Genomic DNA, 499,306 nt, shown 5'->3' with positions numbered 1-499,306 from the left:
CATGCCCTTGTGCTTCAAAAGCAGGCTTGCGTCTGTGAACGCTTTATTTTTGTTTGGTTTTTACTAAATAGCTAGCATGTCTTTTTCAGACTCTACACTTTTTTTTTAATTAAGTTTTTGTCTACTAATTGCAGGCTGATCCTCCAGCCGAGTGAAGTGCATTTTGCTTAGCTGTAAGCGTGTGTCCAGGTGGACTGACTTCAGCATCCATTTTACAGATGTGCTGGTTTTAACTCTCCTTTAACTTTTACTAATACTGATAACTCAGCTGTTCTCACCATAGCTTCTTTAGGTGTCAGTCAGCCTTTGGGCTGGCATCAAATCTGTCTTCAGCTGACCGCAGTGGGATTTAATAGTGTTGAATCGTGTTTCTTGTCCCACCCCCTGGATTCAGAATCCAGGCAAATGGTCAGAGCACAAGTGCCAGACCCCCGGTTTGTCTTAAGCTGCCTAAACCAGTGAACTTTTGTTAATGCTGAGCCCAGAACCTTCTCGAAAGACCTGATAAAGACCCTCTGATTTAGTCCTGCTTTTAGGACCTGAAACTCCTGCTCGTACCATATTTGAAATGTAAGAGTAAGATGTGTTGTTAGGTGCTGGGAGCTACTGAGATAGGAGGTTATAAGGTAGCTCCGTCTGACCGATTACGTGGTTGTTGCTGTATGTTGCACAGCTCTGGACCGCTGTCAGCCCTATGACTCTTGGTATTATCCCAGGCCATTAATATTACAGCTTTGCAAATAATGTTTGGCCCATAAGAGCAATATGTTCAGTGAGTGATGAAATATACTCTCCTCTCTTGCTTTCCCTTTGATTAGTAAATTAACTAGATCCCCCCGGTACTACAGGCCCAAGATGAAAGGACTAAGACGTAGTGAGGGCTGGTCCCTAAAAAGGTGAGACTGGCCTCTGAAGTCTCCTTTATCTTTTCCAAGCCTTTTTCCTGTTTACCCAGAGGACGATTGGTCAGATTTTGTTTAAAAAGGTTTTCTAGTCATGAAGTTCTTGAATTGACATGGGAGAGATGGGCTTGAAATGCATCCGACCATCTGTGCCGAACTTCGTCCAAAGAGATGAGCTCGGCTCTGAAGAACAAAAAGGTGGAAAGCGATAGGAATCGCAGAAGTCCACAAGATCTGATACGGGGAGCTTCTCGCATTCACTTCTGCCGTCCTCTTTCTTTTAACTCTAACTCATATTTGTTTAAGGGATTTACGTCAGCAGAAAGAAATACAAGCAAATTGAGAGAATTCTGCTTGGTCTTTTAGTTTCGGTTCCTACCTTTGATTTGTGGTGCTGCTTTATCGCCTACCCATCAGGAGATGTTCTGCATGCCCGGAGCAATGGTCGGGAGCTGCAAGGGCACCCCGTGATGGGGGACTGGAGACGTGCTCGCCGCAGACACGAAACACAACGGCCTTGCTGCAAGCGCAGGCCAGCTAGCTTGGGATCTCAAATGCAGATGTGCAATGCACGGCTGTCTCCTAAATTCACCTGTATTGCAAGACCGAAACCCAGGGAGGACCCTCATTTTGGTCACTGGGAGAATGGGAGCGTGGCAGCTCTGGCTTTCTCGGGATATTCCTGCAGTACAACAGGGTGATTCACCCGAAACCAGAGGCGCTCTTCAATGCAGTAAGTCCATCCCTGGGTATGTTCTGAAAATAACAGGTAAAACATTGATTGAAACAGCAGTACCTAAAGAATAAGGGCTGTGTTGCATCCCCTGAGAAATATGAATTGTGGCAGATAACATTTCTTACCTTAGAAACTATATAGGTCTATTCAGTGGAATGGACCTCAGTATCTTTGGGTAATTATAATCAGAAGCGGTAATAAAATGCGTGGGACGTACAATACCAAATTAATTCACGAAATGCCTTGTGTGACTTATTAGCAGTGTACAGCTACCTCATGGGTTTGCACTACCCATTCAAGAGAAACGTGTAATGTTTTCCAGTGGGTGAAATCAGCCTCATATTGAGGAAGCAACAAGAGGTTAGAAATTTTAAAAACCATTTAAAGCATCTTTTCAACCAAATCTGGAGATTCAAGCAGCCCACCAGCCCTGCGCATGTGAGTGAAACTTGTTCAGAGTAAATTGTCTTGCGACTCATTTAAGTGACAAACCCTGATGTGATCACCCGCCGCGAGCCCCAAGCAATCCTGGGGGAGAGTGAAGCTTTCGATCTGCTCGGAGGTGACAAAGCCGGTTCCCTGGCTCAGGGGATGACTGGTGTTGGGGTCACCCAGGGGAAACTTGAGGCTGATTCGCGTCCGTATTTGGGGGCTGTCTGCTGTCCTTCACGTGGCAAGCACAACCCAGCACATCTGCGCTCCTATCCTGTTTCCCCAAATGCAACCCCTTCGTCAAACTCTTTTTCATCTGATGCTCGCTCATCGCCTGTGACGGCCCGTCTTCGGTCAAGCGTGCGCCAGCCCCGGGTTTGGGTGGATGTTACCTGTGGCCCGCCCCGTTCCCCTCCCTGCAGAGGTTGCGATGCTCCATGCAGCCTCCCCCGAGGTGACAGCTGTCCCCGACGTGTCTGGGGGCATTTGCTGAGCCAGCACCCGGCCATCATGGGGACGGGGCTCGTGGGTTTCCTCGGGCAGCCGAAGTCCTGATGGACCATCAGTTTTGGTCGGTTTGTCATCTGGGCTGCCCCCAACTGCCCCTTTTAGGGAAATCCCCTTTCCTGCCCCATCTCCATGCCAAGCCATCCCCAGAGGTGGCCAATGCCACGCTAAGCAGTTTTTATAGCAGAGAATGAACAGGGTTTCTGTAACCAGCTGCCATAAACCAAAGGGTTCACGTACCCCATAAAATACTCTGCGGTGTTTTTTGCTTGGGAGGGTTTACCCTTTCCCAGGCCTGGCACTGCGTGTCGTCCTTCAAGGCGCACGTTTTACAGCCTGGCAAGGCTTTACTCCCGATGGAGTTTGACCAGTTTCCTCATACAGAAAATTATTTGTCAAAATTTGATGATGGTGAGAGATTAGCACAGGACTATTTGGAGGCTTTTAAGCTCCTTGAATCCACCAACGGTTCATGGCTCGGTGCCACGGCTCGCTGCCTGCACGGAGCACTCCTTGCCAGTCGTGCAAGAGCTCCGTGAGGCTTACGGGTTGCATCTGCTTGGGTTAGCGGAGCTGCTGAACGGGCAGATGCGACTTCTTCAGCCAGCGCGTGGTCTGGAAAGCTGCTCGGGAAGGGTATCTCGGCCCCAGGGGCTGTTCCCACCAGGGCTTGAGGAACCTCCCAAAACCCCTGTGTTGCTGCTGTCAGTGGGGACCAGTGCTGGCAGCATGACACAATGGAGGCAAAGTGTAGGAACACATTGCAACGTGGCTAAAAAAAAGCCCAAAGCAACAAAACCCCACACCCCAGCTAATAAAAAACCCCCCTAGATCTTTTGAAACTTTTTTACTAATTCTTAAAGAAGTATCAGAGTTCACGTGTATTCATGCAGCTGTGCTGTAGACCCCCTTTTTGTTTGTTTTCTGATGTTTAACAGATAAATAGTCTTACTAATATCGCCATTATAATGAGTAACCCGTGCTGGTCTTCTGCACAGTGCTGGTCTTCTGAGCCTGCCTCATGTTCTATGAACGTGCGCACACACGAGCATCTCCTACAACGTTTTCTGCTGAGATCCCACCAGCTAAAAAGCCATGACAGAGCTCGGTAGGATCTCAAGAGGTCTCAATGCAGGACGATTTAATAATTAAGCCCAATCCGTACATCTCGGTCCTGTACCTTCCTTCACATGACAAGGAGCCGTAATGGCCTGGGTGAGTTTTATAGATCCCAAAGGACAAATGGAAGTTTCCTGCATTTTATTGTGTATTCTGATCACAGCCAGGTTAGAAATGTTGAGAAATGTTTATCTTTCTCTAGCAATGCAAACACAGCCAAATGGAAAATCCAGCCCATGCCCTGACCCCCGACAACCTGCGCAGTAATGAGTCATCTCAGAAGCTGAAGGATCATTTGAAGGCAAGCCAAAGTTTGTTGGATCTGAGTTAGTTTTTGATGGCTGCATAGCTGGAAATAGCTTACCTTGTTTTATAGAATGATACTGCTAATTATAGGGGTGGCATCCATTTATAGTCCAGGGTTATCCATTCCCCCAGCCGGGGACTTCCCAGCACCCTCAAAGGTACCTGCCAAGTCCTTTGTGGGTTTATGGGCTGTCGTTAGCCCGGGCAAACAGGACACGTTCAAGGTGAGCACAGACAGCGCATGGCAGCACCGCCGGCCGTCTCCCGCAGCTCCACGGAGGAGACGGCTTTCCATGGATGGGTCAATGCAGGTGGCTTTTAGGGTAGCGATGTCTGTGGGCTGCAGGGACCCTCTGTTTGAAGGGTACCAAAACGCACGCTGAAAGAAAAAGAAAACCCTTCCGTTAAATCGCCTGCCCCACAGGAGTCAGGGATGCTGCTTATTTCCCTCTTCAGTTAGGCGGGAATGTAACAAATCGAGCGGCAGCACGGATATGGGCAAATACGGGATCTTGTAATCAAATAGAGAAACTGGGCTTTTTTGCGAAGACGCTGAGTGTTTTTCAGTGTGTTCATTTCAGAAATAATACAGAAGGTAACAAATGATGAAGTGACTGTGCTTTATAGGCGCACAGGAGACGGGAACATCACCAGGACGGTACTGAGTGCAGACAGACACCTGTGGGATGCCAGGGAGCTCCTGCAGCCCCTTGCCACCGCGGTTTGTCCCCCTGTGTCCCTGCGCTGTCCCAAATGGTGTTTCTCAGGAGTGCCAGATGTTCATAAACTCATCCTCCTTTTCACTAAAGTTTATCAACCGGCAGATGTTGTTTATTCTGCCCAAAGTCATCAGCCAAACCTAAATTTCTTTCCAGCTTCCTCAGCTGTGCTGACCTGGGCTTGTCACAGTGGGCACCCTGCAGAAACCCTCTGAAATGAAGTGTTTTCCAGGATGCGCGTGCGTGTATACACACACATATAATAGAAATTATAAAAATATATATATAAAAAAATCCAGCGGTTTTTAGTAGTTCAGAAATGTGCTGTAGTTGAAAGTTTATGGATGGAAAGAGGGCGTTCAAGTCGTCTTCCACCAAACGAACCTTGCGGTGAAGCTCTGTTAAAGAAGACGGGATTTTGATGCAGCGCCTGCCCACAAGTTGATAACGATCTCCTTAGTGCGCAAACAGTAAGTTTATTTTCTCCTACAGGAACAGGCGGCAGTGCACAAGCAGAGCTGTTTGTCCAGGCCAGCGGCAGCAGCGGTGGGGTTAAGGGGAGAGACCTGATGGAGGTTTAAATGGAGACACGAGGCTTTACTCCTGCACATGCAGAGTTTGCTGCGGCGGCTGTCCTGCCACCGCCGCTCCTGTCCTCTGCCTGAAGCCTTGTACACGTGTGTGACACCCTGTGACGATGTGCGTGACCCCCTCTCTCCTAACCCAAGGGGGGTCTGGACCCTGCACACAACGGTTCATGCACCGCAAATTCACCTCCTCCCATGGCTTACAATAACCTCTTTGGGTGTCTTCTAATTGCACCAGTGCTTGCCAGTCCCCCTCCCTACAGCTTTGATTGCACTTTATTTCTTTACTGATTTTGCACTTTTCTGGCTCACTCTGCTCTGTTTGCTGGCAGCGGGCAGGTGACTGGTACGCCGCGAAAAAGAAAAGTTAACTTGCCACAGTATGGGAAAAACAAAGGGTGTCCCCCAAAGCAGCTCTGGCCGGAGGTCACCCCGAGTGGGAGATGGTGGGAGATCCCACAGTGACGGTGAGGTCCATCCCTCTGAGGAACTTGTTTTCCTCTCGTTGACTTTATTACAAAGAATAACATCTCTGTCGGGCGCAAGGCAGCATCGGTGCGTGCTGCCGGGCCGGGCGAGGGAGGAGGTCGTTTACTGCTCCTTTTCCTTTTCTCAAAGCTCGGACTCCAGGTTTCATACAATGCTACTCCTGCGTTTTGGGAACACAACGATGTGTCTATACCGGTGCCAGAGAACGTCATGAGAAAAATACCAAATACCCTATAATAATGTATTCTAAATATAATAAAAGCTCAAGGAAAGGAGTCGTTTCTGCTCCCTGCCCCTGTGAGATGACTAGGAGGTGCCACAGTGGGATCGGAGAGGCACGATGGAGTTGGAAAAAATGCAGCATGTCTTTATGGGAAAGAATTACACCAGGAGGGAAAGCCCTGCCTTGCTCCTGCTCCTCTCCCGGGCCAGCTGGGCTGTGAGCTGGAGGCAGAGCTGCGGATGCCATCTGCTGGGCTGCGGCCACAGGCGTGTGCTGGCAGTGCGATGGTCTGGGAGCGGTCCCTAAGAAGAAGGTAATTTAGGATAAAAAGCGAGAAATTTCGACTGAGAATGGAAATTTTCCCTTTGGAAGTGTCACATCTGTATCTCATGGATGCGCAGCTTCGCTGTCCCCATCTCGTTTTACCTCCTGCTGCAGGCAGGGGCTGCGCTGCTCTCCTGGGGACACCCAGAGCACCTCGTGGTTCAGAGGTTTGACTGAAGAGGATACGATACCAAGGAAGAGCAGATACTTTTATTTGCGAATACAGTTTGCAGCCAGACAGGGGTGTAAGCGCTTCCCTGGAGCCCTCTGCACAGGTCCTGCCTCCGGAGGGGGGAGCATCAGTCCGTGTCGGCTCTCCTCTGGTATCGGATACCTGTATGATGCATTTTAACTAGCGTACCAGCAGCGTTTGCATTTTGAAGCAGGGATCTGAATATCCCCAATCTGCCCTACCGGTGTTATTGGAGCCACATGTTGCTGCCACGGGCCGATCAGATTATTTTGCAAGTAACGGAGAGCACTGGGGTTGTGCCTTAAAAGTAAGTCTGGGCTGCAGCAGTCTGATGCCGAGATAGTCATGGTACCGGCAGGGTCAGGGAGAGTCTCCCCCTGGGGCCGGAGAGCCAATTCTCATTAAATTCAGTGGGAGTCTTCATCAATGGAGGCTGGATCAGGTCAGGAGAAAGCAGTAGCGCTGGGGAAGATAGTATTTTTCATTCCCACTAAGTGGGTGCTTGCAGCATCTGACCTCTCTTTGTGCTTTAAGTACCTCTAGCAGCCGCCGCCAGAGCAGGCAGCATCCTCTGTTAGGAGGCTGCATCCCGAACCGACCTCTGTACGCAGGACTGATGTGTTTTGGGTTTGATTCGTTGGATAATCTTGCATTTTAAAGGGAAGATCACCCCAAACCGAAGGCAGGCTGAGGGGTGAGGGCTCACCGGACCCCCACCGCCCGCCAGACGTGCTGTGCCCGTCTGTGCCCACCCACGTTTCCTGTGCAGGGAACGATGGCCCCTCGCCCGATTTTCAGCTCGTTAGTCACAAACCCCTCATTTCACCCTGGAACATCTCTGTCCCCTAAATCTGTCACCGTCCCTTGTAGCCGTAATTGAGCGGTTGCTGGGAGTGCGGCTTCACGAAAGACATAATTGGGCAAAAAAAACAGGCTGGCTTTTAGCAGGGAACACTGTGATGCTTTCATTTATTGGGGCTTGACTACTGAGGGCCTTGTTTAAGTTTACCATCTGATTTTCTTTTCTTCCCTTCTCTATTTATTCTTCACCACTTCTCCCTGCCCTCAGCTCTGTCCCCTACCTGAGCCCGCTCTTCTCCATCCCCTGTGTGTGATGTTGCATCTCCATCACTTGATTCAACTGATCCTTTGGGAAATGCCCCCCAACGCTGATTTTTTCCTCTTCTGTTCCTACATCCATCGCCTTTTGCTCTTCCCTGAGGGTGACTGAGCTGCCTGGCAGGGGCTGAGCCGGTGGCGGCATCGCTCGGCGAAATCTGAGCAGCTCGGGAAGCGAAGAGCCGTTCATTAGGATGTAGCGGTCTCGGTGGTAACCACCCACCGAGGAGCCTCAGTCTGTAAAGTGCCTGATACGCCTCAGGGCTGCGGGAGGGGTGATATTAATAGCGCCCGCTCGTCATTTTTAGCTGAGGCTTATATAGAAAGCGCGTCCGTAATTCACGTGCTCCAACTCCGGGACCCTTTGCAGGTCTCGGCGGCTGCGGCAGGAGCTGGCAAACGGGCGTTAGCCCACAGCACCTCAAAAAGGGGGCAGCCCTCTTCTGAAACCCTCCCCAGAGGTGCTTCTGAAACCACCCCCCAGGCCCCAGACAGCAGTACACGTACTGCCCCCAGTGACAACCGCACAGCCCCGCTGTCTCAAGTCTCTCCCCGAGCACCTGCCGTCCCCTCCCTGCGCGTCAGGGTGATGCCATTTCGCGATGGCGTTTTCACCTCTGCTTTACTCCCCGCTTAAACCACGGCGCTGCGGTTATAAAGCAAAGAGAAAAGCGAGATGGGCAATAGAAGGCGGAAAGGTTTGAAGCAGCGTGCCGTCGCGCAGCGGCTGCACAAACCCCGCTTCCCTGGGGACAGCGGTCCAGAGAAAAGCTGGGCAGCCGGCAAAGCGGGGGAGCGGAGGGAAAGCTCCTTCCCTAAGGGAAAGCGTGGGCGGGCGCTAATCGTTCCAGAGTCATTTACTGCCATTAAAACCCGGGGATCGGCAGAGTATCAGCTGAAGAGACTTTGCTGAAGACCTTGTTGGGTGGATTAATTCAGTCTGTGGCTGGTACCTTGGCGTCCGCTGAAGTAGTTGTGACCCCTCAGGAGCAAGATTTAGGTTTGCATCCAGAGTGCGCCCATTGCAGAGCAGAATTCAGAAAACCCAAATGAGAGGGGAGGGAGCGAGACCGCGCTCGGCCCCGCGGCCATCCCACGTTCCGAAACTAATGCAAGAAATGTCAGTTCACTCTGGAGCCAGCTCAACCTCTTGAGCTCGCACCAGCGCACGAGAAATGTGGATTTTTGTGGGGTTTGACCTTTGACTGCTTAACTGGCAGCATCGCTAGGAGGGCTTACCCGTGTGCGTGTACAGGAGGTTTGCAAGAGTTTTCTGCATTTTGGGGGGCTCCCAGGGTGGCGAAACAAACGCCCCAAACCCCGATTTTACTTTCTCTTCTCAATGGCCGTCCCAGCCTGCAGCAGGAAGGATGAGTCAGCGGCAGGAACGCCCTGGTTTGCAATAGCACGGAAATGCGATAAAAATCTTGATGCAGACGCTGGCCCCATGAGCAGATATCATTGACACGCCACAATTAAAATGGACATTAAAATCAGCTCGTCTCTTCAGTAGGCAAGTTAAAAGTTTGGGATTTTGATTCACCTTGGATCGAAGAGAAAATGTTGGAATAGTAAATTTCTTCCCAGAAATACTTTATTTTCCAGAATATTATTGTTATCGTTATTAGGTCTGTTGGTTTTCTGCACTGTTGTTACTCAGAAAGGAAATGAAGCCTCTGCGGCTGAGGGAGGTCATACAAGGAGATAGAGCCTGGCTCTCCACATACCCATTAACTGGACCACTTCAATTCGAAAGCCTTCAGCTCAAGCCCATTGTAAAAACCACCTAGAAAACTTGTAGACGTGACCTGTATTTTCTGAGAGTGAGTTTGCTGCAGATAAAAACCAATTTTCTGCCTGCCAAAAGTGACCTTACAATATTTTATTCTTTACTGACGCATCAGTTTCTCGGGCAGAATTTTTCTTTGTGGCTTTTCTCCCCCTGGATTATAAAGGCACTGAAATATTTTGGATTTAAACTTAGTTGCCACCTAATGTCCCTGTGTACCCAGGCAGTGCTGTCGAGAGGACATGGTTTAGTGATGAGGAGATGATTTAGCGATAAGGAGGTCCTGGTCCTGGCCCCTGCTCCGTCCTGAACTGGCTTAATGGAGATTTGGTGCCACCACACCGAGGTGATGGGATGCGTTCCCGGGTGCCAAACCTCAATAATCTGGTCTATATTCCTCCTTCTTTCAGGCTGATCTATCCATGCAAAGATAAAATTCAAGTGAAGTGGAAATGTAGCTACAAGCCTGGGAGTAGCGCTCGCAGTGTCATTCTGTCTGGGGGATGGATGAGCCATCGCAAACCAGGGACCACAGGAAAGTCGACTGGAAGAAATAATGATAACTTGGTGTTTCCCTGCCTTTTGCAGCTGCTTTTGAATTATTTTCAGGTATTTAAAGTGTTGTTTGGACAGAATGTTGTTCGGAGCTGGGGCTGTTTGTCAAGTCTGAGTCCTTTCACCATCCCACAGATTTGTTTCTGCTTCCTAAAGAGACTGCTGAAATGTTTTCAACAGGAGAACAATAAATGCCAACAGTAGCAGGGTTTCCGATGCAAATACCCAGCGAACACCGAGTTTCAAACACCGTGTACAAAATCATTGAGGTTTTGAGGTTTTTCCCCCAGAAGCAGTGTGGGAAACGAGCCGGAGCTGAGCACAGCGCCCACCACTTGCGAGGGACGGGAGGCCCCAACTCCGGGCACACGTTGTGCATCTCCAGGAGCGTGCGAGGCCGTGCACGACCACGCAGGATTTGTCCAAATGCGGTGACGTTGCCTCGGCCTGATGGGGGTCCTGCTGTCAAGGAGACAGAGGTATCTCTCCAGTGACAAACTGCTACAAGTTTTCATTGCTGATTGATTGATCCAATTAGTTTCCGCTGGACACCACCAGCTTTCTGCTTTTGTTCAGCTTAAAAGCATTTGAAAGAAAGCGAAGATGGGTGATTAACGCCGAGCTCGGTCAGCGAGCTCCCAGGAGCAGGGTCCTGGGGGACCCCGGGACAAACCTCTGCACTGTCTTTATTAAAAATACAGAAATACCTTTGGGAGAAAGGTCTGCCCAGCGGCGTGCAGGGGGAAGCTTCATGCTTGCTTAAAATAAAGTTTGTCGGTATTTTGCTTCATGCCTCCAGCCCAAAATGGAGAGGAATGTCTCAGAGGACGGGGCTGGGAAGCGGGAGATGTCCCAGGTGTGTTCACCGGCTCTGGCTCAGGTGCTGGCCCTTTGCTGTCGCAGCCTTTCTCCATACACAGCCCGTGGAGGGGCATGAATCCCCGACGCGGCAGCAGCTGGGGGTGCCTGGGTCTCTCCAGGGGCTGGGGGGGGCCAGGAGGTCTCTCGAACCCTTTGCACAGGCGCTGCGCTCCTGCAAGCGTGCCAGGACAGCATCCCGGGCTGGTGCGGCCGGCACTGCCTGCCCTGGGTGGAAGTGACGGGGCAGCGGCTGGGAGCAGCGCGCTCCGACGGCGTGAGAACGGGTCGCTGCTGCTTTTGTGGCGGCTCCTTCTTCAGTGACCTTGTTTTTTCATGCCCCGCTGGCGGGTGGCAATAAGAAAGACAGTCTGTTATCTGCTGTGCAGCCGGTGGGGAAAACATAGAGGAAAACCCACAGCAGGTGGGAGATGATGTCTCCCATCCTCCTTATGGGAACAGCCGATTTCTGAGGAGTGGAGCTGACTTTTTCGCTGTGACTTTTCCTTTCTCACCCGCATGCTGCGGGCTGTCCTGGCCTCCGCCGTGCTGGTGGGGCTGGAGGGCTCTCTGCCTTCCCTGGGTTAACCCGGCGGGCAGCACCTGCCCCGCACAGCTCCCCGTTTCCCCAGCCGAGCAACGCGTTTGGTGCCGGCTGCATGCGGGATGCTCCGCTCCCGCGGAGCTGTTAGAAGGTTCAGGTGCCGTGCTGAAGAAATCCAGTGCAGAAAGAGCTTGTGACCTTCCCTGATCACTGCAGCAAGTTATATCGCACCTAGGAGATCAGTTTGGCTGGCAATTAATTTTTTTTATAGATATGATTGCAATTTCTTCTTGACTCGACCGCTCTGCCGGCGGCCGAGGGGCAGAGCTCGGCGACGGGGAGGTTCGTGGTGGCGGTGCTGGCTGTGCTTTGGGTTTCCCCAGAGGTGAGTCCTGCGGCCGGGGGCACGGCGCTGGCTCCAGGCCAGGTCTCGGGGGCGGGGGGGGGGGGGGGGAAGCGTTTCTTCTCTGCTGTCAATAAGAATAACTTAATTTGCTCCCAGAAAAATGCAAAGAATATTACGGCTTGAACGCTGCAGTTGTGGACTTGAAGGAAATCCGATTTTATTATTTAGAAGTGATCGGTTTGAAATGCCAGCAATTTGATTTTTGAAGATTAAAGCTCATGGTGAAGCAGGGAATTCACAATGGGATCAATGCGGTAATCTTGCTCTTTAATTCGCAACACGTGTTATGATTTCACTGGGCTAATGTCTAAATAATAGCACCAATTCAGACATCCTCCTTAAAACCATCAGCGCTTACTCCTTTTTTCTTGGTGGAAGGTTTGCCTGTGAGCTAGACATCCCCAACAAGAGTGTGTGTGTTATAACATCACTACATAATTTCCTTTTTTGAGCAAAATGTCAGTGGAGGGCTGTATCGGGGTATACACACCTGCGGCTCTATGACTCTTCTAATATACTTTAGACCCCTGTTAAACACAGCGAATTGGTTTCCATATGACTTCATTTAATGGCTAGATAAAATTCAGATTACAGTGTGCTACTCGGTAATAAAAATTCATGAGACAGTATTTTGTGCAGACAGGATACAGTAAAATCAAAATTATTTCCCTGGTGCTGTGGGGATGTAATAACTCGAAATCCTCTTTAACCTGTACCCCTGCGAGTTTGGTCGTTCCTTGTCGGTGAATTGAATTTGGAAATTCATATTTCCCCTTTTTCTTTTAAAGAGAAACTCAGAATATTTAATTTACTTCTAGTTTTCATAATTTATTTACTGAAGTTATTGTTTTCTGTACTCGCTCCCAGCTCTGGGCAAACCCATGGGAGACCTGGCGCTGGAAGGCATTGCAAGAAAAGATTTATTTTCTTTATTTTGAGAAAAGTGACTTAGTTTTATGAGCGACAAGAGAATTGGGGTGCAGGGCAGGCTGCTGGGTGGGTGTCTGGGACAGCGGCCGGGGGTCTCTGTGCGAGGGGCGTATGGGGAGAGGCCCGAAAGAGAAGATGAGAGGTTTCTGCCAGAAAACGGCTTTGCTCTAGCAGGCCCGTCGGCGGACCCCCGTGCACGGAGGAGCGGTGATCGCCGCCGGAGCAGCACCCACGCACCGCGAGGAGGAGTTCGGGGTGTTGGCAGAGCACGCCCGCTGCGCTGGTGAGCTCCGGCTCATAAAGCTCATAAACTTGCTTCTTCATAAATACCTAATGAAGGTCTCGCTTCCATCATTTAGCGATGGAAGGTGCTTTTTTTTAAAAAAAAGCCCCCCCATGCAAGAGGCAGGGTTTTCCTGGCCACCAGTCGGCAGCCACATTAAGACGTGACTCGCCGTGCTAGCGAAGGCGAATGAACTCCGATTGCCGCCTGCAACCGTAAGTTCTGTTTTACTGAGCTATCATGGAGCAGCTGACATTTATCCGACCAAGCTGTACGGTACCTGAGGTGCCTCAGTGAACACCCACCCTACGCGGGGAGGCTGGGGTGTTCGGGTACGCCTCCCCGTGACCTGCGCTCTCCTGCTGCGGCAGGGACCCATGGAGAGATAGGCGTTCAGCGCGATGCAGCTTTGGCCCCGCAGGGAGAGCGGGACAAATCCTGCCGTGCCTGGGAAAGGTCTAAAGCATCAACACAGCATAACATAAAAGAGAATTAAAGGACATCCCTGAACGAGGGGAGAGAGAGGGCGCTCTGACTCATTGATACAGCAGTGTAAGGTGGTAAAAGACTACTTTAAAAGCTCCTTAAATAGTAGTAACTCTTACTGATTTTGATATTCTTCCCAGACTAAAAGATATGTTGGGGGAAAAAACTGCCGTGAAGCCACTCAAATTGTGCACAAGTGTTTGGGAGGTGATAATAGTTACCGGGGAAGCTGCAGGCAACACGTACAGGGATCCTCTGAAACCCCTGCAGCATTAATGGACGAACCCATGGCCGGGGGCTCATCACTACTCTTGTCCAGCTGCGGGTGCATCCTCTGGGAATTAAAATATTCCTACCTATCAACTCCCGGGGCCCCTTTGACAATAACCAGCCATCTGAGCCAGTTCCCTCCAGGGCAGGTTTTCACCATCAGCATGGGCCGTGCCCTGGGGGAGGTAGTTAATTAGTGGTATTTCTCCCTGGGTGTCAGCTGAAGGATGGGAGCGGTTTTGGGCAGTGCCCGTGGCGCGGTCCGGTGGGTGCAAGCCCGGCCATCGTCCTCCGCTGCACCCTGTTCGCTGCCAGCCAGCCCGACCAGCCACGGGCGCTGCAGGGTCCGGCTGCCGTCTGACCCAGCGCTTTGGAAGCACAGGGCGGTGTAATTCCTCTGCCCTTTAAAAGTCAGCTTGCTGGAAGAAAAATATTAAATCCAGAGGAAGTGATATAGTTAGGATCATCAGACTTCTGTAGCTGGGAAACCTTCTTTTTCAATAGATTACTAAATCACTTTTTGGTAGGAAAACAAAAGGAATTGAGCACTGAGGAATTTTCACATGAAATGAACGCACAGGGGTTTTAATTTTTTCCTGTTTGCACGTGAAGCCAGTAGACTGCTGTAGTTTTTCTTGGCACAGCCAGACTGTTACGAAAGAGAAGCCAGAGCTGGTGTGAGTAGCGTACCCTGTAGGTATGGGGTGATGATAAAGGGGTGCCTGTGCCTGGGGGCTCGGGGTGTCTGAAGGCTTTCTTCTATTGAATTTACCAGCGTGGTGCTGCCGGGGCTCCTCGATGCCACCATCCCCTCCAGCAGCGCCCCGGGCTGTTGCCTGCCTCCGTTCCTGAGGCAGAAATCCATCATTCCTTACTCCTGCCTCCTCAGCAATTGTTTTGGAGAATCACATTACCTGGTTTTGCCTTGTGCAATTTAGCACATCTAAACACGTCTGTGTTTAGGTTCACCCTCCTGCTTTGAGGAGGAGGCTCTCTGAAACACAGGTTGGTTTTTCCTTTGGCTCTATCCATTTATTTCCATCTTGTGCTCTGCAGCACGAATCTATCCCGCCGCTCCTGACGTGCTGCCGGTGAGCTTTAACCTCGTGGCAGGGCTCTCAAAGCTGGTGAGGTCCTGGCTGGTGCCCTCACACGGGGAAAACCTTCACAAAACGCCACCCCTGCTGGTGGGGGGGCTTAAAAAAGGAGGAGTGCAGAAACCCACGCCGCGGGGGTGCATTCATTTCAGACGTTGAAAAGGGGGGGGTCTGTGCGCTGTGTCGTCATCGGTGGCGTCTTGGTTTGGGTGCTCTTGTTGCACAACCAAAGGCGGTCCCCGCGTACGCTAGCAGATGTTAGGAAGAGTGACGCACGGTACTGTGACGTTATCCCCTTGATTTACTCTAGTCTAAACCAGATTCTTTCCTTCTTTCCTTTCTTCAGTTCTGCACATGCTTCTCTCCCGTCTTGCTCTTTCTCAGACTCTCTTATAGACGAGCACCTTGCTTTAAAGTGACTTTTTTTTCTTAGCTGTTCGTTAAAACAAGTGACCGCTTCTGTTCCGGGCATGGGGGCTGCCATGAAGTCCAGCTGCTGCCTCCAGCTCCAGCTTCGCCGGCAACATCTGTCACGTTCTTCCATTCGTTCATCTTGCATTAATTATTGTAATTAATATAGTATATTAATTATACAGTGACCAAGCGCTGTTCCACTCTATTGCCTGTTTTCCCCCTTACTGTGAACAGAAACAAGGTGCGGGTGGCTCAGCTCAGCGCCTGTCGGGAGCATGCACGTATCCCCAGACACAGGGATGAAACGTAGAGAAACCACGAAATAAACTGCAGGTAAGGCGCTGCCTATAGAGCTGCAGAGAGCTAGAGGTGACTGAGCAGCAGAAAACACGCTGTATTTAGCTGTGCGTGTGGGATGCTTTTTGCATTCGGCCTGTCCTGAACATGGTGTTAATTAGTTAATTACACCTGGAAATCTTTCTGATGAATTTCTCGCTAAAAAGGCCCAACGGAAGGGGCTGATGGTGGTCAGGAGAGGATGGATGCAAGAGCTGCTCCCGGCCGCAGTGTGGTGTCACGGTGACCAGGATGGGCTGAGAATAGGAGCATGGCACACGTTGTAGGAAGAAGCTGTTTTGCAAGAATTTTTTTTTTTAATCGGGCCAGCTGATACAGTTGAAAACCCTAGATCAGCGCTGGGACACGTGTGCTCGGCGAGCAGGGCTCGTCTGCCCCGCTGACAACGTGAGCGAGTCCCAAAGCAGCCGCCGCCTCCTGCCCACTCTGCCCGGTGCGGCCGTGGCAGGCGGCGGCACGAGCACGGCATCCTCGGGGCAGGACCACGCTGTCCTCCTCCAGGGCTGGGCAGAGACTGGCAGGAGTTACAACCAATAAATAAATAAGCAGATAAATAAATAAACTGTGAGGTTGAAATGCTTGTAAGAGCGAGATGCGAAGAGCTTAAATGAGCACGTTACAAATGAGGTATTGCTACTGTTTATTTGTGGCAATGAGGTTGGGTAAGTTTTTGGAAAACTCTCAAGATTATTAACACCTTTAAACGAAGCCGGGTGGAGGGGGCTGTCCTGAAGCTTTCCTTTAACCCGACTCAGGCTTGTACGCAGTGAAGGGCTGCCTGGATGAAAAATCTGCTAGACGTGCGATGCGGGCAATCAGAATAATAAATCTAGTAATTTTTTTTTTCTACCTTTTAGCTCTCTAAGTCTGTAACTTATTTGCTTTGAGCAACGCGGCTCAGACATAAACCTTGGTTCCTATTTTCTTTACGCTTAACGCTTTCCTTACACTTAACAGCAAAACAGGGTCAGGAAGGAGAGGAAAGGGACCCTGGGCTCATCGCTCATCAAGCGGTCGGTCTGCGCAGCACTCAGTGAGGATGAGTTTAAAGCTCTGGATCAGGTTCTGTGGGTTTTCCAAGGAAAAAAAAAAAAATCGCAGGGAGCTAACTGTTTGTCTGCACGTAGGGAAGTTTAATATTTCAATGGTGCAGAATGCCAGCATGCTTGTACTCAGACACTGCAGTTTCTTCTCTCGAGGAACGGCTGTTACTCGGGACGAGGTTTTTCACTTCTGTGTAAGGACGGACTTGCCACTTGCTTCAGTGGGGTCTGGACTGATCCTCTCTCGTTGAACAGGAGAAGTTGCAGCTTGCTGCTGTTCCTCCCTGTGACACTGTGTGGAGGTGCTGCTCCTGGGAGCCAGGATGGGGCCCCGAGCATCCTCACCTGGAGTCACCGAATCAGAACCGCTTTTGCCCTAATTTTGAAATATAAACAATATAAACATGTCATCCCCCCCAAAAAAAAAGGACAAAAAGCAAGAAATCCTAACATTTCTCAGAGTAACTTCTCTCTTCTTGAGATTATGAGCGCTGTGGCATCATGCCTAATTCTTTTTTTTTCCCTGTAAGTTCCTCTAATGCCTAGAAAACCACAACGGTAGGTTAGATCCTGTTGTGGGTATATTACATTAAGATATCTAATTAATCCTCACAATTCTGTGTATTAAGGGGAAATAATTAACTCCTTTCATTTCTTGTGCCGAAGAGAGGATCAAGAAATTGAAGAGGCATGCCACAAGTCTGAGGGGGGGGGGGAAAGCTGTAAAGCCAGGATTTAACAAGTTCTTGCAGATCTATGCACAGCTGCTTCCCCACACCATCTTTACAATGCATTTAAACACTAAAAACCCTCTTCTTCGCGACACAGCCCTCTCATCTAACATGAATTGCAACTACAGCCTGGCTAGCCCTCGTGCTGGGTCGTCATCGTTCGGCTGGGGAAATCGTGCTCCTCAATTAATGCCTGTATTTAATGAGCTTGTACGGGCCAGGCCTGCCCGTGAAGAAGCCAAGAGTCTCTCTGCCGCGTGTCCTGACCTGCCAGCCCAAGAAAATTGGGATTCTTGGGTTGCTTGCTGCTCATGCAATGCATCGCGCCTCCCTGCAAGCCTGGGCAGTAGGTTTTGAGTGGGCAGAGAAGAGGTAGTTTGGGGGTAATAAAGGCATAATAAGTGAAATAAAAACGCAAGACAGATTTGATTAGCTGGCCGTCCTCCGTCCTGGCCCAGGTGGAGCAGGAGAGATCAAGGAGAGTGGCTGCAGGCCCGGTGTGAATTGCCAGGGGAGGGAAGGCATGGAAGCATACCGGGAAGAGTGCAGGAGAAGAGGGAAAATCAATATTAAAATGAATGCTGAACAGCCTGTGAGGGAGGATGAAATCAATTATTAATGTGCATTTGAGGAAAAGGTTAAATGAGACCACAGAGCTCTTAAGTCTGCTGTGAAGTGGCTTTTGCGCTGCTCAATAAAACTTGTCCTCGGCGTTTGCCAATGGGACCGAGCAAAATAGTGTGGGGAATGGGAGAGAGAATTAAATGGATGTAATTTATTTACAGAGACCTGACTGCTCTGTCGCTGTGCGAGCGCGGGTGTCGGGGTGATGGGGAGCAGCGGGGGGTGCTTGGGGGCAGCTTCGCCCTGGGTGTGGGGAGACATCTCACAGCACAGTGAACTTCTGCTGTAAAGGTGGTTTTCAAACTTACAATCAAATTTTCCCTATGCTGGCCATTAAAATGTTGCACTTGCACATCACTGAGTGAAATTCGGGACTGATCAGGTTTTTCTCCGATATAGCTCCTTGTGTGACCCCTAATGTGAAGGCTGGGAAATGTAAGATGCCCACAGGTCGCATCACGGACCTCATTCCTCATTGTCAGATTGTTCTCCACCATATATTTTGCTAATTAAAATTTAATTTTAAAGGTTTTATGCTTCTGTAGCAGCAAAAAAGGATAGGTCCGGAGTAAATGTCCTCTGTGCACTAGCTCTGCACACGTTATAGACCAAATTTGCAGCGATAGGAAGCAAAATAAGGATTCTCCAGGGAAATAATTTCTGTATGGCTGTTTCCAGAGGACCAGAAGGTACTTCTGAAGACGCACGCTGTGCAGCGGGGCCGAACCGCTGAATTAGCCGTAGGCGGGTGGCAGCAGGTGTCCCCGGGTGATCTTCAGCGCTGTTCCAGAGCAGGCACCGCAAGGGCTCTGGGGACCGACATGCATGAGATCGCTTTACCACGTTTGCTCAAAATGTTGTTAGATATCCCTGAGCCCCCCAAGCCTTCCTAGGAACCTGTTCGAGAGTTTCCCAACGCTGGAATTATTTAAAAAAAAGAATAAAAATATATTTTTCTCTTCCTTAAATTAAGCTGACAGGCCTGCGTGTGTGATGGTTATTCTTGCGTTAGAGAGCAGAGGCTGTGTTAGCGTTTACAGGATTTCCCCAGATCTGTCCTTTCTCTCGCATAGAAATAGGTAAGACGCTGCCCTGTTCTTGAACACATGCATTATTCAAACCGCTCGGTGAGTAATAGCTGCACGCCGCCCTTGGGCAGCTGTTTACTCATAAAATGTTTTTGAAGTTTTTTTGCTGGTTTAAACACTGATCAAACAAGCAGGTAGCAAGCTGTAGCTCTGCTCCTCTACCGAAACCTGGTTGTTTTGTGGTCTGCTCTGCTGCTCTCCAGCTCCATCTGCCTGGTCCTTCCAGAGAAGATGGGTTTTTTTCTCTCTAACTGGGGATGCTGGCTGTCGGGAGGACTCCTGCAGCCCAGGCTGGAAGTCGGGGCTGGTTTATTTTAAGAACATCTGCCTGGTGGGATGTACCTACACCTATCCTAGATGGAGGCAGGAAAACTGAACGGATGTTCTCCCAGTGTCCTTTCCACCCTCCTTAATGCAATTCTTCTATACTGCCATATGTCCATATATATTCTAGTTTGGTTCAGAAAGCTTTTCTGTGATCGTCCTCGGTGACTCGATGTGCAGCAGCAGTTTGAAACGCCCTTGTCGACATTTCTGTGTGTTTTAATTGACTCGGGAGATGTAGGACACAGAGTAAATGGCAGGTTTTAAATAATTAAGGTGCTGCTAATCCTCAAGAAATGTCAGAAAGTCCCTAAGAGATGCTGCGTGAGATCCTCTTTCTTGTGAATTGGCTAATTAAAGGGATCCTTTTCATTGAAAATAAATAACCGTGTGAGGCTGTCAGCTACACCGCGCTTGCCCTGGGGAAAGGAGGGCTGTTGGGAGATTAACACCTCTCACTGAAACGCGGTCTTTTGATCTGATGGGTAAAAAGAAATATTTAGATATAAATCCTGAGGCTATTTTGCAGTAATGTGAATGATGAGCAGTGGAGTTTGCAGTTGAAAGCAAAGGCCGTGCGACTCGAGATGGACACGAGAAGGTCCCAGAAGCTGCTGGCGACCTGCAGGTGAGTGCAGAGCAAGGAAGGGGGATTGCAGCCAGCTCTGCCGGAGGCGGTTTGGGGACCCTCTGTAAAATAGGTAATGGCATGTAAAATAAGTTTGTTAGTGCTGGTTAGATGTCCGCAGGCTGTCAGGGTGGAGCCCCCAGGTTTGTATGGCATAGGTAAAACGTCTGGGCTTGGTGGGATGTAAATCTCCTTTACCTGTGCCTCATCCATCACCATGCCTGCTTCCTTCTACATTCTTCAGAAGCTGCCTCTGTTTATTGATAATGCCAAAAAACATTGTTGGGTTTTGAAAATTATGTTCTGGCAATCACAGCTGTAACGTGAGTTGAGATAGTGGGGTGGGAGCTAACAAGTGGAAAATTTTAAACATGCAGAATTATGGCTCTAAGGCATTTTACTAAATAAAAAGCAAGCGGTTGGAGAAAAATACATTCCCTTTGAGATTAATTTTTCATTGACAGAAACAAAAGGCATTGCTAACAGAAATTTGATGACTGTTCTGCCTTGGAGTTTACAGAAGCGAATAGATGCCAGGGAGAAGCAGATTGCATCTTTCCCTCAAGGTATCTTGGGGGAAATCTAGATTGTGCCAGACGAGCCGATCAGGTAAACACGCTTCTCTGAAGACTGGAATATGGTAAAGTAAAAAGCATCTGGAGCCTTGCACATCCGCAGCGAGTCCCTAACGCCCGGCTCTTCCCTCCCCTGGTGCATTCAGGACCGATGGCTTTGGGTTCTCAGGAGGCCGTTGCAGCTCTCGCCGGGAGCTCGCACAAGAAGCTGGTCTCCAGCTCCATCGGTCCAACTCCCCCGTCAGACCGTTCCTTGGGATATTGCTGAATCCACTCATCTGACAAATGGGTGGTTATTTTAGGGTGCGCTGGCATCAGCGACATCCCTTTTCTAAAGAAAAAAATGAAAAGGTTATTTTTGTACCAGTTCCCCCTATTTTGGTGGAAGATGCTCTCACGTCACGGTGCTATAACTGGAACCTGGATCCACTCCATCTGCTCAATTGACATTTTGTTTGCAGTTAAAATTGCCTTTAAACTCTCTCGGTCCCGCTGTGTGCCCGTGGGAAGAAATACACTGCAGGAGGGTGGACCCGCTGTAGCAGAGCCTGGTTAAAGAGAAGGGCAGAAAACACGAGGGACCCCATCGTGCCATGTGTGCTTCTGCGTCTCCTGTTGTAACGCAAAAGAAATGGCAAATTTGGGCAATATCTTTTGGGCAAATCTAACGTTTGCAATACACGAGACACACTGGGCACGGGGGGCAGCACGGCTGTTCCTCCTGGGGCGAAGGCAAACTTGGCTTTGGCCCCTGAACCAAAATCTGCCTTATTCAACCCACTCCTCAGCGCGATGCCCAGACACAGGCTTGGGGAGGGAGCGGCACCCAGCTCCCCCAGCCTCCCCATAAGGTCCCTGGGGCTCTGCATCCTTCCTTGCTGCCTGATGCCCGGCTCCTGCCAGAGAACAGCGAATAGATGAACCTGAGGAAGAAAGGAGATATATTTCTTTTTCTTCCTGCTTCTCTCACGCAGGGTTTAAAATCCTTCTGGCAGAAATTCACAGCGGGGTTTGCTATATCTTCATAACGGGAGATGTGAAGATGCTAGAGCCTGTTTAACTCTTCTCTCCCCTAAGCAAAATTTATCACTTAGCCACTTGAAACAAGAAATTAGCAGCAACATTTGATGCACTGACACAGCTCTAAAATGGACCTCCTGAGACGCCTCCGACAAGCTGTACCCTGCCCTTTCAGGGAAAGCATCATCTTCTGTCACAGGGTGTATTTCCCTGCAAGAAAGGGAAACTGCCGGCACAGGAGCTCCGGCGCGGAGGGAATACGAATGCAGCAATCTCCTGGCCGCCCCTGGGCTCTGCATGTGAATGCGCTGCCAACAGCTCCAGCTGTATGTGCACGGCGTAGGTGGGAGGCACGTCCCACTCCCTTCCCCGCTTCCTTGTATAAGCCGAGATGCCATAAATTGGGCGGTTTGTGCCTTCGCGGTGCTGAGGGTGAGTAGCACTAACGGGACACAGTTTAATGAGAGTCTGCAGAAACTAGTAACCGGGCAGGAATTAGGAAATGGTACATTCAAGACCTTAAAAAATAGGGCAATGCTGCAGGCACTGGCTTTAATATTTTATATAGCAGTAATAAATTATTGCTTAGAAGTTGGAAACCAGCAGAAGGCAGCAGAAGGATTAAACTTGAGCTAGATCTCCGGTAAGTTGATTCATTTTATTTCCTAATGGTACGCTTTAATACTTTGCTTATTAGTTTGTATTAATATGAAGTTTCTTATCTGAGAAAGATAAACAGGGGAACGTTCTATTAAAAGTGACTCGGTGATTTATGATGTTTAACCTTTGTTTCTATTCTGCCATGTAAGAAGTAGTTTTAAATGTATCTTTCTTATGTTAAAAATGTTATTCTAGGAGATAGAGTGAACGTTTGTGGGGCCAAGGGGTGTGCTGGGTGGGCTGTGCAGGGTGTTTGTTGGGCTCTAGGCGGTCTGCTGTTTGCGTGCCTGCCCGTGTGACTCACTCACCCAAGCCAGCATCTATTATTCCATAGTCACTTCCAAAAACCCCGTGCCAGGGATGTGAACCGCTTTGTGTGCACACGTGTTGCTGATTCGGGCGACGGAGTCAGCGGGGGACCCGGTGCAGGGATCCCCGGGGCTGCGACCCGGCTGGGGGGTAGCTCAATAGGGAGACATGACCCGAAACCTCGAGGATGAGCCGTGGGGGCTGCTGTCAGCCCTCCCTGTACGCCTGCTGCAGCTTCATGCGCCCTTCTGCCGCTCTCAGTATTGTTCTGTGCAGTTTGTGACTTACAGTCAGCAACTAGCAAACAAAAAGTATATACTCATGTTTTCAAACTTCAGGTGATGTTCACAAGTCCCTTCCAACCTAAATTATCCTGTAACTCTGTGCTGTGTAGGAGAGAAGCAGTAAGGTAAATCACATTATCAGACTCCTCCAGAAGCATCAGGATAAAAATGAGCATATCTCACGTACGCAATCTTTTTAGAATAGTGTCTTTCTCCTAAACTAGTGAATGTGATTCTGAATCACGATTTCGTCATGAATTTCAGAATTTATTTTCTCTGTCACTGCCCTCTGCAAAGCACAGTGGAGCAGCGCTGGTGCCAAGGGTGCCCACATCCCCCATGGCATCTTAACCTCATCACTCCTCTTCTTGGGGTGCTCTTACTAAACCTGCAGGAGCGGCATTTATTTAAGTCTGTCTTTTTCTGCCAAATATAATTGAATTGGAAGGGGAATTGGGGAACTAGCATCACTTTTTTTCATTTAATCTCAAAAAATAAAGAGAATTGGACTGTCCAGGTGGGCAATGGTTCCTCGGGCTTGTCGGGAAGGCAGCATGCAGACCTCACTGCTTTTAACCCAAGCCTGGAAAGTTTGTGTTTCCCCTCAAAAGAACTCAGTTTTTCTATAAAGAAGCAGAAAGCAAACCTCGGCTTCACACCTCCGAGCAGAGGTAGTGAGTCGGTCGCCTACAATTACACACACAACTGTATTTCCAGCCCCAGGGGAGCACAGTGAATTTTACTTGGGAAACCATTCATTTAGAGGTAAAACTGCTCTATTAATGATAAAAAGGGATAAGGCTTATTAATTTGGAGTTACTAAAGTAATTTGAGGAGCACAACTTCGTTTATTTGGAATTCAGGCCAACAAATTCCATGTAAATGTATCAGCTGATTGCAAAAATGCCAGCGCTGGGTCGGTGCTGGAGCACGCTTCCACTATGGGTTTTTTTTTGTCCAATAGCAAAAGTGTAAGAAGCAGATTTTACACCACAAGCCCTGTGTTCCCGGTGCTTCCCATTTCCCATATGGCTCTGTTGATGGAGTGCTGGGTGAGGCGGTGTCTCTGCTGGCCCGGGGCTGGATGCTGCACAAGTGGAGTTTGTCCTGTCTGCGATGTGAATACGTGCGCCCTCCCTCTCCCTTTTCATGTATTTATTTAATGGACAGGCACTGAGACACACGCTGCTCCTGGCTCCCCGTGCAGGCGTGACCCCGGTTATCGGTGCTGGCTTTGTGCCCCAGCAGCGGGGTCTGACCCTGCTCTGCCCCCTCACCTGCACGTGCATCGGGGTACCCGTGCGGTGCCCGGCGTGGGGAGGAGCCAGGAGGGACCCCTGCAGCCCAAAATTAAACTTGATCTTTACCAAGGGCTCTGTAGTACTCCTGAGTCCCAGCATGTCCCCCAAAATGAGGAGAAACACCTGGTTTCCTCAGGAGCTTTAAAAAAAACCCAAAATCTATCTATCTATCTCTATCTCCATTTTCATGAGTGGAACCGAATGACCCCATCGGGTGTCAAGCAGCCGCAGTGGGAAGGGGGACCCGCGGTAGGTCCCCAGTCTGTGCCACCCCTTCAGCATCTCCTACCAGGTGCCAGCCCGGAGCTGAAAGCACGGTGGGGCAGCGGGAAGCCACCGCCTGCCCAGCTCGGTCTCCGCTGGAATAACTGATGGTGTGTCGTTTCCTTTTTTCTGCCTCCCACGGGTGATGCCACCCAGGGCGAGCCGGGCTGCAGTCGGGAGGGCTCCGAGGGTGCCCAGCAGCTTTCCGAGAGCCTCGATAATATTTTGCAGCTGAGCACCGACTGAGCTGGCCAGGATGCACACATCTCTCCGGGGATAACACAGCAGCATCCCTCGAAGCGCGGGCTAAAACCCCCGTGTATTCCTGCTCTGCGGCAGTTTGGGGTCACCCTTGGCAGGGAGGGTGTAATTGTGTCCCTTCCCCTTGTCCCCATGCTGCAGCCCTCAGCGAGGATGAGGAGGCAGAGGGGTGGCAGAGGGGGCGAAGCTGGCCTGCCCCCACCTGTTTGCCGTGTTGCTGAGGTTAATTGTACAGCTTAGTTCTTTTTGCAACCGTTTGTCTACTCGCTGAAAGGAACAGTGATATCTTGGGTAGAAACAGCCAGTTTCAGCTTTTGGGATTTAAAATCCTCTCAAAGATTTTAAAAGAAACAAAGACCTATTGAGATACTAATTTTGCAAATTATTACAGGGGTTTTTTTTAATTAATAGTGTGTTAATTTAATTACAATTAAGAAATGGGGAGAGCCAGTCTGAAACTTTTCTCAGGCTATCTTTACTAAATTTACCATTACAGTGTCTTTTACTATACCACAGAACCACTGGGATTCATCATTTTTAATGCACCTGATTTATTGCCGTAAGAGAGCAAAGTCAACCATTGCAGCACCCTCTCCTCCACCCTGCTTTCATTAATCACCCTCCTACCAGGGCTAGCCTTAGAGAGCTGTGATTCCTCCACTGATTTAATCTCTTCTTTTTTTTTTTTGCATACAAAATATTTGAGTGATTTGATTCTTCAGAGAATCTGAGTGTCTACAAGCCACACAGATTTCAGTGAAACTCTAGCATTTGTATCAGTAATTCATGAACTGGGTTTTTTAAAGCCTGCTGGAACTATTAGCAAGTCTTTTCGCCACCAAATTTCAAGTCTTGCAGAAACACACCCACCTGCAGTTGGGATTTTATTTTTTTTTACATACTTCCTCTGTTTAGACAGACACTTGTTCCATCAAATATTGGGGCATGAATTTTACTCACGTATGCTGTCAGGTATAATTTTCTTTGTAAAAAGCTTTGACGATACAAATTACCTACGTTCTCAGTTTTATTGGTTGTTATTGCTCTGTTTGAATTCATCCTCCATGGCTCAGGTGAGGGCATAAACACCCCTTTCTCAACACTATTCCCCATTTGCAGTGGGAGTTTTTTGGATCGGATGGCGTTTCAAGGCGTGAATCATTTCAAGGAACATCTAAATAGGATGTTCCTAACAGGACATCAAAACGATGTGACCATATAACACAGCTGGGAGGGGCTAAGTGATCCTGTATGTGTGTTTAAGCATGTCAGGCCAAAGGGACTGCATGTCTGCTTGAACTTAGGTGTAAATTTAAGTATTTGCTGAGCGGCATCTAAATAGAACCATAGAATCTTTTAGGTTGGAAAAGACCTCTAAGATCATCGAGTCCAACCGTTAACCCAGCACTGCCAAGTCCACCACTAAACCATGTCCCTGAGCGCCACGTCTACGTGTCTTTTAAACACCTCCAGGGATGGGGACTCCACCACTTCCCTGGGCAGCCTCTTCCAATGCTCGACAACCCTTTCGGTGAAGAAATTTTTCCTCACGTCCAATCTAAACCTCCCCTGGCGCAACTTGAGGCCATTTCCTCTCGCCCTGTCACTTGTTCCTTGGGAGAAGAGACCGACCCCCACCTCGCTACAACCTCCTTTCAGGGAGTTGTAGAGAGCAATGGGGTCTCCCCTCAACCTCCTTTTCTCCAGGCTAAACAACCCCAGTTCCCTCAGCCGCTCCCCATCAGACTTGTTCTCCAGACCCCTCACCAGCCTCGTTGCCCTTCTCTGGACACGCTCCAGCACCTCGACGTCCTTCTTGGAGTGAGGGGCCCAAAACTGAACACAGTATTCGAGGTGCGGCCTCACCAGTGCCGAGTACAGGGGCACGATCACTTCCCTAGTCCTGCTGGCCACCCTATTTCTGATACAGGCCAGGATGCTGTTGGCCCTTTTGGCCGCCTGGGCACACTGCCGGCTCATGTTCAGCTGCTGAGAATACTGGAAGCCCATGCAGCCCCGTGGCCAGCCTCGGTCCTTGCTTCTGCCCGTACAATTAAAATGCAGCTTTAGAGCAACACTGAGCTCGGGTGTGGAGTGGACGGGCACAGCAAGTGGGGACAGCCCGGCGTGCAAGCTCTGCAAAGGCAAGCAACTGGCCCCGCTGCTCCAAAAGATGCCGTAGCCAGCATCTCTAAAAATGCCTGAGTTAATATTTATATAGCTCTGATTTACAAGGCTGACTTGCATTGGTGTCGATGTTAGCAGGAAACGACACTGCCAAGAGCATGGTCTGCTCTGGAAACACTGCTCTTTGGTTTGTGATTTGCGGGAAGCCTGCCCATGTTGAGTGTGAAACTCAGCCTTGCTGCTGCTGCTGCTGCTACAGGCGATCCAGCTCTGAGCTCTGACCCTGGGTTCCTGAGCAGTCTTTGCTTGAGGTGGTCAAAGGATGCATCTCGCTACCTTGGCTTACAAAGGTGTTTCCAACAGCATATTTCGTGCTATAGTTTAACTAAATCATGATGCAAATGCAAATCAGATTAGCAAGGATCCAATCTGTAAGGGTTCAGATTAAAAATAACACACCATCATGACAAAATATACAAAAAGGGATTTAAGCAAGTTCTGGGAAACGCAACACTGGTTCCCCAAATATTTAGTGAAAGCCAAGGTGTGGGTTGGGATTTTCTTTTTTGCTCCTGCATTTGAGAAGCAGTGGGTCTGACCGCTCGTAGCTGCTGCCCCACGCCTCTGCACCAGCAACACGTCCACCAGCCACCATCTCGGGAGCAGCCATCCCCTTGGGCTGCCGGGAGTAGTCATCTTCAGTCTGTGTGCGCGTCGTTAAGTTGGAAATATCTGGGTATCTATCATTTCAGTGTAAATCGTGTTCAGCCTTTGCGGCAGGAATGAAGTTAACCTGCACGTAAACACAGCCACAGCCGCCTCCTCTGCAAAAGCAGGCTGGCAATTAGTTGCTAAGGCAACATTTTTCCCAAAGCTGGGATCTTCTGTGCAGCTTTTTAGTGCAGTTCCATCATCACGGATATTTTACAAACCAGGCTTGACCTGTGAAGAGCTCAGCTTTGCTTACTGACCTCCTGCGGCCCCTCGCCCCAAGGTGCAAGGGAGGAGGGACCGTGTGTCACCGGGGCAGATGTCTGTAAGGGGGGCCAGAGGGACCCCCCACTCCCAGGGGGTGGTGGAGGTCGAGGGGAGACCCCAGACTCCCTCTCGGTGCTGTCTCCCTTGGGTCGGGTGCCTATGGAAGAAGTGAGCGGCCATTCACAAGCCCGTTAGCAACAGCCGCTGGAATCAAAGACCCTAAATAGAGTTGTCTCATCTGGGTAAATTTATGGGTAATGGTCACATCTGTAAAATTATTGTCTGAAATAATATAGGCAGACATATATTGTATGTCAGAAAGCTAAATGGTAGATAAATACTCATTTATCTAACGCGATCGCTCCTATTGGGCTTTGTTTCCAAATGTCTGTTTAATAAGTTGCTTCCCAGCACTTTCCAGACAGAAACTCGGGGAAAGTAATAAAGGGATCTGGTCGGGGCCATCTATTCTGCTCTGCAGGCACCGAGTTTGCACTGGAGTAGGAAGGAGAAATTACTTACACTGTAAACAGACATTTATCATTCTAGATAACGCATGCTCATTTAGTTTGTAGATCAATCCTAAAGTTTTCTGTTTGTCAGACTATTGCATACAGCTCTTCGTTTGCATGATGAACTGCTCTTCGTTCTCTCTGCTCCAGTAAAATGCTCTTCCATTTGAAACTGGGCTGCAAATCCATGATTTCTGTAACTATCTTATAACAGTCAAACGCTTTATGGCTATCTCTGCATCTGCTTTGTGCAAACACCTAATTTGTGCACACGAGTGTGCCAGCATTGCGTGAGCTCTTTGTTGCAGCAGTAAATGCAAAATACAGAGATGCAAGTCTTCTCTCTCGAAGGCAAAGAGCAGCGGGAGCTGCCTTTCTCCGCGTGCCTGGCCTCCACGGCCCGAGGTGGAGCAGCGAGGAGACATCCTTGTCTGAAACCTGCTGCAGACTTCATTAGTGCTGTCCTGGCTTGATAGCTTTTCTGCTCTTCTGTACGATGGGGGAGCAGGAACTCATACGGTTGCCATCAGGCTGACTCAGAGGGTGCAGATCACTTGCCAGCTCCTAGATAGTAGATGCTAAAATGATCAATACTTTAAAAAAAGATACTAATCCTTTCTTTGTGGCAATTACATCAAGACAGATGGTGTACCGTGAAAAGGAAAAGGGATGCTGTTTATACTTGAAATCACTGTTGAAATAAAGAGCACAGCTCGTTCTTCCCTCTGAGCCTGCCTCCCTTCACCGTGCGGATGGACTGGCCAAGGCGCCTTTCTTGCCATCCCCGCACCACGTTTCCTTCCATGGAGACTCGTCCTGATTAATGAATTTCATGATCCCCCGTGCTGCTGAGCGCCCAGGGCTCACTCCCCTACCTTGCCCATGGTGCTGAACACCCCCAGCCTGGCTTTGCCTTCAGCTAAAAATCCTACTTCAAAGTTACAGAGAAATAGTCGGTGCAGGATCTGGTTCCTGAATTACACATCTTTGGCCATACATTTGGTTTAGAGGGTTTCTCCCGGTGTCTCAACGCTGCCAGAAGTAAATGATTCTTCCAAATCAGCCTTCATTCAGGAAGAGAGGGAAAATTGATCAGTACGTGATCACTGGGGGCTTCCCATGCCAGCTCTTCTCATCTAAATTCAGGAATTACTTCACATCCTCCAGTTTTGAGGATGGAGATATTATCTAGGAATAACTATTGGAAGTGAAAAGTGTCAAGATCTGCCTGAAGGTGCCCATGTCTTGGGTACTGTTCTGTCACGGTTTTTAACAGGATTTTCAGTTATTTGTTATTTTTAGTTCTTTGTTTTGTTGCCGACACCCCAGGGTCTAAATCAATCCGGATAACTTTCCTAAGAACTGGATTGCTGGTGAAGACTTCACATTCAAGCTGTCCAGTGTGTATTCTTCAAAATATCCTATTTTGGCTAAAACTACTTTTGAATTTCACATATATTGAAGAAAAAATTCCAGCCAAAGAGATCCTCAAACACTCCAGCTCAGCGCCGCGAAGCCTGAGCTGCTGGCCTTGCTCTGCACCGTCCCCGCGGCCCTGCTCCACACACGGATTGGCTCCAGCAACCCGCGAGTGAAAAACGGGCATCATCAAGGGGGCTCATTTAGCAGAAAATAAAGATGCCAAGGTAAAAATTCATCAGACTCCAAAGAACTCGAACAAAAGCCATTAAGTGCCTGGCACACAAGCACTGGGAGCATGCGCAATAAATAACAGGCACTGGTATTGCTCTGAGCACATTCCTGAGCATAAATTGGGTCTGGTTATTACTTAAAATCAACGGGAGGGTTGCTGAGGCTGGAAAGTGGAAATTGGTGGGTTTGAGTTGTTTAGCGAGGTGCGAGCAGGGGGAAGCAAAGGCAGGAGGGAGCTTTCTCTGCAGGTGGCACTGCCGCTGCCATGCAAGCTCTCCCGTGCTCCCGCGGCTCGAGCAGCTCTCGTTCATCTCGGGAGGCAAACCCATCCATCCGACAAGAAGACGAGTGCTTTGCCCGATGCCCACCACCCAGTACGGCCCTCGCACGGGCGGCTGAGCAGGCGTGAGGCCGGAGCACGGCTCCCAGCCAGAGCAGCCACAGAGGAGTACAAACACTGCATGCCTGATGCCATCGTCAGTGCCTCGGTATCCCCAGAGATAGTGAATATTTACAGAACCTTGCACAGGCTGTTTGTGTCGTTGCATTCAGGTTGGTGCAAGAGCTTTTGCATTTGTGAGTCTGAGAAACGAGCAGTGAGAGCGAAGAGCATTGCATGGGGTTAACTTGGGAAACGTAGCTAAACGAGTGGTGTCAAACTTAATTGCGGAGCTTCTTTCAATTATTGAGGTTGCTTTGTAATCTCCTGGTGCTACCTCACATGCTTCCCCCAATGAACTGCCTGAGGAAACAGGTATAATTCATGAAATCAATATTTCTTGCCTGATGCTCCCCTGGGGACTCGTTATTTCACAGGGCAGGTATAAGCTCTGCCAGCAGCCAGGCACCCAGATGCATTGGCCAGGGCCGACCCGTGGGACCAGGGGAGCAGGCAACTGGGGGCCCAGATTTAGTGGGGAGGAGCAGGAGAGCCCAGTGCTGCCCGGGAGCCGAGGGGAGCCGGCGGGCATGCACGGAGCTGCACCCCCCGGGCACCCCGCTTTGCCAGGGTGCACTCAGGCCTCCTGCGCAGATGGATGCTCCCACTTTAAAGAAGACTTGGACTCTTTGCAACATCTTCATACACCGATTTCCCCTCAGCTTTAACCAGAATTTCTTCAGATATATTTTGAATCAAGTAACTATGTTATAGATGATGTTTGTTACAGTAAATCATAGAATCATTGAGGTTGGAAAAGACCTCTAAGATCATCGAGTCCAACTGTCGACCCAACACCACCATGCCCACTAAACCATGTCCCTAAGCGCCTCATCTACACGTCTTTTAAATACCTCCAGGGATGGGGACTCCACCACTTCCCTGGGCAGCCTGTTCCAATGTTTAACCACTAAAGATTGACTATTGCTGCTAGGGCAAGTCCCACGATATCTGAAAAAACAATTTATTGCAAATTGGTGGAGTGGCTGTTGAAAAGTGGTCCTGTAATGGAGCTCCCTGGAGAGCAGCCATGCTAACGCAGGTGCTGTAGCCGGTGACGTCTGGCATTTGCACTCACTCCTTTTGCACTGCAGCATCCTCGGGGCACAGCCTCACCACCATGTAGGCAGCATCCAAAATTGCCCTGTCCAGGCGCAGCCCTTCCCGGGGATGGCCCGCGCATATATGGCAGGCCCAATTCCTCCCACTCCCATTCCAACCCTCCCTGCCCCGAGGTATTGCACACATGCAGGCATTTGGCCAGCCCAGGGGCTCCTGTACCGTCACGGTGGTCCTGAGTCCCCAGCTGGAGCCCTCTACCTCCACCTTCCGATACCGCGATTGGAGAGGAGCCCTCGAGTCATGTAGGATGATAATAACACTTCATCGGATAGACATTGGTGACATACTTTTGACAAATTGCTGTTGTCTCTTCTCTTCAAGGGCAGCATCACCAGCCCTGCCATTGCCGGCTTGCCTTGAGAATGCTTGCTGCAGCTCAGCCTTTTAGTGCTGCTCAGCACTTCTCTGCAAGGCTTTGTTGCTTCTTTGTTAGGTCTCAAATGGATAGATTACACTGGAAATATCCAATAATTCTACAGAAACTGTGAAGTGTAGCTTACAGGGTTATACTGCTAATACAATAGCTGAAACACATATCTGGATTTTCATGGGAACAAGGAGGAGCAGATCGCAAGGAAAACGCCAGTAAGACAGAGGCAGCACGAAACCAGTTCTGTTTCATTACAGTTAAATCACTTATTCTCACATGTGTAAAATTTAAAAATAACCCAGACGGTTCATCAGAGGCTGCAGACTATGCTGCCTGCTTAACGCCGCAACAAACAGCCTTCATCTCTTGCCTCTGTAAGCAGATGACTAGTGATAGGTGTAGGTGGTGGAACTGGAAAACTTGGTTTGAAACAATCACTTTTCTTCTAGACAATGCTATTATGCATGTTCCCTATTATACAGCTTTTAATTTAATGAGCTTCCACATTCTTTTAGATACAAATGCTAATCCCTGTTTGCATCCCCAACGTGCTCTTTGCAGTGTGCTCCAGATAGCATGTCACCATGTAGCTAAAAGAACTTGGTGCCATTAGAGCAATTATTAATTTCTTAATTTAGTGTGTGCCCTAAAATGTGTCAAACATAATAACCCCTGCTTATACAAGAAGGTTTTGATATTAACAATGTATTTCTGTATTATTATAATGTGTAGATTATTATCTAGGCTAATCTGTGGGTAAGAAACCCAAGTCGCATCCCGGCATCCCACGGTGCCTGGCACTTGCAGGTGCAGATTAGCCCCCTGAGACAGTCATTGAATTTGCAGAACTATTCTCTCTCCAGAATTTATCTACTATTTTAATGTTATCAGTGAACCATTCCATGACTCTAAGTATCTTTCTCTTTTCAGCTATGACATCAGAATTTTTCCTACTTTATTTACTAAAAGGATTACATTATACAATAAGGTAGTATTGCACAACTGTGTGACCAACATGAGTAATTCTCGAGAATAACTTGGCGGTTTTTAATAACTCGTTTTAGCTTGCTAAAGGAACTGCACAGAGCGGTTTGGTTTCAGTCTGCTTTGAAGCTCAGGTGACAAAGACGAGATGAGATATATCGTTCCCTTGACTGGGTGAATCCAATCTGTTCAGCTCAATGTTTCCTTGGGGGAACAGATTGCTTCATTGCTTTCTGCTTCCTTCCACTAGACTGGTTTTTCTCAGTTATCCTTCATGGTCCCTTAGAAATAATCCATGGACTCCCAGGAGGTCAGCAATTACAAACCGGTGCTGAGCTGCACTGAAGATGTGGGATGCACAGGTATCTAATGACCTGGAGGCTTAGGATTTGCCTCAGCTCACAAGACATCAAAAGACAGACTTCAACAAGGATGCAAAGGTCTTAATCAGTGATGTGGACTTTTTCCCATTCCCATTTTGTGGGGAGTCGCCTGGACTGGGCTGAGACGCCTACAATAGTCCTTTCTGGCATCTCCACTTTGCAACAGACGTCAAAAAATTGAAACAGGTTCAGCTCAGCAGAGGAAAGGTCTGTGATAAGGAAACCCGCCCTCAGCTTCTCCAGGGGAGGGGTGAGATGACTTCCACCTAGTTCTACATTTTTCTCCTTTGACGGTCTGTGGCTCCCGACATCTCGGTCTGCCTTACGGCAGTGAACTGGTTCAGTGAAACCAAACAACCGAGCAAGCTTCACCAGGTCTCTTCCTCAGCTTTGCCTGAAGGTTTAGGAGAGCATTTAGTGCAACAAAATAATTCAGCTGACCACCAAAAATCGCTTACAGCGACCAAGGTGAGAAGCTGTCAGAGCCATCAATGCCCGTGCCATGGCTGCACGGGGAAGGCCCTGGGCTGCTGTGACAGCCACCCTGGTTGTACCTACGGGGCGATGCCAGCGGTGCTGTGTACAGCCAGGGACAAGTGCCTGTGTCCCCGTGCAGTGACACGGCCAGGCACCCCCAGGGATGCTTCCTGCCCTGGCCAACCCCGAACCCACCTAATTGCTGCCTGTTTTGATTCATAGATCATGTTTTCTAACTGGGGTGCTGACCACCCCTGCAGTGAGTTCACCTCTTCTCATAATATTCTGGCTTTTCTTAACTATTTGTCATGGACCTTTTCTGTAGTCTATGGGAAAACAAGGTTCTGACTTGCCAGCCAACTGCCGGCATGCTCCTGTGCCCTGTGTCTTGGAAGTGGGAAATACAGGTTTAAAAATACTTCTAGCAGCAGGCAGTATGGAAATTAGATTTCCCAAATCCCCTGTGAATGCCCAGAGAAATTCCACAGGAGTTCCTCACCAGTTGTCTTTAAAAAAAGGGAACAAACCCCGAACCCCAAGAGATCAGCTTGACTGAGCTGCCAGGAGCAGTAGGTTCAGGGCTGTTAATCACAACGGGAAAGTGCCTCTTGATAAGCCTCACTGAGGCACCTGATTACCTCCGTGGGACTTGCAATGTGTCCCAGTCCTCGGTGTTTCCCTGCTGCCTGTGTCTGGAGAGTTCGGTGCTGCTTCTTTGTGACGTTTTTTTGCAGCGTGCTGGGTTTAGAGGTCCGGGTGGAAGGAATAGGGAGCGTGACCCCCTGGTGCTGTGTGACCTACAACCCCGCTCCCAGCAAGGGCCGCTGTACAGGAGAAGACCTTTTAAAGTCCTCACCTCTCCCCCAAACACACAATGGGGAGCCACAGGCATCTTGCTGCTCTGCCCCACGGGGCTACTTCGGTAGGAAGAAGTGGCCGTGCTCGTGCCACAATTCAGTTGCTTAGTCCATCATATGTGAATAATTTCAACACTGGAATTATTTTTCTAAGACTTCTAGATAAATGCCTTATTAGGGGAAATGGGACAGAACGGGGGTTTTTTCAGCATGCTATCATGCTCTGCTGTTGCTCGTGCACCGTCACCACCGGTCCAGCGCGCCCTCAGGCTCTTCCATGGCCAGCCCCGGTGTACATGGGGGTTACGAGTGGCTGAGGGTGCAAAGCTAAACCTGAAAGCTGAATACTGACTTCGCTGCAGCCGAACCCAAAGGTGTCAGAGCTTCCTCTGCAGCGACAGCAGGGAAGGGGGCAGCGACTGCCACGTGCCTGTGTGACATAAACTGCCCTGTATCAGCGAGGTAGGTAAAGCAGTCCCGGTCCTGTCCTGGGAGGAGGGAGCATGCATGGGCGAGGAGCGGGATCAAGCCTGGGACACGTAACCCTGGCTCGATGCTGCTCTGCTCATCTGTCCATGGGGCTATGGCTTTCCCCAGCATCCGCGTGATCTGCAGGCTATGGCTGCAATGAGCAGATGTAACTCACGACACGACTGTGGCACTGGTTTAGAACAGAAATAGCTATCCTCCTTGTTCCAGTGTAAGGCTAACGAGCATGGTACACGATTACATGGCAAATGAGTTTAAATCCACTCCTTTGTAATCGCACACCATGGTAAGCGCTATCTTTTGGTTCCTAATGATGTCTCCTCCTGCCACTCACACAGTACAGTTCACAGGCAACGTGGGGAGGACATTCTACGAGAATAGCTGTCTCCATCCCACTGGGATGAAAACGTCTCGGTCAAAGTAAGGAAGAAATATCCTTCCTTCTAAAACGGCTTTTAAAAATCTTCACAGCCAGGTCCTGGAGTTATTCGGGGACATTAGCACTTGCTGGAAAGGAGGATGGCAAAAATGTGCATTAAACATCCATTCTAGCTAAAAGACCAACAGAGGACAGGTGGGTGTATGTGATGTTTTCAGACACACTTCATCCTCTACTGGTAATGTACAGCGGGGAGGCAGGACAAAACGGGATCTCAGGGGCCATCAGCTCCCACCCCTGCCGCTGCAGGGACGCCGCTCACCGAGTCCCACTGAATGCAACGGCACAGGTCCCCCATTCCGGTGGGCACTCTTGACCTCGCCTTCCCTTTTGTGTGTGAATTGGACAGAAAAAGGTTTTTTTTAAAGCTGATATTCTCTGTTCAATGTGGTCTCCAGCTTGTTTGATCAGTTACTTATTCAGTGAAATTTATTTTGTTCTGTGGCCTGCCAATTACAAATTCTGCTCTGAATATTCAGTATACAACAATTTAGCCCAGCGCACATGCTACAGCTTCTGTTCCTCAAAATTATTTGTCTTTGGGTAAGTTATACAAATTCATGTACTTTAAATTCCTCAAAGGCAATTAATTTTGAGTGGCAACTTGTCATAATTCAACACAGAATTCAAAATTCACAACTAGTCAGTATTTTGAGTGTTTGAGCTTTAAATTTCTTTTCCATGAACATTTATGTGGCTCCTTAATAACTGCAAATAGTGAAGCAAAATAAAGAAAAAAAAGCGCGTTGAAATTTCAATTTAAAAATCATTATTAAAGACTATTTTCTTGTTCATAGTCATCTCAAGACACTACCTTTCACTTTAAGAAAAACTATCTGCATAATTCTCTTCTTGTAAGGTATAGCACTGAGAACTAGATCCTCAAATCCAAAAAGAGAAACAAAAAGAAACTTTTACTAGTAAAAATTGATGTGTGCAAAACGGTGAAGACACCAGCGACAAGAAGAAAATTGTGCACCTATAGCTACGAGTTCTTGCAGAAAGGAGGCTTAAGCTGCGCCGAGCGAGCCTTTCACTGCTCATCGAGATCATGAAATCTTCACGGATTGTTTCCATGGAAGATGAAAGATATTAACTTTCTAAAGAGAACAGGATCGCCCTGTGTAAAGCCTTGCATGCTGTTTGTGCTCCAGGCACTGGCAGTGAAAACACCGATACATGAGACCTGCAAATAAAAAACAAAAAGAAGAGGAAGACAGAGAAATAGGAAATAACTAATAAAAGGCTTGGACAGATTCTAAAATATTTTAAAGCAGGTTTCAACTGACAGTTGCAGAGTATTGCAAGGTTTATATTCCCCAGTTGCTACCCAAGAGCAGACAGCGTCGGAGGCTCGGTGCCCCCCTGCTCTTGCTGCTCTGCTCCCAGGGAATGAACCCCTGCGAGCGCCCTCGGGACAGCGTCACACCAGCAGAAAACCAGCAATATTTTCAGAACGGGGGGGATGTTTGGTTTCCCTACAAAATCGAGGCCAACTGGTCTGTGCTGTGCTCCTGATATGAGCAAACCATTCCAGCTGCAACAGCGGAGGGACCTCGGGTAGCCAGGAAAATGCAGAATGAGAAACACAACCATCGCAGAGCCTGGAGAATGATGTGAAAAAGCCCGATTTCCTCCCATTCATGTCCTTTGCATAACAGTGCATGTGGTTAGAGGGGAATAACTAAATAACCTAGGGAGAATCTTGAGCAGGCTGTGATGATTACACCTAGAGCATGGTCAGGGTGGCGATCGACCATGTGCAGGGCCCACCGGCAGCCCCAGCACGGCATGCACGGCACATCTGCCACACTCGACAGAGCACTGAGCAGCTATTCAAGCTCATTTGGATGCCCAGACCAGCGGCCCCCCTGGACTGCAGCATCTCCACACACAAGTGGCTCTGCAGAAGCCACCTGGGACCCAACTGGGTCAATGCCGAGCAGGAGCTAACAAGGCTTGATGAGTCTGATTGGAATTTGCGCCGCTGATTGCCTCTGCGGTGAATCTTTATTTTGTGTCATACGCTTCCATTTAAATGTGAAGAACCACTTCTCGTCAAAGGTGTGGAGCACTTAGGCCACATTTGCTCCTTCTGGGCCAAATCACCTGTTCCTTCTCCAAACTAGGTATGAAGTGCTTGTGAAACACCTACAGCATGCGTGTACCCACGTATTTCTGTGGCCCCTCTTGCTCCGATGTGGGGGAGCGATTCAGTTCCCCAAGCTCAGGCTGCAGCTGTGGTTTAGACCCCATCAGGTTTTGCATCTCGCCCCCACGTGCTGCTTCAGCAGACAGGTCACCCCCGCCGTCCCCGCCAGCCCGAGGACATTCCCCAGGCAGTGCCGCCCTGCCCGCCGGGAGACATCGCGCAGCCCTTGGCTCCAGCTTCCCGCTTGGCTCAAGCTTTAATTTTATTCTTCCCAGGCAGAGTTTCTAAAGAGAAAGGTGCAGGGTGGGGAGCGAGAGGTGCCTGTGAGGAGCGACCGGGTGCCCAGCGGTGCTGGCTCTGCGCTGCCAGGGGCTCCCCGCACCCCCCAGCCAGCAGCCACGCACCTCCAACCACATGCTGCCTCTGCAGGGTTTAATTAGCCAGAGCCCATCCAGAAGCTTTTCTCAGTGGGTCGTAATTTTATGGAAATCTTGTTAGATTAATTTTTAGCAGGGATAAAAGACTCCTCATTCTCAGCACTCCACACTATTTTCCAGCGCCCGGCAAATCAGGCTCGCTCAGCGCATTAAGGAGCACTCTGTTTCCAGGTTTTACAGATTAATTTCATTCAGAGCTTTTTAGCACTCGCTATGCTGCATGTAATAAGAAAAGAGCCACTTTTGGTGCAAAGAAAGTTTTTTTATGTGATTCCTAGCTAAAATGTCTTCCATTTGATATTCTGGATGGGGGATGTATGAGCATATGGAAATACTTCAAGGGGCTGATGGCTTGCACAAAGCTACATCGGTGGGTTTGTTGGTGGTGACAGTTGGCTCAGATAGATTGTATAGGATCTGGTGCCACATCCCTAAATTACCCCCGTCCTCTGCCTCTGTGACTGACTCACGAAGTCGCCCTCATTGAATCACTCTTGTGGACTTGTAAGGTGGGCAGAAGAGATCTCTACAGCCACCTTGTCTGGTAGTTCAGAGCGTAGACCTGATCTACCTGATCATCGGTACCTCTTCATCCAGGCAAATACGTTTTGTTTGAACTAGAGCAAACAATTTTGAGCTATTGGTTCAGAAAATGGGGGCTTTCACCTATATATCTGCCATTCCACTGGCTCACTTTTTAATTATCCCATTCTTATTAGTGCCTATCTTTGCATAGGATTACCAGAGGCTTCCTTTTCTCCCTTATTCCAGCAGAGATTTTGCAATGATATTTGCACCTCTTCCTTCTGCTGCAGAAGTGCACAACATCATCATCCGAGTTACTGGGGTAAACCCTCCTCTTCCCCCTTGTCTCTCCTCTAGCCCCGCAGGTCGGTCTCTGCCTCACCCACCAGGATGGCAGAGCAGCAGGGACCCGAGCCCGTGTCTGCACAGCGAGGCTGTGCCTTCCCCGTCATCCCAGAAAACCCACCCTGCAAATGAGCAGCTTCCTTTCCCGTGTTGCTAATTAACTCATGAATCAATAGAAAATCCTGCAGTTAAGATGCCGACTGGTGCCTCGGGAGACCACAACTACCACTGCGGGAGAGGGGGAATTGCACGAAGCTGGGTGTTTTCCTTCAGCCTGTTTTTCTGAGTTTATAAAAGTGATTCCACATACTTTCAAAGCAAATTCGCAGCCAGCTCTGTTGAAACGCAGGAGTAGCTTGTTCAAAAGAGATGCAGTTTAGGCCTGCATGAAATATTTTTCTGTTGTGTTTTGTTCTGGTTTTGCAATGTTTCTGTAGATAACATGAAAATGTCCAGAGGAAACTTAGGGAAAAGGAACCCACGCAGACAGCGTGTGATAAGCTGTTATAAATCGGCTCAAATGAAGTTAAGATAATGAGACAGGTCTGTTCAAATTAGAGCATTTTTTCCTATCACAACAGCCCCAGGTACTGAAAAGGAACATTATTACATTTCCAACTGGCCAGCACTTACTAATTGCTGCTTCTGCAGCAAGTGAGAGTCACAGGAGACCAAGTCAAAATCAAGGAACTGGTGAAGTTCAACTCAGGCTTTATTCTACAGCTTTCTTCACCTTGAATAAATAAATGCAGACGCACACTGTTATTTAGGTGCTGATACTCAGTGTTTGCAACATCAAAGTGATCCTGGTTTGTTTATGAATGGTGGGGCACATCAACTATTTAAAACATTGTAACACATGGAATTAGGAAAAACGGGTGCATTTTGAAGTTAAATAGCAGATCTGATTTTAAAGAGTGATGCAAATTACTTGCAATTGCAGATTGAATTTTTGACTAGGCAGAAACGATCAAGGTCATTACCTGCTGGCCCTGGCAATGTTCTTTTTTCAGGAAAACAACATTTTCTGGGTCTGAAAAAAATCTGGGGCAACCTTCTAGATGAGAAACGTATTTTAATCCAGAAACTTAGTTGCAATAAATAACTAAATAATCAGGGCTTTTCTTTTTAACGTCATTTTGGGCAGAAGAGGATATTGGTTTCCAACCAACCTTGTTCATTCCTCTTATTCTTAACTAATTAGCTCCTGGCTATCGAATCATGGTGCAGAAAATACGAGCGTATCCTTCTGAATTATTATTGTTTAGGAAACATATAATGGATTAAATACCCAATTGGCATAAACTGATGGAGTTTTGCTGAGCTCAGTGGAGTTACGCTGACAAGCACCAAGCGGTGAGCTCTGTCTCTATGTACGAGTGCAGACATAACTAGACCAGACTAGACTGGAGCAGAATAGAATAGAATATTTCAGTTAGAAGGGACCTACAACAATCATCTAGTCCAACATCCAGACGAACCAGAGGAAGGGGTGTCGGGAGCTCCTGGGGACCTGAACCATTCGTGGACGCCCAGCACAACTGGGAGAGGATGTGGGTGGCAGAGGAGTGGAGGAGGAAGGGGAGAAAGCAGGACAGACGTATAGACTTACTCATTAAATAAATCTGCAGTATGTGCCTTATCTAATTACCTTGTTGGCCTTATGTAATTAAGGCAACTGTTTGTTCCAGATTCACCTTGGTCATATATCTAATTTCTACGTTCTAATCGAAATAAGCCTTTTACAAATGGCTTATACCACTGCTTGCGAGTTTAGTCTGGGTGGGGTTTTTTTCCATAGAGAACCAAGAAACAGGCTTGATACTATTTAAAACATACAGAAAGTAAGTTTCTCCTCAAAGAATCTTGGCAATTCAGGCAGTACCTTGGTCGAGGACAGGATGAGAAAGGATATGAAATATGCTAGCAACACTGTGTCATTACTCAGCTCAGACATACCCCTCTCTGATTACTTTCATTAAATATCACTAATTGCTTCTGACAACCCTTTGGAGGGCCACTGGGCAGTCCTACGTGTGTTAAGGCTCCCGGCAACAGGTCACAGATTGGGCATGTCGCACGCCCCAGCGACAGAAATCCTACCTGCTGCGTGTGACTTGTTAGGCCACCGTAAGAGAGCAGCGTGCCCCAGTCCTCACAGACCCACGCTGAGTGGGTTAAGCAAGACTAAAGCAGATTGAGTGCATTTGCATGAGAAGTTCGTAGCAGTTTAATGAGGTTGAATATACATTAATTTAGCTTGCATTAGTGAGATGAAAAATGACGCTATTAATACCTTGTGAAAAAACACAACTGAGCCACCAGAACTGGTTTACGACAGCTTGCTTAAAGGCATACACCAGTTTTGCTAAACATAGTTAAAATGATTTTTTTTTTTTTCCCCAAGTAGAGCAGGCCTTGAAAAATTTGAATAAGAAATAACTTTCTGGGATAATTAAAGGAAAAACAGGGGGGAGAGAGAGTTGGCCGCAACTTCTTCCTGATTGCTGGAGAAGAGTGAAGCTATGCCGAGCTGGGCAGCTGCTGCCAGCTGGTATTTGCTCCCGGCTGTGGGCACAGGGAGAACAGGTGAGATAACATACTCGCTTTCACTGTGGCGCAATATCGCAGCTAATGCAAATATGCCCGTCACAGGGAACATAAATACCACATCCTGCTACTACTTCCAAAGCAGATCCAGCCCTCTTTTAAACAAGAGTGTATCAGGAAATACCACCCTTTCATTATTAATTTTGTATGATTTGTCTCTAATAACTCTGTAAAGTACTTGTTTAGTCACTGCTGCTTCACATGAAATTTCTCTATCTGGAAAGAACAAGATCCATGCACGTTTCCTGTTCTTGTGAATAATGCTGAATTTTAATTGTTAGAGGAATAAGCAGGAAACTGAGGTTACCGAGTAAGACATTCGCCTTTAATTTAAGGGACCCAAAAGAAACACAACTACCATAGTTTTAGTCAACATTTAGCAGCCTAGAGGAGACGATAAAGAGAAAACTTATCTAGAAACTGCAAGGGCTTTGGAGAAATGCTTCTGTCTGAAACCGTCTGTCATAGCAAAACATTTCCAGTTATATAAAAAGAGCTGGCAACCAGCAGAGTTACTAATTGCCTGTGTGGCCAAACTGAATCACTGCTGATTGCTAGCCAATTTGTAGGATACTGCGTGGGTGTGAAGCTCTGAGCTGTGAGGCCTCAAAGAAATGTTTGCCAACAGCTTGATCTCCTCTGCCTACGAGCACTGGGCATTTACCAGCGGGGAAAGGGGCAAACAGACCAACGATAACCCAGTTAGGAACGGCGCAGCAGCAGCTAACGCTGGCAACCGGTCTGACTGATCTTAAACTGAATGACTGCTGTTCCCAGCTGAGCTGCATGGAAAGTATTTTTCAAAAAGGATGTGTGCGCCATCGGTAAGAAGGTTTATTAGTAAGCTGCGCAGCCCAAAGAACAAAACTGTTCAGAAAAACTCTTTTTCTCGTGGTAGTGACAGCACTGTTTTGAAACATTGCCAGTAACAAACCCCAGGGAAGGGCAGAAACCATTTAAACAGACCTCTAAGTGGCTGTAAGCGCTAGAAAGCGGGACTGGGCGCAGGATCTGCAGCTGGATCGTCCTCCCGGGATCATGAAACGCTGCCTGCAGCTATCCCAGTTTTGCAGGTATCTCTGGACACACGGAAATCAAAATAGAAAATAATCATGGCAGAGGGCTCCTATGTGTTCAGGTAGGGTACGAAGCTCAAACTCCCATTCTTTGTTCCTCACCCAACGATGTGTTCTATCAACCTGCTTTATCAGTGTGATACTTCAGCATTCCACACATCTCACCAATGACCTCACGCACACAAAAATGACATATAAAAGAGGAATTACAAGTTATAACTTCACAGTACACTCTGCTGAAACTATGACAAGTCCAAGGATGTGAGTGAAATTATCAGAACTCCCTCTGAACACGCAGCTGTCACCCAAGGGCTTTGCAATGTGCTATAACCTTGCCAAAATAAGTGCACAGGGTAACACCAGCCCTTATTTTTCTGTGCTGTTCTCACTCAGCTCTCTCCCCCTCCTGCCTATTGCGTTCTTATTTTTAAAGCAGGTATTTTGGGGCCAAACTATGCTAGTACTATGTGTCAGTTATCGGCAGTGTAGTGCAAATGTTGTTATCGTTTTCCACATGAATACCAATGCGCAGTACTAGAGAGAGAATGCATCTCTCCCAGCCCCGTGAGGCTTCTGAAGGGCTCTGCAAGGGAGACATCAAATTCCTTTCAAGTTAGGGTAAAGAGTTAACCTCATGTAGTGACAAGCCTGTAGCAGAAACGATTATAACCGCGCTGTTGGGCTGTATGAGCTCACTGAAGGTACTCCAGTCCTAGGACTGTTGCATGGAAGCGCTTCAGAAAGAGCCGCGCTTCAGCTACAAAATACTGAGGTTTTTTTCAGTAGCACAGAGCGAGTGGGTTAGCAGTGACTGGATTAGCACTGGATGAACTCTTGCAGCTGCACCGCTCGATCCTCACAGCGTTGGGATACTGGAATAGCAGCAGGGTTTGAAACACAACCCGACTGGCCAACTGCCTCGGACTGAGTTTTGGGAACTAGGAGATGTATTAAAGGGAAAATTTGAGTTAACTTGAGCTAGCAAGGCTGTGGAAAGAAGCCCTCTAAACTTCTTCCCCTAAGGATTCAGGGGGGTGATACGTAATGGGTCACAGCTGCTCTTTGCTCTGGATCAGGCCCGCAGCACGGCGTTGTGCTCAGCCAGGGCTGCTCCCCTGCAGAACTGCTGGTAAAACCTGAACGCGCATCAAACCGATGGCAGGGTGCAAGTTGGGACTGGCCGGGCTGCGGGACTCGGCTCGCAAGCTCCTGCCTTCCTCCTCCTCCTCCTTCCAGGAAGGCAGGGCTGGGCCCCGCTCGAAGGCCGAGGAAAGCCGATGGCTGGGTCCCGCTTGGGGCAGGGACTCTCCCTCAGAGCAAAGACGCTGCTCAGGCCCCTGGTTTCCTCAGGGAGAAAGCTGGAAACCCTCCACTGGCGACGAGCCGGTTCGCCTGAGGGAAAATCGGGGAAGCGGGGGGTCTGCCGCGAGACCCCTTCTTCCCCGCCTCTGAGGGCTTTGGCCTGACCCGCTCCCAGCTGGCTGGGCACCGTCCCCCGGGCTTTCCTGCCCGTCGCCTGCCTTCCCAGGGGGAAGGGTGATCTCCTTCTCACCAGCACAGGTTTTAGCGTCTCACGAAGAGACACCCGCGGCGGAGAGGGCCGGCGGAGGGTGCTTTCCCTCAGGAGAACCCCGCTCCCCCGCCCCTTCACGTCCCGTCCCCGCCCCGCCGCCGGCAGCCGCCAGCCTCGGCCCCGGGGCGAGCGCCCACATCCGTGCGTCGGCCCCGGCAGCGACGCCTCAGCCTCAGCCCAGCCTCGGCGCCGGGCTCCCGCAGAGGGAGGTGCTCCGCGCCTCGCTCGTCCCCCTATCGCCGCCGACAGCGAGGAAAGAGGCGCAGGCGGCGCGGCGCTCCTGGAGGACAGGTCTGTGCCGCCTATCGGGGACGGCGGGGAGGGGGGAACCGGGGCGACCCTTCCCGTCCCGCCGGCCGCTGTCGGCCTCGGCTCCACCGTTACCGGGGCCCGGCGAGGCGAGGCCGTGGGCCGGGGCGGCGCGGGGCGGCCCTGGAACTCCGTGACTGGAGGGAGGGTAAAATGGAGACCGGGGGTGGGGAGCCCGGTTGCGGGGTGCTTTGAAATCGCTTGGTGAAGGTGAGCGCCGAGCCCGGCCAGCCGCCCCGCTCCAGCCCGCGGCCAGGGGCGGCTGAAGCCGCCCCTGGCCGCGGGCTGGAGCGGGGCGGCAGGCGGGAATCCCGCCCCCGACATGCGGCCGCTATCGCGACTGTTGTCTCCTCATGACAGCGGGGGGGAGACGACGACACGTGCAGAGAGGGTCCGGGGGTGTGTGGATTTCTGGCGTATCCTGCATTTTGAGCTGGCAGATTTGTGAATGTGAAAGACCTGGCTCGTAGAAAGGGAAGGGCAGCATAAAGCATCTAGTGAATGATGCATGTAAATGAACGATGCACATAAAGCATAAAGTGAATTCGTAACAAGGCGCTCTTATTCTGGAATGTCCCAATATAGTTACCCTGAAATAGTTCTTCCGTGAACAGACACGTTTTTATGGCGCTGTGTCTGCTGTCACTCCTTAATTCGGGTGGAGGAGTGAGATGAGAATATGATATGAAGTATATAAAAAGATCAGCTGAATGCACTTTTTCATTTAAAAAAAAAAAAAATAGCCGGTTCAGAAATACCGTGAACAGTATCGTTATGGTTAATACTTTTTTATACCTATTAGATCAGATTATTGTGGAGAAGCTTCTTTCACGCAGTTTTATGCACTTTGCAGGGGTCATGGAAACAGATTTGGTCCTTAAGTTTGTAGCCAAGCACAGCTTCTGCAGAGTTTTAACTGAAGCGTCTTTGCGAGTGGCTGTGGCAGGAGGAGAAAGGCAGGTACACAGAGCAGCAGAGGAATAGTTTGCCTCTTCTGAACTCTATTGTAAAAGTTCTTTTAAAGTAGCTCTATGCCATGGGCTGTAGGCAGAAAAAAAAATTGCCAAAGGTAGAATGAATTGCATACTTGCAGGCATATGGGGGGAAAAAAGGCCCGAGTCCTGGAGTTATCCTAATTCACACCAGTGAGAGAGAGTGTGACTCCTCTTTCAGTTCTTTAATCAGACTTTGACTCAAAGGAGAAACAGTTTTCCCATGCTGAAAAACTCTTCTCAACAAATCTGGTGGGTTTTGGCTGTGTGTGAAGTTCTCAAGATGGGGTGTTACAAGTAAATGCGCAAGAAGGCACTGTTGGCAGTTTTGCGCACAGCGTTGTTGGAAGGCTCTGTTAAAACATGGTGCTAGGGAAGTTTGAACAGCTGCAGAGAAGAGCGACAGCTCTCGTGGTGCGGTGCTTAGTTTTGCCTTCAAGGAAACAGCAATATATTGCAGCCTGCTAAAATGTGCGAACTGGGGAGTAGCAACACACTCCCTTAGAGCATGCCTAGAAACTGCTAAGGCTGACATACCACAACCTGGTCATTACTGAAATACATGCTGTCAGTGTTTAAAGCTGGCATAATAACGTCTCGAAAAATATACTGCCCTTGAGAGCATGTCACAATACACAGTTGTATGCTGCTTACCTGTATATCTGCAAGCCCTGCCTGCTGAAAGTCCCAATTTGCATTTATGAGAACTGGATAGCTTTTTCCTGGGAGAAGCTGTTCTTTTCTCACTGTTCATGCATTGCAGCCTCAATTTTCCAAGCTGATTTTCCTGTTAGCATGTGGCAGGTATTTGGTCTCAGAACTGCTGCATAGGCGACTATAAGTATACGTTGTGCTGGTTCCCACGAAAGCTTTGGTTTTGCTCCTTCTTTCATTGAGAAACAAAATAGCTGAGAGTAATTCAGCAAAGTCTATGTTTTGCATTTTGTGTCTTGAAATGTGACATGGGGAAGCAACGTTGTTAGTAGCATAATGCAGCAGGTCTGGGTTTGCTTTGGGTGGCATTAGGAAAAAGTTTGAGCCTGGCAATTGGTCCTTCCCCCCTGCCACCCCCAGGTGAGGTTGTTGGCCTGGGTGGAGGTACCTGTGTCCGACAGCCACGATAAAGTGTGACCCTGTGCCTGCAGCCAAGTACTCCCTGCTGTGATATTCCCTGCACTCTGTTCTAGTTAATGCAGCATTATGAAATGGCCAGACAGCATGGAAATAGGCAGTTTCTGTGATCTAAACCACAGCAGGTTTATCAGGCAATGGATAATTCTCTGGAATGGCTGATAGAGAGTGGACCATGTAATCCTGAAATTCCGTATCGGGAAAGGAGCTTTAAGATTTATGTTTCCTTTTGAGTCTTGAAGAACTGGCTAATTCCCATAGGTTAGAATGATAAAACTCATTGCTAATCTTGCTTGTCGCAGCTCCTAATTCACTCCTGATTCTTGCCCTCAAAACCTTTCATTTGCTTGTCTGCCCCTAAACTCCTGTGTCTGCTCCCGACGCCATCGGTGTGGGACAGGCAGGGCTGGCATTAACCGGGGTGGGGCGGGTATGGCTGTTTCTTGAGAGATAGGAGAAGAACCAGCTAATGTGAGAACTTCAGAGGTGGTGTTTCTGGTGTCTGCCTGTCATGTCCTCATATGAGCAGAAGGCCACTGGCGCAGAGGGAAGAGAAGCACACCCTGGGAAGCTCGCTGGCAGCAGCACGGTCTCAGGCACGAGCGATATCCCAGGGGGAGCATCACAGGGAGTCGAGAAGACAGGTGTGAGAAGGAAGACCTTTCTCCTCTCCGGTAGCCTCAGCTGGAAGAGAGAAATGACTGTTCTCTCTGCAGCTTTAAGGGGTTAAGACTTCTGGGGTAACCAATTTGTGCCTGAGCAGTACAATAGATTTTAATTCCTAAAACCTTTCATGGAATAATCAGATTGCTTCAGTGTTCACATAAGATTGTCTGACGTAGAAAGAAGAAATGATTTACTGTTTCAAAAGCAGTGATTTAAATGTATAATAGCCATTAGCTTGTTAGAACTAATGACTTTCTATATTGAGGAACCTTCTTTACAATTTGCAGCCCTTAAAGAGCCACGATAAATGGGATCAGATTATTTGACAAGCCAAACCATTTTGATCACTGTTGTACATTTTTATTTAAACAGAATGGTACAGGGAGTGGAAATCTGACTTACTGTAGGGAGGGAGGTGTAGCTGCTATTGTGGCTAACGATTATTGCAGAGATTGTTTAAAGGGACACTCCAAGTGTTAGAGCTTTCCAAGCCTGTTCTAAGCAATATGGAAGAAAAGGCATTAATTTCAGTTATGCCAAAAAATCTTCTTTACCTGTCTGACAGCAAAAGGGAAACTGCTTTGAGGATTGCAGAAGGGCTTTTGATGAAGTACAATCAAATGTATTTACCTGTATAGCATTCCCTAGGATCAGGTGTGATGTGAGTGCAAACGGCAGGGCCAGTCTCTGGGCCTTTAGGATTTGGGAGAACCATGTAAAGCTGCACTTCAGCCACGGAAAAGCCTCCGTGTTTCTAGGTGAGCCCCTGCACAGGCCTGGGATACAGCCAAGTGAGTTTGCCACCCTAATGGAGGTTTAGTATTAAAGGAACTGAAAACCTAGCCCAAAGATTTTGGGAAAAGCAGTGAGGTATAGAAATACGGACCTGTCAAGGGTGCAGCCAGCCAATAGCTTAAACTACTTTAATAGCAGCTTTGCTTTTTATTCACTGAAACGATACACTCCTTTGTCAGGTGTGACTGAGATCTCCCCACCTGCAGTTTAAGCCCAGCAGAAGCATCAGAGAGCAGGTCCCTTCCCCGTGGTGGCTGTCCTCCGGCTCCGGAGGAGGCCGGTGGCGACTGGGAGCGTTGCATTTCTAAGTTGGGTCGGCAGTGTCTGTAGCAGGTATCCGCAACAGGGCAGTCTCAAACAGGCGATTCCTTTCGGACAGCATTGTGCACTCAGTTTAGTTCCTGCTGGCTTCGGGCAGGCAGGGAAGTACAGGCCACATGCACAGTGATGCAAATGAATGAAGTCGAAGGAAGCTGCTTTTTTTAGGAAGAGGATTGCTGTCAGAAGGACCATTAGCTTTACAGGAACGGTGGCTGCAATGTTTAAGAGCTGTAGCAGATGCAGTAGCCAGCAGTAGGCACAGAAAAGGGGCTTGTGGTAAAGCTGATGACAAGATCTGCTCTTCACTTGCAGTGCATGTGTCCCTGGGTAGTCCCTGGGTGTCTAGCCGTAGGAGCAGGGGAAGCCAAACCTGTGGAAGTGGGAGCACCATGTGCTGGCAGTGGAGCGGGAGCTCGGGTGCCTGCTCTCAGAGCTCTCCGTGTGGCTGTAACCTCCGGAGCTTCCAGGTCCTTTGTAGGCAAGAGCACAAAGGTATTGGCTGCCACAGTGTATGTCAGGTAGAAAATTTCTGTGTGATAAGTCTTGGAAGACTTTAAACTTTTGTTTGGGTTTTTTCCCCTAAATTTCATTTCAAAGTGGATCCTTTGGTTTTTCCTCCATTACTGTGGAGAGGAGGACCTCAGCTCTGCTCGCTGCTTTCTGTCCCATTCCCAAGCTGATTTGTCTGGGTTTCCATCTTTTTTTTTTTTTTTTCCCCCCTTTACTGTACATACAGGCCACTACCTGTAGGCAGCACAAAACAGAAATTCCCCTAGTCTTAATCTTGATTCAGACTTTCCATTAGATACTTCACTATGAAGATGCTCCGAAAGACAGGTTTGGGTTGATTCGGGGATCAGTTAGAGGGCTAACGATGGCCCCTGGCTGATCGTGGTCAGCCCCGTGTTCCCCAGTGCTTCCGAAAATATTTTTGGAAGGAGATTAGAAAGGATCCACGGTAACAAAATTGAGCTGTATTGGCCGGCCTTTGGGCTGACTAACTGTAAACCAGCATAACTGGTGAGCGGAGCGATGCTGTTTCATACCGTCGGGGAACAGCCCCAGCTATTGGGACAGGCTTTCTAAGCCGTGGAGTTGACTTTCCTCCCCCCACCCCCTTGCTCTTTACTTTGTTGATAACTCTTCATTGCACATATTGATTAATGTATGCAGGAAGGAGGGTAGTGTTATAAAAAACACAAGTAGCTGGCAAACGTTCAGGTCTTTTAGATGTAATCATCCAGTTTGGAGTCTTCATCAGCATATCAGGGTTCCTAAATTTAAATAGAGATCTGGAGAAAAACAGTGTAACAGTCACGTGCTTGGTGGCAAAAGCTGGGCTTTGTCAAAGGAGCTTTACAAAAGATTTATGATGAGTTTTGGATTCAAAACATGAATTTGATAAGGTCAGGGAGAGATGAAATATGGATAATGATACCACGCTTCTACAGTTAAAAGGGAAGTCTAACCCACTTCGTGTCTTTCAGATAACTGTATTAGCTCATAAATTTTCATAGAATTTATTTCTTTTCCCTGACAGACAGAGAGAGAAGTAACGTAATGAATGGTAGCTTTCACTTGCCTTCAAAAGAGCAGGAGAGACTTGGAGGGTTTGAACAGCAAGTCAGCAGGGAGCTACTCAACGTCTCTCCTGGAATCTGCGGCGTGTTGGGCTGTGTCGGTAGGGTGGGAACTGACCCTGCACTTGTGACAGCAGTCCCGATACCCCCCTTCTCTCCCATTTAACCAGGGGTACTTCCCTGTGCACGTCCAATCCTTGTACAACTTTTGGACTGCCTCAAAGGTAGTTACTTGATTTATGTGTGGTTTATGAGATTTTTTTCCAATGAGCCACTGAAACTTCCTCATACTGGCTTTCTTCCTTCTTAAATACATTCCTGTAAATGCTATTAATGACTGTGCTTGTTTTCCTTTTTGAAGTGTGAATGAAAGGTTAGGGTATTTGCTGTCTGGGTTATTTTACAGTGGCAGGATTCTGCTGCCTTTTGCAAAATCCATTTCTGGCTTGTGTATTTTGCAGGTATTTGTAAATTATCATGGTTTTCTGGCCAGTAGCACAGTTACATTTGTGTAATCAGTCAAGTGTGATAGACTGGATTATGTGCTAGATACAGACCTACTGTGGCACAGTCAACCCAGAACGAATTCCTATACCTACCAAGCAGGTTTTTGAAATGGTGAAATAGAGGAAAATGTGTATGGTCGCTTGTGTTATAACTCACCTCGTACTATGTGTTTGGCCTAGAGGAAAAAAGCACCGGGGAAGTGTCGTGATAACAGCTTCTGGTAACAGTTGGGCGCGGTCCTTGTCTTTGCCTTTTTTTCTTTTTGGTATTGCATGTATTTTTCATATTGATTAGTACTGAAAATGACTGAATTAGTTACTCTTCTCCCTTGCCCACACAAATGTAAATATGTATTTGCTCTGTGTGTGTGTAGCGAGAGAGTTTTTAGGCAGCAACACCACATCGGCTGGAAGGGAAGGGCTTCAGTGCTGCTCTTCCCTCTTTAAGTACGACTTGGGGTAGCGTGAGAAAAGGGTGCCAAAAGGTGTGGGTATGCGAATAGAAAACATGGATGGACATGGGTAGCTGAGAGCGTGCTGCTTGGTTTATTCTAAATTATACCTGTGGGTTGTGCGGCGATGTGAACGGGTTCTAGCTTAGGAAATGTCTGGTGTTTACCCATCTATTTAGAAAGCGGTATTTGGAGATTTTACTGGTTTTGCTTGGGTGAATGCTCACTGTGGGCTTGTCATGAGTTGAAGGGGAATTGAAAGTGGAAGTCCTGATGGCTCCTTCACAGGGCACATGTAGCAGTGAGGAGCCTGGAAACGAACTCACCTTCTTACCTGTGGAGTTATGTTCAGCCCGTACTCAAATGGGTGAAAGCTGGAAGTCCGTATAGTTAAAGAGGAACTTCTAAAATGCAGTATGTTCTGTATATATTTCTTTCTCTATTAAAAAGGGTATCCTGGCTTACTAAAAGAGAGTAGTATGTGGCTGTGGCTTGCCAAGAGTCTTTTACATACTGAAGCCTGAAGCTGTCTGCGCTCAAATGCTGCGAGGCATCCGTGCCAGAAAGCGTCCATCTGGTCCTCCGGGGGTTTCCACTGTAAGGAAGAAAATGAGGAAAGATCATTTCTTTCACACTAATGCTGCGTTTGTTACGTATTGTTGCTCACAGCTCCTATATGGAAATTATTGTGTATGCCTGATTTTGAGCAGAGAAGCCAGCTTTAATTTCATCTCAGCATAGCTCCAGTGAGTTGTTTGATTTTTGAGGGGAAAAAATGTTTGGCTCATTGTGGGCCATTTACTTGGCAGCTGTGAGGCTCTGCTTTTTTGGCAGATGATTGCAGACAAATTATAGCGTGGTGCTGGGATGACTGGATGGAGTTTTACCTTATCTTTCCTACATCTTGTCTCTTTCTCCCACTCGGGAAGGACTTGTGAGGCTACTTTCTGGTAATGCACTCTTAAATTTAATTCTCTGTCTGTTCCACTTTGTGTTGCAGACGTTCCTGTATGTTCTCTCTGGTAGGGAAGAGGTTTCTAACATGGCTGTGTTAATGAGCTTGATGGTAATAATCTGGTTGGCGTGGGGTTCTCTCTTGGATGCTCTGTCGGCGAGAGACGTTGTCCCACAGCAAGAGAGTAACATGTTGTGGGGTTTTGAGGGTGAGAGGGCACTAGAGTTTAGTTCTTCACTGTACTGGTTGTGGCTGGGATAGAGTTAATACCACTCAAAATCTTGAGGATGAAAGAAAAGGAAGTTTTTTGGTGTTCCTGCAGAAGACCGGGGGAAGCTTTCTGTTCGTGTTGCAGAGCTTTGCGTTTCTGTTCAAAGGATGTAGCTAAAGAACTTCAAAGACCAGACGCGTCCAGGTCAATCTTGGGATGTCTTTCTGCTACAGCCTGTATGATTTCTTTAGGAGGACAGATGAAGCTAGAAATAACAAAACTCTCTTTACATAGTGACTCTGATTTCCAACAGGGACCTGCTGCTGTCAGTGTTTTTCATCTCCTAGCAGTGACTCTAACAGGAAACCTAGCAGGCAGCCTGTCCTCCCACAGATCAGCTTTGCCTAGCTCTCCGCTCTTTTCTTCGTTGGAAGTCTCTGTGCAGCTCTTTATTTATCAGAAAGTTAATGGTATGTCTGTGGAGTGCTTGGGGATGAGAAGGGGTCTTCTTGGTGGTACTGTGCTAAACTTGGTCAATGCCCGCCTGTCTCTCAGGCCCTTTGCAAGGTATTTCTAAACCATGTGTTGGTGTTGGGGTTATCTCTCTGCATACCATGTGTCGGTGGTAAGTGCCCTTGTCACCTGCATCCAATTGCTGACCCTGAAGAGATCCAGGAGCAGGATCTCCGGGGTGAAAGGATGGTGCCACAGTCGTTCTGGGGGATCCTGCAGGTCATCTTCATGCGGTCCAGTACCTTTGCCTGTGCTTAGGCACGTCATCCTGTGACCCGGGGCATGATGGCTCGTGCCATGCACCAAAGAAAGTTGAATAGGGTTGGTTTGTGGTTTTTTGATGCTATTGGGTCTATTAGGCTGTTATTGGGCCTATTAGGCTGTTGCTGAGCTCTTGGAACGGCATTGCGTTTTATTTATCAAATTTGTATCAGCTGATGACACTTCTAGGTGCCAGAGGCTGTCAAAAGAAGGGGAAGTGGTGAAGGTTTAATGGTGCTGGAGAGGTCGGACTCCGGCCTCACTGCAGCAGAATCAAAGAGGAGCAGCAAGTCTCCCAACGCCAGCCGCGGTGGGGGGCGTAGAGCTTGCTCATGAAGCTTTCCCCTGGTCAGCTCAGGGTTTGCTGATTTGAGTAAGTGACGGTTACTATGTATGTGTGTTGTGCCTGTGATACAGTCATCCGTGAGTTGGCCCTCAGGACAGAGATGATTTTTGTGTTATTGTTCTTACTTTAAAAAAAAAAAAAGCTTGGATGAATAGTGGTGGTGCTGATTTATTTTGCTGCAGAGGGAACGAATCTCTTGCTGACCAGCTGCTGGTACAATATGTGCACTGTGATTTTATATCCTGCACTTTCTAGAGCTAATGCTATTTATACAACATTTTTGTTTGTTCGACTTTTAACTAGTAGTGTGTCAAGGGAAATAAAATCTTATTTTCTGGAACTGACTTTTCTCTCATTGCGCACGTAACTTTTCCTTGATGATATTCCCATTAACTACTTAAGTAATTGTTGAACTCCTTTCAACAACTCTCTCCGTTAATGAGAAAATGTGTTATCAGAAAATCTAGTAGATAGTCTATTTGATTAGGAAAGTCTTTTAAAATTTCAAAATCTGCAAAGTTTGAAATGTAGAAGTTTTAAAATTTTTCAATCTCTTCCAATTCTGAGAGGCTAAAAGTATAACTAACAGGCCATGTTTTTAGGTTAGGTTCATCAGAGTTTTAGGTTACTTAATTTTTTTCCTACTCTGCATGTAAACATCTTGAGATGAAAGAGAGTTTCTGAATTAAAACCATTCTTCTGCAGACTTTTTTCCCAGCCAAAAGTAATTTTTTTTCAAAAGCAATTTAGATTTCAGTTAATTGCCTTTCTCCCAGTTTTTAAGGAACGCACTACAAATGGAAGAAGAAAAGTGGACTTACAACTTTTCTCCTCCATATCCCTTTCCATGCACTGGGGTGGGTCTTCTGGAGCAGAGTTCAGCATTACTTCAGAGAGAGCTGCTGACTTGTGCCAAGGCTGCTCCTTCAGGTGGAGGGGTTATTGATGGATGTGCAAAGGGCTGGAGCCCTCCTGCTTCCACAGTCCCACCTTTGGAGGTGCTGTGTTTGGGCGGCTGCTCTGGGCATGCCAAGCCGGGTGCGGTGGGATGTGCTGCTGTGCGTTTCTTCTGTGCCTTGGGTACAGAGCCGCAGAGCAAAGGCACCGTGCCCGAGGAGTAGATTTTCTTCTCCCTGTAGGCTATAACTGAATGTCTTTAGGTTTGGCTGGTTTATGTGAAGCCGTATCTCTCTATCGAGAAAATGCTCTCTGGAGTATCTGCTGACAAGTGCCAGATTTTAAATGATCTCTCACACTGTAGTTAGAGAACATTAAATAGGGATGGAACAAAATAATCAATCAAGAAACAAGATGCTGCTTCTGGTCTAGATGGGAATCTTGTCTGCCAAGAAAGCAGAAGAGTGTTTTTTTTTAAATCGGGCTCAGTCTAGATGCACAGCCTGGAAGAACAGCATCAAAACGTCCCATTTATCATCCTCTGGCTGTTGGCCACGTTGGCAGAGAGGGTTGGGAGAGACGGTCAGGAGGCCTGTTTGGGTTTTTGTAAAGCTTAATTGGTAACATGGTATTAGAGAGACAGCACAGGCTTCAGAATTGGAGGGTGAGATTGCATTAGTTGAGTGGAAAGTTGGTTTTGGTCTGTGTGGGCGCTTGCAGGTTGACTGAGCCCTGCGGGACGGACGGCAGGGGGGACCTTGCTGGTTCTGACTGCAGGTGGTCTGTGGTGGAGACACAGTCACGGCAAAATGACTCACCGTCGCTGCTATTACAACTTCAAGTCCATTTAAATACTCTCAGAATGGTGAGGACTCGAAAGTTAAGGTTCCAGGCACAGGGGTGTTTTTTGAATGTCGTCATGGAAAACAGTGAATTGAGTTGCTTTGTTTTAGCAATGTAAGACTTTTGCGTTACAGCCCAGGGGTGTTTCTTTTCAGTAGCTCAATATATTGAGACATTTAAAATTAGAGTTGAGTAAAGTATACTGTACTTTCATTAAAATGCCTTGTTAATAACCTCTTAATAGAAAATTCTGAAGTGTTTTTCAGATTTTTACTAGGAGAAATTCTCTTGAAATAAAGTCTCTTTTCTGTAAGAACCCCAAACCTCCTCCACTGAAGAACCTTGCTTTGTTTCCGATATGGTATATGATTTTTATACTTCAGTTGTATGTACTGTTTAAGTTAACATTTGTCATGAAACAAAATGAAACATTTAGGGTTTTCAAATCCAGTTAATTATAGACATGTTTAAAAGCAAGCTTAGAAGTTTATCTAATAGTAATTATTGGTAATCAGTTGTAATTTTAATGCTTTCATTCTAGTGAAATTAAAATCTTAATGCTCAAATTTCCTGTGGAACAAGAACTTAGTTTGTTGCACTGCAGTATTTTGGAAGTGGTAAGACAGTAATGGCAGTGTGAGGGCAGTGGATCAGTCTGGCCTGTGAAACTCTGCCTGCACCCAGGTTTTTGTGAAGCATGATCCTCCCATCTCCATCACGTAGCTGGTCAAGGAGAGGAAAACTGTTTGGTAGCTTCAGGTTAAAATCTGAAGGAATAAAAACCCTTTGTCCAACCAATTGCTATTCTACTTTCCTACGCGGTACAGAAAATGAGGAGAGGGGAGTCAGAGTCGCCTTGCCAAAAGACACCCAGGCTGCCTCCCTGCCCTGGTTGCAGGGGTGACTGCCTTGGCTAGCGCCGGGCTGGGAGAGGCTGCGACGCCTGTGCAGCCCCCGGTGCAAACGGGCAGGAATTTCTGGAAAAGCAGCCAGTGCTGAGAATAGGAGCGCCAACTGCCTTCTCGTGACAGATTTACAAAAATAGGTTTTTAATCATCCTAGTCTGATGTATATTTTGCTCAGCGTTTAGAGGCCTGGTGAATTCTGAATATTCTGCTTTGCACACTTGCTTAGCAAGGAGATGCTGAACTTCAGCTCCCAGAGAACGTGGATATTTCAGAGTAGTGTCTAATACCAAGTTAATACTTTGTATTACCGGTCAAGCATTTGGGGGAGAATCGTCTCCCAAGATACCTTTCTTTTTTTCTGATTTGTTGAATGAAATGCCTGTAGAATAGTTATTGCATTGGTCAGAAATACTTTGATAATCCTCAAACTTCTGGGGAGAAATTACTCTTGCTCAGTGGAGCCTTGTGGTAAACTTGGGATATTCTGGAAAGGATTAAAGACCTTGAATTAATTTGTGTGAAGTTGCTGTGTTGGTGCTCTGGCCTTCCCCCGCCCAGCGCAGACCAAAGGCAGTGCAAGGCAGCGCTGTCAGATCAGGGGCCTTTTTCTCTTGATTCATTAAACTTTTATCATCAGAAGATGAATTCCTCAAAAGCTTGTCCTGCCTCTCTGGGTGGCTCTATCTGTCAAAGATATAAATCTCGTACAATGAAACTGCTCAGTACGCAGCCAGCTTTTTTATCCTTAAAGCTGTTGAAATGCAGGATGATCAAAACGGTCTTAGTTCACTATTTTAGTCAAAGCAGGTCAGTACTTGCTAATTTAAATGCTCAGAAAGGTAGGTTTTATTCTGATGGAAATTAAGGTCTTGTACTGAAACAAGCAGTAGTTTTTATGACTGGGATATGGCCCAGGGTCTCCTGCTCTGATACCACAGTAATTAGTCTCAGCATAGAGATCCAAATGGAACGGCTGTTCATCCGTGCTAAGGGTTAACAAGATGTTGGAAAAAAGAGAAGGCTTAAATGACGTTGAGAACAAGGTAAGAGAGGATGTAAACTAGGTGGTGTTTCATATGATTCCAGTTTTCTCATCATCAGGGCATTTCGTACATGTGAATAAATACTTTGTAGGTCTATTTCTTACATAGGTCCCCTTTCCTTCTCCTGTAGAGCTTCATAGTAAATGCTAACAAAGAAAACACAGTAATGGGAGCTTTAGGTTTAGGCTAATACAACGCTCCCCTTGAACTTGAAATAATAAAAAAACCTGCTGGGCAAGCAGTCCGGTTGGAGAAAGGGTGCTCCTCCTCTGGGTGAAGGCTTGGCCAGGCTGGGAAGTAATTTTTTGAAGGTGCTCTGCTCAAGCTGGGTGTCCGTGGCGTGGTTCTTGCAGGAGGTTGTGCTGGCAGATGGTGTGCCCTGCTTCAGATGGAGGATGAACATTCCTGTTGGTGGGAGCCCAAGTGACCCTGAACACAGGCGCTCGGTTGCACTGGCCAACCAGGAAAAGACCAAAGTAGAAGAAAATGCTGAAAAGCTGTCCCTCCTTTGTATCTGGCTTTCCCTCCCAAATATGTTGTGTCACTTGACTCAGCAGATTGGGAAAAGCCAGGAACTGTTGTGTGTGGGGCCATGAAAACCCCATTTCTACGGCATGCACTTTGCTCCGGGAGCTGCTGCCTGGGCTGTGAGGCAGCCTGGGTAAATAGGATAAATATTTTCCTCTTTCTGCAAATTTGTGTTGCTTTCTGACGTGTATATTTGTTTTACAAGTGCTTAATGAGGTAGGCTTTGCTGCTCTTGTTCACTGCTATGTACAGAAAAGAGCCTACAACTGCTGTCGAGGCGTGTAAGCTGTCTGTGGCTTTCTCCGGACGTCGGCCACTCTCAGGTGGCTCCCTGGGCTGTGGGAGATGCCCCCGCTTGCCGTTACAGCAGTAGCTTAACCGAGGCACGGAGCTGAACCCAGGCAGTGGGCTTGTCATCTGCTTTTATTTCTTCTTCACTGCAGTTAGTATCTGCAGCGTTTGATGAGGGGGTGGTTTTGGTTGTGTGCTTTACAGAACAAGGCAGCTGTGGGTTCATCTGGTCATACTAGAGAGTAAACTGCATTTGAGCTCTCTCCTTTTATTAACAGTGGCCCTGGGATAACTGCTTACTCTGCATTTTTAATTAGTTCTCTTAGGGGGGGGAAATATTTCTTTCCAGATAAAAATACATAGCCCTGATAATGTCATGTAATGCTGGTTAGAGCTTGAGCCCTGAGAATGGTCCTTGCCACGTCCGAGTTTCCTTTTCATGCCTGCTTCTGCCCTACCCTTTTTCTTCAAACTCATAATAAAATACTTTGAGCAGAAGGGTTTAGCCCTAGGTTTCATACCTATGTTCATTATAGGCCTTATTGTTATCCTCAGAACAAAAATAATTTCTTTGTCCCAAACTCTATCATTCTAAGCTTCAATTTTATTTATTTAGAAAATTGAAAGTGTAAGTTGTATTATCTCCTGGCACCTGAAGTGAAATTGCGAGTTTCACTGCTGCTTTGCATTGGCGTTTTTCAAAATACACAAACATAACTTTCAGCCCTGAGCACAGGCAGTAGCATTTCCGTGAACAAAAACAGAAATGAGGCAAAAACAAACAGAGAGGGGGTTTTGTTATCATTAAATCAGTTTTTTTCTCCTCTTTACGTAGGTTCCTAAAAATTAGCACTATGACTGATGGAGACTATGATTATCTGATCAAACTCCTGGCCCTTGGAGACTCTGGGGTTGGAAAAACAACGTTCCTGTACAGATACACCGATAACAAATTTAATCCAAAATTCATCACGACAGTAGGGATAGATTTTCGGGAAAAACGAGTGGTAAGTTGTCTCATACGAATGATACCACCTTCTTTTTTCTTTATTCATTTCTGCTGAGAACAAATTTTCTGTAATGTGTACTGCCTCTCTTCCTGTGGGGTACAGATGTGTTGATAATGCTTTTCCTGGTCTAGTTTTTGGCTTAAGCAAGTCACAGTTAGGAACTAGACAAAGGGGAAAGGTGCCATTATCCTTATCCCGGTGCTGGATTGTAAAGTTGTTTATTGCACATTGGTTTACAAGAGCAGGTTTCCATAGTGCTAGTGAATGGGGTGTGTTTTACGACTAGAAATAACTCTGGCCCCCAAACTCATAATTTAAATAGAAAAGATGGAAACTTACCGAAGCACAGAAGTTTCAGCTTGCTTCCAGATCACGCAGTAAACTAGTGAAGGCACAAGAAGCGGTTCCACCAGGTGGACCACGCTGCTCCTCTGAGTCGCTGCCAGCAGCAAGGCTGGAGGCTGAGCATACCGAGCCTGTGACCAGGAGTCCTCGTAGGTTAGGATCAATGTGCTTCTTAATGCCAGGTGCGTGAGCCTGCTCTGCCATGCTTTTTTGTTTCTTGATGTTAAATAGAAGATGAGAGTTTTCTGTACTGTCATTCAGATACTTTTTGTGGATGTGAGAGCACACTCACCTTGTTTTAATTTGATGTGACTAATGTATCTGCTCATAGATCCTGACAACTGATGCAGGCTAAATATAGGGGACAAATTCAGCTTTCTAATAGGAATCCCTCTAGCTTGCTTGAACAGTAAAACCATAATAAATACAAGATATTAGACCCTGGGCAATTATTTTAGTCATTTCCTTAATAGAAAGAAATGTAAATACTTGCCCAGTTGAAAGATGGAGACCTCTTTAAATTTGATTCTTTTTAACTTATTGTTTTAAGCTCCTATTATTTCACTAGAATATGAAAAGGTGGGCATCACTCCCCCATTCACCTTCATCTTCCCTGGCAACTTTTTCATGACTGCCGGTATTTGTGTCTGCTGTGCCGAGTTCAGTTTTGCCATGGTGACAGGGGCGCGCAGGCTCCGCCTGGAAGATGGGGGTTCAGGGGTCCCCTGAATAAAAGAACCGTGGATCTGGATTCTGTCTTGAATTTCTCATAATCAGCACTACAGCAAGTTCAGGCCGGTTAAACATGATGCTCGGGTCGGAGTGGAGCCTGGCTCCTTGTCTGCACTGTGGGATTGCACTGATGTAATAAGAGTAAAATATTAAGAACAGTTTTATTGCAAGGAAATGTCTGAACATGCAAATTGCCGGAATACTCTTTCCCTGGCTGGTCAGACACTCATTAACGTGTTTTGAACATGGGTGCTGGATTCTTTCCAGAAGGTTGAACTTTTCTGCTAAAGGTTGCAGACAGATTTCTTCCGTAATTTTCCATTACCGTACATTTTGGGGTAAGATAGTTTATAAGTGTGGGATAAACTACATCTTACATGAAATTACCAGCTTTGAAATGCCTTGAAGGTCTAATGAATAATAAATCTAATATTTAGATTTAATCTAATAAATTGTCTTCTAAGAAAGAGATCCAAAAGGTTAAATATGTTTTTCTGTTGTGTAAAAGTCATATTAAAAAATGACCCTGTGAGATTCCTTGTTTATCACGCTAAATATTACAGGAACATGCTCCAGCAAACCGGTTTAATTCCCAAATGTGGTGCGGTTGATCTGTTGATTCTTTTCTGGTTTTCAGATCAGGGACCTGCCACAAAGGAAAGAAAGGCATGCTGCAGTCAGAAGCTACCTGTTGAAATGACAACAGTTTACATAAGTCCACAGAATCACAGAATAGTCTAGGCTGGAATGGACCTCCAGAGGTCATCTAGTCCAGCCCCCAATTAATATTAACTTGGTTGTGCAGGAGAACTAACGGCTGTATTTTACAGTCCAGGGAGGGCAGGTGAGGAAGTGTTCCGCTTCCCCGGGTAAGGTCAGTGCAGCCCCTGGATACAGACGTGTCCATAAAGTCCATATTCTCTTGATCTAAATGCAAGGGCAATATTTGCCTGCTTTTAAAATTGCTGAGAGTCTGCTAAACTACCTCAGATAACAGAAACGGCTCATACTTATTTTATCCCTCTGTCTTTTACTGCAACAGCTAATTTACACGCTGTTTCTGCTTAATAAAGAATTGAGCCCCAGCGAAAGGTCACAGTGATTTCTTTAAGCACTATGAGTTTGCAGTTGCAGTTAGTAAGGAAGTCATTAATGTCCAACAGAAGTTAATGAAGAAAAAATAGCTTTTTATAATAGTGGTTAATCCTGTCAGTCAGCTGTAAATTTTGTGAGAACAGCAATGAAACAGAACACAGACAGCTTGCTCAGCACAGTGCTATGCCAAGTTTTAAAGAATTGGTATCTAATTTGAAGTGCTAAATATGACCAAATTATCTTTAAAGTGCAGCTTTCATAGACGTTTCATGTGGCTCCTGGGTTTTTAAATATTATCATAAGTGGCCCTCTGAAGTGGCTTTTAGAGGTAAGAGTCAGCTTTTACTGAAGGACTGAACTTTTACTCCTTACTTATCGCTTGCACAAAATACAAGTCTGTGACCCATGCGATGGATTTCAGTGTGAGCTGTATGGCTGTACTGATTGGACTCTCTCGTTAGGTATACAACAGCAGAGGACCAAATGGATCGCCAGGAAAAGCCTTCAAGGTGCATCTCCAGCTTTGGGACACAGCCGGACAGGAAAGGTAACAGAGTTCAGCTCATTGGAAAGCAGTTCTGAGTTTTTCACATTTCTGGTAAACCATTAGTCCATTCAGGTGAAAAATATCAGAAATCCTCATATTTTAGGACAAGAAAAATATCTTACAGAAATAAAGTTTTTCTGACACTGCTTTGATGTAGTGATCAGAGAGAGGATCTCGGGACTGGAAGAACTGAAGGTGGTCTGCTCCCTGCCTTAGCAGCACGCTGCCTCGTTTCTGGCACACGTGGGTTATTTGTTCGTTGGTTAGCTTTTTTTGGTTTGTTTTGTACTGTTATTTTGGCTTCATAATATGTTCCTAATCTCCTATGGAAGACATTGTATAACCTACCTAAGTGTCTTGTTCTTGTATTTCACATTTTTTCTGTTAGGCTGGATGGCAAGGCATGTTCTGATGAAGGCGCGCAGCATACAGGACTGCATTGGCACGCATGTAGCCATCAGACTGAGGGAAGTGGTTATTCCCCTTTATGCAACACTTCTGAGGTCACATCTGGAGTACTGTTTCCATTCTTGGGACCCCCGGTGTGGGATACTTTGTACTGATAAACTGAAGTCCCATGGAGTGCCATTAGAACAGGTCAGGAGGCAGAGGCATATGATGATCCGGTGAGGGCTGAGGGGGCTAAGCTTGTTCAGCCTGAAGATGGGAAGACTAAAGGGAGGCTAATTGCTGTCTTCGTCTACCCAGTGGGGAGAAGACAGAGCCAGACTCTCCTCAGGCTCACAGCTAAAGGGCAAGAGGTGGCGGTCACAAGCAGCAGCAAGGATATTCTAGCTAGGTAGAAGGACACAAGTGTTGACCATGGGAGTGGTTAAGCCCTGGAGCAGGTCGCTCTCAGAGGCTGTGCAGTCTGTGTTTTCTTGCAGGTGACAAGGTCCTGAGCAGCCTGATGCCTTCCTTAAGTCCTCTCCAGTTTGCGTGACTCGGGCTTGCTCAGGCTTTTCTATGATGAGCAAGCTTTCTGTTCTGTACTGCCCCAGGCTGGTTCCAGCCTCTCTCACCACCAGCATGCAAGTGGGATGGAGAGTTCTAGTTCAAGTCTTACCAATGCCAAGTACTATGGAAGAATTGCTTCTTAACTTACTTTTATGGTTTTGGTTGTATTTGCCTTCTTTGCAGCAGCATACAGTGGTTGACATGTATTAAGTTCATGACTGACCAGAATCCTCCTTTGCAGAAGGATTCTTTTATCTAACCAGTTGTTCCCCATCTTCTGTGTGCACACTTATTTGTTCATTCCAAAGACGTTCTTGACTTGTCACTATTAAACTTGATCCCATTATTTTCTTAAAGGGAGAATTGTGATACTGCTTTCTTAAGCTTCCCCTGGCTAGTTACATACACTGGTTTTTGCTATGATGAAGTGTGTAAGGTTGCCCTCAGTGTGACTACTGATGTCATCTGCCAACAAGGGAAGAAAATGCAACTCTCACCTATTTGCTGTGTAATAGCGACTGAAGAGCAGCAGACCGAAGCGTTTGCCCAGCGGGGAGGAAGGAAAGTCGTGATGAGGCAGGTTTCAGGTTTTCTGAGTGAGCAGTGCAAATACCATGTGGGAGGGGTTGCTGCTGGAAGAAAAGCAGAAGCAAGCTGAAATTTTGTGTCTGCATCTCTTTCCCTTACTCTCCAACACTGTGTATACACCTCTGCAAGAGATTAAATATTTTGAGGCTACTTCCCCCTCCCCCCCCAAAGAAACCCTAAAAGTAGCGTCAGGTATCATGACATGTTTCTGTGGAGAGCTTTTGTTTTAATTTTCATGGATGTCTGTCGTAAAATACCAGTTACTCTTTCTGGTACTGCTGGTTTGTGCGAGATTATATAGTGCTGTTTTGTGATGTGCTAGATCCCTGTGATATAGAAAACACCAGAGTGCCATTGCACAGTTTTCCAGCACTATTTCTTCACATTTCTGATTTGAACAGGCTTGTGGCCTTTTGGTGACAAACAGAGCTGCATTTCATGGTTTGTAGTTTCATCCAGCTCCGTAGCTTTGCAGGAAGCCCGTGAACCATGTCCCTTGTGAATGCACACTTAGGCAGGTCTGCTTACGGAGTGCATGTGTTGTCTAGAGCTCTGCAAGGAAAGGTTACCTTTTCCTTTTAGCTGAGCTTCACAGCAGATAGTCACATCGAACAATCAAAAGCATGTAAACAGCCACTTACTCTTCCTTTGTTTGCTTTAATATTGACTATATTGAGTAGTGCGCATCCATCGACTAAGTGTGTGTAATCTCGGCTGGTGAATCCATTTCTATCACTGATCTGTGATACACTAAATGCTTCGGTATCTTTTTTTTTTTTAGGCAACCTGTCTCGCTCTTGGTTAAATCAGGCAGAATTTGAACTAATAGATTAGTCACTGACAATGTTTATATTCTCACATATAAGCTTCCTCTGGTAAATTACTAACACACTGATTAATAAATGTTGACTGGTGTGATGCATCATAGCTAAAATGAAAGTCAAGGATTATTTTATTTTGTTTTTACTTCCAAGGGAACGTATGTCCACTAAATCTTGCAGACTCTTCAGATTTCAAGATATATTTAAATAGAATTTTTGCACAAGCAATTCAGAAAAGCTTTACTCTATCCCTTTTGCCTTTACTCAGTTCAGGCTTGCCAGAAAAGTGCTTACCTTAGAGATCACTTTGTATTAATAGAGCTATGTTTTCTTTTTTTCTTCCACCTTCAGATTTCGAAGTCTCACCACAGCGTTTTTCAGAGATGCTATGGGCTTTTTACTAATGTTTGATCTCACCAGTCAACAGAGCTTCTTAAATGTCAGAAATTGGATGAGTAAGTAGAACCGTAGAGCTTGCGTTTATCGGTTGACTTGAAGCTTTCTTGTGTATTTTAGGCTTCTAGGCTTCATGCACGTCATTGAGCATTTTCCAGCTCACAAACAAAGAAAGTAGTTATGTCTAGTGCAGCCATAAGTGGGGTACTTGCAGCCTGTAATTTGGGGTGAAAGCTTCATCAAATTGGAAAGATACATGCTCTTCTCTTTTGTGCACGACAGACTCTTTTGGGCATATTCTTCATAATCTTGTTTGGATTTGGTACAACTTGAATAAATCTGTTGCCTCTTGAAAATTCATGGCATTCGACACTTCCTTGGCCATACCCCATATTTTAGATGATATACAGGAGCTTGGAAACTGTACTTTGGATATTGCTGTTATCTTTATGGTGTGTTTTCTATTTGTGTGATTCCTTCCTATCTGCTTTGAGGTTTAAATTAAAATTAAGATTGGGCTTTGAGGATTTGGTTTGAAAGCCCATAGTGTTTGCTGTCGTTGGTTTTCCTTCAGACAACGGCTAGACCGAAAGTGAAACAAAGGTTAAATTCTTAAAGTTTGTTTTTAATTGAGGATATTTAGAGTGCTGGAAGGACAGAGGCCAGTACATTTCCAGCTGGCAGTTTTCCAGCAAACAAGCTGAAGGTGGGGATAACGTGAGAATCCAGATAGCTTTGTGAAAACAGCTCCATCTTCTTCAGAGATTCCTTCCTCCCACTAAACAATCCCCATCATCACAGTCTTCCGCTGCTTACCAAGCTGAGTCTCTAATATTCTTCTGTGTATACTGCGCCTTTTCAAGTCAGTCCCCTCAGGATTGAGGCAAGTGTAAGTAAATGGCTTTGTACAATTACTTACGAGGGGCGAGGCTGTGGACAGTACTTTCGCCTGGATCTTCAAATGGATAAAACTGCATTCAAACCACTGAGTATATCCAAGAGAAAAACGTGCTTGAGGATTTTGTCCTATACTTCTGAAGAGCTGCATTTGCAGATGACGTGGGATGTTGTTTGTACTTCCACAATGTCCTTATGAGTCTTGTAGAATAAAAGTTCTGGCTGGTGGAGGTTCTCCTCCACTAAAGCACTGTGTTTAGTGCACCTCATTGCAGCTAAGTCTTTTTGTATGTTGGTAAAATAAATACTGGAAATAATTTTCTAGTACCATTTCTACTTCCTATTTTGAAAAATTCCCCTTAGCAAGTAAATGTACGACAAGGAAATGTGTTTGGCATAAAGTGGTTGGCTGGTTAGTCTAGGATATTTTGAGGTGGGGAGCCAGAAAGGTATTTTGAATTATTTTGTCAACGATCTTGGTCTCTAAGGCGCTTCGAACATTCTCTTAACTCCTGTTTATTTTTGCTTCTAGGTCAGCTGCAAGCCAATGCATATTGTGAGAATCCAGATATAGTCTTAATTGGTAATAAAGCTGATTTATCAGACCAAAGGGAGGTAAACGAAAGGCAAGCAAAAGACCTGGCAGACAAATATGGGTAAGCAAATTATGACAGAAGCTAAATTTAGTCTATAACTGTTGTAGGTGCAGCTGATGACTGGCTAGAGATACTTGCAAGTATACTTACAAACCCTAAGATTTGTAGGCATTGCAGTATCACATACACCTATAGTGATATCCAACTTGCCATGCTTTCAGATCGACCTGTTTGAATAGGAAATAGATAGAATGAAACACACTGTTCTAGTAGTTTGGCCAAAATATTACAACATAAGAAATAAGGCTGGAATGAAACATTCTTACTAGAAAACTACATTCTTGGGATGTTGGCTTGTCCTGAGAGTTCAGGACAGACTATACCAAAGGCAGATGAACACTCAGTGTCATGAACTAAAGAACTAACAATTTCTGTAATTTGCTTTTCTAGTTAGTTTGGAAGTGGAGACACCTGTGGATTTTGGTCAGGTTCTAGGTGTGCAGTGGCACTGAATTTATTTGTTTTTCCCTGATGGATAATAAAACAGTTAATGGCCTTTTTCTTGTTCTAGTGAGCCTTCTACATTACTTTGCACTAAAAACACCTGCAGAGTGTCCTGTAACTGGATAAATTGGCTGATAGTTAATATAATTAGTAAATAGTGCTGTGGATAAAAAGAATGTGTATTTTTTTTCCTTAGTGGCCCTTACTGTACAATGAGGGATGTTCAGAGAGAATTGGGCCAGCAGCAGAAGATGGCCTGAGAGACTGTGAGGAGTAGTAAACAAATTAGACTTAAAAATAATAAAAGAATATTAAAGAGTTGTGTGGAGCCAGGTAAGGAGGACAGTGACACTGAGGAGACGGTAGCTCATGCCCGATTTCATACGATGGAAGTGCTGGAGTGATTGATAATCTTCTCTTCTGAAAAAGACAATTTGGAAGGCAATATTCTGGATTCAAAGGGGATTTCAGAATGGAAACAGCCAAGTTAAGTTGCGCTTATAAGTAGGCAGGAAGGGAGGGAGACAGTACTTACAGGGACTGCTAAATAGCAATAGTTGTAACTATCTGCCTAAAAAAAAGGTTTCTGGTATGTTCTGTGGTCTCTGAAATTTTCTGTAATGCAGACTTAGGTTTCTCTTTAAAGTAGACTTTCTGGTTACCCGAAAGACTTTTTCAGCCAAGGTTTGTGCTGATGTTATCGCAATTTGAAGTCAAAATGCCAGGATACATTTTGTAAATTAATGTGGCATTTTTGTGCTCATGTCATCATGCCACCATGTGCTTAGGAGCAGGAGTTTGGGTTCTGCCCAGCAAGGAAGTAGAGTCCCGACAAACCAGAAGTCTGTCCCATTCATTTCATTGCCACTAAACCCACCATTGATAGCTGCACTGAGGGTGTTACAGACAGTTGAGTCTCGGTTGTCTTTAAAAGTCTCTCCAGCAAACCTTTTCCTTTCCACCGTAGCATACCGTACTTCGAAACAAGTGCTGCTACCGGACAGAACGTGGAGAAGGCTGTGGACACGCTTCTGGACTTGATAATGAAGCGTATGGAGCAGTGCGTGGACAAGACACAGGTCTCCGACACAGCCAACGGAGGAAGCTCGGGAAAGCTAGATTCAGCAAAACCAGAGGAGAAAAAGTGTGCCTGCTAAACGTCACCTCTAAACTGTGAGAACCAATGAAAATAGTTCATCAGAATATGGCTGACCTACCACCAAATTCAAACCGGCTTTCTTGAGCCGTGCACAGAAGCAAAGTTACATTGTTTTATTGGGGTTGTGCATTTTTCTCCAAAGAACTGGTTTAAAACTAAAAGCTGTGTTTCAGTGAGGCTCTTGTTCCTGATACGGTGCCATCTTAATGGAAAACTCTCCCACCTCTTCTTCCCCACTCCTTTTCCCCCAGCCCTCATCTTTATTTTTCATGTGATCAGGATACTGAATAGAGGAAAGTAGCTTTATTTTTTTAAAAAAGGAGGGAAAGAACCTATTGTCTGCATACACTGGATATTGAAATTAAAATGGAGGTGGGTGGTTTTCTAGGTCTGTGCCATTTTTCCACAGAATCCTGTTTCATTATAATTCTTAATCTGCATCAGGGACCGTGTGTTTTCTAAGGCAGAGATACAAAAGATTTTATGTGGCCTATTAAGAAAAACTTTTATCACTTGCACAGAGTAAGCAATGCTGTGAATCCGTCCTGACTGAATCACTGAGACGGTGGCTGGGGGGTGGGTTGCGTGTGTGTGTTTTGGGTTTGGGGGTAGGAAGTAGGGCATTTAATTTAAAAAAAAAAAAAAAAAAATTATCAGGGAATTGCGCAGCATTGCTTGTGTTGCCAATAATCCAAGCAGGGATTGGAGCGTTATGGGAAAAAGTATGGAGAGGGATTCTGACGCTGCAGGGACAGTTTATAAAGAAGAGAGTATAACGTATGGGAACAGAGATAAACTATATTTTATGAAACAACTTCTTACCATTAGCAAAAAATATTCTTCCCTCCTCAACTGAAGGAAACTATCTATTTTCTTCTCTTTCTCTGGGTGACTGTATATCGCAGGTAGGACATAGGGAAGAACTTGTGGCTGTTTGCACTGCCTAGAAGGGAACTGTAAACTCTGCTGTGCTGAGAGAGCCTCTAAGTTACCGCTACAGCTTTGTCGGGTCCTCCGTACACTTAGGTTTTCAACAGAGGACAGCTTTCTCATACTCTTAAATTCTCTGCAAGAGGGCAAAGTGGAAAAAATGCGATGTGGGGACTTGGAATCATGTGAGTCCAGAATATGTGACTGACGGATAGAAGTGTGTTGCAGAAGTTTGCAGGTATCTCAGCGCAGAGGGTAGAAGTTGCTCTGTTGGTGTGCTGCAGCGGAAGGGTGCAATGCAAAAGATTTCTTCTACAGGTGAAAGCAAGTTCTAGTGAAATAGCAAGCTGCTTATCACAAACAAAGACAAATACAGGAAAAAAAATTAAAGAAAAATACTATATTTATAAGTATAGATCATTTTCTAAACCAAGTCACAGCATATTTATTAGTCTACCCTGTCCTGTTTTGTAGAATAACAGTTCTGTTTTTATACAGGTGGTAGTTAAAGGTCTATTTGTGTTTATTGCGCTTTAAGCTACTTTCAAATCACTTGGGAGGGTACAGATTGGGGGGTAAAAACAGATCTCTTTACAAGTCAAGCTTAATTGGTTGGGTTGGCAGGATTGCAGACTTTCATTTATTTAAATATTTTCAGCTTTGATTGATTCAAAATTGCAAACTTTATGAATAGCAAGCTCATAAAGTGTTTCAGTGCTTCCCAGAAATGGAGAATTTACCAGATTCACTGCTGAAAAAATAACAGGTTTTTCTACCCAGCTCCTAAAATGATGTTTACTTGATGATTTGGCATGTTAACAGGGCAGATGGTACACCCGTAGGAGCAGACCCACTGGGTGAGTAACCAAATAGCTGCGATTACCATGCCAGAAATCTAACTTACAGGCTGTAAAGATTATATAGGTGATAGACTATACCTTAAGGCTATATATAGTGTATACTATACAAACAGGTATAATGCAGGTCCTTTTATAGGCTATAAACAGTCCTAACACCTCAAGAGGTGGAAAAGCTGTTGTGGTAGTCAACAGGTGATTTCTCAGGCAGAAGATGTAAGTAGACTGACAGCAAGCAGGCTGATACTCAGATAGGTTCCTCAGTTACCTGAGATACGTAGACTGGAAGTTCAGGGTTTTCTTTGAAGTGAAGTTGTATTGCTTTTTAATATGTAGCATAAAACATAAACCTGATTACAAAAAAAATAGTAATATGTCTTGAATTCCTGAAAACGATGATCTGAGGAGCTCCCTGTCTCACTTTCAAAGAAATCTCTCATTTTGTGGCATCAGATTTTTGTCTGTTGAACAGGAGTGAAAGAAGTTGCAAAGAACAGTAAATTACCAACAGTCAACCACAGCGTGTTTCCCAGAGCAGCTGAAGTATAGCTTGTCTAAAAGCTTTTACAAAACTGAAAGTGACTTCAGTAGCAGACAGATGATTTGTACAAAGGTGTGTAAAATCCCAAACCTGGCGCTGTTTCAAAGCACCTTGATGGAGCTCAGTTGCTTCTATTTATCTCTCCACCTGCTGAAACTAGCACTCTTAAAATAATAATAATTAAAAAAAAAGAAAAAAAAATACAGCAGTGATACCCAGAACAGTTTGGTCTGGAGGAAGGTTTCTCCTAACCTTGCCAGTGAGCTTCAGTGACTGTGAATTGTCAGAGCTGGCGGTCCGTTACCAGGGAGCTCTGTTCTGTAAGGATACAGTCTCGGAAACTCTCTAGCGCAGATGGAGTGAGCGCATGGCCAGCCCTTGCAGCCCAGTGTTGCTCGAGGGGTCTGCTTAGGAACGAAAGGGAAATGACTGTAGTAAAAATTCCATTGCTTGGTTTGTATTTATATACTTGCTAATAGAAGAAACTGATGATTATTCTGTGTTGTTGTTTTTTTTTTTTAAAAAAAAAAAAAAGAAATCTGTGAATGCATGTGAAACTATTATCCCAAAAGGATTTTGCCATCAAAACTTTGTTTGGAGGAAAGGAAGAGAAGTTTAGACATGTTTTCTTTCCTGGTAGGTGGTATAGGAGCTCTCAGTTACCAAATTAAGAGGAACATGATAAGTGATTCTAAATGGCTACTAACAGCTTTGCTGTTTATCAGGTTAACTCTCTTTGCAAAAAACTAGATAATGAACTCTTACTAAAAATCGCCTTCTGTCCCCTCTCCATCATCATTTGACTCTTGCTCCATTTTTTTTTCTTCATAACTATTCCTCTTAGGTTTCACATGCCCACCAGCAGATTCACATTCGTATACGTCCAGTTGGCGACGTCCGTCCGTCTTCCTGCAGCGTCACGGCTCTTGCGAACCCCCGCTGAGCAACTGCAGCCCTGCATGGATGAGTCAGGGCCACTCCTTGCTGCTGTGGTAGGAACTGAAAGCGATAGCAGTGTTAAGGTTCACAAGTTTTGTGTAATATCCAGGAAATAATGGTAACTGCAGCAAAGAAAGAACACTGCAAGGGGGCTACTCACAGTCTTACAGAGCCATGCCTGTATGGAAAGGAACTTTTCCATCCCACGTGCTGGAAGACCCTTTCCCACGTCTATCTGGTACTCGCTTTCTGGTTGAAGTGCGTTCCTTCACCTCTGCTATAGCTCTGTAATGGATCCTCTTAGGTAATTTTTCCAACTGCAGCATGGTGAGCTGGATGCACAGTGAGCCCCTGCTAGCTGCTTGTGACCTGCTGGAAAAGAGCTGGCGGGGCGGTGCGGCACAGCCGAGTCACCCGTACAGTGGGTAGTGCCATCCTGCCTACAGGCTGCAGGCTGCTGTGACGCCAGTGAGGCGCAGCATCTTGGCACAGCACTTTACTAGTTCGAGCTCTTCTGACTGCACTGTGAACTCCTGAATGTATCCCTCGCTGGAGCCACGTATCCTACCGTTTTCATCCTTTTCTCACTCCTGTTGCTCAAAGTGTTTCACTTTGACATGTTCAGTCCTATAAATTCTTCCAGGACACCGGCCTGGGAAATGAGTTTGCTTTCACTTAACGCCTCTGGTAGGATATGGCCTCATCCCATCCCACTAGAACTCGAATCGAGATTCTGCTGTTGCAAAATTTGATTATACATATTTGAATTGGAAGTTAAGCATTTGCTTTTTTTGAGCACAAATACAGCTTGTTTGCAAGCCTGCTAGATATCCCGCATCAGGGCTGGAGAGGGAGAGAAGATCCTATGATACTTTATCCAGGGTGATACTAAAAATTAAATGTTAGTTGCAAGTATTCCAACCCTCTTGAATTTCAGTCCAGGCACTGGTTTCTCAAGGTCTCTTTTTGTGTCCTTTTAAAATTATCTTAGTTTTCCAGTATCTCTCCAGTAAAGTGCTCTTCCTGCCGACTTTATTGTGCAGCGTGTGCGGTAATTTCTGAACTGCATAGTGCTGTGCACTGAAAAAGGTGACGGTAATGCCAGTCCTTCAGAGATGCGACTTGCGGGATCTTACACTGAGAATAATTTTGGTCTCCTTTTCTCTCTGTGTAGTTCTGCTTTCCTTGTCTCCGGCAGCTGTCTCAGGCTGTGATATTTACCAAGACAGTTCAAGTTACCCGACTTCTTGAATCTGTTCCCTTAATTCTCTCGGCGTGTCCCAGTTAACTCACATATACAGCGTAAGGGCGTTATACTTCTCGCCTCATCCTTAGAGCTCACCATAGTCCATTCTTCTTCCTGATCTACAGTTATTTTTGTCCTCCCAGTTTTAAGCATGAATGTAAAAATGTGGCATCAAAAAATGTTAATACGGTATGCTAGAGTAGTGCTGGAGTGCTGACCTATGGCTATGGGCACCACAGTGACCCCCTGGTCGCAGCTCCTTCCGTTCGCCTGCAGCCTTTGGCTCGGTCTGTCTTGGTGAAGGAAATGTGTCCCTTACCCGTTGCTAAATATTTGCGTTGCCAAAGTCTGGTGTTGCTGCTCCGTTTATGAACTGCCACACTTAGTGAATTCAGACCCTGGGGGTAATACTCGGAGGAGTGAGGAAACTTACAGTCAGCAGGGAATGTCTTTAAGCCGGTGTTGCTGCTCTTACTCTGACATTCATGCAGCCTCTGCTGACCTTGCCCTCACCTTCCCCAGCCCATCGCCTTGGAGTAGTAGTGCCAAGACTTTTTTTAGGAACACAAGAAAGGAAATGTGCTGTTGTCAAATGGGACTTTTTTTTGATGCATACATTGAAAGTAACTTTTTGGCTGTAGAGATCACTCCAGTGGTGAATTTACACTGCCTGTGTTTATGTTATGCCACTGCAGTGCCTTGGCCAGCCCTGCTACCAGGTGGGCAAGGGGAGATGCTGGCCAGTGCCAGGGCAGGGTCCTGTGCTGCTTTGCATCCTCAGGAATAAAACAAGTTACCTCCGGAGACAGGTGGAGGGGGGTGGGAGTACCTAGGGCTGGCTGGAAATTGCAGGATAGAAGCGGTACAAGAGGCAACACGCTTTAGAGAAGAGAAATGCCCTTAAATGTTTACAGTGTTTACCAGAGAGCCCAGCTTGAGAATTGGGTCTGGAGTGTCTCTGTGAAGTAAGGAGCTATTGTCGGGGCAAAACAACTAGAGCTAAAAGGGTGTAAAATGAAAAAAAACTGCACAGAAGTACCTACTCCATGAACATACAGATTTACTTATTATTTTATTTTAAATATTGTCCAGCCATGAAAAAATTATTCCATCAACTGAAAAAGGCCAGGAGAGTATTAATGGCTATTCTTCAATGCAGAGTTTTTAGATGCTTAAGCAGACGCTCTCCAGAATTCCTTACAGGGTCTGTTGCTGACATGTAGCAATGCCCGTTCAGAGCCGTGAGAGGATTAGAAGCGTCTGAGGGCCAGGAGATAGCGTGTGGCGCGTGGTATATTTTAGGCTTCGCAATCATTTAAGCTTCTGCTTTCATTTTATGAAATATTTTTGTCTGTGATCAGCTTGTAATATGTGTGGTTTTTTTTTTTTCCTTGTTCTAGTGACTCACTTCCAAATAAAAGCATTTGGCAGGGGAGTGACTCTGCTCAGCCAGGGGCCCTGCTCCACCCTGGCAGGTACCGAACTGAAGTTACAGCAGAGGGCTGCCGCTCCGGGCTGCCCTTGCACAGCAGCACATCCTCTTTTCTCAGCCCCCGGCTGATGCGGTTTCCCCACTTCATCATCTCCTTTTCTAGCCAGGATGCTGTGGCAGAGCCGGCTTGGAGCCCTGGCTGAGTCCTGAGCCTGGCATCCAGCTCAGCACCCGCCTGCCCCTGGGGAGAGGTAGTGGCACTAAAGAAAACCAGTAGCAGGGGCTTGAGTAACTCTTGTCTTTTCTATAGCCTTTGCCTTCTGTGGCTTTTTACAGACATTTGCAAGAGGAAAGGTATTTGCTTCTCTAAAAAAAAAAAGAAGAAAGAAAAAAAGAGGGGGTTTGGGTGCCTGAAGCATGCTTTTTTTTAAAAAGAGGAGACATAAGGTAAGAACAGGCAATTTGCTGACTGCTCACATGGCTGAGACTGGCAGTAAGTATGATGTAGCAAAAGACATTTTGAGAGCAGCTGCCGTTTCTTTGCTGTCTTGGTAACTTTATAAAAACCGATTGCCTTAACTGTTTTCTGAAGGCTACATCTTATTTAACATTCTGAATGTGTAAAGGGTTGTCATACATACATTTACATTTTAGAGGATTGGATCATGTAAGAAACTCTTAAAAGTTGTGCAAGATGTGATTTTCATACCTGCTCCATAGTGACTCATTGGGACTGTTGCAAGGTAAGAGGTTTTATCTCCTACAACTATTTCAATCCAGGGATATGACTAAAGATTTCAGCCTAAACTTTAAAAAAAAAAAAATCTGGAGCTGTTATTTTAAAACATGTGTTCTTGGCACTATAACTGAAGAAAAGTAGCAAGCGTAAAAATAACCTCAAGTGACTGCTATTTTTATACAGGTGTGAACACTGTAGGAGTTTCAGACCACGCTCTGATCTTACTTACAAAGAAAAGGAGAAAAAAAGTGTTGTAACTGATGTGAAGCTGTAAAAATGAATAGTTTTTTACCTGACTGCTAGGAGGCCTGGCTTGAGGCATCTTTAAAGAGAAAGCCAAATTTTCACAGCTTCTTTCCTGTCTTAATTCTTCTACTTTAAACATAAATTCCCTTCCCCCCCAACTCCCCCCCCCCCCCCAACACCCATATAGGATAAGTTTTGGGGTTTTTTTTCCCAGAGGATGCTGTTGACTTGGGACTGTTCTCTTTGATGCTGGGCAGATCTGTTTCTAATTTATTATTATTTCTGTCTAAACTAGTTAAAGGCAACAGAGGAAATGATTCTTTGCTATGTGCTTTTGTTCCATACGGTTACCTAGTTAAAACATAACTTTAGAAAGTAGGCCCTAAAGTTGTCCATCCTCATCGTGCAATAGGGCTTCATGGACAAACTGTATATTAGAAGAAGCCTGTTGTATCTTACTCAACTTACTTATGGAAGTTAAATGGTTCTTCTTTGGTTTTGTTAAGGTATCTTTCACCTTCCAGATAAACACTAAGCATCCTGTATCAATTACCTTTTAAGTGTTTCCTTCTGTTAATGCTACTGTAAGCATGTTTTACATTTGTCTTCAACAGATCTGTGCTATGCCTAGTGCTATGAGTGTGACTGAAACTATCTTGAACACAAATAGTATTTTTTATTATAGATGCCCCTCGATTGGACCGTGGTGCTTGCTTACCGATGTTAATGTCACTCTGTTGTACCAAAGTACCCGTGGCTTCAAAACATACTGTCAGCTGATTCACTGGTGTCTGGGTTTGTGTAATACAGCTGAGGAATGTATCCTGTGACTCAGTTTCTGCACTGTTATTTTCAGAATAAAAGTACATTTTTAAATCTGGTGTCTCAGCTGGTTTTGGGGGAAGCGGAGGCTTCTCCCTAAGAGATGCAGCATTAGCAACCTGGCAGCTTAGGAAAACAAGTGGAGGACCAGGGAAAGAGAGGCAGGGCTTTTCAGGCTGGCCGAGGGTTGCTCGGGGTGCGTTTGCAAACCTCGCCGTGGGTCAGCACCCAGCCTGCCCCACGGCAGCGCAGCATTGGCACCCTGACTTCAAGTTGAGCTCCGTTTCTCCCGAGAGAGAGGGCTGGGTAAGGACTGACCACTCGCTCCTTGCCCTCACTTGGCAGGGAAACAGTACAATTTACAAAGCTCACTCTCTTAAATGGTGACTAAGTAAGCATAACCCGGCAGGCTGTGTACTGCGCTGCCCGCTCCCGCGGTGCCTGCCGAAACACACAACCTGCCTCACCCCGGTGTTAAGCAGGTGCCAAGCTTTAATTTGCACCTTAACTGAGTTAATCCCCGAGTGACGCCATGTATGAATAATGTATTTAAAGTTAGAGAAGAAAAGGAACAAACTGAAACTTAATACCTTTAAGCTTTATCTAAGGATCAACACTTCCCCCCCCCAAATGCTGCTCTGCCTGCACATCGGGGATTAGAAGACAGACCAGGGACACGGCCGTTCTCGGGTTCCCTCTGTCCCACAGTGCAGAGGTAAACGTGAGTGTGCAAAGCCGCTGTCACTCCCCTGGGGACACTGTTTAGCTCCCGAGGCATGCCCCATCTCTCAAACGGGATTGCTGAGCACCGTAGCACCTCTCCCACTTTAGGGAGGAGAAAACACAGCCCTCACCCCTGCAGCAGCAGGGATTTTGGCCAGAGCAAAGGCTCAGGGAGGAACTTCACGCTCCCGCTGACACGGGCAGAAAACCTACCATTTGCCATGGAAAGTTTTCAGGAAAGCAAGAGCCGGGTTAACCCAGAAAGAGATCCGCTCACTCCTTGCCCGAGGACACTGCAACATTACGGTGCTGCTACGCCTAAAATATGCTGTGCCCGCGGGGTCAAACGCTGGAGGAGACCTGAGCCCCCCTGAAAGGGTAGGGCCACCGCTCCACCTCCACCCTGTGCTCCAACAGCAGGCGGGAAAGCGGCGACTGTAACAACATACCAGGTAGCCAAAGGTTTATTTTATAATCTTACCTAAACGAGAATTGCGATTAAACTGAGTCTCTGCTGCAGTCTGTGTAGGTGGGAGCCCCTTCATGCAGGCAGGTGCCTGCTGCTGCCTGCACCAGGGCGGGTGCAGAGCTGGTCCGGCGATGCAGCGTCCCCCAGGTATGGCCAGGGCCGCCTTTGCCGTCTGGGCTGTGCGGGCATTCATGAGCTCACCGCCTCTCTTGTCAGCTCTCACCGTGCTTCCAGGTTTATTCTTTCAAGTGCAGCTCTGCAGCACTGCTTCTGCACCACGTGTCGTAGAGAGGCAGCACGTGCTGAAGGTGCTTTGCAGTAACAAGGAGGCCGTAGGAGTTACAGGTTGCAACACACAGGAAAAAGTCCTTCTGGCAAAGGTAGGAGACAAACATCCAGTCGTTCCTTTAGCTCTCTTGCTTCCTTAGCCTGGTGAGCATCAGGTAAGGGGATGCTCTAAAATCTCGTGGGGCGCTGCAGAGTGAAGCACAAGAAGGTAGAGACCACTCAGACACCCTCACCTGCCCAAGCCAGGCTTAAACCCACCACAACCATCTATTAAATAAGTCAGAGGTTTGTAACTATGGCCCTGGATATGGAGAAGCTGACTTCAAAGGCCCGTTCAGCTAACTGAGAGCAGAAACTTGCATCCAGATCTGCTACAGCAAAGGGCTGTATCCCCCAGAAAAGGCTCCCATTTAGTCTTGAACGGATGTACAAGGTTCTGCAGATGCCCTTGGTTGATGTGCTGAGCGTGCCCCAGCTAAGCTGGACGGCTGCGTGGGAGTCAGTACTCGGGGTACCACCATCACACCATCAGCTACTATGTTTGAAGCGGAGCTTGTGTTTTTCCTCCCCTTTACAAGGAAGATAATCTCTGCAGGATGAAATTTGGTTGCTCCCAGCAAGGCCTGACTCAGCTCACTCAAAGCCCTGCAGGGACACCAGAGGTAGCCTGTGAGAAGGGTGGGCTCAGCCATTCCTGTGCCCCGTGGTACCTCCTGAGGTGCTTACTCTGTCCAGACAGCTTTTGAAACTTTAGTCTTGGACTGGCCAGACCAGAACTCCACTCTGTCTTTCAGTTCTTTATTCTGCAAGGAAAAAGTAAAACAAACCCCTCTCAGCGTAACGTAGCAGACGAGAGACAAGCCTGGATGCCAGCTAGGCCCTGCTGCTCCTCCCGAAAGGTTTTTAGGGGGCTTGAGGGGATTCTTTGTGTTTGGGTTGGTTTTTTTTTTTTTTAAATGAAGTGAAAGATGCAGTGCAAAGAAACACCCCCCCAAACAGTGTCATACTGACAGAAGCCCAGCAGTGTCAAGGACCTCCTGATCGTAGAGAACTACTTTTGCTCTCTCCCTTCAATATACCTTTTTACTTTCCGACCTTACCTGCGCTTCCAGTGCAGTCAGCTTCTCTGTCAGGTTTTCTATTTTTTTATCTTGGCTTCTGAGTTCGTTGTTCAGTTCCTCTGCCTGAGAGTTAGGAAATAAAGTTTGTAAGAGATTTGAAACCTCAATACATCAAGAACATCTCTGTGTCAAACAAAACCATGGAGTTAAACGTCTCACCGTACCAAGGGAATTGCAGACCATTCAACTCCCTAGTCTTTTACCATAGAAGAACTCAAACTAATTGATTAAACGATTTATAAAACAATTTCTCAACACACGGTGTCGCGTTTTCCTTAGGATAACAAGTCTACCTCTTGTTGGCACATGTACAGAAACCTGATTACGAAAGCTAATTAGTGCAGGGCCTTGCCTTAGCTGGATGGGAAAAGGCAAGCACATGTTCTGCGAGGGGAGTACAGCGGGTGTTCATACATACAAAAGCAGTCGGTAAGTGAAACAGCTCAGGTTTTATCGTGACTTTAGGAAGCAGGCTGATTGGTTTGGATTTTGTTGTAGTCTTTTTAGGATGTCGGCCTGTTGGCTTTGCTCATGGGAGCAGCTTCACTGACTTCATGTGACACCAGCTGCAGGGTGGGCGCCTCAGGCAGAGCATCCCTGGGTCAGCCAGGTCCCCCCCCCCGAGAGCACGGCATGGAGCGGGGAGCCAGGTCACCCCCAGGAACGCTCTAGGAAAACTCGGGGGTCTGCCTGAAATCGCTGACTCCACCACAATAATCCCATTTTTACAGTGATGCCATTTCCATCTTAACATTGAAATGCGTATGGATGTCTGAATGGGGGGTGCACAAAACCAGGCACAGCGTGGCCAGCAAGCTGCTTGTCCCCAGAACACGTGCTTAAGACAAGAGCCCCGAGCCCAGCATCTCCCCTTTCTCTTCCCAGCGGCTGAAGACCTGCCCGGTGGGACAGCCGCACCAGCCTGACCTCCTGTATCACGCCGCGCAGGCCGTGGTGCTGTGCCCGGATCACGCACTGCAGGTGGCAGATCTGCTCCTGCAGGGTGGAAATCTGCCTCTGGAGATCCAGGCACCTGCGGGCGAGAGCAGAAGCACCCCGGGTTCAATCCCCAGGGATCACTGACCCACCCAGCCGCTTTCCCACCCCGGGGTCAGCTCAAGAGCTTGTTGCTAGCAAGGATGTTCCTGAGGATACATGGCTGTAATTCATACAGAACTACATATATAAAGGGTTCTTTATTGAGCAGGACAAATAAAACCATAGTTGGAGACATATTTTGCCTGGTAGGACCACCCTTACTAGCTGTTGATAAGTAAATTCATAAATAATGAAGGCTTTTGCCTTACCTACTGCATGCACAACGTCACCAAAGCAGCATCGACTCCACGCAAGAATTGGGAAAGGGAAGTAATTAGTGCATGCAAGGCGGAAGGACAAGTACGAGGAATTCGAGTAGAATCAACATCTGTCTTGGCTTCTTCAAGCAATCACGGTAAATCAGGTTTTGAACCAGTTGCTTTTGTCTTGAATAATTTTACTACCAGAAGGAACTTGAGCAACTGATTGTCTGGTACTCTACATGAAATAATCCCCCAGAAAGACAGACAGACACTTTATCGCATGCATTTAATCACCGTTTGCTGTCTTCATTCCTTGACATCATCTGTTGAAGCATCTTTTCAAACGACATTTTCTTCTCTATCAGAGTTTTCTTTTCCTAAGGAAACAATTCAAGTTATATAAAAACTATATGACATTTCCTGTCATTCAGTTAGCAAGAGAAGTTTGGCTGTACCTTCAACGGTTCCACTCAGTGTCTGAAAACGGACAGAATTCAGCAATAACCACCCACATCAACCTGCGCCAACATCAGCTGGAGATACAAACCAGTCCAACCTCTCTGAATCGAATCCGGAAGGGATGACAGTACCGATTTACCACAAGAAAAGTCCAAACTCTCTTAAAATAGCAGTTCTCTCCTTTACTTAATTAGCAAAATCCTTCGGTCTTGTGAGAGTCCGTGCTCAGCGGCCACGGGATTCTGCGTTACTGCTACATCCACCTCTCAAAACCTTGTCCACAGAGGGAAAAATCTGAACAAAACTGATACCAAAACTCTTAGTATCAGAAGGATTACCTGCATGTGATGGGGGTGGGAATACACTCATTGACCCCATGTTTACAGTAATCCCAGGACAGGAAAAACTTAGTTTTAGAATGGCACTTCTCCGGGAGTAATTCCCACTGCTACTGAGTGCGTACATCAGAAAAACGATGCAAGGTGCCGTTGCTTCTTCCAACACAACTACCACCACCAAAGAAAATTCACAATAAAGGAGAAGAAATTTTCGGCAAGTTTCTGCGCACGCCGTCGCCGGATTGCTACAGCAGTCACTTGCCTGCCCAGGATTTCGGATACTTACAGTGGCACTTTCCTGAGTTAAGAAGGAGCAGTTTTTAGTGCTAGCATGGCTACGTTTTAATTTCAAATGCTAGAAGTACGCCGATGGGGGAAGGTGAAAGAGCAACTATTCAGGAGTAGAAATCATTAATAGCTACAAATTAAGACTTCTCCGTGATGCTCTACAGTTTTTAAGCATGTTCTGAAATAACTGAAAGAGGGACCTCAAATTGCACCTTTTATTTATAGTTACAGCTAAAGGTTCTCTATTTGGTGTAACATGGCAGAAGCCTTTTTAGTCCCAACTCTAACAGCTAGCATGCCCCAAACCCTGAAAGCAATTAACTACCCTTTCCAAGCGCCAGCACTCCCAGGGCAGGTTCCTCACCTGCGCTGACGCCCAGTGCTAGGACGGACGGACGCGAGGAGTGGGTGGACATACCTCCTCCATCCTTTGCACGCGCTTCTCCATCTCTGCGATGCGGGTACATTTTCCCCTGACGTCTTCAGCAAGGTGGCTGCCGTTTTCTGAGCTTTGCTGGAGCTTCTCTTCTTGTTGTAGATTGAAGGCCTGGGACCAAGAAGGGCATTAATGCGGGCGTGCAGGGAGCTGGTGAACGCAGCAGACAGACAGAGATGGGGCTCAAGGAATTTTGAGCCAACTCTACCAACCCGATTCCAAGAATCAGGAATAAAACCAAAATAATTTTTCTTTTTAATTTTCCTATTTAACTACCCTCTGCACTAGCAGAAGGGACTCAGTAGCTCTTAGGACAAAGTTTGCAGCACAGAGAGCCGGAGCCCACGTAAACATTTTGATAGCTAACAGGATGGTCATGCCCACACGTGGGAGAGATTTGTACCTGTATTTGCTTCTTCTCATTCTCATGACTTTTTTTCAGTTCTTCTGACCGAGTCTGGTAATTCTCATACAGTTTCTGGGAGGCAGATCTGAGAGCCTGTACACCCGCTTCTCTCGTGGCTTCCAGCTAGGAAGAGTAATTGTACAACACGTATATACAGCGCTTTAAAAACGTGATGTTATAATCGCATGCCAAAAAATAAGCCCTCTATACAAGATCAAATTTCAGCATTTACCCTTGTCAAAAAAAAAAGAAAGGAATCCTAAACACCTGCGGGCAATATCTGACAGGCCTTTTGGTTTCCAAATAAAGGCGGATGTAATTCAGTATTGAGCCATCCCCCCGTGACAAACAGAGGCTGATGGTTTAAAAGGAGAGATGCACTTCCAACTGCTTGTGAGTACATCTGCTGCCAACTACCAACAGAGCTGACTGGGCTGTCTCACTAGCCACAAGTGGGATGTGTCCCCAGAAGTGGATTTCGACATGACTTTTGTTGCCTGCTGGAATGCAAGAGTTTGCAGCAGGTGGGAAGCGAAACAGAGTCTGCCCCTTCCCCGAAGGAAAGGCCGCGGCGCAGGATCGCTGAGCAGGCACCGTGCTGCAGCAGCCGGGACCCAACTCTGACTAACTGGGCTGCAAGGCACACATATTTGTCTGAAACCTTAAAAAAAAACAACCCCGAACGCACCTTGATCTTCAGCACTTGGTTTTCCCTGCTCACCAGCAGCAGCTGCTCTTCTGTTTCCTTCATCGTCCTTGCAACGGGACTGCAGCTCCAGCTCCAGCCGCTGTTCTGTGACCCCACTTTAGTGCCCAAGACTTCAGGAAGCTGCTAAAGGAAAGGCACATGGAAATTATTTTTAAAATAACAGAGAAACAGCTTGAGCAATCAATCTGACTCCAAAAGACCTGGCTCCTTATAAACACCCCTCTCTGGCTCGCGCAGGGAGCGCGGGGCAGACGACAGGCAGCTCTCCGGAGAGCCGGGTCCGAGCTGCTCACGGGGCAGCAGCCAGCGCAGCTCCTTCACCTCCACGAATTAACTGAAATTAAAATGTTCTGCTTGTTCAGCTCTCCAGGGCTTTACACTGGAAAGCATTTGCACGTCGATTCTGATAAATAGCTCTCTTCCACTCTCTACAGTGTTATTCCACAGGTAAAAGATTAATTAGCTTTTAGAGCATTGCAGCAGATGTTGCATTGTAGGTGAGGCTGCATAAATGCATGTGAGTAAACGTTGTCCAACGCTTCCCATTACAAGAGCTACTTCTTACTCCCGCATATTTTAACTGTTTGGACACAACACTTCCAAACCTGTTTGCTTCCTAGGGGCTGCCTCTTTGCTCAAAACCACTTGCCTAAAGTGGTTTTAAGTTGCTTAAACCACTTTTTTCCCCTACAGGTGTTCACAAATGCGTGCTCAGTGCTTGTCTCCTGTCTCTCTTGAGAGCTGGTACGTGCAAGGAACACGACCTGCAATCGGTCAGATTTATGCCAGAACGCACCGGCATTTATACGGCCTTTCTTATGTTACGCCAAGTTCATTTGTTAAAAATAAACTACTACAAACAAAGGGCAGTCTGTACTTTTTAAAGGGTTTAAACCATAAATCACTTTCTTATCACCACAGAGGCTTTTCTTCAACCTCATTCCTCAACTGAACAGAGAAAGGAGTAAGCATTTTTTAAAAAGAACTTTTTGTGATCAATTATTTCTTAATTAGCCATGTTTCAGCCCACTGATCCTTCCTCTCCCTCATTCCACAGTGCTCTCCTGGGCTCAGCTGGGATGCAGAAAAACTGCCTTTGCATATTATCATCACCATGCTCTGCTGCTTAGAGCAAAGAAATAAGATATCAGATCTACTAGGCTGAGTCTCACTGCTCACAAGATCTCTTGGGGGGGGGCGGCAGGGGGAGAAGCACGTCCTATCTATTCATGGTGGTGTCAGCATCAGGCAGCGCACCGCTTCCCAGGCCCTTCGTGACTTGGTGTCACCACCACAGAATATAATTTTTTTCTCGGTATTTGCTTCATGTAAACGATTTTGGATTATGAGATGCTTAAGAATTCATCACAAAATTTTTGAAGTTACAGCACTGTTCTGCAACTTCATAAATTTGATTGTAAAGGGAATGAAGGAATCTTATTTAACTTAAATCAAAAGTTTGAGGTCTCCTCTTCTGTCATTGCACACATTAAAGGCATTCATTAAACTCCGTTCTTCCTGCATTTCCTCTGGCATTCAGGAAAGGAACAACTCAAGACTCTTTCACACGTCTCAGAACTACTGTACGCTGTGCTCTCCAAGGCGCTCTCGGTTTTGCTGACTGACACCTCCAGGATCCGTCTGTCCCACGGGTCATCCTCCGCCTCCCGAGGTGCTGGTCCTCCAGGTACCCCAGACCAATACTTCTGCTTCAGATAAGGCTGCTCGCTGCTCCAGAGCTTCCTCGTCTCTTCCAGGGACCATGCCCAGCCGTACAACTCAGCTCAGCACTGATGCTATAGAGCAAACAGCTTCGAATAAACACTTGCAGGTATATTAGTACGTACCACCAGCACGATGTTCAAACTGTCCAGCAGCTTGAACAGCAGCTTTAGATACATGTATTTTTTTTATGCATCATATCTCACATTATTGTTTTGAAAGTATAATTCATCCGTCCTGCAGTTTCTAACTGCTTAGTCACCGTCTTTGTATGCATAGCAAGCAAAGAAGCTCCAACCGCGTGTTCATTCATGCTCTCTTCCATCTTCCCGTCTTTTTCCACAGGACAGCAAATTTTTGATAAACCTCTGACGGACCCAGGACAATCATTAGCCCAATATCAATCTGCTTATCAGCCACACTATCAGACACCCTTTCACTTCAGCTGCAAAGCTGGGACTTCACGCTGTGGACATGCTTATCTCCGCCGCAGCTCACAGACGTTCCCTAGTGCTGTACTGCTGACCACGGTCAGGCTCCCGCGTCCTTCTCCTCGCATCTCCCAGCAAACAGCCCCAGCTCTGCCGCTGGAGAGCGGTGACTTCGGGTGGGGACACGCACTTAAGTGTCTCTTGCAACAGTCCCAAATGCGGGGTGGAAAAACCTCACCAGTTTTAAAGTGGTTTAACTCAACCTAAGACAGAGCATGCTATAATTAAGTCACTACTGGGGAGTAAATAGCATTTCTAGAATCGATGTGTAAATCAAAAGGTTTTCCAAGTGCGTATTGCCAGGCAGGTCAGAATTTTCTCTTTCAGTGGTTATTAGTTTCACTCACCGTGTTTCCTGCTGAAGCAAAGAAAGGAACAGAACAGCGACAACTGCAGAAATACCTTTTTCACATATTCAGCTTCCTCAGTGATTTGGGCACAAGAGGACCCATAAAGGACGTAGTTTCCCTCCGAGCCGTGGTCTTCTTGTGTTATTTGCTCAGTGAGTAGCAGGGTAGTCATCACTATACGTGCGTTTCTCTGTTCTGTGCAAGCGAGAGAAGAGAGGGGCTTGTTTCATTACGCAAGGATGGAGAATAATTCCATTATTCCATCCCATTTGATTCCATTTCAGCTTTAGGGACATGCTGGAGCCAGGCAGGCATTGCAAGCTTAAAGCATCAAACATTAAGGACCACTTCAAAAAAAAAAAAAAATGCAGACACCTGATTTTTTTTTTTTTTTTTAGCGGATAGGGAGAGAGATATATTCACACATTATTTTCCCTGAAGATTTCAATGACTTTTTACTAGCAACCTACACCCCAATCCTGTATTATTTCAGAAACACGTGGCCAGAGATCCCAGGCAGAAAATAAGTGAGTAACTCACACATGCATGCAGTTTAACTAAGAACAAAACAAAACTCTTGCCATCCATCTGCGAAGTTTATAAGCCAAACCCAATTACACTGCGCACGGCAATCCCACTGCCTTCAGGGGATTCAGTCCACACTGGGCTCCACGTTCCCAACGACTACGCCAGAGCAGAACTGGTTTTAATCAGGTTCAGGAGGATTACCCCCGTCCTGCTTAGCTGCAAGGAGCAGCACAAAGCTTGAATGATATCATAACTCTCAGGAAAGAAGAAACTACCTGGGGGGAACAGATGGGAGACAAGAGAGAGGGCTCTTTCTCCCCATATCACACGGAGAATAAAGTCTCGAGCACCTTCATTACGTTTGTGCTGTACAATGGTGACATCCAGTGTCAGCTGCATTGCTCTGAAGTGAGCGTCTGTATCTCAAGACACCCGTTTCCAGCCCTATCCCAGGTAGTCAGCGAGCTCCCAGCTGCACGTCAGACAAGCTCATTTCTAATGAGCACATTTGAAGGATCTGGAACCAATTAAGGTTAGCACAGAGCAACAATAAAGCCACTTACAGAGCACGGAGGGTGTGGACGGGCTCACAGTGGAAAAGGCAAAAAGTGGTTGTGCTTTACAAAGCTTACAGATAACTTACAACAATATCTCATTTAAAAATGCGTTTATTTTAAAACACTTAAGTTCAAGGTCTTGGGGTTCCTGCAGTTTAGCTCAGTAACAGCAGTCCTGCCTGCACAGTACCAATGCTGCAGGCCAAACCCTTCTGTTCGTTGAGTCATCCCAACATGAAGTATTGCAGCACTACCAGGAAGATCACTCAGGCTAGCGCATTTCTTAACTAGCTCATTTTCTAATAAAATATAATTAGGCAACTTGACACATTTATTGCTGTGATGGCGGAGGAATGCCATTCCCACAGAGAGCCGCACGGAGCTGGTTTGCATAACTGCCCAGGTGGATCCGCAGCAGCTCGCCCACACCAGAGACATCTCCATATACCATTACCTTGTGTCCCAGGCAGCCAGCAACAGAAGGCTAAATTAGAAATTAACTATAAATAAGCGTAAAGAAATTTAACACATGAGCTTTAAGTGCCCCAGGGCTGCTACTTAGGACTCCAATTCTTGGGTGATTTACAAATTCAAAGTGCAATAAAATAAAAACTTTTATTGCTTTCCTTTTTACTCTTTTCCACCTTCTAAAAGTCAGGAGCATCAGCAGATGCCGCATCCCTGGCCATCACCGAGCTGGTCTGTTCTGGACACGGGAGAGGGGAGGAAAATCAGGTTGCGCAGGAGCGAGCTACCTTTCCTACCATAGCTTCTACCTGAATAGCAAAGAGGAGCTGGATATCCAGACACAACCCTCGAGGGCTTTGACCTCAAGCAAAAAAAATCAATCACTCCAAATGTCATCCCCTGATTTCACAGTCCCACAGTTTACCCAGGCTGGACGATAAAGCAGAAATCCCAGGCGCCTACAGCCGCGGCACAGAAGAGGTTTTTCACGGGTAGAGGATGGTTCCCACCAACACTACAAGGGGTTAAACAAAGTTTGTTCTGTCTTGCTGGCTGCTGTTTTCCCTCCTGCCTGCAATCCAGCAGCTACTGAGTCACCGGACACAAAGGCAACCCAGGATCAACTCTCCCTTCAGCCTTTGCTAATTCAGGCTGAAACCTCCGTTCGCCCCCAGGGGCTAAGTCCTGGAATGGAAATGTTTTTCAGCTCTGAAGCAGTTGAGCCAGGAGAAGTGAGTGATAACAGGCACAAGCTCTCTAACTTGACCTGAGGGCCCTGGGCTGGGAGGCAGAAGTCCTCGGGAGGGTCCTCCTTCCCCAGCTGGGCAACCACCAGCAGCAGAGCAGCAGCCTGCAGGGCTGCACGGCCTGACCTCGACACCCCTCCCGGCACCTCTGTCCTCGTGGCAAGGGGAGGTGGCAGCAGAACCAGCACACCAAAGCTGCCCGCGCCACCCCAGAGCTCAGCACCCCCCACCGCCCTGCCTCCCCGGCTAGCCCGTAAGGGGATGCTCAGCGGGTGTCCCTAAAACACCCTACCGAAAGAGCAGCGATGGGGGAAGTACCACGACCGCCTGCAGCACGCAAACACTCCCGCCGTTTCGGAAGCAAGTGTGAAAAGAAGTGACTATTCATAGACTTTCCTTGCTAGAAGGCACAATTTCAGAGGCTTCGCGTTTGCAGAAAAATCCCGCTGCCACCCTTTATAAACAGTCACCTTTCGGTGACCCATCAAGCACGCGAGATTTTCTTTGCCAGGCCTGAGACTGTCAACACAGGTGTGACAAACAAGTTATATTTTTATGACTATAAAAGCATGTCTTTGTGCTTTGGCTTATGATGGGTTGCTTGCTCTAAAGCTCATGCAAGAGAGAATCCAGGACACACCAAGCAGGAAAGCACCACCCTCGCCTATATAAGGAACACGCCAAATTCTTCAGAATAATGTTATTTTGAGTAACCTTCAATACAAAATAGCATTTATATTATTACACTCTTGGCCAGAAAGAGGTGCAGCTCCTTGGCCACCTTGGTGATAGGTTTTGCCCAGGCCAAAAAGAGCGACAGGCCAAAGGTGACGCAGAGAACGCGGATCCCCGGGTGCGTGGGCTGCACGTGCCGCAGGCGTCTGAGCCTGCTGAACGGCAAGGCAGGGGACCGCGAGGCTTGTCACAGCCAGGGCGGGCTGGCAGCTAAGGGGGACACTTGAGAATTTCAAGGGACCAAAGGCAGCTCACCTGCAATCACGACAGCCGGGTATTTACCATAAACCTCTTCTCAGGCTGGGTAGTGGGACTAGCTATGGAACGAAGGCAGGGCTGGACTGGAGTCGCTCAAATTGAAATTAATCCATTTAATTGCAATTACGGGGAATAGTCAGATAAAGTAATTCCACGTCAGTCTCCAGCTGAGCATTGTAACTCAAACGCAAGGTTTCTGCATATTTTTTTTCCTATGCACGCTCCAGGAACAGCCAGGTAAATAAATACCACGCTTCTTCCACAGCTGAACAGGAGTTTATACAACATTCATTCACCTTTTAATGTTTGGTGCCTGGGCACATCCACAGAAAGGAGTTATTGTTACTGTTGTTCTCACAAGTGTTTGAGAAACGGTTTTTATGAATACATGAATGTACATGTAAACACGACCGTCTCTCCTCAGGCAAATGTACCTTTTTTATATTCTCCCACCGCACAGAAGCGCTTCTGCAGACAACAGAGGGAGAGGGAGAAGATCAGATAACCGGTGACTAACAGCACAACACACAATTAAGCGCGAGAAGTCAGCGGGGACACTTTGCAAACAACCCACAGACTTTTGGCCACGAGACATTCGTTCATCCAAACGGCATTAGCTATGAAGAATAATTCGGTTTGGGCTCTACGCAGACTCACTAACAAAGGCAGGGATACAGGAAAGAAAAAAATGGGTTATGCTTTATTAAAAGCAAGTGGTGGTAGGCGCGAAAGGGACCGCCGGGGGAGTGGGACTCGCCCGGGCTTGGTTTCTTGGGGCGTGCTAATTTGGGGGAAATGCTGAGAAAGCCCCTACGGTCACGCTGAGCTGAGACCCAGCAGCTCACTCCCGAAGCTGGGGACGGGACCCGGCCCCTAACAGCCCCTAGCGCGGCAGCGGGGTCGGGGGAAGGGGCTCTTCGGATGCCACCGGCGGAGGGGGAAGAAGGGATGCCGGGGCCCCCCGGGGAAGGACGACCTGCCCCCGGGGCCCCGCGGGGAACGACGACCTGCCCCCCGGGGAAGGACGACCTGCCCCCGGGGCCCCACGCAGCCGCAGCCGAGACTCACCTTCGGAGGGAGCGGACATGCTACCTGCCGGCGCCGCTCCGGGCAGCCCCCGCACGGAGACCCGCGCCGGGGCCGGGGCCGGTGCTCGGCGGCCCCGGGCCCCGCCCTGAGCCCCGCCCCGCCCCGCCCTCACCTGCGGGCCGGCCCCGCCCGAGGGCAAAGGCCGGCGGTAACGGCTGCGGGGCGGCAGCCGCCTCCCCGCCGCCCCTGGGGGTGCCCCCGGCGCGCCCCGCCGTGCCTCGGGTGGGTTGGCCCGGGCCCCGGCCGCGGGGAGCCAGCCGCCAGCCTCGGCCCGAAGCACCGCTGCCGGGGCACCTCCGAGCCGCGGGGTACGGGGGGGCCATTTCGGCGGGAAAGGACCTTTTATGGTCTTTGAGCCCAACCGCAGACCTCAGGCTGCCGAGTCCACCGCTAAACCGTGTCCCCAGGCGCGAGCGCGCGCACGTCGCTGCGAGTGGATGCAGCGAGCGGTGCCTGGACGGGGCTCTTCCCTCTTGGATGTGCCATCAAACTTCTCTTTTCCTACACGGGCAACAACGGACGGGGAAAAAGGAGGTGTCCCATCCAGCCGGGGTGATTAATAATACCTCTTAGTACTAACGAGGCAGAAGAAAACTGGAAGGAAGCGAGAAAATATGATAAATACAGATAAAAGCGAGGCACAGGAAAGCAGGTATCTTGAAGGAAAGAGGAACATCTGGAAGAAGAGGGCTTTAAAGAAAGGTTTTGGTGGAAATACGGCTGAGAAAGCCACAAACATACCGGGAAACAGGCTAAAGGGGGAGAAGATAAAATGGAGAATGGGAAGATAAAAGTGTGTAATAAACCCTTTTACAAACAGGAAAGTCTTGATCAGCAAGTTCAGTCTTCCAAGATCTGTATCACTCCCTATCACATAACACCCATAAATATATCAAGTTGCACTCAGTTTTCTTTTTCCAGCAACGTTTTGAATCTGAGGGTGCTTTTGCCCAGGGCAGGCAGGGGAGGCCCAGGTGCTGCACACCCGTACGTGCCCTGCCGTACGTGCCCTGCCGTACGTGCCCGCGGGGCCAGGGGACCCGAACCCTCCTGCTGTGCACACACCGCACCTCCACGGGGCAAAGGCCCGTTTCTGAGCGAGGTCGCCGCGATGCTTCCAGGTGCCCTGTGGGAGCCCTCTGTCTTAACAACAGGTTTCTGTTGGAGTCTAAGAGGATTTTCTGATTAAGTAGAAGCGGGGAAAAAAAAATTGCTGCTTTTTTCCTTCTGCCTGGGACTTGCCACCCCTTTCTCGCCTCCCCTCAGAAGCGAAGAGCCTCGAGGGCAAAGTTGGGCCCTGTTCCCAGCCCTGGCTGCGGAACAAACACAAGAACGGCAGGGCCCGGCTCCAAGGTCGGCTCCGACGGAGCGAAGGGCGAGTGCTGCCAGCCACCGGACAGGTCCCCGCCTTGCCTACCCACTCCTGCCCTGTGTTACTACTGACTCCTGGGCTGTTTCTTCCCTAGCAATGGAAGCTCTTAAATCTCTAAAATGGGGGGCCCAAGAGGTGGCTTTTCTTGTTTTCAGACCAATTTAAATAGCTAACCGTTGATGGTTAATCTCTAGCACATTCCTGGGACTAACAACCTTCTCAGCAGGCTCCAGCCGTTCTCTGCAGCCCAGGAAGGCTGAAGCCAGGGTGGTGATTTCATTTGCATTTGTTGCTTAAGGAAGGTGAGGCAAAACGCAGCTTGATATATCTTCACAGCCACGTATAGAATTGCTTGCAAACTCCGCTGCATTTTGCCACGGGAAATCTCTGAGGGCTTAAGGTCTCGTGCCTTGCAGCGTGATTGTGACAGCGGAGCATTGACATAGGGTGATGTGGGGCTACCTCTTTTGATGGGGAAGACCGTGGGAGGTGATTTATGAGATACTGAATGAGCCGACCCCCCGGGTGTCTGCGTAGGGCCACGTCAGCGCTACCAGCACAGCAGAGGCATACTGCAGCGCTGCCGAGATCCACCACACAACAATGGGCTCCGTGCGACTTGTCCTAAACCTCCGCATCAGCCCCTTGCTTCAGCACAGCAGTATTTGGCCAGGCGGTGTGTATTCCTGCCCCACACAAGAGACAGGCCGAGTCTCTCAAATTAGTGGTCGCTAGACAGTTTGGGCCCAGGGACTAACCGGAGTCCTTGACGCGTGTTACACCCACGTGGCACTGGAGGCTAATGAACCCTGGTAATTTAGGTTAGTGATTCAGTCTTGCCCTGGGATCATCGTTCCTCCTGGCCGCAGCATCCTGTTTTGATCCAGCTGTTGCAGTGCGTGCAGGTTTTCATGGGATACGCAGCGAGCTCAGCATATGAATGGAAGGTCTTTCAGCTCCAAGAGCTTGTTCAATTAGGCAACGATTTCGTGTTATTATTCAACATCTAATTTTTACCTACATAAAACCACAGTTATATCCACAAAGTCATGAGAAAGAGAATGGAAGAGTTAATATGTTGCTATAGGTTTTCCCTCAAAACTTCAGTTACGTGTTTTGATGAATAAAGCATTAAGCTTATTTGCAAATTTGGGGGTCTGGCCCAAAGCCTGTTGAATACAATGGAAGGAAACTTTGTATGTGTCTGTGAAAGAGGCTCTACTGAAAATATAACCAGTAATTCAGCCGCATCACTTTTTCCTCCGGATGCATGATGGCTCTCAGGGGTGTGACTGCAGAGACCTGCGAACTTCAGCAATCGCATCCCAGGTCTCAATTAGCGTGACGCCGCCCCTCAGCTCCGGTGTAGCTAGGGGTTTCCTTAGTGTGAAGGCTGCTGATCAATAAGGCACGACACATCCCTCTTTGGGAACCAGCTTGCCCTGACTCACGTTTCTTCTGGCCACGGCACGCAGCCGGCTCTTCCGCGTGGCGCTCTGCCACGCGTCCTCCCAACGCGGCGCTGCCCGGCTCTGCCCGCTGCTGTTACCCGCACGTCTCACTCTCTGCTCCTCAAGGAGCTTATCTGAAGCTAGCTTCCATGGAAAAAATTAAGGAAGATTTAAAATGAAGATTTATAAATTGTAATAGAGATTCAAAGTTCCTTCAAGCAAAGCTCCCCATGCATAAACAGCCTTTTATTGATGGCTTTTAAAATGCTTTCCATACATAACCCCAGTAAGAAAGTATTTAAACAAAGATTTAACGCTAGAGTTTTTAGATAAGAACCTCAGCTTGCATTTTGGCTCTGACAAGCCCATCAGCTCAGTAAAAACCATAAGTCATTCACCTGCTGCCTGGCGTTGAGTCACCCTGTGCTCGAACAGAACCCGGGAGACGAGAGAGATGCCAACTACCCCGTGTCTCCCAGGGTGCCACACGCGTGGGTTTTCACCAGTGACATTTTCCCTGGACCGATCCCAAGCAATGGCTTACAGGCATTTTCCTACAATTAAAATCCTTCTGCAGCTGACGTCTGTGTCCATCTCTTAAGAGTCCTTGTTGCAACCACCGAAATCACCCAGAAACTGGAGGAATGTGTTAGAGGAGGTCCCAACTCTCAAGTCACACACATGTTAGCAAAGCTGCCTCAACAGCCTTTACATGTCTGCAAACACGAAGGGGTTTGTGGCTACGCGTTTGCACCAGAGAAAGTAACCTCGATTGTTCAAGCTAATGTTCAAACTAAATAGTAATAATCCTTCAACAAGGAGCAAAAGACAGCTCTTTTGCCTCAAGTGTTTAATAGTCACCAGGGAAGCCTGGTAATTAATTTATTGCTTTAATTAGACAGTGTGTTAACTGTTCCTGTCAATGTCTTTTTAAGATAAGAGTTTTGTTGCATGAGTAGTTTGGGCAAGAATAAAGAGTATTTCTTATCTTACCTAGGCTGAAAACACAACATTAGTGGGAAAATGAAGCCCTCACTCTTCCTGCAGTTTATCAAGGTGTTTTAAAAGCATCTAACCAAGACTGGGAAATGCCTTGCTTACTCCTGACTAAATAGGTCCTCTCACAATATTTGTTATTTGAAAATGAAATAAATATTGTGTCTGGTCTAACCAACCACTAATTTGAATTCATTAAACAGAAACTAAAGCTTGAAATTCGTTCCTTCCATTTCATATGTACAGAAGAGCTTGTGAACCGAAGAGCTTGTCATTTTTTCCCCCCAAATAAATCATTTGTTCTAACAAAATGCTCTCCCTATAAAACTCGCTTCACTGTAATTAAAATTAGGGGTGGTTCTTGGCAGGATTTGTATGCTCTGTCGGTACTAAATAATCCTACCAAACTTTACTTGCCTTTCTCAGTAGTCCCATATAATTATCCCGTTGCATATTGAAATTGTCTCTATCACTCCGCTGGGCAAGTGTGTACCCGGGAGCTGATGTTTAAGACACGACTGATATTATTTATGGAAGGACCTTCCCTTTGCAGTTGCCTTTCCCGGGATACCCAGCAGTGTAAGGGACAGGGCTCCCGGGGGCGCGGGGGGAGCGAGGCACTGGCGGGGGGTGGCCGTGCCCGGTGTGTCTCGCCCACGTGCGGTCCCAGAGCAGAAAGAGGGGTGTCTGGAAGGCAGCCTGTGTTCTCCCGGTCTGTCTGGATAGCGGGTAGCAGATGGGACATTTTGCTTGGGATAAACACCCTGTCCTCCTTTTGTCTCTTCATTCCTCTGTCTCCTACAAATCGTTTTAAGGTCCAGTCTTCAATTTCCACTAAGGACTTTGCTAAATTGGAAGAAAACCCTCAAATTTCCCCAAGACCACCAGCGGATCATTTGGTGGCAATGTGTTGTACCGTGGCACGTTGCCTTACTCCTTAACGGGCTCCTTGGGCCGGCACAGGGCTGGCTAACGAGGTCGTACAAACCAATAATGGAGTTACACAGCGCACGGAGACCACCCTAGAACGGGGTCTCTGGTTAGGAAGATAGACTGTATTTACACAAAGAAATTCAAAGGAGTCAGGAAAAACCTGACCTGGACCACTATGGTTATGTTTACGCCTGGGTACTAGAAAGCATTAGTGCTAATTTTCTGCACTTAGTGACGAGGAAAGTAAGGTCTGGAAATTGTGAATCACCGATTTCCACCCTGATCTGCTGTGCAGCTGTGTGGCACAGGAAAGCACAGATTTTTTTTTAATCTTCGTACGTGATTGCTTTCAGAAAATAACTGTTTTCATGGTCTGATGCTGAAGAAGAAGATCCAAGACACACATTTTGTTGCCGATGTGAACGCTCCGAATGATAAATGATTCAGTGATATTCTCTTACCTACTAACAAATCAAACTGTCTTCTTCCATTCTGGGTTTTAAAGTTACGGTTTTCTCTTCCTCCAGAGCTTTTTCCCCTCATGAATATGGTGGAATACAGAAATTTATAAATATTCTAGGATTTGCATTGCATGGTGTTATCCTCAGCTGCAGGGAATACAGGAAATACTTGAACCTGCCTTTCACGGCCCTGGGTCGCATAATCTGTGTGTGACCCGTAGGCAGAAAGTTCAGCCCAGAAGAGCAGCAGAGGAGCAACCACTGCGGCACCAGACCCGATCGCTTTGCTGCCTGGAAGAGCCCACAGCCTTGACCTTGGCGCACCGAGTTATCCTGGAGAAAATGAGTTGCAACGCGCGTGGCTTTGACCCCGATACAAGACAAGACTTAGGGGACGCTGCCTGTAGATGGGCGATGTGCGTTTATATCCCTTCAAGCGGAAAGGGGGATTTACCCCGGGCGGGCACACCATGCACGGGCACAGCAAGTCAAGGGCTGGCACCGTCCTGCTGGAGGTGCTTCCAGCTGGCCCTCGCCCAGCAGATACGCCCAAGGAGCTCTTGTGGGTGAGAGAAACAGGGCAGGGCCTACTCCCGAATTGCTAACGTAGCTGGCACACGAGAGAGAGGTCTGGCGGGTCAGCAGCAGCCACGTGCTCAGCAGCAAATACTGATGATTGGCCTGGAGATCTATCAGGAGAAATGTCTGGGCTTACCCAAAATCTCCCTGGTGTTGAGGATATGCGTTCATACTTGGTTTCTTAACGCAGGACTTAGATGAGACACCTAATTCTTTTCGTAGCTTTAGCCTTGAGGCATTTTCCTGCCTCTCAGCACAGGAAAAATCCCATTTATTTGAGCATTAGTCAGGTGCTTGAAAAGTGTGCCCCGGAGAGCGTCAGTGAGGGGGGCAGCAGGCGCTGTGCTCAGGAGCCAGCGTGTGTAAGGGTGGAGGAATGCTGCGGCGTAGACCTGGCAGATTCAGGTTTGGAAAGATGAAGTCATCGTTACAACCACAGAGCAACTCGCTTCAGCGAGGAGGAGTTATCAACATCGTTTTACAGAGTTATCTCAGAGATCTGCAGTCTTACAGCACCGTCCTGTATCGTGTTATTTCCCTGGGACCAGGGAGATAGGAGAGCTACGTGAATCCCTGTTGCACTTTTTGATCCTATCACCCATCATGTTCTCTCACCGGTTTTCAAGCAATTGTGTCATTAAGTATTAAACTGAAAACACAGTAAAAACAACACGACTGCGACACAGATTTGGACCCTTACTAACCTTCCTTGTGGGTTACAGGTACTCCGTAGTCCATACTCTGGGAATGACTGTAGTTAAACTCCATTACCGATGTTATTTTCTGAGTGGTAGTTTGTATATCAGCATCTCTTCGCTACTTGGAACTCATTTGCCTTCATACCTTGGCATTATGTTCAGAGTCCTCGTGCCAGGAAACACGGTGCCAGTAAATGTCAGATGGAAAATGAGAAAACTGCTCAACAAACTCGCAAAAACGCAGTTAAAAAGCTGTTTAAAAATATAATTTCAGTGTGTTTTTATAGTACTTGCATTTATTTTGATAGCATTGCCGTATAGGGTGGAAATGAGATGTATATGAACCACACGTCATTTTTACCATCTAGACACAAGGGTGAGAATAAACTTAAAAAACTGAAAATCTCTCCATGCAAAGCCTTTCGTTCCCAGCAAAGGGTTAAAAGTCACTGGTGGGGGGCACTTTGCCGCTGGCATCAGTGGGGCTGGGTCTCGGCCGGGGATTTACTGCCGTGAGCATCGGCCCAGGGCCTGGGGCGTCATTCGGCTGGGCTGACCCTGCCGTGTGATGAGAGCACCGTTGTTTTCGGGAGGCTCAGTGTACGTGCACATGCGCAGCGAGACGGGATTCTAATGAACCCATGATGATTTTAGTGATCAGGCTGGCGTGTGATACACGAGTCTGCACTTGTCTCGGTGTCTTACCAGAGAGCAGAAATTCTTGAATTTTAAAATAAAATAGCCCTCACAAATTTAATTCTGCAAAGTCCATTTGGTCTGAATTTCTATCCAAAGGTGTCTCTTCTCGCTGCACAATAAATACGTATGAATAATGAATTCTCCAAACCCAATCACTCAGTGCCGCCTTGCTTGAGTGGGTTCAGTGAATCGATCACTTGTGTTTGGAGGTAGTCATTAAATTCCCTTCTGTTCAGCTGCTTCCCACAGGACTGGTCTGCGATCCATGTCAATCTCCTTCTCCCCATCCTACAGCTGCTGCTCTGGGTCTTCATTTTGATAAACAATCTGTTAACTGAAAATGGAGGCCCAAGTTACTGTAGCTAAATTATAATTATTCTACTCATCAGAAAGTGAGGCTTAGAAAGAAACATATTGAAAAATGACAGACAGTGATAAATTTGGGGTTTCTGTTCTAACAGTTTTGAAAATGTGCCACTTCCATTTAATTCCGCATTCGAGAAATGATAGCACTGCTTACGGCTCTTTACACGGTACCAGATTTTATCTCCTAGGCATGGCGCAGAAGCGACATGATAAAATCATCTTGGCCTCTCACTGGAAAAAAGCGCCAATGTCTCAGCAGCGAAGCCCCAGCAGTATTTAATGACTCAACCCGTGCTCGGTCCAAGGACCACATCCTGACTTCCCGCCCGAGAGGACATGTCATCACGCAGGGCGGCTGCTCAGCTCACCCCGAGCCGGGCACGGACGTTTTGCCGGCTGAATCACCCCTCTTCTGCAAACTGAATTTCACCTCGAAAAGCCTAAGGACCCAAGATGTGCTGTCATTCACTTTAAAACTGCTTCCCGCTAGCCTTTCTTCTGATTTTGGAGAGCAGACTCTCTGCTCTTGTAGCCCTCGGGCTTTCTCTTCCAGGTACAATCACTGAGGGAGATGGCATCAGGTACTTGCAAGCTCTGGCTTTTCATGGTTTATGTTTTTCTTTAATACAGTAGATGAGGAGATGACAAGGTGAAAGACTTGGAACCAAAGATGTTGCTCACCTGGGGTTTTTGTTGGTTTTCCTTGAATTGCTCCTTAATCGGGAATATAAGGATCGGATGGCTGTGAATTGGAGGAGATAAGGTTATCGATCCATGCACACATGACATGAGAATTTGACAAGCAGCGGTAGTCAATCACCGTTCTCCTCTCGCAAAGGCAGAGCTGCAGTCTTTCGTCTGAAAGAAGCTGTAAATAGGTTATAAATGGCCGTGCTTGCACAGGCATTTTTAGAGCTCTCAGCTGGATTACTCTTGAGGTGGTTTAACCCCAGTCGGCAACCAAGCCCCACACCGGTGGGGTGGGGGAGAGAATCGGAAGAGCAAAAGTAAGAAAACTCGTGGCTTGAGATAAGAACAGTTTAATGCTTGAAATAATGTGTTAATAATAATAGTTATAATGATAATAATAATAATGATAATAAATTGTAATGGAAAGTAGAAAAACAAGAGAGAGAAAAAAAAAACGCCCCAAAAAAACAGGGAAAGAAAAAAATATGATGCAACCGCTCACCACCCGCTGACCGATGCCCAGCCAGTCCCCGAGCAGCGGTCACTGCCCCCCAGCCAACTCCCCCCAGCTTATATACGGAGCATGACGTCCCATGGTATGGAATGTCCCTTTGGCCAGTTTGGGTCAGCTGCCCTGGCTGTGCCCCCTCCCAGCTTCTTGCCGGGAGGGCATGAGAAGCTGAAAAGTCCTTGACTAGTGTAAGCACTGCTCAGCAACAGCTAAAACATCGGTGTGTTATCACGTTATTCTCGTCCTAAATCCAAAACACAGCACTGTACCAGCTACTAGGAGGAAAATTAACTCTATCCCAGCCGAAATTGGGACAGGTGTCTGAGGCAAATGCACGTTCTCAGGACATACGTTGTCAGGGAGCCGCACCGATTGCTCACTTCCCAGCCTCGCTGCAGAGACACGTGGGAGAAGGATGGATGGGCTCCGCAATTAGTGAGGAGTTTCCCTGCGGGAGGTGACACAATTCTCACTCGAGCACAGGTCTGGAGGAGATGACAGGGTGATGCCTGCCATTCCCCATGCACACGTGGAGATCTTCATCTCCTGCTTGTAGTCCCCTTGTTAAAGGCTGAAGGTGCGAAGGGAGAGATGTGACCTGAGGTCCCGGCTGTGCCCAGCAGGCAGGTGAGCCGTGCTGGGTGCTCGCTGGGCTGCCCGACTCATCCCACAGCCCACACTGCGCTGTTTGTGAAACCAGGTCAGGAAACAAAAAAGAACCCTAAATAATGACTGGCAGAACTAAAGGATACTGACTTCAAGGGACTTTTGACCAAACCCTTAGGGGTTTTGTTGCTGTGATGTTTGTTTATAGAATTATTTAAGCCTTGACTATTTAACCTGGGAGGCTACATGGCAGTATTGCATTTGTCATCCTATTTAACACATTTAATTAACTTTAAATTCATCATTCTGGACTTCTATATGTGATAGTGTTTCGTATCGTTTAACTGAATTTGATCCTGGTTTTTGCTTTGCTGGGACATTTTTGCTTTGCCAGGAAGTTTTTGCTTGGTAAAAGTTCTTTTAAGCCTCTTCGACTTCATGGGGAGGAAGCTCTGAGGCTTTGAAGCTGCCCCATCCATCACCCATCTGCCCAGGGAACTGCAAAGGGCAAACGCTGCTCCTGACATACCGGTACGGCTAAGATTAGAGCGGGGGGCGGATGGCTGGTAACCACGCTGCGAAGGCCCGAGCACACTGCGTGAGCGACCCATGTGCGTGCCAGTCCTGTCCCAGCTTCCCAGCAGCCTGACTCCGGCGATGCCAGGAGAGGTGCGGTGTCCTCAGCAGGCACCACCCTGGTTCCCAGGCTTGCACCAGCACCGGCGCGTGTGCAACCTGGCGGCGAGCGCCACGAGGAGCTGCAAGCACGCCTGGCATAGCCAGCAAATGACTATGCACAGCCACTTCAACTCCTGGGTCCAAACTGGGTGTGCACAAGCCCTGTCGCAGGTCGAAGGAGGGAGGCCGAGTAGTGCGGCTCGGCGTGGTGAGCAGGGAAGGACAGGGGCAGCCCAGCTTACCGGGCTTAGGCTGCCGAGGAATCACATCCCACGTGTAAACTGCTTGGGCACAGCTGCCACGCACAGGGCAAGGGTAAACAGGGAGCTGCTGGGAACAGTCCTTCCTCCCATGGCCCGTGGAGTACATCCTACCGCTCGGCCCATGCACCACCCGCTGCCCCTTCTCCTAAAGGCTGCTCTCTCTGCATGTCCCGTGCCCCTTATGATAAAAAAAAACAGGCGAGGGGCCAGTTCACTGTGTTATTTCAGGGAGAGGATAACCTCCTTGAAAGCCTCCTTACCCTACAAAAAGACATTGATCCAGTTATTTGCCCTAAACTCTCTTCCGCACCCCTGCGTGGAGGAAATTCAGTGTTTAAAAACCAGGCTCCTCCGGCTTCTGTATCTGATACATCCACTTCAACACAGGCTGTTTCACCTGACCTGAACGGCACATGAAGCAACAGCAGATAAAAGCGCTAATGCAGAAGTTTAGTGGTAAATAATTGTCAATCTACAGAGATTCAACCAAGAAATGCAGCGCTTGCCCCCTCCCCAGCACCTTCACCTTCGCTCTACATTATTGGCTGGGCTCCAAAAGTCTCTCTGTTCCCTGAGATAATTTACATGGAAAGGGAAACTTCTTTCTCGAGCTGCAAACTTCTTCAGTAAATATGTAAAAAAATTGGCCAGAAATCAGAAAAACCTGCAAAAAGGACAGAGAGAGGAAAATATTGTTGTCCCCTAAGCCTGCTGTAACTGCCTGGAGAGAATCCTGTAGCAGTTCTGGGGAAGCTGCTCCGAGCTGAGCATTGCTGGTGACCCGCACGCTGCACCCCGAGCTCTCTGCCCCGGCCCCTAACCCAGAGCTGGCTCGTCCCCGGCAGCCCCCTGCGCAGACGTGTGATCGTCCCTGCCCATCCGTGCAGGCGTGCTGTCACACATCTGTTTTGAAAGGGACCGTTTAACTTGCTACTCTCTTGCCTTTAATTCCAGATGCTTCCAGTGGAGGATTCGGGAGGTCCCTGCTAGCGCTATGTGCACGGTTCCTGCAAATGGGATTGTTCCAAATGCGGATACGTGGCTTCTCCTGGCAGAGGAGATGCACGCAGAGGGCACTGCGGGCTCTGCCAGTGATGCCGTCACCATCACCATCACCCTCATGTACGCTTGGAGCATGGGCCCGTAACCCAAAACACTGCCCGGCTCTCTCGTAGAGCAAGACAGCTATAACCGCGCACACGGGCTCGGCAGGCAGCACAGCCACATCCCAAGCACTCCCCATGGCAGTACTGCCCCATCACCCTGCAGCCTGCTCTTGTACAGCCGCTGCAACGCAGCTCCCAGGCCGGAGCAAGGATCTAAAAGTTGTAATAACGATGGCAAATCGGGAAAAAAAGATTCCCGGAGGCACTTAAACGTTGCAGGAGCAATGCAGAAAGTGCCCGCGCCTTGGACCCTCGCCCTAGGCGGTGGTCGCGGGGCGGCTGCGGTCCCTCCTGCGCTTCACCTGCCCCCCGTGCAAGACCCGGCTCCGGAGCTGGAACCCACCCAGGGAGCAGCAGCCGGGGATGCGGGGGGCCGGGCGGGGGATGCGCGGGGGATGCGCGGGGCCGGGCGGGGGATGCGTGGGGGATGCGGGGGGCCGGGCGGGGGATGCGCGGGGGATGCGCGGGGCCGAGCGGGGAATGCGCGGGGGATGCGGGGGGCCGGGCGGGGGATGCGCGGGGGATGCGCGGGGCCGGGCGGGGGATGCGTGGAGGATGCGGGGGGCCGGGCGGGGGATGCGCGGGGGATGCACGGGGCCGAGCGGGGAATGCGCGGGGGATGCGCGGGGCCGAGCGGGGAATGCGCGGGGGATGCGCGGGGCCGGGCGGGGGATGCGCGGGGGATGCGCGGGGCCGAGCGGGGGATGCGCGGGGGATGCGCGGGGCCGGGCGGGGGATGCGCGGGGGATGCGGGGGTCCGGGCGGGGGATGCGCGGGGGATGCGCGGGGCCGAGCGGGGAATGCGCGGGGCCGGGCGGGGGATGCGCGGGGGATGCGGGGGTCCGGGCGGGGGATGCGCGGGCGATGCGCGGGGCGGCGGGCGGGCAGTGCCACCTAGCGCTGCCTGCGGGGCCGAGCCGCTCCGGGCCGGGGGGGCTGCGCTCCCCGCGCCTCCCACCCCCGCACACTTGAGCATCTGCTTGCGTGGGTCAGCGTGAGCGCTCGCCCGGATTTCGCAGCCATGAAGGTAGCACACGTGTCAGGTTTGGCCGGGTCAGGGCCCGTGCCGGTTACTTCATTGCTAATTTTTACCTCATTTTTAGGTAAAAGTAGAATAAGTCTTTTCACGGTCTTCATATTTTAGCTGAAATAATTACCTTGAACTGCCAGATTAAACATCTCATTCATCTTCCCCTCCCAATGGCCTTTTTCTGTGAATACTCATTTTAAAGGTTCTTTTGTTTCTTAAATTTAACCAGAGATTAATTAATTATTCCTTTAAATTTTTCCATTTGTCAAAAGGGGCACAAAACCCCAAAAGATTGAGGGAGCTTTTCAAAATTGAAAAAAAACATCCATACCTGAAAAAGACAAAGCCGACCTGTATGTTCCGGTATCAGATGTTCTGAAAATCAAAGCGTTTTGGTTTACAGATTTTCAACAAAGAAACAAATTAATAAAAAATCCACTTCATTTCTCATTCCTTCTCCGTGTTGGTGGGTTGTTGTGTTTTTTTTTCAAAGAAAAGAGGAACTGAAGAACTGATGCCCTTTCTGAAAGACAAGTGTGGTGGTATAATACATGATAGGCAAAAATTCCGTTACACCTGTTGCTCAGTTCAAGGAGGAGACTCCCAAATGTGCCTGGATCGCGGAAGGGACGGTGGGTGCCTCTCGCCCCCAGCTCATCACTTTCCCCTCACCGGTGATTTAACTGCACCCACCACTCGTGGTCTCTTCTCTCCCCACTTCCCTGCAGTGCGAGGCAGGTTAGGATGGATCTAGCCCGCTTCAAAAAGCTAATCAGCCTCCTTCAAGTAGCAGCAAAAAAGGGACTTTTCAGTGGGTGCGGGAAGCCCCGCTGTGCCTGCTGCCTGGTGTCAGCGAGGACACAGCACAGACGTACAAGAAAAATGCCCTTGTCCTTGCAGCTGCACTCCAAACGCCACTGGCCACCGGCAGACTAAAGGCACAGACAAAGACAGGTTTCACCCATCAATACAAAAATTTTCTTCCCAACTAAAGGGCTGTCCAATACAGTAAATGCCGCTGGCGTCCCCCTGGTGTCACCTTAATACCTCCTAAACTAGGAAGCCCAAACAAATCATGACTCTGTAAGAAGACTTTGAAAGACCTTTCCCAACTGGACTGCCTGCTCGTACCGCATCCGTCGAGGGCATCCTTTAGGAAGGATGGGGAGGATGACCTGGGCTGCAGACGTGGGTGCAGACCCCGTGGGGAGCCACCCGTCCCTGGCCGCCCAGCAGCTGAGCTCTGCTTGCCGGCGCCCGCAGCCGCAGCCACAGGGAGCTGTGCTGGAGCCGTGCTGCCGTGTGCTGGCACCACGTGCAGGAGCACCCACACCGGCTCCCCTGGCCCGGCACCCCGTCCTGCGGCTGAGCTCTTCCAGAGAGACAGCCCGTGCGTGGCCACCACCAGCCCCCGGACGAAAGCTGAAGGACGGCTCCATGCTCTGCATCGCAGAGCCCCCGCTGCGCTTCTGCCCTCCCAGCTCCTCCTGGAGAAGGACTTTCTTGACTCATCTTGTGTCAATGAATGCTACAGAAAGAAGGACAATCTAGATGTTGGCTTTTATTGTTGCTTTTAAGTTGCCGTTAGAAAGAAGAGGAAAAGAAGAAAGGCAATATAAACTACGCTGTAGGAAATTTAAGTGCAGTTGTTCTAACCTTGGTTCTAACCTTAGCCTGCTTTTATTTTCTCACCTTATGATTCCTTAATCCACCCTCTTATTCTCTCCTATCCCACTTACACCCCCACAGCATTTTCTGTCTTTGCTCTTTCCACCCCTCACTTTCTCCTCCCCACTCCCCGGCGTGACCGTGAGTGCCCGCTTGCCTCCAGAAAAAAGACTAGATGGAAAAGCAGGGCTTGGGTGATCTGCAGCCGTTCACGGGTCAGTCCAGGTTATTCGACTCAAAGCAAACGCCCTCGGATCCAAAAGACACAAGAGAAGCCTAAAGCGTGACCCAGGGCTGGAACACGTGGCTCCGCGCGAGTCATGAAACATGTCGCCATGTGGGAATTCCTCTCTCGAACACACTGGTCTGATCTTGACTGGAGTAATTGGATTCAGTGACTCGCTCCAGGTGCGGAGGAACGGACGCTTCGGAGCAATGGCAGTAATTTATGTGATGGTCACTGCTTGTGGGACCAATAAAAAAGTCTGCTATCACTCGGGCCACAGAGATGGCTTCTGCCGGTGTCGCAAGGGGTGCGGTTGTGATCGGATCGTCTCTCTCCTGAGTGCAACGCCCTATTTATTTATACGGATATATGTGGGCTGAAAATCTGGCACAAAAATCTACAAGTCTTTCTTCTATATATTCTGCACTTACTCAGTGCATATGGAAACTCAGTGTAATGAATACAGATTATGCGATTTCAGGCTAATTTTTATTGGTGCATTTCTGGAGTAAACATATTGATTTCACAAACTTTGTAGGTATTTCAATCATTGTAATCAAGAAATTAGGTCAAGTTTCGCAATGTGGATCAGAAACTACTGCTATGCTGTAGAAAGGAAGGTGCCCGCACTCAGGGACCTCCAGCGCTAGACACTTTCCCTGCATTAATTTGTCCCTAATTTGAAAACATCCCACTCTGATTACTGCTTTTTCCCCTCTCTCTCTTTTCAACTTAATGATAATGCAAGTTTCTCCATTAGCAAAATCTCGGAGGGTAGATGGTCTTCTCTTTGTTCTACATCGCATCCCCTCAAAGGCAGCTCTCTCCTTTCTAATGTATCGCGAACTGTATTTGTAACAGATGAGAGATCGGTAAAGTAGCCTTGAAACAGACCTAAATAAAGCAGGGGAGAGTAATAACGCTGCTCCTTTCCACTCTGGATTTCAGCAAATGGTCCTTCTCTCCTCTGTACCAATCTTGCATGTATATCTGCCAGAATTTGTAAGGAAGACAACGCTACCTTAATATAAGAAGAGAAGCTGGAGCCTCAGCAGGGGTAAATGAGTTTCCTGCAGGTTTGGAAAGATTTCTCGGATCCGAAGTGGGGTGCTTGAGCAGTTCAGATAATGAAATGAAATGAATTTTCAACTGCTATAGAAATGCTGTTCAGTGGACCCAAACACGGATCACAATTGCCGCTTGCTGGGTAACATTAGTCTGCTCACAGATGCTCGTTTCTTCACAACTTCCCGTTCCTTTTATTTTAAGGAACACGTGCCCTGTTAGCCCCTTATGTGGGTTAAGCCGAAGCAGCTTTGAGCACTCAGATATTTCCTTTCCGAGGAGACAGGTGAAACTTTGCTGGGAATCAGGCCCTCCAAATCACAACGCCATTCCCCCTGAAGAGACACAGCACACCATTAGCAATTATTATTCTTAAGCTTCCTTTTTCTAATCAAAAAGGAGTTAATAGGTTCTATGTGCAGGAGGCATCTTTGATGGAAAAGAAAAACCCAGACACAAACAATAAGCGCTTCCCTTCAAGGACCGGCCCAGATTGTCCATTAATTGTTTTAATTTGTCTCATGTGGCTTCACATCAAATCTGTACTGAAATCACTTCAAGGTAATTGAGGATAATGGACTTCATCGCTCACTTTCCGCCGGGTCCGTTGGCCGAGGTGCCACGGCGCTGCGACCCTGCGGGCTCTCCTTGGAGGACGGGGTCCGCGGCGGGGGGGGTCTGTGCTGGGGGAGCCCCCCCGGGACCCCAGCCCGGGGCCCTGCCCGACGCTGGTGCAGCACCTGCCCGCGCGCCTGCAGCATCGCGGCCCGAGGGGAGCCTTGTCGGGGCTGTTGGACTTCCCCACGTACCCTGACTTAGAAAAAGAGCCAAAGTGCTGTTTTGTTCAGAAGTTGGGTTCAATTAAGATTATGTGCAGATTTTGTTTTTTTAACGAAATGACTATACTCGTATGTATAAAGTTTCTATATAATTTCATGAAATAATTATTGCAATTAGCATCTCCATTTGAATTTAGAAGCCATTTCCTTCCCCCAACCTTCCTTTTTTTTTCCTTTTTGAAAAACTAAATTAATTCCCTGGGAAACTGATGAGAAATTTTCAAACTAGAAATAAATGTCTGTAATAAATCGAGAGATAAGGGAACAGGCAGAGATTATTCTGCAATTAAAGTTTACAGAATTAATTCCACTTAAAATCCATAGAGTTTAATGTGATAAAGTCCATATCTTCCGTCTTCTTTTGGAAAGGAGCATCTCCTAAATCTGGGAGGAAGAAGAGCTCGGTGGCAGCAGAGCCAGTTATCACTATTCCCCCAGCCATTAACAGTCAAAGAGGTTTCAGAACTTTTCCCACATTTTGACATTCAAAAATATAAATAAGCATAAGGCACAGCAAACATCGGCAAATTGATTGGAAATTTGGACAGGTGATTGGAAGTTGAGTGTGAATATTTGTTTTTTACCCAAATGAATGTAAATTTCATTAGTTGATAATTAAAAGGAAATTATACAGACATTACAATTACTGCCAATGGCATAAATTATGAAGCTATATGGCAAAACAATTTAGGAATTCACATTGCAGTTCTTATTGTCAATTTGGTTACCAAAGAAACCAAGAATAAATAATATACTCAGTGACTATGCAAATGAAGCCTTGATGTGTTGCTAGGCTGTTAAAGCTAATGTCATTGTATAAAACAATAATGTTAAACATTATTAGTTTTTTAATTATGTCAGTTAATTAGAATTGTTCCTGTTAATTGCCTATGATTCATCTCCAGAAGAAAAATGTACAGCTCGCAGCTTTGGGGGGGCGGGGGGGTTTCCTCACCTCAAAAAAGAACCACAGTTTTGCACTATCACGTTAAAAATAGTATTATCGGGCATTCAGCCCCGGCAGGTCCTGTTGCACCCATCGGCAACAAGAGGCGGTTAGTGGGAAGGGAGGGATGAACGGCAGAGGAGGGACGGTGACAGCGCCGTGCGGCACCGAGCGGTGAGTGCCCACCCGCGTGCCCCCGGTGGCGATGCTGGTCGTGGAAAGATGCACGAACCCTGGTTCACGCTGAGGAAAAAGGAGCAATGGTTCGAAGACACCTGCCCAGGAGGAGGTTGGCTTCATCGCCTAGGACCTAACCACCCGCTGCTTCGACGGAGCCCTCTCGGTGCTGGTGAGAGATCGCCCAGCGGCGAGGGGGGCTTATGGGTGCCGCTGGGTTTGTCTGCCGTGCAGCTGCGGGCTCTTCGCTTCGGCCTAAGAGAAACGTTTTCAGATTTAACTTTCAGATTTAAGGGCAGGTGATGTCCCGGAGACATCAGCCTGCGCTGGGAGCGGTTTCACCGCTGAAGCTCAGTGCTCGACTGGAGGCTCGGAGTCTTTGGTTCAGTATTTTGATGTCAGGTGTAAACCTGCATGCCTTTATATCAGTAAATCTATAGAATTCATGATAAAAGTCTCTATATCAATGAATTGGTTAATGTTCAGCCTGCTTGAAGGGCTGCCCTTGGGCAGCGCAGAGCCCCAGGCAGCTCTGTAGAGCAGAAATACTGATTTACCCGTGTCCTGGGTGGAAGGCAGTGGTGTGCACCCAGTCCCCCGCCTGCATCCTGTGCCCTGACCCCATCCCAGTGGGCGAGGGGCTGGTCCAAGCTGGGGGCCTCACGGCAGCTTTTGCACAGCAGCTGGCAGAAAGCTTTCAACGTTAAGAAGTAATAAAATCGGAATTATTTTCCTCCCTGATGGGTGTGTGCAGAGCTTGCGCTCGCCCGCCTGCGCTGGGAAGTGGGACCTGGCCTGCGCCAAAGCCGGGACGAGGATGTGCTCCAGTGCCATGGCCGAGCACGGCTCCCTGCTTGCTCTCTTTGGTTTCCCATGATAGGTGCAATCACTGAGACTACCTGGAGGATCACGTAACAAAACATCAGTTCGGGGATGGGAATTCCGGGTTTAATTGTAGGTTTCTCTTTCTCTCTGTACATACCGGTCGTACTTTTGAAAAGTTTCATACAAATCTTGGTTAGAAGGTGCAAAAGAGTCAGGCATCATTTTGACAGCAAATCACAAAATTGTCATTTAATGGCTTGTGAATGGTATTTTGACTCCAGCAAACCCGAGCAAGAACCTCATCCCTGAGACAAGCGAAATCTCTGATCTGGGCGCTCTGCTCTCAAGGGAGATCTGAGAGATTTGAATCGGGTTTTGGATATATTTACTAGCATTTGCAGAGACATCCAGAAACAGAAAAGCGGTCTCAGGTCCCACCAATATGTTGGAGCAGCCCCGCAGACCCCAGCCACAGGCGGTGCCGGCACCTCGGCGCGCTGCTGCCCGGCTGCTGCCGCCCACCTCGGGGTGCAGGAGATGCCACTGGGTGATGGTTCCTGCCCTGAAAATGGAAAGGATCGCTGGTGTTCCTTCTCACGCATTAGGATAGTTTCCTTGTCCTGGGAAGAGATGTGTTGTTCTGCTTTCTGTCCCAACCCATGCTTTTGCCTCCCCATTTTAGTGCGGATGAAGATGTGCCCATGATGCATGTTTTCCAAAAAATGAGCGAGGTGATACTTTTGTCGTTTCTACCAGGGTGCTTCAGGTAACTGGGGCTCCTGATGGCACCTTGGAAGCAGGCAGTAAAAACATTTGCAAAATCTGATCGGTGCTGTGATCGCTGTTTGGTATCGCCCCATTCCCTAGGCAACGAAGGGAAACGACTCAAAGGCTCCTACACATGAAGGGCAGGGGCTATTTAAAAATAAAATGTTGTTACCCACATTCTTCAACCAGAAAGACATCTTCGGCAGATGACGGAAGCGTTTAAATCATGGGGTAAGAAAAGTAAAGGGTATATACTCAGTTGGGATCATCCCCGTCCTTGCCCAGCCTGGTACCGGGGCGTCAGCGTCAGCGTCAGCCTCCCCCTGCCTTGCTTCAGCTTTTCTCATCTCACGCTCGGTACCTGCAGCATTTCCCAGCATCTCTAAATGTGTTTCCTGTAAACAAAACCATTTTTTTAACGGAGATAATATTATCAATAAAAATTAAGCCTTAACAAACAAGAAAACTGTAGGTAATTGATATCACTTGCATGTAATTTTTAGTTTTAAGATTACTGTCTAAGTCTGCAGCCTTCAGAGAGCAGTTCTCATGATTTCAGTGCGCGCAGTTGCGAGTGAAATGGATATTCGCATTAGGGTTTGCAGGCTCAGGCCCTTCTCCTTTTCTAGCTCTTTTTTAAGGACAATTTTATTTTTTTATTTTACTCGTTGTTATTTTACCTTGTGGAACTGTTTCTGTAAGAATTCCTCATTCTGCCTCTGCCAGCACCGCTATCCGCTGACATCCACCTCCCATTTCCAGATCTGCTCCGGGGCAACTTCCATCCCTTGTCATCATCGTGGGAAAAAATACGGTGATTTATTTTTCTCTACATATATGTTCGAACTGGCATATGATGGAAAATATTTACATCATTTTTTCCCAGCTCTGGGATCTAAACCCATCACACTTAAGACAAACTCCGACTGTCAAACTCAGGTTGCAAATGCATCCTCATTGCTTAAAATAAGTTAATGCACATAAATGCATTGTATGGAAACAGAATCCAATTAATATCTCACATTTTTGGAAGACTAGAACACAGCTTTCTTAACACCAGAAACGAAGGGCTTAATAAGTCTATCAAATTATAGCACCATCTTTCTGCTTTGTAATGCTGGATCTGGCTTGTTAATATTCTGTTCCCCTCCTGACAGCTCCTTTCCCAAATGTTGGATCTGCAATTTCTCTCTTTTTTCCCTAGTCTTTATACCTTTCAGTCTAAATACAAACAGAAACAAAGATCCTAATTATGATCCAAAGTCATTATTCTCTGAAGAAGTTCCCAGTAATTAAATTTTAAAGAAAAATATATTTAATGAGCTTTTTACAGTTTCATCCAAGCGATACGTATTCAAGTAGATAGTGATTAGAATGAAACAGCTCTAATTTGAATGACTTGATAAAAGCTCCTACTTCACTACTATGTTTTTAATAATTGTGTAATTACATAGAGAAGTATTCCTGTAAATACCACTTGTTTTGTGCAGAATGGATGACATCAAAATGTGAGGGGTTTATCTAAATTTGCAGTGCTTTGAAATGGTGTTTTCTTATGTCAGCTAAAAAGTTAATATGCGTATTTTAATATTAAGAATATAGAAAAACATAGAAGCCTGCACATGTATTTTAGGTCTCAGAATTTAAAAAAAAAAAAAAAAAAATCCACTTTTGGTTTGATTTAAAAAATCCAGCCACATCCATGATCCAGCAGCAAACCGTTTCCCGCAGCGATGGAGATGCTGTTGCACAGGAGAGACGGGACAGTCGTAGTTGTCCCCAGCCCGCTGCCAGCCCCGACCCCTCTCATGGGCTCACCAGGCGGCTGCTGCCCGGCAGCTGCCCACAGGTCTTTGAGCCAGTTTTACATCAGGGTGTTCACCCTGGGGTCACAAGAAACGCCGTCAGGAAGAGGCGTCTTGTGTGGCGGGGGTGCCTGCCCTCGATGGAGATGCCCTCCTGCCCCTGGCCGGGGTCCCACGTGGGCTTTGCCGAGGGAAGAAGAGGACACGGGTCTCCAAAGGGAATCCTTTCCCTTTGGAAGTTGGACTCGATGATCCTTATGGGTCCCTTCCAACTTGAGATATTCTAGGATTCTATGGTTCTTTCACCATGGTCACTTCAGCTCTAAAGCATCATCTCTGGTCCAGCTCCCCATCCCAGGTTGCCTGACCTCTCTTTGCTCCTCTAAGGGGCTTACCCAAATGTTGGTGGGACCTTAATCCTGCAGGCAAGACTCAGGCAAGACTTCTCGTGTGCTTTGCATCCTGACTGCCAGCCCCATCCGTAAGTGCCTGTGCTGGAGAAGAAAGAGCAGTGCCTGCTTGTGAGGGGCAAGTTTAAACAGGCATTCAGCACAGAAGCTGCGCTGCCAACTGGGTAACGTCATTATCCCAATCCATTGGTTTCCAGGGCTAAACCGCTAAGAAGTCCCTGTAAAACCCCAAAGGGGACCTGCCTTCACCCCGGCCAGCAGCAGGCACCCAGTGGTCCCTCTTCATTTCCCACATCACAGGCCCTTCCCCACACTGGGGTGCAGGAACAGCATCAGGTTGAGCTGCCGGCCGCAACCTTGAAATCCTTCAGCAGAAGTGATCGAGTAAAAAGGGTTGGAGCTGTATTAATCTGGGGTACTTTAGCTGTGAAGATGGCTGAGAAGTGGATCTGAAGGTGTGAGATACATAAAGCTGTGAAACATCAGAGTATTTTGCAATTAAGAGAAAGTTCGGGAAGCCTACGGTACATCGTGTTATCAAGCTGGGTGTTACGATTCACCTTGTGAATGAGACATTTACAGATGAAAACGAAAGCAGGAAGCCTTAAGGTGAAATATTTGTCAAGGGCTCATGATAGACGGTGCAGCTGTAATTGTAATTGCATCTGTTCCTTGCACAGGACCGAGATGGCTGCAACACTTTGCTCCTTACATGTGGAGGGAGAGACGAAGATTTGCATACCGGAAAAAAATGTAGAGAAGGGGGGATGTTTCCCAGGCAGCCAGAAAATGGTGCAGGGTGAAATCAGGCACCCACCCCTGCACCGCTCCCTGCCCCTGCTCGGAGCCAGGCCGGGCACGGATGGCCACAGCTCAGCATCACTTTGCCTCTCCCTTGAGGCTGCTGCCACCTCTGCTGTGGCAGCTTCCCTCAGTGGCTGCAAACTATCACGGCTTCGTACCACCAAGTGTTTTTATTTGTTTGGCTTTTTTTTTGTAGCCTGTGTTGGCTGGACTCGTGCCTGTGCAGCTGCCGTGGGCACCCTGTCCCCGTGCTCCCCCAGAGCTCCCCATGTTTACAGCCCATAACAGGACCAAGGGTGTGAGGGAACTATGGTATTTCATCTCAATGCTCGCAGTGGTTTGGAAATCATCACCCCAGTGAGGTTTAGGGCTCTGTTCTCCCAGTAGGTTGCGAGGGAATTGGGGGGTTCACCCCCACTCGTGGAGGGCAACGCTGAGCCCAGAGTCCTTCCAGCCCTTCCCCACGTCCTGCAGAGCCGGAGCTGTCTGGAGTGGACGAGGCTGGCAGCCAGACCACTTTCAGGATATTTGCTGAATTGGAAAATCAGCAAAAGCCCACAGTGATGACTTCTGCAAATGAAGAAGGGCAGGAAACAGCACTCGTTTGGGAAAAAAAAGGAAAAAAAAGAAAATCTGGTGGGAGCATAAAACAAGCAATTCAAAAATACAGAACAAAATGAATCTGTAGTGCAGCCTGCAGCTGTGCCAAAATTAAGACCTTGGTGAAGCCTTTCCTGCACCAAGCTGAAGATGCAGCGATGGCTGGATGCAGATCCGGCAGTGAGAGGAAGAGCGGGAGGGACGGGCTGGGAAGCGGAGCACAAGCCTTGTGGATGTGACGGCAAGGGCTGCAATGCATTAGGCTGGGATGCAGCTTTTCTCCTCTGGACAGGACCGTGGGAGGGTGGAAAATGAAGATAAGATCGCTCCAGCCCGTCGCTCGGTTTCAGGATGCCTGCCTTTATATAACAACGTATTAAACTTTGGAGAAAAAAATTTTCATTTTCCATAACACTCTGCATCACTCGGGCAAGAGCTCTTCAAGAAGAGAGCCCTCCAGCCCTCTGCAGATAATACACGCCATTTCCATTTACTGCAGGGCTCCACTGCACTGCCGCATCTGGGGAGGTAGCAGAGGAGACTCGGCTCCAGCAGCCTGAAGCCTGACCATGACCTTGTTAAATTTTTCAAGCCCAACTTTGTGGAGCAAAGCTAAACGGAAAAGCAATTTCTAAAGCAGTGTTAATTTGGAGTCACTCATATTACATTTATCTATATCATAAAGTTATTTTAGCTCATTTTAAAAAAAAAAGCAAACCTCTCCAGTTCTGTTCCTAACATGTGTTAAGCCTCAAAGTGGTAGTTTTCACTGATTGAGTTTCCTAAGTAGGTTTTAATAATAGTGGCACAACTAATTTGCTCAGATATGAAACTCAATCTAAGTAATATTATCTGTGAGATAATTAAATAGGAAAAAGATTAATGTAACTCTGATTTTTCAATCAAGGCTGCAGGTGACTCCCTAAACGTCTATTTTTCCCTCTGTATGGTTATTGTATTTAGCAACTCCCTCGCCACCCTTTCACAGTGTATTGCTCTTCTTTGAGATTATACAGCGGCATTGACATCGTTATCCTGTGCGGTGATTTGAATTCATTTCAGTTTGAAATAAATTTATATCCCAGTGGAAAAGACTCATCTCCTGGTGAAATCCATAAGTGCCCGGTCAGACGCCTTGTCGGCTGGAGCAAGGTCTGGCGGACCGTGGTCGAGGTCCACCGGGTATTGCTGTGCCCGCCAGGAGGTTGGGGGCACTGGGCTTTGGGGCACCCCAAGAGCAGGCAGTGTTTGGGCTTATTGCGGTTTTTTCTGCCTCAGGCTTGTTTTCTGTGCTTCTATCCTTTTTTTTTCCTTAAATCCTTCAAGGATTCAAGCTGTACGCAGGATGGAGGCAACTCCCCAGGGTGCTCCAGGTGCTGTCCCTGCAGGCACCCTCCTGCACGGACCCTCCTGGGAAGAGGCTGCAACTTGTGTAACTTCTGTGCCTCCCCCTGGATGCTTTTACAGACAGAAGTAGCTTCAATGCATATACTTCATCCATAGGTGTCCCCTGCACACAGTTATTTAGCTAACTCTCCTACATCTGCACATCTGTAGAGGTTTCTATGTCTGCCCGTGAGTGCACTGTTCCCGTTGGTTTTCCTACCCAGCCTTGTCATCCTTATCCTATAAAAGATGCCTCAAATTTCCTTGAATTGGGACACCTTCCACTTGCAAGTTCTGGTCAGAACAACAGTTTATATATAATTGTTTTGGGGTTTTTCCCCAGTAATTGGCACTACTCCGAGGGCAGCTCCCACGCAGAGAGAAACAAGTTCTGAAAGATCATCGACATCCCAGCAGGAAGGTTATGTCTTTCCTGCGAAGATGCCCACGTGCATCAGTTTTTTCATCACATGCATCTGGAAATGGGACATTCATTTTGTTTGCCCCTGCCAGCAGGTCAGAGCCCCCTGCCCACCACCCCACGTGCATGCCTCCGCGGCCGGGGAGCATCCCGGTCCTCCAGCCTGGCAGCGCCCGGGGCAGGAGGGGTGGCAAGAAGCCACCCAGTGCCTGTTCCTCTCCTCCCAAGCGAGGGCTTTTCATCTCACACCAAAGCAAGCTTTCTTCCAAGTTTAACGGCTTAGCTGCAGAGACAAACATTTCCCAAGCTGGAGAGAGAGACTGTGATAACTCTACATGAAATATTTTTTTCTGTATAGCAAATGTGCTACTCTGCTAAGGACTATGCAGACAACACTGAAATCCAAAGCAGATGTGAGGCATTAGGGTGACTACGATAAAAGATTTAAATGCCCACGTGTCAACCTGATATCCATGTGGTTTTTGCACCTTTGCATTTATATGACAGTGCATCAGGAGGTGGATGCTAGGTGCCAACCAAAGGCAGATTCCCCTTGTTCCAGCCTTTAACATTACAGTTGTTTGCAGTGAGAAGGCTGGGTTGCAAGCGGATCCATCCAGATGTGGCTGGACATCTGCCTGCCCTTGCGCAGCACGCCGCGGCAGCCTGTCTATTTGCTAAGCGGATGCCGTAAATAAAGACAGCCAAAGCAGCCGAGTACGCTGCGTTGGGAGACCAGGTGAGGTTTCTTGCCCAGCTCAGAAAACATTTAGCAGCTCAAGGCTGGCTGTTTTCCAGAGCCTTGGCACGTTGTATAGGTGCAAACCTGTCTATGTGCCCTGGGGCCCCTCTCTGCTCCGCAGGACCTCGGTTTCCAGCAGGGCTGGCCTTTAGCTCGGTGGGAGGAGAGACACGAGAGCGAAGGCTGCTCCTTCACTGCTTAAAGATGGGGAACATTTTCTGTAACTCAGGTGTAATCTCCATGTGAGCAGGCGTGCCCTGCAACGCTGCACCCGCGCATGCCCGGCTCATTGCGGGCAGTTGCAGGTGGGTGACTCTCCCGGTGATGCTCAGCTGCGGCATCTTGGCTCACACAGAGCACCAGAGGGGTAAAGTGTGATACCCAAAAGCAATTTAATTTTGATCTGGTGCAAAGTGGCATGTTGTGTTCCAACTCACCTAAAATAAAAGATTTCCTATAAAAAATGCCATTGCTTCATTTGATGAAAAACCACAGTGTGAGCACTGGTTTCTGTGCGGCTGGGCTGGGCAGCAGGGACTCGGAAGAGCCTTTTCACCCCGACATCCCTGCAGGGACCGGTGAGCCCAGCTGTGGCATGGGGCAGGGGTCAGCCGAGCCTCCTCCCCACGCCGCGGAGCAGCGCATCACCGAGTATGAAATCAATTGTTATGAAAAGAGAATTGCGCCATGTGCTTGCAGCGCTTTAGTTTTTCATTAAATCACAATAAAATGCCATTGGCCTATGGTCTCCTGCGAGACCATTTTTAATGATTTATATATTCATTTTCACTTGACAGCCAGCTGTGAGAGCAGGCACTGCTGATCTAATAGATATAGATATAGGCCGTTCGCCCGCTTACTGTAAAAGCAAAGGAAAACCAAACAAAAAAGTCGGTACACGTATCCTGCCCGGCAACGAGCAGGATAAACCCCGCTCCACAGGCCAGAGAATTTCCCCTCCAGCCTCCGTGGGGCAGACGCTGGAGCACGTCAGCTGATGGGTAACTTGGGTTTTATTGCAGTTTGGGAAATGGGTTTCGGGGATGCTGCTCTTCAGGGTCCCACCCAGCACCCAAGTTAGCAAAGTTCATTAAGCTGGCAGCAGCGGTGGGGGATGCTTGAGGCTGTTCCACTGGAGACGTGGCCACCGCTGGGCTGGGGTGCGGAGCTGGCACGTTGCTCAAGAGCTCCTCACTGAACTTAAAGCATTAGCCAAACCCAAACCAGATTTTTAAGCTAATTCAAAACAAAACCAAACCAGATTTCTAAATGGACTAAAAATACATTTCCTTTCTTTTCTCAGTCACTTGTGATGTTTTTTCCCTACTTTCCAGGGGCTTAGTGCTCAGATTTCTCTTTCCCCTGGGCAGACAAGGCTGGTGTGCTGATACCCAAGGAACTGGCTCCAGCTTTTCCCCAAATCCCTTCCTTTCTCACCTGTTGTTTTTTAACCTTCCTGGTCCCTTCTAACAAGGTGAGAGTTTTTTATCAGTTTGCTTTGCTTAACACCGAGCTTTACCATTTCCCCAGGGTAGCGCTTGCCGGTGCGATGCTGGGGTGCAGGGGGTTGCGTCAGCCAAGTGCCCCGTGGGGACAGAGCCGGGTGAGCGGGCCCTGTGCCAGCCAGGCGTCCACCCCAAAATAGAGGTGTCCCAGGAGCTGTCGCTTGAGGGGATTTCGAACCGTGCAGCTCCCCGGAGCTGCGGGGGATAAGCAAACACACTGCTGACATGGGCTGAGTTAATGGGGGGATAATGGATAGAATAAAACCTTTGCAACCTGCTGAGCGAACCCAAACTTGCTGAACTACTAGAACATTAATGAGTGAGAGATCTTAATTAAATTGTTTGTAATTAGCTCTCCCAAGAGTAAAGAAAAAAATGCAAAACTAGTGAATATAAAATACCTGTAGCACTCACGCTGGAGCATGCTGCTCCTGCAAACGCCCTTTCTGTGAGCGAGCAGGTGCTGGCCCTGCTCCTCCTTGCAGGGAGCGTGCGGGATGGGCTGGAAATGATCAGGATAGACTTTATGGCTATTTCTTTGCTCTGTTGCAGTGTGTAGGTGCCACCGTCGCAGGCCAGAGGACTCCCAGCTCTCTGACCTGGATTTTGGCTGGAGGTAACTGGAGGAGCGCAAGAGCCCTCCACCTGCAGTATGAGAAGATGCCGGGTGTTGGGCTGAGCGTGAGGACAGGCAGGGTCTGGCTGGTGTCCCCCAGGGGCATGTCCAGAGCAGCTACTGAGCTGTGTGCTCTCCTCCAGGTATCAGCCAGCAGCAGGGCTGGGGCATCCGCATTGCAGAGCTGAGCACGAGTTGGATTTTCACGAAGCAGCAGGTCTCATTCAGTGCTGCACATTTCGGGTGCTGGCCTGAGACACCTTGCAAAACCTGACAGCCAAAACCTGAGCAGGAGTCAGCCCTGAAAGCGAGCCCCTCCGCACACGCACACCGCCCTTGCTGTGCATCCCGTGTTCTGCTGCAGCGAGGCGAGGGGGAGCCGGACCCGCCGTCACGGGCCGGGCATGTCCCGCTGCCAGCGGCCGCAGGCGCGACGGGAGCATCCTCCCACACAGCATGGGAGGAAGGAAGTTTTCCCCTTGCCTGAAGGATGCCCTTTGATATTTTTTTTTTTTCAGTCATTTCTAACATTTTTATGTCGTTCTTGTTGTTCTTCCCCATTTCCTTCCTCGTGGGTGTCACAAGCCTTTTCTTCAATAATTTTTGTGGTTTTGCTTTCAACAGTTTGTCGTCTGGTTCCCTTTCGTTTTTCTCTCCGGCGTGAAAGCTGCTCCTTGCTGCCTCTTCGGCTGCTGCTGGATGTCGTGCCCTGGGAGAGCCCTGGGAATCCTCTGCCGAACTGCAGGCAGGGGTCCCGCGCCCTGCCTGCTTTACCTGGCGCCAGCTCTCCTTCTGCCTCATTCATTTGTGTTACACAAGTTGCATCCTCCCACAGCCCAGAGTCATTAATTAGTATTAGGGTCCCTTTTTATTACGTTGTGCTATTTATGCGTATAAAACAACACGTTCCTTGTTGCAGGGAGTGTTGGAAACGATAAAGACAAATGCAGAGGGAGGTAAACAGTGATCAATGGGAGGATTAGCACGTCTTAGGAGTGCTTTGGTGAACGTTTCATTTCTGCGGGTATTGTTTTTAACAAAATAATGTCTTCCTACTGCCTTGTTAGCTGTCTCGGGTAGTTCCTTTTTAAAAGAAATCCCATTTTTCATTCCAGATGTTCAAAGCTGGATGTCACAATACCTTTCAAGTTAATCAAAACCAACTTTTGTAATTAGCTTGCAGCATCAGATGGGGACGGGACACCCTTTAGAAACAGGTTCTGATAATAAACCCATTAGGCAGGTTCTGTTTCCAGTAAAGGAGATGGTCTGTAATTAATTCCTCTCCAAACAGAAACAAGGTGAGCAGATGGCTTAACCCCCAAAATAGATGCACTATTTTTGCAAAAATAGATCATAGCAGGCGCCCTGGGTCAGGTTTCAGAAGTACTTGGGGCGCTCACACGTTTTCGCCCGCCTGACCTACCCGAGGAGATGCTGCAGGGAGCTGGGATGCCCACGCCGGAGCACAGCCAGCAGACCCCACCATCTCTGCTTGTGCATGGCCTCCGTGGGAGTAACCTCACACGTGCTGGCAGCAGCCGTGCCCACGCTGAGTGTCTGAAAGTCTTTCTCTCCGGTTTTAGTGCACGAGATGGTTTTGACTCAGTTTTGCCAAGTTTCCCTGGCGCACCCACTTGCCATTCCGGAGCATCGCTCGGCACCTTTCCCCACGCCGGGCCAGTCCCCATCTGGCTTTGAAGTGCCGTATCGTGTCGTTTCTCCCCACGCACATATGGACAGCAGTAAGTGGAAATTCCTCCCCAAAGCCTTTAGTTTACTCGCAGCTCTGCCTGACACCCCCAAAATAGCACAGCAGACCTTCCTGGGCAGATCCGTCATTTGCATTGATAATTAGCTGCTGGGAGCATTGCATTGATAATTAGTTCGCTGGGGGCATACCCTGACCCCTTGCATTTCTCTCGATGGACATTTGCTCACACAGATGTTTACAGGGAGCACTGCTCTGGGTTTGCCTCATCGGGAGGTGGGTATGTGGGTGCGCTGGGCGTACGTGGGGGCGGCGGGGGCTGCCCCAGGGGCTGGCAGCTCTCCCTGCCCGCGCTCACGGCCCTGGCAGCTCTCTCCAAAATGTGAGCAGTTCCCGGGCAGCAGCCCATGGAGCTGGGCTGAGGGATCAGGAGAGAAGAGCTCAGCTCCTGGCAGGGGGAGCTGGGGACCTGAAAGCAAATAAAAATGCATTTCAGTAGTACATGGAGCGCTGGTGGGACCTGCTGCAATTGGAGTCCCGGCCATGCTCATCACCTTCCCCCCACCAAAACAGACATTCATGGGCATCCCCACAACACCCAGTTACCAGCATGCACGTATCAGTGGTCGTTTCACACCAGTGAAAGGACAAGAAGCAACTGGCACAAGTCAAAATACAAAGAATTCCACTGCAATCCTTATGATTTTATTTTTTTTAATTGTGAGAATGGATGAACAGTAGGAACAGGTTGTCCAGACAGGCTGTGGACTCTCCATCCTTGGAGATATTCCAAAGCTGTCTGGACATGGTCCTGGGCAACTAGCTCTGCTTTATCTTGCTGGAGACTGAGGGCAGGACTAGATGATATTCCAGAGATGCCATGTGCACAGATGAGCTTTGCTGGGGCCGGCTGGCTGGCTCTGCGGCTTTCCTAAGTCTGCGGGAGCCAGTCCCTGCACAGAGCTGCTGCCCGTGCCTCCCACCCTGCCAGAGCCGGACAAGGAGACAGTGCAAAGCACAGCTGGGCAGGGATGCTCAGCCACAGGAGCAACCCGTCCTGTTCCCAAAGGCAGGGGTAAACTGAGTCACAGGGTGACACAGTCTGGGACTGGTGCTGTTTGGAGTGGGGTGCTCTTGGGGGGAAGGCAGAGGAGAAATAATAAGATGGGAGATCTGAGCCTTGTGGCTGCTGTGGGCTGGGTGGTGCTCAGCAAAGCCAAGCCAGAGCTAGGCTGGGAGAAAACAGGGAAATGATCTGAAAATAGCCGGAGTCTACCAGGGAAGACCTGCTGGGAGCTCTTTGTGCAGCCCGAGCCTGGTTGTGTCCCCCGACAATCACGTAAGCAGCTCCAGGAAAGTCGGGTGGGACCCGGCTCTGTGCCAGGAGCACCCCTCTGGGAGGGGAAAATACAACCGGCCAAGGCGGGCGCGGGGGCTCGCTGGCCAGATCTGGCCTCGTGCAACCTTGCTGCGTGGCTTGGGTGCTGCGGGGGATTTGTTCTGCTCTTGCACTGCACTCACCCGCTTTGCAAACCTCTTTGAGCTTGCCCGTCAGTGCCCTGGGTGCAAGGACATGACAAACGGTGGCTGAGGACCGCCAGGGCTGCACTGCACGGAGCCGGATCCAGGGCCTGTGCATCCCGAGGGAAAAGCAGCTGTTGCCTTCCCCGCCGTTTGGCTGGGGCAAATAGCCTGTGCCTGGTCCTGCGATGCTCCACGCCAGGGGCTGAGCTGGCTCTGCCGCGGCCAGGCTCCGTGGAAATGAAGGCGGAGGATGCAGCTTGCTGCCCGCCTGGTTTGTGGATTTAACATTGTTTTTCTGGCTGGGGACACGACTCAGCGGTTGGAGTTTGGCATCTGAAAGTGGGTTTGCAGCGCCGGCGATGGGGGCCAAAGGCAGAGGTTTGCTGGGAGCCCCTCTGCCCTGCGCGGGGACGGAGCCGGGTGGGCGGCAGACAGACAGCCCTGGCTGCCGCACGGACGCTTGATTCAATTTATGTGGGACAGACATGAAAGATTTGCAATGCCTTCTCTTCCTCAGAAATCCTTTTATTAATATCTTTTAAAAAGTGCCTTTGAGTTTGTTCTCAGGTCAAGACTAATGAAGGTAATTATGGATGGACTCTGAGCTCTGACATAAAACAAAAGCCAACCAGAAAGCCATTTGGTGATTACACATTTCTATTTCAATCTTTTTTCCACATATCCCTCTTTCTAACGTGGTTATCAGAAGCTGAGTTCACAGGATTCGAGTGCAGCCAAAGTAAACAGGCCAAGAATTTGGAAAGTCATTCATCTTAATCCAACAAAAGGGCGATAATCCAATTTATTGGATGTGAATGCTTTGAATTTTGTCGGCTAAATGGGGCGGTGTGGCGGTGCTTGGCCTGCCAGCCGAAGGAGAAGGGGCAGCAAGGACCGCCAGCAGCCCCGGGGTGGCCTCCCGTGGGCTGCCGGTAGCTTTTCTATTCCTGCAAGGCATGGCCCCCACCATCTCCCACTCGTGGGCTTTGCCACCCGGGGCCAGCGGGCTTCCCGAGGAGCCGTGGCAGAGCAGGCTCCGCACCTTTCCACCCCTGTGCTGCCGGGGGTCCGCCATCCATCCTCTTTCCCCCTGTGGACAGTTCTCCCGCTCTCCCTTTCCTCATCACATTGCACAATATTGCCCGTCCCACCTCTCAGGGACCTGCATGGTGTGTTGTCCTCTGTGTACAAAACATCCCCCAGCACTGCAGGTCAGTGCCACATCTCCGCAGCGCCCACGGCTGTGCGTGGGTCTGCATGACCATGCAGGTTTGCATCACCCATGCAGGTTTGCGCTGCCCACGCAGGTTTGCAACACCCATGTGCATCTGCATCACCCACGTGAGTTTGCATTGCCCACGCGGGTTTGCATTGCTTGCACGGATTCGCATCGCCCACGTGGGTCTGCATCACTCACGTGGGTTTGCATCACCCACACAGTTTTGCATCACTCATGCAGGTTTGCATCACTCATGCAGGTTTGCATCGCCCACGTGCTGCACTCTCAGCTGAGCGCCATCAGGAGCCTCCCACACCACCTCTCCTGCCTGGGCCACCTTCCCAAAAACATCTATAAACCCGCTGCATTGCTGTTCCCCTGCACCTCTGCCGGTGTGCTGGGCCCGCCATCTGTCAGGACGAAATCTCTTTGCTCCCCAGCACTCCCCACCTCGTGCCATCTTCCTCTGGGATTTAATTCATCAGCTGTTTGGGGCAGGGGCTGCTGGGTGCTTTGCAGCCACTTCTGTTCATTTTTAAGGAGTTCAGCTATTGCTAATGGATGTCTTCTGGATAAGCGGGCAGCGGCAGCACTCCTAGGTGGAAACTGAGCTCAGAAGTGACTTCGGTGGCTTTGACGCTCTGCTCTGTACTGCCTCCATCTGACCTCCTTGTCTGTGCATGCCCCGCAGCCGGGCGGTGAGCTAGCCCGCCGGCATCTCGCGGCCGGCCAAGGTGAAGCGGGGACAGCGGTGCTGGTTTCCTCAGCCTGAGCCATGCGTGTGACACGGCTCACCCATGGGAACAGGAGGCACAGCCAAAAACCGCAGCTCGTCAGGAGGGAAAGCATGGCAATGTCAGTGCAGTCACAGGGAAGCTGCAAAACAGATACAGCAGCTGATAAAGTGGTAGGTAAACAAATCCGTGAGTATTAAAGTTTAGGCTCTAGTAATTAGTGGAGAAGTACAGGATAATAAGCACAGCAGGATGTCCCTCAAGGTACTTTAGGCTCCTACTGTGTTTATTATCCAGTATCAGTATGGAAATATATGCCTGACTACATTTATGGTGGCATTTAGAAGTTTAAAACAGACTCTTACGCTCAGGAAGAGGTTACAAAGTAAGTGACTCGCCCTCCGAGGTCTTTCTGCCAGTTAGCATCCCGTGGCTCCGCACGCGCCGTGTGCCGGCGGGGTGGGCTGGCACCGCGGTGGGGTGAGCCAGACAGAGGACCCTGGCAGCGTGCTGCCCCCGCGGAAGGTGGGGAGCAAGGTGTTTTGCCAGCGTGCCACGGCAGGGCAGAGCAGAGCAGAGCATCCTTCCCTCCCTCCCAGCCGCCCCCCAGCACAGCCCCACGCTTCTGCCCGATGGAGGGGGAGGCGAGTGCATCTCCCACCTGCAAACCAAACCAGGCGCTCCCCAGCAGAGCGAGGAGGGACAGGCGATTTTGCAAAATGTCAGCACCAAGCATTTTTGCCATTTCTAGCAAGGAAAACACTGCTTTCCTATGAGCTAACCCTGGTGGGGGTCCGGACCCGAGCACGTGTGTGTGTGGTCCCCACCCACGGGTGCCTGGCACACGCATGGACGAGTTGCACCTCCATCCCGCCAGCCCGCTTGCCCAAACCGCTGGGTCCCGCCGGGCTGGACCGCGCTAGATGGCACTGTGGGATGCGGCAGGCTGAGGTTCACTTTTTGACACACATCTGTTATTACCCACTGCCGCATGATCGCCGGCTACACCGTGCGGCGCTGATGGAGAGCTGTCCCAGGCTTTCTTGTGGTCTCCCTGCTGTGCCCTGGGTGGTTTAGATCTAGCAAGGGGATTTTTTTTTTTTTTTTAAGACACTATTCTTAATCTATCTTGGGATGTCTGTGGCTTTGCAAAGCAGTGAAATGCATGGAAGTTTTGCTGTAGTGACGGATCTGGCTGCACGTATCCTCAGCATTGTTTCAAGCCTACTTTGTGCTGCCAGATTTTCCCCTCACCCCTTTCAGAAATGCTCAGGTAACACACACAGACCCTGTTATTTCAGGGAAGGGCCTGCCAGTATCCTGAGATTATTCCCTGCCAGGAAAATGCAATGAGGAAAAATAAAAATGCAGCAAAAGGAAAGAAAAAGGCTGTTAAAATAGCCATAGTGAGGGTGGGCCATGCGAATAAAGAGGATTCCTGCAAAAGCACAATATGAAAACTTGACTTAGAGAGAAAAAGTGCCAAACCCAGCCCCAGCCAGACCCCGGGGGCAGCTGTGGCCGGGGCAGCCCCGCACCGAGGTCCAGGGCACGGAGGGAGATGGGGCAGCTGCATCCCCTGAGCCAGACCTGCCGTTACCAGGCGAAGCCCGGTCGGTGCAGTTTGGGGTCTGGCCCACGCTCTTGTGCATTGCCCTGGCACAGGATTTGGGGTGAGGTGGCCATTCCCGCACTGCCCCCCCCCGCCCCCCCCGCCGCTGCATCCCCTCCCTCCAGGGATGTGTCCCAGCAGCATCAGTCCCCGGGTCGGGCACCGTCCTGCAAGGGTCCAGCCAAGCGCACCCATGCAATGCCCTGCCCACCCTGCCCACGGGGCTAGGGGGTCCTGCACCCTGGGGGGGGGTCTGCGCCCACCGCCCCAGCCCTCGCCTCTCCACATGGCTCTCCTGATCTCAGCCCCAGGCTCTGCAACAGGCTCCTAATTTGTCACAGGTCGTAAATCACGATAATAATACTGTGTGCTGGGAGGCAAAGGAGCATCATTTTGTGACTGCAGGCAGGAGAACAGGGCGTGCTTAGTGTTTCCAAGGGCAACAACAACAACAAATAAAATCAAAAGATTGCAAGTATGTTGGAGTAAACGACCCGTCTGTAATTGTTTTCTTATTGTGTTTGATCATGGTGGAGATGGTAGGAAGGATTGATCGCTCCATATACTTAATACCTTTTATTTGTTTGGGGGACAAGGTAAAAAGTAGATCTGTGGAAAGAGGGAATATAGAAATTTTAACTGCAATGAATAAGCAGAACAAATGTATTTCCCCTGGTCCTCTCTTAATTTTATTTGTGTCAGTCTATTTGCCATGGGAACTCTGCCTGAATCCCAAATTATTTTAGTTAGTTAATCTGCTCAGTGCCAGTTTATTCTGCAAACAGTCTCTCTGTAAATCCCAAATAATTGTAGTTAATCTGGTCAGTGCCAGCCTATTCTGTGGGCAGCCCATGTAAATCCAGAGATCCATCAGTTAAATTAGGTCAGTGCATTTTAATAAGAGTAGAGGTCACGCTCTGCTCTGCTCCGCCGCGCCTCGGCTGCTGCCCCGGCACTCGGCACGCACATGCCAGCTCCAACGCAGACGCCAGCGGACCTGGGGAGTGGGCAGAGACAGCTGACTGTGTTTTGAGAGGCAGAGGAGGTGAAACGGCAGGTCTTCAGCCCAGGGGTGCTGGAGGGGGGTTGCCCCGGTTTCTGGTGGGGGTCAGGGATGGGGAGGGTGAGGGCGGCTCCCCTGCGCATCACCGTCCACCGCCTCGGCTCCCCGCAGCAGGGATGTGCAAGGGCATCGCCTCTGCCGCAGGAAGAGCTGGGAAAGTTTTCTAGGGAAGCATCACTTGCTTATCCTATTTTGATATTCTTTCCTGAGCGTCCGGATGCGGCTGCTGCCGCGGGCAGGATGTGAGACAGACCCCCGGTGTGACCCTGCGTGGCTGGTCTGGGGGATGAATCCTCGTGGCTTCATCCCTGCGAGCCCCTGCTCGGGGGCATGCGTCAGGTACCCGGTGCTGCCGGCTGGGCCAGCCCGGGGAGCTGGATGCCCTGCGCTTTCTGGCTGAATTTTAACCAGCCCCTGCAGCACAGAGAGAAGAGGGTATAGCAAAGGCCAGGATAAAGCCAGAAAAACAAATGCCAGACTTTAGATTTTTTAGAAATCTCACCTGGATTTAATGAGGGTTTATGCTCCAGGAATCTGGAAGTTCCTGTAAACCACTGAAGTTTCTTGTTCGGATGCAAAAGTCTCTCACTGCGCATTGTACCAGACCTTCTACAAGTGACAGTGTTGCTTTTCCGTGCTGCAGATATGCAGACTGCTATTAGAAATGGGATTAGACAAATCACACGCTGTCACCAGCTTGAGTATGGCAAGCTAGCGGGGGGGCTCAGATGAGAGAGCAGTCAAGTATCGATGCTCACGGGACTTACGGAGCCATCCTCTGTTGCGCATCAGATTACGGTGTGGAAATACCCCGAAATACTCAGGATGTTCCCGACCGTATGATGCACTTTCGGCCAGCAAATTTAAAACCCTGCCTTTTTCTGAGCTGGGGCTATGGATGTGCTTACTGCCTGCAGAATCCCAGCTTGAAACTCTCATCAGGGCCAGGGCTGCTTCTGCAAACTCAGGCAGAGCCTTCGAATGGCTTGGAAGCAAAGAGAATCTGAAGAGCTAAACTAAGCAATATCATTTGCAAAATGACTTGGCAATTGGCATTAATCCCAGCATCTCCAAGAGAACATGGCCACGACAAGCCCTTACGACTTGGCTGGATGCTCTGTTTACTTGCAGTGAAGCCAGTCGGACTAAGGAAATAGTGCAGAGCTGGAGCGTCTTCTTGGGCAGAGGTTACAGGCCAAATCCATCCCCACGATTGGTGCCGGTCTCTCCATATAACGCTGCATAGGTCTGCCTTGAAAAGTCATAGGAAAATACGTTTACTTGCCCAAGCCCATCTGCAGGGTAATTAAGGTACAAGAAGAGATGCCATGGGGACTCCCACATGCAGGAAAACCATAAAGGCTGTTTGCTAAAGCGGGTTTCTCCGGGGAGTCGGAGGGGATGGGGGACAGGAGACGGGGACGTGGAGGCACGTGCGAGAAGGAGGGCAGCGGCTCGCTCCAAGGACAGGCAGATGAAAGAGGGCAGCGAGCCAAGGCCTGGAGCAGGAAGGAAATGGGAGGATTAAACCAGAATATTAGGAAGCATAACCGGAGCAGGAGGGGAAATGAAGGGTGAACGAGTTCAGCAGAGTCACATAAGGTTGAACCCGGCCCAACATAAATTAGGATGGTACTCCACTCCAGCTGCTACAAGCTTCAAATTTAGCATTTGCAGAGCTGCTAAATGAAAATATACGAAAACACTACCGGAGTCATACTGTCCATAAATTATGATTGTAATTCAAAAGCTATCTAAGGTGGCTAAGATTTCCATTACAAACCCAAACCACAAAGCTCTTCTGGGATCCCTGTCACAACAAATTCAACCGGGCCTTCTTGGGAAATACTTTATTAAGTCCAAAATCTTTTGTTGTAACTGGAAGAAGAAGTGTCTTTTTTTTTTTTTTTTACTTGAAACAAATTTTTCAAACCTAAACTTTAGCAACTTTATCTGTAGCTTGTTGCAAAACTATTTTTTATTTTATTGTTGTTAAAAATCTAATGGTAACTTTGCAGAATGCATCGTCCCTGTAGTATCCAAGAGCATCCTCTATGTTCCCGGTTGCCTGTGATCCCTCCAGGCAACTTGGCCACCAGCTCCTGCTCCTCTGGCAACCCCACAGGCGCCCAGCTCTGCTGTCAGTTGGGTGGGCTGTGCCTCCAGTCCCATGGAGGCCAGAGCTGGACAAGGTCCTACATCTTCCCAAATGTTTTGACAAGCCTCATCATGGTCAAGTGAAGGAGCACAGCAAACCATCAAAGGAATTTGGTTTTCTACAAAGCCCTCCCAGTTCGTTCCTTGGCTAAAATCAATGTGATCCCATTGGAGTCAATGAAGCTGAAGTCCTCTGCACCAGCACAAATTGTAGGAAGGGATGCAGGTAGGACTGAGCTCAGCTCCAGCAGAATGAAAAACCACTGTTCTGATTAATTTTCACCGTTGGCAAAAATCCCAGTGCGCACTTATTACTGTTTATGAACCACCTTGTGGTCCTTGGGTGAAAGGGGCTCGTCAGGGGTGAGGTATTTGTTTCTCATTTGCCACAACTGTGTTTGCTGTCCCCATCAGCACTGGTTTTCCTCCTGTTGATGACCATTCGGGGACTATTAAAATAGTATTGTTTAATTTGACTTTTAACCCATGAGGAGTAAGTGATTCCATACCTCTCGCTTCACAAAATGAAAAAATTGTATAAAATCAGTGCTGATGGGCTACGTGACAGCTTTACTGAACTGACACAATGACCTCCTGGTTCCCAAGTCCTGGATCAGTGCAAAAATTACCCTGAAAATGTCCTGTGCTTGCTCCGTCCACTCACTGACCTTTTTCTGCACCCTTTCCTCCATCCCCTTGAAGATTAATTACCCCGACGGGAGATTTTGCAACTGTACGAGGCAAAAAAAGTCCATTTGCTCAATCACGCTGCTGCACTTAAGTGGAGAGGCAGCAGGATTACGCCCTGTGCCTTTGTCCCCTTCCACTTAACCTGGGGTCTGCTGGGAGCAGCTGCTCAGCGAGAGGCCGGGCGCTCAGCGGGGGAAATGGCTGATGCACAAGAGGCAGGAGGACCCTCCCTTCACTGAAAAAAGTAGTTCAAGGGGGGAAAAAAGAGAGATCATCTCAAGAGGAGAGCTTTTAGAAAAGGATGCTACTTCGGAATTCCGATCACCAAGTGGTTGTTTACTAATACAAAATTACCTTGAGCAGATGTTTTCACCTTTCTGCAGGAAAATGCCCAGAGGATGCTGGGGCAGCACTGGGTGTACTGGAGAGCCATGGCCGCTCTAGAAAGCCCTTACAGCTACCATAAGGAGGTGAAGCTGGCGTCAGCCATAGCAAACAGTAAGAGGTTAAGGCACAAAAATGACAATTCAATAATAAAGGCAGAAGGCTGGAGCTCCTCCTGCCTTGTTCTGCTAAGGAAAACATTTTTCTTTTTTTTATTATTTTAATTGTGTTTAGATGCCAGGCTGGGCACTCATCTGCTCTAGCTCAGAGTGCTGCCTGGCGCGGGGTCTGAAGCTGGGCACGTGTCGGAGTGTGACACTGGGGGGGACGAGAGCCTTGCTGGGACAAGAGCTGCGGAGGTGACTTCAGCTGCTCTCACGTCACCCCCCGGCCATGGGCTTTGCCTGCCCAGGCAGGTCCAAAGGCAGATTTCCAGCATGGAGATGCAGCCAGGGAGGAACTCCCCTGTTTTTCACTTTTGCTGCTCAGCCAGGGGTGCCGGGGGGTGGCGAGAGGGTGAGGTGGCACCTGGCTTTGCTCACCTACGGACCACCGAAGAGTGCGTGCCATGCACTCAGGGGACTTCACAGGGAGAAAACATGTTTCAGGAGCTGCCTCCTCCACTCCGGAGACTTCGACTTTCCACAAGCAGGGCAGGGAGCTTCCCAAGCTCCTCTTCCCCAGGCGACAGCTTGCTTGGAGGCTTTGGCTCCCAGCTTTGGCGGGGGGCACAAGGCACAGCACTCATGGGGGGCAGCTCTGGGGATGCTGCAGCTGAGTACGTGACGTGCAAAGCTGCGGTCAGCCTGAAAGGGAGCATCCCCTCGTCCTCGTGGCATGGTTTTCCTGGGCGCTAACTTAAGGGGAGGCAGCGCTCAGCTAAGGCTGCCCGACATCTGCCCTGCTGCCCGACATCTGTGCCCGCGCACCCTTCTGCTGCCAGCCCTGCTGCCGGGTCCCCCCGCGGTCCCCGCACGGACCCACCTCCCGAGGGACCGCCAGGGCGTCTCACGTGGGTATTTCATAGCGACCGAGACATTCCTTTATCTATTTATTTGTTTATTCCTCTCCGGCTTTGGCAAGACCTCCCCTCCATATCTATAAGGAATTATCAAATAAAACACACTTCACATTAAATCAAAGGAACATTTCAACGGCCAGATTTAATAACACAAAATAAAGTCTTGTGGAAACCCACACACAGCTGTGGAAACTCCAAAATAAATCAATTTTCAAGTGGCTGTACAGGAGCCAGGGAGCAATTTTTTCAAATTGCTTTTTTCTAATATAACAAACTCCTGCCCAAGGTTGTGCTGCAAATGGGAAAAGAACATGCTCATTTTCTTATCAATACACTATTGTAAAGAATAATAATCAGCCACTCCAACATCACTATCATGGTTTTTACACCTATTCTTCTGTTTCCCCTAAGTAGAAGGCAAGTGGAAGAATTAATTAACACAAGATTGGATTAGGGTGCATTGATTTACAATGCATTTCAGACAAGTATGTGTGATCAGAGCAGAAGAACATATTATAAATAAAAGTAGGGATGTGTCATTAAGGCATCTGATTTGCTTCCAAAGCTTTATAATTTAACCCTGCGTAGGCAGAGGCACTGCAGAGGGGGGAGGAAGACAGAGCGAGCCACATCCAGAGCATTGCAGAACCTGGTCCCAGGCTGTGCTGGGTCCCTGGAAGGGCTGGCAAATGCCAGCACACACATCTTGGTCGTTGTCTTCAAGAACTTGAGTCCTAAGAACTGGAGAGATACCAGAAACCTAGAAGATGGAAAACAGGATCTCTATCCTTAAAATAGAAAAAAACCCCAAGGCAGAGCAGAGATATTATGGAGCCGTCAGCTCAGCATCAAGTCACAGAAAAGTACTGGAGCAATTAATCAAAGAATTTTTAAGTATATGGAACAAGGAGATGAGTAACAACTAATATGGATTTGTCACTAATAAATCACGTCAAACCAATCTAATTTCATCCTACAGCAGGGCAGCAGGCCTCATGCGTGGAGGAGAAGCTGTGGATGTCATATGTCTGTGCTCTGGCAAGGTTTCCGATTCGAGCGTACCAAGGGAGCACAGCCTAGAGGAAAACGCTACGGAGCAGGTGGAGACTGGAGGACCATACCCAAGGATGAATTTGAAGACTGTCAACATGGGAGTACGTATCCATCAAGGCTCCCGACCGTGGTGCGGTGCAGGGGGACCGGAGCAGGCGTATGAAATGTGCAGGAACCGCGAGCCGGGAAGGCAGGGTCAGAATTCGAAACGACTTTCACAGGTTGGAGATACGGTCTGGACAACAGGGGCTGGTGTCGAGCGCAGGCAGCTCTGGGTGCCGAGGCCGGGGGGGCTGAGGGAGATGAGCGGGGACGGGACCGGGAGCATCTGGTGAAGCTGCGGTTGTGCAGTGGAGGGAGCGGGGCTCCTCAGACCATGTGCTGAACACACGGCCCAGCGCTGCTCTGCACGGGGAGAAGGGACACCACACCAGGTTGTACACAGAGGCGTGCTGCTCATAAGGCACAGGAAGAAATCCTTCCTCTCCCCTGGGTCCTGATAGGACCTCGGCTGGAGAACGGTGTCTGCTTTTGGGCGCTGCACCTCAGGAAAGATGGGGACCAGCTGGAGGGAGTCCAGAAGAAAATGCCAATATTGGGCAATGCACCTAAAGCATGACCTGCAGGGACAGGCTGCGCGAATGTCTAACTGAGCCTAGAGAAGACAGGATGCTGGCTTTCCAATACATAAAAAGACTGAAGGAAAAAAAAAGAAAACTTTGTCTCCCCCCCTGATTTATGTATTTATTTTGCACTGTTTTCTCAGCCATATTTTCTTCTTTTGTTTCTTTCAACACTCATTGTCTCTCTTGAGCAGACAAGTTTGTATTAGGCAATCAGACTTTTATACAGCAGTGTTCGAGGAGATCTGGAATGAAAACATGGCAATGCAGAGAGCCTGACCTGGGTCTCTGGGAGCAGGCTGTATTGGCTGGTGGAGAAGAGACCTACGGAGATGAATTCATGGCTGTGCCTGTACTTTAAGGTCTGCTTGACTTCAGCAGGCCCATCCCAATGCTGTTACGGGGTCATGGTCCACACACCCATCAGCTTTACTGCGTTTCGGCTCAGACCCCAAAGCCCGAGCGCCCAGCTCTGTCGGCATCCAGGGCCAGCCCCGCTGCTCTGAAGGCACCTTCCAACCTTCGTCCGAATTTCCAGTCTCTTTGCAGGATGGTACTTCGCCATTTGGGGGTTTTGGCGGTTGTCTGCCATTTTCTCGTGATCTCACCTTCCAGGGGGCTGTGCCGGTGCGGGGCCGGGGATGCTGCCCCGGAGCCGGCGATGCTCCGTCCCACGGGTCCGGCAGCCACCGCCGGGTCTCTGGTGGGCAAGGCGCTACCTAATGCTTTTCATGTGTTCATGCTCTCGCACACGGAAAAGAAAAATAGATTGCAAAGCGCTTCATTACCCCCCTCCTCACACTCCCACCCCTGGAATTTGTGGTTTCTTTAACTGGGTCTTTTTTCTCCACATATCCCACATGGTCGCCAGTGCTGTGATACATCTGTATGGGAATGTGTTAGTCATATTCAGCTTTTAATTACATGATACGGTATAATGCTATTCATATCCCGAGAGAGTTGTTCTTTCTACTATAAATACAGTCTCTTACATGTTTCATTTATGAAGCAATTTCTGGAGTAAAACGGTTGGAAATATCCTTACTCATGCTATGTTTTTATCCCTACAAAGTCTTTGTGCGATGGCAGGAGCATCAACATTTGATGTTGGATACTTCTGATAAATCGCCTGAAGAAGGATACTCGGCTTTTTCAGAAAAAATATGTGCAGGCTGCGGGGGCCTCATCCTTCTCCAGACCCACCGACCATCAGCTGAGAGACTTGCATTTCAGTCGACGCAGCGGTACAATTACCAAAGACTGTTTGTTAAACAGCAGCACCGCCGTGCCGGGGGAGCGAGCTCCGCCAACCCCAGCCGGGGACGGGCTGCGGGGCACGGGCACGTAGGGATGGAAATCCCGCAGGCACAGATTCCTGCTGCTGCTCCTGCAACAACCAGCCTAGTCGTTTGGTCCCAAAAATTCAGTGTTGAACTAGTCACTGTTAAATAAGTGATTTCCCCTTCACAGCAGCAGACCTCTGGTTAAATTCAGTGGGTAAAATGTTAAGCAGAGACAGAGAAGTCGGGTCAAGCTCACTATTAGCTTATATATCATCTCCCCGCTGAAATCAAGAGATTTGGCCCAGAAGTAGTTGATCTACAGACTGAGGATTGCATATTATAATCCCACCCTCACATGTCTGCAGAGAAGTGCTTATAGTCTTCTGTAGGTGGCTTGGAGTTAGCCACCATTCAAAACCTAGTGAAAATTGATTTCTACGCGCATATATAAATAAAAATTCTATATTTCTATATATCCTCTTTCTAATCTATTCCTGCACTTAAAAGATGAAGTGTGCAATTAGTCTAACAAGCAATTTGCTGCTGTTGTTGCAAGTTTCTGGCCACAAAGGAGGGCCATGATTTAACACCCTCGGCAGCTCCCTGCTCAGCGTGCGCCTGCCTTCAGCCATGGCCATGCGGGCCCTGCAGCCCGCTGGTGCTCAGCCTCCCACTCGCTCCTTATCCAGCACTGTACATGCTCTAAATTACTCATTAGGAAGGAAGAAAAGACATAGCTATGCAGAGGGACATCCTTTTGTCTGATGTAGTGCTAGCTTTCTGCAGGCCGTGCGCTTTGCCAGAGCTGCCCGGTACTGCAGGTGCCTGCGGTCCCGCTGGTCCCGGGGAGCACAGCCCTGGGCAGAGGCAGCCGGCGCTGCTCCGAGGGCCCGCGACGCGCCCGGATCCGGCAAAGCCGGACATTAAAGACCTTCGGCAGACACTTGTGCGAACCCAAACGCAGCGGACGCAGGCTGGCGGGTGCTGAGCAAGTTTGGATTCCTCCCTGCGGACAGCCCCCGTGCTGGTGCTGCTCTTTGTGTGCCTTTCTCGCTGTATCACGCGTAGAGCTGCCGGAAGCCTGCGCTAATTGGTACCAGACCCTGACGGCTGCGGATGGCTGGGACTGATGCATCGGCAGCGTGGATGCATTCAGGTCCTGGCCTTTATTCCTCGTGTTCACAGGGGACAGCAGGCAAAAGGGACGCCGAGGGGCCCCGCGGCAGGTCAGGGCACGGTGGCTGTGCCCAGCAGGGACCCCTTGCCCGGCACCCTCCTGCCAGCACCCATCCTCCCCCCGGCAGCCTCGGGGCGAGTGTGAGTGTGAGACGGGAACCGAGCACTAAGCTGGACAAATCTCACAGCTCTATGAACTAAGACCAGATTTAGATAAAATAGGAACAAGCTGGGACGCAGAGCCAGGAGTTAAGACAAATGTAAGACAAACCCTTTGAATCCAATTCCGACTTTCTCGTAAAGCTCCCACTGAAATCAATGGCTGTTTTGGACAGAGCATTTGTTTCCCATTAGCTTTAATTGTTGTTGATGTTTCTGTACTCCTCGAGTCCAGGCAGGATGAGACACAGGCGCTCGTGGGGCTGCACATCAAGCAGCCAGGTTTGGGGTGCATCGCCGGCCCCTCGTCAGGAATGAGCTCGTTGAGGATACAGATACTTAAAGCCACGCTGGGCCGATGTACGCATCACACCTCTCTCTCTCTGCTTTAGATCAACCCACATCATGGGCTTTTTTTGGCCATTTTTAAAATCAAGATTGACAAAAATTAAGTATTTGGGATTGTGGATGAAAGAAGAAATCCGCTAGACAGTTTAGGCCAGGCTCACCTCTGGGGTTGGGAGATTTACTCTTTGAACTGCAGATGAACTATTCGATATTAGCGGTGTGTCTTAGCAGATATTTTTATTCTGAGCCTAGCCCAGGCCTCCGATTTTATCCTGGGGTAACTCTCGGCTTTGAGAGCGCTCGCCTGACCTCGCAGCGCTGGCAAATGGCAGAATCTGGCTCTGTTGTCAATGGCTGCATTTGGCCCTGAGCCACAAGGACTTTTGAAAATTTACTTTGAACCTCCCTCCAGATTAGCAGGATGTAACTAAAGGGCATTTTGGTTTTTATTGATTGCTACAAAAACCGATCTTTTTCACTTGGGATTCATGACAGTCAGCTGAAGGGTTGCTGAACAACACCTCCAGATATTCTGATTCCCTTGAAAGCGAGAAGTAAGGGGTCTGATTTGGACAAAAAAAGACTTAAAAATGGTTCTTAACCTGACATACAGGCACCAGACGAAACCACTACCCAAGTTTGCCAAACAGCTCCCCAAGGTGGACTCTTGCCCTGTGGAACCGGTTGGGGGGGGAGCAGTGCTGCCCACACTCACTGCCTGTGAGCGATGCTTCCCGTAATACCGCCTTGCAAGGCTTTTGGGGATGTTTTCTTACTTTCTGCTCACTCACCCACTCCTGCAGCATCACCAGCTCCATCTCCTCCTTTCTGCTCTCCATTTGCCCATCTCTCTTTCCTTTTCTTTCCATCTTTCTAGGAGCACTTCTCCTTACCCAGCGCACTGTTTCCACCTGCCTGCACACCTCCTGCCCACCAGCTGCCTGCCTGCCATCGGCCCCGTTGCCCTCCGCGGGGCCTCCTTGCGGCCTCTCGGGACTGCCCTGGCACTGCTCCTGCCCCGGCATCCCCCTGCCCTGGCCTCCTCCCCCTCTCTTTAATGTCACACACCAGGTTGCTACCAGTCCTTTCGCTCGGCCTTTGCTGACACATTCAGCGCTCGGAGGAAGGGGCTGAAAGGAGATGAAAATTTTACAAACCCTTAAGAGATCCTTCCCCCCCCGCCCCGGCCACCCCAAGCTCCACTTCATCCCGGTACCCCCATCCCCACCTCTCCCCACTGCTGTGGGGTATCTCCGAAGGAAACGCAGGTCTGAGCCTGACTCCTGCCCTTGCAACGCCGTGCGCTCCTCTCCCGACCTGCAGTCCCAGTCTCCTTCCCCAAATCCTCCTGCCTGTCCCATGCCCCCCAAACCCAGCTAATGACCCCCCCCCTGCCCCATACGGGGTTCAGCTGGCCGAGCACCACCCTTTCTCCCCATGCAAATTTCTGAATAAGTGGCAATCTTCTAGCCTGATGTCTTCCCTATTTTTCATTTCCTGAGTTGTTTTAAGAACTTGCACCTGTGTAATAACTGAATACCAGGTTAAAATTGATACCAGCCTTCCAGGGGGTTGCTTGACCCACCCTGGCTTTAAATGTTATCTTTGAATGGACAAATTTTAGACCTTAATACATATTTTCTCCCTTGGAAATATGCCATGTGTTTCTGACGTAGGAAAATACTTGACAAAAATTAATAAGAAATAAACCTGCGCCACTGTCAGACTTCCTTAAACGAGTATTTGCTAGTAACTAACTGAAAAAGGAGGCAAAGGGAGGGCAAAGGGGTGCAGGAGGAGGGAGAAGAGGATGATAACGCACTGAATATCCACAAACCTCAAACCCATTTCCACCCCCAAGTCACACTAGAAACCGCGCTGCAGGAATGCAAGACCCCAAATGCATTCACGTGAAAGTGAGTGGGCTGGAACATCCCCGGCCAAGGTGGTCCTGCAGCCTCTAAAGGCGGTGTGAGACTCCGCCGGCTGCAGAGCTGGGACGACGATGAATGCCAGGATTCAGCCTTTCATGGGTGTGCTCCGAGGGTGCTGCTGGGTCCAGCCGGAGAAACCCTGGGGTGCGTGGACCCCATCGGCTTCTCACAGTGCAAAAATGACCGCATGAAATGGAAAGGTCATCCCGTTAAAGGAGAGGGGTTCATGGATGGGGTGAATCTATTAGCTGTCCTGATGGCTTTGAGGTCGCCGCCGCGTGGAACCGTGACCAGCAGCAAACACCCGGGATTGCACCTAAAATCTGCTGCTCCCCTGGGCATGGTCTGCGCCCGCCACCAAGCCGGCATCCCCGGAGCAGGCGGTGCATGCCGGGGAGCCGGGGAGAGGCAGCCCGAGCAGGGCAGAAGGGAAGCGGTTAGGTCATGGACGCAACCCCACAACGGGACCCTGATATCCCCACAGGGAGGCAGATGAAGAAACTTCCTTATTTTGCACTTTATTGTTTTTCTTTCTTTTTTTTTTTTCCCCCCCAAGTTTTTCTAAAGAATGAGAACCAAAAGCCGTGGGCACTCTGCCGGGGCTGGCCAGCCCCAGCCGGCCCGAGCAGCCGCCGAGACAATACCCGGGGCTGTGCGGGGCTGTGGGAAAGGCGGCGCAGGAAGGAGCCGGGGACCAGCCCCAGCTGCAGCGTCTGCCTCCGCTCTGCCAGCACCACGGCCCTGCAACCCATCACCCCGGCACGGAGGGGCTGAGCGGGGCTGCCCCTCCGAGGGGGGATCGGGGAGCAACCCCCTGCCACCGCTGCTCTCTTAAAATAGCTGCTTTGCAGCGTGCAGTAACAGAACCTGCCAGATACACCAAAATGAACTCAAGAGACATTGCCTGCAAAAGCCGCAGCCTCCCGAATAGAGCAGATGATATCTGGCCCTCTCCAAAACAGGACTGACGGAAGCTGGCATAACTGGATGTCTCTAGGAGACGTCTCTCTCCACCAAGTATCTGATCAATTTATACCAAGTCCCCACTGCTCGGAATATGATAGCACGAAGCCCTAGCAGTAGGTCTCCAGATTTTTGGCTCACCTCCATCACGAAGCCCCAGTTTGATTGGATAAGTCTATTTAAAAAGATCTAGAATGACTAAACACAAATTAGAAATAGTATGATATAATTTCTCCTGCTAACAGTGCATCAGAGGGATGCGGGAAGCTGCTTGCTCAATACGTAGGAAGGAATGTCTATGAGAAATTAGTCAGCAGCAGCAAAATGAATACACAGTTTTCTCAATAAAAGCTGACTGCTTATTTACCCATCTGGGATGAATTTATATGCTTTGTGCAGAGGAATGAGCAGCAAGGGTCTGATTGGAGCCTGCATTCCTATGCAATATGTCTAATTTAGCTTTCTGTATTAGTTTGCCCTCATGGTCTGAGAAGGAGCTTGAAGGTAGAGATACTGCAGCAAAGCGACGATGAGCTTTTCATAAAAATTAGAGGAATCGAGTGAGAAAGAAAGGCTTTGGTGGGGTGAACCAATTGCAACATGTTTCACGAGGGGACTCTGCGTTGGCTGGCAGCCGTAGCGAGCTGCAAGGACAAGGCACTCGGTGAGGGATACATGTGTGCCGGGAGCAATTCAAACTGGGAGTAAAGATGATAAACATCTAAGCCCACATTTCTGAGCAGACATAAGCTAAATTCTGATGCTGCACTGTAAAAATACCGGCTCCCTTCCTCGGTGGATCCTCATCCCCTTGCCCAAAAGCACCACTGCAAAGCCTGGCAGGAATAAACTAATCCACAGTGCAGGGGAGAGAAGAAAGGCTGAAGAAGTCAGTGAAATCTTGGGCTTTTGGGTTGTTATACGAGTTCCTCTTACAGAGAGATTTCACAGGCAATAAAAAAGGAAGACTGGATGAGTTATCTGAAAACAGAGACAGCACTATTGGAAACACTCCTTCAGTCTCCAGGCTAGTTTTTTAAATGCCCTAAAAATCCCAGTAAGGCTCTTATTTAAAAACAAATAAAACTGGTCTATAACCAGGTGAATGCATCGCTTTTCATCTTTACAAATATGTTGATTTGCTTCTTAACCATCCTGGGATCACATAGCTATTTATTCAGTACTCCTTGTCACCCCCGTCTCCCAGCCCTGTCTGCTGGGTAAGCCCTCCGGGAGATGTTGCATTTCAGTTTGCTCCATCACCAGTGCTGTAGCAAGTAATCATTTTTCTCCCCCCATCCGATTTTAACACTCTCAGCCCCAGGCAACCATTTAGGGTCCATTTGCTGGATGTTCCCAGGACACGGGAACAGTCTTTCTAGTGCAGGGATGTGCCTGGCCAGGCGAGGCCGGCGGTTAGTACTCGGGCTGTAAGGATGAATAACTGACTGTAAAAACCCAACAGTTGTTGGCAGATCCTCAGCTGGTGTAAGTTATCATACCTCCATCGACTTCAAAGATTATTGACTTCAATGAAGCTAAGACAATTTACAGCAATCGCAGATCTGCCTCTAATTACGCCGGCTCTGATGCTGTAATATCCTGAGCTTCCTCGAATCCGACTGACTTCCGACCGACAGCATCAAACAGCCCCGGGGACGGGCCGGATCCCTGCAGCTGGGCAGCCCGGGTGCAGGGCTGCCGGTACCTGGGAGGTGTGGGAGGAAGGGCAGGAGGAAGGGCAGGGTGAGGGGCAGGCTGGGGCTGGGGAAGGGCGTTTGGCAAAACCCAGCCTCGCTGCAAAAGCTCTCCTCGGCAGCCTGGTGCGGGTTGCCTCCCGCCGCATACCCAGCCTGCACCATCGCCGAATTCAGCTCGTTCCCAAGTGTGTTCCCCTGTGATGTTTCAAGAGCAATATTAAATTTTTTTTTATTTTTTTTTTAAAGCATAACTCTTTTAATCCGAACCACATTTTCGCAAACAAGCCACTACATATTTGCTGTGTTTTTTTTTCTTGAAATAAATCCTGTGTGCCAGATCCTCTTCGGATGTAACTCATTGTAGCTCTCGCGCAGTTAAAATGAACTGGCCCCCTTCACACCAGCCTTTTGTGTTTCACCCTCCGCAAAAATCCTGCCCCCCTCCCCTAGGAAGAAGCACACGTTTTGCTGATGGGCAAAGTTTTTCCAAATATTATCATTACTGTGACAGCAGATGAATAGTTCAAAGAGGCAGGCCGTTCGCATTTCTGGAGCTTAGCTGCTCGGCCTCGTGCCATGGGACAGGGCGGGGAGGGGGCAGGGGGAGCCGGGGGCGAGGGGGTCCCACCCTGGGTACCAACGTGCCTGCGGGGACGGGGAGGACAGAGGGACACCGAGCTGCTCCCCCGCCGGGGAGGTCACAGAAGGGCTGGGAGCACTTGACAGGGTCTCTCTAGAGGTTTAAGAGATCTTACTTGTCATTATGCTCCAAATCTGATAGTCTTATTTCTCAGCTAAAATAAGTTCAATTGACAGCAGATAAGACTGGCTCAGCAGTCTTGCATTTTTGTTAAAATTAATCAGAGATTAATGGAAATGATCTTTCAGTCCCTGTTGTTCCACATTATTCAGGAATTTCGCATAATCTTTGCATCTAAGTGTGGCTCTGTTGTCTTTAATCCATGCCGATATTTTTGTCTTCCCTTGGCGCTCCTCCACATTCCACCAAAGCTTTTGTTTTCACCTGTTTGTTTCATGGGATTCTCGCCTTTTATTTTATTATCAGCATTGCAATGATGTTAACAGGCAGTAGGCATTTATGATGGTCTTAGGAACCAAAAGCTAAACCCAGCTCACCTTTCCCTCCCCGAAGCACTGGCTGGCTGGCGGCACGGTTTCGGAGGGCACGATCTGACCCAGCACGCCCACGCTCGGGAGAGGGATCTTCCACAGCCTTGTACTAATCCTTTTTCAGCTGCAGCAAGGCCTGGCGGTATTTGCTAATGAGATGCATTTAGCGTGCAGCTGAGATGAAGGGCACCGCCATATGGGTTTGCCACGGCTGCAAGTCCCCGTGCCCTGCGGCACCGACCCGTCCTTACCCATGGTTTTCCTGGAGGTGCTGTTGTTTTTCCCTATGTAGGCTCAGCAATCCACGTCAAAAAAGCTGTGTTCTTTACTGCTGCCCCATATTGTTTAATTCACCCCAAATGTATTGAACATCTCTTGACTTCAGCCTCCCCGCGGCCGAACCCCAGGGCAAACCCAAGGGCGAGCGCAGACTGGCCCCGTGGAACCTGCCTCCTTGGCACTTCTCCCTCCGACAGCTCTAATTTCTAGGGAAAAAGGTCAAACTGAACTTCTTAGGCTTTGAAAGACTCCTCCAACTCCTGGTCAACCTCCACATCAGAGGGGTGCTGGAGCTCGTGGCCAGCTGAGCTGCGGTGCCTTCCAGCCCAGCAGCCCCGGGGCTGGCTGGGTACCACCGGTAACACAGGTCGATCAGCTCCCGGGAGGAACGAACGGTGCCAACGCCGTTCCCCGGGGAGAAGAGCAGAGCACCTCCACAATTAACGCCAGGCACAAACATTGCTTTCACACCCAATCGGGGGGTGAAATATGACAGCTCAGGTCACATCTAAGGCAAAACCATCATCCAGGAGCTACACCAAGCATAGAGACAGGGATATCTGTGAGCCCCGTACCGCAAATTGGGGCACTGCTGCTGCGTGCCAGCACTGAGACACCCCAGTGATGGTCTTCAAGTACTGAGGAAGGAGCTCTGCTAAAGGACACAGCATCACCCCCAAAATTACCCCTGGGGGGTCTCACACGTGGCTTCACAGTTACTGTAGCCTACAAGGAGCAGGCTTTGATTTCTGCATCACACCCTGCTCAAGCAATGCTAACCCAACCCCTAAGTCCCTTGGAAAGCCCTATTAAAAGCAAGGGAGCAGCGCCAGCCCTTGGACACGCCAGCGGCCAAGTGGGAAAATCCCACAACACACAGCCAAAGCCTCCATCTATTGAAATGCCGTTATTTCAGAGGGGTTTTTTAATTATCCTCTCTCATCTCCACAATTACGTGCTGCCATGATCTCCAGTGAAGCCTCGTGATCCCCCGCACCGCTGCAGCTCTGGAGGCTGGGCCAGAGGGTCAGCCCAGACACCCACGGATGGGGCAAGGGATGCCCGAAGAATTACACTTCATTTTCATATTGCATAAAATGGTTCCAACACTCTGCAAATGCTAAATAACTTTTTCCACATCTGTATGGGCAAGACTAAGGATTTATCTTGACTAACTACCAATATTTTCTATCACCTTTTATTCTGTCTATGCTGGGTGTCCACATGTACATATACACACACACAGATGCACACCAGAATCCCCAGGATTTTAATTCTGCCTTCCAGGGCTTACATATTTGCCCTCACAAATCACTAAATCCCAGCGGCTTGCTGGGGATGCAGGGTCACAGGCGATGCCAGCCCATGCACTGGGCTCAAATACGACCAAAAAGACAATGACACCTCAGAGGACGATGACATGCAGCGCTATGGGGATGCTTCAGCCTCAAACTGGAGTCTGGATGCTTCTGGTGTAAAGACTTTATCACCAAAGTTGCCGAGTCTGAGCCTCTGCCACTGCTGACGGCATGGGACCCAGCACAGGACAAAAAGCCGCACGAAATTGCCCCTTCTCAGCTGCAGCAGGCGAAGCGGTGTCGGGGTGTTCTGCAGCCCCAGACCAACAGCTTGCAGGCTGCAATGCAATAGATGGGGGTTCCCCCCCCCCGCTCTTTTTACAAACGCGATTTTTCTCTCTGGATTAAAGCATCCCTAAGCCCCCCGGCCCAGCGTGCCCTACATTGCTGGCGCTGATCCTCGCCCGCCAGCTCCCGGATCCGGCACCCAGGTCCGGGATAGCGGCTGGGGCTCCTGCACCGTCTTCCCCGGCCGTGCAGGGAGCGCGGGGAGCTTTCTGGCATCTTGCTAGTGACTCTTCTGACAAAGTTAAAAAAACGGCAGCAACAAAGTAGTTCTGGCCTATTTCAGATGATTTAATCCTCTTTAGACTTCTTTGAATCGCAGGATTACAGTTATTTAGCGCATTTCAGTAAGCATCTGAGCGCTCACCAGCACATCTGCACCAAATTTTGCTCTGTGCTGGAACCCCCACCGCGCGGCTTTGAGCACAGGGACGCTTTGCTGGGCTTCTCCGAGAGGTAGATTGGAATTTAATTTGCAGTCCTACTTCCCCAATGCTCTTTTTTTCCGATAGAGGCACTGAATATTTGACAACAGAAAGTTGTTTCCATCAATATTATGCTCTTATTAAAAAAAAAAATACATCTTACTAAAATAAGATTTCGGTTATTTTTGGAATAGACAGCTGCGTCTGTGAGCGTTTCTGTCCTGCACCTTCCCAGCTCGAGCCCCAGGGCTGCCTGCGGGGCCACGGCAGGACCTGGGTAAGGTCTTCATCGCTCCACCATGAACCTGTTCTCTGCCGGTGCCGGGAGCTCATCTACCCAGCTGTGCCGGGGCATGGATTTAGAAGGCGGCTGCAGGATTTCTTTTATAAATAACAATATTGGCTTAGTGGAGTAAAGAAGATAAACGAGTCCTAGCTAAGGATCTACCCAAGGTATTTATCACTTCTGGAGGGATGAGTTAAACCCTGGGGCTCTGCCTCCTCCCCAGCGGACACCAAACCCTGCAGCCACCACACTCCTCCTCGCTGCTCGGGGCCGGGCAAATCCCCCCGGCTTCACCTTCAGCATCGCAGGTCCTCACAGAGATACGACCACCAAAACACTCTCTTTGCTAACGAAGCGGCACTATATAAATACGCCGAGGTTTTAAGCCGCCCCGCAGCATCGCAGGAAGGCTTCCCGGTCTTACAGCCCCACTGCTCTATACCAGGGACAGCTGACTACAATCTGATTAACACTAGATTACAACAGAGTGGGTTTTTAAGAGCTTAAAAGCAGCTCATGCTACAGAAATCTATCTGATCATATAAGCAGCAGTATTTGAGAAAAATCAATGCCTAGAAGTAAACAGAAAATTTTCAGCATTTCTTGCCAAAAGGGCTACTTACTGAAAGAGAAACTTTTCAGCCCGTTTCGCTTGGTGTCGGTTTGTTTTTGCAGCCACTCCTGTGGGCCGGGAAGGCTCAGCACCCCACACCACCCTCCAGGAGAGATTCCTGGGTAACCCTGGGTTATTTGGGGGCATTCTGGAGTAACATTTTCATTTTTGACCAGAAAAGCTTCCAGGTTTCCCCCCATGGGGAATAGGAAAATGTTGGCAGCTTCACCAACACTGCTGATAATGGCATTGGATGGGAAATCAGTTTTCCTGGGAAGGATGCGGTCCCAGCCGGTGGGTGGGCAGGAGTACCCCAGAAACCCCGTTTACCCAGGGAAGCGCCTGCTTGCTCCTCTCAGAAGTGCCTCAAATGGGCTTTGAACCTGACAACTTCCAGTAACGTTGGTATTAGCAGAAAGGCGGGGAAGAAACTCCTTAAGTTACTCTAAGAGTGGGTGACTACCCACTCTAGTAGCTGGGTAAAATTAAGCAATTGAAAGAAAAGCCAGAGAATGGAGGTCAAGAAAACATTACTGACCTTCCTGCCCGAGGCTGGGCAGTCGCTGCCACGGCCTCATCACCTTGTCACCGAGCTCCCACGTGGCCCCAGCCTGTGCTGGGGCCACTGCGCTGCCGGGCAAACACAGCAAGTCATGCAGCCTGCACCTGCCTTCGGTGGCTGACCTTCTGCTACTCCAGCACGCTTCCAAACTGGTTTTGTTCTTAACAAAACAAATCACATAGCCTGCCCATATTCCCACAATGCAAACAACCTTGCCTCTAATTGATTGATTGATTGATTAATTTTATAAACACACCCAGGAGCCACTCCCATCACCCAGGGAGCCAGGCAGCTTTAATCCTCCACCTCTGCCCATGCTGCTGCTTCTGGCCTGGTTGTTTCCCCCAGCTGCTTCACACAGCCATCCCATCCCATCCCATCCCATCCCATCCCATCCCATCCCATCCCATCCCATCCCATCCCATCCCATCCCATCCCATCCCATCCCATCCCATCCCATCCCATCCCATCCCATCCACCTTCCTCTCCCTCTCCCTGTGCTGGTGCCAAGCCCAGGCTGGACATCTGCCCTGGGCTGAGGCTTTCTCCTACAGCACTGCACTACCTTCCTGCGGCTTTGGGCACTGCTACTTCTTAGCAGAAATGCCGTGTATGTGTGTGTACGTACGTACATGTCCTTTGCAGTATTACAAGCACCTCCCCTGTTTCCAGATGCAGTTTTCCAGAACAAGCGTCCTGGGGACGCCAGGTGACAGCCAGCGACGGGCACCGCCACCACTGCGAGAGCTGGTGGCCGCAACAGCGGCGTGCACCCTGCGGCATTTCAGTGCCTGCTGAGCAAAGCCTGCCCGAGCTAAACATCACCACACGGCGGTTTGGGGCACGGGACCCACCCCTGGATGGCTGGTGGGTGGCATGGGCTGCCGCGAGCCCGGGTTGGCAGCGGGCTGCCTTGTCCTGCACCGGCCCCTGGGGTAACCGTGTGTGCCTTGGCTGGTTAAAGCGTGCAGCGGGGCACAGTTTGCAGAGCATGGCTTATAACCAGCTTCCTGCTCTGAGGGGACAGATTTCCCAGCCTGTCCTACCAGCAAAGCCCTGCGGCTCCGCAAAGCCCTCTGAGGTTGCCGCCGCTGCCCTGACAGCCGCCGGCACGGGACCTGCAGCCGCTCATCCACCAGCCAGTATGGACTGAGTCCTCCCGGGATGTGAGGGAGCTCGGGCAGGCACAACGCATGCAAACTGTTGCAGGTCTTTTGCTCTTGCCCCGTTTTTATCTATTGTTGCTCTTTTTTGGCATCGGAAAACGCAGCTGTTTTGAAAGGCATTGCTGCACAGGTGGCCCGGCTGTCCGGGGACGCGCCCTCCAACGGAGCAGTTGCTCTCTGCAAATGGGGGTACCCAAACCAGTAGGTCTTTCCTCTAATCACAGGAAATAAGCAATGGCAATCTCTTTTCCTAGTGATGTTCAGAACACTGGCATCAAGCTACGGGCCAGACCGCTTGTTCTGGCAGCGTGGTCTGCTCCCCCAGACACTGGGTGACAGACGCTGCTGCCCCCAGACAAGCCTTGCTCCTCACCCCCGGCACCACAGGGACTTACTCACCTCCCTGTTGAGTACATAGAAACCGTTACCAAATCCAAAAGGCTGTTTTCACACTCCCCTTGCACACACGTCAATCAGCATCTGACAGTGATGGGCTAAAGCCATAGTTTTTGGGGGACACCCTGAATATGAGATGAGTCTTAACCACCACGTACCTCACTTCAGGCTAGGAGGGCTTGTCTTCAAAGATGGTCCATGCCACCAAATTGATGAGTGCTCGGGTTTAAGTAAGTGTGGGGAACTGCTAACAGCAGGGCCGGCAGCAGTTTGCATCCCAATGTAAAAGGACAATACTGCATGAAAGGCTTTGTCTGGGGGGGGCCTCTCTGTGCGCCCATGTAAGCAGGTTTTAGATCTTAAAACCACAAGTACTGAAGCAGAAGGTACACAAGACCAGGGGAACTGCATTTCAGCCTCAGGACTCAGGTTTAAAAAACCACCAGCAACCACAAAAAAACTCCAAACCTACGTGTCCGGGGAAGATCACTGCAGGGGACTTTACAGAAAAGGGGTGCAGGGAGGGAGCCCGAGGGGTCTTCTCTGGCTCAGAAAGGGGCTGAAGTTCCCTATCCCCCCCCGGCTGCGACCCCCATGCCGTGTAATGCAGCCGGGCTCCGTGTCTGAGCTCCAGCCAAGAGGACAGGGCGGTTTTATTCCCAGTGCTCACACTTTGAAGATTTACAAGCCCAAGACACTTGAGATGTATTTACTGGCTACCAACGTAATTGCATATGATATCAAGCCAACTTTCCTAGAGCTGTCAGCCACGGGACAGCGTGGGATGACTCCTCATCCAAACTCTATCTATAGAGACACCAGAAGAATGAAACCCATTCTTCCACCCTTCAGCTCTTCTATTCTTTTTCAGAAGAAATTTGGAGCCCCATAGCTTTATTAGTAAACAAAAAAAAAGCCCAAGCTCCTCATAAATGAATTACCAACTGAATGTCCTGTTGAAAGCCCTCTAACGCGGCGCGGTTGAGTTGCTGTCAGTGCCTGTGTTTCCATCCCGGGCACCTCTCTGCCCGGCCCCAGGATGGCAGAGCTGTGTCCAGCGCCCCATCCCACCCGTGCACCTTTCCCAGACCTCGCAGCCCCCCGGGGCACCTCCTTGGCAAAGCACCTCTGGTTTCTGCAAGTGGAGAAATAACGTGTGTGAGCTGGAGAGCGGCTCTGATGCCCGAGGGAAGGCGTGGGCACCGCGTGGTGGCCGGGCAGCTGGTGCTGGGCTCCCTGTGCTGCCTCCTCCTCCGTCCCTGCCCACCTGGCTCCTCGCTCCAGCTGTGCTGCGTCTGGGACAAGACCGACAGCACCGGGGACGGCACGGGAGAGCAGCGGCTTCCCGGGCAGAGGAGGACTGGCAGCACCCAGACACACTGGGCAGGCAGCTCCAGTGGCACCTTCAGAGCAGGCAACACAGGCAGAAACTGGCAGGGGCTCCTGCTCGGTCCAGGCTGGCGGTGCAGGGAAGGAGGGGTCTGGTGGTTGCGGATGAAAAGTTGGGGGTTGGGCTCAGGGGTTGCAGGAGTTCCTCCAAAATGAACTGAGAGTCGGCAGGAGAACGTGGAGACCTCCCCTGGCTGGGCCATGCCCGGCAGGCACGCACAGCCTCGAGGGGCTGGCCCTGAAACCCACGTTCTCCACAAGGGATTAATTTGAGATTATTTTCTGTCTGAGAAGTCTGAGCACCCTCCCCCAGGAAATACCACGGAGCCAGCATCTGCAGTTATTTAAAATGACCTACTATCCTGGTTGGGAAGAAAAACTCAGTTAAACACATAATTTCATTTGTAACACTCAGAGAGACCAAATTGCATCGTTCAGTAGCAATAATGAATTGTGGTAGAAGGGCAAACCACAGCAATAAAACTCTATTCACTGGCAAAACTAAAGGTGTTATCATCCGAAAGCTTTGCAGGTATCAGATGCGTGTCATGTACGGCTGATTAAATCGAGTCTTCACATTGTGCCACCAACAGCCGCAGTGACAGGCCTTGCAGGGTCCTCCTGCGGGCGAGCAGCTGGCGGCTGGTACGGCACCGCCGCAAGGACGCAGGCGTCAGTAATAACTGAAAAGATCCCAAAGACACCACACAGGATAAATAATTCCTCAGTGCAAATCTGCAGTGGTTTTTATGTCCATCTCGGGTGTTGCAGAAATGTTGCGTGAACCAGCCCCTCTCATTTCTCCAAAACCAACCCGAGGCCGTTCCACCAAGATCCCCTCTCAGCTTGTACGTCCCCACCACCGCCATTTGCACAACTTTCTGATGGTAAGATGTGATGCATCCGAGGTCTGAACTCGGTGGTTTCCGTCTGGCTTGCGAAGGTCCAACGGTGCCAACCAGAAGTGAATTATTAAAAAAAAAAAGAAGTGTAAATACCGTGAAACCATGAGTGTGGTTGGCAATGCCCGGTTTACAGTGATTACGCATCTTGGGTCTTCACTCCAGCTCCAACCATGAAATTGTAGCAGAGAAAAACCTGCAGAAGAGCTGACCCACCGACGCGGTGAGCGCCGACCGAGCACGGCAAGCGAGGGCACAGCGAAACGCTTTGCAGTTTAATTTCTGCAGATGCACAGCCTTGGATTTTACAGATTCCGCCTATTTTTCCGGGGTTCATGGATTGGCTTTGCCTGCGCTCCAGCACACCCCCTGTACAGCATCCCCTGCTTGCTCTGCATTCTTCCAGGGGCTCAAAGCGTTTTAGGGTGAAATACAGAGGAACTTATGGAGCAGAGTAAAATCTATATGAGAATGAGAATGAAAATGATCTTGCCTATTTACAGCACCTTCCTCCGAGAGGATTGGAAAGCGCTTTGCCAACGCTACCGACAGGTGAAGAAGCCACCGCGGGGGGAAGCCCGAAGTGCCCGGCCCCACCGCCGGCACCGGCTCCTCCGGCCGCCCCAGCACCGGGGTCCCAGCGCAGCGCAGCACCGAGCCCTGCCGGGGCACGGCACACACACCAGGACACACGGAAACAACAGGTTTTTACCAGAAACACACACACACACACACAAAAAGCGCACCCGTTCTCCTGAGAAACCCCCCCAAAAACAGAGCCCCAGGGCGGCAGGCTGGGGCAGGGCGGCAGCCGGACGGCCCCGGCGGCGATGAGCAATGCAGAATGAAATGAAACCCAAGTGTCGGAAACGGTTTATAAAAATGGCACATTTATTGCTACAGAACGGTCATGTACATGACGGCATCGAATAACTACAGATGAGAAACAGGTAATGGCCTACACCAAGCTGTCTTTGTTTGCTTGTCATCTTCTTGAAGGAACTCCAGCACACAACCTGTTTGGACACTTCTACAAATCAGAAATACACCAAAAACATGAAAAAATCGAGGCACTCAGCCACACATTGAAAACAAGGTGTAACTGTTCATCTTTTTTTTTTTTTGATATTTTTCCCTTTTTTTCATTTTTTCCCGTTCTTTTTTTCGTATTTACTGCTGCAGCTATGTGTATAGTCGCAAAAATTTCCCCGTTGCGACCTACAACTAAAAAAAAAAAGCTACCATACAGTTTCATCTCAATAACACATGGTAAAATAACATCTTTTAAATAGTAAAATAAAGTAACAAACTTTTACTCAGAATGATTCCAAAAATCTACAAAGAAGAAATATTCAGAATCTGACAATTTTTTTTTTCCGTAATATTCATGGTATAAAAGGATTGCTCCTGTGAAAAATAAGCCAAATATATTTTTTTATTTTTAAATTTAGTTTTTTTTTTCCTACTAGGGTGTACTACAGTCTATTTTATAGCAAAAAGAGCACTAGACAAACGAAGCTTTATAACAAAAAGCCAGGCACTGATACATGGTAAATCTCTGCTTTTTTTTTTTTTTCTTATCTTCACTTAATTGCATCACAAGTAACAAGAATGAAAAAGGCCACAGTTCATATATTTTCACCATTACATAAGTCTATAATACTTGAAATGAGTATGGTCAAACCAGCACTGCACAAATATGAATCAACTTCAAGTCCCATGAGAAAGAACATGTTTTTTAAAAAACAAACAAACGAAACAAAACTGAAACGAAAAGGTAGGGCCCCCCCGGGCCCTGGTGCCCCGCTGTGTTGGAATTCATCGTATTCCACCTCTAGGTTTTTTTTTCCAGTCAACCAGTGGACTAATTTTTTCTTTTTCTTTCCTTTTTTTTGTTTTTTTTCCTCTTTTTTTTTTTTATTTTTTATTTGTGCTTGTTTCCGCTGAAATCTCTTCATTCCTGGCAATATTCTGTATTGTTCGCTTTTGGACACGGATCATATTCTGCCTATTGGATACAAAGGTGAACCCCTCCTCTCCCTGACCACCCGTCTTCATCGCCTTCCCCCCCCGACCCCTGAAAAAAAACCTAAAAAAACCCCAAAAAACCTCGGAAGACTGAATCAGTACAAGTTGCATCACTGGTAGGACTGACAGTTGTATAAACATTAGTGTTCCTTGCAGCTACACAGAAGACAAATGGTAAAAAAGTTCTAGATGAACAGATTCCCTATTCAGCATATTCATAAATTACTTGAATGTGGAGGTGGATCAGTTCAGAAAAAGCTGCTAATTCAGTATTTGTTTCTTTCTTTGAGAGTTTCTTAGCCCGGTTTTATTACCACAGGGTACAGCCTTCTAAAACCTTCATCGCTTTAACTAAGTGTCATCAGCTCAATCCCCTCGGAGGAAGGCAGCTCGAGATGCGCACACCTTACCTGGGCTGGGAAATAACGGAAAAAATTAAGGATTACACACTCGTGGGGCTTTTTGTTTTTAACTCTTGCCTTATCTGGAGTGGAAGCCGGCCAGGATCCTCAGTTCTTAAATCCAGGACAGATGAGGGCGCATCCTGCGTAAACTAGGGACCGTGAGCCCAGGAGCGCCCGCAGCGTGCCGCCGGCTTCCATCCCCGCGGCGGCCGGGCGCACCGCAGCCGCCGGGCACCGCCCGAGCTGCTCCTCGAGTTCAGCGAGAGCCAAGTGCGAGCGGAACAAGAAAAGCTTTTCCTTTCTTTTTAAGTTCCAGAAACTAAACTCGTCATTTATTTTCTGTCCACAGATTGTTTTAAATAAACATGAAGTTGGTCTTATAATTTTTTTTTTTTTTACATCGTTTATCAGAAGCACAGTCCTCAGCGTCTCGGCGATGATCTCCTTGCCGGTCCCTACCCCGATCGAGCGGTGCACTTGGACAGACCGAAACCGAGCGTGGTCCACCGTGTCTGAGGTCTCCTGGAAAAAAATATATGGCTTGTTCATCGGCATCGTGCTCTTCCCACCATCCAGAGGGACAACCCGCGCGGCACGGAGCAGCGGAGCCCTCCAGCCTGCCGAGGGGACCACTGGCCGTCACTAGCGCCGGGTGGGCTCAAGCTTTATTACACTCCCTCTCAGATAAACCAGGCCTGCTCCAAGTCCGGCGCTTCTCCCGCAATAAGCCTCTGCAACTCAGAATTAAGCCTTAGTGTGGTCTCCTCTAGCGTCTGCTCTAGCAGTTGAATCCACCTCCACATTTGAGAAACTTATCGACAACTCAAAACATTGAAAGTTTTATCGCTACTGAACATATTTACAGTTTTCAGCACGCACACAGCTAATGCAAATGGGTATGGGGATGTCGAAGGTGAGCACGTGGTAACTATCATATTTGTTCTTTACGTTTTCAGAAACAAACATAAAATTCAGATTCTTGTATCTCACTATTTCATTTAAATGAGACTTTTTTTCAACCACACAGATTTTTATAAACAAAAAAACTGATACAATGTATTAAAACACATAATAACAAGAGTCTACATGTAAAAATATAACTTTTACATACACAATTTCAAAATAATGATACGTTTGCCATTTGTTGCATAAAATTTACAAATGTATTTTTCATTACTATATAACTGGCAAAACAGGAGAACAGATGGAACATTTAGACCGTTTGATGGATTTATGGCATTTATTCAGTGTTGATAGGTGGAAAATCTACTCGAACAGGGAGATTTTATTTAAAATACATGCCAGGTTGGTGTGGCTGTAAAAATAGAAACTGGAATTAGAGACAAAAGGATGCTGACAAATACTTAACTAGGAGCACTATCTGTTAATCGTACTGTACACCAAAGTCAATCGTTATTAAGATTCACTATGGAAGTTGGTTCAATTGTGCCCAGACTTCAAAGCTAGTTATCTGATGAGCTGCTGTGCCATAGTTTGAGCTATGTTACTATTAAATATGTTAAGTAAAAACTTCATTCGTACTGGCCAGAGAAATACTGTACTACCACCCCTCCTCGAGAAAGTGCAACTTAATGCTTTAGGACTCATAAGGCTTGTTATAATGCTGCATGATGACCGAAATTGGCATTTCACAAAGAAAGGAGGAGGCAGCAAGTGGTCTACACTTAAATAATCCACTTAAAAACGAGAGAAGAACAACAGAAAAAGAAGTCGATCAAATCTGTCACACTACTTGCAATTTTCCCCCGCGATGGTCCCCCCCCCCCCCCCAAATCTGACCATGTATTCAGCAACGCCTCACTGCACACTATTTAGGCTACACACATAGGTAACACTTTAATCGGTTCGTTAATCACAGCCACTTTGATTATGTTATGTTTCCGATGATATAAACATTGGAAGGCACAGTGGTAACATTGTAGCATTCTAACCTTGTACCTCTGAAAATCCCAGAAAAGGGTCGAGCGGAGCGGCGGGGCGGCCGGGGCTCGCTCCCGCGCCCGGGGTGCCGGCACACCGCCGGACCCGAAGTCCTGTCTTCCCCAAAGACTGAAGAAACAACTCTCTACTTTAGTTATGAATGAGAAGCAACGTCAGGGTCAGCATTTCATCCTGCACTACCCCTCCAGAGACAGAGTTGGCACTACAGGTTACAATAACAAAAACAGGGGAGAGGGACAGAAATAAGACAAAAAAATCCTTATTTACAGTAAAATCTTCTTTTTAAAAAAGTTAATCAGTACTATTTTTTTACAGGAGCAAAAAAGTCTGAAACAAATGAACAAAAGCTTACCATATTCACTAAATTTTTAATATATATTTATATATATATTTATATATATATATTTGTCATAGGTCTATAAGATCCATCTGTTCCTCCTACCCTAAGGAATGGCTAATGTCATCGCTTCAGTTTTCATTAGGACGTTTGCTGGTTTTGTAAATATCTGGGCAGCAAAGCTTCCCTTTTAATATCCAGTAAGTATAAACACTAGCTGTCTAGCACACCAACAAAAACGCTCATTTTTTTTTTCTTCAGAAGTACACTTTTTCATTATTGCAAGTTTACAATTTTAAATTAAATATTTTTTTCAGACTTACAAATTAATTATATTTTTTTTTTCCAAAAGAAGTTTAGGCACAAATGCATTGTCCCACAGTGTGGAGAAGATTGCCATTCAGTCTCTAGGCTGTGCACTTACAGCTCGTAACATACTGCGTTAGACATTCTGCATGATATGTTAAAGAGAGTCGTCCCTCAAGTTGCACTTTTTGTTTGTTTTTTCTCGGTTTTAATAATCGGGAATGCTGAAATCTCTTGCGTCTGTGATTCTTAACTACTCAGACTTGTCTTATATTACAAAAAAGGGGTTAAGGAGAAGTGTTTATGTGGGTTTAAGATAATACAGCTGTTAAGGAAGTGGTCTCTTGCTTAAATGAAGAAATGTGGCAACTTGGACCTGTGGAAGAAGTAAAAAACCTCATCAGTCAAGGAGAGTTGAGCGTGTGTCCCTACACCCTCCTCCAGCAACCCACCTGAACACTGCCTTGGAAACCAAGCGTGCTCGCAGGGCGACCCGCAAATCAATTTAGAAGGGGCGGGCCGGCACATCCACCCCCGCGCGCAGCACCCCGGGGGACGGCCTGCCCTGGGATGGGGGGCTGGACTGGGGGCAACCCCTCTGGGTGCGGGGCAGAAGGCTCCCAGGGCACGGCTGAAAACAAACTTGCCTTTTTTTTTACATCTGTCCCATGTGATTGGAGGCATCTCCCATCCCGGGGTGGGGTCCTGCCAGGGAAAGGGGAGGAGGATCTGAAGATACTTTCTCTTCTTCCCTTCTTTTCAGACACGCTGCTTTAGGATTCAGATTTCTTTCTGTTGAATTGAAGCAAAAGGCGATTTCACATATTCACATTTTTATACCAGATCGGTCCGTTCATCGCTCGGGCATTTAAAATAATTAATCGTCAGTTACTCGTTCCAGTCCTGCTACAGGAATTTAGCGGGCTGAAGCAGAGGATGCAGCTTGGTCAGGTCAAGCGCTGAAATGCGGTACAACTCCACAGACAAGCTCTGCAAATACCTCCGTGTTTGTGCTTTGCTAAGGAGCAGCCAAGCTTAATATTGAATTTGGATCTTGCTAAAGAACGCAAAATGTGCCGAGGACCTATGCCAGCATCCCCAGCGCCGGAGCCGCAGGGGAACGCAAGCACCCCGGGCGCTCAGAGGTGCCCGGCTGGCTCTGGGTGCCAGGGGTTAGGTCTTGCCTCTCTCCCTGGCACCGGGTGCCCCTGGCCAGGCTTTCCCCAATCCAGAAAGGTGTGTTTGGCGTGGCCGAAGCCCAGGAGGGACGTAAGGAGACACAAGAGGTGGCACACTGACCTCTGACTTGCTGCTCTAAGCTGAGGATGACAGCCACAGCCTGGTGTAAAATCAGGAGCTTGGTCTGGGGCTTGTCGCTCTTCAGATGGAGCTGCACCATCCGGCCCAACTCCTTGAAAGCCTCGTTGATGTCGCGGACGCGCAGGCGCTCCCGCGCGTTGTTGGCCATTCTCCTTTCCTTTTCCCTCTCGGCCTTCTGCTCCGGTGTCAGGTCTTCGTCATCGTTATTGCTGGGAGACAAAAGGAATACATAATTTTCTAATGATGCGGAAAATAAGTAGTACAAAGATTTTCAACAGACTTTGTCCAAAACTAGGGCTACAATCCATGAGCAGACACCTTCTGAGCGATCCTTATTTGCTGTCCCTCTTCCACCAAACCTGCGCAAAATTCAGTCCCCTTAAATTCTACACCGAGTAAAGCCCTGGTTCGTAATGAAGCTTTACATTCTGCAAGGCAGGACTTCTGATATTTTAATAAAGAAGCAAAAATACAGCCTTTTTTCAATAGCGTGTTTTATCCCAGCTGATACTGCAACATTATAAATTGTGGCAAATCTCCACTTATCGTCACCCTTTAACCCCGAAGGACACAGTGGTGGCTATCTGCACTGCTCCCATCTTTGCTGCCTGTGGGTTCGCCCCGGGAGCGAGGAGCTTGTCCCCCACCAGCGAGGGGACCTGCCCCGTCTCACGCCGATGCTAGCACCCAAGTCCCACGGGCTCCGGCCCCTCAGCAGCAGCTTCCAAGCCAGGATGACAGCCGTGCGTTTACACGCTTCCCTTCCAGCAGACCATCATTCGGGTTTTGGAAGAAACTTTCTCCACTGCTGAGGGTGAGGGTGAGGATGTGCCATCCTCCCGAGCAGTGGCAAGCCACGGGCGGTGGGTGTGGGCAGCACCCCAGTCCCTGCATGGAGCACGGGGCACCGAAACGCCCGTGGGCAAAGAGCCGCAGAGGTAATTTATGGCTGTGAAGAGCCCTGTGGTGAACTTCTGCATCCTTTCTGCAACAAAACTGCTTTCTATCCAGACAAAATGATGATTTTAAATTGAAAACACATCCACTGGTGAGTCACTGGCACTATATAATTTGAATTGGTTATGCAAATGGAGTAATAAATTTTCAGCAGCCCTAACAACATGGATTTAGACATAGAACTAAATATCAGGAGTAACCGTTTAAAGCTGCAAGCATGTTAAAAGCAAAAATGTTAGCCTACAAAAGCTTCAAAGCACATATAAATATGCATAAGCGACAGCATATTTGTTGAATTAACAAGAACTACCATCACCTCACATCAGCATAAAGGTGCTTTCTCCTTACCATATCGTAAACGCACATGAAAGCCTCACTTATACATATGGTTACTTCAACACATTTATTCAGAGGAAATCTCGAGTGTCATATATTTTCTCCCGTCATAAGAGACGTGAATGTAATTAACGTTTCAAACATCAGCGAGTGCTGGCCTGAGAGGTCCGAGTCTCGGCGCTCTCTTGGGGGCAGCACGTCTGCTCAGATGCTTCTTATCTCGGCTCGTTTTTTATACAGAGGACCAGGCATGGAAGGAGAAAAGGCAGAAGGACACTGCCATTCATCTTCAAAAAAATCCCCTGAGCAAAGCAGGGTTGTGCCTGGGTTTCAGCTTTATTGGGATTTTTTGCTACGATGACGAGTATCTGCAGTCCTGAGCCGTGCCTCGGGCCCTGTGCTGACATGCAGGCGAGGCAGGTGAAATTCAAGGGACAGGAGTAAAGCCTGTCCCTTGCTCAGGTTCACGGCTGCAGCACCCGTAGACATTGTTCACATTTACCACGGGCATGAGTTCCCAGATGATACAACCCAGCTACGCCTTCACTAATACTTTCCAAATATTGATAAAGAATATGGCGAACCAGTAAAGACCTCTAAACCCTCCGCTTAAACTTAGGGAGCCCTAGAGATCTACAGAAATTGAGGACTGGGAACGACAAATTAATTTCAGAGGTAAAAGAAAAGCATACGGTTTGTTAGTTCAGATGCAGGTGTGATCAGCTCTTAGGCACGTTTTTAGAGAGATGAAAATTCATACTGTATTCCAATTTGCAAGCACAGGCAGAAAGGAATAACAGCCTAATTCATACATTTTAGCGTAACGCAATTTCTTTATAGATTGTGGAGAACTTGCTCAGTGTCCAAATTTGTGAATTGTTCGAATTTGAGGACGTCCTGGAGTACAGGTACCAGAAAGGTACTCGGTACTGCCAGAAGAGCCATCCCGTTCCACTTAGGCTGTGGTTTTACCTGCCAGGAAAAAACCTCATAGTTTCCTCCTGTTCTGTTCACTTCATCGAAATCCAGTAAAGGAATTAAATGAAGCGACACTATTATATACTGTTACCTAGATCTTGACCTAGTAATTGATTTGATATCCTTCTTGTCATCCTCTAGTTTCTTGTCCTCAGAAGACTTTGTGTCCTGGAGGTTTTCATCTCCCTCGTCATCAGATTTGATTTCGGAGCTACCCGAAGAGACGCTCTGCCCTTGCAGTCCGGTTGGCATGCCTGCGAGAAAACACACGGATGAGCTGTCAAGCAGTGCTTAAGCCAACGCCTGAACGGTCTGGGTGCGTGTCCCCTGTCCCCGGCGAAGGGTGACCCGCAGCGCAGCCCCAGCTGCCTGCTGCAGAGCCAGGCGTGGGGGCGGCAGCTCCTGGAAAGGGGTTTCAGCCAGGGCTTTGAGGTCTAGTTCTGCTCTGTGGAAGGCGGCACAGGACGCCTAGCTGCTACTCCTGTTCTTCAATCGCTACGTAACTTTTCCTTCATCTTAAAAAAAAAAAAAATCTTCAATATGTCATTCTCATAAAATAATCAAAATACCTTGGCTGCAATGAATGAGCAAGACCTTGTAAGCCATCATAATAGTTTGGGCTCACTCTTCCTCGCTTTAACGGGAAGATCAGCTGCCTCTAGGAATAACAACAAACCCCCGATGTCCTCTGGGTTCGGTTAGCTCCAGGCCTGCTTTGCAACAACCCTGCAGAGGAGTCTGCAAGGCTTGGGACAGCGCAGCACATCCTGCGAGCTAACGAGAGGCACCCTGGTGCCGTCCTGCCCCCAGGCAGAATTGTAAAGGTGGTGGAAAATCTGTGGGTCTGAGTCTCACCTTAAACTCACACCTTTTTGATGTGCCTCCTGCAGTGTCTTCTACACTCTTAATTTTGCTGCTTAAAGCAGTCCTGGTATCAAGACTCCCTGTCCAGAGGTAAGTTGCTTGCACGCTTCTAGTTGTAATAACTGGAGTATTTCAGAGAGCAAAGCTGAATTAGCAAACAGGCTCTGCCCTGCAGTCTCGGCTGCGCCCTGCGCTGTGTCACAGTCTCCACCATCCCTGTGACCAGAAGCGCAGACACCTCATCCCTCCAGCCCGGGTCACCGCCATCCCAGACGCGTCTTTGGGGATGCTGCGTCCCGGGACGGGCTTCCCAGGCAGGTGGTACTCACCCCTGTACGGGTCCTGGGGCGGGTTCAAATCCGGGGACGTGGCGGACTGGACGGGCAGCTGGGGGACCGGGACCTGGTTTGGCACGAGCGAGTGGCTCCCGCGGAGGCTGACCCCATCCTCGCGGTGCGCTCCGACCTGCCGGGGAGGAGAGAGGCAGCGGTGAGGCCGTGCGGTGCCGGGCAGCCGGCCGAGCCCCAAGTCCTGGGGACCCCAGGAGAGGGATGGGGACGGTGAGCCATGGCACTGGGCTGTGTTTCACTAGAGGGCGCAGATGGCCCGTACAGCCGCACCGCATGCAGCCGCGCACACCGCGCACGCCACGCACACCGCGCAGGCCGCCCGGGAGGATGCGGCGCCGCATGCCTCGTGACAAACACAGCAGAGCAGCTCAGGCAGGTAAAACGTCAAATTGTCTCCCAGGGTGCTGCAGCCGAGCGCACTGATTCCTACCCATCTGTCTTCTATCATGTCCGCCAACAGATCTGACAATTATCTTAATGCCCATATGCTTAATTGTGGGCTTCTCAATTCCCCCATTGCTATCGGAAATCCTGCAGGAATTTCAATTTGGCATTCGACTTTCATTTCGGGGGATCAGATTCGCAGGCCTGCCATTTTTTTCCCCGTAATGCCAGCTAAGCCTCTGACAGCGGGAGCTGCGGCAGCGAGCGGCGCGGCCCCTGCTCCCCCCAAACACAATAACGTGTCACCTGCCTTTCCAAAACGAGAAGCCCCGTCCAAATTAGCGCTCGCTGTATTTCATTAACCACCGAGTCCCAAACCCGAAGGGGCAGCATCCCTGCCAACGCCGTGACTCCGGGTAATATACCAATAAAGGTTTTATTAAACACTCCAGTAATGCCATCATCGGAGCTGACAGTGCGGGTGCAATGGAAACGCATCCGTTCCTCCCCTCTACGTGGCTCACAGACACACTCTGCGGAGCAGGGTTGCTCCTTCATTAAATAAAGGAGACCGCTGAGAAGAGTTAAGCATCTGAAGAGCAAAACTGTCAGGAGTTGCAGGAGACTTTGATACAAAAGCACCCGGAGCGGTAACACCAGCGCTGCCTCCCCGGTCCTGCATGGCAGCTCCGGCTGGCTGCGCTCCGAGCCGGAGAGGTACCGACGCGTGTCTGCAGGGACAGACAGACAGCCTGTCTGCACAGAAAACTCCGCACTCCACCTCCTCAGGTGTGTGCATCCCCTAACGCTCGAGTGAAAGGGGCGATAAACCCATCAGAGAACTGTAAATCGCTCCTAATTCTCAAAAAGTAAGTACTCGGCCAGATAAAAAGATGGAGGGATGTTTCTAATCAGACTTACAAGATAATATAGGATAATTGTTAACAGCAAGTCGAGACCGCAGTAAGGGAGATAAAAGGGAATCCTGCCAAGGGGAACTTGAGAAAATCTTCTACTACTAGACGAAACGCAAATAACCGAAAGCAAGTGTAAAATAGCGGAGACAAAAACTCTCTCCTTGTTGAGACGTTTTAATTTTTAAAACATGAGATACTAAGAAAAGACTGGAACCAGCACTACTTGGTTTTAAGAGAGGATGAGTTGTTACAGGGCGCTTGGAGCTCGGCAGTCCTGCTTCCCAAAACCTCAACGGAGAAAACGCAGTAAAATCCCGATGACATCCTTCTGAGGAGAAAATTTTTCCCCAACACGTATGAAAGAAAATACCTAGTGAAACACGGGCTGTCCTTCTCCATCCCCAGCGATACCCAGCTCAGCTGGATATGACCCTGGGCAACCGACCCAGCTTGGGAGCTGGACCTGAGTCTGAAGCTGGCCCCGCCGTGAGCAGGGGTTTCACCCCGGCCACCTCCACAAGTCCCCTCCGATCTACATTTTTCTGCGATTCTACAAAAGACAAAAACCATTTAGTTTTGAGGGCGATGAAGACAGAGAAACATATGATACCACTTCTGGTTGGCAAACAATCACCACCCTTCGAGCAGAGCTCCTGAGAGCGGCTGGAAGCTGTAAAGGCGCTTTGACAGACACCACGTCTCGCTCTGGGTCCCTCCCTTTTCCTGTGAGCCTCCCTGGGCTCCGTCCATGACCTGTGCAGACAGACAGACAGACAGACCCGGAGATGGCAAGCATCCCATCCTGCTCCTCCCCCGGACCACCTCCGTCACAGGGCTACACGAGATGCCTCCAGTTGGGTGGTCCAGCTTGAAGAGGGACAACCCGGCTATCTTGATTATTTGGCCTGACTTCTTGAAGACTACCTCTTGTTTTACCATGTCAAGAAGCAGACATGGTAATAATTGAAAGCTAATAATTTGGAGGATTTTTAAACTGAAGTGTTGAATTCAGATGCAAAAAAAAGATGCCATAAAGTCACCACCACTTTATCGCTGACATACTGATATAAAGATTTATTTATATTTTTAAAATTGGTTCCAATAAAAAAAAATTTCCTCACATTTCTTCTCCTTTAGGTTCTCAAGAGATCTGGCAGGTAACCGCCCATGTTATGTCTGACAACTGAACGATAAAAGCTCTCAATTCTTTTCTTCTCTTTTGCAGCCCACTATGTGATCAATCCTGCTTCTTGAGATTTGCAGCTTTTTTCCCTGCCAACTGGCAATTTCTGGGCTTGCTTAGTGAGCAAGCCCAGCCTATGGCCATCCCTACACGAAGGACAGACCATTTCTTATCCACCGTGACTGACTTGAAGCCCATTTTCCCCTCTCTCCTCGTGGGAGGCAGGCATCCCAAGATGGGATGGAGCTCGGGCTGCAGCACCCCTCCCACCCGCCATCCTCCCTGTGCCACAGCGAGGGGGCTGCTCCGAAACACCGACGCTTTCTAACTCTATGGCTACTCAAACCACCACCTTGCAATGGCCTTGCCATAGCATGTTTTCCTGGATAATTTATTTCTCCAGTTTCAATCGCTTGCAAGAAGATTCAGGCTGCCCCATCACTTCGTTATCCACAGACAGTGGATTTTCTGAGACACAGAAAGACTTCAACTCCAACTCTACCAGGCAAACACCTTTGTGTGTGCGTGTACGTGCACACACACGTATCTGTAAGCAAAACTAACCCACACCAAGCAGTCCCACAAGCAGAGGACTACAGGGGCTGGTTTCTGGCAGTGCTGTGATTTTCACCAGGCCACCGCATCTCCCCCACCCCCGGGATGCTCTGTCCTGTGTGGGTACCCAAATGACCGCCTTTACAGCAAACTTCAGGCCTCAGATGTCCCCTAAAATAGGCTGGCCATTTACTTTTCTTCTTCAAACATCATCAGCTGCTTTCACCAGGAGCCCAGTACCTTCAAGAGCACCACCACACTGCCAAACGCGGCTGAAACCCACCATCTGCCAGGGGACGCAGGGATGCGCCTCACTGAAATAAAGCCCATCCTACACAAGGTGTTAGGGACGGAAAGCAGCAACGCCTGCGAGCTCGGGGCGTGGGCAGCTCCCGGCACTGCTGGGGACACAGAGGGTGCTGCATTTTCTGCTTCCCCCTCCCTCCGCAGCCAGCAGTGCCGCCGGTTTGTCTGTTATACAAACAACAGCTCTGCCCTGAGGAGGAGCGAAGATATGAATCATTCCCCCCAGCCTGGGAGTGTAGATTATAAATAATACTTATCTTTAGAGAATCAAACTCGCTTTGAAGTTCTATTAATATTTTATTTATTTCCATCTCTTTAAACAGTCCCCTACTGCAGCACTCAGCAGACCGGAGTGGAAAAAAAACCCCAACAAAGAACAAATCCTAAAATGTGCATGGGAGGTATAAGCGGGCTCTGCTGCTGATGTGTAAATCTCTGCCTTAACTTCCCCTTTGCAGTCACCATCTCAGGCACACGCAGGTACCCGAGCACGTGTGCATACTCATGTGTGAAGTACAGTCCGCTTGAGATAATTCAGCCAAAGGGAAAAACCATGAGAAGCCCCAGTCCTGTGGTTTTTTTGGCTATTAAGGTTAAAAAGGCTTCTGGAAGATAAATAAATACCAGTACAGAGAAGGCTGCTCCCAGAGGCAGGGATCAAAATCAGAGTAAGGATCAAAATCGTTCTGCAGACCTTCCAGCACAGGTCTCTCTGGAGGCACGCGCGTACTAGGCTGATGGACACGGCACGAAAACCTGGACAGATGATGCCTGAATCATCTCAACATTAGTCTTTTATGGCATTTTGAAAACTTCAATAGCTGGAAGAAGGCTAGACCTTGTCTTCTCTTACCTTTGCATTTTCATTTTTACATATGGTAACAGATTTTCAGTACAAACGTCAGGTTTTTCTGGTTATGCTAGTTTGTATGTATTCCAGGATTATCTGCACTATCTATGTATTCATCAGGGATGGGAAGCTGTTTTAAAAAAAATACATGGAAATTAATTCTTGAATACTCAGCATTTCATGATGGAGGTGTATACCTGTAGTTAGCACAGATAAAGAACACGATGCTGGAAAAAAATTCACAGTTGCACCCTCATTCTACAAAGTGCGTTTTTCTTTCTTCTTTTAAAAAATAACTCTTCTGCTGCATCCAAGATGCTTGTTTCATCAATGTCAAGATGTACTGCATTGAATTTGGCAGTTATTCAATCCTTATTAATATTATCCCCGCAGGGAAGGGCCCCCCGAGCAGGCTGTTGGCCTAAGCCACCCCTCCACTGCTCCAGACGCGGATGCACAGTGCGGCTGGGACCTGTGAAAGTGGAGGGGCCGGCAGCCCTGGGAAGGGCAGGGGCAGGCTCACTTCTCCCTTACACAGAGAGCAGCCGAGGATTGTTCTGCAGAAGGAGAGTTTCCCCAGCTCCCTGCTGAAGACGTGTAAATCACCCCCCCAGAAGCGAAACCCTGCTCTCCAAATGCCCCCTCCCAGCCGCTGCCACCGCACAAGGAGGCAGGTCCAGCGGGGACAAGGCAAGAGGGGTCCAGGGCACCAGCTGCCCACCCCGCATCACCCACCTCTGCGCCCACAGCACAGGGGTCCTCTGCCACTACGGGCAGACCAGGAAGATGCTCAGTTTGCATAAAGAGAAACGTGTCTGCGTGGTGATCGGACCCCCACCGACACGGAAACCTCTTTTGGTGCCTCTGACCCGTACCTTCCCCATGAAATCCCTATTGCACCTGACAGCCCCGAAGCGCTGCATTTCATCCTGAATTACCTCGGATTCTCTCTCTCTCTGTGTCACGTATATGACAATGACTTTATCCTCCAGAGCAAGGAAACCCCCTACCTGACCCAGAAGTGAGTCCTGAGCAGCGGTAAGAAATGGTCATACAAATGTTTCTTTTATTGCTTACAGATGGGCACTTGAAGTTCGGGCACGGTAAGGAGCAGACAAGCTGTAAAAAATGGGGAAAGCTTTCCTACGAAGTTATGAGCATTGTACCCCTTTCCTTACGGTTAACCCTTCTCATGCTGAGAGGTGGTCTTCACACACACGATTAACTTGCTAAATACGAAGGAAAAACTATCACCTATAGCCTGGATCACAGCTTCGGGCTACGGTTAGGAAGAGATTATTCCTAACTTGCCAGTATCATGAAGAAATGCAACAAGTAACGTGCTTTGTCCTTTTAAAAATGATGACCTTGTGTTATCCAATTAGATAAATAAAAACATGCGGCAAGAAAGTTGTAAGGTGATGCATGTTAACATGTGTTCAATATTGTCAAAATTTATAAGTCTGACAGAAAGCAGATTTGCGCAAAGCCCTTATAAACCTCTACTGCTATATTAAAAAGGGAACAGCACAGGGCACTCTGACACAAATGGTCTCTCACTGTATGTGTGTATTATTGGTCCAAATTATTCACTCTTATTTAACTGCACCGAAGTCTTTCATCTCCATGCTATACAATAATAGTTTCCATATGACCGGTGGCTCAGCTATAAATAAGATCAAAAGCAAAAGAAAGGATTTAATAAAAAAAAAAAAAGACATTAAGAGTGGCATTAAATCAGGAAAAAAGCAAAGTTCACATTTTTTTCAACAGAAAAAAGTAGCGCTGAGTACTAAGCAGCTCGCCAAGTATCTTATGAAAGGGCTGTTTGCGAGCCAGTTGTATGCAAAAGCCATTTAAACGGAGCTGAAAGTGGCAAAGCCGGACTTCGGTGTTAAAAGGAAGGGGAAGAAGATGATGAAGGAAAAAAAGCACAAGTGCCACGTCTCAAGGCGAGGCCAGGCTACCGGCGCAGCGGCAGCGTGCGTGCCTCGAGGCCACGGGACCGCGCAGCGTGGCAGCGCCCGCGTGCCTCCCGGGGGGCTCCCCGGGGAGCCCACCCACCCCCCTCAGCTCAGCAGGAGGAGGTTTGGTTCGGCACCGCGCATCTGCTCGGTGGGAAGAGCCGACTTCCAGCCGACTTCCCTCCAGCGCTGCCGAGGCTGCCGGCTGAGCTCCGCTCCCCACCGCCCGCCCGGCTGCTCCCCGCCGGCTCCCTCCTTCAGCTTTCTGCCCTTCGCAGGCCGATCCAGGCGCCGGTCCCACGCGCAGAGAGAGCAGCCCACCACCACGTCCCCCCTAACTGCGCAAGGTCTCCCACGCTTCACCGGCTTTGTTTTCCCACCATGGGAGATAACTGAAGTATTTTAAGGAAAACCAACCGGTTGCGACCTATTATGGAGAGAAGTGGGTTGCCACGGCCATCGGAGGGAAGTCACTGAAATAATCCCTGCAATTTCTTTCCAACAGAGATGATTATTCATTTAAGTATTGGCTAAATCCGGAGATATAAAGGGTCCTAAAGTACAGGATTAAGAATATTAACTCTTCTTCACTGAACGGCCAGGGAGGGAGGGGAGGAAACCACGCTGCAAGCAAGTCCGCACGCCTGGACGCTTTATTTCGGTACCCAGTTCCAGATGATGGGGGTCCCGTCCAGAGCATCAGGTGGCTGACCCACCCTTGCTGCTGCCTTCCTCCCCAGCACCTGCCTCGCCGGCGGCCTCGGCTCCGCACCTCCAATGCAGACGTTGCACCAAGCGGCTCTTTAAACACAAGCCAGCTGTTCCCCAGCGCCGCTCGGGAGCGCGCGCGCACGCCGGGCCGGCCACGTGGAGCTCGCAGGCAGCGAGCGACGCAGAAATGAAACCCGGGAAACCAATACGACAGGGTTTTAACCATGTGCCTAATTAGCTGGTTAGAAATGAATGGAGCCATTGTGCGAGGACAACGCTTTCCTGAAAAGGTGTCGTTTAAATATTGGTCAGTGGTTTCTCTCCTGGTCAAAATGAAGTTTATAGCTCAAAAATAATTTAAAAATATGATAAAGGCTGTAATTGCGCAGCATTAGGAATGTCAACCAATTAGGCCGAAAATGGTGCTATATAAAAACCCTACACCGGTGCCTGTTATGTCAGACTTCATTCCAGTAAGGTCATTCTGTCCAGTTTTTTTTAATTTATATTATACCTGCTAACTAAAAAAGTCAAGCAAAACAAACCACAGACGCAGCAGCTACAACTGTGCTAAAAATTAAGAGAAAAAGGTAGTAAGACAAAACAGCAAAAGCCAAATTTTGTCTTTTAAATAATGCCAAGTCGCTTGTCTCTTTTTGTTTATGTACGAATGACATAACTGAATTACTTCATGAGCTGCTACTCTAATTCCTAGGGGTGGAAAATTCCATAAGTTAATTTAATGTGGATGTAAAAAAAAATACACATGAACACGCTTTCTTCCTGTGGGCCCTCGTGTGAAGCGTGCAGGCTGGCTGATGGGCTTCTAAGCGCTATCTTAAAAATAATGTATACCAATTTCTGGTTTATAATGATTTTAACCAATACCTTCGTGCACCGCTACAAAAGAAACACGCGTCTTCTAAGATTCCTGTGCAAAAGTTAGCATTTAAACACTGTTTTCTACAATTCAATTTGAAATGTTACGATAAAATCCCCACAATCCGCGTAACCTCTGAAATAACAGGAACTGCGGAAAGCCAGGAAATTCACAGCTAAAGCTGAAAATATATGCTTAGCTCATGCCCTCGAGAGATGGAGATGGGCAGATTAAATCAACCCAAACTCCCAGTTTTTATCTTGACATGCGACTGCTAAAACTCTGGCCTTAAAGACCCTTACAGAGACAGAAATGTTATGAGCAGCCTGACAACAAACCCCACATCACCCTCATCTCTAAGCCACTTCTGCCTCTTCCCAGAAGTCTCTTTGTGGGTGTCCAGGGCGGTTCTGTACCGGCTTTACGAGCCCAGAGAAGGGAGCCTACCTCCATTTTAATTACGATGCTTTCAATCCCGCAAATGCTCGTGCATGTGCTTAACTTCAACGTCACCAATAGTCCCAACGGGACGACTCGTGGTAATAAAGTTGAGCACACGTGTGTTTGTAGAACCTGGGTCTTGATGGGACGGGAAACCCGAACCTCCATCTCCCCTGCTCAATGAGCGGGTCACCCCCCTTCCCCGCCGCGCTCCCCCTCCAGCCCCACAACCCCCAAATACGCCCCGCAAAGGGACCAGCTTTGGGCGAGCAGCTGCTGCACCCCACCTCTGCGGTTGGGGCACAAGCCGGGAGATGCTGGGTACGCCGGGGGGGATCCTGGGGGTTCAAATTCCTCCCCTCCACCCTGCCCAGCCGAGGAAGCCATGCCCGATGCCCTGCGAGGGCTTCCCCCCCGAGCTCCTGCGCCCCAGGGTTGCGATTTAAGACGTATCCCTGTTTTGAGACTTTCCTGCTGCCCTTCTCCTGGCTGCACGTGCTGCTGCTGCAACACAGCGGGCACAGAGGAGCAGGCAGCTTTCACCGCTAAACCAGTTTGCTGCTAAACTGGTATCAAAATACACCGTATTTGTAAATGGTGTGAATTAATGCGCGCCGGTTTGCTCACGGCACAGGGGAAATTAGAAACAGGGACCTCAGCAAATTCCAGGGGCCTGCTAAAAATTAGTAAACGCTTAAATTCTCTCCTTACTGGGCCACTAATAAAAAAAGCGAGGGAATGTAAAATAAGAAATCCCTTTTAAGACAGCCTGCTATAGCAAACCGTCCGCGCGGGGAGCAGAACTCTGCTCCCAGCCACACAGCTGTAAACCTGGCCTCATTCCATTAAAACCGGAGCACTTGATTCCCATTTCCAGCAGCATCTGACCGATCTCTGCCTTATTTTTGTCTGGGGAGAAAAGTCGCACATCTGCTGCGCGAGGGAGAGCGCGGGCAGGGAGCGCGGGCTCTGCACCGCTCCGGCGCGCTCGGGCAGCGCGCGGAGGTGCGCGGTGGGCACAGCCGCTTCCACCAGCGCGCTCTACAAGTTTCCGGTCCATACCTCCCACTGCTACTTTATTTACTGCAGCTGGCCAGCCTTTTATAGCCTGTTTCATGTATTAAAATTCAAATGTGGAAAACATTACCAGTATCCTCCTTGATTTTTTTTTTCTTTTTTTTTTTTTTTTTTTTGGAATTTTTTCCCCCCTTCAACTTCCTTTTCAGCGTGGAATGTATCAAATGGTCAAAGGCTAACTTCAGACTGACTCTACTCAAAAACTATTTCCTTTGTTCTTATGTTTTTCCTTCAAAATTCATACCAGTTTTCCAAAAGAAATTATCGGGCCCGACTCCTTCACCCAAGTTACGGTTTCAGACAGTGAGTAATGCTGCTTGGGAACGCGGCAGACTCTGGGTTTGCAGAGAAATGTCCCCGTCTTGTTTGCAGCAGCAGCGCTGTTCCCAAAGCATCCGAATTCTCCTGCTCAGTTACCTTGCTCTGACCATCTACTTCTTTAGCAAAGTCCAAACAAAACCGGTCAGACCCCATCACTCGGCGTTTCTCCTGAAAAAGCAAGTGCCTTCATATTCCTAAAACTATTAAGGCATTTTTTAGATGCGTGATACCGGCACTTCCATTTCTCATTGTTGCTGCTTTTTTTGTTTAAATCTAACTTCACCTACATCTGGTATTTAAGCGAGGAGCACATATTTATGGAACAAACTGTCTCTGAAGTGATGCCCTGGGTGCATGTTGCATCAGTTTAACATATGCAAAGCGAACAAAGCTACAAAAATTAAACTCTTTTCTCTTGATTGAGAGCAGATATGCAGAAACAGTTGTAAGTCACAGATCTGGCTTTTAATAAAGCCAGATTTCTTCATTAAAAGCAGTATTGTTTAAACACTGGAGGAAAAAATAGCTTTGTACAAACTAAAATCTTAGATTATATGTATCCCAAGTGTATTTAACATATTACCTGAGGCCAAGCTAAATTACAATCTAGAATTTCCTTTTGTGAATTCTCAGCAACTGCCACAGAGAGCAAAACAATGTCTGGTTCATGCTAATTTTATTAGGGAAGGGGAGAGGAGATGGATTTAACTGAGCTGCTGAAAAAGCATCTTTTTACCTCTCGGAGCCTTTCGCCAGACCATTTTCAGTTAACACTTCACATTTTTTTGAATCTGCAAATGGCGCAGTCTCAGTTGTGGCTTTTAATGATATTTTACCCACGACAGAGTCACTTCTAGTAACATTTAATTTAACGAGGAGCAGAGCCTGTCACAAAGCTGCCCCAATAAAAAAAATAAACACCCCCCCTTTATTTTCCTTTCTCAGGTGCTTCATTTCAACAACCGATGTTACATTTCAATAACCTGAAGCAACAGAAACTATGGGCAAATATTTAGCTTAGGGCATTGTAGGTGGACAAGTCTGAAGGGGAGAACTGTTTGGTCAAGGATAGCTGGGTAAGGATACCTGAAAAGCAAACTTTTTCTTGCAGGGGGGAAGCAGGAGACAGCTGGGATATTTTAATTTCCGTATGAGATGGCAGACCTCAGTTGTGAAGGCTCTGGATGGTGGTCAGCACTCAAGCTTAGACACAAAACCTTGCCCTTGGCCGGAGATGGAGCGTGCCGAGGGCTGTGGAGCCGTCCCCAGCGTGGGACGGAGAGCGGCCGAAAGCCCTCTGCTCTGCTCGGCTCGGCCCCGCCGGCTGGAGCAACGCCAGCCAGGCTGGAGGAGCCGCCTGAGAACTTCCCCCAGCATCGCACGAGGCTCAGGAACGGCCCTGTTGAATAAAGCCGTGCTCTCAATACCGCTGGAGGCTAATTATTTTATAATCACCTAACCGACTATCACGACAGAGCCTAGTGCGGGGGCATCCCCGGCGCGCAGCAGACCGGGGGACACGGTAATTATCAAATAATTGGCCACCAGAAGAAGCTCCTTCCTTTCCCTAGCAGTTGCCTCACACTCGGGCATCAAAGTTTTTCTTTCTTTTTTTTTTTTTCCTTCCCTTGTGAAAAAAAGGAGGAATCCTGTCTGAATCCTGTCAAATAAAACTCTAAATGTTTGCATTTTCCATATGATGTCTAATCCTATTTGGAATGCTTCTGAACATTTGGCCTTGATTACATCTTAGAGCAATGAATTTCACAGGTCACTGTGTGTTGAATAAAAAGTATTTCTTTTTGTCAGGTTCACTGAATGTTCCCTTGTTCTTTAATTATAAGGCAGGATGAATAGGAGAGCTAGATTTACCTTCTCTATGCTGTCCATTATTCTATGTACCTCTATTATGTCTCCTCCTATTCAGCTCCTTTCTAAACAAAATCACCACAATCTGTTCAACCTCCCTTCACATGAAAATCCTTCCATGCTTGCAATCATTCCTGCTGTTTGTCCCCGAACTCCTCCTAATTCCACTACACTTTTTGGAGATAGGAAAACCAAAACAGAAGACAGCTCCAGGGAAGGTATACACACATGTATGTATATGTAAATATACACCCAAAGCATATACCCCCAGTCCATCAGTTTTGGTGTCCCTTCTCATGTGCCTTTTCAATTCAATGGGTTTTTGGTCTTGTTGTTAGGGATTCTTGCACGCTGAGGAGAAATTTCCATGCGACTCTAGCAGAGGCATATGAAATTATGAATTAATTAATTGAAATTCTTTCTTCTAATCTGCCCTGCCTTGCCCTTAGCATGAGGGATGAGCAGGGGATCAAGCCTAGTCCTCCACAGTGCCACGCAGCAGTGAACTGGCCATGGATCTGTCAGGTCCCTTTCTCCTCCCACATATTTTCCCCTAGTCTTAATTAACCTAAATAGCTTGAACCATCTGAAAATACTGCCAGATAACTCCTTGTTCCTCTCCTCCATTCCACGTGTGAGTAAGCAACTCTATTTCTGGAATGAAATTTGGAAGTATAAAACCGAGTGCCTTTTAATCCTGTTGAAGATTGCGCTGATCTAGTTCAGCTCTGCACGTGCACAACTTTGCTGCTTCCTAATCGAGAATTGCTGTTTCTCAGCTCCTACAGGACCGTTATTTTTTTCATTAACTTCTGCTGAGGGACTTTAAGATTTCTGTAGACTCAAATGCATCGTGTTAAATGGTTTTCCTTATTATTTTTCTGACATATTAAAAAAGAAAAAGATTGAAGAGACATGCTTTTCCTTTGCAAGAGGAAAATATTGCAACTGCAAAATATTTCCTTTGCAAAGTGCAAGACGTCTGTCCTGGAGACCCAAGTGGTGCATATAAGGGAAATTACAGACCTGATCCCACAGACTTTTGTGACACACCACTTAGCCAGGCAGCAGCGACAGACCGGGGACTCAGTACACAAGCACAAGCTCATGAGCCCAAGGAGGGTCTGCAGAGCCAGGCTTCTCTGCACCGGCTATTTCACGTTGCAGAAGGGTCACGTAATCCAGAGTGAAACACACGCCACAGTGAGCACATGCAGCTCCAACTCTGAACTACCTTCTCCCCCCAAATTTAAGCACGTGTTTAAAGCAAGGACAGGATTAGCTCTCATTCCTTAAACCTTCTCCAGCCCTGCACGCCAAAACCACACCTTACACTAAAAACTGCACCCAGTTTCCCAAGCAAGTGAAACGCAAGGGTCCTGAGTGAAACGCAACACTAAAAATCTTTTTGAAAGCAAAACAGGAAAAGCATTTCAGGACCTGGGTAGGGGCAGTGACTTTATGTTCACCTGGCCTTGAAATGAAAGCATAAATGAATCCCCGAAGATTTCACACCCCCTCATGCCCCCCGGCATGCATGCATGCACACAATCTGCACCTCTGTGCACGTGGCTATGAGAAGAAGGGTAAACTGGGGCTGTGCAGGTGGCCCCTGAAGCGCGACCACGCAAACCACCCCTGGAAAGGCACAGGAGAGCCCGACCTCGCTGCTGCTCTCGCTGGTATGTGCCTGCCTCACTGCCATGGGGCTGCTGTTCCCCATACACCCATCACGGTGCCTGTCAGTGACTTCTTGGTGCACCCGTGCCCCCAGCCAACCCAAGCTACGTCAGCAGGGACGGTTAACGAGGCTGGACGCAGAGCCGAGCAGCTCGGTACCAGTGCCAAGAGTCGTGCCAGCTGGGCTGAGGGCACAGGCAGGGACAAACAGAAATGGGTGCACTCGCCGCCATCAGGGTGAAACGCGCATGCACATGTTTGTAGCTGTACAATAGCTCACACACACACACTGCGTAAAGGAAAGGCAGTATCACTCCCTCCACGAATACGCACGCACACATTAGTATATAACACCTCTGAGAAGCAGCAAACCCTTGCAGACCCTTACACCCATCCACCCCTCCCTTCCCTGTCCTCAAGCCCTTGAAGTCAGTTAGTTTTTCACCCCAGCGCTGCCGGTGAGTCCCGTGGCTTACCATGAGCGAGTGCCGGTTGGCGGAGAGCAGGCCGGTGCCGTAGCCGGACCCCAGACCGGCCATGGCTCCGTTGTGCGACGGCCCTATCAAGCCGTGCATGTCGGCGTGGCCCCCTGGCATGGCGGTGGCGGGCCCCACCGCGTGGTTGCGCAGCACGTGGATGGCGTCATCCAGTCTCTCCAGGCGGTCCTCGATCCGGCTTTGCTGTTTGTGTGCGAGAAACAAAGCGGGAAGAGCATCAGCAGGCGCGCAGGGCCGCCCAGCGCCGGGCACGAGGCGCTGCCGCCGGTGTGCGTGGGGCGCGCGGGGGCACGGCCACTGACAGCCAGTCCTTCCTTCTCAACCCCTTGGTGTTTTTTGTTGGTTTTGGCTTTTTTTTTTTCCTTTTTCTTTTTTTTTTTTTTAAAGGAGTGGTTTTGTTTCCCTAGGGCAATGTTTAGAGTAGCGTTGTGGGGAAGGAGAGAGCATGGTTAACACGAGTACAGCTTTGATTTTCATGGGCAAAACAGGTTCAATGATTCCTCATGAACATAATCATTACAGTACATATGTTGCCCTCTATGTCTTTGAAAAGTTTTAGTGATACTTAAAAAAAAAAAAAAAAAAAAATAAAAAAGAAGTAGAAGTAAAGAAACAAATATACCTCTAATTGTAATCAATCTCTGACTGGGATTTTCCTCCCCCCATCTAATCCCAGGATCACACACAAAGAGAGAAAGAGAAACTACCAGGTCCTACAGTCCCTTGCTGCCAGTTGGATTTTTTCCCTACAGGTATGCATCCTGAAATCACTTTTTATCACTGGTAAAAGCAGCAATAAATACTCTTCCCTAACTGAGCAGCTTACAGCCGGTGAGCAATGTGGCAACGACTAGCAGCTAGGGCCGTCCCGGGGGGTGAGGGGTGCAGGGCTGCTCCCAACCCCCCCCCCAGCTGCAATGCCATTGGGGTCCCTACAACCGAGTGCCCGGGAAGGACGGGCCCTCGCCTCCCACTTCTCCAACCACCCTAAAAGCACAGCCCACCCACAGCCCTGGGGAGGGCCTTCCAGAACCCCGACCGCTGCTTTCCCCAGTTACTGCCTCCCAACACCGTGCTCTTGCTAAGCCAAAAAATAGCCCCTGAGGTGTGCTGCTGGCAGGGCGAGGACGAGGAGAAGCAATGGGCTGCAGGGAATAACAACCTTGAGGCTTCAGTTTGCCTGCTGCACAGGCTGCTCCACGGAAGGAGGGACCCGTGTCTGCGTGTCATGCTCTGGGAACAACCCACTGTGGGAGCCACTGCCCACAGAACCCCCCGCTGCACCCCCTGCTCTGCTTCCCCCAAGCCCCACCGCTGTCCTCGGCTATCCCCAGCACAAGCCATGTGTGGACCTGGGCACCTGAAGTCTTTGCTGTTTAATAAAATATGAAAGGGGGAAACTCAACAGGGCAGCCCCCAAGCACTGGGGAACGTGAGCTGCAAAAATAATTAGGCATAGCTTATGGACCTCTTCAGCAAATCTCTTAACCAACCCATTGCTCTCCATAAACCAAAACAACTAAAAAAAACCTCCAGAAGACAGATAGCCTAGAAAATATCATGATCAATCACGAGAAGGATTTCTGTATCGGTCCATGCTAATTCCTGACTCTGGCAAACTTCTAACGAAGCCAACAGGACTGCTGCATCACCCCGTACTAGGGGGGTTAAACACTGTGCCCTCAGGATTATCTGATTGCTTTTATTTTTTAAGGACATTTTTAAGTTCTAGCACTATTTATTTTACACCCAACAGTATGTCAGGCGTTTCACACCAATTAGTGAAACCCCCTAGACTTCCAACTGAGACCAACAACCAACCGAGAAGAGCGAGACAGAGGACATCGGACTCTCTACAGTTCTTCTCTGTCCTAACATGCTTTTGGCCAGCTCCAACTCTTACTTAATCTTTCCATTAGGAAAGGTAACAAATCTTACTGACATTCCTTTAACCCTCTGTGCCACGCGAGCATTTAGGACCAGCTCGGCCTGGCAAGCTGAGCCCACCGGCTTTTCCTGCGGAGAGGACTCCTGACCATCACTGCTGCATCGGCCGCGCTCCCTCCCTCACTCCACAGGACTGACAGACGCTCCGTCCTGCGTGACAGCCACCACGGCTTCCCACTCCCATTTTCTCTACAATCTATTCCATCTGCCTGCTCATCCTCCCCTCTTTTTGTGGTCCTCGTTCCCCTTCTCAGTAGATTTCAACACCGCATCCCCTGTCAAACAGGAGACCCTGGCCAGCAGCATCTCAAACCACATCACGTGTCTAGAGCACGGGGCACCCATGATACGAATTTAGAGGTGGTAAAATCAAGTCCGAGGGCATAGCAGTCACTAACGAAATGAAAACCTGCGTGAGAAGAATGGATGAGAAATGGAAAGAACAGCAAGTAAAATACTGAGGCAGAGGAGGTCACTAATCAAAACATACCAAAGAGTGTAAGGGACCTTCATAATTGGGAGATGATGACGCTTGACCTCCATTTCTAGACCAAACAGCTGTGCCTGCTAATAGTAAAATTGGAATTACCATTAGAACTATGCAAACAAAAATGTCTTTCAAACTTTTTGGACAGTTTTGTAGACATGTAAATGCCGTATTCCAGATAGACTATAGAGCAGACATATGGAGAACTTCCAAAATACACACGGATGAAAAAAAAAGGTATTTTGTAGCAAAGCACGTAGATGCAGGCCACAAAGTTCCCCCAGGCTGCTCCTCCGCATAGAGGGCTGCATTCATTCAGCAGCTGGAGCTGCGAGAGGCTCCGGGAGAAGGAAACGTCTCGGTGGTGGAAGGAGAAGCAGCGCTGCCGCAGGGTGCTGCGGGGCGGCTGGACCCCTACGCGAGCCCAGCACAGACTAGCCCATTCTCCTAGCCCTGCTTCCAGACACACTCAGTGCCACTGATTACGTCATCCCACCATCAAATTTACAAAATCTTAAAAAAAGAAGTCAGTAAAAGCACTGCACACAACATTCACGTATACGCTGATAAGGTTTGCGCTCTCTTTGGGCAGATTATTTGGTTTGGCCCAGTGAGACCGCCAAAGGTCTGACCGAAAACCTTCTGGTTTGTATCTGCTGCTCTAAATCTGTTCCTGCTGCTGCGGGAAGAAAAGGGTTCCTGGTCTCCAGCAGCATTTTCTAAGGAAAAATCTGCCCTTGTGAAAGAGGCAAACATGGGGAAAAGAAGTTTTTTTCAGCTATTTTTCCCAACAGCTTTTATATATATAGCACAACGCTTAGACAATTTATAATACTCTTTTGAACGAGTGATCTTCTGAATGATCTCATAAAACGGGGTTAAGAATTTGAGATGGAAATATTAGGATTTTAGTCTTAATGTCTACGTTGAGTGGCATTTGCTTGGACTGAGACAGGCCAGGGTGGAACTCAGGCAATTTTTTTTAGGCTCTCACAGTTAAGATTCTGTTTCTCATAAAAGTCAAAATTATGTCAGTTCTAATTAAAACTTAAATCTTCCCTTTTCTGGTCCCCATGGAGCTTTTAGTTGAGGTTTTGCTACAGCACTGAATGAAGCAATGAGCAGCAATCTTTACTTTCAAAATAATTTTTAACTAGCCCTTGATATCCTTGAGGGAAAGCGTCTTGCATGCTAAACACTTTCAGCTCTTTTAAATGCACTTACACTCCTTATTTTTATTTATTTTGACACTCGGTTCTCCCTATTTACCCAGTAGAGCCTGCAGAAAGCAACGCAGCCCAAATTCACATGGGATTTTTCTCTTTGGCTCGGCCCCTTCCATCGGGAAGGAGGGCAGCGCCTCGCTAGGTGAAACGCAGCCCCAGTGCCAGGGGTGCTACACCTCGGGGGTGATTCCAGGCAAAATAAGGGCAGAAAGCCCTTTTCTGAGGTGTGGGAACCCCCCAGGCTATGACAGGCCAGGTGGTCCCTCTGTCCCCCATCCCCTGCTGGGGGTGGCTTTGCGGGGACATTTGTTGACTGGATGTCACCCCAATGTTACGTACTCCTTCACAGCAGGTGAGCGTGATGGAGGTGGACGTGGCGCCCTCCTGGACCTCGTCCTGCAGAGGCTGCCAGCTAGCACAAGCCTCTCTCCATCCCTCCTTCCAAAAGGGTCTCGTCACTGTAGAGCTGCTATTAGGTCTAGGTCTCTGAGGCTGGGACACCATTTTAAAGGATCAAGAGCCCAGGAGCTCCCTCCACCTCTGTCGTGCGACTCGTGCCCCATGGAGAACGCGGGATGGATCACACCTCTCGCCAGCGCTGCCCTACGGGAACATGGTGGCCTTTTAGGATTCCCAGTGAGGTTAACAGGATCCAGGGCTCATGCACAAAGAGGAGGAGACCGGGGTCTTTGGTTATGTGTGATACAGACCTCGTCTCAAAGGGGGGGATGGGACGCCAAGAGGCCTTCTCCAAGGCGTTAGCATGTGCTGCGTGGGAGGAGAAGCCTAATACTCTAGCTGAAAAGTCTCAAGGTTTAAGAAATCTGAATTACGTTCAGGTAAACATTTAAAACACCTGATGCTCATGGGAACTACCCTGGGCCTCCGGATCTTTTCAGTTTAGGCTTTTATTAGTAAAGTGGGTCTAGTTAAAGTATGCAATTATTATAAACAAAGTATAAAATTAATCAACTGGATTCACAGGGGCTCAGTTTGTCCAGAGACACATTTTACGGATCAAACAGGCTTTTGCTGCAGCCCCAGGAGGGGATGGGGGAACATACAAGGAGATGTACCTGGCACGGCCACCCCGGAGCGAGGCTGCCGTGAGGGCTTGGGTGTCCCTGCACAGGGGCACGGCCACGGCACGGGGACACGCTCTGCACAGGGCAGAACTCATCTGCCACGAGACCCCGAGGGCACTGCAGGAAGCCGCAATAAGGATGCACAAAACCACTGCTTTTCTGTAAATGCATCCGCCCGAGAGCTGCAACGACCTTCTCTCTGCATTGGAAATACAGCGTGTAGGACACCTCTCTGCTCATCTCTGTGGGACCACCAGCCACCTGCACGTGCTGCACAGCAATACGGGAACCGCCTGGTGCTGCCGGCTGGATGCACATCTCACACCCAGTACCGTAGGAGCTCATTTAGGCATCTCCTACCAAAAATATGTTGAAACGTTCAGTAAAATAGAATTGTAACAACAATACCTGAGAGAGAAGGGGGAGAACCAACAGGAGTTGAAGGATTTGATGAAAAGCTGTTGTTGGTGTGATCTGGAGAATAGATCTTTAAAAGATGATACAGAATTAATCTAAAGCCATCACAAACTGATGCAGAAAGAAATATGGAATTCTTATGCATTCAGTTCATTTAAATGAAAGCAGGACAGGTTAAAAAGCCTCTTATTCAAATATTAATATTTTTATAAAGACAAAACTGTATTAGATGCAGGAAGCTAGACAACAGACCCCTTTTGATGGGAACAGACACTAGCCAATTAAGCGATGGTTTCTGATTGTCACACGGATCTGCCACGGTAGATATACACATTTTCATTGCATAGACTACTTTACGAATGAGCGTCATTGAACGAAGCCTTAAAGCACGCCTGAAAATTGCTTTTTTGTTATGCTGAAATCCCTTAACGGCCAAAATAAAGCAAAGGGAGCAGAGCACGTTAAACCCTGGCACAGCGGGTAATCCGCAGCAGCAAACTCCAACTACTTGTCCGCTGCTCCGGTGAGAAAGCCCCCGCGTGCCCCGTGCCTGGGCGAGGGTGCTGCCGCCCCGCGGCGTCCCCGCTCACCACCCGTGCCATTTGTCAGGGCACCACTTCAAAGTGGATTCTGTACTGTATCAGTTATTTCAGGCAAACTAGAGTCTGACTTTTCGTCTTTTTCAATGAAGCATCGAAGAATATGCAAAAAAAATTAACTCTCATGAGAACTCAATGGAACCCACTCTGCCCAGAAAATAACTATAGTGGTCCTTATTAAAAGTCAGCCCATGCCAACTGGTACCGCAGCGATAGCTGGGGCACGGCAGGGTTTCCTCCCGCCTTGAGCTGGAAAACTGCCGTACCCCAGCTACCCAGGTAAGAGGTGGTAACTGCTGACTTTAACAGCAACCACAGTAACTGAATAGGTGGAAACTGCCATGAAAAATAGAAAATCTAAAGGCAAATTCAAAAGGAACCCTGTTTGCGGATGGCTCGGTAGTGCAGAAGTCATCCTGCCGCTGGGTTCTGTTCAGACCTCCCTTGCCCTAGGAAATGCAGTGTGTGAAAGACTGACAGACACAGCTCCTTGGCACCCAGTCAATGTGACCAGGTCAAGGCTTCCCCTCTTTCCATTTCTATTCTACCATAAAATTAGGTCTAAAACTTTTTAAACGCCATTTTGCACTGATTGTTCAGTTGGCAGTAACTCCACGCGGGTGACCTCTGAGACCAGATCTCTCCCGTTTGCTGTTCATCTTCGTAAACTCCAGGCGTCCAATTCTGATTAAAGTTCACACTTTCAAAACGGTAAACGTGTATTCCAAAGTAAATATTTCCTTACAGAGGCAAGTGCTTTCCCCAGCGCATCACCAGTCTGCGAGCTGCCTGCTGCCCCACTTCCTCTGTTTGCTGAAAAACAAAAGACTCGATGTAAAAACAGACAGTAAGACATCATAGACTTCTATTCCTGGTCCACTTACTCATAATTTAATTGCATTTTAATGTTAATTACATAAAATTAATCTTTAATTACCATTAATTTGTTTGCGAAGGTAGATATCAAACGCATTCATGCTCCACTTTTGCAGATAAAATATAAACTTGACATGCTGGGTTTTTTTAAAATATATTGCGTATTTGATAGTACTTGGCCATATGGCTTTACTTTTTCTGAATGAAAGGCTTCTAATAGTAGAAGATGCGCAAAGATATGGAAAATATGCAAGCGCACAGCTAGGAAAGCCCGTGGCGAGACGAAGCCTGGGCTTGGGGAAGGGCTCCTGCCTCCCCTGCCTCGTGCACAGACCCAGTGCCCGTCCAAGGGTGCTGAGTTTGTGCTCTAGGATGTGCAAATCCGCTCTAACGAGGGTTTTCTTCTTCAAAAACTCTAAGGCACTTACATATAAGGGCAATATCTCACATATAAAATGTCAAAAACTACTGCAGAGAAACATTATAAAGGCGGCAAAGACAAACTCCCCGGAGCTGGGAACGCCAGAGCTCAGCCTGCCTGCACAGCCCAATTTCTCTCTCTGCGCCCGCACTGGGAGCAGTCATTAATTCCAGGCTCTTGCCACGCTCCCAGGCAGTCCTAGCCTCCCTCGCTGCAAGGGAAGGACAAAGTGCCATTAATAAGCAGCTACCCGGTATTTTGTTTTCTCCTCGTTCGCTCTGTGACCCTGGTCCTTTGTATACTTTTCAATGCACGTTTTAAAGACGTTATTAAACTCATATGGACTTTTCCAAAGTGTTCCTTCTGACTTCACTCGAACATTTCATGAGCATTTAATGAAATGATTTTTCACCATCTCTCAGGTGATGGGATTGCATCTTTTATTTAAGAAATTTAGGGCAAGAAAAATCATGGTGTAGCAGGCCACCAGTTTCTCACGCTCAGGTGATAGGATTGAAACTTCTCCGTTACAGGAGAAAAAGAAGGAAAGAAAAATTAGGGTGAAACATCCCACCAGTTTCAGCATCTGTATGTCCATTTATAAACTAAAAGCGCAGCTTTGGCTGACTGCTGCCCGTGATCAATACTTCTGCTTTCATCTCCGAGGACCCTAAGTCAGGTGGCCAGAAAACAAGAAACAAGAAGTCGGTAACGACCCCGGAAAACCTGGATTAATGTCTGGAACATGAGGGCTGAGGCAGGAGAGGATCCTGTAACGCAGAGGGGCTTGAAGGGCTTCAGTCCCCCTGTCTCCCCCCAGCAAGCCCCTCGGCAGGCTCTGCACCACGAGGCCCTGGGATCCCGTGCCCAGAGGACTTCAGGAGCAAACCCACCCCCTGCTCTGAGCCAGGTGCATCCCACGGGAAAAGGAGTCAGGGACCAAATTGCCCACGTTTGTACCACAAAGTGCAAGCACAGGCACATTTTTGGTCATTAAAAAGTAATATTAAAAAGCCTCCTCCAAGTTTCACCCCAGCATTATGCAGTTAAATACTCAGGGCATGGGAAGGAGCAGGGTTGGATCCATTCTACAGCTCTCTGATTTTGTCATTGGTGTAACTACAGTCACTAATAGCTGCATGTGTATGGACCAGCACTCAAAGCTGATGAGCTGATCTGCCTGTGGATGTTGCAGCTCCACAGCAGCAGCAGGGATATCTGGGCTTCGGGGACCTCCCTGGTCCGAGGGATGTCCTGCCATGCCCCTTCAGAGCAACCTTTCTGCTCCACCTCCTCCCGTCTTCCCACCCTGAAAGCATTTATCTCATCCACTGTCTCCATTAGCTTTTCCTAGTCTCCATCCCTTGCCCCTTTCATCCCAGCCTTCCTTGCTTAGCAGTTACCGTATCTCTGCTGTCAGAGGGATCAGTTATTGATCCTCCATCCTGCCTAAGCCCAAAATTTCTAGCAGCAGCTTCAGCAGGGTCTAGTTAGGAAAACTTAAGGAATGACACAGAACGGTGTTTTCCTTCTATTTCTCACGTACAACGTGTATGTTATTAAATTTAAGAAATGCAGCCCTTTACATTTAACCTGACTGTGCAACTTGGACGTTTCAGCATTTCTCCTACAGCAGACTCCTCTGGAAAGGCCTCAAGGACTACGGGTGTCCCAGATGCCGCTAGACAAACTTGTACAGTGCAGTTTGCAAGTACGTCTTTGCTTACTCCTTTTTTTCCCCTTTTGTTAGTTAAACTTTTACTTTTATTATTGCTATTTGAAAATGTGCTCATCTGCCGATGACAGCTTATTTGCGATCTCAGCTCAGTTTGAAATTAGGCATCAAGATGTATAAAGAAAGATACACAAAGAAAAGTGAAGACAGATAGAACAGGCGGTGTCAGCTAGAGATACAACTTATCAGGGTAATATAATGTTGTAAATGACAACCTAAAGGTTTGCGACTTGAATAATACCAGGCAAATGTCCAGAAATTCAGTTACTTCGCTCTAAAGTGAACTGTGAATCTAAATCTAGATCATGCATTGTTTTTTCCTTTTTCTAAGTGACTCTAACTACATTATTCTAAAATTAAGTCCTACATTTGTCTGTCTGAAGGCTGATTTCTCCTAATGAGACAAGTTATACCAGTCCTGCGGGAGAAGCAAACGCAGGGACCACAGTCTTGCTCCATGTACTCGTGGAAACCTGACAGTGCTGAGCTGGGCCACGTATTATATTAGTCACCGCTAAGAACAAAGGAATTCTTCAGATATACTGAATATTAAACTTTTCCTGAAAGACTTTGAAGAAAAATTAATGCAGTAGGCCTGGAAAACATAAAGGGAGAGCCTCAAGGATGGGCAGCAGTGTGCAAAGTTCCCTTTTGCAGAGAAGAGGAAGCTTCACTGGGAAAGGGATGCTTGAAAAGCAATACAGCAGAGGTTTGTAACATGGGGAAGGCAAGCTCGCATCACTATTCATTGCTCTCCCCGTATAAAAACTGAAAGCCACCCATTAAAACAAACAAAAAAGACCTTTTTTTTTTTCACTAGCATCCAGTCAGATGGCGAAACTTGTTGCTTTAAGGTACGCAAAGACCAAACATATAAATAAATTTAAAAAGAACTGGATAAATTCATGGAGAAGAACATCCATCGGTGGCTACTGAACACCAGCCCCAGATGCAACCCCAACTCGGGACGGCTCCGAGATGCAGGCTGCAAAACCCCAAGGAAAAGCCAGAGGAGGGAGGAGCGCACACATGGACGCTTTGGCTGAGGCTCCCTCCCAGCTGCCGGCCGCCCCCAGCCTCCAGTGCTCTTGGGTTTGGGTTCTCGGGGACGGAGGAGAAAATGGGCAAATGAAACTAAGGCACCTTCTGCATGGAAGAGTAAGTTAACCATAAGCAGACAGAGATCTTCTAAAAGTGTTCATGTCCTGAAAATAACTGGGATTACTTAAATACAGCTAACTTTTTAATGTATGGGTTTTATTTCTTACATCACTAATGGTTTTAAATGTAAATTATTATTTGCTTTAGCTATCATTTTGGTAATGTAAGGGACATGACTGAAATCTGTAGGTGACTAAAGAAAACCCCATATTTGAAGGGAGAACAGAAAAATGAAGTCTTAAGAAGAAACACAGCAAGGAGTGTCTGCTCCAAGAGCCCAAAGATTTCGGGAGCAACGGGACAAAACTAACATCATCCCAGGACCGGGCACTACAGAAATAAGAACGAGACCTCAAACGTAGGAAAAGATAACCCAGGGTATCACTACAGAGAAAGGTAATGTACAGTGCTGCTTTACACAGGGAATGGCTATGGAATATAATCAACTGTTTCTATTAATATCGCACAGTTGTTGGTCCATCACTTTACCACCAGCTTCAATGAAACACTCTTTAAATACAGCCACTGACGCCCCAACAGCTCAGCAGGGACAGGCTTAGCTGACAGCTTCGGTGTGCACTACAACTGCCAGGTTTAAACCATCGGGGTATTTATCCGAGCTCTGAAAAGCACCGCTGGTGTCCAGAACAGCACCCAGAACGGAAGAAAATTTATATGAAAAGCAAAAACTATTTGGACTAGGCTGGGACATGCATCGTGAAGACAGATGCAGATACTCAGAGCACGTCCGTGCAGACACCGCTCCTCGTGTGTGAGCGGGCGGCGGGGAAGAAGGATTGCAGCCCAGCCCAGCTGGCATCAGATTTGTCATCCTGCACCAAAGAGCAATCTGATGAAATCCGCAGACGGTGCTTCCACAGCAGCCCTATAAATCTTCCCGGCAGGGGCATTCGCAAGGTAACCTGCAGAGAGTGTGCCAAACCCCGGCTGAACGAACTCTGAAATAACTTGAGGGTCATCACGGTAGGGTCTCAGACTGCCTAAAGCCTCGCTCTTCACCTCTGGGTAAAACCAATCCTCAGCCGGTTTTCCAAAAGAATGTAGAATGCAGAACAGATATCGATCCTACCTAAACAAAAGGCTTTCATCACATCCAACAAGTGCTCCTCCACTTCCCTTCAGCTCCCTTTGGAAGAAAACCATAAGATGTACAGGTTGAGCAAGATGGGAGGAATTAGGCAAATATTTAATGCAAGTTACATGTAAGACCAAAAAATTTTTAATGGCTTATGAGTTAATATTAGAAGCTTTTTCAAGCCCATCAGAAATAAGGACAACGATGGAGAGTTGGTAGGACCTGCAAACAACCAAGATGCAACAGGAGAATTCAAGGAAAAAAAGGGTAATAGAAGAAATGCTAAACAGATCATTTTCATCTGCCTTGCCATAGGACAGATGGTATTTTACAAGGGATTAGTCAGAAAAATTGGCTCCAACTGAAGTGTCAATGTAAAGGCTTTAAAATAAATCAATAAAAAGAAAAATAAAGAAAAGCCAAAGGATGTTTCTAAGAGCTCTCAAGAAACTCAAACACAAAATTGTCTAACTTCTAACCGCAGTGTAAAACCGACTGCTTAGACCAACCTAGTGCTGAAGTAAAGAAGGTAGAAAATATTAAAAACCAATATTGAAAACTAAGTTCAGTGAATTCAAAGAACCACCAGATTTTAAATCTGACTTCTCTACTAGGAAAGATAACAAAGAGCAATACACATATGGATAAATACTCCACATTGCACAACCAACACTGCTTTTTTGGAGGAAAGCATGTCTTGTAAATCTAAATTCTTTCAAAAACATGATGAGCACATCAATGCAGGAGATCCAGTAACGTAACTGATTTGTACTCCCAGCTTTCAACAAAGCCACCTCCCAAAGGCTCTTAAAGAACCTAAACTGTCTTCAGATAACAGGGAAGTGAGGATATTCTTGCAGATTAAGAACTGATTAAGAGAGAGACTACAAGAACAGGAATTAATAGTTAGCTTTGTAAGTGAGGAGTATTACCAGCAAATTCCCAGTCGTGCGGATCTGTACTGTTCAACATACTCATACGTGGCCTGGAAAAAGATGTGGCATACACCGAGGCTGTGACGTGGGGCAAGATCCTGATTCAGGATAATAAAATATAATGTTATGTGTAAAGAGGAGCTCTTGTAACACTAACTTGCTGGGCAATAAATGCCATACATACATAAAAAACACCAGGCAACAAACACGGGGGGAAAAAAGCCTTATGCCATAAATACACACAAGCAGGCTCTCAGTTACCTAACAAGCAGTCCAGAAAGAGGAGAAAACCTAGAGCTGCAGTCAGTAATTAGCTGACAACCTGAGCTGATGGTTAAGCAGCAGAACCAGCCCCTCGCTGCCCCCAAGAAAACCCCAACAACGAGCAACGACTGGGCAAAGAGGAGAGACAACCCAGAAGCCCGTTACGTCCCTCTACGAATTCACAACACACCTGTATTTTGGATACAGAGCAAAGATCTGGTAAGTCCATCAAGAAAGAGCATCAAGGTCTACAGAACAGAAGTGAAGTCAGATAAAGCAGAGGGTGGTTCCTTTAGAGGACGAACTCGATAAATATGGATTCTCCAGCTTGGAAAAGGGACCACTACAGCGGGGTATGACGCAGGCTACATAAGCCCAAACAGCAGGGCAGAAAGGCTATCATCTGGTCCTTACGGCAGCATGAGAAGGAGGGGGGACCACAACAGGTCTTGAGGGAGCAGAGTCAAAATGAAAGAGGAGGAGCACCATTTCACAAACGCGTAACGTCACTGTGCCAGACCAAGCCTCCAGGAAAGGCTGGGTCACTTCATGGAGAAGAATGAACTCAAGCTTCCTAAATACTCAGCGCTGCACCCAGCCCTGGAACGACTGGGAAAATATCATACATGTTTGCTTTGTTTTTCTATTCCTCCCAAAGAAATCCTTAGAGTCTTTGCCGGAGATAGGACCATTGCATAGATGAGCTGTGGGTCTGAACAAGGACAGATATTTTCAAGTTCTTATGCAAAACCCTGAACAACTTAGCGCAAGGAACGCCATGAAACTCCCCCAAACCTGGAAGGGCACAGTTTATCCAAGACATCTCTGCACTGGGCTTTAATAGAACCAAGTAGCCAAATCCAGACTTAAAGAAAGGTTTAATTAATTAATTAATTGATGATGGACAAAGGTTTGAGGCAAGAGCAAGGGAATACTCAATGAAACTTCCAGGAAAAGAAATTAAAACAGGTAAGGGAAGTCCACCTCCACACAGCAGGTAGCGAGCGTGCAGCCAGGGGAAGCCGTGCAAGCAGACAGCCTCAGCAGGTTCAAAGGGGATTAGACAACCGCATGGGCAACAGGTCCATAAATAGGTGCTTGAAGAACCAGGCAGGGATGTCCCCTCCAACCTCACTATCGTGACAGTCCTGGGTGCTGGGGCAGTGCAAAGGGCAGGAGCTGCAGAAATGGCCAGGATTACATTTTGCCACTGAATGCTAACTAGACGGACCACCCGTCTGAAGCAGTAAGGCATTTCTCATCTACCTCTGCTAGTCTTATTTCCTCAAACCGGTCTAAATGCACTTATTATTAGAGAATACAACTACACAGACGTGAGCCTGAACGCTGGCTTCCCCACTTGAGAAGGGCAGGTCTCCACTGACACGAAGCATCAGCAAATTTTGGCGTGATGCAGAAGACAAAGATAACTTGGGAACAGGATTGTAAAACAGGACTTGAAAATGCACCGCAAAAGCTGTCGCTTTTACTTGTGAGCTATTCCCCCACTCACAAGACTATTAATGTACTGAAGACATCGTGAAAGATTGCAACCTTTTGATGGATTGATTCTAACTCTGTTGAAGAGCGTGTTTATTGTTACAGTTAATCTCCTAAAACTTTCTCAGCATGCTTCTGCGAAGAACGATTCTGCACTGGAAGGCAAAGGGACAGAATGATGAAGTACAGCCTTTTCACATCCTTCTGGTGGGATTCTGATTGTAAATCTTAGATTATTGAATAAAATTCCAGGAATCTGTATCTCAGCGAGTACAATTATATCTAGCAAAGCATCTCGTGTAACCGATAGGCTGGAGCCTTCTATTAGAGAATTCCAGCCAGACTTTTTATAGTTTAAATTCTAGTACAAACTCACGCTGTTCTGATGGAATAGCGCTTTCTGAAACAGCAGACTGGAAATTATGTTTCTATGTTAAGAAGAGTGGAAAAACTTGCACCATCTCGGTATTCACAGCTGATGATCTTCCCAAATTATGAGGAAGTGACATTGCTGGATAAAAGTCATATTCTTCTCATACTGCGTGACAGTTCACCACCCTCCTGTAACTGGAAGCTTAACATACTTGTAAAATATACAGTGCAGTATTATGTGACTGCTCTGGTAATAAAATTACTGTGAAACCAGTGCCTCAAGGGGAAATGCACATAATGTTTCTCCTGGAAAAGCTGCATGTCACAGTGCATAATGTCACACAAACAACATGTCATTAGAAGTGAAAGCAGCAAGCGGGATTAATACATGCATCAGACGGATACGAAAGACTCGTACGGCGTATGCTAAAGGCGCTCTATCTCAATAACTGGTTGCCTAAACATTGCACCGCTTCAGACCTTTGAAAATAAAAAGCTAATGCTTAGCATAAAATTAACCACTGCCAATGCCGCCCTGTAGTCCCTTGAAAGGATTCTCTCCCTCCTGTCTTTCAAAGCTGCACGACCATCAGGGAACGCAGCTCATCTGCCCGAGCCCTGCTCACTGTGGTCTGTGTCCCCAGGCGGGGATGGCACGGCGGGGCTACGCCAACGCCCTCGGGGACCAGGATGGAGGCACATCGCCTCCCGGCTGGGCCAGCTCCAACGGCTTTCTCAGGAAAATCAGGGACAAGACGGCGTGTGCCCAGACTTCAGGGGAGGTTCACTGGTTTAGGAGGAGAATAGGACTTGCACTGAGATCCAAGAAATACTTTTGCAGCCCTCAGTTCAGACACAGCTCAACAGTACTACTTGTTGAATATTTACAGCTGCTAAAAAAAATCTGCGTATTTGTATTGTTGCTCTTCTGATTCACACACTGGGTTTTTCAGGAGATGAATCCAGGTGAAAATCCGGATGCATTTTTTACATGGGAAATTTAGGCACTTTTCTGGGTGGCTCCCTGAGGCACAGGGCAGGAGGCTGCATTCGCACTCCTACCTGTTTACGTCCCTCTGCGAGATTTTTGCGTCCCTAAATGTTATCTGTAAGGCTGCTGCATAACTGGTGTAAAGACGGCTGAATTAAATTTGACTCTATTAGACTTCTTTTGAGGGAGAAAGAGCGAGTGATTTTCCTATGTCACGGACACAGAAGCAGTGACACATTGTAAAGGAAGAACTCTCAATGGAATGGCAAGATTGAGCACAGAAATGCTATCCTGAAATGGGATACGTTTTTCTCAGACAGTGACAAATTAAGAAGGGACTGTATTTAGTTTCTTCTTTGTTCAGAGACCCTGAACAATATGATGCCCATGTGTTAATGTTTGAACCCACCCTCCATTCTTACTGCATTAGTCCTGCTCGCAGTCATTCAATAAAGAATCACGTGTGTAATCCAAAACATGTGTCCAGCGATGTGTTCCCTATTTACCCATTATTTAATTAGCTTTATTTGCTCTTTGAGATATAGGCGAAGCAATATTTTTTTATTTCCTGTACTTAAGTATGAACCGGTATTTGCCAAATATTTAAGTATACAGAGGCATGCTCTTAATTTACAGAGTCACCCTCAGCGACGTCAGAGGCAGCTCTCTTCCTTACATGGACAAGCCGCCACCGCCGCTTCCCCCACACCCTGTGGAAGCCTAGCAAAGAACTGAAGGGGATGAATGTCGTGATACAGAAGTATCACCTCACACGGCACTGCAGGCAATTAAATCACTAAAGACAATAAAACCAGACTTCAAAACCAGCGGGACCAGGCACTTAGCTGGTACAATGTCTTCCATACAAACTTTGAAGCAAAGCGCTTTGCTGTGATTATATTTAATTCACAAAAAGAAGTAGTAGTAGTAAAATGCATAAGCAAAGGAGGCAAAGGTCAACTATGATGTACTTATTTCCATGAAATTCTTGCTATCTTTCTGCACCTGCTGAACTAAGAAGCTAGTCCTTCCGCACACCGGGATATACCATCAAATAACCCTCCACCCTGATTTCAGGTCTTTGGCGCTAGCACAGTGCACTGAAGCAGAGGAGAGTGGAGACAGGAGGGAAAGGGAGAGCCTCGGGCGGCAGCCGCAGTGCCCGACCTCAACTCACCCATGATACTGTCCGTCCCGTTGGCAGGGGGTGTGCAAGAAGATGCGCTGTAATGATTTGTGCCACTGCGGTGGAAGGTGGACATCGGAGGAAGACTGGAATTGATGTCTGCTGAGGAGTGTGATGGGTAGCTCTGTGGCAAAAAGGATAAAAAAGAGGAAATATTTTAACTGTCGAGAACATGGAAGGCAGCAGGCTGCTTATATTGCCCCAGTCCCAAGCGCTGCCGTACTTCACCCAACTGAGAAAAGCAGAATGCTGCCCTAAGACTAAGCAGGGAGCATATTTTTCTACCCTAACTTAGAATCATAGAATCATTAAGGTTGGAAAAGACCTCTAAGATCATCGAGTCCAACCGTCAACCCAACACCCCCATGCCCACTAAACCACGTCCCTAAGCACCGCATCTACACGTCTTTTAAATACCTCCAGGGATGGGGACTCCACCACTTCCCTGGGCAGCCTGTTCCAATGTTTAACCACTCTTTCAGTAAAGACATTTTTCCTCATGTCCAATCTAACCCTCCCCTGGCGCAACTTGAGGCCATTTCCTCCCGTCCTAAACTTGTCCTAACTTGTCATCTTCTGGAGGAGACACCACATACACCTATCTGATACGGATAAATATCCACAGTGGAAGGCTCGTAACTCATGACAGTACCATAGAGACGTAATGAGAAAAAATTAAAAAGACAAGTTAGGTGATGTATCAAGCAAACCTTTCTGACAGGGACAGCTATTGGCTGGAGGAGAAGCCTTCCAACAGAAGTGGTAGAAACCCCACGCTGCTTTTGACATTAAGAACAAGATCTGACTACAAGACGTGGGTGGCTGGTATTACAGAACGTGCCATAAGGAAACACATCGGCACCCCAGGTAATCAACTGGATCAATTTGCCCTCCCATTGCAGCGCCTGTGCGACAGACGGTCGAAAATGCGACGGATCAAGTTCTCCAAAGAAGTGTGGGACAAGCGTCTGGGCAGCACACAGAAGACTTTGGTAGCTATATGGCTGGATCAACACAAACCTTCCTTACTGTGACACAACATTGCTGCGGTCTAGTGTTTTGCTGAATTTGCATGACTATAAACCTGGCTTACATTAGTGCCGTTTGTCACTGCTGAAGTCTTTTCTTGATCAGTGTAAGACACTGTGTGCAGACAGGTCCTAGAACATGCCCAGCTTTTATCTCTATCCCAGCGTTGCCCCCCTGCAGAGAAGAGGTCCTGCAGAAGACCTCTAGGTTTTGGAGACTCTGATACAAAGCCTCCTTAGAAACATGTGTAGCTGGAGACACATGGCAGTACCTGGCCCAGGATCAAGGCACTGAGGTTATTGCAAGATCATCTCTGTGTCTTCTGCCTCCCTAGGTGGTTCAGCGTAAGCTGGCTGAAAACATCCTTCCCTTCATTTGTACTATTTAATTACTGTTGCAGGCTTTCTTGCAATTAAGTGCCAAGTAACTGAATACTTGAAAGTTATCTCAAAGAATGTAAACAACATAGCCCAAACCTATTTTTCTTATCCATGGAAAAACGACCATCAACTCTGACTGAGGTCTGAATAACATTTTCAGGCTTTGACTCATTGTAAACCGCTCCAGGGCTTCAGCCCCAAACCCAACTGGCTGAAATGGCACAGCTGAGCAGATTTCTCCTGCGATGGAGAAACGAGCAAACGAGGAGCGCTTAGGCAATGGTCCGAACAGGAGTGATTCCATCTCCCCGCTAAACGGCTGTTCCATGACACGTATCGAAGTGCTGGTTTGGGATTTTCTCATTTCTCAGGGGGAGACGTCAAACCACTATTGCCAAACATTTTAGGAAAAACATGGGAGCTGAATATAGTTTAGTGGAGAACCATTCTCTGTATTCAATGCATCTATTTAGAAAATCACTGCTATGCCTGAGAAAGTAAAAATAATAAACAACAGCTTTTCTTTCTTTCTTTTGCTATATGCATTTTCTCTACAGGGCACTGAGAAGTTAAGGACATTTGCAGGGAACTGAACTGAAATCACTCAAACTTTCCTCGACAAGCTGACCACTCATGGATGCTGCAGCTGACCTCTCACTGATGCTCCAGCAGAAATTATGCAGAGTTTATTTAAAGTATCACTGCCTACCTTCTGTCCCAGTGATACCTAAAATACAGAAGGCTCTGCCAGTCCAGGCATACATAATAAATGATTAATATGAGCATCGTCGGCACTGAACACCTGCAACTCAAACTGGTATCAGCGGTCCTCACTATCTTGGAAATTTAGGATAAAAATAGTAATACCTACATAGAAAAACACTCTGGGGAGTTCAGGTGGAATATCCCTACCCAATTTACATTGCAGAAATATTTTAACTCTTCATAAAAACCCCTCCATGTTACAAAACCAAGAAATTCAGAATCGACATAAACTTAAATGCAAAAATGTTTGCAGACTTGCCCCATGAAGGCACTCAGCTGTCTCACCTCTACCCTGAGCCGGTACCATGAAAAGCCACCTAATTCTGATGAATGAGTACCAGTGCAGGTAACAAATTAGATTAAATTGGGTTTTAAAAGTTATGCTCAATTTTTATTATATATGCTTGTCACTTCAGAGCAACGTTAAGTTTGCTTAGTGCCTTAATTATGCCTTTTATAAGGACATGATTAAGCAGTTTTTGAGGCAATTTCTTTTGCTTTTGACTTCCTATTAATTTTCCATAGCAGTGTGCTAACCTCATTAAATGTGAGACTTCAAAGATTTGTTTTGCAAATTAATTTTCAGTTTGCAAGAGTGAGTTTAATTCTTCTTACTCCCCAATAGATGGTTCTGCAAGACTTTACAGCAACGGACTCCTTCCTCCCTTAAAACCAGTACTCCTCATTACTCCTCCTTTTTAACGGTCTTCCAAGAATGAAAAGCAGAGGTACAGAATAGAAGAACATTACTTGTAATGCTGCACACATTTTGAGAAAAACTACTTCACTTTAGCTGTCTGTTCGTTTCTTTGCCTCTTACTTAAAAGCAAAACAAAACCAAAAAAACCTGAATTGATGCAATCCAGTGTTACTTCTACATAATCAATTCAGCCGTGATATTAGGAGAATATCTCCTAAGCTGCACTCAGATCAGATTTAATTCCACTTTTGTTCTATTCCAATACAATAGATGGAATCGGTCCCAGCAACTTCCTCCTGCGAGAGATCAGGATGTACCGGAGAAAATTAAAAACCTCCCTTTTTTAAAGCAGAAAATTGATGCTAGGTAGTTATCTATAGAATCAGACCAGTAAAGGACACTGACCGCCATAAATTATAAACACCGAAAAGCAGAGGCGTGGGCAGCTCATCGCCAGGCTGGCGGCCACCAGACCAGCAGAGGGTACAAACGTGGGCTCAACCCTCTTCTTGCAACTTCGGCTGAAGGAACAGAACAGTCTGCGAGATAATTTTTTTCTCCTCTTTTCGCTTCTCAGTTGCAGCAGGAGAGGTTCTGTACAGAGGTGGTGACCTTCAGTGGAAACACGTACTGCACACAGGGTGAAGCTGTGGCAGGACCTCATCACCACCCTTCCAAAGGCAGAGGCAGCCACCTCCACTCCCGAGACTTTCCCAGCCCGTGCTACCCTTCAGCTTGAAACCTTCCTTCCCCCAGCAGAGCCTGACTAAAACCCCTGAGGCAAAGGCTGCCGAGATTTCTCAAACTCGTTTTTGCAGAGTTGGGAACACGCAACGGTGCACGGAGAACGTTTTAGCGGCGCAAACGTGAAGACGTGTCCGTGCCGTGAGCGGGTAGGTGCGATGTGCCGACCGCTGCCCAGCGCAAGCCGTGCCCCTCCCGCCGTGCACACCCCCCCCCCCCCGTGCCCGTGCCTTACCAAGCGGTCGTGCGGGTGCAGGCTGCAGTAGCTGCTGGACTGGGGGATGTGAGAAGAGTTGCCCAGCATGCCCCCGTACCCGGGCTGGTTCATCCCGCTGGAGGAGCTCCACGGGTCGCTGCTGTGATGGCCATCTGTAACACAGGAGGGGAACACCGCTGGCCGCCGGCACCAGACCCTGCAGAACCGCCGGCTTTGTGCCTCTGCGGACTCCATCCTGATGACCCCAACGGGGCTACAGCGCTATGCCGCTTTAGCATAAAGCAACGTACTTTAATAAAAATGAAGCTGAACTGAGCAACGGTGAATGCTCGTGTCATCCTGCAATGCTTCATTACAGTCACATCACTTAGGCTTGAAAGTTTCCTGCTGCTTTATGCCTGCTCTGGTACCATAAACTCAAGCACATAAACTCCGTTATAACAAATTTCATCAGAGACAAAAGTCTGAACACTGAAACAAAAATACACTGAAGCCTACAGAACGAGGACAGGCTAACGAGCTTTGGGGAAGCCTCAACTTGGTAAATGATCAGAGAATTCCTGAACTTTGAATGTTTCCACATCCAGAAAGTTTTCCGTGTTGTTTTGTTGTTGCTTTTTGTTTGTTTCTTTAAAAAGACAGTAGCACCACTTGTATGGTTTCTCCTTTTAGGGGTTTCACAGCTTGCGTCTCTGCATCTCCTAAGCACAGCGTTCATCCTTCAGGCCAGTTCACCGCCGAGGTACAATGCGCACTGAAGAGTATAAAAAGGGCTCCCCAAGTTTTAACAAGTAAAATAGTTGGTTGCGTATTTTGCATTTAACTAGACATGCTGAAATGGAATTATAATAATGCAGTGAAATGTATTTTCTACTGGGAGAATGCCAATGCGTTAACAAAAAAAAGAAAAAGAAGGTAACTTTTCCATAATGATCAGCAGGCCTGAAAGACGGGCACGTGGGCTGGAAAAGTTGTTGGCTTTTCCAAACTACAGGAGTTGGTCTAATAGAAAATTATTATGTCTCACCTACAGCCCTGCCTTATTTATACACTTCAAACACCCTGGCAGCAGCAGCACTTCCAGCATCACCTTCCCATGGCTGTTTGAACAGTCATTTAACTCAGATTTATGTCTTCAATATGAATCTGCGAGAAGATAACATTTAAAAACGCAGAATGGCTAAGCACTACAAAGGGTAAATGTTTGATTTCATTAGAAGCCTATTAATCCCCGGCTTTATAGCTCTATAGGAGTTTCATAGCAGGTTGCTCTTTGGGCGGTATTTATTCACGTTTTAAGCCAAGAGCACCGTTTTCTTTTCAGTCATGGTCTATACTTCCCACTGCTCAGGAAATGGCCCAGATGCAGATCCCCCACCGCAGGAGGCGACCAACGGGGTCAGTGCTTTAAACGATGTCCTCTTCCCTCCCACGAGGACCCACCAGAGCTGGCGGAGGACCAGCAGAACCCCTCCTTGCAGCGCTCGAGCCCCGGACCCGGGGCGGGAGGGTGCAGTGGTCCTTCCTGCCCGCATCCCTGCCGGTCCTGCCTGCTGCCGCTCCTTCGCAGGCAGCCAGCTCGTCCTCCCGCGGCAGCTGCCTAACGGAAACCCAGACACGCGCATCCTCGAACGAAGAGCCGGAGACGTGGCGGAGCTCCACAGGAGACGGCCCGGTCACCCCACGACAGGGAGCTGAGCCATCCCCGGGGACGCTGAGCAGTGCCCATGACCTTCAGGTGGTGGGGACACAAAAGTGGGTTGTTTTCTTTTTTCCCTAAGGGTGGGAATTGGAAAGCGTATATATATGTGCATAGAATAAAAGCCAATCCCTTGCCCTGCAAATACTTTAGCCTAGCAGTCCCGCTGAATTAAACAGGTTTACTTACCCTTTACTTAGCCTAAAGCAGAGTATATGTAGAAGTGTTTAAAACCCAATTATTTTATCCTAAATGTGGCAAAAGATGAGCACCCTAATTGTGTGTGGATCTTTCCAAACTCTAGGAATCTTATTTACTAAGTTATACCGAATTTCATTATACTTGCACGTAATCATTGTGAGAAATACGACATGGTAGCAATGAATACATGAAAACTATTAACCCATCCTCAAACGAGAGAAATGGCTTCATTTTAAAAAGGTTGTTCTAACTCCACATGCATGCAAATAGACATACTTGTAGCACCGTATACTTCACGTAAGACAAAAACTTTCTCATTAATGTAAAACAACAATGCACAAAGTACATGCACAAATTTGTGTGCATTTAGTATATGCATAATATACGTGCACAGGCACATGCTGGAAAAAAAATGCTTCAAGAGCCTCAAGTGATAAGAGGCTGGCAAGTTATTCGTTATGCTGCTTCACTGCAGGATCAAAACAAGATGTTCAGAGGCATAATGGTCAAATGAAGACGTACAGGTCTTCATTTTAATGGTAATGTTACAGACCACAAGATGATATTCCAGCGCGTCTTGACTACATATAAACCAAAATACAAACACAGAAAATGTATGCAAAACAGATTTCCTTTTGAAAGCAGCGTCTTACCTTGCATGAAGAAGGAGCTAGGAAAAGTGCTGGCTGCTGGTTTTGAGGATGGATAACCTGGTGAATCCCTATTGTAGTCGGCAGTGCTTGCTGACGGGGCATAAACCTAAGGAAAAAAGACTAATTTAGTATGCCTTTAGCAGGAAGCAGGAAAGAAATATTGAGTTTTTACCTTGCTCAGTATAAATCAGTTCACAACACCACATAATTCTTCTCTCAGAACACAAAAACCTCAGTATACGTGTGACTGGAAAATAAATTTTAAGCTTCAAAAGAAACTCCAGCCTGACATTTTCCAGCTTTAAACAAGGATATTTGCAAGGTATTTGTCAAACTATGTATTTCTGTAAATAAAATGAACAAACAGATGTACATATGTTCCTCCTAGAGCATTACGGAGCTTAAAATAAACAGGAACTTGAAACAATGCTGATTTTTTCGTATGAAAGCATACACACTTTACCCACTTAAGAACAAAACTGACAGCACTGCAAGGAAGTAAAAAACCCTTTATTTCCCAAACTAAAAAAAAATGAAATCTAGAAAAATAGCATTATCAAGAACGCTGAAAATTACAAACATATCTTGGGATATTAAATTCCCATGGATCGAGCTTTTTCCAGAGAAGCTTGAAAGGACGATTAAAAACCTGGATCTAAACAAGACCACCAACACAGCATATGTACACATCAGGGGAAAAACCTCCTCCTTTCTTAGGACTTATTATATTTGTCTGTGCAATAAGCTTAGTACGTGTGCCAAAACACTCATTTACTTATATTTGTTTACTAATACACCAGAGCTTTCTGCAACTTGCCTTTTAGAAAATATCTGTTGTATTTCTTGCTTTAGTTTAGCTCAACCAGGACAGCATTTAAAAACAAAACAAAACCAAAAAAATCCCCCAAAACCAGTCCGGGCTGATAAGCGTAATTTGTTGTTTACAGTGCAATTTATTCCCCCTGCCTATATGCTCTCTATATTCCTCCGCGCTTTGTTTCTGCGCTGGAGGTGCCTCTCTCCAGATGGTCAGGAAGACTGAAGCACTGTCATCTCCTTGATGAAAATGGATACCTTCCTGCCTCCATTTTGAAGCAGGCAGCAGATCACAAAATTGGCAGAGCGCCTGCTCCGACGTTCGCAGGTCACAGCGAAAGGCAAGAGAAATCCACCAGCGAAGCACGGCCGCCGGCGGGGCTGGGAAGAGCGCCCGGCCCTCCTCCGCTGGCATCCCCCAGCCAGGGCAAGGGGAGCAAAGGTCTCATTAAAAAAAAAAAAAATAAAAACCAAACCACCCAAAACCAAAAACCAGGGGGCAAAAGGCCGAGGGCTGCGGGATGCTGAGTAACTTTCCCGCACGCCTCGGGGCTCCCAGCGCCCGAGTGAGGAGCAGGGCGGTGGGATGGAGCCAGGCATCCCGGCATTGCCTCCCCGGGTGGCACGGCAGCTCCCCTGGCTTCATGAACCTAAATGTCACCCGCACAGACAGGGCCAACGTTACAAATCAAAGCAAAGTCTTTTTTCTTAATACAGTGCCTTATGCCTCAGTCGAGGCCGACGTGGGTTTGGGGTGCTCAGCATTGGGCACCCAGGAGAAGGAGAAATGCCCCACCGCCTGTGGTGCGGCAGCAGCCAGGAGCGAGCCCCAGGAAAGCCTGAGGACTATTTGGATGGGTAAAACAAGAGGTAACGTAGCTCTTCACCCAACTGGCCAAACCAACCCACAGTGAAGCCAACAGCCTGCGCCGCTGAGCGGGAGACACCGGGTGGGATGCAATCACTGCCAACTGCCATGACACTGGAATCATAGGAGTGAACGTTCTACTCGTGTGTCAGCATTTAACTGCATCAAAGGTGCAAATACATAACAAGTAATAGCCAAACCCTGCTGCCTGCCTGCACGAGGGCGGGCAGGGCTGACCCTGGCCAGACAGGGGCACCCGGCTCTTGGGCATGCTATGCCCTGCCGGGCTCCGATTTTGGAGCAGGGCTGCCATGTGCTCTCGGTGGGCACCGCCATCCCAGCCTCCGCCACGACAGCGAGGGACTGGAGGGTCCCGCCACCCCAGGATCGGTCCCTGCACCCATCGGTAAGGGCAGGCACCAGCTGCGAGCTGTGACAGCCCAAAGTGTCACCTCTAATATTAGCACCTTCAGCATCGCTGTTTTCAGATCAGCTCTCCCTTTAGGATGCTGAGTGATGCAGAAAGCAAGCTGGCATGGGACGTTGGTGATGGTTTCAACCTGGGGCCGGGGGGAAAGTCCCTCTTGACCTCAGCCCCTCTGCATCTTGCAAAGACGAGTGCTGTAATTCAGCTAAGGGAGGGGAGGTTGCGGACGCAGGCAAGAGGCTTTTTGAAAATCCTGAGAGATGGGATGAAGGAGAGCTGTGGGAGGCATCAGTCAGCCCAAACCTCCCCTCTCTGGTCAGCGGGAGGGTAAGGGGATGCCTCCCCCAGACACCCCTTCCCAGCCCTGCTCTCTCCCACTGCTGCTCCCGCACCGGCTTCAAAAATGCTTCATACAAGTTCTGCAGTTATCAGAGAACAACGCTACAGAAATTGCAGAGCTTTTCAGAAAAAGGTATCTGAATGCCAGCTTTAAGGATGAAAGATTAAAGATGGACAGGTAGGGGAAAAAAAAGGGTGCTCGAACATACCCAGTGCCCAGAGAGGAAGCGAGCACACAGGTTGGAAAGCAGCAAGGACATCAAAGGCAGCATGCTGGCTATGCCGGCGCTTTAATAAAACATGCATCGGGCACTTCTTGCACTTTCAAACAAAGCGGCGTGCACGCTGATCGCAGAGCAGCTGCGCTGCTCTGACACGTCTTACAGAGGTGTAACGGGTGCCTTTAAAGAACAGCTTCACTGCGCCACGGTATTTCATGTGCAGTAATTTCTCTACTCTGCTATATCATGATATATTTAACAGCTCGGGGCTTGGTGCGCGCCGCCGCCTGGCACAGGGTTTTCTCTCTGGGCTGCACCCGTGGAGCGGGGAGGGTCTCCTGGGAAGGGTGGCACCTGCCCCGCCCTGCCCCACCCCTCCAGCACCACCCTGGCTGGACATGGGATGCCCGTGCCACCGACTTTTGAGAGCAATCGCCCCCCTACCCAGAGGTGACCACATCTTGCTCTTGTCTCAGTAGATCCTAGTTGTCCCCTACTTGTTGCGCTCGAGGTTACCAGGCTTGCATAAAAGTCTGATGCGCGCTTCAGAGGAAAAACAGTCACAACTATGTGTTTTTAACTTGCACAGTGAGAAGGTCAGACGCAGTTACAGCTCTCTTCCCTTGCGCTTGTTTGACAGGTATCCCACAAAGCGTCCTGACTACCGGGGAGGTTTCCCAAGGGAGAGGTGAACACCTAGCGGGTGACCTCATCAGTGAGGCAATGATTCCAGCGCATCCCAACTACGGCGCGGTAAGAGCGGCTACCTGGGAAAAACGAGACTGGCCCTGGCCTGGAAAGAGACGAAGAAAAACCCTCCCACGTCCCCTGTGATCACTCCCGCTATTTTAGGAACGATTGTCACCTCTCCCTCCCCTGCCCCAGGGCAGGGACAGTCCCTTCTCGGCCCCCTCTCCCGCACACAGGCTCCCTGCGCAGCCCAGCCCTCCTGCTCACGACGATATACGTCCATCTTGACCCAACGCCTGGTTTTTTCTATATTCCTGCAGCCGTCCAGCCTAACTGCTTTCAGACATGACTCCAGCTCAACCAAAATTACACCCGGAAAGGGCCCCCTCCCGCTGACGGAAATTTGGCTTTGCACCTCAGCATTCTGCAGTACCTGCAGAGCGCGAGTTATAAAGGTCTAACAGCTCCCCATACGCACTGTAAAGAAAACGAGCATGGATTTTACGCCTCTTGCTCACTTATTCCCTAATTTATGAGTTTGCTTCGCTTCGTTGCTTGTTGTCGAACTGAACCGTAAAGCTGCGGGGCCAGAGTCTCCAAGGCGGGTGCCTGAGCTGCAACTGCCCCCGCGCCGGCGCTGCTCGCCACGCCGACAGGGCTCAGTAGGAACGCGCTTCAGAAAGAGCCAAAACTGGTACAGCCAGCACTTCAATGAATTCACAGAAAACCATGGCGGCGGCTGGCGGTTGAAGCCGTGGCGCTGGCAGGGGATGCCGGTGCGGAGGCAGGGCGCCGCCTTCGGGTCTCACCTGCCTGCAGCTGCAATCCATCGCCCCTGTTAGCGACAGGAGACGCGCCAGGACAAGGTGGCAATTCAGTCTGGGTCAAACACTTTTGGTGACGCTTTCTACTGTTCTCGGCAGTTGTATAAAATGCTGAATGAAGGCTTTGGCACACGCCAGCCGGGGCTCTCCTGGGCACGCAGGTCAGCTTGGAGGTCGGGAAGGGAAGGAAAGCAAAGCACCAGGAGGAGCAGGGGAGGGCGGATGGAGGCTGGCGGTCATGAAATGACGGGGAAAATAGCCAAAATAAATGCCAGCTTACAAAGCGTCGTGTAACTGGGTGTAACTCTTCCTCACTAAAGACAGATACTTGATTTATTCTTCTGCTGGTTTTACAGCTGAGTTTTCACGCAGTGAAAGCCACTGGGCTGAAGCAAGTTAACTAATTTTGCTGTGACAGGCTCAGTCATAGGAAGAATTTGAGGACATATAGGGTAGCTTTTTTAAAAAATCGTGTATTTCCTGAAGACGTGTCACTCTTTCAACATAAATATTCATTATTTTCAGATTTTTATCACAGTGGGATTCTCGTGTTATCACGACATTAGCTAAGAGCACACATGGAAACTCCTCTCATGTTAAAATGTGCAGAAGTCTCCAGATTTGTTTCCCTCTGTATCACTGGGACTGCAGTATTTCCAACAGGCAATAAAGAGAGTGTAGGAGATGATTAGCTGGATGAACAATATTCTGACTGGCCCCTGTCTTTTTGTCATTCTTCCACAAAGCAATGTTTAAAAAAAAGCAAGAAGTGTATTATTTAATCACATTAATGATCTGTCCAAAAATGTTTGCCAGACAGTTTTACAAAGAAGGAATTGCACCGATACCCCCATTTAAACAGAGACATAAATTATCATGAGTAAGTGTTGATAAAGAAAACAACCCAATAACTTGATCCAGAATAGCAAAAGTAAAACGGGTTAAATTTACGGCACTGGTAAAAATGGTAATATGCTGTCTACAGAAAGGCAAAAGAGTAAACCACAGATGTGTACAAGTGACTTTCTGATTTGACAGAAAATATATTATAGATTTAAAGATGTTAATATTCTTAAAAGAGAGCCTGAATTTAGAAAATCACTCTGACTCATGCTGGGAGGTTTGAAGAGATGATGAATAATGATCTGGGAAAAACACGCCATTCTGTAATATGACATGATGAAAAAATTATCACATTGTTGCCATTTTTGGGAGCCTGCCTGCAAGTTCCAAACACCTTTTCTTCTTCAATTCTTCGGAAAGCTCGCTGTCCTGGAAACACGTTTCCAACATCTTTCGTTTTTCAGTGTTCGGGAGACTTGGTCAGCAGAGCTGCCGATGCAGCCGGCGCTGCCCCAGCGCCTCCGGCCAAGCCAAGCTGAGCATCCCTGGATGCTCGCGGGCTGGATGGACCACGCACTTGCTCTCTGCCCACAGCGCCATGCTCAAGCCTTGGGGATCCGGCATCTGTCAAATAAAGGATAAATGGCCTTGGAAACGCCTATTAATGTCATAATATTAGCTATTGAAAGAACCAGAGGTGTACTGGTTGGTGCTGGCAGGGGCTGGGGGGGAGAAACCCCAGCTCCATGGGTCAGGGATGCGGCTGCCCCTCGCAGACATTGCCAGCGGGGATGTGTGTACTTGCCAAGTGCCAGGAGATGTCCCCAGCATTGAGGCACTGCGGGGCGGGCTGTCCCCCCGACCCACCGCAGCCGCTCTCCATCAGGCTGGCTGGGGGCAGCTGGCTGCAGGTGTTTGGAAACCCAGCCCGAGCAAGGAGATGCGAGAGATTGCCTTTTCCCCTTCCGTCTTGGCTCTTCTCCTCAACTCCCTCCGCCTCTCCTCCACTCTCGGGCACTGGCTATACCATTGCCAGAAGATTTAAATTTCCCCTCAAAATCGAAATGCGTCTCCATTTCCTGCTCTTGAGATGCTCTGCGCGAGGCAGGCTGGACAAGAGGGCATCCCTCCGGTGCGATGGCCGCGTCGGCGCAACGGGGCTCGGGCAGCCCCATCCCGGCCTTCACACCCAAGGTGCAATTAGGAAAAATCTGTTGCCTGACACGCACGGCACAAACGTAAAACACAGGCTGTAAAACACAATCGTGATTGAGAGCAGCGTATTTCCGTACACGGAGCAATCCACTTAAAGAGGTACCCACTATAAGGAAACATTTGTGAAGAGAATAAACCCATCAATCAGCAGTCCAGAGACTTTAAAATACATGGTGAAACTCCTTTAAAATTAAGATCTCAAAGAGAACATCTATTAAATTATAAGTGCATTACCAAATGGCAAAGCGTACTGGCTATCAGAGCTGTCAGAAGGAATAAACCTGCTCGCTGGAACAAGCTGCTCTGCATTAGCAGATGTCAGCTTTGCACGGAGGGAAAAACTCTTTTAAGCGAGTACCTGGCCAAGCAGACAGCGCTCGTTGCAGGAGTCTCTCTGAGCCTGCTGCACCGTCCACGCGACGCTGCCTCTTCCCACCAACCTCCTCCTTGGTGGTACCGGTTGGCTTCCGCTAACCGGACTGAACACACGCGAGCCAAGGACCGACCGCTGCCATTTGCGCTCTCAGGTATTACAACTTTCTTGGTCACAACCCGTTTCACACTCCTACGACCAGGGCTGCCCACAGCCGCCTCCCCAGGCGAGGCTGCTCGGTGCCTCTGCAGCCCGGGAACTCCCCACCTGCACCGGGCTGAACGTGAAACCCTGGCAGACAGGTGCGTGCCGAGGACGGCGCTGCCCTGGGCAGCAGCAGGGTCCCCAGCCAGAGCACGCAGAGGGGAACGCTCGCACCAGCAACACTAAAAACATTAAATATTTAAAAAAAAAAAAAAAAAAAAAATCACTATTCCCTCCTTTACAACCACTTGAGGGACACACTCAGCTGCTGTCCTCACTCCTCGCAGCTCTGCCATCAGACCAGCGACTGCTCTGCCAGGCTAGGGATGAATTTCCCCAGCTTTTAGTTTAAAAAAAAAAAAAAAAAAAATTCTGCACTTTAATACGCGTGAGCAGCAGACCCCCCTTTCTGTGGGCTGACCTGTTCCAGGTTTCCAGCAGAAGGGCACTTTTCAAACCGCAGGTCCCTAATTTCGGCCACATGTTGCTGCGGGTGAGTGGGGGGAAAGGAAGAGGAGCGGGGCGCGGGGGCGGCGGGCGCTGATGAAAAGAGCAGCCCCGCCAGTGAAGCACATTACCAGCCCGGCCTGGAAGGGGCCGGAAGGAAAACCCACCCACCTCACCCTGCATTTATTCTATCAACCTGCAATTGCAGCAATCAAAACCAGATGTCGGCTCTTCCAGATCTTTCTCACAGGACAAACACGCGAAAGGCCTCGGGCCTGGCGTTGCCATCAAATGGTAATTGAGACCATATGAGCCCCAACGCAGAAAAGCACATGCAAACCACCCCCCGGCCCCGTGAGAGGTATGAAATTGCAGGTCCCGCTGAGCCGTTAAGTGCACGGTGCACCGTGAAAAACAAGTGTACATAGCCAGGGTAACCACCTGTACGGCACGCCGCCCCCAGCGCCGCAGCCACGGCGGCGGGGCCCGCGGAGGGGCAGGGGGCTGTCCGGGGTTAATGACAAAGGTTGGTTGGTGCTGCCGAAAGTGAGCGCAGGTGTGAGACTGGTCACACACACACACATTCCTCCATCGCCTCTGCATCGCATCTTGTGCCGCGTCCTTTAATTGACGCCGGTTCTCCAGCACGCACCGTGTGCCGTGCACCGAAAACCCCGACTCCGGGCTGCAGGTTTTGCAGCAGGTTTAGTCCCGTGATTATCTCTCCTGCTGCTCACGTTTATTAAAAAAAAATTTATCAGGCCCTCGCTGAGGGCGGCTCATTGACTGCAACCCCATGCCTCTCAGTGAAGGCTTTGCACCAGGGGCGTTGGCATGGATGTGCTCCCTGCACCGGGCTCCCACAAGCGTGGGTTTCGTGTGGAACTGGCCCAGCGTATGCGAGACGTCTCGGTTCCCTCCCGCTGCAGCACAGCCACCGACCGAGCACGCCGCTGCCCCGCCGGGCCCTGGGTTTCCTCTCACTCGCACAAATGCCATTGAGTAGGAACTTGCAAAGACTGACGTCGACTCAAAAGCCACTACAAAGTGCCAGCTTTACAAACCACAGCTCGTTTTGAGGTGAAACGCTGAAATCTGGACCAAACCACCTATTTGCTGCGCACTGGTTGTTCCGCTCCCACCAGGAATCACTGCTCACACAAAGAGCTGCCCTACGCTCAGCATACCCTAAACATTAGCTGCCTGACTTTTTTTCCTTATCCCACCCTATATGATCCTCTAAGTCTGCAGATCCTGTTCAGTTAAAATGTCTTCCAGATGGGACTGCTGAATACTGCATCTCGTGAACGCCCAAAGTTAAAAAGGGGTCAACTAAATTAGAGAAAAAAAAAATTACAACATGATGTCATCCCTGTGCAGTAATACACACTCTAAAAAAGCAACAATAACATAAATAGACCCGGAGATTTTCTATTCAGACTCTGATTCCTTTCTGCCATTTGTCTTTATCACGCAGCTCTCCCAGAGCACTTGCAAAGCAGTGCAAGAGCAAACGCCAGCACCCGCAGCTGGGCCAGGAACCGCAGGTGAATTCTGCTCTAACATGACATGGTTCTTCTGGGATCCCAGACAACCAGGAGGCAGAGCTCACCAAACTGTCCCACCAAAGCACAACCGTTTCCAATAGGCATTAGGGAAAGAAAAGGAAGAGCGAGAGGAGCAAGAAAAGGAGAACACCACAGAGTGGCTAAGGAGAGACTGGGAGATGGCCACCTACAGCAAGATGAAGCCCCAGGGACGAGGAACAAAGAGAGGAAAGCAAAGCAGAAAGAAAAGTAAGAGAAAAATCCATAGAGAGGGAGATTTAATAACTAAGTAGCAATGGGCCATAGCGATGGGCACAGCAGAAAGACCTCGATGTTTTTAAGAGTGTATTACAGAAGGGACAAAGCAAAGGGGGATGCCTGGCACCACCAGCAGTGAGACCAGCCAAGACGGGCAGAATCAAAGAGCAGTGTCAGACACAAAACCTTCGGCACAGCTGAGTGACATGCAGCTGGGCATGGCTTTGCCATCTGGGGCTTTTTTTTTTCTTTTTTTAGCCACCAGGTCACACGGATGTGAGCACGGGAGGATCAGCCTCCGCCAGGTCACAGGGACTGGAGCAGGGGAGGCTTTAAGAACCAGAGACCTGCCCTGACAGCACTCCAGGCTTGAGCATGACTCTGGTCGTGCTCCTCCGAGACACGAGCCTGCCGTCACCAGCCCTGCCGGCATTCGGAGAATGCATGGGTGAAGGGACGGAAAGACATGCCAGCACAGAAGATGCAACAGAGGCTGTGGAGAAACGAGAAAACTATAGGTTTTGGAGACGCTGACTCCATGAAAGCCGATGAGGAGCTGGCGACTCAAGAGTGGAGGGAAAGGGTTGGCTAACTTACCTGATTTAGGTGAACACGCAACCCTCACGGCGAGCACTGGCTAGATCGGCCTCGCTGCGGCAGGGCTCAGGGAAGGACCCCGAGGATGCAGAGGGCAACGGAGATGAGCAGGAGACATGTCCAGGAGAAGCAAAAGAGCAAAATCGAGAGGGAATGGGTAGGCAGAAAGGACAAAGAGCCAGGGGTGTGACCGGAGAGATGGGACAAAATTAAATCCTGCAGTTACCAGGATTTCAACAGTTGCAGATGCTCAGCAAGGCAGAACCAGACCTCCAAAAAGCAATAAAGAGGGAGCAGAGGAAAAATAGTGGGAAAATGGAAATAAGTGACAATGAAAAGAACAAAGGTGCCACTTGGCTGAGTTCCAGGGACAGTTTCCATACGTGAATTCTAATTCACATTTCACATAAGATAGCATGTTTTTAAGCTTTTATTTTTTTAGTAAAGGAGTTCCCAGAAGAGACAGAGAAAAGGAGAAGGACTATTTCATGCATTTTCCTTCTTTTGGGATCTGCTTTCTAACTTCGTTTTTTATTGAGAACCATTTTGTATTGGGGGTTTTTCATTTTCTATGCTCTGTTTACAAATACATGCAGAGACAGTGAATGCATCAGACATCTGCCCATATTTTCCTCTCAAATCTCTCCGCAAGAAAAGAGCCTTAATTTTGCAATCTTCCAGCGTTTCTGGTCATTATCTACCTAGCACAGTGTGATCAAATAATTTAAAGCATATACAGTCATTAATTAGACCTTATCTGTTTGCCTGAAGTCCTGACACAAGCTCCTGACAGCGGTGGGTTGTACACCCGGTGGTGCACCCTCACGGTGGGTGTCAATCAGCTCTGCTGATCGCGGGGCTGTGATGTTCATCAGCGGGGAAAGAGGGGACCAAAGCGGGTGCAGGCTGAGCTGGGCGCACTGGGAGGGACTGGGACAACCCAAAGGAAACCGTGCTTCACCGGAGAGCGCCAGGGATGGAAATACCCCCGTTTAGGACTAAGGCTGATGGAGCATCCCCAGGAAATCGGCTATAAACTCCTCTACTACCGGCTAGGACGCCAAGCCTACCATCAGGTGCCCTGTGCTCCAGCCCATCCCTGCACCAGTGGCAGCAGAGAGGTGGATGCACCCCCTGCACGCCCTCCCAAGAAGCCGGGATTTCGCCCAGTACTCTGCGTGAACCGGCAAACTCCAGGATAACTGGATGCTCAACCAACTCAAGTGGAAATGAAGGTTTTAGTGACGAGCAGAAAGGAGCCCAGACTGGATTCCGCCTTCCTGCGGTTTGATTTTTAGGAAGAGGTGGGTCCTGATCCAAACCCAGTGCCTCAGACCCATCTCGGGTAACGAACGAGGAGCTGTGCCCTCTGCGGAAGTGTCTTCATCTCCGGGAACGGCGGGAAGTGGGGTGACAGCGGCTTCAGGTGCCGAGACACAATAAAAACAATGAGGAAAGAAAATGTTTGCTTTTTATGTCAGCAGAGATGTCAGTACCCATTAATAAATCTATCTGCTAAATCTACTCTTATCCATGTGGGACATCACCAAGTTAAAGTAAAATAAATTATCTTTAATTAAATGGAATTGTCGTCTTCCTCCTGCTATCATCCCCAATTATTACATCCTAATCAGCCCTTTTGGGAGAAGGCGTGAGGGAAGGCTGAAAGGCACATTTACTATAAACAATTTCTCTTCTCTGTCAAGAGATGGAAATTTTATTTTCATTATTGTTTAGGACTATGATTTTCACCCAGTTTCTGATGAAAGGGATTAAAAGTTGAAAATGCCATCATTCAAAGAAAGAAAAAAATCTGTTCATGTCATCGCCGCAGAGCAATTTCCTCCTAGTCCCTCCTACAATTAAAGCCCAGAGCAAGGCAGAAGCAGTTAGGAAATATGCAAGTCATTTGTTTAAACTTCTTTATTATGATTTCCAGCGGGAGATTTACGTTATGAAATATTTTGATGGAAAAGAGGAGGTAAATGCATTAGGCTGGAGGAGAGGGTGGGAAGGGGATGTTTGGAGGCCAGCTCCCGCTCAGCTGCAAGTGAGCACCAGACCGGGCTACAGAGATTTGCGCTCTGCCCAAGTCCATGCAGCCGTACTATGCTTAAATAAACGCGTCAGAAGTTCGAACCCCTGGAACCTCATTTCTTGGGGATGAATCGCACTTGAAAAGCGGCCTGCAAGCTCTCTGCTGCCTGGGCAGCGCTTGCCTACGCAGCGTACCTCGTGCTGGGGAGGGGGAGCGGTTTTGAGCAAACTTGATTAATATCGAGAGTATCAGGACTGTGTGAATCTGCACAGTTTAAATGAGAACATGGGAAATTCAGAAGGCTGACATGCAGATTTGGGCTCGGCCGAGTCTGACTCAAACTCAAACTTTGTCATGCGAAGATGGGCGGATTCAAATCGGGGAAAGAAAAAAAAAAATACTGCTGTAAAGCTCCACCGGTTCACAGCCCGAGCTGCACACAGCTGTATTTGAGAAGTTTAGTTTGCTAGTGTTTAAAAAGCACTTTGAATGAAGGGTACTCTCGGGGTCTGATTTTCAAACACGCTCCGAGTTGTGTTTTCCCCATTACCATGACTGCATGTAAATGAAGCACTTGTGCCCGCGACTCCGCCGCGCCGCTGCTCCGTAATCCTTTGTACACAGCCGGGCTATGCAATCACCGTAATTGTGCACACAAATTAGGCACACAAAACAGCCCAGGCACAGGCTTGAGAATCGAGCCTTACAAGCGTGAATAGTGTCACATACTCAAACACACCAAAATCTGGGGCTGCGATTCAAACCGATGGGCTCCAGTTGACTTGGACAGCCCGGGGCAGCCCGAGAGAACGCGGATGGAACCAGCAAGGACACGGATAGGAAACCTACCCAACAACTGAAAAACTTAAAAAAAGAAAAAAACCCAACAAAACAACCCCCCAAAAAAACCCCAAAACAGTTTTCTTTCAGAGTTTAGCTGCTAAATAATATTAATAAGGTATTATAAAAATATGAACACTGTAGCTTAAATAACTGCATTTAAAGGAAAGCTAATGATAAATACATGTATTTTGAAAATCTCAGCCTGCTTCATCCGCATTATAAAGAGAACTCTGCCGATCAAAAACTCAACGTTGTTTTAAAATCTACTTTATTCACTATCAGCACCGATAGCCGTGTTCTAGCTTGATTTAGCTTTTAACAAAGCTGGACGTTTAACAATGACTTTTCACAGAGCTTTTAGTAATGACTGAGCATCTTCATCTTTATCTTTGGTTCAAGCCTACTGCTGAAATGACTGAACTATTTGGCAAACAATAGAAATCTAACCCAAAATATTTTTAGAGGACACGTTATGACCATTGTCTGAACTGTGCCCTTGAGCGTAACGTTCATTTACCAGAAACCTTCTAAGATGCAATCCTTAAAATAACCCCTCAAGCAAAATTCACCAATGATGCATCAAGTCTTTTCTCAAGTTATTGCTATTCAGCATCACCAGAAGTTAAAGCTGCACTTCTCTAATTAAATCTAAGGCCCCGCACTGGTTTTAAAACATGTTCCTCTCTCTGCCAATTTTGTTTTCACTCGCTTGTCAACTGTGGAGTCCCTGAACACACTCTGAACAACTGCTGCCCAATTATGAAACAAGATATATTTCAGATAATAATGAAATTATTCACCAGAGAGAAAATACAGATTATGACAAGAAATGGAACCAGGAGGAACCACTGAATCCTGATTAATTAATGCAACTTTTTTTTTTTTGAAAAATGCACTTTTCAGGGTGTAGCACTGTTTTCATTTAACACTGCTTTGAATTGCCGCCTACAGAAGTTAAAAAAAAAAAAAAAAAAAAAGGAAAAGAAAGAAACCACAGCTATACAAGCCTGCTGACTTCTTATAAAAGAACCAGTTTTAAACTTGTTTACACTACTGATTCCAAATGAATTCAAGATGGTGGCTAGTTAAAGAAAGGGAGACCATGCCAAGGATTTTGATCAAAGAACTTCAATTCAACAATGTTCAGTTTTAATTGACCACTAATTAAGCTACATTAGTCAAAGAAAAGTCTATATCACTTCTGAGTAATGAAGAAAAGAACTCATTTAACCCTGTCCTAGCCCTCCTTTAGCCAGCTTACAGAAAAGCAGCTTCTCAAGTATCAGCCTTGGAAGCATTTCCAATATTAATAAGCCCAAAAATTTTTTAAAGAGAAAAAAAAGTGTCGGAGGAGGGCGAGCTTTCCCAGCTCGCGTTCCTCCGCGGGGTGAAGCCGTCTCCCCGGCAGAGGCATTTTCGTACAGAGAGGAATAAGCGACCAGGGGGCAGAAAATCCAGAGAGCTCCCAGCTGCTTGGCACCACGTGCTGGGGAGAGGGAGAGCCGCACCAGCGCAGGGCGGCAGCAACAGACACATACGTGTGTATGCACGCAGACAGACTTGATTTTGACCAACTACAGAAAACTCCTTAAAAAGGTCCCCCACGACCAGAAGAGTCTCCCGAGCGGCTCCGCTGACCTGCGGGGATGCTGCGGTCCTTCCTCAACGTGACAAAGCCCTCGATTCGCGCGTGACTCTGGTGCAAGGATGCCAAAGGAAACCTAGGCCTAATGAAAAGCCGGCTGCAGAATTAGGCTCTGAAATGCATTAAGGAATGAAATATTGTTTTTCAATTTAGTGTTTATGTCTTTTAAAAGTCTGCAGGATTAGATAAATTAAAGGAACCAAACAGATGCCAACATGAGCTTGCTTAGAGCAGGAGGGTTAGACACGGAAACGCTGAGAGATGGCACAGGGACAGGCAAGTCGGTTTCGAGAAACACCGAACGTTCACAGTATTCCCGTTTCGCAGTTAGGGAGAGAAGTTTGCATGATGCAGTACACAATGCCACAGCTTTGCAGCTCCATGGTGTCGCAGCACTCTTTGATGAGGGCTATACTTGTAGCCTTAACTTGCATTGTATTTTATCCTAATGATTTTTGGCAACAAACTACTGCATTTCATAGAATAGAATTTAATGAGTACCATATCTTTTTTTAACATTCTGCCAAATGCTCATTAAAATGCACTTGTTTTTGCAATGCAATAGCTAGCTATATGAAACCAAAATATTAATGCAAATTGGCATTTCTAAGTTTAAAGCGGTATTTGCATAACAGGAACCAAACATGGTGCAAGCTGAAAGAGAGCGCACAACACAAATGCCTCTTAACACCATAATTATTGCAAGGAAAAAATGATGGTTTGCGCACACCATCACGAGCTCCAGGATAAAGCATCCGCCAGTTTGAGACACCGTTATCTCCCGATGCCCAGTCTCACCAAGAAAAAAAGAGTGTCTGAAAAGACTCTGCGCTCACTGGAGCTGATAAACAAGATAGGTATAAAATGCAGTCTTAAAAAATACGAACGCATTTATGCAAATATGACTATCCTAACTAAAAATTACAAGAGGCATTTCAGTACGTGGTTGCCAGTAGCAGTGAAAGATCAGCTTGTTAGTTGAGAGCCACAAGCCAAGCCAAAGGTATTCCTATTCTAATAAAGCAGTCATTAGCTGTAGTAATCAGTATCTCAAAGTAAATATGGTTATGAACCAGACTTCGGACTCTGACACAACAATATTTAAAAAAAAAAAAATGTGTCTCTACCACAAGTGGAAAGGAGCTACTCAGAAAACCAATTACTCCCTACTTATTAGCAAATGGGCGTCATCAGACCGAAGGACATCTCCGTTGTGGCATCAGCACCGGAATAAATCTTTAAAGCTTCCCTTGGGGTGTACGCTGCTTCGCTTAAACACAAAGAGGAGTGGGCAAAGCCTGGGATCTGCAGTTGTTGCAGGGGTACCACTGTTAGCTCTGTTTTAAAAATAAAGCTGAACAATGCCATGGCTGCTTTCTCAGAGCTATCAGAAAGAATAAAAGTAACTCAGGAATTTATCTCACGGATCATCTGTAGAAACTGATCTTTACATTACTACTAGAATGCCTCGTTTGTCTAGGAAAAGGAAAAAAGATGCCTACCATTACCGAGCAGGGCTCAGCAGTCCTCCAGCTCTCGTTAATGGGATCTGCTGGCATCAGCACACAGAGGCAGGGCTTTTTCAGGATCGTGCCCCAGGGGAGCACAGACGGCAGGACTGAGCCTGGGGAGCCCGTGCCGGCTGACATGGAGCTAAAGGGTCAAATTCCCACTGACCCGATCGTACAGAAGCAAAACTCCCTCCACAACAGGTAGCCCCTGTAATGCCTGCTGCCATTTGCCTCTGCCATTGAGGGCTTTTATTAACCGCACAAGGCATCACTGCAGACCATCGCCAGCATTTCTCAAATGGTTAATGGTTACTTCTGCGGCCGACGTGGAAGGGAACCAAATCATCAAACCTTCCAACTGTCTGAAGTAAGCACTAAAGGCAGAAATTTTCAAGACTTCCGACCTGAAAGCGCTCCCACCTGTGCGCTGATAACTGCAAACACACCAAAACACACGCGGAAGTCCGTATTTACAGTTCCCCTTTCTTTTTTGCAGGTAAGAGTCCTGGGATCTCCTCCAGCTGGGAGTTTTAGTATGCACAGATTTAAGCACATGAATATTTCCAATGAAGCCGCTGCATGCGTGTACATGCTTACGAGAATCTGGTCTACATCATACTGGAGATTAAAAAACAACAACAAAAAATTTTTAAAAAATCCCTTTTTCTGCAAATGACAGCTCGACATAAGCACCCGGTACCTTATAAAATTGCACTGGGTGACCGGGGCATCAGGCTGGACATCACAGATGGACATCAAGATGTTACAAACAGGGCAAGTCCACAGTCACACACATATTTAAACACCCATTAAAGGCGATTCAGAAACACAGATGACTGAGCCAGCAGCCCAGTTGTCACCGTCCACTCTTCCTGCATTTAACTTTCTGAACTTCCCCAAAATGTTTTCCATTAGAGAACAGTTGTGCTTTGAAAGCATTTATAATCTGCTCTTAAACAAAAAATGTAAATGCTGTGGCTGTTGTGGTGCTGCACCCAGGCTAGGGCTCGCACAGACCACGTCCCCGCATCCCGGCCAGCCCTCAGCGTGGTACCTGGGGCAGGCACAGGCTATTCCCCCGGATTAAGGAGTTTGTCCCACAAAACTAAAAACACTGTGATTTTCTCTCAGATAAAATGCAGAGCTACAGGACACAAAAAGGATAGTTTCATGTGGTGTGATTTTATTTACTGGATCTTTCTTCCCTCCCCCCCGCACAGTAAAAGTTGCTATGAAAAATAGTTAAGGCTATAAATAAGACACTAGGACACTGAAAGCAAATTACCATCCTATGAGTTAATAGCATACCAAATTAAAGACCTCAGTCTAGATCTTTTGAAGATCTACAACTGCAACCTCAAAACTGTGGCAGATCTCTGCATGCAATCGGAGCAGAACTTATTTCGTATTCCAACTTCCACAGATCTGTGTGTGTGGTTCAGGCAGCGAGGGGGATTATCAGAAACAGGCTTCTGCCAGAAGTGATCAGTACAGAGCTGTCTATACATGTGTAATTTTATTTTCCCCTACAAGGTGCCCTCTCTTGGCTTTGGCAGAATCAACAGCCCTTCTTCACGAGACAGATGTGTGCTGGCACGGCGCTCGCAGATTCGTTAACCAGGGGAGACGGTGCTCCCCAGGAATGGGGGGGGAATATTTATTTCTTCTCGATGCTGAAGCAGCCTATTATCTTATGGTTCCTAAGGCCGTACTGAATATGAATTCTCCATAGTCACAGAGATGCTGAACAGTGGCCACCTCCACCGCTTTTCTGATCAGAAGTGACACCCACCCCCCCCCCAGTGTGCTGGTGTGAGAAGGGGTGGGCCAGGGAAAAAAGAGAAAAAAAAAAAGAAAAAAAAAAGATCATCCCAGCGGATGGCGGCTATCGGCCACCAGGACCCGGGGCTGAACTGGGAGCAGCCACCTTGCGTCCAAACTCTGCCTGAAGTAGATTAGCACAAAAACATTGTATTCTAATGAACCACTGAAAACAACATGTGTTTAACTTCTGAAATGGTGAACAGTTTGTAAAATACTAATTTAGGAAGTCAAACAAAAAAAACCCCAAAACAACAAAACCATTCACACCATTTGTTGTTGTTGTTTTCCTGATAAAAATAGCGACCGGCAAGTTTTATACTGGAGATGTTTTTTATTTACAAGTTAGAAGTCTCAAACAGTGGGAAAGAAAAAGTAATATTATATTTGGCGACTAAACTTGCCCGGGAGCACCCACCCAGGCAGCGGGCTCCCGGCTCCCACACCCCGGCAGCCCTGGAAACTTCCCTGCACCCTCTGTGAGGGGTCCTGGGACCAGCACGGGTTCCTGACCACCGCCGTCAAGCAACGGTTGTGTTTCATTATGTGACTGCTGGGAAGTGGGATTACTATCCCAAAGCTCTGCGTATCAGCTTACGTTACCTTATTTAAGTTTTCAGTGCTACCCTGTCTCTTTTTCAGGTGTTAATAGGAAAATCAGTTTTGCATCCCGGCAGCTGCCACCACTCCGAGTCTCGCAGCTGTCCCCATTCCCGAACCACACACAAGGACGTGCTGCAAACGTAACCGCGGGGAAGATGGCTGATCCATACTTATCCCTCCCTTTGCCAGCCAAACTTCCCGTAGGACCGGCACCGGGAGCACACGGACATCTCCTAACGGGCTCCGGCGCTGAACCGTGCCGTGACGATTGCGGATGCGAGGGATTTACCTCCTGCAATAGGCACGGGCAAGGTTTAAAATGGCAAGAAATACATTTGGTTTTCTGGTTACACTCCCCCTCCCCTCCCCTCCCCTCCGCCACAGCTGAAGAGTATTTTTTAATTCTGGAAATAGTGTTAATTCTGAAAAATCTCTAGTCCAATAGCCACCGCAAGATTGAGGATGTATTTATGCAAACATTTTGCTGCGAAGCTAGAGGGGATGTAAGAGAGATGCAGTACATATCAGGTGTTCAGAAATCGTAGGAATTCAAATCGTTCTGTAACTCAACATCTGTAATTGTCTAAGCACCTCAAACAACCACCACTTAAAAGACATTGATAGCTTAATCATTTCTTCTTCAACTCTTACAGTCTACCTATTTTACATGGGGGCAGAGCAACATTTAAGAGCAGCTGAACTGGAGTATTTCTTTATTCCCATTCCCAACGACCAAATTAAAGACTGTAAGAAGCAGAGCGTGCAATAACAAATATTTAGCTAAAACGCAGAAAAGAATAGGAAAAATACGTCAGCCCCGGGAGGTGGGCGGCGCAGCCTCGCCGCGGGAAGCCCCACGGCTGACGACGGGCTCCCCCAGCGCTGCGGGCGCTCCCGGGCCAGCACCCGAGCATCTCCTCGGTACGGCGGGGTGTTACAGCGCGGTGGGATCCGAGCAGGCTGCGGGATCGGCTGGGGCGGTGGGGAGGAAAACACACCAGCGTGCTTCCGATTGCATGAAAGTAGCACTTGACAGCAATTGTATTAAAGCAGTTTTAGCCTTACCCAGCTGGGATTCTCACCTAGATTAATGCTCTCTGCTGATCATAATACAAATCCTTTGAAAAATACAGGCTCTCATTGCGTCTAATGGGCATTCATTCCACACACAAACACCTTTATCTGCGGTTGTATTTGCTTGCAGGGACCTCATGCAGCAGGTATCGGAGAGCACTACCTCTCCCTGCATTTGCATATTTTTTTCTAAGCTGCGTAAGATTTCTGAAAGCCTGTTAATCACTTGACTGCAAGAATGAGCTACTGCAAAAAGCAAACCTACGCTTCAAATACGCTCGTGGTCCCTTCCACCCCTTCCAGCGCTCACAAAGGGAGCCCGAGGAAGCAGCCCTCGTGCCCCGCGCTGCTCCGCAGCTAACTCGACTGTAACGACAGGTGCAGCAGTAATAATATGCTGGGCAATCAACTTTTTCCCTCCGATTTGTCAGTTTAGCTTCATAATGCCATTAGGAATGTAAACATTTCTGCAATTTATATTTAAAAGTCAATAAAATAATGGGGTGCAGAACTTAGCCTTTTTAATTTTTTAAGTAATACATTTGATTATTTTAATCACGTCAGTACTTAACTGAATGGGTTTAAATATGCATGTTACATCAATTTGGTTTGTTTTATTCATTAGAAAGCCATTGAGTAATTCAGCATTATTCTTTTTTTTTTTTTTTTTTTTTTTTTTTAAAAAGGGGGGGGGAGGGTAGCTAGATACGCTGCACAAGACCTTTTCCATGAGGTTGTCCTTGAGGGGCGAGTTATTTGTGCACTGTGTCTTCCAGGAGATATGACTGCTGCTATCATGGATTTCAGGGGAAAAAAGAAATCCAACGTATAGGGCTAATAACAGAATTTAATAACGATGATTCACCAGATGCTGGATAAATTCTTTTAACGGCAATTATGAAAGGCCACTTCATGAGCAAAGAGCTATTTTTAAAGCCGCAAGATTTGTTTTTCACTGTGGACATCCCCTTTGTCAGGGCTGTGGCTGGTGCACGCCGACTGCTGCTCTGCAATTCTCACCCTCGCGTCTGCAGAGGTGAAAAAGCCAAGTCAAATGTTGGCCGGGATTGTTCCCATCCCCTTTTCATTCGCGGGTCGGCTACAATGGCAGCAGCTGCAGCGCACCCTTCCCTGCGCGGCCCCTCCAATTACCGGCACCGTGCCCCCGCGCCGGGGACGGGATCGCTCTGCACCACAGCCCGGCCCCGGGTCTCCGGAGAACAACGGGCAAGGGCTGCCGGGTTTTGTCGCCCTTGAACCCCGGCAGCACCCAGCTCAACTCCTCCCTATCTGGGGGCTACAGGCCCCTCTTCTTCTATTCAGCTGCTTTTCATCACAAAAAGACTAGTACATGGCTTAAAGAACAATTTGATCTTGTGCACATGAGTTCTCACTCCTGTGCAGGCACCTAATAAAGCTCTGCAGGTGTATGAAATTTCCTCTACACAAACTTTGGGGAGGTTGATTTTTTGTTTTGTTTTTTGGTTGTTTTTTTTTTTTTTTTTTTAAGTATTATTGATTTTATAGGCAAAACTAAGGTCCTTATAGGGGAAAGAATTCAAAGCTCAAGTACAAAATTGTACACAACAAATTGCAGAGTATATTTGTATTCATACACATGCAAGTTTAAAACGTAGATGGAAGATTTGTGCTCTGCACGCTGCATTTCACATGGACACCTCTGCTTGGGAAAAAGCTGAGAGCATCTAGAGCTGAAGCTATGCCTTAGGAAACCGGACAACCCACAGCACAAAAGGACAAATCCCTCAACACCAAAGGTCTGATTCTGCTTCTCCTGTAGCCAACTTCCAACTTTAAGTGTCTCTCTGACTTAGAGGAGATAACACTGTAATACTACTTTCCCAGGAAAAACAGAAAACTAAAAAACCAACAGCAAGGAAAAACAAACAAATGCTACCCACCAAAAAAAACCAACCCAGAAAACCTTACAAATGAAGATACATAAATTCAGTAAGTTGAGAAAAGCAAGACCTGCCCTGGATTTTGGGGGAGAAACATATTCCAGTGAAATCTGTTCTTTCAGCTTTTTGGATGATTCTGTCTGGCTATGCCAGGACAAAGCTAGATGCTAAATATTTTGAGATACCTGCTGAGGTCCGAGAACACTGTCTTCCCACTGAACCTTGAGAGACTTACAGAAACTTTTTAATGAGCCTGAGAATTTCTCCACCGTAAAAAGGAAGGCAAGAGAGTGAGAGATCACGTCTGACGTAATGACCTCAGCTCTCCGTGATAGCCTATCTTTTGGTTAACCGAACAGTAATAAATACAAACACTTTTGATACGGAAACACTGGGTATGCACTAGCCAGTGTTAGTTAAATACAGCTTCTTGCTGTACAGGGGATTATTTTCAGCAGAAGTGCATTATGACTTTTATTACTGAGTGTTGGCAATGATGTATTAAAATACAGTTATGTGGCACTGGAATTTTGAAAGGATGATATTAAACTCACTTCTAGCAGTCTGCCTGAAAAAAATACCCGAACAGTTAAAAGATGCACTCTCAGTGCCGCACGCCGCGTGTCTGAGGGGGAAGGCTGGAGAGCTAGGCAGCAAACTCATCGCGGCGGCACTGCAAAGTGCAGCCCGAGAAACGAGCACACAAGTTTTCACCAGATCATCTTTACAAAACGCTAACTCTCCCCACCCACCCCCCTTCTTTTAAACAATAAACGAAAAGCAATAGGAAGGAAGGGCAATTCTGCGCAGGTATCTTGTGCCTGTATCAGAGTTTCCCACAGTACTTCACTACGCCTGCAGACAGGCTGACCAACTGTGCGACGCCTTCCCCTCCAAGCTGCAGGCACTGTGCTGCCGTCACCTTTCCCACCACCCGTCAGGCTGCAAAACTTCAGAGGCCGGTTAAAAAAAAAAAAAAACAACAACAAAAAAAACCCCAGTTCCACCAGCAACACAGTATCATAAAATCAGAAAGAAACTAGCCAACATAGGCTAAAATATTCACTTTTCAAAATAAATTCCCTGTGCAAAATAACCAAATCCCACGTCTCCGAAGTGCCACGGCAATTTTACAGTAAGCCAAGTATAATGCAAACCAGATTTATAGTGAAACAGGAAACAAACAATTCTTCTGCACAATTTCCTGTAGATCAATTGGAAAGGTATTTAAAGACTGCACCAGCCATTAGATCTTTTGTTACCCCCCCCAGTCCTGCCCACAAAAAAGCAGCTCATAATATACACTATTATAAGACGTCAACACCCTAACATCATTTTCCATGTCTACCATCGATCTATAACCAAATAAAATAAAGTTCTATTTATAATTTCTTTTTCAGAGAAAAGCCACCATAATAATTTCCAAACTGGCACAGATGAAGAGGTGAAGTTCACTTCTGATCAGCATATGCAAAGCATATTTAAAACTAAGATTCAACGTAACATCCTGCAAGAATACTAAGCTTTAATAATCCCTAAAATATTTCAGCAAAATCCAGCTTTGCAAACACGAGGCCGCTTATATTTCCATCGCGTACAACAGGAAGAAAGTGATCAGACCTGCCAAGCGTACGTTTTAACCGAACGGCCAGGTATCATGACCCTTAAAAACAGCGCTACAGTTATTTCTGCAAACTCGAAGAGTCAGAATAAATTCGTTCTATCTCCCTTCCCTTCCTCCAGCATGTAAAACAGAAAGCCACTGATTGTGTCAAAATGTGTGTGTGTATGTAACACTGTATATAGTTTTATGTAAACAGTTATAATTTACAAAATTTTGTTTGGTTGTTATCAGTAGGGAGCTTACAAGATTATATTAATTTACGATACAAACATACAGCCCTTCCATAAACCCCACAAATATTGGAAAAGTCTTCTAGGTATTTTGGCTTCTACTCACAGCCCTGAAAAGAGGAAGCATTTCTGCATACGCACGTATATTCCTGCACATATGGATTTCAAATCATGAAGCCTGAGCTCCCCGTACGTGGATGCAATTTGATGAAGGAGTTGTAAATTTAGTGTTACTTTGTTACAAAATCTATCCCTACGCTTCGGAAATAGTTTAAAGCATATTGTAACTTTTGCTAGTAAATATTTTTTTTATGATCCGCGTGTCAGTACTCCAATATTCCCAGCAAATGAGACGCTGACATTTCTTTAAACAAAGATGAACCACAAACATCACGCTGAATTACTGCCGGTTCAGCCCAAAGGGTGCAAGCACAAGGGTCTCTCATTTCGATTTCGAGATTTCTTCCTCCTCGCGCTCAAAAAGAAAACTTTCTCCGCGCCGCTCCCAGAGCGACGCCAGCCTCGTGCCATTCACAACTCCTCACTTGTCATTATTAAGCGTGGTACATGGAATTATTACACTCTTTGGCCTAGCCTATTAGCAGGAGTGATACCATGGAGCATTCATCTTCATCTAGGGACTTGATGGAGTTGAAAAGCTTTATAATAAGAATAGCAGACAGAATGTAAACAGGAAAAACTCATTAGCATTTACTTTTTGTGATTTGATGACTTGACAAATAACTATTTCAAAACAACTAGTTTGAGAGATGGGTTGAAGCTTGTTAGGATAAAGCAAAAAGAGCAATTACAATAATTATAGGTTTCCCTATATGATTTAACACATGCGCATGGTGGGAGCTGATGATGTGATCTTCAGATACCATTAAAAGAAAATTTTGCCACTTTTGTTTTTCATTTTCATTTGCAATAATTTCTTCTTTATAGTTCCATGCATTTCAATATATTGTCTATGACCAAATAATACTTTATTAAAGTCTCAGTGAGGTGCAATTCACAATAAGCAATTCTGAAAATCAAATTTAGACAGTAATCCTGCACCCACCCCCTTTCAGGTAACGCGCACATCCTAAAATATCACACACATCTCGGGCAACAAGGAGCAAGGCTTACGAAAAAAATGGCTCTTGTTGTTTCATGGCTTCCAACGTAACCGAAGTGTTTATCTAGTTAATCACAGCTAATAGTGCACACTTCTAACTCCTTTGCTAAAACGTCTTTTTTTTTTTTTTAATGATATTTTAGGGGAAAAAAGTGAATCAAGACCCCAACATTCACATATCATACCATTACTGTAATCACCGAGCACTAGCTTATCTTTACACTTTATTATTTGACACTGGCAGTTTTGCTATTGTTTTAAGATTTTCCAAAACAAATACCCTCTATCGCAAGAGATGGGAAGGAAAAGATTTCTTACCAATGAACATCAGTAAATAGTTAAAGGCAAAAAGTGCTCTCCCATGGAGTAAGCTCTCCTAAAACGCCCTGCGAGTGAGGGGGGGGGGGGGGGGGAAGCAAGTTGCAGAAAATGTGTTCTGCAAATCTTGCATTTACGGCAGCTTAATTTTTTTCCAGCCATTTTTTGACTCCTGTACCCAACTGCCCTCCTCTTCCCACAGCAACTTCGATTCAGAGGGCTTTGGAATGATTTTGCATTTTTTCTTCTTTTGTTTATTCCCAGGGAAGACCTGCTTCCGCTGCCTGCTCGCAGTTCAGAGAGTTCAAACTGAATTTAACCAAGTAATTGACTTGTCACTGGGAAAAAAAAAAGGGTGGGGGGGTGGGAGGGGAGGAATTCAGAACTCTATCTTTCCTGCACAAGGAAACTTGTGCGAGACAGAGCAGCCCCTGCTCTGCTCCAACAACTGGGCGAAAGCTGTGCAGCCCCAAGAGCCGCGGGTCCTTTCGACGAGGCGTTGTGAACAATTAATGCATGGCATCCCCAATCTCCGCACGATGCCTGGCACCACATCAAGAGCTGCACAATGCGGAACCGGAGCCAGAACAATGCCGGCTCTATAAAACACAAAAATCTGTTTGTCAAGTGGACGCAGGAATACTTTCTCCCCCTTCCCAAACGCCGTGGTGCCGGCCTCATCCCCCCGACTCCCGCAACTCCCTCGCTGCGGCCGATGCCTTTTCCCCGAGCTAACGGGAAGGGAGCGGGCAGCGCTGCCAGGGCTGCCCGTCCCCCCCGGCGGCGCAGGGACCCTCGCCTCTCTCTTTGTGCTCTCCCGGCGCGGGGAAGCGCCGAGGCCAGGCTGGCTTTTCACAGACACCTTCCACCGGTGCCTATAAATACATCTCCTGCGACAGAGCGATCCTGGTTTTTATGAGTCCCACCTTCTGAAAAACACAAAGAATAGGGGAAAAGGCCTGGCAGCCCAGCGGGGTTTATTAGCCCTATGATGTCATATTCTGCAGTTTTATGTAAGAACGACAGGCGGCTGGCACGACAGGACGACATTACGGTCTCGGCGTTCCCAGCCTTGGTGACACGGACCGTGGGGCCGCTCACCAGGCAGGCTGGGCATTGTGCTTTCTATGTTCAGTTACTTAAAAAAAAAAAAAAAACAAACCAAAAAAAAAAGAAACCAACAAAAAATATACAAATGGAATGAGGAAAAAAAAACCCCAAAACAAAAGGAAAACCCCGGCTCCCACAGCCACCTCCATGTCGCTTATCAAACACGCCATCTCGCCCCCCGCAAGAAAAATCCAAAGAATAATGAAGTTGGTCTAAGTGTTGAAAATTGTTTACCGTAGCCCTGACACTGTGCAAGCGCTGTGCATTGCTGCTTCCTGTTTACAGGCTGCTGTCGCCAGGATTTTATTACTTACTGAGGATGAATAGCAGCGTGTAGGAACTTTTTCTTTTATAGCTACTGAGGCTGGCTGGCCCTGCCGTGCATGGGAATGTCAGGTAGACTTTAGGTGTAGCCTTAACAGCTCTGGAATAGGAATAACTAATTTAAAAAAGAAAAAAGAAAAAAAAAAAAAAAGAAAAAAAAAGAAGCCTCGCAGTAAATTTACATATCTTTATTTTTTGCATTTTTATAATTGTAAATCTCAATTGTTTTCCCTGTACAAATTCACTTACTTTCTACCCACAAACCGAGTGTCCTGCATTACTGCAACGTGTTATTTGCAAAATATTCAAAACAAAAGGCGAGGCCCACAACTCTCGCCAATAGGCATATTTTAAAAAAAAAAAAAAAAAAAAATCTCAGTTATTCAAACAGATGTTCATTCATGAGAGTGGCTTTCCGTACGGAACAATTCGAGCTGGATGTATTATAAACACGCGCTGGTCTATGGCACACATGCCTACACATTCACAGACACACCCGGGCAGGATAATTAGTTTGCTCCATCCGCTCCATCCGAAGCGGGCCTGGGTTAAAACTCTCACAGTTCCCCTTCGGCCTCGCTACGCCGCCCTGATTGGTATCAGATGAAACGAAAGAAAGTTGAAAGAACGCAGGCTGGAGCAGTTTGCGAAGCCTGCTCCCCCCCACGCGCTGCCCTCCCTTCCCAGCACTTCCAAATTTCATTTTCCTCTCCCTTCAGCAGCAGTTCCCCTCCTTACCTCGCCCTTCCCCCTCCCCCCCAAATATTTTAAAATATACCGAAATACTTTTCCTTCTCGAGACCCAGCCAGAGAAAAAAAAAAAATAAACCTCCAGATGGCAAGTATAAACCTTCTGCTGGGGTTATGCGCAAAATACCAGACACTTCCCCCCCCCCCTTCTTCTTAAATAAAGCGTTTCTGTTGGAAGCGGGGGGGGGAGAGGGACCGAAGTCAGCCGGCACGGGCGAGTCCCCGCAACGCGGGCGGGAGCGGGGCTTTTGGGCCCTTTTCCGTTATCTCACGACGACTTTTGGAGCGGGGCTGCTCGGTGCCCGCGCCCGCGGGTCGCGGCGCGGGGGGGGGGGGGGAGGGAGGGGGCCGAGGCGCGGGGGGGGGGGGGGGAGGGGGGGGGGCGCGGGCCGCCGCCCCGCTCGCTCCGCGGCCGCGCAGCCCCGCTCCGCTCCCGCCCGCCTCACCCCCCTCTTTTTCTTTTTCTTTTTTTTTTTTTTTTTTTGCTTTGCGCTATTTTGACTCAACCCCAAACTTTTAAGCCCGGGGCGGACTTTCTACCGCGCGGAAAAAAAACCGACACCCCCCCCCCCCCAAAAAAAAAGCCAAACAAAAAAAATAAATAAAAGCCCCCAAACGCGACTCGACTCCCAAAAGCGGCGGCCGGGCCCCCGGCCCGCCCCGGGCTCCGGGAGCGCGGCGCAGCGCGGAGGGTGAAAAACTTGCCCAAATTACACCTTTAATTGCAGCGCCAGCTTACCGCTTTCCCATTATAGTAGTACATCAAAGAGTTGCCGCCCATGCCGGGGATCGTGTATGCGCAGTACATGGTCCCGCCGCCGCCGCCGTCCCCCTCCGCTCCCGCTCTCACAACTTTTATTTCAAACTCGCTCTCCCTTTTTTCACAACAATTCCTCCACTCGCATGTTCCCATATGGCCGGGCCAGGCGCGCTCAATATGCAAAGCAGGGCGAGACCATTCGCCGCGCGGGGGCGGAGGCTGCGCGCCCCCCCCCCCCCCCCCCTTCCTCCAGCCTTTCCTTCCCCCCCCCCTCCCCTCCCCTCCCCGCGCCCGCGCACCGCCCCGCGCCCGCGCACCGCCCGGCGCGCTCCCCGCCGGCCGCCCGCGGGGCCGCGGAGCCGGGCCCGTTACCGAGCGGAATACAAATGCGCTTAATTGCCTCCCCCTCTCCCTCGCCCGCTCCCTCGCTCCCCTCTCCTTTCTCTCTCTCTCTCTTTTTTTGTTTTAATTTGATTAAAAAGCGAGTGGCAGGAAGGGAATCGTATGATGCACATCTAATAACTCCGCCATCTGTCCGTGCTGCTGGCACGCTCCCAGCATTGTGCGCAGCTGCCGCGGCCCGCCCGCGCCCCGCGCAGCCCCGCGCAGCCCTCCTCCGCTTTTTCGTGGGTTTTAAGTCACAAATGTCCCGGCGTCCCGGCCCCGTCCCGCCGGGCGCTGCTGACAAACGGGGGTGTGTGTCCCCGTGTCTGTGTGTCGTGTCCCCCCCCCGTGTCCCCCGCCCCGCGCAGCGCCCCGCGCCCCGGCTGCGCCCCGCGCGGTGCCGGCCCGGCCAACGGCGGGGGGGGGTGTGTTTAAGGGAAGGAGGAGGGGGGGGGGGGATACACCCCCCCCCCCCCACCACCACGTCGGGACTCACTTGAGGTTGCCAAATTCGGAGCATCACAGGAAAGGAGGGCCCCTGGGAATTGATCCCGAATGAAACTAAATCATTTGCATATGCCGAAGCAAATGCCATGCGAGCGCACAGCCAGTCTCCGGGCCCAACTTTAATAATTCAAAGCACCTATTTCCTTACTCCTCGACGTCGTAACACACCACATACAGTATTAATCAACGACAAAGAGATGGTGATGTCAATTCCGAGCTGTCGTCTTGGGCGACGGCAAAGTTTCCTTTCATGCTTTCCACCCCGATCTATAGGGTCTGTGTGCCTGGCTGCGTATGTGAGGGGGGGGGAAAGCCAGGAGGAAAGAACAGGCAGAGGTTTATCTAACTCACTTGTTCTGCATTTATTCGGGAGGTCCCCAGAGGTTTGGGTAAACAGTACTTGAATTATAATCACACATTTCATTCAAATTTCATGCTTTGAGGATTTTTTCCTCATTAGAACAGTTAGTTGTCAATCTGACAAGATCACATTTGTACCCTTTAAACCACCCTCAGCGTATAATACATAAGGCCAAAAATCCCAACTACCACAGGTCAACGTGCGACAAAACGCTCCACCAGAAAGGGGGAGAAGACGCCCCTCAAACCCCGGGCTTGGCGCAGACGGGCAGAACGCTTACTGTACCAGTAAATCTACTTTATAAAACTAACCTCCTACAAACGTAGATATTAATGCTCCAGAGGTGAAAAACAATGAAGTGCTTTGATCGTTTATTACGACGTTTTTAATAAGCACCTAGAAATAAAGCCAGTCCTTCCCTTCCGCATTTTCAAACTGCAAAATATGGTATTTCCTCTCTTAATAAAAGCTGTAGTTTCACAGCTCCACACAAAGTTATACAACTAGCATTACATTTTAGTACAAATTTTACCACAAAATTAGATTGGATGGACCTTTAAATCATCTAACTTAATCGCTTTCCTGCCACGGAAACAATCCCCTAAACTCCAGCAGAATAAGCTTTTTCTGACTGGCACGAGGTAACGCTAAAAATTTCACGTGTCGATGTCTGTAGGTCATGGAAATGGAGAGAGACCTGCGACTCCGAAAAGCAATCCTTGAATCGTGACCCGTGTGTCATGAAAATGACTGCAGATGATTTCAGTTTGTTTTCTGCAACCTCGGAGTGGGGAACAGTCCAACTTAATTTGGACCCTGCCGTACTAGTGCTTTCATTCTCCTGAATGGGAAAATTTCAGTGTACATATATTGTACGTAACATGATAAGAAGTCAATGCGGTTTGCAGGGAGTAAGCCCATAACTGTAACATAATTCTCAACACATGACAGTAACAATTAATTACTTTACCATATTATATTTGCATTCGACGCATACATTGAGATAACTTTAATGTATTTTCCTGCCTCGCTCGGGAACTTGTGATTGTCCCAGATATTTTTCCTTTTTTCTTTTTTAGAAATAGAAATGTGTATCTCACACAAAATTCACATTATTAGTAACAGCCAGGAATACTACTGGAGAGACGCCGACCGCGTGTAGGGCTTTGAAATGATGTGAGGCAAGGCTGCGTTAGTCCTCCGCCACCCCCCCACCCCTTCCTGCACCCCTCTGCCCCAGCAGCCCAACGCAGCCCTGCTCGGGAGACCCCTGTGGCTTTCGGGGGTGCGGGTCGGCCGCTGGCACGGCCGGGGACACGTCTCCAGCCGCGTGGCCCGAGCGGGGCTCCTGGCTAACAAGAGCCCATTGATCAAAAGAGCAAACCACTAAAAATATAAGGGGAGTTATCTGACGAGAAGCAGCCTTTTTAAAAAATTAAATCTTTGTTGGTGTTTTAATCTCCAAATGCAGCGCTCTACCAATTTGCATCTGGCCGCAACATAGCTACATTGGGGATTTTCGCTGAACCAGGCAAAAGCAGTTGTTCTGCGCTGGGTTTTGTCGTTAATGCGGGCTGCGGGAGAGCCAAGCTCCCTGGCAGGACTCGGCACCGACAAAGGCGAGGATTTGCCGCCAGGATTCAGCTCCGGACATGCCGGTGCGAGGGTGCAGGGGGACGCTGCAGGTGCAGCTGTGCGGGACCCCCTGCAGACCCCCGCGGCTGCATCTGCGCTGCTGAGCAGCTCCCCCCGCACACCCACCCGCCGGTGGGCGTCAGGCAGCGCCGACATCTTCCAGCCCTTGCCACAGAGTGGTGCCGGCAACGCTGCAATTACGTCCTTCGTCTTAACGAGAGGTTGGCAGCGTGGAGATGCCGAGGCGCAGGCGGGGAAGAGTGACGTGGGGACAGCGCGTCCCACCGCCCTGCACCGCTACTGGGCATCGCACCGGCCTCCTCCAGCGAGGGGGAGCAGCTTCCCTGCGGTCCTGTCTAACCAGCGTGTTGTCTCCATTGCCCAAAAGGTGCTTGTTTTCCATGTAAAGGGTCAAGGATGAGTATTTAAACCTTTGGTTCGGTAAAAACGATGTTGTATTGTACCCAGAGGGAATGCCACCAAAGGGCAGGGTACTTTAAAATACACACAACCTAACAGACGCATAAAATGCTCTGATAATGCATTATTTCAGCACTTTCTATGTTAGGCGTCATTCTTTCAGCATCTTCTAGGTCACAACAGAACAAGGCTGACCGGGTGTAACTTATCCATGCACTTACGGTATAAATACATTCCCTGTGCACAACACAAGTAGGGACCAATTCAGGTCGACATGTCACCTACGTAGCATGACACAGTAAATGTAGGACGCCATGGTCCATGGCCATGTTGTCAGAATCCAGTTACTTTAGCGTTACCTAAGTTAATACTTTCTTTTTACGGTCCTCCTGTTCCATTTTCCCCTTGCACCACTGGTCACCCCAGACCAGCAACCCAGGCAAACTGGTGAACAGGCAGAGAAACCAGGCGGGGCTGCCTAGAAATAATCAGTGCTGTGACTTCTGCAGTATAATTTCAACGCTTTGGTATATATATACTCGCTTCCGTTCTCTCCTTGCTTCCCTTGTGTCGGATCCCAGCGGCAAATTCCAGAAGAGGGTGAGGAGACATGTGAGAAATCCAAGAAGAAGAAGAAGAAGGACAGAAAGGCGGGTTCTGCAGCTCCCGCAGGAGGCCATCTCGCCTGGTCCAGGAGGGGAGGAGGGAATGGGTCCCCGCTTTTCCAGCAGGATTTTCAGGATAGAGAAATTGGAAAGGGCCTCATCCAGTGAGCTGCTGAGCACTCTCCTCGCTCAACCAGGGGTGCTGCAATGGATGGCTCCGCCACCGGCACGCTTCTTATCTGGAAAGAGACCTTCCAGAAAGTCATAGCAAACGGATGCTGGAAGGAAGAGACAGCAGTCACGTTCCTGACGCGACTGTAACTGAGGTCCTCAGCAGAGGAGCAAAGGAAGGGAAGCTATCTGCTGGATGACAAGCCTGCAGCCACAAATTGGAACGGATAACGGTAAAATATCAAGTAAGATGACTAAAATAACCAGTATTCCTCTAAGTCTGGGTCACTTGGATAATCTCATCCTTCTTACACAAATCCTTGAGTGCAGTTATTAAAACGTGCCCGCTGTGGGTGGAGAAGTGGCTCTGAATGCCCAGATGTGAAGAATTTTACCCAGCTGTGGCTTTTTGCCCCAGCGGAGGGACCAGGACCTGCACTCAGAGGTCCCATGATGACGTGCCCCACCTCATGCCCCATCAGCCTTTTCCGACCTGCCTCTCTCCTACCTAAGCAAAACAAAACAGAGAGAAGCAAACCCCAGCTCTGTTCCCCAAAGCCAGGTCTAGTTTAGGAGATGCTAGAGCTGAGCTAAACATTTCTTAAAATCCCCCCCTAAGTACCTGCGCGGGGACGGCGCCGGCAGCAGCAGAGCTCAGCCAGGGACAGCCCCCGGTGCCTCTGCCCGGAGGGGACACAAACCGAACCACAGAAAGCTCGTTCATCAGACGCTGGATAAACACAAGAACAAGTTGCACCGTATTTACCTTATACAGACATAAAGATGGGACACGTTTTCGGTAGCACGTGCCGTGGCCATTTTCTGATCTTGGTTTTGGAGGATCCCAAACTGAGTTAGAGATTAACCCGCTGAACTCCAGATGACGTAATTTATAATCGTCTCTTTTGTAACTATTGCAACTAAAGGCAACACTTATCTTCCTATGGTTTTGTACATTAATATTCTCTCCTCTCTCCCCAGGAAGAGGTTCATATTCAGATACTTGTGCACCACAGACTGAATACAGTATAAATATCTAATTATACAGATGCTATATGAATAAATCAGATCCTAAAAGCCGCAGTCTCTAAAAAGCTACTTTAAAACCAGCCAAATGTGGATACATCTGCTTTAATATTATAGACTACCTATTGATGGCAATTCTAATCAACCTAATAATCCTACGCCTTGTTTCCAGGCTTGTCTGCCAGGAGGAAGCAAGCCTTTTTCCCAGCACTGAATCTAGCTCCTCTCTTTCTCGTTAAGGGGACAAACTCTCCACCAGATGTTTTAACCGGGTGCAGCTCGTGGAGTGGCCCCGACAGTTCCTTATTCCAGCAGAGAGCCTGGACCGAAGAGCCGGGACGACCGGCAGCGCCGCCTCAGCCTGCTTCAGAAGGACTCGGGACTGGCCCGGCCAGCATCCACGGCCATGCCGGTGTGACAGTCCTTGTCCACAGTAACGCTCTGTGCGTGAGTCAGGTCACCATGCTAGTGCCTGAGCCTTGCTAAATTTTCAAATAATTTCAATAAAAATGCATTCGCAAGTTTTTTTCTAAATTGAAATGGTCAGTCAGACATGACTCGCGGGTGTCAGGGCGAGTGCCGATTCCACCAAATTCTTGTACGTTTTCTATGTATTGAACACGTTAGACGGGCACATCTGCCATATCCAGAGCAGGTCTGCAGCAAATTGCCCTTTCAGCAGTGACTGATTCGGTGACATAATTGCACGTGCTCCTGTTCTTGCATTGCCAAACACACAACTAATTGGCTGAGGTGGGTGCTGTGACTGAGGTTGGAAGCCAGGAATATGGCAAAAGAGTTAGTCTGAGACTGCCAGAGTAAACCATAGAACATCTCTGCAAGCATCCGCCGAGTTTAATCTGTAAAATATCAAACTTCTCCTTTTACCTCAAATGCTATACAGACCGTATTTGCTAGATAGCACATGAAGTTAATAACATAATAAAACCCTAGATCAAAACTAGCTATTGAAAACCAAACCAGCATCCAATGTTTGCTTTCCAGATAAGCCAATTTTAACAGATAATCAGGTTGAGCACATCCCCTTCAGCTGCAGCATGAGCTGGCCTGGACCCCCGGAGCTGGGCAGGGCACTGGGGGCAGGTGGGGAAGCACCGGGCACTGCGGCTTATCTGTCACCTTCCAAAAAACTTACCTTACCAAAAAAAATAGAGAGAGAGGCATAGAAACATACTTTACAGTTAAACTATTTTAAACAAAACTGTCTATCTAAAATATCCATTTGCCACTAGGTTTATTTTTGACTACACTGCTTGCGAAAAGCCAAGAGAGAAACTTAAACCACATGGGCCAGGATTTCTTCCTGCACAAAGGCACCATTGCCAATTTTTACCATTTTATCTAGAGTATCAGAGTGTTCGGTGGGCTTTCTTTTCTGGAAAGTCAGAGCTGCTGTAGTCATTGATTACAGGATGATCTCAGATTTCGTATTTTGAAGACTGAGCTTCTAACTCCGGTAAGTGTGGAGGAGAGCTGGGAAATGGGAACTCTGAGGCAGAAAACCCCAAAGGCTAATAAAACCAACCCAATCTTTACTATTTTTAAAATCTCATGATTTCTTTTTTTGTGGATGGGAGGGCGGCTGACTCGTGGTATTTGAATGTTTGAGGTTAGCAATACTATGATAGCTTCTCCACATTGCTCTGGCACCGTAAACAGACCCTGCAACTACTGCAAGGTGGCATTGGGGTTACCAGCCCAAAGTCAGGAATTCTGCTGGCCTGGACTATGGGCCTGAACATCCCATGGGCTTCGATTTGGGATTCACTGCAGAAACGGACAGGAAAGTGGGTTTAAGGTTCATTTCTGACATTTTCTCTATGTTCCCAAGGCACACAGGGTTATGCGATGGGAGGTTCCTGCACGTGGGAATTTCAGTGTCACTGGGCTCAATATGAGACTACGGACGTTGTACCATAGTTTAGAGCCCACTGGAGAAGTATTTGGTAAAATAAATGAACAGAGCAAGATTTTTAATATTTCATACAGTGCTGAGCAGTTCACCGATTGTGGACACCACACAATAAACAAGTTGTTTCAGATTATAAGGGATCATCTTTGCTTTTGCAGTTGAAGTACGATCTAGAGTGATCAGCGCTGTAGTTATTGCTCGTATTGCTTTACTGAGAGGTTTCTACAAGTTCTTGGTCAATTGTTCTCCATTAGCATCAGCTGCCATTACAAAATAAATAAACGTTTTTGAAGCATAAGGCAATCAAGGACCTGATCTTATGCTCAGTCTTTAGGAAAAAAAATCACACTGTAATAGAACGATTTTCATTAGTAACAATATGTATTCTCCCAAGTGGGTTCAGTGTTTTATAAAATGATAAAAGACCTACTTGCACTAGAATTTCAGAAAGAATTTCTATATATTCTGTTGTTGCACAACTACTCTTTAAAACAATACATGGAAAAAAGGAAAAAAAAACGTGGAAAAGGTAAGAAAAAGTTGTGGACACCATGCAAATGGACACATGGCTAACGTTAAGAACCAAAACGTGGCCTTTTTTTCAGTCACATGCAGCAATTTGTCTACATAGTAAACCGTTAGCAGAGCTGATCAAAGCACTCAAAAGCATTTCTCGCTACCCTCCTCTCTGCTAAATGATCTGCAGGACTGAACATAGATGTGGGATCCTGCAAACTCGGATTCGTTCCCACTCTGCCACAAGAATCTGGGGAGGGAGCGGGAGAGGAACGCTGCTCCTCATTTATTGCACATTGCCATATGGAAGACTTTTCAGCTGTTACATAGTTAGGCCTCGCAGCCCCTCTATCTAGCAGTTAAATATTATTCTGTCACTGTTTCCCTTTGTATAGACGGAGAAACCGAAGCTCGGAGAGGCCATGGGCACTGCGCCGGTGCTGCAGTCACATCGAGTCAATGGTGCCAAGGGGATTAGAGGCTGGGGCTCCCCGAATACACTCCTCCGGCACGGAGCCTCCCAGGGCAACAGCTCGGGCTCTCTGCTCCGACTACAAGGGAAAATACGAAGTACGGTCACCCTGGTCCCGGTAACCGGTGACCTGGCCACATTGCGATGCAGAAGGCATTTGGGAGGCGTACGTGCCTGCGGCAGAGGAGGCTGGGCTGCCACCACGGCTCTGAGCTCCCGGGGATGCTCGGGGAAGAGGAGGTCATGTTTACACGTGTGTAACTTGCTCTGAAGATTAACTATGCACTTGGGAATTACCTGTACTTGAAAATAACCCCCAACCTCAAACAGCCAGACAAAAGTAGAGGTAGAGATGGCGCATTTTTGGAAAAAATCAGAAAACGAGGTAAAATCCTTTTGCATTGCCCACCCACGCGCATCATGCTCCGTACCGAGCAATACGGTTTGGTTTTGCTGCTGGGTGCAAGGATGGGTGACACACAGAAAGACCAAGTGGCTGGTCCCAAAGACCTCAAAGAATTAGGGAGGGCGCAGGCAAATTTGAACCCCGTTCTGCCGTCACCCTGGGAGAGCAGCCCGCGTGGAAGGGGAGATGGGCAGGGGAGATGGCAATGGCACGGTGAGAGGTCTGGTCAAGGGGGAGGCCACGAAACCGGGACGCTGCTCAGAAGAAAGAAGGGAGGGCCCTGTGCAAGGCTCTCTTTGAGGATACTGTTCAAAGAAAGAAAAGAATCCAGAATAATAGGTATTTAATGAACACAAAATGCTGCTTGGTGATCCCAGACCCTACCCAGAGAGTCTCCCCACGTCACAGGGAAAATCAGGGCTTGGGCTTCCCAACCACGCAAACGAAGCGCTGCTCCCTCCGCATCCCCGACTGCTGGGGTTGTGTTTCTGACTGGGGTAGCGCTCGTGTTACCCGAGAAGCAAAGATGGAATTAAAAGGGTTTTGTAACACCCGAATGGTTTCTGCTGTCCCAGCTCTGGATGTGCAAGAGCAGCTCAGCTGAGCTGCAGCACGGGAGGGCCTCTAGCACACAGTATGTGTCTTGGTATTTTATCAGTTTTATCTCTACGTTAAGAAATATGGGAGATTATTCCCGAGTCAAAAATCTGTGTCCTGCCACAGAAAGCTTCACCTGATACTCTGCCAGAGCTTTTTTGTTTTATTTGTGTCTCATGACTCATGGTTACCTCTCCTCCTCTACTAAACCACATCATTTCTCTTCCCTTTTGCTGCTTATACTGCGTTGGCCTTTAAACCCTGAGCGCGTTGCAAAATTTCGGACGTCCTTCTCACTTTCCAAGAAATCAGGATCTGAACTTGTTCCTTAAACCCCCTTCCGGCACAGGGGGAGAGGAGCTAAATCCAGCCTGGGACTGGGGCGCAGGTGGGCAGGCTGCAAGGTTTGCCGGAGGTTACTGAAGCACCAGCATGAAAAGCATCAGATCTTTCCTAAGTCTCAGCTCTCTGCCTGCCGTGCCGGACTGGGCTGTAACCAACGTTAGCATTTTTGCTTCTTACAGTCTTCCCTCTCTTTGCATAAAATCGTTTTGTCTCTAGTTCTCCAGGAATATCGCCCGGAGGAGGGAAACTGTCGGGTATCTATCTTTCCTCGGAGATCTTCAAACAAAAGATGTTCTCTGCAACATTTGTCAATTTTCCCATTAAAGACGAAGAATTTAGCTTTCAGAGCGAATTTTAACCCTTTGGCTAGTAAGACTGGATTAGATGCGATAGTAACGTAAAAAGCAGTAGACGGTTGTCTGGATTGGGCATCCAGGTGCAGTGCGAGCACCGTACTCCTCTCCTGCACGCTGCGAACGCAGAGGCGTGCTCCTGCATCCACGGGTGCTGTGCACGGTGCCTCCACGACGGCCACGGTGTGGGTTTACAGTTAGATGGAGCAAAGACTGTGATGACTCTCTGAATAAGGGCACGAGTCGCACTAATGAAGCAACTCCTGAAATGGCGTGTTTGTGTTTGAAGTACCGGGCGCGCGGTGCATAGCCTGCATCGGGACTGAACCGGGGCCAGAGATGTTATTGTACGCGGCATCTGCTAACCGCAGGGTTGAGTTTACTGAATTTGGCCTGGCCTTACAATTTTCTTGCTTTTGTAGATTTGTCCCTTAATGGTATTTGAACATTCTTCTGTGGTTTAATACCAAATTGCACAGTGCGGGAGGCTAAGTAGTGGTAAGTATTAAGCAGTTTATGTTCTTCTGTGATTAGAGAGCAAGTCTGTGAGGTCTTTGGGCACTAGATCCACAACGTTTTATTTTTACTATGTAAAATCCTTCAGGAGAAAAGGGTGTTTGTACCTTTGATTTCATTGGGCTTTCCACAGTGAACAATATATCTTGCAACCTGACCGGTTGGACTAAAGATGTCAGGCTGCTGGGTTTTCTGAAACAAAGGACATGATTTTGTGAGTAGTTAGGGCCATGCAGTGGTTTCACTGTGTATTTTATACTACATCAAATATGCATATTGTTTATTAATATACAAAACGCACGCACTTAAAATACACAGCAAACCAACTGTAAACACATACATATTACAGAAGAAACCTCTCACTGAAATGACATGCTTACACTTTCCCATGAACTTTTCCTTTCAGCAATCCTAATTAATACCCCAAAAGCACACTTTCAATTAAATGAATCCAGATGCTATATTAAAATACGTATTTTTATACCACAGCCGTTCCTAGAAGCCTCTGTCATCCTGCGCTGCACAGGCACCGTGCTGAGCCGGAGCCTGACCTGAAGGGGCTACAGCCTGGATGAACAAAGACAGCCCAAAAAAAAGGCACCCAGAGGTGAAGTCACTTGCCAGAAAACTCTCCATCAGGTAGGCAGCAAGCCTGGGGAGCAAGGTCCAACTTCCCTGGTGCTGTTTCCTAACACTGCACCATATTCCCATCGACTGCTCAAATTCACACTTAAACGCCTAACACATGTTAGTGCCAACTTCTGTAACAAAATGTGGTTATTTGGAAGTCCTCTAAAACTGCTTTTGCTTGAGAAGTAGTTAAAGTATAGCCAGATTAAGAAGGAAATCGACTGCTTGCTGATAAATTCAGTGTAGCTGACTCTTGGGATTTTATCAGGAGTCTTGCAGTATTTCCTCTTCTTTTGGGGTTTTATTTTTTTCTAAAGCCTCAGCTCCAAAAATTCAGTAATTACATAAAAATCTAGATTTCATTAAAAATAGCGGTTTAAGGCCCTCACAGCTGTGGACAAAACCTGAAAGCGTGATCAGAGCGTAGATAGAAGTTCAGAAAAAACCAAGAGGCAAACACAAACCCACTACGTTTATATGTTTCCAAAAGTCTGCTGAATTTTGTGAACTTCTGTCTCAGGAACCCGAGTCCAGATTTTTAACGCGTATCTAGAGGCTGGCATTGGCGTCCAGGTGCTATCCAAGCACGGTGGAAACGCGAACCGACAATCCCCATGAAACCCCTCTGCAACATGGAGCCTGGCGCGAGGGGTGGCTGCGGGCAGGGGCGATGCCGTCCCTCCGAGCGGCTCCCGGCGAGCTCAGCCTGCCGCCGCAGCACCAGGGTGCGGCAGCCACAAACCCGACCTTCCCTGCCCGCCCCCCGCACGATTTTAGGTGAGGCTCAGCACTACGCTAGTGGTGATTTTGGTAGGTATTATTTTTGCACTTGGAACGTCCTTGATTATTTACTGCAGTGGCCACAGCAGAGAAGCCTTCAGCCATGAATTAAGTGCAGCTCATTTCTTCAACCTCAGTAATAAACCACAAAATGTACCTTGCATTTTAAACTCTTCCTCCAAATATCACACGCGAGGAAAATCTGAAGCGATGGCTCATGTCAGAGGCGAAACAATTCAGGAATAGTCTCTCAAATAATACAAGTTGTACTAGAAATTCAGGCGCTGCAGCCCCAAGACTGGCAATGAAGTGGTTAACAGACATATGCTGTATAATTAGGAGATGCATTAATGATTATGAATAGTAAATGACTTGGTGCAAGGAAAAAATCTAGTCAAAAGGGACATGCACCTATCTTACATGTTTATTAGAAACTGTATATAACTAGAGAATTCTGCTATTAAGAATCCTGCATTATTGGTGTAAATACTTCCAAGGGTACATCAAATTGTAATCTTTCATACGACATCCATCAAACCAGGCTGGAGATTTTGACAAACATTAAACACAGTAAGGAGGCAATTATGTATGCATGATTTAATCTGCAACTAATTAATATGCAAATTTATTCATATGTTAGTTACTAAATTAAAAATGCAAAGAAGCCCTTATGGTGATTCTCAAAATTTTGCACAAACAGAACATTTAAAATATAAGAAAAAATGAAGTTTTTTGGAAACCTGCGGCATACTTTAAATCTTTGGAAACCTGTTGCACGGAGATGGTTCAAAAATATTTACTTAAATACTGGAGAATGATAAAAGGTGCGTTAATTTTATGTCAGAACGTGGTGGCAGAAAGGTTGAACACGAATCTCTGAAAGTCTTAGGAGATGTGCACTAATTGTCAAACAAACTGTATTCTAGACCGAACTCCCACAGCCTGCAAAAAAATCCAGGCTCGGCACAAACTGGTCATCTTTCTGGCATTTTGCTCCATTTGTGGATGCGTGTGCGCCGAATCCAAGTCTAATTTAACACCAGCCGATACCCCCACATCCTCACTCTGCACTCGGAAGCATTTTGACGGTCAGTGACACAAAACCCCCCTCTGTTTTCACCTGAGTAGGTTTTATGTTTAAGAAATCTTCTGGAAAGATTGAAAATAAGAGGTGTGAGGGAACTAATTGGGTGAAGGCGGACAGGAACTGCCTTTAATTCTTTTCCAGATGCATCTTCAAAGAAAAACAAGGATGCAAACAAGAAGCAGACATTTAGAATATTTCCTGGAGAATTGCTACAGCTATGATTCGGAATAGTTTCTACCCCCTAGTAGGTAAGTAAAGAACAATAGTTAAGTATATATTATACCATTGTTTGCATTTTGAAGATATCTGTTAAGGCATATGTTTAATGTGCCAGCATTTCCTTTCAGTTGTATTCCCAGGCAGAGTTCAGTTATATTCTGAGCTCTGTATGTGGCTCTGAGACTAAGCTGGAGCAGCCAGCCCAGCCAAAAAATGAGGCACAGGTCGAATACCCAGGAAAGCACCGTAAGTACTTCCAGGCTGCTCCCTGGGCCAGTGAACTCTCACCGTTTCCTTTTTTCTTCCTCCTAAAAAATAAAAGCAATCAGCTCTGCTGCAGGCCAGTGCCAGAAGAGGATGTTGGCATCAGCTGCTCCTGCTCCCACCGCCTGGTTTGGCCCCCGGTGCCGAGGCCACGCCGGCGGCAGCGCACCCGCGGCCCCTCGCCCGGAAAACCCCCGTCCCTGGTGCAGCCCCCAGGAGCTTTGGTCTGAGCCCCCGGGGTGCCGGGTCAGAGCCGGGCGTCCCAGGGAGGCCCTGCCCGGGCACGGGGCTGCGCGGCGCAGCCTTCCCGCAGGGATGGGACCCGGAGGGGACCCTCGAGGCTGGGGCGGGTCCTCGCGAGGGCAGCTTCATCTGCTGGGTGGGACTGCACCCAGTGCTATCACTGAGTGACGTTTCTTGTTATAAAAATGATGAACTACTCGATTTTGATCAATACGGTTGTATGAGCACTTCCTTCTTTTGTGATTCACTGATGCGGAGCACTTTTCGGATGAGGAAAGAGCATCCAAAGATCAAATTTACCCAATTTAAGGGGAAAAAGTCTAGACTGGAATGGAAAATTGCAGCAAAATTGCTTTGAAAATACGAACAGGCTCGGTTGTACATATTTAAATCTACTTTGTTGCACCTTGATAGGTGACTCTTGATTTTTGTTTAGGCCAGAACCAAATGTAAGGCTTTTAAAAGCTTAAACGTACACATTTATGCATTCATTACACAGTGTTAAATCTAATTTGTTCTTTTTACTGTCACAGGAAGCACATGTTTAAAGCAATCTGTTTCCTCATATGAATGCTTTCCTGTCTGTTTGAAAAAAATTGCAACACACTTTACCCCAAGTAACCAAGAGGTGATCATAAATATCCCTAAATAGCATTAAACAGATATGAAAGACATTAACACTTCCAGAATGCCAAAGTAGTATTAAAAAAAATTCTAACAGATGCTCCTAGGTCAAAAAGTGAAATGTGTGTTTCCTGAAAAAACACTCTCATCAGAATCATAAATGAACTGTGAGCGGAGAAATGAGGTGTTGCAGAGCAAACGAGAGGATCTTTTTGGTTAAGGACTCTCGCACACTATTGCCAAAGTGTGGTTGCAATAAAAGAGCCAAAATTAAAGGCGACTTTGCTGAAAACCAATATCCTTTGTACTCCACCAGGTGGCAATGACAACAAGGGAGGGCTGCCGGCTCCGGACCTGCCCCTGCCCGGCCCAGCGCCCGCCGGCCAGCAAGGGCTGGCTCCGCCACACTGGACCGGGACCAAGCGATTTAACTTCGCCTTGTCACTTTGTGGCTTGCATTTGGCAGGGAAAAGATGTTCTCATCTGGAAACGCAGTCAAATCACCTGTAATATGCAAATCTAGCTTAAAATACCAAAGTTACCAAAGCCCCTCTCGCTCCGGAGCGGGGACAGGCGCTTCCCTGCTTGGGGGTCTTGCTGCAGTGCTCGGCGATTCTGCAACACTCGAAGGCTACCAACGGAACGGGTCTTTGAGGCACCTAAAATATTCAAGCCTTTATTATCTGCTGGAAAAGCAGCAAATAAGGGAGCCTTTAAGCCTTTCCTTATTTGCGTCGTAGCGAGGATGGCATTGGTAAAACGCCCACCGCTGAGCCCTCCACGCCCTTAAATATTGTGGGTGGGCTCTGGGTCCGGGAGGGCTCCCGTCCCCGTGGCCAGCTGCGGACCCCCGGGAACCTCCCAGGGCACCTGCGCGCGCCTTTGCAGAGCCAGAGATTAAACCCGTATGCATTACATCCGTACGCATTAAATATGCAGCGCCGACGAACGTGAGCTTGTAACATCTCAGAGCATCGGCACGGCTGAAAGGAGCCCTCCAGGGACTTGAGAAAAGGGTATTCTTGAGGTCTTTCCAGGGATTTCCAGCAGGAGAGTGGGTGACCACAGCCCAGCAGAAGCTCGGTGGGGAGAGCAAGCAGGGCAGGACAGCCCGTCCCGTTCTCCTGGAGGTGCCCGTGGGGCTGAAGCTTTGGGAAGCAAAATGCAACACACGTTTATGGGTCTAAAACTGTGCTGGGGCCACTGCGGTGTCCCCTCTGCTCAGGCGCTGACTTTAACCGCTTGTTTGGCCTGTCGAAAGGCGCTGTATGCCATTGAAAATAAAATAACAATAAAAAAACAACCAGCCATTGTAGGCCTCCTAGGTTTTGTGCCAAGAAACTGTCAGGGGAGCTTTGCTATGCATTTAACAACGTTAATAGTTATTGGAGCTCTTGATGCAATTTTTTTCCTGTATTTTCGCTATGCTGATTTTTTTGCTCATTTACCGCTTCAGTGTAAAGGCAGAGCAAAAATTAATGTTCCTCTGATAAAACACAGAGACTCCGTTAACAAATGTACTCCAGTCAGAGTGCAAGCATATCAATCTTGACGGAGTATCTTAAACTTCCATAGATAACTTCTTCATTAACGTCCTGCTCTCCCCTCCGCACACTGCATCACTCTCCCCACCCTGACCCCATGTCCAATCCGTCCTGAAACGGAAGAAAAACTTAAAGCACATGAGATCAAATAAATAAATCCTCAGCCCCAGAAGCCATCCTTTCCTAAAACCACGTTGGAAAGGCCTGATGCAAGATAGGATTTAAATGCTTATATCTTAAATGCTGAACCGTGCCAACCAGAGATCTGAAGGCGCTGCACTGCTTGTAATGAAGACAATCTACAGATAATATTTAAAGAAAAGCTACAAAATCAAATTACTGTGTAGAGAATTTTTTTTTATCTTTAAATGCCTTTTCCTAACAATTATCCTCAAGTTCAAACAAAAAAATTAAGTGCTGAGTTTTACACTTGAGAAACTCAGCTTAATTCCAAAATTAAAAAGGAATTACAAATTACATAAAGAAAATGATTGAAGGCTGGACATGAACTCGCCATTTATTTTTACATTTATTTACTGAATAAAATGCATTTTATGACTGATCCTTGTAGAAGGGAGTAAAAGGGAAGCCGAGGTGCGGGGCTCAGCGGGGTGCAGGCAGGACCGGCTCCCCGGCGCAGCGGCCAGGGCTGCAGCAGCTCCTCCAGCTGCAGGGTCACCGCTGGCAAAAACGCCCATCACTGGTTTTTCTTTTGTTCTACCGGGAACCTTCCAATACCGATGCTCAGTACATACAAGTAGATAGATTGATGAAAAGTTTAAATGAAAAATGTGTGTCAAGTTTAGCGGGGCAAAAAGACATCAGGCTTAAGCATGCAGGGCACGTTTCATCCCAAAGAACAACCCAAACTCCCCGGGAGCGGGGTCTGCTCCTCAGGTGCCAGCACCACCCGAGCTGCGTTAGAGGAATAAACGCTGCTCTGCCTAAAAAGCAATTTTAAAAGAACTGCCTTAAAAATACTGCTGAGTATCTACTGTGTCTCACTTTGCCTTTTTTGCAGGCACTTAGGAATCATCTGGATTTGTTGGCCAAAACCTTCAGACCATGAAGAATAAGGGCCTTCTGCACTACCTGCAGTACTCTGAAGAGGGAGTCTCTGCTCAAGCTAAACAAAAAACCCCCACTAATCCCACACCTCTGTTACCAGCTGCTAAGAATGGGCCAGAACTATCCAGTACCGGATTTTTTTTTTTTTTTTGAGTCCAAAATAGTTAAACATGCAGAATTGTGTGAATTTTGCAGTAAAGGTTCTACCTTTAAATATAACGTATGGCCAGGGCCTAAGAAAAAGACACATATCGGACCATCCGTTTCAAATTGCTTTTTCATGTTGAAGATACCCTGTGCAATTCATTAAAAACTGAGCCATTTTAATCTGCGTTTTCTCTACCTTTTAATCTATTTTAAAACAACAACAACAACACAGCATTTTGCCTGCAAAATTACCTCTTAGTCCTTCAGATTCGGTGAGCAATTTCAGGTGTGGTTTGTAACAGGCAGTCTTTTAACCGATCACCTCACCAGTAGATTTTATCATTTCCTTGGCTTGACTTCATTTGCCATGTGCTAAAGCTGCATTTCCAAATTTATTTATTTACTTTAAAGCAAAAAGCAGAGCTTTGTTATAACTGAAAAAAAGCAGTGTGGAGTTTAATAAGGTTCTAATTTTAATATGGAAAAACCCCAAATCATAATGCAGTATGATTTACACGGCGGGCCAGAAGGGTGAGGAGGGATGCTAGCCAGGCTGCTTCCCCTGGGGCCACTGGATGAAGGGGATCTTGTCAACCCGATAACGCGGCGAGCGCGACAGCCCCATGGCCGGCGGGAGCCCTGGGCAGCGCCCGGGGAAGGGCGGCCACCGCGTGAATTGGACAAATTACTTGGGGAAAATGTACAGGCTGCTGCGAGGCAGGGGAAAGCCAAGTACCCTACTGCAAGCGTGCTGCAGTGCGTTACACAGGTCTAGTCTCACCTCTGCGGGCTCTCAGACCTCAGAAGTCACTGAATTGTACTAAAATATTATGATAAAATTATAATATTAGTTCCTGTCATCACTTCCTTAACCCAGCTCCTACCTCGCTCCCTCTCACTTGACGCAAGTTGTTAGCGGGGTCCCAGTGAGCTGCCTCCAAGTTTTCATCCCCATTTTACCCTGCTGTCCTTGGATGCCTATCTCCAGGAAGGCCAGTTCTGTCCCAAGGAGGCTTCACCCCCTGCCGCTGGTCCTCAAAGCCCCCCAGCCTGGGATCCCCCCTGCCCCAGACAGGCGCCGCACTGCTGCCCCAGTGCCGTTTGGCAGCTGCAGTGCTGCGGCACGTCTCCGGTGGGTGACAATCCACAACCCACCGCTGAAAGCCAGGAAGCTCCAAAGCACCCAACAGGTCCAGTGTGGAGAAATGTCCCCAAAGATGCTGGCAGTAGCAACAACGTCGGCATCCCAGGACTTGCCAATTTTCTGATATGGCAGGTGGCATAGGGAAAGTCGGGGACGTTGTATTTGTTTTGGAAAACTCCCATTTAAGTTGGATGTTTGAAGGGAAATTCATACGGTTGTGTTTTTTCACTTGAGGTAGGAAGTCTGCAAAGTCTGCACAAAAAGCACAAGCAGTGCTTCCTCACCTCCCAGCGAAATTATCAAGGCTTCTCCCATGGAAATCAGAATAAAGCTGTGGAAAAAATCCAGGTGGCATCCCAGTAGTATTCCTCTTTTCTTGATTTTTGGAACCAAGCAGGTGTTTCCTTAGGATGTACAACCGAGTCATACATTTCCTTATCTGTCTGGCCAGCAAGGTCAGAGCTGCTGCGCTTGTAAATACACACAACAGCGAGTGCAAATAGACGTCTCCAGTCTACGAGGGGACACCTTAAATTAAGATGAAAGAAAGAGGCTCTTGCCATTAAAACTGAGGCTCGGGAGATTTTACCTGCTGATTCGTCAACAAAATCAATTAATTTTTCAGTTCCTCTCGTCTCTTTTAACACAAGTGAGACGATATTTGACTTCTCCCACTCTTTATTCTGGCTGTAAAATCTTCCCCACAAGACCTCTCTCATCATCTACATTCAAAATAATGTGCAGCACCAGTCCAGGCCGCGGTTGCAATCCCGCTCCTTGGTACAGCCCAGCTCCTACTGCCAGACCCCGTTCCTTCACCCCAAGCCCACTTGCATCTGTTTGACGAATGAAGAGTGAAGTAAGTGCCATGGCCAGAGATGAAGCCCCTGGCAGAGGAGGGAGCTGAGCCCCGAGCCCCCTTCCCAAGCAGGAGGTCACCCGTCTTCCCCAAGGGCTCCTACAGAGGCAGCTTCCAAGGAGATGGTTCAACCTGAGGAGCCATCACCTCCTCCTCTTTCCTCCATTTTTAAGCTTTTTATTTATCTTAAAGCTGTTGGTTCTATTTAAATTAACCTTGGAAACCAGAAAGACGTGACCGTGATCGCTGGCTGAAGCCATGGTCTCTGTCACACTGAACGGCTACGCCAGGGCTGGGCCACGACTCCTTTTACAGCCACGGCTTTTGCTCTCTTTCCATTTCGCTGCAGCCGGTTTCAGGGACGAGGGATGCTTGGGGACACTCCATCTCTGCTCAAGGACACATGAGGAAACAAACACAGGGTGAACCACCTCAGTCAAGAGAGAGGTGTGAATGTAGGGCAGGGTCGTGGTGGGAGAGCCCGGACCCACCGAGCATCGCCCTGCTGCTGCCCCCGTGGTGGCCGGCACGCGGGATTCAGAGAAACCGGCACTTCTCGGTACAGCTGGATGTACAGCTCTGAAACGAGAACTGCGTCATCGCCTGCTCAGGGTTTACCATCGGCAGGGTGCAAGCTGGAGTAATTCCGCCACCGTCCTCCCATTTCGCTAGAAACCGACAGGACCTCTTACTATAACGCGAACCCCGCGCCCCTTAAAGTGTCCTAAAACCAGCTCTGCATTTAGCTCTGCTGTGCATCGCTGGTGATGGAGCTATGGCAGCAAAACCTGTGGTTTACAGCTGCAACTTCACCCCAGACCATGCAGTTACATCGCTGAGCTCCTTTAGCTGCTCCTGCAGCAGAGGAGGCAGACTGGAGAGGCTGTTTCCACAAGGCTGCTAAACTGTGGGTGCTGCTGACACCCCCCAGCACTAGGACATGGGGACAACCCCGCAGCTGACACCAGCGCCTCTGACCCCGCACCCAGCTGCACCAGCCCCGCAGAGCGTGGCATTTTTGGTCCTCCCTGGGAGGGGGCTGCGAGGAGAGGCGCGTGGTCGGGGATTCGGGACAGGCTGAAAGCTGCATTTATCAGCACGGGTTGAGAGCCTGAACGTCTCTCTCCAGGGGCAGAGCAGGACGTGGGATTTCAGTTTGGATTATAGCTCCCGGGTCTGCCATAAACGGGGATCTAACAACGGCAATCATCCACTCTTTCCCATGGAGCTAAGGGAGCAGGAGGCCTCGGTGCGGTCATAAAGGAAAGAGTGTCCAAGGAGAAGGAAAATGGAAAATGAATATATATTGTACCATAACGACCGTACTTGATAGCACGTTTACTAGATGATAATCATACCAAAAGAAAAAGCACTGGCGATGGAGGAAATGCATGAGCTGAGCAATTTATTACATCCAGTCGTGCCACTGGAAAGCTTGGCCACAAAGAAACTTGAGATGCAGAAAGCCTGCAGACAGCCTTTGCTGGGCTCACGCACCCAACTTCATTCTCAGAGGCAAAAAGCCTGCCTTGGCCACGCAGGGGGCTCAAAGGCAAGGTCATCACTTGTGTTCCTCTGAGCTGCTCCCGCTTCTGTCCCACTAACCCCTCCTTCTGCTGAAACATGCAGTCCTGCTCCAAGAAAGCCAAAGCAGCACTCGGATCATGCCCGCAGATGACCAGCATCATAAGCTCTCCGTGAAGGCTTCATTTCTGAGCTTTCTTTTCGTCCTCAATATATTGCTTTGTATTACAGGTGCTACCTGTCGGAAATCAACGCCTGGGCAGACACCACTTCCCTGCCGCAGTGCCACTGTGGTGGACTTACTTAAGTCAGGATGATATAAGTTCCTGTAAAAACACCACTCAAACATGACCTCTACAACCTAAGCCCTTCCCTCTTTGCTCACTTTTTCCCCCAAAGACTTCCCATTCCATACCCTGTTCCTTCACAGACACTTCCAGCCATACGTACCAGCGCAGCTTGCTCATTCCTGACTCTTACTGGTCAAGATAAGAAAGGCAGAAAATGTCACATCACTTGGCAAACGCTTAACGTAAAAGGTCAGATGTGATTAAACCATTAGCAGCTAAAATGGATGAAGGCTTCACGTTAAAGATTAAAAGAACAGCAAAGCCTTAGGATGAAGTTAAGGGTGAGGAGGTGATTGTACAGAGGAGCCACCCGCATTGCACGACGCTGGGTGACGGCAGCATCTGACACTTGTAAAGAACATTGCACCAAGTGACTGCAAAGCCTCTCATAAAGTAGCTGTTACCATTAGTCGGTAAAGGCAGCCCTGGCCTGCAGGTCCAAACAACGTTCACGTGCCCTCGAGGTCGGTGCTATATAAATGCCCAGGTCAAACCTCGTCTGTGGGTAGGTGCCTACCGACCGCACCAGCCTGGGGGCAAAACGTGACCGTGTCATAGCTCGGTAAAGTTGCATTGGCACTCAACAAGGAAAAACAAGTTTTAACAGAAAAAACTCATTTTTGCCGATATAGTCATGCCCGTATCTCACCTTCAGTTGGCTCAGTCCAAAATACCCTGACCCTCACCACACCGCTGGAGTCAGAGCAGAGCTTAAGGCAGAAAGCTCCAGTATGAAATGGTCCCAGTAAAACCCCTCGCCCCAAAGAGACTACATAGAGTCTGTTAAGTCCAAGGAAGTACGTTAGCTTGCGTTACTTCACGGGCTGGAGCCCAGGACACGGAGAGACCGTGCGTGCCCAGGGAGCAGGCAGAGCTGGGGGGACCCGTCCCCCCGTCCCACTGCCTGCAAGGGCAGATCACACTATGGGTGTGCAGACACGTTCAGGTTACGAAACCTGAAATTAGGGTGATCTCCTGAAACCTCAGAGATGGGAAAAGCTCCAGAAAGGACACTGTGAGCGTGTTGGGCAAAGCCAACCTTAACACGCACCACGAAAGAGCACCCCGAGTCCCCGCGGTGGTCAGACAGGCACCAGGGCACGCGGGGAACGGGCTGCTTTGGCAGGGGACACAGCCACCCCCAACTCAAGTCTTCGTTCAGACCAAGCTTTTGGAGTTCAACCTTCCGGTTCCAGCTCAGCTCCAGGCCTGCCTCCAGTTTATAACTGCTGTGATGAGCTGTGGCTGAGACCGGCCGCGGGGGTCCGGCACGGGCAGGACAGTCACAGCCTGGCCTGGGATGCACCCCACCCCACCCCACCCCCCCGAGCACCCCTGGAAGAGTCTCACCTTCTCGACTCCGAATTTAGTTCAAATCTTCATTATTTTTTAAACCCTGATTGTTTCCACGGTTTAATTTACTTTGTTTTCCAAACTCGTAGCCATTTCTTATAATAAAGGGGAGCTGATACAACATATTTATTACCATTTATCATTGAAATTTTTATAAGACTACTTATGAATTAATCAACAATAACTGCTTTTACAAACGCTGCTGCATTAATCTCCATATCCGCTGCATAAATCACATTGAGAACAAGTTAATATACATATTTGAAGAGAAATACAGCAATATTTCCACCCTATCAACTAAGTATATTATAATCTAGTTAGTCAACTTATAAATGCATATACTTCATTCAGCATCATAAATCCTGGCAGTTCAGTGCGACACGATCCATAACCTAAATATAATCTGACCTTTTATAAGGTATTTGTTCTATTTGAGACACACAGGTGCCTTTTCTAAAGCAGCACAATTTAAATGAAATGTATGATTCATGATATACGAAGACAACAAGACCCAAATACCTATCTGTATGTTCACTTAAAAAAGGCCGTCTTTCCTTCAGAAGCATACTACTCTTGTATTCACATTACTGGACTTGTATTTTAATTTACTTATTCTTGGAGGACGGAGCTATGGGCAATTAAAATATTCAGGAATACCTTTTTATATTTTATTTTCTAATAGATTGTACAGGTCATTAAAATCTGAAGTATTTAAAGTGCATATTCTACTTTGAGATAATTTGGCTTAAAAATAAAAATACTGTTAAAATAGTTGAGAGTATTGAGCTGTAGAAGTATTTCTGTTCTGTACAACAACTGTATTCACAAAAAATTAAAGGAAGCACACATTTGAGACTAATCTGCGACAAACATAAATTGCCTTTCATTCTTTCGAAGCAAGAAGCAATCCATAAAAAACTTTTGCAGCAGTTACAAATCCCTGCACGCTGACATTTCCAACAGAAACGTTGCCACCCTTCCCCACGCAGCGAGGGCAGATAGCGGGTACCATTTTACTGAAAGTATCTTTTATAACACGGACACAAAAATATGCATGTAGATGTCCCGAGATGGTCACCTGTCCACAGAGCAGTATTTTAAATGATACAAAATGCAGGTTTGGGGTGGGGTTCCCCCCCACACACACCCCGCAAATGACTGAACAAAAACCCGGCACAACTCCTGAGCTACCACAAATAACTGCTGAACTCGCTGCCGGCTGGTGCCAGGCGCATGCAGAACAGGGCGCTGCATCCTCCAGCGTGGTGCCTCGCAGCGTGCCGGCGGCTCTGCGGCACAGAGGTGCTCTGCGGTGCCACAGCACGCTCGGCTCCGCTCAGTATTACCCCTGCTACGCACTGCCTTGCCTCCACCTCTAAAGGGCTGGGAGGGATTTATCATGTGAAGTTGTCAGAAAAACTATTAAAAGCTAAAGTTTCACCTAAATTAAATCCACCTCTAACTTCAAGCATAATAGTACTCATAAAAACCTTTGGGGAGGATATTAGCTATTGCTGTAAAGGCGTCCAATAAAAACCAAAACCAAAAAACACATAGTGAAATAAATTTAAAATACATGTGTGGAAACTTATTTTTAATTAAAAAAAAATATTATTATTACTTTACTGGAAACTTGCATTTGAGAATTTCCATATTTCAACATCGTACAAAAAAGATGTATGTTTGTGCTTGTTTAACATTATAAAGATTACAATAATCCGTGCGATTAAGTTAGGATGCTCATATGTGTTTTTCTCTTTCAGGTTAAAATTTTATTATTTATAAAGTGACCAGTAATGAAACTACTGTTTAGCACAGTCACTACAATAACTGCAGCTTTAAAAGTATGCTAGTTTGCAAACTGCAAATTTACGTGGATTTATGGTAAAAACACAAAACCCATCTGAGAGTAACACGCCAATTCGTTATATATTCCGCAAGATTGATTGCCACTCAGCTCCTCCTAATAACCAGATCTAGAGATAAAACAAATAGAGTTATCAGGTATGAAAGGAAGCTCTCCCCTCTTGAGTGGTTTGTTTTCTCTTTGCAGATATTTATACGAAAATATGTATTATGTATTTTTAAAGTAATGGTGGAGAAAAAATTAGAATAAAAATACTAGAATAAAACGCATTCTTGAGCCATACTACTCTTTATGCTGTATTTACTGAAATGTCGTATGATTTCTTTTAAAACTGCTATTTTATATATATTTTAATGGATTTAAAAGTAAGCGCTCTCAAAAGATGTAATGCACCTTGGTACAGCTTTTTCAGGAAAAAACCCACAAAGATTTTACGCAATGATGGAAAAATGAAAACTAATAGAATAATTATTTGGATCACGAAACAAAGGACTTCACCAAACCAAAGAGAAACACCAACTTCTGACTGCACGATGCAAAGATTTCACCATAAACACTGAAAAACGTGATGCCGGATGGCATCTGTAACCCTCCTTACGACGAGGTAGCAGGAATAGCCTTTAAAATATCGGGGGAAACCCTGGGTAATTACCAGCTCTGTCGTTATTGCTCGAGCAACCCACAATGCCTCTGGCAGCAGCTGGATCCCAGCGGTTGACACCTGGGCTCACCCCCAGCCAGCTCCTGCTGCAGGTACCATAGCTCAGAGACCTCACGGGAAAATGAAGATGTTTGCCCCGCAACCCGGGCTGAGACCCATGGAAATGTCTCATAAATCCTCTCCGCACATCTCTTTGAACATGCGAACCCATAAATCATCATCAGCCCGACAAAGAAGCTAACCGGCACGTGGAAGGGATGCTCGCCCCGCGCAGGTACACGCCGCCCGCGCCCGCGGCAGCTCTTTAGCATCCGCCGCTGAAAATCCACATGAGCAGCACACGCTCGTCCCACCGTGCAATTAATCACTTCCACATCGGGACAAGCGACGAGATTTTTTTTAACTCTCCTTACCTTGTCCTCAGCCTGTAGCGCCAAGCGCTCTGCGAGCCCGGGAGCGGGCTCGCTTCTGTCTGCCTGCAACCGAACAAAGCCACCGCGATCACAAGCAAGCGAGCAGACGAGCGGTACTTACTGAAGATGGCAAACCTGGAGGAACTTTTCGAACTTTCTTTGTTTGTACTTCTGAAAAAAGACAAAACGGTGTCTTCATAAGACAGGCTTATTTTTTTTTTCGCACCGAGATTTTCTACAGACCCAGCTGCTAATCGCCCTGCCCGCCGTCTCATGCCAGGCTTGCAGCAGTTTTGGTAACACCGAGTGGATGCCACCGCTCTTAAGTCTGACAGCCAAATGCTGGAAAATTGTTGATATTTTGGTCTTGAGTGTTAGGGCCTTTGTTTTCGCCTTACACGGATTTGCTTTGAAGAAGCGATTTTTTAAGGCTCCTTGCACGCTCAACAAAGAGGACAGAGAGGAGCAATCAGCTAACGTTAACTAAACCCCTCCGAGAGTCCTGGCGGCGTACGCGTAGGCTCTGCCACTTATTGTATTTATTTCGAAGTAGTGCTAAACAGGACGAAACTCCGATTATTTGTTGAAATGGAAAAAAAAGGTTGAACACAAAGTCACTCACCCATAGAGGTGCTGTGGAGAGGCCTCCGCCGGGGGTTATTGCTAGAATACTGATAGTACTGGGAGCCAGGCTTAGTGGGGGAGAGCGCTCCTGGGTTGCCAATATCCATGTCACCTCCAAGGAGACTTTGCTAAAAGATTAAAAATATATACGTGTGTGCGTGTGCATGTTAAATCCGACTTTCCTCATCATTAGCTATTTCTCATTCCTAAAAATAACACAGCAAAGAAACCTTCACAAGCGACTGAAACATGGAAACAAGAACCTGCCAAAATTTTAAAGGCGACATTACAAAAATTTCCAGTTGAGCATCTTTTCCTTTACTAGGAAAACACAAAGTAATTAATTTAAAATACGATTATTTACATTTAAAGGAGACTTACTGCCTGCTTATTCAAATGCAATCGGTGTTTTAAAAACTTTTGGAGCTCTGTTAATATATTTGAAGGTAATTTAGTTTCTTCACTGCAAACAAGATAGTTAAGTGCACGGATTTAACAATAATAAAACTATAAAAAAAATCCTGCTGTTGACAGAGCGGTTGCTTCAGTGTGCATGAAACAGCTTCATTGTCTATCCCCGTGCAAGGAAAAAACTAATATCTGTGAATTAAATGTATCAGATTTTGCAATATAAAAATCTGCACAGCAGGCTGTACGTAATATGTGATTAAAACGTTAAAATAAAATTATACATTATTAATATTTTTTGCAATGCTATCAGGAAAAAAAGGCACCTCAGAGACCCAAAAACAATTAACGCTATTGTATAGCAGCAGCAGCAGCAAAGGACCTTCAATATATCCACTTTATGCCCGTACCATTAACTAACAAGATGCATCCTAGCAAACGCAACATTTTCTCAGCTACGAAAGGACTATGGTTTCCATACAACAGCAGAAAACAGTATCGGACCTGTGCTATAAGAAAAATTATAAATCTTTAAGAGACTATGACAGAAGAACAATTTCCTGAGTAATGTTCTATTTGCTATAAACTACGTTGAAACTTACCCATAATATATAAATCCCCTGATTATACTCTGCATTGAACACATTGTTCTTTTAATTATTCTGATACGCAATAAAACAGGTGTAGATACTACCATTTATATTAAGAACAAATTTACCATTTAATAAAGAAATTTTAAAATTAAGTACCAAAAATCTAACTTTATCGTTACTTGTAATCAACTTTTACTGACTGAACTAATTACTGTACTTGATAAAGTACAGAATGTGTTTTCCCTAATCTAAATTCTAATCACCATGTCACTCACAACAGACTTAGTAATGCTTCACTAACACACTATTCACATGCAAAATACTCTAAATAGGCCAATTATGACTCTGCCCCTGTTCCCTGGTTAACCCGCTGAGAACTGAAAAATTTCACAAGGCAGTCACCAACTAAAACAAAGGCTCCTTGTTTTAAATTAAGACAGTCTTTTTGATTCCTAAATAGCTCAACAAAGTGGCATGTCTTCTGCTGAAAGCAGTTGGTCAAATATGACCCATGAGCTGGAAAATCAGAAATTAAAACATCCTTACTCCTTAACTATACTTCTAAAAACATTTAAAGATAACTTTTGATTCTAGAAAACTATATTCCTCTTTTTCCCAGAGAGGCTAAATGAGAATCGCTGATGAGGGATGGACAAATGGGCTCTGACCGATTGGGGCTGAAACCCTTTCTCGGTGTGCAGCCTCGCATCTGCCTTTACAGACCTCTCAGAGACGTAAAGATACAAAAATGCCAGTCAGAAGGCACTTTTTGCTAATATCTTTACGTTCAGCTAATGTCTAATATACACCTGCAATGACTATGCTCCTTTTAATAAACAACACCTGCACCGGCAAAAAATGGTTGCAAGTCTATTGCATAGCGGCAGAGAAATGTATGCAAAAACCCTCTGACAAAAAGGGTTATCGATTCATTGTGAATATCCTCTGAAAATAAACGTAATTTTATTGAATGTCTTGGAGCATTTCAGAATGAAGCACCGCTAACCACAGAAATTCTCTTCAGTCATATATTTTTATCACGTATACGTTTTAACATAAAGACAGACCTGCTAAATCTGTGCATGGTTTATCCATATGTCGGGTAGTCTGAAAGACTTAGAGCCATCGGCTGTATAAATTCCTATACCCAGCCCACTAGATTTCATTTGACTTAAAAAAACCCCGTATATAAGACAGCGTTTGCAAACTATTTTAGATTAAACAAGATTCGCTTTAGGAGCGTAAAATATACACATACCCTATGTTGTTTTTGTTTTTTCATCCAAACATTTTTCTCTATAAAAAGATGCAGAGGTTTCTACGGGAAAAAAATCCCAAACTTGTATTATTACATTAGAAGGAAACATATGCACCCGTCTTAAAGGCTGCACACCTTTTGTTGAGCTAGCGATTGAACGCTGCTCTTTGCCACTAGTTGCACTTTCTAGTGACTGTTCATTCCTCTTGACCTAACAGGTAGCTGCTGGCGTCGGGATGACATTCGGCATCACGCACCCGCGGCTTTCCGCCCAGGACAGGTACACGGGTTTGCGACCCTCGGGCCCGTGCCGCCCCTGGGGCTCGCGGTCCCTGCGGAGGCTCCCACCCCAGGAGTAGGTGCACGGAAGCCTGGTGTGCAAAGCGCTCCTAATTAATGCCACATACCCTCACTATCAACAAATTCGATCCAAGGGCTCTGTTATAAACAGTGTTTTCTGCAGCAAAGGTGAATTTATTTGGAAAAACACATCTCAAAAATTTTCACCGCAACTGTCACAGACTCATTTCTTCACTCTCTTGAAGAAAAAAAAACACAAACAAATAACCCAAAGCCTAGCAAAGCCCCCTCCTTTGTCTGTTATGGGACAGAGACATTCTTATAAGGTAAAAAAGAGGTGGGTTTGTGCATTAAGGGGACCTCGCCGAGCACCCCGGGGAGGAAAACCAAGATAAAAATATATACGTAGTTATTCTGAGATGCTTGTAAAAGGAACAATGGGCATTTATTACTGTTCAGCCTACATGTCACACTGCTAATGGCCTGCAACAAAGAGAGAGATAAAACGTTTACAAACCACAATGCCATCGATTACACAGCCTTCCGAGCTCGCATTTGCTCCAAATTGGATCTTAGAAACGCAATGAATTATTAGGCATCAAAGTTAATATTTACCACTAAGAAATGATGAGCTTAAAAGCCAAGTGTTACATTTGTCAAACTCCTCTCCAGCCTTTAGCTAGGGGTTTGATGGGCATGTATGTCCTGTACGCTGGAAGCGGGTTATCTTTGGGTGCAAGCAGGACAGCAGGCAGGACGCGAGACCTTGCAAATCTTCAGGCTCATCTGTATAAAACCTGCAGGCATATCCTTACATTATAGCACACACTGTACGAACCACTCGAGCCTCACAGACCCATGCTGTTTGCAGTCTATTCGTTTTATAATAAACAAAACTAATAATATATTGAATTTGCCAGTTGAATGTTAGAGTTTGAGCTAAAAACAATCGCAGAAGGAAAAAAAGCCACAGAGCAAAATCCATTTTCACGTTGAGCCACGCAGCTGTATTTTTTACCAGTTACAATGTTTTTGCTTTTCTCATTGTTACACACAATCCTTCTTTCTAGCAATTTGTAAAATAAGTCACCGACTAGTGAATCCTGCCTCCAAAATTTGAATAACTAGGCAAAGAATTAAAGCTGGGTAGGGAGAAAATATGCACGTACTATGACAAAGTAATATCCATACGGATATATTACCCCTACTGGAAAAAACAAACATTGTTCCCACTGCAAACCTGAAGTTTTGCCTTTCAAATGAAAATCATGTGAATTTCACTTAAATATTTGTTTCAGACCTAATAAGTAGGAAATACATTTACAAAAAGCTATTTTCTTTTTCCTTTGTTACAGAAACAGGTGAGATTAGAGTATGACAGAGTGCTGCTTTACTAACAAAACGTTAATTCAGATTAAAGGAAAATGGCCTTGAAGCCTGTAATCCGAAAGCCCCTGAAAACACTGATCAGGGAAAAATACCTCAGAAAAGGCCTTTTTTTTTTTGCTGACAACCCGGATATATTTTTTTTTGACATCTTCACGCTACGCCGTGATCCAGTATCAAACACAACATCGTGGGGATGTTGCAGGCAAGAGAAAAACGGGCTTAGATGAAAACAGATTAAGCTCCTTTTCTGAACGATTGCCAAATGTTTGTGGGTTGTGCTCACGTTTGAGTATTCCTGCGCGCACAGCTGCAGTCCCGCGCGCCGCTCCCAACCTGCGTGATGTATAGCGACTGCGGGACATATGTTCCCCTCGCCGAAAGCCTCGGAGAGGCATCGCGCGGGCACGATTGGAGGCAAACCGCCGCATTGCACGCGGCCGCACCCCTGGTTTCTCCCAGCCCTCTCCCACCCGGTGCAGTACGGAGGTTCCTCCCCCTCGGTGGGAGAGGGTGAGGAGCGGGGATGAAGGCCGAGACCGCCAGGGTCCTCGGCATCTGCAGGCATAGTCAGCAAACCAGCTGAATGGAGCTGGAGCGGCATCGCACCCTCGGTCCTCACGCCAGGCGGAGCGGGGACACTCGCCCCCGGGTGGCAAAATGGCCCTGCGCAGCTGGAGGTGCCTGAGGGGGCCGGGGTGCCCCTCCGGACAGCGCTGCCGGGCTCTCGGCAAGCCCACCTCTGCCTCTGCCCGCGTGTGCGTTTGCACGCCCAGAGGCACTGCGGGGCAGACCTGTGAGCCGATGTGAAGGCAGGCACGGGTACATATTTTATACAACTTTACCAACCGGCTTGTCCAAAATACATCATTTTAAAAGCACGTCCTTTTTTGCAATAAATTTCACATGTATGATGAGAATTCATGCACTTTATCTAAAAAAACCAGCGTCCTGCTATTTTTCACGACGTTGCACTATTTCTTAAATTAAAATTCCTTACACTTTTAAAGATCAAAGCTTGTTTGCTTGCTTTATTCGCGCTTAGGCCTTCCTGGCTCTCCCTGTGAGCACAGCGTCTCTGCATTGTTCCCTCTGCTCTGGCACCGATGTCTCCGTGGGCCAGGAAAGTAGGTCAGGGAGGCTGTGGTCCCGTGGCCCCCACGCCTCCCCGGGGAGCCCCCGACCGGTACCGAGCTCCCGCAGACGCACGCAGCTCTGCAGCTCCCGCTCTGCTGGGGTACGCAACCATCGGGGGGCTTCCGTGCAATTTAATTACGTTTTTTTCCAGAAAAAAGAGCAGAAAGGAAGGCGTACCATGACCTTCCTCAACACTAAGAACTTAACGCGTGCTGTGCATGTACCCAACGCAGCAATTTGTGATGCTGGACCTAAACCGCTGGGTCACAGCAAGCAGGCTCCTCCGTGCTCAGCAGCGACTGACATTCTCCTGCCAAATACCTGCTCTTCCCCTATTGCTCTTAAACCATCTCCATTTGACGTTTCAACATCTATTCCGTTGCAAATTTGCAAACAAAGCTACCTGAATTTGTTGAAATTACATCCAATTTATGCTGAAACAGATGAATAGGAGGTAATTTTTTTCAGGTTTTTTTTTTAATACAAGAAAATTTCTAACTGCAACTGTCCTGTTTTCCTCTCCTTTAGTAAAATCACAGGAAAGAGGATTATATTTCATCATCCAGATTTCAGCTGCTCTTACATGCTCTATCCTCAGTTTATGAATTTTCACTTAAGTCAAGTTAACTAAGTCATGCCACATACACATCTGAATCATTTCTTGGTTATTTCCTTCTGTGATTTCAATCCTCTGGTTTTAATCAAATTACGAAACTAAATTTCCACTTATCATGTGACTATCAGGGCATCTGTTCATAATCTGTCCAATTCCTACAAATACGCCTTTCTTTGGCTTTTGGAAATTTGGCAGCTCTCTGTAAAATCTTCTGTGTGTCATTTACGTCCAGTATTTCTCTCTAATGCCAAGTGTAAATTGCAACCCGTTGATGGCAAACACAGAGAAACAATTTCCCTGGGTTTTGCTGAGTGTGTTTTCAAGCTAAGGTACTGTTTTCCTTTTTTACTTAACCAACCATAATTCTTAAAAGTATTTGCAGAAAAATTTTGACTTTCAGAGAACAAAGGAACTTCTCTCAGAGAGATTTAATTTTTCACAGGATTTATTTTTTCAAGAACACTCACGTGTATGAAGTGAGAGAAATTTTAATATGTTTATTTTATTTTCTCTATCTGATGCCAAATAACCTTTTGTTTCATTTCTTCTGCCTTCTAGGGCAGCACCTTCAGATAGCTGTGCACAGCGTTCAGCAGTTTTCTCTTGACTTTGACCTTTTCCATTAAAAAATGCTTGCAGGTATTATCAAATAATTTTTCATGTTCAACCAACCCTTGTGCATTAATGTCATCAGTATTAGTTCTCCAGGTTTTTTTTAATTTTTTCACTATCTCTTCCTCTGCATAATTTAAAATTGCTCTTTAAGTGTAAACCTTTCTGGAGTAATTTTTCCCAGTTGTGCTTTTTGAGCATTGAATATCGTATCAGCACAACAGCAGCAACTTTCAAAGTTCATTTACTGGTTTCAGCAGCATTTCATGGACACGGAGTGCTCTTAAACGTGGCTGAGGTTCAACCACCTCTGGCCAGTGAGGATTTCAAATTTGTTCCTGTGCCCATTTTCCTCATCTATTTCAGGTGAGCGCGGGGGGGGGGGGGGGATCATTTGTAACTTCTTACCTAATTTTTCCCACATTTACTCTTGGTGTTTGCTTGCTTCTTCCCATCCCTTCATTCACCATTAGGCATGATGACTCAGATTATTATACTGCTGCTTGATTATCACTAAAGGTTAGTTACTTGTTTGCATTAACGATCCCCATCTTTCACATTTACAGTGAATGATTTCACCATCAATTGCACAGTCTTCGCTGTTTTTCTAAAGCTTTAGTATAATGAAAATATTTCATTTCCTAGTATACGGGAAAAACGGATAAAAAGTGCCTCAACTGAACAAGTACAAGGCACAAAAATTTCAAAGGGAGGAAGGGACTTTCTCCCTCACTAAGCAGTTTTGCAGAATACAGTCTTTGCTCAATTTATGATTTTCTGCTGTACGCTTTATGCTTGAATACTTGGAGCTGGAAATACCTCCTCTACTACAGTTCAAATGGAAATCCTAGTGCCTTCACTGCTGCGAAGATCAGCAAAACATGCTGTAATATATGCTGATGTTTGATGCGCAATGTATACGTAGGGATGCATAGACACACACCCCTACCTGTATGAAATCGGGTGTCCCATACGACCTCCTGGCTTCTCCGGAGGTTAATAACCTGACAGCTCCGCCAGCCCCGGCCGCACCCTCCGCACCCAGCCCAGCGCTGCCGCCTCCTCTCCAGCCTCGCCCCGCTCCCTCCCCAGCAAAGCACCATCCGGCTCCTTTGTGCTCGCTCGCAGGCAGCGATAAGGACATTCTCTCTGCTTTGTTATTAGTCTTTCAGAATACAGTTTTCATTTACACGCTGAAATTGAGCCAGATGATTATAGTGCTTAAAAACACATGCTTAAATACAGGTAATACTCATATAAATGTGTCCCGGTGAGTAACAAACACAAAAAGGGGAAAGTCCTCGTGGTGACTGGGGAAGGGGGATGGGGTGGGGAACATGCCATCGCCTTCACCCTCAAAGGGCCTCAAAAAAACCGTAAAAACTAACAAAGCTGCTGGGTTTCTTACTGCCCAGAAGGGCTGGCATTTGGTGAGGGTGGCTGGGGAAGATGAGACCGAGCGATCGAAGGGACTTTGGTCAAAGCCCAGTGTTTTACGGTTAGAAAGTTCTCCCATGCTGCTAACGGTGCCCACAAAAAGAGTTGGGTTTGGGTTCTAGCCGTTTTTGCAACGTCCTGACATTGCAGATGGCCGAGGCGCGATGCAGTACCAGCTCCAATATTTGCAGCGGCTGAAGCTGCTCTGCATGGCTCCCAGCGAGGATTATCCCCGCGCCGGGGCTGCCGGCTGCGGCCGTGCTCCAGCTGCTGCACCCTGCCCCGGGGATGGCTCCGGGCACCGGGGCGGCCAGGATTAAAGACCAACTTCAGCACCTACAGCCCTCCTCTGCGAGGAGAAATGGAAATCCGAGGGTGTTGTGGGCCCCCCCCATTTGTAACAGCACTATGTCAGAAAGGAACCGCACGGAGCTGAGGTGGTGAACCACAGGGCCCTGTATAAAAGCCCATTATTGGGAAAATTCATCCCAGAATGATCTGCAGTCAGTCGAACATCGTGAAAATCCAGTGCCTTGGACCTTGACAGTGCTCCCATGTCTTTGCATACCATGATACTGCGCAATAACATTTAAAAGACTTTAAAAGACTTTGCAATTAAGAAAATGAAGCGAGCTCAGAGCAACAGTAGTTATTCAGTTTGTACAAAAACATGGAGCCAGTTTGGCTTAACGTGAATATTATCTGAAGCACATTGGTAGAGTCATTTTCCAGGACAGAAGATTTGGTATGGAATTAAGCAGCCCTCAGTTTAGCCCAGTCACAGGGGGCCTCCTGGGTGTTAATGAGGGAAGAATTTGGCCCATGGACAGCAGCTGAATTTTCGGGAATTGCTGAATATAGCGAAGCATTGTCTGCAGTATTTTTACAGAGCGCCATAGTGCTGCTAGAAAACAGGCTTGCTGCATCATCAGAGAGTTCAGCTGATCTGCATCACCTTCCGAATTTATCAAAAAATCCCTCCCCACCTATTCCACTCAAAAATGCAATATGGTAAGATGCTTCAGGTATGAAAAAGTGCACAATATCAGAATATTAATGTATGGTAAAAAAAGGGCACCATAAAAACTTACGTAGGGTTGAATAATAATCAGATAAACCCGGTATTTGTCAGTATGTATCTACTGGAACTGCTCACTACATTACGAAACACATGTCCTGGTATCCCTGTTTTTCACAGCACCTCCCAGTACACAAATATCTGCACTTCCATGCAACACTGAAGTTCAGAACATCTATAAGTGCCCACTTTTTCAAACATCTCCAACCCTATACCATCTGGTAGGTATCAGCATTGCGGTCACTTATGGGGGGGAGATGGGTAGGAGACAGTGAGGATTAATGACATGCAGAAATGAATGCTGCGCGGAGAAGGACATTTTTGCACTATTTTTCCCTGAGAAAAATGCCGAAGACTTGCTGGCAAGAGCTGCTTCGTTGGGCTCTGCTTTTTTTCAGTTCAAGTAAGCACTTCAACATGATTCAGTGAGGATGTCCTACCACGACTTGCTTCAAAATCTTCCTTCTCTGGCAAATTATTACAAACCCTAAAAAAAGACCTGTTAACCTAACAAGTCAATTATCATCACTCTTCCCTGTGTAAGCATTCAACTACAAACAGCTTACAACAAAAATCCTGGCTCAAGTTGTCTCAGACAGGGTAAAATATCCTGACATGCCTCAGTCTTAAAAAGGTGTTTTGTGGCTGAATTCCCATTTTTAATGATATAATTATTGTTTTCCCTTTGAATATGAGAACACAGGAAAGGCTTACAGAAGTTCAAATGCATGGGAAACAGCATTTTTCTGAAATTATGTTAGTAATATTTTTAACCAAAGAAAAGTTACCGTAAAAACATCTGAAAGACCAAAGAAACTTCCTGTCCAAAAAAATAACAAAACCCATGCTAAATACTTTAAGTGCCTCAGAGGATGTTTTTTTTTTTTAAACTTCTTACTATTCATCAGCCTGAAAGATAAACAACGGCCTCCCCCTTTCTGATGGGGAAGCAAGATCTTGCAGGGAAAAAAATCATTATCCTCAGCGTAAAAGCCATTTGCATGTCCTCAAATGATCTAGCATCATACAAGGCCGATGGTTAATGTGGATCTGCGTCACACAGGTTTGGAAAGGATGCTTAATTAGTTAAAGCTCACACATTTATGTGAAAGAGCACACGCCTGCTCTGGGGTAAGGAGCAGAGAAGTGAAACCTCAGTCACTCGTTGCAAAGGAAGCGGAGGGAAGAAGTGGGACTTGAAGCTAACGGTACACAAGAACTGGAAATAAATCACGCTTGTGCGCCCGAGGCAGCGGCACGCTGCGACCTGGCAAAGCCAAGGCGGGCGCCCAGCGGAGCAGGCCAGGGGAGGAGGAACCCCCGCGCCCGGCCAGCCCTGACCCACCGTCCGCAGCCCTTCCAACTCCCCAAGACAGGGAAGAGCCCTCCCCATAGGAACAAAAAAGCTGAAGAAAGGACGGACGTACTCCCATTCGAATGAGACAGCAACTGAAAAAATCAGGTTCTTTCCAGAAGATCAGCAAAGAGCTTCCTAGGACCTAAGTAAATGAATAGAGAGGAATGATGCAAAGACACGACACTGGTGTACGTTGCCATCATTTTCTTGGGAAAGGACCAATAAAAATTTAAACTTGAGCAGTCTGAGTATCAAAATTGTGTTTCACGTTACAGGAGCCTTATGTTTTCAGTGTTACAAAGTCACATTTATTTTTTACAAAACCGTGTTATGCAAATATGCCTAAAACCAACTAATGACACTCATGGTATTTAAAATAGGAACTGTCTTTTTTCCTCTATTTTAAATTTCCCTCTGCTACTCGCAACCTTTTTCCACACAGCTAAAGTACATGCTCTTCAATGGAAACTGATATATTCTAACACAGCATGTAGCTGAGGCTGAATAAAGTGCAAAGGCATATTCATTTCAAGTAAAGTCTGCAAAGTTTAGGTCACCTTGCGCTTGAGACAGGACAAAAAATTAGAGTCACCCTACAACAACAACAAAATTGGCAAATTCAGCTGCTATGAGAAATTGGAAGGGGGAAAAAACCACCTTTTTATGCTGACACAGGTAAAAATGTAAGAAACTGGTATTTCAGTGAGTCAGAGCGGAGCGTGCCACCCCAGCCTGCTGTGCTGCAAACTGCCTCCCAGTTAGGTCAGCACCGCAGGGGGAAAAACCCAATGATCTTAAATAATAACAAGACTGCATGCGTTCAGTGAAAAGCTGAAGCACAAAATGCTGCGGTCGCATCCACGTTGCCGCGGCGCGCACCAGGAGCCGGCTGCCTCCCCGGCTGGCTGCGGTGCATCCCCAGCCGCACCGGTGGGGAGGCAGGGAGGCGAGGTTTCATTGCCTGGCGCATTAAGATCACCAGGTGGCTGCTTCACCCGTGCCAGGCACTGCCCATGATCAACATCTTCACATTTCTGGTCTATGTCTCTCTTCAGGATTGCCTCCTCGGTATGCAGCGCTCATCCAAAGCCTGCCCGTGCCCGCACACCCCGAGGTGCGGGAGTGCCGGCATTACCGCAGCACATTCCTGCGCTCACCAGGAGTACACCTGGGATTTCTTACCACAGGTAGAGAGGTATTGCAAATACAGTAACCCAAGTACTCTCACGTATGAAGAAAAACAGTCAGCAACACTTCGCCCTTACAGTACCATTTTTATCTGCTCGTATATTACACAAATTAAAGCAGATGTATCTAGTAACCTGCCCAAATTCAGGGAGGAGCAACGTGCCTGTAAATAGAGGCACGCTCATTTAATTCAAAAGATATGGTGCTTGATTCAGTCCAAAAGGGCTGTGCAGGCACTTATTCCCGTTAGTCTCGCCTACTGGGCTCCCACAGAGGTGATGGGGAAGCGCAGACCCTCTACGCGCCCCACTTGCTATTCAAGTGGTGCGTTTACTCCCTTCCTTTTTGCATGGCAAAGGTGAGGAGGGTCTTTACTATCGTAGAGGCAACACTTTATCTTGCCTACACTGCAGAGAGAAGCTTTGCTCCCCCTCTGCGATACTGCTGGTTTCAAGGAAACCAGCACGAGCCATCCAGTCAAGCAAGTGCCCGTGTGGGTTGGTGCTGATGTAAATAAGCCAATATGGGGCTGCATGGGGACATGCCTCCCTCTGGGTCTCCTCTTACGTCTTCTTTACGTAGTCCTTTACTCCAGCTTGCACTCACGGCACTAACACAAGATACAGCAACGCTTTCACAGGCAAAAGATGCAGAAAAGAGCTGACGTGGAGTAGAGCTCCGCAGGGATGGTACCACCACTTCGGACTAATACTGGGGACAAAAGTTGTCACAAAACGTGTAGTTAGTTTATTTGAAAGAAATATTTTTTTTTTAAAGTAAATCAAAGCCACTATGCTGAATTACTCTACAGAAAAGGAATACCAGGCTGAACAGAGGCACAGAGGAGAGCAAAGTTCCAGAGAGACTGCTTTCTTCTTGATTTTACTTAACGTCCTATGGAAATACATACAACATATCTTAGAGCAATTGAATTGATAAAGGAACGAAGCAGGGGAAAAAAGCAAAGAGCCAGAAGTTACATGGCAAAATTTGTAAAACCAGGTAACTTCAGAATAAGATTCTAGTAACTGGAAAATTAAATGATACTGGCACAGCATCGTTGTTCTCCTATCCAGACACAGCAGCAAGAGTACATGAGGAAGAAGCCTCATTCATCCCTGCTGAGCTACTTAGAAACACGCAGCGAAAGGTGCCTTCTTATTCCACATTTGCAATTCCAAAACTGTCTGTGCTGCTCTACACGTGTACGATCACGTCAAATCTATCGTTACGGTATCAGGACGTGCCATGTGCCCATAAAATATGACAAGCAGTAGAAATTTCCATATGTGACTCCAGTATCTCATGCCCGGGGATGAAGGAGGATATAGCTGCTACAGAACTCTGCTGATGCTGCCAGAAGAGCAGAGTGGTGACTTGCACTAACTGCAAATGTAGTTTCTCACGAGTCTTCCAAAGCTGGGCTAGGAATCAATCATTTTGTAAAGCCTGTCCAAGACTGGTCATCATGGAATAAAACTTCTAAAAATGATTGATTTAAACTGGAAATACATATTAAAAAGAAAATAGCAAGGACTCATGGAAAATTATCACTCTTCCATGCCCAAGCTTTAAAAAAAGGGGAGCAGTGAACCAGGATGCAGCTACTGAGTAGTGTTTTGGACAACAGTCACTGAAAGGGCATTAGAAAAAGGCAGAGGAGCTCTGTTCCCAACAAGACGTAAGCAGAGGGTAAGACATGGGCAACTCTTCTTGATGACGCAAGATGGCCTCACGAAACCTTTGTCTGAGGTTCTTGAAATTTTACTTTTCAGGACCAAGGCAGCAAGCAGGATTTTCAAACCGTGGAAACACCCTATTTCATATCTTCTTGTTCACAACAGATACATTAAAGACTATGTCGGTAAGCTGCAGTAGCCCATCACTCCTTCCATGGCATGGGGAAGACATGACAGTAAAGCGCCATCAAGCAATGGGCAGCTTCTTGCTAATTTTCTCTGTAGATGGCTAGAATATGCTGGGCAGTTAACTGCCATTTTTTGCATTACACAAAATAATAAAAATATAACTCTCTCCAAAAATTGGATTTGTCACAGCACCTTGTTATCCAATGTAAAAGTAACACTGTATGTTATCATGTATGTAAAAAAAAAAGAGACAGAGAAATACACACGTGAGTTATATTTCAGTGATACAGTTGGTTTTTATTAGGCTTCATATGCATTTTTCCCCAGACACTTCTGAAAGACAAGGATGTGGGAAATATCCGTAATTCTAACTGTAGTATAGCCTATATCTTTACTATTTTAAAAAAATGTTTTCTCCTGACACTCAACCAGGATCCATTTTCAAAGAAAGAAAATAGTTTAAAAAAAAAAAAGACAGACCTATAAACATGCAGACAGATGGCTATATTCTATCATTAACTTCAAAACGAAATAAAAATATTAACTTTTCCATTGTTGCTAAACATACTGCAGCAAGACTTGAATGCCTGGCAGACATGCACCTCATCTGCTGCAAAGGCATAAAGAAATACCTGGCTCCTGTGTTATTATTATTTAGTATTTGTTAAGCACCAACAATGTGTTCGGCACTTTTCAAAGCCAGAGGGGGAGCAAAAAATGCTTTAAAATGCTGCTCCCAAGCTGAATAAGGCTGAGAACACAAGACAGAGCAGGATGGCTGCAAGGGGGAAGCACAGGCTGCAACTGAATGAAATACGCGTTTTAGGGGCATGAAAGGGCTCCAGCTCTGTTCCTCCACCTGCGAGGGACACATCCAACCCCTAACACAGAGCCCTCACCCTCTAACCAGAGCAATCGTAACACCAGCCACAGACTGCAGCAAAACACAAGTCAGTTATGGGGAAAACAAGCTGTGAAAGGGGAACAATGAAAATCAAGCAAAACAGGAAAGGGGAAGCGAGAAAGACACACCACAAGGCATTGCTAAGTCGTTGGTTGATGGCCCCCAGTCTACAGATGTGGAGTCCTAACTTAGGCATTGCTGCACTGACAATGTGGGTTTCTGCTCCCGAGCGGAGGATTAAGGGGGGATGATTCAGCTAACCCAGCTCCGGGAGCCGCTCACCGCACAAGAGCAGCGGTGCGGGTCCGTGCCACCCCCGGCCAGAGCCGCTGGGCACCACCGGCCGCCTCCACCCCGGCCTCCCTGGGGGACCTCTCGCAGGGAACCAGGGCTGCTGGGCTCTGACCGTTCCTCTGCCCCGTGTCTCTGGGAACAGCTACACAACACTCAGGGGAGCCCTTCAGATAGCTGGGGAGGTACCTAACGGCCATATGCAACGTAGGTGGGACTTAGGGACCCAAATTCTGATGCACCTGGAACGCGCTGCACTTTGTTGCCCTACAGAAGTATTTTAATGCTGAATTAAAACAGGCTGGAAAAGCATCTTCAGATGGGCGAAGACGAAGAGTTAGAAAAGAAGTAGGGAATGCTCCATGACAACTCTACAGCCATTTGATGTTGCTTGTGTGTTTGAGGTATGAGAGGGTTTTCTTTTTTTAGGCAGGCTGATAGCAGAACTTAGTCATTGTTTTTAATTATTCCAGACATAAATAGCCAGTAGGATTCATATCCTCATGCATGCCCTGAAATCTCTACTTGTCAAAAGTAATTGCTCCTTTTTTAAGCCAAGAAGCGAAGGAATAAATCACACAACAATAGAAGCACAGCTAGAGTGCCTTCTTCCAAAGAAAAAGTATCACTAAGGTCAGTGCTGATGCCAGGCTGGACTGATGGCTGAGGCTGGCACCAGACACTGAGGGAGTAACGCTGCGATACTCAAACACAGTCTTTCAAGTTGGATGTAAACGTATCTCTTTTTCTCTCCAGCTATTAACAAGAAGGAAGTTAAAAAGCTTTCTGTGAAAATCAGGTGGCGAGAGTTTACTGGAATGTGAAAGCTCTTAAAAATATACAGATTGTGGGCTTGTGTTTATCTGGACCTTCCCAAAGAGTATGCAGTAAAACAGGTGAAGAAATTCCACAGGCAATGCACCAAGAATGATCTGCTGTCTAAATGTACGGCACTTGTTTGTTAAAACACTGATTTCTCAGTGTATCCGTGTACTGAACTATTTACTTCTGTATTTGAGTGACCTAAAATATAATTATTAGCTCATGCAAAGTGTAAACAAAAGAGATGCACTAGATTTTGAAACTCAGAGAGGTTTGGACAACTTACAGATTGCTTAAATTGCAACTAGAAATACTGTAAAGAAGTTTGCAAAATGAGGGAAATTTTATGAGTTGTAGAAATGAATTAATAGCTGTCTTAGAAAGTATAGAACCTGACTAGATTTTATGTGTAGTGTGTGTTTTGAAAATAGTATTTTAATAATTAGCATTCTGTGTCTATCTGTGCTTGTAAAGGATCCTGTTCCTCCATCTTGAGCTGTTCTGTATGTGAAGTTCCTGTCTGCAGTCGCATGGTAATTAAGTGTGATTAAAGATGCTATTCACTCCCCTGCAAAGCAGCAGGTAACCACATGTCAGAAGGGGGTGGTGGGAGAATGGAGTAACTTCTGGGCAGTAAAAAGGCTATTGGAAATGGTCTGTTGGAAATGAGCAATGCGACAGCGTACAGCAAACGCTACGAAAGTGGCCGTGCGGGTTTGTGGCGACCGTGGGTGATCATCGCATCCAGAAACATGATCGTCACCTGAAGAAAATAGTATTTAAAATAACCTCTTTATTTCTGTGTGCACCGGGCGATGCTGAGACCCCAGTCATGGCCTGGACAGGACTGAGGCAGGCTCTGTTCAGAAACACACAGAAAAGCACCCCACCACCCACAGCCAAACCCAGCGGTAACAAACCAACCAGGTGTGTCCGAGAGGAGGCAGAGCGGGCGAGAAGCGATGGAAGGCAGATGCCTCCTGTGAAAGGGTAACTACCGCTAAATGGTGGGAGAAACAGAGGGGAGGAACAGAAGACGACTCTCAAAAGATGACTGCTCCCAGAAGACAAGAAGGCTATTTTGTCTGAGAGGTGTCAGAAATTAGGTCAATACTAGCATGCCGAAGCTTCCCCCAGCAATCCATTTCTTATAGCTATCTTATGTCTATCACAATCCTTTGTAATATCTAAACATGCGTATGTGCTGCGTATGCGTGTTGTGTACGTGTGCGTACACACTGCATGCACATGAGCTCCTCCTTCTCTCTCTGTGTTTGCATAAAATTGCCAGTGAAAGCTGGAGATTTACTGAACCCTCTGGAAGCCAGTGACCCAAACCACTTGATAACTGAGGCAACGGGCACAGCCTGGAATATGGAAATTCCACTTAAACACAAGAAAACACTTTTTTACTGTGAGGGTAGTCAAACAGTGGAAGAGCTTGCCTGGAGAGGTTGTGGAGTTTCCATCCTTGGAGATATTCAAAACCCATCTGGACTTGGTCCTGGGCAGCCTGCTTGAGCTGCTCCTGCTTGAGCAGGGGGTTGGACGAGGTGACCTCCAGAGGTGCCAACCTCAATGATTCTGTGAGTAAAGCTCTAAAGCTTTAGTGTTTTTAGTGAGACTACACCCTCGTCCTCACAATCATCACACTGATAAGAATTTCTGATAGTCCAAAAAGTGATAATTTTTCTTCAGAACTTGCTTGAACTGTCACTACCTTGCAGCTGAGCTGAACTGGATTATCTAATGGGCCTAGAAGGCTCGTTATGTGAGTGATTCAGAAAGAACACGGCTTATTAATGGAGCCAGGGAAAGGAACAGGTAGTTCACCACCGAGACGTGAACACACGGCTACATAGAAGACTGTCATCTTTGGAGAAAGCAATGAATGGTTGATAAATGCCACCGTTCTCACCAAGTATGCAATGAAAATGGTTTCAGCTATTATTTCACTGGACCAATTTTTTGCTTTTTAGGGTTTATGCATTTATATTAGCAAAACCTGCCAAACCATACCTTATATGCCAAGGAGAGCATCCCCAGCTATCACCCTTGTACGTCGCGGCACTCAATGGTCAATTCTGAGTCCTGAAAATTGCCAGAATTAGTCAAAGCACAGCCTGCTTTTTTGCTGGAGGTCTTCATCAAACACTGACCAGACCTGAACCAGAAACATGCAGCACAGCGAGCCCACAACCTGCCACGGTACAACTGCAGGCAAGCATCATTCCCCTTTTTATCGCATTCACGATAGCACAGAAAGTCAGAGTGCAGCGACCGCGAAGGCAAACCAAGCTCCTATTAGCACTCAACCACAACATAAACCTATTATTGCACATTACAAATCGCAGTGTTATTCTGTTGCCAGGTTATAAGCTCCAGAAAGGTGCCCTTGGAATGCTCACTTCCAATAAAATAGCCCTCAGCTTAACATTTGATCCAAAGGGCTAAGAGAAAAGCACTCCTTTTACCACTAAATTGCAGTGTTGGGTTTTAGCATTTCTTCAATTATGATATGGACAATGAAACCGTGTCTTTCTAGATGCATGAGGAATTCTACTAAATGAGCCATTCAGACATCTGAACTTAAGTCTGTTCCTTTAATACATTTGATTAACATGGAAATTTTATCTCTTATGTCATTATTTTAGTGCTGTAACATCAAAAACATTAGTCCACAATGTGCCCACGATCACAGGAGGATAGTTTATGGGCGCTAGAACTAATTTCTGGAGCAGGAGCAATGATTCCACCTCCCAACGCAAGATGCTCGAGCAGAAATGACGACAGAGGTGAATCTTCTCCAACTATAAATTACCACAGAAGTTACCAGGCAAAATTCTGCTTTCCAGCCCCACGGAGCTCAGTGGGACCTCTGCCACCGACCTCACGGTAGCCAGAATTTTATCCATTCACATTGATCCTTTGTCCTCGGGGCAGGAAGGAACGTGTACGGATGAAGTCAGGGAAAGCCAGATTCAGAGTCCACCTACTCCATCTCCTTACCCCACCTGCAAGATTATACCTACACAAGAGGTTAGTACGGCTGTAACCACCGAGGAGGAATTTTGGACTCTAGGGGCAAGGAGCTCTTTCTCTTTGCATTTACTTTAGCCAAAGGCTATACATACAATACAGCATAATTCTATTTTGTACCGTGTTTCCTATGGAGCACATCACATCCACACACAGCTGTGGCTGGTAAGTACATATCGCCCAGTCAAGAAGTCAGTGTTCAAATACTTAAAAGCAAATAAACAAAGCGCTGGAGCTTTTGTTAAGGGCATTGACACTGCACATCTATCACAAAAAATGGATTAGCAACAGACTTCGTAGGAACCTAAATTCCTTGGTACATTAGGTATCTTTTATCACTGTAGTACAGCATTTGTGTGTTTTTTATAGGGAGGGTGAACAAAGGAGAAATTACTACAGGCAAAGGAATCTTGTCATCAAAATGTGAGAAAACCTAGTTATTTGACTAAGCAAAAAAATACTAAGTAATTTGTAACAGAAGAATAAAATGAACTCGCTGTGTCTCCAGAGGTCTGCAATATGAACTTCAGAAAAGGTAGCTTGCCAATTTAATTGAGGTAGGAGTTATTTAATTTTTTTATATACAGGTATAGTTTTCAATAAAACTACATATGCCTATAATACTGCAATGGCAGATGTGTCTCGATTATTAGAGGTGGGCTCTAGGGAATATATACAATGGATCTTGAAATCCGTAAGCAGCTGTTTGGAAGGGAGGGGTGGAACACTGCAACACACACACATGTTCCTTAAGTGCAGTAATGTTTTGTTATTTTACTGCAGGTGTATTACAGAGATGAAATTTAATAACTTATTGTATACAATACCAATAAAACGGAAAGATTCTTTGCCCTGACATTCATGAACAAAGTACAAATTAGAAGCAGTTCAGCGCGCAGCAGCTCCGTGCGCAGACACACACACACACACCACCTCGGTTCACACCTTCCCCGTCTGCAGTCACGATACCGTCTTTTTTATTGTTTACTATGAAAAGGTGGGCAGCGCACAAAAAAGGTAAAAAGAAAGCAAACCCCCACAGTGCTCTGCAAGATATTGAAGAACATGTTGCTGATCAAATTCAAGAAAACCAAGAGCATTTGAATGCACGGGGCAGCACTCGTGCGTTCACTGGTGAGGTCTCTGAGATGCAGGAGGCCCCTGTGCGATGCTACCAGGGTTATTTTTGTAATAGTTATTCTTTAGCAGCTTAAATCGGAAGCCTGATTTCAGAATATGCATTAGTCTCAATCTCATGCTGAATGAAGCGCTGAAGAAGGACCTTTTAAAAGTACATATCAGATAAAAAGATAATCCCTCCTGCTTTTTTTTTCCCCTTCTGTCTTTGCTGAACTCCTCTTCATATAATTAGAGATGTTGCAACAATTCAATAATTCACAGCAGAAAAAGGAAGTCCCAGCACTTCTGGAAGAAAAAAGAAAATGGGCAATAGCTATTTCTGTCCATTCCCTTCTCAGCATGAGAACAGCAGCGTTATGCAAGGATTTACAGCCTTACTGGACACACAGACAGGCGGGCACGGGCAGCTGGGCTGAGTTAATCCATATGCACTTGCTGCAGAAGCCGCCTGTGTCTTTCATTTCCATTACACTCTTTCAAGTTTTCCAGCAATATTTCTGTTACTTCTATACAAAATCTCTGTCAAAGGTATGTCGTATCCTCCCTCCACTACGCTCACTGAGCCACAAACATTCAAAAATTAAAATCCAAGGCTTTCCTTGCCTTCCTCCGTGGGAAACATTCAGCCTGCTATTGTAGGTGGGGGACAGAAAGGGATGGGACAGGAGGGAAGCAGGGAGCGTGCTGGCCACGCGACCACCTGCTCAAGGAGAAAAAGCCAATGACTTCTCCCCCTGGAGCGAGCTATGACACACAGAGCATAAAATGCCACGTGCATCTAATAAGAAAACCTGAAAAAGCACCTTGGCTGTCCCAGCTGAATGCAGAGGGGGCCACAGGCCCCATCACATGCCAAAGGCTCCTCTCACCCATCACAGAGGGACAGGGGAGTAAGAGTCGGAGGTAAAGGAGAGAGGATCCACGACCACACAGGAGGAGGGACATCAGGAAAGAGCGTGTAGCGTCTGTAAGGAGACTGCAATGTCCAACAAATATTTGGAGTCAGATCCAATGGGAGAGGATACAGGAAAACATTAGCAGCTACAAGAAGGCTGAACTCCGGTTGGGTCTGCACGAACTTTTAAATGAGTTTCTAGAAACCTCAGTCCAGAACTGGCACGTTCATTTGCCACGGCAGCCTGCTGTGCCCTTGATCATAAGCCTCCTGGAAACCCACACCACTGCTTCCAGAGGGACGGGGTGGGGTGGAGGTTTTGGAGTCAGAGAAGGGAGCACAGGAAAGCAAGGAGGAAGAGAGGAGTCAGAAAAAGTACTGAAAGGAAGACAGAGAAGAGGCAAGTTAAATGATACACGTGTTACGGTGCAGAGGTGGTCTCTGCAGAAACACTGTCCTGCCAGTCTGGACTCTGACTTCTCAGGATCTCAGAGCCTACTCCTTTCTGATCTGGATTCCTTGAATAAATTGCTACCGATACGGTCCCTCAGGAAATCCTGGAAAGCCACAGGGCTGCTGCAGGTTTGGGCGGACTGCCCTCGGATGCTTACGGCATTGTAAATGCACGAAGGAGCCATTTTGTTGCAGCCTCTAATGCTGCTTGTTTGAACTGAAGCTGCAATAAAAACAAAGTTAAACATCATGCCTATGTCATTCTGGTGGTTGGCCTTTCTCTTTACCATGGTATCTTGAATCAAGCTGAAGGCTAGTAGATATGATCTCAATCTGGATAAAGTTTATTATATTTTGGTAGCAGTTGTGTTTTATTAAAAAAAAAAAAAAAAAAAAAAAAAGGCTGGCTGAGCTTGTACAACTCCACTAGCTTTTACCTTAACACTTCATTCCAGAGTCAGCTTTTAACAGTGGGATGGTTCCAACTGGCCTCCGAGAGTATTTCTTGAACATGAAGTAAATCAGTACATCCAAAACCAACATTTAGACTCACTTTCTAAAAGACTTAGTAGTAAAAACAAGTCACCTTAGGATTTGGGAATTTTGCTTCAAGTTAAAACACCTTAAAAGCTAAGTATCTGTTACTATGCATTTGCCAAAAAGGCATAATCCAAATTTTCAAAGGACTGTCTAATTTATTCCCACATACAATCTCATGCGTTGCCTTGGAAATCTACGGTGTATGTTTTCTGGCCATCAAGCTCATTTTACAGTTCTCTTTATTCATTGCTTTTTTGAATTAACTATTGCTCAGAAAAGCTCACTAGCTCTGGATTACTCAAAGTCGGTCTCACCGACTATTAACCGATTAGTGGAACCACACTACTGTAAGCAGCACACGTTACCATTAGTCTAATAACAGTATTTTGTGTATCCAGATCCTCTGGCACTAAGGAATACCAGTGTTTTATATACACTGTAGAATTAACACAGCCCCTCATTTTTAGCTGTCGGTGGGAAACCGAGGCACGGTGACTTACACAAGCTGAGCCTCCGGCTCACATTTCCTCTGGAGCGTCTCCCTGCTCCCACCGCGACGCTCGGGCACACCCTTGCAGCAGCCCCTGCCCTGCAACCGCTGAGGCAGCCAAGCGGCTGATGCTCAGTTCTACCTGCCAAATAATTTCTTCCAGCTCTTTCTGCCTTTACCTCTTCACAGTGCTGATTTACATGAAGCTCTTTGAATGAAGAAGCAGATGCATTGCTCTTCATTACCACGTGCAGACCCTTACTTACGACCAGAGTACCCAACCAATAATACAGACTAATACAGGAAACCAGAACAAAGTTAGAGAAATCAAGTAGGTACGCTTTTTTTTACTACTACTATTGCCTTGCTAATCCCCCCCAAAACCAGCACAATATAAAAAAAATCGATCTTTGGGGAAATGGTAAGTAGCACAGAATTAAGACAACATGCAAAATCCTGACTTCACTGAATGAAATGAGATTTCTGTCATTAACTTCAATGAAGCCAGTGTTTCAAAAGTGTCTTGACAACAACTTCGGTACATGTTTCTTAGATGACTTCTCTCTAATGGAATTAAATAGTTCCCAAGATGAGCTTTCTTCCATTCCCACTGTAATCAGTGTTGTATTTGCTGTGGTTTTCAGTGAAAGCCCAATTGGGCCCTAGGCTCGGAAATAAAAATCATCTCAAAGTAAATGGGTTGCTGTGTATCTGACCTCTTCTCTCATTGGTGTGAAAACAGCGCGGGGATGAAACCTCAGATCATTGCTGCTATTTGTGTGAAGAGAGGTTGTTGGTTTTTTTCCTACCAGAAGATTAATAGGTAGCAAGTTCAATATCGTTAGGTATTTAGTTTTCCTTAATTGTTCCAGGAACTCATCTACAGAGAGCAATGCATCACATCTGGAGGTAGCAATTTACCTTTCAGAAATCAACAAAATCTGCACGCTCCTCCTGGGTTTAGGAAAAAGGAGCTCACACAGCTACTGCCGCTACTCCAGTCCCTTGGATAACCCAAGGCTTCAGGGGATTCTCAACGATCCGCAATATCACCACCAATATTTCCTTTGGAATTCACCGAGTTTTCTTCAATATCTTCTGTCTAGATAAGCTAAACTTTCTCAATACGTGTGAAAGCAGATCCTAGAAATCTTGCAATAGGCTTGTAGCTTTTAATTTTCTTTTAAGCCTGAAGGTTCATAATGGTTAATAATTTGGTGGGTCCTGATAGTTCTGCAGCCTGGAGAACAGACAACAGATGGTCCAGCCTCGGCATTAAGCATTATTCCTTCTGTACCTTTCAGGAATTTGAGAGATTCTTGTTTTAGAAATATTTTTTCTCCTTCCTGTCTGGGCACTGGTCATCTGCTTCACCCACTTTTCCATTACGCTTCAAGAAAGTGGATGCGTATGGTAGAAAGAAAGACCCTATTCCATGGATTAGAATTTTTATTATTTGCACTCTTTTTGTAATATCTTCCTAATATTCCTCAAATTTTCATGAATTCTTTCTCCACAGAAAAGGAGAGTGGGTAGGTAGGGTTTTCTCCATCAGTTCATTGACCCTACACAGCCACAGGGCGCTGCCACGTAGATACTATCAAGGATCCATGCAGAGAGCTGACCATGTCTGTACCAACTGAATTCTGAGGAAACTCCAGAATTGGTCCACCAAAGTATAAAAAATAATTACTCAATGCTATCATTCAGGGAAAAAAATGCATTAACTCTCATACTACAACCACAGTCATTGGCTTGTTTACTGGAATAAATGTTGGCTTTTTGTCCGGTATCTTGACAGACCGTATTCCCCAGCACAGAGGACAGGCAGCGGCACTGCGGTGCTCAGCATCTCCCCGGTTTGCACTGCCCGTTGGGGCTTATCCTCTTTTTCACGCGATACGAAGGAGCTCGCCGAAAGGCTAGAGCTCATTGGCACTTTCAGGTTTGTCCTCTCCTGCGTTCTGGACCAGAAGAGAAGTCTGGCGAGCAGGAGCAGCGTGTGGACTTCTACTGCAGGTGGTTGGTACTGCATGAAAAGACGAGGCGAAAACCGTGCTGCCTGTTTCTGCAGGCAACCATCCTCGTTATGGCAATTACCCGGCAGTTCCCCACGAGGGGTTTCAGCTGTTTGCTGATCTGTCACTTGGCCGAGGGAGGCCAAGCCAGGCGGTGGCATGGCACGAGCAGGGCTGGGTGGGGGCCCACAGCTCCCGCCAGCCGTCCCCACGGGACTGATCCGAGCTGCCCCAACCCCTCCCGGCTCCCAGCACCGCAGGTGCGGTGATGCTGCAGTAACATCACACCGAGTCATTTCCGTATCATTTGACACTGGGGATATCTGGAACCAGGTCCCTCTCCACTACCCCCGAGAGCCTGTGCAAAACGCTGCCTCGCTTTGGCTGGGACATAAAGCTGAGGATGCTTAAGAAAAAATTACCTGTTTACGGCAAACTGTCTTCTCAAACCTACAGCTGCACCTCTGCCCTTAGTTTCCAAGATTAACTTTTTACTCCCAAGTTAAGGAAAATACACATCTGTACCCTGCAGATATTCACAGATATGGGTGTGCGCAAAGAGGCCGCAGTATGAGTCGCATTAAGGCTCCACGCACAAGGCATATATAGACCATATAATTTATTTAGGTGTAATGCCATTTCGAACTCGGAAACAATTTCTAACTTACTTGCAGTATCACGAGATCATTCAAATACAGTAAGACTGAAAGAAAAACTAAAAGCAAAACGCAGCAAAGGTACTTTTTCAGGTGAAATGGGAAACCAGAGCAGACCCAAGAGAGCAGCAGAGTGGGATCTCCAGGAGGCTGGAGCTGCAGAGGAGACGGGTCTCACCCTTGGATGGGTGCTACTACACACTGAGGACAACATCCTCAACGCTGTGCAAGCACTGGGGACACAAACACATCCTGCTACCTCCTAACAATAGAAAGCAAAAGCATACAAAGATTTTAAAGCAAAGAGGACTAGCTAGAAATAGCTCCTAAAATTAATTAAGAGCGACTGCAGATTGTTTTGGATCAGGTGAGGGTAGGGTTACACATGTGATCTTCTGCACTTATCTGTGCTGGTTATTGCAAGTGAAATCAGTAAGTCGCTTATCGACTCGCTAAAGAGTTACGTATGTGAACATTCAGTGCCTCACTAAGTTTACTTTCAAGGCTTGGCTTCTAAACCTTCACCAGTGAGCAGCTCTGTATCCTTTCAGTTTGTTCCACATGGAATTAAACATGTGCTTTAAGGAAGGCAAAGCAGCCTCCCCTTGTTGCCTCTCCCAGTCCACGCTCAGCATGCAAAACTTCGCACAGGAAACGTCCCCAAAACTCAAACAATGCGGACGACGACTGGCAAGCGCAGGGGCCCCTCCGGCAGCGGAGCAAACCTCACCTCCCTCCGGGCTCACGCCGGCCCTGTTAGCAGAGGGGGCAAAGCAGAGCAGCTCCGCGCCGGCCAGCGGAAGGGGCCCCATCGCCACCTGCGCGGGGAAGCTGCCGCCAGCCGCCGGCTCCCCCAGCCTGCCCCAACCCTGCCTCCACCTCCGAAACCAGACCCGCAGGCAGGGCCCCGCGCGGGAGCCCACAGCTTTGCAGCAGGGGCGCGGGGCTCACGGCCCAGCTCCCTGCCACCGCCGCCGCTCGCGTTCCCGGGATGCTTCCCCTGCGCCCGACGGCTGCGCCCGTCCGTCCATCTGTCCGCCCGCGGGAGTCCGTCCAGGCACAGGGGCCGGGATGCACCCCGGCACACGCAGGGCTGCGGAGGGAAGGGGCACGCCGCGACAGCCGGCCGAGAGCACAGCCCCAGCCTCCAGACACTCCTGATGGCATACACGTGCGCACTGCGAACAGACATTTCTGTTTAATTGCTCAAATGGTTTCATTTTTCTACACTAAATGTTTCAAAAAAAACCCCAACAAAAACAAAAAAAAACCCGTAAGAATAGGCTGTTTCCTCTCATTATTAAAGAACACGGACATACGAAAGGAAAGAAGGGATCAAGTATTTCCCTTTCCTATAGGGAAATAATATGCATTTTGTTGGTTGCTTTTTTTTTCCCCTGGCAGATTTGAATGGTATAAAGCTTTGAATATTAAGAAGGCTATTAAATTCTTTCAATAGTTTTCCAAAGTGCAAAGCTACTGCACTTAGAAAAGGAAAGGAAGCCTAGCACTCTTCAAGAACAAAATGAATTTAAACACACAATTAATATTGCTACTGAAATTAAAAAGAAAGGGTCTTTTAAAAAAAATCAATTGTCTTGAAACAAAGCACAGACTTTTGACTATTGATAGTATTTTTAGACTCAGACTTTCTCTGGAGAATTAAAAGTATGCAAATGCAAAGCGCAGAGAGGCACACACACACACATGCTATACCTTTGTATTACATTGGCATTTTATTATTTAATTAAACTACTCTTATTTTTCTAGCTCACGCATGCTTCCCTTGAGACGGCTTTGCTGTTAGCCTGCTGGCCTTGACTTCCAGCCAAAAACAATTCAGAAACAAAAAGGGACAACAAATCATATTTTCACAGACATTTTTATCCCTCAATACAACCTTGTTTTCACACAACATCATACAGATTCTATGAAAACTATAATTTATTGCAGTAGCCATCCAAAGCTAGGGGCTGACACAAGCTCTGCGGTGTGTTTCCACTTCTGTAATTTCTGAAGTTGTGCTGTTGGGAAGACCTGACATGCTGAACAGTGCGGCATTGTTGCAAGGGACAATAATCAATAGTTCACAGCAGCTCTGACTAGGGCGGTATTAGGTCAACCCAAGTACTCATAGTCTCCAGTAACTGTATCCTGGCTAGAAAAGCTCAGGCAGGAGCTTTAAAACCTGCATTTGCAAATAGAGCCCATTTCTGAGAAATGCACATCTGCAGCCATCGCCGTTTATGACGCAGCCTATCCCCAAGATGTACAACTTTAAGAAGCAAACCTCATTCATCAGAGTATTTATCACAACCCCTCTGCTGAGCAGACTTTCACTTACCTGGTGGCAACCCTGTAAATTCGAATCTCTTCCATATGATGAGTATGAACCCCTTTCTGTTTTACCTGTTAACAAAAAAAAAAAAAAAATAGATGTATAACAGATATAAACAGATATATATAGCTTCTCCAAGCGTTTTAGATGATGTTCACCACATTTTCCTAGTGCTGTTTACATATGTAAAATAGGCACTGCTGACTGCGTAACGCATGTAGGCAACAGAAAGGGATTAACACTTTTTCACACTGAGGATGGTGATGTGAAATAAACTTCCTAATCTCAGCTGCGCCGCTCCACACGCTGCCTGGAACCAGGATTTAACGGGCTTCCACCGGCTGGCTGAAGGTGTGAGCAGACCTCCTGCGTGCCTCCTCTCTGGCTCGGGGGCTGAGCACCCAGGCACCCTACCTGTCCCACCACCGCGCGGGGGGCATGGCGAGTCCCTCACCGGCTCTCCGGACGGCCAGCTTCGCCCAGGAGCTGCTGGGGATGCCGCTCCCCGCTCTCTTCCCCAGGAGCAAATTCCCCCATGATCAAGGTGATGATGGAATTTACACCTGGGAAAGAGACACTGATTGGGAATTTGCCATTCGCTACCAACATTGGGGCTGCCCCAGCGGCGCTGGGACTTGAACGGGGGCCCAATGACTGCCGAGACTCTCTGCCAGCCCTAAGTACTTTTTTTTTTTCCCCCTCCTTTTTTCCCAGGAAGCCTTTAACACTCAGATCCAACAGCCTGACTTGCAGTACCGGTTACAGTTATGCCATATTTACAAAGGAAAATAAAGGTTCTTTCAGGTTTGAATGGCCAGACTCGAGCGAAATCAAGAAGGGAAGAGGTGGTTTCTGCAAAGCATTAAGTCATGGCTGAGCAGCACTGCACCACGTGCTCCGGAGACAAAGAGCAGTCAAGAGGGCTGATACAAAACATATTGACACTAAAAGACCACCCTTATGGTGAGGATAATCACGGGAGGGGGGGAGGTATTATCTAACAAAACATCCAGGAACACAGTAAAAATCACTCATAAAATTAAAGTTTTTATTATAGGCTGGGACATAAAACCCACAACACACAGTACCAGTTACTAGGGACCAGATGCTCAGTTTATCTCTGTGTGCAACGCCCAGCAATGCCGGGGACACCTCTGCACCTAGAAGCCAGGTTCACGCGGCTGCATACCCCCGCGTACGAGAGATGTGGTGACAGCCCTACACCAAACCCTGCGCCGCCGAGATAAAGCCGCTGTGCTGATACACCTACCGAAGCCATTAAAAAACGTCCTTTAACTGCATTTGGAAGTATCAGATCACGATAATGACAATATCCACCGACCTCACAAATTCCAGGGGCCCAAGCAAGGCAGGCAGCGGATGAGGGGTCCCTAGCTGGCACGTCCCCTCAGGTTTCCCCACGCGATCCAGATTTCATAAAGAACCCATGGTGAGGCAGATCGTTAGACAAAGGATGATGGAGTTAATTTTAATCATTCCCAATATGGTGTGGCCACATTCTGACTGAGCCCACAAGCCTTTCCTTTAAAATGCAGCTAGTAGGTTTGAGTGCCATTTAGAGGTATTATTGATAAAGTTTGACTGTTGTGATTTTTTTATTCCAAACCACTCATCTTTCTCCCCATAATAATTTAAGACTCTGTAGCTTGCTTTTGTTTCTCGATTGTTTTTGGTTTTGTTGTTTTCCACATAAAGGAGTTACTTATACACGGGAACCCCCAAAATTTATTTGCAATTCATAGGACACTGGCACACGTAATAACTTTTGAAAGCACTTGTATCTGGTTATACAAAAATGATGGATCACCCACTCCATAGCCCCCCTCAGGTTTGGAGTACTGGAAGCCTTTGCAGAAATAATTCAAGATTGAAAAGACAATGAAATTTTAATCGTGAATCCCCGAGTCGTCCAATGCCGAGATCTGAAAACAAAATGTCTTGCTGGCACGCCTGGAGTTACATGTGCTACTTCCCATCACCCCAAGAGGGCCAGAACGTCGATGCAAATAGCAAGCGGTGAGGACGGGGGGGGAAAAAAAATCCCAAACAGAAAAATAGGGTTGAGGGGAACCAAGTTCAAGCAGCAACACAAAGTACTTTGAACGCGCTTCTCACTGCTGCCTGGGTATCGGTAATCTTCTTTTCTATCGTATCAGACACAGGCAGCCTCATCTTAATTTCAGTTGTTAAAAAATATTTATCCAGATACAAAAATAAACCCACTGCAAATTACAAGTTGTCAGGGTTAAAATCTACTTCTATTTGTGTGGGGGAGGATAAGAGAACAGCATAGACATGAATCATTCTCAGTAATTTGAGTGTTTCCATGACATCAATGGGCACTCGTCCAGGACTCTGTCGAAGTCTGTGAGGTACCAAAGCGGCACAGCAGCCAGCAGGAGATTGACTTTTTTTTTTTTTTTAGGATTATGCTCCTTGTAAAGATTTCATCTATAGCATCCACTTTTACCACCAAACAGATAGCTTTGGAGATCATGAGTGAACACATTTCATTCTGATAGTGTAAGCCTTTAACTTTATTACATTTTTTTGTTGTTGTTGTTGTTCCCACATACAGCTAGAAATCTGCCTTCTCGATTAAGAATAACCGAAATTTGTGAAAAAGTCAAGAAACCGTTAAAAATATATACATACGTACATTTTCACTATCAACTGCAATTATGAAATTATCATACTTTTTGTAATGACACTTCATTTGGGGGGGGGGGGAATATCTTTTGTATAAACTGTCCATTTAAAATTAGCTACAGTCTTGATGTTGATTTTCTGCTTAAAATTCACTGGCACATTTGTTTCAGATAATAAAATTTGCAAGAGTGCTGATAATATGCAAGAGTAGGCTCTTTAAGCAACTATTTGTGCTCACAAATACAAAAGCTTCTCCTGAATTTCTACGTTTACTGTACATTATGCATCATTTTCAGTCACTTGAACACCCCAGCCTGTACTGTGCGTTTTCTGAGGTTTGCAAGAGCTAAAGATTCTCTCTCCTTTTTTTTTTTTAAATGTTTTAAAAAAGAAAGAGCGTCTACAGCGATGTAGACACCCGACGCATTCACTGCGGAATTTTCGAGACAACCCTCTAGTACTAGAATGCGGCAGCCGCTGCGGATATTTTTTGGCACAAAGACAATGGTGGCAGTGCCAAGCCCCATGGCTAAAACTACTCAAAAGAGGCATAAGGGTAGCATTAATCGTTCAAGTCTTTTACTGCATGGAGTACTGTTGTCCATATTTTAAAACCTAAAAGTACCCGTTAGTAATATTTGTTGTAAGCCAGGAAAAAAAAAAAAGAAAAAAAAAAAGGAGCCTGAAATACAGACGAATAACAAATCTTGTCAGACATCTGATTAATTTTTCCTACCTAGAGGACCAAATGCTAAAATGTGCCATTTGTTACCAGCACTCCGAACATGCAACACGATCTATACCCTTCCGTGGCTTTATGATCTGACAATTGAAACAAAGCTCCATGGAAGAAGTTGACCTACAAAGGCTGGTGAATAACTTTCAAGTATGCACTTGTTCTTTAGGTAAGGCAGAAAAAGCATCTCCATTATTATCAGAGGCAATAACTTAGCGTGTGTGTAAATATATATATATATTTTCAATTAATTGACACAATGCATGCCAATCAAAGGACAGACAAAGAAAGAACTACACGCAGCTCCTGTTTTCTGACAAACACTGAATCTTAAGTCTCTGCTTTCTACATACCTCTAGAAAAAAATACTGCTTACCTTCACTAAACTAAAACGATTGCTTCGTAAATATTTTGTTTGCATTTTTGTTTAACTGCAGAAAATAAAAGCAGCACAGGATTGCCAACTGATCAATAAAGAAGCCACTTGCCTTTCCATGGTGTACTTTGAAAAATTAATCAAATTAAGTAGAAAATTTAAGCAACTTCCAAAGCACAAATGCAAGTCATCTGATTCCCCGCTCTCTTTTCCCCTGCCCTGGGAGATAGGGCACCTTGGTTTTTTTCTGGTAGGCAGAATGAGAGGCATGAGGCAACTCTTTCCATCTGCAGAGAAAAGGAAGTGAAGCTATTTCTATAAATGACTTCAATTCAATGTTTACATTGATTTCATGTTTGACATATTTTTTGAGAGATGAGTGCTAATTCAGGTTTCCGCTGCCCTACATTTGGGGTTTAGTTCTTGGTTAGACTGAAGAAGGGAAACCTGTCTGGGGGGAAAAAAAAAAATATAATTGTATGAGGGATTGGAATTTTAATGGCTGCAAATTTCAGTCTGTTCAGGTCTGCAATTTTGCTTAAACCTATTTCTTATTTTATTACTGCATTTCTAGCATTTTTGAAAATTAATGATCGTTCCCTCTGATGTCCAACATCTCAAATGCATCCTGAAGGGAGCCCGATTGATTCCCCTACAGAGAATGACAAGTTACAGGAGAATTCAGTGTCGAAGTCAGACCAGACACGAGGAACAGAGCGCTGCAAACATATTTGGGAAAAAGTTCTGAGCAACTGAAGAATGTGCTGAACTTCATCGTTCCACGTTTGTCTGTATATAATGAACACATACATGTTATCAGCCGTAGCAGGGTTTATTTGCATTGTTATGAGGACCATGAAACAGTTTACTTCTGCCTTAATCTATAGTTCTTGCATTCAAAATTTTCTTGTGCTTGTTTAAGTTTGGTTGCACGAGAAAGAGAGGGTTCGAGCACTCCAGGGAGCGAGTGCAGGACTCCTCTCAGTGCTCACTAGTGTGAGTGAAGGTCTCCGAACACCGGCCCTGCCTGACACGAGGACCAGCTCTGCACAGTAACTTTTGACAGGGACAGACAGATTATTCAGTACTATTTTTTTTTTTTGCCTCAGAGATTTGAAAACCCAACTCATTTCAGCAGAGGAATCAAGCTAAAATTTGTATAGAATTATAAATTATCTGAGGAAAAACCTCACTGAAATAAACAAGTTATTGTACACTTATATATCCCATACCTATAAGCACCTCACTCTCGGAGGAATGTATATACCCTGTGCCCCCCATGGACAGCCTCCCAGGCCTTGCTATCTTTTGCCCTTGTCAGAAAAAATAGCCTGCCCATGTTTTCATCAGAGGAGCCAGCAGGTAGCTTCTTTATTTTTTCAGAACTTTTCAATACTCTGTTCTTCAAAAGAAAAAAAAAAGGAAAAATAAAAAGGAAAATGCTTGTAGTATTAAATGAAATTTTTTGGGCTCCTAATTGAAGGATGCAAACCCGAACGCCTTCCCTGGCACCAGGGCTAACAGTTGGCTTGAGGCTTGTCCCCTTTGTGTGACAGCTAGCTTTTCCTAGCAGCTCGGCGTCTCCTCGGCTGTTAACCCGGGCAGGGAGCGGTGCTCGCCGGCGCAGCTCCCGGGCAGCCGCAGGCAGGGAGCTGGCAGGGGAACAAGCGGCCCTTGTGCTCGGGCTGCGGGGAAAGGTGAGGCGTGGGGCCCGCGCTGAAAAGGTTCGGTAGGCATCGTCCCCATGGACTGGGGGGGACAAGCGGGTCCGAGCAGTGGCTGCTGACACTGGGCATCCGGCTGCTACTTCTCCTCTTCCAACGTTTAAACAGCAGAGAGAGTTGCTCAGCTCGGCTAAGTCACTAACTCGGGCTTGACCTGGGTTATCTATACATACTTCTCCAACAGTAGTGCACTCACCGGTGTAGGATATACAGTCAAAATACCCTATTTATTTCAGTGAGGTTTTGAACAGCGTATTTTACATCACAAAGAATCTCATCCGATGGTAATGGAAGTATCATGTTAATGAGCTATTTCTGCTTTGTGCTATATGTGAAGTACAGACAATAAGAAAGAAATCTGATAGATTTTAAGCAAAGTTTGTGCAATAACATTCACAAAATAGCACAAGTGACACGGCATCTGATCCAGGGAAGGTCCAGAAACTAGATACAAAGCTAAGGGAAGGTATTAATCCCAATAATTTGAATGGCATCACACCCCAAAATGTAGTGCAATGCTAGGGGAAAGAGATCTTTTTGACATGAAAGAGGATTTTTGCACTTACATTGATGTGCAGTAAACAGTAATGGTTCTTAAAGAGACGTTATGATGCCAGAGCAAGTACCATTACAAAGGGAGATTTTTTTTTTTTAAACAGTTCCATCAAAATGCAAAGGAAATTAAATCCTAAAACCTATACTAAAATAAAGCTACAGAGCTGACTTGAACAACCTAAAGCAAGGAAATTCAGAGCAAAAGTGGTACTTCACCACTGTCCCACCTTGCTGGTCTAGAGCTTTAAGCTTAAACAGGCAAGGTTAACTCCCAAACTCCCCAAAGGCCAAACTACTTCCTTACACACACATGCTATGTACATGTGCCTATGTCTATACATACATACATATATATATATGTTGATGGGAATGGCTGTGCTGCCTGCTGAAGGGTATCCCACGTGGTGCTGCCCGCAAGCTTTGCCCCAATGCCCCCCGCAGAGCTGATGGCTTCAAGCGCAGGGAAGGGACCGACCCCAGTGCTGCCCGCCCCAAGCTTCACGTTCCCTTCTATGCATATTCAGTTACTCCATGAAAATACCAGACCAATTTTTTTGTCACTGATCTCGGTTCATGAAATATTGGACCCAAACCAAAAGACTGAGGCAAATTGCTCAATCTATTTCTGTAATCTACCAAATAATAGCATCTATTACAGGGCAGTATGTGATTTCTCTGTTTGCGTGCTTTTAAAACAAAATAGCTGTGGTAAAACTATACTTGAAACTGTAAGAATATGAATGTGAAGACAGAATATCATAGAATATAATCATAGAATCGTTGGAAAAGACCTTTAAGATCATCACGTCCAACCGTTAACCTAGCACTGCCAAGTCCACCACCACTAAACCATGTCCCTAAGCACCATGTCTACGCGTCTTTTAAATACTTCCAGGGATGGTGACTCAACCACTTCCCTGGGAAGCCTCTTCCAATGCTTGACAGCCCTTTCAGTGAAGAAATTTTTCCTCACGTCCAATCTAAACCTCCCCTGGCACAACTTGAGGCCATTTCCTCTCGTCCTATCGCTTGTTACTTGGGAGAAGAGACCGACCCCACCTCGCTACAACCTCCTTTCAGGGGGTTGTAGAGAGCGATGAGGTCTCCCCTCAGCCTCCTTTTCTCCAGGCTAAACAACCCCAGTTCCCTCAGCCGCTCCTCAGAAGACTTGTGCTCCACATCCTTCACCAGCTTTGTTGCCCTTCTCTGGACACGCTCCAGCACCTCGACGTCCTTCTTGTAGTGAGGGGCCCAAAACTGAACACAGTATTCGAGGTGCGGTCTCACCAGTGCCGAGTACAGGGGCACGATCACTTCCCTCCTCCTGCTGGCCACACTATTTCTGATACAGGCCAGGATGCCATTGGCCTTCTTGGCCACCTGGGCACACTGCCGGCTCATGTTCAGCCGGCTGTCGACCAGCACCCCCAGGTACTTTTCTGCCAGGCAGCTTTCCAGCCACTCTTCCCCAAGCCTGTAGCGCTGCATGGGGTTGTTGTGGCCGAAGTGCAGGACCCGGCACTTGGCCTTGTTGAACCTCATACAGTTGGCCTCGGCCCATCGATCCAGCCTGTCCAGGTCCCTCTGCAGAGCCTTCCTACCCTCGAGCAGATCAACACTCCCGGCCCACTTGGTGTCGTCTGCAAACTTACTGAGGGTGTACTCGATCCCCTCATCCAGATCATTGATAATGATATTAAACAGGACTGGCTCCAATACTGAGCCCTGGGGAACACCACTTGTGATCGGCCGACAACTGGATTTATCTCCGTTCACCACAACTCTTCAGGCCCGGCCATCCAGCCAGATTTTTACCCAGTGAAGCGTACGCATGTCCAAGCCATGGGCAGCCAGTTTCTCCAGGAGAATGCTGTGGGAAACGGTGTCAAAGGCTTTACTAAAGTCTAGGTAGACCACATCCACAGCCTTTCCCTCATCCACTAAGTGGGTCACCTTGTCATAGAAGGAGATCAGGTTGGTCAAGCAGGACCTGCTTTTCATAAACTCACGCTGACTGGGCCTGATCACCTGCTTGTCCTGTATGTGCCACGTGATAGCACTCAAGATGATCTGCTCCATAACCTTCCTCGGCACCAAGGTCAGGCTGACAGGCCTGTAGTTCCCTGGATCCTCCTTCCGGTCCTTCCTGTAGACGGGGCGTCACATTTGCTAACCTCCAGTCAACTGGGACCTCCCCGGTTAGCCAGGGCTGCTGATAAAGGATGGCAAGTGGCTTGGTGAGCACTTCTGCCAGCTCCCTCAGTACCCTTGGGTGGATCCCATCCGGCCCCATAGACTTGTGTGTGTCTAAGTGGTGTAGCAGGTCGCTAACCGTTTCCCCTTGGATTATGGAGGCTTCATTCCGCTCCCCGTCCCTGTCTTCCAGCTCAGGGGGTTGGGTACCCCGAGAACAATTGGTCTTACTATTAAAGACTGAGGCAAAGAAGGCATTAAGTACCCCAGCCTTTTCCTCAGCCTTTGTCTCTATGTTTCCCCCCACATCCAATAAAAGATGAAGATTCTCCTTAGCCCTCCTTTTGTTGCTAATGTATTTATAGAAACATTTTTATTGTCTTTTACGGCAGTAGCCAGATTAAGTTCTAGTTGGGCTTTGGCCCTTCTAATTTTCTCCCTGCGTAACCTCACGACATCCCTGTAGTCCTCCTGAGTTGCCTGCCCCTTCTTCCAAAGGTCATAAACTGTCCTTTTTTTCCTGAGTTCCAGCCAAATCTCTGTTCAGCCAGGCCGGTCTTCTTCCCCACCAGCTCATCTTTCAGCACATGGGGACAGCCTGCTCCTGCACCTTGAAGATTTCCTTCTTGAAGAATGTCCAGCCTTCCTGGACTCTTCTGCCCTTCAGAACTGTCTCCCAAGGGACTCTGTCAACCCGGCTCCTAAACAGGCCAAAGTCTGCCCTCCGGGAGTCCAAGGGAGCAGTTCTGCTGACCCTCCTCCTTACTTCTCCAAGAATCAAAAACTCTATCATTTTGTGATTGCTATGCCCAAGATGGCCTCCAACTGTCACATCACCCACAAGTCCTCCTCTGTTCGCAAACAACAGGTCCACGGGGCGCCTTCCCCAGTTGGGTCCCTCACCAGCTGTCAGGAAGTTGTCTTCCACACACTCCAGGAACCTCCTGGACTGTTTCCTCTCTGCTGTATTGTATTATTTCCAGCAGATATCTGGTAAGTTGAAGTCCCCACGAGAACAAGGGCTAGCGATTGTGAGACTTCTCCCAGCTGCTTATAGAATATTTCATCTGTCTCTTCATCCTGGTTGGGTGGTCTATAACAGACCCCCACCACGATATCTGCCTTGTTGGCCTTCCCCCTGATTCTTACCCATAAACACTCAACCCTATCGTCACCATCATTAGCAGCTCTAGACAATCAAAACACTCCTTAACATACAGGGCTACCCCACCGCCTCTCCCTCCTTGCCTAACACTTCTGAAGAGTTTATAGCCATCCATTGCAGCACTCCAGTTGTGCAAGTCATCCCACCATGTTTCCCTGATAGCAACTATATCATAGTTTTCCTGCTGCACAATGGCTTCCAGCTCCTCCTGTTTGTTGCCCATGCTGCGGGCACTGGTGTAGATGCACTTCAGCTGGGCTATTGATCCCGCCACCTTTTTGGGGGGAGAAACCATAATTCCTACGTGACCGTTCTCAGGTTCTTCCGTGGTTTCTAACACATCCATAACCTTTGCATCTTTGCTGCCACATGGATCTCCATCCCCTACCTTCCACTGAGACGACAGACTGAAAGACCTCGCTAGCACACCATCCCTCAAACATCGGCATGCCACCCCCAGGCTTATCTCTAGCGAGCCTGGTTTTATCCCTTCCGCCCTTCAAATCTAGTTTAAAGCTCTTTCAATGAGCCCTGTTAACTCCTGTTAGAGTCGAAGACCATATTCTACCAGATTTATATTAAATGGTGCCTTAGTCCTTGACTAGTCCCACCAAAATCAATTAGATTGTAAAGATTATCACACTATCCCATAAAAGAAAGGTTTGACGCTAATAGTTGGTTATTTGCCTGGATGATACAGCTGCATTACAGGATCAATTGTGTCTAATCCAGTCAGAACAAGCTCGTTGCACCCTTTGCAACAGGTTTTCAGCACCTTGAAGTTAATCAGAGGGTACGCAGGTATTGCCATTTCGTAGCCATCACTGCAATTGTGCAACCAATAAATAATACTGCGTTCTGCAGACAAGGAACATTAATGAGCTTAATATCAAGTACATGCACTAATTGAGACCAGAATAATAAACTTCCATAATTAAATTAGGTATTTAAACAAAACAACTGTTTGTTTCAATGCCGTCTGAAGAAATTATATTTAACGAGTTGAAGAAACCTTAAAGACTCATCACTGTCGTAGGCCACCACGTTTGTCTCAGAGCCTGATGGTGCACGAATGGCCACGTTCAGTAAGCCCAGAGCAACCGGGCATCTACACTCAAAAGCTGTGAACGGAAGAACATTTAAGAGACAATCCTTCATTTAGAGTGAAGATGCATCTGACTTCATAAACATCTTTAGTCTCCTTTCCTTTTCATATGTGCATGGAATTTCAGTCTAGAAGAAATAATTATGATCATCTAAGCCTGAACACCTGTATCACTCTGGAAATAGGCAAATTTATTCTGGAGAGAAACAAAAACTCTAAGAAAACCCATTCAGCATGTTTTACCCTTCTCATTCTTGGAACATACAATAGTCAAAAGATGGGCAGGGGATGAAGACAGGCATCAGAGAACAACAAGAACAACAAAAAATCAAAAGCATAAAGATATGAGACGAAAACATGTTGTAGTAATACTCTGGACCCGAAAGCAATATATAAGAATTCAATGTAAAGCACTGGATATTGTTTTATCCTAAGTAAGCCTCACAGGGCTATTTTAAATTGAAATACACCGCAGGGTGATCCCTCATCATTTGTTCAGGGACCAGTTCAGGAGATCTTTATCGTGTATCTGGAAACCTGGGTTTTCACTCAAGCATGAAAACAGAATCACTTTAAAACAAGTTAGATAAGGATCTAAGGCCATGAAAGACACAGAATTGAAAGAGGACGATAAACCTTCCTACAGCCCAAGTCTGGGCTCTAAATCTTTGGTCTGTAAACTACCCCTATCTAGTAGCATTTATTAAAAGGCTACTAAAACAAACCATGTTGGACATGAGCAAGGATAAAGAGATCAAAAGCCTTATCGTTCAGATTGGGGAATCAAATCTACACCTCAGCATGATAAACAGAAACTGTTCTCATTAGACAGCTGCGTTCTGTCCCAAACTGACAGAAAAGGCGTAATCTCGGGACTTGGGGTGACTTTGTGCTCAGGCAGCAGGACCACCAAACCCAGCGGGCCAGCCCTCCGCATCCCAGCGCTCGGCTGCTGAGCCCACCCCTCCTGCCTGAAGCCTGAATTAAGTCTACAGCATCATCTACGCACCAGAGAAAAGGAAACAAAATGCTGACCACAAGCACACGCGGACCCATTTTAAAAGCCTGATGGCAAAGACACATTTTCAGGTTTTAGTACCGAAAGCATCGATGCCTTTGTAGCAGTTTACCTCCTGTTTTTCCCCTCTTCACATGCTCTCTGCATATATAGACAGAACTACCTGAATCTCTAATACTGCGTTATATTGAGATTAAATACTCAATTATACGTTTCTACAGAAATGTTATTTGTACTATTGTTCAGTACAGAAAATTAAAAGAAAAAAGTTAGCATTTATTTTTGCTATAATTTTGACATTTTAAAAACAACGGATCAGATAATTTGGACTAGCTAAGCAGACAAAACAAACTACAAGCTTCTCAGTGTATGGCAAAACATCAGGAATGATGTGGTAGATATACTGTAACATTATGAAATACCCAATAGTCTCAAATCGGTAATATCCAGCAGAGGGCATGCATACCCTAATAAGATTTTTACACTTGAGAACTAACATTTCCTAAACATTTCGGGAACAAACAATTCGGGCTGAGAATACAGGCAAACTCATAGCATCAGTACACACACTCTCCAACACTTTCAGATCAAGAATGATAAAGCTCTCTCGTGAACAGACACCTAAGAATGTTGATTCCTACACCGAAAAAAAAAAAAGTCCTTGAGAGGGGGATTTCCCACCTCCACCAGCTGACAATTTTCCTTTTGCTGCCAAATGCAGACAATAACCTTCATACAAAAAAAATTACCATTCCTCATACAAACTTCACACCTGAAAAGAATGCTACCTTGAAGAGCAAAATTCAGATTGATTTACAAATATTTTATTCTCTATAGGCGAAATATCGGCTGCACTAATATTAAGTAAAACTGAGTATCTTTAGCAGAGCCAGATTTTTATCCTAGATTCTTTAATTACTTCACAGAATGGGACAGCAATATTACCTATGGTTTCTAGTCAATATTTTATTGTTTTTTATTATACTTAAGTGAGAGGAAATTCTAAAAAAACTGATCCAGGGAAGAATTTGTCATTTGTCATGTTTGTTTCAGAAATCACTTGCTTAAGTTTATATTACAGAAAACTTTCTAATGCCTACCCATGCTTCAGAGTCCTCCAGCGGAAGCATTTTATTCACAGCTGGCGAACCAAGTCCCCTCTCCCAACCACAGCAGGTTCCCTGTGTTCAGAGAGGTACAAACGCACCAAGGAGAAACCTCCATTTCCTCTTGCAACCACAAAACGTACGATGGTAATTAACTGCTACTGGCCCATCCATGGAAATGATCACCCCCAACCTTAACCTCTACTTTACAGCACAGAGTAATGGCTACTTGGGTTCCTTATCAGATAATATATTTTTTTTAAGTTTCAGTAGCCTTGGGAGATGAACTTAATTTACAAGGTCTACAAGGCAGGCAGCTTAGGTTACATGTAGGTCACAATAAATAATACTCATCCCTTGGCCGGCGCGAGCTGCGCCGCCACTGCCTAAGTTGAAATGACAAGCCTTTATTATTCCTAAGCACTTGATTCTGAGACATTTGCACAATCTGTTAAGTCCAGACAAATTTAAATGGTTCTGACATGCAGCCTGCTAGGGTCAGTGACAGGGATAATGCCTCTTTACGTGGGTAAAATTTTGTGGCATATAGGTCACTCTCTTAAGGGGAATCAACTGTGTGTCTCTTCTTTGCATTTCCACCACAATCCTTCATCCTGCAGCCTGGAGCTGAGAGTGAAATGCAAGAAAGGAGCCGAACGCTCAAAGCAAAAATCTGCTTCCAGGACAATCCATTATATCTGACAAGTTAAATGTTCCATGGTAGACCATATGGCATCAGAGCAGGGCCGACGATGGAAGAGGGAAACTCAGCAAATGCATCACAATTAAGGAGTTTGACTATAGACTTTACTTTGATTTACTTATTTTTTATTAAATTTTGGATATTGTAGTCTTTCAATTTTCATACAGCCCTTCCAAAGCCTCTACCCGATCCACCACGCTAGCTATACATGAACAGGTGGTTTGCCAAAATTATTTTCTCCAAAATCTTAGTTACTTTAAATAGTGCTCCCGATTAAGCCGTTTTTATACCTGGTAAATTTACTAAGCGCAGGGCATTTCTATTATTTACAAGAATAAATGTTATTAGTTTAGTAAAGACCAAAGAAAAAGTAAACAAGACAAAAAGAAGAAAACAGCATAAAATCCCTGTCCCCACCCCAAAGCCTCGGCAATGAGTTCTCAGTAGAAACGTCACCCCAACGAAGAGCACGGACCCCTGAGACAGAGGGCTAGCAGAAGGAGTCATGCTGGAGTCATCCTGCTGAAACCCACCACGATCTGGGGGTACGTATTTTTTTACCAGATTGGCCCCTTATTGTCAGGAGGAGAACTACACAGGCAAGATAACAGCACCAATGGTCTGAAAGATCTTTCCATCTTCAAGGTCCGTGACGTTACGGTCTATGGTGCAAGCGGTAGAGCTATACGCATCCCGCCGAGCCGTCTCAGCGTTCAAGGTTACGTATACGTTCGTTACACACACAACTAGATCCAACTGAGCCATTACCATGTATGAGCCCACAGCTGCCACGGTCCTTCTTTATTCTGTTTTGATTACCAAATCATACTATTGAATTAACCAAAGACGCAAATAGTAAATTAACCCTTTCTGTAAGGCACCCACCACCCATAATCACTTTCTTTTGAAGAGCCAAAATCTTGGGTTCTTACAAAGGAATCCTTGTAACCAGCTGCTGCAGCAGTGGATCGGGAAACCACATGAACTGGCAATACCGGCTTTGCCACACCTATGGAGACTGATCTTGACTGACATAAATAACAAATAGACCAATTAGAAGAGAAACCATGCAAATTAGCTGTGTGTAACGAAGTTCCTAAATAATTTGGAAATGCAGCGCTGAAAACAGTAACTAGTATTTCCAGAACTCCTTGCAAAGACTTCTATAACCTTGTTGTTACTCTGGTCCAATATCATGCAGGCCTGCTATCGTTCAGAAATAAAATCTGCAGAAATAACTGCGTAACCATTTTTGGGCAATGCCCTGGGGTCACGATGCAAAAATATAGTAGGTAACCAAAGCTACATCCTTATTTAGGCATTTAAATAAAGTCTCATAGGCAGGAGTAAATCCAAGCCAGTGTCACTGGTGGCAGTGGAAGCTGCTGGTGCACCACTCACCAAAACAAACCACTTACCGGGCTCTGGAATTGGGAATCTAATTTTAAGCACTTATTTTTGTAATCCCTTTTTTTTTTCCAATTTCGACCTTGTAAAGGCTGAGCCAATGTTGCTACCAGTAAGGGCCCATCCTGCCCAGTGCTGGGATCAACAGACACTTCCCAGAGACTTCCAGAGGGGTCACGCGGGAACACGGAAAGGCTCTCACTGAAACCAAGGGGCGTTGAACTCGATACGCTCGTGGCCAAGCCGTGCCCGAAATAGTATGTCATCACTGCTTAATTATTCAGTAGGCTTGCAATATAATATTATTTTTTCTAGTATGAAATGTGTTCTTATTCAGAATGACTATTTCTCCCCATTTTTTAGGCATAAACCCATTACTTTCCAAATGACTTTCATTCTACCTCTTATCACGGCTTGTGCCAGGGTCCCCTTCCAGGGACAGCATTGCCCTGATGCCCGCCGGCTGTCCCACCGGCAGGAGCCGTCGGACAACCAGGGAGGCTCTGGGGTCTGCTGGGGAACAGCGGGAATCGTTTTATGGAGGACCTTGGTAGTTTTATAAAGGGGGTTACACAGTGCTGTGCCTGTCTCACAAGACCCTCTGAAAATCCCATGGTCTACACTGACAGAGAGCACTGGTGTTACGGGATACAAACTTAAGTTTAAATGCAATCCCTATTTTAAGATTTTGGGAAACTGGGATTTGAAAAAAAAAATCATTAATAGGAATAATGGGGGTCACCTTATTGGAGCAGTCCTTAATGAACTTTTAAAAGACCAGTTTGAGTAGGAAAGAGAATGTAATTTTAAAAAAAATATATTTATTCGTATTTTGTTATTCCTTGTAAGAAAATGTTTTTAGATTACTTTAAACATCTCACTGTTATTTCTATATTTTTGTGAAACCACTATTGGTTTTGCCACCATGAACGAAGATTAAAGCAGAAAAATTGAAAAAAACGCTTTAAAAATTTTGGAAATCTTTACGTAAATCAAGAAGTTACTATTTTGAACTCGATAGCTCAGGACTACCCCAGGCAGAAAGGCCAGGTGAATGGCAGGCAGTACTCCTGACACGCTGGCAGAACAAAGACCGTTATGAAACCAATGCTGAAAAAGAGTCGGATCCATGGCTCCAGCGCTGCAGTTCTTCACACAGATCTTAAATTTATTATTGATTTAGCATTTAGTACTACAGGCACTAGAACAAAGACCCCTATGATTATGAATGCATGCTTTTGTGGCACGTGCTTTAATTTTAAAAAAGGGTACTTTTTCCCCCCCAAAGATCCTGCATATTAAAAGGACATCAACTTCTTAAAAAGTCACACATCTTTCAGAATGTGTTTTTACAATTTAAGGTTACTGTCAGAGATGACAGAGAAGGATTTCTGGGTTTGTTTGTTGGGGGCTGTCACAGAGTATACTAGAGCTGCAGCCAGCCGCGGGTCTCATCCTGGCACAGGGACAGGCGGGCACCCTGATGGGGAATTTACCTCCAACAGTCCTGGGGAGAAGCAGGAATCGTGGCCTCCCTCGGCTCTGCCACGAGGGACACGCGTGGGAAAACCTGCTCGACGCGCCCACGGGAGCTGGATGCGGAGGCAGGAAGGGAACCATCCCGCTCCGAGGTGCGTGTCTGGAGACAGCCCTCCTCAGCTCCTGTGTACTTTGCACATTTAAGGGCAGTTTATTTTGTATGTGATTTCACTGTTTTCACAGAAAAATTCCCAGGCACCCTCACAGAAAGCGCATGTGCCATTCTAAACTATTTATTGTTTAATTGGGCACATACCAAATAGATAATGGCTCTTTAAAACACTCCTGGCATCGGTGAGCCACTGGGCTAGCACCATCGAGAAGACAAATGGTTTAAAATTGATGTTTTCTGTAATACAGCTCTACAGGCTCATGGAATAAACTCGTTGCTTCACGGTATTATAACCGATGTGACTACCTGCTTGGCTATCGATAGCAATAGATGCGTACACATAAAGGAAGCAGAGAAGGGAGGTGGAGAGAGAAATACAGCTAAATTCACACCAGCAAAACAAAGCAAAGCAAACGAGGCAGATATTTGTGCTTTGTAGATTCCACTACTAAATCCCGATCAACATTTTTATTACTAATTAAAATGTCCATATGGTAAAACACCACCTGATCCAAGGAGCTTTTAAGTACAGCAATTGTCAGTGCTGAACTTCTGCATTTCGTTAGCAAATCTGAAATTTTGGCCTCAATTTATTTTCAAATGCACTGTTTTCTGAGCCATTAATGAAAGAGAATAAAAACTTTGGCAAAGTATTTACCTTCCCTATATCATGGTTTTAAAACAAAACCTGTTTAAAAAGAAGGGAAAAGCGAAGTGGAAAAAACCCAACTACGAGAACTATTCTTTGTCTTCTCATCAAAAAGTTAAATATAACAGATACAAAGTTTAATGCAGCTAAAAATTAGTCCAAGCCTAGTGTGTTGTTAATGTCCAAAATTCACCCACTTTCACTGGAGACCCAACACAGAGAACCTGCCACAGGAAAGCGTTTCAGAAGTCCTAGTGCCACCGCCAAGCCCTGGGCTGTACCGCAGCCACCTCGCTTGGACACAAGTCTACACTCGGGCGCAAGTTTTAAAGGCCTGGGATATAGGAAAGAAAACCATGCTACATCCGATACTCCTGGCACGCACCATTGGCCATTCTCGCCTCATCAGTCCTTCTGGCAATGTCAAACGGGTGATAGGGGACAAGGAGGTCGGTTGCGGCATCTCTCCAAGGATGGTCTCAGCAGTGCTTGCAGCAGGAGCAGCTGAAAACTTTGCTCGCCTTAAATTCCATCATCAAGCAAGTGCTCAGCTATGAGCATCTCTGCATCCAGCATGCTGGCCGCACACAGCTGCATCGGGAAACGCGGCAGTCATCAGTCTGCTCCCCGGCCTGCTCACAGCCAGCAAACCCTTCGTGTCTGCCTCTCAGAAAAAATGGGTCTATTTGCCGTGTTACTTCATCTGCACAAAATACATCTACTCAGGCTTGTGCGGGGGGAGGTGTAACAATCCTGATTTCTGCTGGAAAACAGAAAGCTCCCAACTGACCTAAGTGGACTTTAGAGCCATAAGAACCCGTTAAACTCCAGCAAGAGTAATTTTTTTTTTCCCCCCTGAGAAATAACAATCATCACTCTCAACAAACATCAATCGCACTTTGTTAAGCACCCTGATGTATGTATTTATGACAAATATGCTTTGATTTTCAGAAACTTTGAACTCTCATAACTCCTTCTGTGGGTGATCAGTAATTCTAAATTATTACACTAATGAATTCTCATGAAAAAAATATTCTTACAGAAAATTTTCTCAGAAAGGTGCTGGTAGACTTAACGCAGAGAAGCTGGGTATCACTGTCACCTGCTAAACAGCCAGACAGAAGAAAGTTCCAAAAATTTTAACTTTCAGCCATCTTCAAAACCCTTTAAAGATAGTGCTGTAATTTCTTGTTATTAGGAACAACTTATGGCAAGAACAGGGTTGGTTCACCCTAGACTTTCCACTTTCTGCCTTAGCAACCGCAGCAAATATTTCTACTTCTGACACTAAATTGTTAGCTAGTTTGCTTTTTATCCCCAGGCGAATTGTTAGTGGAACGATAACATTCTGAAAAGGTAAAATTTCAAACCAGGGCAGAACTTGGAACAAGCTTTGCAAGTGTTAAAGAGTACTCGCGCAGAAATTGCAAGGGCATTTTTTTAAAGGTAAACCAGAAGTGCCAATCAAATCAGGACTTATCTGTGGATTGGAAAAAGAAGGCCATCTTTCACAGGAAATGGTATTATTTCCCAGAAAACAGAAGAAATACTGTATAGGTTTCTGGAATTAAAGTATAAAATGTCCTGGTTAATTATGAAATTTACTTTCTATAAAAATAAAGAAGATACTGAAATGGACCTGAAACACAGTATTTTTGAAAAAAAATCCCAAATTAGAAGGATAAGAAGACAATCTGATCACCTTGGTTTTTATCCTTTAGCAGGGTTTGAAAAAGCTTGGGATAATTTCTTCTTCTCCCCTGCAAAAGCACTGAGAACCCCTGAATGCTTTGTTGTAGCCGGTGCTCCCACAGCCTGCCAGGACGGCTACGGGAATGGGCTTCTCACTACGAAATATTGCAATGATGAAAAAATTATCCAATTTTTTTTCCCCCTTAACACTGCTGAGCTGTTTATTTCTTCTAATATGGTAAATTCTTTTTTTCGCCTTGGAAACAGCCACTAATTTCAGATGCACCACTTTAAGGCCTGATTTTCAGAAGAATGAAGTATTCATAACTTAAAATAAAGTTTATGAGAGCACTCCGGTTTCCTCAAAGACCCAGGGTGTCACACGGCGCACGCTGAAATCAGCAGTCAGCTCTGAATACTTTACCCCAAGTGCCCTGTGACTTTAAATGATCAAATAAACACATATAAAATATATGGCGTGCTTATATACAAAGGCTTCTCTTCCTTCATGCTAAGAACAAAACCATCTCTCTCAGTCCACTCAAGATCCCACTGCTTTCCATTCACCATAAATTAAAAAAAAAAATAAAAATAATCTTTTATTCAGCTCCTCCCCAAGGAAAAACATACAAATAAGGCCTCTATGATTTTTTTTTTTTTTTTTTTTTTTAAAGGAGCTTGTATGGCAGAGACATATTTAAGCTTGATAATGTATTCACAGTTTCTTTGTACCTTTCTAAGTACAAATACATCTCACCTTACTCCTGCCAGCAGCTCCGCTGAAGTCAAGGGGACTGGTTGCATAATGAGACGAGCGGTATCTGGCCCTCACCAAGGCAATCTCCAACTCCCTACTAGTAGAAAATGAACTAACGTGAAGCTCGCCTGTAACACCACCAGCTCAGATTGCTAAGACCGGTATTACCGCAGTACACTGAGGTCCCACCAAGGACCAGGGACACACTGTATGAAGTGCTGTACAAAGTAAAAATGGCCCCTCGTTTTAAGAACTAATTGTGGAAAAACTATGCAGGTGAAAGCTTTTATGCTTCCCTGCTGTTTCTTTTAAGTTATTGGGTATCCGTGCAATATAAACCTGTCTCCCAGTAGTTCTCTAAAATGAGGATAAACTGCAATGTATAGGAAATACATTGGCGGTCTCACTCCGGTTCTTAGCAGAAGCGTACCCGCTTCATCACAAAACCACATCTGCAGTAACGACCGCCTCTGCTGCAGCCCCCCGAGCCGGCATGGGTCTCCACCGCCCATCGGCCACCGCCGTGGTCCCCACGCCCCACAGCAAAGGCACGATGCCCACGTAGCGTGGGCAAGCCTGGCCGGGCAGGGGAGTGCGGTGCTGCCAGACCTCTCCCTGCCGTGGGTAGGTGGAGTGGCAGTGTCAGGGGATGCCAATCTGGCACCTCCAGAAAGAACAGCGTTTAAAAAAATCAGCAGTCGTTAAAAGATGTTCTCTTTAAAACCAGGGTTTTTTGGTTGTGTGGTTTTTATTTTGGTTTGGTTTTTGTTTTTCTTAAAGCAAATATTAAACTTCTCAAATGAAAACATTATGTGACTAAACAATCAAATGTGTTTTTAACTTATTCTATCACTTCCTCATTTACACTTTTTAAAAATGGCCAAGGATTTCATAGGATGTTGTTTCAACAATACCGGGAAAGTTTCTTAAGTCACAGATTTTTCACTGAGCCCAAAAACAGACTTTGGGGGGAAAAAAGAACCAATCACAGCAGGAATCTCTTTAAAAGGAAACACAAAAAGAAACACCATCTTGAACAGTCTCTCAGCAATAGTTGTACCGTATATAAAAGAAATAAAAAGCTCTCTAAAATGTAAGAACGAACCTATCTATTCAGATTGCTTACAGGTGACATTACACCATCTGCTTGGGCAGTTTGCCCATACAAAAGGAAACTATACCAAAAAGTAAAACCTGACACATTTTAAAGAAAGTTATGCAAAAAATACAAATTATTTTATATAGAAGTACAAATTAAGTTACACAGTACTGAGCTACAAAAAGTTCTTAAAAATCCAATGATCTGTGCAAAATCGATGCTCAAATAGCTTGTGGGCAAAGAGAGAGCGCCCTTTTCCCTGACCTGGGAGGTGCAGTATTGCCCCGGACCAGAACGGCTCAACATCCCCTCTGCCGAGATGTCCCTGCGAGCAGGGACACCTTCTCGGAGAGGGACACGTGCTGCTCTGCCCAGTCCCACCCGGGGTAGTGGGTTTGGGGCTTAAATACATAAATAAATGCAAAACCCAAACCAGGGAATTGCATTTCCTGACAGCTGAAGTGGTCTGCATTAGCCACCAGGCACTCAGCGGGCAGGGAACATTTGCAGTTTGCTGCTGGATTCTGAAAGAAGCAGCTTGAAGTTTGCCTTTTTCTGCAAGAAGTCCTGGCCATAGTGGTTAGATTACCCCTACCCTAACCGTGGGCAGCGCTACGTGTTGAGACTGCCTCCATCTCCCCATCGCCCCGCCTGGGATGCTTTACACATCTCTTCCTTTGTAATTTTGTTGTCACAACAGAGCTTCCTACAACAGCCAGCACGGCGTGGCACGGCACGGCACGAGGTGCTGCAGCCAGGTCCCAGACGGGGCTTGGGGAAGCCCAGCTCCGCTCCCCACGGCGTGCCAGGGGACCCCCCCCGACTCCATACTTCACAGCACGGTCCTGCCCCAAGGGAAACACCCAGCCAGGCACTGGAGCCCCATCAGGTGTCACCAATGGGGACACGACTCCAGCCATTTCCCAACGCCGAGCTAACCTAGACCGCCAAGCCAGCTGCAATAGGGAGCAAAGCCGGATTTCTTGGAGGCCTTATAAGAAACTCAGCAGCAGAATAACCGATACGAATGCCCATCCTCTAAGGAGCACGAAACAGCCGGGGCCGTATCCTGCACTCCGTGCTAAGCCACCATCCAGCTGATGCCAATGGATCTGTTTAGGCATGAGGAAGTCTTGGATGTACAAACAATTGTAGAATTAATTAGATAAGGCCGGGAAAGAACAGACCACGTAAGATGCCTAATTTTCTCAGAGTTTATTAGGACACAGGTATAATAAAAGGAAAAACAGAGAGGGGAGAAAAAAAAGTTTTACAGAAATTTCCATATTCTGAGAAGAAACTGAGAATTATTTCTGAAAGACCCTGATGCTTGTGCACCAAACTATTTCTGCATCGGGGTTGTTGTTTTTCTTTCATTCTTTGGGGGGGGGGGCTCGGGGGATAGGACTTTAAAGAGTTAAAGGCTCCCTACCATTAATTTGCATCTGGTGCTTTTAGTGTGTGTGTGTGTTTTTTTCTTCCCTGAAAAGTTGGCAGAGCTGCCGATTTTCCATAATGCAAGCATTTGGGAATTGTGAGCGGAATGAAACCGATCCAATCTCCTGACTGCGACATGAATTTTCATTAATTACAACCTTGTCAGCAAAAGCATTATCAAAGCTGAATATGAAAATGCTAATGAGTTCTCATTTGCATATTTTTCTTTGTTGGAATGTCATTAATTATTACATTTTATGATGATGAATGCAGCTGTCGAAGCTCTCCGATGCATAATTAGCCATCAGAATGCCAGGAGCCGATCAGCATTTTTGGGTAAAAAAAAAAAAAAAGAAAGAAAAAACCCCAAATTTCCCTTCAACCTCTCGCGCTCCCCGCTCGCGCCGAAGCCCCCCAAAGTTTGTGCTGCTGACTCTACTTCTGCCACCAGCTCACTCCCGGCAAGCCCGAGCACGGGGACGGATTTCTCCTCCTTTAATAAAAAATTATTTTGTTTTTGCCGATCATGCGCTTATACAATTGGAGCAGCTCTTAATAAAAAAAAATCGTTATTCCAGCTTAATTAATGCCACGCTTAATTATAACACCATGATGTCAGCGGTTTTAATTAAGTATTGGCTCGGTTACAAAAAAACTCCTCGCTGCAGTAAGAGTCACTATCCACAGATTTGTGCAAATCACTTCACTCTCGGGTTCGGGGTCCCTCCCGGTTCGTGAACCAGCCGGATCTCCGCCGGGATTGAATCCCGCACGGGAGGAAAAAGCGGCTGAGGCACAAAATAAGAAGTATCGTGGCCCCACGCTCCTTGGGCAGCCTTTGGAGCTCACCTCCTTGACCACTTTTTTGAGCTAAAGTGTAAGTGAAGATGACAAAACAGAGCTCATCCTCTCCCAGCCGCTGGGAACGGTGTTTATAAGTAAAAAAAGAAAAACAACATGGAGCAGATGGGACCATTACACATGACCAAACCAATCAATCACAGATGAAGGGCCCAGGTGCAGCGCAGCCGCGCAACAACGCACCATTTCACAGTCTGTCAGACACATACACATGGTCGTACATGAATGACCCTCCTCCGCTCCCCCAGGACCTCATCTGGAGCGCGTCTCCCCTCTCGCCTGCCTCCGCTCCGACTGACGTCTTCATAATCGCCCTGTCTCGGCTCCGCTGCTGCGTGGGGAGGGGAGGCGAGGAGGCACCTCGCCGGCAAGAGCCGGGGCTCCCCGGCCCAAAGCCACCCCCGCAGCAGCATCCCAAGGGCAGGGCGCAGGGCTGGAGGCGATGCTCGCGCCCCGCTGCCCTCCCTGCCCTGGCCCTGGCCACGCAGGGTTTTCCAAAAGAGTTTGAAGTTTTTATGAGAGGCACGGCAGGTTGGGGCGTCGTGGGGGAAGGAACAGATCCCAGCTCCGGATGGGTGACGAGCATGACAGCAGCCACGAGAAGAGCAAGGAAGCGCTGCGGGACACACAGGCTGCGGCACCTGCTGGTGCCCACAGGTACCATGACCCACGGTGCCTCGCGCTCCAAGATGCTCCCAGAGGGCTCCACCGCCCCAGAGCCGCCCGACACCCCAGGCGGACGGAATGGACACCAAGGAAGGACCACGGCCCCATGCCAAACCAGGGGTCCACTGTGGTGGGGTCAGCTGCAGGTGCTGCATCCCCACTCCTCCCTGCCTGAGCACCAGGAGGGGGGGATGCCGGGGCACTGCTGCGGGAGGTGCGCAACCAAAGGGGGTATTTAAACCTATTCTGCCCGAGGAGCAACGGTGGGTAACATTTACCAAACACTGCCTCATCCTCTTCAAACTGTTTAGCTGGATGGAAGGAGAATGAATTCAAGTCATGGCACCCACCACAACCTGAACATCGTCTGTCATCACACAGCAAAGCCACCCTGGTGGGCTTACACCTTGCACCAACGACAGCCACCTCCCATGTACCAACAATGCCCAAGAAGAGCAACAGAAATCCTAGCCAACCACAGCCACATCATCTGGGCAGTCAGAGAGGGGAAGAAAGATGATTTGTGTTTGTAAAACAAACCAGGAGAATGCCGTTTGTAAGCACGGGGGGGAAAACATGAAGTATCAAAACCCTTGTGCTGGCCGATGACTTGGGTAACTCACCCACCTCCCAGTGTCGACCAGTGAACACTCGCCGCGGCGATACCAGCTCCCCACCCAGAAACTCCCATAAGCAAACCTAAAGCTACGCCACTTGAAACACAAGCCTTTTTTTTCCATTGCTGGACAGAATTTGCCAGTCCTTTGTAACTGGCCTGAACTGCAGCCTGAACCCTGCTGCATTAATAATATAAAGAAAAGTGTAATTTCTGAAAGGACACAAGGAAGAAATAAAGGTGGCTGAGATAAAAATGTCCAGTTCTCAAAAGCAAGCTAAAGCTGGTCGTCTTACTTGACTGTGAAGATCTGAAAGATGTTCTTGTCACAGAGACACTCACCTGATGAAAGGTCTTGTGTTGTCCAGGCAAACGCCTAATGAATTTCATTTAAAATCTGAAAATACACTCCAGTCACAAGGCATGAAAACAGGTTAAATTAAAAATAAACAAACAAAACCTTTCAGGTTTATTTTAGCACTCTGCTGTCATACAGAACGATCAGGGCTTCTTTATATATGCTTGAAGATGTACAATTTCATTTATACGGTGTTATTTCAGAGACTGACCAAGCCCCAGTTTGGCAGATTTTGACAGTGAATAGGAAAAAAGGGTGCATAGGGGAAATTCTGATGGATTATCTACTAGAGCCAAAGTATATCTCCTGCACACTTTTCTGTCCAATGTGTCTTTTCTCGGTTTTTATGCAAAGCCCTGAAAAACACAAGTCACATTTCTTAAGTAATGTTTTGAAGGTATCTACCTGGATTTTTGGGTCACGTTCGATTTACAAGGCACAACTAATTTTACAGCGCGTCGGGCATCAGCAGAGCAACTGAAATAAACCCTCTGCTTCCTTGCGAGCACCACGGGCATCTTCCATCTCCCACTCCAGGCAAGCTCACAGAGCGGTTTTACGACACGCTTGTTTTGTTGTTGTTTTTAAACTGCTTATTGAGAGAATTTTCCACCCATTCTTTCCATTAGTACCTTGGAAATACTCACATATTGTATTTCCCAAAAATTTTTATGCTCCCAGAAGTGTCCTACCATTTTATGCCGCCTGCTTGTTCACACAAAACTTTGCCTATAAACTCCGTAACACTAGCACCCATCATACCTATTAAGATTTTTCTGGTGCTATAAAGAAAAAGTCAACTTATGTTTTGAATGGGCTTCCTTCTCTTCCAACGAACAGAATCCACACATTTGCATTAATAAATTTCTATTTTCTGGCTCAAAAGAAATTGCAGTACAAAAAGCAGATGTGCATGTTGGATTCTTTCAAATTGAATTTCCAAAAGCTGAGCCTATTCTAGCTCCAGATCAAAGGCACTAAAACGCCATCTCCTCCCCCTTCCAGTATAATTACAGAGATTTCATTTCTTTTGTTACACTGAGCACAACAGGTAAATCTCAAAACCTGAAAAATAATGATCAGTTGCTGCTGCAGATCCAGTCCGTGCTGCGGTGCACCTCCGTGCCGCACCCCTGCTGCTTCGGCTACCCACACCGGGGAGGGGAAATATCTGCTTTATTCCTGGAGGTAGCTTTTCCTTCTGAGCTTCATGCCAAAGCTGCTGAGAGGAGCGTACTAGGTTACACGTTGTATTCTGGCAGGACTGGAGGAGGCTGGGGGCAGGGGAGAAGCAAAGCTTTTAACACCGATAAAATGCAAACTGGCAAGGGAGGGCAAGGGAGTCTTGCAAGGTCAGATGTTGTCAAAAAGTTATGAAAACGTAGCAGTTTTCCACATGCCTCTAAAGAAAGAAGTGCACAATCACAAAAGCACACAAGAGATATCCAAAGATAATATTTTTAAAGAAAAATACACCACCCCTCTTCTGCTGTTGTCCACAGTACTCGCTCAGAGACGGTATGGAGTGGTACAGCGGGCGCGAGGCCAGGGCACGTAAAACAGAAGAAATTTCAGGATATACACAAACCTACCCGGGTTGCTTTGTGTTTGTGACCAACCCACTAACCAGGACATTTATTCCAAATACCAACACATTTCTATTTTTAACTTCCGATAGTATCCGGTTCTAGTGCTGGCCATTAACACGTCCCTATATTATTTTCTCTGTATGAGAACTTCTGCATGTAATTCCTTTCACATCTGGCCTTTGCTCAGCTCAAGGCTTGCGACCAGCTTCATATTTGCCACTAGATCAAGTAGCCTTGCAACGTCCCCCCAACCTTCAGAAGGGACCCTCTGCAATCCCGTCCTCCCTGCAGGAGGCAAACCTGCCTTTCCCCCTCTCTAAGCGAGGGAGTTCTCAAAGCCGATGCTCATGTTAGCTCGTCGCTGTGGCACCTTCTATACTCCTGTGTTATTCCTATGCCACATACAAATCTGTATGTGTTAATAATCGGTGAATCATCACTGAAGAAGGCAACCAAATAATGCAATAAACCAGCTCCACCCTTCCAATGCAACCGTATGAGATAGATCATTATCTCTAATGAAAACCAATACAGACCTGGGTGCTTTGTGCACCCACACCTGCAGTCAGTGTCTCCAGCCCCGTTCCTCCACACCGTGCCAGCGGGCTGGCTGGGCAGCAGCCGAGCAACAGAGGATGAGGCACACGGCACGGACACCTCCCATCGAGCTGCTGAAGGAAGGTGGATAACCAATACAGAGCACTTGACTGTGCTGGGGTCTCTCGGATGGTTAATGACAGCCAGCAAGACAGAGGAGGAGCAGCAGGCTCACACTGTACTTAAAACCTGCAATTTAAGTGCCTTCAGTTAAATCTCTGAGCTCCCAATAACATAAAATCGCAAACTTAACACGGGAGACCAGTATTACCTACAGCCAGAATCTGGGCTTCTTGCACCTCATTACTGGGTTTTATTCAGTTCTGCCTTTGATTCTCCTGTTGACCTTGAGGAAGTCACAGCTTCTCTACCCTTAATTTAGCAAAATCCGCTCAGACCATTCCATCTGGACCAGCCTACATGGCCAACCCATGGGGAAAGCAACGCCTACACTCTCACCCTGACAGTACAGCAAGGAGACCTTCAGAGAGTCAAGCGGGGCTTTCCACTGTCATGGAGTGTATCTCTGCCTATTTCACCTAACCTACGTACGGGATGAGATAACATCAGCAAATAATATCTGTCTCACCAGCATGTTTGCGAGGCTTATTTCATGAATGCAAGCGCAATACTTTTCAGTCCTTAGATTTTTAATCTTGCTGGTATGCATGTACATCAAAGCGCCTGTGCACCAGGATAGGATATGTGGGCCAGGAAAATTTTCACAGCCAGCACATCCACCAAGGGACTCTGGGGCACAGGAAAAGAAATGAAGATGGGGGGAATTTACGAGAGAGGGGTGAAGGGAGAAGTTTGCAAATTAAAACACAAACGTGAGAGCACAAACAGAGCAGAAGATAGTGGCTGAATTTATTTAATTCTTCTAAATTCAGAGAGAGAGGAACAAGGAAGCATGAAAGGGAAAAGAGAGGATATGTTAAGGAAGGGCTGTGGAGAAAGTAGAAAAGAAGGAATGGGCTCCGTATTCCTTTGTCCTTTTTTTTTTTTTCCTTCTCTTTTTCTAGTTCCTTCCTTTCTTAGTTTTCTGCTTTCCTGACTCCTCTGTCCTTCATTATCCTCTTTCCTGTTATTTTGCTTAAAACTGGCAAAAATTACAAACTGCACAGGCGTTAAAACTGGCCTGAATTCCAAATATAAGCCCAAATCTAGGCCAGAGGTATATTTGGCAAATACAAATCCTTGCCAGATTTACACAGCTCTAATAATAAGGTGACAAGAACCGTGCACAGGATTACGGATGTGGCCTCACTCATCCCTTATAAAGTGCCAAAATAGTTTCCTTTGACTTTTATTCAACCTTTGCTCATGAATCTCAGACCATTAGCTTCGGGGGGTGGAGGGGAGAAACCCCCAAAAGAAAAAACAAACCTGTTTTGTATTTGGGTGAAGGTTTAAATGCGCTGTTTTCCATCAGCCCTCAGATCTGTCTCTCTCCATTAAACAGCTACACGAGCCTACACAGAACACAGAAGGGCCTCACCTTGCAGCCCCGTTCAGCCTGAACAGGACACTACAACGAGAGCCTGCTCTTAGCTCTACCGACGAATTCCCGGATCGACTCCACGCCCCAGCCATGAAAGCAGAATCCGGGTTCCTATTCATTTTGGTGCTTGGCATTATTCCTCTTCTGTTGAACGCATCAGAGAAGCAGCAGGTTCACATTATCCTCTTTCCCTCCTTATTTGTCTCAGTAGCTGAATTAGAAAAGTCCTTTTTACATTTTTAAAACCTCCTAAGATCCCACATCATCCTTGTTCCTATCACGGGCCCACGGCTGGCTGCTCTCCATCTCTGGTCAGGAGAAGAGGGACATCCACTTTCCACTCCTTGACATCTGGAATAATCTCATGGATTCTCTCTGAACCACCAGCTTTTTTCAAACCACCAGCACATCTTTCCTTCCCTCCCCTTTTACTTTTACTCTCCCTCTACATTTAAGTAATTATTTTACTCTGCATTTTAAAATCTTGAAAGCATTAAAAAAAATAAACTATAGCAATAGAAACTCACAAGCAGATTTTTATTACTACACAGAGCCGTGTTCAAGTCAACGGGGCTCTGCACTGTGGCAAGACTCCTCCTGCACGGATCCAACTGCAGGACTGCGGCCAAAGCTGTATTTTATATTGCCTCTCTTTTAAGTGCAGCTTGCTCCCCTCAGTTTTGTATCATCAGCAAATCTCATTACATGATGGAAGAAATATGTGGACTCTTATGAGAGAACAAGTCTAGCTTCAAAGCCAAGTCCGTTCCCAACATGTTACAGGTGTGCACCACATGAGCAGGCACAGAAATTGCAACTGTTCAGGGTGTGATGACAGCTCCATATAATGTGATCAAAAACATTTCACATGTTAAAAAAAAATATCAAAGTTAGACAAAGAATAGTTCTGCCATACAAAGAGGTGAAACCTAGTCAAACAAAACACACTGAAAAGGACTGGCTATTTAAATGATCAAGTTAAACAAGACACAGCTCAGTCTGCCATGCTTCACTAGCATTTATAAGCCTACCAAACGGATCTTTACTATTGCCTCGCTAACCTGCCACTCCACCTGGCTTACCACCAGAAAGGGGGGGCAGGAAGGGAACTCCCCAGGTTGACCTAAAAACAAGCATATTCTGCGCGTGTAAGCCAAGTACTCTGGAGGTGATAAAAGTCTCTTGCTCTGTTCTGCAGGAAAGCAGAAACAATTCAATAGTGAATTTCAGGTGAATTTTCAAAATGTAGTCAAGAGAACCTCAAAGATGCAAAGGCTGGAACTCAATTGCCTTGAATCCAACCACAACAAAAAGGCACAGAATATACTTTAAGATGGCTGTAACTTTGGGTGTGTTATACATATGGAAAATTTTGCTTATGGGTACAGAGACATGATTTTTGTATTAACAACAGAAGGCCAAAGTGCCTCTGTAACAAAACTCATCCTCAAGTGAACACCCATAAGTCTATCACACCAACGTAACCTGGGCATGCTCTGTAGAAAAAAGGACAAATTTTACGTGTGACTTCTTCCTGTAGCCATTCATGCTTTGAAAGCTCCTGGTTTTCTGCAATTTCCATCGATAGAAAACTAGGATTATATTGAGTGGATTGAGGACGCTGACTAAACTGAGCAATAAGGACACTATTTGGTCACGACCAGGAGAGTAGCAGGAAGCTCTAGGAATTTAAACACAGACAAGTGGAGGGGTACAGGCAATAAGCTCAGTCTCTGGCTGCATTTGGGGGTTTCCATCCACAAAACAGGGATTATGAGAGAATTTATCACCTATTCAGAGATTCCTCTGCAATCCCTTGCATCTCAAGAGACGTTATTTCAGAGGTCGGTGGTGTAATAGAAGGCTACTGAAGCCAAAGCATATTCCCATCATCATAAGCAGGCATTACAAAGTATAATCCAAGTTACAGTGTATCTACGAGATATTTTACTATTCCAGCAGAAGTTGGGAGAAGATCTTTAAAAGGAAGATCTAGTTAAATTTAGTCAGAAGTTTCATGAGATCCGTCAGCCTATCTACCAAACTTACTTCCATTCCTGAGATATTAGCCTTCATCATCTCAGATGCTACCAGAGAGGATGGGTGGAGGTACCAGAAGGTGTGTCTCCTCAGGATGACCAGCAAAAACAAAGCATGTTTCCAGTCTGTAGGTCAAGGGAGGAAGATGAGATGAAGGCAGAACTGTCTCTCTGCTGGAACCTTTGCCCTGCAGCTGCAAAGACGAGAAACCAGCAGAGAAAATCTGCCAGCAGCTGCATTTGGGAAGAGGGTAAGACTCCACTCAGGGAACAGAAGAAAGGGTTTGGGTTTGGTCTTCTGCAAAAGCTATCCAAAGTATTGGAGAGAAACTTCTGCCTGGGGGATGTGAAATTTTGTTTGATCTGGATTCTATTTCTAAAGTATTGCAAGGTTTTAAAAATAAAGTGTTTTGCTGAATCAGCTTGGTATCCAAATGTTAAAGATCTTTGCCAGATGGACAACCTAAGTTCAGTTTGCATTGTTTTTTTCACAATCCACCAAATATCGGTAAATTTTAATTGATGATCTTCTAATGTATACGCTGAGGAAGACCACAAGTCTTAAGTCCACAGGCCTGCAACAGCTTAGGTCTGTATTAAATATTCTCCTGGTTACCTCCCTCAGTTTTCACGTTTGCCTGTTCAATGGAAATCAAGCATCTCATTTTGCCTCCAGCTTCAGTGCTACTGCCTGCCAGTCACTCAGACATCGTTCCTGTGAAGACAGCTAAACCTCATGAGTACAAGAAACTAATGAATCTGGACCGGGAAGAAGCACGAGAACCTTTGATATCAAATTTGTGAAAACAAAAATGCCTCTGAAGAAACATGAGACTCGAGGATGAGGCTGTCAAGACAACTAAGATGAAACTCCATTGTTGCATTGAACATTTAAGTTCAGTCATTCATAAAACCATGAAGTTCACTCAAGTTCATACACTGAAGACTGTGCCAGCAAGAGTATGATTCTTCTAAATCATTAAGAGGCTCAGAAAGAAGTGCATCACAACTTTGGATCTTAGTTCTTCATAGACCCAGGCCCAGACTGGCCAAGCGTCAACTCTGAACCTGAGGGTAAATGCAACAACAAAACAGAGGCCTATCTGCCCTGGTCTTCTATACTCCTACAGACCACTAAGACGAAAACATTCCAGATGTATGGCTTGAAGTATCTCACCTTCAAATGTGAACATCAAACCATGCAATATCAACCTTCCTGTCAGATGAAGAATGTGTTTATTCTGGCAGAACTAGAAGATAACAAAAGATTTGCTTTGAGGAGGCAGAACACACCACATAGCAGAAACCATTTGGAAATGCTTCACCTTATGTTTGTTGATCTGATCCTTCCCCTCAAAGAAAATTTTCTCCTGTCCCAACTGAGCTATTGCTTATGGATGGCCCCAAGTTCAGTCTCCCTTCCATACAGGACTGTACATTTTGTGGAGACTGGACTCCTCATTGTAAAATATATTTTAAGTATTTAAAATTATTTTAAAATAACTAAAAAACAGTCACGCACAAAACTTGTTGATAAAGTCCTTATGGGACAAAGGCATTGTGCTGCTATGGTGAAACACAGAGCTCCCCTCATGGTCATCTCTGTGGACAGCTGAGGACACTAAGGAATGGAGGAGAGTTGGTTCGTTCTTTGTTTTTTCCCCATGAACATGAAACAGTCCTTTCTCTTTTCTTGTTTAAGAATTCTGTGATGGCTCCTCTATAGAGTTTAATCCATCTACTGATGTTCTCACCCACCGTGTGATCACCCATTCTGGAATAATCCCTATTTCCTTCAATATTTCTTCCCTCTCTCCTGGGAAATTTATGTCTGATTCTGGCATCTGTTCCCCATCCTCTTTTGTGAACACTGAGGCGAAAAATCCATTTATTTTTTAGCAGTGTCTACATCATCTGCCAATAAATTACCCTTTCCATCTCCAAGAGGTCCTAAAACCTACTTTACTGACCTCCTCTTCTTTATGCATTGCGATAATCTTTCATGATTATTTATCTTAACCTCATGTACAGTTGTTCCTTTCTTTCTCTCTTTGCTTTCAGATTATTATTTTTTAACATTGAACCTCATTCCACACGTTCTCTGAACTTGATGTTTTACATCTTATATGCTTGCCTTCCTTTCTTTTGCCATGCTTGTTCTTCTGTATTAGGATGTTAGTATGCTTTTCATCATATTATTTATTCTTAGCATAGCTGCGTAGAATATACTTGCTACGCTTCTTTTTCAGTAGGTACCAATTCCCCTTGATGTATATTTACATGGCATCATCTTTCCATTCCCTGTGAAAACAGGTTCTAATACGCAAAGCTAAATGTGAGCTACACTCAGAACATGACAGCTGCTCTGACTGCACACCTCACCTTACTATCAGCAGGTAATTTAGTGCTTTAAAAACTATTACAAGTATTGTCCTGGCTTTAAGCCCACTTTAACGCTCAGTCAATAACAATTACTCTGAAGTTCCACTAATTTTCTTATGTTTCTTCTTTTTTTCTTTTTTGTTTTGCTAGTTGAAATAAAGAATGATTAAACAGATTACAGCCATTGGGCCAACTTCTATTGACGCCTGCAAACTTCTCCATGTAATAGTTCATAAAACAAGCTCCCTCTTCAGATTTTCAGCTACCTTCTGGGTGCTGCTCTGCATACCATGGGAGATTTGTAATCTCAGCCAATTGCAAATCCAGGTCAAAACTGGCTTTGGAATCAATACGCTGGCTATGAGATTTACATGGAAGTTAAAATTTAGGAAGGAAAAAAAAAATATTCTCTTAGAAGGTGTATTTGGAAAAACAAAATTTGCTGGCAGTGTGAACCAGAATCCGGCATCTTCAGTTCTAGTGACATATAAAAATGAAAATACAAATAGTAGAAAGGATATGAACATGTTGATATAGATATCATAATTAAAAGGTATTTAAACAGCAAATTAAAAATGCTTGCAACTAAATTCTTGCTGATCTGTTTACATAGCTTCCTCATCCAAGAATTAATCAAAACTGCTTTTTCTGGATAATTCACACACACAGATCTATATATACACACACACACAATGCCACTCTTCTTAATATTTGATTGTTGGCCTAATTTCTTCTTTATCACATTTAGTCAGCATGTTTGCTTCCCAGAATATCCCTCTCCATCACTTCTCATTCTGTATTCTTTTTAGAACTATTGAATATGCTTAAGACCACAATCACACAGTAAAAGTTTGCAGAATAAAGAAATGTATCGGAGTACTCTGATTTTAGTTAAAAAGAAATATAATCTAATTAAAATACTGATGGTTCCTGTTAAATGCATGCTCCGTATCTTTTTATTTCACATGGTACGAGGATCAAAGCATGGACCTAGTATACCATCAGCCTCGTATAGTGTGAGAACTGGTGCTGTCCTTAATTCAGACCATATGGTAAGATGTATCTATTGGCATGATGCTGTAGAGAATTACTGTACCCTCCTGTCATACCCTTTTTATCATTTTCATTGGAACTGTTTTATATTTGATTTTGTATATTCTGTGCATCTGACCAAATGTGCTAAATCCAGAGCAGTACTAGAGGCTGAAGGCTGGGGACAAGAATAGAGAAGTCCTTACAGAAACCGTCAGAAGCAGTCTCGAGAAAAAGAATTAAAAATTTAGCTACAAAAATAAAAATGATTGCTTGCTTCAAGACTATCACGTCTTCCTACAGAAAGCAATGATAAATTTCTCTCCTGGACACAAGAGAAGAGCCTTGGAAGAAATCTGTTACAGAAGTGCAGACGGCAGTTAGTTTTGACCAACAATGCGCAGCCAAAGCTCTGCCTGTGGCCGAGCTTGAATGTAGTCTGGCATCAGGGCCCAGCCACCTCTGAGCCCCGACAGTTGCAGCTTTATCTATTTTTTGTAGGAGAATACACCACGACCTAACAAAATAAGTTGATCTTATTTAGCTAACGCCTTACTCGACTCAACATCTCTATACACAGTGAAGTTCAGACTTAAGGTACAAACAGGCTCAAAACAATTATTAATTATCCAGCTAACTCGGCATTGTTTTTACACATTCTGTGCCTTAACTAGAGAGCATAACAAAACCATTGTTTTTGCCTGTTTAACGGACCATGACTGGAGCAGCTATGTAAATGACCTAGTAATTCAACAAATTTGTTTTGTTTCGCAGATTTTCCCACATGTATACTTTCCAGCTGTAATGCAAATCTATTCCACATCCAGGCCAGTCGCGTCCCCCAGAAGCACGCCGCTACCTTTAGGTGTGTGCTCACCGATTATGTGACTGCAAACAACTCGGGAAAACGGGAAGATTGTAACTAATTCACAAACCCAGTTTTTTTGGTGGTGGTTGGTTTTTTGGGTGGGTTTTTTTTGTTGTTGTTTTGTTTTTAAAATGCCTATCAATGGTTTTCCCGGGAGGGTAAGGTTTTCTAGAAATTGAAATTTTTCCTCTCTATGAATATTTTAAGGAAGTCACTTATAGGTTCCTTTTAATGCTCAAACAGGTGTGAGCTCAAATTCCCTCTGCCACTAATACCAGCTCAGCTGGAGAACAGCAGCAAATGCTTATTTGAAAGCCAAACTATGTTCATCTATGTAAAGGGTAGAAGCTCATTAACCATTAAAGTGCGTTCTGGATGTTACTTTAAAAGCCGTTTCTCTATTAATGTGCTTGCAATGCAGAAAAATGCAGTGTCTCAAGCAGATAAAACCAGAGCCTTGGAGCCCAGCCGAACCTGTGTAGCTCTGTACCGTTTGTGCTTCGGTTCGGTGAAGCCGGATGGAGTGTTCCGAGCCAGCCCTGCAGCCTGCTGCACCAGGAGCAGCAATTACCCAACGCCTGCACACGCTCCATGGTTTTAACTCAGCGACTCCATGCTGCACGACCCGATTCCCACTCCAGGGCCACCCCAACGGCAGGCTTGAAAGCCTCCAGGTCTGCAGAAGGTCACTGCAGAAGAGAGGGATGGATTATTAGCAGGAGGATGTTCTTTTCTGCCTACAGGGAGGATAACTTCAGGCAATATTTTGCAAACTTACAGTTTGTACTCCAAATACAGATCAAATACGTTTGCAGTTCAATGCAAATTTTTCACACAGCTTAGTCTACGCCATGCTACGCAGAACACAACTGTCGCACAAAATAACTTATTAAAAATGCTTGGACTTGTTTAAGAACAAAATACAATGGAATGTAAACTTCACTGAAAACTATGTAGTACAAAATAATATTTCAATTCTTTGCTCAGTATGCAGACATTAATTGCCACAGTCTACAGTTTCTATTTATACATCTGCTGCTCGTTCCCCAAATAAATGGAAATGTCCTTATAATTTCTTTTCTTCAGGACTGTATGAGAGGCTGGGGTTGAATGCTGAAGCTCAGAACCCTGACTGGCAGCGCTTGCAAAATATATAAACTCTTGATTGAGAACTGTAACATATTTATATCTACATCTACAAAATGCTTTTCAGCACAGATTTTTTTCTGTTAATTTTGTTCACAGGCAAGCGAGACGAGAAGCAGCAGGCATATTCCACGACAAGAAGGGATACGTGAGCCAGTGTCTTCTACAAAGCATTTTTAAGGCATCTTTCAAGGCCCCAGTTGACAGAAAATCGTGTGATTTTCATTGTGGTTATCTTAGAAAGCTAAAGCGCTACATCTAAGCTCCTCGGGTCTCAGCCTTGACACCCTGCATAGTTAAACTCAAACTGTTGCTCAGGGTTATCCAGAAGCGCTTCTACTTTGTTGTGCAGAAACCACTAAAACTAATCCAGAAAAAAAGGCTAGAAGAAATCCTGTCCAGCTGTTCCTGGGTAAGGGGAGGACGGAACACGGAGCTTTAACTTACACGTAAAACTTTAGATACACATCCATTAAAGAGCAGAATAGACCATGTCTGAAATCAGTTGCTGTTTTGTAATTCAGTTCTTGGAGATGCATTTACAGTGCCCTGCTCTCAGAATATGCAAGTGGGCACATTTTTTTCCCAAATTAGCACTGTTTTTAAAGTTTGGAGACATCAAAAAAGAGACATTTTGGTTGGTGAAACAATTCTAGATTTGGCAAAAAAACTCAACAGGTTACTTTTCCTGCATTTAGGTTGAATACCGTGTCTCAGATCTTCCCTTCTGTACTCACATGGGGATGGGAAGAACAAAATGGTTGGTGGGCATGTATATCCATACAGCTTTCACCAGAGTGGTTGTAAGAGGAGTTAAGTGAGTTTAGAAGTGAATAAAAACATAGAACCAAAAAACCCGAGATGCCAGATGCAGATTTGGAGGCATGACATGCCAAACAAGCCAAATAGCTCAAACTTGGCAGCTGAATTCAGGTTTTCAGACCTTTCTCTAAACAGCCCCGAAGCTTCCCCTCCCACCCCCCCAAGCCAGAGAGCACTGCAGCCGTGGGAAGCAGTTCTGCACGGCGGGACCTGTCTTCTCCAGGTCATAGCTGGTATCTATAGAATAGCAACGCTGCTTGCAGCCCCAGCACGTTTTCCATCCACGACCACAGGACCTTCTTGTAGTCCAGCCACACCACACTCCAGTTTCGTCTGGGGATGTGGCAGTCATCATGCTTTAAGGAACCGGGATACCAGTACCTATCCCCTCCCCAGCAGTACTGCAGCTGGATCCCTGCTGCATCCACCCCAAACTGCCTCATTTCTGAGAATGGAAATGAGTATGGTTTTTTCCCCATTTCCCCATTTTCCACCTGGCTGGGGAGTACCTGGGTGCTCAGCAGTTGGGAGGGCACTCGATGAGATAACGCTCTCCCCCTTTGGAAGTGCTCGCCTGTCATGCATCATCCAGTCAGTGACTTCTCCTAAAACTGCAGGCGCCGGGTCGTGTCAGCTGCACGAATGTAAAATACTTTAAATGAAAACTGGAGTCTGGGATTTCCAGTTCTTTGGCCTTCCAGTTCTGAAGGCCTTTCCTGACTTTTAGTTGCTACAGTCAGATTTTCTGTTGTTAAAGCTCATCTTAGTTAAAGCTACAGCTAGTCAGACAGTCAGATTTTTCTGGAAAACATAGTTCTGCTTGCGATTCCTGAAAATTCACCTTTGACTGCTTTTTAAAAAAGTTGTCACGTTTCTTTCTGTATGTCACACAGAATTTACTTTTTTCCAAATATAATAGTCATTTCTGTGTTTTCTATTCACCATAAGTTGCCAGGCTCCTTCAATACTTCATTGCCCTGAAAAGACTTTAGGAAACAATAAGAAAAAAGCAGACACCACTAAGATAAGCGAGTGGCTACTGAGTGTGTGTTCCCATAATGTGGATGACCCACACGAAGCATTACAACCGCGATTTCCCCAAGTGGTGGCATCTTTGGGCACCACTGAACGCAAGAACTGAGAGACCATCAAACCCTTTTGCATTTCAAATTTACAACTGAAAGTTACTGGACAGTTTTTGACATTTCCCTCATGGTTCCACACGTACCTTCACTCCTCCAGCTGCAAAACGGGAACCAAAGCCACCTGACATAACAGAGGTGGTGTGAAAAAGAATTAATGTTCGTGATGTGCCAGACGCTAACTGAGAAAACCAAAAATCTGCCAGGATGAAATGTAATCTCATTTTAGGAAATGTTGAAATCATTCCTGCAGAAGGTTAAAAAAATAATAATCAGGCTGAGTCAGATACACAGCATGGAAAATTTCATCCCAAATGTTTATAGTTTAGCAATTGAAAGCAAGGCCTTATAATGCCGTGTTGGGTACACTTAACTAATCTGCAAAAATTCCAGTTCTACTTATAACAACAGTAACAGAATCAAAGCTGTACGGATTAAAAGCAAATGCCACAGCAATATTCGTACAGAGACAAGTACTATCATAGCATTAAAAATAATATTAAAAATTGGCATGTATACAGAGTACCCAAGGAACTCGGGATGTTTTCCGGACAGTAATTCATCACATCTCACAATATCCCTGCAAAATATATAGCGTGCGTTCTTCAGACAGATAAATAGGAAGGCACATTTGAGCACAAAGACGTTAACAACTTGCCAAGAGTGTGCCGCAGATTGGCAGCCGAGCCGGGCTCCCCAGGAACCCCGGGCACGAGCCCTGCCTCCCGGCACGGCGGGCAGCCCGTGCCGCCCCAGCCCCCCCGGTACCGTGCTGGCACCAGCACCGGCACCGCTCAGTCACTCCAACTGTGAGAAAACGCCACCTTCTCCGAAATAACAATGCTGAGAGGAAAATTATGACTTGGGAGATTTTTAAAAGGAAAAGGGAAGAAACCAGAGGGGAAAGTATTTATTCTGCGATACAAGTACCAGTCTCTGGCAAACACACGCGCCAACCCTCCCAAAAGCACGTCAGGCAAGCAATCGTGTAAGAGCACAACCCAAAGCAGTGCAGCACTGATCGAAAGCAGACAACCGGGAGGGAAGTAAGAGTAAGTCATTGTATCTGCTCTTCATTTTGTGTTTAGCAATAGAAAGAGAAAGTAAACACAAGCAAATATTTTGTCTTCACATACTAGATCACTGACCAACTCCTACAACTATTAAGAGATCTACATTCAGTGACCTTACGTCCTTTTAGAGAGTCTCAAAGTAACATCAGAAATTAAATACTGTCTTCTAGTTGGTAGTGTAGGAACTTTTTCAAAAGGATATATAAAAACACTACTGTGAACACCAGAAATATTACATGCGGAGAGGAGGAGTACACAAACTAGCCGTGCAACAAAGTAAGAGAAGTGCTTTTAATCTTTTCTATTCCCATTTTTCCTACATTCAACAAACTGGGTTAAATCAGCTTTGTAAACCCCAGGGAAAGTTTTCTCCAGCAGCTAGTTTCTCCCTAACCAACACACACCCTCCACTGTGACTGCCTGTCCGGTGGAGGGCGGCCGGTGACCGAAAGCATTCACAACGCTTCACCTTGTGCGGCGTGCCAGGTTACATTCAGGGTGGTTAGAGCACTTTGAAGCAACACAAACCTAAATATTCCTGGTAGGCAAACCGAGGAGAGGAACTGAATTATAATGAACCAGCAGCTGTCACAATATGACCACAGTAACCAAATCAAAATATCAACCACTAACCCAGATGAGATTCAAAGGTCACCACATAAGCCAGCAGCTTTCTTCAGCAGTGCCTGAAACCTCAATCTAATCCTTGCAGTGAAATGCTCCATTAAGCTACAGGGGGCTTAGGAGCAAGTTACTGTGCATTGGTAAATGATTTAATGTGCTAGCAAGATATCCCAAGTAGTAGGATAAGAAACGTTCCCAAAGAGCACAACTGGAAGCAGGAGAGGCGATGAGAAGCGACAGCCAATGTGTCATACCCATCCCAGCTATCTACCCATGCACATTTCATTGCCGGGCCAAATAACTACTCTTCAGATACTCTTAAGAAAACACAAAATACCTAGCAGGGTGGTGGGACTCCAGACATGCACAAAGCAAGCTGTGTTTGAATACATGCGAGCAGCAGTTTGAAGAGCTGAGTAACACATACAGCTCTGCGACTTCTCTCTGCTCCTCCCCACAGGGCTGGCTCCAAAGCCTAACGCACAGGCTCCCTGCTAGACGCTGGACACGTAAAAATGTGTTTTAAAAACAAATATCTGAAAAATAAAATACAATATAAGCCCTCATTTAAGCACAGCCTGTCTGCAAACATTTGTGGTTCACAGGTATGGGGTCAGTAATACCTATTCCCAGTAACAACAAAGCCTTTCTTGCCTGGAAAACCACCTCAAATCAGGAGCAACTCCATTCGAGTCAACAGTATACACCGGTATAAAACCAGTTCAAGTTGTATGATCATCAGGCTCTTTATCAGTTGTCAAGAGAAAGAGGAGCATGGAAAGAAAGCTACAGTGTGGCTCTGCAGGTGCCAGCTGCGTAACACCAGAGTTTACGGGGACCTTTCCCTGGGGGAGTTCGAAGACCTGCCAGGAAAAGGGAAATGATAAAATACATCTGGAGTAACAGGAGTCGGGAGCTGGCAGTCCGGGCGGCCTCCGTCTGAGTAAACAGCACTGCGCATTGTTCATCACCACAATACTTAGATTTCTCCTAAAAATCACAAATACAGACGTGACCAGCGCAGACTGACAGCGGTCTTTGTTAGGGCGATGCTTCACACACGCAGTCCTCCACAGCGGCAGTGTTAGCAACCGCAGCGCCTGTCCCGCTGCCAGTTAAGGGCTTCCATTCCCACACGGCACAGAAACAGACCTCCCGGCCAAGGCCCTCAGACGTGTTTGAGCGGGAAGGAAATGTGCACGCATCCCAGCAGCTATCCCTCCTCCTCCAGAACTAACGCCCCGCGCCCAGGAGCGGAGCAAAACTGGGGAGCGAAGGGCTGCCCCAACAGGACAAGTTAAGAAGAGTCCACTCTAATTATCAGAGAATTATGCTAAAGCACGGTTGCAAAATGCCGTGGGTTGTGGGAGGCAGCTGACGGCCCCGGCAGCACGCACGCGTTAGTGCGCAATAGCACACTTGTCAAAAGCCGTTAGTCACTTGCCATACGCTTGCACACGCATTAATCTGCGTGTGCAGGAACGTCACTGGTCTTATTTCCAGTTGAAGTTACCAAATCTCATAAAAACCAAAAAGTGTCAGGGCACTTCAGGACCACGCGCTGTGAGGACGCTGCCATGCTGCCTGGCTCACGCCCACGGCTGGAGCAGACACCTCCAGTTCAGGTCTGCAGAGCCACGACTGGGTTAGCAGTGGCTGTGCAAACCCCTCTGACGGTGACAAGTGGGACCTTCTAGAAACATCAGGGTTTCCAAAGTTCCTAATCAGTTTTACATGGCTTAATTCTTTAACCAGGTGCCTCTGAACATGCTTTTATAAAACAACTATTTCTTAAGCCAAGTGAAACCAGTATTTTCACTAAGATTGGCAAAAACAATCAGAAGCAGGAATGAGATTCTTCTGTAACCCAAGGGCAGGCAGGAGAGAGAGAGACTTTTAAGTTCTAAAGACTCAAATTAAAGGTTAAACTTGAAAGCACCATGCAGCCCAGTGGGTTTCACAGAAGTGTGTGGCTACTTGCGAAGTGTCTCTGCGCACTACCTAAGCCCCATGGCTTGAGTTAAGAAGGGAGTGTTGAAATTTCCATGCTTTTTTTGGCTTATACTAGACCCTTTAAAACTGTTGTAACCATGTTTTGTACGTGAATACATCGAAATGACTACAAGCTCCAACATTGTCCCATATGTTAAACAACTCACATATTTCCCAATATTAAAAGACAAGGCATATTTTAGGGACTTATATTAGAGCTGAAGAATGATATATCGCAGTTACAGGTCCATGTTTTTTTTGGCTCGCATTCAATCCTTTAAAGCAAAGCATTTGGTTAGTTCATTGACAACTGCAGAAGAAGGGTGTGATCTTGGCCAAGCATAAGCATTACTAATATTTTTACATCATTTATTTACTTTAACCAAACTCATTTATCAACCATAATTAAAGAAAGTAGCTATCATTCACTTACAAATAATTATAGCCTCTCTGCATACTGCTACGGTGTTTGCTGCTAAGCTAAATGATTATTCAGGGGTGTCAAAACTTTCTATCATGGGGTGTGGGGTGGGAGGAGGGTCCTTGCCAAACGCCCCGGGCAAAATCTCACTCCTCTGAAGCAGAATAGGCTGCAACTACCCTCGCCTGAAATCCAGGAGTTTGCAGCTCACAGGTCCCAGCAGGCAGCGATCCATCATGCTCCAAAACAAACAATGGCTTCAGTGTCCCTCACCAGTTATTTATCTGTTCCCTTTTGTGAACATATATTTATCATATTTTCAGAAATGCTTTTCTACTTTAAAAGTCCTGTTCAGAGCACATCCTTATTTTCTCTGCCAACTGGTCACTTCTTTGAAAAGGAAAGGCTGAGCCTGAGGAAACAACCATTTCCCTCTTTCAGCAAATATTGCAGTTACTGCATCAAAAGTCATATCCCTCTCACAGCAAGAAAACACAGTCTGTTCAATAAACATCATCGGTGTACATTTTTGAAATTGCATGATAGCTTAAAAAATAAAAAAAAACCCCCCCATGTTCCCACCCGTATGCCAAGTACAATCAACCCCAAAAATGAGGATGAGGGATTTAAGCCCTCAGAATTTTATTTCTGGTTCGCTTATTCCACTTTCAACAACACGGTCAAGTTAGGAAATTTGATTTCTTACTTTGTATTCTGGAATTGACAAAGGGAGGAGAGAGATTGTCATGCGACCCAAGGTCTCTGCTCGCCATATGATCATAGTGAGTCCCATCTCCATAGTTCTGTTAACAAATCGGGAAAAAACACAATTTTACAAGTTTAAACGGCATTTTTCAAAACCTACACATCCATATTTCCCTTCTAAGTTTTAAGCCACCAATAAGAAATATTGTTCCCTTTATTGTTTTCCCCTATTGATTCTGCTGGAAGTGATGTGTTCCAGACCATTTTTAAAGCTGTTTCAAATTTTTATTTCATTAGTAATTGACTTTGGTTTGCTGTGTGGATAATCCTGAATGGGTGACTGAGATGAGGTTCCTGGAATTTCGTGCTGTGCAATTCAGCATAAAGCCCCCTCTTTAGCATAGAAGTCATCTTGCCCATAACATATGCAAGAACAGCAAAGAAATAATTCTTTTAACATTTTGGTTTTTAAATCTATTTTTACATAGAAATTTGCCACCTTAATCACCTCACTGCTATATACATGCACTGGACTATAAAAATAAATTAGAGTTTTTTTCACAGTGGGTATGGAAAGTTACTTCTCACTGAAAAAATAACCCTGCATAGCGCTCATCCTTTGTGCGTGCAGTTCTGTGCATGGCTAGCAAGCGGCAGAGACCCCCTCCTGCCCAGCACGCCGTGCTGCCCTGTTACCCCTCAGTACTCCTCTGGGGATCAACAGCATCAGACGCTACCCACAGAGTCAAGGACGTATAAAAACCTTGCCAGGATCGGGCCCCTAATTTTTGAAACAGTCTTGGTGCAACCTTCTGCTGTCGGTCACTCGATTAGCAAAATCCTAAATTTAACTACAGATATTGGCCAAGCGCAGCAGTTATGTAATGTTTTGTTTCCTCGGCTCAGAAGAACGCACGAGAAACTAATTCTCCCAATGTGGAAATACCATCATCATTTTACAAAGAAGGAAAGAGAGAGAGAGGTCAGGCTGTCTGCAGAACAACACTGCAAGTTAATGCACAGTCTTGATTGAAACCCCAGAATTCTTCCCAGGCTCGTGCTCTTTTCTTTATATCTCAAAACTTAATTGTACACTCACATTCAAGTTTTTGCATGCATAAATAATTGTGTGTGCAAATTTAGAATTTACTTTTCAAAACATTTTTCCCTCGGAAGCAATACAAGTGTCAAGTAAAAAAAAGGGATAAAAATAAAACTGACAGATGTGAGCAGTAATGACGTAATGGATGCTAAGCAGGATGGAATAAGAAAAGGTATCGGGCTTCCCTCCCTCAGTGGCAGGGCCAGGGTCCCCCCCGCCACGCCATAAATGGGGGACCCCCCTCGGCTGCCCACGGTGTGGTGCAGCGCTGCAGACGTCCACTTAAAACCTCAGCTGGCGTAAGGTCCACCGAGGGCAGGACCTGCCCCAAGGGGAAAGGACAGACCGAGGATGAACAGGGCAACCGCATTTCTCCTTGCCAGACAGACACTCGAGGGCACGGAGCTCCCGGCAGCGCTGCTCGCAAGCCCTGATCCTTCACGTTAATTAGAAAACAATTAAAAAGCAATTTAAACAAACTGTTTAAATAAGGGCATAAGTAAGAGCGAAGCCACTTTTTGCCCAAGATAAGTGTACTTCATGCATTTGCAGGAAGTAAACAGAAATAATCATCTTGGTACTGAAGCACAAGCCGTGCCCAGCCCCGAGGACAGGCAAAGCCGCGATGCTCCGGCTGGGGCGCGGGGCGGCTCGCGAGGACCATCAGCAGGGCTGCCAGCACCGTGCTGCTCGGAAGCGGCAGCGGCTCGGGGCGAACCGCACAGCTGCTCTGCTGGAAATAGCACTTCTTCCCTACCAAAGTAACCAGCGTCCCGATCCTGAGGTGTCTAAAGAATTTGGATAATCGTCCACAGCCACGATCGAAATGACTGAGTCCAGCTGTCTTGCAAATCTCAGCAAATGCTGAGTATTGCCGTGCCAGATAGCGGCTCAGTGTCTGCGTTCCCCGCAGGGGGATCCCACTCTTACGTGGGGAGCACAGGACATGTCCGTGCCCCATCCTCAGCAGTGCCCGGAGCAGAGGTGGGCAGGTGACTGGCAGCCGGGCTACCTGCCCCGGAGCTCGGATGGTGCCAGCAGTCAGGGGGACGTGCTGAAACACCCGGCTGCCAGCCCCTGCCCGAGGAGAAGGCTTTGGAACCCCCTCACCACGTGAGGCACGGAGCAGCTGAGGCGCACTGTGGGAAGGGCAGGGGCACAGCTGCAGGTGGGCAGCCCTGGCGTGGTGGGACAGACCTGGCGGCCCCTCTCCAGCTTCGCTGCCCTGAGCTCAGGCCCTGGGGTGGCCAGCAAGCCCCAGCACGGGGACGAGCGCTGCCCACGGCAGGGGCGCTGGCCCTCTCCTCAGGTTTGGCGACACCCGCAATCCCTAAAAATCCAACTGCAGAAAATGAAACATTCAGCAACAACATTTCTGCTCCACCTGCACTCTGGGTGGTGGTTGATAGGGCCTAGCAAGAAAAAAAAATGGTTAATTAATATTCTCGCTACCTGTTAGAAGTAGCAGAGCAGGTGCCAAATTCAATCATAGGATCAGGTTTGAATGTTAAAAAAAAGGGCAATTTTAAAGAGAAGACAGGCTACAGCCAACTTTGCATGCCCATTTTTCTATGCAATCAGGTGTAAAACTCATATTTAAGATTGTAAATTTACATATGCAGGAAGTCTGGTTTGGGGAAAAAGATTAGATATACTTACCCTGGATGGACTAGGATGTCCTGTATTCCCCCAGGACCCTGAGCTAGTTCTGTCTTCTACATCTAGGGACAAAAAAGTTCTTTAGGCTTTATTGCAATAATTCTTTCCTTTTGTATAGGCACTTTTAAATTAATGTTTCAAATTAATCTCCTGTTGCCTTTAATTAAGAATCAGGCACAGGGCTACTACGATGGTAGTGGCTTCTGACCCACTGCTTAAATTAACTCATTTAAATTCACAGCAGAAATGAACCGGACCCTCAGGAACCTGAGGTTTGAACATAAAAATTACTTCAGTGGCTCAGTGTTTCTCAACACTTTAAAAAGTGACTGCACTGTACCAGTTAAAATCCTATCAAAATCTCCAGCACAAAAACAGGTATTGTCAAACAGTAAAAAGAAAACATAAAACAGACAAAACCTAGAAGTTAAAGTAAGGCACGTTTGGGGTAAACGTACCTCTCGCCACCTCACCTAGGCTTCTACTGCAGAAAAGCATTTACGCAAGTATTTGTATCTCAAGAAGAGAAAAGCACATTCCTAAAGCCAAGCACAGAGGGGGTATTTCTGTCTTTTCCTCTATCGTTTGGCAGAAAATTCACTGCAACCATTGGGTGGGAGACACTCCAGTAGTTTCAGACAGCCCATTTCAGGGTGTTTTAAATCATTTTCCCCCTCCATTTGAGAGGGTATCTCTAGGAATAACACATCCCATCGCACGTGTGCTAGGACGTGGTGAACCCCGTGCCATTTAGGGTACAGACCAAAGAACCAGGACTCCTACAAGTTCCTCTTAACTTTGCGACAAAACACAGGAATGTCTCAGCCTGCCATTTTCTTGTGTGCATTTTATCTGTGCACCGAAGGGACAGCTTGGTAGTCGCCCCAGGAAGGAGAGGTGAGCTTTGCTAGTCAGCCACTGCAGCGTGCTTCCAGATCACTGGATACAAGAGGCTAGCTAGACCGCAACACTACATCTTCCTTGACAAAAATCAGGTTGTAGACACGTTTTGCATATGAACGCTCTCCATGTTTCACAATTCCCAGTATTTCTTCTCTGATGCAACTATTTTTATTCCACTTTCCCCAAGTCTTTCCCAGTATTGTCCATTAACCCAGTTTATTGTTGTTAAAACTTCCTTGTAACACTGAATGTTCTTTCAAATGCGGAGCCTAAAAAAAAAACCAACCCAAAAAAGACTCACACAGTAACTTCTTCCAAAGACACCCCAATGGCAGGGGGCTGTCCCTCTCGGGTACCCTAAGCAGTGACGTGCACCTCCGGGCTGGCCACGCTACTTCCGAGGTTGCGCCAAGCCCAGGAACTCAACTCCGCTGACACTGAAAGCAGAAGACCCTCTGCAGTGCACTCAAGTATGCTGGGATACGCTTGCACAACCGCTGCCATCACGAAACCTTTACTAAAACGAGTTGGGAGTCTCCTGAGACTTTCCACTTGGCTAAAAACTTAATGGCTAAACATAACACCGGTTCAGCGAGGCACTTGCGCACAGGTTTAATGGAAGCCTGTGAATAATTCCACCGAAATCATAGTTCACTCCCCTGTTAATTCAAGTAAATGAGATCACTCGTGCTTAACATTAAGCACATCCTTTAGTACATCAATGGACTGGACCATACTGCTTAAATCCATTACTTTTTTACTTACAGTATGTTAAATATCAGGAAATGTGATTGACATTGATCTATAACAGTATTATTGCACATTTCAGTGCTATTTTCCAACTTACTCCTGTGTGCCCACTAGCATCCTAATGAAATAATAATATTGCTTGCCTTTTGCCATGCACAAACAGTAGCTTTAATCTAATTGGAAAAAAAATACGTATTTGGTCTTGCTGGCTAGAGAAACTTTCTCAGAGTGCTGCCAAAGACTAGGCACATGAGCAGCTCCATTTCCACCTGTGCATTGGTTCATCCAGACTTCTAGGATCGGTGGGGACTTCAGTTGTCTGAGAAACAGATATGGTCATTACCACTTTAAAATACAGGTGCTGTGACCAAAGCTGGTTGATTTCCAAGATTATAAAAAAAAAACCAAAAAAAACCCAAAAAACCCCATACCACACATTTGTATAGTTTAATACTTTCCCCCCAATTACAATTCCTATTATCTCAATAACAGATGAATGTGTTAATAGCACAAGACACTCTTAGGTAAATATTTAATTAAGCTCCAGAAAAAGAAAGAAAATGCGTATCATTTACCTGACGGATCAGATCAACCATTCTATTAGGTTAATTAGGCATATTTTTAAAAATCATTTGTGTTATGTAACAGGCAATTAACTCTGTAGAGCCCCGATCCATTGCCTGCTAAAAATCAGTGGATATTATCCCATTGACTTTGATGGGCATCATCCCACCCTCGAGCATAGCTTCCAAAATCCATCAGCAAGCAGAACAGCTCAGTCCTCGGGAACAGCACCTGGGGGACTGGGCAACAGCTCTGAGCCCACCTCCAGACAGGTGGTAAACCCAGCACCCGCAGGCTCGGCTTCAGCCCCGTCCTGCTCTCAGCCCTCTTGTGCAGACCCACGAGCCCACTCGTGCGCGTGTAAAACAGAGGGTAAAGGACAGAGCAACACCAGCAAAGGGCTCTGCATGGTGCTGCACAGGGCGTCGCCTGGGGAGCTCTGCTTTCATTAACAAGGAGGCGTTATTCACATAGCTCCGTTAGAAACTTCATTTATTAACATACTTACTTTCTGTAAAAGTCAGCTAATCTAAAATAATACATGTTGTCAAGGCCCCTTACACTGGCTCACGGCCAGTGCTAGGAGCAAGATTTACATGCCAATAAAGGTTCTCAGACTGCTATACTGTACATTTTTATTTATGTTTTAAGAATATAGATGCTGTGGTCTTGGGCACGCTAATGCGTCACCTAAAATAACACATTTCAGGGCTGTGTTTTGAGCAGTAATCCTTCTCTTGCACTCAGTACCCGGGAGGGACAGCAGAGAGGGAAGGGGGCATCCCCACATCAGCCCAGGCAAGGGGTGCACTCAGTTGCTGAGCTCTTGCCTTTGGGAGTCCACCACCCAGCTCCAGCTGAGAGTCCACCATCGCGCCTTCAACACATGCTGGGCTGCTACACGCAATTTAACCCACTCGTGGTGCTTCTTTCTGAGTCATCATCTTCAAAAACCTTTTTTTCAGGCACAGGATAGGGGTGCCACGCTCCCGAAAATGCCCAGTACTTTCCAGCAGCACATGGAAATACTGGCTTCATGACCAACTGCTGGACAGTCCCAATGATGTGAAAGGAACCATCTACATGCTTACAGTTAAACGTATGTTTTTGTGGTGAGCTGAATTCCCTCCCAGCTGTCCTTTCTGGCACTCTTTGCTGCGTTATCCCTACCTCTCCCTCGAGCCAAGGGTGCCAATGACCAGAGGGCACTATCAGATGCTTAATATAACACGGGAACAACACATACCCCGGGGCTGGGGTATTCCTCATCTCTGCAAACATCCCAGACCGAGTCCCTGGGCACACCCAATACTAACCCAGCGAGAAAGTCCTGCCTAGGCAGGGGGAAGCACCACCAAGTGGGAAGGACACTCCTGGGCAGGCAGAAGGACAGCTTTTAGGGATGTATCAGGGGAAGACAGACATTAAAGGTATGCAGACATCATTCCACGTACCCAAGCATACTATATCGGGTAGAGATTAGGAGACTAACCTCACAGAATAATTCTGTAAGATTTGCCTAGACTCCAAAATTTTTAGCCATCTCAAATTTGGCTGAACATTCCTCACTCTTTACCTTGCTTTAAATCTGAGCCCATATAATGCTCAAGTTCTTCCACCAAAGTTAAAAGTTCTGGACTCTGATGAGAAAATGACAAGCAAGGGCTCTTGTGCCTTATCTTCAGGGGTCGCGTCTTAGCTTTCGACCAATTTTCTTTGTATTTAGACTTAAATGTGCAAACTACACTATATTACTCTGCAAAACATCAATGAGAAGGCTTAATTAAGTAACACTGACAGATAAATCCATTTCTTTCGCAGTAATCAAATCAAAGCAGGTTGACATAACACAGGAACTTAATACAGTTATTCCCTTGTAATTGGAAAAAGGCCCTTTACTTCTCATTAAAGCAATCTTCTGGGTATTGGCATAATAAGAAGGCTCAGGGCTTTAATACTGCCCTATAAAAGCCCCAAGATACAGACCCCTTAAGCAAACATGCCAGATTATCTAATTCCTTGATCATAGTGGAACATGTAGTTATTGTTTTAAACTACTAATTCTTTATCTCAGCTACAGACAAAAAGAAGGAAGTCAGTCTAAAACACGTATCATGAAGCTCTATAAAAATGCAAGCTCTAGCTGGGGAAAAAGATGCATTTTCAAAAATACCCTAGATCTTCAGCTGGGAAATTGAGAGCTTAGCAAGATGAAAATTGTTCTTGGACATAAACAGTTATAAAGACCAATAAAATACAGTTTTATTGCATTTGTGAATTTGCTGGAAAATATTTTTTCAATGGAAGCAGAGCTGGCCAAAGCCTTCCGCTGTTGCTGTGTTGGTACCATGGCGGTCTCCCACTGCCCCCACTATCACCATGCAGAAGGCAGCAACTGCCTGCAAACCCTCAAAGAGGCTCAACAACTTCTTCAGCCTGTGAGCAGATTCGGAGTGTCACCGGAGCGGGTTCAGCACCCGCATGATGGCTTATGCCGTGCATGGAGCTCTCAGCCGTTCCGTGTGCCTGTGGCCATGAAGGGGTCATGTGGTGGGGTACAACACCAGAGTGCTCGATGAACAGATGGGCGTCTGCACCTTGCATGCATGCTCCTTGTCTCTTTTCATCTAGCTTACAAGTATTCTCTTAGTGTGATCCAGTGAGCTATCAACAGCCAAAAGCCAGCTAACTTCTGTCCGCCTCGAACCAGCCCTCAAATCAACAGCACTTCTCCCTCGGCAGAAAAGAAAAAAAAACTCACTAATTACTACCTAGTTAATCTACCCTAGTTTACTAACAATTTAGTATGACAGATATTGTAAGAAGGTTTGTAAGCTCCTAAACCTAATTCCAGAAATTTATTATGTACCCTGTAAGTACTGCCACTTAGGTAATTAGGACAGTGAAACCCTAATGACACCAAAGTCAATGCAAAATTCTCCAGTGACTTATTCTCAGAGCTTGGATTTATCCCAGAGTGCATAAACTTGAACACATATGTAATTTTCTCCAGAATCTGGCTCCTGTAAATTAACCTCACTTAATCACAGGCATTAGGCAATGTGACATTACAAAGAGCAAATCATCACAGACAGATTTGGTCAGTTTTTCAGAACGCGATTCATACACGATTAATACAGTGTGATTTAAAAACTAAAGCTTCACTCAGCATCTCAGAAGTTCTATCTAAAAGAAGTAAAACCGGCATTTAAACGGAGTCAAACCACTCTGAGCATTTTAAGCAAAGAACCTGGAAAAAGCATATTCAACCGAATCTAGAAGAGATGTTCAGTGCTGTAGACTGATTGGCTGGATTCAAATCATGTTACCTCTATTAATGCTCTGGGGAAAAAAGAATTGCAATCCACATTGATTACACCTCTGTGTTGGAAGGTACTGCAACTTCAGAGAGGCCACTAATGCTTAAGGATGCAGGGAGAAATCCAGACCACTGATTTTGGGGCCAAAAGCTGCACTTATGCAGAGGAACAAGTTCCAGAAAGCCTCCAGTTGAGCAGCCACCTAACCCTGAAAGTACTTTTCAGCAGCCTTCAGAGTTCTGCTTCTTGCACCAAGGTTCCCTTGACATCTAAAAGAAGGAGGGATGCCTTGGGAGCCACCGAGCCAGGCACGAGGCTCCAAGACCCTCCATCAGCAAGGCTGAGATATGCTCGCACTCTGCCCATCCTTCCTGGTGCTCCCTATCTGCTAAGTAGGCTCCAAATGTGCCCGGCAAATACAGACAGGACTGAATTCAGCAAAAGCACAGCAGATAACATCATGGTCCACCACAAGTGTTGAGGTCTGAGCACTCCAGCATGCAGGCGATGGCTATTACACCTCCACCACCACCCGCGCTTTACAGAAGCATCAGCCTGATCATTAGGTGTCTTTAAACAGCCTCCATGCTCAGGATCTCAACTGAATAAAGTTGCTTAATACGCACCTCCCAGCTCCAGAAAAGGAAAAAGTTCAGAATTAGGTGACCTAAAGGGCAACTTATTGCCTAATGTATGTAATTTCAAATTGTTTTCACGGTAGGCCACCGGCTCTGATACGCTGTGTGACACTCTCAGGCCAACACCTACTTTATTTCAAGGGGCTGTGATGCATAAAATGGAGGCACCATGCAAGGCTACTTGACCTTGGTCATAATGCCCAGTCCCTTGAACTTTCTTTGGTAAAAGTCTCATTGAATCCCTTGAGGTGCTCCCAAACAGAGACTTTAGAATTAGAAAATTAGTATTTTTTTCTGGAAAAACACCCAAACCCAGAAAAAAAACAAAACAAACTCCTCTTTGCAGGAATAATCCAAACAAATACTTGGGAAATCATCCAAGACTGTAGCAATAACACAGGACAATAAAGTAGATGACTCTGGAATATAATTTTGTTTGAAACTCCCACCACCTCCAATAACAAATTTGGGCACACACATAAAATCTTAAAATCACAGGCTAGGAAATTATATTCTCATGCTTTACTCTGGTAACCAGCAACACAGATATCACAGGCGTTTTGCTCGGGGGGGGGGGGGGGGGGGGGGGGGGGGGGGCTGAGAAAAAGAAGAAAGACGACTCAGAGTAGCAAAAGTAACTAAGAACTTAAGAACTGTTTAAAAAAAAAAAGAGGTACCATCTGAAAAATGATACATATGAAAAACCCATGTAAAAAGAAGTATGCACCTGGTGTTAGACACAGTAACAGCAGTCTAGCAACTAGGTGAGATAATAGAAGAAAGAAGAGCACAGTGGTGGATCTTATTAATTTTGTAGCAAATTTGATTAGGAATGTTGATTTATCCGCCATTCATACATACATGGTGCTTAACCACGCGTCATACGGGAGCAAGCTTCCCGCTGGAGCGATGGGAGCGGAGGTTGGGATTTGCACCAGGAGAGCGTTTCTGGTTCCCACCATCGGTCTGAGCAGTATTTTGAGCAATTTTGTGGGAAAATAGGCATTCAGCTAACATCGTACTCAATCTGGTATTATTCGAGCAGGGGACTGAGGATGTTTATTAAAGCACACAGATCACTACCCCAACCTTTCCACATAAAACCCGAGCACACTCACTAGCTCTCGCCATACGATATGATGCTTTCTAGAGTGTGAAGGTGTTTCATGGTGCACTCCAAGAACGTAAGCTTCACTCCACCCTTCCAGCACCATCATCCCAGCACATGTACAAACACACAAATGAAGTAACCTGACCACTATGCTCATGAGAGTAAGTAGGAGAAGCATACAACTGTAAATACATATGATTTTTTTTTTAGATGTTCAAATAGTAAAGTGAGTAGAAAGGGCAAATTCAGTTTTCATTGGCTAAACCTCCTTGCTATGAAAAGACAGGGGTAAAATTCTACTTCTGTGAGAGTTTTCCATTTGATTTCAATTAAAGACTAAAACGTCGTCTCTAGTATTTGCGTTCCCTTAACTCAGAATAAACAATACTTCACATTTAAAACAGCAACATTCAGAAAAGCAGCACAATCAAAATCATGACATTTAACGAATGCAGTAACACAAGTGCTGAGCGAGCAGCCCGTACTCAGAAGCGTGCCTGTGAAAAATCTGGCCTTTATCTACCAGCTTCAGAGCAAGAAATACAGAATTATGTTTCTTTAACTTTACTTTAACTCAGTTCTAGGCCATATTCTTTTAAAGGATCTGAATAAACTACATATCAAGCCAAAGATAATTCTTGAAGAATGGTCATTTCATGTGCATAAGTGCAAAATAATATTTATTGATATAATTATTTGGTCTTTGTGGCTCTGAAATAGAACTGCACTACTATAATTCCGAAATACTATTGGAAAATATTTTAACATACAAGAGCATTAAAACGCTTAAATTGATGACTTTGTTTCGTGAGTAACTAGAACATATATTTCAGAGAAGCCAAGTGTTGTGTTCCTGAATTTACCTATACAGCAAATGGGATCAGTTGTGGAAGACCAGAGTGAAAGGCAAATCTTCCAAATGCTCATTGGTGAACTCCGAGTCAAATTATTTAAGATGACCTTCCAAAGAAGAAAGGTAATATACTGTAGTCAAAACAAATACATTTGCTTAACCTCCCCGAAAATGCCGTCATGTGTTTGCACTGGGAAAAGATGCCAAGGAAAATGGTGGTTCCTTCCCAGCACTTGACTCCTGCACACGAAGAGTGGGCGTCTTCTGGACACCGTGCTCCTGTCAGGCAAGCCTTTCTGCTTCAGTGCAAGGGTAGCTGGTGACACTCACCGGCCTGCCATCCATCACAGGCCAGTGCAGGTGCCCTGGCAGTCCTTCCCAGCCTTGACCCCTGTAAGTCTCCCAAGCCTTCACACCCTGCACACACATCTCACCCATCCACGCCTGGTTGCACAGAGGGCTGCGATTCAGAGATGGATACAGAAAGTCTAGCTTCTCCAGAAGTAAACAGCTGAAGGGCAGATAAAGAGGTAACTGGAGGAAACCTAACAAGGTCCAAGCCTTCGTCCACCAGAGGACTGGCCAAGCAAGGGCTCCTGGTTCAGACCGTCATTTCATTTGTACCATCATAAAATCAGGGTACCGTGTTGTTACACACTGTGCTCTCCCCAGCAGACAATCAGAGGGCACAGAAGACACCAGAAGGACTGCAAAGGAAAATCCAGCTGTGAAGCTGCTACAGAAACATGGCACAGGAACATGGAGAAGAGTAACCAAGCCAGCTAAGAGGAGCAGGAGTGACAACTGAGGAGGACAGGAGGAGGTAGCCCATGCTTACTGAGGAAAGGGTGCTCAGAGCTATGAAAACCCCTCCCTGGACTGGCTTTTATGGTACCAGTTTGGGTGACGGAGGAGAACAAAAGGACGCACCCCACCCTTGTCAGCAGCAGATGACAAGAGTGGTTTGTGTTAGAGGAAAAGCTAGACCCTGTTTTCTACTTCATTAGCTCAAAAAAGCTGATGGCAGTTCTGCTCCTGGCACACTGGGTGCTCCTTCACAGACTGGGACAGACTGGGTTAGTGGGGTGGGTCTGGGATATGGGCTGATCCCTGAGGGGTCCTCAACACCGAGGTCTTTGAAGAAAGTTGTGTGGAGAAAGAGATAACAGAAAGGGTGTGGATTACAAAACATCAGCTGCTTTTTTTAATAATTTTAACACAGAGAATCAAAGATAGTCTTATACGCTAAAAATATAATATATACAAAAATACAAAAAATACGCCAAAACACTAAATGTGTGTGGCAAGCAGTGGTCTGTTTGCAAAACAGGCATTTCACTTCCACAGTAATTCAGCCAGTATATCTTTACCTGCATCAGTAAATTCTTTTATGCCAACCCCAAGTACTTCCCCAGAAGAGACTGCCAACTGTGTTGATTTGCTGACATGATCTAAAATACACAGAACAGTAAATGGAGAAAGACAAACATCTTCAGATTTGAATTTTATCTTCAAGGAAAAAAAAATAGTATATTAAATAGTATATTAACCAATGAAAGTAATTTTATATAGGATTTAATAGTCAAAATATCCTCAAATGAGAAGGAAAAGGACCAAGATCTCTACATGAAAGAGACTTTTTGTACACACGCCATACTAACACACAATTAGCATTTCTCACTGTATGAATTACAGTTGTGTCAAAAATGAAAAGGGTGGGAAAAATCCTAGACTCTCATTATAATTATCATACTTAGACAGGTACAATAAACATACTTCGGCATTGCTATTTCCTCTTTGAGCTCTGAAGCACCTTACAAACAGTACGTCAGATACTGCTAATACAAATTAAGTGAAACACACCCATTTTGTGGATTGAGACCTTTTCTGCTGTTTTGTTTTTCAAAAGAATTTTTTTCCCCCCCTCAAAGTATTATTTTATTTAGTTCTTAAAAAACAAGTGAGCTCAACAAAAAATGACAAAATACAGAAGGAGGCCTAAAGAGCAGTAGATCAAGGGAAGAATAAGTTAGTAACCCGGACATTTGGTAAGCTAAAGGATTGGCAAATTTAAAATGCACATCCATTGATGCAATCTTTTTTGAAGATTTTGATCTAAATATAATCAGGACATGATAAAAAAATAGACAGGGAGGTGATCTGGAAGAAGGGCAGTACGAAGCTTGAAGGTGACAGAAGTAGTCAAGGACTGACTTCATCGAGAGAAAGGAGCCAGGAGATGGAGTCACAAACAAAAGCACAGACTGCGACGGGCCACGGAAACCGGTGAGGAAAACTTAAATATGACATGGGAAACAGGAGGAAGACAACAAAGGGATTTATGAGGAATCAAACGTGGTTTTAGTATCAGACAATAGAGGGGATGTTGACAGACTGCAGGCACAGGATGGGGAGAAGTTGCACCAAGTTCAGGCAACAGTTCGGGCTTGAACAAGGAAAGAGGAATAGACAAACTGTGAATCCATGCACCTCCAGCATGAGGGGAGCTGCATATAATTATCCTTTCCGTGACAGCAATGTAAAGAAAGCACAGATTCAAAACGGGAAATTTCTACTACTTATTTGATAAACAATTTACTATTGGTTTGCTCAAGGGATTAGATACAAAGCTTTAGGTTTTGGGTTTTTTTTTTTTTTCCCAAAGAAGCAGGACCAGCTGCCAGATATATACAATACACTTCAATCACTTCTGTTAAAGCCACAAATAATTGGAAAATTCATTTGAATCAGATGGTCATTTTATTTTCTGCCTGAATTTCCAAAGTCTATACAAATATCCACAGAGAGTCTGAGGCACCACTTGACAGCATTTGCTATAAAACGTCAACAGCGTAAACAAATCTAAACTCTTCTCAATCTTAATACTCATAACAAAGAATTGCATTGTCCTGCTGTCGGATGAGGTCATAAAACCTCACATTGTATTTAGTAGAGTTACATAAGCTATTTTCTATCACGCTTATGACAGACTTTGTGCTTGTAAGGACAGATGACTCACATATCCATTCCATTTGCGTAACTCTAGCATTTAACCAGTTTTTAGCAGATCTGCTAGAACTGTAAGAAAAAGTTTAAGGTTCTAGTTATATTGCCCTTTCCGGCTTATCAGGTTACTGAAGGTTTGATTTTGTTCCGGTTTTGGATAGTTTGGGGATAGGAAGTGCTGTGGGAGAAGAGTTTCCTGAGCAAAATGAGTCTTTTTTTATTTTTTTTTAACCTGAGAGGAGATAAGAGTTTAGTAGGAAAGCATCTGTTTCTCAGAACTCTTTCAGTTATAAAATGAATGTGGGTTATAAACTGTGGTTATCTAATTAATTTACTGTATATTCATATACAGTCTCTATTAATGTTGAAGTACTTGATTTTTACTTGAACCCAATAACGTAGAGCACTCCAAAGTTATGATAATTAATCACACTGCTCTAAGAAAAGTGCATACTTTCTACACCATAACCTAAAAATAAGTAAGGACAGATTTACTTAAACTCTCCTTGCATAACAGATTATGAAGGTCTCGGTACGAAGCAAATGGACATTTCAGTTCCAAACTAGTAATTCCAAAAAGCGATGGTAGAAGCTTTGATTAAAGCCTACCTAAAGCCAGGCCACTTACGATAAGATGGCTAATTAGGAGACAATTGGGGACTTCCAGGAGGGCTCATTATAGACCCTCATTCTTCTCCACCGCTAACTTCTACACCACTTGTTTCCTCCTTTCTATCTGCCCACTTCTCCTGTGGCAGCACCCCGATACCCCTTTGCGCCACGCAATCCCTCCAGCACTCTCCCGGTTACAGCCCCGCGCAGCCACAGCTCCTCCGGACCCCACGGCACACCACGCGCATCTCAAAGGACCGCAAGCAAAAAGGACAGAGGGGTTGTATCCATACCCTTAAGTATCATTGTCACATAGACTGTCCGTTGTCTTCTCTTGCAAACAAGAATTAAACTATGCCTCACCCACCCGCCCTGCCCAATCTGCCCACCAAGCATCTCTGAAGACCTCTGCTTCCCAAGGCTGCTGTGGAACACTCGGATGCTCATCTCAGCTACGTAGCACTGAGAAGGGCTAGTGACACCGAGAGTCAAAGGTTACCTTCTTATTTTAACATTCGCTTTGTTCCCTTTCTGGGAGAAATCTGCATTGAGCTTCTAAATAAATAAATTCTCAAATTTTTTTTTTTGCACGTGTTTGTGTAGTCTAAGAAAATATGAGCTTTATAAGGAAAATCTGAATGCAGCTAGAACATTCTGATTTTATGAGATATACAACCACGTGATAAGACATACTACAAACATAACACGTTTACATGTGGAAGAGAAAATCACTGCAGAAATCCAACTTAGGCACCCAACACCAAATGAATAATGTCATATTTAATCACCTTCAATGATTTTTTTTTTTGACACCAAGTCTCTACAAGTGCCACTAGTCAGATATACAGATGAAATTTTTTAGAAAGTTATGTATACTTATACAACAACACTCCAGAAGCGTGTTGTATGAATGAGAAACGTTACGCTTCAGATGCGGCATCATTTAGAGAAAATACTGTCATACAGGTAAAGGTACTCAAATACTCCAGGTAACAGAGCAGAACACGTCCCAGCTTCAAAGCCACCCCTCTCCTGCTCCCGGAAAGTCATGCCTAACGCTATCGTTAGGTGAAGCATTGGTCACTGAAGTGTTTTCCAGAAGGAAAGGCACCCGCAGCAGCCCCGGCCCCAGCCAGGCGAGGCAGAGCAGCGCCCGCAGCAGGTGGGTCTGGGCTTTACTTCAGTTGAGCGGCCACTTTTTCTGCCAGCGCATCAGTAATACCACGATATGTAGTTTACTGGGCCATGAAGTATTAGGAAACCCTGTGCTTTAGTAATTAAAGCTAGATAATTCATTCCTAAGGTTTGTATCCTTAGCATTAACTCCCTGCACAAGGACCCCAAATCCTTTTGGCAACGCAGAGACATGCACAGAGAACACGCGAGCAGAGAGCGCAACGACTGCACAGCACACTCTGCACCGTGTCTGGACACGGCATGTGGGCGAAACCAGAGCAGTTACTCAGTCTTTCCTCTACACTCCAGCAGAGGATTTTTTTCCTGCAGCTTACTGCGAAGTACGTGGTCCAGTATTGTTGTCAGTGACGCAGTGTTTAAAATGCTGGATTTAATGTAACTCTTAATTAACAAAAACAATATACGAGGAGTTTGATTTAAAAGGAGCGCCTCTCTCACAAATTGCTAAAATAAGCTGAATAATGGTATGGAATAGCATTTAATAATTTGCTACCCAGTTACACTGCATTAGTAATCTCATTAACAGTTGGCAGCAATGCTACAATATATCACGACAATCTGGGGAGGGCACCAGGGCTCCCACAAGGCAAGGGAAAAGAACAACCAGGTTAATGCTCTGCTCATATACATCAAGGAGATTTCTGGAATAAGTCAGTCCAAGAATTTATAGCATCATGTAGACAACGGCACATTTAGCACACGGTAGGTACTCTCACAAAAAACTACCTGTCCCGATTTGAAAAGAAAAAAATGCCTGAAAAATACGTTCTTAAACTTGATGTAGGCAATTTAACCACACAATTTTATGTTTAAATATAAGTATAGAAGAGACCCACTGCCTCCAGCAGAAACCGGGGGAAGAAGCGGGAAGATGGCCATTTTCAAAATTAGGTAATATGTTTAGGTGCTGAAATACCTCATTAAAAACTTAATCCAGGCACCCTCAGTTTAATCCAGGAACTTCTATAAAAACCAGGGTCCTGGCATCTAAATAGGACTGGATGAAATCTGACACAGAAGAGCTCGGTCTGGGACAACTTTATGGAAAGTGTAACTGAACTGGAGACCTAATTCTGCAAACCAACTGCGCAGAAAGATTGATGGTGAAGGCACTACAAGAACAGGGCTTTTTCCTATATGTTTTTGAGTGATGAATAACAATAAGAAAAAGGTTAGTATTTGTTTTCACTCGTGTGCAGTTTTGCTGTGACTTAAACTGTCCCTAACTACTAACTGTTAAAGTTGACTAGTGGCTTTGAGGTTGTAAAAGCAAATAAATGAAACTCGCAATTATTGGAAGCAAATCCAGTGGGCTTAATTTCTCTCTTCTCTGCCTGCAAAATCTCAAAGCAGAATTTAGCTCTAAATACTGTCAAAACCTGGGGGAAAGGGGTTAATTTTTCGCCCCTCTGTGCTGGCTGCGAAGCCGCAGGAGCATTGCCATTTTGAAGTGCCACGCTCAGCGTTGCAAGGCTGGAGGGTCTCGGGCCATGCCTGGCCGCTGCCAGCTGCAGGGCCGTGGGGCTGGGGGGCAGGAGCTGTCACCACACCATCCCCACGTCGTCTTCCCCGCGGGTCCGTTAGCAGCTGGCACAAGGCAGAGCTGCAGCAGGGCTGGGCAAGTCCTCAGCGCACGGTGGTGGCACCGAACCCACCAGCCAGAGCCCATGAACTTCCCCTCTGCTTTGCTTCGCTCATCTTCTAACCCATTTCTGCAGCTTCCCCCTCCGTTATGAATCACCACTCCTTCAGCAGGAGCATTGCCGTGTGACTCATGGGGTGAAGGCTGGCTTCTTGCTTCATTAAAAAGAAGGAAAAAAATAAATAAATTCAAGCATTAAAAAAATGCAAACTTCTTTTTCGCTTACGGGTGGGGAATAAATTCAGCGATCAGCTCGTTCCCTTTGAATGGACAGCTCAGAATCAGGAGTGCATCTGTTAGAGCTGTTTCTGTATACACTTCAACATGATGCTGTTATCTAAACCACATTTTTTACAGACCACACCAGCAGCTGGGTTTTGTACCTCTCTGGCCAGTACATGACTGGTTAATTCCCAATATTTATGTTTCTTGGAAACAGAAAGATTAGCGAGGAATGTGTAACTGGAAAAAGTTGAGGTAAAAAAAAAAGAAAGAAAAAACAACCAAAAAACAACCCCCACTAGTCCAGCTCATCCTCCAACTGGCTGTTGCAAAAGTCACAAATTACACCAACTGCAGTGAATAAAAGATACCGTCCTGATTGCAAACCATACAAATCTGATGAAAGGGAAATCAAACGTAAACAGAAGAAAAATATCTAATGAAACTAAAGGACGTTTTCTGCTAAACTTGTAGTCTTTGGAGAACAGCGCTTTAATTTAAGCCTATTTCAGAATGACTTCATCTATATGAAAATTACATTAAAACTACCCTAGATGTATTTGCATTTAAAGTGTACTATGACAGCCCTTAGCAAACACTTTCTATTTACTGGACACTTGCTATCGTAAGACAATCCATATGTTTCTGGGCAAAGAATACCAACCGACGAGGGAAAAAAAATCAGAAATCAATTCTACAGAAATTTTAAGTGATCTATTACACTGTAGTGCAGAAGGATTTTCAAAGCAAAGTGAGTTTATTGTATTTTCAAGGACATGCTGTGACTTCACCCGGCTTAATCCACCCAGTTTAAGGCAGCCTTCGGTGATAAAGATAAACCACTGGTAAAAGGTTTGTGATGGCAAGCTACTGGCACTTGTGCCACGTTTGGCCCTGGTACAGATTTGGGCTTGTAGCAACCACCGCCATCCCCAAAGCCTTTTAAAATTCATTTGACATCCGTTCGTTAAAGCTTAAATTTGAATAGGATTAATTCGATGGCCAAGAAGGGGCTCTAGACAGGTAGTTATCTCAACAAACTGCCTAAGCATGGGTATATTTTCTTTCCACTCTTTCACTCTCGGACTTGAATTTACAAGGAGAGAGAGAAAGGGATTGAGAGACCTCAGCCCCAGGTGTGTCCTCTCTCCAACGGCCATCAGCATGCAAGATTTCACATTTAATTTTCAATGTTGCAATTCTCCACAACTCTCACAGCTGGGAAACACGAACCCCAAAAGCCTAGAATCTGCATGCCCCAATTATTTCACTGTCCTGGCTAAAAGAGATCCTCACTGCAGCAGGTGCAGATACACCTTGTACAAAAAAAAAAGAACGGCTCGTTCTTATACTTAAAGAGGCATTTCCAAGTTTTCCCGCGGAGCAGCCCCAGATGCTGCCCTGCCCTGCTCTCCTGGGGACCCGGCCAGCTGCTGGAGTCCCCAGAGGGACACGGTCACTCCCCCTCCGGGGATACATCCCAACCCCTCGAGGTCCCGGTGCTCCAGCCCGCTTTCTGTTCTTCCCTGAGCTGCCTGTTCGCACACGCGGCGCACTGTGCTGTGTCTTTCAACACGAGTAAAACAGGGAAGAAGCAATGAACGCACACGGGAGCCCCGCGATGAGCTTTCCCATGCACGTAAGGAAGCTCGGGTTCCTGAAGAGCCAGCCCTGTTAAAAGCCACCAAATAAAGCATTTACATTTAACTATCGCATAAGTGTTCTGAGCATGCCAAAATACAATGCGTTCATGCTCAACGCTTTTCTGAGATTTGGCATTATTTGTAATGTTACAATACTACTAAAAACATAAATCTCTGTTTTTCTCCCCAGAATGCATATTTCCAAAGTTTCCAGGAAAGCTTTTTAGGCTTCCCTTGATCTTTGAGGAAATGACTCCTACCCTTCCTCATGCACCTGTTCTGAAGCTGCTCACACACCCCTTATGAAAAGCCATAGAGATCCAGTAATAGATATTAATAAAATGGTTTCAAGCACCTGACTTGAAAGAGATTGAACAAAAGCATTCCATCATTGGTCAAGAATCATCTTTTCTGTCTTTTATCATTACACGCTGATGCAGTGGGCTAGATTTTGCTTGGGCTGAAAACCCCTCCTTTCTCAAATACATGCGAGTTCAACCAAAAGTTGATGCAGGAATTACGTCACATCACACATTACTGAACCCAAATAGCTTAACTCATGATTGGTTAAAAATGAAGCTTACTTTCTTTGCTTTCTCTGTTTTCTTTAGTTTTTATGGTGCACTAAGCTCAGCTCTTTTTTTTTTTTTTTTTTTGCTTTTCACTGCAAGCAAATGTTAGAGATTTCCTTTTGGTTAAGAAGAAAAAAAAAAACAAATGCCAAGATGATTGCATTGTTTTTCCCCTGGCCAAATTGAACGCCAAATATTGAGTCTCATGGTGCAATGTCAAATTGGCAACACTGCACAGGAGGATCATAATGCTCTCTGTTGACTTAAAAAACCCTGTTGTTCCCTTTCCACTGTTTATACCTTCTCAGGTCCAGATCACGCTAATAATTAGGCACTTCATGAAGAAGAAATTCCAGGTAACTGCCCTGTGGCTATAAGGCATCACAGAACATGTCCAGTGAGAATTACGTATTTTGTCCCAAATCTTAATATACACTATATGCAGAAAGAACTAAATATGAGAACATCCACAAATAAAAAAATATCTGTTTAAAGGCTTTAAAAAAAAAAAAAAACCACTCCCTTGATGCGAGAGCTGCATTTTAAACATTTCCTGCAACATCACATCAGTTAAGTTTTAAACCAACATTTACTGGTTCAACTCACCAGCATGTCTCCCAGTTAAACCAAAACACTTTACCAATGGAAAAGAAAATGCATGTGCGATCATATGCCTCTTCAAAAGAAGGGATAAATAATATAGGTATATGTATTTATCAGGTGAGTACATTTCGAGAGAAAAAAAAAAGAAGAGAAGGAGCAAAGGACTACATTTCATGGCTTTTTCACTATTTAATATTTACACAAGGAAAAGTCTATTTGTCTTCAACGATGCCACAAATTACTGACAATGCATTTAGATTTGGGCATTATGTAGCAAAAATAAATGCCTTTTTCTTATTCCAAGCTGTGTAAAAATCAATCAAACATTACACCCTTGGAGTTTGTTCAGGGACTTTAAAATAGGCAAGCAGAAGAGGAACAGCAACTTTTAAACATCGTATCGCTGCTGTACCATCACTGTAACTGAAACTTCCCTGCCGCCACGCAGTAAGCCTTTCTCCACAAAATGAATACAATGCACTTGCAACATCCAGACAAGGGAACAGCACAGTCAGGTTACGATGACAACTGAATCGGATGTGTAACGCTTTAAGTGTCTACTAACTAATTCTGCATTGTAATAGAAAAGCTTAAAAAAAAAAGCATAACATCCACATGAATGCCAAAATTAATTCATTATGATCAGTACTACCACAGCGAACACCAAATTAATTCATCACTGCAGAATACACAAAGCACTACCCACTCATTATACTTACTGACGAAAAATAAAAGGATGCCTATCCTCAGCAGATACAACGTAGGTGGTCACAGGTACGGCTGACCACAGGTACAGCGACTTGCTCACTCGCAAGGAATCCATCCCTTATGCACAGCGTCCATCCATCTGCACCTGGCACACGGTGCCGTTTTTAAACACGGGCTCTGAGCACCGGTCAGCCTCCGCCAGCTGAGGAACAGGGCTACCTTCAACACACAGCACGCACTCGCTTCCCCGGTATACAAGAAACCACTAATGAAACCTCCTTTCTTCAAACCGGATGATTTCATTAATTTTCTCAAGGCTTTTTGTTCTTCTTGCAGGATAATAATGAATACCAAATATACGTGCAAAACCTCTTCAACTCTTCAATATCTGCCCTGCATAGCTTCTTGTATCAAACACGTTCAGACTGCTAGGCCCTTTCAACTGGACTCTTTCGAGGCACCGTAAAACTCAACTGTATTTGATAAAATGGAAGTTTGAGAAATTCTTTGTCACTTTTGGAAGACTTCCACTCTTCCACAAACAGCTGAGGCACGACTGCAAACCTTGAAGCTTTTGCTAGGGATAACTTACATAATGGCAGCATTTGATTTTGAACTGAAAGATCACCGAGCGAGGGTCTCTTGAAGCCGCATTCATCTCCTACCTTCTGAGGCTCTGCCCTTTGCTCATGCAGCATCTGCTATTTTTCAGCCTGACCATATGCTCATAAGAAACTTACAGGGCTCCCTGTCTCTTGCTGTTCCTGAGAAGGCCACAGTTCCTTTGCAAGGAACTCATTAAAAAGAAAAAAATTTTAAAAACTACCTGTAAGGGAAGGATGGAAACCGTTTCAGCGTCCCATCCTCCTTGCTGGACTTGAGGCCCAGTTGCCCACACTAAGGGAAACCGCTCCTGTGAACACCAGGGGAAGCGGAGGCTGCTGCAGGGAACGACTCCAAAAGGAGACGTTTCAGTGCATCGTTGGAAATCCTGTCTATAGATCATCATTCTAAGTCATCTTTCTAAGGACTTTGGAGAACGCTGCTGAGAATTAAACCTGGGAAAGAGTCCATGGCTTTCCGAAAGGTGTTTTTAGTAAATTCTGTAGTTTTTCATCTGATGGGTCATTAAGAAAGAAATCGTCCTTAAAGGTATCCTTTGAAATGAAGTTACAGCATTTAGAACTGCAGAGATGTGAAACCAAGTAAGTTATGTCCCTCCACCAAGCAAGCATATATTCAGCAGTGTCTTACTGGAGTGTGCTATACCACTCTGATGAAATATTTCTTCCTGTTACATACCTTAACACTACTGAGTGAAAAACAACCACAAGCTCAAGAGATGGAAATTTTACACCCACCATGTCTAGATACAAGTTCCTCTCAGGACATCCTGCCTCCCTCTTAGCTATTGAATTTGTTAATAGAAGGGTTTTTCCAGCAGAATTTGGGGGAGAATTTTCATCCTTCCTCCCCCTCTCTCCCTTCTTCCCTTTATAGCATTTCACTAAGCAAGAGAGCAAGAACCCAGACATCACTCCCAAACCAAACCTGGATATCTTCAATGGTAGCAATGCCAGCTAAGCTTCCATTTTAGAAGAACTGATTTAAAAACCAGAGCATTATGTCCTTTAGAGGATCCAAAGATTATTTTCAGAAGTGCTGATAACAAGCAGACGCTCGTTGAAAAGACCATTGCAGTGGAACTGTGTGCTAGTTCATTTCAGCACATCCTGTTTACAGCCTGTGCTACTTTCTAAGTCATTCAACCATGACAATTGTTGTCCTTCTGAATATGTTAATTGTGATATTTTTATACAGCTCCAGAACATATTTACAGACCACAGCAGACTTTCAACAACAATGGAACTTGTAAGCAGTAAATATAGGACAATCATCCAAAAACAACCAGCTATCCTTCAACACATCTTGGCATTTGGGACACCATCTCCATTCAAAACATATGTCAGAGAAAGCTTTACAGCTCAAACGAAACGAGGTGGTTCTCTCCCTTATGCTTTCAGTTTCGTTGCAGTTTGAGGACTTGCCATGTACCTCCAGCAATGCCGTACAACCACTTGTGCCCGGGGTGGTTGATCTCCGCTCACTCCCCATCCACCCTGCAAAGGGAGCAGGTAGGAACCCACCAGAGGGTTTCCGTCAGCAAAAACATCGGGGTGGCCAAGCGCATGAAGACGCAGCGCTGGTGGTAGACACCTCCGCAACACCAGCGAGGCACCACGGCTGCCGGACCCAACCTGGGCAAGAGCTTAAATCCACCGTCCAGTTCCCCCATAAACATTTTACCTCAATAAAATGCAGGGCCGCTCTTCCACTGAGGCGTTGGCAGCATTTTAGGGTATTTCCGATTGTGACAAACCCACATACAGAATTAGAGATGTAGAGAGAGGCACCGCGTATTTTAATTATACATGTTTACTTTAGAAGAAAGCAAACAAGGAAAGATCAGTCTAATGAAAAGAGACTAACATAATGGAAGCAGCTGGAAGATTTTTTTTTTTGTATCCCAATCACTATTTCTGCCATTATTTAAAGTTACTCTTGTCCCCAAATAAAGCATTTTTTACATATGACATAAATCTAAACCTATTTTTTTTTGTACACTAAGCACTGGTACAAATGCAAGAATCTCAGTATTAAAAACTTGGAAGTGTTACGAAGTCAGTATATTTTCCCCAGTTAATTTATTCAAGGTTTCTCTTTAAAAAAAATCACTATAAATTTTCAGCTTTAGTGGCAAAAGGTTTATTGGTCTTTGTACTTCATTAAAGGGGTTTTTTTAAAAAGTCATGTTTGTTCTTTTGAGTAGCAAATAAAACTACTGAAAAGGGCAGGTTGGTTTTTAAAAGAGACAGATATGACCTAAAGGGAACACATTTTACTGTAGTGAAATAAACTGAGGAAACAGTTTGCAGATTAAAAACCCCTTAAAAGGAAGCATCATCTTTGGAAAAAAAAAATCTTTGCTGAGGAAAACAGCTGGAAACAGGAAGCTTTTGTGCTTTCATCCTGCCTGCTTTGATACCACCGCATCCCCATATCATAAAAAGGCAAAGAGACTGATGTCAGCTGCATCTTATTTCAACTGTGCAGGACAGGGCAGGGGGGAGATGCTTTGTGGATGGTAAGCAAGGCCATCCACAGCCCAGTGTACGAGTTCACGCACATGCACATATATATGTACACATATACACACACATGCATGACAAATGTATATTTATAGTCTTTGAAAAATTGATTAAATAACAGGGAAGATGAACACAGGTTCATGATCTCTTCCAAGCCACAGGGAATGGCACCTTGTACACTTGTGCTCTGCAATCTCAGCATTGCTATGATTTTTTTTTTTTTTTTTTTTTTTTTTTTTGAGAGAGACACAAGTCACTTGGTGTCACTTCTCCCATGTTAGTCTGATAGTGCATACGTGCCTCTTGGCACCTCAGAATTCAGACTAAATGCCACTGGGTGTTTTTCCAACAGTATTATTATAACTTAAAATTGCAAGCTGTCCTTTTGCTGAGTGATGCTACCGGCTTCTTGATTTTAGAATTTCTTGCTTGCACTGCTTCGAGTAATCTTCTCGCCAGCAGCCATGGAGAAGCTCCCTTTCTGGTGCTCTCATGCATGCCTTCTTCCCAGACAAGCTTTGCAAACGAACTGTTATTCATACAGGACAAGTAAAACATGGCAGGAAAATATGACACAAACCCTTCCAAATCTTACTATAATCTTGGGCAAGGCAGCAGCATTTTCTTACTCTTTCCAGGCAACTAACCAAGCATATTCTTCTCTCTCATTTTTTTTAATGCTTTCCCTTATGATAGCGTCTCAATACTCTGCGTGACATTTCACAAGAAAACAAGAGGTATATACACAAGGACTGACAACCTTCAATTTGAAAGTTTCCATTAATGGAATTAATCATGTTTACACAACTTCCTGCTGTTAAAACTTATTTCATATCCTCATATCTTTCATCCAAGCTATTTCCCCTACCAAGAAAAGAACAAAAACTTCCCCAAGGGCATGGGATCTAGTCAATTGTTAGCAGTAAATGCTCTCGCCTGCTGTCTCTCTCTCGCTGTCAGCCCATTTCAGATTCTCCTAGCTGCAGTCAGCAAAGGTTGCTGCTGCTCCACTGACTACCTGTCATCTTCCGATTCTGAGACCCCATTTTTCTGTTCCCAGTCAGACCATCATTCTATCCCTGGTCAGGGGTGGCTTTTCCCCCAGGCAGCAGCAGCACTATGAATTGATATATATTATATCTGTTTCCCAGCTACCCACACGGTTCAGATGGGAGACAATTCACTGACCGTAGTCTCGATGCTTTTACTCCGGGACTTCTTGGGAACGAGCATCCAGAGGAGAAATTCAAGCGCTTCTGAGCTCAGTTCTGAGCCTATAGAGAAAATGTCCCTAAGCCACACACGGAACAATGTCTTCTCCACCTGCATATATGGAAGTTATCCCTTTCATATACCTTCACAGCTTCTAGAGCAGGCCATGTCATCACGATGCCAGAAATGGGCAGGGCAGCAGTGTTCATATATGAATGGTAAATTATGTCACCTTGTGGTAATACCAACTTTTTGAAGCTCAAAACCGCTGTGATTTTGAGTTCTGGTTTTGGTCCACTACTTGTGTACCATATATACACTTAAATAATCAAAGAACCTACAAATCATATATGTGCATACAAAAACGCACACAGAGAAATATTAAAGTAAATCCAACTGATAACAAAATGTAACTTTGCATATGTTGCATAACAAGTCTACTTTATGAGCACTGAGTTTCCAGTATTCTCCCCTAAGAACAAGCAATTATGAAGGTGAAGAAAGGTAATGGCATTAAAACAACATGCTAATCCCAATATTAGTGCCTTGGAAAGGGAAAACTGCCAGGAATTTGGAGTAATGCCCAGTTATCTGTCTTACCTTCAGTAATAAAACTGTACTATAAACATGAGCCAGAGAGTTGGGATACACTTTAACCTTGCCTTTTTTTTTTTTTTAAAAAACTGTTCTTTGTAACACAAGTGATAATCTACTGGCTTTACAAAAAAACCTGTAGATATTCACAACATGCCAACATGAAGCCTTATATTTAGTGTGTGTATATATATATATATTAAAAGTCTAGTTTATTTCACTCCCATGAATGACTAATTCTTGAATCACTTCAACTACTGAAATAAAAAATACTGCAAGAAAACCCAAAACAACATTGGAAATGACAACAGCTGACTCACTATCCTGAGACAGAGTGATTTCTGGCTGTGAGCCGTATCTGATGAGATTTAATCCCAATCTATATAACGTAAGGACTCCCCTGGCCCTGGTTAGCACGGTACCTGGCCGCAGACGGTGGTCGTTCCCTTACCCTCACACCTCCCTGGGAGGGAGGAGATGCCGTTACCCCGGCTGGCAGCTCCGGGACCAGGCTTGGGGGCAGCTCTGTACTGACTGTCCAGCTGGACTAGCCACCATGACACAGAAGCATCGCATGACATCTGGTCTCCAGATCTAGTCCAAGCTTGAAAATAACACATAGTCCCGAAGATACTATATGCTGTACTGCCTGAGAACTTGCTCTGAACGTGGGTCATACTAAAGAGTGGGGAGAGAACAGCAAGACAGCCACAGAGTGTAAGTAGGGAGAGAGAAAATAAAAAAGGAGAAATTAAGATTAAAATTCCAAGAAGGAAATACTTAAAAAAAAAACCAAGACAAAAACCCAAAACACACAACTAAAGGGAAAGTTTTATTCACAAACACAGTCAAAGGGAAAGTCAAACCGAGCGCTTGCTCTGTGCAGCGTTCTTCCTCTCTCCCCAGGCTCGCTGCCTGCTGCAGCTAACTTTAGCCGAGGTTATGGCAGCCATCCTGTTGGCTTCGCCAGAGCCTGGAAAGGAAGAGCTGCAGCACTGTCCGTCGGAAGAGGCTCTGGAGGTGTCTCGTGTGACCTCCCACCAGAAGCAGGACTGCGTCCAAGACTGGATCAGGTCAGCCACAGCACTCTCCATCCCAGCTTCAGAAACCTCTGCAGACCGGGATCCCGCAATGCCCCCGGAGAGCCAGCGCCAGCGCCGCAGGACCTGCCTGGGGGAGGTGGTTTGCACACCCAGTCTGAACCTCCCCTGCCACAATTTGTTGCTGTTACACCTATTATGACACCTGACATTACTGGGTGACCATGGTGTCACCACTGTAACTGCTCGCTAAACAGCTGTAGCTGTTGCCTTTTTATTAAAACTTTTATTAAAATTTTGCATTTCTTTCCAAACTGTGAATGACCTGGCACACCGTGAGTGCTGCAGAAAGGAGTTCAGATCAGCTCACGTCAGTTAACACTTCAGCTGATCAAATGTAACTTAGAAAGGAGTAATTATGGCACAGATTTAGTCAGAGAACTCCCGTTACTTTTGAATGCAGGAAGAAGTTTTGGCAAACACCTACAGATAGCCATGAAAAAGTCAGAGACACAGAGTTTGCATTAGTCTGAGTGGAAATGCAAGCATATGTTAAGCATGTCTCTAAGGATGCACCAGCATGTTCTGCACACAGGACATCTAATTTCTTAGACTTTTATTGCTTCAGCTTTAGAAACGCTGGTGCCACTGCTCCTCTCATTCAGCACAAAGAGTGGATTTAGGCTTTCAGCCCTGATGATTTTGTGTCACTTAGAAACTTACTTTTATTTCATAGAAAATTTGTCACTAGCTTCCTACTTTTCATTTCACTGAATGTCCTCTGTTGTGGTTAATCAAACTGAGCAACAGAATCAGTCCCCAAACGTACAGGACAAGCTTCGCCCTTACTGGTGACCCCACGTGGAAGACAAGGGGCTGTCGGTCAGGAGCTCTCAGGGTACCATGTTTCACACTGAGCTTCTTGTTCAGTGTATGCAGAGCTCTCTACACACAAAATCAGACGCAGTGTCTGCACTTATTAATCTGAGAGATACCATAGCTGATGCACTGCAACATCAAAAGTGTATAAAAAATAATGACTAGCTTTAGATGCCTGTTTTCCTGTATGTGCCTAAGCTATCATTCAATAGCTGCAAATAAAATTATAGCAGCAGTTTGTTTACAAGCAACATCACAACTGGAACAATAACAGACTAGTAACAAAAACAACAAAAATAAAATATGAGTCAACTTGTTCTTTGCCAGACTGAGGTCTCAAGATGGGCTTGTTCTGCCCCTTGGGAATCCCAGTGCTATAAGCACAATAACAGCAGGACATGCCTCATTTCCTTCAACTGCTCAACATGGCTCTCTCTGAGATGTTTGTAAACTTCCTTCCTCTACGCATCAGGCTGTCAAACTGTCGTCAGTTCTTGGGACTAATAATATCCTGTTGATGTCTGCACAGATCAACTTCTTAAAAATAATAATGTATGTGCCCTTGTGCATACGCGTATCAGTTAAAAAGAACAATCCAGCAACAGACCCACTTCAGCTGATCAGCTCCGAGGATCGAGCCCAAAAAGTGCAAGGGAGCCAAAAATAATGGTGGACTTTGAATTTCATGACGGAGAATAAAGCAAGCTCCTAAATATATTGGTTCAATCCTAATACAAACTTGGTCTCTAAGAGGAATGAATATTGATCAACTGTTATCGCCTAGTCTGATGCTCAGAAACTGAGCTAGTTTCTTGTATCAGCAACTTTCAGAAGCTCAGGATACGCAGTGCCAGAGGAATTCCTCTGGGATGGGAAAACAGGCTCCAACTCCCCAAAGGCTATGCTAGGTTTTACAGCTTCAGATGAATCTGAGCTTGGAACATGAGCTTGGAAGGAAGTTCACACACACACACGCACACCCCCCCATAACTTGAAGCCAAACAAAAGCCATTGTGTGGAGAGAAGCATTAACGAGAATTAATATGGTTTAGATTAATTGTTAAAACACTCCGAGACAGAACTTGAAGGATTTGGATATGAAGGGAAAAACAAAACAAACATCTGCTGGAAGTTTGAATTGATAGGATAAGATTACCCCTCAGTTTTGGGGAATTATGACCTCTTCACCCCAACCCCCATACCAAACAAATTATTTTCATTCTCTTTTCTTTGGGAAATTGGGTCTGATTCTTATTTTATTTATACAGGAATTAATCAGGAGTGGCTTCACAAAGAACAATGTGGGCCTGCTTGCTCAATCTGTCTGAAAACTACATATTTCAGCATTTACTTGTGGAATTAGACATCCACATAAATGTCAGCATCTTTATGCTAAATGACTTGTCTACAACCACATAATAAACAGACGTACATGCTAGGATCAGACCTGAGGCATTCCAGTGCTCCCATGCCCAGTTTCAACAGAGCATTTAAGATCCTAAATCATAAGGCCCCTTGCATCTCAATTTCTTTAGTGGATGCGAGCAGATGGTTAGGAATTGAGGGATCATGTTGGACCTGGCTGAAGCTCAGGCACATGAGAGCCCACAAAGCCAATGCTCCCAGCAATGCCTGGAGACCACCACCAAGTGTGCAGAGACCCCGAAATAACAACTGTCCAAGGGTCCAAATGCTGGTCTGCCCGAAAACTGTGATGTGTACTAGCTGTGCAACCTGGGACGGACGCCCCAGAGCAAGGGGCTGCCCAGGGACTGGACCCCAAGGGATGAGGGTCCCTCCTCCCAACAAAGGCACAGGGAAGTGCGAGCCCCCATCACCTTCTCCACTGAAAACCCACCCCAGCACAGCGCTGCTCTCCCTCATTAAACTTTCACATCCAGATGCCACCTACTCACTCATTCACAAACACAAACAAAAGCCTTAAGAACAAACCCAGCTATTTACCTATTAATCCTGCAGGCATGAAAGAAAAAAATGACAGGAAAATTCTTTTGCTGTTTGAATACATTCAAATACAATGGGAAAAGAGGAGAAATAACCAGACATTTAGATAGTTTCCAGAGAGCAATAAAAGAGTCTGGGGTGTGAAGTTCGGCTTGTTTATATGCATATTCCTCCTGGTTTATATGCCCCCTTCCTCCTCCTGTGTATTATTCATAATTCTAGGATGAATAAATTTTAATCAGAAGGGTAAGCGCAAGACAAGGAGAGCTGACTTACCGAGGGGAACAGGGGAAACTGGTTAGAGAGGGACCTCACCGCTGGACAGCAGCGTCCGGAGCACTCCAACGCCCTCGGGGGGGCTGCTGACCCAGACCTGCCCCACACACACAACCTCCCCCTACAACTCAGCCCAACAGATCCACCGGACTTAACCCTACATCAGTTGTAAGAGCACACAGACCTTTCAACTTTAATCCAAGTTACCCTTACAAAACAAGAGGTTTTATACGAATGAGAGAAACAAGAGAGACATGAAAGCGGTATGGACTCCAAATCTAAAGATACAGGTGTTCTGGGTTTGTGGTGGTTTGTTTTTTTTCCTCATTTAAATGGTTCAGTGACATTTCTTTTTCTTAAACTATGAATTTTTCATTAGTACAGGTCTTTCATATTTTGTATTGTAAAAAATTTTGCAATTGCACAAAGTAAATCAACAATTCAGTAAAAAGTTAAGCCCAGTATAATCTAACATGAGCAAGTTTTGCAGCAGAGAGCAGAAAATGCAGCCATTAGTTTGCTGTGGCAACATTTATTTATTTTTTATAGGAAATCTGTATAATGGAAAACACACACAACCTCTTGGAATTTTCCTATAAATATCTAAGTACTCCCAAATCACTGAGCAGAATGCAAATACACTCCTCTTTTACTTCTTTCAGGAAATTCTCAATGACTTCCTGTCATAAAGTCCAATAATCACTGTCTCTTCTCTAACGTTTTAGAATTGCTTTGCCGCTAATGTGTCTCTCAACGTTCTTTCCAGAATTAAGTAAGAAGTCTTTTCTTTCCATCCATAACTAGTCTATGCCTTTTAGCATAACACTTCAGTAGCCAGAGTTGCATTTGCAATTTTCCCAGGGGATTTCACGTTATTTTATTTTACCATCATTAAAGTAAACTTGAGTTTAGTCTCATCTAAGGAGATTTATACAGGTATTGTATTTTCATTATTCATGAAAGTAAATCCATAGATGTGCATGTAAAAACATAGCCCTCCGTCAGCCTTCACGACTTACTCCTGCGAGCAAAATGTTCTTCTGCTCAGAAATATGAACTAGCCGTGAGCGCAGGATATGGTGCGTGTTTGTAGGAATACTTCCCCTTCTGTATGTCCATGTTGGTAACACCTACCATTCCCAGAAGTCCCTCTCATAAACCTGGGAGGGTCTTTACCCTTCTCCATCTCTTGACGACGTACAATATTCTACTTATTCACATCTGCTTATTACACCTCTTGCTTTTTATAGGATATTTTGAAAGATAGCAGAAATGTCCCATTATACATGGGGCTATTGTTCACTTATGTTCCATATTCTCAGATGGCAGATATGACAAGGAAGTGCAAAGCATTGTTTCTATTATTTTAAATGAAGCAATCACGTACCACTGCCTAATAATTCCTTCCCCAGTTCTCAGTACTGTGCCTCAAAGCTGGACCTTGTTCTTTCCCAGTCCTCACTGTACTTTGTAAAATACACTATAAAATTTGCTTCTATTGCCATAAATAGGTTATTAACTCTCAGGTATTTTTGGGGGGTTTCATGCAGAAGGTGAATTCCAAAGGTCAGTTTTACTGACCCGTAATAAATACGAACCTGTATTAAGAGCAATCTATTTACCCCCACTTTACTACCAATTCCACTTTCTGCAACTCACAGGATCCAGAAATCTTGGAGAAGGGGGATCAGAAATGGGGAAGCCCGAGTACTCCCAGCGCTAGACATGCTCCAGGCATTCAAGGTAAAGCCTTTGCTCACAAGAGTCAGCTCATCATAGCCTCCAAAAACCGTGAGCCGTTACTGAGCATAATTTGCAAGCCAAATCCAATCTCGTACAGATGCCGGGAATTTGTAAACCTTACTCCATGTAGGTTTGATCAACAGCAACAAAAAAAAACCCACCCAAAAAACAAACCACAAACTGCTGCCGCCTTTACACTTATGATATTCCATTCCAACCTATCCCTTAATTTCCCTTGCCAGCTCAATTTACAGATGTTGCATAGACCAGTAGAGAAGGTGATGGATGTTGCATACTCATAAAGTATTTTAAATCAATTTTTAAAGGTTCAGGTTCCCTCCTGTTCCCTTAGCTGAAGGTGCTGCCACAATATCCTGAAGTTGCAAAGAAGGGGTCTGTCCATCAGACAAGCCGCAGGGCCGGAATAAACACCTGCGACCTGCATGGGAAGGGTCTGCCGCTCTGACCTGGCTGCAGGGTACCCGCGCGTTACCCATGCACCAGTGACTCCGTGAGCATCATGGCCGAGAAAATGAGGTGCACTCACTATAGTTCTTGTCCAAGTGATTTGTTCTGCATGTTGGTTTGGAGATTAGGGCTGGAGAAACAGCATTTATACCCTTGGGTCAGGCTTACTGGGATGGGTGTAAATTTCTACCTGTTGAAAAACACATATATTTATTATGTGTGAAATGCAGTTTGTGGTGACTGTAACTCTTCCCTCAATTGCCTTTAAGAGCATGGGGCTTGTAAGTGGGACTGGTAAGTACACAGTTGTTGCCAGACACCAGGATTGGAAATTCACTGAATAAGAAAAGATAGAAAAGATCTAATCTATGCACTTACTAATGGACTTCCTGTAAATATCTTCCCAATTAATGTATTTAAGCATTTTCCAGATACATTTCCACAGGCACACAAATGGCAATGCCAAATAAAGTGCCAAACTCTGCTGTTCTGCCAGACATTTCAAGCCACGGTCGGGGGGGAAAGACAGGAAAACCTCACCCCGAGTTCGACTGAAGTCTTTACCTTTACATGCTCTCCTTTCTTTACATTAACTTTACATGTTCTCCTGCTGTGAAACAGTACTTCCCTCCTGCCCTGCTGTGGCTGGGTAGCTGGAGTGCCTCCAGGGCGCCCTGGAGCTGCAGGCACCTCCTCACGCCCACAGGTGAGCCCCTCCATCCCGGCCCCCTCCTCTGCAGAGCACAGCCTGGCAGCGCCAGCCCGCACGGCTGGAGCGCCTTACCTCCTCCGGACATCCCTTCCACCACCCTCATCACAACCTGGTCAGGAGCCCGGGTACTGACACTGTCTTTGAGCATATGAGCACCGTGGGACGGGGCTGCAGGAAGTCTAAGCCACCCATCTGTACCACGGCAATGGCATCCCCCCGCTCCCAGGCTGAGAAAACCCAGACGTGCAGAGCACAGCACCCAAGAGCCGGGCAGCACGCACTGCCTGCAAGAGGCCACCAGCCCCAGGAGGTCGTGCTCCCCACGGCCACGAGATGTGACGAGTTTTGGCCATGAGGCTAACATCTTCCACAGCCGATTAGAAGAAAAGGGGGGGGGGGGGGGGGGGGGGGGGGGGAAGAGGGGGGAAACCCAACCAAAACCCCCAAACAAAATACTTTTGGCTGCTCTCAAGAACAAGTCCAGGGAAAAACACGTTGTTTTGGTCACATGAAAATTAATGGCAACCACTACTGGATTGGGCAAAGACATGAAATTTGACCATAGTGGGGTCTCTGAGTCAGGGATTTACATAAAGTATTACACACAGGGTTTGCTATGTGCTCATATAAACAAGTATATGAACTACATACTCCCATATACCTAGACAAAATGAAATTAAATTCAGTGTGCCTCGCTCACGTACACCAGTACCACAGTGCAAGCACACAGGCAAGGATTCACCTGTAACACAGACAAACTGCTCCTCTTAGGTGTTAATTGCTCATGTAAAATAATTGGGTAACAAGTCTGGCCACACTACTTACATTGGCAGATCATTACAGATTTCTCCAGATAGTCTAATAAAGTATTTTTCAAATGGAGGCAATTTTTGCAAATTGATCAGAGTACAAATATAGTTCCTCTTGTCATTCTTGTTGTTCCATATATTTCCTGACAGTTAACTAATTAGGGAGCCTACCCCTTCTATAAAGGAAAAGTCTTCCCAGTCATCCTCTGATCCTGCACTAAAAACATATTTGCAATAATAGCTCCTTTAATTTGGAATTAATTGAGTTACTGTTTGAATTACAGGAACTACATCAGAGTAGTTTCCTTGGAAGAAAGTTGATGTCATTCACTGGAGTGTGACTTCAGCACAGGAAGACTGAAAGAGAAACCAGGCTAGGAAAGAAATGCTATTAAAAAACCAAATCTGCAATAAAATTGAAGAAAATGCATGTATTTAATTCCTCCCCCCCCAAGGAAGTAAAAAAAGTAAAAAAAAAAGCGAAGGCAGCTACAAGGCTCCCACGCTTTCCGAGGCAGAAACTCTGCGCAAGGTGCAGTACAATGCAGCACAGATATCTAGCACTGCCAGAGTAAAACCAGTAATAAATATTTATATTAGTTATCAAATTCAGAGCTCTGCTGCTGACTTATTATATGACTTTAGGCAAGTGACCAAATCTACACTTATCTGTCTGCCGGCGTGCCGCGAGCACTGCGGGAGGCAGGGAGCCGGCTGAGCGCGGTGCGAGCCACGTGCCGGGAGCTGAGCCCTGGCAGCGCCGAGCTCACCTGGCGCAGGACGCGGTGATGCTATCTGCACCACGGCGAGGGGCTCTGCAGAAACACCGCTCGACCCACAGCTAAACCAGCGGTGGGGGCAAGCTACTAGAAGCAACTGGGTTGCAGAGGAGACACCTTGAGCAGCACGATTGAGAGGCACCTCTCCTACATGTAAGAGGATTAGGACTTTTTCTGCTCTTTGGTTGCCCAACCAAACAAAGCTGAATTAATGAGTCACCGCTTTTGCTTATGTCAGCATCACCCTTTGGCTGAAGCACTCATTCCTCGTAACGTTAGTAAGAGGAGTTTGCCCTGCAGAATGAACCAGAGATTTCTGAATCTGAACTCCTCTGCGTAGAAATTTGTTTTCAGTTTTCTCAGATCCAGGTATTCTAAAGATTGACCTCAATGTAGCCTTTTAAGCTTGCTCCAGAGATTTAGATATGGTTTATGGGCTGCAACATGACTAGTTAAATCAACCCTTTAATAATCTCCTCTTCACAGTTCTAATACATTCTGTTCTTTCCCATTTAGAATTTATACTGACTACAGGTTTTGATGCTTGAAATGTGTTTTGGAGAGAATAAACACCACAAGTGCTTTTTATTTCCTTCTAATGCAATCTTTCTATCATGGCCCCTTCCCAGCATGTTGGGGACAGGGAGGATAAGGAGAACAAACCAACCTTTATTTTAATTTTCCAGCAACGGACCTGCAATTTCTATTCTGTGGCCAATATTTCCTTCAAACAGAGCCTTTCACTCCACCCGTGGTATTTTCACACAGTGATCCTGTTACCCCTCCTGACTTCAAGAAGATGAGAGCAGGGAGAGGAAAATTACACTTGGTTCCAAAAAACTGAATAACGCATCAAAAATTCATCATTCCAAAATGAAGGCTGGTACAAACCACTAAAGCTGCAAGGAAGCTGGCAGGGCCATGCTGATTTACGGTGACTGCGGAGCTGGCCCCTTCCCTCACCTGTGCACCCAACCCACTGCCTTCGCTTGCTGCGCCACATTGACAACTTGCTTTCTATTTCACAAAATGAACAAATAATAATATATAAAAAAAAAAAGGCTAGCCCTACATGCCCAGTGGAAAGAGAAACTTTGCTACGTGGATACTGACCTTGTGCTAGTGTTTACCTTGCAAGAAAGTGAAATATACTGAAATACCAGGCTAAGGACATCCGGCATGGCGCCCGTCACAGTGCCAGCCCGCGGCGAGCGCCAGCACTTGACACAGCATCGTGCCTCTGCCGCAGCCTAGAATTGGTTTGCAACGGTTTGGCTGAATCTATAATAGCTGTATAAACTATAAAAATTTTAGGACCTCGGAAGAGGGGAAAAAAAAAAAAAATATATTTGTAATTGGTTACTTTTAACGACATCAGGAGTAATTGTCAACACCCCACGATGCAAAGGACCCCGAGCTGCAGACTTCCTGCCTCCCCTGCCAGAACGAGCTACATCATAATTGCCATATGCTGAAAGAGCCTTTCCATCTCATGCGAAACACCACGTTTCATTCCAAAATTGTTCTTTTGAGCTGAAACGTCTTCTGCAGAGTTTCAGCACAAACATGACTCTTGGACAAGCTTTAAAATTACCGGCTGAGCCATATGATTTATGAGTGCGTACAAAAATGATGATACATTTCTCTGCTATGATAACACAAATGTTCTTCTTAAACTGCCAAATTAATTTCAGAAAGCAAATTCAGCGGAGGGAAAGGTAAGACACCTGATCACGGACCGGCTGCCAATGGCTTTCTTTTTTAGATTAAGTTTTCCCATTTTCAATAGTTTTTGTCTCCTCTGGCCGCTCTGTAAAAGCAAGGATTGCAGGGAAGCCAGGGAAACTGTGAAAATAAATACAGAAAATAATCTTGAATGTACAAAATAAACCCATTTGGAACATACAATTCATTTTTCTCTGACTTTTGTCCACTATGATTTTATCTGAAACTAATAGTAAGAGTTGGCAAAAACTTCTTGAGGCAGCCCCAGGTTTCATGCTCGCAGTGTGAAGTTTATAGCCTGTATTCTGTTCCAATGGATGCACGTAACATTAACGTATTTAAATACGCTGTTTCACAAATAAAAGTGTAAGTCACTATAAAATTATGTCGGCTGTGCTTAGTATCTCCTTTTCACTACTGTTTCAGAAAAAGCAGTTAGTGCTTATTGCTAGTCTGTCTTGCATCAGAATACATCGTTCCCTTAGATGCTTTTTCACTTAAGAAGTTTCAACAAAGAGGGGGCACTTTGCAGAAGAAATAGGCAAGGAAAAAAAGGGAGCATGAAATAAGCAGCTCTTACCACTGAGATGCTTATGACTGCATTTACTAGGACCACTGGGAAAAAAGTTCCCCAGGTCAGACTTTTTAAGATGTCAGACAAAAGATACAGATTAATCTGTTATTTAATAATAATTTTGTTTATAAGCTCAGTAGTTTCTCATTTGGGAAAACTGTGCATACTTTGCCTAACTTCTATAAGCTCTACAACTACCTGTGTAGTTGAAATACGTGCAGTTAACTTCGCTGGATGCAGAATCAAGCCATGTACAGAGAAAAACATTCTGGGCCTGATATTGCAAAAACAGATGTGTGTGTACATATATGTATATTTACATATCTATTACTATGTATATTTACATACATACATGAGATGAGATTTCTAGGACACAACTAACTGAAAGCTCTACACTGTGAGCTTTAACAGGACTGAATTTGGTCACATTCACTTTTCTTATTTGCAATATATTGCTGTGTGCTCCAAAAGAAACCGTATATAGCATCAGCCAATTTGGTGGGGAATTTTCCAGTCTATTTGGTGTTTTGTTATTTAATCTTTCAACATTTAATATCCTAAAGGATTCTTCACTGCCGTTGCCTCCCCCAACTTCCTTGGCTGCGCTACAAAACTGAAAACTAAGGACTCCAGGGGAAAACTAATACCAGAATAAGGAAAACAATTACTTTTATCAGTCAGAAATCAAACTTCAAACATTTTGAATTAAATAGAATTTTCTTTTCAAAAGAATTCAATGTAAATTTAAAACTTTGGCTTCTTTTAAGATCTAAACTTGCAGTAATTAAACAATATAAATGAACTAAAAGTTAATATTCAAGCATTGTAAATTTGGTGTTCATATTTCAAAGAAATATAAGCTACTAATCGAATGGAAATAACCAGCCAAACTCGTAGCGCTCTGGCGTGCAGAACAACAACAGTATTTTGGACATCACCAGCCTCTTCGCCGCACACGTACAGAACATTTCCTTTATTTCCAGTTGTTCTACCAGTACAGCCCAATGGCTAATGTGTTTAAGGCCGGAGTTGAAAAATGTATGATAGCTTATCTTTTTCTTCCACTCTATCAATAAAAACAGAAAGCATGAGATTTACTAGCTCTAAAACACTGAAGGAACTATAACCAAACCCAATCAATTCAATACACTAGCTAATACAAATCACTAACAGTTCATATTTTTAGTACCACTGTTCAATTCAATGCAGAAAAATTTTGTAAGCTTATAGTCAAACTACTAAAAATTACTTAAACTACTGGGTTTTGCCTATTGTAATTCAACCCTAAATTTCATCCAAATGCAAAGCTTGCTGGAAACCACAATTTAAAATCACGACCAAATAACTAATGAGAGTTTCATTCACTCTTTTTAATGTAACACAAAGATTAGTTATCTGAATTAGCAACATAATTGCTAAAATGCAAGTGATACATACAGAATCACTCTACTTTCTAGAAAATAACAGTAAGTAGTACCAGTGCAGAAGAGAGCTAGAGTTCATTGTCTAAAGGAGGATCTCATAATGACCGACTACAACCAGTGATTTAACTCCCTCGCCGTTAAATCCCTCCACCTGGATGAAAACTTGGTCTTTTTTGTGCTCTGCAGAGATGAGGCTTCAATGGCCATCAAAGAAAAGCGATACCCACGTGGTGCCAGACTAAAGCAGGGCTGCTGATCCTGAGGCCTGGCAGGACAACACGTGGAGGGGTAACAGCAGATGAACAGAATTATCAGGTCAACGTGCAGAAGGCGGTTCCTTTGGATAAGCCTGTGTAACTGTGCAGGAGATGGAGAAATCTGTGCTTTCAAGGAGGACCAACAGCCCGTCAGTAAAAAAGGGCATCACTGAGCAACCCAGAAGGAGAAGTACAGAGGTTCGGTTCAAATCAGTATTCAGAAATTTCAGATGTTTATCAAAAGTGCCTAGACTGCTTGGGTCTGGAAGAGTGAGTGGGAAACCTCAGACGAACAGTCTGTCTCATGGTATTTCAGCACTTCCACTTCTGGTCCTGGCTAAACCCAGGAAGTGCAGAGGCGTGCTCAAGAGCAAAATACTGGGAAAAAACGCTATCAGAACATTTTTCCACCAACTTGCAAAAAACCATTTGGTTACATGTGAATTTTGGGCGCAGATTTGTAATATCTGGGGATCTTTTATCCACCCCTACACAAAAACATAGCACTATTCTTCAAAAACCTCAGAAAAGGAGAAGGGAGATGTTTGGTTGTGGTTTGGTTGGTTTTTTTTCAGAGAAGGGCTCTGCTGAGGAAGGGAGGGACCGAGCACAACTGAAGGCTATAAATAAGCTACCAACAACCTTGACTACAGAAGTGTTCAGTTTCTCTAATAAATTAGGTCCTTTTGCAGACCAGAGAGAAGTAGAGAGATCCACAGTATTTGAATAAGCTAAATGTGAGCGCTGCGGTGTGTGAAAGGCTGCAGCGGGTTGTGGATTGATGGTGGAAGCGAGGGGCAGGGTGGGGAGAGGCAGGAGGCAGCCGGCCGCAGGAAGATGTGCTCACCCGGGCAGATGCCGGGGCTGGAAGGAAGTAACACTATGCAGCGATAAACGTGGATCATGGAGCCAGGAAGAAGAGGGTGGAGAACGCGAGAGGAGAAAGTCGGAGTGAAATTAGCAGATTAGGAAGTTACTTGGAGGAAGTTGGTTATTTAACTTGTGGACACTAAGCCTCAGGTGAAGGGACTCGCTGGCAATTATTTTTTGCAAAAGCCAAGATTAACAATAATCATGAAAGTTGAAGTATCTATTTAAAATTGAATAACGATTTCAAATAAGTTATGAAAAAAAAAGAACAAAAAAAAGTTAAGAGATTGAGCTTCCAAGAGATGAAATTAGCAATTCATCCCCAAAATATCACCCTTGTCAACGCAGGTTTAAGAGTCCACAAGGACCCACAGGTGACACAGCAATAAAAAGGCATGAAGTTAAACAAATCTGACCTCCCGTAGATCAAATGCAACCATTGAAGAGGTCTGAATAACAGCAAAGAAGTAATTTGGAAACCATCTCAGAACAAGCTATTTTAATCCTTTCGGATAATTGTTGCTTAGGAAAATAAGAACAAAATGTAACGTTTGCAGTTGAAGAATACTTTTTAGGAACATTTTCACCCAAGACATTAATCTTTGAAAAGGCAACATGCAACGGCACTCTGGGAGCAGAACCAACCAAAGTTACAGACGAGGCCAAGGAGATGGACAAAGAGCACTGTCCAACCAGCCGTGATCGAGTGATCCCAGCATGCCAACCAGCCAGAAGGAGTTTTTCTTCCTATGTCCAAAAACTCACATCTAGACCCAGTACACAGAGAAGGCAGTTTAATGCAGCGCTTATAATTATAAGTCTTCTGGTTTTTAAAAAGCGCCATCTGTAAAGACAGCCTATGTCCGCTGAGCTATTTACACAAGCTCTGAAAAAGTTTAAGTTTCAAACTTCTAAGGTTTCTGTTTTGCTTGCTAATATCTCTATGGCAAACAAGAGACAAACTGTTTCTTAAAAGAATTTTAAGTAATTTGAATGCATTGTCAACCAGAGCATTAAATTAAATAAATAATGAGTAATAACCAATTAACTGTGACTGGCAACTAGAATCTACATTTTCTAGCAACTGGGAAGCTGTGCAGGAAGTTGTCAGGACACATTCAATGTCTGCAAGAAATACACAACTGCCCGCTCTTTGCGTTGGTGGCAGAAGAACACAAGTCTCTGGCTGGCTGGGACCACTGTACACTACATTACCTGTTTTCTCTATCATATTCAGTACCATGTTAAAGTCAGTGAATGGAGATTTTGTTTAGCAAAACTTGAAATATTTTGGTCAAACCTCAAGTGTGTGCCACCTCCTCTGTATCACCTTGAACACAGCCGAGTCCCAGACTACTCCACCAGTAGCTCCTAAGCACTTCTGCAACTCAGCCAATAACTAAAACTAACAATCCTAACCCAGCAACTTCACTGCAAATGACTGTAACAAGGATGAGAAAGCTGTGAATCAGGCTCAATAACCCGCATACCATAAAACATTCAGTGTCACCATCTCGCGGTTCGAAACAGAGACTGTCAGCTGTGGGACTAGGCGGGTGCTGCCATTTCGCCCCCCAGTTCATGGGAATAGGTGTTGCTCCTCCCGAAGCTTTGTGCGGGACATCAGCCTTTGCTAGCATTTTGGCATCTCTGATCACATCGAGTTTCCATGCTTATTCTTTTCAATTTTGAAATATGACACAAGACGGGGGTTAAAGCAGGTTTTGGTTACACTGAAAGTGTCAACACAGGTAAACATCTTCCCCAGCTCCAGTAAGAGGGAAGCAGCCCTGCACAGGGAGACCAAACCTAAGGCAAATGAGCTTGTTGGTCTCTTCATTGATTGTAAAGGGGAGAATGCTGTTTGAGCATTTGAGAAGACAAGACAATAAAATGCATTTCTCTTGCAGGCAAATCTTATAACAGATATAAAAACAATCTTAGTCTTGCTAAAGGCATACTCACTAATTGAAACAGAAATAAAATGAGGAATAGGAAAGAGATAAAGCTACAAAGTTATGTCTTGGTCCAATTAGTAGGTAGGGAGTTAAATTATCAGTTAAAGACATTCTACAAGTTTCAGTGTTGTAAAACTGCTGCCACCTGGTCTCGATAGCATAATCCAGAACATTTTCTAGTAAATAATATTTTAAAACCTCTAGACATAGTCCACTGACAAACGCAATTAGACACAGAGATGTAAAAAGCCCTGGGGGGTCATCTAGTCCATCTATTTGCCAGGACAGTCTTGTTCCAAACCAACTATAAGTATTAATCTCTTTGATGGCACCCCATTCTTCTTTCCTGTAATAAACAGACTTTCCCCAGGCTATATCTTGCATACATTTGTCTAGAATATATCTGCACAACATGCCACCACCGTCCCCACACCCTGGCTAGACTCCACAACCCACGTTTTGACAGTCCCTGCTAGGGATGGGCTCCCACCCCTGGGAAGGAGACGCTGAGCTGTGCTCCCCTGGGGCTTTGCTCCCCTGTCCCCTTCCAAAACCCCCTCCTTTCTCTCCTCTGCCTCCTGGCTTTTGCTCTGGGGCTTCAAATGAGGCAAATTACAAGGGCAGGTCAGTGCATCTTCACCAGGGGCCAAGACACAGCTAATCCTAGGAAATGGTGCTGAAAGAAGCTTAAAGGCACTTTTTGTGCTCTTCGAGCGCACAGACAGTTCAGGCAAAGAGTTGAGGCTCCAACTTATCCTACAGCGTCGTGAACAGCAAAGCAAAGAGCAAGGCACGGCTTGAGCCCCAGGCCCCACCTCCCGAGGCACGTGCGAGCAGTGCCGTTGCGTGCTGGCTCCCGGCTGCTTGGTGCTCACAGCATGCAGCCTGCTCAGCTGCCTTGCCCACCGTGCCATTTCCTCGGCTTACATACCTCCAGAGACAGCTATCCCACCTCTTTGCTCTGCCTACACCACATTTCCACACGTACCATCGTATTCTTACATTTAATACACTTCTCCTCACGTTACCCCATATGACTGTTGATCAGCCTGGGGACTGACACCCCCCTTTCCCCAAGGGCAGATACCACCGTTCTCTTCCCTGTTCCTGATTAGCGACATTAGAAATATCACCTCTTTTTCAGCTATTAAACTTACAAATCCACCCCTCTGGCCCTCCATAATCATCGTCCGTTCTTTGCCTTGTCCTCTGGTCTTTCGTCAGCACGACCGAAGGCACGGGGCCGAGCGCAGGCCTCCGTCTCGTAGGGGCCAAGCAGGCAGGAGCCCTCGCTCTCTGCTGCCAGCCTCCTGGGTGCACAGCTCCATATTGCAGGGTTTGGTTTTTCCTTCACATTCCTGGTTAGAAACTGTCACGTTACAGTGTAGTCTCATCTCTAGTACCTTTTTAGTATCTTAAAAATTAGTACAGGGAATTAGCTCCCTTTCTAAATAAATTTTTTCTACTGCTATTGTTCAATTGTTATTTTTTTATTTAAACACAGTATAATAAACTAATCAAAATTGCTAGGCAGATATTTTAAGTAATTGGGTTCTGATGTTCTCTAAGTGACAGGGCATACAGGTACTTACCGCTTAGAAGTAAAATAACAATTAATTTGCATAGTACATTGCACTGCATACACTTAAGTATTAATTTTAAAAGCCCCACAATAAGCCTGTGAGGTAAGTAGATACTATTATATGCTGGCAAGATCCAACCCCGAAACTGAGTTTCTTCCGTTTTGTGGACAATGACGGACCTAGCTCTTTATTCAAAGTAGCCATACAGTTCTCCATTAGGATCACAGCACCATTGTGCGAAGCAAATAAAAATAGAATAAAACCAGCCAAAACACGGCAGGTGGGTACCAAAGACGGCTAAGCCGGCCCAGAGCAGCGCAGCCGGGGCTGCACAGCCTCCCTGCCTGCATCCCACAGGTCCCACGGGAAACAAGCCCCTTCTTGCTTGCTGGCACTGAGGTTTCTCATAGATAGGTCTTTGGAAACTCTGCCCATGCAGTTTCAAACGGAGCCAGAAAAAGAAATCTTCTAGAACGGTAACATCCTCTTCCCACTTTTGGGCATGCCTGCCACGAGCCCTCCCGCAATGACACAGCCTGCAGCACGGCTTTCTTTGGGGAGGCAGAAAAAGCACGTCACGCCTTGGTACCGCAGGCACACCGTTCACCAACCTGATCTGTGCGAAAGGTCGCCCGAGGAACGTCACTGAATATTCATAGCAGCAGGGTATGCTGCTTGCTTCCTACTGCCAAGTAAAAAGTATTTTTTCATTGTCACAAACCCCCGATGACAGAGGCTCTTGTGTGAACACAGCACATCCTGAACTCGCCGGTCTGTTAGGAAAGCTTTACTCCTGCCAGCCAAAAGTCGCCAAGTGCCTTGATCAACAGGAGATTAGTATCGAGTATGGCAAGAACCGCAGAGCACAGAATAAAAACTCTCAACTGTGTTATTTGAAAATAGAAACTTCTCCTGAACTGCCATGGTGGGAGCACGGGTGAAGGGCATCAGCTCCATCACTCGCTGCCTGCGCCCAGAGATCCAGATGCATCCCACCAACACTGCTGGCATCTCAACGGGGACTGCCTGCGTTTCTCCCCAACCCCTCAACCCCTCTCAGGTGGCACACCTAGAGCACCCTCCACGCAAGCGAAGATCTTTTTCAAATCTGCAATGCTGCCAACCCTGCCGTGCTGGTTTGAGGTTATGGCACTGGCGCTCCATAGATTCGTAATCCACCCTGGAGATCAATCCCGTTTCACTACGGTCTTAAGAGTGCCTGAAAACCTGGTAACTTGTACTGTCTTAAATGCAAGGTGCTTGAACTGACAGAATACGTCATACTTTAGTATTCTTCACTGCCAGCCTCAGTTATCCACCGTTCAGCCTGTATCAGACTTAGAGACCACAGCTTACAGCTTTACACCCGTGGCAAGCACTGCACGGTGCCCATCCCAGCGGCTCCCAGCAGCAGCAGCACACAGCGATCCCATCAGGCACGCTCAGCCCAGGTGTGTCTGCTCCAGAAAACAGCCCTGAGCTGCAGCATGATACAAACCAGAAGGGAACTGCTTTTATTTTCATGCTGAATAGCTGCACGAAAGCAAAAGGAAACACATTCTCTTAGTACAGCAGAAATATTCAAGTGTGTGAGTCAGTAGTTCCAAAAATACATTTCATAAGCTGCAAAACAGATATGTATGTTGCCATGGCACTTAAGCAAAATTAACAAGTCTCACGCTTGTTTCATATATGAATAAAAATCCAAGCAATCGTAGTTTCCTCTATCCTCAGCTGCTTTATTGCTTGCACACTAAGGTCAGTTTTGCCACTGATTTCATTTGTTTTTTTCTGGATTTGACTTTCAAAGCAAGACTTCCAAAGGGCATTTAAAGGTGCAGGTAGGTGCTTGGCAGGATTTCCACAAGTGCTTGGATACCTGACTCTCAATGATGGTTAGATGGCTCTGTGCTTCTCAAAATCCTATTAGATACCTGTCTGCAAGTCTAGGCACCTAATGCCTGTACAAATCTGGCCGTTAGAGCGTGATCCTGCACTGTTACAGTTAATGGGAGCTTTTCCACTACTTGAGCAGGATGGAGCCAGCCCTAAATGAATGCTTTGATTAAATTATCTCTTGCACACAAAGACCAAGGTGCACTTAGGTGGGTGTTAACAAAAAAAAAAAAAGAAAAAAGAAAACCGCATTACTAATCTGGGCTCTTATTCACATCTGTTTAAGTCTGGAGCATCTCCAACAAGACTTACATTCCCGCAGTTAATGCCAGTAGGAGTAAGAGCAGAATGTGAACAGAAAGGAAGTAGGGTATAATACAGGCGTGGTTGTGCCAAGGCAGGGGGGCTGAGGATCCCCTCCACGGGATACTGTCTTGCTCCACCAAGGAGCTCCTGGGCGAGTCCCCGGGTACAGGGAACTCAGTTCTGACCTCCCCTGCCCAGCAGGATGAGGACAGCAATGTCACCTCACACGACCTCATCATGCTGCCCTCCTCCTCTCGCCAGTGCAGGCAGCGGCATCCACATGAAGCAATGCCTTCAGCCTTGACGGCACGTCACCTTCACATGCAGAGGTGCTTCGCTTCCTTTTCCTCCCCCTTTTCCACCCGCACCAGCAAGCCCCAATCTGCTCATTGCGGGAGCATTCCACAGGCAGCACTCTGGCCAACAGCATTTGGTGATTCCTTATTACACTGACTGTGTACCTCCTCCTGTCTCTAACTTCACTTAATTCAACATGCCAATGGCCAACTGCAACGAGCAGACAGCTGTTTGTCCCCATACGCTGTCCAAAGGCACATCCAGCCAAGGCAAATATACCTTCATTGTATACAAGGTGATTTATGTACGTATATATACACAGTATGTACACGCTGTGCTTTCAAACAGCCAGGCACCTGCCTGTCCCCACTGTCCTCAGCCAGACACTGCTGTACCAGGATGGTTCCCACCACTTCTTGAAAACTGGTCAAAAAAACCTCTCCCTAAGATACACACGTATATTTTCCACTGCACCGGCCAGAGCCTAAGCACAAACACCAGCAGGAGAACTGGGTCTTCAGGACTTACTGTCACCACCCCTCCCAAAGAAGAAGTCGTCCCTAGCTGTTGGAAGGATCAGATGTTGCAAACTCTTGCTTACCAGTGGCTTGTGCCTGGGAGCAATCCCATTCAAAGAAAACAAAACAAATCCTGTGAATCGGGTTTACAGGATCCAGCCCCGAGTTTCTTCAGAGCTGGCAGAATCAGCCTTGCTATACTGAATCAGTTTTCTTAGAACAAAACGTGGTAAGATCCCGTGCTCAGTGCTCTTTTAAATGTGTGTTTCTGATGGTTAATTTTTAGTTAAATCGGTCCATATAGGAAAGTGCTAGAGCTTTCAGTGTGCAGCTTGCAGTAACGTGAACCCAAGCATGCTTCCCATGGGAGTAAAATTAACAGCCAAACTGGGTAAGAATCCTTACTATGCGTAAGATAAGACCACTTTTTGCTTGTATGGGGAAGCTATGAAAGTTAAACCCCTTACAATCTTCTTTTAGCTCAGAAGGTTTCAAATGAAAGCAGAGAACAAGAGGGGTGGATTTTTTTTTTTTGGCAAATGTTAAATGTAAAGTCTCAAAAATTTTTGCAATATGCAAATAACTTCTCAGCAATTCACTTGTTTTTGAAGATGTGTCACTATAATCATGCACCATAAATCAAAATTAGGTGAGAAAACTAATAAATTAGCAATTTTCAGGGATTTAATAATCTTGCCTTTATAATTCACTCCAGCATATCAGCACCATTTTTACATTAACAGCCTTACTTTCAAAAATAGACATAACACTATCGTAACATTTCATGCTTTCAGTTTTTTTAAAGAATGTCAAGAAACAACTCCCAGTGAGTGTTTCCATCAATCAAAGTTGAGAAGGAGGGGGGAGAAAATAAAGAAAAAGGAAAGGCAACCCCCTGCCCTGCCTGGCAGGAGGGATGGGGAGGACCTGCCTCCCAGCTGCCGGAGGGATGCCCTCACCCCGGCACCCGGCCGGCCCTGCAGATCCCCAACAGCTCCGAGCCCCAGGTGCGGCTGCACACATGTGGCTTCAGGACAGTTCGGTTCAGCTTTCCGCTGACCTATTACTTCTAGAAACATGTATAAGTCACCCATGTTTGCCAAAGAAGGAGGCAAAAGACTGAGACTACAAAAGGTTCTAAAGACCCCACCAAATACTTTAAGAGCAGCTGTGCTACCAATTGCTTTTATATTTAATTTTAAAGTTTAAACACGCACCAATTCATTTTTACTGATTTGCATTACATTTTCATTACAGTTGACTGCAATGAGATAAAGGTGTCTCAAGTTGTCATGTCACTATATAAGGATTATTTCTGTACAGATCATCATGCTAAAGTCACAGGTTTAAGAAAATTTGGCTGAATGTTTCCTAAGCAGTACAAAAACCAGAAAAATATATTGAAAAAAAAAATCTACTTTATGCATTGCAAAGCAAGAGGTGGGACTGCTACTGCATTTTCACTCTGGGCTCCGCATCTTCTCCGTGATGCTAACCTCCTTCGGTTCCCACCAACCTCAGACCCTGCAGTTTGCTGGTGGAGAACCAGACAGCATGATTTCAGTTTTAGACATTTCGCCAGTCTCCTCAGCCTGGTCCTCCTTGCTGATTCAATAGAGCGAGGCTGGCCAGAGCACAAGGACTGCAAGGGCATTCGCTTGTTGATGGCTCTTGATATTTGAATATTTCTGATGATAATGTATGGTATTGCCTTTGACCCTTTTTCTTTGTTTCCTCTGTTTAATGATACTGGCTTTAGTGGGTGTGTGAATTTCTGGAAGGCAAAAAAACCTCCTAGAAGTCAGCTGAACAGCAAAGGGGGATGAGGGAAGTGAAATTACCTATGGCCAAGGATGTGACTGCTGTTGACTAAAATATACTTCACGGTAGGGTTTCAACTATATTCAAAACTCAGCTTCTACATAATAGCACTCTTAATAATAAACCTATTTTTTCCCAGCAACACTTCAACTCCCCCTGTGTTATCACATTGCTACTCTCCAACCCCCACGGCTTGATTTCTTTACTCAATGTGACATCTGTCCACACTAGATTGCAATATCCTTGGGCGACTAAACATGTCTCCTCATGAGTCTATAAAATTCCTAACACAAATATGGCACTATCCAAATAAATAAACAAATATTAATAAATAGCCGTTAAGGCACTCAAAACCTGCAGAGCTTGTGGCTTCGTTTCGCCATCTGATACATCGGGGGCACGTTCCCGCTTCCCTTGCGAGGACAGGTCTGTTCCAGCAGGACCGGCAGCAAACGGCACGGTCACGTGAGATCCTTTTCAATGCATAAAGACTTCCTTGTTGAATTAAGTTTGTTCATGCTACAATCCGAACACCACATCTGGTGCTCACAGTGACCAAAACATTCCTTGTTAGCTTCCCAGTAAATAAATTATTTTCTACAGAAACACTCCAGTGACTAAGATGAAAATAGTGTGGAAAAGGAAATGTGCCGGACCATTTATACTGTTTTTATACGTCGTTTAATGGGCAGAGTGCTGCTGAATACCAGGCTGCAGTTCAATTGAAGTGTTCCACTGTCATCACCAGCAGCTGCAGAACCCCCGAGACTGAAACACAGCCCTCCCATTCAAGCTCATTTCATCCATTGTTACTTATAATATGATCTAAAGGAACATTTGCAGGATTTCATAGAAAGTTTAAATGTTGTTTGATGAGAGCCATTAGATATTTAAATCTGAACTGAATGACATACAGTAGCAAGAGAGGCAATCATAGCACACCTAACGCAGAGCACTAAACTCCATGGCTATCATCTTCACTTGTTCATGGCTAATATTTGTAATGGCGCATGCGGCACCATAACGACTACAAGATCCCTGCCTGATGATACCCAGACTGACGTCAGTCCTTGCTGCAGGTATTCTTTTTCCAGAGAACAACCATTTTTATACGAGCTGAGCATAAAATGAAAACACCAAATGGCGTCCCATTCTTTTTCAACGTCATCCCATTGAAATCCAGAGGAAGATCTACACTCAAAGAATGAGGTATTGACCGGCGCAATTTTGCTACCTAAACGACTAGCGCTCCAAACTTGCAGCACTGTTTTTCCCCACTATTCCTGCCATGAGCATCTCTGGAAAAGGCCCTATCCCAGTGTGCTGCACAGTGCTTCCAGCAGCACTGTTATCCAGGGAAAGGGTGGCCTTCACACAGGTATGAAAAGATCTCAACCATTCACAACCTATCCATACCATACTCCCCCCAGCTACCGCAAAGACATGTCTTTCACTAAGCTGCTTTCATGGAGGCCTATCCTTATCTGACACTTTGCAACCCAGCTGGTAATTTTTCCCTCTCCCATTTTTGTCCCTTCCAAACCCTACCACTTACCCCTCCCTACTCTCCTAATTTGAAGAGCATTGCATAAATACTCTTCCTTTCCACCTCTTCCTTGTTATTTCTGGGTCCTGCCTCTACACCTCTTCAACCGACTTACTTTTCCTTTTCCTATTTTTCTTCCACTCTTCTCTGCATTTCTACTCTCTCTTTTGGGGACTTCAGGGGGGTTTTCTTATCGATACATTCCATGAAGTCAGACCTTTGCACTTTGTCTTCATCTGACAGAGCAATAAATAGGCATTTGCTAGGCATACCTACTCACTCCTGTGCACAAAAGTTATTAATCTGATGTTCACTAACTTCCCTATTCAGTCCCTTCCCACCTAAAACCAAGGTGTCATCTTTCCTGATTCAGTCTCCAAACCAGTCAGACCACAACTTCAGAGCAGGCATATTACTCCTCCTACCTCCCAACTCTCTGCCCATCCTCTGGTTTCCTTCCATGCACTTTTCCATGATTTCCAACCCAACAGCGGATGACTGACCTGTTCTCAGCCCTCTTCTTTCTATCCGTTCTTTCCTTTTTCCCACTGATATGGTTGATGGTTCTCACCATAACTCTTCTCCACCTTTGAGTCTTTTGTCCCTCTCTCCTATTACAAAGAAGTTCCTGCTGATTCTCAGTCCTGGCTGGCGGTACCAGCAATCGCTTGCTTCACTCCTCCTCTTGCAACATGAGCTGTCCAGGTGGAAATCCCATATCCAGGTAGACGTCCTCCACCACAGATTCCTCCCCTCTGCTTCTTAAATTCTGCGCCCTTCCTACTAAACAGCTCTGCTACTGCTTCTACTTCATTGAATCACACACCCACAACCCCAGCTGCCTTTTCTCTGCCTTTTACTCAGTCTTCGTTCCCTTTCATTCTCCTGGCTCTAGCTCTCCCTCAGCACAGTGCTTTGCCAATTCCTTCCAAAGAATAACTTATCAAATAAAACATGACTTCCTCCCTGTTCTTCCCCTCTCCCTCCTACAGCCTTCTCCTTCATCCTCTCTCAAGAACAGAAGGTTCTTCTCAGTTCTCTCTCCTAAACCCATCATTATTTTTTTTTCCAGCGATCCAGTCCACACTGTCTCCTCATTGCCTATCTCACCATCTCCTCCTCTGCTCTGACCCTAAACCTCCGTTTTCTTTCCTCTCCACCTCCAGCTTTACGCTCTCGCAACTCAAAATACATCTGAAAACCCTCTTGTTGACTGCTCTCCCTCCTTGCATCCTTCTCATGGTCTTCCAGTCCCCATCGCATCAGCCATACATTATTCACCAGCCCTCAGTTTGGTTCAGCTGCCGGGATGAGCCGACCACAGCTATTTATGCTGAACAATACCATCTCTTTGTTTTCTTGTGCTCCCCAATCTGTCTATCCATCTGTTCTCTCTGGTTTTATACTCCCATTTTAAGCTCCTGGGGAAGGATCCTCTTCTTTGTTTTGCGCTTGCTCAGTCACAATAAGGTTACAGTTCAGGACTAGATCACCTCAGTGTTAAGATTTTACAAGTAAAATCTAGGTTTTATTTATTTGAATCCAACTTGTTAAAATCTTTCTTTTAACAGTAACAACTCTCTTTAGTTAGCGCAGCGATTTCCTCAGAAATATTTTCCTCAGTGTACTCTAAAAATGAGCCAACTTTGATTCCTGGGAAATTGTGTCTAAAAAAGGGTTGGAGGGAAGCAAACAATTACAAAGGGTAGCAAACAACAAGACTTGCCTTGGTCAAAGAACGAAAAACAATGATATTTTGCTTCCTGGTTTTCATTTTTTTCTCCAAACGTTTTCAAGAAAACGTAACGGAGATAAAATTATGTTTGTCAACATTTTTTGTTAAGGAAGAAAAGGATTTCCTATTTGCTTCTTGTCCCACTTCTGATCCCCACTGCTCACCAGATGAGCAGGGTCGGCCGGTGACACCGGCCAGCCCCGTGCGACTGGGGCAGAGTTCGGTGCGAGAGGTGGCGCGTGCAGAGAGACAAGCACTTGTCAAGGTATTTAAATTGCAGCAGCTTCAGATTTGCTCTCTCCCTGCTATGTGCTGGGAAATTTCCCTACGTTAATGCACATTATCAGGTAAAAGCTACAGGAATAGCTAAAGCAGCAGTGCTCCAGGGAAAGGGACAGCCTGACCCTTGAGGTAAAAGGACTAAAAACAAACGGTTTTCTTGGTTTCTGCTCAGGACAATTGCTTGGAAAAAAGTTATCTCTTTAAAAGTACCTTGTATGTTCCTTTAGCGCATAACTATTCACGAGAAATAATATGCTATAGAGGAGCGGTAACCCATTTGTTATACTGGATGTACACAATCTGACAACCAGGCTAGCTGCCTACGAACAATACTTCACTTGTGCCATCGCTGTAAATTGTGGCTGGATTTTCGGGAAACAGGTGCACATAAGCCTGCCGTCTACATTTAGGTCTTGAAGCAAGCAGGAAACCTCATTTTAAGCATGACTACCAAAGTATATCCAATGACAGTAACGGGAACTTGTGAGGCACTCTGGATGCAGAAAAACAGCCCCCTAATTCAGAACCCCGATGAGAGACTTAACGATTCCCAACTTTAAATAGCTTCATTTTTTACTGTCATTTTCAAAACCTGTATATTTCAGGCTGACGTGGCCAGGAAAGCCACTGCAAAGGGATTGGGGATTTCTAACCCAATACCCATGCTCTGTTTTTTCCCCCCCAAGCCATAATGGAGACTGTACAATAATATCAAAGAGATATATGGACAAGGAGTGAAAATCCTGTGCTGAAGAACAAACTGCTCTCTTTATAGAACGGTAACCTTTTTAGAGGTCTATTAGTTTTGCAGGTTTTGTGGTGGTTGGGTTCGGGTTCCCCCCCCCCCCATTTTACAGACAGGCCAGTCTACTTTCCTTCCTTTCATAATTAACCTGATTTTAAATAACAAAAATAGCATACCATGAGTATGGTAAGGCCATCAAATATTGCAAGAACTAATGCATGGGGAAGAATTAACCATACATAGTTAATTAATTTTCAAAATGTGTTTCATGTATTCTTCTGTTTCAACGGAAGAGCTTTACATCCAAAGGGAAGAGGTAGTCTCCAGCATCTTCCTGGACAGAGCCTGGAGGGTAAGCAAACCAAGAGTCACTTCTCGCATTCTTGGTGCCACCAGACAGGTTTTCTGACTCCAGGTACATGCAAGGTGACACTGTGTTAACCAAGAGACACCAAAGGCTAGGCACCGCTGTACAAGTGGGGTTTTTCCTGTTATGCAAACTAAAAATACTTTTGTAAGCCTCCTGTATGTGGATTTTTTCCCTGGAAACATACATACTGCAGGGAAGCAGCTGAACGAGGAGGCCCTGCTCGTACAGTGCATTATCTCACCGTGGTCTTGTCTCTTCACAAATCTGTGATTGACGAGATCTATTGAAAACAGTTCTCTCTCCCCTTCAAAAAAGGTGCACTGAGCCAAAGGTTACATTCTAAAAACTGAGCCCAAATTAAACTAGCCAAAGGATAAAGCATGAGGAATTAAAAAACACAAAATGTATTTTTAAGGAAGTATCTGTTTCATTAAGACAAAGATGTTTCAGTCATTTCATTTGTAAGAAATGTGAACTATTTCCTTGCACGTGCCAGAGTGCAAGATATATTCAAAGGTATCTAATCGAGGCACTTCTCAGTGGTTCAAATCTATGATTTAGCTCACAGAGCAAAAGACTGACAACTCAATTAAGTTTCTTATTATAGGCATCCCCTAACCCACTAAAAATGTACTCTCTGTTCAGTGTGTCACCATGTACTTATTGCTGCTATTAGCCAAAGAAGGCAGGGTCAAAGAGTGTCCTCACCACAATTACACCCTATACCACGATTTGGGGGGAAAAAAAAAAAGAGAAAAAGAAGATATAAAAGTAAAACCTTTCTTTTGCAAAACCATCTTCTTGTGATTTGTAATTAATTTAGATCTCGTAAGTTTTTCCACTGTGAATCATTCTGCAGCAATTTGGTTGGTTGGTTTTTTCTTTTAATCTCGTAAGATTCAGAACAGGAAAAGTAAGAAAAATTCATCCCGATTCATTACGCACATTACATGAATTGCATGAAAAAGGCAAAAAAAACCAGTACAATGTTCTAGAGATTTTTTTGACTTCTAATACAATACTGTAATAGATGAGAACAGCATTTTCCTTCATTTTAAGTAAGTCTTCTATCTGATATTATCTCATTAAATATTGCTGAAGAAGAAAAACATCCCATTTACAGGATAACATCTACTTACGATTAAGGCCCTTCCAGGCTTTAAACAAAAGACGCTAACCAAGAAAATATTGATATTTATCTTTTTCTTCCTGACATAAAAGAAAGTCCTGCAAGATCTCTGAACACTGAACTCGCAGGCCATAGACTGAAATGCTGCTCTGAATCAAACCAGAGCAGCTTTAGAAATTACCACCTTTATTCTGTTCATGAGAGCCCTTCATCTGTAGATTACCACCGCCCAGAAAGAAAGATAACAGGTCACGGGCAAGGGGACCTAAACTGCAAAGGTGATTTGTCAGCTTTAATAAATAAACAAATAAATGAAATAATCTAAACCAGAAAGTTCAAGCCCCACGGCTGAACCATCTCATTGCCCCAGCTGACTTACCCAACACCCCAAGGGCACCCCTGCAGCCCATTTCCCCCCAGCTGAGAGCAATTGCTTTTTAAAGCACCTCCCCCAGACTGTCCCAGCTCTGGGGATTTCAGTGTGACTGCGATGATTTACATCTGCTAACGATCTAACCCCTATGGACCTCAAGAAAACTTTGATAGAATAGGATTTGCAGCATGAGCACTAGTGGCCCTAGACTAATTTGAAGAGGTCAGCGATCTCGGCCTGCAGAAGGAGCTCCATCCCAAGAGCTGCATGAACATACATTTGCAGATAAATATTATGAAAGCTTAAAAATATTTTTCATTTCAACCAAAATAAAGCCTTGGTGACCATAACACACCTGTAAACCCAGACTTTGTTCCTTCAACCTTGGCTCGTATTTCACAGCTGACGATGGACCAGCTCCAAGAAAAGCCCCCAAAGCGGCTGGCACCACTCAAACCTGGGAGGACGCTCCTGACTGTTTCTAAAGATGCGGCACATATCACTGTCACAGCTCACCAACCTTCGGGCTACCATCCTGACCACGGTGGCAACACCAATGCTTTTATTTTTTTTTTTTTCCTCCTTTTGTGGGGTTAAGATCTCATTTCTAACGCTCCTGAACGCAAGTGCCCTGGCAGGGAGTTTTCCTTCGGCTCAGCAATCACACCTTTCCCCCCTCTAAGCAGGGGCAGAGGCGATCCATCTTTCTTGCACGTTCACAAAGACTTGGCACAAGCACCCAACAATGCGAAGCCCAATCTGGGGGCACAGCCCACATCCTGCCCGCTCACCTACAGCCACGTAAACTCCCAGAGTTTAGTAGGTCCCACAGTGTTAAATGAAAATGGAATTTAATCTTGTACATTTATATGAAAAAGGGCAAGTGAAAAAAAAAAAATCCTGGTGCTTTTAGTCCCTTTTCAATAAGTTATATCAAATAATGTCTTTTGCTAACTACATTAGAGAGCAATTATGACTTAATGGCTGTCTAAATCCATTATCAGTGTACATTTAACCTTTCAATATTTAAAGATAATATTTAATTTGAGCAAATTAATGGACTGCCTGTGAGACCAAATATATCTATTTAGTCTCTCTGGTTTTCCATCAGTGATATTTCCCTTTAGATATCAACTTGTGTGACAAGCAAACTGCTAAAGTTGTTCCTTGCATTCATACTTCAAATAAACATTAATAATACAGTGCCACAATGACTGAAGTAAAAAGTAAAATCTCAAATAACTACCAGATTTATCCATATTACTGTTCACATTATTTTCATATCCCTCCAGTTACTTTTGATTCCTTATAGAAAATACATTTATACAGTTGTCTACCTTCTTCTTACCGTTTTCACAATTCATTACTGTTACATTAGAAATTTTACTATGATTCCCTCCCTTTAATCTTTGAGTTACAAAAGCATTCCCAGCACAATGCACATTCCGTATTTTCATGAAAGAGTGCAAAGGTGTTTATGAATTTTCAAGACCGCCTCAGAACAAAAATATTATTTCAAAATAATTTACACACTGAAGAAACACCACTGTACAAAGCCGGGAGTCCAACGGCCTGTTTAAAAAAAAAAAAAACCACAAAAAAACCCCCACCACAAATAAGCAAAGCCCGATTACCTAATGACCAAAGGATTCATGAAAGACCCTGCTCCTTCCATGTTACAGTTGCCATGGAGCCTTCCTGAAATTTCAAATTAAAATGTACACTACTCAATACCAATTTTTATGCTTGTTCCAGTGACCAAAAACCCTCATTATTTAAAATGGCAGATTTAAAGTGAGTTTTCCACACCTTTATTTTGAACAGCTAAGTCAATGGCCAGGTTTCCAGAACCAAATGTCTTCCTCCAGCTCACTGATAACAGAACGTGAAATTCAGATCACTCACTCAGATGACTAATTATATAGCAAGGAAAGCTAGAACTGCTTTTGTAAATACTGACACAGATACAGAAATTTCAGTTTAAGGAAGAAAATTTGGTCTTCACTCCAAGTATCTTGCAATTCATAGAATCAGAATCATAGAATCATTGAGGTTGGAAAAGACCTCCAAGATCATCGAGTCCAACCGTCGACCCAACTCCACCACCCACTAAACCATGTCCCTAAGCGCCTCATCTACACGTCTTTTAAATACTTCCAGGGATGGGGACTCCACCACTTCCCTGGGCAGCCTGTTCCAATGTTTAACCAATTCAATTTCAGAAAGGAGAGGTGAAGAAGCAGGGAACACCTTAAAATACATGCCTCTTCAAAATTTAACTGTCTGTGCATGATGCTCCCATGATGTAGTCTTTGTAGTCTCTTTTCTCTTAAATAAAAAGGTGATAACGTTCAAAGTTTGCACTATTCAAATAAACATAGGCAAATTATTGCACTTCACCAATGCAAGCATATAAGTGACTGCAAATGCATTATCATGTCAAAACCTGGTGGAGCTACAGAACTAGGTTGACATCTCATTCACATATTGAAAGGTTAGAGGTGTTCCTCTGTGAATAAAGCGCTTTAAATATAGTTTGACTTTGCACATTATGCGCACTTTTGATTCCATGGTACTACTTATCAGGTTCTGTGACAAAATGCAAAGAAGTTTTTTAGTTGCATGAGCATGAGTCTGGCGCGAATCCACTGAATTTAGTAAAGTTACATCCAATTCATACCATTGTACACAAGTGGAATTCAGCGCATCACTGACGGGTGGAATCCCTTCCTCTGGCAAACTCAATGGGACTCTTCCTTGAGTAGAAGTCCTTAGGATTTGGACCAGAGTTTAACAAAAATTACATATAGGTTACATTTTGACCCCTGCACAATAGAGAAGGTTTAACAGTAGAAGAGCTACTTAAGTTATCATTCACACAGAATTCCAGAAATACAAACTACACTTAACTCAGTATCTAAGAGCACATCCAAAGCGGAGGGAAGTCAAAATGCAAGCATGTACTTGCAATCCTATCTCAAGCAAAAGGATTACACCGGTCCGCTAAACTGGGAGAGCACAGAAAGTTTTAAGGAAAATACTGGGAGGAGAAAAAACAACCCACACACACTTAAGGTAGGCATCTCATCACTGATATCCAGGCAAGTTTCCTTATCACTTTAACTTCTCATATCACCACCACCATGGTGGGTGACATAGTGCGAGGACCTCCTCACCTTAGAGACAGCAAACAGCAGAGACAAGGTGCACGCACAAGAGGGGCATTAGGAACCTCTTGACTCAAATGCAAAGGACTCCATACTATCAAGTCCAGCCGTGCAGTGGGTCTGTACTTTGGGTCGGTATTTTTATTTCAGACCAGGAGACCAGATTTAACTATTTCAGCCCTAACAGAATCACAGAATAGAACAATAAAACAGATTCTATCTCCTGCAATTAAAATTCTCTCAAAACCCCATAAAGCTACACATAAGGCAAGCAAGTTTATTTACACAAGGAGATTTTGAAAACAACTGGCAAAAACATGCTACAGACACATGCATGCATATACACGTTATGAATTTCCACCAAGACACCCCACCTTACTTTCTACAATCTAAATTAAAGCAGAAATATTCAATTCACAAATTCCAAGGGAAGACTTTCCAAGAAAAAAACAAGGTAAACCCCAGACTTCCCAAGGAAAAGTCCACAGGGTAAGAGCAGGGAAGACAAGGTACACCAGCCTCCATGTATTTCCTTTCAAAGTGTTCAAGTGGAAATCTCCTGTTCACCACTCCTTACCTTAGGGAAGAAGCAGCAATCCCACCGCCAGGACCCACGCACGTCCAACCCCAGCCAGACTGCATGGAGCCCCATGGACACAACCAACCAACCAACCAGCCAGCCACCTCCACCTCCACCCACACCCCTGCCCTAATTAGCTCCTGCAGCTCTCTGGTAGCTCAGGTTAAATGACTCCAATTAGGCAGTCCACCCAACACCTGCAGGGTCTCCACGCCCACGGGTAGCTCTGTAGGTCAGAAGGCACCACGGTGAGGCTTCAGCTGCAGCAATGGTGGGACGGGACTCCCTTAGATCTATGGAGACAGCACCTGCTATCGTGGCACTGCTCCACAGCACTCTGCTCCCTCCTTGGGAAGAGTACAGAGCAAACTCAACTGGGGCAAATGCATGCACGCATCTGAGAGACACAAATGTCTGGTTGACTTTTCCTATCAAAAAAGGCACGTTCCTGTAGAGACATGCCACGCGTTGGGGGAGGGGGACAGATGGAGAAGGGAAACATGCTATTTAAGTGCTGGAACAAGAACAAGTGAATATAAACTGGCCATATTTAAATTTTGTCAAAACATTACAATAAGACTTCTGGCCATCAGGACTGAGATGCTGGAACACTATTCCAAGACGATTTTTGGATCAAAAACCTTAACAATTTTAAGACAGAGCATGACAATCTAAGCAATACTAGGCACCTGGACCTGCTAATCCAAAACCTCCCTTCCAGTCCTAACTTCCTTTTCAAATACTCCAAAAAATGGAATTGATATACATCCCCATGTCTGTAAACACCAAGGAAATACTTTGCAGTACAAGTCTTTCATTATGAAGTCCAACGGCTGGCAACTGAAGACACAAACATGGGAATGATTAACTGCGAGTGGCCAGCCAGCTATCTACAGAGAGAAACTGCTCAGGAATGTGGGATTACCTGTTTTTAACAAATCCATTAGATAAAGAGATTGTATTTTTTTTCTGCTGTTACTTGTGAGATGCAACAGGAATCCCAGCTGTTCATGGGATCTTATCCTACACTATCTCTTAATTCATGTGATTTACTCTGGAACACAAAGGGATACAACAGCCATTATGGTTCACACCAGCATGGCATCAGACAGAAAAAAGAGCATAATTCCTGTTGTCTTTCTGCCGGAGCTTGGTTTGAACCAAGCACCAACTGAACATTGTAAGTATGACCACTGATGACTCTTTTTGGTTATACATGTGTGTATATATATACACACACTTTTTTTTAGAATAGTTGTTTTTATCCAGTAAGGTTATTGTAAACATTTTTCTTAAATACCCTCAAGAGTCTAAAAGAAAGAGTGGGAAACTAACAACCCATAGACAGGAATGGTTTCCAGCTTATTTTGTGGCAAAGTGTGGTCTGTAAGCTAAGAAAGCTTTCTAGCTTAAAATTTGCATTTCTTCCACAAAAAAAAAACCTTCTCCTTATATGGCTAAAGCAGGACAACCTGCAGCGTTCCAGAAAGGTCTCTGTCTTTGCCCACAGCCTAACAGACTTCAAGGCAAGAAGGGATCGTTGTGATGTTCCTGCCTGAAATCATCCATGAGCCTTCGCAGAGCCCTCCTCACCCTGCTGGGCCCATCATCACTGACCTTCAAGGAGCACTGTCCTGTTGGAGCCGTTTCCTCCGAATTTTTCTGAATTCTCGAGTACGATGGGAATAGTTATTCCACTTGATGGGGAAAGTAATTCTGTTTGTAATATGACATTTACTAATGACTACAGAGTAGACAGAGAGGCTTTATTTTTTTGTGAATGTGTTCTGACAGTGAAAACGATGATACTTACAGTTAACTTTAAATGCTAGAAACTAGCGGAAGACACTTATTTGCTGGGCAGCACATGCCAAAGATATGACACCCACGTCTCTCTCTACAGAAACTTTGTCTATAGCTCAGCTCTTTCCAGAAGAAAATACCACCGAGGCTCACTCAAAAGGGAATTACTGGTAAGCTTCTTAGGTGCAAGCTCCGAGCCAAAATTAATCTTGAGACAATTAGATCCAACCCTATTCAGCAGAAGACAGTTAAGCCCGAAGCTGTAGAACCCAACACCACTGCAAATGAGCTTTGATGGCTGGTACAACTAAAGGAAGCGGATGAATGGATGCTTACGCAGAGCAGGTACTCCGCAAGAGCTGAACGTTCGGAAGCACAAGTTTACATTTGGGCCCTCTGGCAAACACCAGAATCACAGAGCGAAAAACAAAAAAATATCGTTATGCCTTAGCAAACCTTATTAATTTCAGAAATTACAACCTCTGAAACCAATGCCAACAATTAGGAATCAGAGATTGTCCTTTGGTTGTCATCTTAAAAGCTCAAAAAGGACTGTATCTACAGACCTGAAAGAAGATAATTGTTGGTTAGACTTCTGTTTGTGACCATCAGAAATGTTACCTTAATTTGGCCTTAATGACCTATAATCTCTTTTAGCATATGGCTTTTAGAATGGTTATTATTCAGCTTGATCTATGGCTATAATGGAGCAGAACAGAACTGTGGGTATAATTAAAATAAGTTCCTGTAAAAGTGGAATATGTAGTACATTGCTAATGTGTAAATGACTAAATAACTTAATTAGGTGAAATGAAGTGCACTTATAACCACAGATGCTTAAGCCGAATCATGATAATGTTGTGTGTGTGAATATATTTTTTTAAACATGTTTATAACCCAAACAGTAGGACAAGGAAATACAAAGTGTACACTAGTTATAAGGATTTAAGCAAATTTTTTAAAGGGAAGTTTTCGTTACAAATTAATGTGAAGCTGGTCGAGAAAAATCATTTTTAAATCACTTCAAAACGCTGAAAGGAAACAACTTTTCAATAGGCTGTTCCAATCCCTGCAAATATCTTCTCCCAGCAAAATCTCAAGCAGAGTATGAGAGAAAATTATTCTTCTGGGCAAGCCTAAAAGAATAAATAAATAAATGGAACCCCCCTTTTCCAAGCCCACCTATTCATATCATGCCTTTCCATGCCTGTACCTATCTCCTTCATTAGCATGAGTATGTAGGGCAATGAAATGTATAAATCTGCAGAATATAGGCAGACAAAGAGCCCAATCCTTCTCATAGGGAAGTCGGCAGAAAAATTCCCGTTGCTTTCAATATCCAAAAGACTGGGTTCCACCTCAAGGGGAAAAGCACATAAAGTGCACTTGAAGATTCAAAACATGGGACTGATCTTGACAGTCTTCCATCTGAGACTGTCAAACTGAATATGAGAAGCTCTAAAAATCACTTACAGCACTTGTATTCATCGATTCATCCATATTCATTCTTCCTCTATCACTGAATCCTTACTGTAGGTGAATGTAACATAACCATGAGCATGATGAGGAGATGAATAAGACAAATTATTGAATGTGTGCTTGAAGGAGGCTTCAGCGAAATAAGCAACCAGGAAATGTGTACTTTAATTTTACAATGAAAGATAAAAAGGAAGGGTACAAGGCGGTACCTTCACAAGTACCTATGGAGGTGTAGCATGTCTTCTTCCCAGAAAGCAACGATTCTCCTCGCTGCCCTCGCTAAAATAAAGATATTTTAGACTTTATCCTATTAGTTTCCTAGCAGAACACAAGATCCTCAGACAGCATAAAATGGCACAACTCGGTGGGTGTTTGTAGTTATGCTGATTTATTCCAGTTGTGGATCCAATAGATTATATAAACCCACCACCACTTCCTTCCGCACGTTATCTATTATTTTTTATTACTCAAAAGAAAGTCAAGGTTACCAAGTCGCAGTGCCCAGATAACATTTTCCCATCAGTTAACTTTCTCATATTTATTAATTAGCTGCCTCTAATGAAAAAGAGAAGTGCGATATTTGCAGTATTTCTGAGTGAGCCAGACACAAGAAGTGTGAATACCCACCAGAAAAACTGTTTGAGCACAGTTCATAAATCCAGTATTAGACAGTAAGCAGCCAGAATTTTTGATGATTCTCTATAAGGAACTTTTCCAGTTTCACCGATCAGTAAATGAGATGTTCTTCCTTGAAGTCCTCTCAGGAAACTCCGATTAAATTAGCAAAGATCAAAACCCTTTTCAAGTTGAAAATAATTTGAAAATGCTACAATGAATGCAGGAGAGCAAAACAGCTCTTGTATGGAAGCAAACGCATTTTAAGGCAAAATTTGGACTGAGTCAAAAGTCTCAGAATAACTATTTGGAATCTGTTGCTATTAGTCACCAAGTTGGAATAAAATCAAAAGATGCTAATAATGGAGACGTGCATTCATGACTGCACAGACACCCTGCCACTTGGAAGGAGGCATTTTATAGGACGCGCTGTTAAGACTGAGATGAAATGGCAACGCAGAGAAAATTTCCTCTCTTAAGGTACAAAGGAGAATTGTACCTCGCAGGAAGGGAAGAGGAGGTGTTTCCCGCCCCTGGGAAGTGTCACCCTCAGAAGAGACTCCATTTCACATCTCCTCCTTGGGAGCCAACTGAAATCAATTAACTCTGCAACTGGAACCAATTAACCCTCTAAAAAGCACAACACCAAACACAGTGGCAGTCTTTAATAAATGTAATAAATACATAAAATAATAACATAAAACACTGCAGTGAGAGAACAGTTTTCCAGTCTATACGATATGGGCTCTTGATTCTTCAAAGATAAGAACGAAGGATTTTGTCTTCTAAAAAAATAAAAATTTAAAAAAAAATAAAAAAAAGGATTGAAGTAGACCCAGGGGACCTTTAAGATGGGATTCATCTCATTTAACTTTAGCCATCTAATAAGCAGGCATCTAGTGACCAAGCTGTCTTTACAATCAGTATGAAGAGACGGGCACCTTGAAAGAGCCATCTTAAACCCTTATCTTAAAAAGGGATAAGCCTCCCTATCTCTTTACAGACACCTATCTCTCTCCACTGACATCGGAGGCACCTAGATGATTACATTCGATTAAGATGCCAGTCTTTGATGAAAGTCACAGTAGGCAAGATGGGTGCCATCTGTGAACACACGAGCAAGCGAGCAGCCCCATCCTTCCCTCCCACAACACTCCCCTCGCTCACATTCGGGAATTCTCCTATCAGCGCAAATGAGAGACCAGGAAGAGTGCTATTTCTCAAATATATTTTTTTAGTGTTATGCCTGTTATTTTTTAAATTCACTTCTATTTTTATTCAGCATTGTTATTTTTCAAATTGACTTCTGATAAACAGACAAATTTGAAAGTGTTCTACAGATTATCCATTTTCATTTTTGCTCTTAATTTCCTGTTGAACTAGGTCTTTTAGACAGCAATGGACAGGGAAAAGGCTTAAGCAGAAAAATATGACTGTACAAATATTAACAAAATGGCAAAGCGACTCCAGAGGGTGCACAGTGCTTGTGACCCCTTACAAGTGCACTGCAAAGGGCTGGTCAGTGCACGGGTTTCATCCCATCCTTCCAGAGGCCACCAGAAGTTTATTTTTTCCAGCAGTGGGGATAGGACTGGGCTGAATAAGAGGAAACAACTTTATATTAAAAAGAATAAAGCTGCTTCTTTTATAATCCTGCACTTTCTATTTAAGCTCTTTCTATTTTGGATTAAGAAAGTAACAACTCTCCATTAAGTGTGGCACTAGCCATTGCCCTGTTTACAAACACATCACAATTTTGCCCAGTGGCAGAGCCAGAGGGTTTGGGTTGTTTTTTTTTTTTACACTTAAGGATATGTTAAAAACCAGTTAGATATACATTTTTTAAAGTTTAAAATATCATACTTTTAGTATAATAAAATCTCATCATCTCCTTGTAGTCAGATACTATGGGTTCGATGGCCACATAAAACACTTGGGCATTTACAGGCAGTGGGACTCCAGAAGCACAAAAATGCAAATAATGATCACCTTATCTGTTTTCTGGTTAAGTTTTGGCTCACAGTGTTTTCAGTTCCTTCCTCCATTCCTATTCCTTCACTTCTGAATTTTAAATAGATAACCTCTTCTGCACCCTAAGCAAGAAAACATTGGAATTAAAGTGGACAATGTTGAATCAAGGGCCTGAGTTACTGTACTAGTCAGATCCAGATGGCCATGCGGTCCAGTGGTGGTTTTTTCTGGATGCGGGAGAATCCTTATTTTTGGAAGGTGTTTCGCCACTGCCCCACATCACACTCACAGTGCAATGGCAGAGCTCTCTACCCTGGATTTGCACTGCAAAAAGACAAAATCTTGCCCCACAGTGTTCAGATAATGAAGGTTTAATGAACTGCAGTGTCTTTCCTGTCCTACAGAGCTTGCATTCACAAGTCTGAGGAAAGAATAAAAACAACCCAATAAGGGGGAAGAAATAGAGAAAATGAGATGACAAACATCCGGAGAAGCTGGGACCCATGTAAAGGTAAGAAGTGACCATGCTGATGATCCAATACTACTGAAATAACCTGGATTCAACTGGATTCTCAACAGAGGCTCAAAAAGAAGTAAAACGTGGGTCATTACACATTTTTTTTTTCCCAATTCGACAATGTTCTTGTGCTTCAGCTAAACTGGGCTTGAGGTTAAAAAGAAAATGACAATTTACTGCCAATAATTTTACTGTTAAGGATTTATGCCACAGCCAGGGAACCAGCACTCCCCTGGAAAGGGGGCAGCTCCCCAACAACGCACATGACGGAGTGCCTGTGTGCTGACGAAAGCTGTCCTGAGCTGTGTGTTTACTTTCCGATAATTGGTAATTTTGCCATGTTAACTTCCTAATTGGATATCAACATATTTTCAGTATCTGTTGTACACTTCAGTCACAGGCAGGGAGATGTGAAGAAGCATCAATATTTCACACTGACCAAACCGCTTAATCAAATCTTGACATGAGCATGAACCTGAAGCACTCTCACCACTATGTTGCCACTAGTGCCAATTAACCGCTTCAGTTTTAAAAGACAGAGATTAAAAAAAAAAAAAAAGAATATAAATGAGACAATTAGGAGAGGGAAAAAGACAATGTCCATTAGTTAATAAGCTAGTTCATAAATTAAATGTTCTAATTTGTGGTGTTTACAAAATATCTAATTTTAGGAACATGAATTTTCCTCTGTTTATACAACAAGACACAGTATTTCCTAAGTAAGTAAATCTTTCCAAAGAGTATAAAATCAACAAAGTGATTCTGTGTCTACAGAAAACAAAAGTTAAGCAATGTATTTGCTAACAGCTCTGATCCTGCAGAATAAAGCATTATCTAGTCTCTAATCAGGACTTAACACGTAATTTTTTCCCAAAGGACTGTAACGGACAAAATACTGTTAACTAAAGTTGGTTTAGGAGAGCCCAGATTAGCACAAAGAACACAAGTGGTCCTGAACAATACGAGTTTAAGGCAAACCAAAACCAACTGCTCTGGCAACAGACAGCAACTAGTAGCTGATGTTAGTCAGTCACAGCACAGGAGGATCAATTTGTAAGGTCTGACTAGCAAAGCTGCATCAGTGGTACAGGAGCAAAATGAAAGCGTGCCTGACAGGTTGCAGTCACATCAGGAATTGCAGAACATGTAATTTATTTATATTTATAAGATCAGGAAAAAGTATTTTCCAAACCTTTGCTTCCATTTCTCCTTCAACCCTCTGCCACAAACATTCAGATACTACTGAAAAAGTATCCTAGGTCTGAAAAATAAAATAACGTTTCAAAGTCAGATGAAGTCATACCACAGAACTTGGTACTATTTCTCGTGGAGAGGACATTCACAACCTCGGGTTGACTACACAGCATTCACTGCAAAGGAGCAGACTTCAGAAAGGCTATGTCAGAACGCTTGTCTAAATTTCAGGTAGATGTGATTTATGCCATATGAAATGCTGTGTGAATGAGGTTTTGCAGTACTGTTAAGTCTTGAGAGTCGAAATCATCTCCCCTGTGCACAGCCCAAGCAAAACAGTTAATCCTGGAGAAGCAGGAGGGGCAAAGAGCCGGGATCCTCCCGCGCACACCGCAGGGTGAGCTTCGGGGCGAACCCAGGACTCGCTACGATGGTCTCATGGCTGCAAAACTTAATCAAGCTATTAGGCCACTTTCTTTGCTTTCAGGAGGTCTGATGGTGAATCTGCCTTATCACAAATGCAGTAGTCTCATCCCTGCCCTTCTCTCAAAATATCTGCAGCGTTTAAACAGTTACAAGGCCTAATGGACAGCAGTCATCTAAGGATAAGGAGCATTTATTTCCAACGCAGTGCACCTCGAGCAGCACGGCACTAAATGTTTACCCTGCATTTCAGGATCAGCTGCTATGTGTAGTCCCCATAATTAAGTATGCAGACCTATAAGGAGCTAAAAATAATTTAATTTAGTAGTTATTTCTGTATTATAACTGTACACGCAAGCTTCACTGCTGTCACTTCTCCCTTTAATGAGAATCCCCTCAAAAATGAGGAAACCTATGCTCTACCCTGCAGAACTGCCAGCAGAGATGGACCATGCTCACAGGTAGTCCCAAATCGTGTTATCGCATGAAAGTTCACCCAAACAGCATTGTGGTACTGGAATTGCAGAAGGAGACTATGTCACAGCCTCATCCCTGCATGTCTTTGTTTCTAAAATACTGAAGAAACTCTCTTTTGTGTATTTTCATTAGACACCGCTATTTCAGCCTCTCCTCTGCCAGATCTCGCAGTCATTTCAAATAGGAACTGCGCTCGAGGAACAGCATCAGATCTTCATGAAGAGATAGGCAAGAGTCACAGGGAGGAGCACTGCACATCGTATTAGAGTTTGGGGTATTTATTTGGGTTTGTTGTATTTGCAGAGCAACTTCCTTCCAGGCTGAAAGTTTATATGCCAGCCTTCAGCCCAGTTCAAACGCTCAGAGCCAAGTCACAAACTTACCAGAAAGGTTTGTATTGGAAATGCTGACAGACCCTTAAGTCTAGTGGCACTGGCAGGTGCTCCCACAATACAAGAACATAATTCAATCAAGCTTTTGGCTGACGTCACGAAGCACAAAACAACTCAAAATGCTTTATGAACAGTACCAGAACCCCTGAGATTCAATTACAGTCTTGATATTCGATCAGGAGTCATACTTAGCTGTTTTTAATATAACAAAACCTTTGTACCAGTTATTTATCAAATAGGTTCATCGTATTTAAATGTACAGTCAGAGGAAAAAGTGCATTGTGCCATGTTAACCTGACAATCCCAAATCTTCAGGAACAAGACAGGCTTTTATTCAAGAAAAACAGCAGCAGGAGAGAGTCTAATTTTTATATACTACAGAACAGAAAGAACTGAATCCCTATTTTCTTAGGGATTACACACATGCCTAAGAATTAATTCAGTGATTTCAATTTTTTTCCATTTTTGGGCCCCTAAAATTATCCTGGTGGAGGTACTGATTGCCGCATAGTGAATGTAATATGCAATAGGTTTTTTGTTTTGTTTTTTTTAAATAAACTTTGCTGGAGCCCACAGAAATAGCCCATGGGCCTGAAAGGATCTGCTGTTAACGGTAAGAACCCAAAGGTAAAATCTCCTGTTTGAAGCCTCCCTGGTTCTGCACTCTTACGAATGAAGCACCGTCCAGGGAAGAACCCCTTCTCCATCAGGCCTGAGAAGATCACCTTCTACGGCTCACCATACACACACACACACACGACAGAGCAGGGCGCCAAGGGCGGCACTGGCAATGGGAAGCGTGTTAAAGGGCAGGAAGGGACGGAGCTGCTGGGAAGGCTGCCGGCAGCGTGCCGGCTCGCAGGCAGCGGATGACAGCCTGCCATTGCTCACAGAGCCCGAAGCAAAAGCGACTTCACCTCTCCCAGCAGCCGGGGAGGGTGAGAGCCTCGGCTCCTCTGCCCCTGCCTCGGCACAACACGGGCACCCGTGCCAGGGCCGTCAGTGTCCCTTTCTGCGGTAGTGACTTATGCGCTGACGCAGATGTCGAGTAAAACCCTGAATGAAGGAAATGAAGCCCGGATGCCAGGCCCACTGAAGCCAGCTGAAAACGTGAGCGGGCTTTCGGTGAGGAGAGGACCAAGAGGCTACCGAACACGCAAGTGCAGCGCCCGGCATCTCTCCCCGGTACCCCGCTGAGACAGCGGAGCAGAAGGCACCACCAAGTGCCAGATACATCGTCTTAACCTCGGAAGCCTTTTCACAGGTGAAAAGAAAATCATTATATTCAACAAATCAAGTCTTAGGGGATTAGACAAATTCCACAAGAGTACTCTGCAAATAGAGCAGCGCGTGTGAAGCATTGTTTCCAAAATAGATCAATACCCAGCACGGACAACAATAGATTGCAGCTACGTATTGTCATTACTACCTATAGTAGTCTTGAAAGACATCGTTAAACGGTGACTGTCACAATAGCTCTCACACGAACAATGCTGTTACTGCACCATCACATGAAATACTTTCTCACCACCCTGAAATCCACGAAGATAAACCCATTTTTAAATACACCTGGTTGTTTGATATGCAGATCAACTGTACTAGTGTTTACCTTGGCAGACAGAGTAAATATGCCAACCTTTCTCAACGCTTTTCCTATTTCTGTAAGTTTGCTAAGAAAAGAAATTACACAACAGCCTTTGAAAACATTAGAAAAATTATCTCAGAATTTGGTCATTGCCACCCCTCTGCTTTGCCAAGAAGCACTAGGCAGAAAGCTTTCATTGCAAACAGGTTAAAGAAGAAAATTTAGCAGGCTAGTGTTACAAGGCCACGGATTTGTGCCCAGGCGCAAACCCCAAAGTCACAGGTTTGAAAACCTTTCAACGGCACAAATGGTAAGAGGCAGATTTTGGCATTTGGGCTAGATCCCATGAGGCACACGATACCTCCCAGATGACAAAAAAAGTGGAGGCCTCTCAACATCTCATTGCCTCAGACTGATGGGCAGCATCAGCTGCATAAAGGCAGATGAGGAAATTTGGTAGTGACTTTTACTTAGCGGTTAATAGTACAGAATAAATAACACCAAATTGAATTATTCAAGGGACTCGTTTTAACTGTTGTTATTCCTCCTGTCTTCCGAGGTGCAAGAGGAACTCTATGGACTATCTACAGACACTGGCAGATGGTACATACTATTACGTGTATATTAATTTTATATGCCTACATCTTCAGCAGGACACGTAAAACATTCCCAGGCTATGCCGGCTCCTCTCTGATGACCGCACAGTGAGCTTGCTTGAACTAGAAATTTGTCTGAGCAATGACAGCGTGATCTGGCTGGGAGGATCCGTCTCACCTAGCCTTCGACAGCCAGAACGCAGCAAGCTATGTCTCGGCAAATCGCTAGGTCCTTTGGTAGAGAATAGGCATCACCAGAAAATGATTCACAGCGCTGATCTGAAGTGCCTTGGGGCAATCTCTCCTCTGCCAGCTATGAGGAGCCCTAGGAGATGTAGGCACCTGACTTTCGTAAGGCTGCATTTCATAAGCTTCAAAACAATAGGCTGCCTCCGATTCAGGACATAAGAAAATAATTTCCACTTCTTGAAATGTAATTTCTATCCCTTTTTAGTTCTACTCTGATTATGTCCACCACCCTGGTATCATTTATCTGGGAAAATTTTGGTAAAAGATCTTTAAACCATTACAAACACATACCCTGTTCCTTATTAAACAATTGCAGATCTGTTATCTTGGCTTATGGGAACTGATCTAAATAACATCGTGATATCAAACACGGAAAACCACAGGCCTGGGGCCACCAGGGCTCTACTCTTTTTCTGGGCCTTGCAAAGACACAAATTTCCAGATACAAAATGTAGTTTACCATTAGAAGTAAATGTTTGATCTGTAAAGCTTACAAAATGACTTTGTTTATCATAGCAGATGAAAAAAAAAAGGAATAATTTTAAACTCAAAACAAAACTGTTTATATGACAGCTTTTAGTGCTCCATGATTCTGTGCATTTAAGAGAGATTCAAGCAATTAACAGCATAAACTTTCATTACATAGTTCTGTTATATATGTTTATGTGACTTAGTTGTTCATCTGTTATTTAAGTGATTTCCTCATTACAATAGTATGGAAAAGATATTTGCTGATCTTGTCAAAAAATGTCAAGCAGTTCATTCGCAACGTTCCTGGGATCCCAAAGTGTGTGCTTAAATCCTTTTACTTACTAGGTAAGTAAAATATCAAAGCAATTTCAAAATTCAGTAATGGTTGAAATGACTGGGGGGGGAATAAATTAAATCACATATCCTTTCTGCAGTAGCCAAAAAATAAGTGTAAGTGGTGAAAGATTAAAATCTGTGTGACCTGGTGTTCATGAGATGCACAGACTGACAATTATTTGTGCCTATTTAATGTTTCTTGGGAATTCAGTCAATGGAAGCTGCATTTGCCTATGACAAAAATCAATATGAATTTGGGAGTGGCACAAGTACAAATCTAATGGGAAGAAGCCAAATTGTACCTCACACGCTCCCAAATGCCTTTTTTTCCTGCATCCCTTACTGAACACGTTAGACAAGCTTTGTACTCCTACTTAATTCCAAGTCAGACCTAAGTTCACTGGTTATAGATACACTTTGTTCACAGATACCTCATATCCACCGAATCATCTAAAACATTATTTCTGTTACTGCTAAATCTGGCAATGGCAGGCACAAACATCTCCTCCAAGTGACATTTGGCTGGATCTGGCCCCCAAGCATTTCAGTCTCTCAGACAGCTAATGTGTATGTTTTTGAATTATTAAATATATTCAGGAGTCTTGACAAGGTAGACAGGCAATGATTATGACAAAAAGTATTTTAAAAAAAAGCTACAGTATCCAACAGGCATGACTGAACCGTTTCAGATACAATTCGCTTAGATCAGATCCAATGCAACCTCTTTGCCAAGTATTTGTTTAGACCCTCTTCCATTTAATAAGGCTAGTTTTCTTCCAACATCAAAAATCAAGGGGATTCGTGTCTTTTTTTTTTTTCTTTTTTTTTTTTTTTTTTTTATTACCAAGATAGGACCTTAGCTTCCAGATTTAAATCTATGTGAGTGACTGTAGGTGGCTGTGTCTCTGGAACGTCCTCTGCAGGATACACTCAGTTTGCCACTGCAAGCAAGATACAAATTCAGAAGTAACCTCTCATCTTTGTAACTATATATTTAGCTCCTCCAAGTATGCAGTACGGTGTCTCAGGCCAATTCAAATACCGTAGCGTGGGTCTTTTTCTGCCCCCACAGTACTCTTTTTAATAGGACTCGGAGGGGAGGAGGATTGAACGCTTCACAAGTAAACATAGCTGGAAGGATGGGAGGTAACTAGCATTCTTCTTCTTCTTAATCATAATTACGAAACATTAGGGATGAAAAATATGGAAGCAGTTGTCTTTGTGTATCTACGTAGCTAAAGCCTCAAGTATTTTTCAACAGGCAAAACAAGAGAGGAGTATTACAAAGCACTGCCACGGGCCAGCAGCAGCAGAGCCGGGCCGGGCGAGGGGCCGGAGGGTCTGGGGCTCGGAGGTGCCGTGCCCTGCGCACCAGCACGCTGGAGACCTGGAATGGCGCCTGGCAATCGGAGGAACGTGGTGCAACACGCAAGCAAAGCCAACACCCAAATTCAATCGTAATTTTCTGTGTTTTCTGACATATACCATTACAAATGTGGACTACCCTTCAGAGTCACCTATGGAATTGCAATAGCCATGTACCTACTACACTTCTTCATTATTAAAAGTACTTTTCTGATCCATCTGCTTAAAATTTCTCATGTATTAATTTTTTTCTTTTGAATGGCAATTCTGCATTATAACCTCCAAAATAAATTGCACTCTTTCAAAATCCTCCCTAGTAAAGGGTGTATTCTTCCCTAGCACACACACGCATTATTCCTATTGCCGCTAATGGGACCTGTGCACGCATCCCAGGGTGTACCTAACCTGAGCGGCTGTCAAAACGTTTTCAAGATAGAGATTGTATTTAACTCCAGTTTTTCTGATGATCCACCAATAATAGCAAAATTATGCACCTTTCCCAGAAGGCCACACTGCAAAAATGAACTGTACTTAAATAACTATATTTGGTTATCATTTACTCACAGACACATCAGAAGTAAAAAAAGGACTTCAAAATCAAGCTGAATTTGTGATTCCCTAGTTAAAGATGTATTAATTTGTAATCACTGTTATTCTAATGCAGGACAAGCCCTAATCAAACTAATGGCAAAATTAAAAGCAAGCCTTTAAATCCCTTAAACTGACTTTGCTTTATTCAGTGATGTCTGTGCTAGCAAAGATTTTAGATTTTTTTTTTTTTGTGCAATAGGAATGGCCAGTCATAAGAAGTCAGTTGTTCTACTGCTACTCACACCTACACAATATTCAAACATATACATAGTGGGCAATCTATAACAGATGCTTGAAAACTTAGGTAAAATTAAATACTTAAAATAGAAGAAGCAGAAATTGAACATAATCAGGAAGATGTGGGCTTTGATTAACAGTTCGAAAACTGAAATATGCGAAATGTGACAGACCTAGCAAATTCTTGAGCACCACAATTGTTGAAAAACTGCTTCAAAATCCATTCCCAAAAATCGAGCACCAGCGATCATCATCTTCCCCTTATTTTACAACGGCTCGCACTAAGATTATGACAAATGCTTTTACTGCAGAAGCTAAGGTAAACTATTCAGAAAATTTTAGAAAATCTGGGAAAATTAATTTTATTTTGGCAACTGTCCTAAAAAAGGAAAAAAAAAAAGGAAGGGAAAAAAAAAAGGAAGAAAAAAAAAAGAAAAAAAGAAAAACCCTGCTTCGTTCTAATGGATGTGTATTGTTCAATTTAAGTAACAGGTATTAAATCACTTTACAAATACAATATAAATTTGAGGTAACTCCAGGGGAGTTTTCTTAAAAATAATTTCAGTCTTCACCAATTCTCCCTGTTAAGGTCAGAGTCTCTAAACCAGCATGGCTGAATTGTTTTAGTGCTCTCTGCTGAACACCTGCAAACATCAAACAAAAACTCCTGGTCCTTTACTGGGTTGACAAAAGCCTTTCATGTGAAAAATGCTCCATGGGAATGTCACGGCTGTGGCTCAGGTTACATTCCTTTCTCCCTTGCAGCCCTCACCATTTCTTAACATGGTAAGAAGCCATGTTTGTGAAATTAAAGATTAAAAGGAAATGTGGCTTTACTTTATTTTCATTCACACATTACAAATCACAATAGAGCATCATATATTAGATGAGTAAAAAGCTATTAAGGTGACTTTAAGCATGAAATATTACCACACTTCCTAAAGTACAGTTAGTTTCACTTCACTGCTTGGGTTTACTTTTCTTTGGGGTCCTTTTTTTTTTTTTTTTTTTTTTTTTGTCTTTTTTTCTCCCCCCTATAAGAGAAGTTTCGGGTTAATGCAGAGGAATGACATCTGTGGTTCCCCATCTCAGTAAATATAATTTTTAAAAGAGGACCATTAAGAGAAGGTCAGCTCAGACTTCAGAAGGGCATCTGTCCAGGAGGAAGAACAGGCTGCATTCGGATAGCTAAAATTCTGTATTATCAATATGCATAATTAGAATAATAAACTGTGTTCATATGTTAGTAATGGACCTATCCTTAATCCTTCCATATAGTTGCAGAAAACATCTCTTGAAGCAGTTGTCTGGGCACTATCATATCAAATCTGAATTTCTCAAGTGCTGGCTCATTACGACACCGCACACCAAATATTCTTAAGAAGCAAGACTCTCGCACACAGCTAGCTGGCCAGCAAGAGCACAGGGAAACAATAGCCACGCTTCTCCTTCACGCAACTGTATCTTCAGGCCACACATCCACCCTCTCACCGAGTATCAGCGAGGGGCAATTCACTGATACCTACATTCTGACAACTTTTTTGAAATCACTGATCACTCACTACAAAACTCCCTGTCTAATAACCAAGCAACAGATATTTATATCGTAAATTCAGAATGATTTTCCCTTAGAAGAGCGTACCCTGTGCTGCACGCCATTGTGCAAACAATCTACCAACATACAGTATACGTTCCTTTATCAAGCAGGCTACTTCATCCTCCACCATCAGAGACTGGTGTATTCAAGCATTTACATGTCGTTACAGTGTGGGAGAGTTCAGGTGTTATTTTAAATGGTCTATATCTTAATATTACTAACTTATTTCAGCTCATTAAATTATCTGTGTGTCTAAAATGATGCGTCAAAGTTACTTTGCATTAGCTTTCAGATTTAGAGACAATAAAAAACAATATAACCCCTCGATTTCACTCACTGTTCAGATTTGCTATCCATGGTATTTCTGATCAAAATTACTTCATAGATGAGGTTTACGATGCGTTTATTAAATATAACTACCTAGTCAATTGCTGTTAGACCAAGTGTTAGTTGCTGCATTGACTGGTATATAAGCATGACAAATTGATTTGTCTGGCACAAACACTCTTCCCTTCTTTCCAGTGAAAACAAATACAGTGAATATTATGTATTCGGTTAAATCAGTTATTAAAATTATGTAATTCAGAAAATGACAAAAAATAGGGTTAAAATCTTTAGCTCGTGAGATGTAAGGCAAATTCTGTTTGGAAAGTTATTCAAACCTAACAGGAAAATTCTCCAAGCCACTATATTCATAAAGTAACCAAATTTGTGAAGATAAAACAGAAACATGTTATTATTTTGAAAGCCTGAATAGAGTAAAATTCACAAAATGAGTGCTTAATAATTGTAGGCGGCATTTGATTAGTATCTTAAAAATGTATATTACAGACTACCTTCAAATTAGGAAGTCCTTCTTCGGAAATAAAAAGTTAATTGACATACTAGTGCATTTAATAAAAATGGCTATACTGAATACACAGAAGAGGTTCCTTTAATTGAGCACAAACTGCAAATACCAGGCATGAAACCATATGCAATGACGTGTTTATATCTAGATATCCACTGGCAGTTTGCAGTGAAGACTTGTCCAAATTTACCATCTGATTTAGAACAGTACTCTGTGTATAACAATACTACGTACAGTGTGTTGGTATGTGTAATTGCCTGTGCTTTTAAAACACTGCAACTCTCTACCCGGACATGTATTTGTGTCCTGTCCAAAACACCACATCCGCAAGGCAGGGAACCCTCTTAAACGAACTTAATAGAAGAGTAAGGAAATTTCAAATGCGTAAGTATCTTTGCTAGTTTTACTTCTAATTTGTCAGGCATATAAAAGCCTCTATATAAAACTTTAGTTGCCAGACAATTATTGTACACATATGTTCTACCGCAAAGAGCTCTGATATTTCTTTTGTCGTCAAACAGGACTCCTGTTTTTACAGAATGCAGAAGTTGCCCATATAGTACTAACTACAGCCAAATAAACAAACATACAAACAAACAAATCCTCCAGTTACATTTCAGGGACTCTTCAAAAGGAGTCAAATATTTAGAAAGAAAATGCCCTGTCTTCCATCAGGAAAAGAAACTAGCCTGAAGATTTTAATTCACCGAAAAATATTCCATCGGCCAACAGTGATCTCTAATACTAAAGGGTTCTTTTCCCGGAAGAGATTGGTGTTTATACTCGGATACTTGCTTATTTATTTATTTAATTTAAGCAGCCTTCAATTCTTAGTCACAAAATTAATTCTCACGCAAGATGTTTTGATTATCATTTCTGACATACAAAAGATAGCATCTGAAATTGTAAATAAAAATCTCCAATGCTCAATTTAAAAAAGATTTAAACCAGCTCACCTTGAACAATTGCACAGAGGAGAAGTTTAGGGTTTTTTTAAAAAAATCATAAATGTATGGAAATACTGTGAAAATGTCCCAGTCTTGTGGAAATAATAACAATAGTAATAGCCAGCGCTTAGGAATAATTCTGCTCAAATCTGAACGAATCTGCTCCTCAGAAGAGATTAACACAACCACAACAAAGGTAATGCCTATGGATAAATAGCTAACAACATTTTAACTACATACGAAACAAAAATTTTACATACTTGAGCCAGTAAAATGTCCACTTGCCAAGGAAGTTGGTCCATTTTTCCCACTGCTCACAGGAGGTGAAAACATCTAAAAAAAACAAAGAGGCATTACTACTGGAAAACAAGAGATTCCCGAGTCCACTGTTAGTCAAAAGTTCCTTCCACATTCGCTGTGAACTACATTAATAGTTTGTCTACCACGAAACATCATCCCCCACAGACCTGAAAACAAGTCAATATTTCTTACAGCCCCCACCAGCCCCTCAGCACCATCATCACGTTTTTATTAGGCTCATTAGCTCCCCAAAACAATATTCGCTTCCCGAAGAGTTTGAGCAACCCCAGTCCCCAGCAGCATTATCCAGGCTGGGAAGCGGGGCTCGCTCCCCTCTCCAACTCTCACGCTGACAAAGGCGAAAAAAAAGTTTATTTTGTTGAAACCTTGGCCATAAATGTAGCAATGTCCATTTCCATCCCGCTTTAGGATTTGCCTGTCATATGTGAACCCAAATAATAATAATGCAAAGTGCCACCTGCCCTAAATTCTCATTTCGTCTCTAACACGAGAGAGCAATTTGAAGCAAGGCTCTCTCCCTCTCCCCCTCTCTCTCCCTCTCTCTCGCTCCCTCTCTCTCTCCCTAGCATTTATTTCGACCCTAATTGGTTTCTCTCTTCTTCGACGTGTCTAGTGGATAATACGCACCTTCCCTGAGTCAGAGCCTGCAAAAAGCGAAGGAACAAATGGAAAAAGTGCAACAAGCAAAGAGGGGGCTGCAAAGCTGCCTCAGGCTACGTTTCCTGGCCAAACTTCCCCAAGCCATTCCTCCAAAGCAAAGTCTGGAGCAGCAGCAGCAGCACCAGCCTGAAGCAGCCTCATTTACACGGGGGGGGGGGGGGTGTCAGGTTTTTGCGGGGTGTTGCTGGTCTTTAGGAACATACATGCATCTCACAGCAAACGGATTCTCCCCTTAAATAAATAAATAACTGGATAGATAGATACTCCTGACATATTGGGGGGGAAGGGAGGGGATGGGGAGAGGAAGGAAGGGGCTGGGAGGGGGAGGGGGAGCCTGACAAAACTAGACAAGTGCACACGTCCGGATTAACGTTTGGCCTCCAAACCAGCCCGGCCAGGAGCAGCCCAAAGAGACAAAAAGTACTTTTTTTTTTTTTTTTTTTAAAAAAAAAAAAAGCACCATCTAGCTGGGGGGGCTTCGGAAAAGATTGGAGCAGTTTTAATGACAGCAGAAGCCATATGAGATTTCAGTGAAAACTTTAAACTGAGACAGTCATGGATTTCTTTGCACTTTCCATGTGCCAAAAAATGAAACAAGGGAAGAACTGAAAATAGAATATAAGCAACTAATTAGCAATTAATTAGTTCATGTGCCAACAACGCTATAAAACGTAAAGCACAATAAAAGTGCTAGATATTGTTATTAACTAATGATGAGAAATGTTCGGTTTTAGGGCCGTCTCTTTTTGTATGAATTATTTTAGACATCCAAGACATTAAAATAAGCTGTGAACACGATTGCATCTCCCATCACATACAGAAAGAAATAATAAAAAGACTCTAATTTTTGTTTTTCTTTTTTTTTTTAAGCAAAAAGATATTTACCATGGTTCTAGCTGCTGATTAAAAATTGCCCAATGTACTTAGATCGCAGTTTTGTTTTGGTTTTGTTGGTTTGGCTTTTTGGTTTTTTGTTTTTTTTTTTTTTTTAGTTTAACAGATCAGCTAGAAGATATTTTTTTACAGCTGTTGTTAATTTCCACCGTTGTTTCTTACCGCACTGAAATCCAGTAAATCACTCAGTTCTTTGTCCGTCCCTAAGGCAGCCATTCGCTGTTGGTGATGCATTTTAGCAAAATCACACAAACCTAGAAACATGGAAATAACCGCAATCAGAAACCCAGTCCCGAGCCTTGCAGGAAACACAATCGGATTTTTCAGGAAGGTGGGGGTCGGGGGGTGGGTAGTTGAGAAGAAGGGAGGGAAAAAAGATGGAGGGGCAGCAAAAACAACAACAACAAAAAAGCGATATTGTATTTCCAAAGAGGCGATCGAAACCCGGTAACATCCACTCTAAACCCAAATCCGGAGGAGAAAAAAAAAGAAAAAGCCTCGCTCCCGGAGCATCATTTATGCAACAGGAGGTTCAGCGAGGAATGAATGAGGATCCCAGAGAAGAAACTACAGCCATCCGCTCCCAACTTTTTCCCTTCTCCTTCTTCCACGCAAAGTAGCGTTTAGAGGCAGAAACGGCAAATAGCGATAAGAGCAATGAAAAAAAAGAGATGCAAAGTCGCAGGCTACGGAGGCGCCGGTGCGGAGGGACGCGGGGCGGGGGTGGCGGGGCCGGGAGGGAAGCAGAGAGCAGCCTTTGACAATTAGCCCCAATTTCTAATTTGCGGAGAGGAGGGGGGTTAATAGCAACAACCCAGGAGCGGCTCGGGCCTGTGCGGAGTCATCGGTTCCCTCCGAGCGCCCGGGGGGAGGGGAGGAGAGGGGAGGGCAGGGCAGGGAAGGGAAGGGAAGGGAAGGAAGGGAAAGGAAGGAAGGAAGGAAGGGAGGAAGGGGCGCGGAGCCCGGCGGAGCCCGGCGCGGCGGCCGCCTCGCCGCAGCCCCGCCGAGCGCCGGCCCCGCCGCTACCCACCGCCGCCGCGCTGCCGGGCCGGGCGCCCGCCGGCCCCGCGCTCCCGCTCCCGCCGCCGGCTCCGCGCCCGCCCGCGCACCGACCGCCCCGGCGCGGGCCTGCCGCCGCCCGCGGAGCGCGGCGCGGCGCGGCGGAGCGCGGGGCCGGGCGCCGCGCCGCCTCCGTACCCGCGGATCATGGAGCTGCAGATCCCGGGCGGCCGCCGACTGCCGCCCGCGCCGCACTTTTGCGGGGATTATACTTTAAATTTCCCCAGCTCGCGCACATACACATGGCAAAGCGAGTTTATACGAGGCTGCCGATACACGTGATGCGGAGACTTTGCCAAGAGGAACAATATTTTCTCCCCTTGTATTATCCGGTCCGTTTTTTGTATCCTGCTTTGTTTTGGTTTGTTTGTGACCCCCCCCTCCCCTCCCCGTGCCTACAGCTAAATTTCCAACCCGGTTTTCGATTTACAGAGCGCGTTGCCGCAAACTTTGCAAAATCGGCCCTTTGATTCGCTTTACGCTCAAGTTTCTGGGGACGATGCCAGCGGCCCCCTCCCCCCTCAGCACGTTATACTTTTATTTTACATTTTGCTATTGCAGGCCCGACGCACCGCACAAAAACTAGTTCGACTTCATTTTCCGGTAGGAAATAAAGCACCGAGTTAATCACGCTTCGCGTTTGCACCTTAGTGTGCATCTCACACGTGTAATTACACCGTGTATACATTATGTATATTTATACACACGAGCAATTCTGTGTGCGCACACGCGGTGTGCTATTTGCATTTACACATCGAATAACTTGCACCTCTTTTTAAGTAACACATTGGGATCGACAATTTAAAAAAAAAAAAAAAAACCACAGACAAGTTACTCTAACAGCAAATTGTAACTTTACCTTAAATGGCCACAAATATGTTCACAATATTCCAAGGGGGGGAAAAAAAAAAGGAACAAAAATAAAAAACAAAAATAAAAAAGAAGAGAGGAATCTTCTGCCAAAGTGCTTTATTATCTCACACGTGTGTGACCCTCCAAAACCACGAAAAAGTACTGTACGTGTCAGTCCTGCTCCGGGGTACTCCACAGCTTTACAGGCACCCTACACCTGGCTTTGTTGGGATTTGGGGTTCCCGACCACCAAACGCCCGCCACCAGCTCCCCCACCCAGACAGCCGAGACGCCAGCCAGCCGGAAAAAAAAAGGAAAAAAAAAAAGGAAGAAGAAAAAAAAAAAAAAGGCAAAAAGAAAGGAAAAAAAGAAGGTCCGACAACTTTTCCCTCTATTGTTTTTACAAACACATGGTGACTGACAAACTGCGAGCGCCGTGGCGGCTGGGGGACTTTCCCCCCTGTCCTTCCTTAAAAAAAAAAAAAAAAAAAAAAAAAAAAAAGGCGAAGCCCCCAGAGCGAGCGCGGAGCCGCCCGTCCCAAACTTGTTCCAAGTTTACAGCGCTCTCCTCCTCCTCCTCCTCACCACCACGGCCTCCCCCGCGGAGACGCGGATAATAGCATCTTTCCCTGGAAGACACATCGCCAGCCGCTCACATCCGGGCAATGCCCGCCGCCTTATAAGCGCCGCCGCCGCCGCCGCCGCGCCGCCGCTCGCAGACAATGACGAGGGAGGGAGGGAGGCGGGCGGGACGGCGCGGCAGCGGCGCGGGGCGAGCAAGATGGAGGGGCCCGCCGCCCCCCGGCCGCGCCGCCCCGCGCCCTCCGGACCGGCCGCGCCGCGCAGCGCAGCGCGCCCGCGGAACAGCGCGCAGGCGGTCCGCGCCCGCCCACGTGCTCCGCGGGAGCGCCCGGGCCGGGGGGCAGGCGGGCGGGCATGCAGGCACCCCTCCGGCTTGCGGGGGGGGGGCCCGCATTGCCCCCCACCGCGCAGGAGCCTGGGAGGGGGGTGGCGGGATGCTGGGGGGGGGCGTTTGTTTTGATTATCTCTTTAAATATAATGGGAGCGGAGCACCATCACCGCTCTGAGGGTGCGCAAGCAGTTCCTGAAAATTAAAATGCAGAAGTGAGTGGGAAAGGGCAAAGGGAGCAAAAGGGGGGGAGGAAATGGGGAGGGGGAAGGACCAAAGGAAGGAGGCTCTGCAGGTGGGGGACGGACAGGGCGGTCGGACAGGGAGAGGGATGGCAGGGCCCAGGCCTGGAAGGGATTAGGAGAAATAACGAGCGGGGTGCCGCTCTGGATGGCTGGGGCAGGAGGAGAGCTGCGGACCCCATTTCTTTCCCTCCACAGCTTGCTCAAGGGTGGTGAGAGACTCTCTGATGAACGAGAGGCTTTCTTGCATCCACGTTACCCTGCTGGGCCTGGAGATGAAAGTGTAAACCCAAAAGCAGTGGTAGAAAAGTAAAGGTGCCATAAATTTAGACCTTTTGAAACCAGAGGATACCAAGGCACCCACGCAGTGCTGTGGGACCGGGGAGGATGTCGTGGCCCGGAGCAGGGCTGGGGAGGGCCGTCAGGGGTGGGTACCATGGGGAGAGCAGCACCGTGGTACCATGTTGCTGCATGGCGAAGGCTGCTGTCCCTGAGGCCTGTCTGGGGGGTACCAGCCACGCATACACCCCCTGTAAAACTTTCTAGATCCCAGGCCTCATTTTCACTGATCTGTATCTTCCCCCGATCCTCTCCTGGACTGGAAAGTGTCCTCTTCTCCACGATGCACCATGTACACACTGCAGTATGCTCAGAGAGACTCTCAGATAAGGACACGTGGTTGGTTGTACCCCATGGTGAAATGGTGAGAGAAAAGCAGAAACAACTTAAAAGATAAGGGCCTTTCAGGGGGCACGGAGTGCAGACATACCGTGTAATACAAAAATACCTGATCACTCTTAACTGTGAAAATGTCACCAGGTCAGCACTGGTTCCCCCTCAGCAGTGCTCCCGAAGCTGGCTTCCCCCTGACCACCAGGATATCCATGCGGAGCGTTCCCCACATCAATGTGAACAAGGCCATCTTCCAGCATGGCCTGAAAACCAAATGAGAAACAAGGGTGCTGAGGTGGCTGCCCAGGAGGGGGTTGCCCCTGCCAACATGGAGGTTCTCCTGTGGCTGTGTTACACAGGTGTGAGGATACCTGGTCTTGATGAGGGGTGGACTCCCTCTGCAGCTGGAGGCTGCGTTTGTTCCTGGAGTCAGAACTGCCGATGCCCCGCTCCAATAGACTCCTCCCTCAGAAGCACCCAAAGCCACCAGCATCCCCATTTCTCATGCCAAGTAATGGTTCAGAGAGAGCACTCACCTGCTCATCATGCTTCTCACTGAGCCACTAGCCCTCGTGGAAGTCAAGCGGGAGTCCCAAATAGCGTCCCTCATGTCTTTTCCTGTTCACAATGGGTACTGAACACAGCATCACGTTTGGTGTCTCCAGCGACGACTCCATCACATGTTGCATACGGGTCAAGGAGGCCCTTCTCTGTGCTTCTTCCTTGAGCACGAGTTGCCGTAATTTTGCCTGTGCCACAGGCTACTGAGCACCTGTTTCAGAATAGCTTTGCAAAATTGTTGTGCACCCTGCCCATGGGGAAGAAGGGCACAGATGTCCTCCCAGGAGGAGGTGGCACCCACTTGCCACGAGGGCTCCGTCTTCTGCCCTGGCCATGATGTTTGGAAGAAGGGACCTGTTCACAGGCCCTGGCATGTGGTGTGAGAGTATATAAGATGGGTGACACTGTGTGGGACATGTATTCACAGAGCTGCAGTGGTCTCCACAGGTGTAAGTCATCCAGACAAGACAGGCACACTACAATGCTTTAGATGCTAGAAGAAGTCCAAGGCACAGATAATGTGGGCAGTCAGGATTTTGGCCTGAGGGGGCTGATGGGAACATTTAAGGGACAGTGTACTCAGTCAATATTATTTACTGCTTTTAGCGTATCGGCTTCAATTTGTCTTCAACAACTGCCTCGATGGCCAGAGTACCAAGTTCAGTGAGGCTCTGAGGCTGGAACTGTTCCTGAACAAAACCGTTGACAGCCGCTGGGACCTGGCTGCGTGCTTCATCGCGCTCCCTGCCGTAGACGTTACTTTGAAGGCCTTGTAGATGAAGAGTAGATGTGGGAAAGCAGCAAGAGCAGCGTGCCCCATGAGGGAAGGCAAGCTGGGAGCTGTGGGCAACCACAGGTGGGGCGCAGTCCCATGGCCCTGATGCAGATGATGGCACAAAGTCCCACTGCCCCGATGTGGATGATGGGGCGCAGTCCTATGGCCCCAGGCGGGTGGGCAGAGCAGGGTGGTGACAGCCACAGCTCCATCGCCAGCGCAGCTGTCCCCAGACAAAGGTCAGTATTGAGTGAGGCCTGAGGCCACCCGGGAAGTCTTGCAAGGGCCTGGGAGCCACGAGGGACAGGACACCCCCTGCCTCTGCTGTACCCCCAGAAGGTCTGGGCCAAAATGGAGCTCCTGTGCCACAGGCAGGGGCCGGGGGCAGGCCCAGGGGCGGCTCAGGGTGGCTTGGGCTGACTGGAGCCGGCAGGACCTGGTGACGGCTTGCCCTCCCCTCAGGCGGCAGTCCCTCAGGGGCCTGGCCCTGGCCCCGCCGCAGGGAGATCAGCTCTCCTCAGGGCGTGCGGGGCCTGCGCTCCCCATCCCACAGGGGACGTGCCCCGGCCCCTGGCTGGCTGCTTGGGCGATGTGAGCCCCGGGGCGCCGTCCCTCAAAGGGACGCGGGTGGCTTTCAGAGGGTGAAAGACTGCAAAGCCCCCAAGAGCCAAGTGGTCCTACCTGATGGCGGCGCAAAGGTACACAGTGCCCTCGTCCCCGGCCGGCAGGGTCTGCGGCATGGCAAGGGATGCAGAACCAGGGGAGAGGGAAGATTTTGGTGGCGAGGGCTCCTCGTTCGCTATTCCCCAGAGCTGGGTGTCAGGGGACTCGGCAGGCTGGTAGGGCTCAAAGCACAGCCATTTCCCTCTATTACTGAAGTTTTTTTATCTGTGAGTTATTATTCCCTTGGCACCAACAGTGGACTTAGCGCTATACATGGTACAAAGAAAAGACAGGGCCGGTGCCAAACTGCTCATTATTTAAAATGCAGATTTATTTTTTTTTCCTCAAAGTGAATCAGTACAGAGAAGACCGGTACAAAAAAAATAGTGTGAGCCCACAGAGGAGAGGCAAGGCTTTATTTAACCCAGTAATGCATCCAGGATCTCCAGATACCACTGAAGAAATGAAGCATTAGTAGATATTAGATGGGGAAAAATAGGGCCTCGTGAGTCCCGGCTTGGACGAGTTTCATTCCCCGTGTACGGAAAAGAAGAGGGGAGCGGGGGCTGCTGATGCTCTGATGGCAGGTCTTCACGGGTGAGGGGCTCACAGACCCTCCCGCGGGACAGTTTCCCGCTGAGGAGCGGGGAACCTCAGAAATCGTGGGCCTGCACGGTGTGCAGGGCTGTCCCAGCCCTGTTTCCTAATTTCTGAATGCTTCATTGGTATCGTTTCTGTCTGTTGTGCTTAGCTATTTCGGTGCAGCGCGTACCTCGTTTAAGCTTACTACATTTCCTGGCCTGCTGCTGCTCTTCATCATGATTATACCGGGCGTGTCATTTCAGTGTTTCAGAAGAAAGAAATTGTTAATGTAATAATTAGGGATGTAAATTACACCTGATTTGTGCCTGGCCTGTTCGGATATCAACCATGTTTTAGTTCTGGATTAATCAAGTCATAATTAAATCCATTTTTAATATTAGCAATAACTGAAGCATTGGTGGTATTAAAGTAATATAAAAATGCACTAATTTCAGGGAAAATAGAGGTAAATATAATTATTCACCTCACAACAGTGAAATATTAATAAACCACAAAATGTAAATTTATGGTGACACGTAAGACTTCACACATAGTAACACAAGTGAAGCTAGTTTCTGTAGCAAGACCTTGTCTTTCTGGAGTACGCTAGGTTGGCAGACTGAAAATTAATGCAGAAGCTACGGTTAATAATGGGCTGTGGGGTTTTGTTTTTAAATTAAATAGGAAAAGGAATTAACACAACTGCCATACTGGCCCCAGTATTATTTATTTTGCGATTTTAATCCACTGTATTTTATACTGTCCCCATATGTTCAGTTTCCAGTGTGCCACAGAATTTTCTGTGGACAATTCACAAGTGCAGATGTTGCTGCGGACCGAGAGGGGCTGCTGGCAGTTAGGCCTTCTACCACCTCAGAAGACATGTGAAGCAATTTGGAACCACACAATGTTAGCTGAAGTGCTCTGTTAACATGGTAAGCGATGTTACAAGTGTGAACATTAGACAGAAATTCACATCCTGAGGTTCCTGAATGTGTCTGTTAACTATATGTCTCCAAAGAAATTTTTTCACCCTGTCTGTAGACTTTAATAGCAGGATAGCAAAGTACTAGACTGCATTTTGTTCCAGTTTGGGGCTGTGATTGTGCCTTTTTTCATTCCTGTAAAAATCCATCAAAATGTGGCCTTATCATAAACCCGTGAAAAAGTTGAGTGTGCACACGTTCAGTGCAGACTCTTTATGGATTTGCAGATAAACTCTTTGGAAATTTTATCAGACTATTTTGAAGATAAATTGATTAATGTTATGGAGCGCTGTGTTGCTACACTAACTGATGCTGTGGAAGAACCCATGTGGAAATTGCTAATTCTGGCAGCATGGCATGCACAGCCTGCATACAGTGCCATTAACGAGTCCTAGGGCCACGCACCAAATGACGGTGGCAGAACAAGCGGCTGCATGGCAGTTTGCTCAGTGAGCGCGATCCGCTCCGTGCACGGGACTGGGCAGGGGCCCTCTGGAAAAAATGGCATGTGATGAAGTAATTAATGCCTGTGTCAAAAATGTGTGCTGAAGAAGCTGGCTGCAGCTACAGTGTTGATGCTCTCCTGTCCAACACCACAAGCGGTGCCGATGGAATGGCTGCTGCTGCCTGGCTCTCTGTGTCGGCGTGTCTATGAGAGGCTTCTTCTCCTGGGGCTTTCCTGGCCGTGCTCAGCCACAGGGTTCAGTGGGCCCTCCGCCAAGGTGGAGGGCATGCAGCACCGTCACGCATCTCGCCCCGCAGCCGTACTTTTTCCCTCCTGGCAGGGCAGTGACTGCCCAGGAGCAGGGGAGAAGGGTGCAGGCTCTGCTGCTCGGCAAGTTCCTCACGTGATGGCTCTGCACAAGCAGATAAAAAGAGCCACGTTGGGGCCAGGACAGTAATTAAGACAGAGGTCTTTTCTGAGCTTTTTTTCTGGTGAGTCATTTTTAAAGGAACGAGGCTGAACCACAACATTATTGCCAATGACTCCTTCCATGGGCGTTGCCTTTCTTTCCTTGGATATGCTTTAAGCAATGTGTAGTGAAAGGTAATATGAAAAAGCCGGGTATTTTTGGCACCAAATTGAGAACACATCTGTGTTCTGCCCAGAGATAACACCTTGCAGTTGTCTCCTCCCGCTTCACTTCTTTGCTATTTAAGACTGAAAATGGGTAGAGGACTGTAGGCCACACACATCTATAAAATATTACATTTCACTTTTTTCATAATGGTGTTTCAGATATTGAGTGCTAAACCACCAGAATAGAAAAGCAAGTCAATAGTTTTCACAAGGTCAGAAAGAAGAAGATGAGACCTCATGAGTTTCTTTAAAATAGTCTAATGCCAGGACGCCCAGCCTGTGCTCTGTGAAGCTGCACCGTATATGAACTCACCACTTGTGTGTGACTATGCCGACAGTCCATGGAAGTGTCAGCGAGCCAGCAGTAGTAAATTTAGGGACCCTTCACCAAAACGAAGTCCAGGTATTGCAGAGCAATAGTTCTAAGAAAAAACCTTAGAAGTGTTTGTTCCAGCCAGAGATGGTAGTGGCATGTATTTTTAGGCTATGTAACACATGCCTGTGAAAAAATTACTACTGGTCTTTTTTGGGAGAAAGTCCAACACTCTCAATGTTTGAGATGTGTTGGGATTCAGGTTGGGTGAATTATAAACTGGTAAAAACTGTTATTTCTCTTCTTTCACTTGCAGCTACTTAAACACACAAGAGTATTCTCTGTGCCTAGGGCCACGCTGCCCTCAGAGCCAGGGAGTGGAGCCTCAGCTCGGAGACCACGGAGAGTTGATGGAGCATAGTGGAGGACCAAGCTTGTCTCCTCAGCCATGCCTCAGAGCCACACCATCCAAACCCTGTTGGCACCCCATGAGGTAGGAACTTACTCAACACCAAACTGGGGGTGGGAATGAAAAAAAAAAAAGGCTTATGAAAGGCTTTCAGACCTACCCAATGGTACCAGTACGCATCCTCACATCTGGGACACAGGGCACACCCCTGAGAAGAGGTGGAGACAACTGAGATGACTAGGTTGGGCCAAGATAGTCTAATTTTTTTCCCTCCTGCTAATCTTGTAGATTAAAAGCGATGTGATCCAGAGCTGCCATGTTAGTTTTTGTGATGAAGCAGGGGTGGAACAAAGTTGAACTTAATAAATTGTATAGAATAAACCCCCAAACCACTAAACTGTTTGCTTCTCCCCTTCCCCCAAAAAAGTGGAAAAATGAAGCACAAAAAAAGCTTATAGTTTCCATGCAACCCCTAATACATCCCTTTGTGCTTCCCTGTTATATTCTGCTTCATTCAGGAAATGAGGCAAAAAACAAGGGGACAGAACTATGGCTGAAGTACTTGATTTTGCAATATCAGTAACTATTTTTATGGCTTAATTATATAGTTAATGTGTATATTTTTTATAGTTTGTAGTTTATTTTATAATTACAGACATTTTTAAGTCTCTTCTGCTTCACGAGTATGTATGGGCTAAGTCACATTTGCAAGGAACCTTGAATCTGTAGTACATTGTGTAAATGGTAAATATTTTTAGTAGGTAAATCCCATAGTCATTGGGTCAAAATTCTCATTAGAACTAAACTCTCATTAGAATGAATGGGAGGTTTAAGTAAGGACTGAAAACTTTCACCACGGTAAAACTTCTGAGGACAAAGAAAGAGGAACCAAGAAATTGCCTAAGAAGAACCTCAAAATCCTTGCTGCAAACTTTAGTGGCAGAAGTCTGAGGGGATGAACTGGAGGAAGAAATTTGGCCTTTGCAGATCAAAACGCTTTTACTGGTGTCTTCAGGAGTGTTTGGAGTGTCCTGTCCCCTGTCCTTTTGTCACAACAGCTGCCCACTTCAAAAATGCCCATTTCAACAGAAGATGCTGTCAGCAGCAAGGCTTTCCTAGAAGTGACGGTGGGACTGCATGATAGATCCCGAGGGATGTGTCCAAGTCCTATGAGACTTCTGGTTAAAAAATTGTGAATTTTTACTGCTGACTTTAATGGGATTAAATAGGTCTTAAAACAACTAAAATCTTATCTGGATCTCGGCTGAAAAGTCTGTGAGCCAGTGAGAAAAGCACACAGTTCTCAGGAGAGCAAGGACATGCCACTTCCATCACCTGTACCTCTGGCACTTCGTTTTAAGCTTTGTGACACTTCAGCACTCTACAGTTGACATTTCTTTGTCAGCTTTTTCCCTTAACATTATTCTGCTCTTTTTTTGCAGTTGAAATGTATTGTTTTTCCTTGTATATTTATCAATGTGTTTCTTTAATAACAAAGAATGAAACATTTGTCAAGGTCTGGCCCTTACGTCTTTTAAGCTCAGGATTTTATACCTCTTCCTCAAGTCTAACGGAGTGTGTAAGAGTCCCGCACACTGTGGTCAGAGGAGGTTGTATAAGTCAGTGCTGCATTGTCAGTAGTTTCAGAAAACACTGTCGCTATAGAAATTCATGATGACTATCAAAATCCGTGCTCACATTTTCTATCACAAGAGATCTGCACTGCAATATGAGGTCTGAGGACTGAAAAATGTGCATGACAGGAATATAGTGTAAAATGTGGATATCATGGGCTGGCCAAGGTCAGCAGGAATATCATAGGATTTTGTGTTTTCCTAAGAGTAAAGTACAGAGAGGGGGAAAAAACCCCAAACCTAATTTTTAGTTAACCTTGCTAACTGAAGTTCTGAGTGTACGGTCAGAATTACAGTTGTGAGCTATGCAACCTATTTCCTAACATCTAACAAGTAGCAATTGAACTCTTAATTGGCTCAGAACCACTTCTTTCCACAAAACAGTTTCATCTTAGCAAGAAGTAGCTGAAGGTACGGTCTCTCGATGTAATCAGCCTAGGGAGTAGTCAGCGTGTGTTGCCTTGTCTGGTTTAGGAAGGTGTTTTACAGATGGGTAATTTCCCCGTTTGCAGGACTGTAAGTTGTTTGACCAATGGGATCTCTGTTGCTGTCACGTCCAGCTATTACTGGCACTCAACAGTGTCTGCAGCATTTCTTTGAAGCCCAGAAAATCGGTTTTGGGACTGATGGCTTGAGAGTTTGGGGGGAAGTTCTGAGAGAGCATATTAGGATTTATGTAAGTAGGAAACGTTCTTCAGAGTAAACCAGAATGTGACTCTAAAGAGGAATTGTTGTGCCAGAATCACATTCTGCAGGGATGCTTCTTTACAGAAAAAAGATGTCTCTTTTTGGTTTACCTGAACTAATTTTTACAGTCTATAAAGCAAATTTAGAAAATAGCACTCTTCTTCCAGAATAGTAATATTCACAAAGTTACTCTAGAGTAGACTTAGAGTTGGCTCCCTTTATCAATAAACTTTATTTTAGAGGCTAAATCTATAGGTACATACTGTGAAGTTTATGATAAGCAGTGTAGTTTAGTAAACATATATCCAGTACAGTCTCATTTCCACAGAAACAAAGGAACAAAATTAATACCTAATATAACTTCACTAATTTCAGTACAGTTTAACTAAGAATAAGTTTCATCTATTGCCTCAAAAATATTTGTTCTCGGATTTCCATGGAAAGATAATATAGGAGGGAGAAAAATGTTCTTCTGTACTTCTGTGAATTCCTATTAAAATTTGGTTTACTTTCTTATTCCCTAGTGGAAGAGCATGTTTGATTTCAATTAAAATGAAATGTCATCATTTTAGGACATACTGCATAGTTTTAATGGGTATGCAATACCTTAGCCCGTTAGGGAGAAGACAGTGGATTTGGAAAAAGGCCAGTAGGTACGGGGGATGTTTCGCATTCACGGTGAAAATATGTGCATGCATGTATTCTACCAGCACACTGCAGGGGCAGTGGGTTTCCTCTTGCCTGCTTTCCTTTGTAATTGCAGGGTTTAGGGCTACCTCTGTTAGACCTTTCTGGTGGCGGATTTCCTAAATCCTTCAGCCTCATCATCAGTTTCATGGGCCTGAGCAGTCATGGCCCAGTTGGAAACGCTGTGTGCTGTAACCATCCGCTGTGTTCATTGGCAGCAGTGGTAGTCGGTGATATTTTGTTCTTTGTAAGTGAGGAAAGTCCACACAAGTGAATTTTAACATACAAAAATCTTTAAAAAAAAAAAAAGTATTCCGTTCAAAGCCTCATCCTACACGCTATTTTTTAATTCAAAAGAGATTTTCCATGTATTTTATTTTTTTGCCATTTAAGTTTGTCATGTAAAAATTTCTTTTTGAGTCAAACTAAAATGAAGTTAGTTCTGTCCGTTTACTTCAGTCAAGAAAATGGGCATATGTAGGTAGTTACGGAACTACATAGGTCGTGATGACAGCTTGGCTAAGAATACAAAATGTGCAATAAAGCAATTTCTTATAAAGATTTCAGCAGATATCTTTAATATTTCCTAAAGAACCAGCATCTGGAAAAAATGTTTTTCCCCTGGAAACGTTTTTAAAATATTATTTCTTTTCATGAAATGATAGGGAAATGTTATTTGGAGGTGTATCATAGCTGATTTACTTAGTGAAAAGCCAGTAAAACAAACATTACTGTTATTGTTTGTCTACTGCTTGTCATCTAGTTGCTGACTAAAGTACAGCAAAACATTCTACTTATGATAACATAATTTATGGCTTTCCTCACAAAGCTGACAAATGAAGGTAGGCGATGTTTGGAATGAGACATGCCACCTACAATGTCCATTTCACACTAACACAAACAAAAATGTATGTGAAGTGTCTGGGCTTCTGGACGAATTCCGTGTGCTGATGAGTGTCATCGCTGACAGTTGGCACGTGCTGTCATTTTGCAGGACCAACCCCTTTGTTAGGGTAACAGAGGTTATTCCTCTTTAGATTTTGAATTGAATCAACGTAGTATATGTATGAAACAAACTGTTCTTTTCTTCCTTTGGGTTTTATTTCTTTTCTGTTCTTTCTTCTAACTTGGAATTTGTGAGTAGTCATAAATATAACTGTATGGATATCAGAATTACCAGTTCAAATACAACTCCATTGTAATGTTTGAAGACAAATCTTATTTTCCAAGTAAAGGAAGAAGCTTTGAGCTGTGAGATAACATCATAACATAACTTTTCATAAAAGATGTATCTGAAAAGTTTAACTCTGAATGTGTTTTGGGAAATGTTGAATGCCCTTATTTTTCTTATGTCAAAATTTCAATTAATTTTAAAATTCTATTTCAAATTCTTATTTCAAAGATGGAAGATAAAATTTCTTGGTCACCCCCCTACTATGTCAGAAAAACACACCGTGTAATTTCTTCCATAAAGTGTGAGAATCATCTTAAAACTACCTGGAATTTTACTGTATTGCTCTCTTTGGAAATCTGCTTCAGAAACTCAGTCCTTTGATTGATAAAAAAAAGTCTTTTAATTCCTCATGTAAACATAAGCATGACAATATTTTTGTTACTAGTATCATCCTCTAACTTAAGTAGTGCTTTCTCTCTTGTGTTTGCTTCTTGAGTTTGTTTATGAATAATAATACTAATCATGCTAGGATAAACAACAAGTTCCTTACATGATAGATTCTCCATTCTCTTCTAAGTAGCCTTTCCCTGCCTTTTTTTCATCTTGAATCCATCTTTTCTGAACAGGTTGACTAGAATTGCATACAGTGTTCCACATATGGCCTTTCTAGCATCTTGTACAAGGCAATTAATGGTTGCCTACATCTGCTAGAAATAACCTGGATCCCATCCTAGGATCACTTGGATTTCTTACAACCGTATCATATCGATAACTGATACTTCTCTTGCAATTGAGCAGTATGTCCAGATCATTCTCCCACATTATTACTAACTGGTGTCTGTCAGGTTATAGCCTTTTTGTTATGATTATCAAACTGGTAGACTCATCTTACCTAATCTTAGCCGGCCAGGTGTGGATCCTTAGCTCTGAAAGAGGTGTCAACAATAGCTGTGATGAGTCGCTCTCTGGAGGGTTCCCTATCTAGCTGCATTTGACTAGAGACCTGTCTTCTGGATGGCTTTGTTAGATGAGGTGAATCACCTCACTAAGTATATTTTTCATTATATATTATTAAACCTAATCTCCTTTCTATTGCTTTGGTCTTCATTGAGCAGATCTCCTGTCATTGCCATTACCTCCGTTAATTTGTCACTGGAGTATTTCATTAGCGTACTCCTCCCCTTCCTACAGAGATCATTGTTGAAATAAGCAGTAAGATCAGTTCCAGCACTAATCCTTGATGAATATTGTGGGTTATATTCAACCAGTATGTTCAGAAAACTTACTGTCAGCTCCTCTCCTCCTCAGTTAAATATCATGTTTTTTCAAGCTAACTAACACTTTTTCCATGTTAGATTATCAAACACTTCCAGAGTCCAATCACACTAGATCTAGATTGCTTAAATCATAAGCAATGATTCCTTCCTACCAGAGGAAAACATTAGATTTGTCTAACATGATCTGTCTTTCATAAGTCATTCTCCCACTTATGTCCATGTGCTTAATTATTGTTTTCTTCAGAACTTATTCTTAAACTTTGTATTTGAAAGTGTAGCTAATGGTTCAGTGGCTGCTAAGCTTTTCTTAAAAGATGCCCACATTTGCCATGCTTCAGTAGTACGTTTGTGCTACTTGTTTGATAGACTGATGATTTACTGTGCCAGCTCTTTAAGTCATCTGGGCTGGAGATCATCCCCAGATTGAGCACATCATTAAAGTTTTTGAGTACTGCTTCCATCTCAGATGCTATAATTTTAATTTCTATTACTTTATTCTCATTAGCAGTTTTGTCTGTATTTTTGGCATGGAACTAATATTCTTATCTGTGCAAAGGTAGGACAAAGCTTGCAAATTCTACAAGTCATATCACTGTTGTTTCAACCATCTTTTTCATGTAAATGGTGACATTTGAATAGAGACTTAAGATTTGGATGTCTTTTTGTTAATCCTAGCAGATACTGAATTAGATATTATGGACCTTTTTCTAGGAGGCTCTAGGAACTTGAATCTTACTGACCTCTAAGGCAGGAATGAGTTCCATGGAAGGTTTTAGTATCTTGTGCCAATAGTCGACGGGAGTATCTACAGTCATTTCCCAAATGTCATGGGAAAGAAAATATTAATTTATTTCGATATTTCAGAAAGTTACCATTTTCCTCAATATCTACAGAACAGCTGTCTGTCTCTCTCCTCTGAACAATTTCAATGAAGAAAAAATATTCTAAAAAAACACTGGAAGAAGGGTTAGCATATGGAGCCTGGGCTCAGGCCACTGGCAGCTCTAAACCCATGGTTATTGGGTGGTGCTGATGTGCTGCAGCTAATATCTTCAGAGAGATGGGAGAAGTGTCACAATTCACGCAGAAACAAATTTGCTGAATCAATAATGGAAGAATGCTAAAGAAATTGTATCCACTTGGAGATTTTATATTCTTTCTTCCTAGAATTTAATGGAACAAGAATAACTTAGTTACTTGTTTTTGTTGAACTCAAACGTGCTTGTTCTTCACTTGTAAAAATAGGAAACTTCTGTCAAAGTGACACTCTTCATGAAAGAATACAAGTGTGCAGCTGCTGTATGACTAACTGATTAAAAACCTTAGTGATGGCTAATTCATTGGAGGTGATATGTTTACACTCAAGGCCAAGTATCATAAAAAAGGCTGCTTAGCTTTTTTTTTCTTAATGTGAAGTAAACCACCAAATAGTTTTGAGTAGGTCTGCAAGAGTTTTCATAGCCAGTTTTGCCCAGCTGAAGTAAGGCTATGGCAACCAGAATTGTCTTGTGTCTAATATTCCTCTTTTATACGTGAGTCTCGACCCCCATAGTTTTTACACGAAAAATTATTTTAAACTATCTAAGGCCAAGGGGAAAGTTCACAACATTTTATACAGCCTGCTTAAAAAATGCCAGGATAGATGGCATTTTTTTGGCTCATATATCATGTGGAGGGGCCCTTTTAGAGAGTTTATGAGATTTAATAGTCTATTCACCCAAATGGTATTATTTAACATATTGAGTGTTCTTTGAAGTGTCTACATTGATGGTGGAAAATTGTTATTATTATTATACATTATTACAATATATTATCTATATTAAGAACATACTGTTGTTATATATTATATATAATTATATATTATTTTTATTATTGAGCCCGGATGCATAGAAGATCATCAGAGGTCCTTGAGTTTGGGTACTGTGCACTGACATACATTGCTTGTCCTTATAATCTAATTAAAAGATGATGTAAAAAATACATGGGAATAAGAATAGAAAAGGGATGAAGAATAAAATAATTGAAGGAATACATGGTGGTTGGATTAGTTATTTTCACAATTAGCTACTTGAATTAGCTACTTGACAAGCAGTATAGAAGAAAGAATAAAGGGCTATCTCTGACAAGGACAGTTTTTAGTGAAGCTGCTACTGTAAGTGTATTATGATTTAAATATAAAGAGCTTCAGGTTTCAGTTAAATGGATTTTGATTCTGCTTATTTTTCTAATGCTAGATTTGTTTCATTTCCATATTAAGCCCCTTTTATTAAACCACGCAGTGTATGATAGGAATTTCAACCTTTGTTTCAAGTGCAACAGAGTTTTCTGGGAACAGCCTAGGACATAATCTAACTTTTTTAAAAAAAGGTGTATTTGTGCTTAAAAAAGAGATTGAACATAAAATCGTACGTTTGATTTAAATACTGTGAACTGGAGACACGGGTATTTTATTTCTAGATCTAGGAGAAGGTCCGCTTTGCCATCAATCAGCTCATAATTTTACAGTTTTTTTCTCTGGCATGGTCATCAGAGGTTTGATTATATCGACCTATCTCTGTTTTGCTAGGTGGAGTGCCATATCAGCAGGGTAAAACAAAGAGAATAGCTGTGTGAAAACTGCCAAAAAATCTATCAGCATTTTGTCAAAATTAAGTTGATTATTTGGTATGAATATGAGGAAGGAAAATCTACTAGAATTAATTTTCATGGCAAACTAGTTTCAATGTTTTGGAGGGAACCAAATTCAATATTAAACTGAAGTTGGAAGTAGGTCTTTGTTCATCCACTCAGGAAGAGGGAAGATGATGTTGGATACATGTAACAGTATATTTATGGAGAGAGATATATATGTACATTTTATATATATACACGTACATGTATATGTAACCAATCAAAATTAGTAACACATCTGAAATTGCAGGTGGGGTATGTGAGATACTCGTTCACAGATTAACTCTGTAAAAATGTTGTAATAATGAATATTACATAAACAATCACAAACTTTATTTTGCCTTACAAAAACTGTGAGAGTTGTTAGAAGAATGATCATTACAGTGTTCCGTTGATGGTGGAAGCAGGGAACCCACTGCATAAAATATGCATTTTTTCCAGTTCACATAATGAATTTAGGTGATCAGGGGCTGTCAGATTTTTATGTAGTACAAAAAAAAAATCAAACAAAATAGAAGAATTTATCTGGAACATGCTTTCCTTCATCATACATGGGTTTCCCCTAGACATTTTAGAACATAGTTGAAAGCAATGGGAAGATTTCTGGGAGTTCATTACAGTGATAGATTAGCAGTTTGTCATGAGACTACCGCTGGAAATTAAAGATGGCTACAGAAAAAAATTAAGTAACTTCTCATAGAATTGTAAAAGAAAGCCTGTTAAAAGAAAATTTCTTCCAGGGATTGAAAAACCAGAAAAATAGAAGCACTATTCAAACAGGTTGTTGTAAAGATTCTGCAACCATGCAAAAAGGTTAAATTGAGCTTGTTGATGTTAGTAGAATGGTTTCTCATTGTCATGGAGGGCTGGTCTCATCTTGGAAATTTTGAACTGATTTTGTGGGGGATAGTTTGAAAACCTATTGCAGCAAACCACCACATTCAATCTAACTTTGACCACAGTGGGATTTAGCTGTGTTTGTACCTTGTTTCCTATAAATTATCCCTGATAATTTCTGCTCTTCCGGGCCCCGTAGTGCACATGGCAATCCACAGCTGTGAAATGTGAGTGTCCGCTGGCTTGCAAATGCTGCCAATTAAGAATTTCAGCACTTTGCATGTACTCTCTATGCACTTCTTTGTGCAGTGTTTGAATAATCATAGAGCAAATACAGAAGAGGAAATAGATATGTTGAAAGAGTAAATATATGTGCATCTTCCACGTCTCATTTTGAATATTATCGAAAGCAATAAAATATCTTTCAGTACTCAATGGAAAACTGGAGTGTTTCATGGAACGCTGTGAATGTTAGTGTGTTTCCTACTACAAAGCTGGTCAGAAAATTTTAGTGAATTCTACATTTCAGAGAGTTTGGTCAGCAAAACCAGGTAGTGGGAACTAAATCAGTGAAGTGAACTGAGAACAAAGAAGGACTCTGTCAGTCAGCTTCGTAAATGTTTTCTGAAAGTGTGAACAGGCCACCATAGAGTTAAGTATTAAACGTGTATGTAAACCAGTGATATATGTTACAAAAGTAGGATTTTTCGTTCTAGTACAGTTAATTAAAAAACTTCATGTAAAGAGAAAACCCTCAGGGAGTCCTTCCATGGATGCCAAAATGTTTGGGGAAGAACTACCCAGCGTCCACACCCCAGCTTTCAGGAAATACATTTAGGGCTATTTTCTGGATTCTTAATTTAAACTAACTGTTCTTGCTAATGACATAAAGGAAGATGCTGTATCGAATTTGGCAGTAGATATTTAAATGACCAATGAGACAGTTCAGAGAACTGCAAGACAACCTGTTCAGCTGTCTTTGGCTATTGCTGTTTTGGCTTCTGGTAAGTCCACCATTTCACCCAAGGCATCTGGATTTAGTAAAGTAAGAGCAGCTTGAACATGCAACTGTAGCTGACCAGACAACAGCAGCAAAGCCTATTGTAGCTGCATATCTTACCGAACCCACAATAAATCACAGGTTTGATCCTCTTGACTATTCAGAATCCAAAGAAACCATCTGGCCAACATTCACACTTTTGGCTAATAAGTACCTTGGAAGCTCTCCCACTATTGTGTCATGTGGACGAATATGCAAGGCAGGAGGATTATATTCCCACTCTACAGGGTGAGAATACACGCTGCAGCCTCACGCTACAAACTCTTTTCTGTTTAAATTTCTTGTCCACTCAGGAGCTTATCGCTGTCAAATTCGACGTACTCACCCTCGGTTACCAATATCACCATCCCTTCTGACAAAACAGTGACTCTGTGGGCCTTTGCTGAGCTTTCTATCTCACGCTTTGGATTGTGTCCACTGTCACTGCAAAAAATCATCCCAAATCCTCAGAGATCCCATCAAACAAGGTGTTATTTTTACAGTCGCAAGTTCTGGGTGGACGTCCTGCCTCCTTCCCTTTTCCTAACAAAATATCTCCTCTGCTCTTTTGAACCCTTTGCTCTCACAGTTGGCTTTTGCATTGAGTTTCTTTCTTTCATATGCCTTCTTTTCAGGATTTGAAGTTGGGAAAAAATCTATCTTCTTGTAAGAACACATTCAGTATGAAACCAGATGCTTACTTCCTTCCATTTTCCACACCCCAGGCTTTACTCAGAGGATTGCAATGAAACAAGCACTCTCAACAGATGTCTTTGGACCACTGCAGTGCTTTCCATGGCAGTAGAGCAGCCTTTACTGTAACAAAGCACTCAATTTTCTTATGCACAATGACAAGAAGACACTTAAATATATGCTCAGAAGGAGGGACATGAGCAGTTTTCTCTCTGTGGTTTTAAGCACACACGTATGTGCTTAACTCTAAGTGTATATTTTTAAATGCCAGTTAAGCGTGTGCTTCATGCTTAAACATTGTGTTGAATCAAGATGGGAACACACACGTGGTTAAAATTAAACATGTATTTAGTGCTCTTTTGGAGGCAAAACCTAAATTGCTATTTTTAGGCTCTGCCTCAGGAACTATGCCCTCTTTCCTTTCTATGACTTCAGTATTAAAAGAACCTCCTCTGACAAAATGTATTTTTCTTTATCTCCGTGTGGATTGCAGACATACTCTTTTTGGTAGGAGTAACTTCAGCTGTGATCTAAAGGAAAAGCCCCTGAGTCTCTAGAAAGTTCAAGCTCGCACACCTTGATAGATGTGTAGCAAGAAGCCCACTGCATCGTAGTGTTCCTGGCTCCGGACAGCCTACAACAGATAGCATCCTGTAAAAGCTTACTCTAGCTATGTGTCAGTATAGAAAATCTTCTTTTCCAGTATCCTACCCATGACATTTTTTTCCTACAGGTATAAAAAGACAATAAACAGTGAGATACCAAAATATCACAACTCAGAAGAGTAATGCCATTTCACAGCAGTGCTGAAGGCCTGACTGTGTCAGGGAAAAGGAGAAGCAGGACTGGGGGGGCTGTAGACCGTAATGTCTCCTATTAGGCCAACAGGTAACTGGAAAAAGCTGTCAAGCTTTCAGTAACAGTCCTTTCACCAGCTCTGGCATTTCACTTTCTTCCCTGCTTTATTAATAAGTATGTATCTGTGAGGAGGGGATGTGATAAAGAGATTTTGTTCAAAAGTATGTTGGTTTTTTGTCAACTCTATCCGTTGTCTGAATTAAAAACGCATACTGCCTTTCCTTGTTACCTTGCCTTTCCCAGACCTGCAAGGGCAAAGAAAGAGATTTTCGTAGCACTTGGCACAAATTAAAAGTCTGGAATGTTTAAGACAGCGAAGACGGAATGATGGCTGCTAGTGTCAACAATGGCTGGTAGGGAACAACAAGGTCCTGGGCGTGTAAGCCACATGCCAAGGGCTCCAGGCAATGGTAGCGTGTATTGTAATATATTCAGCATATAAAACATGAGATCATTCTAGATCATTTTCTCTGTGAGATGCAGTGAAACATGCAATTACATTTCATTGACATGTCACTGCATTACCTTTAGAAGTTCAGTGACGTGCTGTTGTTTGAAGCTTCCAAAAACTCAGATTATTTTTATCTGTGTAAAGTGATGTAAAGGAAAGGAAGATTCTGTGCTTTATTTAGTGATTTTCCAAACAAGGGCTTTATTTGTTTCTCAGCTTTTAAACAGATAACAATACAATGTTGTTACAGTAATAAGACTGTGGCTTTCTCTGGTGAATGATTTAATACATGAAAACCAGGTTAATTGATCCTTAATTGTCAGTCTTCAAGTTTTACCTCATATCTGGGTGGCATAGAAAATCCCTGCTCCTAACTTGTAACACACTGCTAAGCTATGACAAGATTGCTCAGATTAGGCTACCCGTGAAGATTAAATACAAAACTTTAGAGCACAACACTTGAGCTAGGAGACCTGCCTTTGAAGTCTGCATTACTTTTATCAGCCTCTAGTCCTGGTGTTGCCAACTGAGGAAATTCTTAGATATTAAACTTCAAAATTTCAATTTCTAAAATTAAATTAATTTTAGAACTTATACTTTACCTTTAGAACTTGTCTCAAATTCTTCTTGAAGTAAGCGTGACAATGACTGGTATAACTAATGCCGTTTTGCCCCTTTGTTATGTAAAATTAGGCATAATTTATTTTACTATTCTGAGCACTTGTACTTTTTGATAAACCACAGATTTCAGTACTGAAAATATGTAACTGTATCATATCCCATAGGTCTTACCACCTCTTTCTTTGCTAACAATCCTTTTTGTTCAGCAGATGCTAATTACATTTTTTCTCCAACTGGCTAATTGAACAACACATTAAGTTGAAGTCTGCACAAGTGTTCCACCCGTACTATCGGGAAATTTCCTGCTTCTGTTTCAGAATGGTACGAATGCTTTGTGCCCCAAAGTTTGGGGTTTTTTCTGGCTATATCAAATACTCTAATAATAGGCAATAGCGGCCAGGTGTACGCTCCTTTTATTCACATAAGAATGTTCTAAAGACTTGTTTTGTTCAGATACCCCTAGTTCTTTGGCTCAGGAGCAGGTCTGTGCTTTAAAACTTGCCTTTCACACTGCTGCATCTCAAAGCTTCCTGCCTCTCGCACACACAACATAACAAAGGCCTTGTGTTTGCAGTCAGGACAACCTCTGACTCGCGTGGCTTCAGCCAAGCCTGCCATATTGCTTCTCCACGGAGCCCAAAGACCATTTGGCATAGATGACGATTCTGAGGTCTACAGTTGCCCTAGATCAAACGCATGGTGGTAGCCCATAGCAACTTCCAAGGCATCCAGGTCTGGAAGGATCCTAAGCACCCGATCCTGTGGCTGTGAGCACAAGGAATGATGTTGGAGCATGATAAACCTGAGTGTCTACGCTTCATGGAAAAACCTTTGCTTACCTGGGGTGAAGAAGTACAAAACACACAAGAGACATACATGAAAATGGCCAGATTTTGCCAGACTGTAGTGAAGTTAAAGGCTGCAAAATTTACTCACAGTTTCCTGAAAGGAGACTCAGCTTTCAAAAGCTGACGTATCTTCACACTGTAATAAAAAACTTTCTGGTCTATTTAAGGCACGAGATGACTAGCTGAAGTTACAGTTAAGTATTGCAGATAGAAATTTGAAGTTACTCATCAATGCTACCTACACACGGGAGTCAGGCCACCAGACTACTTCTGTTCTTTCAGATTATTTGCTTTACTGTAGAATAAACCCCAGCCAGAGTGATATTTGTGCCAATATTTCTTTTTCTTTCAGATAATCCATTGTGTGGGATGAAATCTCTATTTCTGCAAATGTTTTAAGGATTAGAAATTCAGTCAGCACCAGGTTTTAAAAGTAGCTCTTCTGAAAAAAAGAGAACACAAACAGAGCTCTAAGTCTGCCTATTGCTGAGCAGGAACCGTATGAGCAGAGGAGAATACAATCCAAGCAAAATCTGAGTGCCAGATCACTCGGTAAAACCTAACAATCACTGAAATAATAGACCAAAACATATCAAGTTAAATTAATCTCCATTGTAACTTCACTGATGTGAAGAGGTAGGCTGGATATGAATTTGGCTCGCTGTTCCCTGGCTAGTTGTTGCAGGCTTGCTGCAGAGGAGGCTGTAAGAGAGCACAGTAAGGATCACGCCTGGCAGGCAGAGGTGGAAGGAGGGATGGGCATGAGGGGCAGGGGGCACGCTGCACGTTCGACCGCTTCGGTCCTGTGTCCCTCCCTTCTGTCACGGGGGGTGGGTGTCCTGGGCACAACTTCTTCTGCACCGGCTCTCTGCTTCCTGAGTATTTCACCACGACTTACCCAGCTGTATCTGGCACCAGTAAAGTATTTAATGAGTCAATAAAATGACTGTAAAGCAACTTCTTCAGGACAAAACTGCACTTGTTCACTAAATTTCATTGAGAAAGGGTAAGAAAGTTCAGGTGACTCGCTCTCACCCCTTTTTGGCAAATTTTGATCAATTCCACTCAGCCCAAATATCTTCTGTGTGCACAGAGAAACAAAATACACCTCCGTAGGATGCTCCTCTGCCTGTCCCTGGCAGTGGCCCTTCTGCTGCTGCTGCTTTCTCCTCAACATGGTAACGTAGACTGTGGTATTCCCTTCATCCTAGGTTTAGACCTTGCAAGTGTCAACATTACTAGCTTAGCTGAGGCCATAAAGTCAGTCTCCCTGCAAGTAATACCTTCTTTTCTATTTCCTCGGTGAGCTTTCATTTGGCTACTTCTGTATCTTGTTTTGCTTCATACAAAAACATTCTTTTCCTAAGATCCTCTCTGAATTATGCACGTGAATTTAGGCATAATCAAAACTGTAATACACATGGCATTAAAGAAATTCAGATATATATTTGAGGTATACATATATATGTGTATATAAATTCATTCACTTTTCACAATAAAAAATCTTGTAATTAATGGACAAATTATTTACATTCTAGACAAATTTGTCTTCCTCTCAATCTTTGCTTGTTCAAAATTATTTAAAATACATTGTACAAAGGTACTTGGGTATCTTAACAGCTCTGCTTTCATTGGCTTATTCCTGGATTTAAGCTCCTAAATCACTTGGGTGCTTTTACAAAACTTGTTCACCCAAAATAAATAATCTTGAACCAACCGCACATTTTTTTAAAAAGCCTTTTTAAAAGTGACTTTAATGTTCCACATTATATAAAACATAATAATTAAATGTCTTATTTAAAAGAAAATATTCTTGTGTGCTATCATCTATTCATTCAATTATTCAGTGGAGTTTTGAACAATCAAGCCTAAAAAATGAAGGCATGAATAGAATGATGTTGCAAATGCACCAACTTCTCTATGTGGCCTTCATTATAATTGTCAAGAATAAAATTTGCATAAATGGAGAATGATGGTTTTTTTGTTTTTTAATGTTCCAAGATGACTATTTTATCTGTGCAATGTAATCTTGGAAACAAGAGTAATTGAAAACATCAGAATACTATCAGAGTGAATATAGTATATCATACAAAAATGTTCATTTTGTACCTTTTATGTTGTTGTAAAAGGAAACACTGAAATAATTGTCCACATAATTGTTTCTCTTACTGTTATTGAATTCCAAGAATATTAACGATGGAAAGGAAGGGCTGGTACTTTGCCTTCTCCTGACCTCTTCCTCTGTGTATGTTCACAGGTGATGAATATTGACGAAATTGTTATTAGCCAAAAGAGATTCCATTTATCTAATGTCCCAACAAGCTATAGGGACTGTAGGGCATTATTGCCTGAGACTATTGCATGGAAGGAAAGTAGAGTTCTTGCCTTCATGGCTGTGGAAAAGAGCTTGTACGCTTGCACCTTCAGCATTCCAACTTGAGAAAAATGAGAAGATCCGGAACACGTGACTCTTTTTTACATCATGTTGTTTGACTGTGTCTTTTGGCAGAAGAAGTAATTCAAGGCTTAAAATGTTTATAGCTGCGTGATTCCCAAGTAAAATTATTTTTAATATCTTGCATAGCAAAAATATAGATAATAGTGCTGAATTTATTGAATGATAGGTTCTGAAAGGCTCATCTCATTTCACTTTAAATTGCAAGAAAAGTTATTCGTGAAGGACTGTGTTCGACATAGCACAGTTTATATATACCGTCCACATTTTTGCCGAGGGTCTCAATTCCAGCTTTGGTGAGCATTGGGGCATGCATCCATGTGAGTGGGGAAGGGAAGAGCGCTGCTCTGCCCTGGCAGGAGCCCGGCCCTGAGGACCTGGTGATACCTACCCGGAGCGTGAACGTGCTTGTTGCCAAGCCCTACTGCAATGCTGCACATCAGCAGGGTATGCTCCTGGATGCAGGGCCATCGACTCCCATTGATAATGGTGAAGAAAGGGAACCCAACATCCAAAGCAAAGTCATGTTCCCATGGAGATTTCTGAATTTTTAATAGTACCAGTGTAGAAAGATTAGAGAAGGAAGCAGCAGCCTTTGCTCCCTACAGATTTTCTGTAATAAATGGAGTTATAAAGGAATGCAGGATGCTTATGGCAGCTAGGAAGGGGCAGTAAGGGAATGATTGATGCATGAACGCTTGACACAAAGAGCCTGGAAACGGTTGAGTGGGGAACGGCAGATCTCAGAATTACATTATGCTTCTGGCAAAGGAGTTAGCATCATCTTTTTGGTCAATATCATCCCAGAAATTATTGTTTATCTTATTTAAAATAACCTGCTCTAATCTCAATCCAGATCATCACACTGATTTAGTGATCCCCAATCAGTAACCAAGTGAGAACACGAATTGCTCTCATTTGAAGCCAGTCCTGTTACTGGTTTCCAGCCTTTTGTGTGGGCACAGGCAGTTAGTCTGCATCTCCTTTGCCAAGAAACAGTCAGTCTAGTACCTTCTGCTCTATATTTACAAAAATATTTTTTCATCCACTCTCCAACCTACTGCTGAAGTCTCAAGGTGTAGCATCTAACAGTCAAAATTGATGGTGTGGCTTATCTGAAGACTTACCCTGCTCAAGAAGAGCCGGTCAGTTATAGATTATGTTTCGAATGTAATTTATCAACCTGGCATCATTTAACAAGTGATCAGGAACAATGAATAAGAACAAGATTGTGCTGGTTTTGGCTGGGGTAGAGTTAATTTTCTTCATAGTAGCTAGCATGGGTCTATGTTTTGATTTGTGCTTCACATGTGCAACACGTGAAAACGGTGTTGATAAAACAGGGATGTTTTCGTTACTGCTGAGCAGTGCTGACACAGAGTCAAGGCCTTTTCTGCTCTTCACCCCACCCCACCAGCAAGCAGGCTGGGGGGGTACAAGAAGTTGGGAGGGGACACAGCCGGGACAGCTGACCCCAACTGACCAAAGGGATATTCCACACCATATGGTGTCATGCTCAGCGTATAAAGCTGGGGGAAGAAGGAGGAAGGGGGGGATGTTTGGAGTGATGGCGTTTGTCTTCCCAAGTCACCGTTACGCGTGATGGAGCCCTGCTTTCCTAGGGATGGCTGAACACCTGCCTGCCCATGGGAAGGAGTGAATGGATTCCTTGTTTTGCTTCGCTTGAGCACGCGGCTTTTGCTTTACCTGTTAAACTGTCTTTATCTCAACCCACGAGTTCTCTCACTTTTACCCTTCTGATTCTCTCCCCCATCCCACCGGGGGGCAGTGAGCGAGCGGCTGGGTGGTGCTGAGTTGCCGGCTGGGGTTAAACCACGACAAAGATCTTCATGCAAGTCAACTCATACACCATGACATTTCTGTTGAGAGAGTAGAGTCATAGCAGGATTAGTGGATAGGCTGCTGCTGAACTGTGAGATCTGAATTCCCCAGCTCTGTTGTTATTTTTATTCACAAGTTATAAGGGCAGCTGGTTTATATTCCACTGTGCAATTACTGCACAGACCTAGGAACAGCTTAACTTTCATCTTCATGAATTTGAAAAGGAAACAGTAATACAAAGAGCAGAAAACCCATAGCGGCATGGGTTTTCTAGCATCAAACCTCTGTTGGTCTTGGATCCCGATGAAGTGCTTCTTATCGCTGCAGGAAAGATTTACTCTTGACTCAGATATCTAAATTTAGGCTGTCTGCACTTTAGATGTTTACGTGTGAGGTACGTGTGCCTGCTCACCCTAGCGCAGACACCTGTGTTTGGCCATCTTAGACCCACATATCTTCACAGACTATAAAGGCGTTCTTAAACTTATAGCTCACAGCCCAATGACAGTGTTTAACAGGTTTGACAATCTCATAATAGGTGAATGAGAAAGTGGCTGAGAGGTGACTTTGTAGCTGCCAATTTTAAGATGAGCTCGGGCAAGTTTTCTCAGGCTGAAAATAAGATAGTGAAAGAAAATACTTGTCCTTATTTCTGTTCCTAATAAATTCCCAGCTGTGACTCCAAATGAAACAATCCTGAAATTCCATGATCTAATTTAGTTTTCTTCACTTATAACATCTGTTTACTTTTTGCACCTCACTCACGACCAAATCCTAAGTGCTGTGCCTTTCAACCCAAATGTCCAGCGTGAGGAAGTATGAGAGAGAAGCTTCCTCCAGCTATGAGAAATTGTAAAAGACATCAAAGATCTCAGCAAAAAACACTGAGCGGACCCAATACCTCACCTTGGGATGAAGGGAAAAGGCAGGATAGCATGACATAGTAATAAGCCAGCAGATCAGGAAGAAGTATTTCTTAGAAATGGCACAAAGTCAAGCCCAAGCATGTTACCGCTATATTTGCTGAATTTTCTTATCTGGGAAAAGTCTAAGGGTTGGCTTGTGTATTTTGGTAACACTACTATAATTCAACCACCAACAGGATCTCACTGGCTTCCAGAGAGGGGGAAAGGATGGACAGTGGTTAAGCTCTGACATGTCTTGGGTCAAACCTGTGCTCCCTTACTAACGTCTGCTGTAGTCTTGGGCAAATAACTAAACTTCAGTACACCGTGCCAGCCGCATGGGGATGGAGTTATTTGACTGCAGTAACAGGGAGCATTAGGATTTGAACTGAAATACCCAACTGCTAAGATAACAGGCTGCCTGTAAGCACCCAGGAGCAGGAGAATAACCTGATTAGAGCAAATTGTGTAGGAGCTGCAGGTGCATAGCACCTCTCTGGACTTGCCTCTCTGCTTGGAGGCTGGAAATAAGACTTTTGTGTGCTTAAAGTTAGCATCTTGTAATGCAATTAGCAGCTGGTAAGAAAGAGATGAAACACCCTGCGACTTGTCATTTCTGCACAAACCAGTAGCAAGCCCTCTGTGGGCTAATATTGCATTGCAGGACAGTGGTTAAATCCAATGTCAACGTTATTCTAAGCAATGTTTCCTAAAAAGCATGAAGACATTTGTATTACAAATAAGATCAAATTCCAGAGTCTTTTCTTGTCCTTAACTGGGCAAATTTTCTGATGAGGCAAGGTTTAGGGGGAAGATATCAAGAAAAGAATGCCACAAATAAGAGAGTGAACTAGGGTTTGGCTTTTGTAGAATGTTTTTGTTTTGATAAAAAGTTAAATTTTAAACTAAACTACCTGACATCATCCCTTTAACACGGTGGAGTTGCAGTAATATTGCAATTTTAGGATTTTTTAAATAAAGATTCTCCTATTCTTTTTTAAAAATAAGAGAAATTTTTGGATGTACTTTAAGAGTTCTACATTCATAGCTAGTGTGGTATGGCTAATAGGGCCCTCTGGAATCTTAAAAAAGAGCAGTCATATTTAACGTTGAAACCTATTCTAAATTTTTGCAAGAAATAGGGTTATAATATGCCATTTTTTACACATATAATCAGCGCCGCACAATGGGCTGAACTTTCTCATGCTCAGAAACAATAATTTTGAGAGGAAGAATTAAAAAAAAGTAAGTTGCATTGTGTGAGCTAGGGGCAGTGGAACAGCCTGTCCACACCAGTTGGTATAATGTTGATAGCTGGAGGCCAGGTTTAGTTTAAATTTGCTGCAGGTGAGGTCCTAAAGAAAAAACAGTGCTGTTGATCCATTAGAAAGAAATCAGTTCATAAAGATGAATGAAGCAGCAAGCACAGCACTTTTGAATGCTGGCTTTTGAAAAAGCAAGGTGGAGGATGAAATCTGTGTTTGAACTCAAGTAATGCAACTTGTAAGGTTTCACTGAGTGTATGCGACTCAGGAGGATTTGAACTGCCTAGGATATTGACCTCAGAAAATCTTCCAGTCTTCTGCTTTCCATCTTCCTCTGGTGTACGGTGCCATTTGCCATGGCCAGTGATGGTTCTGTGCTCTCTTATTCTATTGCCTGCTGCTTTTTCAAGTGGGTTGTTGCAATGTGCGTCTCCAGTGGGTACCCAGTTTCCCACAGCTAGGATCCATAACAGATAATCTTACTGCTATCAGCAAAATCCCCATGCTGATTGTAACACTTATCTTTGTAGGCTTTCTTGTCTATCACCACGTGCAGTGTCTGAGTGCCATTCTACACCTTCACTCTACACAGTGTAACAGTGTAGAAATCCTGAGACACAATTCTTTAGCATCTGCTGCTTTTCTGCAAGATCTTTGCTTGCACTACTTTCTTCTTATATATCATAACCCTGTAAGTTTGTTTTCCCATAACCTTCATTGCCGTACCCATGTGTTGTTTTGCAAAACAGGCAAACCTACATCATCAGATGAACCTGGCTTACAAAACCCCTACCTGAAGAAGGCGTGCATCACGCTCCAGTTCTGTGTGCTGAGACGTGTTTTACATTGGTTAAAAGCTCTTGGTTGGTATCAGAACCGGTAGGATCAGGATGTGGGGTTTTTTTGGTGTAAGCTGTCCTTCCTGAAAAATAAAATGTCCTTCACTTTTCTCCCATAACTCCATCAAGATAAACATGCTTTGACCTGTTCCCCCATGCCTCCCAGTCCTTTTGGGACCAAACCCAGGAGCTGGAGTCTGGGGGCAAGTACATTTTATGGATGGCATATTTTAAGTTGAACATTGGGCCCTGCAGCATAAACCAATTATAAAGTCAAAAGCATATGAACCCATGTAATTTACCTTAAGTTGTCATCTTCATTAGGAACCTGTATCATTAATAATATTGGGAGTTGGAAATTGTAGGAAACTTGATGGGTGATAGCTCCAGGGAGGTCTTGTGAGGCTGTGGATCCCCTTTGCCAGCTGGCAGCTACTGCTTCACACCCGGTCAACTTTCTGCCAGTAAATAAATCTACTGTAGACTTTGTTTTGGCCAGGTCTGGCCACTCACCTCTCTCTGGCCCTGAGTGGTGCTGATAACTTTCACCTGAATACTGGAAACAGTAGAATCAAATCTGACAAGCTTTTCTAGTAATTTCTTCTGTGCACTTCTGAGGCTCTTCAGTTTTGCCGTAAGAGGAACAAGCTGACTTTTACCATGAAACTGCCCTATGTCTCTTGCCAGAGTATCTCAAATGTTGCAGAGCAGCGTGATCAGTAAGGTGGCAGGAGAGGTCCTTCTGTTGGGTGAAGTCTGTTAGTTGATCTGCAGGAAACCGGAAAGCTCTACGCAGCAGAAAGTGAAGAGAAACCAGAAGAGGGAATAGGCAGAGCAGGATGTAGTCTGAGTACACTTCCCAGAGCTACTGTTTCCTGGTATGATGACCCTACAGTGGAGTTGTGGTCGGTGCTTCCAGACACCCCAGCTAGAGTATCAGAGATACAGACGTGTTTCTGCACTGTCTCTGGGCCACCTCCTACACATGAGACAGTAAAATGGGCATTGACACAAGATCTCCCTCCGCCTCGTGCTCGTTCAGAAGATCTGAAAATTGCCAGCTCAGAACCTACTGATTGTGGCGTGTGTATCATCTCCAGTGCAACGTTCTTTCGCTGCTTAATAGGCACTAAATGTAAATAAATATCTTAAAATTGGTTTAGAAGGAGTAATGGAAATGCATGAAGTTATCCCTAAAATATAATAACCTCCTGTTCCCAGCAGGAACTCTAGGGCCTTTTTCAGATACATCGATTGTGTTGTCTGTAAAACTAGAGAGAGAGCTTAAAAGGTTGAAAAGAAATGAGGGATTAGGGAAAAAAAGCACTAGAGGGAGGAAACACAAAGCAAAACTGCATCTGGCTAGCGTAAATGAATAGGTTCTTGCGTATTAAATGTTCTCATTGTTATTGTTAATATTGAGTCACAAGTGAAATATTGTAAATAAAAGCAATGATGCCCTACTGGATCATTTCAACAACTGTTTAACCTCATGGCAAATATTTAATATCTCATCCTCACCCATGACTTTAATAGTGAGCCTTTGGGTTCGGTGGGGAATCACAGAGGCACAGCTGGTGTGCACATTTCCTATGGATCCTCAGAGCCCAGCGGTCTGTGCACTCTGCAGACTCCTCCATGACCCTTTTTGCACGTCCTTGAGATCAGCCTTACCCAAGGGATGAGAATACAGCGTGCTGCATTTTGAGTCAGGGAAAGCTGCACAGATTTACACCAGCTGAATATCTAGTTCAGCTGACCTAAAGCTTTCCTCTTGTTCTGTTTGTGCTCGGAAGGGGCACGGCTGCATGCCTGTTAGCGAGCTCTCAGGGCAGCTCTCCACTTCTGCATTGAGAAAGGTGCAACAGCAAAGAGATTCCTAGGTTTGACTTTACAGGTCTAGTCTGAAGTTATACATGAAACAGCTGATATTCCTAGGCTTAATATGAGTCAATAGCAAAAGCTAAGATGCCTCCAGCTGGCAATGCAAAGCACCCAAGGCTGGTTCTTGCTTGCAGTCACCCACCACGAGAAAGCATCTCCCTGCTGAGTACACAAAGATCCTGCAAATCAGTGGAGATGCCTGCCATCAGATGAGGTCCTTACCAGAATGTTACAGCTTTTGCATCCAAAAATGGAGACAGCCTGAAATGTCAGATGCCTCTAACTTTGTAAATGGTGGCTAAGGTCTGTTTGTCTCAGCGTAACGGGAGCATTGAGGCTGAGAAGCAGTAGCACCCGCATCTCCTGCTGACTTCAGGGAAAGCTGCCGGGCTCTGCTGTTCCCCAGGATCAGGGGCATAAATACTCCTAATGCTTTAAGATTTCACTCTGAATTGTGCTTTAGAAATTAAACGGTCATAATTTCCATTATTGTTCTATTTTTTTAGTAGGTTAACAAAATTACTGGCCCGATTATCCTACCAGTTATACCCATTTAAGTTGTGCCAGATCTTTTGCTAGTCTGTAAGCTACTCCAGCTCCACTCGAACAACAGAGCTACGCCAGTTTACACCATCGTGAGGCCCAGCACGCTGGCTTCACTGGGAGTGCTTTTGATTTACATCAGGATGACAGAGCAGAGTCAAGCCGTGCTTTCCAAGCTTATTATTGTCAAACCAGTTATTCTCTAAGTGGAAACAAGAAGCAATCTTGCTTTTTATTTCATCGCCAGGAAGCATCAGAAATGCGAAGGGTCAGTGAAGGAAGGGGAGGGTAAGGAGAAAAGCAGACTGTCTAAAGTAAAGATGTGTTTCTTGCATGAATAACTCCCTAACAATCTGCTGAAGGAGTGATTTTGTATCAGCCTGAAACCCCAAACCAGCATCATTTTAATTTGCCAAGCACCTGTGAAAGAATGCAGCTGCAAGACCATGGGAAAACAATGGGAACTGTGACAGTTCATTAATATAAACCAGCAACTAGATTTATTTGGAAAAGTCATTGATACAGAATTACACTGGAGGACACAGTGGCATTCCTGAAGTATGCCAGCAAGCAGCTAACTAAGATTATAGATGTGTGTACATCATTTGAACTTGAATGGTTATTTGGTAACTGTTACAATTTATTGTGTATGTCAGACAGCAAAACAAATGTATAAGGAGGAGTGATTGCTTCAGCGTTTCCTTGTTTCTTTGTTTTTTATTCGTTACTCATTTTCATCTGTTTTTTGTTGGGGTTTTTTGTTTGTTTTTTTTTTCTTGTAGTTTGCTCTGGCTGTTTTTTCTGGTGAAGCAAGAGTTTGGAAAGTGCAAGCAGTATTTAAAACTGTGATATGCACAGATGGGAATGAAGGAACATCTTCATGCGAAAATTGTTCTCGGATACATTTTGATCTATATGGGTATGTCTCTGTACTAGGTGGAACATCCTGATTTTCGTCAAGAAGGTGCTCAGGCAGCGCAGTGGTGGTGATGGTGGCAGCCCTGAGGACAGATCCGCGGCCAGGAGACCTGTCCTACCAGGGAGTTGGTGAGTTGTTGTGGGAAGGGAGGTGGGAGGTTGGTGCTGGGGAGTGCTGCCCCACGGCGTGGCTCCTCTCTGCCCGACTCCAGCAGTGTGGTGGGATGCCACAGAGGCGGGACCAGTGGGCACGAAGAGGAGATGGGTGCAGCTGGTGGATCCAAGCCAACGAATGCCTGTTCTCCCTGGCAAGAAGCATGGTGCAAGGGACGATAATCCGTGGAAAGAATTGTCCCATGGAAAAATTTTGTTCAGAATCGAGCTGCCAAGGTGGTTAGCTGCTCCTGGTGTTTTGTCCTTAAAAAGTTTGCTGCTTTTAATGAGTTTAAGGTATATCTCTAGTGTGTAGTGTGATTAAGAGTTTCTGTCACTGCAAACAGCAGTTACAAATTACAGGGTGGGCAATGATGTTCTAGGTAAATCCAAAACAATTTGTTTTGCATAGATTAGCAGCTACTAAAGAGATACGAGACTATAGACATTAATCTGTTAAAGATTTTCATGGGGTCGAGGGTGCAATGTCAGAGAGATGCTTTGCTGCCCATCTCTCTGGAAACAGTAAAATGTAATGAGAGAATAAGGAGTAAAATGGCATTCAGCTTTTTTTTTTTTAATAGTTTTGGGGAAATCTCTGTGATTAGGTCAAGCCAAATAAGCAACCAAACACATCCAGTCTAACATGCTCAATTTCTCACCTTTTTTCTTGCTTTCCTCCTCTCTCCTCTGCTCCCCTATCTCTCCCTCTCTTATTTTTAAAACTGAATTTTCTGATTTCCAGATGCAACTACAATATACAGTAGAAATGAAACAAGGCAGTTAAATTGTTGAAGCCCATAACGTCTCCACATAACCCCTAAGAAAAAGGGTGTATCATCCAACTCTTTACCCGTTATGGGTCCCTGTTGCTGTACTATCTGTAAATACAAGAGTAGCTCAGCTTATAAAATTTTTAAGCATAGGATATGCAAAGGAAGCTCAACAGTGTCTGTAGAGCCACTGGAAAAGCTTGTGGCATTGGTCAAAGCCAGCTTATTTCTTAAAGATGTACAGCATATTGAGACTGCAAACATCTCCTCTCGCAGCCTGTGAGCCTACAGCTCCCACAGAGAAGACCATTTTTATCTCCATTATTCCCTTCCATCTTCCTAACCTCAAGGGATTATTTCCCCATAAACATGGCCCCTCAATGACCATTTACATACTGTGCTTACAACCTCTGACCTTTTTTAGACCTCCCTCTCACAGCGATGGGTTTTCTGGACTCTCCACATCTTCCACGTATGGAGAGCAGTACATCTATGGAAGCAGTTGCTGTTACTCCCCTCCCCAAATCTTCACCTACACCAAAACTGCTGCTCCTCCTACCACAAAGTTACTTCTACCTGTCCACAGGTAACTCCCTCCCCAGCCCTGTTGTTCATCCTTGTGCCGCAGAAAAAGCTCTGCCAGTATAATATATCTGGGAAATTTTTGTTTAGTTGGAGGATGAGTGATGCTGCAATCACAAATATCTCTTCAGTGCATAGGATAGAAATATGAAATAATTCTGTTATTTATTTGATGGCAGTAAAATGAGTAGCGGGTACGTATGTAGAGTGGTACAATGTGGCAGTGATGTTAGATGTTGAGAAAGGGAGGAAATATTTGAATGAGATCTATTACAAACTGGTTGTACGTGGTCAGTTTTAGACACACGTAGCTGGCACCTTCATTTTAAGATTTTCCCCTATTTTCTTTCTATCCAGAATCTCCCTGGATTCACAACAGCTCTTAGGGCTGAGCTGTAGACAACTCACCTTTCATCATGTATTTCACTTAGATATCTGCTTTACTTTTGTTTCGCTAAACCCTAAATTTCGGTGTTTTTGTTTTCCTCCTCTCATGGAATGGCTTTGCAATGCTTATCCTTAAGTAATAGTCAGTAAAGGCAAATTATCTTAAATCAAGCAAGGTTTATTTAATTTAGAAAATAGGAAATAGAGAGAAAATCAAACTAAATGAAATGAAAATGGAATAATTCATATCTAATCTAAGGTCTTGTTCAACAGAATGATTCTTTTAGTTATGCTCTTAGAGTTGAGCAGCAGTGCTTATTACAAGTTAGGGGTCATTTGTCCGAAGCCGACAACCTCTTTAGGCCCTGCACTCACAGAGTCTTAAGAAAATGGGACTGCTCACATCCATTTCTGCAAGATGTTTGCTTTCATCGTAACACCTCCAGCTGAGCCGCTCTTTCCTCAGTTACCCTTACCGCTTTGCATCTCTTATTGGTGCACGCTCGCTTATCTGTATTTTTTTAAGAGCACATGGATATCAGATAGTGCCAGGTTAGACTTTTCTACCACATAGACAATATATTTCTCAGTTTATTCACCCTTTAATTATCTTAGGCTGCCTTTTTATTAATATGCAATACACCACTGTACCCCATATTAATGAAGCTTATTATAGGATCCTGACAGAAAGCTTTCCAACTTCCTTCCAATTAACATGCAGTGCTTCAGAGGAATCCTCTGAATATGGGTAGGTGTTTGGCAATTGCACATAACCTTTTTTTTAGGCAACTTCACTTAAGATGTCCTTGTTAGATTAAAGACTCCTCAAATGCTGATTACCCCCTCCGGTTGGTTTCTTCATTGTTTTCCAGAGTAGTTGCTTTCATATATTTTGTTTAGGTTACAGCTTAAAAGTATCATCTTGGTTTAACACTTTCAATTTATGTTAGACAAGCTAGTTTTACATTGTCACATGTAAACCAGTGATTCTTAATTAGATGCATAACTAGGCTGCAGGTAGAAAAATGGAGGTAGTCATGCAGTAGGTGAGAATTATGTCCTGGTGGAGGCTGTCCTGTGCCTCTCGGGGAAGGAGAATTTGGCAGCAGGCAGGGCTTTGTATTTACACAGAGAACAAATCGTAATGGATAATTATTTCTTCTTCTCAAACTTCATGCCCTTAATTTAAAGTGGTAGAACAGATCTGATTTTTAATGGTCAGACCCAGGTAAGACTTTTGGGAGCTGTAATCATTTCCAAGTAAGTTGTAATAAACCTGGAGGCTTAGGGGACATATCATTTAAGCTTCACCGTGCATGCAAGGATTCTCACCTTCCAGGAGGGGGGAAGAAACGTGCCTCCAAAACTAGAAATAAAAAACATTGAGAAAACTTTGGTGATTCCCTCCCTTCTTGAAAAGGCCATGTCCAAGCGCCATACTAAAGGCGACAGTGAAGGATTGCTGGAGAAAATGGACTGGAAGCTCACGCATAAAATGAGTGTTAGAAAAGCTGGTTTCCAGCAAGAGGAAACCTGCCATCCTGCGTGATGAATCCTGGCACGTTTTGGTTCCACAACAAAGGAGAACATTTACATCAGTGCAGCTGCAGCATTTCACCTGCTGCTGAGCTGCTTTCTGTGTGCACTTCAGAAAGCCTTGCCTGATAGTTAGAGCAGTAAATGGAGGAAAGTCATCACCATGACGGTGCTGGGTTCTAACACCAGTGTGCTGCACAGCTTGTGAGAGCCTGGAGGTTTTGAGCATACCCCCAGGCCTAGAAGTGTTTGTGCATTTACCACAACTGCATACCAAAATTTTAGAACACAATATCCCATGTAAACACTTGCTTTTTGTAGTAATTCCCTCTGCAAATTATACACAATGCTTGTTTATGACCTACCCTGCAATAGTTCCCTTAGTGCCAAATTGGTCCATTGTCCACACTCTCTAACCCCAAGTGTGCCTCGAGGTCCCCCCAGGTGCCCCAGCTGGCACGCCGAGGAGGAAATCTTGAATACATCCTGTAATCATGGGCATTCTCCTGGCTGCGGTGGATGCCCTGGCCTTGAAACCTCTCCCACGTGGAGCACCTTGGGGCAGCGAGTACCAACCCCAGCAAATTTTATGGCATAGCCTGTATCACCTTGCACTTAAGCCATGCTTGTTTGCTGCTGTGTCCCCATTCACAGAAAGCCTCTTCACAAGCTTCATGGGATGAGGCACAACAGGAAAATGCATTGCCTGCTCTGCCCGTGCTGCCACTGCATCATCATGTACCTGTCTGTTTGTCCTCTCGGGAGGGTGGAGCTTTCCTCCAGCCAGAATGTTCGTCGACCTCTGATCATTGTAACAGCACAGCAGGACTACAACCGTACCGAGAACATTAGGACTAGACCATCGTGTGCTAGGATAAATCCAGTTCTAGAAAGTCCTCCGCAGAGGGATCATAATAAAGTCCTTAGCAGTATGTGGAGCTCCATTAAGAAGCCAGCTTGCTCACCATTAAGGTATAGACCTGCCCCCCAAGACCTCCAAGTCAACTGCACCATTGGGTCACTCCCTTGTGCAAGGACTGCGTTGCAAACACTTCATGAATGGGGCTTGTGGGCATACTGGCCTAAGGGTGGCCAGGTGTCTGGGGAGCTTCCTTTGCTCACAAGGTTTCCCTAATTCAAGCTTACCAGAAGGTAAGCAGTGGCTCAGTCATGCTGTAGCTACCGAGAGCTGTAGCCATAGAGTTATTTATGCCACTGCATTCTTGGCTGCAGCTTCTGTTAGAGCTTCACTTGCAACCATGCTGACTTCTCATGCCGCAATTGTCAAAAAGCTTCCCTCCTTTATGGTAAGAAAGCTCGCCAGTATGAAATGAACAGATTTTGTTGCTGCTCAGAGCTACCCGCATAATAATTTAGACATTTGTGTGTGATATGGTGGTCTTGAAGAACTGTGTGGTCTCTGCAGTGGAAAGACTTGCTAGGAGTGTCTGCAGAACAGAGGGTGAAATCCTTTAGTGGTGTAAATCACTTGATTTCCTTTGAATTCAGTATAGATTTAATCAGTTGAGAATCTGACTTAAGATGCACAACTCATATGCCTCCCTCAGTGAACAAAATAATAGATAAATAAATTATAACAATATATTCCTGTAGGATTATTCTGCATCCAATTCTAGGATTATTACCAAGAAGTAATAATTAGTGCAATGGCATCATCATACTAATTTGTTTCGGTCTTACTTTTCTACACAAATAAAGTCAGCCTTCGTCCTAAAGAGCTTACCAGAGGAGGCTTTGCTTCTGCAAAGACCAGTGCATGCTGTCATGTTGGAAGCATGTAAATGCCCCTGCTGACCCGGAGGAGTTCGTTTTAGTAAGATTTCTCACAAGCTCAAGAGTGATTACAGGCAGGGTTGACTGGATCTAGAAGATGCATGCTGATAAAAGATGACACTGGGAAACTCAAGAGATAGTGCTGACTTGCTCTTTTGTTGGCTTTACAATTACAGTCTGATGGAGCAGATATAAGACAGTGTTGTTTGGTAGGCTACAGAATGAAGAACCAAACCGAGCAAAAGCATGAATAGAGGAGCAGCCGAAGGAAGCTAAAAGCTGTAGCGGAGTAGCTAGGAGTAGCAGAGTAGCCGTAGCTCTGCACCCGGAGCTGCGTACCTGCATTAGCACCGTGCAGCACTCGGGCTGCTGAAGCCGTCCTCCCTGCATGGCTTACGGCTCCAGGGTAGGGATGCTTTGGGAGAGCGCTCCTGCCCAGCCAGCCTGGGACACGGGCAGAGCAGGCTGTGTCAAAAGCCTGTAGACATACTCCTGGGTAAAGCTGAAATGTAGTTAATGATAAGCTGTAGAGGAAAAAGCACCAAATCTTGACAGCAGCTCTCAGGTAGTAAATCAGAGTAACAGCACAACAGAGATGTTATGCAGATATGTTGTGCAGCAAAGTTAAGAATTTATCATCTATTGGAAGTATTGTATAAAAATAAGAAATAAATTAGTACCTGACCAGAAAGGATATTTCTGAAAGTTTGAGGCAGGTCAGATCTAGTAAGCCCCCAAACCTATTTTTAGTGACAATAATAAATCATTAACAATAAGAAGGTTCTTAGCAGATACCTGAACACATTTAGGCACTTTATTAAAAATATTTAATGATGTTATTTACTTAAGAGCATGCTGTGACCAAAATCTATGGGTGTGCAAAAGCTGGGGCAGAGAGCTGAAGGAGCCGTTCTCCACCTTTGGCCTCCCATCCAGAGCGGTTCTTCTCCTGAACAGAAGAACTGCAGCGATGTGAGGAAGACCCCAGCCTCGCCTCTTTTCCCAGCCAGGTGGACTGGTGAGATGAATCACCTGTACTTCCTGAAGTTGTGACTTAGGCACATGGTTGGGTGCAGAATTGTTACCAATCCCCCCACCCAGCTCTCGGCTAGGAGGCAGGGGAAACGCTTCCAGCCTGATGCCACGTTGATAGACCCAGCCTTGTCTGCACCAAACCCCGCAGCCAAGATTTTTGGTGTTTCACACAGACCTGAGACCCAAAACTTTTGGTCCCATTTCCAGCCCAGTGATTCCCGAGTTGCACTTTGTATCTACGGCTAAGATGAGGACATTACTGGCTTATCCTTCATATGGATGGAGGTATCTGACCTAAGTTCATAAACGCCCTCAGTGCGACGTGGGAGCTGGTGTGAGCACAGCCCTGCTCCCCGTGAGCCGGAGGTGGTGGGCGTCCTGCGGGCACGGAGCATGGGTGGGCTCCCGTCCTGGCTGCCTGCACCTGGCTGCAGGAGCACAGCGCCTCGGTTATCTCTTCAGTCCGTAAGGGACAAGGCTTTGTCCCTCACAGTCTGTGCTACGGCTCCCATTAGCTTCCAAGAGGCAGGTTTTGTTCCCCTTCCCCCAGTTTTCACGCAGACACTTTTAAGAATTCGGAATTATTCCTTTGCCAGTTAAACACTAACAATAAGCGCCTTTCAAGGTTAGCAACACAATTTGTGAAAATGAGCAAACTATTGGGAAGGCTTCACTCCGCTGTCTAAATTAATAAGACTTAGTATCAGCAGGTCACATCTTGCTTTCAGTGAATCAGTAGTTATTTTGCCATTGACTTTGCAAGAAGTAGGATTGGGTCTGTACTTGCTATTTAAAATAAACAAAACTATATATTAAATTAGACTTCCACTGCTGCAGAATGTTGCAGGAAAGTAAAACCGATACCGTTAAATTACAGATAAAGGGGGAGAGTCCAAAATTTCCAAAATGTTCTCTTTTTCTTTTTTAACGACTGTCATTATATTTTGATGTGTTTAATAATACAGCAGAGGTTAAATGAAACATGAAAAAGGGATGTACATTAAAATTGAGATAACTCTTCCTTCAGTGAAGTGGAACCCAGCAGATGTAGCTGCACACTGTAATTGCTGCCTGTTTCCTGTCAGTCTGATTAAGTTGCATTGTCCCTGCTCCAAGTGTAAGAATCAGTGGCTTCCCATAGGGCACAGCATGGGACAACTGGCTTATGCAGTCAAATGACTATGTGCACCTCCTGCTTGTCCTGTTAATAGTATAGACAGACAATATACATTGATGACTTATAAAATCAATAGGCTGTGTAGTGTGGTAGAGATGCAGTGTCTTTCATCTTAGCGGCGCTCCAGCCAAGGGCCAAGGTTTTTTGGTAGAGTTAAATTCCACAGTCAGGAGGCCAAATAACCCCAGTGCCTGGCTGCCCAGGCTTCGCGGTATTAGTTTTTGTTTCTCAAGAGTTATTATGCACCTTCTAGTGTTGTTCTTTTACTCGTTTCAAAATGTAACATTGTTCATTCTGTTCACAGTTATTCGTGTTTTCCTTTCTGTAATAAATCCCTACTTACAGGATTAAACTGCTAATGGTAAAATCCAGTACCTATCTGGGGAACGCAAGGCCAGATTCCCAGCTGCTATAAATTGCAGTAGATCCACTGAAGCCAGTGGGGTTACTCTGATTTACAACAGCTGTTGGACTTGCCTGAGAGGTCCATAAAGTGATATTTTGTTTTTATTCCATTCAGAAAGAATGTGATGTGCCTCATTCAGCAGAGCATTGCCCTACTTTTGTCCCGGAGTAATTCTGCTGCTGTCTGTGACATTACATCAGTGCAAAGCTTCGGTAGCGTGGAGGTGAGGCAGGGCTGTTGCTTATAATTATTAACTGGTTTTTACAAGTGGCCTCCAATTACTTACTGCTAAATTGCATATGCAGTGGCATATTTGTATGTCTGCATTTAACTGTAGGAGAAAAACTGTGCTTCAGCATGGGAGGAAAAAGTCAGGTTCTGCTTACAGAGACCCCGACAAAGCAGAGCAAAGCGGTACCCACTCCTTAGGCACCCCTACCCTGGTGGAAGCCTGGACCCCAATTTAGATGTTCTGGTTAATAGAGAGAGGATCTGGAGCTTCAGAGAGAAGGGGATCAACCAAAGCAAGGTACAGAATAGGGAACTGCCAAGTACCGCTGGCGGGGAAATGCCAGCAGCGGCGTATCCAAAACGCCAGCCCTCCTGGGGCGGTGTGGGCTAGTGCAAGCGGGGCAGCGAGAAGCAGCAGCCCGGCAGGCATGTCTGGAGGGCCCCTGGCGTGACTCCGCTGGGCGAAGGGGAGCACCCAGGGGAATACCTCACTTACAGAGAATTTTTGGTGGCTGAGCAACTTGAACGCTTTGCATACTGAGTCACCAAATGAGCTTAGTTGCCTTCACGGTTAGCAACAACTGGGTGGGAGGGCTGTGGATTATGATTCGGGATTTAGGCATCTATCCCATTCAAAGTCCCGTTTTGGCTCTTTAATCCCTAGTTGGATCTGGGACCTTGCTTTCTAAAAATGGAAATTAATATTAGAAGTCATTCCTTAACACATGTTTATTTTCCAATTTATAGAATGTACCTATTACACTCTCCAGACACATGTGCTTGATTATAATGATTATCATATGTATTTCTAAGGCACTCATCACCATAATATCAAATGTCATTACAGAAATTATGAAAGAGCATCAGCATTTCTTCCAAGGAAGAAGCCAGTTTCCTCTTTTCCCACCACATTAGTGAAATCACAGAAATTAAGCTGACTTTATGCCACTTTTGTTTCAGCTCAAGACAAAACAACCAAATCCCCAGTGACGTGTGCAATGTGCACCTGAAGCCAAGCCCTCTGTAAAACTCCGTGTAAAAAGGCCTGTAGCTGTGCGGAGAAGCACGCTCCAAAATCGAGGCTGTCCACTGAGTCCTGCTTTCTCCCCGGCTCGCCCCAGCCAGCGCGTGTACCCACAGCTGATCGTAGTTGTCAGCAGGAGGGTGCAGGAGCTGGATGATCAGGAAAGCACAAGGACGAGGAAGTCCTGAGCTCAGCTGTTAGGGTTACAGACCCTGACTTGAATCCTGGTTGCTGCTCCCGGGGGCATTTCTTTTTCTAATACAAAGATTTCTCAATGAAAATTGTAAAGAACTTCTGGAGCAAAACCCAACTTAAAGACTTGGCGTAGGTCAGGAAGAAAGTAAGGCGCCAGTATATTTTCTTACTTGACGCTGCCTGCGTCTTCCTAGAGGTGGAAGATACAGATCTGGATTGTTTTAGAAGAGCCAAGATTTTTTATTTCATTATTTATTTATTTTATTTAAGCTACAGCAGAGGAGGGAAGCAGCTGTAAATAACACGGACATCTCACTGTTCCAGGAGACCTGTCTGGTTGGTCTGGAAGACATGTGTAGCATTTCAGGCCTGCGTGTGTCCGGGAGCAGGGAGAGGGGGCTGCTCCAGGGCGGAGGCTGAGCAGGAACCTTGGGGAACCCAGCACACAGTGCCCTCGCCAGCAGGGCACAGCCCCCAGCCCCAGGTGGGACAGTGGCGGGGACAGCCACAGCAGCAGCCCCAGGCACGGTGGGGGAGCCAGGTCCCTCCAGGGAGCCAGGCCAGGAGCAGCAGGGGATGGTGCTGGGGACGAGGTGACCCATAGCAGCAGGAGCACGGGCAGGTACAGTGAGGCCCGTTAGTGCCCTCAGCGCCCAGACAGGCTGCTGTCATGTGTATTCTCCAATATTACCTATTTTTGTTCTTAATGAGTAAAAAAATGCACTGCATGTTTTGTTCTTTCTGAATGGCATAACCTGGCCAAATGTCAAGCTTTGCAACCCAACTTCCCGTAGTTCGTAGGGATTTAAGGTTTTGGCTTTGGCCACTACCAAGCAGAAGAGCCCCTTGAAATCCAGACCTACGTGTCGTGTCCCTGTGATGTGGGGGCGAAGCAGCAGGGAGGCTGCATTTGGATTGCTGACTTAGACTAAAACCTTTTTTTTTCTTTGCACCATTTGTGTGATTATTTTTTTGCTTCATATGCTCAAAAATCCCTGGGAAAAAAAATATCTTTTTTCATTTTTGCTTTGCAAGTCACTTTGTAAAGAACCACTTTGGTGTCTTTAGAGAGCTTTAAACCCACCTGTTTCCTCTGCAAAGTGCAGATGAGGAAACAGGCGTGAGTGGCCAGCCCGACATAGACCTTCGGATTCAGGAACTTTAAGTGAAACTAAATGTATTGGTCCCACATCTGGGAAGAGTTTTTTAAGAAGGATTTTCACTCTCAAAGCAAAAGATTTATTTCGCTCGTAGAAAGATAGAAGGAACCCAGAGAACTGAGTGTTCCTCTTGCTCTGGCAGTCGCTGCAGCCAGGCTGCTGGTGCTGCTCGCTGCGGCGCTTTGCCTCTGTGCATCCAGATCATGCCAGCAGTGCTCGGGGGAAGGAGTTACCTTGAAAAAGAAGGGACCAAAAGCAGGAGGCAAATGAACTAACGGAGCTCCACATCGCTGCGTGCTTCCTCCTATCTCAACGTGCTGATGTGGACACTTGAACGCTTCTAAGGTCACTTGGATAATCTAATACTACTCAGGACGATATCTAGCTCAGGCAGGAACTCTTATAAGGATTTAAACAACATCTATCTTCATTATTTTACACCCTCATGTCTGTATGATTGATTCATGCTAAATTTTGTTTAATTGCTCAGAAGGTCTTAAGGACTGACATTTGGAGAGAGCCAAATGGGATGTCTGAGCTCCCCCTGCTGCTCTGCCGCACGCAGCCAGCTCCGCGGTTGGCCTCGCCGCCGCGCACGGGCACCCAGAGCCCCGCCACAGGCTCTCCTGGGCAGAAAACACCAGAATAAAAATAATGAGCTGTTTGCTAGGTGGAGAAGAACCAGGGTGGGTTTAGCAAAGGCTGTCTGCTTTCTAGTAGGGTATCACGGAGACTGGGGAGCCACATCTCGGGCAGGGGAGAAATGCCGAAGCTCCACTTTTGCGGGTGCAACCTTGTAATTCACATGTGTACGTGAGGCTGTTTGGAAAGCAGTTAGTCTGGCGGTGAAGGAACTGGCTCCCCAGTGGGCACATCACTCATCTCGGTGGTACAGAGCTCCTGTGGGTGCAGCCAGAGCAGGATGAGGCCTCACACCACCCAACTAATTTAAGACAAAGAGCTCATGCAGATGGGCTTCAGTCAGGTTACTAACGATGCCGTTCTGGTAGCAGGAAAGCGTGTGCTTAAATTGCATTTAGGTGCTTAAAGGCAAGACAGCAATCTGCAGAATTTTGTCTTTCCTGCTTAAACCCAAAAGAGGTGGTAGTCTCCTCACTTTGGGTTTTAGGGACCCAAAGCCCCCCCATAAGGGGGTCCCTAAAATCCAAAGCGAGGAGACTACCACCTCTTCTTTGTCCTGTACATGTGCAGCAGTGGCATTGGGGCTTGCGTGGATGGCCAAGGTCATCCAAGGTTGGTTTTGTGATCTGTGATGCAGGCAGCACCCTGACGAAGCTCCTGACCAGGTCGGACCGGGTGGTGACCCACCTAATGCACCCAGGATGCCAGCCACTGCCAGTTTTATTTTATATCCTTATGTTTCCCTAGTTCAAAGGGGGTCAAATGATACTGTATTTCCAGGGCAGAAGCTCAGCTTTCCAATTCTTCATCCTCTGCACAAAATCGTGTTTGTTTTTATTTTAATCCCATGCATGCTTGAAAATGATAGTTGCTGTTATTATTTTGAACTAGTATTATATTTTCCTGAACAGATGTGGTTGAGCTATCTGGCAAGTGTTTCATGGATTTTTATTTTTGTTCTGTTTCATAGTTTAACTTTAGTTAAAACATCTGGATGTTTTAACTGTAGATGAGCACTGCTTATAATGCAAGAAATACTAGTAAGAAAAATTTTAAAATAATTTAAACTATTTTTAAAATTTAAATAAGTTCTAGAAGGTTTCATTTGAAATGTGAGTCCTATTAACCTATTACTAAGTGTAGCCTCAAGAAATCACACGTGTTTGGTTTGACAGGTAGTTTATTTTTCTTTTTATTGTTTACTCAGGCCCTGGTCCAGGAAAAGGTATATGAGCACTTGACTTACTGCAAGCAGTGAAAGGTTTCATTAATTTTTAGGGAATGAATTTCATGTTTAGAATAAGCACATCCTTGAGAAGGTTTGAGAAATGAGGGCTCTTTGTGCTGAGCAGTGTCCAGAGCACAGCGTGCTGGAATATGCGAGGATGTACCACCTCACTGTTACCCCCACCCGTGCTCTTACCTCTGAACTCACCTCCCTTGGAAAGAAAATGCGTTGTGATCAGCGTTGCCTTTCCAGGACGGTTAGAAATTCTCAGTTCTCCCATACATAGAAGATGATGTTAGCCTTCTGTTGATGAGCAAGCTCCCTTGTCTTCCCCACCACACAGAAGGCTCGGTGGCGGGTGGCTATCACCAGCCACACCAGCCCTGCTAGGGATGTTGTGTCCGGTGCCATTACTGTCTGTGCTGGTGTCAAACAGCACAGGACCGGCGCAGACCAGTGGTGAGACTCCAGCTCTCTGGATGCAGGGACACTGGCATCTGAGCTCTCACCAGGAGCTCGCTTCTGAAGTCAGTCTTCCAGCTGTACTGTGCATGTCGTGCACTGCGATTAGCACTGCTCAGTGACCTTGGGGCGTGGAAACCTGATTCTTAGGATTTACATAAAGATGTGATCCAGGGGCACTGCTAACACAGTCCAGTCACTTGTGGGCATTTGGTCCATACCCCTATATTAGAGATAATAGGGATAGGTATAGTAGATACAAACATATACACACATATATATGTATGTATGCGTGTATGATGTATACATATTGGATGCTCAGCACCATTTATTTTGGATCTTACGTTGCATTACATTCCTATTATTACACACTATGTAGCTGTAGTCTCTAAATACTAAAGCGGAGTCATGGCAACCCGAACCTGCCATGAATCCTTGCAACCCATCCACAGGTGCCTCACTGAAAGGACCGACATGGCATGTTGGAGCAATGTAGCACCACAGAAGTGTCTCCATCAATAGCAACAGCAAGATGGCAAGTTCTGCTTTTTCTTTTTTTTTTTTTTTTTTCTTCTTGGTTGGTGCCAACGGGCAAAGCTCTGACTCAGCCCTGGCCCCACCTCCATTGCTTCCCCTCATCAGGAATGTGATCAGGTATCCTTCCTGATTAAATTCAGCAAATCAGGGCAGTTCCTTAGGAATGAGGTACCATGAAACATCCATGCAACCACAACCAACTCCTCCATCATTTGGAAACAACAGCTGAGGCATTTCTCAATCTGTGCAATTCTCAACCTATTTCTTTGCTGTAGAGAGAGCCTGATGAGTCTCACACCTCCGACAGCACCATACATGCACTTGGGTAGCGTTAGCCCTAGTTTTCATACGTGTAAGTAGGGCAACCGAGTGGGGCCTGGCCTGGCACTACTAACGGCCCCAGAGGACATAGAAATTATTGGAAAACATTGTGCTAGAGCACGAAGGAGAAAGAGAGAGGGGTCTGGGAGGAGGACAGGAGGTTGCAAAGGCAGGGAAAAATGATTTTTTGTCTTTTGCTTCGGGGTCTGGAACAGCACTCAGTTGCCCTGGATGGAGGTGAGGGGAGAGGGAAGCGAAAGGTGGAAATAAGTACGTATTTGTGCCAACGGATGAATAGATCGAGAGAAAGACACAGCAGAAAGCAGTATTGCAAGGCAAATATGCTACAGGCTCTCGACATTAACTAGTCATTATTTACACACTCAAATATCTATGATCCGGTGCATGGACACAAAAGCTGTGGAAAATATCTCCATTTTCAAACAGAGTTTTAATTATTTGTAAAGACTTCAATTGTTCAACAGATAATGTCATGGATTGGTCCTCACAGTGTGAAGTGCAACCGTCCAGAACCCCCACAGTATTATAAATAGGCTTCGGAGCTGGGATTGATTGATGTTTGGCATAAAATCTATTCCTCTGAGCATGTATATTCCTTCTGTTCACCAGTTTCATACAAATATACTTGGGCTGATTTTTTATTCAAATCTCCAATTTATGTAGGGTTTAAACTGTTAAATATTTAAAGCCTTTTTCATCTTTTTTTTTTTTTCTCTTTTCTGTTAGAGGTAACTAAATCTTTTGCCTAACACAAACAAGACTCGGAGATTTAGCACATTCCTGTGGGGGAGAGAAAGGGTTTATTAATTATATTGAGACTCAAATAATATGCTTCCTTGACACTAATGTTCCATCAGTTCCAACAGCAAGTATCCTATGGGATAGCTTTAAAGCCTTTATCAGGGTCTAGATTACTGCATTTATGGCTCCATAGAAGAAAGAATTTAATGAACGGCACTCTGAGTTTGAAAAGAGAATCTGAGATAGAGCGATATCAAGGTATAAAAACTATAACAATGAGGAATTATTTCAGGGGAGTCTCTGGGACTTCGTAATGAAACATCAAATAAAAGTAAGTATAATGTAGTTTTCAATAATCTACATAAATATCCAAGACTCCTCAGATGGAGAATTCGTCCTTGTTGCACCTTGTCTGCCTCTGACAGTGAAGATCTCAGAGGAGTTGTGTCTTTTGGAAAATTTCTCTTCCGAAGTCTTATTTAAGTTTTCACTTATCAAATCAATACACTCAAATAATTTTATTTTTTAATTTTTATGACATCAGTACTTTTGTTTCATCCGCCCTTTTTTCCTATCCTAAGCTAATATATTTACATACCATCACCCTTGTGGCTATTATTAATTCATTTATGCATGCCTTTGTATTGCAGCAGCAATCGTAGTCATGAGGCAAGACCCCATTATGTCTTATTTATTATTTTTTGTATTACAGTAAAATCTGGAGACATAGCTGAAGTAATGGCCATATTGTAGAGTTTATCAGGGTCTAGATTCACGATCTATATGGAAACCTAACGCCCTTAACACATCGATAAGAATCGCAAGAGAAAAATAAAATAACTTGATGTATCTGCACTGTAACTTCTGGGGGCTTTAGAGGCATTGGACAAGTTTCCCCTGCCCAGAGGAGACCTGTGACTCAGGATGCTCTCCTTTCTCTGCTCCTCCTTTGCCTCCAAGCTACCCAGCAGGAGTTTGTTATGGAAATACCCCCGGGACCGAAACCAGAGCTGATGAGTGATGCAATGTACAGGTCATGTCAAGTTTTCTTTAGAAGCGTCCCTTACCGTCCAAGGAGAGGGCCGGATCCCCCACGCCTCACTGTAGCCCGCCGTCACTGCCAGCGTCAGCAGTGCAGAGCAACGTGGCCACGTGCTCCTGCGCAGAGTCCTCCTTACGTTGCAGAAGCTCAACTTGTCAGAGAAGCAGGACAGATGAAAACCATGCAAAGCATAAGAATAACAATATCAGAAATTTAAAAACAAACAGTATTGGGGTTTACAGGCAATAAGGCTTTAAAAGTGGCGTCGCTTAAAGGCCATTAAACAAAGCAAAACTGCTCTCTAAATCAGTAAATGTAAGTTGTTTACAGCAAACAGAATATCATTGAAAATTCTAATTTCTGAACTTTTCACAGATAAAAAATACACAGCTTATCAGTTATTCAAGCATCAACCTTACCCTAAATTGATTCTGGGGTGCCTGTTAGACAGGTTTGTAACATAAGAGAAGCTAAATAGATTAGACCTGAAGAAAAGGTGGAGGAATGCTAGGGAGGAAACCAGGCTGCAGGTTTTGAAATTCTTGCCTAAAAACAGGCTTCCGGGCTCCTACTTCGGCATTCAGATAATTAGCCTGAATTTTAAAAGTGCTGAGAATTCAAGGGAACTGGAAAATGCTCCCTTTGATGGATACCAGACCATCATCAGGTGTCTAGCTCTGGCTTCAAACTTCTTACTTACCATCAATGAATTGTTGCATTATTTAGTGCCCAAAACACATACATAATTTTAATTGTACAAGTATAGATTTCTCAAGCTCAGTTTGTCTCTGTGTGTGAAACCTGTGCAAGGTCAGCTAACCACTCAGTAACCAACAACAGGGGAAAATAGATGTTCCAATGCTCATTGGAAGCTTAAACTAGGAATTAATTTATATATTGTAGCATTTGACAAACCTCAGCTCCTGATGTCTCACGCTCAGCCTTACTTTATAGTCACATCTGTTAGTTTAAAGCATTTTTAGTTTATTGAAGAAGCCTTTACAAAGAAAAAACAGATGATGAAAATCTCATCTGTCAAAACTGTTATTAAAACCGGTAACAGTGTGAGGTTTTGTTTAAATTGAAAGCATCATTTATTTTTTATCAAACATTTTATAAACAATAACATTTGAGAAGGATTTGGGGGACCTGGAGAGCCCTCAACAAAATGCAGCTCATTATATTGCTTTGTTTAATGTGCTGCTCAGAGATAAGCGGTAGATGCTTTCCATTACCTCAATGGGAGGTATAGTAGCTGGTGTGACTAGAGAGGTGGAAAAATCACCTGTGCACAAATGCACATTTATCAATCACAAAGAGAGTGGGGAATATCAAATGGCGGGGAAGCGTTCACATCAAGTGAAAAGGAAAATGGGTAGAGGCAGATTCTCAGACCTCTGCGTTTGAAGCTGTTTTGGCCCAGTTGAGAGCCAAGTTTGCAATTTAATTATCACAATGAGAGGTGATGATGAAGAAGGAGAGATCTGGCATCCCTCTCTAGAACAGGGGATTGTAGTTATGGCCAGGGAATGGAGGGGAAAATACAACCCAAGGTTTCAGGGTGCAGCTGTCCATCCTAAGACTGCTGTAAAGCTAACAAGTAGATCGTCCAGCCCATCCCTCCTTCAGAAAGAACAAGGAGGGGAAAGAAAAAACCCTCTGCTCCATAACTTGCTGCCCAGAGCTGCTTTGCACGACCAGAAACACCGTCAGCTAGCGCGGCAGAAGTGTGGGGCTGCTGGAGACTGTGACGGCAGTGCTACGCTGACAGGAATGATGTCCAGGGAGGAGGGTGGCGAGCATCTTTCATAAAAGTTACCCACTGAATGAAGATGTAGCAGTTTCTAACACAGCAGAGCTGATCACTTAAATTGCACAGCCAAACCAAGAATAATCTCACCTGGACAGATCTCTGCAGGTCGTCACAGATTTCTGAATAGCAGTTAAAATTAGTCTTTTTTCATTTCAAATAATTTTGGCATTTCCACCTGCTCATTATTTCTCTATGAGCCTCAGAGTATGAAAATATATGTGAGTTTCTAGACTAAGTCAATTCTGAAATTCAAAAGCAGGCTAATGTACCTTTCAAAAAATGCTATGCCAGGCATTTCTAAAAGCTTCAATGTCTTCATCTTCAAAAACTCTCGAAAAAGAACAAAATTCTGGCACTTCTTTCTTGAACTCTTTATTGAAATATGAGCACTTCACACTTCTGTAAAACAGAAGTGCCTTTACCAACCCAATCTGGGACAAGCTACTAGAAGTTCATAAGGGTAGGGGATGTTTTTTAGGCAGAAGACATCACACTAACATCACCAATACTGTCTTTCCTGCAGGATTACTAAATGGGGTTTAAATGAGTCAAAACAAGGTTCATAGAACAACTTTTACATTGCAGAAAACTAAGCAAAAGAACATTTACAAACAAAGCAATTGACTTTGTTGATCATTTTAATCCCTTGGCTGCTGTTCCAAACATTTATGGTTGAATTAAACTAATGATGGGAAGATCTCAGAGGATTCAGGCTGGCAAGTGGGAATGGCGTTTTCCAAAACATTCAGCATTAACCTAACTCTGCTCCATTGAAGTAAAACTCCCATCGACTTCAACGGGAGCAGTTGCACCATTGCTAAACGCCCCTGCAGGAACAGCAGAGATTCCCTTTTTACAGCCTGCGAGCCCTCCCACAGTGCTCGCTGTGCTCCGTGCTTGAAAAGCCACCAGCAGCCCCCAGAGCAGCAGTATGTGCATATCTTGGTGCATATATTCTGAAAACAGGGATGTTTGGGATCCAGCTGTTCCTGTGTGGTTTCCTTGTATTGTTTTGCTGTAGAAAGAATGAAAGAAAAAAACCTGCCCTAAAAGTTTAGATATTTATTGCAAACTATCTGTTCTTTTTCAACCCATCCATAATTTCAGATCAGCCCACCCCTCCCTCTGTGGGACATGGACTTTTCGTGTTTTATCTCCATTTATGGTTATTGCATTGTAAACATGCAGCAAGCAGAAGTCATAATTTGCATATCTCTGAGAATTAGCCAGAAAGCTTCTCTCTCCATAAATGATTTATACTGCAACCATAACAATTGAGTGTCTGCTCTAGTCTGAAATACCCTTTTAAAATATATGCCCTGATCTTTGACCTGGAAGGCAGAGCTGATTAAGATATGCACAGAAAACATTCAGTTATGAAGTAGAGATTAGCTGGGGATCAAGTAGTGATAAAGAGAGAGCAGCAGAAAGATAAATACTGAAGGAGAACTCTATCCATTAACTAGACATGGGCTTACATTAGAATATTTTATCTAATCCTACTCCAAACTTTGGAATTTATATTCAAAATACTTCTGGTTTTAGATACGGCTTTACAAAACCAAAATCTGATTCATGGGGTTTTGCAAGGTCCAAGGTGCTTAGTTTGCCTCTTAGTGCAACTGGAAATTTGATTTTTCCAAAATTAAATCAAGGTCTTACGACTGTCTTTGTTCCTGCCCGTTCTAATACCTTTGGGTTGTTACAATGGTACTTTAAATCTGCTGAGGCATGTAAGATTTTGGATAGCTGACTTTTCCCGAGCATACATGCATACATACATATGCACATGTATGTATATATTATTTCACACACATAATTAGCTAAAACAATGCATGTTAGAGATACCCCAGGTGACACACAAGAAGAGTTGTTTTCTTCTGCCAAGGACTCTGCCTCGTGCAGGTATATTATTCAGAGCTCAGAGCTGTGTAGTGAAGGAAACTGCTGCTTTGGGACATTGTCCCCTTTGTTGCAAAAGTTGGAAAATAATGACAGGGGCAGAGAGTAGGAAGCTGGTAATTCACTTAAACCGACATTTCCAAAGCGGGTCATTAATTTCTTTCAAAGCTGGCCTTCAATCTCTTTCTCTCTGTTTTTTGAAAAAGCGTGTGTGATACTAATTCATGCGAGAGGCCACGTCTGAAGTACTGAGAGTTCACGTGTGACTCAAGTTAATGGGGCCTTGGCTTGGCACATGCAAAATGCTCCAGGAAACAAAACATGGCCTTGGCCCTCCACTGGGGCATCCGCACATGTGGATGACACTTGCGATGACTTTGGAGCAGGGCAGAGTCATCCAGATTGTGTGTGAAGGTCTCTGTGTAGCCCCAGCCATTTCTTGCAGAAGATGGCAGGTGTAACATGTACCCCAAGACAGGGTTCAGACGCTCTCCACTGTACTAAGGCTTGCCAAGTGTAATGCTCTTCATCAGAAAGTGCTCCTTCCACAGAGTTTCTGCCTCATTAACTCATGAATTAGCTCAGCAGCTAAGTAGAGGTATCCTATTTGGTTATTCTGGAAAACACCCAAACACCATTTGGGGTGTGAGCTGTTACAGGAATGAGCCAGTTTTCTGGTTTAAGGAACTGCTCTGCTTTGGTGTTTTCTAGTTATTTCAACATCACCCTTATCACAAGCTAGAAAAGGTTAGCTAAAATGATGTGTTTTCGAAACCCCAACAACACAGTTACACTTGTTATAAAAGCATCTGAAGAGAAATAGAATAGAGCACAGTTCTGTCTCCTTATCCGGTGATCCAGCTGGCAGCCTGTTTATACAGTTAACTAATTATGTGGTTGGGATCCCACCTCTTACATCCTCCAGTTGCACTCGGAAAAAAGAACTGGGCTGAGGTCACCTGTGTGCATTTACACCCAGGTTCTTTTCTTGGGTTCCCTTCAGCTCCACTCAGGCACCAGTTTTCCACACATGTCCTTTACCCGAGGTTATCTTTTTTCTCAATGTCATTAGAAGGGAGACTGAAAGCTCTCCCCATTGCACCATTGACCACTTTGGTACTTGCTGTTTCCAGACTGTTAATCTATTACAAAGTTTGGGAGATCCATGCTCAAGTTCTGGGTACACAGAACCTTTCTATAAAATATGTAACTTGGCAGTCGCATGTCATACACTGACATAAATGATGCTGATGCAAGAAGATCATTAGCGGCTTTGACTGAAGCCAGCTGTGATGGCAATCACTTTGCAGTGATAATGGTTTGGGATGATTGACTCCCAGACTTCTCTTTGGGAGACCATGCGGTATGTTCTGCCTAAGAAAGGTAGCATCAAAGACTGGCCGATGTCCTCTTTTGGAGGAAAAAGCCCAGGACTGTCACAATAGGCAATGAATCTTCTGCTCTGTGCTTCTTGCCTGTAATGAGTACAGAGTGTGTGTTAAAGCGCTGGAGTCCTTGTGGCGTATCCTGGTCACCCTATGAAGCCAGCTGAGAGAGGAAAGAGCTCTCAGGACTAATATTCACTTGACTGTTCACACAATGGTATGACTCATTTGAATGCATTTGTTCACATGAAGTTCAGATTTTTCATTTTTAAAAAGCAGAGGCAGTTTTCCGTTGCTTTCTCCCACCTGCCAAAGCACGCCTCCTAATCCAGCGTCTGGAGCCTCAGTCAACAATTTAAATAACTTGTTAAAATTTCAGCTAGCAAGGACAGAACTTGCCAACAAGGCTTCTCTTACCAGCTCCAGACTGATTAATCCTGATTGCTCTAGTTTTACATTTTTGCACTTTAATGGTTAAAATTGCCTCTTCTAGCCTTTACAACACAAATCCACATGTTTCTTGGCTACTTTTCAGCTGCTGCTGATCATGGCCATCCACAGCTTGGATGAAGTTATGCAATCTTGCCAACACTTAATTGACCATGATCTGAAAAGCTGCTGCATTGTTCAGTTTAAAAAGTGTGGCCTAAACACGAGAGCCCTGCGTTTGCGCTGCTGAATGCAGATTTCTGCTGAGAAGGCGCTTCCAGCAGGGGTTTGCCAGCGCCCCTTGGATACAGCCAGTGCGTGGAGATATTTTGCCTGCTTAAGATATCCAGTACGTAGAGGCTGAGCACGGTTGTGGCGCGGAGCCTTCTCATCCACACAGAGCTTCGCTCCCACCTGTCTTTCTTAATTATGGTAACCACTGGAGGCTGCTAGGTTTGCCTGTGATGCCAGCTCCAACGTGCCTTTTCTCTCCTTGCTGATTTGCTCTGCCAGGTTATCTCTGACCTGCTGTACTTGACTCCTGCTGACTGACAGACTTTGATTTTTAGCAGGCAGCAAAAAATCTCCCGCCTCTCAAAGGTTTTTTTTGGTAAGAATTAATTTTTGAGGTCTTGGTTCTACCCCACTTTCTGTTGCTAAAATTTGTGGTGGGTTTTAAATGCTAACAGACCGTTCAATATACTGAGCAACAATTTCCCCAGGTTTAGTGAGATCCAGGAGACTCCTGGCTTTTCATCACATATGATCTGTCGTTTCCCAGGCTATGGTGCTTGTGTTTAACGTGATTAGGAAGGCGTTTGGATTCATTTTCCGACAGCATGATGCACTGTGCTTCAGATGCTCTGGAGATGTACCTTGAAACAGGTTGGAGGACTTGCACTGGCTAATGACATATTTTAACTGGGTTTAGAGGATAAGGCCAACTCATGGTGTTCACTCCTTGCTGCTTGAAAGAGGTAACAGCAATAGAGGTACTATCATTCACCCCTTCCTTTTTATTAGTTCACTACTTAGCCTGTTTCTAGAGTCTAGAGGCAGATCTATGCAATGCAAATCTCTTGGCTGTGGAAGCACTGCAGTAAGTCAGAGCATCTCTGAATGCATGGTAACCTGGCTGGCTGCCGGCTCTGTCTAGAGCACCGAAAGGAGACAGGACTTTCCCTGGGAGCTACGGGCAAGAAAAGCATATTTTCTGGTCTTCTGGTACTTTACGTGCATAGAGCATTCTATCAAAAGATGTGATATAATCCCTATTTTAGGAAGCAGGCTATCAGATCCGAACAGTGTGGCTTTGCAGAACATCCTTGGCTGCTAGGCACTACCTTGCCTCCAGAGCAGTAAGAGGCTATGTTCTCTACCCATAAATCTCATCCAACTTTAGTGCTCAACTTCTGATTTCTCAGTATCGAGTTTGGCTGCCTCCTACTTCTAACTTTCTATCCTTAGCACGATTCACAGGCTTTCAGCTATCTCACACTTTTCACTCTCTAATCTTAGCGCCGCTTCTAACTATAGAGTGGCTTCAAGCTTCAGGGTCTCTCACTTTTGTTCGGGCTCTTTCTGGTACACAGCCAAGTAGGTGAAAGACTTGAGAAGGGGGAAGGGGAGAGCTAGCACTGCTTTCAGATGTTGCAGGCTGGAGCTAAACCCGCCTCAGTAGCCATCGTCATTTTTTTGACACTTCCCTGAGATGTGCAAAGGGATTTGGTCAGGAGAAGGTGTCTACTCCTGCCTTGCTGATACCTGAACAAGCTGACATTGTGTCCGTGCTAGCAGTGTTCCCCGTTCTCTGGGAATTTTCCCAAGACTGTAAAGTTATCATTTTCATAAAGATCCACTTAAGCAAATTTCATCTGTGTTCTGGATCTGGCTCATCATAGCCAGCTTGGCTGATTTCATAAGCCACAAGCTGCTTCTCTGTCAAGTGTCTTCCTGGTTTATCTCTATTTGTACCAAAGGGTGTCTATAGAGGTTGTACCAACTTTCCTGAGTGAAATAGTTCTTCATCAAATAAAGGCTTCATATGTGGCTTTCTCTTCCACGTGTTTCATATGCAGACTGAGACTTCAGCTTACTGAGGGGGAAAAAAAGATACATTGTCTTGATTTTTCTGATATTTTCCAATGTCCGGTTTTCATATCCAAATAAAAAAAGAACCCTTCCCCCTAGTTCTTTCTCACCAAGCACAAACCTAAACCTCAGCTTCATCTTTAAAACACTTCTACTTCAGGATGTGCTGTCAAGGATAAGCCATTACTCAGATTATATTGCAAATATGTATAAATCCTGCTGACTACCTCATTATATGGGATGTACTGGTATGGGCAGCACTGGCTTGCCTCAGAAGAGAGAACTGAGATTCAAGGTGAGACTCCTCGGTACAAAGAACCTCAGCTGGAGGAAGCTGAAGGCACAAAAGTGGCAGAAGGATTTCCTTGCTGATCTTCCAGTTCTGAAGTAGGATAGAAGAGGAGTTGTGTGCTCTCTTTTCCTGGACAAGAAAAGTCAACTGAGGTCAAAATACATGGGATCAGCCAAAGTGACATCTTTCATCTCCAACCTTGAGCCAGTGGAAGTGGGAAAGTCCCAGCAAGAGCCGCTGATGGGCTCAAGTACAGGACAGCCCCAGCTGGCAATGAGACAAACCCAACCTGCAGTGGTCAGGCAGAAGATTATGACAGTGGTGAGGGGGTCTGCCTGGTCAAAACAGCTGAGGAAGAGCTCTTGGATGACAGAAAATGTAGAACAAGGAGTACCTGTGTCCCGTAAGCATGAGGAATCTGAATTAAGGTTGCTTTACTTCCTAACATGGTTCTGCAAACTCAGTGGTGGGGGTTTTTTTTCAGATTGTAAAAATATATATGAAGACATACTGTCTGGAGGGAACCTCATTTTTTAATTCTTCAGACTCTCTTGAGCACTTCAAGGAGCACAGAAGGAAGTCAAGTAGCTTAGCTTAATGAATAAAATAAAGCAGTTGAGAAATACTGTCTCTCAAATAACCAGAAGGACCTCAAGACATCTTTGAGTCATAAAAAATGAAACAAACATCTTTCTGGCTTGCTTGTACTTACCTGAATTGTGATCCAAGAGAGGAGATGAATTTGGCATGTCATAGTGAAGAGAAATGTGGATACAGTATGGATAATTCAACTCATTCTATATTTATGGGAATATTATGCGAGGTGCGCCAAAGCATTGTAGCAAAGGCCTTTCTCTCATAATGTGCCTATAAAAGAAAGAATCACCAGTTCAGTAATATTTATTGACACAAAGTATTGATCACAGTTTCAAAAGAATGACAGATATTTGGAGATAACTGAAATGAGGGTAAAAGTTGAAATCTTTGTACAATCCCGTGTGGTCAGATTTATCACAGCTGTCATTGGCTATGTGAAAATCAGTTGGTTTAGTCTAAGAAAATCAAGGTTCCCTCTATAATTAATGGAGACTGGACTCCTGAGAGGTGATTTGTCCTGACCTAAGACCGCTCCTGAAAATAGATGTGTTGAATCCCCCTCTGCTTGAGGTACTCACCTCTTCCATTTCCAGCAAGAGGAGCTGAGAAGAGTAGCTCAGACCAGATGCCTAACTCCTATATGACTAAAGTTAGGTGCAATGAATCCCATCTGCAGACGGGTGAAATAAGCAGAATACACTGTCAGCTGTAATGAGTGGCAATGAGACTAGCTCTTGACATTACTGAAGGCCAAGTAAAGCTTTCTTTGATTTGGCAGAGCCAGGTTTCCTCTCCTTAGTTCTGTAATACAGTTATTTGCTACTTTTATAATTTCCACAGGCATATAGCCATGTTCCAATTACTGAGATGACGTTTGCACCAGCATGATTCATGCTGTCAATTCCTGTCTCAAGTTAGATTCAAGCTAAGTTTATTTTGGGAGCAGTGGATGCATACCTACCAGGAGTATGGAGGTGCAGGAGAAAACAGTCTTCTGCCAACTGCAAAGATGGTAGAAGTTTGGGTTTCACATCACTAGAGAGCCAAAGTGGTGGTCAGGCATAAAACAGATGGACTTTCTGCTCCACATTGAATAGCCTGTGTTTCCATGGTCTTTACATACAGAGGTTGCTGGAGGTTGCAATATTAACCAAATAAATCCTGTAAGAGCTCTGTCTTTCCAAAGTTAACTGAACCTCGGATTTCCTTGGTGGATAGTCGTAATTCTTCTCTTGAGAAGGCATATCCCAAATAACCTCAGTGGTGATTGCAGTCTCCAACTGGAAGACCTGTTCCTCTCTGCGTGAGACAGAAACTCAGGTATTCACAGAAAGATAAGGGGGAAACAAGGCTGGGGAGAGAGAAAAAGCAAGAGCGTGTGGGATGGTCCGAGCTAATGATCAGAGGCTGACCTAGGAGAAGATGATGCCTTTCAGGTCCTGCTGCAATGGCATCTCCTATTTTTATTCTGCAACTATACTTGTGTGAAATACATAATAAATAAAATACCAGGTATTTATGGAAAATACGTGCACGGTCTTTGGGCCAGGAGCTGGGACACCCTCTGTGATGTGGCTGAGCCGAAGCCCACAGCACGGGCTCACTCTTGCTCTTTCCCTCTAGTCCAGAGAAGTTTATGTGTTCCCAGTAGAGCAAAACAGCTTCAACAAGAGTGTGAAGACATCCCTCCCACAGCCCACCCCCAAACAGCTCACCAGCCCGCAGCAGGGCAGCCGCCCCGGGGTGCAAGGTGGGGCTTGAGCCCCCTGGGCAGCGGGGCGGCCTCGCTGTACGGTACGGAGAGCTGTCTCCAGCAGGCATGCTGGAAGGGATGTTTGGCACATGGCAGGCTCCAAGGTTGGCGCTTGGTGCCCCAGCCCCAGCCCTTTTTCAGCAGCCTTGTTTTGCACTCACGAAACAAAATCTTTTTGAAGGAACAAAATATTTTTGCAGGTAAAAGATTGCACAAAGTCTTCTGGGTGCTTGAATTCTTTCTGTAAAGAGGACCAGAGAAATGAGTTGTGTTTTAAAAATGTTAATCTGCGTTGGGTTTTTTTTCTTTTAATCTGGTTCCGTGCATGTCACTTCCAGTGTACTGCAATCAAAAGGGATGCAAAACCGACTGAGGAGGCAATAGGTGGTCGTGGCGTGGGGATGGGAATATGGAGCTGGAAACCACTGGTTGAATCTCTTAGATCTTCTCTTTCCCCTTTCCTTTTTATCCTTGCAACCCTCCTCATTCTTTATTTTTACATTGTCTTTCAAGAACACAACTTGTCAAGGCAGGGATATTCTCATCTCACCTAGCTGTAAAGCATGGAGCTTACACAGTGATTAATCACATCACTTCTTTACTTCTTCGCAGTGCCATTCAAATGTCAACAATCCTCAGGAGGTTCCTACGGTGCAGGCAAACAAGTATTATCCTGTTTTTCCAGATAAGGAAACTAAGACAGTGGTCACCATTTTCCAAATGTAGTTACTAAATCCATATCCTGTCATCTAAATCTTTAATTTAATTGCCTAAGGATGGGATGACCCATTGTGGTGGAAGCTGTCTTATTGCACAAAGCATGTACTACTCCCTGCTGAAAATAAGGATAGGCATGTGCAGACTATTGCCTAATCTGAGAGACTGAACAGTCACACTGAGTAGTATATAGTATTTTATAATCATATTACAATGAATAAATCTGAGCAAACACAATTCATTATTATGAAATGTTTCCTTGTTCATTTTCCCATTTCAATATGTGGTGGGAAACTGCTATTAAAATAATAATAATAATAATAATAATAATAATAATAATAATAATAATAATAATATTAACTTCGCTATATTTACTCAGTAGCTCAAATGCTGCTAGACTACATGGCCTGAGAGGAAATGCCTTGTTCAGACTCATTCTCAGTATAGCAGCTAGAAGACTCATCAAAACTACATCTGGCCTTTCTTATAATAAAATATCCTTGTAATATTTATTAATGTGAAATGTGCAGTTAAGTGTTTGATGAAAGGGCTATTGTATGCTTGGGTTTACAGTAAACAGTTCGAGCTCTTGAAGTTGAAGCAAGTGGAATATTTGCTTAGATTTGGCAAGAAGAAATATTGTAAATAATTCAAAGAGTGTAATTTGATTCTAGATTTTTCTAGGCTATGTGGCATATGGCCCTTCTGTTTGTGTTTTATTTAGGTTTGCTGCCTCCGTTACGTAACTGTTCTTTTTAGCCTGTAATTAAACTTCAAGGTCAACCAGGAATTAACCAGAGAGGAAGTTCATGTAATGGAAACGAGCGAGGCTGGACCTGCTGCGTTACATCACTCCCTTTCTCCTAACTAACTCATCTGCTGATAAGGGAAGGAGAGGGAAGGACGAACCCGAAACATCCTGCAGAGCCAGAAGACGAGGGCAGACAGGCATTGGCATGCTGGCTCCGGAGCAGCACCGCTCCTCCGGCACGTGGCCGGCCAGGAGAGGCGGCAGGGATGCTGCAGCTGGAGCTTGGTCTGCCGGAAGCTGCTGCTGCACCAGAACGATTGCTTACAGAGGGTCTCTTGGCTGACTGTTGACTCTTTTTTATAGACTCGCTCTTTTGAATAATGTACATTGAGTTACATGTACATCTGCCTCTGTATGTGAAGCTTGTTTATGCTTTGGCTGGCTCAAAACAGGGACTGGGCGCTTAAATATTTATTTTCAAAAGCAGCGGTCTCGTTGCCTCCATAGGTTGGGATTTCACCTGCCTGTTGTTGTTGAGTATGGCTGGGTTGCTTGCGGGCGGGTGGCACGGTCCCGAAGCAGAGCTTCAGGGAGGGGACCGATCCAGTGCCTGCGCGGGTGCCAAGGAAGGGCTGGGTCCACCCTGTATCCCGGGCATCAGCCACGTCCCGCAGCTCCTCCCTCCATCTCCCCATCCATTTCTCCCTGTGCGCTGCAGTGCATTGTAGTCCAGCTGTTGAGTGGTCTGAGTGTTTAAAAAGGTCGGGTTTCTTTTTGTTTGCAGTAGGTTTTTTTTTAAATCTGGCCCTACATGCACCTCACTGATGGTGTGTCTGCACGCACCCTTGTCCAAGCGTAGCTGGAAGGGCGGTGGGCTGTAGCAGAGGGGTGGGTGCATGGGGCACAGGCAGTGGCTTCCTGTGCTGCCCTTGCGCCTAAAAATTGCTCTTGGAGCTGCACCCTCTGTTTCCCTGCTAAAACAGAGTGAGACCGTTTGGTCACCCGCTTTACGCGCACATTGCGGTACCGAATTAGCACCATGGCATGCACGGTGCTTTGGCTACGCAGAAACTGTTACATCATTTCTCATGAGGTGTTGCTGAAAATCTGGTTCGCATTTGAATTGCGTCTATTATTTTTGGAATTTTTTCATTTAGAGCTCCTCAGGTGAGTAGTGCTGTGTAAGTGCTAAGTGTTATTATTTATTAGGCACATATATTCTGTAATTACTTTGCAAATATGATCATTATATTTGAAGTTACAGAGTACTTCAAACATTAATTGCCACATAACTTGCAGATTTCAGATCTGATACACAAACCTAATCATCAGTCATTAAGTATTAAAGAAGAGAGCACTGGAAATATATTAAATTACTTCAGATCACTGATTAAACCTAATCCTTGGAAATTCCTAAAAGCCTATTGAGGCACTGAAATTCACTTCCAAGTGACCATTGGGAATTTAAGCCTGAAACACAGCCGAATGCTTTAATTCTCAGGGATATCACAATTCTCTGACCCCGCAAAACGCTCCTTTTCTGGAGTCCTCCCCCAGCCATCGCTAAGTCTTACTGTAGTTTTCTTTGTGGCTGACTTTATGGCTCTGCTTTCTGCCCAAGCAGGCAGTGTCTTCCTCTACAAACCATACAACTGTACAAACCATTAATAATAACCATTATTAATCAAGACAACAGTGGAGGAGAAATGGTAGGAATGACACGGGGGACCAGCAGCAGGCTGGAAGGGACTTAGACCCGAATCTCATGGTTCCCATGCCAGCACCTTACTCACCTGTACTGCGCTTTCTCCCATGGTATTCGAGTAATTCTTGCATTAATGCTTGGATGATAAAGCACGCTGTATGCTATTAGCTGGGAAAACGGACAAACCTAGTTTCGTTGGCCCAGGCAGTGATGCTCCCCCCACCCCATGCTCCCGATTTCCTACATTCCCTCCCCTGAGCGGCGGGTCCCTTTGCGGTGCAGCCTGAAGAGCAGAGGAGAGGATGCGAAACTTGGGGATGCTGGGCCCGTTCCACGCTACCCCAGCATCTCCGGGCTGGCATTCAGCAGCGGCAGCATGCGGTTCTGGGGAGGCGTTGGGTGCTGGATGGCTCCCCAGCGTCTGTCATTGTGCTTGACGCCGCGCTCTCTTCCAGAGCAGTGGGCTGGAGTGACAAGACAAAGACACAGGCAGCGTGTGAAATCTCTCTCCTGCCTTTTTCAGACTCGCTGAAAACTTCTCCCTGCCTTCGCTGTGGTCACCGTGACATCTCCTCGGCGAGGACCTGCCTACGCCTGTGCTAAAACTGGTGGCGAGGCTTGTGTTCCCAAGCATGGTCCCAGTCACAGAGGGAAGGAGAAATGAAGAAACTCTGTCCTTTCCTGGAGTACTCCAAGGTTAATGAAGAGTTAGAAACTATATCTTAAAGCCACGCAGTTATTTCATGACCCTATTTAGGAAAATGGCATTTTAAACTAGGTTTATATTATTTCACCATAGGTAAAATATTTCTAGCTGGGAGCTGTTACACTCAACAATCTATATCAAATGTTATAAAAATAACAGCATATGTGTGTATATACATAGATTTCAAAGTATTAAATATGGGCGTTTGTGCATGTTTGTGCGCTTGAGGAGAGAGGAAGGGAGGAAGGGTGCGAATGTGGGAGATGCTGTTGAAGTCCTTCTCCAGTCCTTCTGAGACCCCTCGCTGAGTGACGGGACTCGGTTTTCCTCCTCCTGCGGTAGCAAGCAGTGAGATTTCCACTACCCAGCCCCAGCGCCTGGACCCCAGCGCCAGGGCATTCGCCACAGCATCCCCAAGCCTGGCAGGACGGGACAGGGACAGGGCAGCCTGATTGTGGAGGAGGAAGAGTCTCCCTGGGGTTTTCTGAGGCTGCTGCCCGTAAACCTCCCTCTGATGAAGCAGAGGATTCGTGCCTGTGTCAAGGACGTGGGAAGGTTCCCAGTCATTAGCTTTGCGGGAAGGCAGCTTTCCAGTGAGCCAGTTCATTAGTTGTAGCAGCATCTATTTATCCGGTATTGCTGAAGAACGTCTTTATAGTCTTTAAGTGATGTCTTTTTTCTTCCTGGTGTTCACGTGCTCTCTACTGTCATAGCTCCTGGAGCATTTATCGCTCTCTTTACCTAAAGCAAATTAATGATGTTGTTTATTTGTGGGTTTTTTCTTTCCCATTTGCATTTGGCAGTCATGAATTCTCTGTCTAATCCACATTCACTTTGGACCACCGAGGAATGGGGAAGTCCTTCTCTTTCCTGCCTCCTGATGTCCTGCTGTCCTCAGTGCAGGTAGGACTGCAGTGCCAGTAAGATGGGCGTTAGCTTGTGTTCCTCTGCTGGAGTGCCGTGATGCATTATTATTACTTGTTTATTTGAGTGCCCTAAGTTTTTCAGCCCTGTGTTGTGCTCAACAGTGCTTGTACCCAGAATGGAAAGATGGTCCCTGGTCTAGGGCTTATGCTAGGAACACAAAAAAAGCAGCTATGACATTACTAGGAAGACTTTTGTTTAGCACATAGAAGTTATGAGCTATATTCCACACCTCTTTAAATGTTAAGAGGTAAAGATAAGACAACAAAATGAAATTTAGAGCGTTTTTTTATAATACGCACAATGAACAGATTAGATGCTGGTGTGACATAGCTCTGTGGGCTCCAAAGGAGCCGATTTACTGCAGCCCAGGTTATATATAGTTGGAGAAAGCGGTCGGTAGTGGTTAGAGCAGAGCACCAGAAATTAAACTCCCTGTGCTTTTTCACTCCCAGCCACGACTGAATTGCCGCGTGATTTGTGCAAGGCCGTTACCCTACAGCTACGTCGCTGCGAGCCTGACTCTCCACTCCTTGCAGCGTAGTGCTTGTGATTACTTACACCCATGAAAGGCAAGACCAAAGCTGTTTTATGTCCATTTTGCACACATCAACAAAATGATATAATGGCATTTAAATATTATGGCTTAAATCCAACTCCTTGGTATAGAGTTGAGCATTTCGGGGATGGGAGGGGTGGATCTGCCGTGCCTCAGGATGCCGTGCCATCCCCCAGCGCGTCTGCTTTGGGATGTGGTGTAAGAGTTCGTGCAGGGGTTGAAACATGGAAAAGTAACATGAATTGGATATTCATAAATAAATAAAATACAATCTTAAAGCTGAGCTGGAGAAAAGCAGAATTTTTAATTGCTGCAGATTGCAATCTGCTCGTTATTTTAACTGTATAAAAGGCACAAGTAATCATTCACAAACTATCTGAGCAAACGGTTAAGGCCCGCAGTTTTCGTTACTGAAGTTGGCAGCAAAACCCCTCGGTTTCATTGGGGAAATAATCAGGTTTCCATTTATGACTTCCTTTCTCTGACAGTCAGTATTACCAGATCAAAGAAAGCAAAGATCCTTGTTTAGGCCTTAACTAACTGAGAAATGTACTTTAAAATATTATTTAAAGAAACAGTGTGTTTAGCGTTCATTTAATTTATCTTTTTTATTGTTTTGTAGGGTATTAGGCTTTTTTAAGGATTTATATGCAAAATAAAATTCAGTTATATTCCCTCCTTAGTAATTGATATTTTGGATTAATGTGACATGTAAAAATGTGTCATAAAAAAAGTAAATTTCAAATATATAGAGGAAAATTATTGTAAAAATACCAAACCAGTCCTGCAGGTTTGGTATTTTTACCAACCTCTCCTCCTGTTGGCAGGGCAGTGTGAGGACCCAGCCTGTCTCTATATACCCAAGCAAGACCCACATGTGAACGGTTCCAACCAAGGAGCAAGCGCAGGCTGAGCCTGCTGGCCGGGACAGCTCTCCCAGAGGCATGCTGTTTGAGCCACCTCTATGGCTACTGCTGCTACCATGGTTTGGACGAGTCCTGGGTCAAAGACAGAGGTGTATCTTCCTTCTCCCATGCAAATTTCAAAAGGCTTTTCCTTCCGTCCTCTCCATGGCTCTTTCAGATGTATTTCAGTGATAACTTTTTCATTCTGCAGACGACACACTGACACAGAGCAGGTTTCATTGCTAGAGGAAATGCCAAACAGGGAGACAAGCTGACACCCACAGGCCACTGCCGAAAGAAATTGGCATCTGGGTCTTGCAGCTGCCAAACCTTCTCTATGAGTGGCCACAGCAATCAGCTCCAGTGATGTAGCAAACCGAGGAGGAGGAGGAGGCGAAGGGCATGTGGTGCACAATCAATGCTGCAATCAAAGGGAAGAGGCCGTGCCAGCTGGTTACTACGCTTCCATCCCCGTGCCAAAAGCACAAAATAATATTTAAAGAAAACATCAACAAAAGGCCGGCAGCTTGCGTGGCCCATCGCAGCGAGAGCGAAGGGTGAGGAGGTGGGCCATGTGTGCGAGGCTGTGCTGCTGCGGCAAGGGGGCTCCGGGGCCCCTTTACGCCCCGTGCCAGTTCTTTTTAGGCTTCGGCGCCGCTCAGAGAACTGCTGCTACTTTTAAAATTACAGGTTGTGCCAGGAAAAAAGTCGAGATCTATATGACTGCATGGCTGAGAGCGTGGATATTGCAGCAGCGGTTGTGGTAGTGGAGACGGTTAATAGCATAAGGCTGGCTATATAGTACAGATGTCAAGAGGCGCTGGCTGTTTTTAATGGGCAGGCCAATGCATAACAAACATTTGAATGTGTCAAAATGGGGAAAAAATTCCCATCATCCACCATATGAATTGTTTTACTGTGTTGACCATTCTCTTTAGCTCTTTTGAAAATGTATTTTTTGATGGGGAAATGCAAAAGTGAAATGGATAGAAGAAAAAGCCGAGTACTCCCTAATGATCACATTGCAGAGAACAGCCACCTACCATGATGGTCTGCAATTACCTTCACAGACCCTCACCTTGCCAAACTTTGTGTCTGCTCTGGCCAAATAATAAAAAGTAGTCTGAAAGGACCTGGAGAGGTCATCAAGTACACCCTCATCCCCATCACAGCATTGATTCACTTCTAAGTTGTATTGTAAAGTAACTGGGGACAGTGCAGATGTTTCATGTATTGTTGAGAAGGATCTGGAGCACTTGTAACCATTGTAAAAATAATAAGTGATAACAATTTTGAAGAGGTATGTTCTCAGATGATAGCTTTAGAAGGGCTGCATCACAAGACACAGTGAGGGGATGGTGCAAAGATGCATTTGGGCACTCATCCTGGAATAAGAGCGGTTGACTTGTAGATTTGTTGTGTATGAGGAAATAGCATATCAAGTTTTACTGTCCTAATGGCAGTTACATCCGTGTTAGGCTGTGCTGTACAAACAGCATGACCTATGAATGTAATAAAGTTGGTACATGTATTGGGATTTAATGAAAGATAATTATTAAAGATTAAATTGCTTCATCAACTTTTGATTGTATTGATGAATATACGGGAAGCATTGAAAGCAGTGCCAGTCATGTTTTCACATTTCAAAGAGGTGTTAGTGGTGTATGTTTGAGTTTTGTAGCTATACCCAGGAGAAACACAGCACAGCAGCGAGCTAGCCTACAAAAGCCAGATTTTCTTCTTCGCTTGCTCCTTGTTTCCGCAGCCAACTAACATTGCCTGCTGCAGTCAGCACAGACCTGGGACACTCCTGCTTTCTCCCTGAGTGACAGCGCTGACTCGGGTAAGTCTCCGAGCTGGTATTCAGGCAACGGGGTGTTTTGCACTACTTGCACGTGTGTATGTACAAGCTAGGGCACCAGCCTGGTAGCTGTTGGTCCTAGGGGAGCAGTTCATTTGAAGGACCATTGCAGTGTTCCTAGAGATTAGCAATAGGGGTGGATTAAAATTTGGCTTGTCCTACAGATTGCTTTGATATTGCTTTTACACTACTGCATAGAATACACCAAACCATGTATTACAGCTCCGGAGTCATGAATTTATTATTTATGTGCTTGGATGGTGCCAAATGCAAAGTTGCCCAGCTGATTGTACAAAAGGAGGCCTTTTTGCACAAACCAAATACAAACACTGTTCTTCCTAGCTGTATGAAATGAGGAGAATGACCACCATTTCATGGAGAGCATCATTGTGGGCTTGTGGGTGCTCCAGAAAAGGCCACGGCAGCTTTGCCACTGATTTACGTGGAGCAGAACAGAAACCCTGTCGGAGCCAACGGTAGAAATGAGCTTTAGTTTTAAGAAAGACTGCAAACCAACAGTCCAGATTTCAGCTGATGTTGTGTTGTGTGTTAATACGTGACCAGTGATCATACTACATGAACATAGCACGTAAGGACAAAATTTTGTTATAGTTAGGTTCAAAACCCACTATTTTTCTATGAAAAAATGTATTATTTTTGCAAAGAGTTACCTTGTTCTCTAACATTACTTCTAGAAGTAAAAAAAAAAGCAAAACTAGCTTGCTTTTCTGAACTCACTGCTAAAAATCTATCTGTAAGTACAGGACAGATACAGCAGATCGTTTTCTGTTTTAACATTCTTTGAGTATTTCTAATATTTATTTAGAAGAAACTCCAGGAGTCAACCTGATTTTCTGATTTTGCACTCTTGCGTCTTTTTCATCTTTTCTTCTTCTTCTTCTTCTTCTTCTTCTTCTTCTTCTTCTTCTTCTTCTTCTTCTTCTTCCTCTTTCTCTTCTGCTTTTTTTTTAAATTAGGAACACATTTTAGATAGTGAGCAGTAATTTCTCAATGCAGTGCACATGAAATTATACATATTACTGCTCTTTATTAATGAAGTTCTGCATCACATTCTCTTCTCTTGCCTCCTCTTCCCAAACACATACCCGAGATGATAGATGTGTTCCTAACCATTTAAAATAGATCAATAAAATTCTAATTTTTTTCCTGGGAGGTACAGGATCATCTGTAATAGCCAAGACTCATATGATTGCTCCCATTTCAGAGGCTGCCTTTTGAAGAAGCCCTCCTGAAGAGTTACTGAACTTCATAGAAGTGGCTGTTCCAACGTCTGACCCTCTCTGTTCTAAGCCAAAGAGGAGAGTTCTGGTCTGGTGGTTGCCTTCATCTGTAAAACATCTCCAAACTACTAAAGCCTCTTCTGTATTGCCACATCACATTAGTGTTTTTTCTGGAGGACTTGTTACCGTGCTCCTCTCTGTAGCTGACTGCAACCAAAGCCCTGTAACACTGCATTTTGAAGTCTGGCCATCTAGCAGCCCGTGTCTCTGCTGCACAGAAGATCAAGAACTCATGTGTCTTGAGCAGCCCAATTTTTGTGTCTAAGTCTCTTTTTTCTTTGCGTGTGACCTACAAGTCACTTGTACGGCACACAACAGCAGAACTTGTATGCATTTGTAAGCAAGTATGTCCTATGTGCTAAGGCTATCAAGGAGGAAAAGCTGTTTTCCCCTTAGCTGACATGTCGCAGTTCTCTCTTCCTCTTGCACAAATATGTTTTGATACCACATGGAGCATGGAGCCTTCTTTGTTCCTGATCGAGTCTCTGTTGGTGATTTTCCAGCCTGAGTGCTCTGAATGTCTGCCCCAGCTCATGCTCTCTCGGGCACTTCAGCTCCTTGAGACAAGGGTTTGTTCTTTGCCATCACCTCTTGCCTTTTCTACAGTTTTTGCTATGTCTGGACACGGTCTATTTGCTAATATCTAGGATCCTTACATCTCTTATTTTCTCATATATCTTGATTAACTCACCTCAAATCTCAGTTGTCTTTGGCCACTCTTTAGCTCCAAGCAGGACCCTACGCATCCTTGAGCTGCATTCCTTTCATGCTTTTTACCTCCCGCTTGTCTACAGCCTTGTTGCTGTATTGGAGTGGATTTCACAGCTAATTCTTCTCCCAAAGTTGTTTGACATTGAAAATGACAAATTTATGGAATTAAAATACATTTTATTTGGGGAAACTCCTTCAAAGAGATATTGCACATACCCATCATTCATTTTTCAGTACTAAATCTATCATGTTTCTCCCAATGCTCTTGCATTTTCTTGGACTTGGTTTGCCCCTGAATCTACTGTTGTCTACTTCAGTAGGCTGTGAAATTTTGCAAAATGTAGGTGTCATTCGCTACATTTGCTCCTGGCTCTGAATTCACCCATGGCACTTTCCAGTACCATTTCACTCATTACCAGTCTGAACGTCCGCTTTGCTCATCGCTACAAAGCATTCTCCTGGAGAAGGCTGTGCTGGCGTTCCTGCCGGGAGTCACTTAATCATTCACTTTCCTCCCCCTCAGCATCTGCCACGGGACCACTGACCCATGATGAGGTTAAACCGATGACCTCTGGAAGGGACGTAGCTCCTTTTAAAGCCCAGCCCAGGCCCTACACTCTTTTCTGGGACTTCTCCAAGAGGTACCTGTTGTGAATGTCTTCTCTGACGTGGGCTATGGAAAATCGTTGTGTGATAACAATTTCCATTTTCACTAATCTCGGACAGTCTTCTACTGGTAGACAGTAGGTAAAAATTTCTGTAGTCATCACTATTGGAAGGAATGATGCAATTCATAGATCAGTAAACTCCCTGACAGCCCTTTAATTCTGGATAACCATCAGTACCACATTATTAGCTCTCTACATCTCCTTTTTGATATTTTCTGGGTGCTTCTTGCCTATATTTCAGTAGTGCATGAGTATAATTCTGGCTGATTTTAGACAGCATAGCCCTTAGCTGTCTACCACTGTCAATGGTTATGATGCTTCACAAGAAAATTTAGACTAGCAGGTTTAGTATGAAAAATGAGTGTAAAAATAAAGCCAGTCTCCAATATCTTAGAAACTGATAAGTACCATTTGATGAACAAACTCAAAAATTATCCTTATCACAGTAAAATGGAAAAAATAAGTCCTCTAAGAAAATGATTTTTAGCAATGCTTGGGATTTGGACCAAAACTGAACTCTGTGGCTTGTACTTATCTCATTTGTACGTCACTGAAACTGTCCACAATATTGTAAATAATAAGAATAAAGATAACAGAGCTGCATATTTTGCATACACATTTTGGGTTTGACTTTGGGTTTTCATCTGACACTTACCATTTTCGTTTCGGAAAATGTTAATATATATACTGTTATCAGATGATTTCTTCTGAATAAGTAACTCCAGCTGCTTCATCTGACGCTTTGGAAGTTGTTGCCTCATTGCTGCTCTGTTAAGATGTTCCAGCTTTGACAAACTACCCAAACTAGCTGTGGATTTTATGTGCTACCCCTTTTATATTTTCAATGTCACTTTTAACAGGCAAGCGGCCCATGACAAACAACTGCAAATGGTGTGCCAGCCATAATGCAGATACTCTATATGCATATGACCCTTATCTTTTATAGCATAAACTACATTTGCACCATTGCCTGAGATGGGAGCACAAAGCCAGAGCTAAAAGAGAGCTAACCCACCTGTCAAAGTGTTTCTGTCGCTCTTCCAGGGAGTTTACGACAGCCTGGCCATTTTCGGAGCCGTGGTGCAGACGGCTGTACTCCCTGCAAATGCTTGTTTCGGCAGGGTAGGAGCAGCATCTATCTTCACAATCACCTGCTCTTATGTCGTTGAAAAGCCCCCAGTGAAGCAGCAGCACTGTCTGGAAGAAAATAGCATCAAAAGTAACTGAAAGGATTCTTCCTGGAGCGACTTCTTCCCTGTCCTACGTGCCCAGTATGAAGCACGGTAAATTTCCCCATTCTCGGAATTATATATTGTAGATGAGGAACCATCACTTTCCCCCAAGACACTCATTTTGAGCGAATAGTTTGCTATTAATTTATTTTTTTGCAGACTAATGAACTGCCTTGTTGTATCCTGGGTAGAGTCCTTCAGCGCAGAGCAATGTATTAACCTAACTGTGCACCTACGGGTTGTCCTGCCGTGCTGGGACTTCTTATTCTTTTTGGTACAGTGTTGTGTACCTGGGAAACACATCCCACAACTTTTAATGCTACATGTTTTGTCAAGAGAAGCCTAGTATATCTTGTGGAAGGCTCTCACACAGGGTCGTCCTCCCGCAGCCGCTGCTGCCTGTGCCTTGCTGCAGCTGCAGAGACCCAGACATTTCCTTTAGCCGCCAAAGGACCATCACCGCCTCTTCTTCCTACCCACACCCCTTCTACAGCAATGACTTTGGCCACACTCCACCACCCTGAAGACTATGCCGTGCAAAGTTAAACTGAAATCCCTGTCCAGGAGTGATGGCTGCAAGACTGCAGGGTGCTTTTGATGGGAGAAGGCTGGTGTGCTCTGCTGCAAAACCGCTTCTATCCAGCACGCTGCCGAGCCGTCCCCGCCGGCTGGCGCGGGGTCCAGCGCGGGCAGGCGCAGGCAGGGAGCGGGCTCCTGCAGGCAGCCACCTGTTAGTCCTGCGATAAAGAGCAAGGGAAAGTTGGGGACCTGAGGAGCCTCTCATCATCACAAACGACGCTGAGCACCGCACGCTGCTCTCACTGCAAAGGCAAGTAATGTTCAGCGCGGCAGAGAGCAAGCCTGAGACCATACCATAAACCACAAGGATGTGGAAAGAGACGGAGCCCCAAGCAGCCCATATCGGCTCTTGAATATTTCATGGGTCGCACAAGCCGTTTGGAGTAGAGCGATCTGCAATGCTCCATTTTCCACAGCTCCTTTCCGAAGCCTGCTCTCCTCTCCCACCAATGCTGCTTTTCATTTGTCAGGAATGATTACCGTTCCTTTTTGTTAATAACAGAGCTGAAATGCCCAGACCAGTGCTTGGGTTTATAAGCATCCTCGGCAACATCGTTGGTGGTGTCAGCTCAGAGTATGCTAATTAATCTATGGTCCCTCTTCTGGCTGTTTCTGCAGTAACAGAGCAAAAATAATTTTAGGTTACGTATCAAGACTGCCTGTTGTTTATTTTTTATTGGCTTTCTCTCTGTATGGCACAATTAAAAAAAAAAAAGGCTTTGCTTTCAGGGCAGGGGCCGGACTCCGGCGTGGTGTAAGGCAGCGCTGCTCCAGCCATGGATCGTCTGCGGAGCCAGCCCAGGATGGCTCCTCTGCTCTCTGGAGAGCCGTGGGTGGCCCTGGGGCCGGGATGCTGAGGATGTGATGGGGGTGGAGATGGGGGTGCAGGATTTTGGGGTGCTCAGAGCCCCGGCTGCCCCGGAGCCCCACGGTGTCAGCTGGGACCCCAGGGCCGTCCCACCAGCCCAGCACCCACAGTGTCACGGGGGTCTCCCGGGGTGGCTGCACCCAGGGGCTGGCGTGGGCTGTGTTTGCATCCCAGGCTCCTCTCCAGCACCTGCAATTTCCCACTTTATTTTCCCTTCTGGCTTCTAAGTTTTTCCAGGCTTGGTGAGCTTTTCAAAGTGATTAGCGCTTCCTTCCCCTGTTCCCGCTTTCGCTGGAGAAGGAGGGCGGTTCCCAAGTACCCCGTACCTGCAGGGAAGCCTCGCTTGGGCTGGGATTACCCAGATCCAGTTTGAACCGCTGGGATCTGCAAACCCCTGAGGTTCCTGCCGAGCCATCTACCAGCCCGTGACTTAGTACTAGTAATCTTTACTAATATTTGCAACAGAAACAGCATTTCGCTGAGATTAGCAAACTTCACAGTGGCTTATTTGCAGCTTTTGAATTTGTAAATGAAGGAAAGGGTTGGGAAAAGGGGACTGGGAATGACATACAGGGAAACCTAGTTATGAGAATTTATCCTGTTCATTAAAAGTTACTGAGATCTTCATCTCTGGTATTTAATGTACCAAATTCCATATTATGGATATAGTTTGCATATAAAAATAGCAATATCATATTTTTTAAAATGGAAGGGGGGAGGGAAAGTTTTAACTAAGCCACACACTTTAATAGTTTTGGGGTTTTTTTCATAAATCCAAGCTCTGGGAAACATTTGTCAGGCAAGAATAAACTCTGCAATAACTGAAGGTTTTTCTCCCATTTTTCTTCCCATGAAAGTTGTATTTTCCTTCTACACGAAGCAGGATGCCCTGAGAAGTAAAAATTATGAATCTTTAGGAAAAGGAAAAGATCTGTTACCCTTAGTAGAGAGACAGCGCCTTGAAAACCCTGGGTTTATAAATGAAGAAAATGCATGAATAATAAAAAACACACCACCTAAAATCTAATTAATTTGAGTGAGTCGATAAGTTTCTGTTTCTGGATGCCGGTAACAGAGGAGGAAGGGAAAAAAAAAAGAGGGATGTGAGACTTTCCATTTATCTCCTTCTCATTCAACTACTTAAAAAAATCTGGAAAAATTGTCTACACAATGCACACTAAATAGAAATATGTCCTTTATTTATTGTGAGTTTCTTCTAACCTACTTCAACTCCTAACTCATTATGTGCATCCACATATTTGCCCCTCAGGAAATTTCAGGAATCGCTCTGGTTGTGGAAGGCAGCCGACGGCCCCCGGCGGCCTTGGGCAGCCCCAGCTCCGGCTTCCCAGGGGGAAACCTCCTGCCTTGGGTACGGGCTTGGGAGCAGAGTGAAATGCCGGCGTAGGTGGCGGCAGGGTGGGGGACGTGGGGCGGGAGAAGGCGAGCTGTGCTGTGCCGTGTCGTGCCATGGCTGAGCCACGGCTGCGGCAAACCATGGCCACGCCATGCCGTGGCCATGCCAAGCTGTGGCCGTGCTGTGCCATGGCTCTGCTGTCACCTTTCTGTGGCCATGCTGTGACCACGCCACGGGCCACATCACGCCAATGTCATGCTGGGGCCATGCCATGCCATGCCGTGCCTGTGCTGTGGCAGTGCCGTGCCATGTCTGTGGCCATGTAGCGCCTATGCTGCAGCCATGCTGTGGCCATGCTATTTCCATGCGGTGCCATGGCCGTGCCACGGGTGTGCCATGGCCATGCTGTGCTGTGGCCATGACAAGCCGTGGCTGTGCCCACGTGGGAGCCCCATGCACAGCTGGGGTGTCGCTGCCAGCCTCCCGTGCCATGGTCCCTTGCTGTCCCACATTTCTTCCTGAGATGGTTTCTCCTGCTGGGAAACAGCGATACCCACCGAGCCGCTCTTCTGCCCAGGCAGACCTGAATAGCGCAGGCAGCTGCCAGCCCCTCCATCTTAAGCATCTCCTAAAGTGGCGCCGAGCTGATCTGTCGTTTGCCCCAGTGTAAATCCCAAGTGAGTGTGCTGAGGTCACAATTTCCCCTGGCTTTACAGGGTTGGTGAAAGCAGAGCACGGCCTGGCAAAGTTTAAAGATACACATTTTTCATTTATATATTTGCATGTAGCTCTTGAGTGCTGCAGAACGACTTACCGGCATGTAACGGAGAGGCTAATCCTGCGCGAGATGTCTGCTATCACCTAAACATGAGATTTTAAAAACATTCCAAAGAAAGTCATTTTCATATTGTCAAATTACAGGAAATTTCTCATGAAACTCCTTTTCTAAATTCAGGGCTGATGCCGGCACACAGCAGCCCAGTCGCAGGCGCCGGGCTGTGCCGGAGGAGCCGTTGCCGTAGCGGGGAGCGTGGCAGGAGCACCGGGGGGGGGACGGGGAGGCTGCCCGGTGCGCGGCGGCTGCCGCGCTCTCACTGCCATTGCTGCCATCGCCACCGGTACCTCTGCGCCGCAACCAGCCCTAACACCTGGTTCGGTCCGCAGTGACAGCTCAGCGCCTCGACAGCGGTAACAATTTAGAAGCGGGATGCTAAACAAGATATATACACGATGTCAAATATTGGCTGCACACATCTAAGCCAATCACTTCTAAATAAATTAACCATGGCATTGCCTAATACGATCCACCTGCTTTCTTCCTCGTGTTGTTCCAGACCCTACCTGAACCCCCCTTTGATTAAATGTCAAAAGCTTGCCTTGTGCCTGCAGATTTCACTGAAGGCGGATAACAGAAAGGTTCCTCCTGTGACTCCATAAAACTGAAATAAATTCCACTGGCATCTTGTAAATTTTTATTTTCTACAATGACTGCAGGCCCCATCTGCGACCCAGCTGTTATTAGAAGGGAAAGCGTTGGCCCTTCTGCATTACAAAACAGCATAGAACAGTAATTGCCAGTGGAAGAGATTAAGTGTAGACACTAAAAATGTTTACTCGCAATGAATATGCATAACGATGGGTAGGAAACAGCACTGGAAGATTAAAAAGAGAGAAGGGTTTGTTTACAAGGCTGGGAAAAAAAAAGAGGGGAATGTCAGTTGGCCCCAAGCCTGAAATAGGAAGGAAAAACCTTTGGGCAAGGCATTAGGGAGAAAAACAGATGGTTTGTGAACCTTTTATTAGATAGAAAAATCATTAATCAAGCCCAGGCTGGAAATGGCAGGGTTTTTGGTAGTTCATATTTTAGTTTATTTTTTCTTAAAGTGACAGTGTGCTATTTTGTTGACAGTCAGCGGTATGGAGCCCCTTTCCATAGGAGAGGCAGCCGCTTTAGCATGCAGCATTGGGAGCACGTCTAACTTTAGGTCCATGCTAGCACCAAGCTGTTCTGCAGAGGAAATCCCTCAGTAGGGTTTCACATTTCAGCACCTGTTTTGCCCGTATAGCGAAGCAATTAAAAAAAGAAAAAAAGAAAAGAAGAAGGGGGAAAAATCACAGCCTGGTTTATTTTTTCATGGTCGCTTCATTCTGACTTGGGGGGGGAGAAATGTAGGGCACGAAAACTTCTGCAGCCAGCCTCATGAATAAAGAGCCATTTAGCAGTGCTTGTCAATACATGCACCCTCCATCATGTCGCCTGTTTCCCTTTATTCTGTTGCTAGAAGACTAAAAATAATTGAGTTTGCTGCATTCAAATAATGGTGAGCCAAATGGAAAGAGGGAGAGTGGTCTGGCAACCTGGTCACCTACGGTCCTGGCTGGGGGTGTCCTGTGCCTGCCAAATGATGCCACCTTACAGTGCCGGAATACGGGGCTTTGTTCATTTTGTTTCTCCCCTTTTCCATTTCCATCAGCATTATGCTCAAAGCAGGGCATTTCTTTTGCATTAATAGCTCAAGGCACATCAGCCTCCCTTTCCCCCCAGTCTCTCATTAACCTTAAGTGTTGTCTTCTGCAGTCATTGCTATTTGTGAAACAAGCAGGTCGTCTCCTGCTAACAGCCCTGTGGATCTGCACTTCTCCTGCCTGCGCTGGGGAGCTGGGCGAGCCCACGCCTGCCACCCCGTGCCCCCCTGAGCAGCCTGGAGGGGTGGGTTGCGTGCGTGTGGGCACGTGTACGTGTGTACGAGTAGGTGTGCGTGTGCGCCCGCGTATTTGTGTGCATGAGTATGTGTACATGTGCATGTGTGCGTGTGCATGAGTAGGTGTGCATGTGCACACGCATGTGCACGCGTGTGCAGGCATGTGCATGTGTATGCAGGCAGGAAAGACACCCCGAGCAGCTGGCACAGGGCACTGAGCGTGCCGCACCAAAGAGGCAGCCACTGAGGGCTGGATTTCACCTCGGGGACCCCCCCTGTGCCTGGGGGTTCCCTCTGTGCCTGGCACTGCAGCATGAGGACGGGGATGCAGCATTTCTCTCTGCTGCCCCAGCAAGGGGCTGAAACTGAGGGCAGGAGGGTGTGGGGTGAAGGGACACGTCCCTGAAGACGGACCAGGGCGCTGGTGCTGGGTCAGCAGACGGACACCTAAAGTCCACCCAGAACCTGCCCCCGAGCTGCCCCTCCTGTGTCCTCGTCCCCCTGAGCATCTTGGGTGCCCCCAAGCAAGTGGGTGCAGCAGGGCGGCAGCACCCAACCCCGCACCCGGGGTCACCCCATGCCTCCTGTCTCCTTGGGGTGGACCCATCTTCAGCATCTTTCTGGTGTGAATAATTTCTAATTAATGTATTTTTCTGTATAAATTATTAGGAACGAGAGAAGGTAAATTAAAAAAAAAAATGTCCAATCTGTAAATCATGTAGATCCTTCTATATGTTTAGCTATACTTGATGGCCACGAAAGCCAGTTTGAAAACATACAAACTCTCCTTCAAAATTTCTTGTTTCCAACGGTGTTCTTGTCAGTGGATGCGGTCGGTCGGTGCAGACACGCATGCGCACACACACACACACATGCACACAATGGCAAAAGCCACCCTGAACGTACCCCAGGCAAACTCATTTGCAAATGGCGGCGTGCAAACTCAGAGTGTCTGTTGGGAAGACCCCATGCGAGGGACGGGGGGGTTTCGCTTGCTCCCTGCAGCCCTGAGTGAGCACCACAACTATATCCGCTTCACAGGCTTGGTCCTGAGAGGTGGGAAGAATACAGCGTGGACCATTACAACTTTTAAACACGTTCTTAGGGCCAAATTGTGTCTGTCCCTTGCCTCGTACAGGTGTAAATATGCTGATTTTAACTGAAGTGGTTTTGAATACCTTGGAGCAGGAGCAAAATCAGACTCCTGGTTTTCAATTTCTGATCGCACTTGTCGTGTTATAAATCTGGGGCAAATCCGCAGACTCCCGTGGAGTTACCTGGCATTTGCATTTACATAACCGAGATTGTAATTTGGTCTGGTAGCATTTAAGAAATTAAAAAAATAATAAGCTAGAAACCTCAGCTTTATCAAAACATCGATGCAAATAAGTTACAAAAGATGACATTAAGAATGAACCATAAAATATTTAACAGTAAACTCAGGACCAAAAATAAAGCCAATATCCTTCTTTTGGGAATAAAGGGGAATGGTTTCTTTTTCCAATTTCTTTTATACCACAGAGGAGCTGCCCACACATTTCCTAATTCTTAGACTAATAACTCTGAGATGAACTTCCTAAAACATATGAGCTTCATCAGAGCGGGGGGAGGGAGGGGGGGAGAGAACGAGGGGGAAGTACAAAATGATCTTTGTAAGAAATAGTAGCTGGGATTGCTAGCGTTGCATATGTTACAGCACATCATTAATAACAGTGATCAAAAGAAGAAGAACATCTTAGCAGCTGCATCAAATTATTATAGAAATTGGAATTTTCAAATGAGCTCAGAGTTAAAAAAAAAAGAGGAAAAAAAAGAAAGAAGCAGAAAAAAAAGGGGCACCATGCACTGAAGGTCAGGTCACTTTGCAGAGCCACAGGATAATCCCAAAAGGTATTGAAAGGGCTGGGGTGAAAAACAAATTCTTCTTCCTATTATGGTCTTTGCAATATTGCTAGACAAAATGTGGGGGAAAGAAAATCCGAATCTTCTTAGAGCGGCGTATACAGACATTTAATGGAGCTGGCCTTGGGCGGCGTGTATAAGCGTGCCCAGGGTGGCCAGTGAGCACCTGCCTGAAGTTGACCATACGTGTAAGAGCTTTCCCACGTGTGGGGACCTTCTGGAGCGGGTCTGAGAAGAGCTCGGCTCTGGCTGGGGCTGGGGGCACAGGGGTCCAGCGTGTCCCCGCTCCCCAGGCTGGATCAGCAGGAGCGAGGTGCCACCCCGCTGCCTGCACCCGGAGAGCGGCCCCGCTCCCGCAGCATCACTGCTCGTGCACTGGGACGGCCCTTCAACTCTGACGTGAAGCTCCGAAACCCTAATTCCAGAGGGTATTTTGTTGCAGCTCAGGGCTGGGAAAAAGCCATGAAGAAAGACATTTCCAGGCTCTGTCCCCAGACCATAGCCTGGCCCCCTGCCTTGCTCCCCGTCCTGCAGCTCCAAGTCGGCAGCTGAGGGCTTCCAGGAGGCTGGAGAGAAAGGGCTGCTCATCTCTCCAAGGAGAAATCGCTCTTCCTCTGATAAAAATTGGTGCGCATCCATGGATTTTATATCCCCCCTGTGAAAAAATAGTGGGAGGGATGCTATGGCTTGCTCTAGGAACACATCCGAACTTCGTCTTCTACCACAATGAATGTTTTATAACAGCATTGCGCAAAGGCACGGAGCCCGTCCAAGTTCAGCCCTCCAGCTTCTTGCAGGCTGCCTGAAAAATTCAATTCATGAAGAGATAAAGCCTTTCTGGGAAGCTGTGCATCCCGAGAGCGGCTGGACACCGCTGCGAGGCCGAGCACAGCCCTGCCTGCGCTCACCACGGCTCCCCCAGCACCGCACGCGGCTGTGCCCTGTCCCCACTGTCACCCAGGCATGGACCTGACTGCTGCTGCTCTGCTATCTCCTGCCTTTCTTCCTTGGTCCCCTCCAGCCTCTCCTTCCCCATACAGGCTGTTTTTGGAAGCCGGGGTTTGGGGCACAGTCCCCCAGCCCGCAGCAGCCTGCCCGGCCACCCCACACAGTGTCCTGAACATCTTCCCACGGCCACGCAGGACACGGGGGTGTTACTGCAGTTTGCACAGAGGAATGCCTTATACATCAGGTGGTTTTACCCAAACCACTCGTGAAAAAGCGTGCTTTCCACCCGTCCAGACGGGGAACGGGATCCCTGCCCTGTGCGGCCAGCGCTGCCCATCGGGCACGACCGCAGGGGAGGGCTTGGGCTTAGCAATGCCCCATCAGTGGAGGGTTTAGGAGAAATAAGTGTGTCCTGACGGGGCGGCACCGATGGCTGCGTAACCTTCGGGGCCCGATTCCCCTCAGCTTTCATCAGCTTTTGGAAATTAATTGGTAGGTTTACCTGCGTCAGTGGGACTCGCTGTAGGGAGAACCAGTGCTCAGCAGGAGTAAAAGGTGATGCGAAGAAATTCTTTAAAGATTCAGGTTTGATCTCAAAAAAAAGCCTTTCTTAAAAACACATTCCCAAGCCCCCTCCCTTTCTTTTAAAGCAATGTTTTTATAATTCAAACCAGTTATGAAGGCTCCAGTTACACATCTGCCTTCTGCATGTGATGTTGCAGTCCATCTTAGCCAGCAGTAAAAGTACAGGTGTTTCAGTTTTAAAGTAACCATTTTAAAAATAAACTCTGAACGGGGCCTCAGATTATTATTTTTTATAGCTGGCCGCGTTCCCGCCGCAGCACGTCAGCGCAAGGGTTAGGCAGAGAAGGACCGCTCGTGACTTCATTGCTCTTCCATCTGGTGGGAACCCTGAAAACCATTTGTAAATTAATTTTTTACTTTGAATGCATGCTGCCGCATACAGTCATCACTGGATCCTGCACAGACAGCTTGCACTGCTGCTTCAACATGTCTCCAGCGACAAGCTCGGCTCCTACTGATTTTGAATGCAGGAGAATAAAATCATTAAGTATGTATGTCCATTCTGCCTGCATGCTTTCTCCCCATACTTTATGCCATAATTATCATCACATTAGTTTGGTAAATAATGTTGACACATGGTTCCAGAACAGCTGTAGAGTGTCCATCTGACACCCGCACAATCAGAAGTTCAGCTCCTCAAAAAAAAGGACAGATTGAGCCTCCGATTTCTTCGTCTACACGTCCTCCTTCCCCCTTCGAAGGCTCGTGCGGAAGACGCGGGATCCCTGCTAGCCCTGTCACAGATGAGGAAATCTACTATTTCCTGTTAAATCCCTTCAAATAATCCATTCATCTGATCTTTGAGAAATGCAAAGTGCTCATTAATCATACAACTGGTGAGCACTGATTTACAGATTAATCTAATTAGACCTCATTTGTTTCAGGTGAAAGCAGCTATATTAACAACCTCTGCCCAGTGCACAAAGCCCTGCACATGTGGCTCGATGTAGAAGTCAGGATCAATTACAAGATTGACTTTGTGGAGCTTGCGCTGCTCCAGTTGAGGGTCTGTCAACATTTCCATTACAAATTCAAACATTGCTTTTAAGGGATTTATTACTCAGCCATAACATTGGGTTGACTCTTGGCATCCAAGATCTAAGCTGGGGATCGCCGGGTATTTAGCAAAACCACTCAACCTATTTCAAGGCCCAGGAGGGGGCAGGGGAAGGGTGAGTCAGTGGGGCTGTTTCATCTGGTTTTGAGCTTTGAAGAAGGGCTTTGTTTTATAAATGTAGATTTTGTTGAATTAATTTCTGGAATTAAGTCTTTGCAGTGGATGGAAAAAGGGGAATGACCAGTTCCTGCCGTGGCCGCCCCTCCTCTGCCGCCTCCGGTGCCTCGGAGCTGCTCCTTCCCACTCGACCCTGCCCCGGCAGGACTGCGGCAAATGCGTCCGTGCTCCCCGTGCACCCCAAAATGGCCATTTACACCCCTCCAAAGCCCAGCTCCCCTCTTCCCCACTGCAGGGGGAGACCTGCCTTCCCCCTGAGGCAATGCTCTGGGGCTGGGGACATCCCAGGGAACCCATCCCAGGGCACCCCGGTCACTCTGCGGGGCGGTTTGCTGGGGGGCCACCCCGAGCTGCCCCGCTTTCGGCAGCTGAGCTCCAAGCACTCCTGCGTGGCTCCCGGTGTTTAATTATGTGGGAGCTGGTAAATGCAAAGAGCCCGTTTAATCTCCAGTGTCAGCTTACTCCGTTGATCTGCTGACCTCTCGTGTGGTCGGATATCTGGTATAACGGGGGAGCCGGCTCTCCTCCCTGGGGAATACTGCGGTCCCCAGGTGAATGGAGCAGGGGCCTGAATAAACTCGATTGTTAAGACTTTTGTTATTTGTTCTGGGGAAAGGAGAAAAAAAAAAAGGGGTATGAATGATACTTCCAAATGAGCAATTTATATTTTTAGCCAGAAATTGCCCTTTTAGTTTAACAGATGTATGCTTTGGACTAACCACTAGATTAGAGTGGAAACCTGTGCATTTAACTGACAAGGCAAAAAATGCTAAGCCTGCTTGTGGGATGCGGAGAAAAAACCTGCTAGGAAAAAACCCAACAGAAATGCTTCCTATTTATTTTCATCAGCATCTAGGTAAATACAATGTAATGGGAATATTTAAAGACCTATAATCTTATTTACATTCTAAGCATGAATACAGTTCCCAGTACATTGCAGACATCTGTCAGACAAACAGACAAGACTCTGCAAAGATATTTAAAATGCTCTTCTCTTAAACAGCTAGGAAGCTGTTTGGGGATTTTGGCAGGATAGCTGGGATATGACATGTCTTTTTTTCTTCTTTTTTTTTCCATTTCTTCTTTTTTTTCCCCCATAGCAAATGATTTCTTTGGCTCCTTACAAGCAAGCTTAAGAAATTCTGTTTGATAGGGTATTTACTATGAAAATTGAAGTGATGATAACTCACGGACCGATCTAATTTGTCAGGCATTTTCACTTTGAGGGCTCTCCTCTGCCCATGCCTACTTCAGGTATATTTTAAGGATTTTTCTTCCCCCTCTCATTTAAATACGAAAACAGCACGGCACAGGTCAGTCACGTCAAATAACAAAAAACAAATTTAAGTGTTTCTATTTAATCTAATTTAAGGGCAAACGGAGGGATTATCAAGTGTAGGATAAAATTGCCTTTCCACGGCCTCTTTCATACCCCAGCTATCCCTGACGCTTTACAAAGCAGCGCGTCGGGTAATGAGAGTGCAGTAGCTGTTCCAGCAAATGCAGCAACCCCCGTGCGCTTGGCGGTGCTCGGGTGGCCTTGGGCTTCTGCTGGGTGCTGTGCAGAGCAGATGGGCAGGGACACGGCTCCCCTGCTTCCGAGGTGGTGGAGACCTAACCAGGCTCGCCAGCACCATGCTACGTTACGCTTAGCAGGGACCAAGGATAAACACAGCCCTTTGCCCTGCTCCGAGCGTACCCCGGCTGCACCTTCCTCCTTCAGCACTGGCCCTTTTCTTCCTTTCTTTTAAGACAGGCTTTAAAACACAGCCCCAGCCGCTGCTGGCAGGCGATGCGGTGATGTCTGGCCCCCAGCCCGGCGGGCAGGGACGCAGCTCCCTCCCCAGCGCTTCCCCAGGGGCTTCGTCTTCGTGTGGACGCCGAACCCGGCTGGAGGTGGCTGCTGCTGGCCTTCTACTTCACTCCACAAAGCTGCTTTATTAGCTGCAGTTTCATTTGCAGGCATCCCTTCAGCAGAGACTGATTTGGGGCTGCTGCGGCTGCGCCCACCCGAGGAGCTGTGTGGGGGGAGCCGGGGGGATCGGCCTCAGCCACTGCCGGGGGACTTTTTTGTTCCCACTACATTTACCTTCTGCATGGCACACAAAAGCATCCCCTGTCCCCTGGGAGGACCGCGAGCCCCGGGTTGGATGGCATCACTTCTCCCTGCTGTGTTTCGTTTCACTAGGACAGGCCGAGTAAATAACTCCTATTTTGCCACTGTTGCTATGTGCTTCTCGCTGAGCTCCTGCTCAGACCCGCTCTGCCGAGCGGTCCTGCTCAGGCCACTGCGATGGCTACGGAGCAGATCATGCTTCATATGATCTGCAATTAAATGACAGCCAGGGGAAGCGGATAGCAGCACGTGGGAGCAAACCTCGCGTGGACGCAGGGTCCTCCCCACCACGGGAAGCTCAGTCCAGGCAGGGCAGCATCACCCCCAGACAGGGCCATGGGACAGGATGGTCACCCTTTCTCTGTGACACAGACCCCCCTGCATCTGCTGCCTGTCCTCCCCGGCTTCTTGGATGGCAGCGAGGGATGGCAGACCTGCCAACGTGATGCTCAGCTGTCTGCGCCAGCCCATTCCAGCCCAGCACGGCGGGTGCACGCACAGCCCTCGCCTGCTCACTCCGGCCGCTTAAGGACATCATGCTGTTGGTCCTGCACGGCCCTGTGTCATTTTGCTAAAGATAATAATGATTTCGCTGCATTCCCTGAGATCTTCTCCGAGCCTGTTTTCAGCTGCTCAACACAATATTGCTGCATAATTTGGAGTGTCTCCTCTTCATTTTTTGGATGCGAGACTTAGCAACAGAGAAAGGTGCTAAAGAGAGACAAAACTTGTGTGGGTGGCTGGAGATTAGCCATTTGGAAATCTATCCTTTTCTTTGTACCACAAGCTGTTTGCGTGTTTCCACTCCAAATTGCTATACTTGGGTGCTAGTGCGCTGGTGCAGACGCCTCGCGCCGAGCCGGAGGCTTTGCTTAGGTGCACTGTGGTGAAGATCACGCCTGACACCGGTGTTCCCGCTGCAGGCAGGCAGGAGAGCTCCCGCTGCTGCCCTTCCTCCTGCCCGCTGGGTCGCACCGCAGCAGCCGCCGTCGGCTTCGCTGCCTCCATCCTGTCCCCGTGCGGGAGCGTTTGCCGGCTGCCCACCACACCGTGCCATGCCTGACTGCATGGTGGAGGTGGGACATCTCCAAACGGGTCTCCTCGCAGCTGAGCTCCCTGCGGGATGGCCACTGGCACGTCTTCGCACACCCCTCCGTGCCCAAGGCAATTAGGGAACTCGCGGCCACACCAGCTCGTTAGGCGGCCGCGCGGCATCGTCCCCCGCACGCTGCCCTGGTGGGCATCCCTCGCCCGGGGATGGTGTTTGCCGCTGGCGGTGCTGCGGTGGGAGAGACCGCCTTGCCCCCGCCCGAGTTAAGGTTAACGCCGTGGCACACACATTTAAAATTTCCCATCTTCCACTTACTAACCTCATTGGTATGAAACCCAGAGCTCCTCTTATTAAACACCGTTAAATATTCTCTTCATTCCCAAAGACAAATATGAACAGAAACACAACCAAACATGTACTGTATTAAAATCATTGATTCACAATATTTAAATTTCCAGCTAGCCTCCAATTAGCAGGCTTTCCAATATTTGAACAGAAGACCATTTTAATGCAATTACAAACACATTTTAGGCATCTAAATTTTTTGCATAATTAGTTCCCTATTAAACTATTTATGTAGCCCTTTTTCCATCAGAAACAGAGAAAGCAGAACAATTTTATTCCTTACTGTTACAATAATTAACTATGCAAGTAGAACAGCATATTAATAGAGTATAATTTGTTTACATTTAAAAGAAAATTGTGTTAGATTAGCATAGCAAAAGACTATTTCCATATCCAGGCAGTAATATGCAGGCCTAATAGCAATTTACAGTGTAGTTAAAGAATATTATTAATAAAGTAATACAGTGTAATTCTGTTTGCCCCCACCATATTTCACAATGTCCTTAATTACAGCTAATTCCATCGAGACTAATTTGGGTGTTATTACGCGGTAGACACAGGAATCTTAAATACAACCTTTGTTAATGATGAAGTTACAAAGTTACCGGGGAGCCCGTTCCCACGGCAGAAAGTGAAAGCACCGCGCCCCGAGCCGGGCCGACCGCTCTTCCCTGCTGGAAGGGCCGATGCCGAAGGACGGGCGGCTGAGCCGTTGGGAGAGCCCCGGGAAGCCGGGGGTGGCTGGAGCAGGAGCTGGGCTGGGGGGCGGCGGCACTGGCGGCACAGCCCCTCGTGCAGCCCCAGAGAGGAGCTTGCGGTGGGGAAGCAGCCGGAGGTGGGCACGGCTTCTGTGCTCAGGAGCAAAGCCCTTGTCCCATCCCCGGAGCCAGGGGCTGTGTCCTGGCCTCTGCCGCAAGCCGAAAATTGGGTGGTTCGACCCAAGGCTTCGTGTCGAGACCCAGCCTGGCGCAGTACGAGGGCACCGCTCCCTTAGCAGAGAGGCCAGGCGGGAGTTCGTGCCGTACAGGGTGCAGGCAGAAAAGGGGGGCAAAGCGCCGTGTCAGGCGATGTGCCAGCAAGGGGGTGCAGGCAGCACCCCCCCTCTGCCCCCTCCGCCACCGCCCCAGCACTGCCTGCCTCACTGACCCTGGCTGCACAACGCGCTGACAAATCCGCTCCGGCGGTGATGTTTCTTGCACCTAATTCCACCCATTTTTATGGCCACTTTCAAGGGCGTGAGTGACGTACCCGACCAAGGCATCACCCTGAGCTCCAAGCAAACGCGGGCCTGGGAGCTGGCAGGCAGATCAGCCCAGGCAGCTCCTCCCGCCGCCGCTCACGGACGCAGGGCTGTGCCTGGGTATCGCCGGGGCTTTCGGGGTTGGTTTGGGGTTTTTTTGCTTCTTTTACGCAAAGCGTTTCACTTCCCTGAGGAGCTCCCCTGGGTGTTTAATTAGGTGAGGTGAGTTTAGGATGGGCGTTGCAAGAGGCAGTCCAGCTTGTTAGGGGATCGTTGGCTGTTGGTAATGAGCTGCTGGTCTTTCTAATCTGCCTTCTAATTCTGTCTAGGTCCCTGGGAGCAAGAGCTGGAGGAGGACAAAAGCCTCGTAATAGGTTGTATTGGTTCGATCATGAGGCTTTTGTTACTATTTTTGTGGTGGTTTTCTTTGTATTTTATCCTTCCCGAGAACTGCTGGGCCGGGATGAGCCCTCGCAGTTTCCCCTCGCTGCAGTCTCCATGTTGCCGGTTCACCAGTCCCAACTTTCTCAGGAATTCTCTCAAATTCCTTGTGGTAAGATTTGTGATCTTATAAACAGGGGAGACATAACCCGGTAACCAGTTTTTCTCCTCTCCCTCTGTATCCCCATGAAGTCAACAGAATTACAGGGAGAAATTTTTCCTTTGAGCATGATCTTTGCCCAGAGAAGGTTATTCCTTCCATGGGAAATCAAGATGTTTTCTATTCCCGTATTTAGATGCACATCAATGCACTGGATTAAATTTCTCCACATGCCAGTATGCCCCAGCATATGTTTTCAAGGCACAGAATACACATCCCATCATGCTAAAATGATTTGTGGCAAAATCACACAAAGCCCAAGTAAGTGATTTTTTAATTGTGCTCTTGAAAGCAATTACACTCATTCTCTTCTGTCACTGGCAAGCCTGCTGGGGACGCCCCCACCTTTGGGCCGGGAACGCCTGAGCCGGCAGCTCCTGCCGACGGTGGCCGGGGAAGGGTTAAGCCATGGGATGCCCTCTGCTTTGCTGGGCTCAAAGTAAAAGGGATCTTCCCCTCTTTGGAGGACCTTTTCAACTGCTAGTTATCATTTCAAGGGCCTGATATGATGCTGCTGGTTGTTTACAGTTTGTGGAGGCAGCTGTCACCGACGTGGTGCTCCCTCCATGGCGATGGGCCATGGGCAGACCGAGCGGCCGGGAAAGTCAAGCATTGGATGAAACGCTATTTTAAAATATGGGTTTTAGCTGTGTGTTAAGGGACACGGTTGCTGGCTCAGTTCTGACAGGTAAAAGCAAGCATGGAAGTGCGAGCTGTACCGCATCGCCCTTTCAGTTCCTGCTCCCCTGGGAATGGGATGGGCACTGCGGGAACGCCCCTGCCTTTGCTCCCCCTCAGGCAATTGCACCAGGAGAGTCCTTCAGCTCCTGCTCTTTCATGCAGACTGTCAACCGTGCCACAGAGAAGGGCTACAGAGCAATAGCAGGTACAGGGAGTTTTATCTATGCAAAAATAATTAATTTTAGTAACCTAAAAAGACATGACTAATGCCCTGCAAGTTAGGCTTATTCTGCAAATACGTTTAGTCATCCAGACTATCCAGATAAATGACCTCTGTTTCAACACAAGTGCCAAACTCCCATTCAAATGCTGGATAATCCAAAGTTCAGATAAACTCTTCATATCAGAACTGCAGTTATCTACAGCCCATTTCTCTCAACACAGCTTTTAAACAGTTTTCTTTTTTCTTTTTTCTTTTTTTTTTTTAAATTATTATCTTACTCTCAGCAGACTTTGCCAAATAGCGCTCAGAAGTGTTCATTTCAATCCAGGACTGAAGAGACTACTGGTAAACACGGTTCTGCAATAATTTGCTCCACCAAAAATTAAAAAAAAAAAAGAAAAGAGGAGATAGAGAAAGAGAGAAATCATAGCTGTATCTTCATATCCTGCAGATGGCTAATATTCATATGTAACTGTCAAGCATATCACAATGCCAAGCTCAAAAGCAGAGTGCATCAGCTTGTTCTTGCATCTGAGCCATTAAACCCAATGGGTCTCACGCAGAAGGATCGCAGGCTGTACCCAGAGCTGGCAGGCTCGCAGCTCAGCCGGTTCCAACAGCTCTGAGCCTTCGGAAAATGGGAAAAGTCTACGCCACTGTGAGCCGGAGGGAGCGGTTCCTGGTCTGGGTGCACAGAGCTGTCATGAGTATTTGCTCTAGGAAGTGGAAAAATGAGGAGACTGGAAGAGCTTCAATCCATCCCTGCCTCCACCTTTAGGATGTCTGAAACGCTGCTGCATTTTTCAACCTCCTCTCCCTACAGCACACGACGCAGGGGATTTTAATTTGCCTCAACCTCTGCTTTGTTTTCCTTCTGACCTTTGCTTTGGTCCCTTATAAAATCGATGACCTCCCTGCGTTCCCAAAATAATAATTGTGAAATGAGAATGGGACCTGTCAGATAGCAGGAAGACAAAAGTACAGGAAAAAAATCAGGCAAAACTTCATTTATTTAGGGGAAGTGTGATGCCCCTTTATAAAGGGTGATGGCCTTGTGTATGCAGCTCAAAATCTTAACAACTGTTTTTGTTGCATCCATCCCAGGCTGCAAAGCCATGTCTAATATTTAGTTGCTTCCCGCTCCCGCTCCCTCCCCGCCGTTGAGCCTCCCGTGTGTGGCTCACGCTGATGAGGGCGGCAAACGAGCCGGGTCTGTGATCAGGCACTGAACTGCGTCCTGCAGCCCAGCAAGTGACGCCACTGACTGTCCCTTGGCCACTTCTCCAGCCCTTGCAGGTGTGTCCAAATAATTTCTATTTCTCCTGAGAAGCAGTGTCACAAAACACTAGTGCTAATGCTCTGCTGCAGTACGAGGACATGGCTCCTCGCTCTTCTGGGGAAAGGATGCCGTTCCCAGCCTTCGTTTCCTCCGTATGTTTTAAAAAAGTCTTAATACGGACTGTAGAGTCTATTTCTGGACTAGCGCTTCACCACACTCCATTGTACGTCTCCTCCGTGGAGAAAAAGCACGTGGTAAGCAACATACTGTCATCCTGGCTGCAGCGGGGGACATGCCCGGCAGGGAGAACGGGGCAAAGTAGGGCACAGCGTTAACAGTGTGGTTATGGCAGCGTCAGCACCGAGGGATTTTGGTACTGGCTGGTGCAGGGCACATTTCAAGTCACGGTATTGTGGTGCTATCAGAATATTGCTCATTTGCAGAGCCAGCATTTCCCGCGGTTAGCAGTGGCTGGTTGCAGACCCATCTCTCGCCCCTCGCCGGTAGCTGCCAGCTTTTGCAGAAGCCCAACACCATCCTTCTCCAATAAATTCGCCTAACAATGAAATTGTAACAGCACTCCAAACAATAGGCTTAATTTTCTTTTTTTGCTTTTAATAGCGCCCTGCGTTGCATACACCCAGCACAAAAGCCCCCTTTGTGTAAGCTCTGGCAGGATCCCTGCCTGCAGCCAGGAGCGGGGAGGGCTCCTGCGCCGGCTGCCAAACCGACCCTCGGCCGCCCAGACGCCCCGGTGCCCGACGGCAGTTCGCACTACCTGCTCCCCATGCTAGCATCCAGAGCTGCCCGAATCAAAGGCAGGGCGCTGCCCTCGCCCCCCCGAACGCGGGGCGCTGCCCTCGCCCCCTGCGCTGCCCGCGATCCCTGGGGTGCTCAGCAGCGTCATGCGCCTCGGCTTGGGGAGACGCAGCCTTCGAGCTCAGGTTTACAACCTTCATGATTGCAAGAGTGTAAGAGTTAATGAGCAAAAGGGAGAGCTAATGTCCGCGTCTTGCCTTTCACAGGGCTGAAATGATGTTCATCGCTTGGGTTTGAGAGTAATTTATCTGGATTTAAAAGATGGAAACCAAAACCCCCCAGTAAACCCACCTCAGCTTGTTTTTCTCTTAGCAATACCAGATTCTTAGGCTATTGTGTGCTTTTTTTTGGGTATATAGATACTTAGAGTATATATTGAAAAAGCTGTTTTTTCTTTTGTTTACCCTTATGGTTGACCCGGCATCCTCCAGCCCGTCCTGCTTTCACAAGTCAGCAACTATTTCCCCACCAGGATTCCTTGGCCAATTTTATTTTTTTCTTCGCAGCTATTTTGAAATGTGCCCGATTTCTCTGAATGAGCAAGGTGCTCCTTAAATGCAATTCTTTGGGAAGAGCTTTGTGAAAGTTTCTGTCTGGCACGAGGCAGCACAGGCTGTTGTGAGCTTGGGGGAATGAGTCTGGATGTGGGACACGCGTCAGTCCGCAGCCCTGACCCCGGCAGCACCCGCCGGCTGCCCTGCTCATCAGAAACAGCGCAACGAGTATTCCCAAAGGCATTTAGTTGCTATTAAGGACTTTCAACAAAAAACCCAAATGTTTCTGCCCTGCAATAACACATATCTTTTTTTTTTTCATTAGTCAAAACGACTTCTATGGCTTGGGATTTCTTTTTATAGAGAGAGAAACGTTGGAAGGACTGGGTAAGTGTTGCCTTTTTCCATTCAGATTACATTGCTAAGACATTTCTAAATAATGCGTGCCAATTGATGTGGTACTTCAGCATGTATTTTGCCACTGTCTTGCGGGCTAAAAAATTGAATTACCTTTGAGTAATTTGATACATCTTTAATTAGCATTGCTGTTTAATACAACAGCCCACTAATATGACAACGCCTCTTCTCTGGCAAGAGGAGATCTAAAGACGTATTTAGTCCACATCTTTCTCATTTTTTTTCCTGATGAATCACACCATTTTTTTCTTTTTAAATACATAGGTGTGATTCAAACCTTGTCTCAAAAGGCAGAACTACTGCAGATAGCCACTGCTCTACCAGGTGCTAAAGCATATTATGAAAGCCACAGAATATGTCATGAAAGAGTAATTTGACATAAGCTTAGGGGTCTTTAGGGACCTTTCTGATGGCCACAGATAAAAAAATCCAACACAAGTAATATTGGTGAGGGCTTAAAGACCCAATCCTGCAAAAAGCAGGTGCCCACAGATAAGGATACTGCCTGGAGGGGCTGTGCTGAAGCGATGCTCCGGCACCCCTACAAAGACAGGCAGGTTACAAATCCTTCCTGCCTCCTCCTCTTACCCACCCGACGTGATGCTGCTGCTACACCAAGTTACTCTCTTTTCCTGTGCTGCTCCAGAAATATGAATACAACCGGACCGAGGCTGGACTCTGTGGAAGTCAGTGATGTGTTGGGCAGAGCCTCTGAAATGCATCAAGGCACTTAGAGAAATTCAGTTGTTTATGCAAAGCATTTTATTTTGCCCTGTTTTTTGTGGGACATCATAGGCTACAGGTCCTACCTCACTCAGAATTGTCTTTGGGAATATTATTTTGGCATTGTCTGCAGCAGAGGAATAAGGAGGGGTGGGGTGGGGCCGCAAGCACTCAGAGGGAAGTTTGTTTCCTGCTGTACAGTAGCCAGAAAAGCAGGTGATTCCCCAGGCACCGGCTTGCTATGAAGAAAATTAATAATTAATGCTGCAGAATAATTAATGCTGCGGTGGTTAAAAGCACTTCTGTTGCGTGCAGCACTGCGGCTATCTGGGGGGGACGCAGCTCGAAAGCGGTTCCAGCCCGCAGTGCTTGACTGCAGGGCGAGCGGACCCAGGGAGGCGAAGCCACGGCCCCCCCAGGGGCACGGTGCCGGCTGCTATATCCCCCCCCCACCTGCGGCACAGCTCGGCGCCGGGGCCGTGTCTGGCACTCTCTGGGGTGCAGCCGTGCCGTGGGGCGATGGCTTATGCTGTGCACGGCCGTGGGAGCGTCGTGGGGCACGTGGGTCTGAACGGAGGAGGCGTTGCTCGCTTCCCCCTCTCCTCTCTAGCCCCACAGTTTGGCTGTTGTTTCCCACGATTTGGGGGTCTGTGGCTTGTTATTTCCCTGCAGGGCTGGAGCCCGGCTGGCCCATCCCCTGAAAGCTACGTGCTTCCGCCCATGGAGAATGGGGGCCTGAGCGGGATCTACATGGTCCCACTGCTTGGGTGACCATCGTGGTGACCGCAGGCGGGTGTCTGCTGTGGGAGCCCAATGCCCGGCACGTGGCACCCTCCCCGCTGCTGGCTGCCATAAAGGCCGCTGAGAAAGGTAAAAAAGAGGAAACTGCCAGGGAGCTTGCTGCCACGCCAATGCCACCCCTGCCACCCCAATCATGCCCCTGCATGCCCAGCAACCTGTTCAGCATCCCATACAACATCCCCATCCCCAGACAGCCTCCCCAGGCAGGCTCCTGGACACCATCCCACCCAGCATCCCACACAGCCTCCCCGCCCAGCATCCCATACAGCCTCCCACATGTACACTGCCCCACGCAGCCCCCGTGTAACCTGGACCCAACGTGGTGAGGGTCCGGGAAGGGCACGTCGTGCCGCTGAGGGGGAAGATGCTCTGAGACCGTGCCCCTGGGGAAGGCTCGCTGCCTATGTAAGCACAAAGCGTAGGTGCATTATTGCCCTCCCATCACATTCAGCATTTTCAAATAATTTGTCTGCTTCCTTCGCTGCCTGTAGAAGGCTTTTGTGGATGCCGGCATTACAAGTCTCTTATTTCTTCTTCATTTTTTTTTTTTTTTCCAAGAGATGCTTTGAGATACGCTGATTCCTCCCAGTGCCAGTTTAAATGTGCCTCTGGCAGCAGCACTTCCCCAGTGACATTTTCAAATGCCTCAGGAAGAGTAACCGCGCCTACTGTCAGATTTCAGCAAGTGGACGGCATCAGCAGTACAACAGAACATCTTTTATTCCCAATAAAGATGTGTAAAATTATCAAGCTGAAGTTTATGTGTAGGTTGGAAATACTTGTCCCAAATAACAGGATAGTTTACAACCCGTCTCTACTTTTGACATGCCGATATCCTCAAATAGCAACAATAAAGCTTCTGTCTTCTTTCAAGATATTTGTTGTCTTTTGATCTTAAGCCAGAAAAAATTGAGTTCTGGAGATCAAAACTCCAAAACTGATAGCTTATATCCTCAGCAAGTGCTTATCAAGTGTAATCCAGAAAGATGGCACATTTCAAAAGTGACAATGAATAAAGTTCAGCTCACTGAAAAAAAGTAAACAAACTTCAAACAGAAGTAACGTTAGCAGCCCGTGAATTTCCTTCTAATACTATGCTAAGCAACGGTCCTTTTCTGTTAGTCTGACTTGCAGGAATTTGAAATGAAATTAAGGCCGTAAAAGCTGAATAACATATCATTTCTGTGCACATGCACACAGACGCACACACCCACACACACATGCACACACCTGTATAAGCATGCACATGCATGCACACACATGTACACACCCATACAAGCGTACAAAAAGAAAATGCCAAGTTAAATATTTGATAAATATTTTATAAACTCCATCCCGTTGTGCTCCAGCAGCTGCCCTGGGAGACGGTGGCCCCTGCCCGCCTGCTGCCCTGCCTCTCTCTGCAAATGGCAGAATTTCCTATTTGATGGCCAGGTTGGAAATCATTATTTTTAAACCCACCCCCCTGGCTAAATCTGCTCCTTCCCCTCCCTACGAGGGAAGATCCCCACGCCAAATCCCTGACTTTGCAACCCAAGGAAAGCCAAGCTCCCCCCGGCACGCCATGCCATGCCACGCGTCCTCGGAGAGGCAACGTGCCCTTCTGCCGGCCGTGCGGGGTGTGCGGCACCCAGCACCCAGGCACAGGGAGATTTTCTGCCGCTTTCGAGGCGCGGGAGTGCAGAGTTAATCCTGCCCCGCCGGCTCCTGCCTCTGACAGCTTCATCCACTTGGCCTTGGGGATCCAGACACCGAGAATTATCTGGGACCCAGCTCATTACAGGTCTTAAAGTTAAGCCAAAAACCTTAAGAGTCGGTCGATGCCCCACGCAGGCAGGCAGGGAAGTAATCACACCGGCGGGCAGGAATAATTCCCGCTCCCGCCTCGGACAGTATCTGAGCTGCAGCACCTGCCCTGGCTGCTGAAAAATCAGCCTGTTGGGTGCCCCTCACCGCAGCCCAGGGCTGGGACCCAGGCTGGGGTCAGCGAGGGCACAGGGCATCACCGCCACCCCGAGGGGCTGACAACGGCTTCTGGAACAATCAGCGGGAGATAAACTGCTCATGAGCATCAGTGTTTTTGTCCTTAATCCTTGATGCTACTGGAAAAGTCGCATTCCCAATGCCTGACCTGTAAATACATCCCTCAGCTGGCTGGAAGGTGGCACCCTGCATCCCTGGGCTGGGAGTCACCCTTCTGGCCAGGACGTCCCAGGGCGCGGGCTGGCACCTCTGTGCTGCGTGGGGGGAAGCCTCCACGTGCCAGCCGTGGGGAGCACATGCACACAGACGCACACACCCACACACGCATGCACACACCCGTACAAGCGTGCACATGCATGCACGCACGTGTACACACCCATACAAGCGTGCACATGCATGCACACACCCGCACATGCATGCACACACATGTGCACGCACCCATGCACACTCAGAGCCACCCCGAGGCCCCCCCCATGCTCCTGACCACCCCAACGCGCTGGGGAGCTGAGTGCCCGGAGGCAAAGGGGCCAGTGATCAAGGGCTGCAGGAGAAGCGCTGCAGCTCAGCCGGGCTGGGAGGACTCGGGGCCACCCTTGGAGGTGAGCGAGGGGCTTTGCCCACACAAGGCAAGCAGGGAGGGACAAGAAGTCCTGGGTCTTAGCAGCCCCCGAGCTCACCCTGCCCACGCTGCAGCACCTCTGCCTGCGCCCCAGCCCCGCTCTGCCCCCGTCTCCAAACTCTCACTGCTGCTGCGCTGGCGAGCCCTACGCCAGCAGCAGTCTCCTGATTATTTCTCTTGTGCTGGCCCCGGTGTTGGAATACAGCTCACCCCTGCAGAGTGAAAAAAAAAAAAAAAAACCTGAGAAAATGATATTAAAAAAAAATCTAAGAATTCTTGAAAAGCTTTTTATCAGCACTAAGGCTACAAGGCAGGCAGAGGAAAACAAAGTCAGCAGTGGTTGTAAATTGTCTGGAAACCATAAATTAAAATTAAAGAGTTCAAATATGATATAAAATCATTTAATCTGGATGATTTATGCCCGTTCTCAGATGCAATTATTTACTAACGCTTCTGTTTATTGCTCTTTTGACTTTTTTAATTACTGTATTCCAAAAATTCAATTACCGAGTGTAGTATATATTTCAAGCAATAGTATTGTAAATAAAAAGAGAACCAATTAATAATGTGCTTAGTCTAGCAAAGCTAAATCAAGTGTAATACAAAATGCCTGGAAACTTGATCAAGGGTTGAAAACTAATAGAGAAGATCCCATCTCACGGCAGGCGAGGGCTGCGCAGCCGCCTGCCAGGGGATGCCTTAGGTGGGGGGGAGCCCAGGTGATGCTTTGCTGGGTGAGCACTCCCCGCTCGGGGCCGTGGCCCGTTATTGGGGTTTCTGGTCTTGGTTTCTACCCGGGCATTACATGTTGGTGTTGTCCCCCCGTCGGGTCCACTCGCTCTGGTTTTGTGCTATTAAAAACTATTAAAAACAGATCTCCACTTAAACTGGGGCATGTTTTCGTAATAAATATTTTGTCCTTTTATCTTGTTCTGTCAACAGAATTTGACATTACTAGAAAAATCAATTTCTAGTCACCTTAGGAAGATTGTTCAACAAATATCTTGGCTGAGACCTTTCCTTGTAAATGATATTTACTTTCTCTCTCTATAAATATATACACGCGCTAGTACAGCAGAGACGCTGTGAGAAATGCTATAGATGAATACAAGCTGTGCAATACGACATTATTCTAAAAGAAAAGCCTGACATAATATTTTAAAATGGGAAGAATGTATTTTTCCATAGCCGCATTCTCAGAAATGGCTGAATTTACTTTCGTGGGGGAAAAAAACCCCAAAGGTCACCTGGAGACTGCCACACAGTAGGAAATTTGGCAAACTTAGAAGCAGCTGAAAACAGGATTTTGGGGTTGGCAGTGCCAGGCAGCTGCAAGGGCAGGGAGTGCTCGCCCCAGCCCCGGCTCTGCCATTCCTGTTGTTTAAGGGGATTTCTTCAGCCGTAGACGTTTTCCCCAGTTCCAGCTTGGAACAGCTGCATTACTGAGTGATAAACCTGACCCAACTTCCGAGCCTGAAGCCTCTCTCTGGGAAGGTTTTTTGGCAGGAGGTGCACACGTGTTCACGGGGACCGGGGATTTCGGGGACCTTGCTAGCCCTGTCTCTCCCCGGGATGCAGGGTGGCAGGGCTGGAGCCCCCAGGTCGCTCCCTTCCCACAGGCAGATCGGCTCCACCAGCAGCCCCTTTTTCCCTAAAAATAAATAAAAAAATGTTTACTGCCACGCATGGAGCTAATTTCTCCTTCTGCATCTTGTGCCCAGTAAATCTATCAGCTCACAGCCTCGCAGCTCCAGTATTCCACGTGTTACACGGTATGAGAAATAGTGATTTGTGAAATGCGATAGTGGCTCTGTCTGTAAAGGCTGCAGCTTACATAAAATTGTGGAGTTTTTAAAAGCAATAAGTAAAACTTCAACCAGAACAGAAGAAAGCACTCTCCAAATCCTCTTCTGTCCTCAGGAAAAAAGGGAAAAAAAAAAAAAAAAAAGCCTTATAAACTGGAATTGATTCTTGTAAAACCTTCATAAAAAATAAATCCAAACATTTAGAAACATCTGTTGTGAAGCACAAGATTTCTTTGACTGAGTCCAGCCTCAGCGATCTGCGAGGGGTTATATACTATAATAAAGAGGAGCTATCTGAGCGGTTTTCTCCGCACATGGTAGTGCTGGTTGTGGGCTGTCTCCGCTGCTGCAGAGAGGGCAGCTGCACTCTTCCCTACTCATCTCTTAAATGTATTTTAAAAGGACTTGCCCAGGCACCTCGGCGGAGCATGGAGCCGTGGTTCGGCAGGGTGCAGGGCGAGGTGGGACCCTCCCGCCTGGGGGATGCTGCAGCCCCGCGGGGGAAGGTTTTGCTGGGGAGCAAAACCGCTGCACCCCACTCCCCTTCTTAAAAAAAACAAAAGAAAAATCACTGAAATTTGTCACTTTGAAATCTCTCGGTCAGGTGCAACAAAACATGGTCGGTGTTTCTGTTCCTGGCAAGCCTAGGCTGTGGGGAAGCCAACACCCAGCTGCCCGGGCAGTATCCTGCGATCACAACCTTCCTGCTGGATTCCGGGCTCAACCTCATTTGAAATATTAATTAGGACTAATTACTACATTATAAATAATTGGAGTAATTTAAGAGAATAGCTTGTCCGCAATGAATCTGTTGGGCTGAGATACGTACATGGGGGGGTAAACCCAACGTTCAGCCTTTCTGCCGGCAGAAATCGCTGTCGGTTGACCGGAGAGAAGGACGGAGAATAGTGTGAGGTCCCCTGCAGCGGCTGCCGAAGGTGGGGTGGGGGGGTCCCCGCTTCCCCCGGAGGGACTCTGGTCTGGTGCAGTGTTGGGACCCCCCCTCGGGATTTACCCCCTCAGCCAGGGAGCTCTGGAAACCCGTGCTCTAAGGAGCAAAGCTGGGGCTGGTATCAGAGCCCCAGTCCTGCGCCCTGTCTCCTTCACATTGCTCCAGCTGCTTCTCCCCCCTGCCTCCCACCCAGGGGGATGGGGTGCGGGATGGTTTCCCAGGACCAGACCTCAGTGTTTTATGATGGCCTTTGCCTCTGATACGCAGCCGTGTCAGGTGCCCGAATCCCTCAGTTCTCTGCCCAGTGCTGCTGGGTCTGCAGGGTGTCAGACTGGGTGGCATGGGTGCATTCCATACCTCCTGTTTATTAATGGGAGTCATATGGCTAAATCCCAGTGTGTCGAGCTGCGCGATTCCCCCTGCATATCCATATGGTCGTAAGGACTCCAGTACACCGTGTGTTTGAAGGTACTGAATGGCTTAATTAGAATATTAAACTGATTTACAGTTCCTAAATAATAGGTATCATTAAGCTAACTCTGCTCAAAAAGGGTTTTGACACATGTACACTTCTAGCGATAACATATGGAGCAAAATCCTCAGCAGTCAGCAAAGAGGCACAGCAGCAGCTTAGAGCTGGACATCAAAGCACTTTAAGATGTATGGATGCGAGACAGCAAAGCGACCCAAGGTGAAGGGTATCTTGCAGAGCACAGAACCTCAGGTGCTTGCTACTTGTGCATTTTGTAAGGACAAGAGAAGGGCTGGCTGAAGGGCAACAGCCAGTTTGGGTGGGCCGGAGGGTTGAGGGTTGCTCTCGCGAGGACCGGCTGCAATGGGCTCGCACTGGTCTGCACCCAGCAGAAGACTTGGTCCACGCAGGCAGGTTTGGCACAGGACAGCGGTGAGCACCAAAAGCAAGGCGGGGGCTGCCAGGGAGCGCAAACAGCATTATTTGCTGAATTTCCCCTTGAATTTCCCCTGCAGTTTCTCTCCAAATTTGTTCACTTCTACTTGGAGTCCCACCATGGCTCAGAAATATTTTAAAGTTTTTGACACATCAGCTCATTTTGCATCAGAAGATGGGAAGGATGTTTTTTTAACATTTCAGCACGAAATCCAGATCGAATTTTAAAGGTTTAGCTCCTCATGCAGTATAAGCCCCTAAGGGGTGTTTGCACCAAGGGAGAAATTGCTGAGGGAAACCACGTTTCTCTCCCTCTGCACTTTGGGTAGAAAATAGAGGGGAAACCAGGAGAGGGTCAGAGGGGAAACGTGGTGCTATCCAGCAGGTCTTGACGCAGAGTGCTGAGAAAATACTTGGATCCCCATCTTTGATCAGAAAATTTAAAATGGGGGCTCTGTATTTGCATGTTGTGCCCTGTAAAACAAAGTGCTACCAAGGAGGAAAATAGAAAAAGTGAAATTTTTAACAACAGTTCAAGGATGTCTAAGGGTGGAGGGGGGCTTATTGTAGAATTTTCTTTGTGTTTATATGAAAACCGTTCCAGATGGTGGTTTAGGGGAATTTACGCCCAGACCAGATGCAGGCTGGTTAGTCTAGACTTGTTTCTGCTGCGGGATAGACACAAAAACTTGTCGTATGAAAGAAGCCCCCGAATTAAGGATTTCGTTACAAAAAGTTATTATCGGCTAAATAGTAAACGTGCTACCTGGCTAGAAAAAAGTATTAGAGCATATTTATACTTGAAAAGAAGTAATTAGTAGTAGTTCAATCACTACAGAATGTGCCAGGCCAAGACAGAGGAATGAGTGTAAATAGATAGAGACAAGAGAGTTTTATTATTAAATTAAAGTCACTTAATTACTGCAAATGTTAAATATGCAGTTTTCTGGCATTTAAATGATATTTTTCGCCAAAATTAAAATGAATTGTCCACTCTGAATTCCCACTTCTTAGGCAGCATGTAAATGTCAGTCCTAAATTAAAGTTAACTAGGATCGGTGTCTGCTATACCTTTTAAAAAAAAGATTTAATTAGAATCAATAAACCACTTTTTATTGAAGTTTCCAAAGTGTTCTGTTATTCTAAACATACAGAGAGCCGCCAACGTGAAACCTTCAAAGATTTTAACAGGTTTGGGTCAAAGGGGAGCTGCGAGCGGCAGCACCTGGGCGAGGAGCCCCCGGCAGCCCCCCGGCACCCCGGCATCCCCCCGGCACCCCCCCCCCCGGCACCCAGCACCCCGCCGGGCTCTGCCGCCCTCCTCCTGCCAGAGGCCCCGGGCTGGTCCCCCCGGGAGCGGGGGAAGGCGGTAAGTGGGGCCAGACCCTCGGCGGGATGAAGCCCATAAAGCCGCGCTGATTTACACCAGATGAGCATCGCATCCCCGCTCCTTTTTTCTTGCTGTGTGTTTTTGGATGGGCTCCATTCAAGCTGTGAGGTAAGCGCACTGCCTTTTTACTTTCAATTAAAAACACTATTTTTAACTTAAATACATCCTCCTAACTCCTCACAGTGTTTTCATAAAAAGAAATCAAAACATATCTACCCATGCTTTCAGTTAAAAATGATGAAAAGCCCTCTAATCCACAAATGTATATATATTATTAGGGCTTTGATTAAACAGTCAGGAAACCCTTTTTCCCTCGATGTTTTGCTGACTGGAGGTGTGCCGTGTGCTGTCCAGGGCAGAGAACCGCCCGCTGTCCTCCCTAGCTCCCGCTTTAAGCATCAACTCACCTACTCATGCTGACATTTTGACTTAGCAGCTTTTTCATTTTGCCAGTTTAATTTATTTTTTAAAAAATCATTTCTGTGAGCCACACGACTACCGTACTCATAATCACCGCTGCGTGGAAGTGATTATATTAGAGGCCTTTTTACAGTGCATGCACTCAGATCAAGATGTAATATGCATTTCATATCCCCTGACTCCCTGTCCTAAAATAGAGACAAAACATTCTGTAATGTCAGATTGCTTTGAATTAGTTTTAATTTGATTAGAAATATCCCACAAGGCTACCCGAGTACATAGAGATTATGTATAATTAATGCCGTGATCAATTAGATCTGAATTGTTAGTCCATCAAGAAGCAATAACATGGGCTCTGATTTTCAAAGAGTTTTCCCTTAATCCTCTTGTTCTAGGGCTCTTTATGATGAGGTACAAAAGCTCCTAAATTAGGACAACATGATATCGCACACATTTGGAAAAAAAATCCCTCTGCGTATTATTTATAAGTGCGTGAGGAGATGCCCGTCCAGCTCCAGCCCAGGGGTGAGCAGGCGCAGCCCCGACTCCTTGCGAAGGGAGCTGCATCCTCTCACAACCCCACTGAAACGGCTCCTCCACTCCTAATTAATTGTCTGACTTTCCCCGGTGCGATTCCGGAGTATTTGTCGAGGAGTAAAATTCAATTCATTTCCTTTCCGTCAGCGTTTGGTGCTTGCAGCCCAATACGGCTTTGCCTGGTGCCACATTGGGTCGGAGCACTGCCACCCCATTGACAGCCGGGCTGGACTTGCGCTGGGCATCCGCCCTGCCGTGCCTCACACCGCCCGCCGAGCTGCGGCTCGGAGAAAGCTGGTTGCAGGTGACAGTGGTGGGACATGTCCTAAACCAACCTGACGGTACGGGCAAGGGTCTCAGGTGGGTCTGAGAGTGCAGGGTGAGAAAAAGTCCGTGCATGGAAACGGGCGATGAGGACAACCCCCCGATTTACGCCTGTGAACGCACACCCTGAGACGCTGGTGGCACGCTGGTCACTGGTCCAGACTGGTGAGCGGGTACGCTGACGGGTAATGTGGCCGTCCGCAGCGTCCTTATGCGAGGATGCTATGCTCATGCGAATCTTCATGAACTTTGCTGTGCACGCGAACACTGGTATGACCACGTGTCCACCGAAGTGTCCTTCTGCCCCTATTGCGCCTGCTGCTCTCCAGAGCCTTCCCGGGCCGCCATACAGCTGCTCACAGGCGAGAGCTGGTGCCTCGTGCCTTACCGGAGACAGACGAATGCCCGGCAGCGATTGAGGAAGCGCTGCAGGTACCAAGGCACCACAGGTTGGCAAGGCGAGCCAACGGGTACCTGCACTGTACTCAAATAACTTGGGAGACATGACTTGTAAATGGGAAAAGATGATCAATTTGAATCAAGCTTTATATGTGATTAATTCCATCAGCTGCTTTTGCAGCACTTGCAGGAAATTATCGTGCCTTATTGCTGTGCTTTATTGTGCACAAGTGCCATTTCTAGGCACGTGCCTACAAGCAGGACAAGGAGAAGGGCGAGGATGCGGCTGCCCATGCTCCCCCGTCACCCCCGCTGCCTCCCAGAGCATCCCCAGGTTAGGCAGGGCGCAGGCACGCAGCCTGCACACCCAGGCATCTGCGTTTTACCGGCGCGGCAGGAATATTTCATCCTGGATCCACAGATGGTGAAGGAAGCCCACACCTGGTCTCCGCCGGGACTTCAACCTGTGACCTCGGCGAGGTGTGAGGAGAAGGTGTCAGCGCCCTTCCATGGCTGCCGCGCGAGGGGCGAGGGGAGGGATCGCCTTCGGAAGCCATGGTAAAGTTGCGTGCTTAAAAATGCACATCAAGGTGGGAATTGTCTTCCAGTGTATTACACGAAAAATCTGTAAATAATTCATAGAAATTTATTATTCAATGAGTAATTCCTACAAAAGCTAAAATCAGGCGGCTGAAGCCCTGAGGAATGTTTTCCTCCGAACCGCTACACATGTCAGTCTGCGAGCCGAGGTATGAATATTTTAAGTACAACGACTTTTTTTTCCCTTTTTAACAGACTGTATGTGTCACCCAAGGTCACAGCCAGAACTAGCCCAAACTCTCGATTTACACTTTGTGAGAAAGGATAACACTTTGACACTTGCTCCCAGCTGGAAAAAAATGTACAAATGCGCTTAAAATTTCTCAGGAAATGGGATTTCCCTGCCTATTCCTATTTTTGGACCCTCTGCTCCGTTTTTCAAAATTTCATCTCAGATGTTTTAAATTCTCCGAGCTGATATATGTATCGTTTATCCTAGATTATTGATCTCGGTAGCGGAGCGTGTGTCAGCACTGGCTGTGCTAACGGTTCCTCTCCGCCTATGAATTTGCAAAACCAACGATGTGTATTTGGGAGGGTTTGGCATTTTGTGAAGAGCAAGTAAGACTCTGAAACATGGTGTAATCAATTGTGGATTCTCAAATAAAGCCATAAATCAGGCTTTCAAATCATTTTACAATAATGCAAAGTACTTTGTTCTTGAGAGGACAAAATGTTTCAATTGATACTTAATTGCAAATTTCCTTAATAATTAATAAGCAGGATGAAAATAACAAAATATTTCAGCATCCGTATTTCTGACATAATAAGTGGCAATATGTCATACCGTTAAGATAATAGGAACATAAAATGAAAACATTGTAAAAAATCAAACTGTTTAAAATAGCTAATGAAAACTTTGAATGCACTTTTTTGTTTCGAAACAGTTTTCCGTGTAATTTCTTTTGTAACAAGCGTGATGTGGTCTCTTGACAAAACTGTGTTTTTTCAAACAGCTTTTTCCTGCGAGGAACTGTTTCAGTAAACATTTTCCCAACCAGCCCCAGTCACAATGTGTCGTGCACTCAGAGCTTACTTAAAATAGGAAATAAAATATTTCACTTGAGGCTTTTGAAGTTTGCAGCTGGTTTAAAAATACATTTTTGCGGTGTAATATTAGTCGCTGTCAGCTGCGCTGCCTGAAAGCCCCTTTTTGTTCAGTTATTGAGTAACGGATGGTCAGGGAGGGGTCAAGCCCCCCTCGGCACGCCGCCGGTGCCCTCGGCCGCCCCCGGCCGCCCCGGCCCGTGCCCTCCCCGCACGGCGCTGCCCTCGCTCCCAGGCGCCCGCTGAAACCGCCCCTGCAGCCCCCAAACGCCTTTCGCCTCCCAGGAAATTCTTCCCCTTTTTTTGTTTATTTGCTTCTTTATTGCGTTTGTTTCAGTTGTTCGGATGACATGTGCAAGCGGTATTTAACCAAGCATTTCCTGATGATATATTTTTCCACTTTTCTTCATTTTTCTTTCAAAAGCAGCAAGAAAGCCATTGCAGCTGCTCTGTGCCAGTGCAGCACCGCAGCGGTGACCACAGCACAACCCGGGCAGCCCCCCGCAGAAGGAGCGTGCCCGGCAGTCGCCAGTGCTCTGCCAAAGCCAGGGTTCCCCCAGACCGCAGTACTGCTCGGCTCGCGTTTTGCACTGCTTCTCCCGTGCTGCCTCTGCCTTCATTTCACCGGCGCTTCTCTTGGTTTGCTGCCATGCCCCGGGCAGGTTGCAGGCCCTGAATTTCGACCTGGCAGCCGGCAGGTCACCCCGGCACGCTGGGCGTGGGAGCTGGGTGCAGGCGATGCTGCACCTTCGCCCCGTGCGATGGCACGGCGGTGTTTCCCCGCGGCAGGGCGGCGTGCGGCACATGTCCTGGGGCAAAGCTAGCCCCAGGGAGCATCTCACTCTGCATTTCTTATTAGGTCAGCTGCGAGATGTGCTGTCGTATGCGGCTGTTACCAGGAGCAACAGTACAGCTTGCTCCATGAAAGGCTGCAGTGCCGTGAGGTTGCAAGCCTGGGAGGAGGGGTACCTCCCGAGGTGACTGTGGCCCTGGCCCAAACAGCCAGCAATGACTGCTCTGAAAGCAAGAGCAGCAGCATTGCTAATGTAAAAACTTATAGTTTTTATCCCTGGAGGAGATCAGGATTTCCATGTGGTAGAGGTGGAGGAGTTCCCACCTCCGGAGGACTCCCAGTTCAAGAAGCAAGTGGTGCCAGGGGCTGGGAGGCTCAGCAGGGGAATCGCTATTCCCCTCCTTGCCCTACTCTTGGTCTCCTTTTTCTTCCTTTTCTTCTCGTCCCTCCCTGTCCCCACACTGTCCCGTCATGGGTGGCACCACCTCTTACTGCAGTGTTTGTGCAGAGGAAGCGGAGAGCTGGACTGGCAGCAGCTCTCTCTTAAGACTTGGTGCAATGCGTTTGACTAATTATGCCAAGTCATCTTGCTATTTTATGTCTTCCTCCAGCCATTTTTGCTAACTTCTTTCACCTTTTTTGCTTCCGAGCACGCGTCCAAGTCCTGCATACGCTGCAAGAGCTCACACCGCCTCGCAGGGATGCACAAACCCAGCGCGATTAATCTTTCTCCAAGGTCAGCTGCTCCCACCGGCCCCAGGTTGCCGCTCCGGGGAGATGCCCGCTCCTCCACCTTCTTGCACAAGAGTCCTTCGCGCTCGTCCAGACAGGATGGAAACGGGGATCACCTGGTGAAAGGACTCACTGGAGTGGATGAAGCTGTAATAGGGCAATTAGTGGACAATCCAACTCCTGCTTGTACAAAGAGATGGCATCTGTGATGAAGAGGTTTCTCTAATTGCTAATTGAAGAGTTGAAAGACACCTTGGAATGAGTTTTGGCCAAAGCCCACATGTGGGCACCGGCTGTGCAGGAATAGGAGCCTGAACCCCCTGTCAATGCTCCGGGTAATTCCCTTCTAGGGAAAAAAAAAACCCTTCCAGGCGCACACACACATAGAGCCACTTTTCATTATTTTGTGTCACTCATTTCTCATTTGTTGCTATGCATATTGTGCCATTATAACAGGAAATTACATTTGCATCTTGTGTGGCACAAGCATGTTGTGAATATCATAAAAACACATATGGTCATAAATGGTTTAAAAAAAAGGCGATAAAACTGACATTTAGAAAACAGCTTTTGAAAAGAGAAAACATGTTCATAGAGATTTTGTACATCTCTTCTATGTGAAAAATTCTGTGCTCTCATTTTAGAAGCTTTTTCGGCAAACTTCTTAATTTTTTTCTACGTATTAGTTTCAATGTTTTAGAAATTTTACTTTGCATTTTGAGCTTGAACATCCTAAAATCTCACAGAAGAAATCTGAATGAGTCCACTGAGTCTTTCCTAATTGGGTGTTGAAAGCAGAGTTCTTGTTTTCTGTGTGCTTGCCTGGTGTGTGACTGATTTTGTTCAGGGGTGCATAGATTTGATCACAGTTTTAAGTGAAACTCTTTAATTTTGAATAATTTTGAACTTTAGCTGGATAAAGCTATAATATTTTTGTGTGCTTAGAAATGAGGTTTCAGCCATTTAGACATTGGCAGGTTAGTCGTGGAAGTTGGGTTTGGTCTGAACTTCCCTGAATTCAGCCGGTACCTGGCTGTGGAGCTGGGGGAGGATTGGTTCGCATCAGCATCGTTTTATACCAGACTTCTGCAACTGCAGAAGTACAGCCTGTGTACATCATAAGATCTTAACTTTAAATAAGAAAAAAAAATAACTGACTAGGAAAAGATCTTCCTTACAGGCCAGAGGTCCTGAATTAAAAAGCAGAAAGTCTTTTCAGCAAAGAAAGGAGTGCACAGAAAAACTGTCCTCTCCAAACATATTCACTTATTTTTTAGCCAACTCCTTATACTCCCTAACTTCTGTCAGGGTTAACCAGCTTGCTGTCATGGCAGTGAAGCCACGCCATGTCTCCACACGCCGATCTGGGACTGTCCGCACTGCCCGGCCACCGCCGCTCCCCGTGCGGTGATGCTGTGCTGAGTGCTGCTGCCTCGCCCCCGGCCTGCGTGTCCCCCGGGGTTTGGTTTTGCAATGTCCAGGTACATAATCATGTTCTTGGAGTTGTTGTCATCAGTCAGCTGTGGCTCTTGGTCCAACTTAGTGTCTCAGGAAGGATTTCTGCTAGTCATTGCTCTGTGCTCACAGCAGGGAATTCATTCTAATTTTCCAGGGCTGTAAACTGCAAACCTTTTATCTGTAGCCTTTAACACGATCTGTGACAAGCGGATCTGATGTTAGCATGCTATGCTATAAATCCTCCTGAAATGTTCCTTTACACAGAAATTATGGTACTGATTCATGATCCAAATACGGATTTTCAGTGTGGGTCTTGCCAAGTCGCCATCACTACCTTCTGCTTGAAATGATCATGAGAACTGTCTACCAAGCAAACGAGCTTTGCAACAGAGGAGGAGGAAGTCTTACAGGCAGCACCAAATCTTCTGTTTTTCTAACCAGTCATTGGAGAGGATTTCACTACCATGCAGCTGTGTACTTTTCCGGCAAACTCTCTGTGCAAAGATATTCAAAGAAGCCTGGATTTGCATACTGTTCAATGCAAAGAAGTTTAATTTCCCTGTTTTCTATAGGGTTCGTGCAAATTGGAAGCGGGCATCTGTCCTTCACGTGTTGGCACTTTGCAGGGCCCTCCATCCCCTGGGCTCCAGTAGGGTTGGGTGCCATCCCTGCGTTGTCCCCGCGCTGGCCTCACTCAGGGATTCCCGTTGTCCTCCCAGGTTTAGCATGTGAGGGCTGCCTAACGCTCAGCCCCGCGTTTTTGGCTCTCGTTCCCAGCTGGTGGATTTTATCCAGCAGAAAAGCACTGCTGCGGTTGGCCATCGGAGACAAGAAGGGCAACGGTCTCTGCAGCCGGGGAAACCTGAGCTGCGAAACTGCAAACCTGCCTTTCCCCCGGGGAGCGCTCCCCAAACCAGCCCACCTTCGCTCGCTCCTGGCTTGCTTTAATCACACCAGCAAACACTAATTAGCATCCCCTCCGTGGCTGGGCTTCGCGGTCCAGGTCCTGCACGCGTATGAACTGGCCTGGCTCTTTCCTGCCAGGGCTGCGACGTTGATTTACACCAGCAGTGGATCTGACCTTTCTCCAGCTTTATTTCCACAAGCTCCTCAGCTGGAGCAAGGAGTTTCTGCTGTTTCACTTCGGTTTTAATCTGAGCCATTTCAAGTTCACGGTCAACCCCATGTCGCTCCCCTCCTGCTTTAAGAATTACCAGGGAAAGGTGAATACCTCTGTTGTTCCCACTTCTGGTTTCCCTATCTGTCTGCAGGCAC

General features: G+C 46.0%; 3 protein-coding genes across 26 annotated transcripts; 1 reads left to right on the top strand and 2 right to left on the bottom strand.

Annotated features, from left to right (window-relative positions):
- Window positions 1-22,057: 22,057 nt before the first annotated feature.
- On the top strand, window positions 22,058-67,887 carry LOC143171950 (ras-related protein Rab-27B). 2 transcript variants are annotated; one of them, XM_076361136.1, is made up of 6 exons: window positions 22,058-22,321; window positions 58,689-58,860; window positions 61,497-61,582; window positions 64,300-64,403; window positions 65,774-65,897; window positions 67,309-67,887. In XM_076361136.1, exons 2-6 carry the CDS (start codon window positions 58,708-58,710, stop codon window positions 67,496-67,498), a joined length of 657 nt encoding a protein of 218 aa, XP_076217251.1. In that variant the 5' UTR covers window positions 22,058-22,321; window positions 58,689-58,707; the 3' UTR covers window positions 67,499-67,887. The 2 variants fall into 2 exon arrangements, with proteins under 2 accessions (XP_076217251.1, XP_076217253.1); XM_076361138.1 differs by lacking the exon at window positions 22,058-22,321 and adding an exon at window positions 44,472-44,596.
- An 8,536-nt stretch (window positions 67,888-76,423) lies between these two features.
- Window positions 76,424-88,791, bottom strand: LOC143172071 (coiled-coil domain-containing protein 68-like). 6 transcript variants are annotated; one of them, XM_076361308.1, is made up of 11 exons: window positions 88,714-88,771; window positions 87,942-88,113; window positions 84,406-84,548; window positions 81,770-81,913; window positions 81,079-81,204; window positions 80,658-80,786; window positions 79,449-79,531; window positions 78,781-78,886; window positions 77,833-77,916; window positions 77,459-77,535; window positions 76,424-76,918 (listed from the first exon to the last, which is right to left on the bottom strand). In XM_076361308.1, the coding sequence occupies exons 3-11, from the start codon at window positions 84,523-84,525 to the stop codon at window positions 76,852-76,854; spliced, it is 936 nt and encodes a 311-aa protein (XP_076217423.1). In that variant the 5' UTR covers window positions 84,526-84,548; window positions 87,942-88,113; window positions 88,714-88,771; the 3' UTR covers window positions 76,424-76,851. The 6 variants fall into 6 exon arrangements, with proteins under 6 accessions (XP_076217423.1, XP_076217421.1, XP_076217422.1 ...); XM_076361306.1 differs by lacking the exon at window positions 87,942-88,113 and having other exon boundaries at window positions 88,714-88,791; XM_076361307.1 differs by lacking the exon at window positions 87,942-88,113 and having other exon boundaries at window positions 81,770-81,910; window positions 88,714-88,791.
- Window positions 88,792-150,445: 61,654 nt separating this feature from the next.
- LOC143171885 (transcription factor 4) lies at window positions 150,446-394,630 on the bottom strand. Of its 18 annotated transcripts, none has more exons than XM_076361027.1 (20): window positions 394,616-394,630; window positions 392,282-392,373; window positions 390,505-390,577; window positions 317,424-317,485; window positions 314,664-314,760; window positions 272,189-272,253; window positions 245,357-245,486; window positions 244,856-244,905; window positions 192,346-192,451; window positions 189,811-189,944; window positions 185,949-186,081; window positions 176,166-176,233; window positions 174,813-174,891; window positions 172,097-172,173; window positions 169,639-169,842; window positions 156,004-156,139; window positions 154,902-155,064; window positions 152,519-152,748; window positions 151,867-152,011; window positions 150,446-151,595 (listed from the first exon to the last, which is right to left on the bottom strand). In XM_076361027.1, the coding sequence occupies exons 2-19, from the start codon at window positions 392,351-392,353 to the stop codon at window positions 151,875-151,877; spliced, it is 2,016 nt and encodes a 671-aa protein (XP_076217142.1). In that variant the 5' UTR covers window positions 392,354-392,373; window positions 394,616-394,630; the 3' UTR covers window positions 150,446-151,595; window positions 151,867-151,874. The 18 variants fall into 18 exon arrangements, with proteins under 18 accessions (XP_076217142.1, XP_076217138.1, XP_076217140.1 ...); XM_076361023.1 differs by lacking the exon at window positions 394,616-394,630 and adding an exon at window positions 394,038-394,492; XM_076361025.1 differs by lacking the exon at window positions 394,616-394,630 and adding an exon at window positions 393,317-393,414.
- Between the last annotated feature and the right edge of the window lie 104,676 nt (window positions 394,631-499,306).

This window comes from Aptenodytes patagonicus, chromosome W, assembly GCF_965638725.1.
Source record: "Aptenodytes patagonicus chromosome W, bAptPat1.pri.cur, whole genome shotgun sequence".
NCBI classification, from domain to species: Eukaryota; Metazoa; Chordata; class Aves; order Sphenisciformes; family Spheniscidae; genus Aptenodytes; species Aptenodytes patagonicus.
Note: the sequence above shows the minus strand (reverse complement) of the source record. Positions and strands in the feature narration are given on the sequence as shown.

Bases quoted from the DNA above. Each gene is read 5' to 3' on its own strand.
- LOC143171885 (XM_076361021.1), bottom strand. From the start codon at position 392,964: ATGACTCCGCACAGGCCCGAGCCGCTCCTGG. The intron at 245,487-272,188 runs GTAAGTGAAAGT...TTAATCTTTTAG, and splicing joins ATTTACAGGGTTGCCACCAG to CAAAGTCTCCTTGGAGGTGA. The intron at 189,945-192,345 runs GTAAGACGCTGC...CCTGTGTTACAG, and splicing joins TAGCTCCTTCTTCATGCAAG to ATGGCCATCACAGCAGCGAC.
- LOC143172071 (XM_076361306.1), bottom strand. The intron at 81,205-81,769 runs GTGCGTTCGGGG...TACTCTTCCTAG, and splicing joins ACCAAGTGCTGAAGATCAAG to CTGGAAGCCACGAGAGAAGC. The intron at 76,919-77,458 runs GTAAGCACCTCA...TTCACTCTGCAG, and splicing joins TCAAAAGCTGTCTGGACAGA to CGCCCCACGAGATTTTAGAG.
- LOC143171950 (XM_076361136.1), top strand. From the start codon at position 58,708: ATGACTGATGGAGACTATGATTATCTGATCAAACTCCTGGCCCTTGGA. The intron at 58,861-61,496 runs GTAAGTTGTCTC...CTCTCTCGTTAG, and splicing joins ATTTTCGGGAAAAACGAGTG to GTATACAACAGCAGAGGACC. The intron at 65,898-67,308 runs GTAAGCAAATTA...TTTCCACCGTAG, and splicing joins GACCTGGCAGACAAATATGG to CATACCGTACTTCGAAACAA.